This window comes from Eumetopias jubatus, unplaced genomic scaffold (genome assembly GCF_037043125.1).
Source record: "Eumetopias jubatus isolate StellerSeaLion01/CBP00866 unplaced genomic scaffold, mEumJub1_p1.0 scaffold_8, whole genome shotgun sequence".
Classification (NCBI taxonomy): Eukaryota; Metazoa; Chordata; class Mammalia; order Carnivora; family Otariidae; genus Eumetopias; species Eumetopias jubatus.
In genome coordinates, this window is record NW_028274814.1 from 27,863,276 (window position 1) to 28,439,991 (window position 576,716).

At 43.8% G+C, this 576,716-nt stretch overlaps 6 protein-coding genes, 3 long non-coding RNA genes and 3 pseudogenes across 13 annotated transcripts; 6 read left to right on the forward strand and 6 right to left on the reverse strand.

The window, feature by feature from the left end:
- Positions 1 to 1,183: 1,183 nt before the first annotated feature.
- On the reverse strand, positions 1,184 to 2,186 carry LOC114217721 (actin-related protein 2/3 complex subunit 2 pseudogene; annotated as a pseudogene).
- A 41,662-nt stretch (positions 2,187 to 43,848) lies between these two features.
- On the reverse strand, positions 43,849 to 64,273 carry GATA3 (GATA binding protein 3). Of its 2 annotated transcripts, none has more exons than XM_028114666.2 (6): positions 64,006 to 64,273; positions 62,917 to 63,571; positions 59,933 to 60,469; positions 54,388 to 54,530; positions 49,903 to 50,028; positions 43,849 to 45,952 (listed from the first exon to the last, which is right to left on the reverse strand). In XM_028114666.2, the coding sequence occupies exons 2-6, from the start codon at positions 63,155 to 63,157 to the stop codon at positions 45,668 to 45,670; spliced, it is 1,332 nt and encodes a 443-aa protein (XP_027970467.1). In that variant the 5' UTR covers positions 63,158 to 63,571; positions 64,006 to 64,273; the 3' UTR covers positions 43,849 to 45,667. The 2 variants fall into 2 exon arrangements, with proteins under 2 accessions (XP_027970467.1, XP_027970466.1); XM_028114665.2 differs by having other exon boundaries at positions 54,388 to 54,533; positions 64,006 to 64,272.
- Positions 64,274 to 67,896: 3,623 nt separating this feature from the next.
- On the forward strand, positions 67,897 to 68,779 carry LOC148163669 (uncharacterized; annotated as a pseudogene).
- A 27,676-nt stretch (positions 68,780 to 96,455) lies between these two features.
- Positions 96,456 to 271,426, reverse strand: TAF3 (TATA-box binding protein associated factor 3). Of its 3 annotated transcripts, XR_003611033.1 has the most exons (8): positions 271,072 to 271,426; positions 265,774 to 266,016; positions 139,915 to 141,743; positions 129,455 to 129,537; positions 101,371 to 101,626; positions 98,133 to 98,239; positions 96,774 to 97,347; positions 96,456 to 96,618 (listed from the first exon to the last, which is right to left on the reverse strand). XR_003611033.1 is itself a non-coding variant. In XM_028114691.1 (7 exons), the coding sequence occupies exons 1-7, from the start codon at positions 271,235 to 271,237 to the stop codon at positions 97,233 to 97,235; spliced, it is 2,796 nt and encodes a 931-aa protein (XP_027970492.1). In that variant the 5' UTR covers positions 271,238 to 271,426; the 3' UTR covers positions 96,456 to 97,232. The 3 variants fall into 3 exon arrangements, 2 of the variants coding, with proteins under 2 accessions (XP_027970492.1, XP_027970491.1); XM_028114691.1 differs by having other exon boundaries at positions 96,456 to 97,347; positions 139,915 to 141,740; XM_028114690.1 differs by having other exon boundaries at positions 96,456 to 97,347.
- Positions 271,427 to 271,553: 127 nt separating this feature from the next.
- LOC148163670 (uncharacterized) lies at positions 271,554 to 278,243 on the forward strand. The gene is made up of 2 exons (XR_015768801.1): positions 271,554 to 271,603; positions 276,833 to 278,243. It is a non-coding gene; the product is annotated as an uncharacterized LOC148163670 (long non-coding RNA).
- A 4,611-nt stretch (positions 278,244 to 282,854) lies between these two features.
- ATP5F1C (ATP synthase F1 subunit gamma) lies at positions 282,855 to 298,545 on the reverse strand. The gene is made up of 8 exons (XM_028114654.2): positions 298,384 to 298,545; positions 288,950 to 288,984; positions 288,298 to 288,429; positions 285,706 to 285,910; positions 284,987 to 285,130; positions 284,805 to 284,869; positions 283,417 to 283,572; positions 282,855 to 282,955 (listed from the first exon to the last, which is right to left on the reverse strand). The coding sequence occupies exons 1-8, from the start codon at positions 298,437 to 298,439 to the stop codon at positions 282,855 to 282,857; spliced, it is 894 nt and encodes a 297-aa protein (XP_027970455.1). The 5' UTR covers positions 298,440 to 298,545.
- A 64-nt stretch (positions 298,546 to 298,609) lies between these two features.
- Positions 298,610 to 331,314, forward strand: KIN (Kin17 DNA and RNA binding protein). The gene is made up of 13 exons (XM_028114652.2): positions 298,610 to 298,825; positions 303,443 to 303,537; positions 307,569 to 307,612; positions 307,696 to 307,818; positions 309,094 to 309,275; positions 312,072 to 312,120; positions 313,120 to 313,177; positions 319,144 to 319,273; positions 321,350 to 321,400; positions 324,463 to 324,531; positions 325,420 to 325,519; positions 327,412 to 327,512; positions 330,980 to 331,314. Exons 1-13 carry the CDS (start codon positions 298,712 to 298,714, stop codon positions 331,040 to 331,042), a joined length of 1,179 nt encoding a protein of 392 aa, XP_027970453.2. The 5' UTR covers positions 298,610 to 298,711; the 3' UTR covers positions 331,043 to 331,314.
- A 6,939-nt stretch (positions 331,315 to 338,253) lies between these two features.
- On the reverse strand, positions 338,254 to 373,459 carry ITIH2 (inter-alpha-trypsin inhibitor heavy chain 2). 2 transcript variants are annotated; one of them, XM_028114699.2, is made up of 21 exons: positions 373,376 to 373,459; positions 371,982 to 372,056; positions 370,400 to 370,432; positions 368,586 to 368,755; positions 365,745 to 365,849; positions 364,859 to 365,021; positions 360,503 to 360,610; positions 359,717 to 359,845; positions 358,205 to 358,321; positions 357,747 to 357,915; positions 357,015 to 357,140; positions 355,064 to 355,245; positions 354,023 to 354,208; positions 353,501 to 353,640; positions 351,812 to 351,981; positions 348,270 to 348,407; positions 343,321 to 343,434; positions 342,725 to 342,923; positions 341,985 to 342,157; positions 340,574 to 340,685; positions 338,254 to 338,401 (listed from the first exon to the last, which is right to left on the reverse strand). In XM_028114699.2, the coding sequence occupies exons 1-21, from the start codon at positions 373,457 to 373,459 to the stop codon at positions 338,254 to 338,256; spliced, it is 2,841 nt and encodes a 946-aa protein (XP_027970500.2). The 2 variants fall into 2 exon arrangements, with proteins under 2 accessions (XP_027970500.2, XP_087881660.1); XM_088025534.1 differs by lacking the exon at positions 370,400 to 370,432.
- Positions 373,460 to 397,744: 24,285 nt separating this feature from the next.
- On the forward strand, positions 397,745 to 397,870 carry LOC114217784 (U4 spliceosomal RNA; annotated as a pseudogene).
- Positions 397,871 to 405,807: 7,937 nt separating this feature from the next.
- Positions 405,808 to 482,963, forward strand: ITIH5 (inter-alpha-trypsin inhibitor heavy chain 5). The gene is made up of 14 exons (XM_028114716.2): positions 405,808 to 405,897; positions 415,433 to 415,477; positions 429,157 to 429,320; positions 430,252 to 430,353; positions 433,312 to 433,562; positions 452,876 to 453,045; positions 453,660 to 453,776; positions 470,719 to 470,887; positions 473,591 to 473,900; positions 476,164 to 476,687; positions 478,202 to 478,255; positions 480,052 to 480,168; positions 481,288 to 481,665; positions 482,683 to 482,963. Exons 1-14 carry the CDS (start codon positions 405,808 to 405,810, stop codon positions 482,961 to 482,963), a joined length of 2,772 nt encoding a protein of 923 aa, XP_027970517.1.
- A 31,238-nt stretch (positions 482,964 to 514,201) lies between these two features.
- LOC114217761 (uncharacterized) lies at positions 514,202 to 548,002 on the reverse strand. Its single transcript, XR_003611042.2, has 5 exons — positions 547,727 to 548,002; positions 528,582 to 528,717; positions 525,519 to 525,622; positions 524,750 to 524,872; positions 514,202 to 514,709 (listed from the first exon to the last, which is right to left on the reverse strand). It is a non-coding gene; the product is annotated as an uncharacterized LOC114217761 (long non-coding RNA).
- A 2,697-nt stretch (positions 548,003 to 550,699) lies between these two features.
- On the forward strand, positions 550,700 to 571,993 carry LOC114217767 (uncharacterized). Its single transcript, XR_003611044.2, has 3 exons — positions 550,700 to 551,115; positions 551,193 to 551,445; positions 568,915 to 571,993. It is a non-coding gene; the product is annotated as an uncharacterized LOC114217767 (long non-coding RNA).
- Positions 571,994 to 576,716: the final 4,723 nt, after the last annotated feature.

Here is a 576,716-nt window from a genome sequence, read left to right on the forward strand (position 1 = left end):
TACTTGTAAAATGAAGCCAATCATTTAGCCTCCTTGAGGTCCCATTTCCTCATGTGTAAAATAGGGATAATAATAGCTGTGTCCTATTTACTCTATGACAATGTATGGACGATCAGCAAGATACTGTCTGTAAAAGTGCTTTGATCTCCTCCGAGATAGCGCACTCTGAACATTTCAAGCGGTGTTATTACCGCATTTTGGTACACATGAAACCTGATTGGCCACTGACCAATAAAGAACTGGTAATCACAAGGCAAAAACAGAGAGCAGCGTGCTGCACAAGGAGAGCGGAAACCCCAGATAAACGAGCAAAGACAGAGGACTCTCATCTGGTCACCAGGAGAGCTCAGGCAGGTAAGACATGTGCCTATCTAAAGAGAAAAAGTTGATGGCAAGACAACCTGACCTAATTCTTGGAAATCAGTTACCAAATCAGGAAGCAAAGTAATGTGAACTGGATGTTTCTTCAAGAAGCTGCTAAAATACCCAACTTCTGGAGTAAGAATTTAGGGAAAAACTCGTAAATTGCCCCCATTTCCACTCTGTCTGTTCTGGGGGTTCTTCCAGAACTCACCATGATACAATTTGCACTTCCTGAATGTGAATGCTTAGTTTTAAAAAAATTTCAATTTATTTGATGTATTTTTTACATATATTTGTGCCATTTTCTGCCTTTCCTTTGTATTGCTCTCCTACACTATTATTTTTTCTAATATTTTTCAGGCAAAGACCTTCTCCAGACAAAACCTTTTTGACCACCATAGCTCATTCATTAATCTACGCACCAAGCATATACTGAATACTTACTATACACCTGAAAGAAACTAGCAGAATGAGTTTGATGGACAAATAAATGCTTAATGATTTGATTCTAATAATGGTCTGTAGTTCTACAGAGTTCTATACTCCTTTTAAATAACAAAATATTTCCCTATTTGTTAAAAGAAAAAAAAAACAGCAATATATCTACACGGTCACACCAGAACCATCCAAAACACAACCCAAATAGTCTAGTGTTGATGTTGATGTTCCTAACGACATTTAAAAATCCCCATAATTAACGGGGCAAATACAACCAAAATTCCACCTCAATACTTGGAGTTTTTTCATCTCTGGGCCTTCTCCAATTTTAGAATAATTTTTTTTTGACCCCAGATGAATGTCAACCTTTTATTGAAGCTCATTTCTGCAGATTATTTTCCAAACGTGTACAAAATGGAACCAAAACGGAGAATCCCTTAAGAACCTGAAGAGGTGCAACATGAAAAGCTACGATTATCCAGTAGCAAGCGTTCCAGCCTTCAGCTGCCAGCCACCTCCTCTTCCTGTTCCCCAGAGTTAGCGGGATGAAAACGTCTTCCCCGTGATTGTTTTCACTTCTTTTTTCTCGGCATCTGGACGTGCACGGTTCAGCACCTTGAGGAAGTCAGATGTTTTTGCCCGCATACGTGTGTGAATATAGGCCTTAGAGCACTTGATGTGGTAGTGCAGATAGTCCCAGAAAGTGTGGATCAGGTTGATGGCGTTGTCTCGAGCACGGGCATTGGTGTGGCGAGGGAACAGCACGAAGGTAATGTAGCCAATGTTGTCGCCCACGGCAACGTCGGTGTCTTTCAGCTCCAGAGGAGGTTCCCTGTGGCTAAAGAGGACCTGTGGGGCTGTGGGGCTGGCTCTGCGGCCTTCTTTGAACTCCTGCATGAACACTTTTCCAATGACCACATCGTCATCATCCTTGAACACTGTGCTGAAGACTACTGTGACTCTGTCCTTTTTAGATTCAACGTACATGGTCTCATCATCCCTATAATGGATAACTGCCCTGTTCTCGCCTTCCTTGCCCTCTTCTTGGAATTGGAACTATTTCTCAAAGACAGAGGCAAAACAATTTCGTTTCAACATGCCAGCCTGATGCACAATGGAATCCTTGGATGCCGGCAGATTTTCAAGGTCATATAGCAAAGAGACATCGTACCCTGATTTGGGATTTACCAAGAAACTCCCGTACACCCTCTTTAATAACTCATCAGCACCATGTGCCTGAAGTTCCTTGTAGAATTTCAAAGAAATATCGACCATCACTTTTGTTCTGTCTCCATTAGGATTTGAAATATGATAGAGGACTCCATCGAAATCCGCAAATGTTACTTCTACTGCTTCTGGTTTGTTACTGGCGGCCGCGTTCTCGAACTTGAACAAAATGACAAAATCTCTCTTTTTTTGGCAAAATGTGGATAATCATATTTATTTTGTTCTCAAGAGTGTTCTGGTGGAGCCTGAAAAGTCTCAACACCTGAACATCTACCAGTTACTCAATAAATATCTGTGGGTTGATTATTTGTTGACTCATGACTCCAGCCATAGAACTAGATCACTTCCCAGGCTGGCAAGTGAGAGCTCGGGGTCAAGGTTTCCGTCAGTATGCCTTGGATTGTTTTCCCTGGTTCATTAACTTCCTCTTGCCCACACAACAGTACAGCCTGCTGCTTTTCTGCCTGTTTACATTCTCTTGGGCTCTCCCTGTTCTGTCTTCCCATAGTATTTTGTTATCCAAAAGAGCTAATCATCATTAACAAAACCTGGAGACTTTATTGTGTGTTTGTGCTGACAGGTTTGTGCTCTGAAGAGTTTATAGAAGACTAGTGTCAGCTCCGGTGTCAGAGCTCTGCTTTCTAAGCCTCAGTCCTGTAGTCACAGGAATGGGAACCATTAAATTACTCAAAGAAGAAAATCGAAATCAGAGACCTTCTGTGTGCTCTCCTCTTCTCTGCATCTCTTCCCACGTGTCCTTGCACAGATCTGTGGTTTAAATATCTACGTGGTGATGACCTCCAAATTCAGATTTCTAACCCTGGGCTCTCCCTGAGCTCCAGACCCATACATACAACAGAAACTTAACATTTCCACTTGAAAGTCTCAAAGATACCTGGCCATCTCATAAATGAAAGCACCATCCACCCATTTGCTCAAGTGAGAAATCTAGGCATTTACCTTGATCCCTCTAATTTGTATCCAACTCATAAGCAATGCCTGTCCCATATCCAATCCATACACTACTTCTAATACATAGGCAAGTACCAACTTGACTTCTCAAAAATCCCAATTCCCTATGCCCTTTTCCCCACCATATAAGCCACCATTTTTCTTGCCTTGGATTACTGCAAGGACCCTGTAACTGAACGTGCTTCTTCACTTTGCCTCCACTATCATACCTTGTCTTCACCACAGCCAAAGTAAGCTTAATAATATCTATTAGGTTTTGTCAGTCCCCTGTGTCAATCTCCAGTCATTTCCCATGGCACTTCAAATAAAAATCCAAACATGCTTGACCTACAAAACCCTCCATGATCAGCCTACTCTCCCATCTCCATCCTCATCTCCTACCTTCTCATTGTGCCCACTGGCCTGCAGCAGAATGAGTTCGATGAACAAATAAATTTCAAGCACATAAACCCCAGCCTCCTTGCCCACAGGACCTTTGCACTTGCTGACCCTCTGCCTGAAATGTTCTTTCCTCAGAGGCTCTTCCCTTTGACCCTTTCTCAACACTCAGATCTTAGTTCAAGTAACACCTCCTCAGAGAATCCTCTATTCTTTCTATACCAGTCACAACCCTTTTCCCCAAATATCTATCACATCACTCTTTCCCATTGTGTCATCTTGAAATCCCTTATCTGCATATGCATTTATTGCCCCTGTTTTGCAGTAGAATGCCAGTTCCATCAGAACAAGAATTTTGTCTTATTCACTGTAATATCCCCACAGCCTAGAATAGATGCCTGGCAAATAAATATTGGCTGTTGCATATTCATGGATAGTTCCCTAGAGTATAAATTTTACTTGAAGATGAGTAATTTAATATTCCATTTTCATATTAAAATAAACATGGGTATACTAAAGAGTAAGCTGTACAAAATGTTAAGAGAAAACACAAGACTGCAAGGAAAGTCCCCATTTGCTGAGGCTGCTTTGAGCTAAGCTCCCAGGCTCCCTGAGATTCAAGTTCATGATCCTCTGCCAATAAAGGTTCTCTAGAATAAAATTCTGACGAGCATATATCTCAGCACTGTTGTCTACAGCAACGCTCTGACTCTTAGTTTCCGATCTCTGAACGATTTCCCAATACAAAGTCAACAACCACCCCCCACACACACCCAAGTCTTCAGCTGCCTAATTACTTTAAACATAGATATGGATTTTTTAAAAAGATTTTATTTAGGGCGCCTGGGTGGCTCAGTTGGTTAAGCGACTGCCTTCGGCTCAGGTCATGATCCTGGAGTCCCGGGATTGAGTCCCACATCGGGCTTCCTGCTCAGCAGGGAGTCTGCTTCTCCCTCTGACCCTCTTCCCTCCCATGCTTTCTATCTCTCATTCTCTCTCTCTCTGAAATATAAATTTATTTATATTTATTTATATTTATTATTTATTTATATATAAATAAAATCCAAAGATTTTATTTATTTATTTCAGAGAGAGAGAGAGAGAGAAGCCCAACTTGGGTCTCGATTCAATGACCCCGAGATCATGACCTGAGCCGAAACCAAGAGTCAGATGCCCAACCGACTCAGTCACCTAGGCGTCCCTAGATATGGATTTTTTAAGCTAAATAATTGCATGCATTGCTTCTCCCTTGACCAATAATTTATCTCAATCCTTCAGGTCAGTCTAGATTAGCCAGAAATGGATTCTACTTTGAGAAGGATGCTAGGCTTACTTGCCAGTAGAAATTCTTGCCTTTATTATAGATTTACCCAGCTGGTGAGGTATGGAAGTAACTATTGGGCATAAAAATCCTGGAAAAATATTTGCCCCTAGCAAAAAAGTCACTGAGGGTAGGACTTGAAAACAGTCACTTTCTCCCCTAAAAAAAAGAAAGGCTTTATTTAATTTGTTATAAACAAACATGTATGTGTTGTTTATCATGAGTTCTTTGAGTCCCAAGCATCTTGCAAAGATGTTAACTCGTTTAGTCCTTACGGCATACCTATTTTTTATCCCTGTTTTTTAAATGGGGAAACTGAGGCATAGAGTAAATAACTTGCCCAAAGTCATCCAGCCTGGAAATGACAGAGGCAGAATTCAAACCCAAATAGTATACTTCCAGAGCAGTACTGTCTGGTAGATATAATACTAGCCACATACATAATTTAAAAATTTTTATGAGCCACATTTTTTTAAAAAGGAAAAAAGAAGTGGGTGCGATTATTTTTAATAATATATTTTCTTAAAAAATAACGTGTTTTATTTCACCCAGTTATACCAAGTATTAACATTTCAACAGGTAGTCAATGTAAAAGTTATTAATGAGCTATTTTACATTTTCTTTGTTGTTCTAAGTCCAAAATCAAGGTGTATTTTACACTTACAGCACAGCTCAATTCAGACCAGCCACGTTTCAAGGGCTCAGTGGCCACATGCAGACCCCCTCTACCAAGTAGGACAACAACTGAGCGTCTACGTTACCTTTCCAATGATAGCTCTTGGGAGAATGTAGAGCTTTTTTCCGGGCTGTGTTATTATGGTAACTTTATGCCAGAGACTTGGTAGAAAACTGCAAGCCTCATCTCAAAGGCCACAGTGAGTGCTAAGGAACCCCATCCCTTCAGCTTCTTTACCAGCCCCATTCAATTAGGTCAACGTGCACCTTGCACGGCTTTTGAGATGCAGAAATGCGGCAGTAGGGAAATGGAAAGGTCTTTTCTACCCAAACTGAGAGCCGGGAGCCTGGGATCCAAGGGCAGTGCTGGAGGGCTAACAAGCATAGTCTCTCTGGCCACTCATTTCTCAGCATCTTCATGTTCTTTTTGCATCAGGGTGGGACTGGTGATAGTGGAGATGCCTCTCGGTTCCCAAATGAGCCCAGTGCTAAGAGCATGTACATCACAGCTGGAGAGGCTTGGGACTGAGTCCTGACTTCTCACTGAAGCTGGCGGACTTGGGCAGATGCTCCAACTCCTCCAATCCATCTTCCGGGTGTTGCGAGGTTTGAATGAGCTGATGCATGTCCGTCACTTAGCCCAGAGCCTGAGGTGCACATGGAATAAACGGACACTGTTCTTGATCATGATATTCAATGATCATCTAGATTATTTTTTCCTGTTCCTATAAGCTAAAGAAATTGAGGCAATTAGCTGAAACTTTAAAAACAAAATAAGCTTATCTGAAATATTTAACAATTTGGAAAATTGAAGCTGGGAAATAGATTGCTATGATCTCCTGGGTATTTTCTTTCCTTTTATAGATGTAGTATCAGCCCGTTGAAGGAAAGCATGATAAATAGAAAGTTTGAGCAAGACTATTGGACCAAAATCCTAAATCAAATAGAATAAACTCTAATATTTTCAATTATATAAGGTACAAATTCACACATGTGTCCTGTTTGCTTCCTTCAAAAACCTTATAGTCTCTCTCGTGTAATACAGAAAATTTGCATTTTATGCAAATAAACATTTGTATTTCATTCTGTGTCTGTTTTAAAGTGATTTTTTAAAAAAATTGTTGTATACCATTCCTCGATAGATACTGTGAAAAAAACAGGTTGTAATACTGAAACTCCTTGTATGGAATATTATACCTGTTTGGTTTGCCTTTTCCCACAGTCCCTGTATCTCTACAGGATTGACATTCTCCAGACTGATGAGTAGTCCAACAATCCTATCACATGGGGCCATTTGATTCAATCACTAAGACAACTAACTTAACGAAGACGCTGACTGACACACAATAGAGCCACATCCTAGCAATTACTCTGAATTAACTTCCAACGTTCACTGTGGTGGTCGGTATCAATGGAGATAGAGACTCCTGAGATTTACTTTAGAGTAAAACTCCCCTGCACCCACTGACATATATGTTACTACAGAAAAACAAAAATGGCATGAGATTTTTGTCTCCCTTTCACGTCTTTGTGTATTAGGATTTCAGAGCAGGAGAGCACCTAGGAGCAAAAGGGGACTCCTGAAGATTTTCTTTGGGAATCATAACCCTACCTTTATCCGAGTATCCTCTTGCTGGCAGGAACTTTGAAGGCAAACCCATTAGCTGTCCCGCAGCTTTGTAGTTAAGACTTGGATTGAATGGGGGCGCCTGAGTGGCTCAGTCGTTGGGCGTCTGCCTTCGGCTCGGGTCATGATCCCGGAGTCCTGGGATCGAGTCCTGCATCGGGCCCCCTGCTCTGCGGGGAGTCTGCTTCTCCCTCTCCCACTCGCCCTGCTTGTGTTCCCTCTCTCGCTGTGTCTCTCTCTCTGTCAAATAAATAAATTATTAAAAAAAGAAAGACTTGGATTGAATGATACACCACAGAAAATGCATATTTTCTGTGCTCATGACCTAGTTGGGCTCATGTTTATGGAAACATGAGCAAGTGATGCTTGAACTACCTTCTTAGTGAATGTTGTTCATGCAAAACACTGCAAAGGAAAGCAATCTTCTTGAGGCTGGGGGAGGCTGGAAGACACAGAGACACAGAGGTGAAGGGCAATCTGGAATGGGGAGCCATTCACAACATCCTAAAACAACCCTAGATATCATGTAAATACCATCAAACCACATTGTTTCCATTAAAAAAGCATGCACTCCATGCACGTATTTAATAACTATCATTGGCTCCCTTATAGCATGTGCCTCTGGAGACCTTCTCACCATTTTGAAATCTCAGTTAGCGACCACAGAAATATTAGCCCAAGCACTGACTGGCAGTGGGGTAGGGACTAAGGGAGTATTTTCAGCTGTGGCACAGCCCCAAGGGGAGCAAGGAAAGTGCACATTTCTGCCCATTAACCAGAGGAGGAAAGAGGCAAGATGGATTTGAATGAGTTCTTTCCGAGATGTTGGTGATACAAACCAGACACACTTAGAAGCATATGAAGAGAGGACTCAAGGAGAATCACTTTAATCAAAATAGAGAGGAAGCGATTCAAATAATGCTGATCCCCAGTGCAAAGCAGGATTTTTTTTTTCTTTTTGGAAAAAGTCTACTGGATCCTCTTAAAATCGTTCTTCTCTTCAACAACACCTGTGGATACCGATTCAAGGTGTAAATGAAACCTTGCTCTTCACAGGGGTCCCATGAACAGGAGCTGTGCAACCCAATAGCACAACGCTTAAGAATACGTCTGTGAATGCCAAACTTTATACAAATATATGCGTCATAGAGCAGTCAACAAAATACAACATGAGAAGAATCTCTGAACATTTTTCTACAAACAATGAAATCCAATGCTGAATTCTTAAATCACTCATTTTGCAAACTTTTATCCACCAACATTATACTCCTTGCTGTATGGGAGGCTTTAGGGATGAAAGACATTCTTTGCCCTTAAAGAGCTTGAGGTCTAGGGTGTCTGGGTCGCTCAGTCCACTAAGTATCTGCCTTTGGCTCAGGTCATGATCCCAGGATCCTGCGATCGAGCCCCGCATCGGGCTCCCTGCTCAGTGTGGAGCCTGCTTCTCCCTCTCCCACTCCCCCTGCTTGTGTTCCCTCTCTCGCTGTCTCTCTCTCTCTCTCTCTCTCTCTCTCTGTCAAATAAATAAATAAAATCTTTAAAAATTTTTTTAAAAATTTTAAAAAGAGCTGATTGTCTTGGGGGGAGGCAAAGACATAATGACTGAGTTTGACAAATGCTTAACACAGGTGAGCACAGGGTGCTGCTGGCTGATGAACGGGGTCTTCCTTCATCCAGGTCTGGGTGGAGGTGGCAGTTTTAGGGAAGGTTTTCTGGAGGAGCTGACATCTGAATCAGGCAGAGGGGTCGGCAAAGCCACAAGATCATGCAAGAGAGCCGGAAGGGCTGAAACACGGGCCACAGGCAGAATGATGACAGTCATCACTGAGGACACTGACCCCTCAGCGCCGCGGCCTCTTGTGAACCTGGACGCTATCGGGAGAACAGTAGGGAAGCCAGGAAGAGCATGACAGGGGACAGATGTGGTCATACTGGGGCTGCGGAAAGCTCCCTTTGACGGCAACATGGACGTGATTGTCGGGTGGACCCAGATGAGAGACAAAGAGACCTGTCAGGACACCGTTGGAAAAATTCAGGCTAAAAAAATGAGGAGGGTTTGAACTAATGCCATGAGGATAGTCCTGCAGGGAGTATCAACAGGATTTTATGGCCAATTAGAGGCAAACAAGGAGGAATTATGGACAACCGCCAGGCTCTAGTTCGGGTAGCAGGGTGACTCCCAGCGCCACTCGCCAAAATAAGGAGACCTAGTTCCCTCTTCCCTCCCACGGCTCTTTCTGACCTCTGGATGATCCCATTTCTCCCAGCCACAGCAAGCCTCAGTAGCTCATTCCAGCCCGTTCCTCTCCGGCAATGTAGATTCACCCAGTTCTTTCTCCAAAAGGTGGGAACCAGGAAGACGCTGGAACTGGGAGAGGCATAAACATGGGGCACAAATCAACCAACCCACCAAACTGTCGTCCAGATGCATTAGCAGAAGTTTCGAAACTAAAGCAACGTGAAACACTGTGACCAAAGGAAGGCTTTTACTATGGAGACATTTGCCCTCATTCCAAGGATACAAATGTTTATAGAGGTTGGATTCCAAATTCACCAATGTCTTTGCAGCGATGAAGCCAAAGTTGTGTCTTTCCACTAGACATACAGGCGGGGAGTATATAATTAAGAGAAAACAGGCCATGAAATAAACGTATTCGATGAAAAGTTATATACACCTTAGAAAATATGACCTGTCTTGCCAGGAGAATGGTTTGGCTAGTAGAAGGTACAAACTCTTGCAAGGTTTCCACTCATCAGTTTGTATTCTGCTAAGGAATTGTGGCTCCCTCTGTATTTGTTTTGTTAAAATGTCTAGATGCACTCCTATATTCTACCCTGGGGAACCGTGCATTTGAAATGATGACCGCACCCCACACAAAGAACTCTCTTGACACCATCACTTCCTTCTCAGTGGGAAGGAAGATACTAGCACCTAGAAGCAGCAACATTTGGAAGGATTTAATGAGTGTTTGTAGAGCACTCCCAGGCCTTAAGATGAAAGACATCCCATGAGCACAGCCTCTAATTGATGTTTGTTATTTTGAATGTTTCACTAAAGAACTTCTCTCCATATAAATGAACTCTCATCCAGAAGCTTTGAGGACATAAAATTGAAGAGTCTCAAGTGTGGTCTTCTACCAACATGTTTTTTGGGTTTTTTTTTTTCCCAGCAGTAATTTCAGACATGGCAATTTCCCAGTCAGCAGTGATTATCCTGCTAAGATAGAATATTGACTTCAGGTGTTGTGATCCTACAGCAAAGTCTATTGACAACCAAAACAACCATTTCTTTGGAAGTAAGGTCAATACATAGATAAATAAATAAATAAGCCCAAGATTTTGATGGGCTAAATCATTTGCTTTTCAATCTATTCTGAAGCAGTGTTGAAACACTCGTTTGTTTCTCTTGTTTCTATTTCTCTTGGAAATGAATAGTCGATCAAACATTTGGATGTTGAGCTGTACATGTGGCTTAGCTTCATTTTCCAAGAAGTCGCTTTCATAATCCAAAGGTTCAAGGAAGAATCAAAGTGTTCCATTTAAGCCCCAGGATAGGCACTATTTCACTTTGCAACTTAGCCGTAAGTTATCAACCAGTACCCAACTCATTGCCCCATTTGGTCAAGTGCGTACTCATCCCAGGTTAGGAAGAAAATTCAGAGCTGTGGCCGACCTGGAGACTAATGTGCCTCAAGTCTAATGGAGGAGAAATGACTCCTTCTCTAATGATGTGCGTTCCCCTGTCCTGAGCAATGTACTAATCTTCCTTCTCCATTCTTCCTTTTCTCCATAACGACTCCTATTATTGACGATCAAAGAAGGAGATTATGAATTCAAACCCACCACATCCTCAGTTGAGCTAGAGTTTTGGGTTCCTAAATTGGCAGATAAGAATTAAAAGGCAGGGGAGGGTGCCTGGGTGGCTCAGATGGTTAAGCGTGTCTGCCTTCGGCTCAGGTCATGATCCCAGAGTCCTGGGATCGAGTCCCGCATCAGGCTCCCTGCTCGGTGGGGAGCCTGCTTCTCCCTCTACCTCTCTCTCTCTCTCTCTCTCTGTGTGTGTGTGTCTCATGAAAAAATAAATAAAATCTTTAATAAAAAAATAATAAAAAATAAAAGGCAGGGGAGCCTGGCTGGCTCAGTCGGTGGAGCATGTGACTCTTGATCTCAGGGTTGTAGGTTCGAGCCCCACAGTGGGTGTAGAGATCATTAAAAATAAAATTTTTAAAAATATATTAAAAACAAATTAAAGGGCAGTAGTAATCATAGATTAACTATTACATCTTTCCAGATTTCCTTGATGGTGCCAACAGCTAAAGGAGCAGGAAAGAGTGCAACTCGGCTCCCATTACATAGGTCTTTCCAAACCTAAGCCAAGCCCAACCAAGCCTTAGGCCAGCTCTCCCAAAGTTGACCATTTCTAATTCTAAAGAGACCGTACTTCGGAAATGTCTCTGGGGCATTCATGACCCTATCTGTCATGTCTCTGTCTCAAAAGAAAACATGTGAGGCTTAGTTTTGACTCATGGTGGACACATCTCCAAGTAAAAGCAAAAGGCCCGTCACCTTGTTTCCCATCTGGTGACCTGGTCTTTTATGAAGCCCATGATGCTTCACTTGCTGATGAAGGTTCCAGAAGAACATGGAAAATGGGGGCAAGGATTGACCTGTTGTGCTAAAAACCATCCAAGGCCCTTTCATATACACGGCCTCCACCTCCTCCCATGCCCTCTGACCCAGAAAGTCGAACAGCCTTCGGACCTTGCCTCTGCTAAGCTTATGCCCTCCAAAGCTCCCTCTGGGTTCCTTTTAACATGAGTTTGCCTTCAAGAGTCGGCTTGGTGGAGAGGATCAGGGCACCGTATGCCTTCCCCTGGCCATTGCACTCCCCCTAAAGATGGCCCCAAACCTGGAGTCAGAATTCAGCTCAAGACAGAAAGTTCTCCTGAACTAGAGGCGAAATGCAGAACATGGGAAACAGGGCGCAGCACTTAACGTGTCCCAGCTAGGCACGCCCACGGCACAGAAGAGTCTGCTTGAGAAACCCAAGCAAATCGAGCTCCATCCTGAATTCAGATTTTTTTTAAAAAAATAAAATTAAATGAACGGCAGAGCAATCATCATCTGTTATAAAGGATGCCCATGACAGTAAAAGCTTTGTTATCACACCAGTCAGGGAAGTGGCTGCTGGTCAGCTAAAAATGCTGGTCAGTATGGCTTTCTTCATATTGCCCCCGGGGGGTTTGCCTCTTATCTCTTCTCTGGCTCCCCCTCTTATAAATGAAAGACAGTGGATCTGGTTTGTGTGCAAGTCGCCATTTAAAGTGTATGGAGATGGAGAATTAATGTTGTTTTGCCCAAAGCAGCAGGAAGAGTAGACGCCACTCCCTAGCCACCCCGCCCTGAAGAAAGTTGCTGCGCTAGTCGGATTTTAGCTGGTTACCAGGGTGAACATGCTGGTTTTGGTTTTGGTTTTGGTTTTGCGTGTTGATGATTTCTAATACTTTGGGGTTGATGGTACTACCAAAAAGAGGGTTAACTTTTTATCAAATAATCTTTTTTTTTAAGATTTTATTTATTTATTTGACAGAGAGAGAGAAAGAGAGAGAGCAAGCAGGGGGAGCGGCAGAGGGGGAGGAAGAAGCAGGCTCCCCGCTGAGCAGAGAGCATGATGCAAGGCTCAATCCCAGGACCCTGGGATCATGACCTGAGCTGAAGGCAGATGCTTACCCAACTAAGACACCCAGGCGCCCCCTATCAAATAATCCTAAAGTCGTGAGGAACTATCAAAGGAACAAAAATGGAAAAAGCGAGCCCCAGGAAGCAGCATGGATCGACAGTCCTCTGGGTGTTCATGAGGCTCTCTTGTCTTTACTGCTTCTTACCCTTATGGATTTCAGCAAGTCACTGAGCTGCTTCGGCTCTCAGTTTTCTCATCTGTGAAATGAGTATATTAGACTCAGGACCCCCGAAGCTCCTTCCAATCCAGGATTCTCAGTGTACGTTCAAGAGACAAAGCCTCCAGGATGAGTGTCGTCCTGACAATCCAGACCATCTGAAGACCTTACAGAAGTTACCAGAGCAAAAGGCCCTGAAAAAGAAAGCTGGCTTAAGTCAATCTGGTGCCAATTCTTTGAAAAAGAGTCTCCTCTTTGACAGCACAGGAAGGCCACAGTCAAAAACTGGCCTTGGGGGTGGCTGGGTAGCTCAGTCGGTTGAGCGTCTGTCTTCGGCTTGGGTCGTGATCTCAGGGTCCTGGGATCGAGTTCCGAGTTAGACTCCTTGCTTGGCAGGGGGCCGGGCCTGCTTCTCCCCTGCCTGCTGCTTGCTCAGCTTGTGCTCTCTCTCTCTGTATCAGATAAATAAAATCTTTTTAAATAAATAAATAAATATAAATAAAAACCTGGCCTTGGCGTCTTTGTGTGAAAACCAGGACGTCGCATGCTGAACTCAGAACAAAGGCGGTGGACTGGTGAACAGGCCAGCACTTGATACCACCCCAGGAGACACCAACGTGGAGCCCCTGCTCACTAAACTAAGGGCTTTCTGCAAATTAGAAGAGGTGAGAGATGCCACCAACTCAGCCACACGTGGCTGTGGAGCCAGAGCGTAGCAGGAGACACTGGCTCTGAAGCCAAGGAGTCTTGGTTTCGAGGCCCGGTGTTTCACTGATTTTGTGTAAATTGTGTGTGATTTTGAGTAAATTACTTACTCTCGCTACACCTGAGCTTCCTTTTGTAGCTCATGGTAAGTCCCTTTCAGAATGATGAAAAGATCAAATGAAATAACACATACGATGCAATGCCCAGTGCCCGGTACATATCGGATACTCCACAAACTAGCTATGAATATTTCAGCAAAGGGACTGGGGATATCAGCAGCAGTTTCGGCAAACGCCTAGAGTATGCTGGCGGGACACCAGCTTGCATCGGTCCGGGAGATGGGCCCAAATTACCCGTCTGGCCTCCTTTTTAGGAGCAGAGGAAGGAATTTCTATCCCGCAGGGAAGATTCAGGAACAGAAGGGGGCCAGGTTCTCTTTGTCAAGGGTCTAAACTGACTCTGGCTAGAGGGAAGGGAAGGACCGGGACTGAGAAGAACTTCAGGAATGAAGGGAGTTAACTCATGAAGTGACAAGGCAGTCTACACGTGTTCATAACAGTAGCAAGGCAGGGAGAAGCGAATGCATGGAAGAAGGTCCAGAAAAAAACAAGGATCACTATCTATACCAGATGAGGCAGGCCAGCCAGAGGACACAAGGCCCATACTTGCCTTCAAAGTCATTTGTTTGCCTTCCTACATAAATGGATGAAGAATGGAAAAAACACACACCGGAGACAGATCCAGTGACCATCGGTACTATATTGGCTGAAGCTTAAGCCACCACCCAACACCCAAACCGGAAAGGTGGTGCCTATAAGGGTCATTTCGTTAATAGCATCAACCTTTGTGAACAGCACATTCTATCTCAGGTCAAGCAACAGCCAGAAGAGAGGAGAAAAAGCAAGAAAGGAAGGCCACGGCCAACTGTCCTCCTGTTGAATCTTCAGGACTTCCAGAGTCCCACTGAAGACTCATCCTTTAATGAATTCAAGGGCTTCCCCTTTTTTGGGAACTCAAAGGGAAAAAAAAGCCTGAAGAGCAAAGGTTCTCTATACTTTGATGCTGTCTTGTCTTCATGACTGTCTATCATTAAAGATAATGGACTAAAGGATCATATCATTAAGTTGGAAAGAGAGGTCATTATCTGTTACACCATGTCACCTTAAAGACAATGCTTGGAACACAGGGCGATGACTAAAAGTAATTAGACTGGGGACTCAGTGCGGCACACTTGCTATCAGTGACCCCACACCGTGTCACGGAGCATCAGACAAACCCAGGACTGGTTCCCAGTAGGGGGCAAGCCAAATGAGTTTTTCTTTTTCTTTTTTTTTTTTTAAGAGTTTATTTATTTACTTTAGAAAGAAAGAGAGAAAGAGACAGCACGAGTGGGAGGGGCAGAAGGAGAGGGAGAGAGAGAACCTCAAGCAGACTCCATGCTGAGTGTGGAGCCTGATGCGGGGCTCGATCCCAGGGCCCTGAGATCATGACCTGAGCTGAAACCAAGAGCCAGATGCCTCACCAACTGCACCGCCCAGGCGCCCCCAACATGGATTTTTCTGTCATCCAAAACTATGAGAATAGGAGTCAAGCACTCCCAGGGAGGTATAAAATTTGCCATGAGTCTTGGAAAAGCCACTCATTTCTTGGGGCCCTGGTGGCTTCGTCCAAACAATGATGAGGCTGGGCCAAAGCGGCTTTTTGAATTCCAAAGTTAGTGGTGGCCAAGGCCATGGGCTGTGGGGTCCTAGACCTGGATGTGGATCAAGTGCTGGCTCTATCCCCTAATAGTTGTATGACCTTGGCAATCTTCTATAAAACAAGATGACAAGAGTAGCTACCTCATAGGACTCGGGGGGACATAAGTTAACAAAATGAACACTGAGTATGTGCACCAAGGTGATAGAAAGCAGAGAGGGTCCCTGTCTTCAATGGGTTTTCAATCTGTAAGTGGAACTGAACAAGCACATTTGGTAGAAATAAATCTCCACTAAAGGAATAAGATAGGTTTGCACCATGCACGTGACTTGTGTCAACACATTTCTTTATAAGAACGGATGCTTAACTAACAATAGCTGTAATGCTCTAGGAAAACCCACCATTAATTGTCCCTTGACAGCATGTACCTGAGCATCCGCCACAAAGTGGGCCCTCGAATAAATAGGTCAGAATTTGTACGGATAGGAACGCATCAGCGCCGAGCATTTAAGAAAGGTAAAGACCCTGGGGACTGGGGCCAGACGGTGCCAGCTTGAAAAGACAGGAAGGAAGACAAATAGGAAAGACAAAAGAAAAGAATTGTGAGCAAGATGAGTAGATCTGGGGGCAGTAAAATGGCAGTGGGAGATAAGGGAATGCGAGTGCATTTGCCCGGCTGCGGTTGAAAACATACGCCAAAGGAGGGCAGATCAGTCTTCATTCCTAGGACCCGCTCTGGAGGAGGGGGCCATGGCCGTGGCCCATCTCAGGAACGTTCTGTGTGGCCTCTCGGGGCTCTGGGAAGGGAGCAGGGATGGACCAGCAATACTGGCCCTGAGCAGCACTCTTTCCATGGGGGGCACCCTCCTGAGCCCCAGAGAATCAACACTCAAGGGACAAAGGGGTGGAGAGAAGGATGTGAAAGGCGTTCTGGAGGTAGATGGTGCTGATGGTCGCACAACATTCGAAATGTCTTTAATACCACTGAACTGCACACTTCAGAATGGTCAAGAAGTGTGTAAATTTTCTGTTCCGTGTATTTTACCACAATAAGAGACAGTCATATAATTTCTTTTTTCAAACCTGTGGCTACCAATATGGAATTTGAGTCTTCTCCAGATTCCTGGTCAACCGCCCCATCAGGGGCAAGAAGTCTGGGACAGGGACTGCACAGCAGGTGACAGAGAAGCCAGACGGAAATATCTCTGTAATATCTCATCTTTGTTACGGACACTTGTACCCCCCACCCCCCACCCCCCCAGACCCTGACTTCTGAGAGCTACCCAGAGTTTGGAACATTTGCAAAACAATCCTAGGGTTTTGTTGTTTGGCTTTGTTTAATACCCTCAGGAATTTTCTGCCTCTAAAAAAATTCTTCTTCTTTTTTTTTTTTCCTTTTTTCTTTCTTTTTTTTTTGGTCGGTATTTGTGCCTGTGACATCAAACCAGACTGTAAATTCCTTGAGGGCAGAAACTCTGTCTTGTTTCTCTCTCAAGCACCCTTGGTATGTAGCACAAAGGAAAGCATTTCATAAACATTTGCTGGATGATGGAGGTTGACTCTCATCAATGTGGTCTTTCCCTGTCCGTCCCCTGCTCTGTCCCTTGCACTGACCAGGATGCAGCTCCATTTCTTGTTGTTCCAGAAAGAGACGGAGTGCGTTCTGCTGATCTCTGTCTGACCAGGGGCCGTCATGTGTCACTCACCCGGGGCCCTGGTACTTGGAACACAGCCTCTGCGAATGTCAAGGGATGACTCCTAACCCGTGGTTAGTCTCCCCAGGGCTGGCTGCCCAATGGTGTGATCCATTTAATAATAATACTTAACACTTAAACTGCGGCTTCTACGAGCCTCTTCAAAGCCTTTTACGATCATTAGCTAATTAGGGCACAGCCCTGCCCTGGTGACTACAGTTATAATTCCCACTTTACAGATGGGGAAACTGAGGCAGATTTTAAGTGAGCTGCCGCAGGCCAGAGTCAGCATCCGAGCCAGGATTTGAAGTTGTAGATACCTAAATTCTGTGCGAGGCTGACATACCCCAGACCCTGCTCATTCTAAATAAATGGTTCCTGAGGAAGTGAGTGGACAGGCCTCTCCATCCATTGAACCTGTGTCCTTGGTGTTGGAGGCATGAGTCTGATCCATTCATTCAATACTTTTGTAACTCTCCAGGCTCAGGTTCAGCTTCCTGCTGGGATAACCAACAAAAAGGGCAGACAATGGGCCTCCCGTGGGGTTTCACTTTCTTCAGAAAACTTTGCTACTGCACATGCGTTCCCAGCACATGTAAAATGCATATGGCGGATGAGAGCCAACTCAAAACTGCTACCCACTTCCGGCTCTCTCACCAGCTTCCTCCTAGAATAAGATTTCAGAGAGAGAGAGAGAGAGAGAAATGAGACATGATGACACTGGAAGCTGTGGGAATCCTCAGTTGGTGACAGAAATAAAAACAGCTAGTCACAGTCAAGTGACAGAATGTAGCATATGATTAGGGGGATTAGTACTTCCGGTCTCAGATGTTAAGGTGCTCAGTAGGAAATTGTGACGGATTTGTTTGGCAGAAAGCTAAATGACTTGAACTCTCCCAAAGACAACCCAAGACTCTTAACTACTAAACACAGATTCCAATTACTAGCACAGAATAGAACCATGCACCTCATCCAGCGTGATGTGTTTTGCAGCCTTACTCAGGAGCCCTTTATTTAGAATGAGCAGGGGGGGGTGTCAGCTCCAACACAGAATTGGGTATCGGCAACTTCAAATCCTGGCTCAGATGCTGACTCTGGCCCACGACAGCTCACTTAAAATCTGCCTCAGTTTCCCCATCTGTAAAGTGGGGATTATAACTCTAGTCATCAGGGCAGGGCTGGAAACGAATATTTGAGATTCTTATTAAAATGAGTTACCTATCTCCAGGCCCTCTGGCCTATGGAAATAGACTGAATACCAAAGCCAAGGGCAGCCAGAGTGAGAGAAAGATGTGGGGGGAGGTCCTGAAAGACAAATTCTGGAAGGTATGGCTGACTCAGGGTCTGCAAGGACCGCAGGGGCGGGTCACTAAGAGCGTGTGGCAAGGACATTCCACACCTAGCAGGCATGAGGACACAGAGATAAGGAGGAGAGAGTCAGGGGGCCTGACCGAAGGAAAAGACATGAGTTGAAGAGCACTTATTGACTTTGAAGTAATAGAATTTTCTGTTGTTCTGAATCATAGTAACCATACATGGCTCTTCGGAGGAGGGGGAATCTAGGATAATAGCAGGCAGCCCCAATCTAAACCCCGTGAAGTACATATCTCTTATGTTCCAAAACAGATAACATTCATTTTGTGCAGCAAAAAACTCTTAAAAGTGAACACTGGGCGCTTCATGTCTGCAGCTTATAAATACTTCCATTTAAAACTCCCTGAGAAGTCAAACCAAGTTCATCCCATGCTCATGAGCAGCATGGCTTGAAAACTCCAAACAGACAATATATCCCAGGACAAAATTATGGTCTTGCTATTAGCGGATGGTATAACTTGGTTCCCAAAGCAAATGCCAGGAGAAAAATAAAATCATAAATATTTAACTCACAAATTTTCTCCTAAAGCATAAATGAGAGGCGTTCATGCAGAATCAGGAGTTGAAGGTGGGGGGGTTGCTTTTTGTTTGTGTTGTTTTTATGGAATTAACTCTTGGAATTAAGGTAATTAAGTGCTATTAGCTTAACAGTCTTGAGCCAGGGAGACTCACAAGGTGGATTTCAGGTCCCACTTTTTTTTTTTTTTTTTCTTGGCCTTAGACTCGATTTCATTTCTTACAGAGGTAAAAGGAGCTAAGGAATAAACACCGGGTGACTTGAAAAAGCAGAAGATATGGCCCTTCCCCCACAAAGGGACACTGGCTACACATGTACGCTTACGACCCCTGCACTTGGCCTTTCTCATCCCCAAACCCCTGAGTAAAGATAAAAGGGGATGAGATATGAGATCTGAGGTGATGGGACAGAGGAGAAATATAGAAGAAGGTCATGTTCCTAGGATTCTCCCCTATGGAAAATACCTGTGAGGCATAGCTGGAGTAGTCAACTGGTTGGCTGTGCAAAAGTTAAAATGTTCTCTATCCCAGCTAGGGTCAGCAGGTAACATACAGAACACCCAGTTAAATTTGGAATTTCAGGTAAGTAACAAATCACCATTTAGTATAAGTATGTCCCAAATATTGCATGGGACATACTTATACTCACAGAATACTCACCATTTTAATTTCCCGGAAATTCACATTTAAATGGGCATTCCATGTTTTTGTTTGCTAGATCTGGTAGCCCTAACAACAGGAAAAGGTTTGCCGTGTATAAAAGTGAAAAATCAGGGAAGGGGAATGATTGTAAGCGTGAATGATTGCTTAGAGATACAAAAGTAACAATCCCAAGAAACAGCTAAAAGAGTTTAAGTGGTTTCCTCTAGGAAACAAGAATTGAGAGCAGGGAACGTTCAGGTCAAGGGACTGCTGTTTTTCTTAGGCCTTAGCAGTAGTGTTTGGACTTTCATCCATGCACTTGTATAACCTTGACAAAAACTAAAATTTTGTTTAGAAAATTTAGAAATTTAGAAAAGGAAATGATTACCAATAATTTTATTTAACCCCCTTTTTAATTGGTATGTCAAGTTGCCAAGTTTCAAGAGCATATGAGAAAAAGGGCAAAAAATTAAAATAAAAAGACAGAGAACATCTCCTGGTCCCCTGGTCCTCCTCCGAGTCATTACCACCCATTTTTTCCCCATCCGTGGTGGGTGAACACAGACCTCCAGCCTAGAGAACCCCCGCTATGGTAACGCTCAAGGCTGGCGGACGAAGGAGGCAGGAAACCGGTGGGTTCTGCTGTAGTGGGAGTGAGGATTAAGGCTTTAGCTACTTTAGCTTTTAATTCTTGAACGCCTACTAAATGCCAAGCACTGCATTAAGAAGTAGACTACATGATCACCTTCCAGCTTCCCAGCAACTTGGTGAGACATCGTTATCCTCACGTACCAACGAGGCATTGAAGCTGACTGAGGTCAAGACCACTACTTGCCAGAGATCAGCGCCCTGGCAAGTTGTGCAGCTGGGATTGGAACAAGTGCTACATCCTTTCGGAGGTGTGATGCTGGGTGCAAGATTCTGGCCACAGCCCCGCCTGGGACTCAGAAAGCCAAAGCTCCTCACGATCACCTAAATCACAGGTACCACAGAGAAGGGCCCGGCGCTCTAATACCGTCTCTAGTTTCAACACTGTCCACTGTTGTTGTGGGACAGGAGCGGGTCGTGCTTCTGATGGCCCAGGATCCTGGTGCTGTGTCTCAGAGGTTTCAGGGAGACTGCCCAGGAAGAGAGCGCACACTCTGTACCATTTCTGCAAGGCTCTGCCCTAGACTGGGCTTCTTTCTGCCCCGCATGCCTCAGGCCATGGATACAGGGATAGAAGTGTCCTCAGAGAGCTGTCATGTCTTGAAAGTCAGTTTGGAAAACATCAGAAGGCACAACACGCCATGCACCTGTTTGTTTTTCCACGGGAGATCGAGGGGCTGGGAGAGAGGGCATGACCGTGGCCAGGGAGTGAGGAGGGGGTTGCCCTCCCAAACCACCCACCGTGCAGCCTCCATGCAGTTCACAGTCAGAAGAGAAGGCTGGGTCTTTTTCTGTGCCTGGGTGTTTGCAAGCTGATGCTTCTGTGGCAAACAAGCCTGGGACAGCCGAAGCTACGGTGACAACACGGGCATCTAAAAGCTGCCAATCAAACAAACACCTCTGTCCCCGCTTTGATTCCTTCCAAGTCACACCTGAGCATGGTGAACCCATGCCACTGTCTCACCAGATTGGAGTTTTGGGGAATTGGTCAAAGTTCTGCTTCCTTCCCCTGCTGGTACAAATCCAGGGTTGGAGCGAGAACGCGTTTTATGACCCAGTGATAGTGGCTGGCATTGTTCATCGTTATGATTATTATTTGCAGAAAGCCCAAGTGCACATTCAGCAAGGTTGTAAATGCCCAGAACGTGGGGAATGCCCCCTGGTCATTTTCAGGTAAGTCAGCTCAGCTCCCCTCTGCTACCATCAGATAATGGCTCAGATGATAAGTTTCAGCTACCTGGGCTGGAGCCTCTTCCAGTATTTGATCCCAGTAAGAGATCTCTTTGATGTCTGCGATCCTCCACGGGATAAGGGGCTTGACTCCCTGCTCCCAGCCTGACTCAGTGGTGACTTCCCTCCAGCTCTTGGGAATTATTCCCCTGCCGGAGGCTTCCACACTGGGGTAGCCTGCTTCCCAGGGACTGCAGAGAAGTTCACCATGCCATTTTTAAAAACAAACATCAAGAAAAGACTTTCTCTTTTTATATGCTAAGGACAGGAGTCTCTGCCAGCCCATGGGAGTCCATTGTTTGAAGAAGTCAAAGTGAAATAGTTAAGATCCAGGATTAGGCAAAGCTCTGTGGGCCCTCACTCATCTCTGCCACTGAACAGAGTTTCTGTGTGGGTCTCATTGACTAGTTGGGCATGGTGTGGCCCAGGGGGCAAACTCAGTGCTCTATTTCACATTGGATCACAAATATTTGGGAGACCGCCAGCTCAGGGGTCTCCATGACCTTCTTTGGCAGGTGAGTGGGAGCTGGGCCTCTTGGGAAGCATGGTGAGCGCTGGTGGGGCTGAGCTCCAACTCAGGGAGCTCCGCTTCCCGGCCTGTCGTCCTGCCAGTTGAGTCACTGAAAATCTCCAAACTGTCAGGATGAGCTGGGAGCTATAAGAAACTAGACATTAGGGGTGTTAACCCGTTGCCTCTTCAACTGGCATTTAAGACTGGTCAACAGCACCCTCATTGTCGTCGGTGGGAAGGGCTTTATTCCAAGTTCTTAACTTCTGGACTGGAAAAACATTCCCTTATTCATCGAATTCACACACACACACATGCATGCACACATGCACACACACACACACACATGCACACACCCCTAGGAAAAACTGATAGCTTGCACATGAAAACAAGATCAGATCACAGGGTCTGATAACCCAAGGTGGGGTAAATTGCAGAGATGGAACATCAGGAACCCGCACAGAAACCATCCTGCGGAGCTGGGCTGTCCTCCCCCCAACAGGACTGGGGACTCTCCTCAGTCTAGTGACCTGGTTCCCCAACCAGGTAGGTCACTGCTTTTGGAAAGGTCAGGAAAGTTAGAGAACCAGCAGCTACTGCTTCCTCTCCCACCGAGAATGAGGTGGGGCTGGGGAGAGGGAACACGCTGGACCAGGCTGCAAATTCTGGTGGGTCTGAATCCAACACCAAAGATGATCTGTGCCAAGGCTGATCTTCTGTCCCTAGGTCCTCCTTCCAGAACGGCACCATTCCAGACTCTGACCTTCCAAGTTAGAGGGCAACTCTCATGGCCTACAAAATTCTGGGAAAGGCTCTGCAAGGAAACACCACCATCCTGAGATCTGCTCCCTATTTCTCCAAACCGCCCCCCCCCCCCCGCAAACATCTCCCTGCTCCCAGGTCTCTCCCCTCAGGCATGCAGCAGCTCAGGAGAGCCCAGCTCCCCTCCCTCTTGCTGGGGAGGGAGGGAGCCAGGCTGAAGTCCCAGCAGGTGTCTCTGCCTCGCCTTTTCTCCCGGGGCAAGAGGCAATGCAGGTGCCTCCTGCCTCTCCCTCTTTCCTCCTAGTGGGAGTGGGCGGCCAGGGAGGTGTCCCAGCCTCTCCCTCCGGCGCCCCAGGGCTGGTGGTTTAGGGAGGTACCTCTGCTACCAACTCCTTTCTCAGAGCAGAAGGCTGGAGCCCATGATCCAAACCCCAACCCCCCACGTCTTTCCCACCAACACTACCACCTCCAAGTAGCTTTATGGACTCATGGATTCTGCTTTCTACATGACTTGAGACTCTTACTCAAATCTGTTGTCATTTGCTGCTGCCGTCCCAGCCCCGAGCGACTGGGGCAACTCTGCCAAAATGTAAGAGGTAGGCCTGGCCTCAAGGAGTTTAGAGTCAGCCCCAGGAGATGGCAATTTGGCTACTTAGATGTACACACCCATCCTACCTAAAGTACTGGCTGGATAAAATCTCTTTGTCCCTGCTCCTGGATCTCATCTGACCCCTGACAGAAGAGGACTTTGGGAGTGCATACCTCGTCTCTCCCATATCTGATTCCCACGATGGAAAGGAGGGGGAAAGAGAATTCTTCAAGAACAGGAAGGTTGAGGGTGGATCATGGTAATGGGATCTTCTCTAGATGCTCTCCACACAGAACCGCAGGCCCCCGAGAGACATATGTGACTGGGTGGGAAAGGGGACTGGGAGGAGATTGAAAGAAGCACAGAGGGCCCTTCCAGGAAATGGCCACTGAGTGTGCACCTGGCCTGGCCTTGGCCTTGCCTGCATTCGGGGCTGTTGGGTGGAATCCCAGATAGACTGAGGTCAACCCATCACAGCACAGTCTACCACCCCCAATCCATCCCTACCCCTCCAGAAAAGGGCCACTGCCTCAGGACACATTCCCCTACCTGGCTGGGAGCTATTGGGAACGTAGCGTTCTATGGAAATAAGGAGAACCCCAAAGATCCGGACCTGCCATGTTGGCCTTCCAGAAGAGAGAAGAGGCAAGCAGGAGGGAGAAGGAGCTCCAAGGAAGCCCAACTAGAGGCCAGCAGGGACATGCAGGTAGAAGAAGGATGATAGGATGGTAGGGATGACAAAAGTGGCCTCGCCTCAAAAATCCACCCCAGAAAGGTCCCAAGGTTTAAACATAATTGTAATTTTGACCAACAATGAACATTGTTCCAACCTAGAGATCAGGGACTTTTTTTTCACCTTAAACACTGGACGCAAAACAGAAAGACAGAGACGTGGAGAAGAAAGACAGAGACAGGGACAGGATGGGTTGGCATATAAAGTGCGATGGAGAAGAAATACGGAACCCTAGAAAATGAGCAGGAGATGTGGTAAGAGGAAGGCGCTCTTCTGTCGTTCATCACCCATTGCGCTCGGGCCCCTCGGAGGGCCTGTGTCCATTCTGTTGTGGACAAGGATGAGCTCAGACCCCCAGCTCCTTTCTGCTAAAAATCCAACCACTGGATGCTTGGATTGAGGGAAACTTTTCCCAGAAGCAGTCAACCAGGATTGGGGAATTACACCTGATGGCAATCATTCCTTTTTAGGTGCCTGGCTGCACCCCTTCTTCCAAGATCTGCCAGGGAAGCAGTGAGAATTTCTACATCATAAAGGTGGAGGGTCCTGGGTATTTCTCTTGTTCTAATCAGAAGCATCTTTCTCAGCCCTGTACACTTGATTAGCAGTCTTCTATTTCTCTCGAATGTTCCATGGGTCAAGCTGAGAACTGACAAATGCACCGTTTGATAGATAGGGAAACTGAGGCACTGCAAAGGGAAGGGTTGAGCCTCAGGAGCAATGGTGCCATAGCAAAGAAGACCCCCATGCAGCCTGCATGAGACACAGAGTCTTTAGAGCCCACTGCCTGTGATACAATAACCTCCATTTCCCTGTCGTTCCTGCGGGGAGAATGGGAATGTCTGTGATGTTGAGTCAATCCAAGCTGAGCTTTGAACTCCTTTCCCAAAAGTATGTTAACAAACACCACCATCTTCTAGAAATGTGTCTTGTCCCCATCTTTCCCATGGAATCCCTTAAAAGCAATAGAACTACGACCAGATAAAATAGGACCCCAAGATCACGTGTGTAACTGCCAAAGAGAGTCCTATCTGCCCAGCCACACAGCTCAATGTGAGGAAAAACTAAATGAATTAGGTCTGGAAAGGTCAATGGAGACTATATGCAGGCCACACTCAGAGGGCTGTGTGGCTTGCCCAAGAACATGTTAGGAATTGGCTAAACTGGCCCTAGAATCCTGATCTCACGACCTCCAGGTAATAATGACAAGAAGGACTTAGCATCGGCAAAGTTAGGTAGCCTCCCCCACCCCCCCCACCCCCAGGCTAGCCTAAATACAGAATACTGCCGTGAGCACATTGCTTAAGAGTTTAACCTCACTCCTAACCACAACTTGAATTATGAATGCTATCAGCAATACCACCTTTGAGGTAAAAAGACAGTGGTCCTGAAGTCTCATAAAAAAAAAAAAAAAGAAAAACCGTGACATTGGGGTTCATAATAATATAGAAAATTAAAGGTGGGTATGTCCTACTTCCCGAAAATTCTACCCTATTGTATTTGTATTGAATTTTTGGAGTGATAGCCTTTGAACGCGTTGGCAAGTTGGCTATCGAAAGTAATCCTATGGTGAATCCTTTTTATTAGCTAAAGAATCTTTTGCAAGGCAAATAGTTCCTCTTGATGTTCACAAGTGTATATCTGTATGGAAAGCTAATCCCTATATTATTCCAGGCACATCTCGGATTCCATAAAGAACGTGACTTTGGGAGCACCTTGGGAAGAAAGCGCGTGAGTGGGAGTGGATCCTGGAGACAATTCATACAGATTTGCTTCTTTCCTAATTTTTCCCATCTTCGTTACCAGAGCAAAGCCCCGAACTTTGTGCCCTGAATAAAGGTTTTGGGGGAATTCTATGAAAAAAAATAATCATTAACAGTGTAGACAAAGAAGCTTCTGTTCAAGTGAAGAATAAATAGTATCAAAAGGCAAATGTTCGCTGATTCTCAGCAGCATTAGTCTAAAGGGAGGACACGAGAGGGCACATCTGGGACGGATGCAGAAAAGAGGAAAAGAAAGAAATTGATTAAGGTTTTAAACCCATCACAGATGCCCAATAAATAATTTTTAGGTTGATTGTTAGTTGTGTTTTTTAATGGAAACTGTAAAGAAAAATTTAAGGTTCTTCAAGGGCAATCCGAGGTAGGGTCCATTCAGAGCGAGGGGATGGCCGGCTTTTCCTCCTCCCCCAAAGAAGCGCAGTGCAGAATCGGGGTGAGCTCAAAGGATGGCTGACATTCTGCTGGAGTTTTCTTCGTGTCCTCTGATCATTAAAGCAATTCATGCTCATTGTGGAAAATCTGTTAGAGAAAGCACAAAGAATTAGGAGCAAACCCTAATCCCAACCACACCCACAGATGACCACTGTTCATTCAGAGGCATAGTTCTGGAGCTTTCTAAAGACAGAACATTGTCTGCCATCTGTGTAAATGAGGGCTCTTCGAGGGCAGAACATTTTAATTCCACATTATGGCTGCAGGTTCCTGCCATCGAAGACTGTGATCCATGGAGCAAAACGTTAAAGCTTGGGAGCCTGGAGAATCACATTTCCAAGGCCCCTTCCTCCTGCCACGAGCACGGGAGCCGGAACCTGGCCCAATCCCCACCTGGCCCGTCTGCAATGCCAGACACCCATCCAGGTGAGGGTAGAGCTCTCCCTATTCTGACAAATGGGGAAGCGTCACCCTGGGGCACTGACTGCTCCTAAATTGAGTTCTCAGTTCAGGGAAAAAAATAAACCAAGAGAAGAATTTTCCACTGGCCCATTAATCATGAGAGCAGCAGTCTGAGAGCAGGAAATACTGTGGCAAGCCTTCCAGGTCTTAGGGTCTACCCAGCCCCCCAACCACTCGCCATTCCCGAGCTGAGTGGCCTTCCATTGTATCCCCCTTCATGGATGTCCACAGGCCGGCAAAGTCTAAGACGTGAGGTGGGTGGCGGGCCAGTGGCCTTATCTCTTCACACAGTTCGGGAAGAGACAACAATTTGAAGGCTGTCGGAGGGAAGCTCCTGACCAGCTATCTCCCCATCTCGGGTTCCCAGTGGCTGGTACACCCCTGAGAGTCAACTCTTTGACGTAAGCATTTTCCTGCCCCTGGGTCTCTCTCTCCTGAGACAGCTCAGAACAGTGGGCAACAGGTCACTCCACCACTGATGGGCAGTGCGAGCTCAAGCCAGTCACTGAGCCTCTGTGAGCCTCTGCCTGGAGCATAAATAATAGTATTTCCTTCATCAAGTTGTAGGGCGATTCCATAAGATAACGCGTGTACAGAATCTGGTGCCTAAACAGGGACCGCTGCTGTTGACGTCCAACAACTCGCTCGCTCAACAGTGATTTATTGATCGCCGGCGTGCCTCTGAGGACACATGGTTTCTGCCTTCGAGGACGTCATCGTCCAGTGGGGAGACAAGTGTCAAAGTCAACAACCATGACATCACACAACAAATTCCGTGAGGTGCATATGACAACCATCCTTTTGCAGACGATCTCGTGTATCTCCCCAATAATGCCACAAGGCTGACATTAGGGTGCCCATTTTACACATGATGAGGCTGAGGTCCAGAGGTCAACCGTTGGCTCGTGGACACTTGTGGACTTGAACCCAGGTCTTCTGAGTCCAACCCTAGTGCTTTGTGATCCATATTCGCCCGTCCCTTTTCTCCTGAGCGTCAGGCGGACTTCCTAAGGGCGACTCAGAACACCACCAGATGCTGAACACAGCTTTCCGTCGGAACTTGTGTGCCTCTACCCATCATAAGATCAGCTTCTCCAGGTGGATGCAAAATTCCCCGCAGATCTCCATGAGTCGTGGTTCGTGTTGCTGTTGCGGCTGCTGTTCTTTGTCATGATAGAATTGCAACCCTGAATGTCACCCTAGGACATATGGCCCTGAGACTATAAACTGCCACCAGGCCATTGCTGCTGAAGCCTGCCCTTCAGTGCCTGACAGCAATGATTAAACATTGCCTATTAAAGGGGCCATAAAGAAGCCAGACATCCTGCATGGATGAGCAGAGTGGGGCACAAACAATGAGCCAGATTTTCCTGTCTCTCAGGGGACTCACTCTCATCTTTCACAGAAAAAAACAAAAAACCACCCTCATGCAATGAGAGTCACCTAAACGAGGCCCAGGGGAGGGCAGGGGTCAGGAGAGGTAGCCTGGACAGAGGCCCACCCACCTGCAGTTGCCCACGTTCCTGTGTCCAGCTGAGAAGTAGAAAGTAATTTTATTTCTTCTGAATTCTCATTGTCTAGCTCCCTCATCTGCATTATTTACCCCCGTTGGTGTGGGAACCACTCAGCCTCAGGATGGCCGGCCTGGCGTGCCAGCCCACGCATGGCCTCAGCCAGATGTCCCCACTCTGGTCCCCCGGACCTCAGAGCATTGCTGCAGAAAGCCCCAGGCTTCAAGGGGTCTGTGCGACTGCTTGGGAATCCTTCAGTCACCTGGCACTGACTCTCCGCCACAGTCCCACCACCCGCCTGGCCCACCCGTCCTCCCTGCCCACGGCCTGGCCTCCTGCCCCACTGAGAACACGGTCACCGTCATGCTGTCTCTCAAGTTCCCACCATCAGCTTCAAGCAGCTGGAGGTGTGATAGCTGTGCACTCATCCACTTCTCTGCCCGCTCTCTAACTTCTAATCTCTTTCCATCTCTTCCCTCTTTTTAGTAGAAGATTGATTCTACCTCTTTTTACTAGGCCTTTGCTGCTGACCCCTTTCTCTCCCATCTCCTGTAGGATTTCTCTCCGTGTGGCATGCCCATCGTGCATCTGGAATCTTGTCTTTTCTCCTATTTCTCCTTCCCTTCTGCTCAACAGCCTAATTGGACTGTGACCCTCTAGCCTCCATCTTTTCCTGGAGAATTTTTACCCCTAACAATCCTCCACCCCCCATAGCCATCTATAGAACTTGTTTTCCAGGTCAGAATAGCTACCTAACTCAAAAGCTGGTGGCCTCTTCTCAGTTCTTACCCCTTGATTTCTGCAACACTTGGCTCTTCTTCTTCTCCTTCTTCTCCTCCTCCTCCTCCTTCTTCTTCTTTAGAGAGAAGGAGAGAGGGAGAGAGTGTGTGCAAGCCAGGGAGGGTGGGGAGATGGAGGGAAAGGGAGAGAGAGAATCCCAAGCAGACCACATTCAGCATGGAGCCCGATGTGGGGCTCGATCTCACAAACCCCTGAGATCATGACCTGAGCCAAAATCAAGAGTCAGACGCTCAACTGACTGAGCCACTCAGGCGCCCCTTGGCTTTTCTTCTTAAAATCTCTTCTCTTGGCTGATGATGGGTATTAAAGAGGGCACGTTCTGCGTGGAGCACTGGGTGCTATGCACAAACAATGAATCATGGAACACTACTTCAAAAACTAATGATGTAATGTATGGTGATTAACATAACAATAAAAATTAAAGGAAAAAAAAACATCAAAAATCTCTTCTCTTGGTTTCCGGGAGACAGCGCTTCCCAGCTTCTGCCCTCGCCTCTCAGACAGCCATCCCTCTTTGCCTGGCCAGCCCCTGTCTTTCCTGCCTCCACCTCTTAAATGGGGGTGATCTTCAAAGTTATGTCCCCATCCATTCATCCACATTCTCTGCCCTCAATCTCTCTCTGTGATCTCATAGTCTTACCATGACTGCAAGGATCATTCCACACAAACCACCCCCAAATGCTCACCTCTTCCACACATCAGTGCCATGTATCCAACTCCCTGTTGGGCGATTTGATCAACATATCTCATCTCACCAACAACTGAAGATGTTTGGGGAGAGGTTTATTGTTTTTTCTGGATTCCCTGCCTCCTCGGGACTTGACATGCCCTTCTAAGAGTTAGGAGGGTGTCTGGGAGGCAGAGCAGGTGAGAATGGGGGTCCATTTTCACTGACACCTAGTGTAGGCTCACTTGACCTCAGCCCATTTCATTTAATCCGTTCCTAAGTTCTACTGATTTTTCCTTCAGAATGTCTTTCCCATCCATCCCCACCTTTCGAGTTGTGACCCTGAATTAGATGCCATCTATTACCTTCGACTTGGGAGCCTGCCATGGCTTCCTGGCTGGTTTCTCTTCTGCTCATCTTTCTGCCCCCAACACTTCCTCTGCTTATTGACAAGTGTGTGAGCACACCTGGACCGCTTCTCTGCTAAAACACCTTTTGCCTCCATATTGAGTACTGAAGAAAGCCCCAACTCTTTGACCTACCATTCATAATCTGGCCCCAACTTCCCTTTTCAGATTTTATATGTCCTCTATACTCTTAAAAACCCAGGCAACTCCAGGTGAGGGTCTCCTCCTCTCCCACCTCCATACAGAGTTCACATCCTTACTTCTGCATGGGTTGCCTTTGCTCTTCACACTACTGTGCCTGATGAAATCCTACCACCCTTCCAACCCAACGCAGATGACACTCATTCCCCGAATCCTCCTTGATTTCACTCTTTATAATCCACCTCATACAATACTGTTGACTACATCACTGGATTGAAGAGCAGAGTTCACTCATCTTGCTCAACTGAAACAATATGCCCATTGATTAGTCACACCCCTCCCCCCATGCCTTCCCTTCTCCCAGCTCTTTACAATCAACATCCCGCTGTGTGACTCTAGGGATCTGACTACTTTGGATACCTCCTATAAGTGGAAGCATGCAGTCCTTCTATAATGGCTTATTGCACTTAGCACAGCACCGTCTCTCATTCCCATTCTCATATACTGAAGAACTGTCTTGTTTTTTTTTTGTTTTTTAAGATTTTATTTTTTTATTTGACAGAGAGAGAGACAGCGAGAGATGGAACACAAGCAGGGGGAGTGGGAGAGGGAGAAGCAGGCTTCCCGCTGAGCAGGGAGCCCGATGCAGGGCTCGATCCCAGGACCCTGGGCTCATGACCTGAGCCGAAGGCAGACACTCAATGACTGAGCCACCCAGGTGCCCCAAATTGTCTTGCTTGTTTTCTAAGGCTGAAGAGTATTCCCTTGTATATATAGCCCACATTTTCTTTACCCAGGCATCTGTCAACGGACATTTAGGTTGTCTTTACACCTTGGTTATTGTGAGTAATGCTGCAATGAACGTAAGAGTGCTAATTTCTTTCAAAATCCTGATTTCGGTTCTTTTGGAAAAAGACCCAAAAGTGGATCAGATGGTAGTTCTATTTTTAATTTTTTGATGTACAAAAGTTCCGATTTCTCTGCATCCTCACCAACACGTGTGCTCTCTAGCATCATTTTCAAAGGCATTAAACATATCAATGGCTGGACCCTTCTAATAAAACTACTAGCCACCATCTGCTGAATAGCTTTCTATGCCTTGCCCTAGACTAAATGTTCTACTTATGTTGCCTCATCCAATCTGCATAGAAATCCCCATTTTACATATGAGAAAATGTATTTTCTACAATCTATAAATGTACGAGTCAGTGATTCTGCCCCTGTGAACTTTATTTAAGCTCTGGAACCTAGGCAGGTAACAAGGACTTCGCCTTGGTGCCTAATTGTAAGACTATCTGAGTCTGTGTAGCCACTAATTCTCTTTATGAAGAGCCACTCATATGGAATTTGCCACTGCTATTAATCAGTCCTAGCCACAAGTCAGTAGGATACCAGAGGCTGACGAAGCAGTCAAACCTGTTTGTCTTAATGTGTCTGAATCATATCTTTTTCAGTTTTGAGCTTTTATGCATCTTTTATACCACTGGATCACCACTGAAGGCATAGGCTAATAGCTGGGACATAGTGGGCATGTAATACCTTTATTGAAATGTCCTTTTCCTTTTCAGAATGTGACCAAATCATTGTGTATATACATGTAATACATAACCAGGCAAGTGTGCCTTGTTCACATGGAAACACATCTTCCAAAAGTTCAAAGGTGAAAGAACATGCCTCCTCATCCCCTCTAGGGTTCTAAGACTCCTACATATTTGGGAGAGTCAGACACCAGAGTCTATATGACAACTGATTGCAGACCTGGCGTGGATGTTTTAGAAAACAGGTTTAGTAAAGAGTTCAGATCGCTGATTAACCTTAAAGAAATTCCAAGGTCTCTTCCCAGCCTTTTTGTGCTCCACAAGAGGCACAAGGTCAGCAAGTCCACACAGAAGAGAAGCCAGTCTACACAGAGGACAGCACACTCCCCTGAGCCTGCCTCCCCGAGGAATCATGGGGCCTCTGAGCTCTTGCCAAGTCGCTGGCCAATATCATCATCAGAGAATCAGAGTGGATCTCACCAAAGTTTTCCTCCAGTAAATTTAGCCCTACATAAAGAGAAGGCAACCCTGCAAAATATCTTCTTGCCCACCCAAATACTGAGCTTCCACTATCTGCTCTGATGGCAGAGGAAAAAAAAACCCACAGTCATTTCAAGATAATGAACAAACCTAAACTAATTTATGTTTGGATTGGGACTAACAAGATGGACACACAAGCAGGAAAATGCTTGCACAGCCGTGGAGAAACACATACACACATGCTCCCAGACACAAGCACCCACTCTTGTGACCACGCTCAGTCTGACTTGAATCCGACCCTATGATCAGAGGCCAATGTCTCCATGACGTTAAGTGTCATTAACTTTTTCTTTTTTCTGAGGATTCCCCTGAACACACATGGGGCTGATGTTCTGGCTGATATCAACATTGCCAATATTTTACTCGGGATGCCGAGAATATTTTATACGTTGCATTAAGTAGCGTGTTGCCTTGTAATATTTTTCAGTGTTGTCCAATACTTGACCTTACCCTTGGTTAGACTAGTCACCCTCGGGGGTAACAAAATAAGCCAGGATGGAGCTGACAGCACTTTCTTATTGATTCACCATTCACCAAAGGACTCACCGAAACTATAATTACCATGATACCTCACGGTCTCGAGGTGGGAGAACTGAAGCATGAGGAAAGTAAACCTCTTGCCAAGTATCACAGAAAAGGTGAAAATTAAGGCAAAACCAAGGATCTCGAGCATTCTGGATACTTTGCATCACTTGCTGTCACAAATCTACTGATTCCAAGAGTAGAATAGAGAAGTTGAAGAATCAGCTACAAGTCCTTAGCGGACACTCATTTCTCTCCATACCAGTGACTTGAGTTCTTGCCTTTTTTATCAAACTGACAGAAAAAAAAAAAAAAATGAGACCCTGAATTGTACTTACCCTTGCTATACCAATCCTTCAAATTCTAGGGATTTTTTTAAAAAGGGAACTGCAGACATTTAGAAATTTAACTTTGTTGGACAATTCCTGGTGAGTAGCAGCCTCCATATTCCTGCTTATTGCCTTTGTAAAGCAAATTCTTCCATTGCCCAATAGCTGCCTTTTCAAAGTCCAGTAGCCACCTCTTGGAAAGTTAAGTCATTTTGATTTTCATTTAGTTCTGGCTCATTATAAATGCTCTCATTTATTCTACCAGTCCTTGATGGATATCACTTGAGGTATGCCAATGTTGACTTACCTATTCAATGCAACATGGAATTGTTTGGTTTCCGGGATGCTCTGGTCTCAGGAATAATGCACAAGAGTGAATCATAGTGCCAGCCTTATCCTGGATATCACAGATAGCACCTGTGTCACCTTCAGAGCCCCTAAAAAATATAATGGTTGGCCTCCCTGGGAAGCAAGACCAGCCTTCATTAAGGCTTAAGGCTTCTTACGTGAGTCTTGTTGTCTTTAACCTATCTAGAAACAGAAATGCGCTAAAGCAGTCCTCCCCAGTAGCGTCATCCCGATTCTAAGGCCTCCTCAACTATCCCTTCCAGCACACATCCACCCATCCTCCAGGATTCCATCTTACATGCTGACTCCAGAAGATTCTCCCAATCTGGGATGTTTAACCTGAATGAATTACTTGGAATCATTTTCCAAAGCTTCGGATTTGGGACCACTTAGCATCTCACACACCCCAGTCCTGCCTTTGCCCATGAATGTTCTAGAGAGGCAGTTTTAAGTCCCCTGTTCAAGGACCCTCGGAAGGTGCCCAGCAGGATTCTGAATGGCAGAGATAGAACAGGGAAAGTATATCTCTATAGCCCTCTGCTCTCCCTATCCAAATGATCCTTGATTACCTAGGATACCTTTCCTGTGACCCTGTCACTACCTAATCCTTGCCCGGTAATCCACTGGTAATAAACTCTGGAAAGACTTCAGGAGTTACAGAGATAATAAAGCTCCTCAACATCATAGGCTGAATTGGTGCCCAACATAGTTCTAAGGACATTATATATAGTATTTCACTCAACCCCCAGAATAACCAAATGCATAGAATGTTCTCTTATGGCAGACAAAGCAACTAGCACCTAAAGAAGTTAAGTGGTTTGCTACCAAGTGACAGAGCCAAAATCTGCATCCAGGCCATCTGGCTCCGGGATTTACTTTTTACGACTCTGCCGTAGCTAGACAATGAAAGGGACAGAGAGCTGCCTGTTACAGGGCTGACGCTGGCCGTGGCAACCCGGTCTGCGGATCAAGGAATCTATCTGGGCCCTTCTAACCCTGCCCATTCCCAGATCTTCCATCCGATGCGTGGGAGTCCGGGGGACTCTGGGGTCCCCCAGGCTGTCACCCTTCCACCCCAAACTCACAGGGAAACTCACGCCTGACACCCCACCTTTGGAAAGTTGGCCACATGTACTGGGTCCTCCCCCTCACTTTCATTCCTTTTTCCAAAGCAACAGCATCTGTGATCCGGGTCCTTGGGAACCAATTTCAATCACTAACAAAACCTGCTTCTTGGCCAAGCCCAGCAAGCCTGGGAATAGAAACCAAACACACCCAGAGGTGAAGTACACAGCACCAGAAGTTGAAAACAGGCTTCTAAAATTCTGTCCTTATGGCAATTCTGTTCAAACCCCAGAGGGGGAAGGGTACCATGTAAAGCCCACCATCTCCTTCCCCCAAAAGAAAGCAAGACTGGACCCATATATCCCAGGAAGTCAGTGACAAGGAGACCTGACAATACGGGGGGCTTCTGAATCTCAGTCCTGGACATTTACCACTTCCTTTCAATACACAGCTTTGGAATGCCCTTTCGGTCCTTGGACAAATGCTCCAGTGTTGCATCTCCGTCTTCATTTTGAACACACCAAGGGGTACCACTTATAAAAACAAACAAACAGAATCCCTGCTTCTTTTTCTAGATCCATACATAGTTCTGACAGGGCAAGTCATATTAATTAGCATTAGCCAGTCACTCTCAGATCCAGGATGAAAGGCAAGAGGCCCTGTACAGCATACCACGATTAATAATATTATTATTATAATTACATTTTATGGCAGTTTCCCTAACCTTTACTGCTCAACACTGGTTAATTTCTCCATTATAAAAAGTGGGTTCTTTTATTGGACTGAGTGTTTTGTGATTAGTTTGGTTGCATGTTACCAGCCATGTATAATTAAAGGCGGCAGGTCTCCAAGTGGTGCCTGAAAACCCGTTATCCACTCAAGTGTGTGGGCAAGCAAGCCATTTGAAAGAACATGACCACTCTTCACAGGTCATCCAGTAAGAAATTGCATCCTCCTTCTGTCATGGAAGGGGATTTTGAAACCAGAGTTTCCATGTTGGAGATGATGCTGGGCTCCTTAAGATCACCAATGACCACCAAGCAATGGAATCTAAACACAACATCCTTCTGCCAAGGCACCCCAGCTGTGAGGCTTTATTCCAGCTTTGACCATCACCTGCCATGAGGCACAGGGCAAGTCACTTCCCCTCTTGGGGAAAAAGAGCCCAAGGACATAGGGGCACAGGGTTCTTCCCTCAGCTCCTGATTCGGGTGGAGGAGTGGTGGCTGCCCACAGTGGAGACTAGAAGGCAGCAACACAGCTCTGGGGTCTGACCGGCTGTGAGTTAGTTATTCGATCTAACTTCTCTAACTAAGCCTCTGTGTCCTCCTATGCAAACCAGGGATGGTAAATAACTAAATCCTCGGGACCGTTAGGATGATTAAGTGAGAAAACATGGGAAGTGCGTAGTAGGTACTCATATGCAGGGTGTCCACTGAGTCTAGAAACATAGGCAAATACATCAGTGATTTCCTGATACTAATTTCCTGATGCGATAAAATAATTGGTACGTTTCCAGACTTGGAAGTCACCTTATGCATTAACTGATATTATTATTCAATAAATTGCACTGTTAGGTGTTGAAAGACACCAAAAGGCCCCTTTGCCCAAAAATAACACGTTGTCAACGGCACTTAGGATTCCCATGGGACTCAAGTACTTGCTTTAAGTTTTAAGGCATTAAAGTCTTCTTTTGCATGCAAAGCTCAACAAAAATGGATAACTGTAAGCCGTTAAGAGCCATCTACACCTTAGCTTAAAAGTGTGTGTCATCTCTGACTAGCTACGAGCTCGGAGTCCAGAGGGAAGATTAGTTGACGTGGTCCAGAGCACAGGGAGCGTCTTGCATGGGGGTTCTGCAGCTAAATTCGGACAGTCCCAGGAGCTCAGCATCATAGTGACAGATAACCAAGATGGTAGGTGGGCTTCAGCTCAGGCGAATGGAAGAGGATCCAAGGTAAACTTCACCTTCTTGAATCAGTCATGTATTCCCTGCTCATAATCCATGTCTCGGCAAAACTCGTGGTTCTTAAAGTCAACATCCCACAAAATAAATGCCTGCTCTGCCTTATTGACCTCCAGGAAAATAAACCTTTTTTTTTTAAAGTGAAGGACCATAGTTCACCCCTCCCTTAGATGGCAGTCAATTTTGGCAGTGACATTCTCAGGTCAGCTTTGGTGGGATTTGCCACACAGCGGCAAAAAGGCTCCATTACCACTGGGAACTGATTTTAGACATGCAGCAGGGTAACTCTCCCCTCCTACACACAGCCTAAAATAAGCTATGGACTGCCGAGGATTCCATTTTGCTTTATTCCCTAGAAGCCTTCTTTAAACATCCCCTAGAGGTACCATCCAATAAGTTCAGCGAGGCCATGCCTATGCTATAGTGATAGGCAGGGTGGTATCCAACAGGAAGCTGGAGCCATGTTAATTATAGGGCAAAAAGGTTGGGCTGAAGGGCTTCATGGGGCTTCTGTATCAGACATTCCATATTTCATGTGGACGAGTTTGATCCTTTAAGCTCTGAAAACACCAGAGGGCAAACTGTCAGCACCAGGCACAAGAATTTTGCCCTGAACAAAATGACCTTTGAGTCCTTAACTGGTTTCATATTCTTCAGGCTTCTGTGGACTTCTTCCTCTTCTTCCTCTCTGACACCTCACATGCATTTATTTGCTGGGAGGGTTGGCCCTCTCTGGCCAACAGCCACTGATTAACATCTAGTCTGCCAACTATGTAGAAATGTAATCCTTAACAAAATGGGGAAGTTCCGAGCAAGCCAACATATTGTATTGATTTGCAAACATCAGCCCGTCGTGAGCATCTGTTCTCACTACATTACGGCCGTCTGTCTTCACTGAAAATCCACGGAGACTCCAAGATCAAGCTGGGACTCTCTTGTCACATCATCGCAGACGTGAAGTTCAGTGGCTGATGGGTGCAAAGCATAGTTCTAAGACATCGAATGGGACACCCATTGACATAAATGGGACTTTCTTTTTTAAGACGTGAAGTCAAGGTGACATCTTTCATTAGGGATATCTTCATCTAGATGTTAACCATCTTTTTCTCTGTGGTAAGCCAAGGCAGCATTTCCCCGAAGTTTGAGACTTACACACTGTAGACTTCTCTTTTATACTGTTCATGCTGAGGACAGGTATACCAGCTCTCCCGAAGTCCACAGGCCCTTGGGGACAGGCCTTTCTGTGTCTTCGGGTAACTCAGAGATGCACCTAGAGCTTCAGTTTCCCGGGTCATGACAGAGGCCAGCAGTGTACCTTAGAGGACCAGGGTGATGGAAAAAACGGATTGATACATGCCTCTTTCTTTCCTCCTCTCCTTTCACCTTTGTCCAGCCAGCTGGCTGCGGGGGCAGACACCCCGCCAGCCCTTCTATCTGCAGTAATGGAAAGCAGAGACACTTAATCCCCAAGCTTCATCTTCGACACTGCTGTAGCTGACAACCTCTACCTGCACCAGAGCCGTCGGTGATGAGGAAAGCATGCTGGCATAGACGTCGCCACCTTTCCTCCCCACTTCTTTGAATGGACATGCTAAGCAGCAGAGGATGGGCTGGATCTGGAGTCTAGAAGGAAAAGCTGCAGAGGTAAAGGGACTGTCTAATCCCCACAATGGCGGGTCAACCTCTGATGGCCCCGGGGATGTGGTGCGGGCAGCGCAGCAGTGAAGAGAGTGAGGCTTCAAGCCCCACTCCTTTGGGCCACCACCTGTCACACCCGGGGGCCAGGCCCCGATGCAGTTAAGGAGGCATGGCCCTCTGGTCTCCTCCGTTGTAAGCATGGGATTGAGCCCCAGAACATGCTCAAGCGGTGAGCCTGATCCACAGTCACAACTTGTTCTTAGGCACAGAGATAGTCAGCCTCTAAAGGAGGGTTGAGTTCATACGTAGTTGGATTGGATGCTCACTTACATGTATCATTTATTAGGGGCCAAGAGAAGGCTGCTCCCTGCCCAGCTATGTCCTGCCCCTCACCCACCAGAGTCTCTGAAGTTCCATTCGAGAATCAATGAGGGTGAAATGCCCTCATTGATACACAGTTAAGAAGACAGAATAACAGGGGTCTCGGTCATTCCATTACACTCCTCATTATGGGAAGCCATCTCCTCAGCGTGTCTCGATGTTCACATGAAATGCAAAAGATCACACTCTTACCTCACCTTGGGGTCCAAGGAACCTGAGTCACCATGCTGTGAGATGATAGGTGGTGAACAAAACTGCCCTGGGCTTGGGTAAGGGCATTTCTTCATTTCTGACATTTCTTTCACCCGTACCTTGGCATCAGACGGGGCAGGAGCCCATGGAACCAACTTTGGTGGACTAATGCCCGATGCTGATGGAGACAAGATGGTGCCCCTGCTCCAGTTGGGGCTTGTTCAATACGCGGAGCAGAAAACCCCCCCAGCTTCATGTTGTACACCCAACCCGGGAGGGAAGGGGATGGGGTCCCCCAAGCCACCTCCTTCCCCAGGGAGAGGGACAGCTACTCCCTTTTAATACACGAGGAATGGCAGATGTGAGGGTGGAAACCAGAGGCTGGCGTGGCACGAGAAAGGGCCACGAGCCGAGGATGCAGGGGGCTCCTGAAGCTAGAAAAGGCAAGGAGACAGATCCTCCTCCAGGTTCTCCAGACATGTAAAGAGAATTAATTTGTGGTCATTTGTTACAGCAGCAACAGTAAACTAATACAGATTTTGACTTCATGGAGGCATTGAACTTGATGCCCACAAAGAGTTCGCCTGGAAGTCAAAGACTGAGGCATTCTGGTGGATCTATTACCAGACATCTGAGGAACTTCGAGCACATCCTGTCCTGTCTCCCACACACCCAACTACTCCGACCTGCCCAGAATGCGGTCTGATTGATTGGAAGCTACCATGTCTAACGAGCGATTTCAATTTCTCCTCTGAGAAAGGGACCAATACATGTTCAAAGCAGCATAGCATAGTCATTCGTGTTTCCAACAAAACTTCTGTGCCAGGCACCTGCTCATGGGGCTGCCAATGAGCACAGTAGACCTGGCCGCTCCGTAGAGGGCTGGCCCTCCATCGCGTGGTGGGATCTGCAACCAGGTGGGTCCAAGTCTACAAAAACCTGCTCACCAGATGTGTGGCTTTGAGCAGGTTACTTGCTCTCTACCCCACAGTGTTCTGATCCATAAAAGGAGAATAATAACCTTCCCACTTAACAGGGCTTTTCTGGGAATTAAGTGAGAGCATCCATTTATGGGCTTATCGGTTAGGACTTTTGTTAGGTATGTGCACCAAATGGCGGCCTCCCTGCCCACCTTCCCACTCCGATTCCTCGAATTGTCCAGTGTCCCTGTCCCAAGGGTCAGACCGAACACATGACCAGTCCCCTCATCTTTCCAGGAGGTCCCCATGGGTCCCGGCAGGTGTCAGGAGTTGTGGGGTCCTCAGAAGAGTGAACCCAACCAGTGGACCGCTGGGAAATTTGGAATTCTCTGAGGGAGGTCCAGCTTACTGCCACAAGGGAGCTCTGCAGATGCTCCAAGTGAAGACACACTCGGTTCTCAAGTTTGTCCAAGACGGGTCAGCTTACAAGCCTAGCACAGGAAGGGTCTGCCTGTGGTAGAGAACTTGAATTTCGGACTCAGTGTTATGGGACTGTTGCTGGAGGCAATGCCAGGCAGCTGCAGCTGAAGCAACAGTGACCATGGCCAGGGGCCGTGGCTGGAGCCGCTGGTGTGTTCAGAGTGGCTCCTTGGTGTTCAAGCAGTACCGGGGCTCTTCTCACTTTGGTCCAGAAATGCAGATCCCGATACAGGGAAGTTGAGTCTCTCCCCTGATCACAAGAGAGGTGAGGGCGGCCACTTTTTACAAGGTGGATTTTACTTAATGATCCCATCCAGTTCATGAAATGGAGTTTTAATAACCCTCAAAGAGCAAATATGCTACCCAAGCCCCTCCTGCCCCCGCAACCTCCGCCCCATCCCCACCCTGGGCCCAGCAGATTCGTTCAGGCATGTGAGAGCAACTAATGGAAAGACCCAACTGCCTGTGGCCGATTCAACAGCAACCCCCCCCCCCCAAATCCTGCTTCTTCCACTACTTTGCTTTAAAAAAAAAAGCAATTCTAGGGGTACTTCACAAATTTGCTCACTAACGTCTTCACAAATTTGATAGAAAAAGAAAGCAAAGGAAGGAAACAAAACTTTCATTTTCTAGAAGGTTTTTATGCACCAAGGCCAAAAACAAAGGAAAACCAGACTGGTTGATTTCTTAGTCGACTACCTAGCAGTTTTGACATCCTGCAGACACCATCCCAATGTTTCTGCGGTAGGGTCCCCTTCGGATCATGTCAAAGAATTAGGATCCCCTTCCAGGAGCTGATAACTTGCATGTGTCCACACACATCCCGAAGTTGCGCAATCCTCAGCCCGGAGCTGCCTCCTTCAGAACACGCACTCCCCTCCAGGTGTTTGCATGTCTTTGGGCTGGGGCTGGGGCCCAGGAGGTACAGATGAGGGCTTTATAATGCAGGCCTTGTGTTTAGCCTGAGACCTGGTGGGGGCGGGGCCGGGGGGGGGGCGGCGGGTAGGGCAAGGGGCGGGGGGGGGGGGGGTGCGCTGGAGGGACAGTGGGCCAGCTCTCCAAATCCCCACTCCAATGTGCAGCCTGCCAAACTGCACACAGACATGACAGGGGATTGTAAAAACGCACCACAAACAATGTGGCTAATGTACCGGGATCCCCAGCAAAGGAGCTGGAGGGTGAGCAAGGAAGCGCCTAGAGACATCAGAATCCGGATAGAGCACCCCAAAAGGAACAGTTCTGGGGGGGGCATTGATCTACTTCCTCTGCCTACCCCCTTCTCTAAGGAGAAAGAGAGGGGGCACCAGGAAAATGAAACACTGGGCTCTGGCTATCTCCCTAGAATAGCCTGTAAGCAATTCAGGCAGAATTTCTTTACACAATGGATGACTGAAATATGAACCACGCTGCCAACATCAGCAGGACAAGCAAGTCCTGTGTATTGCACTCAAGAGGGGCCTGGACACATTTCAGAAAGAGCAGGGAAAATCTGCAGACTGGGACACTAACTCCTGTCCTGAGCTGACAGTCACAAAACGCAAGTTAATTCGTGTTTCGCAAGATAGTACCAAGGACAGATGGGCGTGGGATTACCCCCGGCCCATCTGGAATCTTATGAACTATGATCGCTCTAGGCTTTTAGAATACCCTGGTCTATACTCCGACCATGGGTGTGAGGACGTCTTTCCTAATAAAGGATAGTCTAAAAAAAAAAAAATGGAACCATAGTATTTGTCTTTCCCGGTGTGTCTTAGAGATCATCCGATCCAATTATACAGATCAAGAGCCCATTCCCAGAGAAATCAAACAAATGGCCTCAGATCATTCCATTCATTGGCGGAAGAGCCAGAGATGAAACCCAAGCTTCCAAACTCTAGGACAGTTGTCCTCACACATTCAAATGATCAATGAATTTCTCTAAAGTCCCAACTGACCACTGCACTGCATTTCTGCAAAGGGTGTGGACACGTCCAATCTGAGGGTGTATGCACCCTGTTTGAGCAACGTGGAATACACAGAAACGAAAATGTGTCCCAGAAGTTCATTTGAAAGAGCAGGAAAGGGGTTGGCATGCCACTCAGCTGTTTCCAGAAAATAGTTATAATGTTTGCTTCATGGTAAAAACGATATATAAGATGCGATCTCGTTCCAATGTTTTCTCTTGGACTTTCGAAGTCTCTGAAATGTAAATGGGACAAGTCACGTTGTGAGGAAAATATGGGAAGGGGAGAGGGAAAATGGCATGTGAGTTCCTGCGTCTGAATTTTGTGAACAAACCTTTTTTTCCTGAATTCGGGTCAGGCACGCAGTACCTGGGAAGGCTTTGCTGCCTTCCTCCACTCAGTTCCTAACTAGGATACACTAAAATAAAGTCCTGCATGAGGACCAAGCTTGAAAAATGATTCTGACACCAGAGGGAGGGTCAGAAAATAGACACAGATCTCAGAAGGCGGGCTCTGGGTGTCCCCACGTCTGCGACTAACCCAGAGGCCCAGCGGGGAGTTTCACCTCGGGGCCCGTCGTCCATAAAGGGGAATAACAAGTAAATGTCACACACTAAGAGTAAGACACTGGAGCCTGGGTTTCTCGATTTCCTGGTCTGCTTTAAAAAAAGAAAAAAAAAAGTGGTTTGAAACGGACTTTAGTCTAGACACTCCCTAAGTGTGTGTTGACTACATGCTAGAAGAACTCAAAATCTAAATTTTTACTTCATGAATTTCCACTGCCGTATATATGAGGGGTTCATAAGCAGCAAAAGCGTTCCGTGACTATGTCCTTTATTTTTTTCTATTAGGTTTGCTTTTTAAATGTTTTAAAGAAATCATCCAAATTTGCACATATATATCACGCTAACCTCCTAGGGATAAGCTAATGCAACTATCTCAAAAGTGAGACAAAACAGGTTGAAAATGGCTCAGTCGGTTAAGCATCCTGACTTCGGCTCAGGTCATGATTCTGGGGTCCTGGGATCGAGCCCCACATCTGGGTCTCTGCTCAGTGGGGAGCCTGCTTCTCCCTCTCCCTCTGCCCCTCTCCCTCTCTCTCAAATAAATAAATAAAATCTTTAAAAAAGGGGGGGGTTGAAAGTTAATTAGGGATACAATTGCCTCAAAAATATTTGAGCAATATTTTAAATCTACAATCTCGTTCTTCTGTGTCTTCTAGATTAAACCCTCTCTCCAATTGCCCTTCTAGTTTCTTCTATTTAAGTGAAGTCAGAAGAAAAAAAACAAAACCACAGAAACACGTGATAACGTTCTAACGAAGAAACTGAATCATCATTATCACGTATATTTTAGATCTTGTGCACCATCTTCTAGAAATATCTTAGAATGCCAAATGAACGGGCAGAATGATAAAATGACACTTCTCTGAAGGAGTGGGACCAGAGATGCTGTATCGCCGCAGACCCTCAAACAAAACATAGCTGGAGTACTGAGTTTGGGATTTTTCTACGTGTGCGCCCCCCCCCACCACCCCCACCATCCCGCCCCAAGAATGTCAAGAATTTGAACTCCCTGTTCTTAAGGTGAAAGAGCATGGACTCAAATCTGTTCATGAAGAAAGGAGGTGGCAGACCCTGAGACATTGGAGCTACACGAGAAAATCTCCCAAATTTAATATGGCAACAGATGATGAGTTCCTTCAGTGCTTTAGAAGTCGCTGAAAACAACATTCCAAGGGCAGGTCATTAAATTAGGAGCCAGTAAGATCTCCGTTTGCATCTCAGTTAAGTCTCTAACTCCTTTATTTCAACATTTAGCTTTAGGTTTAAAATATTTGCTAAGAAAGCAGAGAGGCGATTTAACAGAGATTTTAAAGTGTGTGCCATTGGTTACACATTCTGTCAACAGAGTAAAAGGAAACTATACAGCGTTAAGTTACAAAAACGGCTATTTCGTGTGTCGCAAACATGCCAATAAACCCTCCACTGCTGTGTTATTCAATTCAACAGTAGAAAAGCAAAACAGAGATGAACTCAAGCACCAGCCCAGCTCCTTCACGTCTTGGAGAGAAGCAGGAGGAATCCATCATCTGCAGTCCGCCTGTGGATCTCCTCGAGGAAATCGTCCCCCTTGCTCCTGCGAGGAGACTTGGCTGCCCAGGCCCAGGGTCTGCAGCTCACGAGGGGACACAGAAGGTACTCCGGTCCCCCCGGGGGAAGCCAGGGGGGAGCCTCTGGGCTGCAGAGAGAGCTCCAAAGATGCCCGGCTTCCCAAAGGAATAAATGTTTGCATTACCTCCTAGTGAATAGCTTAACATGTTTGGGTTTTGTTTTTAAATTAGCTAGAGCTACCAGATTCTCTAAGAGCTTGGCCACCACTTCAATAATGATGTTATTTGGTGGTTTTAAAATATGTTCACCTTATTTTTATATTAGTATTCCAACAGACTGTGTGAAAGGCAGTGATCACTAACACAGAACACAATAGGAGCTAACAGTCAGCCCGGCTGCTCTCAGGACCCCGTCTGTCCGGCCGAGGTCGCTGGCATGCACGTTGGGAGCTCATACATTGCTCCCCAGACAGCCCAGGCTTCGGGAGGCGTGAGGGAAGAGACAGATGCTGCTGTACCCTTAGAAGCTAGTTAATAAATATCATCAAAAAACAAAATGGAAAAGAAGCCCTCCGGAGCACAAACCACCTTAGGTCAACTGAATGTCATCTAGTTTATTCAACCAAAAAATCGAGAAAGAAGGAAAATATGAAAACAAAAAGTACTTCTTAACACTAGGAGTAAATAAATTTGTACAACAATTCAGTCTGTATAATATGATGAAATAAATCTACATCTCTTCTTATTTTGGTGCTTTGAATTATACATACAAACAACAATTACAGGGACTTGTTCACAAAGCGGGGAGGCCTGAGCAAGGCTCTGGGACCCCCTTGACGGCAATGTGTGCATGAGTGGCCACACTGACCGCCCAGAACTGATAGAATCTTCTAGACAGAGGCCCACCGCTCTGAACGAATGATTTGCCTACGACTTTTTTCTTTTTTCTTTTTTTTTTCTTTTTCTTTTTTTTTTTTATCCTCTTAATGCATCCAACTGTGACCAGTGCAAGGAATCAACACTGGCAGTCTGTCCATGTGAATAGCAGACCTAGTTTCTTCTTAATTTCCACACTTTATTTCCCCGTATTCCTTAAGATTCTTGGCGTCCTTCATGCCTTTCTTACAGCTCCCCAGATGCAATAACGTCTTCTTCAAATGTACAGTATTTTCTTACAATATAAGTTATATGCAATATTCGGCATGGTTTGTTTTCTTTTTTTCTTTTTTTTTTTTTTTTCACAGCACTAGAGAGACCCTGATAAATAGGGAATATGAGTCTGAATGGCTTATTCACAAATGGGATCCAGATTCGGTGATCGAGAACACAGCACAGTGAGGTCCTTTGCAAAAGTGACAACCGCCCTTTTGCTTTCTGCCTTCAAAACATAGATCCATCGGTTCTCGGCTTCATGATACTGCTCCTGCAAAAATGCACGTAGGAGGGGCTGGAGGGACTCTCGCCGGGAGGCCTAGAAGCATCGAGCAGGGGCTCTAGCCCATGGCGGTGACCATACTGGAAGGGTGGTGAGGTCCGAAGGAGAGGCTGGACGGGGGGTGCATCGGCGACGGCGTGGTCAGCATGTGGCTGGAGTGGCTGAACGGGGAGATGTGGCTGAGGGAGGTCATGTGTCTGGAGAGGGCAGCCGGGTTGAACGAGCTGCTCTTAGGGAAGTCCTCCAGCGTGTCATGCACCTTTTTGCACTTTTTGGATTTGCTAGACATTTTTCGATTTCTGGTCTGGATGCCTTCCTTCTTCATGGTCAGGGGTCTGTTAATCTAAACAAAGATCAATTTTTTTTTTTTTTTTTTACTTTTTGGCTGGCTCTGAAAGGGCACAGGCTTTCACCCCGCAGCACGGCTACTCTGACCGCCCCACGCCAAGGATCTGCTTTCAGGGGCCCCCTTCCTCCCCACCCTTTCCTGTCTCCTTCCCGGGGACCCCGCATCCTGCAGATTCGGTCTGTGGCCGAGTTCCGACTGTCAGCCTCTCTCGGTTGCAGCAACCAAGAGATCAGGGGTGAGGTGTTCCATCGCAGAGGGTGTTAATTATGTTCATCTACATCAGTCACTTTGGGAAAATGTTCCCCAGGAAACTCTGCATTCTCAAGGACTGTGTTCTAGAGACCCACCTCATAAGACTGCATTTCTCTGGTAACTAAAATATAATACGGGTCTGATTCCACTAGAAACTCCTTCGAACATTTCATGAAAATGGAGGCAAGGAAGGAATCTTTAAGACGGAAGTAATACTCTGTCCCCTCATTGGAAATCTGCGCTACGGACCAAGAAAGCACTGACAATGTGATCAATCTCGAGAGTTGAAGTCCCTCTGCTTGGAGAGACTAGGGCCACAGCCCTCTCCAAACTAACATTTGGTTGCCTCTCTTCTGCCCAGCTTTCTCACAGTAACAGGTGCTGTAAAAATCCTCCCCTGGAATGTGTAGGTTCTGGGGCCGTGTTTGAACGCAGTGTGCCTCTCCAGAAGGTTGGTCCCTCGCCCCCATCACAGCAACCAAGCAATGACTGAAAGTTGCAATTTCTGCCTAGTTCTGACTCAGCACTCCTAACCAAAAAGCCAACCAACCCGTCACCGAGTACTTGCTAATAAGCACTTCGGGGCGCGCAGCACTGAGCGGGCATGGAAGCACCCTCATCCTGAAAATTCGAGAGCAGGAGCGAGCTCCAGGAAAGAGACAAGCAAGGGCCTACTCTGAAGGTCTTCAACTAGCCTTCCGCATCTGAGACAGCATACCGTCTCTCTCTTTTTTTGAGAAGCTTCTGCCTGCTTTGTTCTTAAAATGCATTTGCAGGGAGGGGGAGGGGGGGTAGAATCAAGAGGGGCACTTCACAAAGCAAGCAGAGATCACTCCCCACAAGGAGTCAGAACCGGAGGCACCTCAATGGCAGCCAGAGGCCCCATCCAGCAAACCACGCATCTGGCCACGCATCAGGGAAACGTGGCAAACCACCTCGAGGAGGAAATGTCAGGGTCCCAGTTGTTCCTGACTCCTTAGAGAAAAAAGCATCTCTTCCCTCGGGGTCCTCGAGGGTGGAGGAAGAGAAGAGGCTCTCCTGGCTCCAGGATCTACCTGTCTGCTCCCCAAGCTGGAAAAGGACAGTTAAGGGAGACAGAAGCCAACGGTCAAGCGCAAAAGGCTGCCAACAACGCTTCTGGGGACAGCAGACACACAGCTTCCTGGGGTTGAGCCAGGAGAGGTCACCCCAAGGAGGGGCACAGAACCACATGCTGGAGCTGAGACCCAATTCCCTCGTGCGCCAGGAAGGCAGAAGGGCTAAAAGGTCACTGCCAAAAGAACATCTCAGGGTTCCTTCTTCAAAGTGACAATCAAGACAAAGATGCAGCCTGCACAGGTGATAGGAATCTACGGTCACATCAAATCTCCCCCCGAGATAATGTCTAGACACACGGCTCTTTACGGGGATATCTAGATATACACAGCCAGATATCGAAATATAATATCTAGTTACACAGATAGCAACACAAACCCAGATAACTAGTCTCAACACCACCTAGGTACACTGATCCTGAGATAGGTAGTTATCGAAACACCTAGATAAGAAGAAAGGAACTCACTCATAGCATACATAAACAGGCATCCAGCTGGGCATAACAGACATGATGCGATGAGCATGTTAATAGATTATAATCTCCCGTTGTTAGATACACCTAAATTGCCTCCTTTCGTGAAGTCTTGCTAAACCAGAGAAGACAGAGAAACCACTCCTGTTGGGGAGCAAGGTCCTCTCCCAGCCACTGGAGCCCAGCCACGAAGTCGGGAGCAAGTTAAGAATAGGGTGGGAGTGAGCAGTGAAGATCTGATGAGAAACCGACAGGCTTCCGAACTTTCCCTTAGATCGGACACAGTCGAGACCACATCTCACCATGGCTAAGCAGTCCCAGAAATTTATGGCTGGTTAATCTCCCAGCGTTCCTGTGCTTCTGTGGGAAGAGAAAAGAAATCTCTATATTCAGCCAATTCATTACTTTGAACTGCACTCTGGGACACGCTGAGATGAGAAAGTGTTTACTTTCCACCGGTCCCCATCAGTCCTCACACCCCTGCCTGACCTCGCCGGCGGGTCTGGGCCGCTCTGAAATCAGTCCCCACTCTTCCGCTCCAGCAGCCATGTTCATTGGCCAGTATCCTGTGATACTTGATGCTCTGAGTCATAACGCCTTCAAGTACAACGGAAATAAAATAATTTCTGCCCTGCCTGCATCGTGGGACTATCTGAGGCTCGAATGTAATCAAGAAACCTGAAAGTTCTTTGAAAACCATAAATTACAGCCAAACACAATCGGGAGAGGCTAGGCCAATGGCTGGGTAGCCCAGGAACCCTGATGGCCCAAATCTTCCAGATTTTCATCACAAATCTGTTTCTCTGCACCGCAGGGAGCAAGTAAATTTCCCAAAGTGAAAGCGGAACTCGGGGTTCACTGCTGATAAGCAGGCATATGCTGCAGTCCGAGGCTCGAGAGGCAGTGCCTAGTAAGACCAGTTCCGTTAGGCTGGCCATCACACAGGGACCGTGGTAGGAGGGGATGAGATGGAAGGCAGGGGCCGGAGTGTCACGGGGTCCCTGGACATGGCAACAACTTACTACCAAAAGGCAAAGAGGGACTAGGGTGCCGGGATCACCCTGAAGAAGTTCTCCGGTGACTCAAAAAAAAAAATCTAACCAGAGAAGCTTCCTCCTGATTCCCAGGTATTCCTGGGTGAGATGAGTTCCCAGCCAGCATGGCCCTGAGCAAGAAGCCTCTTCCCCATTCAGCCCCAGACTCTGCCAAAGTCAGGTTGGCAAAGAGACATTAGCAGAATCCGAGCAAAAGAGGCAAGTGAGAGAGAGAGAGAGAGAGAGAGAGAGAGAGAGGACAAAGTGGCCATTTTCTTCTTCGGGATGAATTAAAACTTCAGGCCTCATGAGGTCACGGCCTGTTAGCCAGAGTTATTTCAGGCACACACAAAAATACCTGATCTTTTCTATTTTGAACATAAAGATATTACAAGACAGGGCGGGGGCGGGGGGGCGGGTCGGCAATGAAAAGATTAGAAAGGACACAGTTACACCCAGGTGACTGGCTGGTGGTGCTCATTCTGCGAAGAAGGCACAGAAGAGGAGACAAGAGTTTCTCTTCCCTGGGACGGGTAACCCCACTCGGCGTCTCTCCTCCGGTCTCTGCCGGTGCGGACAGAGACATTGGAGGCAATCTGCCGGGCCTCTCATTTCCCACCTTTTACACAGAGAGTCCATTTAACATCCGCAGGGCAGGTTAGGTGAGGCTGCCGCCCTCAGCACGGCACGGCCACGCACACGACCCCCCTCAATTCTCTCTACCTTCCCCTCCCCTGCTCTTGCCTGCTCTCGTTCCCTCTTTTGCAAAAAAAAAAAAAAAAAAAAAAGTGTCAGCTGCGGGGAAACCATCAAACTATACCGGTTTCCCAAAAGGGAGACTGGCAAGCGTAGGCCAGGCCCCCCTGAGGCGCTGGATGGCCGCATGGCCGTGTTGTCCGCACAGATGTGGGGCGCGGGGTCGTCCTCGGCCCCACACTGTCCTGTCTCAGCACCGCCGGGGGGGGGGGGGACAGAGCAGGTCCACTCTGACATTGCTGCTCTGAGGCCTGCCATTTGGTCCAAGGGAGGGCGACCCAATGGAGAAGGGGACCCGGCGCGGGGGATGCCACGTCTGGTCCTGGGACACTTACATTGTGAAGTTTGTAGTACAGCCCACAGGCATTACAGACGGGGTCCCCATTGGCATTTCTTCTCCAGAGCGTCGTGGTGGTGGTTTGGCAGTTCGCACAGGACGTACCTGCTCTTCTTGCTGCCGACTGGGAGTTGGGGGTGGGGGGGGGAGAGAGAGAGAGAGGGTAAAATCAAAACAAAGGTGAAATGGGCTTTCAGAACCATGGAGACACACTGACAACAAGAAAAAGAAAAAAAATTATCATTGAAATCAAAACTAGCAAGTGGCCCACATGAAAGTAATAAAGATCCCCAAAAGCTGCCTCAAGAAGAAAAATACAGCCGATCCCCTGGCACAGGATCGTGTTGCTCGGTCGTCAAGGGGCCAGAATCTCACCTGCCACTCTACGGGGAGGCATCGGGAGGCTCAGAGAGCCCACATCACCACCCTGAGCTAATGGCCCCCCAAGCCTCGGCAAAGTTCCCGGATGTTTAACTTGTACGGGTAGCAACTTTGAATTAGCGTGGTACCGGGCTCTTGGGACCCCTGTGCACCAGACTCCCAGAAAGCCGCTTGCAAGGGCAACTGCCAAGAAGATCGATGCTCAACGAGGCCATCACAACACGTGAACAGCAAAGGGAGAGCGAACCCAAACATCCAGAGCACTTGACAGCTCCCGAATAAAGAAATGCTGGATTCAAAAGAGAACAGGGGGCCCGCACGGTAGGAGAGCATCCGCGCCTCTGTGTGTGTGTGTGTGTGTGTGTGTGTGTGTGTGTGTGTGTGTGTGTGTGGCACGCACCCACAGGGCGGGCCACTTAGGAAGCACCAAGCAGGACATCCTTCATGAGCCAGACCCCCAGCAAATCTGCAGCAGCCTTATACTTGCCTGGCCCACACTCCTGGTGACCACCACCCTCCTTCTCGTTAGGTGGCTTTCAGTTCATGAGCCAAACTGAAAAGCACGGAGAATTCTGCTAATCAACAGGAACCCACCCCCACCCCCCATCCTGCTCTCATTTCATTTCACCTTCGTGAAATTAGGTATTTCCTATTTGCTCTTCACAGAGCCCAAGAGTGGCAGGTCAGATGTCAGGCTCAGCTTGAATTTTAATTATTTGGTTGTGTCACTGACTTCATTTCCTTGAAGAGGGAGATTTTTCTTTCACTTTTTGACACACTTAAACTTACAGAGGGTACTATTCTCTACGTCCACACTTTAAGGAAAAAAAAATGTAAACTCAAATACTTTCCAAAGAAAACGAAGCTGGGTCCCTTTTAACATATACCTCTGTCAATTCCTTCCCCTCTCCCCCCGACCTACAAAGACAATTTCAATTGCAGAAGTATTCCCAGGCTCTGGACTGAAATATATTATCAAAGGCCAGAGGAGGAGCAAGAATTCAGCTATCTGTGATCTAGAAAACTCCAGCATGTTTATAAAAGCCTGAGATCAAACTTAGAGGGATCGTGGTATGCTTTTCCATCAATATTTCATCAAGCAAAAAGTTAGGCCCAACACCCAAAGCTGCCAGATATGCGCAACCTCGTGGCTATTCTGAATCAAGCCGACTGATTCCCCTCCCTTCAAACCACTACATTGTCCCACAGACAGGCTCCTCTTCCCTACAAGCTTTAAGAGCGGAGTTATGGCTTTTATTTATCTATATTTTGGGGGGTATTCTTTTTTTTCTGTGTCCTACAAAAACTGGGAAGAAAAACCAGCTCTTCCCTGTCATCATTGAGAAAGTCCTACTTTCTGGCTGTCCATTTGGGAAACAGTTCCCCATAGCCCAGGGGTGCCGCCTCTGACCCCGCACGTCCGTGCCCACCCACCACTCGTGAACCGTGCTGAGCTGAGACCGGACTAACTTGCACTTGTATACTCTTGGGAAGAAATCAATACAGAAAATCAGTGCTTGATGATTCTGACAACGATGTGATCGTGTGATTATTATTATCTCCCTGTACTTTTTCCTTGATAACAGATACTGAGATCGAGTCGATTAATATCTACGCGGGCAGCAGATTTCCCAGCTCAGCAACTTTAAATGTGTGCTACAAGGACATAATACCAGCCGGCAAAAGTCAAGCTCCAAGCCAGGAGGTCCCTAGTGCAATCCTTCCCAGTGTATTGACAGTAACGTATATACAAGCGGCCTCAGAAAAAGTCTCTGGTCCACAGACTTGATGCGAATTTATACGGACTCTAAAAGCCACACTGTTTGGTTCACTAGCAGGAGACAAAGTACATTAATAAAGCAAGCTCGACTCGGCTAGCCAGTTAGACATACGAAAACCCTGGCAAGACTCAGAAAAAATATTCTATGGATCTCCTCTCTAGTCATTTCTTCTATTTCCTGCATGAGTTTATTCAGGGTTAGATAGGCATCTTACTGAAGAGCTAGCTACATTATGGGCTGGGTGGTCTTCAGCAAATCTGGAAATGTGTACAGCCAAAAGAGCAAATTGGGGAAGCGGGGCTGGCATGAAGAAACAGGAAATATAGGGAAGAAGAAAAAGAAAGTTTAGGTACTCAGAAAGAAGTCAAACACATCTAAAGGCTAAAAAAAAAAAAAAACCCAAAATATCCTGAATGTGCTCTGAGTCGCTCTCCAGAGCATATGAATTCCAGGGAACTAAAAATACAAAACCACCCAGAACGGATGAGTAAGAAAGAAAAGACAGCTTAAAAATGTGACAGCCAATGAACTCCAGAATTAAAAGCAATTATTACTCAGAGTTCTAGAGATTTCTTATGAAAGGTGAATGAAGACAAACTTATATAAAATGCAAGTAGAGCCCTCCTATGCAATCTTCCCAGACAGAAGAAACCCCAAGAAAATGTCAAATACACTCTTGCTCATCAACCAGCCCAGAGTCTGAGACTTGACACCCTCTTTTTTCTTCTCTTTTTTTTTTACCTTAAAAAAAAGTCTAATTATAAGGATGGTACCATGACTTATTTTAACAAGAAAGTTGTTGTTGCTGGTTTTCTTTTCCTCTCTTTCTTTCTTTTTTCTTTCTTTTTTTTTTTTCTTTTTTTTTACTAAGGCCAGGTTTGAGTGATTCAGAACATTCTTTTGTGGTGCGATCATATTCATTCTGTGCTAACACCTCCAGCCATTTTTTTTTTTTTTCAAACACTTGTTCTGATACGTTCAAACATCTTGATGTTTAGGTTGGGGAAGCTGAGTTGTTGTTTATGAGTTATCTCCAGTGCTCAGATATCCGGCAGCTTTTTCCTAGGAAGTTAGCTTTGCACATGAGAGAAAGGAAAAAAAAATACCCAAGTGCATGGGGACAAGTGAGGCGAGGTTGAGAACGCTGGAGAAGGGGGCAGAGAGCAGAAGGGATAAAGCCGGGAGACCCAGGATTGCCAAAAATTAAAGTCACGTGGGCACGTCCATCCCTAGAAAGTTCTTCCTTTCTCTGAAAAGGATGTGAAAGGTGTTAAGTTGCACTAAAATCTGATGGAGATGACAAATAATTCTTTAAAAAGAACATACACACACACTTAGAATTTGATGGACGCTGCTTTATCCACTAATCTGCATGGGGAAATTCCCCTCCTCCCCTCTCTACTGGGTGAATGTCATCACTACAAAAAGCATTTTGATCTCTTGACTGTGGTTAGAGTTATCATTTGCCAAGCCTGCTTTTATTTGTCTGTTACATACACTTGCTATTCAATCCAAGCCTGAGGTTCCAAAGACAAGTTCACCAATGAACTTCTCCTGCTAGTCTTCCTTATAAATTGCTCAAGTATTCCGAAGGGTCAAGACTTTTGAGAAAGAAAGAAGGAGGGGATTAAAAACCATCACCCTCCCGGTAGTGGTTCAAAGGGGAAATAAGAGCAAATGTTACATGAGACCAAGAGGCAAGACAGGAATCGCAGTTTTTCCCAAAGGCATGAGCTGTGGAAAGTCCTCAATCCTTAAGACCAGGAAAGAAGAAAAACTCAGCTCGACTCAGGGGCTGCTGCTAGTGAGATTCAGCTAATGGACCCCAGCCTTCTTAAAGCACGGGCACAGGAGACCCCTCCGTGGCACTGAGCCTGGCTCACTTCCTCGGGGGCCTGCCGCTCAGGGACAGGGTCTAGATGGTTCCTGAGACATGCATCTGCACACAACATCTCTCCGTCTGTGGCACAGCGACTATCAGTGAATCTGAACTCACTTGCCCTGGTCCGCTCTCATTCTATTTGCAAACACATTAGAGATTTGATAGCCAAAGCGCCAGCATCCTTAAAAAATTTGGTAAGTGACTTAGGAAATATGAAGGGGGGTGGGGGATAAAAGACAGACAGAGAGAGAGAGAGAGCTTTGCTGTATATCCAATTTGAGAAAAAAAAGGAGGGGCGGGGGGGAAGGATCCCCAAGCAAGCTGACAGGATTTTGAGCTGTCCTGCCAATTTCCTGCAGCAAGCTCTCCTTCCTGAAGAGAGGAAATTAAAAACACACAATGGTTCGTGTTGGATCGGTGTTTCTGGAGGAGAACTCACCAGCCTTCGCTTGGGCTTGATGAGGGGTCGGTTCTGTCCGTTCATTTTGTGGTAGAGCCCACAGGCGTTGCACAGGTAATGCCCGGTGCCATCCCGCCGCCATAGTGGGGTTGAGGTGGCCCCGCAGTTCACACACTCCCTGCCTTCTGGAAACAAGACCACACATAAGTCACTTATGGAAGGAACACTGACAGCACTCAGAAGGAGGGCATGAGAGTAAAATTGGGCACTTTTCCCCCCCCCTCTCTGCTCCCTCTATTGGGGAACTTTCCCCCCACCCCCCATCCCCCACCTCCCTTAAGGCGGCTCCCAAGTGGGGAAGAGTCACCCCCTGGCCCTGTCATGGCTTAACCATTCCCACACACGCTCAGCAACCGCCCCAAGAAGTGGCTCATGAATAAACAGCAGCAGAACCTTGCTCTGGGCCTGCCTGACTTGATGGGGAAGATCAAGTGCAGCCAAGGAAGAAGGCAAATGGCAACTTGAAATAGTTCCCTGAGAAAATGCGAAGTCCTGGACTGTGGCAAAGCGAAACATTCCAAGTTGGTTCCCTCAAAGGAAAACAAAGGGGCCCCATTACCAGCGCGGGGTCTGTCTATAGAGACCGATTAAATCCTGACTATTCCGATGGGGGAAAAGGAAAGATGAATCGATGGCTAGATAGATAAACAGAGAATAAATCGATGAATAGACTGATCAATGGGCTGATTGATTTTGAGGACCCAGGACTGTAGATTTTACTTCCAATAAAACTGGAAATGTCCCCTGTTGGCGAATAATAGATGAAGACCTGGTGTGGTCCACTCATCCCCACCACCACCTTTTCTCTCTCTCTAGAAAAGGCCAAGTCTTTCTATGATTTACCAGCCACTGTGACAGACACCAAAGGTGAAGGATGACCCCAGCTGGACCAGACCAGGAGGTGTTGGAGGGAAATAGCCCTGGAGGTGCTGGCGGGAGGAAAGAGTCGGAAAGGAGCAGCATGAGGGGCAGATCGGGCGAACAGGCCAATTAAAGAAAGGGGGGGGCGGCCTCTCGGTCGGCTCATTAACCAAGGCCTTCCTGCAGTAGCTTTTTTTCCAAAAAAACAAACAAATAAAATAAACAAAAAACCGGCCAGGCCGGTTCACTCCAGGGGCAGGAGAGTGACCCAGACCCATCTCCGGAGGGAAAGCTCCTGGAGAGAATCCCTCAAAATACCATTTTAAGACCACAGGGGAGTTTTGCTCACTGACTTCTTTCCAACTTCTGTGGGAGAAGGAAAGGGAGGACAGTTTCTGGGAGAACCTGCCCAGCTCTTGGGGGGCCTCAGCCTCCTGGCAGACGTGTACCAGCACCTCTGCCAACCAAGCCAGGCTGGGAGGAGCTCCCGCCCCCCCCAACCCACCCCTGCTCCCCCCCCCCACCTACCCTGCAGGAGGCAGTAGCTCCAATGGAGCTGGTCTCCCAAGAGGAGGAGTCCCGCAGAGGGTTTCGCTTTCTCTGGGGGTGCTAGGGGGGAGGTTTGGGAGGATGGCAGGGGTCAAAGATGAGCCCCTAAGCGTTGTTTCGTTTTATGAGATTAATCGGCTAATTCCAAACCACCAGGCAGACGGGGTGGAGGAAGAGAACCCGGCAGGCTGCTTGGGAATCTAGACGACTCCTTACACCAGGAGAACACGGCAGGCTTGGGGGCCTGTTTGGCCTTTGGAAACCCCTAGGCCAAGTATGAAGGACGTTGGAGGTTCGCACCTGTAAGCCTGTTTTGTTTTGTTTTGTTTTTTTCTCCAGGGACAGGCTCTGGGGAAGGAAAAAGACTTTCAGAAATGGAGGGCTTTGCCTGACACTGGAGTTCATAATGGTGCTAACCAGTTTTTGTCCACTTTCCTTTTAAAAGGAAAAAAAAGAATATAAGGAGTTAGAAACGCTTTATATATATATATATATATATTTTTTTTTTTTTTTCCACCATATTCCAAAAAGCTGTTCAACCCAGGGTCTACAGAGAGCCTCCCACAAGCCACTGGCCTTCTCCCCAAACTCAGTCGCTACCGAGCCAGGAGCACGTGTCCAGGTACCCAACAGTATCTACCGGGCCTCAAAAAGGCTTGGGACCAAATTACCTCGATACCTTCCACTGGAGTCAGAAGCCTACGCCCTCGGTGGTGGGATGAGGGGGAGGCACGGAGAAAGGGGGAAAGGGCGAGTGGGCGAGGAGGTGCCTGCTGCAGCCTAGCCAGGGGGTGGGCAGGCCCGGCAGGCCCCGTGCCCCATGCAGGCGCTGGGTGGGCCCTTCTGGGGGCAGCGATACCGGCCTGTGCTGGCCGGGGCCCCAGGCCCACTCCCCATCCGGCCAAGACAGGGGCCTCTCGGGTCCCTTGGCACCCGGTGCCTTTGCCCCGCTGCGCAGGGAGGGCTCAGGCGAGGTTTTGCAGGCCCCCTCCTCCGTCTGCTCCCGCAGCACCCTCTGGGGGTGGAGTCCCCGCTGGCTTGGGGCCGGCAGCCCTGCTCCTAGGCACCGGGGGCTGGGGGATCTCCCGGCCTGACGAGATTAGTCTGATTTCCTTTCCTTTTCAGAGGGACCTTCAAAACTAGCAACGGCTGCCTCTTCAGCCAAGCTCTGCACACTAGAGCAATTTTCTGTCTTGATTCACTCCGCAAGTTTGCGATTGCCTTGTCTGGCTTTTTCTTATTTATTTTTTTTTTTTTCTTCTCTCATTGTTGCCGCTAGTCTGTGACTTCAGCAAACAACCCATTTTCCTAATGGAGGCCCCGGCTCTCTCCTGCTTTCTTTCCCTCTCCTCGCTCACTGCCTGGTGTGAGCGGCTCAGACAGACACCTCTCTCTCATAGGTGACAAGAACCACAGAGCGGCAAGGCCTCTTGACATTCGACAGCCATTTTCAAACACCCTCCCTGGCCTCCAGCTGAAATCCTGAGACCGGGGCTGGACGGAAAGAGCGGGAGCCGGGGGCGGAGGCTGCGAAGGAGAAGGTGGGGCGGGATACCCACAGTCTGGCGGGGGGGGGGGGGCAGAAAGGGCCCTTCGCTAAAAGGCTTTGTCTTTTGTTTGCAGAGGGAGACCCAGAACTGACAGCCCGGCGTTAGAACAGCACAAGGTGCCCTAACCACGGCTTCAACCGTTCCTCCAAAATGCAACAACCCTCTCTCCTCCTGTCTCCACCTTAGGCAAGTGCATTTGCACAGAGTTCAAAAAAAAAAAAAAAAAAAAAACTCAACCACGAAACCCCAGAGAACTCCCTGAAGAACTGCTACCACTTCCACCCTCTCTACCCAGAAGGGTCTAGAAACCCTCCTCCCCCCCACTCCCACACTCCCGAAAGTCCCAGCTCCCTAGCTGCCCAGGTGTGCTGTTTTGGGGTTTCTGACTGTGAGAAAGGAATAAGAAGGAGGAAGTAAGAAGCCAAATTGCAATGTCTTCTCTCCTCTCCCCACCTACCAAAAAAGAAAAAAAGAAAAAAGAAAAAGATATATATATATACACATACATAGAATAAAATGAGTCCATAGGTGCTCCTGGCTCTGGCTTAGGGTAACTGCACCTCTTCCTCCCACCCACCCCCAAATGTTCAGGGGCTTGAGGAGTGAGGGAGAGGAAGAAAAAGACCAGCCGAAGGCCCGAAGGCGTGCACACAGAGGGGAGAGAAACCAGAGACTCTGGAAAAGTCGTCCTGTCCCCTCCTCCACTCAAACCACCCCCCCAGCCTCAGATACCACGATCTTTCCCCCAAAACTTTGCGCTACCAGAAAAGAGAACTTAAAAAAAAAAAAAAAAAAAAATTCCCATCACTACCTCAAAATGCATCGGCTTGCTCTCTTTGCAATCAGTCCTCAAGCCCTGATCTAATCCCAGCTTTTCTGAGCCAAGCTGAACCCCATTTCTCTGGAACCCTCCACTCCGTGCCCAAGCCCAGCCCCCGGCAAGGCAGCCTGGCCACTTTCCTCCGCCTGTTCTCCCTTCCTCTTGCTTTCTCTTTGACTCCACCAGCGAGCCTACCTCCCTCTCCCTCTGCCGACTTTCATGTACTGAACATGCAGGTCTGAGTTTCTCTGTCAGCCTAACCGCATCCGGACTCTATTAAAGTTCCTGGCGCGGGATAAACAATGCAACTGTCGCACGCAGCAGTCTGAAAATAATTGGATTAGCTAAAACATATCAACTAAATAGAGACAGTCCTGCCCAGGCAGTCAGAGTGAATGTCACCCTGGAAAAAAGAAAAAAAAACCCTGAAAACTGATCTCATGGTCACTGGACTCCCAGAGCCCTCCCTTGGAAGTTTTTCAAACCCGGGTTTTGCAAGCCCGGTTTCAAGACTGCTCGTCCCACCCATAAAAGACAAGTGATTTTCACCAGTTCTTTGTATATAGGATCTCCATAGATAGAGGGCAGAGGTGAGACGTTGGAATGAGCCAGGACAGACAGACCCACCCCAAAATGGACCCACCCGCGGAGACAGAACAATCTTCGAAGAAAAATCATCTTTCAAACTATAGCTAAATCTCATCTGAGAGAATCCCAAGGTCTCTCCAATACTTGGGTTAGAAGCAACATTGGTGATGGATTATTTTATTTTGAAAGCCAGAATATTCTGTGTGGGTTTGGTGTTGCTTTTTTTTTTTTTTTTAAAAGCAAGTGTCTAGAGCCACAGAATAAAGATGCAGCACGCTTTTAGACAGGGGGTGCTTTTTTGAGAGAGGATGAGCAGAGGAAGCGGAGACCCACACCTAGGGAATGTCGTTCAGTCTTGCCTACCTCCTCTGGCTTCAGATCAGTCGAGGAATAGGTCCTGAGGTGCCTTCCTGCCCCTGCCTGTGCGGCCACCTCAGGTAACTGGCCCCCCTGGACTTTGGATTTTCATTCCAGTTTCCCCAGGGCAGAGCCCACCTCTCTCCCAGAACTTAGGGGGGCGGCCTCTTTTCCACGCAAAGAATAGGTGTACTGCTCTTGCCAGGGTCCTGCCCCCCCACACACACACACAAAAATATACCCATGCTTTATTTATCCATGTCCTCTGTTGCCTGCATGACCCCCTCTGAGCTGAGCCCAGAGGAACAGGCAGACGGGGCCCCAGAGGCCAGGGGGGTCAAACGAGGGACCTGTGTTTGTTTAGGTTTGAGGAGGTTTCGTTTTAGCATTAAACACTAAAGATTTATTCCCTGGTCTTTCCATTTGGTCTTGGAAACTGACTAGAGGTTACTGGCAGAACCCAAAGGTCCCTGAGCAGGCGGGACAGGGTATTTGTTTTTGTTTGTCTTTTTCCTTCCCCAGCTGGAGCGGGGGGTGGGGGGGGTGGGGGGGTGGAGGGGGGTTAAATTAGATCCCACTTCCCCTCTGCTCTGAGGACTGGAATGAGCTAGGACACACCTCATTCTTTGCCCCCGCTGGAAGAAAGGGAAGAAATCAAATCTCAGAAAGGTCTGGAACACCAGCCAGATGCCCCCCCGAGGGGCCAGACTGAGGCTCCCTCCTCCGCGCCCCGGATTTAGGAGACAGGAGAGGTGGGAGGAGGAGAAAAGGCCTGGGGGGAGGCGGAGAAGGTTCCTACCTGTGCTGGATCTCGCCTTGGGTCTCGACTTACATCCGAAGCCGGTGGGGGAGCCCCCCAGCAGGCTGCTGGGCGGGAAGAGTCCGGAGCTGTATTCGGGGACGTAGGGCGGGTACGTGGTGATGGGGTGGTGCGCCGACGAGGCCGCCCCTCCCAGGGTGGTCATGCTGCCCCGCGAGTGCGTGGACTCGAGCTTCATGCTGTCGGGCAGCGGCACCTGGTACTTGATGCACTCTTTCTCGTCCTGCCGGGCCGAGCCGGCCGAGCCCGGAGTGGACAGGGACGGGTCCGGGGAGACGTCCTTCGGCGGGGTGGGCGGGAAGGTGAAGAGGTGCGGGCTGGAGTGGCCCGCCGACAGCGAGGAGGACGAGGCCGGGGGGTAGACGGAGAGGGGCCCCGGGGAGCCGTGGTGGATGGACGTCTTGGAGAAGGGGCTGAGGTTCCAGGGCGACGCGGTGTGGTGGCTGCCCAGAGCTTTGCCGCCGTCCAGCCAGGGCAGGGATCCGTGCAGCAGGGGCGGGCGGCACACCTGACTCCCTGCGCGGGAAGGGGGGGTGGGGGATGCAGGAGAGAGAAATGCCCGTGAGAGCCGTTTCGGAGGCCCTCCACACACCTGAGGGTTCTCCCCCTGCCAGGGCAGTCCCAAATACACCCTGGATTTGAGCGCGGGCCCACTCCTTCACCCAGGCCGCCCACCCCCCCACCCCCCACCCCCCACCCCCCACCCCCGCCCCAGGACCTTGGCCAGCACACACTTTATGCCCGTGTCTCCCACATGAAGGTCCCCTCAAATCCAGCAGAATTAGGGGCCTGTGTCTGACACCCAAGAGGTGCTGGGAGGGAGTGGAGAGAGCCCCTGGGCGTATTTGGTCTCTCCAGATACAGTTTCTAAATGGCATCCCCTGAGGTTCCTCTCTAGAACCTGACTTGATTTATTGGTTTCCTTCCATGGCCCAGCAGCCCCCATCCCAGACCTAATCCCAGCCAGCCTGGTAAGAGTAGGCTGTGAATAATGAGGCCTGATGGGGAGAGCCTGGCCGCACAAGGGCTCCACACCAGGAAAAGACACGGACCTGGAGAGAGGCCCCACTCCCGAGATCCAGTGCAGGAAGGAGGGTGCTCGCTCTCAGAAGGGAGGAGGAGAGGGAGCATTTTGGGGTTACTTCCCTGAAACCCTGCTTCAGTGCTTGCTCATAACTGGCAAGGCCTGAAGTGGGATTTGCAAGGACACCTTAATTGCCCAGACTGTTGGAGGCAGTTTCCAAGGCTGGACTCTGCCTCTCTCACCCTCCCAAATCCTCCAGAAGGAAAATAAAGTAAACCCCATATTTGCCCTCAAAGTTGGGATTCCACCAGTGCCATAGGTGAATTTTCACCTGTGCCCCAGCGACACAAAATTCCTGTTGACATATATATTTCGCTTCTCGACAGAGCATTCGAAATACAGAGTTTTCAGATGGCCATAACTCAGACACGTCCATCCACCCTGAGAGGGGTCCATGCCGGGGGCAAGTGCAAATCCACACACTTATTGATCTTTTAATCCACTACCTGCCTCAGCATCTGACATTCTATTTAACCATGAAGAACAATACTGAAACTAAAATCTTGAGAGAGGAAGGGGAGGGGAGAGGGAAGGAGAGTTCTCTGAACGCCAAGGGTCAAGATTCAATGTTATGCAGGAAGTAGTATAGTAAATAATATTAAGTCTGCATCTACCGCATTTCCACTTAACTGCTGATCTGCACAGAACAAGGGCAGAGAGCGCCCCATCCGCAGGAACAATTGTTTAAAACCTGGTGACAGCAGGGCGGAGGCCGCCTGCTGCAGAGAGTCTCTGTCACCGGCGCCGACGCAGGCTCTAAGTAGGGGACCAGGGAAGACTTCAGTCGCCCAGACTAAAAGAGACTCACATTTTCTCTGCCTGAAGTGGTGCCTCTATTTCTTCTTTAGGAACCCACTTATGCTGGAAAGCTTAGAGCTTTCCCCCCAACCCCTAACGACACAGGGCTGGATTTCTTAACCTTTTAGAACTGGTCTAAACTTTTCAAAGGTGAAAGAGAAAGAAAAAAGAAAGAAAAGACAACTGGAATCGCTCCCACATAAGAAAGAAGCCCCGGTGGATCCTAAATTTTCTTTGGGAGCCTCATGGGACCGTTGTAGGCCGAGGAGAGAGTAAGGCAAGGGTTTGGGGGAGCAGGCAATGAGGCAACCTAAAAGCAAAGACGCAGGAAAATTCTGTGCAGCCGGGAGTCTAGGAAATTTCAAATGTCTCCCATTTAAGACAGTAGTCTCTCCACCAAAACCCCCTCAAAGTACCGGAGTTCCATTCCATTCCTCAGAGCCAAGAGGTGGCAGACCTGCCTAGGAACCAAACGCACTAGCTTTGGGGAAAGGTCAAAAAACAGGGATCAGGGATGCGAATCAAATTTCTCTCGGGCCTTTCTGAAAATGTGCCGGAAAAAAGAAACTGAGGAACGCTGGCAGAAGCACCCCCCCGCCACAACCCCACCCTGAGAAAGAACTACAGGGTAACTGGGGAGCGAAGCCCTTTTTGAAGGAACCAAGTCCGAGCCGGGTTTGGCCGGCGCCGGCTGCGGGCCCACGGAGCCGTGGCCGCAGGGGCAGAGCCTCGGCCCGCGGAGCCCCGGACCCCGGAGGCCCCCCGAACCTGCGGCCGTACGGGGACAGAGGGTTGCAGTCGGGCGCCTGCCAGGTGAGCGCCAGGCCCGAGACAGAGCAGCCAGCCGCGGAGAGACGCCTGCTGCGACTTTTTAAAAAACACACTCTCGCGGCGATTGAGACTGCTTCCTCGCCCATTTCCGGGCCCCAGTTTTTTTTAATTGTAGCAGGAACGGCCCTTGGGGGCTTTGGCTGGGTCTCCCACCCCCCGGTCCCTCCCCGCCTCCCCGGCCCGGGTTGCAGGGGGGGTGGGCAGCGGCGGCGGCTGGGCAGGCGTCCCCGCACCCCGGGGGCGGACTCACCGTGGTGGGTCGGAGGGTACCTCTGCACCGTGGCCCTCACTGAGTTTCCGTAGTAGGAAGGGACGTGGTTGCCTTGACCGTCGATGTTAAAAAGTACATCCACCTCCTCGGGCAGGGGGTACTGCGCGGGGTCCATGTAGGAGTGGCCGAGGCCCGGGTGGTGCGTGTCCGGGTGCTGCCCGTTGAGGACCGCCGGGTGGTGATGGCTCACCCAGCGCGGCTGGTCTGCCGTCACCTCCATGGCCCCGGCTGCACTCGCGCCCTCTCGCCGGGCCCGGAACCCGCGCACGGAGAGGGAGGGCGGTCGGACCGGAGGGTCGCGGGGCTCTGAGGCTCTGCAGGTGCTCCTGCCGTCGGAGGGGCGGGGGTCGTTTAATGATTTGTTTTCAGTGGGGCAATGGGAAAACTAGGAAGGAAAGGTGAGCAAAGGAGATTAAAACAAAAACAAAAACAAAAACCTTTAAGCAGTATTTTAGCTAAGAGAAGAAGAGGAAGAAAAAAGAAATTCCAGAAAAACAGGTACGGAAGGATAAAGGGGGAACCAAATTCTAAAGGGGGAGGAGGGCGAGCGAGGGTGGCTGGAATTCTGCAAGTGGGGCTCTTCTGCACCGGGGCTTCCTCAGCGGCTCGGAGGCTGAGGCTCTCCTCGGGTCACCTGCGGAGGAGAGAAGGGGGAGACCTGGATGAGCTCCTAAGTACTTGAGCACCTGAGCTTATGAAGTGGCACCACCTCCCCGCGAGCCGCCCGGCCCCGCGCCCGCGCACCCAGGACACGCGCACACACGCGCACACGCGCACGCCTCCTCCCGAGCGAGGCCCACCGGGACGCGGCCGCCCAGGGAAGGACTCCCAAGTACATCGCCAGCAGCCCGGCTCTCCCGAGGGCCCTGCACTGACTGAGCGGTTCCAGTTCGGCCGACAGCTCCCTCCCCCCCGGGGACAGCGATCCCGGGACCTTCCTTCCAGGCCTCTAGCAACTCTCCAAAGGAGGAGGGTTGAGTTTAAAGTGTTTTTAAAGTCCTCCCAAATGGAGCGAGGGGGGAAAAAAAAAAAATCAAACTTAAAAAAAAAAAAGTTGCCAGTACCAACCTGGGTAGCGAGGAGCAGAGAGGAGGAGGCGTGTGACCTGGGAGAGCAGAAACTGCTCGGTCAGATTGCGTGGCTCGCTCCGTCGCGCGCGCTCTCCGTCTCTCTCTCTCTTTTCCTCTCTCTCTCTCTCTCTCTCTCTCTCTCCCTCTCTCCAGTATTTTTTTTTTTTTTTTTACAGGGAATGCATTCTTTCTGAAAGTATCAAGACGGCGCCAGGCAGCTCAGTGTTCGCAGACAGCTGTGGCGCGACGCAACTTAAGGAGGTTCTAGTGTCATCCGCGCCGAGGGGGAGGAGCCTGGCGCTGGCGAGGAGGGGACAGGATCACCCGCACAAGGAAACTGCAACCCAAACCCGCTCCAGGACCTCACCACCCCTCCCCTGCACCCCTCCGCCCCTGCTCCCGCCCCTCCACTGACCGGAAGCGGGGCGCCGCGGAGGGCCGCCCGGGCGGAGGATCGGCGGAGCGGGTGGGCAAGGCCCGCGGGGTTTGGGGCGGAGGGGGCGGGCAGGAGGGAATTTGCGCTCTGGCCCTTTAAATGTGGTTCCCGCTCCTGCCAATTCATTCCGGCTCGGGTGATTATTCCGTGCCGGGGAAACCGGCCTGCCCCATTCATAAAGTCAATTTCTACAGGCAGCCTTTATTTTCCAGACTTTTTTTTAATGGCCAAACTTCTTTTTAAATTCAATCCAGGGTATTTGGGAGGCTACTGATTTAGGGCTACGTGCATATGAAACTGATCAGGAAAAAGAAAAGATTTTTTTAAATGCCAAAGTCCTTTTGAGATTTGCCTCTGGAGAGAATTGCCTAAGAGACTGAGGAATGGGGCGAGAGGAGTAACCTTTATTGGAATGTCCGTGTTACTTTGGTGGTCGTTGTCAACATTTCCCCCAGTCTTTTGTGTTCGCAAGCCCCTCGGATGGACGTTTCCGCTGTTGCAGCTGTCCCTTCCAGACCTGATATTTGTAATCGATGCGTGCTTCTGACTTGAGTGGCAGTAGGGACGGAAGAAAATGAAAGGGAGAGAGAGGAAGACGCTAACTAGCCCTCGGAGCACAGCGCGAGAGAGTGGTTGCAAAGAAAGAACTCGGGTCTTCTTTCCAGTTACCCAACTTTTCCCTTCACCCCGCCCAGGGCCCTACTTACTCTGGCTCCCGGCGTTTTTCCCCAGCCGAGGAACCAGCCCCCTCCACCTACCCCCATGCCGGTCGGTGGGCAGGACTGCGGGCGACCTTCCCCGGACTCTCTCGGCCCGGCCCGGCCCCGCAGCCCCGGGCGGAGGGGGTGCGGCTCCAGAAGCCCCGGCGAGGGGGCGGGACGCGAGGGGCGGGGCCGGGAAGGGGCCAATCAGCGGGCGAGGCGGTGGCCGGGCCGCGATTGGCCGGCCCCGCGGGCTCCAACCTCCCCGGCCTCTCTTGGTCCTTTGAGCCACTGCATCCCCTAGCGGCGCCCAGGCTCCTGCAGCCGCCAGTCCCGCAAATGCGGCCGGGGCGAGCAGGGGTCAGGCGGGAAGAGAGGACTCAGGTTCCACCGTCTGCTCACCCCAGTGCAATGTGTGCGAACAGAGTGCGGGTTCACCCCGCAGGCTATCCCACGGACCGTACTAAGAGCTGGATTGGGGGGTTTATTTGAATTGAAGCCATTATTCCCTCTAAGCTCCTCTCCCCCATAAAACTCCCTACAAATACAAAAAGTCGAAATAGAAGAGACCGTCCCTAAAAGTAAGCTCTGGAGGATTCCTTTCATGCGGTCAAGGAAAATCATCAATATTCAGACTAACGTGGTGTGTGTGTGTTGGGGTCGGGGCGAGAGATGACTTGTGTTGATACACAACCCCTGTAGAAAGATTAGTAAAATTTATTTGAGAGTAGTGGGAACACGGGTCCTCCCGATCTTGGATTTGGAGCTTCTCCTGAGGCTCCGTCTTCTTAAATCTGATGTTTGTTAGAAATCAGGGTTGAGTTTCTAGATACGGGACAGGAAAATTCCTAAATTAAACACACGCACACACCGCCCTCCCCCACGTTTCTCCTGAGCCCATTTAGTTCCCGTTTATTAGGGCGGCCCAGTAAAGAAGCATCGATTTTTCTTTTCACTCTGACCACTTCTCCCTAGAGCCAGCCAAGCTGCCGGCTTCTACTCCTGCTCACGGTGCTCTCCAAACCTTTTAATTATTTAGTTTCTGTCTACCATCCACCGGAAACCGCTTCATAAACAAGGACGGACCAGTGCGCACACATTTTTGCTACAAGTCCCCGAGATTAAGATGAAGGATGGAAGCAGAGAAAGAAAAAGAAAAGAAAGGGAAAAAAAAGAAAGGAAGGAAGGAAGGAAAGGCGCTTCTTGGCGTGTCAGCCCGGGACGAGGCGACGCTAGACCCGGACCCCGGTTCAAAGTCACGCGGGGAATCCCAAACGTGGTTTTTTGGTCCGAGACCTGGAAGCCAGGGAAAAGAAAAAAGGGAGCCATCCTCGGGAGAAAAAAACTGCTGACGCCAGGACATGAAAATGTTAACTTGTGAGCTTAGAACACTTTTAAAAGACAAAGGGAAAAAATTTGTGAGGACGAGGCCTTGCGGTGTGGCGCGGCGCCTCTCCGATAACGCCCAGAACTTGAGGGGCGGGCAGTATTCGTTTTCTTTAAAAAGCACCGAGTCGGGCCGCACAGCGATGGAGAGTCCTCCCACCGCACCCCACCCCCACCTCCTCCCCACACCTTGGAAAAATAAAAGATCTCGAAGGGCCTTGGTCTGGATGGTTTGAAGCTGGCAGAGAGGCGTGGGGGGCTGCGGCTGGATGCCCGGTGTAATGGAGCCAGCCTGTAGGGGGTATTTAACATTTAATTCCCAGCCGGTCCGCCCCTGTTCCCGGACTGACAGTGGGTAATTGGGAAAGAGGACGTTGCTCTTTTGATGGCCCGCGCCGGCCAGTCTCGCCGACGCCACACTGGGTTTGACGTCACGGGCCCAGCCCCAGAGCCGGGAGCACAGAGAAGGGGGGCGGGGGGTGGGTAGGGAAAAGGAGGGGAGGGGGATACCCGGTAGGGAGGGCCGAGGTCGGCCCCGGGATCCGTGGGGAAGCGGGGGGGGGGCGGGGGGGAGGAAGCGAGGCCGGAGAGAGGCTGAAGCGCGTGGCCTGAGGCAGAGAGCCGGGCCGCGGGGGTCTGAGCCAGGCCAGGCGCCGGCCTGACCCGCCTCGCCGGCAAATGCAGGCCGGGCTTCCTCCTCCCAGGGCGGGCGGGGGAGGGGAGGGGGCTCGAGGCCCGTGGAAGGGGGGGAAAGGTGGTCCAGACTCCCCCTCTGCCTTAGCCCGCAAAGCTGGGATCCTGGCCTCCTGCAGAGCCGCCTCAGCGCCCCCCTGCCGCCCTGACGGCCCCCTCCCCAGGAGCCCCGACCCTGGCCGGGTCTAGCGAGTCCCCCCTCCTCCCCGGGAGCAGCCGGCGGAGCGCCGGTGGAGGAAGCGAGGAGACCCAGGAGGATATCGCCGCCGCCGCCGCTGCAGGGCCCCGGGCTCCCGCAGGGCGCGAGGCCTCCCTCACCAGGGTAAGGGGCGGTCGAACGGCCTGGATGCCTGGGACCCTGGGGGCAAGCATCCCGGAGCCGAGCGAGCGACGGGGCGCAGCCACCGGCCCCCCCTCCAGGAGCCGGGGCCCAGGGCCGTGTGTGGGGCTGCGGGAGCCAGCTTGGCCTATCTGAAATGCCAGGCCTCGAGACGGCTGCTGTAGGCGTCAAGTTGAGCGGGGTGTGTGTGCCCTCTTGGGGAAAGGGTAAGAAATGGAGCCTAACTTTCTCTCCTTGGTTGGGGTAAGCTGGGACCCACACACACCCCCAAACACATGCCCAAGTACAGGTCCCTCCCACCCGCCCTCCCGGGACTGCAGAGGCTCTGTCCTGATGGAAGTGGGACGCCCAGGCCCGCAAAGGAACGGGAGCCCACTGCGCAGAGGGGGAGGAGCGTGCCCCCAGGCTCACCCCTGGGGTCGCAGGACCCAGAGAGCGGAGATCCACGAGGCCAGCGTCACCCACCCGAGCCTGGCGACCGGCGCATCCAGGCGAGCTCCGCGGGGCCGAGGTGCCGGGAGAAGCGGGCCCCGGGCGCCCGCGCGCTGCCCGCGGAGGATAACCGGAGAGCCGAGCCTCGGGGTCGAAGTCATAAAGTCACTAATCCGGCGCAGGGGGAGTGAGCGTGCTTCGGGCCGCCTGGGGCGGTCATTTGAGCGTGTTTACTTAAGGACTTTGCAAGCGGAGCGCGCGCGAAATAGTCGGATTTCCAGAGAGGCAGCAAATATTTGCAGGCAGGAGAAAGAAGCGGAGCCGGGCCGCGACGCCGCGTCCCTCCCCCCGGAGCCGCGGCGCCGGCCTGGGCGGACCCGGCCTCGCAGTTAAAGACAGAAATGAAGCCGGGAACCTGCCGGGCTGGGGGCAGGGAGGGCGCAGAGCTACAGCGAAGGCCAGAAATTGGAGCGCGGCCCGGAGGCCCTGGCGAGCCGGGGCTGGGGGGGAGGAGAAGTCCCTTCCCATTCCAGCTCGATCAGTCTTCCGTGGCTGCGATCGGTCAATAAAAATGGTGTTAATCGGCCGTGGTTGCTGTACGTCTGGGGAGGAAGTGGGGGCCAGAGGTGCCGGCGCCGGCGCCCCCACACCAGCCTGGTCCGCGGCCGGGCGGTCTGCTTGCTTCAGGCTGGCGGCCAGTTCGTCGCCCGGAGCGGAGCGCTGCCCGGCGGGGCCTTTAATTGGGTGTCTCCATTTTAATAGTGGCCATTGTTGGAGCAATTAGCGAGAGACAATAACCGCCAAGAGGCGTTTAATTCGATTCCCTGCTCTGGCTGCGCCCGGCACAGGGGCGCTCTGGAAGACGCCGGCAGGGAGGATCTGCTTAAGTGCCGGCTCCCCTCCCTGCTGGTTTGGTCTTAGGTGTGGGAGTTCTAATGGGGCAAGCGGAAAGCGGGACGAGAGCAACCGGGTCCTGGTCCCGGACCGGGAAAACAGTCCTGGGCCTCGCTAGCCAGGGGGGCGCCTCCGGGGCCGCCGCGCCTGCGGGCAGCACGCGTCCTGGCTGCGACCACTGCGTGGGTCCCCGATGCCTGTTAGAGGGAGAAAAGCAGAGACGACAGGGACGTGGAAAACAGGCCCTCTTCCTCCTCAGCCCTTGGGCCCCCACCTCCATCACCCAATTTCCTTCCCAATCGGGAAGAGAGAAGATACCCCCTTCTGGCGCGTACAGACCTCCCCCTCCTCTGCCTCGGCCCTCGGATTAGGTTACCACGGCCAGGCGAGGATTTTTACTGGTTACGAGAATAGCACAGGTAAAGATGTATAAACAGCTCGCAGGCTTGCCGGGCGGAAGGGTTACGCCGGGGACACTGCCCAAGGCGCCACCGCGGGGCGTTCGCGGCGCGGGCGAAATGGCGGGGGAGCCCGCCCGGATCCGGCGCCCCGGGACGGCGCAGGTTAAACACAGATTGTTGGATCTGTGCAGTTCCCATCCAAGCCCCCTCTCTCTTTCCCGCATAAACTGAAATGCAGAGAGTGGGGGGAGAAAGAAAGGTGATCAGAAAGAAGCAGACGGTGGGCATGACGGCTGTTCTTTTCAAATGAAACACCGCGAGCAGGGGACTCGGGGAATGAAGAGAAAAGGGGGGCCCCAAAACTCACTGTCAGAGAGCACATGCTGGAGGTGGAAACGGCAAAGGGGAAACCCACGGGTACCCAGGAGAAAAGAGTTCCGCACGCGCAACTCTCCTCCCGGTTCCCACGCCCACCCGCCTCGGGCCTAGGGTCTACCTGTCCTGGGAAATGAGCCATCGCTTTGGGGGCGGTAGGTGGTTTGATTTACTTCTTTTTTTTTTTTTTTTTTTTTTTTTTTGGCTTATTCATCTATCAGCGTTTAAAACTCGGAAGGAAACCCGCCCAGGCCAGGAGGAGCGGCGAGAGATGTGCAGAGTCAGAGAGGAGATGCGCTCTGAGATTACCCCCTCCTGCTCCGCTCCCCACCGCCAGGTTGGGCCCTCCAGCTCCGGGAGGTCCTGGCCCTCCCTCTGCCGCTACCCTCTTCTCCTCGGGTGAGAAAAACCCCGATTGTAACGAGATAAAAATTAGGTAGGTAGGGGTGTAGCGGAAAGTGGGAGGAAGGAGGGAGAGGACAGGGGATTTCTGTTTTCGAGTGTAACAGTGCACAGGTTGGAGCGCGGCGTTGGGGGGAGCCCCGGTATTGGGTAGGAGAGAAAGATTCCCCTGGAGGATGATTCAGAAGGAATGAGAGTCACCCCGGAGGAGGGGCGCAGCCTCAGCTGTCCCTCCCTCCTGGCCTTGGCGGTCTGGGGAACAGGGAGAGCCCCAACAGAGGAAGAAGGGATGGAGGGGCTCCAGCGGGTCGCTTGGTCCCTCCCGGGTCCTAAGCCGTTTATGCAGCTCCCAGCAGGACCACGGGCCCTGAGGTAGAGGTTCGCTGCGTCTAGACTCAGGTTCTCCTCCTGGCAGGTTCTCAGGCCACTCCGCTGAAGCCTTCGGGCTTCCTGGGAAGGGGGCGGCCACCGCAGCCAGGAAAGTAGTCGGCAGTTGGAGATTCACCTGTGCGAACTCCAGGCCCCAGCATCTTTTGGGCGAGAAGGGGTGCCCTTGGGCCACCTGCTCCACTCCGTTTAGCCTAACGGCGCTCCGAGTTTGGCCGCCGCCGCCTCTCCGCCCCTGGCCGGACCCCGGCTCCGAGCCTCGAGCGCTCGCCTTACCCGACTCTGGCCACTCAAACGTGGCATTGCAGGAGGAGGGCTTTCTCTTGGAGCTCTCGTGTTTCTACCTCTCTGGATTAGCCAGGACGCTGCGGTGTGTTTGTTCCTGGACAATCGGCAGTGGGCTTCAAGGGAAAGGGGGGTTCATAGCACACAGGGAGAGGGGAAAATGGGGGCAGATGATTTCATTCAGATCAGGAGACAGTAAGAGGCAAGCCTCTAAAAGCACGAATTGTTCGTGTCTTCCTTTGGACACGCGGGAGACCCCATGATAAAATCTGCGAGCTTGCGGGGTTCCGGGGTGAGAGGAGGACGGCCTCCTGCGAGCGCCCTCCGCCTCTCCCGCCCTCCCGGACCGTGCCCACCCGGCCGCCTCTCCCCGGCAGGCCCCTGGCTCGCGCTCCGCTCGCCGCCGCCTGCCACCTCGTGGACCTCAGGCAATTTGTTATATAAAACAAAACAGCAACCACACACGTGTGCCTGCAGACCCGCAGCGACGGACACCCAGGGAGACACTCCTGCTCCAGCGCCTTGGGCACCGCGTTTCTTTCTCATCCTCCCGCAGGGACACCACCGCCACCACCTCTAGTCCTCGTCTGCTCAGCGACCCGAAGCAAAGGGCGGTTCGCACTCCAGCTCCCGGGCTTCCCTGGCCCATCGCCACAGCTGTTAAACCTCTCTCCGGTTACCCCCAACCATGAAGAAGAAGGTGATCAGGAATATGCGGTCCACACACAAAGACATACCACAAAACGAATGCACATTTCTGCGTGAAAAGGCTCAGAGGCGGAGGAGAAAACATCTCAGTACAGCCCAGGAATGGTCAGAACAAGCGGGGGCTAGAGAGCACTGGGCTTTGGGATTCTGCCCCCACACACCTCATCAGGATTCCTAATTCCCTGCCACCTCCAAGGGTTCCCAGACACAAATCGCCTTAAATTCCAAAAGAGGGGTTCTCAGCCACCCACCTCCCACATCCCTGCCCCTTCCTGAGGCTCTGTGTGGCCCTGAGCTGCTGGGCGGCCCAACGCGGAGGCTCCACCAATGAGTGCCCAGGGGCGCCCACTCCCATCCACTCACTGCACCCCCGACTTACCCCCACCTCATATATCAGCTGCGAAAAGGCAGGGTGGAAATAGCAATAAAGGAAAATGCAGCTTCCCCTGTCTCTGGGCTTTTGGCAGTACCGGCTAACCCCAAGCCTGAGGAGCTCCCCGCACCTCCCCAACCCCCCGCGGGCTGGCGGAGACAGCTTGTGTGGAATGGAGGGTGGGCTTGTGGAGACTGGGTACCAAGCACCACTCACCTGTATCCTCTGAACCCAGCTGGGTTCTCAAGCCAGGGAACCTTAGGCCTGGCAGGGCAGTTGGTTGGAAGCTGAAAGCTGGACCTGCTCCTTGATTCCACAAGGGAATCAATAATGGGAGTCCCGGGGACCAGGCACCCTCCTGGGGCTTGGTCGGTCTGACCTGGACACCATACCCCTCCCCCATTCAAATGGGCAGCAAACTCTTCTTTTCCTTGGAATCACACAAACGTTTAAAAGGGTTAATGGCAAGCCTCCTCCCCACAATCAGCCACTTGGGCCCTGAAACCATCTCACATCCAGACACCTGGATGGACTCTGCGGGTCTTTCTGGGACTCCCTGCCCCCAAAGCCAGCCACAGGACCAGCAGCCGCCCTCCTCCCCCCCTCCATCCTCAACACACACACACCTTTTCTGCCACAACCGCTAAGGGGCGGAGGACTGCCAAGGCTACTTTATTATTTGCCGCTTTCAAGTTCATAAGCTTCCACCCATTACCCCAGTGTCCTAGTGAATGTGGGCAACAAGGGGAGGAGAAAATAGCCAAGAAACATGGAACCAAACTGAGGGAAGGTCCTGGAGGGTGGACTCCTTTCCATCCCCAGCCCTAGACAGAATCTCCCGGGGCCGGTTCCTCAGGCTGCGGTCTCCAAGAGGAAGAAAAGGTGTATCAAAGCAACTCTCCGGTCCAGATTCACTCAACTTCCTATGCATTTTAACAATTTCTGTCTTTGTTGGGAACCGCCTCTGATTGAGTGACTGCTTGGAGGTCTGTTGGTCCGATGTTCCAGGAGAAAGTAGAATTCTTGCCCCTTCTGCCCATCCTGCTCCCCACGACCCTGGGCACCCTCTCTTACAGCTTGTGGTTTTTCTCACTCGATTCAAGGTGCTCCTGGAAGCAAAGGTGCCTCCCGGCCACCCCCAGCTCTCCAGGGATACCAGATGCCCACACATCTGGACTCCAACTTTTATATCAGAGCGCAGAGCTGTTTGTTTAATTATATGCAGAGACAATGAGCGAAGCACACACTTGTAAGCAGAGGGAAATAAACATGCAATTGACACTCAGACCCAGCAGCTCAGCGCCTTCCCCCTAATGGGTTGTTTTCCCCAGTCCTCTGCCCTCCCTGAAGTGGGAAGCGGATGTCCAGCCCTTCCCAAGCATTCCTACCGTCCCTCATACTTCTGTTTAGTTTTTCTCCACATACTTAGCTCTACTAGCTCTTTCCTCCAAACAAGGGCGTACACACATGCACACACCATGCTCGCCCAAGGTCATTGCAGAAAGCCAAAGATTGCCAGTGACCAGAAAAAAGCAATAAAGACTGGGCTCTAGTTCACTTTCTTCCGGGGGCAGCTGTCCCTTTGCAGTCTAGACCTCCTCCTAATTCTCTCCACGTGGAGAAGGGAAAGCGAGTGCAGAGTTAAGAGAGAAGATAAGGATATTCACTGACCTGGGTATTTTGCTCCCGCGGGCCAGCTGTGTTTTTTTGGGGTTTTTGTTTTGTTTTGTTTTGTTTTTCCTGACTTGCCGGAGATCCAAAGGCAGAAATGACAGGCAGACTTGGCCACTCTTGTCCCCGCTTCGGTCCTAACCGCCCCAGCTGCTTACGGCATCTCACGCGGGCTTCCAGCGAGCAGTAAAACCTGGGTGATGTGCATCCTTCCTAGGAACCCCCTCCCTCCGCCTTCTTCTGCTCACTGTAGAGAGCAGAGCTCTTCCGGGTTGCGAAGGGGGAAAGGGAGGGAGGAAAGAAGACTAAGCGAGGAATGGATTTCACCCCCTCTTGCAAACACGCAAACCTCCCATCAGGGGTGTGTGAAACGGGCAGAGTTGGGGGAGGGGGGGTGGGCAAGACGTCCTGAAATGTGACCAGCCCCTGGCGCCTACACAGCCCACTGTCTCTGGCAGGGATGGAATCGACTGCAAATGTCATCAGTAGTGTTGACTGGGTCATTACCTACCATAGATATAAAAGCTTTGGCAGAGTCTCTTCCTCCCATTTTTGGAGCGAGTGGGGACCCAGGGGGAGCATCTAGAGGTACAGCCCATGGCCACCGTTCGCAGGGCCTCTCAGGGCTCTCCCTCTCCCTTCTGACTCTTCCTGTTTGTTTATGCTAACGCCTCAAAAATGCCTGTGGTCTGCCTTCCTCTGTCTTGGGTCCAGCTGTCCAGGACACGTTAGGGGAAGCAGAATGGTTGGTGACTAGGCTCTGGACTTGCTGGTACTCTTTAGCCCTCACCGTAGGCATAAAAACATTTGGAGGTAGGGAGATGTGTGCACACACTAAGTAGAGGTTTGGGAAGGAGACTCTCTAGGGGTCCCAACTCTTTTCAAGAAGAAAAGAAGGAAATTCACCATCTAGGGGAGTGAGATAAGGGAGCGAGAATCAGAAGTAGCTCTGGGGATAAAAGGTCTGAAGGAAAAGTATCCTATTAGTCTGCCCACCAGACCCGGCAAACTCCAGCCCTCTCCTGTACCATCTCTACTTCTGCTGGTGGGAGACCAAATAATCCACGGAGAAGGAAATCTGTCGTGAATAAATTTCTGCAAGAGTAAAATGAAACCCCGTAAACACTGGGGTAGAAAGGTCAGGGTCCATTCGTTTTGACAGGTAGCGTTTTCCCTTCACAATATTTACACAACAAGAATATGGAGACTGACTTTAAAAATAAATAAATCTTTGGTTAGAAATAAAACAAAATTTATCCATCGCTGGGACAGGAAGTTAAGAACTTTCTTGCGCCGGCCCCAGGTCGGTATATAAGGAGTAGCCCGGCTTCGTGCTGGCAAGTGTTTAGGGGTGGTCGTTCCGTAGGGGTGGGGGGGAAGAGGACCCCGGTCAGCAAGGGCAGAATGAGGGGTGCGGAGGTGGGCCGCAACCCGAGGAGGGAAGTGGGGAGGGTCAAGGGGTGCGGCGGGAGAGTGAAGCTGGAGCGGCGGATAGGGAGAGGAGGTCAGAGCGAAGCCCAGTCGAGGGGCCCGCGGCCTGGCTCCCCCGGCTCAGAGCCCCTGGACTGCGACCCACTGCCGAGCCTCCCGCGCCCTCCCTCCGCACCGTCGGGGTTCCGGGTCCCAGCCGAGGGAGGGGGCGGAGGGGCTTCTCATTTGCCAGCGGGGCCAGGAGAGGAGAAGGGGTCTCCCTGCCGCCGAGGGAGCCCCGCGGCGCACCTGGCGTCACGAAGGCAGCCCCTCCCCGCCCCCCTGCCCGCTCCCTCCCGCCTTTCGCCACCCAGTGGCGGAGCCAAGTTCTTGGGCGCCGGGACGCGGAGTCGGCAGGGCTGCGCGTCGCGAGGACGCAGGAGAGAAGGTCACTCGCTCTACAGCTTCCCCCCAACCTGTTGCCCCGGCCCCTTCCAGGGGGGAGCGGCGGGGCCTGTGCCGGGAGGGCCGCGGCCCGCGGCGAGCAGAGGGTGGCGGGGAGTGCGGAGTCCCGCAGGCTCCCCGGACCACCTTGCTTCTCCTCGAGCGCTGCCTCGTGGGGGGATTGACCGCGGGGCCCCGGGACACTGCGACGGTTGTCTGCCTGGCCTGGGTTTTAGCCGAACCCCGACTGGCCGTCCACCAGGCCCGTGGGGCCCTTTGCGTCTCCCCGCAAGCCCCCCTCCTCTCCTCCCTCTCCCCGCCGTGGCTGCACTGCCCCCTCAGCGCCGGCATGCCTCCCGGCACGCCCCCGGGACCCAAGGCTGGCTCCGGCTCCCACCCCTCGAGTCCCTCTCCGCCACCCCTCCCACCCACACCCTCGCCGCCCCGTCCCCGGCGCGCGGTTCCGGCCGGTCTGGCGGCCCCTCTCCCCCGTTCCTTTTCTGCTGACGCGGGCACTTGCTAGACTCCAGGTCTAGAGTGACGCTTGGGTCGGGGACTGAGAAATCTGATCGCATAGCCCGCTCCCCCACCACCCCAATACCACCTTCAGCGAAGGAAGGCTTCATTGAAGCAAATTCGGTCGCCGAAAACACTCGGGCTGAAAAGGACTTAGTGAAAATGTAACTGATTTTCAGTTTAATGGTCGGTCAGGCAGAGCAAGATTCAGAGAGCTACCAGCTGGGCAGTGCGGGTCGTTGAGAGGGACTTAGGGGCGGAAACTGCTGCTAATTAGGGATACAGGGGCGCATTCTTCCAGGAGGGTTGGGGGCGATTTGATGGTGGGGGGAGGATGGGGTGAAGAAAGGAGAGACTTTATCCTGAGAAGCAAACAGTGGGGGAAAGGCGCTGGTCGCTCAGTCAGACGCTGGAGCTGGATTCTTGATTCGTGGACACCGGCCCCTGCCCATTGTAAAGATGTTGCTTTAATGAAGCTACAAGTCTCTTTCTGAATTTTAAAAGCTACCACTTGGGCTCGCTGATTCGCGGTTCAGGTCTCTGTGCGTGTGTATACCTGTGTGTGCGAGAGAGCAAAAGCACCCTCCGTTATCCCGGGGCACTGTCTGTGTTCAACGCTGAGGAGCAGAGGAGCAGAGGATCCCAGGTGCTCAAGAGCCTGCCCTATGCTAGCAAATGTGAGGGGACAGGGTGTTTCCACTCCCAAGATCTCAGGACTCTCAAGTGAACCTTTTCATTGAGCAGTGCTTGTTTGGTTCACAATGGAACATTAAGGCCAGAAGGCAAGGACCCAGCTCTCTGCTACGCAGTCACACTGGGCGGGGGGCCGGGGCGGGGGGAGTTCCTCACCCATCGCCTACACCCCTTGCCCACATACCCTGCTGCTGGCTTCCCTGACTCCTTTTCCCCTTCCCTGGAGCACCTACCACCAGCTTCTTAGCTCCTTAACCCTGGGCAAGCCATTATCCATCCTTTCCTGGGCTTAGGATTCAGAGGCTGAACCTAGTAGAGAAATGTGCCGAGGCTCCTGGGCCTGGGGACAGAGCTTGGTTTGGGATTCTCCCTGGAGGCAATCACGACATCCCAATTGGCACCAGCATCAACTGCTTTAAATCCTATGGTGTGTTGGGCCACATTCCTACAGCTAAGGCATTTGATTGGATTTTAAATATAAAAGGAAGTCACTGGGCCTGTGGAGGTAGAAGATGGATCAGTAAATGACTAATGATAATAGAAACACTGTGTCCCAGATCTCTGCGATGGCCGCAGAGATAGGAAGTTCACCTGTTGGATAAAGAAAAAGGAGACACTGTAGGGAAAAATAATCGCTGGCAGAATCTCCAATCTTTCTAAGAATGTGTGGCCACTTCTGGTTGCTCTCAGCAGGGCTGGGGAACCGTATATTTATTCTTACAGGTTTTCCACGTCCCATTTCTTTCCCCTAAAACACAGGTAATATTTTTCTTTCTGCCTATCGGTCCTCAGCATCATCCCCCTTTCAATTTTTCTACCTTCCTGGATATTCCCTCAGATTGGTGTACTTCTTTCCCATGCGCTCTCTACCAGGTGAAAACGCACACTCAATATTAACCTGGGTTTAAAAGTTCTAATCTTACAACTCCACCCATTGAGATATGTTTTATTATAAATGTGTAGGATGGGGGAGCTGGGAGGGTGTAAAGGAGTCTAGAGTGAGGAAAACCAGTTCTTTCATTTTTCTTTTCTTTTTTTCTAACAGAACATTCTTATTAAACTCAACTTTTAGGTCTGTGACTTTGCCTATGTTTCCATGACCGCTGGTGGGGGGGTGGTGGTGGTACAGGACTGCATGGTGGGGTGGGGGCCTGGGTGGTGTGGAACCACGGACATCTCAAGTGAAAGTTTCACAAAGCAGGGGCTGGAAATTAAAAAAAAAAAATCAGACCTATTCCACCCAGGCGCCCTAAATAAATAGCCCCGTTTGCAAATTCCTATCAATTATTACGTGATGGGAAAAAATCCTATCTGAAAATAAAGCACGTGGACGTGGAGAATTTTAATTAAATCTTACTGTGGATATAATAACATGGAAGTGATTTTTCATTCGGCGCTTGCCTGCTCACCAGTGTTTTATGGCGTTCTCTTGCCTCTGACTTTATTTTAAAATATTAGACGAGGTGGAGAATTATAAACGACTCTTTCCTTATCTGTACTGCTCACATATCCAGGATCAGAGGAGCTGATTAAGAAAGAAGTCAGAGGCAACGTTGGATTCATAATGATTTGGAATAATGAATCCTTATCTCTGCTTTCCAGATTATCTGCCTTTCAGCTCCCAATGTTTTGTTACATGGGATAATTTATTGCATCTAATACATCACAATGAATCTGATGGTAGAAAGTGATGGCCAGCGTTGTGAAAAGGGGGCCCTTATTTTTTATCCTGGGGCAATGAAACTGCTTTTTGCAGTTTTTAATTGGGAAAATATAAGGTAGATCTGATAAAAAAAAAAAAAGAGCTGGGTATAATCTTGCCTGCTCGTGCCTCACCACGCGGCTCTTTAATTAGTGTGTCAATTTCAGGCTGAAATTAACAAGATCGACCTAAAACGAGCGCTTAGTTTCTCCCCAGCCCCGAGATCCTAATTTTTAACATGATTTATTTTTATGAAAAAGGAGATAATTAATCATAAACACTGACTAAAGCACAGAGCCAAGTTAAGATAAAATGCCATTTGCATCTTTATATAGAAAGATACCAATAATGTTAATTTTTCTAAAATTCCCTTTCTCCTCACCATCTCCTGCCCCCACACAGCTCCCACCCCGACTGCTGCCCACCCCAGTCCCATGCCAAGTAAACAAGAAAAAAAAGAAAAAATCAATTCCAGGTTTCTCTTATTCATTGCTCTTTTTTAAAGTACCTATATATTTATTTATATATTCAGCTCTTCTGGCTTTGTCTGTCAACACATGCAGAATGTGTTTAAGGTTTGTTCCCCCCCCCCACCCCAGCAGAATGGTGGGTGGATCTGCCTGTTCTCCCAGATCCCCCCTGCACCTACCCTCATCATCTTCCCTCCATTTTAGAGTTGGAAAGAAGAGGACACACATCTCATTTAATGGTTAATTAGTTACGATAATTGGCATTTTTGTTTCTTTTGTATTTTGCCCTAACGCCAAAGGAACAAAAGCCATCTAAACGCAACAGGCTTTACTCTCTGCCTCTCTCAGGATGGATTTCAGAATCCCAGGCTCTACCCCGAGTCCCCTCCCAACAACTGACACTAGTAACCTCCCGGCTTCAGGAAGCAGAAGGGGCAGGAGTCACCGGTAATTTGCTCTTTAAGCTTGTGCCTGTTGATTACTTTCTGGTTGCTTGGATTAAACAATCGTTGCAAATATGCAAACCAGTGAGAGGAGATTCATACATATTCGTTCTCCAATTGTACCTCCTGACGTCAAATCATAATTTCTTGATAATTGGATGCTTTGTACCTGAATAACGTTTATCTATGAAATTCTCTAGGTTTCTCTAGGTTGCGGTAAATTTTATACTGGGAGGTGGGGGGGGCAGGATTTGATTTTTTTTTTTTTTAAGAATTCTTTTCAGTTCACCATAGTCCTATTGTCTCCCTTCCTCCCCACACTTGGGGACATTTACTTTTGAAATGTCACGATGTGGTTTGTTTCCTGGGAATGTCATTTCCCAGGCAGTTCGACAGCGGGTTGAAGAATGTGGAACACGGGTGGTCAAGATGAAGGAAGTGGGGGGTGCAGTTGGGGCAGAAGCAGGGGTGAGGTTCTGCAGAGCCAAATCCACTTTTCCTCTACTTAGACCTACAAGAGTTCCGGTCAGTCACCCCTTCCCACCATTCAGCTTTCAACCCCTGGGGTCTCCCTAGGTCCCCAGCTAGCTGGAGTTCAAGTGCCAATCCCTGATCCGGTCCCACACTCTTAAGCAAAGTAGGCATCCAGATCATCACGGATTTTTAAAAACTTGGATCTTGATGATAAAGACACTTCAGGTTTTAGGTGGTAGTGGAGAGGGAGAGACCTGATTTTCTGGGAATACGCTCCTTTTATCTTTCAGTTCACTTTGGCCTCACTACAGTGCATTTCAGCTGTCTAGTTCCAATTATGTATTAAATATCGCACGACTTCCCTCTCCTGCCTCTCTCCTCCTCTCCCTCTACCCCTGCCCCTTCTCCCTTTTCCCCTGTTCCTCTCTTCCCTCTCTTTAGGACACATCACTCCAAGAATTTCAAGTATCAATTATAAGTAATATTAATTTCTCAGCCCCAACCAGTGAAGTGCGGATGATCTGATAGGAGTATAAAAACGGTGCTTCCCTAGATGAAACAGACCAATGGAGCCTACTGGGCCATTTCCCATGCCCAGATGAACATTCAATTTTCCGGCATTATCTCCGCACTTAAACTCGCGTGCTCCATTTCTGTGCCAAGATAAATTTGCATAATATTTGCAGCTGTAATTAGCTGATGAGCATCTCCCAGCCTCCCCCTTTTGTCTCTCTCTGCATTTGGTCTTCCACTGATGCCACATTTGATCTTTAATATTACAGGATTCCCGATAGAGGATTGCATATCTTATCTTCTCGGCTCCAAAATCTTTTAAGAAGGAGGGAGAAAGGGAGAGAGGGGGTTTGGGGAAAAGCGTGAGTGAGGAGAATGAAGCTTCACTAATCAGAGTTTGAGCAGGTTACTACAGAAGAAGGTAGAGGAAGCGACAGAACGAATAAGAGAAATGGAGAATTATGGTGGGTGGGGGTTGGGAGAGGTGGGACCAGCCTCTTGGAAGGGGGAGAGTCTGGAATCAGCGGGTTATTATTGAGAGAATTCAGGAGTGGGGTTACAGGGGGTTGGGCTGGAGATCTGGAACAGGGCTGAGGTTGGGGGGAGAGTGGTGGGTGGCCAGCCTCAACTCTGTGGCCCTTCCTCCCTCTGGGGAAAAAAAAAAAAAAAAACGGGTCCCTGCCGGGGCTCCAAGGAAGGCGCTCAGTCGGGTAGCTCCCCTCAAGCAGAAACTGGAACTTTTGAAACCAGGCGACTCTCTTATCTGCTCATCTGGTCGTCTCTCCTTAATAGAGAGCACAGTGCTCCTGAATCTCTAATATGCTACAGACAGTCGCATTCTGCCCATTGCTGTTTATAAGAAATAAAAGCCACCCCCCCCAAGAAAAGAAGGGGGGAAAAAAGTGAAGAGACAGAGGGAAAGGAAAAGCAGGAAGACAGGGGAGTCCGTCCTAGCGAACGGTGTCACCTCCTGCAGTGGGGCAAAACCAGCCAAGTGGCCCCCTAGTCTCCTCCTGGTTGTTAACTGTTGTGTTACTCTTCTCCAATGAAGTTTTCTGACCTGGGGGGCGACGGGGGTGGGGGAGGGAAAGCGGATTAAAGGAGCCACTGGTTGAATGCGTATTTGTGGTAATCCGGAGGGGTAGAGAGAGAAGGGAAAGGAAAGAGGGAGAAGGAGGAAAAAAAAGAAGACGAGAAAGAGTCGATTTTCATGCCAATCACTGGAACAAATAGCTAACATTTAGCGTTTACACCCGCACTGGCGGCGCCCTGGCGCTCCGAGGACCCGGAGCCCGGCTAAAATGTCCCGAAAGCCTTTGGAGAAAACGAGTTTCCAGCTATCAGGTTCTCCCCATCTCCCCCCTTCCACAGGGCTTCGGTTTCAGGCTGGACTTGTCCAATGTCTGCGTTACCGCTGCGAGCTCCTAAATGAGTGTCAGGGAGGCAAATATCAAATAGCGCCGGGGTCAAGGCGGTTTAGTTAACTGTGCAGGGCGCTCAGGACGCGAAACTTGTGTGGGACTCGCCGGGGCGTGAGGCCGGCGGCGGGAGGCTGGGCGGGCGGATGGAGGGACGGCTGGGTGGCTGCGTGGACAGGAGCCCTAGACACAGGTGGGCTGAGCGCACCTCCACACGCCTCCTCGCCCTCGCAGGGCAAAGAAAGGCTCTCGGTTTGAGAAAAGTTCCTTGAAACTTTTTTTAATGAGGCCAATTTTATAAAGCGAGGTTGAGAAGTTGGGGTCTGGTCCCGGCCCTGTCAATGTGTGCCTTTAGTACTTGTTATTAGCTCAAGGCCTCAGTTTCCCCATCGGCTGATTGAGGGGGTTGGTCAAGATGATGGCCAAGGTCCCTTCCTGCTGGGAAAAAAGAGCAGGCTCTGGGCCCAGGACGGTTAATCGCGAGTGGAGGGTGCAGCCCCAAGGCGCCCTGGGGACCCTGCGACCGCCCCCAGCTTGGCCCACAGGCGCTGACCAGACTTCCAGAAGAGTGGGCCCAAATGCTCCTCCAGTCGAGCACTGAGGGGCTCCGCCAGAGCCCAGAGCTCGGTGGCCGGGAGCAGCAACGACTATCCTGGGGTCACCGTCCAGCTTCCCCTCCTGCGGCCCACCCACGTTCCTGCGGCGCTGTCTCTCCTCCGGGTCCCGTCTCTTAGGTGTTTCCAAAGCAGAAGATCTTTGTTGGAGGGGGAGGTGGGGGGGGGGAGCGGCTTGAGGTTGCTCTCAAAATTCCTGACTCCAGCCCCGGAGCGGAAGGCCCCGCAGAAGCAGCCTTTGGGCGGAGAGCGGGAACCGCGCGCAGTGTTGGAAATCGATTAACCGAGGCCCGTTGCGTGCCATTTACGGTGTCCTTTTCCTTTATTTTTGACCGGGGTCTCAGCGCCGGGGGCGGGGGGGGGGCGTCCGCACGTGCGCCGGGTCTGCGTGCGTGGGCGTTTCAGCCCCAATCCGCCGGGGGTCGCGGGGCGGGCGGGGCGGTTCACGGGTGGGGCGGGGGGTGCAGCCGACTCTGCGGCTTATTTCCCCCCACGCTGAGTCGGAAATGCAGTGGAGGCAGTAGGCAGCCGGCCAGAGGTTGCTTCGAAGGCTGCTGCTCAGGCCCCCGGGCTGGGAGCCCAGGTCCGCCCTGTCATGCCCGGCCCCCAGCCCCCAGCCGCCCCCCCAAGCCCCCCACTCCTCGCGCGCGGCTGGGGCTGCGTCTCAGGCCCAGCGCCAGGCCCCAGGCCTCTCGTCGGGTGTGCGTGAGACTGCGGAGTGTGTGTGTGTGTGGGGGGGGGTCTGGGCTCCAAGCCGGCGGGGGGGGGGCACAAGGTGCGGGAGGGGAATGGGGGGGACACAAGAGCGTGACGCCCGGACCTCGCGGGGCTGGCTGGGGGGCCCCGTCTTCTTAAATAACCCTCTCTTGGGGAGTTTTTCCCTTCCCTCAGTGTAATTCTCAATGATAGTCATGAAGACTAATCACGATGCTACTTTTCCCCTTCTTTCTCAAATTAAAAAAAAAAAAAAAAAAAAAGAGGAAACAAAAATACGCTCCCGACTCCACTAGCGTTCGGGTTCCGGAGAAATCCTCAAATAGAGCAGTGTAATTTCTCAGTTGATTTTGATTGACATACTGTCCCTGGGATCATGTGTTAATCCCTTCTTCACTCAAGCCTTTTCATAACTCATTTCTCTCCTGCTAGATGGGGGCTCTGATGGTTACCGAGGCAACGACGATAGCACTAAGCTATTTCCCTCTCTGCAAGGAGACCATTATTCCGCATGCATAGGCCATTTGCAGCAGAGGTCGTCACAAAGTCATTCACGACACAGCACACGTTTATTAAACTTTTATTCTCTTTTTTTTCCCCAACACGGAAACTAGTTTGCACTTGTAGCGGGGGTGGCGTTGTGCCGCTGCGTGTTGCCAGCCACTGCCGGGGACCGCGGGCCCCCCGTGGACCATCATCTACGCGGCGCTCTGCCGCGCCGGGGCCACAGGGTCTCTTCGTGTTCCCGTCCGTCCCTAGGGTCTTCCCAGATGCCACCTCTGGGGCCTGGAGGATAAGAGCAGGAGCAACGCCTTAAGTGCCGACCGGAACGGGCCTCCCGGGCGTGCCACCTGAGCGAGCCTTGATGGACAGTCACCTTGTGCCCCTCTGGGCAGCATCCCTTTCTGCTCTCCAGCCCGGGAGCTGCCTCTCCCCAGGGCGCCCTGTGGTCGCCCACGCTGGCTGCCCTGGGGGCGCAGGGGTCTCGGGTTTCTCTTCCCATTTCGGCCTTGGAAAGGGCCTGCTGGGGGCGCACATTCCTGGCCTGGGGTCCAGCGCGTCAGGGGCACGGGGAAAGCATGGATTTGGTTCTCAGTCTTCTCTTGCAGGGGCCCGGGGTGGGGCTGGTGGGTGGGCTGAGCCCAAGACGGGGACCTCCGGGCCAAGTCAGTCAAGGTCATAGGCCGGAGACCGGTCCAGCTTCCAGCAGGCATGGCAAACAAACGTTCTATTCCCAAACTGCAAGGCCACCCACACCCAAGGGCAGTTTCGGAGGCCATTGATGGCCACTGCCTCGGTTTCCCTCACCTTCTCCCAATTCTTCCCTCTCTCCTTTCCTTCCTTTCTTTTTCTCCACTTTCAGCCTCCAAGCCTTTGTCTTTTTTTTTTTTTTTTCTTGTAATGGGAGTGGTAGACCCACTGGGGCCTTAGGGTGGGAGTCTTGGGCTCCAGAGGCTTTTGTGAACTCAACCCGCAAGAGGCGGCTCCCACCAGTCTTCTGCCACAGTGACTGCCTTCGTGGGCTGCTAGAGCCCCCAGAGTGCCTGCCTCCTATCATCCCGCTGCCATCAGCCTGCCTCAGCCCACAGCTAGGGGGCATGTCCCAAAGGAGGGCTTTCCGGGCCAGCCGCCCCGCCAGGATCATGCCACAGCTGGTTACTCCGCACACCCTGGCGGGGGTCCCCGAGCTGGGCAGGGACAGACATGTGCCGGGGTAAAGGTTAGGGGCTGGGCTCCTAGATCAGCAGCCACAAGGTGCTCCAAGGGGCTCCAAGGGTCAACCTCCTTCCCCAAGCCTGGGGTTGCCCAACAGTCTGTCTCCACCAGCAGGTGGCGATGGAGGCCAGAGGGGTTGCCGCTAGAAGGGGGGCCCCCAACTCCTGTCCTATTCCTAGAGTGGTGATGCTCTGCTCAGCCACGGAGGTGACGTTGCCCGCCCCGTGAGGAACAGGCCTGGCTCAAGGCCAGCTAGTACCAAACGATCGGGGGGGGGGCGGGTCCTCACAGCCCCTTAACAGCAACCCCCCTCAAGGGGCAGTGGGGCCCCTCGTGCAAGGGAGATCGTGGCGAGGAAGGGAGGAGGGAACCTTTCTCCGCAAGTCAGTAGGCTTTTCCTGGTGTCTGTCCTCTCCACACCGACACACCTCCCGCGGGAACGTAATCCAGACACATGAACCTTCATTCCAGCTCGCCTTCTGCAGGGCCTTCCCAAAGGGGCGTCAGGATGCTGGCATCTAGAGCAACCTGACCGAGGCAGGGCAGGGGGCTGGAGAGGGGACATGGGGCCCCGGGTGGGCTGCGGTGGCCCCAGAGGAGATCCTAGGTGTGGATGTGTGTCAGATTCCAACCGCGGGGAGAAGGTCGAGGGCAGGAGCGGGTCCGGGCGAGTGTGGGAGCCGGGCGTTTGAGGAGTGGTAGCAGAGCGGCCACAGATCTCCGGGGTGCAGGCGGAGGCCCATGGGTGCTGCAAGCTGCAGGTCCGCTTATAGTAAGTGGGGGCAAACACAGTAAGGGCGGCCACGGGAGCCTTCACTGCTGGGCAGCTTTCGGTCGGACAAGTCTGCCATCCATGCGTATTGAGGGAGCGCAGGTTACACCACTCACCCCCCCAACTGAGCTATCTTGGGGGAAACCGCTGGAAATCCTGCTCTGGGAGATGGTCCCCCTGATTACCAAGGCTTAGGCACTGGTGCCCAAAACTCTAACAATATTATTATATAATAATAGTAACTGCATCCATCATAACGTCCGCGGGCTACCAGATAATGCTTATTAAATATTTAGAGCATCCTCTAAGATAGGTCTGTCCCTTCTATACAGGTGACACGGTCGCCTTGCCTGACCCCAGCTCTTGTCACCGCTCCGCGGACTTCCTTCTCTCCTGCCAGACCTCAGGATAGGCTGAGGGTGACCCACAGAGGTATGAGCATTTCTTTTTATTCACTTATCACTCCTTGTTTTCTCCTAATGAGCACCTTGCTAAGCTCTGAGACTACAAAGTAGGAAACTTTCTCTGGTGGAAACCTTGATGGGCAGAGTGGCAAGAAAGACAAGCAAATGGACCTTTATAGATGCAATAAATACTCCGGTAAATGCGTGCCATGTTGGTGTGTGAGCCCAGAGGACGGAATGCCCGGGAGCGTCTCCCAGTGCTTACCACACTGGCAGCCGCTTGATCTGGATCTCAGGGGATGCTTAGGAGCTCGTGGAGCGGAGCAGGTGGCAAAGAGCATTCCAGAAAGGGGCAGGCAAGTGCAGTGGCACAGGGTTGAGGAGGGGCCACAGGGAGGTCAATAAACTGAGAAACGTGGCCTGCCCTGGCAGGAGAGAAGTGACACGGGTTGGGACACGTGACCATGAAGGGCCTTGAAGGTCAAGGCAAATGGCCTTATGCTGTGGGCGCTGGGGAACCAGGGAGGGGAGTCTCTAAGCTGAGGGGCAGTGTGATCGGGAGGTAAGTTATAGATTCTCGATGCCCTGCTGAGTAGCTCCCTCCCTTCTCTCAGACACACACCAGGAATGAAAGTGTTTGCCTCCCTACTTCCAACTGCATGAGCAAAGTGGGTGATAACACTGGGTTTTCGTTTCTCAAAACGCCTGGGCCAAAGCGACATCCACCAAGGCTCGTGTTTCTCTATGTGTGGTTTCCATCTTGCTGCGCGGGACCTCAGTCCCGTGGGTTGTGTAAGTGCCCTGAGAACTGCGGTCCCCGAGGCGCTCTCACAGTCTCCCCACTGTCACCGGGACGAACCAAAGGCCAGAAGGCGAGCGGTGACACCACGGAGGAAACCCCCCCCACAGCACCGGGGCGGCGGTGGGAGAGAGGGGAGCGGTGCCCGCTCAGCAATATATGGCAGGTATCTACGAACCCTCCCGCTAATTGATGGGCTCTCTATATATCATCCTAGATAAAGGACCCCAGTGCAGTAAATGCTGATGTTTAGAACATCCTGATAGGGCTTTGTTAACAAGAAGATAACAGAAGAGCAAGATATGTTTGTTTAGCTGCCTATAGATAAACCCAATAGGTCTTTGTTAACTTTTCATGACTGATGGCCACCACTAACCATGATAAATAATCCTGGAACAGGCAACTTTATTTAAAGTGCCGGGCGTGGGGCCCAAATTTTTAGCTCTCTGGAGTGAGGAGGAAGCATTTTCTGCGCGTGAGGACACATACGTCATTGTAAGTCAGTACTCGACTTTCTCTAAATAATTTTAAACCATCAGCGAGAGCTCGGAACCAAGGTGCCCCTTGACAGGGGTTCGGGGTGGGCTGTGCTCCGGTCACCTGAAACCCGAGCAAGTCTGAGGAACCGGATTTCTCAGACGAGTCTTCCACAGAGTGGCAGAACCTTGAGAAATCGAAGCAGATATTTTCCTAGGAGCTTCGAGTAGGTGAAAATCTGTTTTTCAATCCTTGGGAGGAACATGGTGGCCAGAGATGCTCCTCCCTGCCACTCGCTGAAGTTGCAAAATTGTATCCAAAACTGATAGCAGCCTAAGAATTTATTTTCAGAAGCCGAGGAGGTAAATTTTGCCACTGTCTTTAAATAAGTCTTGCCTGCTCAGGTTCATCACTGTGTTAACGAGAGGGGGCCACGCAGTATGCTTTGCCCAGAACTCAGCCAGAGCCAAAGCCTCAAAGTACATGGAAGGCGGCTGTTTCGTAAATCCCGTTACAAAGAGACCAAACTTTGGTGCGGTCGCCGAAAATTTATCATGGCGCTGTTATCTTTAATGCACTCTTTTAAAAAAGAAGGCAATCGTTTTTACTAAAAACATCATTTGAATTTTATCTTTAGTAAAATGCTGGGCAGGAGGGGTGGAGTTTGACCCGACCGTATAATCTTCCCCAACCTGCAGACTAATCAATTTTGATGGCAGAAGTGATACTGGGTCTCGGAAGTTAACCAGATTTGCCACCGGTAAATGGAGGTCCCGGGTGAAATGATGTTTCACGTAACAAAAAAAATTAATGTAGAAAAATTGCTATTTGCAAAAGCCACAGGTGAAATGTGTCCTAAAGTACTAGGGAAAGCTGCTTTCCCCTTTTTTCTTCCTCTTTTTTTAAATGTGTCACAACTAAGAAAGAGCTATTGTAATTCAGTTCCCATCTTGGTTCTAAGAGAAAACTCTGCCTGGATTCTCTCTTTGGGGCAGTGCGGTCCTGAAAGCAAGAGATTTGATTGCCTAGACTCCCTGGAACCGCAAGTTCACATCCCAGAGGGGCTGGGCTCAACCCTTCCTCCTTCCTAGGCAATAAACAGCATGGAAACCAGGTTATCTATGTGGCCAACTTTCAGGAAAGACCTTGAAACCGGAGCCAGGGTGGACCTGGGCGATCACGTGGTGCTTTCCATTTACCATGGGGGTTTAACTGCAGGGTGGCTGAGCCAATCGGGGCCAGCCAGCAACTATCACACTGATCCCAGGAGATACTTCAACTGGGTTTTTAATAGAAGTCTATTTGAAAGTGTGCAGTAGACGTGGAGGGAGCCGTCTCTGCTTACCCTTGTGTGAAGCCATTGGGTGGCTCTATCAGATTAGGTGCCAGAGGGGTAGGGAATTTGGAATGTTTACTTTCATGTTCGCTATTCGGCCTCATTTCCATAGCGCCTTAATATCTTAGCACCATATTTGTATTCCTGATTAGTGGGTTGGCTTGGGTACAACATGATTAATGTTTCTTTCTTTTTCCTTTTTCTTTTCTTTCCTTCTTTTTTTTTTTTTTTTTTTTTGGCTCAAAGAGCTAGTTCCCTCACCTGAGTCCAAACAATCGAGTTACTGAAATTCTAGCACACGTTTTCAACTTGTGCAGCTTCTTTACGTAAGGTGCACTGTTTCTACTCGTGCTTGCACACCCCATCTGCCCAATTGCTGACATGACTCCACTTCATATGAAAGACCAGCTTTTCTTTTTTTGGGGGGGGGGCGGAAATCAGACCATGCCAGCAAAGGTCAGCGAAAGGCTCCGGTGAGGTTGGTTTGTTTTAGTGACATGGGCTGTCATTACGCTTGAGCAGGGACTGGGGGAGACAGCTCACCTGGACCCTTCCTTACTATGGCTCCAAACCTCTTCTTTTTCTTCTGATCTTCGAGGACAAAAGCAACATGATTAACCACTGGGAGCTTGTAGACTCTGATCTTGTTCCCAAGTGCATGACACCCACTAAAAATGGTAGCCAGTTAGTGTGACTTTTGTGTCTGTAAACTGCATAACTGCAGACATTCGACACAAATATATAGGTAAGTATGAAGTGTTGTGAGGCGTACGTAATAATGACACCGTGTGTTTTCATACAGACGTCCTTCAGATGAATCTGTGTACGCAAACTCTGATACACCTCTCAGAGACAAAGTGGGCAAGTGACTACGTGAACCAGCTACTTGGGAAAGGAGGTGAATAACCCCTTACGGCAGAAATACCATCTATCTTTCGAATCCGGTCAGGATTTCTGCTGCATTAAATCGCCGTATTGTCCGTGACTACGAACCGAAACATGGGCCAACTTTGTTTCGGTGGCCTGGTAATCCGAAGCCCTCCAATGGGGGGCCTGGTATTTTGCAATCAATGAGTGGATCTTCTCTGTTGTTTTTAGTGATTTGAAACAAAGTTCGGTGACAATGATTCGCACATTAAAAATGTTTGAAAAAAATAACTCTCCATCCAAGAAATGAAGTGGATGCTGAAATAGTTTATATTACCTCCTAGAGGCTACCAACCTCATGGAAGCAGTTCACATGTCCACTGGTTGAATGTGTGTATATGAACAAGTACATCTCGTGTGCATATGAATGGTTAAATCAATGCAGTAGACAAAATTTTCACTGAAGTCTAATACGAACCCCTGACAACTGATCCTTTGTTCATAGGTTCAGAGTCCTGGAGACATAAAGGATGTACTTAGTGAAGAATTGTTAGTAAGTTGAAAACAAACTCTTTCTTTCAACTTGCCTTTTTCCATTTTATCTGACATTAAGCAATGCACATGCTTCCATGTTGTTTTAGCCAACCTTCTGTAATTAAAGATGCTGTCTGTGCAGGGAATATCGGTCAGTATACTCACTCCACCCCAGCCCGGCCACAGCCATTGTGCCTGATGGAGAAACGTCCTTCTGCTGTTCTTTTTAAAACATTTGCTCTTGCAAGAGGTAAGCAATCTGAAAAGGAGAGCTTCTGTGCCTACTTTTTGTATCCTAACTTGACTTCTTTTTGTACTTTAGGCTTATTCTTTGTGATTTTATTTATTTGTTTAAAAGATTTTATTTCTTTATTTGAGAGAGAGAGAGAGAGACAGAGATGGTGAATGAGGGCACAAGCAGAAGGAGAGGGAGAAGCAAGGTCCCATGTGGGGCTCGATCCCAGGACCCCAGGATCATGACCTGAGCCGAAGGCAGATGCTTAATGACTGAGCCACCCAGGCGTCCCTATTCTTGGTGATTTTAAAACACACCCGTACTTTAAAAGTGTTGAGGGTAAGTAGTTTTCAGTTGGATTCCATTACACAACGCACACATCCCTTCACCTCTGGATCTGACATCGTAACAGGCATTGGAGAGATTTCACGGGTCACCGCCTCTTAAACAGACCTGACGGTTCAAATCTCAAGCCGAGAACGCCAGAGCTAAAGTGTATATAGATGGCACATGACATCTTCGTTTCAAAACAAAAGGGCGGAGTAGAACCTGTCATTAGAAAGTGTGGCTGTGACCACAGAGTCCTCATGCACAGGGATGATTGGACTACAACGCAGCGGCAAGGAACATCGACATTTGTGGCTGTTCTAGAACTGCCCCCTGCAGTGCGGCAGCAACCGGCTGCCTGTGGTTATTTAACTTTCAATGAGTTAAAATGAAATAAAGTTAAAATTTCAGTTTCTTAGTTGGTGTAGCTACATGTCCAGTGCCAAGAGGCCATGTGGCCACAGCTGCTGTACTGGACGGTGCAGAAATTATGGAACATGCCCATCAGGGCAGGAAACTCTGCTCAACAGCCTGAGCCCCGAGACGGAGTATTTGCATATTGAACAGCTTCCTCAACCCCGAGAGGGAGGTGGCCGTCGTAGCTCCGCCACCAGAGGGCACCCCCAAAATTAGTGCCTCCCCGTGGGGCCGGGGGGGGGGCGGGGGGGGTGGCCTGCATTGCCCAGGCTGTGAGAAATACTCTCTCCTCATTTTAAGTGTGAGTTGGGTTCCTTATCGGATATGCTTGCTGCACCGCAACCTGAGGTTGTTCAAGAACGGGCTGCTGAATGTAAGTGAAGCGAATACGGCGTGTTCTCCGTGGTTTACTGTTCCGGTTAGTTCCCCGCGATTGTTGAGCAGAAGAATTAGAAAATGCCAATGCCAAATCAACTGCGTTTTGACTCGCAGCATATTGGCCTTGGTCATACAGTCCTGCCAACGGATGCGCTGGGGTCTGGGACGGTGGCACGTATCTCCTTCTACTCTCTGCCTCTGTTCAGCATAGAGGCGAGATTAAAGTCGAGCTGCTGCCCATTCTGGAGAAAAAAGGGCGCTGGGAGAAAGCCTCTCTCTCCTGGTGATCGTCCATGGCCAATAATCAAATCATTTGATAATAAGATGGCCTAGTTACTGCCTTGTCCAACTTTTCAAGCCTCGATGGTCATATCAAGATCACTTTTGGAGGGGTGTTGAAACTCATAATCTGAGGCTCGTAGAAAAATCCAGAATTTATCATTGAGGGCTGAGAAATCTTTGAAAGAGCAAGATAATACATATTCATGGAGCAAGCTAAAAAAAGAAGCCAGAATAGCTACTATAACTGTCATTCGTTGAGCTCTGACCTACCATGTGCGAAGTGGTAGACGACTTCATTAAATTTCACACCTATCCAAAGCAGGTGTTTTTATTCTCTTTTTTTTACAGAGAAGGAAACTGAGATTTAGAGATGTGATTTATTCAAGTTCATTCAGCAGTTGAGCAACAGAGCCAGGATTCAAATCCAGGTTCTGACTTACAAAAAAAAAAAAGAAAAAAGAGTGTCCTTTTGGCAGCTGTCATGCTAGATTCCTCAAAATCCAGTGAAAAATCTGAACACAATTTGAAGAGAAGATGTGCAAAGCAGAAAGCATCAATTTAATGCGTGAAGCTCATCAGACGCACCATAAGCACCTTGATGGGGACAGAGTCGGTCAAACAGCGGGCAGGACTGGTCATCTTACCGTGAACTTCTGGCTGGGATCCTTTGTCAGGTACAGAACACGTTTCCAATGTGATTGCTGGGGACAGCACTCTACAGCACTGGGGACGTGTCTCATTTCACCTCTGCACCCCCATGCATGATGTGGCTGCCCAGAGAGAGGACGGGTGAAGATTTTTTTGAGAAGTGTTAGGATACAGCTAAGCGTAAGACACCCTGGGCCTATTATTTGTTTTTGTGAATGTTGCAAATAGGTACGTCAAAATTAAAAGAGAGGAAAGGTGAGGAATTGGGTTATTTAGAAATCCGTTTACAGAGAATTCCCTTTCTAAAAGCTAGCAAAAGAAGTTTAACAAACATTCCAAAAGAAATAATCAGAGGGGCGCCCGGTGGCTCAGTCAGTTAGGCGGCTGCCTTGGGCTCAGGTCACGATCCCGCGGTCCCAGGATCGAGCCCAGCATCGGGCTCCCTGCTCAGTGGGGAGCCTGCTTTTCCCTCTGCCCCTCAGCCTGATCATGCCGTCTCTCAAGTAGATTAAGTCTTTAATAACCTGGTAATATTTTTGGACTGTTAGAACTCCCTCCGATAAGTACTTCGATAGGTCTAAATGAGATAACTGGAAGCAGCACCAATATTTTCTTCAAAGCACTTAACTTGGCAATACTTAGCTCATTAACGGACAGTACCAATGGTATTCTTCAGGTTTGTATCATTTTGCCCAAGATAGTCTCATTCTAAATGTTCCATTAGTCAAAAATAAGACCAAACTCAAAACCCTGACAAAACTTCCAAAGTTTACCAAAATACTGACTAGGTTGCCAGGATACAATAGGAAATTATTGTTTAGGGCAAAGTACCAAAAAGATGCTGCTTCTGTTTTTGTTTGTTTGTTTGTTTTGAGGGAGAAGCAGGCTCCCCGCGGAGCAGGGAGCCCACACGGGGCCCGATCCCAGGACCCTGGGATCATGACCTGAGCCCGAAGGCAGTCGCTTAACGACTGAGCCACCCAGGAGCCCCAGATGCTGCTTCTGTTCTGAAAGCCTCACACATTTAAATCTTGTGGAGTGTGTATGTATGTTCACATAATATCAGCTCTGCTAGTTCCTCCGGTAATGTAACCACTTGCTAAGCTTTTAAATCTTTTGTTGTAAACACAAACATTTCAAAGCGGAAAGCTCTATTAACATCAAAACCACCTGTGGTCTAGGGTGGATAAAAGGTTATGTATAGAACAATGGCAGAAGAACAGCATGGAGGGTTCTCAGGATTCGATGAAATACATTTTAACCCTAGTGTGTATGTATGTGTGTATATTTAGAGCCTGGAGAAAGAGAAACAACTAGCATACCTCACAAGCCAGACCCTGGGAAAAACTGAACTTGGCTCTAACCCGTTTTTGCCATCTGCATGAAAGGTGCCCAGCAAATGTCCAATCGACAGATCAAAGTGTTTACAACTGTTCTTCCACAAAAGAAACGAACGACCGGGTTGTCCAGGTTGGAAAGGTAGTTAATTGCAGTCGTTCTAATAACTCACACCTAAACCCGACGTTGTGTTGAAAACGGTATTAAGCATGCACTGTTTCGCTGTCCATCTAAAGGTCTAATTTCCAGTGTCATCGATTGGCCTTCACGCATGGCTTAATAGTTACTTTATACTTTTTAGCTACGACTAATGCAAGATTCTCAAAGAAATCCTCTCCTTGAGGAACGGCTGATCCCGCTGCAGAGACCTCATTCGGAACACTATCTGTCTCGCTCTTCAGTCAGGGCGACTCATCTACTTTTAGACTTAAGACCTTCTAAAGAAAACTGCTGTGATATAAAGAGATTGGCCATAAAACTGTTTGCATTGAAAACTTAGCCAGCATGCCGTTCGTGAACTTCATTCATTAGCATTCTTACTGGCGACATTTCCATATCTCAGTGTTCATTTTAGACTTTCACTTGGTTAGTGGGCCTTTGTTTCATGGTCCTATTGAAAAGGGAATAAAGACGGCTTAGGTGATACGGTCGAGTAAGGCACTAGAGTTTATCTCTGCAAAAAGCCCGACAAAGCCGGAATGCTCTGATACCCTCTGATTTTCTTTGGGACATTGGGAAGCACAAGTCAGCCGGAGGAGAAGGATTCTCACTGTACTTCGCTGCAGACACCTTCAGAAGAGAAACCCCATGTCGGTCACACACAGGAATCGCACTTTGCCGGCCACATAGGGCTCGGCATGCGGATGATCTCATCAGAAGTTTGTTTCCACCTCCTCCAAGAAAATCACTGGCCGGGGTGTTGTGGCGCCCCACCCCCAACCCCCTCCCTTTATAAATCGGGGCCCGCCCAGGGCAGGTGGTGGTGGTGGCCCGGGCAGGGACAGCCGGGCTGGTGGACAAGGGGGAGGCCTCCGCCGCTGAAGAGGCGGGCCCTTTCTGTCCCCTGGTGCCCAGTTCTGTCGCAGTTCTTCCTCACGTCGCTGCTACTCGGCTTTTCTTCTCTGCCAAAAGTCAGAACCCGCTTTCTTCTCAGGGCTCGAGTCCCCGAAAGCTCTTCTCCAGATTACATCATCTTTCCCAACAAGTGTCCCTCTCCCCTCCTGTCTGGCGCCGGCCTCCTCTCTGCCGATTCTGTTCGACTTCATTCAGCAAAGCGAGTCACGTCCGCGCGCTCTGTCTGTACTCCTAAGTCACACGTCTGCTGCTCTTCATCCGACTTGATGGAGGATGGCGATGCCCAGCTTTCTCACTTTGCTCTGTGCCCTCGGTGTTTTATTTTCGAGTCCATCTCTCCATGCAGCTCCCTTGGCTGGTGCACGGACGGCCGTCCGGCAGACGCTGAGACCACCAGGCCAGTTAGCACAGGCCACGGAGCAGGCAGAAGATGGTAACGACACTGGGTCTCTGGTGACCTGCACTGGGTTCAGCTCACTGACCTAGAGGTGAAAGGCTCTGTATTCTATTACTAATCCCCTGAGCTGTCCAGCCCCCTGAAAATGATGCTTTGGTTTTATTATTGCAAAGGCCATTTATAAAATCATGAACTGGATTTAGGAAAGCAACCATGAAATAGCAAGGGACAACAACTGATTGAAATTCCTTCAATGTATTATGGGCTGAAGTCTCTCGACAGTAGGATTGGGGGGGAAAGTTATATGGAGGCACCTCCGTTCTTATTTCAGTAGTGTGACCAGCTCACTTAAACGTGGCAACTTTAGATCCACTGACCGTGCCTCAAGGAACTAAATCCTAAATAAAGAAAATGGAAAAGCAAACTATGAAATAGCCAATAATCTTTATTTTGCACTTCCCCACCCCCCCATCCCTCTCCAAAAAGCACTAATGGGTAGATCTGTGCATGTGAAAATACTGTATAAAGTATTTAGGATGATCTCAAATTAATAAAACAAAACAAAACAAAAAAACCACATATCTCAACATAGATGCTTCGTTTCTTTGTAGGGATAGAAACATTTTGGCTTCTAGAACGAGGAGGGCAGTGAAACACTGCACCCTGAAAAGGTTGGCTCCGTTTCCACTGATTTGCAATTTAACATTCATGGCAGAAAACCTCATTTCTCTAACCACATAATAAGTTTTAAAATATGACTAATTCATACACTAATATCAATTTACTTGGCATTAAAAAAATTCACAATTTCTATTAATATATTTGTATTGGGTTCAAAGCCCATATTCTAGCATTCACATGTCCATTACACTGGCCCAAATTGGGATTATTTCAAAATCAAGTAAAAGTCCATATTTATTCCAAAGTTGCTAAAATATGCTAATAAAGTTAAATTTGATGTTTTACATTAAAAATAAAATATTTGGTTTATCTCTCAGACATCTATAACATATAATAAATAGTGGGCAGTATAGTAATATAATAAAGTTTTGTGATACCCTGAAATTTGATGAGTTTTCTTTAAAAAAAAAATTCATAATATACTTCATTTCAGCCTTAAACCACAATCTCAATGAACAGATTTGCAGAAATAAAACAATATAAACACAAAATGCTACAGTATATATGTTTTTTTCGGGTTTTTGTTTTTTGTTTTTGTTTTTTGTTGTTTTTTTGTTTTTTTTTTTTACTTTTGGGGAATCTACATGTCCGTTTAGTAAAAGTAAGTCAAAGAAACTTAGAGTTAACAAAACAATTTCACATCGTAAAGTACAGACTTAAATTGCCTTGTTGTCCTTCCAACTGCTAAGGCCCTCTCTCCCATGGTGTCCGGGGCACGGCGCGGGCTCAGCTCAAGGTAGATTACTTGGAACTATGGCTCTGCTTCTAGCCTTCTTCGTGTAGGTACAGCAGTTAATTACAGACATGGCTGAAACCACCGTGGATTTCAGAGAAAGCCAGAATTAAACACGATAAAAATTTAAAAAATAACTACTTCATAAATATTTATTATTTACATTAAGGGAGCTCTTGTAGTCGGGGCGTTTTTATACAAGTCGGTGAAATGCAGAAGCCGTGAGAAAGCCAGCAGTTTGGAGAAGGGCACAGTCAGGATGCCACGACGTAGAAACCACGTGCGAGTCAACAAAAATAATCTGCGCAAAAGCAAACAGGACATGATAGAAACCTTTTTCTTAAAAAATATAAGGTATTTCACAAAAGCCTGAACATTTTACATGTTAGTACTAAAAATGGGGGGGTGGGGTGGGGGCGGGGAAGCTTCATATATTTTCATCACAAAAATATTTACCGGTACTCCAAGTGGAGTGTCTTTTCTGTCATTAGGATTATCTTACTAGAGAGAGGGGAGAGGTTGCAAACTGTACAGACTAATGGCGTCCAGGAGTTACAGTCGAGGCGGCTGACACATTGTCTTCTCATCTAATACCTTAGCGAAAAGGCCCTGGAGAGAATAAAGAAAATCAGAAGGGAAGATTACAGTCTTTTTATTAATAATACTTGTCACTGGTCATAGAAAAGCGGGGACGTGGCGGTCCTGAGCCACGCCTCGACTTGAGTCTGTCTTCAGTCCCACGGCCATGTGGGCACAGGCCAGTCTGTCACGGGGGCCAAATCCAGAGTGGACGGTGCGCTCCCGTCCATGGGCTTCTGAGAGCCGCTCTCCGCGGGAATGTGGGTGCTAGACGGATGCCAGGATTGCCCCAACTCCCCTCCGAGGCGATGCCGCTCATCCACGCCGCGTGACACGTCAGTGGGCCCGGTGCTTTCGCTTTTTGTGCTTTTTATCCTTCTTCTTGTTGGCACACTTGGGACAGAACCACTGCATTTCTTCCGGTGGTGCAGCCATTATTCCAACACAGGGCCTACACGAGTGTAAACAAACAAAAAAAGATTTTGGATAAACCAGCTTAATTTATGTAAATATTTATGTATATAATTAAATAATTTCTAAGTCTGCCGCCCGTTTCGCGGCGTCCAGGCTGAAGAGCTGTAGCACAGACAGTGGTGCTGCTGGACCCGTGCGCTACTGGATGTCGTGGTGGCCCTTTCGGACGCCCTGCTGTGGGAGTTAGCAGTCATTCCTCCTTTCAGCCACGACGGGCTAGTTCTTCCGAGCAGTGGCCCTGGCTATATCGTGTGACCGAATGGATTTCTATCTTTTTAGATCTGATTTTTAAACTATAAAATGAGGAGATTATTTGCATAAACTCTTGGCGGTGTTCCCTCGGTTTGGGGGCGCAGCTGGGAGAGCTACGAAGAGTGCACCAGCCGTCTCTTCCTGCGCCTTGTGATGTGCTTAGCAAGGGGTTCCCTCCACGCTACCGTCAAGTGCTGCAGCTTACGGAAAGTTACTAGAAAAAAAGGAAAGGGAAACCCTTTGTCTCTTTCTCTCTCTCTCTCTTTTTTTTTTAATAAGAAGGATATATAGGCTAGGCCAAATATTTGGAATTTAGGTTGAAGAACAACAGTCCTAAGATTCTTGATTTTTGGCATTAACACTAATCACACATTAATCTGACTGTGATTTTGCTCCCTACACTGCTCCTAGGACAGTCGTGGAATTGGACAGTCGTGTCCGGGACAGACCGCGGTCACCGCTGTGCCCCGAGGAGGCCCCCTCGCGGCCGGCCCAGCCTGCAGCGCTCACCAGTGATACCAGTCATCACAGTCGTCACAACCGATCATGGGACTCCCGTCGTCGGGCTTGTTGCATCCGGGACAGATCCAGATCTGATTCCCCCACTCATCTCGGATCTGAGGTTTTTAGATGGTGGAATGGGGTGGGGGTGGGGGGGGGCAAAAACAGAGACGGAATGGGAAACAAGAACCAAAAAGAGGACAGGGTAAGAATGATTACTTTATCATTTTCTCCCGTGAACCTCATAAACAAGTTAAACTAAAAAGAGAGCTGGTGGTTTGACAATTTATTGAAGTCATGATCGCCATCATCACTACCCTGGGATTGGGTGAAAAAGAGAGAGTTACTAGGTACTCAGTGAGAAGACATTTGTAATGAATATTTTCAACTCTCTTTTGTAAGTCATAAAAACAAAGCATTTTATAACCAGTTCTACGAATGATACGACCTGTAGCCACTCTGATCTAAAAACTACTGTATGGGCGCCTGGGTGGCTCAGTTGGTTAAGCGACTGCCTTCGGCTCAGGTCATGATCCTGGAGTCCCGGGATCGAGTCCCACATCGGGCTCCCTGCCCAGCAGGGAGTCTGCTTCTCCCTCTGACCCTCTTCCCTCTCGTGCTCTCTATCTCTCATTCTCTCTCAAATAAATAAATAAAATCTTTAAAAAAAAATAAAAATAAAAAAAATAAAAACTACTGTACACACGTGGGTTGGTACTGATTCTGGTCATCATGGCAGTGAAAGCTGGTATTTGTGCAAGCCATGGAGCTCGACCATATGCAGCCTCCTCAGTCACATCCACGGGCGTGGAATTAATGTATGCAGCCCAGTGTGCGTGCCTCACCTTATTACTTATTAGCCAAGCCCTTCTCCTGAACTAGCTGATAAGATCAAGGATATAAAAGAGCTGTTACTAAGTAACTTTCCATTCCCTTTATGACATTTTCAGTAAAGCACAATCAAGTAAAGGGCAAATAAAATAAGGGGTGCAGGAGGCCAATGAGCTACACACTTTAACATCATTTTGCTGTAACTGTGTTGTGCTCTGGAGTTTGCTTTCCTTAACTTAGCAGCTCCAAATCAGAAGCATCCCCAAATTCCATGTTAACCAAACCAATTTGGAAGAAATAAATCTATGACTGGCCTTCAAAAAACAGCAGTGACTACGAGCTGATTTTCAAAGGTTTTTACAGTAACATGGCAAATGGTCTCATTCAGTTTATTTTGCAAGGTACAGTCGGTTCCTATACTTTCAAATACAACACTGACCAGATATTCAGAAAGGAATGGCTCTCTTCGTGTGTGATGGGCGTACTGAGGACACAGATGCTTCATTCCACTGACACGAAAGCTTCCCGAAGAAACCTGGGGCGCTACAGCTCTGATTTAGGCCTCTCTACGTCTAAGGGCAGAGATCCAGGTGCCAGCTCTCTAGGGTTAAGACCGGTCCAGCGTCCTATGCCCTGGAGCGGCCATGCATGGCCAGCTGGGCTGCTGGTTGACCTCTCTTGAAATGAGAAGGCCGTGACTCTGTTGCTACATCAGAAATTGGCCATAGCATCCTTAATAACTAACATCCAACCAGTGTACTGAGTTCTTCCAAACATCTTACTTTGTTTACTCATCCTGAAACAACCCTTGGATGGGTGACGAACGGGGAAACTGGAGCTGGGGGAACGTAAGTGACAGTAGCAAAGTCCCACTGTTAGGCAGTGACATTTTTGCCCGATAGCCCATGTTTTCCCCCAGATCACACATTTTGGTCCCTGTCTACAAAGTGTCTCTGAGGAGATATAAGGCTTTTCATCCATGTTGCCTATGCCAGTCAGATCCAGGGAGTTAGCCCAAAAACCCACTTGAGAATCAGAAATTTTAGGCTAGAACACACCGTACTGATCATCCAGTCTGACATGAACCCCCTTAATTACAGACGAAGCAATGGAGGCAGAAGAGGTTAAATATAAAATCTTTCCTGATCAACCAACCCATCTTGGGGTGATATGACCTCAATTTAGACACCTGGAACAACTGGTCCTTGAATGGGCCATATTTATTTATTTTGAGAGAGAGAGTGAGCATGAGCAGAGAGGGGCAGAGGGAGAGAGAGAATCTTAAGCTGACCTCACACGGAGGGCAGAGCCTGAGCAGGGCTCCATCCCACGACCCTGAGATCGCGGCCTGAGCTGAAACCAAGAGTCAGACGCTTAAGCGCCTGAGCCACCGGGCGCCCTGGTGATCACAGATTTTATCACATCTTCTATTTTTGTCTTGAATATTTTTCTGTTAATTTTACATGTCTTTATATCCTCTCTCAATACTTTTGAGATTTTCTTACCCTTTATATCACTATAGTAGCTTAAACGTATAATGATTTATTGAAATTTCCTTCTAAAATGCCTTAAAGAGATATATTTACCTGATTTATAACGACCATCATGAGTCCTACTTTCCAATCCTACCTATTTAGACGGGCCTGTGCCGCCGGGAGGCTGATGGGTGCCGGCTTACACATCTGGTGGTCGGGGCAGTATGGTACACAGAGTGCCTCCATGCGCCTAAAATCTTTCTGCTGTGTGTATGTCACTCCACAGTGTGCAAGGGACATACTTATAAAAACACGTCATCACTAGACTGACTTCAGGGTTTGAATACGACCTGATACTACTCAGCACGGGAAAACACCTGAAAACGTTCCCGTGACAATAGTGTGAATTCATTCAACAAGCCGAGCTTCACCATCTGAAGACGTGCTTCCATACTCAAGCTCATTTCCTTAACATGCAAGCCCCGGTATATTCCAGACCTTTGCCAATGAAATACTGTAATTAGCGATGTTATCCAGAAATAGCATCTGGCCCTTAAGATCTGTGCACATGATGTAACTTAGACTCTTAAGTGAAAGTTTAATACCTTGATCAAGAAATTCAATGTGGGATTTAAATATCACTATTCATCCCTCTATTTCTTCATTGACATTGTTGCACATACGTATAAAACAATATAAGCTAAAGAAAAACAATGCTTTGATATTATTTATGGAGACTAAATGTGCAAACACCTTAAACAACACTCTATAGCCGAAAGCTTGAAAACACGGTGGAAATATCTTTCTAGTCGTAAAGAATTGCCTCTGAAATTCCATAATGACATAAGGCACTGCTTTTTAATTGAAAACATTTTCACGGTGGAAGAGTCAGCTCCTAGGTGGCTCTTCCTTAACTACTACAGAAATAAAAGGCAGCGTACCACGTAAGTGCTGACGGTCTCCGTGACCACACTTCGGACCGGGGCTTTGGACGTTCCGGCTCCAGAGATGGCTGGGGACGGGGCCGGCATCAAAGCCGGGGCCGCGGTGGATTGCGTGAGGAGCGGCGAAGGCACCGGGGCAGGGGTGACATGCACGGGGACAGGGGCGGGGACCGCAGCAGGCGGCGGGGTCTTCGGTCTACTCAGAGAAGGGGCCGGCTTAGCTTCCGGGGCTGGGACCACTTTGCTGATGACGCTGTCAACAAGAGAGAAAAGGAGAAGTCACAACAGGGTAGTGGAGTCAAATCAGGCACTGAAAACATTATCACAAAAATAACTTTCTTCTTCTAGGAGCAAAACACTTCTAAATGAGCATCCGGGGATAGCAAGGCTCCCCACCCATTCCCGTCTCAACTTGGTCAGAGTCAGGCCTGGGGAGAAGGGTTAGTAGCAGGAGAGAGGGGCGTGCCCCTGGGGGGGGGGGCAAGAGCAGCTGAGGCTTCCTTCCTGCCATTTGCAGCCGGGGGGTCTCCAGGAGCAGTGCGCACCCCCAGAACTCATGCAGTTGCAGACTCGAGCTCAAACCCTCGATCTGCCACAGGCCAGTCCTGTGAGCTCGGGAAAGTCAGTTCAAAATACTGTGCCTGAGCACCTATACCAAGGTAGGTATCGTCCTGGGCACTTTACATGTATCACCTCATCCAGTCCTCACAGCAACTTCAAAAAAATGTCCGTGATCCCATTTCATAGATGAGGAAACAGGATTAGAGAGCGGAATGGGGCTACATGGGTGGCAGGCTTTGAACGAAGGTCTACTCGATTCCAAATTCTTTCTTCATTTTTTAAAAAAGATTCCTTATGTGAAAGAAAAAAAGTTATATATTATATATAATTTTGAGCAGAGAGAAGGCAGTATCCTAGACAGCTTAGGAAACAGATACACAGATATGTGCCCTTTGCCACGCTCCCTTCTGACCTCCCTTCCTCCTCTGCAAGGAACCACTGTCCTCAAGCCCCAGGTATGCTCTTTGTAGATACCCACAAAAAATATATATACTGTATCACTGTTTTATGTTTTCTAACTATATAAACAATATAATATTGCACTATATTTATTCTTGGCAACTAGCTTTCCTTAGTTTTTTTTTTTTTAATTGAGATATAGTTGCCCTATAACCTGTGTAAGTTTGTGGTGTACAATGTACTGCTTTGATATATTTGTATATTGCAGTGATTATTATAGTACAGTAATAATATGATTATTAGGGTAGGGTCAGCAAATACCTTTATCATGTCACATAATTATTTCTTTTTTGTGTTGAGAACATTTACGATCTAGTCTCTTAGCAACTTGGAAGTTTATAATGCAGTAATGTTGACTATAATCTCTATGCTCTGCATTAGATCTCCAGAACTTACTTGTCTACCTAGAGTAGCCCACTTAGTTTTAGGTCTCCTGATTTATCCATGTTGATACATATAGATCTGTAGCATTCACCTGAATTGCTATATAGTAATTCCATGGTATGAGTAAGTCAAAAGGTTTGTGCCTGACTGCCCTACTGAGGGTAAAATAGACTATCTTGTAAATGTTACATGTTGACATGGAAACACGTTCAAGAATTTCCCCAGGCTGTATTTCCAGGAATAAAGTTGCCGGGTCGCAGGGCAAGCACATGCTCATCTTTACCAGGAATCCCAATCTATTCCCTAAAATGACTGCACCAACTCATCTCTTTCTACTATCCCACACTAAACTTTCCAAGCCCTGCCTTGCTGATCAACAAAGTATAAATAGAGACAGTTGCTTCTGAGAGTGACAGTGAGAACCTGGATATACAGAAACGTGTCAGAAAACATTAAATGTAAAGTGTGAGCACCAGCATTATACTGATGCCTGTAGCTCATGGTAACGCCTGGCATCACCGTTATCGGCTGGTATCTTTCTACCTTCTTAAAGGCTTAGAGTTTAGAAAGCACCTCCATGAAAAAGCACTGGTTCTTTGCTACTCTCACTGGAAGTTTATACAACATTAAATTACTTTAAAAATTCCACGATGTAAGCAAATAATGCCGTCTAATTGCTTTCCATTTGTTTCATCCAAGTGTGACTGCCCTCCTAACTTGTATGTAGCTGAAGACTGAGAAAATTTAACAGAGGCTGTTTGTATCAGCCTTGATACAATTCATAGTGAATATTTATTGAACACTTACTAAGTACCCAACTGTTCTCAGCACTTGAAAGCCAACTTCATGGCAGGCACCATGCTAAATGTTTACTTGCCTTACTCACTTGAATCTCACAACCACCAAATGAGGTTAAAAACTCTAATTATTGTCCTTTCATGAACCAAGGCACAGATTATGTACCCTGTACAAATTCATAGGCTACTATGAGGCGGAGCCAGGATTTAAACCCTGGCAGTCTGATTTCAGAACCTGTGACCCTAACAACTACACTATGCTGTCTCTCTCACTGCTTACTGAGTTTTGCCCTACATATAAGGTGGGAGTTCAAAGACCTTACTATGGGCGTATTTATATCTGCAGTGCAAGCACTCCTTATTTTCATGGTTAGACTAAAATGTTACACACTATTTTTGGAGGCAATTTCCCATAATGGTTTGAAATATAGGTGCTGGAATCAAAACTAAAGGAAAAGCAGGAACCCAGAGAGGTTAAGTTGAACACAGATGTTTCGCCCTGAGGGTGTGTGTGCATACCGCAAATCTGATCTTTGGTTTTGATAAAGACGACAGGTTTCAAAGCCCAGGCCTGCCAAAGTGGAAAGTCTAATAGAACTCCCATCCCACATTAAAAACTCCCAGCAGGTTATACTGATTAAGGAAGAATGAATCAGAGCCTTGTGAATTCTTAGCTCTGCTTGTCCGGGACACTGTATTAAAAAGTACTCTGGACTTGTAATGTGTGTAGGTACCCAGCACTAATCATCTTGAGAGGAAGTGACTTGAAATCTAGCCCTTAAACCTTATATTATTAGTGCAGATAGTTATTAAGAAAAAAAAAAAGCACAGAATCAAAGAAAACCAAACATAAGAGATAGCATCAGGGAGAACCAGAAGATAACAGACAGAATAAAGGGACCTGTAAAGACCAGAGACGAGAATTATCAACTATGTAGCAACTACATGTAGTTGTAACCTACAACATTCAAAAAAAAAAAAAGGCGAAGCATGACATTACCTGCAGGTAAAAGAAAGTTATAAAGAGTGATCTAGCAGATTTGAAAAGAAACGAGTCGACCTAGAAATGAAAAATACAGCAACAAATTTACTCTCAGCAGAATGAGAGAACTATAAACTCTGTAAGAAGACAGAAGACATGATCTAGGATATAGCTTGGAGGGGCAAGGAGAGAATACAATAAATTACGACATGTTTAATAATTACTACACGTTTAATCATAATTCGAGAAAGAATGGTGCAGAGGGCAAATGTTAACAAGAATATCTGAGGACTTTTATGGAACTGATGGCAGGTACCAATCCGCAGACTTCCGCAGCCCAACAAGTCCCAGGCAAAATAAAGAAAGAGAAATCTTCACCTGGACACATGAGAGTGAAACTACAAAACATCACCAAGAGGAAAGTCTGAAAAGTGGCCAGAGGGGAAAAAGAACATTACTTTCAAAGAAACCGATGGCAGCTGACTTCTCCACGGCAACGATGAAACTGGAAGACAGTGGAATAACATCTTCCATGTGCTGAGGAAAAATCCATTTTCTCTTTGAAAACATCTCTCAAGAATAAGGATGAAATAAAGACATTTTCAGGCAAGCAAAATCTAAGGACTTGCCAACAGTGGATCTTTATTAAAAGAAATTCTAAAGTAGCAATTCTCAAATGTTTTGGTCTTTGGGACTACTTCACATTCTTAAAAATGACTGAAAAACCCAAAGAACTTTTGCTTATGTGCATGTATCTGTCAATATTTGCCATATTAAAAATCAAAACTGAGAATTTAAAATATACTTACTTAGTAATTCATTTAAAAGTCAGAATAATAAACTCATTACACGTTAACAGATAACACTTTTTAAAAATCAATTCGGGAGAAGACTAACACTAGCTTCATACTTTTGAAAATCTCATTAATGTATGCATATGTAATTGGAGAGGGGAGGAGTGTGTTAATGGCCTTTACAGATAATTGTGTAAATTCTTCAATACTGCACCCAAATGCAATGAGTGATAGTTTCTTCAGTTAGTTGCTATGTACAATCTGAAACCATATTGGTAAGCTTTTCATATTTTGTTACATTAAAATTCATTGAACTGCTAGCACTTTGAATAGTTATTTTACCCACACATGGTTTTATAACATCATGCACTGGTTTATAATACTGGTTCACTGAATTATGCATATCTTCCAAATATTTACACATTTCATTATACAGTATTAAAATATCACATTTGTTGGTGTTAACATCATCTCATCAAAAATGTCTTGGAGTACTGAGGAGCTGTCAACTTATGTTTTCCAAGACTCTAATTTTTACTTAAAAGTTGCCATTTTATCATTTATAACAAATATTCACAGGTATTTCCCATGAAGTAAAAGGCTTCCTTTGTTCATTTTTGGGGAAATGTCGGCTAAATATCCAAGTCTGGATAACCATTGTTTGTCAGTTGCTCTTTCAAGTAAAAATGGTTATCTTGAGAAAAGCTGCTAGTTGAGCTTGCAACTTAAATAATCACACAAATACTTTTCCTCAAGACAACTAACATATTTTGATATGGAGAGAAAGTGTTTTATTAACGCTTCCTACTTCATCACTATCCACTTTGACAAACAAACTATCGAAAAGCTGGATATCCTGAGGGCCTATGCACCACTGTTCTAAAAGAAGTACTTCTGGAAAAGGAAAGTGATCCCATCAGAAGGTCTGAGATGCAAGGAAGAATGACAGACATGTCAGTAAAGTTAAATATAATTAAATAAAGTTAAATAAAATACATGGAAACAATAATACATAAACCAGCAGGGGATGAATAGAGCTAAAGCATTCTAATGCACTTCTATTATCTGGAAGGAAGTAAAAAAGGTATTAAATTTAAAATGTGGTAATTTCTAGGTAACCATGTAAAGATTAGGAATGAAGTAGAACTTCTAAACTGTATGGAGAAAAATGGAATGTTAAAAAAAAACAACCAATCTGATAGAAGGAAAGGAGAAACCTAGAACAATAAGACAAATAGAAAACCCAAAATAAGGTGGATTATAACTCTAAAGATCAATAATTATATCACATAAATGGTCTAAACAATTTACTTGTCAGATTGGGTAAAACAGTGAAACCTAACAGTATGCTATTTGTAAGAGGCATGTTAACAACAGAGCAATGGAAAGGCTGGGGGAATTGGCCAGCAAAAGTGGCATGTGGACACAAGGAAACGTGACAGCAGAGAAAACAGATTGTAAGGCAAGAACTACCAGTGATAATGAAGGTTTCTCCATAATGATAAAAGGTCCCTATGTGCCAGGAAGATATAACAATTTAAAACTTGAATGCACTTAGAAACATATCCTTAAAACATATAAAGCAAAACCGAGAGAACTGTAAGAAACAGACAAATCCACAAGTGTAACTGGGGATTTTAGGATACCTATCTGGAACTGACAGAGTAAGCTGTCAAAAAACCAGTAAAGGGACGCCTGGGTGGCTCAGTCGGTTAAGCATCCACCTTCGGCTCAGGTCATGATCCCAGGGTCCTGGGACTGAGCCCCACATCAGGCTCCCTGCTCCGCGGGGAACATGCTTCTCCCTCTCCCTCAGCCCCTCCTCCCCCTGCTTGTGCTCTCTCCTCTCTCATTCACTGTCTCTCTCAAATAAATAAAATCTTTAAAAAAAAAAAAATCCCAGTAACAATATATAAGGTTTGAACAAAATAACAAAAATAACAAAACTGACCCAATGGACATTTAAAAAACTCTGTATTCAACAAATACAGACTATTTATTCTTTTCAAGAACACACTGAAAGAAACTAAGCAAACAATTCCATAAGGCCGAAGAATACTCTGAATAGTCTGTACACATACCTGTTACCCCGGCTATGCTAGTAGCCCCTCAAAGGAATATAAAGCCTTTGTGTTTCTGTATCCTCAGCACCTAACATGGCAACTGGCACTTGTAGTCACCTCATAAATCTGAACATATTTAATTTTATTAATCAAACAAACAAAAGCTGGTCCTGCAAGTAGTGGTTTCCTAGAAGAAATGATACATTGAGGAAATTTTCCTAGCCAACAAAAATTACAGGAAAAAAACTGCACTGTCATATGCACTATGATGTGGGGGGAAAGACAGATAAAGGACAGGAGAGGAAAATATGGGGTGTCAGTAAAGCGAGAAGGAGAGGAAGCAAGGAAATAGCAGACGGGTTAAGGGGATGGGGGAGACCCAGGCACCTGCGGTTGTGGGTTCCGCGGAGCCGACGGGTGGGGGAGGGGAGCGGCCAGGAGGGGGACGGGAAGAAGAAACAGCCTTGTGATGCGAGGACCAGAGGTGGAAATAACGCCCGGAGATCTACGATATCAACAAGAGGGGGCTACTGGAGGGAAGGACATTTTCTATCTCCTACCTACTCACAGGAATGATGGGTGGGGACTTACAAAAGGACATGCAAAGAATGTGTTCCTCTGATTATCACTTTGTTTCAACTTTACTATTAGCTACTCCAGTGGAAAATGTTTGCTGGAGGTTAACAACTGAACCTATTACCTAAAACGGTATCCACGTGATCTAATAGACAATGATCATACAAAATTGACAATTAGCTTTGTGTGAGTTGTAAGACGGTGTAGTTAATTTCGTGAGATAACTCAAATTACAAGGTATATCGCAAATCATAAATTCTAAAGGGATTAAATATCTGGTAAAAGAAAATGTAAAACCATTAAAATACCCCAACAAACGAGTAAACATATGTTTTTAATCGTGGGGTAGAAGAGGATTTTCTAAGTATCTCTGCAAAAGTAGAAACCATAAAAGGAAACACTGATTTGATTGGGCAAAAATTGTAAATGTCATAAGCAAAATACCATAAAATATCTTAAGCAAAGGCAAAAGACAAAATGGAGGAAAATTACTTGCAATATACATGACAGAGGGTTCAGTTCCTGTTATATAAAGAGTTCTTTCAAATCAAAACCAAAAAGACTAACATTCTTATTAAACGTGAGCAAAGGACATAAGCAGGTGACAGAGAGTGAAAGAAACAAAAACCGACACAGGAAAAAAAAAAAGTTCTACATTCATGGTAATCAAAGACATGAACATGAAAACAATACCTTTTTGGATACAGATTAAAAAGATGTCAAGATGGGGAATTGGGAAGGATGGTTGTAGAGCACTTCTAAATGGTTAACAAAACCTTAAAAATGTACTAGTCTTGACCAGCAATTCCATGTATAGAAATCGATCCTGAGGAAATAATTAGACAACTATGCCCAGATATGGGTAAAGAATATTATTTTATAGCATTGTTTATGATTGCCCAAAACTACAATGACTATAATTTAAAATACCCTCAAACAGGGGATTGGTTAAATAAATGAAGATAAACAAAATGCTACTGTTATCTGAAGACATGATACATGCATACATAAATGATGTTTACCCCCCAAAAAGTTCTGGATACTATGCATAAGAGAATCCAATTTTTGTAAGAAAAAAAAAAGCAAATAAGAATAGGTAAGTGTGTATTTAGAAAGAAGTTCAAAAGAATACACACCAAAATGTCCTGAAATGGGCTCTGCATGGTGGGGCTACAGGCAGTTCTTTTTTAAAATTTTTTTTTATTTTTAACATTTTAATTCCAGTGTAGTTAATACACAGTGTTATATTATTTTTGGGTGTCTGATATAGTGGTTGGTGTTTTTTTTTTTCTTTTGGTATCATATGTAACTTGTGTAATAGACGATTTAAGTTAAAAATACTTGCCACAATATATACATCTAAAATGTTGCTGGGAATTGTGAATGATGGTTTGAACTGCACATTTATGATTTGTCCACTTTTCTGTACATATGTTAGAGTTTATTTAATAAACTTTTGGGAAAATGCGACAGCTTGGCTAAAGCCTTCCAGCCAAATGCTGACCATGGTCTGGTTGTAGAAACCCCAAGCTAAATTCCAAAGCTGCTCAAGTGAGTGTATCTAAGCTGAGTGTATCATCATTAACAGAGATCAACAAGAAAAGGGTCAAGGGAGGAAACCCCATAAAGCTATGCTATTCTGGTACATAATTAAAATCATAAATTTGAACAGTCGTGAGGTATTAAGGTGGTTCACAGTCTTGTCTTTTCAAAGGAATAAAATGTGTGCCGTTGCTTTGTGTCCCAATTATGTGCACATCTGTCTCCATCACCCACATGAGGCAGGACATTTCTTGGGAGTAAGGTGGGTATCTTATTTGTCTTTGAATTATTTGCAGTATAAAACTGTCTTAATACACTGTCACCAACTTTAATAAGCGTAAGGCCTAATACTACATCGAGAATTCTTAAAAATAAGTATTTTACTTTTGAATATTTCTGTCTGTTTACAAGACTTTAGACTAGGCCAATTTCCTCTTTTCCTTCCTTCCTGCCTACTTTGCTAACAGTGTCTTAATACATAGTCATCAACTTTAATAAGCGTAAGGCCTAATACTACATCGAGAATTCTTAAAAATAAGTATTTTAGTTTTGAATATTTTTGTGTCTTTACAAGATTTTAGACTAGGCCAATTTCCTCTTTTCCTTCTTTCCTGCCTACTTTGCTAACATAATACTTAAAAGAGTTCCAAGACCACTGAGATTTCTATTTGCCAGCATGGATGCGGATTCCTCACCTGGGAACTGACCTTCAGACCAAGAATGATGATCACATCAATGTCAGGATCAAGCACATCTTGAAGGTTTCAAACTAACTATTGTCTGGAAATGCTTTTAAGTTGCTTTGAGCTCCACCAAACACATAATGAACATTATCTGCCTTGCCTGACTCTTTCACTTCTCTTAGATTTCTCTCTTACCTGTAAGGCCTGTGAATGGTGCCCCCGAGAACGGCTTAGCATTAGCTGTACAGCCGATGGATGTAGAGACAGGCCATCACTTCATGGGGCAGGGCCCAAATCTCCGAGATCTACTTGCTCATACATATCTTATTTTTCAATTTGGACAGATAGTAGTTTGATGAAAATCACTCATAATAACAATAATCCTTCCAAAATGCCTGATACCCCCCTCTACTTCAAGTGAATTATTCTTCTTAAAGGTACGTGTGTGTGTTTCTCATTCAAATTTCCTGAGTGGCAAAAGGAAAAACATTTAAGTGGGTACTCAGTATTGATAGACAAAACATGTCCTACCTTTCTGTTTCCAAGAGATTAGACTGGTCACTAAAGTGACTAAAGTGACTTGTTTTTCCCGATTCCTTTGCATTTTATGAGAAAATACATGAGAGTTTGAAAAGTTATTTTTGATTTTAGCTGCTAGGTGACTTCTGTGGTAACTGGATACATAGCTTTAAGAACAATCTTTTCATTATCTCTTCAATTTTGCACATTCCAGAAAAAATAAACAGTTCACCATGATATAATTTCTCATAGCTTGTGAGATAAATGAGATAAATTATCATCACCTAACCTAATTTAGATCATTGTAAAAATAACTTTGGATTCCTAGGGGCCTTCACGGCCAATCTCTACTGTTCCCCCCATACTTCTAAACAGTGTTTTGCGTCTCCCTATTTTTCTCCCTGAAGTATCACCTTTTCCCCTACTTAACTGCAGAGCAGGCTCCCCTCCAAAGATTTCTGTTGAATAAGCAATGTCGCGCAGAGTAACCAACACCGCCCACAGCTGTGTCCCACAATGGTTCCATGCTGCTAACATTACATCTTTTGGAGGATTTGATCAGACTGCCCTACCTGCGATAAACACTGGCGTTATTCATAAAAACGTGTAGAAGGAGGGATTTTCAGTGGGATTTCTTTACCTGTTTCCCCACCACAAAACAGTGAAAGAAATAGAATGGGTCATGGGCTGCTTGGCCTGTAATGCAAACTCACAGCTTGACAAGTCAATAAAGAACCAATCCTCACCTCTCCAGCCACACAGAGCCTCCAAGGTTAGAGGCAAACACAATTTGGATATGTCTGCTCAGGGGGTTTAATGATCCTTATTATTCAGCTATTGTGTGCAAACACTATGAAGCCAGTAATCTGAATTATCGAAGTCTGAATAACTGGCTACTCACCTGCATACAAAGTTCAAAAGTTCCCTCACAATGGTTCACTTATTCACCCTTAAAAGTGAACAGCCATTTTTAACTGTAACAAAATAAAGCCATAGCTAAAAACTATTGTAATCACCTCTAGGAATTTAATGTAAACTTCGGGACAGGCAAGTTCTTCATTGTTTGGAAGAAAAACCATTTTGATTTAAGAAAAAAAATGTTCCTTGAGCCACAATTCTCTTTTCTTCTTCAGATTTAACATTTTAGTCAATCTCAGAAATACCATGTACCTTTTGAAATACCATATAAACCAAATTCCCATGTTGCATTTTAAACTAACTCCTTACAACACATACAAAAAGCCCACTGAGATTTCACTTTCATATTACTATAAAACTACATTATTGGGTCACAGTGGTTTTATAAAACATCACAGTTTTGTTTTCTTATTTTCATTTTGAAAGTCCTAGAAATGCTATGCCGGGGGCACCTGGGTAGTTCAATTGGTTAAGTGTCTGCCTTCAGCTCAGGTCATGATCCTGGAATCCCAGCATTGAGCCCCACCTCGGGGTCCCTGCTCCTCCTTCTTCTGCCCCTCCTCCCACTCATACTCACTCTCTCAAATAAATAATAAAATTAAGAAAGAAAAGAAAAGAAAAGAAAGAAAGAAGGAAAGAAAGAAAGAAAAAGAAAAAGAAGGAAGGAAGGAAGGAAGGAAAGAAAGAAAGAGAGAGAGAGAGAGAGAGAAAGAAAGAAAGAGAGAAAGAAAGAAAGAAAGAAAGAAAGAAAGAAAGAAAGAAAGAAAGAAAGAAAGAAAGAAAGAAAAAGAAAGAAAGAAAGAAAAGAAAAGAAAGAGAGAAATGCTACCCCAAAGTATGGCAGTCAGCATCCGAGGACCCCACCTCCTAGTCTTCCTGCACTGTGTGTCCTCTCACAAGACAGGCTGGCTGACTTAGAGGACTAACAGGGTTCTGTGAAAACAATGGTGGGCAGCATCCATACTACGTGAGAAGAGACACTGAGGCTTCTGATTTGCTGTCTCTTGAATCATTTGCTCTGGGGAGGTCAGCTGCTCTGTCAGGGAGATGTGGAAGCTGCCTTTGGACGAGGCCCACGTGACCAGCAATGGAAGCCTCCTGCCAACAGCCACGCATGTGAGCTCCCAGCACGTGCTCCAGCCCTGGCGAGGCCTTCATTGCCGCCCTGCATAGCAGCTAGATGCGAGACCTGAGTCAGAACCACCCAGATTCCTGATCCCTTGCAAACCAGGAAGTAACAAATGTTTATTGCTTCAAGTTGCTAAGTTTTAGGGTCATTGGTTATGTGGAAATAAGAAATATACCAAGTATTTATTTACTTTATCTCATTTAGGTATATAAATAAATATTCAAAATTTAGGGGAAATTATGTTTTAGAGTATCAGTGCTTAAAATGCCAAATTGGAAGAGTGTCATTTCCATATTTCACATTTGATCAAAAGGAACAAATACCCAAAGACAATTATGAGAATCGGTTTTATGTTGATTCTTCAAATCAATCATTACTCCTTATTCTTGATCCTCACAAGCTCAACTTTTAGCATTCATATAATTAACACAACTGTAAATGGATTTAATTCCTCAAGCTCATGGTTTGCCTCTTGAATATTTACATCATCTCATAAAACGGATATTTTATCTTGTCATAGCCCAAGAACATATCAAGTAGAAAACATTTTATCTTTTAATTCAGGCATGACCTATTTGAAAAATGAAACGAACTGCATGAAGTAATTAGAGGAAAATATAGCCATTGTCAAATCTTCATTTCCAAAGAAGATACCCAAATGATTATACTTGTATTGTCAAATGTTCAAAATCTGTAAAATATCTTAAAAGGGTATTAATATTCAGATAAATAATAAATGAATATTTTTTCATTTTTGCAAAAAGATACAGTGGAAGGATAATTTTTAAAAAATGGAACAAAAAAATGGTCACTATTTATAGGGAAAGGAATAGGAAGGGTAGGGGGAAAGACATGACAGCAGGACCTCTCTGGATAGATCTTACTAGAGCTTCAACTTTGGAGTCAAGTCACTTTTTCACATATTCAGCAAACCGAATTTATAAAAATGCCTACAAGTTGAAAATAAATGGAAATAAAGGAACCTCCAGTATATCATGCTGGTGATACAACCACACAACAAAAAAATAATTTCAGGTGAATTTAGGAGCATGGCATTTTGGTCACACATCCATAGGGGATTTATCTTAAGAACAAATGGAATGAAAAAAAAAAAGTAATCTTTAACTTTATTCAGCAGTCTTATTAATATGAGTAATAGTGCTATTATTGCTTCTAGTAACAATCATTACTAAAAGGGCATTACTTTTTCATATAGTTCTTGTAGAATAAAGCAAATAAGTAATTATGTTAATGCTGTTAACAATCAAGACTTCTAATGTAAAAGAAAAGATGAAGAAATAAATTCAAAGAAATTAATGTTAAATCTTAGCTGGAAATAACAGTATAAATTTATAATTTGTTTCCACTGTAGAGGCCTAGCAGCAAGGACATCCCCAGCAGCAATGAGTACCTCTAGCACCAGACTGTGACTCCTAAAAACGATTCCCCATAAAAAAGGAACCAGTGTTCCTTGAAGGAATGACTAATTTCAGGTCTGTGGTCAGGAAGTATAGAAGATAAACCAGGAACATTTCGTACCAGAAAGTGAGAAAGCTATCAAAGATGAATGGGGTTGTGATAAATCCCGTAATAAGACCACACAAAGACCCATCAGTGAAGCTGGGACCATTTGGATATTAAAAAGAATTGGGGGGGGAGGGGGAGAGAGAGAGAAAGGGAAAGGGAGGAAGCGGGGGAGAGGTAGAGAGGGGGAAGAAGATGGGGAGGGGGAGAGCGAGAGAGTACTTTCTAAAACCAAAACTCAGCAATCACCACAGGAGATTAACTAGGGTGTGAACTCCACCAACTCCTTAGACTAAAGTTTGGCAAGTAAAAAGAATTAAGCATTTATCCTGTCTCTTATATGAGCTCTATTTCAGGGTAACCGAAATGCCCTAGTTGATGAAGAAAATCATTTCAGCTAATAAATGTGAAAGGAATGACTTAATTAAAAAAAAACTACCGTTTCAAAAATGAACTATTGGGACTTCATCAAGATAAAAAGCTTCTGCAGAGCAAAAGAAACAGTCCACAAAACCAAAAGACAACCGACAGAATGGGAGAAGATATTTGCAAATGACATATCAGATAAAGGACTAGTATCCAAAATCTATAAAGAGCTTCTTAAACTCAACATCCAAAGAACAAATGATCCAATCAATAAATGGGCAGAAGACAGGAACAGACATTTCTGCAAAGAAGACATCCAAATGGCCAACAGACACATGAAAAAGTGCTCAACATCGCTCGGCATCAGGGAAATCCAAATCAAAACTTCAATGAGATACCACCTCACACCAGTCAGAATGGCTAAAATTAACAAGTCAGGAAACGACAGATGTTGGCAGGGATGCGGAGAAAGGGGAACCCTCCTACACTGTTGGTGGGAATGCAAGCTGGTGCAGCCACTCTGAAAACAGTATGGAGGTTCCTCAAACAGTTTCACAACTCCTAATGAAATGACTGGTCCAGCATTTATGGCGTCATGACGGCTAGACAGGTACCTGCTGACGGCAGGTAGAAATACAGAGCCACAAAATATCCTTGTCAAACAGAAGCTGAACTTGAATCTAATCACATCTTTAGAACTGTAAGTCTTCAGAGCTAAATGCCTGTGACAGGGATAGAATAGCCATTTAAATGACGCTACACAAGAGTAAGCAGAAAGATCTAGAAAGAGAGGCATTCCCGCTGGACAAATGACTTGGTTTCTTCAAGGAGTGAACTGCGTGGCAAAAAGCAGGACAGAGGGTGAGAGTTCTAGATTCCAGGTGCTTTGTCTGGTTTGGATCCTGATTCAAACAAAGCCACTGTCAAAATAGATTTTTGAGACAAAGGGAGACAAGTGGATATGGGCTGGGTAGTAAATAGCAAGAAAATGTTCCCATACTTGATGTGTGGTAATGGCACTGTGATTACACAAGAAAATAACCCTATTTTTGGAAGCTACATGTTAAACTATACATGGATGTAAAGTGACATTGGGCCTGGATTTGCTTAGCTAGGACTTGGGCAGGAAAAAAGAGAAGGATTCAGTCAAGGAAGTGTGGCAGCCTTTTGCTAACTGTTAAATCTATCAGGTGGTAGGTACATGAAAGTCTATGAGCTTATTCGGTTCTGTGTGAAAATGTTCACAATAAAAACTTTTTTAAAATATTGGTAATAAGCATTTTATCCAGAATAATTTAGGTTCATAAAACACAAAAAATCCAGGGCACGTGTACACTCTTACAGCAACAGAATAATTAACAATTTCTTAAAGTAAATGTGCTTTGGTTATTTGCCTTAATACATCTTTGCTTTTATTTTTCCTCTTCACATTTCTCCATCTCCGAATTTTACTCACCTTTAGGGCTCTATTCAAATTCTCCTCTCCAGACTTTTCTAACTCTGCCTAGCTGGAAGTAATCACCTTGAACTTCTATCTTATAATCTTTAACACCTTCTCCCTTCCACTGTGATTATTTCTAGCTATGTTCCTGAGAGGAGAACCAACATCTGATTCCAATTTACCACTTGCAAAAGTGTTATCTCCTTCGGCACAGTTGTACTATGTATGTAATCAACATTAATATTTGTTAAATGCAGATCAATTTCTAAAAAAAAACGGAAACCCATGAAGGTGTTCTCTAGGGCATTGTCAGGGTTCTTTCCAAAAACTAAATTTTCTGGAGTCAGAAATTCTAAAAGATTTTGTGATTTCAGAAAGGCTTCTGCTTCTCTCCAGCAAATAAGAGGGTGCCTTTAGTAAGGAAGGGCAAAGCCAAATACAACTAACACTCAACACAGTGAGACTTTGCTCTTAACACTCCTCTCTGAGGAGGATGCTTAATTACTTAGAAAAACATGCTTTTAAGATGAAAATATGCTAACGTTGCAAGTTAACTATAAAAGATAAGAAACTCATTCATTCATTCACTCATTCATTGATTTTCGGATTAAAGAACATCTCAGTTATTTGAAAACATTCAAAGCAATAAGATGATATTCAGTGAACCTGAAAAATGAACAAGATTGTGATTGAGATTTGTATCTCACTGGAGTGTTATAAAACTCAGTTATTACTGCAGTCATGCTCGGAAAATCCAACACCACTACTTCAGAAGATATTAAAATCTGATAATAGCTGCTGTGTCTTCACCAAAAATCACCATGTTTCCCATGAATTCTTATCTTCCTCTGTAAACAGCATGCGAAATATTTATAGACATACACACATATATGTATTGGCATCTTTGTGGGCTAAAATAAGTGGATATATGTTATATATATAATGTGTATATATATATATATACACGAAAAAATGCATGTGCGTATATATACATACATGTATATATGCTAAACTTTCAACAGTTATATGCACACGTACGTCTTCATTCGCTCATATACTTCACTTATATACTCTGCTGTGTGGCCTACCCTGACAGTTACTGTGCGTGTGTATCACTTTGGCTTGTGTATATATAGCATAATATGTAGCCTACTCTGGACAGCTGCAGGATCCTTCTCCTCTTAGACTGTTTGATCTTATATCTTTGATAATAAAAGATGATCTTCCAAAATGAGAGTGAAGGGGATTTCAACAATTTGTTTGGAAAAGAACATGTCCAACGGTTAAACTGTAAAACAGGAGATGAGATAAAAGGATGTTTTCCCACGCTCCAAAAAAATAAATGAGCTACACTGAACATTGATAAAATATTTAATGGGCAATCATTTTGGCTGCTTTAGTGTTTAAAGGATTTTTATGAATAAGAAGATCCATTAAAAAAAAAAAAAGTCCAAGGGAGTTTAAAGTAATAGGTAAAGTAAAATAAAATGAAATTATGTTTCTAAAATTTTCTCTGAGGCAGAAAAGGACTTTTGGAATTATTCCACTGACTTCGGAGTCACACTCAAAGTGAAGATCATTCAAACAGAAGGAGAGACAAAGAATGAAAAAAAGGAAGAAACGATAAGGTCATGCAACTCCTACCTACTTCATAGCCTAAATACAGAATTTCACTGTGAGTTTTATTTTTTATTTTTATTTTTTAAAGATTTTATTTATTTATTTTGACAGAGAGAGAGAGAGAAACAGCGAGAGAGGGAACACAAGCAGGGGGAGTGGGAGAGGGAGAAGCAAGCTTCCCACCGAGCAGGGAGCCCGATGTGGGGCTCGATCCCAGGACCCTGGGATCATGACCTGAGCCGAAGGCAGACGCTTAACCGACTGAGCCACCCAGGTGCCCCCGTTGTGAGTTTTAGAGGCTGCTTCAGAGTCTGGTCCTCTAGTCTCCTCAAAGTTCTACCTACTGTTCTGTCACTCCAAGAATGGCCTGGAAGGACGAGAAAGGTTACAAACCTTGGCCTGATGGTTACAAACTTGGCCTGATGGATATGTCAAGCAAGTACAGACGTCAGGCTAGTCACGGACATAAAATAACTCATTAGCTGCCCCACAGTCCCTTAGAACTTTAGCACCGTCAGGTTTAACCAATCCTTCTTCTTCTTCTTTTTTTTTAAGATTTTATTTTTTTATTTGAGAGAGACAGAAGATAGTAGAGCACAAGCGGGAAGGAGAGGGAGAAGCAGACTCCCCACTGAGCAGGGAGCCCAATGCGGGGCTGGATCCCAGGACCCTGGGATCATGACCTGGGCTGAAGGCAGACGCTTAACCAACTGAGCCACCGGGTGCCCTGACTAATCCTTCTTACATACAGTCATTTCATTCTCGTTTCTGGTGGAGGGAACCTTAATTGGTATGAACTTTTGGCTGATAATTTGGCATAATAATTTAAAAATCTCTTAAATGTTCATATTTTTGGACCACACAACACACAAAGGTCTGTATATGAGGATGCTGTCTATTTGTTATAGCAAAATCTGAAACAACTGAAATGTCCAAGAATTGGAAACTCAAAAGATAAATTAGTTATGATACCACAGTAAAATAAGATACCATGTCATGTCGACCTGGGGACAAGTCTATGATGCGCTGCTACGTTAAAGAAAGGCCAGTTGTAAAATCGTATATGTAAGATGATCCTGTCTTGTTTGTTCCCCAGCAAACAGCCAGCAATGAGTATTGTCAGAAGGATGGGTTTAGGAGAGGGTTCACGTCCTAAGCCACACGTTTCTAGGCAGTTTATCTTAAAAAACTGAAACAAAAAAATACTAACCATGTATTATTTTTATAATCAGAAAAAAAAAAAAGATTTAAGACACAAAGCCAAGTACTTCCATAGTTAGTAGCACTTGTTCAAATAGGTTTTGAAAAGCCCTTTAGCTTTTTATACCTGGTTTTAACCAAAGGATGCAAAAGACTATATATAACATCTTTGTGAAAAGTATTTTTCTTTAAAACAAATGTCCAGGGGCGCCTGGGTGGCTCAGTTGTTAAGCGTCTGCCTTCGGCTCAGGTCATGGTCCCAGGGCCCTGGGATCGAGCCCCGCATCGGGCTCCCTGCTCCGCGGGAAGCCTGCTTCTCCTTCTCCCACTCCCCCTGCTTGTGTTCCCTCTCTCACTTCACTGTGTCTCTCTCTGTCAAATAAATAGAATCTTTAAAAAATAAAAAATAAATAAAAAATAAATGTCCAGTCAGCTTATTAAAAGGAAGAAACACATAACTAACATTTATTAAAGACCTATTATATCCTGATCAGGGTTTTACAAGTTTTGTTTCCCAGATATTCTTATTTACTCCCTGTTTATTAAAATCCTAACTATATATGGGACAGAGAGCCACGGACGGACAATCAGTGCACCTTGGAAGAAAAGCTACTCTAATAATTTCATTTTCAAATTGATGGCTATCCTTTTTTTGTCTATTCAGAGTATAGAATGGTACATCTGTTATTATAAAGATAATACAAGTCTTAAAAAGATCCACATTTCCTTTTTACATAGACTACAGTGGGACCCACTTCATATTATTTAAAACAAACTTGGAAATTTTAGTCACTCCACCTGTAAGACCTTCCAATTCCTTTAAGCAACTTATTTTCAGCATCTTCTTATTATTCAAATTACCTCTAAAATTAAGTAAAATACCAAGAGCAATGGGTAGGGAGGAAAAGCAATCTTTGACAAAAGACTTCCACACCAATATATGCAGTTTTCTTCATTTTAAATGTTACTATAGGGCTAAGAGTAAGCTTCCTCATCAACTATACTCAAATAAAAAAGTAAAATAAAAGTGCAAGCTTCCTGTAGGCTCCTTTCGCTCTCTTATTTTAAGGGTTTTTGTGTGTGTGTGTTTTTAACTTGATAAAAACACAGTTGCTCCTAATATGAAAGCAATTCTGTAAAAGTAGCTCAATTAAATTCTATTTGGATACTACTCCAAATCTAGGAAAGCTTGTTCAAACAGAGTAAAAATCAGTCCATGGTTGAAAAGCTAAGAGACTGTCTGAATCCTTGAATATATCTCCACAAATCTTTATTTTCAGTCTACTACATCTCCTACTCTTTGGCAGTTGAGATAAAAAGGTGACTGGGGCACACAGGCCAATTTCCAAGAAACTCCTGTTCTGTGGGAGAAGATAGTCACAGACAGATATACAAAGCATACCGAGTGCTCCAACATGGATGCAAACAGTGTATTCTGGACGCTTGGAAGAGGGATGACCAGCTGGGGGTAGGGATGGCGGAGGTGGGCTGTGACCGCCTCTTCCAAGAACAGATGACAATTTTAAAAGGTGAATATGAACCTGCCTCCGATGAAGAGGCAGGGTGGTGGAAGGCACTGCAAGGCAGGTGGTACAACCTGAGAAAAGAAAGATGAAAAACAGCCTGCTCCGTGTGGGGGACTGCAAGCACTTCGGCAGTGCTAAACGTACCAAGCAAGCCCCCAAACGCTTTCACGGGTTCTAGCTAGATGGCTCTGGAGCGGGCAAGTATGGAGAACAGTTCTGAGTGCAGCAGGAACGAAGAAGGGGGTAAGGAATTGAGAAATGTTAGGAGGCAAACTGGCGGGGACTGGGGACAGGCTGGCTGTTGGGTGGGGGAGGCTGCGAGGTAGGGAGACAGGTGTCACTCCTCCCTGAGTTTCTTCTGTGGGTGTGGCTAGGAATGCTGGAGCTTTTTACGCTGTGAGGACAGAGCTCAGAACTCAGATGCAGGATGATCTGTGCTGGGTACTCGAGAAATGAAAAAATTTCAAAAATAATCACTTAATCTCGCTGGGAAGCAAAATATCTCTGTGTATCTCATGGCTTTTTTGTTTCCTCTGGAGCCCGTGATGGCTGTCTGTGTATGAGGATGTAGACATCTTTCCTTTCTCTGGTACTGCTGGCCACTTGTGTCTGGCCAAGGAGGAGCTCCACACTTGCAGACGCTGCCCAGAAGTTATAAGATGCCGAGAGCTCAAATGAGGATTGAGGAGACTTCTTTGGACAGAGTCTCTCTTTCCCTAAGTTTTGTTCAAAACAACCCTTTTGGAGCTATGGACACCCTTAGAGCTTAGTTTTCAAGATGACCAGGCTGGTATTATGGCAAATAAAAAGCTCCCGATTCCACTAGTCAGACAGCCTTTGCCTTCTTCCAAGTTACCTTGGAAAATGGAGGCTCTGGTTTCATCATCAACAGATTCAAAAACAGAAGAAGAACCAGGCTGGGAGAAGTAACCAGGTGTTCAATATTGGAAATGCTCTGTTTTTGGTGCCTCAGTGCATCCAGTCAGAAGTTGGCAGCAAGTAACCAGGAAGGCTGGTCTGCATCCTGGGGGAGAAATCTGAGCTGGAAACCATCACCACACAACTAAAACCTAAGGAGTGAGCAGGAGGATTTGGGGAGAAAGAACAAAGCAAAGTGGGCCAGAGGCAAGAAGAAGAAGGAAGTCCATGAGAAAGACAGAAGGAATGACAGAGAAGGAGAGAATCAGTCAAGTGAAGAAGCAAGGGAAACAAAGGGACAGAGGCGTCAGAAAGGGCCTGGGGGGAACAGCAGTGTCCACCGCAGCACAAAGCATGAAGGCTGCAGCTAAGGACTGCAGAAGCTCCAGAAAAGTTTCGAGGGCAGATACCAGAATGCGACGGGTTTAGGAATGAAGCATCTGGAAGCACCTGGAAGGAAGTACATCTGGAGACGTCAGAACGAGAAGAGGAGTCATAGCTTTTCTGGCATCTAGCGGGGAGCCGGGGAGCTGGTGAGCAGGTTTAGATATGGCTCAGTCCCACATGGTGACATATCCTTCAACCCATGGGTTAAGACTTTGGCAACCACATTTTTAAAAAAAGCTGCAAGATTCTAAGTCACGGAAGTCCCGCAGTGACATGGTTACCTGTCTTCTAAAACATAAGGGGCAGGAGGGGGTACAGAGAAGAAGAAACATTACACTATGCCTTTAGAGTCTTTATGTACGTACTTCAATATCATAGCCCCACAAAATGACAGGAAATAAGAGAATGTAAATAATTTAAATTGTCCATGTTGTTGTCAGTAACGGCAGGAGTGTCTCCATGTTTCCATCAGCAGGTACGTATTCTTTTTAAACACTAGAAGTGTGAGTAGTTTGATCCATAGGGAAAATTATAGCCCAATAGTATCCAAAAGGTTACCATGATATAGCTAAATTATCTCTGCCTGTCACAGGTTAAAGAACATTTAAATTCTGGAAGTTCACATCAGCTTTTTCTAGATAACAAATCTTAAGTACCTTCCTATATTCACTCAATTAGTGATCTTGGGCCTTGATAACACTGCAGAGAGAAACTTTCCAACTATCATTCAAATCATATCTAAAAAGGTGGTCATAAATATTTTAAAACCTAAGTGAACTAATAAGACCTAGACCCATTAAGGATAAGATCTTTTACAACAAATTAAATAAAACAATTTATTGAAGTCTGGACTCAAGATAAGCTAGATTTACTAGCTGACCTTTTATTCATTTAAAGAACAAAATTAGCTCTAATTGCATTAGAATGGAATCCAGTAAATTTCCCCAAGTGTTCTAATGTGGCATCCGTGTAAGAACGGCTGTAATTGTTTACAAGTAAGATGGAAATGCTTTGATTATAATCTTTCCACTTGTTTTACTGTGTAGTAAAAGCATTTCCCCAAACCTAAAGCCAGTTTTCCGGACAGCATGCTATTTTTTTCCTTACACATACTGCATGTTTGGTGTTAATGAACAAACTACAACATGCCAGGGGAGGAAATTAAACTTGGAGATTTCATCATCAGTTTAGGTCAGTAACAATGAGAGAGTCAGAGATGGAGGCCAAGAACTCCTTGTCTGTGAGAGTCAGAAAAAGGCCAAAGACCTGAATAGGAAAAATTTTAACTACCTGCTTCCCCTCGGAATTGCAGCTGAGACATAAGGGCTTGGGTCTGTTGAATTTATAAGTACGATAAGGTAGCAAGGATAATGTATACAGCAGCTGTTCAGCCGCTAGGGAACTTCATTTGTAATGTTATCATTTGTCACTAGCATTACAAATAAGTCATTTGCCATACATTGTAAAATATAGTTATTCTTAGGATTTTTTGGGGGGGGTCATTGTTCCTATCATTTGGCTTTGAATATAGGCAAAATACCTATGAAATGTTTTAGTCTCAGTGACAAGCTATCCAGGGCAAAACAAAACTATCAACACGTTTCAATCTTTTTTATTTCTTTTAATCAAAAGCAGACAGTTTTATTGGAAGGGAGACAAATTAAAAATAGAAAAGCAAAAGGCCTTCTAAGTCTGACTGAAATGTTCCCAAGCTTTACTTCTAAAGGATCATTTTTTATTTTTTTAAAAGATTTTATTTATTTCTTTTTGTGAGAGAGAGAGAGAGAGAGAGAGCGAGTGTGCGCGTGTGCACATAAGCAGGGGGAGTGGCAGGCAGAGGGAGAGGGAGAGGCAGGGTCCCACCGGAGCAGGAACCCTGATGCGGGACTCGATCCCAGGACCCTGGGATCATGACCTGAGCTGAAGGCAGACGCTTAGCCGACTGAGCCACCCAGGTGCCCTAAAGGATCATTTTTTAAACGAACAAGTTTTCCTCAGCCTCCTCAGCATGCTTTTATAAAAATATGAAATACGACTGCCTTTGCTTAAATAAAATGTGATCAGTCGTTTCTGCCTGCCCCTCGCCCCTTAGTAAGAGTCCACCTTTCCTTCTGCGACTACCATTGTCCCTTCCGACGGTGTCTCCACAACCACAGGTGTGGGGGAACCAGGCGTGCGGAGCACTAGGAACCATCCCAGCCTTGGGTGACTTGGACCATGGTTGCCACCGTACAATGGCACGATGGAGTCAAAGAAAGTGAGCAGCATCCTAATGATACTGTTTTGAACCCTGGATACCGCCTCACCTGAAGTCAAAGAAACCTCTTTTACTTTGTCCCTTTCAGCTAGTTTGGTTTGGGTTTCTGTTACTTGAAACTAAGAGTCTTGATTAACACAAAAAGAAAACACAAGTGTTCCAACTAGAGATGAGAAGATTCTTTACAGAGTCGTCTTCACTGAGCATGCTACTACGATGCTATGTAGTATATTAGAGATCGCTACAAGAAATAAACAAAAACTGTCTGTGTATCTGCTATAAAAGCTGCTATGGAAGACACGGGTTTGTCAGCTGGTTCCCTATGGAAATAAAGTTTTAAATTTGGTGCCTTGAAAAACTTGTTCTCTCCCGAGAAACTCAGAGGTACCTTCCCTTTCAAAACTGTATTTCAGTTTGCCCTCCTTGCTAGGAAGCCATAATCCTACCTGATGTGCGATCATTCGTTTCTTTTTCCTCTTCTTGGTGTTAGTTTCCTATTCCTTTTTTCTAATAACTTTATTGTTCTCTCTCTAAGCTGCCATAAATTTGTTTGGACTGGAAAAAAATTATATAGGAATAAACAACGTTTCACATAAAGAAGGAAAATGCAGAAAGTAGGATAAAAGTCAGTTGCTATTATTTCTCTAAAGAACTTACCAATAAAAACCACAACACACATTTCACCCTCTTAAATGTCTTTCGGCTAAACCTGGCTACATTTTAAAATGTAAAATGCTTATTTTCTTTAAAAATATTTTAAATGATTATTCCTGTAATTGCTCACGATTATTCTCTACTTTCTCGCTGTACTGTCAAAAAGCATTACCGAGGAAAGTTTGGATCATAAAAAGACAACAAATATCTATAAATATCCTCTTTTTAAAGATTAAACTCTTTATGTTTTTTAAGATTAATGAGCAAACTTTTAGCTCCCATTTTTATAGTACATATGATTTAGAAATTCCAACTATTAAAAAGCCCCCTCCCAGAAATAACTAAGTTCCGTAAACTGCAACAAAAAACCGAATTACTTACACAAAAAGGAAAGCATCCAATTTTCAGCACCTCTGCTAAGAGAGGTCTGATCAATGAGAGAGTTTCCAGAATCATTAAGGAATCTGAAAACACTCAGGGCCGTGTTGACAGTGGAAACCAAAACGTTGGCAGAAAGAAAACTATAATTGCCAGCAGTAAACTGGTCACTGAAAAATATTCTCAGTATAATTTGCATATTTTGGGAAAGGAGTTACATCTATAAAAAGACAAGCTATTGTAATCTCTCCGTCAAAAGAAAATTTAGAATTATCATTGATAATAATATTGTTCTCTGAAAGGCATCATAAATGATCCCATGTCACTTGATCAAATATACTATCGGAGAGTAATTGGAAAAAATGACCAACCATTACTGGATGTCTGAGGGGCGGAGCTCAAGTAATTATCCCTTCTCTGGTGAGCTCACTGCATAAGGGCACCAGTGTCCTGAGGGCAAAGGGACCAGTGTACAATTTCTCCAACACAGTAACCCCCATTGACCACCCGGTATAACAGAGCTGACAGACCGGTGGGGGATTCGTCAGGGAAGAGCTCCACTCAAGGGGAAGGGCAAAAGAGACAGAGACTTCCTCCCCAGCACTGGCAGAGGCAGCAGGGACGAGGTATCTGAGAAATGCAAGGGTGGGGAGGGTTTGCCTAACCCCATACCTGCCCCTATTATCCACCCCAATCTTTATGTACATTTAATTTTTTTCTTAATACATTACCAACTTTTATTGATTTATTAAGACTTTACCAATATTTAAAATTATCTTTCCTTTTAATGAGAAGCTCCTTTAACAGAATTTTGAGCTTTAAACATGAGCCACACCCATTTGAACTTAGAAGAGCTGCAGGCCCTGTTCTGCCCTGTCCCTTCCTGCCGGTCTTAACAGTCCCAGCTCCCAAGATACTCCCATCACATGATTTTGCTCTATTTCCTTCATAAAAATGAAGGGATAAATGAATGCCATAAGTTAGCTCACTCAAAAAAAAAAAAAGTTAGCTCACTCTTCCTAATTTGCTCAACATAAACTAACTCAGTCCATGGTAAAGACCAGGATGACGAGTAAGATGGCCACGCTGCGCTGCCCCTTGCCCATCTCGTGGCGGACACTCTACTCAACCTGCTCTTTGTCCCCAAGTACAAGTGCGACATCACCATCCTCATTAACACAGGTGCAAAGCTGTTCCTGGGCAAGCTGAGACCTACTTGACAGTTAGGCCAGGCTGAGGTATTTGCAGTTTACTTAAATGTGCTTCCCACTCGTACTGCTCACGAACTTTATAGGTGCGGGGATTATAATTTCGGGGTTACTATTCTGGTTTCATCTTCATTACTGACTAAAGGCAATTCTGGAGACCCATTCCTGGGGGACATGTCAAAGGAATCTGAGGTCCTTGCAAAGTCATCTTGAATTCTAACGCTTATCTGGTGGAGGCACTGGATTCCCCTCACAGACCCTGTAGAATACAGATTCCAGGCATGTTAAATGAAGGCAAAAACAGGGCGTCTCTGTCTTGCTACGAGGAACAACATCAGAGAACAGAGGAAATAGTCTAACCTCAAAGTACTTTCCTGGATCAAGGGCAGAAGACCTTCTTTATTTAGGAAAATTTAGAAACTAAATATTGTCTTAAAGATCTTCCAATGAGAGGGTATAATTTGAACCCCGTAAAGCTTTTTCCTTCTTCCCGTAATTTCAAAAGACTATCCTCTGCCTGTTCTTCAGCAATAAACCAACCCTTCGCCGGACTATTCAGATCCGCCCCCCCCCTTTCTGAATCCCACTCTGCTCATTAATTTCACTTCAGAAGAGTACTGTAGCCCCAAGTGTGTACAAACTAAGAAAAGGCACATTTATATGAATCTTCCACCACTTTTCCATTACTAGTGCCATGGAATAAGCCATGTAGCCTTATGCTACAACAATAAGAGATTACTTTTAATTTCATATAATTTACATGTGTCATCATAAAATATTCTTCTTTGAATTTTTTTCAACCATTGTTGGCTTGCGAGCCATCCAAAAACTGGCAGTGGGATAGATTTTGGCTCAGGGGCCATAGTGTGCTGATCTTTGATTTAGATTTTTTTTTTAAAAAAGCTCTTTACTGATTAAGATATATTTTACATAAAATCCTATTACTATGTGACTTGGGCCTGTTTTTCCTCTTATTTTAATTTAAAATGTAATCTATTTCACTTAATTTACACCTTTGTTTATTGTAAGCATTCCCTTGTGTCTGACTTTGGCCAAGTGATTAATGATTCATATAACATGAGGGTTATTTTCCTAAATATGTGAAAGGTCACATATTATATAATGTTATACTCTCACAGGCAATTTGTCTACAATGTCTGAGTATTATAGTTTCCCTAATACTGGACAGTCTGTTCCAGGATAATAGGATCTATTTCTCACGTTTCCCAGTAACTTAGGTGATTCATTGAGAGAAGAAAAATAGTCAAGAGAATGAATGAAAGATGCTTAAGGGTGGATGAGAGGAATATTATTATCAAAGTCTTTTCATAGACCTTATTTCTCTAAAGAGAACGAGCAAGCCAAATTATTTATTTATTTATTTATTAGATTTTATTTATTTATTTGACACAGAGAGAGACAGAGACAGCGAGAGAAGGAACACAAGCAGGGGGAGTGCGAGAGGGAGAAGCAGGCTCCTGGTGAGCAGGGAGCCCGATGCGGGGCTCGATCCCAGGACCCTGGGATTATGACCTGAGCCGAAGGCAGACGCTTAACGACTGAGGCACCCAAGCGCCCCAAGCAAGCCAAACTCTTTTGTGGAAGTAAAGATTAAGTAATGGTGAGTTACTGAGAAAATAGTCATAAATGTGAACTAGTAAGAGAAAAGTATTTGTTGAATGATATATAAGAATATCTCCCCCTGAGAGGAATGAGCCCAAGTACAGAATTTCCAGAAAGATAATATCAATAGTTACTCTGGCTGGGTCTCCCCGCTAATCAGCCTTCTAGTGGATGACAGAGGAGGACATTATTCACATTTTTGTAGGTAAAATAGAGGGCATGGGGTAAACCAGTATGTGGTTAAAGAAGAGCTGAGTCTACAGTATTTTTGTTACGCCGTCTAAGCTTGTCAGTAACACTACCAGCCACTGTCTAGGTTTCTATTGATATAACCAAAAAGAGTAATGTGGAAATTATGTGGATAATTTAGGTGAGAAAAGGATGAACTATCTGGATTTTCTTCTTCTTCTTTCAATCTTCAGAAGAACATACATTTCCCTGGAAGGCCATGTTTGCCTCTATAACATCATTCGTCGTAATTATATTGGACCTTTTCATTGCGTTATGTTTGGATTCACGCAAGCAACAGCATAAAATACAAACTTTTAAGACGGAATGAACCACTGAGAACACAAAGCGTTATTTTCTGTTGTCTACTCTACCCACTATGTTAAGTGCATGGCTCCTACTTTCATTATTATGGCTAAAAACTGAATGAAAATTCAATGCCCTGGAAGCCCATTTTCTACACAATCTTTGATTGTTTGCTATGTAAACAAATCCATTTTCAGGCTTACTGGTGAAAAATAAGGTTGTAAACTAGTACTTTTAGCTTGGGGAATTCATTTAAATGATAAACAGTATGATTTTTACAACAAGAAGAATGATTTTTAACATAATTTACAAAAATAAATGTTTTACCACCTTATTAAAATCATGTAAGAGTATTTAATTCATATCCCAAAAGTGATTAAAAGAAACAAAGCTGACTAATTTACTTTAAAAGAAGGGTGCGCTGTGATTCTGTGAAAATTAAGATGAACAGTGAACACGGGGTTCACATTTCCAGTCTTCTCGTCAACAAACAAGCCAACGAGCTGGTAATTAAGACTTCAGTTGTTACTATTATGTACTGTTTCACCAAGCCTTGGGCAGTATCTTTGTTTTCAGTTATAAATTCATTTATAGACATACTTATTTCGGAATATACAGGTATATTTATTTCAGAATAAAACCATGAGAATCTCCGCTCTCTGTCATGGTGGGTAGAGAAGACATACTTGAGAAGGTATAACACTGCACCCACCTGGGCGGAATATGGCAGTTAGTTCACTCAATATATAGTTTCTTCCTTTTCAGATAACCAGGACCTTAAGAATTATGCAGACACAGTGTCATGTCTTTAAAAAAGAGAAAGAGAACAAGAAAGAAGGGATCCTGTATGTCAAATAAAGCAACAGGCATTTCCTCTGAGGAAGAAACCGATACAATTTGAAAATGAAGAATTCCCAAAGTAAAGCTTGACCCTCCGTGTTCGTACCTGGAAGAGGTTACAGTTCTAAACCCATTAGGAAAGAGCAGAGAACGTTCAGTTCAGTTTATTTCACTCTAATTGAAGACATTCCTACTTACATTTTGTCCTGGCCAGCACCAACTCTGAGAGTCAATCGGGGAATAACCGGACTCGGCGCTGGGACAACTGGCTCCACTTTGATCTGTTGAAGTTATTACATTAGAGTTAAATGCATTTTCAGCAAAATCCCTCCCACCTCCTCTCCTACTTCCTCATCTCCACAAGCCTGATAAAGCCAGTTTAAGCCTCAAATGTGGCTAAAATGTGAGCTTCAAGGACAATCAGGGTTATTTTGATCCTGTTTCTCAAAAACTGCAGGCTCTCTGGCTTCATGAGAAATTCTACAAACTTGATTTACTTCATGTAAGTGATGGGAAATATTTCTGCATTTTCTTAGTTTTGGTTAATTTCTTGGATTTTACTGTTAGAATTTTTACACAAAAACTCATCTAGTCTGGTGAACATTTAATGGGGAACATTTAAGTAATTGCCAGACTTCAAGTAAATAGAAAAAAAATGCAGTGATATCTGCATCTGTAAGATAAAATATATCTCTTTATGGAACTTGAAAAACATGAAACTCATCCTAAGTTTGCATTACCATACAAGAAGACGGTAATACCAAGCATAATTGCAGCATTAAACTGCTGTTTGTTTTGGCTAGTGGTCAACAGATCTGAAATACTGTAAAAGAAAAAACAGAGGTTTTTAGAAGGATTTGTAGTGAAGGCGATAGCTGCTGAATAGGCTGAAGATCTTCACAAATATTTGAGCCAACGGTCAGAAAGGGAACACACAAATCAAGGGTGATTTTAAAGGGGTTCTTCACACGTGTTGGTGTGAAGATCCTATGGTATAATGTTTTGAATGAACAAACTGAACAAAAGCTCTGCAGCTCACATTATTATCTATATCAGAGTTTTTCCACAGGTGTTTGGGATTTTTGGTGGGACAGGTCTTTGTTGAGCGGAATGGTGCAGGCACTGGGAGCTGTTCAACATCCCTTGCCTTGGGGTCCTGCCACCTGCCAACAGTACCCTGCTAGTCCCTGTGATAACTAGCTGCAAACCACTGACTTACACATTTCAAGCCCAAGAATTAAATCCTAACAGGACAGTGTGGTAGTTCTAAAGGGGAATGAATCTACAACATAATGCTCAATCGTCTAATTACTGTATTGCACATCGATCAAATTTACTATTTTTTCATATGTTTTTAACTATCCCCCTGGAGCTTTTTTTTTTGATTGTTTTTAAATCCATCGTCACATCAAGACCTGTGGTTTCGACCATTCTCTTGAACAGTGCCCGCACGCAGGAGGCACTCGAATACTTACAGAGTTAGCAACTCAAGCACCCTCAACTCCCTGCCTCTTGGTTATTTCGCCATCTGTCCAGAACCAATCTGAAATCATCCTCAAGGGCACCATGTAATTCCAAAGGAAATTTTCAAGACCGCATAAAAGTCTACCATCAGAACCTCGAGTTCCGTCTATGCCTTCAATGCTGTGTATTTGGATCACAGCTCAGCTAGGTGAGGGCAGAGACCATATCGGTTTTGCTTACTTACTGCTGCTTCGCAGGGCCTATCACGGGCACTGACATATCCTAAGTGCAATGGAAGAAGGTATCTGAAGCGAGGATTTCAAACCCTTACCTCTTTCCAGACCTGTCTCCCGTGACTTCCTTTCCTCTTTTGCCCCTCGGGCTCCACAGGAAAAAAACATTGAGGCCACCAGGCAGGAGAGCTTCTTCAGCCCCTACAGACCTACAGACTTCTCTGCATCAACAACTATACCAGAGTCCGTCTCCTCTGGTATCTTGAGGAAACTTCCTTCTCCCATAGGCATCTTCAACTTCGCAGTTCCACAATTTTCCGCTAGCTTTTAAATGTGCTCAACGATCTTAAAAAACCTGCCTGCCCTTCAGCCTCTCCCTGACAACCTCTTATATTTTTCAGTCTCACATCTGTCTCCTTCTTCCCTTACTCATTCCTCAACCCACTCCAAGCTACTTTCTCCCCCAAGCAGGCCACTGAAACCACTCTCCTCAGACGCCAATCGTTTCTTGGTATATTTTCCACTGGGGATCTTATCACACTCCCTCCTTCTCCTCCACCAGGTCCTCTGCCTTTGCCTGATCTTATTTGGCCCCCTCCCCTTGTCCCTCGACACTTTCTTCAGTGAGCTCATCCACGTTCATGGTTTTAATCGAAGGTTTTTACAATATGTCATGTCTTCAAAATCTCCGTCTCCAGACTGGCACTGATTGAAGCTAAGACCAAAATAGAATATTGCCTACTGAACATTTTGAGCACAATTTCCTGTGTTTCAACTCACCACATCTAAACTTTTAACTTATCAACTTCCCCACAAAAACCAGCTCCTCCAAATGTTCTCACTTTTGGCGCATGTCTCCTCCATTCGCCCAGTTCTTTGGACAGTATGTCCAGTGGTTCTCCTTAAAGCCCTAGGGGACCAGGGGCCACTGGGGTGTGGTCAGAGCAAGACCCATGGACAACCGGCTGGGGCGTGCATCCGCTTCTCCCCATTCCTTTTTTAACAGAGAGCTCCAGATCTAACCAAGTCTGAAAACCAATGGTTTGGTCTATTTTGTAAACTATTAAGATTTCTCTATTTTTCTCACCTTTCTGTATTATCTGTGGAAGAACAGACAAATATATCCAAAACAAACAAACATTTTAAACGACTTACTACTTGCCAGGCATTGTGGCTGGATATTTTTCAGATGTTCTCATATAGGTTTTTTAACAAACATGTGGGGTAGGCATCAGGGTTTCTGTTTTACAGGGAAACTGATCATACATGAAGCTATCATTTTTCCTTTTCCTTTTTCTGTTCTAAAGTCACACAAACCGCAAAACTAGGATTGGATTCAGTTGTTTTGTTTCAGAGAATGGAAAAGTACATAAAGTTCCGGTATTTTTTTAATTCTAAACAACTTTAGGGTCATATGGTCATAAATGATGAGTAATATTCCACATTCCTTCAGCCTGCAATACTATTATTAAAGCACTTAACCTTTTTTTTTAAGCTTTATTTAAAAATAAAGCTGCTTTACCTTGAAAAATATCTTTACTATTATTATGCTCCTCATCGTCATTTGGTTCATCTCTATTACCACACCATACAGTAATTATAACTCACACTTGCATAACACAAAGTGTGTTCCATATACAGGATCCAATTTGCTCTTTGAACTCTGTGGTAAGTTGGGTATGGAAGGTATCATCATCCCCAAGTACTGGGGACCAGAAGGAATCAGTGGTTTGCCCAGAGTGAAGAAGTTAAGTAAGTAAATGATCTACCTGTAGGTCTCCTGACACTAAATTCACCCTCACCTCTACCATGCTGCTGAGTCCTTTGTTCTGGTAATGCTAGGGTCTTACATGGAGCTGTTTATTCACTTTCTGTGTAAATGTCTTTTATGATAAATGACATATACTTGTGAGATGGCTACGGTTGGTTGTTGTTTTTCAGAGAAGCAGAGAGAGGGGGGCAGCAGAGGTGAGGGGCAGAGGGAGAGGGAGAGAGAGAGAGAGTCTTAAGTAGGCTCCATGCCTAGCGCAGAGCCCAACATGAGGCTCAATCTCACGACCCTGAGATCATGACCTGAGCCAAAATCAAGAGTCAGATTCTTAACCGACTGAGGACTCATGTGGCCCTAGCATTGGTTGTAAAATACTTTTTCTCTTTGGAAGGCTCACTAGTTCATATGGAAATAGTGATCGACTTTGGCCTCACCTCCATTCAACTAAACTGGCTGGGGTTTTGATGTCCTCTTGAGTACCTCGTCAGGATAAGAGTCAAGACATGGTTTATTTATGTCCTACTGTTTTAAAAAGTTAAATGATACGATATGTAAAAAAATAAGCAAACAAAAATTGAGATACATTTTGTAAGTCCAATTAAAAATGGCATGTGGATGTGCCCTGAAGACAAAAGTTATTTCGTAAACTTGTGGAATTAATGAATGATTCAGAACCCGTTACCTCAGCTCCAAATTTTACCTTATGGTAAAATTAGGGTGACCATATTATCCAGAGACACCTTTGAGAGTGAAAGTGGGAGCTATTTACACCACAAAGGTGTATAAACTGGGACTGTCCTAGGCAAACCAGGACTGTAGCCCTCCCTACAAACACTTAAAACCTTAGTTTCGTTCTTAAAGAAGCTAAACAGGATTTAACCTAAAGATAATATTCAAGCAAGTATAAAAAAAGATTAATGAGGATGCTAATACAGATACAGAAAACACCACCTCTAAATTAAAATTTCTTACCAGGCTTCCATTTACATTAACTTTATCCAAACGCCTACTAAAATAAAAACAAAGACATGTCCTGCACTCACAAAGTGATTTCTCATGTGTCTTTCCCAGAAGTCAATAAACTAAATGACAATTATTTGAATTACTTAACCCATATGACTAAGGCCATCTTTTAATGGCATGAAGCCAAACTCTGGGGACAACATGAGCTTCTAAGGGTTAAAATAAAAGCACTGCACTTGAGAGTGAGCTGAGAATTGGGGCGCGCAGAGCATTTACAGTGGATTACTAAGCTTCCCAATCCACCAAAGAGCAAAGTCCAGTAATAGAAGACTCCTTTGTAGCTAACTAAAAATACATTGTCAGTGGATTTGTCCAGTTTTATGTATAAGCAATACTGCTTTCACCTGAACTAATACTAGTAGTCATATAAGCCCCTTATTGCCATGTGCTGCATTTTTTTTGCTAATCTTCAAGGATTTAGCTTCTTTGCCACATACCTCAGGGCACCAACTGATAAAGCTCTAACTCTCCATTTTTCCAGGACACCAGCAGTGCGGCCTTGCAAAAAATGAAAATCGCTCAAGAGATTTAAGGGGGAAATTTATTTTTAAAATCCTGACTTGAAGCAAAGAGGTGGATTTTTAAAAAGCTTATCTATAAAGAATCAGTTTAAATTTAAATTCTATCTTGGAACTCTTTCATGCATTCCAGCTTTAAAGTTTATCTTCTGACAGGGACTTTCTGCAAAGGTAATGGGCAGCTTTGTCAATATAATCTGGCCAAGTTTTTATTTTCTATTTTTTTAACATTAAACTTCTTTCATTAAAAAAAAAAAAATGTGTGCTAGATAGGGTGGCAGCAATTTCAGCGAATGCGAGTTCAGATTCCCATCTATGCTAATGGGTCATCAAAATACCCCAGAAATAGTACTGATGAAGAGCTAATTTTAATAAGCTAACATTTTGGATGCGGAATTATGATGACCAGTGAGTACCTTGTTGTCTTTCTTAGCAATTAAGGTCTTTACATTAATTCAATTTAGAAACATAGTCTAAAGACTGATAAACTGTTTAAGACATTAAAAAGACAGAAGAAGTTCTACGGTGTGGTCAAGTATGACAAGTGGAATCCAGCAAGGGCAAGTGAAACAGAACGCAGGCTTTCACTAAGCGCTCAAGTTCATTCACATGGAGACTTGGAGATGGCCCCTGGTAAATGTCAACAAATTCAAACACACTCGTGTTTGTAAACGTTAAGTTACTGGTTTCCTCTTGGAACAGTTACAAGAAACAGGAAGGGAGTATCTCCCCCTTTCTACCAGACTATTGTATTGACTGAAAACCCTTCATTTTACTAATTATGAGAGCTGATGAGAAAAGACTGGAAATGAGAGTGCTTTACTCCAAACAGACGGGAAAACAATGACAACCTTTTGTTGAAGGCACAAACCAGTACAACTATCTGTCATTCTCTAAAGAACAAGCTGTTTAAATTTAATAAAAGATTATTTGAGGACAAATGCGAAGGGATTTGGGGTAGACTAAAGAAACGTGAAACATTTTAATTGTTCTGATAACTAAAGTCATTGAAGTGCAGAGGACCACCACTGCCTGTTCTTTGAAATATGGTGGCTGAAGAGGAGCTCTCTAAGGTCTCTTCAGGGACTACCATTTTCTAAAATCATGATGTTCACCTTACTCCCGAGTGTGAAACCGTGTTTATCCTCTCATCAGCTCTGTCTGAGGTGACTGGCTGAGAAGGCCATTTTGGGTGACAAAGAATACAGGCTTCACTAAGAGAGACCTGCGGCCAGTCCCAGCTCCTCCACCCACCAGCTACAGCAAGCTACTTGATCTTTCTCCGCAGTTTTTCAACTCAAAACAGCGGCAACAGCACCAAACCCTTCGAGCTGTTGGGGAGGATTAATTAATCGAATTCTGGCCAGGTCTGGCGCCTGTATGCATTCACCAAGCAGCAGCTGCTAGTTATCATTTACTATCCGGGTTAGTACATCCAATAGCGGATGTTAGCTCAAAATAACATTCATCAATCAATAGGATAAAAATTGGGAAATCCTTTATAGAATTTGTGACCTTTCCATCACAAGCAAATCTCAATTATCTGTGGGCTGATCAATTGGTTAGTTGTAAGGAAACTCTGGAGAGTCATCTTAAATGACACCAACTGGTCTTCACTTAGAGTCTTCCATGAGAGGGTAGAAGAGAAGGCCTTTATAAGCCAAAATATTCTTGGAGAAGGTATGAAACTATTCTTTTAAAGCAGAGGTAACCCATACTTTAGGATGACGCTGTTTCTTCCCAGTACTGAATGGGAAGAAGGAGACAGACGGAAGGGAGCAGAGGGTCAGAGAGGTATGAAGAAGCTGGTGAATAACGAGGAAGTGGCAGAGCTGGAATTTAGATCCAATCAGTCTGACTGCCAAAGCCCATGATCTTCCTGGGCCAGCACTGGGCCTACTTATTCGCAGGTCGTGACATCATCATTTTTTGGATGACACTCTACCACGCCTTCTCAGACTGTACTCAAGAGCATGCAAACACATCTCCAAATCTGACAGATAGATTCTGGTTTATGTCCTGTATTGGGTTATATGGACAACGGTTCAATTCCACTAACAAATAATGAGACATTTTCTTGTTTAATTTTTTCACAGCAATCCTCCTTCCAAAAATCACTTAAAATATCAAGAGTCAATTTGAATTAAAGTAGTCCTGTAACATTCATCTAAACTTCATAAACCCACCGTTGATAAATTAAGTCATGTGGTACATACACCGACTGGCACAAGCACAAATGGGAAATTGTAACTGATCTGAAAGGTACGGCTAGGTTTCTCGCTGCTGAATCTATCATGTCACGTTTGCGACTGCTCAGCATAATTGCTCTTAATATGTTGTCCACAAAAAGTTAGTCTGCTTCTATTTAAAAGATCAGACTCCTAACCTTGACTAGTGCATATTATTGCACAAAAAGGGGACCACAAATTGTGCATAAGTCACTACACTGTGGATTATTACCACTACTAGAAAAATGATTTTTCCTCCCGATGATGCACCTACTAAGCCAGGTGCCTTGCATACATTATTTCAATTAACCCATTTTTATTTAATGTAGGCAAGTGTAGTGGTTAAGAAACATCAATGATAGCACCTGACAGCCTGGGTTGAAATCGTGGCTCCTGTTCAATCACTGCCAAAGTGTGTGATTGTGGGCAGCATTATTAATTTCTCCAAGCCTGTTTCTCATCTTAAAGTGATACAATTACGGTATCTACCTTATAGAGTTGTGGTAAGAAATTAAACTTACACGTAGTGTTTACATGGTGTTTAGCATATAATAATTACTCAATAAATATTAACTATTAGTGTTTCCTACTTTTCAGTGAGTGTCACCATATCCCTACTTTAAAGATGGTGTGCCTAAGGAGTAAAGAAACTAAAAAAGAAGCCCTGGATCCTAACTCAGATTTGCTGGATTCCAGAGCCCAAGGCTCCTTCAACATACCACGTAGATCCCCATCTAACTAACGGTATCTTTTTTGGTTCTTGTATTGATGAATGTGGGTGTGGCTGGTAAAAACTTTATAGGCAGGTTACCTAAAGAAATATGGGGAGATTTTTTTTTTTTCATTAAAACACTGCCCTTGCTCACTGATCTGGGTCAATGTCTGTGAGAATTGCTCCTGTGAGCTGGTCAGGATGAGAAGGAAGAAGGACACCACGGCCCTCATTTTTGTGACAAAAGACATTTTCTCGGGGCAGCTAAGATGTGTCTTATTTTGATCTGCGGATATGTAAGGGACTTCTGAAGCCCTATGTAACCCAATTTCAGGTATACTTTCATTTACTCGTACGGCTTGATCCTCGGGGAGGAATAAGTGGAGAGCTGAAAGAGGAGAAGTCAAGGTTTACGTTAATATCTCAATTTCTACACCTTGTCAGTGGCATCTGCATAGGCTACACTGGCCTTTATCCTCTCCTCTCTCCACAAAGAGCTAAACTTTAAAAAGAATGCCAAGGAAAGAGAAATAATTTTTCGAAACTGCTAAGCATAGCTGGCGCCCCCCCGGTTATACCTAAGTTAGCTAGTCTGGTCTAATGAAGTAGCAGACTCTAGGTTTCTACATGTTACGGGTTGATTCAAAATGAAATAACAACACTTGCCTCCATCCTCAGCATGATCTGCATTGACTGGGCATTTACTTACGTGCCAAATACAGTACTGAGCACGTCTCAGATGTAATCTCATTCATTACTCACTAAAGTAATTTGCCCAGTGTCATACAGCTAAAAAAAGTCAGGATGTGAACTCAGGTTTAATTCTAGAGACAATACTGTTTATTCTTTTTGAAGACCTCATATGATAGCCAACTTTTATAAATTTTTATCTTTTGTCATTCATCTGAGCCATAACCCATGAGACGTGATACAAGGACTTGTATTCTTCTGTTAGGTGTAATCTAGCAACTCGGAACTGAGCCTTTACCTCCAACCAAGCTAGTCTGAGGGACTTTTCTTTCCCAAAGTCAGGTAGAAGCTGCAGAAAGGTGAGGACTGCTGTTACAAATCTAATCTGATGGGCTTTACTCAAATTCATAATGGCTGTTGAAACAAACCCATTGGCTCTCCGAAGTTAAGATGGTGATGAAAGCAACAGTACCCTGTTTGATCTACTGAGGGCTCGGCTGCCAAGGTGGCAGGTGCATGATGGGGAAGTGATAATTGTTGCTGGGCACGATCTCCAGCAGCCAACGGTTCGAAACCGTGAAGAGTATCTCCGTGTCAGTGACCTGGCTTTTGCTGGTTGTGTGACCTTGATCTTGGACAAGTCACCCTCTCACACTCACTTCCTCATCCACAAATGTTGGTAACAGTACCTGCTGGACCTTAGGCCACAGGTGTATTAGAAGGAGAAAATAAGGTACGTGGAAGTGCCAGGTGCCACATAAACATAACAGAAGAGTAAGATGATTTTTAAAATGGAAACAAGAGCTGGAGTTCTGTGTCTTGGTTAACTTGAGGATGTTTAGTTATTGATATCAGGATTTCCATTCTACTTTGTTATATTTTGGAACAGCCAAGGGGGGCAGAAAAAGCATAAAGTTAGGCAGAAAAATGTGAGAGTTGCCATTACTGCTTGTCAGCTAAACTAAGTTTTCTAGGTAAGTCCGAAATTTGAAATATTGTGAAAGTACTGGTCATAGATCTGCTGTGTGTCAAATACAACTTATTTTATTATGTGGAAAAAAATGACTGTGTGTTATTTTCCAGCCAACCTCCCAGAGGGTTGCTTCTAGAAGGGCAGGGAAAGGGTCTCTGAGAATCTGTGTGTATGACATGATGAATACTTAGACACTTTTTCAGAAAGTTTACAAGAAATGTTCAAACCAACCTGTCGACCACTGTAATCCAAGGAACCATGAATGGAAGAGCAAAGGCATAAAAGCAGAGGTCACATCCTGGGCCCCAAGGCTTGGGGTCCCCGTTTCTACAAAACTGCAGGATATAGATCAGTTTCCTTGGCTGCAATCTATGAGAGCCTGATTTACTTACACTGTAAAATACGTGGAATTATTTTCTGCCCACTGGCCAGGCAGCCCGATCAGCCTAGATACTCGGAAACATGTCCTAATCTTATTAAAGCAGAAAATAGAAGGATAAGAGACGCTACAGAAAGGAGGAGACAGTCATGACCTTAAACACTTACAGACACGGCTCACCAAAAAGGGACACTAGTCCTCCAGGAGGGACTATACAGGCCTAGCTGTCCTCTGAAAATAGTGCCACGGTTCTGCACGCCCTGAGTAAAATGGATGCTGTCTTTTTTTGGGGTATCTAATAATTCGGGCACCAAGCAGTGTGCCGTACACTTGATAATGACAGCAATATTATTTACAGTTTAGGGTGACAGGTGTTTTTGGACTGCTAGAGACTAGTTGGTGTGTCTGCTTCCTAGAGGGTTTACGGTCTGCGATTAGATTCCTCTTGGGCTATGAACTTGTAACGTTTTTTAGCGCGAAGGGGGCTGGATTACAAGTCTGTGGGTCTTGGAATTAAAATTAAGCCTCATCAGCACGTGACGAGTACCCTCCCGTTTCACTTACGGGCGGTGCACACCCAGCACACAGACAGGACCGCGGGCTTTGTCTACCTGCATTTTTCAGCCTGGCTGGGTCTGGACGGCGCCGGACACAGCGAGGTGCTTACTTTCTCATGCCTGTGCTTGTCCTTCTCTCTCTCCCTCTTCTCTCTCTCCCTCTTCTCTCTCTCCCTCTCCTTGTCTTTCTTCTCCTTCTCCTTCTCTTTCTCCTTCTTTTTCTTCTTCTCCTTTTTGTCCTTCTTCCTTTCTTTCTCCTTGGGCTTCTCTTTTTCTTCGAACAGTTTTTCAGGGAGCACCGACGACAGAGCGGGCAACACGGCGGGGACCCTGGCGGCCGCCACGGGGCTGAACAAGGGCAGCGGCGCGTCCTTCGGGGGCAGCACCAGGGGCCCAGAGGCGGCTCTGGGCCTCTCCTCCCGCCCCTTCTCTTTCACCTTCTCCCGGTCTCTCTTATCTTTCTCCCTTCTGCCTCGGTCTCTGTCTTTCTTCTTATCTTTATGCTTCTCTCTCTCCTTCCTCACTAGTCCATCTTTCAATCTCACTTTTGGATCGACATCCTCAAACTCTTTTATTTTAAACTTATAGGGATCTGGCTCCTCGTCCTTAAGGAACTCCTTCCAGGGGTACTTGGTTTCCTTGCTGCCCTCCTTCTCCTTCTCCTTCTCTTTCCCTTTGTCCTTCTCTTTACTCTTCTCCTTGCTTTTGTCTCTTTCCCGCTCCTTATCTCTCTGCTTCTCCTTCTTCTTCATTTTGGTCTTCAGTTCCTTTTTCAACTTCTTTTTGACTTCCACGGATGAAGGCAGCTTGGTTTTCTCCTCGTACACCTTGTGCAGAGGTTCGGGGGTGGGAGGAGAGACCGAAGGAGAAGAGATGTAGGGAAACCCGGGAGGCATAGTTGGAGGGGCTCCCATTTTTGCTTTCCGCACAACCTCATCGATGGATGCATCCATTGTCCACGAATTGTCAGAACTTGAAGTTCCGCCTGAAAGAGGCAGAGGAGTGGATCCTGACTTAGTGAAATTGTTGGAGGAGGTGGAAGCTTTTGGAGTAGTGCATTCTGAACCTGAAATCCTCTTAGGGCTGGTAAAAATGTCTCCTTCGGATTCTGATCCAGAAGAAAACTCAAAAGGGTCTGGCTCTCGTTCGGCGCAAGCCCGTGCAATCACAGCATTGATAGAGTCGTCGATCGTTTTATCCGTCACGACAGCCTTCTTTGGCTGATTCTCATTGTTGAGTTTCCCAGGATCTGGCGGGGTCTGTATCTGTTTTACCTGAATGGTCTCTTTACTAAGTTTTTCACTTATCATAGCTGAAGGAGTCCTGTTTGGTGTTTCCGGTCTGACAGGTGCTTGGGGAATATGAGCCATCACCTTGGGACTCTTGGGGCTTTTGGGGCTCTTAGAGCGTCCAGGAGATTTCTTCTCTTTGGATATAGTTTTTGGTGACCGAATAGGACTTCCGACCATTGCTGGGGACTGAGTAGTTTTAGGTGATTTAGTCTTCTGCCCCGGAGAACTAGTTTTAGTCTTTGTTTTCGGTGTAAATGACTTTGTTTCTAATGGTTTTGTGATTGGCATTTGTGACTTTGCAACCGGAGCTAACATCGGTGGCTCGGGTGATGGAGGGGCCAGGTCTGTACTGTCCTGTACGTGGACCGGAGAGAGCATTGGCGGAATCTTTTGGGTATTTATTGAGCTGAGGGGTTCTCGCGCTTCCAATACCACTACGTCCAGGGTGTCCCCTTTAGTGCTTAACAGCCGCGGTCGCTTGATGGCAGGCATTTCTTCAGCTTCGGGACTATCCAACGGTCTCTTACCCAAGAAATTCTCATCATTAATAATTTCCTCCTCCTCCAGTTCATCATCTTCTTCCAGTGGAACTTGCATGGCTTCTGCGGACGTACCTCCATCAGTGGGCACCTGCTCTTCTTCTTCTTCTGGGAAAGGAAAAGGAAAGAGCTCTTAGTGGAATATTTAGAAAGTCCTAACAAATAACAGCAATGCTTCAAACGTTATTTCTAGGAAAGACAGGAATTTATTGACAGTGTTTAGAGGGTAAGTAAAGTGGTAGATCCTCAAGGATCTTCCAAACTCGCCCACCATTGTTCTCTGAAGAGTGGCAATCAGGGACAGCAGATACCCAGACTGATTATTTTCTTTTCAAGTGGTCTGGCCCTACTTTCAGGATCTGGAGTCTAAGTATTTCCTGTTTGTCTCCCGCTTCCTTAATTATTTTCCTAACCTGACTAAATACTGTCTTTCCCTTCCTTCTTCCTCTTGTGCACAGCTGTGCATATGTGTGCACACCACCACCCCCCACCACATACCTCTAAAGATCAAGAGGTGGGTTATTATATGACTACCTCAGAAATGACAAAAAGGCATACATTTTTTAGGACTCTTATAACAAATGTTAGTTCTTGGAGTTTAGAAAACGCAAGCCTCCAACCTGGATACGATTCATATACTACTTACGTCTTCTGTTCTGTTTGCTCGACGCCAGCCACTCTGAGAGACAAGAGTGGTGGGTGACAAACATATGGCTTTGGCATTACAGAGATGGTGTTTCCACTAGCATTCTGGCACTACGGAGCAACAGGCCTTGGGCAATCTCTTCACCCCTGCAGCCTGTTTCCTGACCTTTCAAAAGGAGCTAATGTTACTGGCCCTGCCTACTTGACTGAGTTGCTTTAAGATCGTATTATTTCTTTCTACACATATTAACGAAGCATGTTATGGTGTAGCATGGGGACACAGTGTATGTGTACAGCACACAGAAAGTGATTGGCACCATAAGACAGATAAAGAGCTAGGGGCAGTTCAAAGCAGAAAGATCACTGCAATATTAAAGATCTAAGGAAGATTTCACTAATTAGGTAGTGCTTTGGATATGTGGAGACTAGGAATGGTGAAGTACAGGATGAAGGAACAGATGGTGAAGAGATGGACGTAGAATACAGGAGGCCAGGGAATAATTCGTCTGGCAAGCAGGGTGTAAGATGGGGAATAGTACAAAGCAAGCTTACTAAGGTTGCATCCAGGCCCTAGAAGCTTTGAATTCCAGAGAGACTGAATGCTCTTTATTCTATTGGTAGTTTGGACCTGGTGAAGATTTTTAGACAAGGAAGAAAAATCACAGGGTATATGTTAGCAAATTCTTCTGGCAGGAACATACACAATGGATGGGAGGTAACATAACAATGGAGAGGTGACAAGTTAGGGGTTACTGAAATGATGTAGGTAAGTGACAACAGCGTCTGAACTAGAACAGTGGTAACAAAAGGAAGCAATAGAGGTAGATGAGATTTTGAAGATAGAATGAACAGAATCTAATACACGATGAGGTCTAAGAGTGGAGAAAGGAGTCAAGCGCCATCTCAAGGCTCTGAGCCCTGGTGAGTGAGCAATGCAGTCATTAACAGAAATAAAGAAGGAGAGAAGGAAGATGATTATTAATTAGCTCAAGTCCTAGACATGCAGTTGGGTGAAGTTAGTGATGACTAGCACAAGACAAATGTGAGACATATGGACTGTTCATAAGCATGACTTGAGAACGACACTATCACCCATCCAGGCACCTAAGGAGAAACATCATTCCAGACTCCTTCTCTCCTTTGTTTCTCCATTTCCACATTGTGAACACAGTTTTCTAATGCATTTCCCATAACACGCTCTCTCCATTGCTACTACTGTTTGTTCGAATGCTCAGCACCTCTGCTCCGTACTTTTTTTTTATTTTATTATGTTAATCACCACACATTACATCATTAGTTTTTGATGTAGTGTTCCATGATTCATTGTTTTCATACAACACCCAGTGCTCCATGCAGAACGTGCCCTCTTTAATACCCATCACCAGGCTAACCCATCCCTCCAACCCCTCCCCTCTAGAACCCTCGGTTTGTTTCTCAGAGTCCATCGTCTCTCATGGTTCGTCTCCCCCTCCGATCCCCCGCCTTCATTTTTCCCTTCCTACTATCTTCTTTTTTTTAACATATAATATTAATTTTTTTTAACATATAATGTTTGTTTCAGAGGTACAGGTCTGTGATTCAACAGTCTTGCACAATTCACAGCGCTTGCCATAGCACATACCCTCCCCAGTGTCCATCACCCAGCCACTCTGTCCCTCCGTCCTTCTAACTAGTCTCTCTGCCTCCAGCTCCCATCTTCCCCATTGCCTTACACTGATCTTCTGAAACCACAAATCCGAGTGTGTAACTCCCCGTCTCAAGAACCTTTCATGGGTCCCTATGGCACTACTTTGCCAAAGGAGTTCCCTGGAGCCTGAGGGACCCCTTTGGAGGCACCGCACAGTGCAGACTGGGTCCCCTATTCTCTCTCTTAAGTGGGATGGTTACCCCTAAGGTTATCTATTTTAGCTGCTGGCCTTCCACAAAAGCTTTTGCTGTGAGGTCAAAACAGGTTGAAAACCAGTATTCTAAAATGTAAAATTAACCCAATTTCCCCAGCACCACCTATATGGCGCTCCATCATCTGATCCGTAAATCACCTCACTTTTCACTGCGCCCTGAGCACGCTGCCTTTCCAGCCATGCGGACTGTTTTGCAGTTCCCCTAGGACATGCTTCTGTGCCTCTGGAGCCTCTGGAGGGCTCTACCCCCCTGACACTTGGGCGACTATCTCTCCTTAGCCTCCAATCATGTATTCCCTCTTCCGTGACACGTTTTCGTAGCAGCTAGAAATGGCCACGCTCCCACTTTCGGCTCTACCGTACTCTGGTTATATAAGCAACAAGTAAGTCTAGAATATTTACTATCTGGCCTTTTACAGAAAAGTTTTCAGATCCCTGTCCTAGATCTACTCTATTCAGAAAAATTGAACAGCCCCTTCCAACCCTGTCTTCATCAGAATGACAAGACAGACCTCAAATCTGCTTAACCGCTAATAGGCAAACATGAAAAAATCGGAAAGAAGAGAGCTTTAGGATATTCTCCAAGCAAATGAATAAAAAATTTTAGAGTACTTATTACCATTTTATTTCTAAATTCCAAATAACCTCCTCCTACCTGACAGAAGTTCATAAATCCCAATGATGCCAAAGCAGAAAGAGGAAGGTTCAGCTTAGCAGGGCCTTTAGAATATGTTAAAGCATGCCTTGCTCTCCTAACTCTGGAGGTGCATCTGGATCTAGATCAGCTCTGGGAGGGTGAGTCCCCCAGAGAGGGCTTTAGGTGGATGCCCTGGGAGGGCAGAGGGATTACTCTAATGGAAGCAATCCCTAGAAAGGGAACTCCCAGGACCAAGTAACCAAAGAGAGTTAGTTATAGGTCCTCCAGATGAAAGGCCTGTTCTTTGTTTTTTTGAGCTAGAACAACTAATTAAGAGTTCAATTTTCAAACTAGTAAATAATAATACTGGTCAATAACAGAGATAAACATTATAAAGTTAACCCTGCAATCCTTTTTGAGAAGATAAAAAAACAAAAAACAAAAAATAAAAAAACCCAAGTCTCTCAAATCCCACATAACAGCATAAGTCCTAAGTTAGCATTTAGGTCAAGTGGATATCACCTCCTCCCCATCTGGCCTAATAACTCTATCCTGCAATGAAAGCAGTCCAGAGCTGCGGGGGACAATTTTTAAGGAGAACAGATACTTTAGTAAGCGAAGCTACTTCTGGGCAAGAGTTACTGTTCATGCTCCTAAAGGTATGGTACGGAATTATTAACAAAACTGGTATTTTCTATTCTGCTTGTGTTAAAATTTGGCCAACGTTAATGGTGATAAGACTTTTGATTTGATTATCCTTTGTGTGAGAATTTACCCAAAACTGTGATATCTGTTACAACTGATCATTAGTACTGTCATTCTTCAAAGAATACCATAAATTTTGATATAACTCCTACACTTCTAGGAGAAAAAAAGATATTGACAATAGGAAAAGAGACATACGAAGAACCACACTTAAATCAGTAGAGGAACCTTTATTTTCAAAAAAATGTCAAGTCTCTGGTAAAGGCTCATGCCCGCTATCAACAACCTTGTTCTTCACATAAATTCACTAAAGTGTGTGTGTGTGTGTGTGTGTGTATATATATATATATAGACATATATATATATATATGGACATATATATACACACACATATATATGCTATAATTCAATCTATAATCTATTCAATCTGTAATTATAAATCACGTAAGTGCTATAATTCAATCTAAGGAAAACCCACCATATTAAAAAGTAACTTCATTCTGCCAGAGTTTTGCATATGTGGTATGCTTTCTCATGTGTCAAAAAAAGGAAATGACGGGAAATAATGTGAATGACTCAGTGCAAATTTATCACCATGGTCAGAAATACAATCTAAAAGAGACACTTAACTGGTAGCAAATTCCGTATCTTACCATAAGGTATGGAAAAAGAAGGAGATAGAGATGATCTCTCAGGTGTCTTCTCATTTAAACAATCAATGATTCCAGGTCAACATTTGATTGTAAAATGATTTTTTAACTTTTTAATTTGAAATAATTTCAAACTTACAGAAAAGTTCTAAGAACATTACAAAGAACTCAGGAATACCCTTCACCCAGTTTCACCAAATTAACAATTTCCTTCAGTGTGTGACTGACTGCAGAACAATGGTCAAGTTCCCTTCTACTTACAGACTAGAAATAAGATGGGTCCGTGGTAACGTCCATCTTTTTAAAACTTTCACAGATGTTGACGCAGGTAGGGGAGTCACTACAAACTCCACTCCAATTTTTCTTCATTAATGACAAATAAATAATCCACACTCGCTACCTTTCCCAGAGGAGTAATGAGAAAAACATGCTTCTTTACCAAACTTCTCGAACAAAAGACAAAACAAGGCAATAAGGCCTGAACACACCGCAGGGTTTTTAATAGGTTAATCCTAAGCTACTATAAATATTGACTCAGAACAAAATATCTTTTTAAGTAGAACAATAAATGCCTTTAAAGAAACACTATAATCTAAAATGCTCATGGACATTAGGGGGGAAAAAAGGAAATTGTTTTCATATGGCATTGAAAGCTTTTTATCTCATTAACTACACAGATGCATGCAACTTTAAAATTTAGTGGCATGATCTCAAAATAGACAGAAACTATACTTGCATTTCTAAACTTTAAATATAGGGACAATAAAATGCTATCTGTATGTATTTCACCAAAAATTAAATGTATTTAAAACTAGATTTCTTGTGATTTCTAAAACTAAAAAATCTTGTGATTTTTAGAAATACACATGCAGAAATTTCTAGCAATTATGACACAAACTTACCTATTTTCTTTTTAGTTTATGCATCCTGTTTTTACAATAGATTCCTCTTTTATTAACAAATATGAAAAGGTTCGCTTAAAATGCATATTTTTTCAAAAACATCTTTCTGTCTACCTGGATACTATTGTCGCCAGTTCCCTGAAGGGACTCCCTCTTGCTATTATTCATTCACCTCGTCAACTGGGTGTCTTCTGAATATCCCTGTGGCAAGCACTCTGTTCGATCCTGTATGAAGTCAAATAGGGCATGATTTCCCATCCTTAAGAATCAACCACATTCTGTGGCCATCAGCTCAAGTGCTGTGGCAGGGATCAGTGTAAGTCCACATACAGCCCCATCCAGGGAGATGAGGACGGAGGGGGGTCCAGACTGAAACTACGTGTGGCATCTGTTACCAGTGCCATGAGTCCACCTCGCACCGCCCGATGACGCTTCCCACATCGAAGTTTTCTCATCTGCAAAACCTCAGTATTGACATATGACTTCTACTTGTAAGAGCTGAGGATCTTTTTAATTGGGGCCATCTCCACACATAGTCGACCATACATGTGGGATGATCTAAAGGGGAGGACAGAGCTATTTCTGCCCCTAAATATTTCACGTACTACACACAACAGTGCTTGGCATTCTGTCCACTTCGTTTACGTCTTGGATAAATGAGGCTGCCAAAATATGTTTGAGGCTGTAAAGCTAACGGATGATGACTCTCCCCTACTTTTTGAGGTAAGGAGACTAAGAGAATGGAACATAACTGAAGTAACCTGGTGGCACACTGGGGACAAAGAGAGTTTAGAGCACAGGGTACTGCCGGGGCTGGGTGGCGGGGGAGGCTTGGTCAGGTAAGATGCTGGGTGAGCAGGGGTCTGGGGCAGCTGGAAAATGGTGAGCGGACACTGGACACCTGGGAAAGACAGGAAGAGTAGCACTACAAAAACAATCCACAGCAACATTTTATTTTTAGTTCCAAATGAGGCTAAAAAAATATTTTAAATCCCATCTACATCCCCTCATAAAATATTTTTCAAATTGTGCTGTCTATAATGTAACAGAAATTAGACTCTTAACACACAACTCAGTGTGTGTAAGTGGGTAGGTATTTTTTAAATAAACCTATTTACTTAAAAAAATGAAATTACTAGCAAAGGCAAGACAATTAGGCAGTGACAATTCATATAGTACAACCAATCAATAACACAATAAATTAATAGCAGAGTGAAGATGATGTGTTATAAATACTTATACACACACTGACCTGTAGAAAAGCACTATTTCCCTAACATTCTGCACAATAAAAAACTAAAATGCTATATAAGCAAGCCAACCTGAAATGACACCTAGTATTATAAATGGCCTAATCTATATGTTAATGCTGTTGTATCACATAACTGCAGCAAGACAAAGATAACAATATGACTTTGGGGTTTCTATGGCTACATCCTGGGCTAACGGGCCTGAAGAGGCTGGCTGCTGACACCACACAAGCATTCTGAGTGCTTCTTTTTGGTTATTTATGATATGATTTATGATAACGACAACATCTCCTATTTTCTCTCCTCCTCAGGTACAATAAATTGCTATCGTTAATCACCCTTCTTGGTTCAACTCTGATTACAATAGCATAATAGGGCCTAGCTATGGTAATATTGTGGATTTTTTTTTAAAAGAAATAAATACAAGATCTCGTCAGACAACGTCAGTATCTCTAATATTTTAATCAACTTCCTTTAAGTATTTCAGAATAAATTCTATTACAACTAAGATTCCATACCAAGGATGTAGGCCCTTCGTGCAAACCAAGCAGCACACATTTGCAAATCGTTGCTGCCCTGATTTCCTCAAACTCACAGTAAGACCGCGCACACTATACTATAATAGTGACGGTTCCTTTTCCAAGACAAACAATGGCAGGTTTTTCTTTCCTATATTGATGAAACTAATCTTACTGCTGTTTTTTTTTTTTTTCTTCCCCCAGGACCAAACAAATTAGGCAAATTAGCCATTTGTCTATCAGAAGGCCAACAGTAGAGAAAGAGTAAAAACTTGGCAATCATTCAGACATGTGCGACCTGCCTTTGCCAATGACTGGCTATGTAGTTACTTCATCTTTCTGAACTTCAATTTCCTTTCATGCCAATTAGGGTTAACAGAAAGTACTACCTCTTTGGCTTCTGAGTAACAATAAGACAAAGTATGTAAAGAATCCAGCAAAGTGCTTAATAAATGAGTTACAGCATAAAAACAGAAGATAAATTCTTCCCCTCTCTACATCAATGCCTTTTCAATGGACTCCTCATCAAGAGGGGGGGGCTACTTGCCTTGGCCAGTGGGTCAGAGTTGGCAAATGAGACATAAGTAGAGGTTTGAAAACCACTCGTATACTGGGGCTTGCCCTCTTGCTGCTCATGGGAAACTTGCAACCACCCCCACATGAATGAGCCAAGGTTAGCTTGCTAGATGAGAAGTGCACGCCTTAGAGCCCGAGCCAAATCATCAGACACATGAGTGAGGCCATCAATGACCAGCTGATTGCAAATGTACAACCAAGGTCAGCCACATCCAGCAAAAGAACTGCACAGCTGAGCCAACCCCAAATACCAACCCACAGACTTGTGAGCTTATGAATAGCTGCTATTATTTTAAGCCGCTCAATTTTGGGGTGGCTCGCTACACAGCAACATGTTAATCATGTATTCACATACACAGGTACAATGGACTCATGTCATCTGCAGTGGTTCTTTCTCCAAAGGTGCTGTGAGCACTAAATTAGCAGAAACTGAACCGCTGCTCCCAGGGGAAATATAAGGTTAGGTTCCTGTGAGGCTCTTGTCACTGTATTTTTGTCAGCAGATCAATACATAGCCTTGTTTTAGGTCATTTAATATACATTGTTGATTCATTAACACTGAACTCATTTTTTACAGCCAGCAGCACTGTAATTCACACCTGAATGAAGCTGATCTAACACATGTATTTTTTCCATAAGGCATATCCTAGCCTTCTGACACTTGGGAACACTACCCAGCACTTCAGCGTCGTGCCTGGGGGTTGTTTTAAACAGCATAATCACCAAAACAAAAAACAAAAAACCCAAAAGCGAAAAAATATGAAAAACATGGTACAAATCAACCACGGAAATGACACTTGTTTACAGTATGAGAATTAAAGCAATTAGGCCGAGTGTCCCCTTGTTTGGACTCAGCTAGAAACATACACGTTGGGAATTCAAATTCTTCACCACACTTGGCATGTCTGTGAGTGCCTGGGAAAGCATCACGCACGCTGAATTTGGGGCTATGTATACATTTTAGTGAGCAGGTAAAATTGCAAATACAGAATCCATGCGTAATGAGGATCAACTACATATAATTATATGGCTACAAATTCATCAGCATCAAATACTTTTATGGACTATGGACTTAAAACAAAAGATTTTATTTGAAAGTAATTCCAGTCCTCAGAAGGCATTTAATGAAAAGATTAAATATGCCTTAAGAACCGTAACATTGTGACCATATCTGGCAAGGCATTTTTCCAAACCCAAACTGGGACATACTTCAGTTTAAAGCTGTCAAGAAGTATTAGCTATGAGCAAACTTTTCTGCTCACACCACATGACCCTTCTTTGAATTTCTGGAACCTACCAAGCTCTTTCCCTTCTCGGCATCTTTACAGCCACATACTCTGCTCCTCTCTACTAAGAACACTCTCCCCTTCGTCATTTCCATGCTTGTCTCTCTCTCTCTCACCCTTTAAACCTTAAGCTTATGTACTGCCTTCTCAAAGGAATATTCTTTGGTCATTCCCTACTTCCACAATAAAGAGTCACAACTTGTAACTGATTCTTAGCAGTTTTTATCTGTTTCCTCAACTAAGCTCCACCAAGACAGGAACCACATTTGCCTGTAGCTGCTAAACAATCATCCCACACTGACAATATTTTTTTTCAGCAGTACTACTATTAGAAAAATAATAAAGCTGTATACCAGATTATGTTGATTCTAAGTTCTTAACATGTAAAAAAAAGTGTGCAACTCTGAAGGTGGGATATGTTTTATAATCAAAGCATCTTGTCTCTGTTGGACAAGTAATAATAGTGACATAGGTCACTGCCTGCCTGTGGGTAAATCTGTCATTCTTGGTAAAATGACTGGATACTGTAACTCCTAGATGTTTCAGACAACAAACCATTTAAAAATCTGAAGAAGAGGGCGCCTGGGTGGCTCAGTCGCTAAGCGTCTGCCTTCGGCTCAGGTCATGATCCCGGGGTACTGGGATCGAGTCCCACATTGGGCTCCCTGCTCAGCGGGAAGCCTGCTTCTCCCTCTCCTGCTCCCCCTGCTTGTGTTCCTGCTCTCGCTGTCTCTCTCTCTGTCAAATAAATAAATAAAATCTTTAAAAAAAAAATTTGAAGAAGAAATATTTGTTCTATGCAGTTAAAAAGTAACATTTTCTATGATAAAGAATTGTTTCTTAGTCTAATTAGCAGTTGTGGTTTTTTCTTTTTTCCTTGGGGGCACATAACAGAATGGTGCTTCTTATCATTAATGTGTCTTAGGATCAATGAAATACGACAGTTGTTCCAAATTATAATTAAATGCTTACTATATTCCTTCTCTAGAAGCCAGAGAAACTGTTTTAAACTATTAAAGCAATAGTAAACTGGACAACCTAAAACCCAAGGGCCCGAGAAGGGAGGGTTTACAAACTGTGACTCAGTGAGAATGGCTCAGATAAGTGGTGATGATTTGGTTGTTGCCCCATGTTCATCATTTTCTTTCCCTTCCTATACTCACTTACATAAGACATCCCTTCATCAGTTAGATCTTATATACAATCCTTTTTACTAGATTGATCTGGCACATGACCTCTGCGTTTAGATGCACGCTCTTTATTTCGAGTCCAAACTTTATTATTAAGGCAGTGTTTCGTTATAGTGGAAACGACAATGAACTAGAAGTCAACTGTGGTTTACAGAACCAGCCCTTTTTGTTCTTTGTGTTGCTGAGCACAAGACTCTTCCACTGTACACACACACAAAAATACTGTTGACCCTACTTGCTTCACAGGATTATCATGCACAGTCGGTAAAAACTCAGTGTGAAATCCTGCTGAAAACTGTCCCAGTGGCCGTGGATTGTCAGTGATGGCAGACCCTTTGCTGTGACCCTCTCCACTCACCCGGCCCCGACCAGGAGCCAGCTGCAGGGAGGAGCCACTCCTGCACTCACTCTTATCCCTCTTCCCCCAACTACACAGGTATGATCCCAGAGATTTCCACAAAAGCCTGAGAAAAGGAAGGCCGAGGATAATTACACAATGGCTGTTAAAAAGCAAGATTAGAAAGACGACCAAATTCAGGATAACTCCACTGTGAAGTGGTAAGAGAAACATCAGTTCAGTAGCAAATGATAAATCTGATGGGGAAAGAAAACAGTATTTAAGCTTCTGGATTTTATTGTCTCATTTCATCCACCCCAAAGATCCTAATATTTAGTAGACAGCCTATAAAATCCGCTGCTGGTCTCTCAAATTTGGTGATTCAAAACTAGCAAAAAATACCCCAAGAAGCCATCCATTATTATAGGCTACAAAAACAAGCACATCACAATGGTATACAAATTACTAGAAAAATGCTATGAAATTACAATCAACTCTTTCCTGGCAGGGATGAAAGGTAGGGGAGGGGAGCCAAGAGGTTAATCAACTTGTGAGTAACAGAAAGTTACCATATACCTCAACTACAGATTAATTGAAGGTACTCTATTTAACAACAAACTACTTGGAACTTCATGTCAACTTTCTTTGATGAAAGTATGTCAGGAAGTCACAATGCTTCAGGGATGGATGTCTCCCTACAGCACATGTATGACTTTGCAAATAAATAGTTCTGACTACCAAAAGCTAACATGACTGTGCCTATTCACCATTAAGGCCACAGAATGGGTGAAGCTCCAAAGGCAGAACTGCATCATCTCCCTGCTCAAAGGCATCCCCAATGGCTTCGAGTCATAATGAGATTGAAATCCCAACCTTTACTGCGGCTTATAACGTTCTATCAGGACCTTGCCCTGCCCTGCCCTGCTACTCCTCCTCTCTAACCACACTGGCCTCTTTGGCATTCCTCAGATTCGATGTGTTGCTTCCCAGTCCTCACTCTCCCGATGGCCCAGAATGTTCTTCCTCCAGGTCTTCTCATGGCTGCTTCTCTCATTTTATCCAGGTCTCCTAGGTCACAGTCTCAGAGGTCTTCTCTGATCACCCGCCCTCTGTGACCTACTTGCCTCCCAAGGACTTTCGTGCCCTGCTTTACATCTATTGCAGTCACTCCCGGTTAACATTATATTATTTATTTGCTCAGCTATTTTTGTCTCACCCACTAAAATGTAAGCCTTCTGAGGGCAGGGGCTGTATCTTCTAGATTGTATTCCCAGTGTCTAAAACAGTAGCTAACCCAGAGGAGGCCCTTAATATTTGTTGAGCAAAAGCTCCTAATGACCATGCGGTTATTTCCCACGGGGATGGCTGAAGCTGGGGGTGTAAGAAAGGTCGCCTGAGGAAATATGCAGTGTGTGAACAGCCAGTAAGTTGGAAGAAAACCAGAAGAGAAAATATAAGCAAGTACAAGAAAGGGTTTCAACAAGAAAGGAGTATTCAATTGTGCCAGAGATCACAAAAGCACCAAGCTTACCACACGCCCCCTCAAAAGTTATTACTCTCCATGATAAGTGCTATGAAATAAATAAACAGGATAAAGTCATAGAAGACAGCAACTACGGAGGCAGTAGTGAGAGAGAGTACCATCTTCTTCAGTAGAATGAAGAAACTACCTTAATATCAATTAAATACAGATGTGAATAATTAGAACAGCTAGAGACAAGCCAGAGGAAAAATATTCTCGGCACAGGGAAGAGCACGGAGAACAGCCAGATGTATAACAAGGTTGTATGTTTGAGGCACTGAAAGGAAACCAGTGTGGTCAGTGTAATGTGACAGTAAGACGGAATGTGATGGACTGGAGAGGTAGATGGGGCTTCACGGGTCATGGGAAGAGTTGGTTTTATAAGTTTGATCCGTTTTTTTAATTCATTTTTTAAAAGATTTATTGACTTATTTTGGGGGGGGGGGCGCAGTGGGAGAGGGAGAGAGAGAATCCCAGGCTGACTCCACACTGAGTGCAGAGCCCAATGTGGGGCTTGATCTCACGACCCTGAGATCATGACCTGAGCTGAAATCAAGAGTCAGACGCTCAACTGACTGAGCCACCCCGGCACCCCGATCTGTTTTGGAAAAACATTACTCCAGCAGCCGTGAAAAGAATATGAAGTAGGTCACTGGTGACCCGAGTGAACAGCTTTAGTCCGGTGGCGGAGCAAACGCCAGAGGGCAAACTGTACATCACACACTAAAGCAGTCTCATCCATTCATTCACCTGACAAATACTTGTGACAATCTGTACAACAGGCAACACAGATGTAAGGAAACAAAAGCCAAGGTTTCTCTTCTCATGGACTTCACCTGCTGATAGGGCGGGTAGGCAACAAATCAACACAAAAGCAATTCATAGTTGATGAAGTGCTAAGAAGACAATAAAACGGAACAGATCATGTATTGGGGGGGAAGGGCTACTTTAGAAAGAACCGTCACGGAAGAAGGGACATTTTAGTTGAGACCAGATTTGCGAGAAGACTGTGGCCATGAGATGATCTTTTGCACAAGCACTTTTGGGGAGAAAAGAGAGCAAGGCAAGGCCCTGCTGTGGGAACAGACTCGCGTGTTCAGCACACGGGAGCCAGGCGCTGGGGCTGGAGGGGAAGCCCGTGGAGGAGGCTGCTGTGTGGAAGTCAGAGCATGTCTTGTCCTCCGTGCCCAGGGGTCTGGAGTGTCTGAGCACAACGGGAAGCCACTGGTCAGCTGCAAGCAGGGAAGCTTGATTGAAAGAAAGAAAAGGTAAAGAAAGCTAAGGAAAGGTTTCAAAATGTTCACTGTGCAGATCAACAAGATCCACTATCAGATAAGACACACAAAAGAACCAGAAACTAATATATTCCACTAAGGGGGGGGGGCGGGGAGAAAAAGAAATAGTAATATGAAGCTTATAATGACTGATCCGATTGAAAACAACCACACCCAATAGGAAATCAATTATCATATGAAATGACATACATACAAAAAACAAAAAACAAAGAACAAACCAAACCCCACTAGGCATGCACGATCAGCATTGTTATCCAACTTTTACATGGTAAAGCAAAGAGACATGCCAGAGGCCTATCCACTTAAGAAAGGTTGTTTATCTTTGGGATAATACCTTACTCTGTGTTGACAGTTTACTACCACAAAAATGAAAATAAAGTAAAAAATTACAACCACATTTAAGTTGTTCGATGCTACATCTTCTTGTTGCAGATATTCCTAGGTACAGAGTAATATATACAGTCAACCAAACTTTTACTCTAACGAAAGACTGTACTGGTGCTCTAAATGACCTTGACAAAATTCTAGAAACAAGATCTCAAGACCTGGGGCTCTAAAGCTGTTTTAGAATTAGCTCGGAATAATTGTCCCACAATATGAGTTTCTTGATTAATTGCTTAAGATAAGGCCTCCTTTTCCTTGCTGGCCTCCAGTGGCTCCCTCTAGTTCCCATATAATCACTATTGTCTCATTCTTCTAAACCCTGGAAGGCTACGGGAAAAATCAGAGATACACCAATTCCATTACTTGAGGATTAGCTAAGAGATAACCCTTTGTATTCCATTACTGACCATTATTTGAGTAATTATTCAATAACTATCGTACGTTTGAAAGATGCACTAATTGTTTTTCGAGGCTCACTCCTGATTTGTATCAGACAAGTTATGAATGTTATGTTCTTTAACACTGCAAATCTACATTTGAGTCATGTGAGAAAAACGACTAGTAACTTTTACTGCGTTTTATTTTTCTTTGATTTATTTTCCTACATAAAAAATAAAAGCTGAAACAAGAATAATTAGTCTGGTGAAGGTCTTACTGACTAACCAGAAAATTAGGACTCTATTTTTGACCAGATTTATGTCTTGCAAGAGTCAAATTTTTGCATAATTTAGACAGAAAATTGGCAGGGGATGGTTGTTCCATCTAATTTCAGCAAAATTAGTATTCAGCCACCTGAATTTTTGGCAGTAGTCCAGTATGTTTATCCAAAGCAATAAGTAGATAAAAAATAAAAGCAAATTGACAATCGTGCCTAAATAAGTTACTTTCTCTCTCTCTCTCCCTCTCTCTCAAATGCACACACGCACACACACACACACGTTTTAAAAATGAGCAAATAATTTTAAAGGTATATTTCATGAATAGACTTATGGTTTTGCATCCTTCTCTTAATATCAATTGCAGACAGAACAAGAAAACCCATCCCATTTTCAAAGAACCTGACTCAAACATGGTCTACAAAGGGGTAAAGTTTTTTAATTACTTATCCTCCAAATAAAACAAGTCAGATACATCACTTGTTGGCTAACTCTGCTAACAGACGAATATGATAGGACAGTGATTCTAAATTCATTAGTAATTGCTGTGGAATGCACGGTAATAGAAAGCTGAAAACCCTATAACTAATTCTTGCTTGCCTCTAGTTCCTCCTAGAACTTCAGTTGGCACAGAAGAACAAAAGCTAAGAGGCACACATGCATTTAATGTTTACTGGGCACCAACCATCTGTAAGCCTTCAATTCAAAGAAAACTGAAAAGTACTCTTCAAGGCCATATTAACTTTGTCTCTGGCAGTGTCCAAGTTTGGTGGCTCTCAGACACCCCTGGCAGCTAGAATGGGATTGGCAGTAAAAGTGAAGAATGGTATGTGACCTGGAAGCCATGTGGACAAAGTCTGCAAAAGAGAGGCTTCCATTCAGTAAGCATTTGTCATACACCTACTATGTGCTCGGCACCACGTGCTAAGAACTCAAATAAGTAAGGGGCGCCTGGGTGGCTCAGTCGGTTAAGCATCTGCCTTTGGCTCAGGTCATGATCCCAGGGTCCTGGGATAGAGTCCGGCATCAGGCTCCCTGCTCAGAGGGGAGCCTGCTTCTCCCTCTCCCGCTGCCCCCCACCCCCCCACCCCGCCTCCTGTGCTCTCTCTCTCTCTGACAAATAAATAAAGAAAATCTTAAAAAAAAAAAAGAACTCAAGTAAAAGAGCCTCAAAATGCTCATCCACATGAAATTTGCCAACTGAGAAACAAATATCATTTAAAATGAGGTAGTTTGCAATAATAAAAAGTAAACAGAGCGCTAAGGCATCTCAGAAATAAATAGTAAGAACAGCACTGTCCGATAGAAATATAATGCAAGCCACATAACAGAATTAAAAACTGTTCAGTAGCCACATTAAAATATCGAAAAGAACAGATAAAACCAATTTTATTTTAACTCAATATATCAAAAATATTATTCTGACATGTAATCAATATGAAAATAATTATTAATGAGCTAGTTTAGCTTCTTTTCATACTAAGCTTTCAATATGAGGTGTATTTTATACTTATAGTACCTATCGATTCAGATGCTAAATTTTCATTGGAAATACTTGATCTGTATGTAGATAATATAACATTTAGAGTTGACAAGTAGACGCACATACCCGAGTTGTTCCAGACATACCTAGAAATTTTTTAATAGTGAATAAATCATCAGCTTTTAAATTTAAGTAAAACTAAATAATACTAAATATACAATAGAAACTACATAAAATTAAAACATCAGTCTTCAGTCAGGTAAGCCACATTTCCAGTGGTCTATGGAGCCCTGTGGCTAGTGGCCATCCTGCTGAATTTGTGGGTCTAGAATTCCATCAGGTCAAGTTGGGTTGGAGACTAGAAGTTTTTAAGGTATGGATCAAGAGGTGATTGAGAAGCAGAAAGAAAAAGACTGAATATGTGGTTGACTATGTGCAGTTAAAAGAAAACCAGAGAAGCAGTATCAGAAATAGCTGTGGAAAAAGTGCGGTTTATAAAGAAGGAGAAGATACCAAAAAGGAACAAACAGTTATTAATGGTCTACAGTGGACGGTGTACTAACAAGGGGATGTTTGGGTCAGAGTTACACAGAAACCTGGTACTCTAGAACTGTAATCTGTAGTTCCCTAGATAGCAGTGTGTTCACAAGAGTAGATTTTAAATCCCGTACGCATGTATCCATTTGTCAAATCAGCTAACTTTGCTCCATTCCTCTGCCTGGTTGCTAGAACACAACATAAGGCAGTGGTTAAGTATGTGGGCTTGGGAGTTGGATGGCTTGACTTCACATCCTGTCTTCATTGCTTGCTACCTGTGTAAACCTGGGGAGGTCTCTACACTTTGTCTGTAAAATGGGATGATCTGGATTAATATCTATGTCACAGGGTTTGTGTAAGAATATAGCTAGTTAATGTCACCAAAGCACTTGGCGTGGCATCTATTACATTCAAACTGGCCAATAAAAGGTAGTTGTTATAATTAGTCCAACAGTTCAGATCTTTACCATCTCTTGCCTGGATTACTGAAACAAAATACTAGCTGGTCTTTTGGTTTCTGATTTCTTGCTACCTCCAATCCAACAACTACTTTGTTATCAGAATTATCTTTTGAAATCAAGGATGTTAACCATGCCTACTCTTCAGCTGAAAAAATCTTCAATGGTTTCACTACTCTGCATCTGACCATACAATTCTTCCTACATTTCTAGTATAGAAGAAAATTTCAATGCCCTCCTTATTATAGAAGACTTTTTAAAAAAGACACTTAACACACATCTTAAGAATTCAGAAAAACCCCGACTCAACCCTCTCCTTGGAGAATGATCGCTTTCATCTTCTTTCCATAGAGCACAAACATGAACAAGAGTCCTAGAATCATATTGACCCCAGGTGAGAAGTGTGATTCTGACAAGTATCAGCTCTGAGACTTTAGGCAAAGCACTTAACCTCTCTGAGCTGCATGTTTTTCTCTACATATACTTTGTAGGGTTGATGTGAAAACCCTAACATAGTATCTACCAAATGAAGGGCACCTGATGATCAGCTTCCTTCCTTTTCTTTTCCCGGTAATAATTCCCTCCTCTGTGAGTAAGAGACATTTGTTTCTATCATTGTTTCTCTTCTTAGCCTGTGAGTCAGAAAACCTGACTTACTCACCCTGAAGGCCTAGTATATATTACAGTGCCCGAGACATGATAGGCACTAGGTTTAACAAATCTTTGTTGAATTAAAATGAATCACACTTTTCCAGAATGTGCAACATCTAATCATGTTTATTCTAGATTAATATGAAACTTACACGGTCTCTGCTGAGATTTCACTAGAAGGCAGCCTGGGGATGGGGTGGGGGTGCACTGGTCAGAAATATGCTCTGTGGGTAGGAGATATCAATTTAGGAGTAGTACATTTGCTATTAAAAACTCATTCATTCCTGGATAAACAAAATGTGGTGTGTTCATACAATAGAATATTATTTGGCAACAGAAAGGGATGAAGTTCGGATACATCCTACAACATGGATGAACCTTGAAAATACTATGCTTAGTGAAAGAAGCCAGTCACAAAAGATCACATATTACATGATTCCATTTATATGTAATGTCTAGAACAGGCAAATCTATAGGGACAGAAAGTAGATTAGCAGCTGCCTGGGAATGGCAGGAGTTGGGGGAGATGGGGAATGACTGGTAATGGGTATGGGGTTTATTTGCGGGGGAGGATGAAAATGTTCTAAAATTGACTGTGGTGATGGTTGCACGACTCTATGAATATACTAAAAACCAGTGAACTGTGTACACTTCATATGGGTGAACTGTATGGTATGTGAATTATATCTCAATACAGTTGTTATATTACACCAATCATTCACTCAACGATGATGTGGATGTCTACTGGCTGGCTGGCACTCCTCTTGGCACTGGGGATACTATAGTGATGGAAACACAGAGTTCCTAACTTGACAGGGATAAAAGAAAACAAAAATCCCAAACATATATGCTATGAAAAAATAAAAAGGGCAGGATTAAGGGACAGAGCAGGATGGGGTGTGCTACTATAAATGGGGAAGGGGTGACGGCATGTTTTTACCCATGTTCATGTGTTGTGCACTTGTGTGTGTGTGCTTTATAATTAGATGGCAGGGCAGAATGGGAATCTAGAGATCCTATGCAGACAGACTTCTTCTGTAATGGATCCTTCAGTCTAAGACCAACACAGTGAACTAACTAAAGTGCACTGCTGTAAAAAGATCTCTTTCTCCTCCTATCATTTTATGACGGATTTTGATTACAAATATTTAAAAAATCATTACCATATGGAATTAATATTCTCAATACTACTTTGGCTAAATGGTAGAGTAAAAAATTCAGCCAGAGAGAAAGAGACAGAGAGAGAAAAAAAAGAAAGACAACTAGCCCATCAACTGGCTTGACTGTCTTCTACCCTGGATTTGCTGTTTCTCCTTTTCACACGGTCTGTTTTACATGGCAAACCCACACGCAAGAGAAATGTCTTTTCTGTGAAATGCCTGAAGTATTTCTAGGCATTCAATCCACGTCAAGAAGTCAGTGAGATCTTATTTGCTGAGTAAGTGATAGCTTCACTATGGTTAATTTGAGCACTTTAGAAGGGACATTAAGTGGCACTTCTGTAGGTGACAATGTAATCCTCGCGCTGAATGCTTGCCATTCTGGTATGCTTTTCAAGCCTCTCCCCTCTCAGACGTTCTTGCTCTCCTTTTTTGGAGGGAGGACATTTGAATTCTCACCACCTTTTCTTTACCTTCATTATCATACCTTTTATGTGTGCTTCTGTCTAGATGTCAGCATTTCATTTTGCTGTTTCTTATATCCACATCTTCTTCCAGCTTCTCTCCCCTACAGAAAGTCACTAGGTTATGGAAGGAAGACTTCCGTCACCACCGGACCACTGAGAGGAGCGGTGCCATCAGCACTGGCTGACCAGGCTGCCCCAGATGAAGCCCAGGCAGAGACCAGCCAGAAAACTCTGCGAGCCAGCTCTCTCCCTCTCCCTCCTTCCCACACTCTTCTTCCTCTCTCATCTCTTTGAAGGCCTCACATAGCCACCAAGGGACCTGCATTTGTAGGACCAGGATCCAGAAGAATCCAAGAGGGCGAGGCTGACATGAGCCTGCGTCCTTGATCCCGAGGTGACCACAAGAGCAGTGCCGACAGGCTGCATGCGGCTCTCAGGAGTTTCGTGGAACGGAAAGGAATGACAGGACTGACTTCCACTTGACTTTTGCAGGATCGCAATAGCTGCTGTGTTGAGAACTGACTTTGGGGGCGCAAACACAGTCACAGAGAGCAGCTGTGGGCTGACTGCAGTAGCTCAAGAGAGAAGTCTGGACAGGGCTTGAACCCAGGCAGTGGAGATCGTGACTGGTGGTCAAATTCCTGTTGAGACCAGAAGATCCCAACAGTTACCCCAAAGGCCTGAAAGCAGCTTTTTTTTTTTTCCTGGGGGGGGGGGGGCGGTGCATGATGTTTTTAAACATTTTTAATTGGCTACCAAGATTTAAGAATCCAGAAACATCCCTCTTCCTCCCAAATCTAAATTTCCTGCCTTTACTAAAAATGTCAGAAGATCTAGAATTCTATACCCACATTCCATGGGAGCAGAGTAAGGCCACCCACCTGAGATGGGGCAGGGCATATGCACTCCCAGCTCCTCTTGGGAATCTATGTTAATCTCTGGAAAGCCTGAAATGGACCTACCCCAGGATCCTCTCAGTTGGCAATGACTTAGGACTTGAATAGATCCTCTAAAGTTTTCTCTAGAACTTCGTTTAAGAAGGGCCAAACATATGGTTTTAAAGGCCCATCAACAAGAATGTTTTATAGTATTATTATTACCTCCATGGGGCAGTATCATATAAATATGAAGATACATTTTTAGAATGTTTCCGGCTGGAAGAAAAAAGTATTATAATTTTCAGCTGGAAAAAAAACCCCGAACTACCGGAGACAAGTCCTATAAAAATGCCAATGGAATTTAATTAAAACAGATAGGCTAGAAATATATTTGATAAAATACTTAACCTTAAGTATCTTTTCAGATAAGTAGTATTTATACAGTATACTCATTCTATATGGAAAGCCCTACTGAGAGCTATAAAAGGCAATTTATGTATCACCACGGATGGCTGCCACAATGACTCTCCTTTTCCCTGGACTCTCACCGACAGACTCTTCCAAATCAGAATTATGAGTTATAAGAATATAACTAATAGAACATTACAGAACTTAGTAAAAATGTGAACCTGTCACCTTCTGAAATATAACTGAAGTGGAGTCACAGGATCCAACCCCATTTATGAAGAAACTGACCTCAGAACAAATATTCCTGACTCCTTGAGCTGTAGTCAATTTGATGCTTTTGGGGGGAAATGACAAGAAGTAACTGAGATGGGTCATTAAAAACAAGATTCGAAAGTAAAATCTTATTTAAGAAAGTAGGAACCTTATCCCAGATCCCACATATACTTCTTTCTTTCTCCTTCATTGCTTACAAATAGGTTCAATGCTTCTCTATAATGACAGCCAAGACTAAAAACTCAGCTCTTACAACCTTTCTATCTACTCAACACTGCTACCCAACTCAAGTTAATGCTTTCTTTTACCTATTTGTGATTCCTTGAGAAGTTACTGCTTTCCAGATCTGATGTAAACAGTCAGCAGGAAAAGTTATTTCCTAGCCCCAAGAAATTCAGTCTAGCAGGAAAGATACATACAAAAATTCAGAATACAGCGAGGCAAGGGGACAGTCAGATCAGAAAAGGACGGTTCTTGGTCCTTTGTCAAACTGCTCCAAAGAAGACATTTTTACTTGACCCTCCCCTTCACCACTCATCCACTCTTAAGCTGTTACCTATCTGACTGACAAACCATTCACCGGACATGCTTTCCCACGGCCCCTTGGAACCTTCTCGTTTCTCTTTACAAACAACCCTCATCCTGCCCGACTTCTAATATAATAAGGACTGCTGGCCACGCTTCCTTGAAATTCTCTTTCGTTACATTCATTTAAACTTTAGTTCAACAAATATTTATTGCATACTGAGTCAATGCCAAGAAGAAAGGAAAGTACTGGACATAGAAAGACATAGAAAGACTTTCAATCTGTCAATGAGCTCTATCTAGCAGGCAAAACATGATAAATCTGCTGGATTAACTGTCCTGAAAGATAGCTCTCCAGATGGAAACCTTGCAGTGATTCCCATTTTGTCTACTAAACTGAAGATGACCCTTTTAACCTTCAGCTAGATTTTTGTGGCTCTCTATAATATGGTTTGACCTTGACTTTCACTCTTTTCCCCCCTAACTTTCCTTCATCCCCGCAGCACGGAACTACTTACATCAACAAGTCATGAGCTTTCCAGTTCTGTGCTTCTGGTTATATTGTTTCCGTCTGAAAGCTTTTCTCCCCATACCTGCTTATCAAAATCTCATCTATTTTACAAGAACTGTCTCAAATAATAACTTCCTTCATGAAACCCTTCTTCCAATCTGATTTGAGCTCTTCATTTCCCAAATCCGCATGGTAGTTTCTAACTTTCTGAGAATACCTGTGCTTATTATGTCTTATATAGTTATTTACCTATGTTACTCAAGATTTGAAAACTCAAAAGTTTGTCAAAGATACAAACTGTGCCTTACATCATCTTTGTTTCTTGACTCTTTTCACGCCAGTCTATAAGTATGCATAAGATATTTATTATATGCATGACATCATGGTAAAAGACACAGTGAGGGCTCATATACTTATTATATTTCATTGAATTAGACCAAGTCATCTGGTCGTTTCCTTATAAGAGCTGCGTGAGAAGTAAATGTTTTCAGACCATGCATGTCTAAGATGTTCGTGTTCTATTCCTATCACCTGCTTGCTGGGCTGCATGTAGAAACTGAGGTTGAAATGACTTCATTCTCAATTTCAATGCCATGTGCCACTGTCAGTTAGAAGACAGTGCTCCTTCAGCCAGACACCATGATGAATTGCAATCCTTCGTTGGTGATTTTAGGCACGTATGATTGTCTCTTAATCTCTGATGGCCTCTGATTTCATACTAATGTGCCTCAGTGTGCATTTTTTATTCATTCATTGCTATGGGTACCATTTAGGCCCTTTTAATATGGAGATTCGTATCCTTTAGTTCTGGGAAATTTTCTTGTATTATTTCTTTAATAATTTCATTTCCTTTCTTTTCACTGTTTTCATACTGGTCTCCCTTCCTGGAATTCCTCTCAGTAGGCTCTAGGACCTTCCAACGGGTTCTGTAGTTGTCTCCCTTTTGTTTCCTCTATTGTTCCTCTCTCAATTTAACTGTTTAGATTTCCGTGACTTTATCTTAAAACCCCTCTGTAGAACGTTTTATTCTGATTACCATACTTCTAGTTTCGAACAACTTGCTCTTGTTCTGTGATTGCTTATGCCTCATTGACAGTTCTTGCTCTTATCTCCCCGAAGGGGTGTATGTGCGTGTCTGCACACGCACTTGTGCCTGCGTGTGGAGTTCTCTCTGATTTATTGTCTCTCTTTCTGATGGTTTTGTTTTGTTTTCATGTTGGTTATTTTTCCTCTAATGTCTGGTAGTTATTGGCTGTCTTTCTATTGACTTAAGAGTCAACAGAGTTAAATAGTCAATAGAAAGCTTGCTGGAAGCTCTGTGTGGCACAGCTGGGACTCTGCTGGAGGTATTTTCTCTGGAACTACTTGGTGTCTTCAGGGAAGGCTCCTCCGACTTCCTGTAAGGTAGGAATGCAGACTTGCACCTCAATTCCACTTTCAGTACTGAACACCAACCCTGTGGTCTGCTGAGTTCACTCACTCACTGTTGCCCATTAACAAACACAAGCAAATGATGGGGAAGTGGTCAGTCACCCACCAGTGAATGAGTACCTAAGGGTCACTGCTCCTCACAGACTTTCAAATAATTCTGGTTTTCAGCTCCTGACCCCTTCTGAGGGAAGGATGAATAGAAGGAGCACAAAGGATTTTTAGGACAGTGAAACTATTCTGTATGGTACTATAATGGTGAATACATATCATTACACATTTGTCAAAGCCTATGGAATGTATAACACCAAGAGTGAACCCTAATGTCAACCAAAGACTCTGGAAGATAATGGCATGTCAGTGTAGATTCCATGATTGTAACAAATGTGCCACTCTGGTGGGGGATGCCTTCAGTAAGGGGGGCTGTGTGGGACAAGGGGGAGTGAATGTATGGCAGTCTTGGTACTTTCTGCTCAATTTTGCTGTAAAGCTAAAACTGTTCTAAAAAATCAAGTCTATTTTTTTAAAAAGGTACAGTTTAAGTCTTACGCTTCTGTGAAGCTTTTCACAGAATTTTCTTATTCTCAATTCTAAAAGAACCAGCTGATATATGATCCTTAAGCATATACTACTTTGACCTGTTAATGAAATTCTCCTATGTTTTATCTCCTCAACTAGAAGCTCCCAGAGATGACATTTTATAGCTTTTGATAGACCCCACAATGCCTAGTAAATTACTTTTAAAAAATTATGCAAGGCTTCTTTATTCAAGAAAATATCGTTACCCACGGTGTTTCATTTTCCATGTATCCAAAGAAATGAGCGCCTAACTTATATTGTTTACCAGAATCCGTCTTAATTCACTGTCCATTGTTTGGCTTTACAACTTCAAAACCATGGTTAGAATCACATCACCTCTCTATTTTAATATACAACCAGCTCACTGGTCCTAGATGTCACTGTCTCTCCTGGATGATTCCCACCGTCTCTGAATGGGTCCTTGTGCCTCCATCCTTGTGCCCTTGATGGTTAGCAGCCAGAGAGTCCCGATCATCTTACTCCCTCTAGTCCAGAGCTTCCTCAGGCTTCCCACCTCACAACGCTACTTCAAGCCCTTGTCGCGGTCCATAAACACCCTCCCTGCGAGCCCTCTCTATTACTCCCTCCCATTTACTCAGTTCCCGTCACATTTGTCTCCTGTCGCCCCCCCCCACCCCTGTTCCCTGAGTAAACGAAACACTTTTCAGCCACAAGGCCTTTGAATTTGCTGTTCCCTCTGTTTGGGACACCCTCACTTATGTGACCACATGGTCTGTTCCCTTATTTCTTTCCAGTCTTATGGAATTACTACTTCTTAGAGAGACCTCTCCTTAATAACACCTATCTAAAGTAGTAAGCCGGGGCGCCTGGGTGGCTCAGTCGGTTAAGCGACTGCCTTCGGCTCAGGTCATGATCCTGGAGTCCCGGGATCGAGTCCCACATCGGACTCCCTGCTCGGCGGGGAGTCTGCTTCTCCCTCTGACCCTCTTCCCTCTCGTGCTCTCTATCTCTCATTCTCTCTCTCTCAAATAAATAAAATCTTTAAAAAAAAAATAAAGTAGTAAGCCTCACCACTCTCTGTCCCTCTATCTTTATTTTTTTCTTAGTACTTATCACTTGACACTAATATTTATTAATGTATATTGTACTCCCTAGAACATATGTTTCATGACAGCAGACTTTAGTTCTGTTCACTGCTGTGTTTCCAGCTTCTAGAACAGTGCCTGCCTCATAGTAAAGGCAAAATCACTATTTTTGAAATGAATGAATGGACCACTCAACAAACTAGCATTTCGTGTTTAAGAGCAGTTATTACTTCTCAAGAAAATCATAGTACTTTTCAATATTAACAAAGTGGAAGGAGATAAAGATCTTTATATAAGGAAAGAATACCTTATTCTTCGAAAGTAAGATGCCAATTATAAGACACACTTAGGTTATGTACCATTAAAAAAAAAAAACCCTGGCAATTATGAGAATGCATTTTCATCACTTGGAACATTTTATTTTAGACTGATTGAACAAGCTGCTCTAGATGTATTTAGATAGATTTTAATATATGACTCATCCATATGTTAAAAAGAAAAGTGAAATAAGTTTAAGGTAGTCCTACTTCTTTATGTTCAGTGCCTGAGTCTTCTGAATTACTTTTAAAGGCTGAGTTGTCAAAACTCATGCTTTCCCACACAGTATCAATCTCTATGCCATCAAGAGTGTGAGAAATACAGCATTCTGTGTTCAGCGAACATCTCTGGGATTTTCTCACAAGCCATGACACTTGTTTTGGAAGCCCTGGTGCACGTGGGCAGGCGATGACAACTATGTCAGCAGAGCTGCCAGGCAGTGACCATAAGATGCATCTGGATTCCAGAAATGCTAAAATATGAAAAGATGTGCAACTTAGAATTCAGAAAACGTGTTTTTTTCCTAATATACAATAGCACAGAAATAGTCTTAGGATGTTTTCCATAGTTCTGTTGTTAGTCTTGTATACGCACTTGATGTTGCTCGTTTTCTTTCCCTTTTTCCCCACTGAGGATTAGAGCAGAAAGGCTCATCTCTAGAGATCTCTAAAAGATAGCGCTGGTGCATGTGTGTGTGCGTGCGCGTGCGCGCATGCATCTGGGAGAGAATGCTGAGCAAGTTTTTACTATCACTTTATCACTGTCAGTAGTGTCCTACTTTTCCTTCTTCTTGAATTTAAGGAGGAGGAGGCGGAGGGAGAGGACAAGACGGACAAGAGAGGGGACCCAGCACAGAAAGTCCCCTTAGAGATGTTATCACGGCTGGAAAAGTTATTTCCGGTAATAGATCTGCTCTCCAATGGCCCAAGCGTGGTTTCATCTGAGCTTGCCTCAGCGCCTGTGATGCAGCCCTCGGACCTACACTGGGGAATTTCCATTCCTTAGGGGGGTTCCACAGAGCTGCTGCATTGAGGACATTATAATGTAAGCATGACGAGATAAACTCTTTCCATTGTGTATCTCTGATCTGGAATTTATTTCATGCAACCACTTGTATTTTCAGTGAACTGACATTTTAAAAAAGCAAAATGCCACAGCGTTTGTGCTGTTTGCGCTCGTAGAGCACATTTCTGTATATGTTTTAAGTAACTGCATTTCAGTAACATGAAATATGCAATGGAGATGAAAGAAATCTTGAAGGCAATATAACACATCTCATTTCAGAGTAACCAGCTGTTTTTTTGGTTTACTTTATATGACTTTTTAAAAAAATTATTCTTTTTTAAAAAATTTTATTTATTTGAGAGAGAGAGAGAGAGAGAGAGAGCATGAGCAGGGGGAGGAGCAGAGGGAGAGGGAGAAGCAGACTCCCCGCTGAGCAAGGAGTCTGACACGGGGCTCTATCCCAGGACCCCAAGATCATAACTTGAGCTGAAGGCAGTTGCTTTACTGACTGAGCCACCCAGGTGCTCCAACTTTTTTTTTTTTTTTTTTTTAGCAGCCAAGACTGTCAAACTGAAACTACAAGGATTTAAGCAGAATTGGGTTTCAAGTGTTGCTCATTTAATATTAAGTATAACATAAATCAACATCAGTTAAACATTTGTATTTTGGGCTAAGAAATAGGCTAATACAACTGGTGTTTACATTTGGGATTACTTTAAGTTAGAGAAAATAAGGATGTTTTAGTTTTACTGGTGATTCTGACTGTACATTTAAATTCTGGTTCCACACATAATCAATCAAACCATCAAGCAGTCATCCTACCCCCAGCCTCTGCCCCGCCCTTCTGGATATTCACTGCAGAAAACATTGACCCAGTAATTCCAGGGTCTGTGCTATCTGATGGAATACTGACTAGCCTAGCGGAGACGCCATTCTCGGTACTGGACTGAATGCAAACGTGGCCAGTATACTCCATAGTCATTGAGCTTTAGTGTTTTCTAAGAAGAGGGGGGATTCTGCTCCTACCCTGGAGCCCCAGGCAGCATGGAGACGGTCTAACCCCTGCCCAACCACCCTATTGTAAGGAAACTCCAGAAATTCAACTGGCTTCCAAACTGAAAAAAAAAAAAAAAAAAAAAAAAGAAGAAGAGGGGGGAAAGAGAGTGGATTATCAGCCCAGGTGAAAACTGGGATCACTTTAGTGCACAGCTCTATCCCTCACACCATTTCAAATAGGACCAACTGTCACAATGGTTGATACAGGTCATTTTTCCTTTCTAAGAATGTAAAGAAATGGTGGAAAGGGGAAGGCAAGAGATGTAGAGTCAAGAGAAAATGAGATCAACAAGAAAAGCAAGGAAAAATTAGGTTAACATGGTAGTTAATTGCGTGTTCATCTTGTTTTACTTTTTTAAAAAAATGGACTATATTCCCAGTATTGAATATGGCCCTAGTTCAATTTCTGATACTCATTTTTCCTAAAACACAAATCCATACAGGTTCTTTTAATTTCTGCATCCCCAGAGAGGGTAATACAATAACATTCTTTTTTTTTTTTAAGATTTTATTTATTTGACAGAGAGAGACACAGGCAGAAAGGGAACACAAGCAGGGGGAGTGGGAGAGGGAGAAGCAGGCTTCCCGCTGAGCAGGGAGCCTGATGCAGGGCTCGATCCCAGGACCCTGGGATCATGACCTGAGCCGAAGGCAGATGCTTAATGACTGAGCCACCCAAGCGCCCCTCTTTTTAAAGGAAAAAAAAAGATTTTATTTATTTACTTGAGAGAGAGAGAGAAGGAGAGAGCATAAGCAGGGGGAGCAGCAGAGGGAGAGGGAGAAGCAGGCTCCCCACTAAGCAGGGACCCCAACGCAGGTTTGATCCCAAGGGCCCTGGGATCATGAACTGAGCCGAAGGCAGACGCTTGACCATTCTGGCAGAGTGCCACCTTGACAGCGCCCTGTACTCCTCAAACACCCAGTGTACTTCTGTGATTTTCACCTGCTTGTACTGTATGATAAACAATCCACTGTGTGATAAACAACGTGTTTGTCTTATTCATAAGGTTAGGGACAATACGATAATACTCTGAGAAGGTAGGAACTATCATAGTCATTTCTGTGTGTCCAATACCTGGCATATAGTAACTGCCTAAAAATGTCTGTAGAACAAAGGAAATGAGCACCCAGGACTTATCCAGAATCAATTTACGCAATCAAACTGCAGTACATAAAATGTTATCACAATCTAAGATTTGAAAATATGGGCTCTTTATCTTCCATTTTGAAACCTTCAGGTTATTATTACATTCACATTTTAGAACCTTCATGAAGATCTGTGCTCTGTTTATTTACAAAATCTTATTGTATCCGAAATATAAAATAACTGAAAGCCTGTCCCTGTGGTCTACCAGAATTTAACTTGTGGGCTTCAATTCCCCGGGACCCAAGCCCATAGTTAACCACAGTTTCAAGTATCCATGGCAGGTCTACCCCAGGGTGAAAAAGTAAGAGATCTCAGTCTTAAACCAACTTCAGGAACAACACAAATAAAAACACAACATAGTGATTGAGAACAGAGTTTCTTGGGGTTCAAGGTCCAACTTTTTTACTGATCAGCAGGAGAACATGAAGAGGTAATTTGACTTCTCCATGCCCTCATTCATTATCAGTAAAATGGGGATAATAATGATTCGCTTCTCACAGTAACCAAGAGTTGGTTTTAACTGAGACAACACATGGTACATATTAAACACTCAATATATTTTAACTGTTATATGGGTTATTTGATGGGTTAATCAAGCATAATATTAAATAAAGCAAAAACCAAAAACAACTAGAAAAAGCAGGCAATGCTACTAATTAAATTAACCGCATTTACTAGCATCAGATGGCAACAGACTTGGTTGGTAATGTATGTTCACATTACGTTCTTCTTGCTATACTTACAGTGTATCCCACAGATCTGGTAGATGCAATCTTGGAAAGGGAGAGCTGTGGGATTTCTAAAGATAAAGATCCTTTTCTCCTGGAGAGATATTAGCATATTACATGTGCTACAAAAATAGAGCCCCTATATTTTCCTATGCTAATCTTCTGGCAGTAAGAGAAAAAACTGAACACTAGCATTAAGTACCTTTATAGTATTGCTGACTACAAAACTTAATTATTCAAAATTACTTTTTCACATGGACTCCATTTCTTAGGGAACACATGACCTTAATAACCTACTCAGGGATGATCAAGAACCAGTTATAATATAATATAATATTATATTATGTATTATATATAATTCAAAAAAGTATACACTTGTCCATCTTTTTCTCCTTTCCTACCTGCCCACCTCCTACCTAAAAATATTATCTTGCCTATGTAACTGTTAGCCTTTTAGTTCCTCTCTAAAGCTTAGCCCTTCAAATTTACACTGATACTTCTTATTTGGGTTTATTCACTCTGACTTATTTTTCCCTTTTCTTATCGCTTCTAGACATGTTTTGTTGTTGTTGTTCTTTGCATCTTATTATTTTAGAACCACTGTAGATTAAAGCCCAACTCTTAAGTAAACATAAACAGTATTCTACAGTTTTCTTATTTATTGGTAACATACTGTTTGAATAATAGACTTATTATATTTAAAAAGTAGAAAACACAGATAAGCAAGGTGGAACATCAGCAAAGAAATGGACAAACAAAACAAACAAAAACCAAACATGATCTTTACCCCCAGAGGTACTACTCCCTGGTGCTCATCTTCATTCACACAATCCTCCTTAACTGGAAAGGACTGAATTGCTAACAACAATAGAGATTTTGGAAAATTGTTACCGTAAATAGAGGGGAAAAAATTCTCTCAGTTAATACAAATGAAGAGATTCTTGTATTTCTAGTTCTAGTTAGTAAGACCTGTCTCTCTATAAAACACTTATGAAGTAAATCCTCTGAGTGGAATAAAAAGCAGAAAGAAAACAATCTGGAAGGCAAAAAAAACCTCCCTTAAAACATAACTATGCATTGCAGAACAAATATAGTTACTACACTAAATTCAAGTTTATGCAAAGAGTAAATATTCTCAATGTGCCATTTCAAACAGTACAAACAAATACAGACCACTAAAAAGTAATTCTGGGGGGAAATCGGAGGGGGAGATGAACCACGAGAGACGATGGACTCTGAAAAACAAACTGAGGGTTCTAGAGGGGAGGGGGGCGGGGGGATGGGTTAGCCTGGTGATGGGTATTAAAGAGGGCACGTTCTGCGTGGAGCACTGGGTGTTATGCACAAACAATGAATCATGGAACACTACATCAAAAACTAATGATGTAATGTGTGGTGATTAACATAGCATAATAAAAAAAGTAATTCTGCTTTAGAGATGAAAATTTTATCATAACTGCATGTCTTCAACTACACAGTGTAACCTATTTTATAATATGCCTACTTCTCTACCGGTCAGGCATCAAAAAATCTTCCTATTCCAGAATATCGTTCTCTGAACCTAAAAACAAAAGCTACTAAAATAATAAATATCTGCCAAAAAGATCACCTGCATTACTTAGATAAGAGGATGGGAACCAGTTGTAGGCCACTGCCTAGATAACAGCAATTTGGGTCAGCAGATGAAGTATGTTTGGAGTACTCCAGGTTAAGAAATTAATAAAACATGATATAATTTGAAAATATCTATAAATATATTAAAATGGCATTTTTGACACAAAAGGTAAGGTTTCATGGAAAATCTATTTATGTAACTCCTCCAATTACCTAAAGATGCAGAATAATTATACTTCTGTTGTGTTATAACTCTTCTGATGAGCTCATTCAACAATTACTTGAATGCTTCTTATGTGCAAGGCACTGTTCTAGCACTGTTCACAGCAGTGAATAAAACAGACAAAACGGCTGTCCATGTCGAACTTACATCCCAGGGCAGATAGACAAAACAGTGTAAGTAGTTTCTATTTATTTCTAAGGTCCTTTTACTGTAGAAAACATCAAAGGTATTTAAATCACTTTATACATCTAAAACCAGAACAAATGAATTGAGCTCTTAATCCTTTGTTTCAAAATCAAGTATTGATCAGTCTCTTTAAAAAATAAAATGCTAGGGGTGCCCAGTGGCTCAGCCGATTAAGCATCCGACTCTTGATTTCGGCTCAGGTCATGATCTCAGGGTCCTGAGACTGAGGCCCACGTTGGGCTCCGCACTCAGCGGGAAATCCGCTTGAGATTCTCTCTCTCTCTCCCCCCCGCCGTTCCTCCCCCCACTAAAAAATAAAATAAAATAAAATAAAATAAAATAAAATAAAATAAAATAAAATAAAATAAAATAAAACAAAATGCTAGAAGTAGTAAAAAAAAAAATTCTTCATCTACAATTCAGAAATCCCCCCAAACAAACAATTCAGAACTCCAAGGAGAAAAGGCCATGAAAACAATGTCCAGGTTTAGAGGAAGACACACCTTCCCTGTGAATGCAAGGCAGACCACATTTTACACATACACACACCACTATTTTCACAACTCCCTGGTTACTCATCATGATTAAAGAAAAGGGAACGATGCCACTTTATTAGCAAAACACTGAAATAATTGTTATTTCATTAGCATAACTTTAACAGTTTTTTTGGTACATATTATATTACCAACTACATATACGAACATTTATTTGATACCACAACTTGACCAAAAAGGGATGGGGTTATAACAGACTTTTATAAAGCAGAATCTAAAGCGATTCTGAACATTCATTATCTGCTATTAAAATTCAGAACAGCCATTTTGTAAATTAGTTACTGGTCAACTCATGAAAGATTCTGATTCCACATTATTTAAAACTGGTATTGTGGGACTGAGATACTTACTGGTGGAGAAGAGAAAAAAGAACCCTGGTGGGGGCGGGGGGGGGGGACTCAAGGGGGCTCAAAGAGAGGCGGAGTGGAGAAACTGTCCTCTACACGTCCATACATGGTTTCTGGAGCTAACAATTCTTTCAAACTGAAAGACTGCTAGCAAGGACTGCTTTAATGACTTTTACCCACCAGCGTGTTGGAAGATGTCCAGAAGAAGATATGGAAAAATGGAAACGAGAGTGGAGAACGGAGAGGAGAATATGGGTAACTGAAGTTGCATGGCCAGCATGTATCAGCAGGGACAAAAGAATCTGTGTTCACTGTCCTCTCCTTGGCACACTTACCTTCAATACCATTTAAAATTAATGTTAACCTTGTGGATTTGAAAGGTTAAGAATATAACAATAACTCAGAAAAACTTCTCTGAAAATAGACCCCATAAAAAATATAGTCAGTTTATCTTTGATAAAGAGAGGAAAAGCAATACGACAGAGCAGAGATGATCTTCTCAACAGATGGTGCTGGGACAACTGGACATCCACATGCAAAAAATGAATTAGACACAGACTCACACCCATCACAAAAATTAATTCAAATGTTCACAGACCTAAATGTAAGACAGGAAACTCTAAACACCCAGAAGATCACACAGGAGAAAACCTACATGACCTTGGGCACAGTGATGACTTTTCGGTTACAACACCAAACACATGATCCACGACAGAGATAACAGATATGCTAGACTTCAGTAAAATCTTCTCTGAATCTTCAGTTTGAATGAGTGCCCCTTCACAGTACTTACAAAGGACCTATGCATTTCACCTCCACCATTTGATAAGCCACATTGTTATCATTTGTTAAAAAATAAGACAAAAGGTCCAAAATGGAGTTGCTTATGCTTAAGCCCCATGTCACCGCATTGACTTAATGACAGTACAGCTCTCCCAGAAATAGAATCTTCAACCAGTCCGTCAGGAGTCTCCTGATCAGCTCTAGCTAGGTCATCTGCCTGATAGACCACTGCCCCCTCCTAAGGGAAAGTAACCTTGCAATAACCAACACGCTTGTTTGCCTAGTATAATTTGTTTCCGCTCCCTTCTGGCTATAATAGTCTCATTCTGTACAGCTCCTCGGAACTTCTTTCTACTTCCTAGGTAAGATGCTGCCCGATTCGAATCAATTTTTGCTTGAAGGAACTCTTAAATATTTTAATAGGCCTCAGTTTATCTTTCAACACATGTTATAATGTGCTTGTCTTTTCCTGCGTCTGTCCCCCTTTCTGTAATATTTTCAATGGTAGGCCATTTTTACCTGCGGATCCTCAACATCTAACTTATTGTCATTGATGATATTGAACCCAACAGGACATTATCGTTAATTCTCTCTCTGAGAATGTTAATATTAAAATGTTGCAATAAGCTGACAAAATAAAATTAATACACTCATGATTAAAAAGTTTTAAAAATACTACTTTAATTAGTCTTTTACTTCACAGAGAATTGAAATTTTTATTTTAGACATAATGAGCTCAAATTCAGAAACTAAAAAGGAAGAGGGCATAGAATTTGCGAAGTAAATGTAAGAGAGGATACATTTTAAAGACCGTGTTTGCTTTAATTTTCAAATGACCAGAGTAATTGTACAGATTTGCAAAGATCTTAGGTAGACATGATACTGAAACTACTTCATAAAATAGAAATAACTCAGATAATAAGCAGCAATGATCGTTCACTTATTAAAAACTAGTATTATAATGTCTTTTAAAAACAGGTTTTTTTAAATTGGTAAAATATAAGCACTCTGCAATTCTGTTTGTAATTTAATGTACCCAGAAACACTTTTCCTAATTAAGGTGGTGGAAGAATACTTTTGAGCCCAGATCAATCATCAAAAATCTGAATGAATGAAGTTTACCTTTTATTCAGTCAAGTAAGACAGCACTTACTGAACATCCACAGGACACACAATGCTATGGTAGCCAACCCACTTTTTTGTGCTTTAATAAAAGAAAGGAACCTTTATATATTACAAGATAAATAACCCATTGAGGTCCTAAGTAAAAAGGGATGATACCATAAAATTATTTATAACACACAGATGGCTAGAAATTAAATCACTGTTTCTCATTCAGATCAGTGATATCGATCAGTGACTTGGTTGGTTTATTTTAGATATTATTTCCATTGAACAATTTTTTAAATCAAAGGGGTATCTATATTTGTCATGTCTGCTTTTTAAAAAAATATTTTATTTATTTATTTGACACAGAGAGACACAGTGAGAGAGGGAACACAAGCAGGGGGAGTGGGAGAGGGAGAAGCAGGCTTCCTGCTGAGCAGGGAGCCCAATGCAGGGCTCCATCCCAGGACCCTGGGATCATGACTTGAGCCGAAGGCAGACGTTTAACGACTGAGCCACCCAGGTGCCCCATTTCTGCTATTTTTATATCAGAGATTTTCAATATTGATAAATAAAATCCTTTTAATTTTTTAAAAATTTTTCAAGATTTTATTTATGTATTTGACAGAGAGAGAGAGAGAGAGAGAGAGAGAGAGAGACAGCACAAGAAGGAGGCGCAGCAGAGGCAGAGGGAGAAGCAGGTTCCCCACTGAGCAAAGAGTCCTTTGTGGGGCTCGATCCCAGGACCCTGGGATCATGACCTGAGCCAAAGGCAGACACTTAACCAACTTGAGTCACCTAGGCGCCCTAGTAAAATCCTTTTTAAAGCAAAAATTTATACATAACTATAGAAGGCATTATTTAACAGTTTTAAGAGCTTACTTTGTAAACTCAGGATATTCTTCAATTAAACTAATCAAGGTACTGAGATAGTAAGTTTGGGTTTTCAAGAAAACTTTGTTATCACAATTAATTATTTGTAATGACATAATATGAATCAAGTGTCAGACAAAAAGCATTCCGTATTTATAAAAGAAGCTAAAACCTCCATATTCATGGTCATCAGGTCATCATGACAACATATATTCAGATGCATTTACTTGCTATTTTACAACAAAGCCAAGATGAGCACTAAGCAAGATGGAAAGTCTATGCTGAGGTGACACACCAGCACCTTACCTGGCTGGCAACTGAGGGTGTCACATGCTAGAAATAAACCTCCTTGCTCACTTTCATGGGAGCAAACGTGTAAGGAACACAACTCTTCAAAAGGCCAATAAAGAACTACAATTCTTGTCAATTACCCATTTATGGAGTTTAAAACTAATCAAAAATAACAAGAGCTTTTATCCCAAGGTTCACAGGAAACACGCTGGGTTGTCGGTATTAGTTAATATCTTGGTGATCTCCTGAAGGTTAAAATTTGGTGCCCTCTGCATTTGAACAAATGAATTTTGAAAAAAATTATTACAGTTTGAACATTATGACTCTAGAGTATTTCTCACTCTCAAAAACATGAAACGGTAGTAAGATAAGGTATCAGGAAACTAAATTGACATGATTATCCAAAAAGCAGAATCTTCAGCAACCTACAATTTCTGAATAGCTTATCTTTTAAATGAGATTTGGACACACTTGTGTCCTATGATAGAATGAAACTAATATGACAACTAGAGAACTAGGGATTTTCCTCTAAATTTTAAAATCCATCTCCCTTCTCAGCCACACACACATAAGCATACACACATACACTAAGTACAAATGGTGATGGGGTGGTGATGTTATAGGTGTTTTTCTTTTCCACTTTTCAATTTTTCTGTAACGTTACACATACTTTAAAAGAAAAAAAGAACAGATTTTTAAAGAACACTTGATCTTGTTTATAGGGCCACCACCAAGATAGTGAACTCTTAACTCTGACCAAGAGAAATGAGTTTAGTGTTGAAAAAGGCTCAAGAGAAAATGGCAGACATATCCCATAAAGATGTGTAAATGACTTACATGCTTGACTCCTATGTTTGTTATTGTTTGGTAGGCAGGCCATTGGACTTAACAAGCAAGGCTCACAGGGAATTTCAAACTCCTAAATGATAAATGAAGCACCAATACCAAGCAAACCAGCTACATTAACAGGACAAAAAGCTCAAGACCACTCAGATGTACTTCAAAATTGAAACATGCTAGCAGAGAACTGTTGCTTTCTTCAATGTTATTGTGCGAATATATTTTCTCATCAGGTTAGCACAAAATAAAACAAACTTGGTGTATTCTACCAAAAAATCAGCTTTGGCTTTCTGTTTCTACCTTGACTCTCAAATACCCCGGCACTGAATATAGAACAGTAAATAATAAACATTGTCTAAGTATGATATATTCGAACTTATTCATGTTGGCAGTCAAGACGCTGAATGCTTTCTTTTTAATGGCATGAGGGTACTCAACATTTTTTTAAATGAAATTATAGTCTAAATATTGTCAACTGCATAGTTCAACTGTCTTCCTTTTCCTGTTTCTATCAACATTTATAAAATTCAAGTATGAAACATACTTTATACCTTGGGATGTCCCTTTATTTTCAAAATGAAAATAAGCAGTTTCATTATTACTTTATATCAAATGTTAGTTCTATACAAATTTCTTATTCAAGATATCTAACCTTGGTTTTTATATAAAAAGTCAATCATGTGTGCAAAAATTCAATTCTTTCCCCATTTATTCAGATACCGCAGACTATCAACTATAGCAATGTTTGTACAGGAATCCAAAAAATTGGGGAAGGGAGTCCATATTTTGATTGCATTTAAAGTGGGAAGGTACTCTTTTAAAAAATTATCATCATGCATCAACTATTGTGTTTAATTCAGGATGAACACCAAAGCAACTAGAAACTAATGTGACAACTAGGTGGAAGAAAAAAAGGCTTTTTTGCTGTACAGCAGACACAGTCATGCTAACTTCAAAAATAAAGGCAGAAAAAATGATTAAGATCCTTTTGAGCATTTTGAACATAAAGATGTGGCAAACCTGGGGCAGTAAGAATAAGCATGAGTTTTCATGCAAGTAATATTACAGATTACAGATAATGAACAACCCCCCTCCGAAGTACACAGGGGTCCATTTTCATGACACATGCATAGAAAACCTCTAACAAAAAGGTTAATAAAAAGTCAAACTATATATCATTATTTAAGAAGTGACACAAAGTAATTTTCAATTATATCTGATACCCTGCTCTTATGACTATTTTTGTTCACATGCATGAATTAAGGATATAGAATATCAGCTTTCACGTTGAACTCTTTTGCTATTGGAGATGTCCGTCATAGTCATAATAGGATTTAAACACAGTTACTCATTTTAACGACTTCTGTTTACTCACCATAGAAAGCAAAACTTTTACTAAAGATAGTATGAGGAAATTCACTGTTGGTGGGAAGACCAGAAATCTTACACAGAAGGTTTATACACATTCAGAGAAACTAGTGTTACTAAGTGGTTCAAATGTGTAAGCTAGGAGATACAAGTTCTCTAATAAACCTATCATTTATGACAGGCCAATGTACTGTTCCAATGATGCACTGTAATCTGCTCTTGTTTTCTCTAAAGTGATATATGAACTCGAGGTGATTTCTAAATGTTCCAAGGAGGAACATCATTATTCTGTAACACTGCTTGAAGATCGAATACCTTTTACCTTTTACATGTTCTAGGATATACAACTGGTGTTAGGTAGTCAAAACACACAATGAGACACTAATAACTAAGTAATCAACTATGAGAGAGGGACTACTAGCCATCCGTTTTAAAACTAATGACTTAAGTGAGGACAGAGGACAACCACAGTTCTGAGCCAACAGTCAAGTCTCAACCTCCAGGCAGTCATCCCAGTTATGCTGTTCTTTTATCTACAGAGTACTGTCCATAAAACATTATGATCTGTATTATAAATCAGCACATTGTGATTTGTAATGTCTTCAGGATTTGAGTACTGGATTATTTTAAATTAGATACTGAGGCATCTGTTTGATATTTGGAGTTTGACTTGATTATCATCTATGTTCTACAGAAGAGGAAAAGAGAGGTTTGGCAACATTAAGGGATGGAATTAAGACAGTGCAAATATCCCAGTGGAAAAACCCTCCATGTTTAAAACTCACAAACTCGTCCTCACCTGATTCCAGAAAAAGTAATCAGGATATCCACCAAATTAGGACCCAAATACAAATGACTCCAAAAACTTAACAATTAACATTGGTTCAATGATAGTTCATTTATTTAATGAGCAGAAAAAATTCGAGTAGGAAGAAATATTTAATTATAGCCTTGAGGAATCTGACAAGATTCCAGGGGCAAATATTTCTTTTTAAAATTCCTATGACTTTGGGGGCACCTGGGTGGCTCAGTCAGTTAAGCAGCTGCCTTCGGCTCAGGTCATGATCCCAGGGTCCTGGGATCGAGCCCCACATTGGGCTCCCTGCTCAGCGGGGAGCTTGCTTCTCCCTCTGCCTGCCGTTCCCCTTGCTTGTGCTCTCTATCTCTCTCTGTCAAATAAATGAATAAAATCTTTAAAAAAAATTCTTATGACTTTGGATACTGAGAGTCAATTTATTAAGTAAACAGGTCACCATTTTTAAGGAGAAAAAAATTAAAACAAATATGAACATAGGCATTTCAACATGAGTCTGACAAAAATTTGTGACTTAATGGAGATGGGAAATTGTACCTTATAAAGCTCAACATACTTATTAACTAGCACGAGAGCCTTAATAAATGTTTCTTGAATTAAGAGAAGCATGACTTTTGGGTAGCTCTGGCATTTCAGCTTTTGATCGTTTGACAATGTCATGACAACGTCAGAACTAGAAACTAAAAATCACTTTTTAAAAAATATGTAGTTAAAAAAAACTTTCCTGTATTTTTCTTCTAAAATATCCAACTAACAATAGTATTAGCCATCTAGCTGAAAGTTCAGTATTTTAAAATGTGAACTTGCAAAAAAAGAAAATGAAACCTTTACCTGAAATACTCTTTGTAGCAATAGTTTTCAAATCTTGAAGGCAACTTACAGTATAAGGTATATATACGTTTTTCATACATACATAAAGACACACCACATACATGTAATAAATACAACAAAAGTGTCACGAGACAATTTCCATCCCTCACTGTGAGTGATGTATTCTAGTTCATTTTTTCTTTTAAGGTTGATTTCCAACCACTAAACTGATTTAACAAGCATTAATGGGTCATGACCTGAAGTTCGGAAAACAGTGCTCAGTACATCTCAGGAGGGTGGTGTCAAAGGGAGCTGAACCAGTCCTTAGTTCAGTTTTAAACAAAATATTTTGGGTAAGTAATGGAATACTGAGAGGTAAGAATTTTTAAAGGCAGTAGGGAAATGAGCTCAAGCCCAGTACTCTGAATACTACATCAAATTTTTTAGCATCTACATAAAGTGGAAAGAGTAGAAAAACTACCAAACCCCACCCCCCCAAAAAAAACCCTACTCTTTACTTCCTACTTCCAAGTAAGGATAATTATGTCTTTTACTAATTAGATTTCCAAGAGAAATAGTATGCATTGTTAACAAGGCCGAGGAAGAATTAAGAAATATATAATGTTTAAAGACAGCTTCTGACCTAAAAAAGAGCTCCTGAGAATTATCTAGGGATTCTAATTTCTCTCAAAGAGAAGACCATTAATATCCTCCAGACTGACTAGCCCAACGCCTCCCTGGCTCAAGAGAATGTTTACGTTACATCTGGGTTCAAATGCAAGGTCAGCTGGGAGACTCACAACAGCTTTTTAGCTACAGTATAAATCGCTGTTAACAAAATTATTAACTTTCTCAATTGACAAAAACGATTTCACTCTATCTCAGTGCTACCAAATTTCCTTAAAATATTTGGTAGAAAGATAAGCTTTATTTCAAAAATGTTTTACCTGCAAATCAAAAAGCTTTTTAGGTTTAGTCACATTATGTTAAAGAAGGACAACAATTAACTCAGGTTCTTATCTCCATTCTGACTTCAAAAATGCCAGTTTCTATCCAGTAAACAAGATAAGGCATTTATATTGTACAAATGTAGACCTGTTCTTTAGAAATTGTTTCTGTGAATAATACAGAATAGACACCAGGAGATTTTTTCTATTTCATTATATGCTATGCAAAAAATCAATATGACTTTATTTGGTATAAGATGGCTAGAAATACATTTTATCATTTATATCTCGGAACAAAATGGACAGCATGAAAAACTCAACATTATAAACAAAGATTGGGATCACACAATTCACACACAGCATTCATCTAGTTGAGGAGAAAACCCAACAAATAAACCGCACGCGTGCATGTGTGTCTATTTTTGAGGATGACAGCAACAAATGAATGAACGATCACAGAATATGAGCAAGGACCAGAAATGTATAAAATATTTTTCTAAATACATACATGGGGGAAAATGTCCTTAAGCATCTACTATAACCCCAGTCCCTACTGGGGATCTATATACACATTATCTCTAAATCTTAAATAACTGCAAGACTGGAGTTTCTCTCTATTTTACAAGTGAAAACACTGAGGCTTGGATAGGCTGTATGACTTGCTCACACGCACAGTTCGTCTAAATAACACCCGGACAGCACACTCCGCAAGATGGAGGCAAGGACTGCTGAGTCCTCGGCAGGGACGCTGCTCGCCTGGGCGCCACACTGTCCACCTCACTGCCACACACTGCAGAAGGGGCCGAGAATAAAGCAGATTATCACCACCCTCTAAGAGAAAATCAAGATGGATATCATATACTTGACATCCCCTATAACCTGAGTCATCTGTCATCCCAGAAGCTAAACCACCCAGGTTATCCATCCATCATCGCCTGGATGCTGATTCCTGTATGGTTTTCCAGCCCCTACTCTGACTCAGTCTCCCATCTTGCCCAGACTCTGTGTCCTCTGAAACTCACAATCTATCCTTTAGCAGAATCTCCTATGTGCCCAGGGTCTTCTCCAGATGCTTCCTTTGTCTTCCTGCTAGATCTCTTAGGATACTACTTCTATCATAGCGTCCTCAACTGGAGGCATGGTTTTCTCCCATATGCCACATACCCAAGTGTCCCAAGGTGAGGTAAATCCCTCTTTTCTCCTCGTTTTGCTTCTAGACTACCCCCTTCTCCTGCTCTTCTTCCACAGTTCCTGGGAAGCACAGGCCATTAGGCAGTCCCACCTGCTACCGTTAGGCAGTCCCGCCCGCCACCGTTAGGCAGTCCCGCCCGCTACCGTTAGGCAGTCCCGCCCGCTACCGTTAGGCAGTCCCACCTGCTACTCGTTTATAGCAGTCATCGTCAGTGCCTGGTCACTATGCTCTCCACCTCTACTCTAGTGAACCCAGGCAATATGATTTAATGGTTTCCAAGGCCAAATGCCAAGTTCTGAATTCCCACTTCACCCCTTCCTGGTGGGCACATTGCCTTACCGCCCTGTGCTTTTGTTGCCTCATCTGCACTGGGAGGAAAACCACGGAAGCTGACCTAACTACAGCCTCAGGACCCGATCCCCCCCTCACCCTCTTCGGCCCCTCTTTCCCCAGGCTAGACACCACAGACCAAACCCGAATCAGTCTTGCAGTCTCTCAAGTGTCTTGCTCCTCTTTCCCATCATCACACTTAACTGGCCCGATCCCAATCCCAGTTAAAGCCAGCTCTTCTCTGACTCTAGGCCTCTACCCAGCCAGCTCACTCTGGCTGGACTCTCTCTGAACACAGAAACATGTATTTTAAATCGGCCCCCAGCACTGCCTGGCAACCCTCTCTCCCGTCTTCCTTCTGAGAGAGAAAGAAAGAAAGAGAGAAAGAAGGGAGAGAGGGGCAGAAGGACAGAGAAAAAGTTCAAGCAGATTCCATGCTCAGCATGGTGTCCAACATGGGGCTCAATCTCCCAACCCTGAGATCATGACCTGAGCTGAAATCAAGAGTCGGACGCTTAACTAAGTGAACCACTCAGGTGCCCCTCCCTCCCATCTTTCTTAAAGACTATTTCATACCTTCTCCTCTCTATTCAAACTTGCAACACCCCCTTCTCCTTCCTTCTTCTCAGTCCTTAAATGCCTCTTGTTTCGCTCATCTTACCAATAGAAGCAACCAGAACTACCTCTTGTTCCCAAATCTGCCAATTTACTCAAAGACTTTACTCCTCCACTTATGCTCTGTCTTAACCATCAACTGACTCCTCTCAACCAGGACTTTCCCATTAGCGTACACCCAGGCTGTACTATCTCCAATCCTAAAAGCAAAATGAAACAAACAAACAAACAAAACGCTCTGAAATCGCCTCTCCTTGTATCTGCTTCCTCACCTCCTGTTCTCTCTCTCCAGCCTCCTCCAATCAGACTTTTATCCCCAACCCTCCACTGAAATCGCTCTTGTCTAGGTCTTGTCAACAGTCCATTTTCAGTCTTCATCTTCTATAACTTCTCAAAAGTATTTCCTTCTTAGTTGCCTTTTTCCTCATTGGCTTCCAAGTTGGCCCTTTTCCTCATACCCCCATCTCCAATCCATGAGCAAATCCACCTCTTAGCCCATCCACTGCCACCTCTGAGCGTGAACCAACTTTCCCACGTGCCTGGTAACAGCCTCCCAACGTGACCCCTACCTTCTCATCTCCAAATAGCATCCAAAGCAATCCTCTTAAAACATAGATGAGATCATGCCACTCGCTTGATCGAAGCTCCTTTCAGATGAGAACAAATCCAGACTCTAGGGCGCCTGGGTGGCTCAGTCGGTTAAGCAACTGCCTTCAGCTCGGGTCATGATCCTGCAGTCCCGGGATCAAGTCCCACATCGGGCTCCCTGCTCAGCAGGGAGTCTGCTTCTCCCTCTGACCCTCCCGGCTCTCATGCTCTCTCTCTCTCTCTCTCTGCCATTCACTCTCTCAAGTAAATAAAAAAAATCTTTAGAAAAAAAAATCCAGACTCTACTTCACACTGTTGCCACAGGCCCTGTATGAACCGGTTCCTGCTTGCCTCTCCCATTCATCAACCCTCCACATCTGTTTCCTTCCATTCGTTCCAGGCTCTGCTCTGCCACAGACCACCTTGCTATTCCTAGAAAGTGCAAAGCTTGTTTCTGTGGGAGAACAGCTGTACTTGCTGTACCTTCTGCTTCAAACAGTTTTACCTAAGGTATCTGCAAGGTGGCAGGAGAAAAAGACGTCCACGTGAATGTCTTCATTAGGTTTGCTCGGAGGACCTGACCACTCCCTCAAAAGGAACTCTTCTCCACCCTCACTTCCCTTCCTTGCTTTCTTTTTCTCACAGCACCTACTGCTATCTGAAATCAAATATTTTTTTAGTTACTTTTTATATGGTCCGTCTCCCCAAGCAAAGTGTGGTACCAGTAGGGAAAGAACCTTATTTGTCTCCTGCTCACGTGCTGAGCAGACAGGTCGGATACTCAGTAAACACCTGCTGACCAGGGGAACTTACAGTACGTAGTGACGAGCCTTCGACCCCAGGTCCCCACCAGTCCAAAGCCCGAGTTCTTTCTAGGACACAACATACTGCCTGTGTTACTCAAGAGAATTAGAGAAGTGAGTCTAAACCCAATTAAGTTACTTTTTATCAGCCAGCCAATTAACTTACTTCAACACTTCATTATATTTTAAGATGAAGAATATGCCTCAAATAGTAAGCAAAATTTATTGGAAGAAGAAAGCTACATACACTCCTGGGTTGGTTTACGGCAACAAGATGCAGGACAGCTCAAATTTATAAACACAAACATAAAACTGAGTTTAAAAAAAATTCTTTACGTAAGAAATTACACTAGAGCCGTTAAACTGGGATTTGATCTACAAATGAAATCCACAAACTTCAATTTTTAAAATCTTACTGGTTTTGAGAGACATGCCTTACAAGTCTTATAAGTTTAGTTATCTGGAAAGTTCTGCTAAACAGAAACGTGTGTACCACATGTGGTGTTAGTTAGTAAAACACGTACTGAAACTGAGATACGTTTAAGTATATTGACAGATGTACTGACATAGTTTTAGAATTAATTCAGTTCTTATATTCTTTCTTTTTTAAAACATTTTATTTATTTATTTGAGAGAGAGAGTGAGCACAAGCAGGGGGAGCAGCAGAGGAAGAGAGAGAAGCAGGCTCCCCACTGAGCAGGGACCCAGATGCAGGGCTCGATCCCAGGACCCTGAGATCATGACCTGAGCCCAAGGCAGACGCTTCACCAACTGAGCCTCCCAGGCGCCCCCCATTCGTTCATTTTGACACAACAGGACAGATTAATAGACCACGAAGACTCTTAAGGAGACTGGGGCCTTAAAATCTCCATGGCCTTAATAAACTCAGGATGGCACAGTTCTTCAGCAGCCTCAACAGTCCTCATTCTAAACTCTAACAAGGATTCACGCACCTGTAGGAAAGTCAGAGCAAGGGCAAGAGCAACAGGTTTTTCAGGAAAGCACTGAGGAACAGGGAAAGCATGTGTAAGCACACAGGTACAAGAGGTACATGTTGTAAGTATGTGTTTACTGCACAGGAGGAAAGGCCTAATGGGTCAGTGATTTAACAGTAAGCTTTTCACTCTACCTTCAAAACTAGTAACAAAGTACCAACGGTTAAAGAAGCTACTACTTAAGATGTCCACATTTATTTCATATTTGAGTTCTCAAGTACCAAAGTTTAGGCAGCATTTACTGTCTCCCCCCAGTCTCCTGCCAAACGAAGGTAAGCAAAGAAGCTTCAGGCCTTTACAACAGATGATAACAATTTACAGTGCAAGTCCAAATTTGGAAACAGGAAAATGCAAACGTTATATGACATCAGATTTTACGTCACTTATTTATTTATTTATTTTTTGATATGTATTTTCGAAAAGCCTACCATGTGCCGTACGGGTATGTGAGGTTCTGAGTATACATTGGTAACCAGAGGTAGTCCCTGGTCTTCTCAAGTCTAGAGTCTGGGGTCATAAGAAAGACAGTAAATAAACAGACATAGGTGCTTAATTACAGCTTATGACAAATGCTGTGAAATAAGCATGACTGAAATTACTGGGATGGGGACAAACTCTGGCCAAGGACTCCCCAAGGAGGGAGCAGAAACTGAGACCTGAAGGATAAGGAACCGACCATCTCTCTCTTTTGCCCCCCAAGTATCTTAACACAAATCGCAGACACCGTATTATTTCACCAGCAAATCCTTCCATACGTGTCTTTAAAAGACATTTAAAGAATATGTATAATCACGCTGCCATTATCACGCCGAGCAAAATTAATAAGAATTTTTATACACAGTTCATATTCAAGTTTCCTCAAAAACTGCAAAAAAAAAAAAAAAATTGTCTTTTATAGTCAGTTTCTTGGAGCCGGCATCGAAAATAGGACCCCACGGGGCAGTCAGCTGAACTGTCACATCTCTTTCATGCAGTGACAGTGCCCTGCCCCCTCCTTTTTCATGCCATTAGCGTGCTGGGTCATTTGTGTAGCAGAACATCGCCTTCCAGACGCGGCTGTGTCCATCCTCGTGGGACCGTTCCACTTGCCCCTCTATCCGCCATGCTTCCTATAAGCACAGAGCTGGGTCCCGAGTCTCGATTACACTCAAGTTCAACCTTGTTGGCAAGAACACTTCAGAGGAGATGCGGTGTCCTTCGCACCATGCCACGCTAGCTGCCCCACTTTAGCACTGTCACCATTCACCAGTGGGATGACGTGAAGCGAGCGTGGAAGGATGTCTCCGGCACAGGGGACAACAGTGTCCCCTGAGGCAGGAGGGACTATCTAGGTGATAAAGGCTAGCAATGAAGCTGGAGAAGATGGGTTTAGACACACAGTCTTGTCCACGGGGTGGGGAGCTCCTCATCGGAAAGGATGTGAAATACTACTCTTAAAATACTATGGCCCAACTGGGTCAGCCACCTATCGGAAGTGGGGAGCATGCTTCTGATTTCTCTATTTCCATTATCTCTTAGATAAAGAGGTAGAAACAGGATACCGGGAATTGCCTGGAGCAAAGAGGGGCAAAGAGGTGAAGGAGCTGCTGTGGGACATTGGCACGTTATTCCGGCGTTCAAAAGAAACCCGTCACTCACTCTTATTTCATTTCTATCGAAAAACCTGATAGGTGAAAAAACCTAGCAAAGGGCATCCTGAGACCCAATTCAGAAAGAAAAAGAAAAGCACCATGGATGCAGCTTGCTCCCCAAAGAGTACTCCCACAGCCACAGAGGGCCTGAGCTGACAGACGCAGCCCCAGCAAGAACTGCTGGGTTGCATGTGGATTTGGGGGAAGATATTAACTGATCTACCTGTATTAACGCTATTGTCTGCTAAAGCTTCTGACTGGTAGACGTGCCAATTCCCAAAGATTTCTGAAAGTTTCTACCTTCAGAATCACTATATATTTCCAGAAATTAAGAAAACGGTAGCATTCATACCTGGAAGGGTGAGGTCACTGGGTCTTAATTTCGCAGCTAAAACCAAGATCAACGGAAGCTACTGAAATTATAAAACCAGACGTGTAGCTGGTCCCAGAACAAAAGAATCCTAAACTGTTGTTCCTTTCACTACACCATGTTATTTCTTACTCAGAAAAGTTACCATTTAAGATTTTCTTCTCCTAATTGACTTGTTTAGTTAACACAGATAGTGCCAAGTTCACCTTTTGTTGTATCTACTGGCTATTTATTTTTCCATTTCAATTCCTGAAAGACATGTTTCCTGAACGATGAGATAATGAGCACAATATGTTTTCTATTAATATAAAAAAATCTCTCCCCAAACAAATGTACACATAAAAAATAAATAAATCCTTAATAATTAGGATTTCAGAATTCTAGATGACAAAATTATTAAGGTGAATGTGACTCCTTGTGGCAGCATGGGTCCCGACCCCAAGTGCCCTCAGGGACCAGAAACACGTAGTCAAGAAGTAGAAGCAAGCAGTAGAAATAGAGCAAGGAGAGCCAGCTGGATATGTTACAGAAAGGAGTCCCGGCCCCTGAACAAACTAGAGAGAGCAAGCCTCAGCTCTAGATAATTGCGTTCATTACTGGAATAGAAGCTGAATGTTCCCAAATCTTTCGGTTTTTAAGGAAAGATCTAAAAACGAGTTGCTTGGTATATAAAATTTATCCAATTTTAAAATGTTGGCAATGAAAGAAAAAATTTTAAAACACACTGTGTGAGTCAAACTAAACATATTTGCGGGATGAATGAAAGTTACACCCCATGCCCTAACTCGTTTGCGACTTCTGGTAAATGTCCTGCTCTTGCCAGCCCCTGAGATCTACAAAATCAAGCTGAACGATATACTGTAGTAGTTTCAAAGAATAATACTGTGCTAGGTCTGTTCTATCACACTAAGTACAACAAAGGCATCTGTTAAAATACATTATTTTATTTTGCATCTACTTCTCTGCCAGGTGGCAGAGAACTTAGGATCGATGTTTTTTGTGGAATTCCAGAAAACATTTTTGTTTACAAATAATTTCAGTAGTATTTTCTTTTAAAAATCTAAATTTACGTCCTTAAATGAGAGAAATTACCATTCCAGATTAGGCCAGATTTCATTTACCAAATCAAGATAATCAAAATGACTCATGGATTTGAATATTCAAGCCTTTCCCCACATTTGCTTGTTATGATTTCTATTTTCTACAGATACGTGTTTTGATCAACAATTAACACATATTTTGCATCAAAACACTTTCTTAGAAAGATCTACATAGTAAGACTAAACTTTCAAATCTGTTTTTTACTCAAATTCATGGACTCAAAGTCAAAATACCATATCAAACCCCCAAAACATATCATATATCATTTAGCACCGAGGCTGTGGCAAATGATAAAAAAAATCAAAGATAGTTAAAGCTGAAGTCAACCGGCTATCTTATCAAGATCAGAAGCTCCACATAACAAGGAAAATATCATTATTTGGGTCAGACACTATTTGCCCCAGTTTTGTTCTTATTCAACAACTTAAGAAAGTATGCACACTTCTGGTTTGAACTTATTGATATATTTCTTAAAGATTTTGACCTGGTTCATGAGTCTGCATACAAATAAATATTTAAATTCAGTTCAGAATTCACCAAATTATTTCTAGCTTTTGGTCAGTAGTTGGGTTAATGTCCCTGAAAAATTAATTTTCGTTTAATACTCACAACTGCACCTGTTTAAAGTTTAGAAGGTATAGAATTAATTTCAAAAGCCCTGATATTTAAGTGTTTTTTTTTTTAAGATTTTATTTATTTATTTGACAGAGAGAGAGAGAGAGAGAGAGAGAGAGGGCACAGGCAGAGGGAGAGGGAGAAGCAGACTCCCCTGCTGAGCAGGGAGCCCGATGCGGGGCTCCATCCCAGGACCCTGGGATCATGACCCGCGCTGAAAGCAGACGCTTAACAACTGAGCCAGCCAGGTGCCCCTGATATTTAGTAGTTTTTATATTGCAGTAGTTAGTGTTGCCTATTTGCTATACATCATACTATATATTTTTATTAAACACTTCCTAGCTAAATAAAGCAGGAAAAATTTGGTGTTTACAAATTGTAAGTGCTCACTATAAGGAGGAGATTAAAGGACTCTAAGAGCTCAGGGAAATAATTACTACCACAAAGTGGAGGGCATAGGTTTTAGTGTCACAAAGACCCAGGTTCAAATCCCGGCTCTGCCAATTCCTAGTTGGTTCCTCTTCTGCAAATTCTACTTTACAATGGTAATTCTCTTTGTTGTTATGAGAATTAAATGGGGCCCACAAAAGAATCTGGCATACTCGGCAGACTAATGGTGTTTAATAGCCTAATACACTGGACAGTGTTAGTTTACTTTTGCTCTGGATTTATGACCATCAACCACAAATAATATTTCTAAAATTTAATTCATCATCCTTCCTACATTAACGGCTCATCCACCCATCTTATTTCCTGTAACTTGAACCACTTTTGAAATTAAGCTGTTGACTGGTGCGACAGTTTATCCAATCATACTGGCGGAGTGAAGGCCATGGAAGCTTCTGTTAGAACCAGGGCCTTTCATTTCGCAGAAGGGCTACTCAGAGGGGTAGACAGTGGCGGAGTTCAAGTCCTGAGAGCAGCGAACAGTTCTAGCCATGCGGAGTTTCTAAGGCTGTCCCCAAACTCTGGAGTAGGGCCAGCGGTTTTCAAACTTCAGCATGTATAAGAATCAACCAGAGAGCTTTTAAAAAGACAGATCCTGGGTGTGCAAGAGATTCTGACTCAACGGGTCTAGAATGGGGCTCAGGAACTTGGGTACACACAAAGCTCCCGGTGATGTTAGCGCTGCTTGCTGGCCAGTGGATCACACTTGGTCTGGACAACAAACCCCTTCCAGACAAGCAGGAAGGGAGAGCTCCAGCTCAGGGTGGGAAGCAACAATCCTCCTCGGGCTCTTTTTTCTTTCAAAGCAAGTCTCTCGATACACGCAACTGTAACCTCTAGCACAGGAGTTCTCAACTGTGGTTCCCTCAGCCCCCAGAAGCAGCAGCAGGGCCTGGGAACTGGTTAGAAATAAAAATTCTTAGGCCCATCCCAGATCCACTACCTCAGAGACTCTGGGGTCAGGACCCACAAATCTGTGCTTTACTAAGCCCCCTGAGTGATTCTGCAGCAAGCCAGAGTTTGAGAGCCGCCGCTCTATTCAACTCTCCACAACCACGGCAAACAGAGCAGAGCTAAATTAATCTCCCCTACATAGCGGGTTTCCAGGTAAGCACTGGTGGGAGAAGGGGTTCTGTGGCCTGAAAAATGTTTGGTACTAGCTTCCGTCTCATTATGTGCTTTGTGACTCTGGCCGCGTGGACGGACCTGGACGCTTTAGCAAGAAAGAGCTCCGCTGCTTTCCTCCAGCAGCTCTCAGTAATGCACATGTAGACGGAGAGAAGGTGGACAGAAGGGGAGTTCGACAACAGTGATGACGCTGGCTAGCGACAGATGACATTTACAAGATGTTGGCACTGTTCTGAGACCTTTGCATTTCCTAGCCCGTTTTATCTTCACAGCCATCCCATGCAAGAACCACTGTCAGAATTTCAAGTAACCGCTATTTAAACATTGGGAGATTTCAATTAATAATCTGAATTTCCAGTTTCTATTTTTAAAACTGAAAAACCTGGCAACACAGGCTTGTGCACGTTAGACAGAAAAAGCACTCTCCAGTCGAAGGTTCCTACCCCCACCCTCAGGCCCCTTAATCATTTTCATTCATTTCATTCTGGAAGGCATTTGAGTTTGTGGCCCCTGCTTTGGGGTGGGGGGAGTATCTGTCCACTTGTACACAGAGGGGACAGGGAAGAAAGGGACCAGCAGAATGGAAGAAATGCCCAAGAAAGGCTCTGGTGGGGAACTCGTTCTCTGTGTGGGCGCAGGGCAGAGTCTACACATGACTCTGCACATCATGATTACTGCTAATGCCTCAGTACCTCTTGAACCGATCCCCTTCTTTCTTTTCCTCCTGCAATGAGTTTAAGTCTGCACCACCTGTGCTGATGATTACAGAACTCACTTTATTAGCTTCTGTCCTGAGTCTTTCCCAGCTTTGGTCCCACCCCCACACTGCTGTAAGTGCTCCTTCTAAAATACATACCTGATCATTCCGCCCTCTGGCCAAAAACCTTTCACAGTTCCACACTATTATAATATGGGCTTTCAAACAAAGACAGAGAACCTTCTTCTTCATGAGAATAGTCACCTGGGATGTACATATATTAAAAAGATGAACACGGGACTGCTCTGGTTGTCCCTTACAATCCGTTCCTTGCCTTCATCCTGGGCACCTGTTGTCCAGCTAGGGAGTTCATTCCACAGCCTTCCTTGAAGCTAAGTATGGCCACGTGACTAAGTAGGGCTCGAGTGAGTAGGCACGGCAGCATGTTAGTGCTGAGGGATCTCCAAGTGACAATTAAGCCTCTTTGGATTTGGGGACACCCAGCTGGCAGTCACTCAGTCACCCATGTGGACTGGGTCAGTTCTCCTAGGGACAGCTGAGTAAGATGGGCCAGAACAGAGTCCCTGCAGCACTCCATGGAAGACAGCTGTCCTGCAAGCCACACCAGCCACAGTGTCCACTGGGGAATCAGACTCTTGTCTTATTTAAGCCACTGTTTTATTTAGCCTTTTAGTTACTGCAGCTTAACCTTACCCTTAGTTAATACAATTTGTTGTTGTTGTTTTTTAATGTAGCCTTTTAACCCTTTTAGAGAGCAAGCCAATGATAAACCAAAGGTCCTAAGCTCTGAGAAAATGCTATGCTTCCTAAAATAACAAAAAATGTAAACCACCGCCTACGCAGGTACCACACTAGCAAAAATAATTAACAAACTGCACATTCTGGACAAAGAAAAGGAGTAGGGAGAAGACAGGCACAGGAACTTTCCTTCCCAAGTGCTAGGGGTAAGGGTGGTAGCAGTCTATATTTTACTTTTAAAAAAGTAGAGAACAGGATAGCACAACATGCAGCAAGGCTGGGGAACAGAAAACTAGTCTTCCTGTTGTGAAGAGAGGCAGGCGGTGCGAAACGGCAGCAACCCAAAGAGCAGGCCGCACCACGCAACTTACTGCAGATGTCCTTCCTGGGGTGTAAGCAGGGGACAGGAGACAACAGGACCCAGTGGAGAGGGCAGTGGGTCAGCACTCCAAAGCTCGATTACAAATCACCGGTCTAACGCTGGGAAAGTCATCTAACTTTTCATTTTTTTTTGCCTGTGGTTCAACTACGTCAGTATTTCCCAAATTTCTGGCATTTGCATATTACCTTTCTATTTTTTTTTTGCAGTATTGGCATAACGTTTGAATTATTATTCCTTTATTTCTCTTAACATTTAGCCAATTTTAAACTTACGCAGCCACCTTACTCTTGTGTTAAATATATTTTTCTAATACACATTAAAATTAAAAAACTGAAATACTCATCTGTTTGTCACCCAAAATCACCCCGCTTGCCGGACTCTCCCATTTTGGAAACTGCTGGATTGAAACGATCTTATGATTCTACAATTCTGCAATTCTATAATACCTCCTGAAGGGCTGTTGGTCCGCTGGTGCTCCGAAGGTCAAAGACAACAACGCAACAAACAGAGATGTGAGTGTGCCTGGGCTTTGAACTTGGGGAGATTCTGCGTGCACTGCTGGTACTCTGCATGTGCCAGAACCTGGGTCTGATTCTACAAAAACTGCTCGAAGTTATTCAAGCAACTCAAGCCTCTAGGAAGCTAAATCATCTGGCCACAAGGACACACTGTTCACCCAACAAGAGTCACCCTAAGTTTCAGCCCAAAATGCATGGGAGAAAGGAAAGACTCATGGAAAGGCTCGTGCTCACATACGGAGTCTCAGATAAGAAACACGCGGTTAGGTTAGTGGGTCAAAGAGGCCAGAAAGGACCAGCCAACAGAGTACGATGTCTTCGTTCATACTGCACTGGATCCACAGAGCAAACTTAACAGAAAACCTTTAAGCTTTCATAAAACAGGCACCTTTCTAAATCTTTCTATATTTTACTGGGTTGTTGTTTTTTTTTTTTTTTTTCAAATTCAAAGTTTAACTCTGAAAGAAGAGAGCTTCAGCATATAATCTTAATGAGCACACTGACCCCTTCTCTGATCAAACGTAAGGTTTTTCCTCTGAATAAGACTCACGTAGCTGTAGTTACCACCGATTTCTAAGAGCTTGGTCAGAATGGATATTCTTATATAACGCAATCCTGTTCTGGTTGAATATGGGCTTTATCACCTACCTTCCTTGTTCTACTTCTTGGTTAGGAGGATGTTCCAATAATTAAGTGGAATGTTACCATCCAGTACTGAAATTCAAGATAGGACACTAGGAAGCAGTCACTTCAGTAGAAAAGACTGAAGGAAAAGTTAGGGGAGAGAAAGAGGAGACAAGAGAAGAGACCTCACCTATATATGCTAAAGCATTCAAGCCACGAAAGAAGTGTTTTCGTAGCACCAGCTCCTACCCTCAGAGCACCTCAACCACCCCGATGCATTTCACTAAGTCACATTCTAGGAAATCACCTTTGGCCTGTTTGGCAGTTGTCAAAAAGCTTTTGGAATGTACCTTTCTGCCTCAAATCAGTGCATTTACCATCTTTTTTTTTAGAAATATAACTATATAAGGTAGAATTTTTTGCCTAATTTTAAGTTCGTAAAGGAATGTTACTGCCTTGTAATAATTTTACCCTTTGAGTTGTAAACTTCATAGAAAATACTCAAGAACAGACTGTAACACAGACATCTCTAGCTACCTAAACTCTTGCTAACCACATTCAAAATATAAATAAAGTTGGATCGCAAGCACTACTTACATTGTCATGGTGTATGAAAATAAACTGACTAGGCCCAAAAGAGAGAAAACATTTAACCGGTCATCTATTTGAATTAAAATTAGGAAAAATGCGGCAATTCAAAAGTCACAATCATCATTGGCTCCCCCAAAAGCACACGCTTCTCTTGACTCTCCTGTTTCTATAAGTGGTGACCCTCACTCAGCCAACAGTTACTTCATCTGCCCATTGTCAGCTCTGTCCAGGGCACCTCAGAACTCTCAGACTCTCATGCTTACAGGGGAAGTCTCTGGGGTCAGTTTCGGAAACAGCCCCTTGGGTTGCATTCTTTCAATACAGACACATTTTATTTGTGTATTAAAGACTAAGAATACTCTTCAGATCCACAAAGAAAAATGCTCTCATCTTTCTTGGAACACAGAGCCTTTCATTCTATTTTATTTTTTTTTTCACTTCTAAAAGACAGGGATATGGGAAATATTTCTCTTCTCAACTCTACAAAAAAAAAAAAAAAACAAGGAAAGCACAAGCAAAAGGACAGTGCAAGGGAAGTGAAATGAGAAGTGTCAAGTCCCAGAGGAGTTACAGGGAGGGGAGGGAGCTGCAGCGAGTTGGGGTTGGCACAGCCAACCCGCAGGGTGGAAAGCCTGGTTCTATTTCGCTTCAGCCAATTAAGGCAGGCCCAGTACCACCAGATCTTCCAGCTCTCCAAGAGAAGCCAGAAAAATCCCAAGTTTTAAATGCTGGCAACGATTTCAAATTTCCTAAAAAGATCATGAAGGCCCACACTGAAAGCTAAACAGATCCAGCCCACCACCTGAGCCACTGCTCAGGCCTTCTCTCTTCTTCTTCCAGCTTTCCCCATTGCTACTATGTGCACTATCAGTTCATCTGTCTATTCCTCTGCGTGTCCCTTCACTTTGTTCTGTTACTGACTCTCTGATTCGTTCAAGTATTCAACAAACATGGGATGCATACTTACTGTGTGTCAGGCACTATGCTAGGGAGAGAATATTCAGTTATGAACAAGACAGGCATGGTCTTTTCATGTGGCCATTTACATGCATTCTAATGGGGGTGGCAGACATTAGAGAAAAAAACATATCAGAGATGATATAATTTCATTTGTGTTAGGACTACAAAGCGTAACCAAAACACAGCCTACTCTTCCCTGGTTAGGGAAGACCCTTTAATGTGGGATCCCTATCATTCCACTCAAATTAGTCTCCACTGAGATCCACCCATTCTCTCTGAAGAACATTCCCAAACATCACTACTCAAGAATGAACAGTCCCTCATTGTCTACCAGGGATTCAGAACAAACTTGGCCTGAAATTTAAGGCCCCTGAAGGTGGTTTCGATTTCATTTTAAGCCACTTCTATTACTTCCCTCTTTGTGGCCCTCGGTAGAGTGGACTCTGCTCTAACTCAAACACACCATGAAACTCTTCTGATACCTGAAGTCAGAGTTGATCTCTATTTGCCGAATCCCCATGACCAACTTAAAATATTTTGTGATGCTTATTATAGTTATCTCACATTATAGATCTCTGAATAAAGATCTCATGACATAAATCAATGACTATAGATCTCTGATTATTACAGATCTCTGAATATTCAGATTATAAGCTCCTCAAGGGTAAGATCTGTGTCCTACTCACCTTAATACTTATGAACCTCCCTAGCACAATAATAAATACCTCTTAAATAAACACATGCTAAAAAAAAAAATAATTTTGCCTTCCTGAAAAAAGATAATTAAATTCAAAGAGAAGATCGATATTCTCATCTTTACTATTAGTCCTCTTAAAATTACACTTTTACAATTAATTCTTTTTTTATTATTTTTAAAGATTTTATCTATTCATTTGAGAGTGAGAGAGAAAAAGAGAGAGAAAGAGAGCACAAGCAGAGGGGAGAGGCAGAGGGAGAAGCTGACTCCCTGCTGAGCCGGGAGCCTGACGCAACCTGGGGCTGGATCCCAGGATCTGGAGATCACCACCTGAGCCAAAGGCAGACGCTTAACCATCTGAACCACCCCGGCGTCCCTACAATTAATTCTAATGTCATATATATTATACAGTACTACGCTCTGGATCATCTAAGTAATTTCAAATACCAACTAATCATGACACCTCCGTGCTTCATAGATAAGAAATTACTCCCCAAGATAAAGGCATATTAAACCACACATTCATAAGACAGTTAACACTTCCGACCTTATTAGAAATCATAAATTTTGCTGCCTACCATTTCCCCACTAAAAGGAACAGGGACCTCATGAGAAATGGCTGCTTCCAAGGCTCAGACAATGAAAGGACAGTGCAGTGAGCCCAGAAGTGTGGTGGCAGAAAGGAAAAGAGTGTTGCGAAGCGGATGGGGGCATGTCAAAGGACAGCTCTGAGGGATGCTCACTGGCTCACTTTGGGGAAATTAGAGTAGCAAGGTATGTAATACTTTAATGACATGAAGAGAGGATTACAAATTGAATACAGAAAGAACCCTGACTCCAGTCTAATAACCTGCAGAGGAGACGGGAGGGGGACAGAAACAGAGGAATTTCTGTGGAGAAGGAATGAAAGCAATGGAAATCAATGTTTTGGTTTTTTTAAAAGATTTTATTTATTTATTTGAGAGGGGAAGAGAGGGAGGGAACGTGCACAAGCAGGGGGAGGGGCAGAGGGAGAGGGAGAAGCAGACTCCCCACAGAGCAGGGAGCCTGATACAGGGCTTGATCCCATCCAGGACCCTGGGATCATGACCTGAGCTGAAGGCAGACACTTAACTGAGCCACCCAGGTGCCCCTGGAAATCAACATTTTACAGCCAACATCATAATAACTGATTTAAGCAAGAATCATCAGTTAATGCTAAATGAATGCTGAGGAATACAGTGTTCATACAGGCTCAACTAACCCCCTGGCATACCACACATTAATTACAAAGGGGGAAAGGTACCTTTACAATGAAAAAAAGCTGGCAGACACTACCTTCACTTAATGATTGTTACCAAAAAACCAAACTGGATGAGCTGACATTATGTACCTCCTGATGTAATGCGCTGGAAAGAAACTAACATCACCTATGAAATATCCCTGCCACAATGTTTTCACCTGAATTGAATCATGAGGAAACAATCACACACACCCATATTGGGCTGGGCTCTTCAATAATATCACTGTAATAAAAGATTCAGGGCAAAAAGCTAAGTGATTGTTAGAGACTAAAAAGACAGAACTTAAATGCAGTGTATGATCTTTGACTGGATCCTGAACTGAGTGGTAAAAAAAGACAGCTACAAATAACATCATGGGAAAAGTGGGGAAAACTAAATATTGGCCAAGAATACTGTGTCGATGTTAAATTTCCTAAGTGTGTTATACAGGAGAAATGTCCTTTTTTGGGAAAAACATGCCGAAATATATAGGGGTGAAGTATCACCATATTTGCAATCACTCTCAAGTGGTTCAAAAAATAAAGTTTGGTGTGTGTGTGTGTGTTCAAAGAGAAAGAAAGCCAATGCAACAAATTGTTAAAATTATCAATAATACCTTTCAAATATAATACACATTCCAAAATACAAAAGATATCTATCAGTCAAAATATCAAAAAGAAGAGCAATGCAAGCACTTATTTTCTGGGGGAAAAAGGTTTTTAAAGAGACTTATTTCTTTCTCTGAGGAGGAGAGAGAGAGAGAGAGAGAGAGAGAGAGAGATTGCATGCGTGGGGTCGGGGGAGAGGAAAGGGAAGAGAGAATCCTCAAGCAGACTCCCTGCTGAGCAAGGAGCTCGACCCCAGGACCCTGAGATCATGACTTAAGCCAAAATCAAGAGTTGGCTACTTAACCGACTGACCTACCCAGGCACCCCCACCCCACCCCCAATTTTTTTTTTTTAATTTAACTATGAGAGGCCTTAGTTGATCAGGCAGAAAACTTTCTCAATACTAAGAATTTTTGAAATGTTTTAATATTAAGTACTAATTTAAGAATTTTTATTTCTTTATTCCCAATAGATTTTAGAGATTAACTCTGTTAAGCACAAACCCACAGAGGTTTGCTCAATGCAAACCTCACAGTGAGTCTAAAATATAACCAGCTGTTGAATTCAAAGACTGTAAGAGAGAAGTTGCAGATCAAATGCAACTGGCCATCTAAATAGCTACAAACATGGTTTTCCACTCAAGCCCAAATTCAAAGGAAAGTAGTTTTCAATGGTTGGTTGGTCAAAAACAACATTAAATAGCAAGCACTAAAAAGTTAATTGAATGTTTGCCAGAAAGAGTATGACTTGTTTTTATACTGGATAATTAATTTCTTTGTTTTTATAAGAATTTTAAAGAGTGACCAACATGCTCCCTGTGGGTAATTAACTTCATTCAAGAAAGACTTCTTATTTTGTGGCATGGACTATGCTTGGGTTTGGAAACACTCCAAGAATGTTTTTGTTTGTTTTAAAATCTTATTTCTGGAATTTTTTTTTTATCTTAAGGATATACCTTATGGTGTTATAGTATTTAAACCTCATGACAAATAGCTTTAATAATATCATTGACAGTACATGCCTAAATAAAGCCTCACAAAGAGGCTTTATAATATAGGTTTATGTTTATAAAATAGGTTTATAATATGAGGCATTCTTAAGTAAACTATAATCAAATACAATGGATCTTAGTAACTTTAAATGTGTAACCTAAACATTGGTTTTGGGATCCTGAGTCTAGGTTTAAAAAAAAAAAAATGTGAACATCTGGAAAGTTGCCTTAACCATGCTGAAAGAAATTACAAATATTTATATATACTTATTTATGAAGCATGACTTTAAGAAATAATTCGAAAATTATTTTATAAATTTTAAAATGGCATCCTAAATGTGATTTGTTTTGTGATGAATTTGTTGATTAATACAATTTTTATGATCTCTTGCTAATTTAGGATAAAATTCACACAGTTCCAATCAAAATCTGAATTTTCTTAATATGAATCCTAAAGAGAAAAATGTTTTTATGAACCAGAATAACTTAAAAATAAACAATATCCTATGATTTACAGATGTACCTTCCTTATGCAATCTCCAGGAAAGTGGGGGAAATTGTTACTTAAATGTATCTCATGAGTGATGCTTTTTATAAAATGAGTTTTTCTCTTGTAGTAATTCATGGAATCTAAACCATTTCCTAGTCCTCCACTTTCTATTTTCTGAGACTGGATTTCACAGCCACACATGATAGGGGCACATGAGTTTTCAATGATGCCAGCTCATAACATTTGTGCTTGTTTTCTTGGTTCTCTTCAGAATCACAAAACAATAGTTGGCTGGCCAGCTCACTGCTCAGCCACCCACCTGGCAACAGTAGTTATACATAAGAACAGAAATGAACTACTGAGACCTCATCAAGATAAAAAGCCTCTGTACAGAGAAGGAAACAATCAACAAAACTAAAAGGCAGCCTTTGGAATGGGAGAAGATATTTGCAAATGACATATCTGATAAAGGGTTAGTATCCAAAATATATAAAAAAACTTACCAAACTCAAAACTGATCCAGTTAAGAAACGGGCAGAAGACATGAACAGACATTTTTCCAAAGGAGACATTTTTCCACAGGAGACACACAGATGACCAACAGACACATGAAAAGATGCTCAACATCACTCATCATCAGGGAAATGCAAATCAAAACCACAATGAAATACCACCTCACACCTATCAGAATGGCTAAAATTAACAACACAGGAAACAACAGATGTTGATGTGGATGTGGAGAAAGGGGAACCCTCTTACACTGTTGGTGGGAATACAAACTGGTGCAGGCACTCTGGAGAACAGTATGGAGGTTCCCCAAAAAGTTAAAAACAGAACTACCCTATGACCCAGCAATTGCCCTACTACATATTTACCCAAACAAAGGATACTGTTTCAAGGGGGTGCATGCACCTGATGTTTATAGCAGCATAATCAACAATAGCCAAATTATGGAAAGAGCCCAAATGTCCACTGACTGATGAATGGATAAAGATGTGATAAACGTATACAATGGAATATTACTCAGCCATCAAAAAGAATGAAATCCTGCCATTTGCAACAACATGGATTGAGCTAGAGTTCACTATGCTAAGTGAAATAAGCCAGTCAGAGAAAGACAAACACCATATGATTTCACTCATATGTGGAATTTAAGAAACAAAACAGATGAACATAGTGGAAAGAAAAGAAAAAAAGAGAGGGAGGCAAACCATAAGAGAGACTCTTAACTATAGAGAACAAACTGTTGCTGGAGAGGAGGTAGGTGGGGCAATGGGGTAAATGTGTGATGGGCATTAAGGAGGGCACTTATTGTGATGAGCACTGGGTGTTATATGTAAGTGATGAATCACTAAGTTCTACTCCTGAAACTAATATTACACTCTACGTTAACTAGCTAGAATTTAAATAAAAACTTGAAACATAAAAAAAAAAAAAAAGGGTGGAAGCAGATTAAATAAATCCCGGATGTTACTGCTGAAATAAAAATGTCTTTATTTTGGAAAAAAAAGTCACCTATTTTATCTGTAACATTCTAGCTACCAAAACCAATCAAAACCCCAAGAAATGATACAGTATTCTATTTATTTCTTCATTAATATGACTTTGAGACAAATGCCCTATTAAAAGTATAACATAGCAATAATTGCTATAAAAGACTATTTGTACACTTTATCAAGACTTGACTTTTTTTAAAGAATAGAAGACTTATTTTGGCAATATGAAATAACATGGAAAAAAAATGGTAAGCAGTTGTTAAACTTATGGTATTAAAAGCCTTAAAGTAAAGGCAAAAGTGATGTTATAATCAGCCATACTAAGTTATACTAGTCAGTACATTTTACTGGTATAAGCTTACACCATTACAGAAATATCTACTCCTTTCCAAGATACTCTAATAGACAAGTAATGAGAAGGCAAATAAAAAAGTGCTGATATCCTAGTAGATATAAGTAGATGCTAGCTAATATGGCAATGGAAGAAAATGAAGGGAAAGGCAATCCTAATTATAGACGAAAAGATACTTTTCTTTAAAAATCACCATAATTCTGCAATCTAGAAAAAAAATCACTGTTAATATGAGTTTTCATTTTCTTTTAATATTTTTCTACATTTTTCCTATATTTTCCCTACGTAACTGAAATCATACTAAACAGCTTACATCCCATTTTCACTTCACATTATAAAGAGCATATCCCTAATTCATTTTCAAAAACATTATTTAATGAGCACTCAACAGTCTATCTTATAAATAAATTATTTGTTCAGTAACATTACTACTGTTGAACAGTTAGTTTTTCCCTTCCAAATTTTCCTTTATGTCTCCTTGTGCTCTTCTTCAACATTGACAGGACTGATAGTTTCCTGAGGATACAGACTATGTCCTTCCTGCCCGGTGCCCCCCTACTTTACACATTGCTGTATTCAGAGTATACATTCAAAAGTTAGTTGACTTAAAAAGGAATCATGCTGTAATCCAGTCCTCTATGTCACAAGATGGCATTTTATAGTGAAACCAAGATTAAATCAAAATGATTAAACAATCAAAGAAGGGAGACTTTCTGGATCAACATGGCAGAATGAGAGGGATTTATCTCTGCTCCCATCCAATCCTCCTGCCAAAAAGAAAAAAAGGTCATTAAAGGAACTTAAAACTGTGTTAAATCCACAATGATAAAGAAAACAGGAGAGGAGAACATAGTAGAGGGTGATGTCAATGTTTTTAGAAGATGGAGAAGGGATGAATGGGTGGGTGTATCTAACTTTGAAGGGAAAGGAAAAGCTATCATTTAAAGAACGCTGCAAAGAGAAATGCAAATGAGTAATCAACTGCTGCCCAGGATAGATCATGATGAAGTTCAGGAGTCAAAGGCACTGGGTCCTGGGGAAGGTGGGGCACAGGGCTAACAAAGGGGGACTGGCTGAACACACTAGAGCTCAGCCATGGGACGGCCTTCCCAACCCTAAGCAGCCAGACAACTAACTCTTCCTTCTTCACTCTGGCACAAGACCTGAGGTTTTTCATCAGAGAAGGGTATCAAAAGAGCCCACCAAGTGCCCAGCAGCACAAAAGAAAAAAAAAAAAAGAGAGAGAGAGAGAGAGAGAGAGACCCATACAAAGGCAAATCACAGAGGAATTTTAAAATATGCTTATAAAGAGAAGAATCTAAATTTGCTAGAGAAAAAATACTAATATAATTGCGATTCAGAATGGCACAGGATGTCTCAACTATATTTCTAAACACTAAGATAATGGAGAAATCCCTTTAAAAATTCTATAGGAAAATAAACATCAATTTTGACTTTTTTATTCAGCCAAATGATTTGTGGCAGGCAGAACTGTGAACATGATTCTTGCTTGTGTATAATCTCCTCCCCTCTGAGTGTGGGGGTACCTGTGAATATGATGAGATATCACTCCCATGATTATACAAAAATGAGTTTGATCCACTGGACCTAATTTAATCACACAAGTCCTTTAAAAAGAGAGAAAGAAAAAAATCAGGGATTCAAAGTGTGAAAAGAATTTGATGGGCCCTTACTGGCTTGAGGATCAAGGGAACATGTAGTAAGAAACATGGGCAGCCTCCGTGCAGCCAGCTGCTCGGGAACAGGGACCTTAGTCCTACAGCTGCAAGGAACTGAAACCTGCCAGTGAAGGATCTTCTCATGAAGAGAATAGATCTAAAATACAATGCTGTAAGAGCCCCTTCTTCGCCTGCCCCCCCAGTATTACGATCTCCTCCTCCTTGGGAGGAGTCACACCGGATAGTATTAGAGAACCATACCCAGAATGAGGAAGGTTTCACCAAGAACTGGTTTGGCTCTTCATCCCTGTCTTGCCCATTCACCAAAGTACAATGTTAAAAGATCTGAGAAAAATAATATAGAGGAGTGTTATTACTTTCTTAGAAAATTGGAAGGTTGAAACAGACTTGCTTTGTACCTAGCTTTATATTATAACAGAAGAGAACAGAGTTCCAATATTCTATTCCAGGGCTAGGTAACCTAAGGCATGGGACCAAATAGCAGCAACGGATGTAACCTACTATGAACTGTCATCGGCAATGCCATGCCTCTTCTCTTCCTGACCCAATGCTCCTGTTCCAGCACCCCCCGACCCCTGCCACCCAAGTACAATCTCTACTCCTTTACTAGTATAGTTACTGGCCCAATTTAATATTCCCACCTTCACATGCTGAGGCTGGCATTTACAAACACACTGTGGATTCCTACCACGTTACAACTAGGAGCAGGGGTGGGGACCAAGCAACACCAGCACTGTGAATGTCCACCATATACCAGAGAAACTGTATAAATGATCTCATGTTGTCTTTCCATCAACCCTACGGAGGAGGCATCATCACCCCCGTTTTAAGGATGAGAAAGCATGGGCTCTCTAACTCGTGCAGGCCACACAGTTCGTGAAAAGATGTGTGCAATGGCAAGTCTTACTTCAAAGCCCATGCATTTTGTCTTTTCCAGTTAGAATCAGGTCCCAGTCTACCAAGATCCAACCAGCAGCCCTGCACTTTTATCCGCTTTTCCCTTTGACCGTAAATGAGACTCCTGTGGTGGCGACCCAAAGCCCTAGCAGCTTAGAAGTAGGTGGACAAGGTAACTGGTGCCAAGCTAATAAAGGCAGTAAGAAACGCGATGCAATGATTCTAAGAAAAGAACTACCTCTCTTCCAAATGCCGAAGACAGAACCCTGCCATGTCTAAGGAACAAGTGGGAACTGTCTGCTACCTCCAGGAGAGAAATAACTGTCACACGATCTACATTTAGTGGGAAACTGAAGCCATTATAGATCCATCAGAGAACTTCCAGAAAAGCTGACATCACTGAAAAGGAAGGCACAAAAAATTCTAGGCAGATATCTAATGGGCCAATAACAGCAAGCAAGGGCTCACTGAAGTAATCACCAAAGAAACTGCCCCTTATTTAGAATTTACCATTTGGAGAAAGGTAGAGGCTTAAAACAAGTACATCAAAGAAAAAAGAAAATGTTTCGAGAGCAAAAGACCCTAATTTGAATACAGTTTGAAGGTTACTGGAGCAATGATGGCTTCCTATACAGCAAATGAAGAATTCTGGTCAAAACATCATCAGACTCATATTTAAATAAAGGCTTAGCCTATACCCCAGCCTGTCAAGAAAAACTCTGTAAGAGAAATATATATTAAAGTAGTTCCATATTAAATACAGATGACCTGTGAAAAACACAGAGGTTAGGGGCACCACCACAGAGTCAAAAATCTGTGTCTAATTTTTGATTCCTCACAAACTTAACTACTAATAGCCTACTGTTGACTAGAAGCCTTACGGATAACATAAACCATCCATTAACCCATATTTTGTATGTTAGATGTATTACACACTATATTTTTATAATAAAGTAATCTGGAGAAAAGAAGATGTCATTAAGAAAATCATAGGGAAGACAGAAGATATTTATAGTACTGTACAGTCTTCATCCAAGAAAATCAGCATACAAGTAGATCTGTGCAGTTCAAACCTGTGTTGTTCAAGGGTCAACTATATTTGATTTTATACATTCAATAAACATATATAACATTTTCAAAGATGATTTTGACATTTTTAAGTGAGTGGTAAATAAATGTTACGTGACTAAATAAATAAATAGAAAATAAGTTTTCAGGAAATAAACTCCAATTTAAAACACTGACTGAGTGGCGCCCGGGTGGCTCAGTTGGTTAAGCGTCTGACTCTTAGTTTCAGCTCAGGTCATGATCTCAGGGTCATGGGATTGAGCCTGGCATTGGGCTCCGCACTCACTGGGGAGTCTGCTTGGGATTCTCTCTCTCTCTCTGCACTCCCCACCTCCGCCCCCCCAACACACACAGGCCACACATGCTCTAACTTTCTCTCTCTCTCTCTCTCTCTCTCAATAAATGAATCTTTAAAAAATAATAAAAAAATATAACACTGACCAATAGCAAATCATTATTCCACTTTCAATAGTTCAGTGTTCAGTCATCACCAGGGAATGAGTTGGCTCACTTACACAACACACTGCACTTGCTAGGATGCATGAGACCTTGTCTCCACTTTAGAGACCTACGTTTGAAACCAGCAGCACTGAGATAATGCTAGGCAACAATTTTTGGTTGTTTTTGTTTTTCTACATTATCATTTTCTACTCTATGTGGTCATTTTCTTATTTGCTCTATGACCAAATGTGTTTCTTGAGGACTAACATTCCCTGATGACAGTAGGGACAGTAATTATGTCACTGAAGAATGTGTACTGGTGGGGGAAGGTAAAGTTTCTAAAATGTGTGACTTTCCAAAGTCAAATATAGAGAGTAACTATACCTCTAGATTATACTCCACAGCTTTCATTAGAATAGCTACTTGTCAATTTTTTAAGACGACATAAAAACAGAGACACCTGGGTGGCTTACTTATGCATCTGCCTTCAGCTCAAGTCATGATCCCGGGATCCTGGGATCAAGCCCTGCGTCGGGCTCCCTGCTCAGCGGGGAGCCTGCTTCTCCCTCTGCCTGCCGCTCCCCCTGCTTGTGCGCATGTTCTCTTCCTGACAAATAAATAAATAAAATCTTAAAAAAAAAAGACAACATAAAAATAAGAAAGAGAAAGGATAATTTTAGGCTTAATAAAAAAAAAATGTGCCATCCCCTTGCTGATACAGGACAGAAGATTTCAGTTGGAGAGAAGAAATATATTTTGAGTTTCGTGCCTACTCTGCTGGTGAAAGCATCAGGTTAAAGATAGGGGAAGAGACAGTAATGGAGACTGACCCCACTTCTTTCTGTTTTTCTTAAGATTCCTTTGAGAAGGATGATTACATACATATGGGGTGTAGTGAAATATAAAAAGAGATGGTACTTTAATTATGAGGATGCATTTATATAAGAAAGTGCCTAACAAGGACTGAGAATATCTGGTGGAAGGTTGATATGGGCAAAGCAGAGGTGAGAAGCTGCAGCTGCAGAGCGGAAGGAAAAGATTAACCTTAGTGAACACGCGTCAGATAGGTGAGGACAACACCAGAGGCGCGGGGGGCAATGAGGAGTGAGTGGCAACAGTCAAAGCAGAAGATGACCAGGACAAATCCGGCTCCAGGAACGAAAAAGAAGTGACAAGTACAACCGACAACAGGAAGGCAAGCAAGCCGCGGAGGCCAGAGCCACTGGAGATAGGAGCACAGAGGAAAAGGCTCTGAGGCAGGCATGTTTGGGGAAGGGCGACAGTTGCCGATGGGTTGCCCCGCAGGACAGACCTGCAGAACTTACCCACCGCACAGCTCCTCCCCGCTTCCTACCTGTGCATTGGATCGCAAATAGCAACGTGTATTTTAAGTGATAATCTTACCAAATTTAAAATCATAGATAAAACGTTTCTCCCTGGTAGGCCTATACTAATCCATTACTAAATAACAAAGCTTTCTTTCAGAAATTAGGCCTTCACATCCTTCTCTCAAAAGACATCAAGTTCAAGAAACAATTAGGCAATTTTCCCAACATATATCTCAAATACCCAACAACTGTATTTTATTTTATTGTTATTATTTTATTACTGGATAGTAGTTGGCACACCTTGTTCTATTAGCTTCAGGTGTACGTCATAGGGTTTCAACAAGTATACATTACATAGTGCTCACTCCCGACAGTGAGTGTAGTTACTATCCGTCATCATACGTTATTATAATATTACTGAGTATTTTCCCTACGCTGTACTTTTCATCTCTGTTTATTTTTTGTTATTTTATTTTTATTCTTGATCTGTGACTTACTTATTTTATAACTGGAATCAGATTGCATTTTAATGCCCATTTACAAATTTTAAATGAAACATATTGAAATAATGAAAAGTTATTTCCAATTCAGATTCCTTGAGATTTCAAAGTAAAGATGAACAGACAACTGACCAACTGATGAGGTGACTATGGGATTTTGTAAAAAACAATATGTTTCAAAGACCAACCTAAATTTGACAGAACTGATAGAGAAAACAAATATTTTCATTTTAATAACCTGACAATATATTCTATTTTACCAAGGTAAGATTTAATATTTTAAAACATTTAAAGAAATTATAAGATACCATGTGCTGCTTTGAAAAACAATCTTTTTTTTTTTGTTATAACAGAAGAAAAACTAGGGCATCGAGTTTTTGTCTGTTTTTTTCATGGTGATGTCTGCAAAAATGTTACAATCAAGTAGAACAAGGAAAATTATGGTGCTTTCTCATGCAATTTGTATTTGAAAAAGGAATGAAGAGTCTCACAAGTTAAGAGCTCAGGAACCCACGCAGGCTGAGTCCATGTTACAGTCCCTGACGGAGAGTACACACTGACTTTGCTGATTGATACGTTGAGTTCAGTTCAATTATTTCTTAATCAAGCCCTTCCGAAACAATAAAGTACACAGAAAACCCAAAACTCTTCCAGAGAAAGGGGGCAAAAACGCATTTACAGTGTATATATGAATTTTGTGATATATAAAGTTGTATACACGGTAATTTACGAATGAATTAAATGAATGAACATCTGGGTTTTGATATTAAATTTTTAAAAGAGGAAAATCTCTTATTTGTTAATATGAAAAGTGGTTATAAGTTAACTATCAGCAAAAGTCATTCACTGTTACAATTTATACGCGTATTATAATACCACATAACGCTATTGTGCTTGAGTTAACAAGCAAAGTAGATATTCCATTTATATTGGCAATGTTCCACAAACAACAAAGCTAAGTCCAGTAGATACAACATTTTCAAAATGCATGTAAACTATTTAGATGAATTCTTTCTGCTGACAATCCCAGGGGAGAGAAGAGAAAATGATGTGTTTTACCCTAAGAGCTCAAGGCTCTCTTGGGAGGTAATTCAATTGAAATTTTACATTCAGTCTAGCCAGGCAGTGATAAACAGATGCTTAAATTAGCTGCCTTATGCCATAATCAAATATCTTAAGGAAAAAAAGTTTCTAACAAAAACATAGGGAAGAGGGTAAAGAGGAAAAAGAGGGGAATTAAAATACTTTTTAAAAGCTTACTGGTATTTTTAGAAAAAAATGTTTTTCTAACTTCTTCTGTAAGTAGTATACCACAGGAATCAATCATGCCTCTCAATACATTTATTGGTTGGTTCGTACCATTGGGTCAGTTAGCACACAGATAATCACTTAAAATAACTGAATTCTTACATTAAGTTTTTTTTTTTTTGAAATTGATCTAATTTGCAGATTTTTTTTAATGGTTGCATGTATAAAATTTAACTTTTAACTGCATCTTTTACTATAAGCATCTTCAAGACTTTTTTGAAAGTAGTGATGCAAATAATAAATCCATAAAAGATGAAAGGTTAAAACTGATTTACAATTTACTCCTATATATCAAAATGGATAAAACTATGATAGCAGCTAAAAACAATTAAAACCGTCAACCAAACAAAGGCAGATAACTTTATATCAAAAACCTGTAACCTTCATTTAACTGACTCACTAGATTAACTAACATGCTCCAACCTTTCTCTGAACTCTATCTCTTGATACTCCCAGTTTGTGCAAAGCATGCAGCTAGATCCACTAGTTGAGCTATGTGCTTATTAAAAATCAGTTGTGCAGGGCGCCTGGGTGGCTCAGGAGGTTAAGTGTCCGACCCCTTGATTTCCGCTCCGGTCATGATCTCAGGGTTGTGAGATCAAGCCCAGTGTTGGGCTCCCCACTCAGGGGCGAATTTACTTGCAATTCTCTCTCTCCCTCTCCCTATGCCCATGCCCACCAAGCTCTTTCTCTCTCTCTCTCTCAAATAAATAAAAAAACAAATCTTTAAAAGACATCAGTTGTGCTGTTCTCAAACTCGTTTTTGCCAGCTGTACTGGTAACTGTTGCCGGATTGCTTAATTAAATATTAACCAAGGAAATATGAGTGCAAAAGAGACTTGTTTCTGATGAAAACTAAATTGAACTTTAGTTTAACTTTAGAAAGACTCAATATAGACTAATCACTGGGGGGAAATGTCTCTTGATTTAAGTGTGGGTAAGGATTTAAAAAATAAACCAGAAGGATTACAAGTTAAAATCTAGAAGGATTCTGCACTGATTACTCTGCAAGTTTTTAAAGTTCTAACTCTACTGAAATGGGAGATCCCAGGTGATACACTAGAGTGTGGTTTACACAAGAAAAGCAATGTTAAATTCCAATCAGAGAAGCAACACTCCAACAGCCCTGACCCCACTTAAAAAGACAGGTGAATGTACATTTCTATATCTTAACTGGAAATACAGTATTTAAGATTTTCACATATGACTTTTAAAAAACAATTCCCTGCTTTAACTTCTTCTCTGTGTTTAACTGACCAACTGTGAAAGGATAAGAGTTCTCTACTGTGTTGGAACCTGAGCCACAAAGACAGCAGCTTCCTAACCTGGTGGGAGAGAGAATTCAGTATGATAATTTGCCACAAGGGAAACAGGAAGAGGATGTAAGAGCATCCAGCGAGGCTTGGACAGCTGGGATAGGTTAAAGGGAACCTGACATGAGGTAATGCGAAAAGGGAAAACAGAAGCTCAGCAGGCAGATAGAAGAGGAGGGCTGTGAGGCAGAGCAGACCGAGGTGGGCAGGTGAGAGACCGGGGTGCATTCGGATGGCAGCGGTGTGGGCCTGTGAGTAAGGGCCTTTTAAAGGGGAACGGACCGGAAGCAAGGCTGGTGTACCTGCCATGGCCGACAGTTTGATTTTTATTGGGAAGACAAGACAATGTGAAGGACTAAGTAGACCGTTAGCCAGACTCCTATTTCAGAAATACTGCTCATGGCACAGTATGGGAGACAGAGGAGGGAGGAGACTATAAATCGGAAGCTAACTGTAAAATCAGAAATCCAAATCAGAACAGGGCCCGTGGGGCCAGAAAAGAATATCATTTCAATATTTAGGAGGTAGAATTGATAAGAAATAGAGAGAGCTGACGAGATGAGTGTGGAAGGGAAGCAGCTGAGAAGACCGGCAGGCTTTGAGCACCGGACACGAGACACATGATGGAGGCCAGTCACCAAGATGTGGACACGGGGAGACCCAGGCCAGTGGAAGAAATGACTGACCCGGTGTTTGAGATACTGAATGGGACAGGAGACTTGTCCAGTAAGCCACTGCATGCGTGGGCCTGGACCTCACAAAAGAGGCGAGGGCGTGAGGAAGAGGTACACAGTAGCAGTATCTGCGAACGGTGCAGAGCATGGTCCTGGGAGCCAGGCTGAGTGTGCATCCTGGCTCTGCCACTTCCCAGCTCTGCAACTGTGGGCAAATTACTCAGCCTCTTTATGCCTTTGCTTCGTCATCTGTTACCAAAAAAGGCGGGGGGGGGGTTAATAACAGTACTTCCTTCCCACGTCGTTGTGATGATAGAATGAGTGTATATGAAGTGTTTACAAGAGAGCTTGGCAAGTAGTAAGTGCTACTGGGTATTGGGTTTATGTTGCTCCTGTTGTTACTGTAACCAATGCTTTTGTATGGCTGAGATCAGCCTCCAAATGTGGACGGTTGGAAGAGACCAAAGAGGAAACGCCAAAAACACTACCATTTAAGAGGGAGAACAAGTGAAAAGGCAACAGAGCAGAAGGAGAAGAGGGCAGAGTATTGTCAGAAAAGCCAAAAAAGCCTACAGTTTGGGAAAAGTCAGCAATATTGGGCAATTCAGAGATATGAAGTCAAGTTCTGAAAATGTCAACTGGATTCAGGAATTAAGAAGTCATTGGCGATTCGAATAAAAGCAGCGATAGTTTGGTTTCCAAATTTTTACGATTATATGCTCCATATATAGGAAAATAGATTTGTACATCAGTTATTGTATCTATAGTTATAAATAACATCCTTACACTACTAACGTTGACTAATGTCTCAAGGCACAATATATGCCTGATGACATTTTCAAACACCAATGATGCAAGAGGTCAAATCCAATTCAAATAGTTTAAGAACTTCCAATTTGGGGGGACAATTTCTTGCTAGATCAGGTTAGAATGTGACTTTTAAAGTACAACATAGCTAAGTACAAGCATGTACCAGAGTAGGTAAGAGCAGGCTCAGCTAAAATTAGATGTTATCTGCCTCAACCATATGAAATCATCACTTTTGTAGGTAAAAAGTGGTCAAATATTGGCAATTTCATCTGGTTCAACCTACATAATCCATAAATGCACTTAACCGGACACACATAAACTGTTACACATTGCTACAGACAGAAAACAAATGGGCGAATGACTCCAGTCAACCCCTCAACATTGAAGAACGGAATTAGAGTATTAACGTTGAAATGTACGAAATACAAACAAGTTAAATGTATCAAATAGTAATAAAGTTTTTAAAAAATAAATTTAGATACAAATAAACGGAAGTTAAACATGAGTCCCAATGAGTCACTCGGTGCACTCCACTCTGGAACCACTGCTGCAAACGTTAAGAGAGTGAGGACGTAAAGGAAACACATTTGAGCACTTTGGGGATCTTGGCTGTAAAAGAAAGAAGGGGTGTTGATCTTGGCTTTGACGAAGATGGAGTTAAAGGGCTTTAAACGGTCTTCTTAAGATGGGCGTAATCTGCAATGATGTGTGTGGGCTGCAGGAAGAAGCCAAGGGAGACCATGTTATGGGAGGAGAGGTGACAGCTCTCCTGGGAGTAAGGACCCTAAGCTAGAAGGGGGGTCCTGTCACCATGACCACAGGGGCATTTTAGAATATGGACTCAGTGGCCCAGAAATCTCCTTAAAAAAAAAAAAAAAAAAAAAAGAAAGCCCTTAAGTCATTCTGATATGGCTGCTCCACGGCCTGGAGCTGGAACCACTGACCTAAAGCTCAGATTTAAAATGCTTCATTTTTTTCAACTCTAATTTACACTGGCAGTTCTGTTTTAAATGGCCAATTAAAATTACAAAGACTTTGAATAACCGAAAGGTACAATCAGGTATCTTCCTCCGTAATTCTTAACTTTTCCTCTATCACCCCCAATTTTAGCTTGGATGGAAAAGCCTTTCTTGAGGTTTGTTCTCAGACTTCAGATGATTCAGCATCAAAACACTCCTGGGGTTCTTATCTGTTTCAGTCACAGGCGGTCAATTCATCTTGCCTAAACAGTTCTCAGGTTATCACCAGCAAAGTCTTAGGTTGCATTTTCATCTACTCTGCTCTCTGATCTCCTGCTTCCTTTCCCTCTAAGGAGCAGAAGTGGGGAAAGAAAAAGAAGAGAAGAAGAGAAAAAGAGGGAAGAGCTACTACGTACGGAGTCTTTTTCATTGTGAGGACAAAGCCTTTCTTGATTCTGTGCAATCAAAGTTCTCTCCACAATTGCAACAATTTTGCAAGCAAAATTCCAAGCCCGGTTCTCAGCTACACTATTTTACATAAAGTGGCAAGTCCCCGAGTAACTGCATTTTCCTCAGCAACCCCTTTAACGACGGTATCAGTTCATAAACTGCTTTAGATTCCGTTTCCTTAGAGAGAACATTCAAACAAAATGTAAAGATAATCCTAAAGAAGGTATTTAAAGTGAGTGCAATATAAGATTACTCCAGTCTATATTATTTTTTATTAACGTCACGAGTGTAAGTTTCACTTCCTAAATAAGACTCACAGAAGTTACTTGAAAGCAGAGATTAGGTTATAAGTGTGAAAGTAAAACGAGTAAGATGGGTAAATGGGAAAGGGATTAACATTTATTGGATATCCGCTATGTGTTATGATGTATATATGTTATTTCATTTATTTTTTACAACAACCCCGTGAGATATTATTGCCCTCATTTTGCTGATAAGAAAATGCCAGTTCACAGGGGTTAAGAGAGTCATATAGCTAATAAGTGGGAAAGCCAATTTTAAGCCAGATCTATGAATGCAAAGCCCATACTTTTCCTTGGTTACTACACATTGTGAGTAAAGAAAGAAACAACTGTAGTTACATACTAAGGATAAAAAAAAATTAAAGGAGACTATGGAAGGATGGTAATAAAAAGGAAAGAAGTAGGAGAAAGAATACAAAGGACATACTTAAGAAAAGGAAGGGGGCAGGAGGGGACCCAGGTGAGGCTGGTCCTGCAGAAGGAGACAGACAGCTGGTATAAGGTGAGGGGCGGCCCACTATGTCACAAGTGGCTGATGCGTCTAAAGTGTCAACAGGGAAGATCTGGCCTAACTAGGGTTCTCCAAACTTAAAACCCTAATGAATGGTAATCAAAAATAATCATCTGGAAGCAAGCACCCATGAGAAGGTTCAGCTCAAAGAGCCTCCATTTAGAGAAAAGACGGGAATTTGCTAATAAGAGAGAAGATATGCATGTTTGTCCTCGTTGGGGAGGAACGGTTGATTATTTGGGGGACAGCAGACACCATGTGGGAAGTACCAAGATCAAAGGCACACAAAGAAATAATTGAATTAGAAACGTTTATCATCAAATATAGGCACAACAGAGGAAATGAATCTGAAAGAGACACAAGGGATAGAGCAGAACCTACCCAGGTGGGCGGGAAGAAGTGGAGGGGTGAGAGACGGTGGTAATACTGTGACACTGGCCTGAGTATCACCCAGGGTTTGCAACCATGTTCATACCTGACACAGGAAAAAATCCTCAACAAGGGGCCAAGCCTAAAAAGGAATATAAATAGAAACAGATAACCTGGGGCGCCTCGGTGGCTCAGTCATTAAGTGTCTGCCTTTGACTCAGGTCATGATCCCAGGGTCCTGGGATGGAGCCCCGCATCGGGCTCCCTGCTCAGCGGGAAGCCTGCTTCTCCCTCTCCCACTCCCCCTGCTTGTGTTCCCTTTCTCACTCTCTATGTCAAATAAATAAAATCTTAAAAAAAAAAAAGAAAGAAAGAAACATAACCTACCTATATTTCTTTCTTTTTTTCTTTTTTTTTTTTTTTTCGACAGAGAGAGAGAGAGAGAGAGAGAGAGAGAGAGAGAGAGAACACAAGCAGGGGGAGAGGGAGAAGCAGGCTTCCAGCTGAGCAGGGAGCCCGATGTGGGACTCAATCCCAGGACCCTGGGATCATGACCTGAGCCGAAGGCAGACGCTTAACGACTGAGCCACCCGGGCACCCTACCTGTATTTCAAATGCATATCGAAACTATACTGGGGATGGGGGGAGGGAAGGAAACTAACCTGAGTTCACTGTTTTGTGCGTGTGGTAAAACATATAATAATGTAAAATTTGCCAATTAAAGCATTTCTAAATGGACCATTCAAAGGCATGAATTGCATTCCCCGTGTTGTGCAGGTATCACCACGGTCTATTTCCAGGCTGTTTTCAGCATCCCAAGCAGAAACTCTGTGGCCAGGAAGCAGTCAGTAACGCCCCATTCTGCTAGCCCTTCCAAGTAACTTCTGAGTATACAATTCTGACTACATACCTTCAAGCTAAAGATGAAAACAAAACAAAAAACGGTGAACAAAAATTGAAGTCTAGTTAGTGGGTTTGTTTTTCACATTGCCAAAGATTAGCAATTCTGAAGCTGCTTTCTGTGTATTCTAGAATAAAGCAAATAAAAGAATAAACTCTGTGCTTTGAATTAGATTTGGAGCTATCAGTAGGAACTCATGCTTTTACTCCACATGGAGAAATAATTGTGGAAATACATACAGATGTGTGTGTATACACATAAATGTATTTCCTAGCTCTGTCTGCTAAAAGCATCCAAAAGCAAGGGCAGGGTAGTAGCAACAATCTTCTAGTGTCCTGATCTTGGATTCTAAACTCTGTTCTTCAAAAAACAGGAGCCTGTGCTCTGGAGAAGGGCTGATTCCAGGACGAGAGCTGAGAAGTACAAAAAGAAATCATCTCACGGGGCCAGAAAGTAATGAATTGTTCAAATGATAAAAATAAGTCAAAGAGCACAGGAGACAGCTTGAGAGGCTTCCATGAGCCAAATCAGAGGCAATCTGTACACCAAAATAAATGATGACATGAATGGAGTATAAGACACTGACTGAAATAAAAATCCACAAGTGAACTCTGACATAAATATACAAATAAATAAGTGGGAGAGAATGGAAAATCTTCCTTAAAGTAGAATGCAAACTAAAAATGTAGACAGATGGAATTAGACGTTCATCTTCCAGCAACTAGGACAGTAATAACTCATCCAAGTAAATATCATCAATGGATGTTAAAGTCTGGTAAAATCTGGTGAGAAACAGAATGTTTACGTCATCTCCAACCATCTACCCACTAGACAGTTATCAGTATCAAAGAGGAAACTAGTAACTTGACAGTTTGCCAAATTACAACCTGGCAGACACCACCTTCACCAAGTACAATTAACAAGAAATTGACATCACAGGGTTCTTCACCTGCCGCTCGAGAAGAACGTGAGACCACTGCTGTGGGACTTGCTATGTGACAAAAATACATAACCTGAATCCCATGAGTAAATATCAGACAAACCCAAGTCGAAGGACACCCTACAAAGTAACTAACTTGTTCTCTTCAAAAACATCAAGGTCATGAAAGGTACAGACAGCCCGAAGAAGGTTCTAGATGAAAGGAACTAAAGAGACATGGCAACTGAGCACAACGTGTGATTCCGGACTGGATCCCGGACCAGACTCATTCTTGTTCCCTTCTGCTATGCAGGCTATTACTGGGACAGCCGATGCAACTGGAGTATGGTCTACAGATTACTTACTAGCATCATTTCAGTGTTAATTTTTTTATTTTGATTTTGATAACTGTACTATGGTTACGTATGAGAAACCTCTTGTTTTAGAAATACAAGGAGCATCTTGTCCTGAACTTACTTTCAAACAATTCAGAAAACAAAACAAAACATGTATATATATCAAAATAGAATGACAAGTAAATGAGATAAGATATCAATGTTTGGGGAATCCAGATGATGAATATATGGGAATTCTTTGTGCTATTCTTTTTTTTTTTTTTTTTAAGATTTTATTTTATTTATCTGACAGAGAGAGAGAGAGCACAGGAAGGGAGAGCGTCAGGCAAAGGGAGGAGAAACAGGCTCCCTGCCGAGCAGGGGAGCCCGATGCGGGGCCCAATCCCAGGACCATGAGATCATGACCCGAGCCGAAAGCGGACGCCCAACCGACTGAACCACCCAGCGCCACCCCCCTCCCCCCGCGCCCCCGTGCTATTCTTAAGCCTTTTGTCTAAGTCTGAAATTACTTTAAAGTAAAAAGTAAAACAAAACCATCCAGTGGATTGTAAAAAGTAAAACAAAACCATCCAGTGGATTAAACCAGCTGTTGTTTAATATTTTTGCAAGAACATCAAATGATTACCTGGGCAATGCTTGAGCAGCACCCATGCCCATCTTGTTGCTTCGACCACCTTCTGATATGAACAACTGCATCTTCAGACAGTTGTAGTTGTTAGAGAATTCTTCGTTATACAGAGTCCAAATCTATCCCTCTGCATTTTTCATCCATCAAATCTATCTGGTTAGAATGTTACTTCCCTAAATCTCTTCAAAGGCTTTTCTATCATTCTTTAGGTTTAATGGTAACATGTTCCCTTTTCAAAGGCCAAACTTCTCACTTATTTCTTGCTTCTGAAGATTCCTTTCCTCATCCCTTTAATATTACCTCCTCTACTATAAAATGAAGTAGATGGACTAATGCCCTCTGAGATCCTAACCATGGGACTGAGTTTATTAGAGGCAAGGACTGTGGAGTATCTGTAGGACCACCACTAACGTTAGATTGGTAGATGAGGGACGCAGGTATTGGGCTGAAGAAACCTCCAAATCTAACATGCTAAATAAATAAGACCATTGCTTCTTTGATATTCTCCAATAAGCAGATCTCCGCACTATGCCACAGATTATATATAACCTTCCAAAATTTGAATAAGAAAACACCTTTAGGGGCACCTGGGTAGCTCAGTCGGGTAAGCCGCTGCCTTCGGGCTCAGGTCATGATCTCAGGATCCCAAGATGGAGCCCCACATCGGGCTGGCTCCCTCCTTGGGGGGAGTTTGCTTCTCCCTCTCTCTCTGCTGCTCCCTCTGCTTGTGCTCTCTTGCTCGCACTTGCTCTCTTTCAAATACATAAATAAAAATCTTTAAAAAGAAAACACCTTTAAATTCCTGTTTCCCTGTAATTCAGTAAAACATATAATGCATCACCTTAGGAAGTAACTGTGTTCACAAAAACTTGTGGATAAATTAAAACGGCTTGATTTACATTTTGATTGGGAAGTGCCCAATCAGTAACTGTTCAACTGAACGTACGAATTCTTTACATTACTCATTCCATGACACACCTGTGAATTTACAGGACAGACTCTCTGGAAGCCAATACACATCTAACAGAAACGTCTCTAGTGGTGGTATCTCTGTTGAAGAATCACAAACTGCAGTTCCATAATCTATCTATCTATCTATCTATCTATCTATCTATCTATCTATCTATCTATCTATCTATCTATCTATCTATTTTTTAAGAGTCAACCTGGGCAGAGAAGGTAAGTAACTCCAAAGTTACACAGTGAATGAGGTTTAAAGTTGGAACGAGGACTCAAGCCTAAGTCTCCCCAGTAGAGCTCCTTCTACTGGACCAGTCTGCTGGCCTGACCTGAAAATGCTGCCTCTAGGGGACCGGTTTCATTACATTTAAACCTACAGCTCACTCGATCCTGTTTGGAGGGGCTCTCTAGAAACTGTGTCTTGCTGTCTCTGTTTGTAAAACATATATAAACATATATTCGATATAAAAACAAATTACTCCTAAAGTTCCTGTGTTATTACAAAATTTTGTCCTAAATCTGCTGTCCATTTTGTGTGTTTCAGAGACAAAAGCCTTTTGTTTATCTCCTTCCTAATTGAATTAGATTACCCTGTTTTATGACATATGGTCCTTTTAAAGGGAATTCTGGAATTTTGATATAGTGCTGACATGGAGATATTAATTAAAGGCAGCTCTTGAAGGTTAGGGCCCAGGATATCAAAATATAACTGAAGACTCTTAAGATACACCAAAGTATTGCAACACATGGTGGGAAAATAGTATATTAAAAGAACGAACTTTTTGAGGGAATCCTCTTATGATGTGAATTTCTCCCTAATTTTTCTCTTTGTCCCTCTGAACACTGATGTTTTTTGTATCTGCAGAAAATTAGATACGCTATTAATAGGTTATGTGGTTTAAATAGTATACATTCTATGGTACTCATCAGCAAAAATGATGTTTGCCAAATTACAAACAGCTCAGTAAATATAGCTAAGTGATGAGAAATAAGTTGATTCTGGTAATCCTAGTGGTCAGAATAGAAACCATTCAGAAAATGTACACAGATGAGGGACTTAAAGCATGGAAAGATGTAACTTGTTCTATAGATTCTAGCTTATACTAGGAATATGAATGCATTTATAAGAAACTGCCCTCAAAAAAACAATGGCAGTGAGATGAGCTATCATACACTCAATATAAAAACATTCTGATACAGCTTCTGTTATGCCACTATTTACTATCTTAAATACTCCTCAACACTGTTGTGCAGTGTGGGGGTACTGGTCAAGATCACTGTGTATTTTTGGGCGCCTGGGTGGCTAAGTTGGTTAAGAGTCTGCCTTCAGCTCAGGTCATGATCCCAGGGTCCTGGGATCGAGTCCTACATTGGGTTCCCTGCTCAGCAGGGAGCCTGCTTCTCTCCCTCTGCTTCTAACACTGCTCCTGGGCTCTCTCTCTGTCTCTCAAATAAATAAATAAAATCTTTTTTTTTAAAGATTTTAATTATTTATTCATGAGAGACAGAGAGAGAGAGAGAGAGAGAGGCAGAGGGAGAAGCAGGCTCCCAAGGAGCAGGGAGCCCGATGTGGGACTCAATCCCAGGACTCTGGGATCATGACCTGAGCTGAAGGCAGACGCTTAACCATGTGAGCCACCCAGGCGCCCAATAAATAAAAAAATCACTGTATATTTTTGATTTCTCACATCCACTAATTTCCTCCAGAATTTCACCTAACATATTACATTTCATGACAGATGATCACATTAATCAGAAAATATTTTTTGTTTTCAAATGTACAAAAATGCTTCAAGTGAATGCATTCTCCTAAGTGAAGATTTTATTTTCCGCAAAAGTCTAAGGAATGAAGTTTAATATTCAAGTGTGTATTTTTCTTTACATGCATCATTACCTTTAATGATACAGGTTGATAGGACTAAGAAGCAAAACCAAAATCAAAACAGTATTTTATTTTATTTTTTTAAAGATTTTATTTATTCATTTGAGAGAGAGAAAAAGAAAGAGAGACAGAGAGAGCACAAGCAGGGGGAGCGGCAGAGGGAGAAGGAGAAGCAGACTCCCTGCTGAGCTGGGAGCCCGACATGGTGCTCGATCCCAGCACCTGGAGATCATGACCTGTTCCGAAGGCAGACGCTTAACCATCTGAGCCACTCAGGTGCCCCCAAAACAATATTTTAAAATCTAGAAAGGTAAGTAACTGTGGTCCACTAGAGGGACAAAGTGACTTACCCAACAGGTGGAGGAAGAAAGCTAATATCCTAAAAACAATTCCCATTATTTCAAATGCTATCTAAATTATCTTACTGAAAGAATCTGTGGCTATATTTTGGATTTCTTTTAGGAGTCCATTTTGAGGCTTATTAATATAAACTTTCTAAATGTCATCTAAAATAATACTGTGCCATTTTGCAAATAAAAAGTTCCTTGTTACTCAAACAATCTGATAAAACAGTCATTTGGAAACTTAAAAAAAAAAGTCTGTTGTTCATTTTAATCTTGTGACAAAACAAGGGTGAGCATCATATACTGAGAGTAGTTCTGACTCAAAACCATACAAAATAAAATATATAATTGAGTATGTAGTAGCATGCTACCAACTGTGATGCAAAACTGCCTTTCATTAATAGTATATAGTTCTGAAAATCTTTCCTAGAAAAGTTTGCAATTAGTTATCTACCATAGTTTAATATTTAAAATTGGTGACAAAAATTTTATACCAAAGACACCTCTTAAAAGTGTGAAAAAAGAGAAAACAAGAGCTCCTTGTTATTCTTCAATTTGAAAACAGTACTTAAAAAAACCCCAAACATGGGCGTATTAAACATTTTATAAAATTATAAATTTGTAAACTTTCAGCTTCAGGGGGATATCTATAGTAAAACCAGCGTGTATCTAAAACTAGTAAACTGAATTTATTATGATGTATGTGGAGAGGGATTTACCATGAAGCTACTAGCTTTTAGGTTCCTTACATGAGCCTCTCCTAAGGTTGTATATCTGATTTTTAAAAATGTTTTATTAAGATATGATATGCATACACAAGGTACAAATAGCATAAGCATAGAGCTTGCTGGATTTTCATAACCAAACACAATCAGAGCAAGAGAAGAAGCTTAGCAGCACCCCACTGCTCCTCTCACCCTCCCCCCCAAACCACGCCCACCCCTTCTGGTCGCCACTACAGGGTCTTCTAAGAGCATAAGCAGTACTGGGTGGGTCTGGCTTTTACTCGATTTGTGTTTGAAAGATTTTTCTGCACTGTGTGCAGCTGGGCATCACTTTTTATTGCCATGTAATATTCCACAAGCTATTTATCCACTCTATAGTTGCTAGGCCTTTGAATCTGCTTTCATATTTATCATTTTATACTACTTTCTTCACAAAGGCTCCCAAAATTGTATAAGCTTTCAGCCTCACAAAACCAGGATTTGCTCCTGAATACGTAGGATGAAATATCTTGTGTTCTTTTTGAAAGTCATGTTTTAGAATGACTAAAAGCATGGGAAGGTCAAGATCCACATTATCTGTGACCTACCATTTGGCATACTACTGGCACACGGCATGTACTCATAAATGTCTACTGAATAAACGCCACATCGGAAAGTACAATAAAAGTCACTCAAAGGAAACCATAGTAAGGTGACAGACACATTAGCTCAAATGTATTTTAGACCTGAATTGTCATTACACTACGGAAACTACTTCTCTGGCTAGACCTTTCTCAAAACAATATACATAGTGTATAAGGGGCACTCACTGGGGAGGGAGGGACACTGAATTCACACATGGTTTTTAAAAAGTGGAGTACGAACCAAGGAACCTTATTCTATTTCTATCCCTGTCACTAAGTAGCCTTTAAGGCCTGGTCAAGTCACTTGTCACTCTGGCCTCAGTTACCTTATCTTTTAGATAGAAGGGCTGTAATGTGATAGGTCTCTTCAGCTCTGCCATTCTTAGATTCTCTTACACTAAGATAATAACAATAAAGGAAGAGCATTGTTTTGTTGAAAGAATATTTGAAAATTCTAATAATACATCATGCCATATTCTCATTCATATTCTACATATTTAGGAATTAAATAAACAGGTTGTTTTTACAATATTTTTTTTCTATGTGTCATTAAGAACTGAGCAAGAAATTCCAACCTTTCTTTTTAACTTTTGTTGACAATTCTGGGCTAAGAAGTTGTCTACCTCCTTTACTCAATGCTTTTGTAATACTGAGAAATTAATTATGTGAAATATATTCAAGTGTAAAAGAAAAAACATTCTTAGGTACCCACAATCTTACTACCACTACCTCAATCCCAAATGACGATTCCCAAATTTACAAAATCAAGTATCTTTAAAAAAATTTGTAAAATCAGTATTAATTACTCTTCAAAACTCTTGGAGACTGACAATTTTCTCAATTATTCTCTAAGATTCTCAACTAAATTTGTGGTTATAGAAAGGGAGGAACAACTAATAAGTTATAAAGTAAAAGTATTTTTAAAAATCCAAAAAGTACAGTAACAGTAAAAATTAAACATCAGATGTAGAATCTCCATTAAAAAAAAAAAAGGTAGTGAGCAGATAGGAAAGCGAGCAATTCGGGTAAAGGGAGTTCAAAGACAGATGTGAAAATCAGGATGACAGTTTTATTTAGATTTGCTAAAGATAAAGGAAGCAAATCAAAGTAAAAGTGATAGGTTTGGCGCTGTCCTATTTCCAGTACAAGAAAAAAGTCCAGAGGAAGAATCAGGCACTTTCCGAAGTTTAAGCAGTCTGTTTGGACAGGTAAAAAAACAGTTTTAATAGATGGCAGAGAATTCAAAGCCTAGATGGAGATTTCAGTAAAACAAGAGATTCTGACTATACCCCAAAGACAAAGAAAATAACCACATAAGTTTTATGACTTTTAGGACAATACATTTATATTTTCAAATAAGCTAATTAAAAACAAATACAAAGAATGTGACATAACAATTAATACCCATGATTTTGCACACAGCTCTCACATACATGAATCCGTAAGACTGCCATTTGCTTCTCTCTCCTATGTAGACAACAAAATCATTTCTAATAACAGCATTCTGGTAGCTATTGTGACAGTAAATAAGTTGTCCTCTCAAATTTAATTCTTACAAAACCAACAGGAAAACTTGTAGAAAACAGTTTGTACTTTAACATACCTGCACATGGCCCATTTAATTCAAAATAAAATACCTCTATACAACAGTTCATAATTAAAGGTAGAGGCTACAAGGTCCACAGTCAGAAATGGAGGCCCTACATGTTGTTTTCGGGTAACCACCTTTTTAAACTAAAAACAAAACACAATACCCACTGTATGTTATTTTAGAAAATTAATCCTAAACAATAGTCTCATCTCTCTCTTATTAGACTTTCCTATTTTGTGACTATTAGGAACAAAGGAAAAACATAAAGATCCCCTAATTTATATACACGTAACATTTTTCTTTTGGTCATTAGGTGTCTCCCTTTATTATACAGAGGAGACAAACATAAGTAAGAAGGGAAAACAACCGTTTTTTTTAGAAACATACATTTTAAAGTTTAAGAGTAGTATGAGATCGCTATCACTTGGAGATTGTGTCAGTAAAATCAGTCCTATGTGGAGAAAGCATGAATATTTTAAAATCTGCCTGCTTTTGAAACCCAGTTTGTTCTTAGTTGCCCTCCTGATTAAAGCAGAATGAAAATGTTCTCCTCGAAGAAAAGTAAAAACTTGCCACTTGCCACAAAGTAATGTACTTTTCTGTCAGTAGATAAGGATTTCTCCTTCTTCTCTTTTTGTTTTGAGTAATGAGACACCAGACATTTTGGGGGTAAATTCACTAAACTAGATATATTTTAAAAGGACTATTGTTCTATTTTTAAGGCTCTAATTTTCTGAAAATTGCATTAAGGACCACCACACAGAGATAACTTTCCAAGAGAGAGTCAACTTCTATTTCCAACTCCTTTGCCCCGACAGCCGGCGGCACCCTTCCTGCCTGCGCACTCCAGACCACAGTGCCTGTTTCCAGAGGAGTTTTCCATACTCGCTGCACACCTCCCTGTACACCTCTGGATTTTCTCTTTGTTATAGCACAACCTATCTACGCCAGCAAAAAAATAAACCAGCCTCATGCTAAGGAGAAATCGTCATCCTTCAGCCAGAAAGAGGAACAACTAAGTGGGTGAAAACGTAGACCCATATTATGAAGATTAATAAATGCAAGGCTCAAAGACCATCCTTTAGAAGAACTTTCAAAGAAAACAGTTACAATTTCCAGAAACGGTGCCAGAGGTTTATATTATCTTCAATTTAAATGGTTAAATAAATAAACAATGTATGAAGTATGGAGAGAGGGGGCAAAGAAATTGGAAGGGTCAGTTATGGCAGCACAGAGTCTTTTATTTACTAGCATACAAATAATGACTGATAAATAATACCTAAAAGCAACAAGAAGACTGGCTTTGGTCTCCTTATTTCAATTAACAGCCAAGATAAGCAAGCTTCATTTAAAACAAGGAAAACCTACAAACTGGTACCTTTTAAATGAGTGTCAAAGGAAAAACAGTGCATTTGGGGAAATTAACAAAGCATAAACACACAAGCAGGCACGGCATAATTCCAAATGATAAACCCATCAAGTTTAGAAAGGCTTTCTTTTTTAACAGCAATACTGAAGAAGGAAAAGAACTTAAGTTCAATACATAATTTCCTTCGTATATGTGTTCTGAAGAGTTAGGTGATATTTGCAGGTAAGTAATCCGTGGACAACTTTTCCATGTAATCTGTGCCTAGAAGAGAAAATTAATTCAATTGCTATTTCTAAGATTGGGGTCATGTTTACCACAAAAAACTGACTAGAAAAAATTGAGGACAAAGCATATTCTTTTTAGCATCTATATGTTTGAATACATTCATGAATATAAGTCATTGAAGTATTCCTCCAAGAAAGGAAAAAAAAACAAACCAAAACAATGAAAAATCCTTTTTGTCTTTAAACACATAGAACTTATTTATATATTTAGGTTAGAACAGAAATTCTAAAATAATGAAATACTCACCATCATTTCTCAGTAAGTGTAAGAGGTCTTTTTCCCACCACTGTCCCCCAACCAAGGAAGCAGAAATCTGATTTGCACAGGAAAGCCCATGGTTAAGATATATACAACTTCATGAAAATGATTATCTTAACAAGCAAACTCAAGTTACGCTTGCAATTTATAAGTGCCTTATAATATTTATTCTTTTGCATTTCTTTTCTTTAAAAATATGAGCCTCTGAAACTTCATCAGTCAGTACAGGTTTAAATCTAGAGCAGTTAAGGATTTCTAAAAATGTTACTTTAATCCATTCCTAAGTTTCTTTTCTTTAAAATGTTTGTAAAATTAATTGTACTCCTGAGCTCCATACAAATAAATAAAAACAACATAAGAGGCATATTTTATGAGAAGCTCACAGCTTTAAAAATTCATTAGGAGCTTGGCAATAATATTTTCAGTGCATTTTACTATTACCTATTGATTCTAACGCACTTGACTTATCTGCAGAGATAAAACTTATCTTGACCTTGCTGAATACAAATGGCCTAGACTAAAACCTGGGATGGCCTCCCTGGGGAAAACACAGCTAAAATCATTACCAAGATGACAGAGAGAACTGTAAGTACTCAATACAAATGTTTCAACAAAATGAAAACTTGTTTTATTCTCACTTTGGTAACAGGAAATGAGGAAACAATAGTTTTAGATCTATGGATAAATAGCATTAAGTTTTTCTCTCATCGACCTAACACATTTTAGTTTCCTAACAAGAAACTAGCGCAGCTTCTAGAATATTCTTTTGTTATTTGGCTACTACCTCAAAACACCTGGCTCCATCTATCTCACAAGGCACCCGGAAAGCACCGGAGTGTGGGACTGCTAATATGAGGGAGAGACAAAATCAGAATGTCTTCCTCTGGGGACATCTGTAACATCATAACACGAGAAAAAAAAGTGACAGAGAGCTTTTTTTAAGGTGTACTTAAATTTTGAGCTCATGCTTTACTCCAACTCAACTAAAATGTTCTAAAATTACACCTACAGTGACTAATGCATAAAGGACGTTTCTAAGTTTGTTTTTTTTTTAATTACATGGTAGCTTCCTTCAACAATCTTACTCCTCTCTCAGATTTTACCCCTACATTTTTATTGTCAGAGTGAATAAGGCAACATGAAATTATCTATTCTGCTTTTCAAAGTCTGTGATATACAAAGTAAGCCAAAGCAAGCCCTTCTTCACCTTTGAAAATAAAGGCCTTTTTTGAGAAAAACACAAATCCAACACTCAATTAGACCCTTAACTAGAGCATTTCATAAAGTTAAAAAAAAAAACTTACAGAAAATGCTAGTTAATTTCCTAGTTTCACACGGCTATCAACTAAAGATTAAAAAATAAAGTTAAGACTCTTAATTCTCAAATTCTTTTCTTTTACAAATGCTAGAGCAGAGAAACAAATTAATCTCAAATACATTAAATTACTACTTAAATTTTTTAAAGTTCCTGAAAATTATACAGCTAATAATCTACAATTTGATTTGAAATAAGATTTCTGTTTGGCTTTAAACTACTAAAGGGGACTCTGGGATTTATGGATAAATTGCAACTTTATGAATCACACCTCTGACAACTTAAAAATTCAGGCTTGGATTTTTCCTCTAACCTCTCTGCCCCCAAACATTTCCCAAGGTAGCCAGGAAATAAATGCATATTTACTGTCATTTTATATGACATTTATGTTCCTTTAAGAAAGAGAGGTATAACTTTAATTGTGCTTTAATAAAATTTAATAATTTAAAATTGTGCTATTTTAGTAGTTAAATATCTATATCAATATTGTATGATTTTAAAGAAGCACGAAAAAGAAATTATACAGAGAATTTGCTAAGTAGATCAATGTTTTTTTTAAAGCAGTACACTAATGCTGGTACATTTTTAAAAACCCTGCAAGAATTCGTTGTCCTCTATTATTATTCAGGGCACCTGAACACAAGATATTACTATGGCACATTAACTCTGCTATTTCTCAAGATAGAACCAGGAATTTTAAACGTTCCCTATCAAATAATTTGCTCAGAGCACATAAATGAAACATACTGTAATTTTATATATTCCATCTATGATATTGCTTAGTGCTGATAAACCACAATACAACTTTCTATATTTTAATAGGCCACAGTTTTTGGCATTGGCTATAGAAGAGAACAGACTAAAAAAAATAACACCATCCACAAATTCTGCCACAAAGAATAAGGATCCATTGCTAATTATACAGGGAACTGATTTTAATTACACAGAGAACATTGCTTTTAAAAACACTTTCCAAACTGCAAAGGCAGTTGGGGGAGTTAGTGAATCAATAAAACACTTCTATCACGTTACAACAGTGCCCTCTACTGATAAGTGTAGAACTTTGCAGGAAAAAAATGACATTTTACTTAGAAACTAAAGCCAGGAAGAACAAATTTTAATTATGAAAATCTTGCTGCCTTCCTTTAATATAAATAATGAAATCCAACTTGTGTCACTTTAAACCTAAATCAATATTTAACTTTATACTTGAAAAGCTTCTTGATGAAATTTATAGTTTTGAAAATTAAATTCTAGAAATATGGCTTCCAACTATACACCATCTGGCTAAAAGACAAACTTTTTTAAAATGATGAATAAATACTAGAAATGTTTGGATAATTCATCAATACTATTTCTTAATCTAAAATTTGCATATTTAGTCAAAGAAACTAGAATTCCATTCATTAAATGAATTTCATATATATTCATTGAATAGATTTTTATCTACTTCTCAACCCATCATGCACATAATGTCATAATGTCACAGTAGCAATAGATATTTTTTTTTAGAGATTTTACTTATTGAGAGAGAGAGAGAGCGAGAAACAGAGTACAAGCAGGGGGAGCTGCAGACAGAGGGAGAGGGAGAAGCAGGCTTCCCGCTGAGCAGGGAGGCTGATGCGGGGCTCGATCCCAGGACCCTGAGATCATGACCTGAGCTGAAGGCAGATGCTTAACGACTGAGCCACCCAGGCCCCCAGCAGCAGATATTTCAAACCAACTTAGATTCAGAGAAAATGTATTTCACCCATTTCTTTTAGCCAGCAATTTAAATCAATAAGTATTTCTGTAAGAATACCCTTGGTCTCAGCAACAATTAACAATCTATGCTTAGCACAAGGACCTTAATAACAAAATAACCATCGTTACTATATAGTTCCTTTGTTTCAAGTAAAAACACATATGAAAGCCTGGCTTACGAGAAATCACAACAGGAGACTTAAAATTACATGTATTTTAAAACCTTTGAATCTTACACATTGTGAGATAGGAAACTTTTAAAAATTGAACAAATAAAGTTTGAAAACAAGTACATTCAATTGACCTCAACATGCTACGATTTTTAAATCTCTAGCCAAAAGAAACTATTCTTTATCCATAGAACAGAACAAAACTATCTACTGTCTCTCCTTGTATATAGATTATTTCTGTCACAGATCCATATAATCTAAGTTTTGGAAATTGCACTTTATTTATTTATTTATTTATTTGACAGAGAGAGACACAGCGAGAGAGGGAACACAAGCAGGGGGCGTGGGAGAGGGAGAAGTATGCCTCCCATCAAGCAGGGAGCCCGATGTGGGGCTTGATCCTAGGACCCCGGGACCATGACCTGAGCCGAAGGCAGACGTGTAACGACTGAGCCACCTAGGGGCCCAGAAATTGTACTTTTAAAAAGTATGAGAATTTCATGACTATACAGGAAACCAATTTGTTTTACAGAACATGAACCTCTGAGCTTCAAGAATGGTGATGCCCAGAATATAGTTTTTCAGCAACTTAAATATGGGAGGGAGGGAGGAGTAGGGGGAATGGGAGCAAGGAGTGAGATCCCTTCTTTGACCAAAGGATCAAGAACAAAGCAGCCGTGAGTAGGAGACTATTAGGCTGGAGTGTAAAGTCTTGGACAGGCTGTTGAGAGGTTCAAGGAACAGATCTAGAGAAAAAGAGAAGGAAGCAGAAATGGGTCCAGGTCTGCTGCTAGGTCAGGGCTGAAACCCCCAAGTGAGAAGAGTTTTGTTGGTGGTCAGTTTAACCAGTTACCATCTGGAGCTGGCTTCAACAAAGACCCCCATTTCTCACAACTAATTCTCAATTTTATAACAGACCACCAGAAAATATCTTCAATTAAGAAAGAAACTGTATTCAAACTGACCACTAGGAGAAAAGAAACAAAAATAAACAGGACACCAGCAGAGAATTAAAATATAAGTAAAAATGGAAAGGACAGATTCCTGATGAATCTTAGGAGTTTTTTTTAAGGACATACTTCCTTAAAAAGTCTAAGCAGTTCCAAACTATAACAATGACTGATAACAATTTCAGAATTAAAGGAGGAGTTATGAATTACAAGAAGGAAAGGGTGCAATTGATCATTCTTGGGATCAGAATTTTATTATTTCCTAATAATTAATCTAACACATAGAAGGAAAGAAGACAAATCCTTAGAGCATTTTGTTTTTCTTCTGATACCTCTATTACTATTTGTATATTACAGACCATCTTTCATTTCTTCTCATAATCTTAAAAGAAAAAGAGGCAGTTTACAATGGAAAAAAGACAAATAGTTCACAAATGTATTTACTGGTAATTAAAGGCATGTAAGATATAACCATTCTTTGCCAGTGTGGCAAAGATAAAAACTAATGCCCACTACAGATGCAGTGTTGGGAAAGAGCTGGTTTCGTGCTGCTACAGGAGAGCACACTGGGATGACCTGCCTGGAGGGCAATCTGGAATATGTATCCTTAAAAGCTCCTTAAAAATAGGGACGCATGGGTGGTTCAGGTGGTTAAGCATCTGCCTTTTGCTTAGGTCCTGATCTCTGGGTCCTGGGATCAAGCCCCAAAGTTGAAGTCTACCTCCCCCCTCAGCGGGGGAGCAGGCTTCGCCCTCTCCTTCTGCCCCTCCCCCTGCTAGTGCTCACGCTCTCTCTTTCTCCCTCTCTCTCAAATAAATAAAATCTTTAAAAAATAATGTGGCAACAACCTTTTAGTCAATGCAGCAATTCTACAACTAAGAATTTCTTTTAAGGAAATCATTAGAAAGTACAAACAGGTATGGGACCAAGGACGTTCATGAATGCACTGTTAAAATGGCGAAAATTCTAAACAACCTAATTGTTACAAGGAACAAGGTAAACGAATTATGGCACACCTATATAATGCAATACTAAGCTGCCATTAGGCTACAGTAATAGACATGCAAAGACATTCATAATAAAGTAAGAGAGGGGAGGGAAACCAAATCTGAACATATACGTATGGTGTGATCTCCTTTTGGAAAAAAGAAACCAAGAAGAACTACAGATATATACACATACACAGGAGAAAAAAATCAGGAAGGACATACCCCATTATGTAGTGAGGTTGTTAAGGGATGTCTTTCTTTGTATATATTTTTAAATTTTTCTAAAATTAGTATCTTTCTTATGTGATAGAGTTTTTGTTTTTAAAATAGGAGTGGGACATCAGAATATGGTGCAAAACCTTCAGAGTAACAGACAAAATAGGGGGATTGTTCTATCTGAACAACTGCTCTCTCTGAACTCTGAATCCCGACGACCTGAGTTCCAATCTTAGAAGGGCCTGTTTAGATGATGTTATGGTTATGATTAAAAAGCATGAGTTCTAGAGTCAGATCAACTTTTTTTTTTCTTTAAAGATTTTATTTATTTATTTGTCAAAGAGAAAGAGAGCGCACGAGCACAAGCAGGGGGAGCAGCAGGCAGAGGGAGAAGCAAGCAGCCCGATGCGGGACTCGATCCCAGGACCCTGGGATCATGACCTGAGCCGAAGGCAGATGCTTAACTGACTGAGCCACCCAGGCCCCTAGAGTCAGATCGTCTTGAATTGAAAACCTACCTTTGCATTTGCTAGCTGTGTGAATTCTGGAAAATTTCTTAAAGTCCTCTAAGTGGTTTTTCATTGACAAATGGGGGTATTAATACTTGCCTTATGGGATATGAGTGAAACAGGTAATGAAATTATAATAATTATTATATTAATTATATTACTGTTGTTTACCCAGCACCTTCTAGGTGCCAGAAGACAGGGCACTGAGACTTTGCCCAGATTATCACTTCATCTCCTCTACTACCCCGTGACGAAGTTAACTCTTTATATGTATATGTAACATATAAGGAAACAGGACTTGGAACGTTTAAGTTACTCATCCCATAAGACATGTCTACTAAGGAGTTGCTCCAGAATTTGAACCCAAGACCACGTGCCTACAGAGCTTGAGGTTTTAACCACTATGTTATACTGCCTCCACCTCTAAATGGTCACCACAGTTGTGCTACTATTGTTCTTATCACTACTGCTGGGTGATGATTTTCTTTTTTTTTTTTTAATTTTATTTATTTATTTGACAGAGAGAGAGTTAGCGAGAGCAGGAACACAAGCAGGGGGAGTGGGAGAGGGAGAAGCAGGCTTCCCGCTGAGCAGGGAGCCCGATGTGGGGCTCGATCCCAGGACCCTGGGATCATGACCTGAGCTGAAGGCAGACGCTTAACGACTGAGCCACCCAGGCGCCCCTGGGTGATGATTTTCTATTACTCTTATTCCAGAACATTTCACTTGTCCGTATAATAAAAATCTAACTTCATTTTGGCTAACAAATACACCAATCTTCCTTACTTTTTTTTTTTTTAATATTTATTCATTTATTTGAGAGAGAGAGCATAGAGGGAGAGTGAGAGGGAGAAGTAGACTCCCCCGCTGAGCAGAGGGCACGACACAGGGCTCGATCCCAGGACCTGAGCCAAAGGCAGACACTTAACCGACTGAGCCCCCCAGGGGCCCCCCAATCTTCCTTCCTATTAAAAGCTGTGCAAGACTATACCCCTCCCCACCCTTCAACTTCTAGTAGTCATCCTGCCTCCTCCATATCCAAACACCATACAGAATGAGTATGGCCCTTCCTTGAATTCTCTACATGCTCCAGTATACTATAAATCTAGGAGTAGTAAAACACAAACATGTTGGCTAATTCGGAGCCAGGCTATGATTTTTAAATGAGTGAGGAGGTATTTGTTTTTTTTTTTTTTTTAAGATTTTATTTATTTATTTGAGAGAGAATGAGAGATAGAGAGCACGAGAGGGAAGAGGGTCAGAGGGAGAAGCAGACTCCCCACTGAGCAGGGAGCCCAATGTGGGACTCGATCCCGGGACTCCAGGATCATGACCTGAGCCGAAGGCAGTCGCTTAACCAACTGAGCCACCCAGGCGCCCGAGGAGGTATTTGTTTTTAAGCACCAATTTAAACACTGGATTTCCTGAAGCCTCAATGTCAGCATAATAATTCTGGAAGAAGGGAGTGACTAAGTACTACTTCTTTAAAACATAAATACCTTTTAAATGTATACTTGAAATCACATCTTTGAAAACTGCTTTCCTCTGGAATTTAAACTGTATGTTGATCTAAAATTTAATTTATCTTTTGAATTTGGAGTTACCGTTTCAGGTAGATTAGATTTTAGAGTGCACCATAAAAACAAATTAATAAACCTTTTTGGTCCTCAACCTAAGGATCCACCTGATGAATTTAACACTGCAGGGTTTTCTTGAGACTGGCTTCTAACTGGGCTTTCTAGATTCTCTTTTGACGCATCTGTCAACTGCAGCCTTTCCTAAGCTCGTTTTCTTTCTAATAACTCTTCGATGGTTTCCCACTGTAGTTAAAAGAAAATCCTCATTCTCCTCCCTGGTTACCAGATAAGAACTGACCCCTGCTTCATCTTACAGCACTCTCCTTCTCAGCAGGTTCTAGACAGACAGGCCTTACTTCTGTTTCTTGAAAACATCGCGTTTAATCTTACCTTAGAGCTCTGGTACCAGATCCCTGTCTTGCCGAGCACACTCTTTCCATGATCATGACCTGCTTTGTGGTCCCTGTCCTCGCCGCCTACACGCTCTCCTCCTGAAGGAGGCTTTCCTTGAAATCCCACAGTTGGTCATAATCACAGCCCCGCTATGTTGATTCTCTACACACACACACACACACACACACACACACACACACACACACACACACACAATCATTTCCTCTTTTCTTATTTGGTGACTATTACTATTACCGCTCACTAGAATGCAGGTGCTCTGGAGCAGAACCCTGCGGGTTTTATTTACTGCTACATCCCCAGTATTTAGAAAATAATGAGGGCACAAAGTATACATCTGTTAACAGAACTAAATTTAATGTTTCAAATTGACTAATCATAAAAATAACATATGCATAATGAAGGAACTTAGAAAATACGGGAAAACATTTTAAAATTATTTTACACTCCAAATAAAACTGCTATTAATGTTTTGACACATTCATCACTAAGATGACTCAAAAGTTCTTAACTACTAACAGGGAAAAATCAATAGAATTTAGTGTTAGGTACAATAAAAAAGCAAGGTACAAAACAGTGTACAATGAAGCTCCGATTTGTGTAGGAAAGGGGGGAGGGGAGTAAAATACAGTCATAGTTGTTTTCATCTGCATAAATAAACTACAAAGAGAAACAGAGACGTAAATACCCACAGGGAGCAGGAGGAGGTAATGAAACAGAGTGGCAAAGTCCTGGGAGGGAGCCACCTTCTCGGGGTGGTTTTGATTTTCAAACTAAGTGAAAGTAGTGCCCATTCAAGACAAATAACTAACCCTTCTATTTCATTCTCTCTTGCCTGTGAGAAGCCCTAAGTCTGGACGAACCCAACGGCCTCTTTCCCCGCACTTGCATCCAGACTGCTAGACATGGTGAAAGCTGAACAAAACCAGCAGTCCCGTCACTCGCACCAACCTCAGAGGAGGCCCTCAACACAACTCCACAACCACACTGCCTGTGTCCAGGGCCTGCCTTCCTACCTTCCCCCCTTCTCCATCCTCTCTGCGCTCCTGACTGCTCTCCACTCAGCACACTCGGCTCAGAGCCAATGAACCTCCCCCCACCCCACCGACCCCCTCACCAAATCGACCCTATTTCTGCTGAATCCTCCCATTTCAGTGGGCAAATGTCTTATCAAAGACAACTGTTCTGCACATATTTGGTCACCTGATTTTCAACAAAGGAGTCAAGGCAAGTCAACAAAGCATGCATTGCTTTTCAACAAAAGTTGCAAGAAACAACTGGACATCCATATGCACCAAAAACCGCCAAATGAAACTCAGCCTATTCTTACATCATACACAAAGATTAACTCAAAGTGGATCACAGTCCTAAATGTAAGACCTACAACTATAAAGCTTCTAGAAGGAAACATATGAGAAAATCTGTGTGATCTTGGATTAGGCAAAGATTTCACGGGACACGAAAAGTACAAATAAAAAAAAAGATAAACTACTTTATCAAAATGTAAAATACTGCTCCAAAATGTAAAATGTCTGACACTGTTAATAAAATGTAAAGACAAAACAGGCTGAGAGAAAATATTTGCAAAACACATGTATGATAAAGGACTGGTGACCAGAAAATATAAAGAATTTTGACAGCTCAATAATAATTAAAAAAAAAAACAACCAAGCCAGATGACCTGGACATTCTACTCCTAGATATTTACCCCTAAGAGAGATGAAAACACATGCCTATACCTAAATCCACACGAGTTTCATACCAGCTCTATCACAATCGCCAGAAATTCTTTAAACAGTGTCCATCAGCTGCTGAATGAACAACCAAGTTGTGGCACATTCATAATAAAGGGATACAACTCAGCAATGAAAAGTAATGACCACCAGCACATACTATATGGATGAATCTTTTTTTTTTTTTAAAGATTTTTTTTATTTATTTATTTGACAGAGAGAGACACAGCGAAGAGAGGGAACACAAGCAGGGGGAGTGGGAGGAGGAGAAGCAGGCTCCTGGCTGAGCAGAGAGCCCGATGCGGGGCTCGATACCAGGACCCTGGGACCATGCCCTGAGCCGAAGGCAGATGCTTAACAACTGAGTCACCCAGGCACCCCTATATGGATGAATCTTAAAAGCATTTATGCTAAGCAGAAAAAGACAAACTCAAAAGGCTGCTGGGGAGGAAGGGTCAGGAGAGAAGGAAATTGATGACAACGGGGCTTATTGGGGTGATTCACGCTTTTAAAAGTACCTTGAAAACTCTGGGAAAATAATGGTGGGCAAGCAGCGTAATATTTGGCTCTTTCTAAGGCTCCATATGAAGACAGAACAATGAGATAGCAAAATCAGAACCCCAGTGATCATCTTGATGACAAACTAAGGGATAAGGTATCCTCAACAAGTTCAAAAGACAAGCAGATGTGGACAAACAACCAAGAGGCAAAAGATCCATCTATTTCCAGCATGTGATGGAAAAAGTCAAGGAAAACAACAGATCTCTGACCTAACCTGAGAACAGGAGGACCCCAATAACCAACAGACATGCACTGGAAAGCGCAGGGGCCACTGCGAGAGCTGTGGCCAACACTGTCGGGGTTCTGGCCACTCCAACCCAGAGGAGTCCTGAGCCCTGCAGTCAAGTCTGCAGGGGCTGGTGAAGTCCAGCCTCTGTGAGCTCTCAGGACAGACCTGCCAGGGCACCCTTTCAGAAAAGGGCCCCTCAGTGAGGAGAAGCCAAAGCATGGGTCTCCAACTTGAGCACGGCATGGACCCCAGAGACGAAAGGAAGAGGAAGTCATATAAAGTGGGCAAGGGGAACACTGCCAGCTAATCTCAGAAGTCAAACTGCCAGATGCTTTAACACTACGTGTAAACACCATAAGAGGGAGCTCCGGGAAGCTGGAATGGCTATCTGAACCTAGCCTTCTCCTAGGCAGCCAAGAAAACTAATCTCAAGGAAAATGAGCATCGGAAAAGTGTAAGGGCCAAAACCCAAACAAAGTTACTATACGAAAAAAGAAGCAGATTAGCATCCTATCAAAAACGGAAGCAAAACTGAAAAACATTGAAAAAAACGTACTGAAAAGACAGAAACGGTTCAACACTGAAACATACTATCGCAAAACAAGCTAAGGAACACTTTAAAAATTATATAAACCATACAAATAACAGAATTAGAAAAATTCAGAAATGAGGTGATAAAAGCAAAATAATTAGACATTTTTAAAAAAGCATTTCAGAAACAAAGACTAAACTAGAAAACAAAAAGTGAAATAAACACAAAACTGCCTGAAGGCAAAGAGGGGTGCAAAGAAGGGAATTTGGAAAACTGGAATTAGAAGGTTAGAAAGAATTTGATGAAAGGCCAAAACAGCCCTGTCATACGGCTAAGAGAAGTCCTGAAAAAAATAAGTAAACAATGTAAAGGAACAGAACAAACACTAAAGCGATACTTGAAGAAAATTTTCCTCAAGATTTTTAACCTCATACTGAAAGAGGACACATTGTACCTGAGGATATCAATCCAGAGCAACAAATGCCAAGACATTCTGGTAAAATCAATAGATATTTTAGAAAAAGAAAAAAACATTCCTTTGGGCATTGAAGCAAAAAGAACAAGTGATTCATACAGACGAGGAAAGACCCAGAAATGACAGACTAAGCCAACGGCAGCGAGCAGCCCAACAACCAGTAAGGGCTCTGAAATGCCATTTCCCAAAAGAACAACTGGTTACTGGAGCTCAGTTTCCAGTAATGGCAGAAGAGCACAGGTCAGACCAAGCCTTCCCCAGATAACAATTAGGAATTCTGGAGAAAATATTAAAAGCAATTATCAGAAGGCACTGGAGAGCAACCGAAAGTAGATTGTGAAAGGGTGTCACCACTTGGGAAAAGGGAGAGGCCCTGAGTAGTTTCCTAGTCCGACAGCTCTCTGAAGGGAGGGCCCCAGTCTGGGCTTTTAGAAAGGACTAGAACTCAGAAGCCTACAGTTTTACTGGACAGGGTTTGGAGTTATAGTAACTGGAAAGAAGGGAAGAATCCTAAAAAGAGAGAGCCACAGAGGGGGAGCCCCCATTCCTGCTTATAGATTCTGCCCAAATCTCTGACCTCTAAACTATGCACGTGCAGGGCAGACTCCAAGCAGATCAGATAATGATTAAAAAAGCAAAAAAAAAACAAAACACAAAACAAACTAAACAGTTACCCAAATGAGTGGAAAAATTATGTCCACACAAGAACCTGCACATGGATATTTATGGCAGCTTTATTCATAATTGCCAAAATTTGGAAGCCAAGATGTCCTCCAGTAGGTGAATGGATAAATAAAATGTGGTATATTCAGATGATGGACTATTACTTGGTCCTAAAAAGAGATGAACTATCAAGCTATGAAAACACATGGAAGAATCCTAATTGAATATTACTAAGTGTAAGAAGCCAATCTGACAAGACCAAATACTGTACGATTCTAGCTCTGTGACATTCTGGGGAAGGCAAAACTATGAAGACACCAAAATGATCCCTGGTTGCCAGGAGTCAGTGCAAAGGGAGGGATGAATAGGTAGAGCACAGATGATTTTTAGGGTAGTGATTTTTAGGTACTCTGCATGATGCTGTAATGGTATCATGTATGACATGTATACATTTATCAAAACCCACAGGATGTGCAACTCTAAGAATGAACCCTAACGTGTAAACTACGGATGTTGGGTTAATAATGATGTGTCAGTATAGGTTCATTGATTATAACAGACATATCACTCTGGTTTGGGTTGTTGATAGGGTGGGGGGGTCTGTACCTGTGGTAGGAGGGGGTATATGTGAACTCTCTGAATTTTCTGATCAATTTTTATGTGAACATAAAACTGTTCTAAAAAAATAAAATCTATTTTTTTAATGCCATGTAAAACAGCATCAAAAATGTGAAATACTTATGGATAAGGTTATAAAACATATATGAGCTGTACACTGAAAACTAATAAACATTGCTGAGAACAATTAAGGACCTAAATAAATGTAGATATTCCATGTTCACTGATTGGAAGCCTCAATGGTGTTAAGATGTCATTCTCTCCAAACTGGTCTATAAATTCAGTGCCGTCTCAATACAAATTCCAACAGTCTTTCTTATAGAAATTGACAGATTGATTCTAAGTTTTATACGGAAATGCAAAGGACCTATTGACAAGAACTTACATAAAGGGTCTGAAATGCTACTGTACTTGCAAGCTAAGACTGGCCACAGTTTCATGGATTCTGGTATAAGACACTAGACTCCTGACTCAGAGAAGGAAGAGTTTATTACTCACAGCCATTCCACTTCTGGGTATTTATCCAAGAGAAGTGAAAGCATAAATGTTCACAGCAATTTTATTTGAAAGAGTCCAAGAGGGGAAAAAAGGCAAATGTCTATGAATAAGTAAGTGGGTAAACAAATTGTGATATACCCACATAATAAAATACTGCTCAGCAATAAAAATAAACAAAATATGGGTATTTGTGACAACATGAGTGAATCTCAAAATGATTATGCTAAATGTAAAAAGCCAGACAGAAAAACAGAGTATACTATGATTTCCTTTATATAAAATTCTAGAAAATGCAAGATAATCGATAGCAACAGAAAGCAGGTCAGTGGTTGCCTGGAAAGGGACTTAGGTAGGGAAGAAGGGATGGATTACAAAGGGCTTGAGCAAACTTTTGAGGGTGACAGACAAGTTCATTATTTTAACTGTGACAATGATTTCACAATGTCAATTTTCAAATGCGTCAAAACTTATCAAATTGTATGTTTTAAACATGTGGAACTTACTGTACATCAATTATACCTCAATTAAACTGGAAAGAAATTTAAGACAATAGTACAAGAAAAAAAAAATCGAACACTACTCAGATTACAGCAGCTGCCCGACATATGAGAGGCACAGTTTGAAGTCTGAGTGGAGCCCAATTAGCTTCCTGCTGAAACAAACAAACAAACAAAAATCAACACTCTTCAGAGGAATATAACAGAATCCACAGTCTCTGTAAACTATCATTCATAATATCGAGAACATAATAAAAATTACTAGACGTATGAAGAAACAGGAAAATCTGATCCATTCTCAAAGAAAAAGCAATCAACTGAGACCAACCCTAAGAACCTGAACAACTTGACACATCAGATAGCAAGGAATCTATCAAAGACCAAGTCAAAAGGAATAAGGAGCAAATATTAAGAGGCTTCTGCTAGCAAAAGACAAGGCAGTTGGGCTCCAATAAAGATAAGAACTGAAATGGATTAAAATCCATCATATATGCTTTTGTCAAGGAGTCACTTGAAAACGGAGTACATAAAATAAGTCAAGCATTTATCCTGTCTTTTGTTTTATATGAATTATCCTACTAGATAACCCAGTAGTTCCTGAGGGGAAGTGTCTCCTTATAAAATCATTTCAATGTGTACTCAAAAGTTAATGTATAACAACAACAAAAAGTTAATGTATAAGTTACTTTTGGTGGGATTGTGATTGGAAAGGGGCAAAATAACCTAATAGATCATTTCAATTTCTCAGTTATAAACCTCTAAGACTGCTCTCGAAATAGGTACGTAGAATCTTTCCAATTTGAAAACATAGGCATTAGCAATACCTTATCTGGGATATGGAAATTTGAGTGCTGGATCAGAACAAAACCTTTCCGAAGTCAAAAACACCTGCTCCTGGCTGGAGGAGTCCATTAGTGACCTAAAGATCTACAGGGCTTCCATAAGTTTGGTAACTATAAATGCTTCCAAGAGTTCTAATGTAAAATTTACCAAAGACAGTTCATGAAGCAACATAAGATTTAAAACAAAGCTTAATAAATTCATATACATGAATTATATATATAATGTTCACAGAACTATAGAAACTAAAGTTGATAGGGATTGCTGATTAAATCTAATTGATTATTTAAATTCCTTGAGTTTGTTACATATCTCTTGACTGCTTCCTATACACCCCCTCCCATAAAAAAACACGTGTTGTTGATGGCACCATAACCTCTTTCTTACAGCCTATGTCAGAGGTACCCAAACTATCTCAGTTCCACAGAGGCCTTAGCAGATCTCAGTAATTTTTTTCATGGTCCACCAGGGCCAAAAGAAGTATCTCACAGTTCCATTTATTCAGTTATTAGACCCAAACTAACTCAGCACTTCTGTCCTAACAACCTGACAACTATTTAAACTAAATAACATATATACTTTTTTTTTTTTTTTTTTATCTGTGTGTTTTGGGTCTTAGATAACCCAGTTACTTACTCATAGGATATGTGCACCTGTGTGCAGTGCATGACTTCTCTACTCCGGCAGCCAGGTTGGACACAAGCATCCTCACCTCCTGTTCTTTCATGCTTTTCACAAACAGTTCTTACTTTTAATCACAGCAACCACTAAAAATCTAGTTTTGTAAATACATATATTTGGTGTGATCTAATGTTAACACTATATATTTATTATATTTAGTGTGATCTAAATACATTTAGTGTTATCCAATGTTACCACTATAAACTACCTTGAGCTAGTATTTGCAAGTGTCTGGAAGATGTTAAGTAGTCATTTCTGCTGGAAACTTAAAATATCCCATGGCATCCGCATCAGTTCACTGTGTCACCCCAGAATGCCTCAGCATAGTTTGGCAACAGTATAACTAGTCACTGTGTATTTGCTCATACTAGTTAATTATTTATACAAATTATTATATATTTTTAAAGGTAATAAATCAAATTCACTTATTAAAAGAGCACTATTTTATTGCACTATGGATATCTCCCTATCACACCAATCATTTTTATAAAATCAATTTTTCAAACAACAAACCTCAAACACCCTAAGAACTCATTCCTTGAATAAAGTTTCAAAGGATGAATTTCAACCAAAATAACCAGCCATTAGTAATCATACTTAGAGTAAAATTAATTGGGAGACACAAAACAAGGATGCCAGGGCAGTACACATTATCATCAGCATGAAATAAATTCTCTAGGAAATAGCCATTTGTTCCACAAACATTTAAAGAGGGTCCACTAGGGGCTATGTACTGCATAAGCACAGGGAACAAACAGTTAATAAAATGGACCTTCTCATGGATTCTGTTCTAGTAGAGGAAGACAGAGAAATGAAATTAATAAATTACAGTAAAGTGCAGCCATTAATGCTCCACCGGGGAAAAAATGGAATATAACACAATTGGCAGATGAATCTCTTTCTATTTCCTTACCTCATTCTCAAATGAAGGATGGTCTGAAGTTTTTTTCTTTATCAAGAGTAAAGACATTGAAGGTAGAAATGAAGGAGATTAAGATTGGCCCAGTAAATAGTAGGCAACCATATCCTGGACATGACTTCAGGAGCTGGGGAAGTTGGAATATGGGTCCCCATCATCCCCCTAGCCCCGGAATGGGCTAAAGAACAAGCCCATGTCAGGAGACTTCCTGACCAAGCCCTCCTGGAACCCAGAATCCACAGAGCAGGACTTGAAGATTGAGTATTTGTGTACAGAAGAGGGGTTACAATTTTCAAGGTGTTTTAGAAAGGTCTCAATGAAAAGATGGCATGAATAAAGACCTTCAGAAGGCGAGGAAGCAAACAGTAAGGCAGGACACACACACACACACACACACACACACTCTCTCTCTCTCTCTTTCTCGCTCTCTCTCCCACACACACATACTCCTGCACACACACTCACATAAACACACATACTGTAGACAGCAAAGCCTCCGATGTCATCCCCATCACCAAGTCTCGAACTTAAACAGGAGAGGGACAACATTAAGTTTGAGAATCCCTGTGCATCCCAACTGTCATTCGTACTTGTGTGATACAAGACTAATTAAGAAACAGCAGAAACTTGTACACGGACAGTCCTGCAAAGCTGCCTTTACAATGTGGCTGTGCCATGTAAGAAATGCAAGACCTTGGACAATTATGTCACTCGTCTAGGCCTCAGTTCTTCATCAAAAATGAGGATGACAATAGCTACTTCCCAGCGTGGCTGTGAGGATGAAATAGATGATGTATTTGAAGCAATAAGCAGACCATAACACATGGTAAATGCTCAAAATAAGCTGGTTCATTCCTAAACGTCCAAACAGAAACTCCATTTTAAGCTCCACTCAAAAGCAGATACCAAGTGTTGCAAACAACAGTGTCAGCTGCTGTCTGCTTGAAATTTGAGGAGAGCAAGCCTTTACAATTAAGCACCATCTGAAGGCACACTAAGCCCAAGTTTTATTACAACAAAGCGTAAGAGATTATCTACATTTTGTGCTTACACTGGCTTTCTGCAGCATCCTATTTCTCAGAACAAGTGGGCTGGAGGGGCTTGGTCACTTGGGGTCAGACAGCACTGTCCATGAAAGACACACTGAAGGGAAAGGAGAGAACTGTTTCCATATAAAATCATTGTTTGGGGAGGTGGAGGAATTGACGGTTCGGTTCTTACTCCTTTCCTACCTGAGGATACCCGATTTTCCACCTCGCTGCACTCTGAAGGGAGCTGGTTTCAGATAAACAGCAAAGCCATGGGCATAACTCTGCAAGCACTTTCTCATGTCTCTGTTCTAAAGTAGAGTAGTGCCTTGGATGAACTAAACAAACAAACAAAAACAAGAAAAAACTGTAATACCAAGGACCCAGTGCTGACGCTGTTCACATGAAAACCATCAATAGTTGGAAACATGTGCTGGGTGCTTGACACTTATATCCTAAATGTGTTATGTGTATTGACCTCACGACAACCCTAAAGTGAGTAGTTAACAACAGGTGTATCTTTGAAGGTCAAAACAAACAACAAGACAGAACTCAGTTATAAGCTAAGACTGTTCAACACTACAGAGCGGGTAGTCCGGGGGTCAATGCTGAGGCTCTGACTCAGGCTCAGTGCTCCGGTTTGCAGACACATTTGAATACGAAAGCCACAGGCTTCCCAACTAATCGGTAATGACCAGAGCCCATGAGAAACTAGTTAAGGAGTTTTTTATTTTCCAAGAATAAATCAACTCTGTCAATGATAATAACTACAGCATAGTTGACGTAAGCTACGATGTCATACTGTGGGTTCTAAAGCACCAACTGCCAAGAAGAAAAATTACATATGTAATTTAGGGACAGGAACCAGAATCCAAGTCCAAATTATACCAAATTACTGGAAATCGCCTATAATATCATTCATTTCTTTGATGATTTGTAAATCAGTGGCTTTAGAACGAGGATGAAGATTTTACTATTCTACCATTACAATTCTTTTCAGAAGACCTTTTTTAACAACCAGATCAGTCACTATTTTGAAAGAGTATTTTTTTACTATGGGATATAAGAGAGGGTAGTATGATTTCACGTCCCCATTTATACTAAAACAGAACTCAAAAGTTAACGTGCTACTAAAGCCCTTCAAACCTATTTATAAGCTGTTAACCCTACAGATCCTCTAATTCCACCCTTCCCTACTCTGGCTCCCCCAAATAATTCAACTAATAGCTGAAGTTTCTAAGAAACCCCTGAGGTCAGTAGGAAAAAAAAATCAAGAAATGCTGCAAAGAACCCTGGAGTGTGGTAGAGCTGAAAAGCAGAGTTCTCCCCTAATGAATTTAGAAAGCTAATAGTTTCATAACTTCTCTCATTTTCTCCTACCTTTTTCTTTCTTAAGCTTAACAAAACATCACTTAAGATACTGAGGTAAATAATCATGTAAAAAAGCTGAGAGCCAAGAGCTGTTCTTGGATGATATTTATACCCGTGTGAAAGAAAAAAGTCATTATTTCCCTCAAATCAAAATACAATCACCCTTTCATGAAATAACTCACAAATAGGATGAAGAATTCAAGCAACATAAAATCAAAATGCCTTTTAAAACTTGAGAACAAGTCTGAGTAGAGTCCTGTGACAGTCCACCAAATAATACACTATCCAATGTCTACTTTAATGTCCCAAAGACTTTCCGGCACCAACTCTGACTCTCTGGGAGTACCTATTGCTATTCCGCAGGCACCCAGCCAATTTCTCCTCCAATTCCAAAGAACTTTCTCCTAGACATATAGTCTGAGAGAGCAGTGGTGAGAAACAGTTCTTACTTACTAATGGGATAAAACGATGTACCTGTGATAGGAAAGACACAGTTTCAGAAAAAGGTTTGTATGGCTTGCTGATGAGCCTGCATTTTCAGTCAATTAATCTTGATTTTGTCCCTCTTCTTCCTTCCTTTCACATTCCTTTATTTTAGGCGTCAGCCTGACCATCCAAATAGCACCTTAGAAACTAAATTAAATGCTTACTTGCAATGATCGCTATTCAAATAAAAGAGGAGATCTGATTTCATTAAGAAGTAAATTCAAAAGAAATTTTAGAACATTAACCAGAAAATTTATAGTCTTCAAGTTACTCTTTTATGATGGAATATAATATCATTATGATAATATTCTAAATACAAGGCACTCCCTATCTTCCTTCTAGTGAGCTGAAGGTTCGAGCTAGTTCTCTTGGGTTTTATGATCTTATTTGTGTGTGTAGATAGGTATTCCTCAAAAAACTAATCTGAAACTTAGATCATTACTTGTTTTACAGAAGGAGTCCTCACTTTACAGAGAATTTGGGACAAGCACCTTTTAAGTAGGGAGTATTTTGTCTTTATTTTAAATTCTATTTTCAACTTCCAGATACACACCTACTGCAAAAAGGGAGACCTGCCTAGTGTGTGCTGGAGTAGATATAAGATTTAGAGTTAAAGGACATCTGGGTGGTTCAGCCAGTTAAGCATCTGCCTTTGGCTCAGGTTGTGATCTCAGGGTCCTGAGATCGAGTTCCACATTGGGCTCCCTGCTCGGCAGGGAGTCTGCTTCTCCGTCTGCCACTTCCCCGCTTATGTTCTCTCTCTCGCTCTCTCAAAATTAAATAAATAAAATCTTTAGAAAAAAGATTTAGAGTTAAATATTATATGCTTACAATTAATTAAATTATATGAAAAGAAAAAGTAACAAATGCTTAGAATTCATCACTCCTGACGATGATCGTCTTCTGGTTACTTACCTGCAGGATGAGACTACTGTATGATAACGTAAGCCACCGGTTCTCTTCCAACACCGCATTCAGTGAAACTGACCGATGGGGAGAAGATTTTACATCTTGCAAATGGGCAAACGCTACAAACACAGAATGATTTCCTGTTTTGTTGGTTGTCTAGGCTTAAGAAAGTGACTGAGAAAATGTTGAAAATACAGATTAAATTTAAAAGTGTGTTGTGCCTGTAGCCCTTCCATCGTAAACAGCACCAAAAAAATGAAACAATATTTTGCCAGAACTTAAAAACCAGCATCTAACTCAGCAAAAAAGTCCCTCATACCATCAACGAATGAGGGAAGTTTCAACATACGTATTTGTTGTTTCACTTTTGTCTCACTCATGAACGGGGGAGAGGATACCAAGCACCCTTCATGTTTGTCAGCTGCACCGTAGTTTGGTCATAGGTGTAAGAGGTTAGCAAAATTCAGCAAGAGCATGCTGTGAAAATCAGGTGCCTACACGGAATCTTCAATAGAGAGCAGTGTAATAATAATTTGTAAATTGTGTACCACACATTTTTATGTTGGTAAAATTTATCATAAACTTGGGAATGCATTTATTTTCTTTTTTGGGGGAAGAGGGGAGCAGTTGTGAAACATCAGAACGCCAGTGAATGGGCCCGTCTTTAAACTGGCTTCTGAGTCCTTTCGATACACCCTCGCAGTCTTGGATCGCTTTCTTGCTCTCTGGTTTAACAAGATGTTCTAGAACACCTTGTAGATATTGTGCCCAGACTTGGAAACAGCCACTTTCCCGAGGAGCCCTGGTTCCTTTCAGGGAGAAATAAATTCAAGACAACAATCTGGCTCTGACGGTGCTCAATGCTGCTGGATTGGTCACTGTTTCTAGGCTTCCTCCCTGAGACCGGCTATTCAGACAGCGGCTCTCCTGGATGGGTCCCATAACGGTTAAAAGATCTTTTCCCCTTTAAAATCTTTTTTTGTTCTCCTTTCTATACCTGTACCTTCTAACTCTCTATTGAGTTTTTTGTTTTATTTCTGCTACCATGATTTCTAATTCCTGGGGGCTCTTTTAGTCTTGGAATGAATGGTTTTTCTGCTGCTTCTGCTTCTTCTCCTCCTCCATCTCCTTTTTATTTTTTTATTTTTTTAAAGATTTTATTTATTTATTTGACAGAGAGAGACACGGCGAGAGAGGGAACACAAGCAGGGGGAGTGGGAGAAGCAGACTCCCCACTGAGCAGGGAGCCCGATGCGGGGCTCGATCCCAGGACCCTGAGATCATGACCTGAGCCGAAGGCAGACGCCTAAAGACTGAGCCACCCAGGCGCCCCTCCAACTCCTTTTTAAAAACAGTGTCCTGTTCTTGCTTCGTGGTTACAATATTTCCTTTTATATTTCTCTGAGGATATTAGTAAAGAACTACCAAGTTTTTTTTTTCCCTTGCATGATTGTGTTTCCTCCAGGTTGCTTTTTTGTTTGTTTTGTTTTCTTTCACATTAGCAGCTTTTTCAATTGTCTGGTAATCCCTGGTTATCTGCTCATGTTTCAGAGTGGAATTAAAAAGCCAGTTGGGAGCTCTGAGTAAGTCAGTGGGGCTGGGGGCTTGTGAAGCGGGGACTTCACTTTAGAGGGATCTGACAAGGTTACTTAGTTGGAAAATGTCTGCTGCCACTATCTTTAGGTATTTCATCTTGGTCTGGACAAATGGGCATAGCTGTTTTCCAATTAAGTTTTATTTATTAAGTCAAGCTGCTGGCCAGAAAGAGTCTGTCGACCTCTGGTTTAAACTAAAGTAAAATAAGGAAAGCTCAGGTCAGAACTTCACATGATTGTCAACTATGTGAACAACCTCTTAACTAACTCATATCTAACAGTTTTAGAATACTGGACAAATATTCCCTCACTTCTTGGTACAATTTACAAGGGAACAGTTACAGGCATGACATATTTTGAAGTTAATCTCTATTTCCAACATTTTTCACCATTACTTTCTGAAGTCTAGACAATCAACAAAATAGCATTTGCTGATTTCTGTGATGTAAATACTCTTGCCGCAACTGGTTTCGAACTGCCAATGTCATGTCTCCAGTGGGGAGCTGGGAGGACACACACAGGGCCGCACAGTTATACAGTACACTCCACCCTACAGACACAGTAAGCTTAACCTCATGACAAAATGACGAGGATGTGATGAGTTCTGAGTACCTTTGCATTTAATATGTTATGCGATTGTAAATTATATGATTTAATTTTGAATAAAGGCTGTGTTTAACAACCAACCCACAAATTTCTGGAATACTTAACAACTGGTCCCTGGAGGAGGGTATGAGCCAGGTCCCAAACACCAAGGACTGGACAATCTGAACGTGAGTAAGGATAATAACCGCAATGGATTAACACCCATCAAATCTGTTTAAATCCATGAGTTCACAATGATACTTAGGGAAAAAAAAAATACACACACAAGTAGTTGATGACTGCTGGAAGAAGCTAGGGAATCAATTCATTATTTGGAAAACTGATGAATGAAGAAAAGAGATCAAACATTTATCCAGCCTTTCATTTATAAATTGTACCACTATGCAACCAAGTAGTGGATGAAGGGAAATTTTTCTTTATGGAAGAAATACAGCTGATAAAAGATAGAAGAAGGATAGGATTAGACTATTACCATTTTGCAACTTCCACTGACGGGTTCAGCCACACAAACACGCGCGCACGCGCGCGCGCGCACACACACACACACACACACACACACATATACACACACACAGACATGATGTGTCCCCAGATAGAATTACACATCTCCAACTATGAAATGGTGTCGCCCAAACAATCAAACCTGAAAGTGATCAAACTTTTAGATCCAACTCTATCTACAGGATATATAGAAGACCATGTAAAACAAAGCCATTAGGATACTATAAGCAAAATTCAGACGGAAAAATTCTACAAAACAACCAAATTTCTTCGACAAATATGCAAATGCAAAAGGGAAAGAGAGGGAGGAGAGACACACACACACACACACACACACACACACACACACGCATGCACACAGATATCAACAAATCACATGTGTTATTTGGATCCTGATTTTTAAAAATGGAAAATAACCAATAAACATTTATAACATTTATCAATTTAAAACTTGAAAAAAGACTGGTTATTTGACAATGTTAAAGAACTGTTAATTCTGAGGATAATACTATTGTAGTTATGCTAAAAAATCATTTTTATGTTTTTTTTTAAGATTTTATTTATTTATTTGACAGAGAGAGACACAGCGAGAGAGGGAACACAAGCAGGGGGAGCGGGAGGGGGAGAAGCAGGCTCTCCGCAGAGCAGGGAGCCCGATGCGGGGTTCAGTCCCAGGACCCTGGGACCAGGACCTGAGCCGAGGGCACACGGTTAACGACTAAGCCACCCAGGCACCCCATTTTTATGTTTTAGAGATGTATACTGAAACGTTTACTGGCAAATTAACATGATGTCAAGGACTTTCTTCAAAACAATATTAACGGGGGAGAAGTGTACAGGAATACAGACAGAATAAGTAAGACTGGCCATGAGAAGAGAGTGTTGAATCTGAGTAACTGATACAGAGAAGTGAATTACTCTAGTCTGTTCACTTTTACATGTTGAAATTTTTCTATAATACATTTTTTAAAATATTAAAATGCTTCAATAGCTCTCTTATCTCACTGAAAGTACATCTCACTCCAACCACAAGGCCTCTTATGACAATCCCTTCTAGTGTTACCTCCTTCCCACCCCTCTCAACACTCTGCCCCTCTATCACCATTCTGTATCAGCAGTATTGACCCCCGTGTCAAATATACAACCAGGTGCCCTTTGTTGGGTTTTGCTCAGATTTTCTCTGCACACTCTTTCTCCAGATGTCTCCCTCATCTCCTTTCAGCCTGTGCTCAGGTACTCCTTTCTCAGTATCTACCTGACTGCCGTATTTTTATTTTTTTTTATAGATTTTATTTATTTATTTGAGAGAGAGAGAGAGAGAATGAGAGAGAGAGAGAGAGCATGAGAGGGGGGAGGGTCAGAGGGAGAAGCAGACTCCCTGCTCAGCAGGGAGCCCGATGTGGGACTCCATCCCGGGACTCCAGGATCATGACCTGAGCGGAAGGCAGTCGCTTAACCAACTGAGCCACCCAGGCGCCCCAGTGACTGCCATATTTTTAATTGCAACTATCTTCCCCACCCCTAGCATTTCATTTCTCCTTATAATGCTCTATTTTTTTCGCATAGTACCCTCCCCAATAAATACTATACAAAATGTTATACAGTTTACTTATTTTGTTATGTTTATTCCTGTCTACTCCACCCAGTGAAGTATAAACTCCATAAGGGCAAGGATTTTTGTTTGTTTTGCTCACTTGTGTATTTTCTGTGTTCATAATAGTGCTTGGCACACAGAACCAGAGATTGATAAGTATGTGCTGAATAAGTTTAATAAAGGACCATGTACTACAAAGCCAGTATTTTAAATACTATCAATTTTTAACTTAAAATTTATGTATGGTATGAATTTTGCCTCCCACATATGACTTCCCCAAATTGATGGCATGAGTTGTCCTATCAATTCCAAAATAAAATGAATGCTCTCATTCATTGAGAGCAAATCAATGAACAGAGTGGTAACTGTCAAGTGTGCTTCTTAATTAAAACATAGCACAGATGTAATCTACAGGTATAGCACTGCGAACAGAAAATAACACCGAGTTTCATTGTTGTTAGCTGAGCAATTTACACAGAGGGTTCATCAGGAGATGGGAACCCATATATCAGGCAAATCCTGTCATCTGTCACTCAATGGCTCTCAACCATTTCTAATAAATACCCACTTTTTTAACATCAAAAGCTTTGAAGAACCCCAACAATACAGATGTCATTTTACTATACGTTTATTAGGGAAATACATCATAACAGAAAGCTCTGAACTAAGCTATACTAAATGAATTTGTATGTTATGAACCACAACTACCGTTATACACATTTAAAGTAGTTATGTACTATGTATGTATGTATACATTTATATGTATTTTTTACTTAGCCTACACATGATGCTTTATGCAATATAAATTTACACGTCCCTTGCAATAACCCCAAGTCTTCCCAGAAGTCTAAGATCTACAGGATGAAACCAGTGGTATAGCGTCTAAAATCTTCCTAATCAATATTTCAACCTTATAAATAAATGGGAGTATCACTTACAGAAATAGAATTTTTATTTATTTGAAAGAGTGCACACACACACACACACACACACACACAAGTGTGAGTGTGGGGAGGGGCACAGGAAGAGGGAGAGAGAGAATCCCAAGCGGACTCCCAGCTGAGCATGGAGCCTGATGGGGGGTGGTTTCCAGCTTAGGACCCATGAGATCATGACCTGAGCCGAAATCAAGAGTCAGTCGCTCAACCAACTGAGCCACCCAGGCGCCCCTAGAAATAGGATTTAAGTACAAAAATTATTCAGTAATTAAAAAAAAAAAAAAGCAACTAGTTCTTTATAGAGTCAAACTGCCTGGATTCAAATCCTGGATCCCCCAGTTACTAGTGTGTGACCTTAAGTTATTTATCATCCTTACACCTCAGTTTGCTCATCTGCATTCTACAGGACATTTCTGAGGACAGAAACAGTCTGTTAAGGTCTAGGGCTATTACAAGGAGTACATGAGTCAGTGTGGGTAATGCCTAGAGAAGAGTGTGCAGCACCCGAGTTACGCCAGCCAAGTGTCACAGGTGTCTACTAAGTTTCACCCAATCCAGAATTTGGTCTCCTGTCTCTCAAGCTGTTAAAAAATCACCATGTGTTATTTCTTTTTGTGATTAAAGTTTGGAAAGACAAAGTTGAAAAACAAAGTCTCCAAGCAACCCCACTATGAAGCATTTGTTGAAACACTCAACATTCGTTAAACTATAAATATATGTTTGCTGATAGGCTCTCCCGACACAGGACATTAAATATCACTTCGGCAGGCCTGACAACTGCCCAGTACTAGCGAGAGGACATATGACAGCCACGATACAGGTATGCAAAGGTACAGCATTCATGCCATTCATTGTTATTCTTCCAAAGCATCTTCCGTCGTAACATAGAGGACAGTACTAGCTAGCCTTTCCTTCCCAACAAAGTCAGCCTGAACTAAGAAGCCACTAGTGAGTGCACTAACAGCTTCATCGGAAGCTGAACTTGAAGGAATCCTTTCAGTGAAAACCTAAGTGGTCTCCCTGTTTCATATTTCACTTGCAAGAGGATATCCGGCAGCTCTCGAGGGACGGGGGAAGGTCTGTCAGCTGATGACGGGAGGCCTGCTGAGGCGGGCTCCACACACAGCTAACACTCAACTGCAGACAAAGTCTCCGACCTACATCCCGGGCTCCTTTAAAGTTAATCTGAACACACTGTACGTGGGAGGAAATGAAAAGTGAGTTTTTCTCCTTTACCATGGCACTGGGACTTCCTGAGGGTTTCATTCCACTGCTGATTGTCCAGAACTACTATTTCCTTCTAACTATTCCCAATTGTGTCTGTCAGACATAATTAGGGTTGCACACTAAAAAGAAGTGTGAAAATGTAATAGTGCCATTAAATCTGACAAATACTTTTTTTACTTTAACCCTTAGTACATCAGGAAAAATAGCTATTAGCATTTGACATCTGGGTCCAATGGAACCTTTACATTTTTAAGCCATTTTACAAATAATTTACATAAGTAAGAATAAAAGGAGAGCAAAAACTAGTTTATCAGAAATTGTAATAAGACTATAAACACAGCACACCCTTCGAAGCATGTAAATTTTGGTGTATAAGAGCATGGAACATGAAAAAGTATAGTCACACATTCTTTTAGCCAAAAAAAAATGGTTTTGGTTCTTGTTACAAAAATATGGTATCATAAGGCATTTCCTGGTGAATGACCAGCTGGATAAGAAAACCATACCTGAGAAACACTGTTCAGTTGTCAATTTTAGGTTGAAAATTCATCTAGCACATTGTCATCTGAAGACCCAGAGTCTGAGATTTCTTTTATACAATCAACTACTTTCATTTCTCCTCCTCCTTCGGTTTCCTCCTCTTCTTCTTCATCAACATCATCATCATCATCATCGACCAGAAATGTGGCTAGCTCTTTGTATGTATTTTTGATTTGTCTCATAATTGTAAAACGTGCCAGTTTTTCTCTTTTCCAATGGAAGTGGAAAATGAACAATTCCAAATTTTCAACTATATTCAGTGAAATCTAAAAGTAGACTAAAACATGGTGTTTCCAGGCCTAATGCATTCTTGAAGTAGAATATAATACTCTTTTTCTTCATTAGAAAAATGAAGGATGACAATTTATTTCGCTATTGGATCATCTTTATCTAGGCGATTCCATCGTTTTTTTTTTTTTTAGCATAATTGGGACTGAGTGATGAGCAATGAGTCATAATAAGATAATTCTTATGATGATAAATAAGCAAAATGCTTCAAGATACAGGAAAATATAATCCGTAAGATTGCACAATGTAATTTATAAAAGAGCTCAACAGAGCCATATGGTAATGGTAGGATAGAATGAGCTTTATTCAATTTATTAAAAAATGTAAATTTTCTCTTTTCTTCTTTTGAAAACCTCTAAGAAGGAATAAATATCATGAAATGCCAATACTTTCAAAGAGTAAGAACCGCTCAAGGAAAACACACAACAAAAGTGTTATATTAAAGAAGCAGAACGCAAGGGTGCCTGGGTGGCTCAGTCATTAAGCATCTGCCTTCGGCTCAGGTCATGATCCCAGGACCCTGGGATAGAGCCCTGCATCAGGCTCCCTGCTCAGTGGGGAGCCTGCTTCTCCCTCTGCCTCTGCTGCTTCCCCTACTTGTGCTCTCTCCCTCTCTGTGTCAAATAAATAAATAAAATCATAAAAAAAAAAAGCAGAACACAAATAATGTTGAATAAAAAGAGTAAAAGAAAATTGTATTAATTATTTCAACTACTAAATAATCTCTTCATAACTACAAAAGGGATGGGCACACTGAAAAAATCAGGAAAACTGCTACGTTAAACCAGGGAAAGTGCATTCATTTTTTAAAGTAAGTATCCCCAAATGGGACTTTGAAGATAATGTTTAAAAATCAAAACATGGAAGGAAAGTAGATACTAACAGATAATTTAAATTTTTTAAAAAGAAAATCTAGTTTCAGAAAAAAGAACATAAGGCTTTTGCTAAATGATAAAAGGGATTTTTCTCTGGATACAAGCTTCCTTAAGGAAAATAAATATTAAATCTATTCATTTGTAACTGCTCTAACAAAGTCGCACAGAAGCTAAATCATTAACAAAGTTGTTTTTCTTTCTAAAAGAAGCCAGTGATGGTCTAAGTTGTATGGTTTTTCTTATGACTTTGAAAAAATTTTTTGTCATTTAACTGGATATTCATTAACACTAACAGAAAAGGAAAGAGTGCCACCTACTGAACTGCAATCACTTTCGCATTAAAAAAGAAATCAATATTCTTATTTAGACTGCAGAATTTGAAGTCCCCAGCAAGAATAAAATGGGTAATTAAATATTACTGAGTATATTTAAACATTACCTTTTTGCTACTAAACTAATACTTGATAAAAATTAATTATAAGTTCAAATTAGTCTGATTACATGAATGAGAAATAATTAGCTTTAACTGTGCCCATGGTGGTGTATTAGCACAGAGCAGTAACAATCAGCCAACACCATCACAGAACATCACCATGCTCACAACAAAAAAAAGAGAGGGAAATTACTGCTTCTTTCTTGTGTTAAATTAGATGCAAATGACCATTCAAATTATCTCAAATGAAATTCCTAAATATGTCTAAGGTTTAGAAAAAGTTGATTCAAAGTTCCTAAAAGTAGATCAGTAAAACTAAAGTCTATCATTAAAAAAAACAATGGAAGAGACTCACAGAAATTTAAGAGGGAACTACAGAGATCTGGCCAACACAAACTGCACATCCGCCTGTGTCACTGTCTTTCTCTCAAAGCTAATCAATCGTATACAATTTTGAGTGATGCTATGGTCTTCAGGGTCAAAGGATCCCTGCCAGCTGGGACAACATCCCACTTCACCAGCACGCAGGGCAGTCCCCCAAGCAGCTGAGAGCTGAGCCTACTCTACGCCACGGCATTCCACACACCACCTCAGGGTTTCCAAATGTGAAAGACCTAGGGTGGACAGCATCACAAATGTGCACATTGACTGCCCTGTACGTGGGTTTTTTTTTTTCTGGATATCTTGGTATGACAACCATTATACTTGGAGCTGAGATCTTCAGGAACTTCAGGAACTGTAAATGTGGCGGGTTCTAAGAAGACCGTACTGAAGATCTACCATAGCAGATAACATTTTTCTCATTCATTTACAACAATCCAATGGAGGCTATTATTCCCATTTTATAAATGTGGCAACGAGGAGAGAGGAAAAAGTGAGTAGGCACACTCGGGAGAAAGTAAAACAATGGCTTTAAATTGTCATACTTCATTGAAATACCAAGTTACAAATTTTTGGCAGTCAAAGTCCTAACCTAGCAAACTAGAACCGAATGTTTAATCTCTTAATTAAAAAAAAAAAAAGCTGTTAGGTGTTTTCGAGCAATTTCTAAGAATTCAATGAATGTTAATTCAGTGTCCTACAATGACAAACAGGGTCACGGTTAAACATACTCACTGCACCTGAGGTCAATGAAAGGAGAGCCTTTGCATCCCCAGTATGGTACCTGGCACAGAGTGGATACTCTAAGTTAAACTAGTAATAATAACAGTAAGAACAACAACAATAAGTAGACCTGGCCTTTTTTAAAGCAAGTGTATCCACTGCCCTTAATAAGCAACAAAGTCTGCACTGTGTCTCAGGTTCATGACAGATTACACAGTCTTGAACCCTACGGGATTCCTTTTTTTCAAAAATAAATACATGGTCATGTTAGACCACTGCCTGAGGGATATGAGATCCATTCCAAATTTTAACTCCAGATCAGGCCAGTCTGTTTAAGAGCTGGATATTTAGATTACCCACACAGTCTCCCAAACCTTGGCTCCTCTCTATCATACTCTACAATCTATCACTGAATGTCGTCCATCCACTAGCTCTCAAGTCTGGCCCTTCCTCTGCCCCTCTTCTTCATCACAGCCAGGATCCAGGCCCCAACATCCCTGCTCTGGATGACTACGAAAAGCAGCTCTAGAAACACTCTTTTCCCACAGCCCCTTCTGTCTTGAGTTTACCCTTCTCTCTTGAGTTTACCCTTCTCACTGCCACCAGAATTCACTAATCTCAGCAGCTCGTCCCAGCTTCTTAAAAATACCCAGATTTCCTCATTCCTTATAGAATACTGGGTAGATACCCCCTATTATAAATTAAAATCATATGTTACTATTAGTCTCATCTGTCTTTCTCCATATAGATCGGACTCTACGAGGGAAAAGAAGGCCCTTTCTTTTTCTTTCACCTCCGTATCTCCAGCAATAAGCAGCATGCCTGGCGTACAGTGGGCTCTCCACAACTACATGCACGACTGGCAGTGATTTTGATTCCCCTTGAGCACCACTGGCACAAGATCAGTATATAAGCACCGTAAATGAGCAAACAACTTTATATTGCTTATCAGAAACAGGAAAGCCCTATGTAGCTAGGGCAGATAATTAGCTAAATAAAATGCAATTACTGCAATTACTGAAAAGATTTGAATTCAGGAAAGCAAGACAGAATAAATCCTAACTTACAACAAAAGCATTAACTTTGGGGTTTTATATCGTCACCCATGTAACATCTGTTGCCCTACGCCTGCTTGACCTCCCTCTCTTCTCACACTCAACGGCTGTGTGACTTCAGGCAGGTTACTTTTTGAGACAGCTTCCCCAACATTCTGAAGAAATTTCCCTAAAGACAGCAGTAACTTTGTCCATGTCTTGAATTTACCTCTCAGGCAGCCTCAGAGCACTTTAGTTTTGTGCAATAAAAGGTGAAATGCAGAATGAGTACAGGCTTGAAAGAGGGAGCAAGGCCAGTGTAGGTTCTTGAGAAAAACAAAATCAATAATTAAAAAAATACATCGTGTGAGGTAGAGATACATATTACAGGGGTACCCAGAGGAGCATGGCGAGGCAGCAGAGCTCCAAATCAGCCTGAGCAAAGATATGGAGGCCCACAGTTCCTTTTGGGAAACAAAAGCAAGTTTGTGATTCTGGAGATTAAAGCCTGAAGCAATGAGGGGCAGAAAACTAGTAGGTAATGGAGGCAGAAGTCTGGTTTTAGACAGCCCTTACGTTCTCACTGAGATATCTGGGATTGAAACGTCACAGGCAAGTCACCACATATCAGCCCTTGATATCCTTCAGATGCAACCTTTTGGCTCCGATGCTGCAGAACTAGAAAAACAAACAACACGATGCATCCAGGAAACAACCCTGGATACACAAAATAAACTTGGCCAGGACCCTTGCACTCTAGCCCTGCAAGGTAACAAAGGGAAAATATCTGAGTGTCAAGGGCAAGGCAACGACATACTCATGGAGGGGTTAGGAGTGAGGTTAGACTTTGGAGGCCAGAAGAAATTCTGCAAGCCCGTCCATTGAGAAAACTGGTTTGATGATGGTACCTCTCCACTTAGGAATGGCATACCCAAGCAGAGCACATTCCAATAACCACAGAAAGGCCAAAAGTGAGCAGGGAGGGACATCTTATCCAACTACCTTCAATTCCAGTTCCTTGTGTAGGACTCAACACATAGTGGGCACCCATAATGACAGCACCGAGTGTCATCGACTAAATCCTGATCCAGTTCTGCTCCCAGTTCACAATGTAATTCAAGGTGCATTAACACACCCTTTTTCTGGAACTTCCATTTCTCCTCTGTAAAGTGGGAATGAGACTAGCATCTGCCTTTAGGGGTTGTTTCAAGATGAAATGAGATAATGCTTATGAACACACCATGTGATATCTAAGATAAATTATCTGAAGGTGGCTTTTATAGTGCTATTTTCAAATAAACACAAATACTACTATTTTAGTATCTGGAAAGCAGTACAAAATTCCTCGTTAACGTTCTTCTCTTCATTTAGTAAGTAATCTAAATTGTAAGAAGAAGCATCTTTTCTCTACAGGACTAAAGCTATTTTCATTTTGAAAGAAAAAAATGCAATTGCTCCCCAGATATTATTGGTTTTCCTTGGGGGAAAAAAAAAAGGTTGCTTACCTTAACTGTGAGCAGTGGGAAGCTAATAAAGTGTTTTACACCGTGGAATATACTTACTTTTTGTTAAACAGTTTGTTGTGGAAGGTAAGGATAGTTCAAACAAAAGATAAAGGTTTAAACCAAGGAATGATGGAATAGTATTTTAGAAATTTTTAGGAAATAAAATTAGCAGAATTATTTTTGGGGAATGAAGGAATAGAATGAGGGAAGGGGTCAAAGACATGTTTCTAGCTTGAGGAACTGGGGATTCGATGGTGCTACCAACTGAGATAAATGATACAGATGTATTCATGGTGAAATACTGTGTGTAGCCTTTGGCACAGCAATGTGAGGCACCTGTGGGAAATGTGGAAATGGCCAACTGCCAACTGGATAGAGAGTCTGAAAGGTGTGGTATGGAAAAGCAGTTTGGGGAGTCATCATAAACGGTTCCTGAAACCATGAAAGAAGATTAGATCACACAATGAAACTATATAAAGAGAGAAAAGCAATAGGTCAAGAATAAGATTTTAGGAGCACCCACATTTTAGAGGTAGAAGAGCCATGGAAGATGGGGCCATGAAAGACACAGAGAATGAATTAATAATAGAGGGAGCACTAAAGAGTGTTTTGTCTCTGAAGAAAAGTAGTTTCAAGAAGTGCCCAACAGTGATAAATTCAGCAAAAAGGTTCAATGAAGGGAATCCTGGAAGAAGAGTGGCAGGTGTGGCAATGTACTTTCAGGATCTTCCCAAACTGCTACATAAAAATACAGCAACATAACGAGGTGACAGGGTTTACCCAGCAACACCAAAATACAAGGGGTGAGGGCCAACCACCAAGAGCCACAAAAGCCAAGTATTACCTATCTGTGCAGGGGCAAACGGTGAGAAGCCATGGAGAGACTGGCCCAAGAGAGCAGAACCTCAGAAAGCCAGGACGTATTCCTTGAAAGTCTGGCAGACCAACGTGCGAAGAGTGGCCCAGAAGCTGCAACAGGTGTGACTTCTTCCAGGACAGGGACAGGAAGAGGGCGGGGGGTGGGGGGGCACAGGAAGCGAGGCAGGATCTAAGGAAGCTCAGGAGTCCAGCCCCTGAGCTTTCACATCCGACCCTCCCCTGCTCTGCCTAGGACAGAGCCTGCTGAGAAGATACTTGTTCAGACCACATCATGACTGAGCAGAAGAGAAAACCGGCATCAGGGAAAGAGAAGATCCAAATAAAAGCGGTGCAAGAAAATAGAAAATCTCAGAGAGCAAGCTGCTTTTTCTGCACGTGACAGTGAACAACAGGAGAGGGAGCACTGTGAGCTTCCTTCTAGACGCTCAGAAGAACTACATTCATACACACACAACTTCTGGAAGAAAAGAGACTAAACACCAAAACAATATCCCTACAGGCAACCAAAGTACATGAGAAACACATACTCAAAAAACAGATGAAAACGCTACTGTACTATTGTGAAATGGTCTAAAAGATACGAAAGAACACAGAACTCAAGAGAGTAGCCAGATGACCTGACGATGTGTATACGGTGCGATCACAGACAACTGGGGTGAGTAAAAGGATAGCAAAAGGAAAAAGGAAGTTAGCCTGGTTCAGTAATCACGAAGGACGGTATCAGTATTACCACTGTATGCGTCACCTCGGGTGCAGAGAAAGGGTGATTCTGGAATGTTCTAATTCTATCTTCCTGTTTATGCCTGGGAACCAGAATTCTCAGTCGTGGACAAAGAATCTACTGATATAACAGTAAAAAATCCTACAGGCCTGAGTTTGAATTGGAAATGTCTGCATGAACTCATGAGGTACCCTGCCCCTTATCTATCGATCCACATACATGCATATATATATTCTTAAGTATAAGTATTACTTACTGCCTAGAAACAATGGCCAGTTGTGACAAGTACCCCCAGTGCCCAGATTATGGACATAAAATGCCATTTCCCAGGAAGCCTGGGCTGCTTGGAAAAGGATTCCAAGTGTGGGCCAAGAACACACAAGATAAGCCTACAACATTTTGATACACCAGGCTGCAAAGACGTCATCAAAGACTACTAGCGTCATGTTAAAAGGACTCAGAGGCCAGACTGAAGAGGCTGCCACTGGCCAAGGATGGGACAATCTGAGTTGCAATAAGGGTAAATGCTGTAATGAAAGAAACCTATCAAATATGTTTAAATCAATGAGTTCATAAACATATTAAAAAAATAACTAGTCACGGGGCGCCTGGGTGGCTCAGTCAGTTAAGCGTCTGCCTTCGACTCAGGTCGTGATCCCGGGGTCCTGGGATTGAGCCCCGCATTCATCGGGCTCCCTGCTTCTCCCTCTCCCACTCCCCCTGCTTGTGTTCCCTCTCTCGCTGTGTCTCTCTCTGTCAAATAAATAAATCTTTAAAAAAATAAATAACTAGTCACCTACGGATGATAAGGAACCAATTCACTATCTTGAAAACTGGGTGTATAAAATGAAAGAGCATTTTACTGTCAAGCATTTACCTTCCTTTCTCTGTCTGAACTCTGCCACTAAGTAACTAAATAGTGAATGAGTGAAAGGCTTACCTGATAAAATTATTCTAACGAAAGAATGAAATAAAAACCTTGCAACTCCGAGAGATTAATCCATTTACACAGTAAGTATCAACACTGCTAACATCAAAAAAGTGAACACTAGACATTATCAGTCTCCTGACGAAGGAACACAACAGTACATATCTCTCGCCAAAGGTATTGGACCAGAGTCTGATTAAGCCTCAGATTCTCGCTGCCAATGTGCAAAAACACACTGAACTGCAGTATGAGCACACAATCAGCAAAATCCACTGTGGGAAATCGTTCCAGTCAAATGACCCAGATTCCCCAACAAATAAATAAATGGTAAGGAAAAGACGGGGATTGGGCTGATGTGCGGGGACCTGTACAGGAAAAGAGACTTAGAAGACACATCATATTTAAGGGGGAGGGGTTAAGCTAAAGGGTCTAGGGTTACACGTTTGACTGACAGGACTGAAGGCAAGCAAGAAGTAATCCCTATGAGGTCAGGCTGGGGTTACTTTGGGGGGACTACGGACAAGGGGCTGTGAGCGCGGTGGCTGGGCACAGTGGGTTGGGAGGAGCTTCTGGGGTAGCTGGTGAAGTTTTATGTCTTGAACTGGCACGTTGTTTAAGAGGTATTTGCCTCACAATAATTCACGAAGCTACACCTCCCCCAAAGGAAGAGCAGTTAGGGTAAAAATTCCATTTAGGTCAGCCAGTTAGGTAGGAATTGGTGGTCTCAGTGAGCGCTGTTTCAAGAAAAGGAGGGGGGTAAAAGTCAGACTGCACAGCTTGAGAAACTAAGGCAGGCTTCGGAGTGGACACAGAGTCCTGACTCGGGAGTCACAGTGTGTCACGTGAGAAGATCTAGAAGGACTCACACCTGTTGAACAAGGTTACTCTTGGGAAATGGGAGCATAAGGAAAGCGCGTAGGACCTTTCATTTTATACTTCGTATACTTGGACGACAGTTTATTTTTCAACGATTACGCTACTTTTGTTATTTTAAACTTGTAAATGTTTATTTTTTCAAAAGGCTTCATTAAAAAAATAGGAACCCTGGGGGGAGAAGAGACAAATCAAAAGAGCCCCAAATAATTTCTGCAGAAGAGTTTAATTTACGGAGATACTCCACCTTCAGGGAGGGGCGTCTCCGACTCCAGGTGTGGTCTGCGCACGGCGACTTCTTTCCAAAGAGGACAACGTGGGAAGCGGGGAGAGAGTAACTTCAAGGGGACACAACCCACAGACACTACCTAGGCCAGGTGATCCAGGTCAACATCAACAGTGGTAAACCGTGTTCACGGTGTGCGCCCCGACACAACGTGAGGACTGTGGAGCTTTCCCTCTGGGGTCCCCCTCCCCAACACTAGTAACCCCCATCTGATCCAATTCCAGGAGAGGGGCATTCTACAACTAAACTACCAAGGTCATCGAAAACAAGGAAAGTCTGAGAAAGTCACAGCCCACAAGAGCCAAGAAGACATGACAATAAAATAATCAGCATCCTGGGTGGGATCCTGGAACCTAAAAAGGACGTCAGGTAAACACTAAAGATAATGGATTTTAGTTAATAATGGTTCACTGATTACAATGAATGTAGCATACTAATGTAAGATTAGTAACAGGGGAAACTGGGTACAGCATATAAGGGAACTCTGTATTTACCTTCTCAAGTTGTAGGTAAAGCTAAAACTATTTTAAAGAATAAAGTTTATTTAGAAATAAAAAAAAAAAAAAGAAACCCAAAACATCACAGTATCTCTACCAAGTGCAAGTTAAGGTGGGTACGTTTCTTATAGTAAGTAAAGCCAAGCAAATGGCTTCTGTTTCTCTTGTTCTCACACAGATAGCTTGGACCAATCAAGAGACCACCTAGAAGACTCTCACAGACCAGCGATCCAGTGACCACCCTCAGAACCCAACCATGACTCTGGCATAATACGCTATTTGCAGACATTCTTCAGCACAACAAAACAAGGAGCAAAAAATATGTTACTCATGTGAATGTGAAAATATGTATGGCAAGCTGAGGAGAGAATGTTCTTGGAGAAAACACATCGGGTACCAGCCATCAGAACTGGAACAGTCTATGCAAAATGTGCATTTATAAGACATTTTCAGAGAGGTCTCATTTCTAAACATACAACTGGATACACAAGCAAATATTCCTTCCGTGTCATCTCCTGCGTCACCCCCGTGCCGCGGAGAGTCACACCACATTGCTCCTCAGTCAAGCATCTACTACAGCCCAGCTATTAGGTGTGCATCCCTCAGCCCCTAAGTCTATGATCACCACCGTTCCGGATTTATTCTCCTTGTAGAGTTACCTCACAAATGTATATGCTATTTCAACTGAAAAGTAAACTCCTTGAGAGTGAGGACGGTGAAATGGGAAGAGAACGAACGTTCACTGTTCTGTGTCTTATGTGGGAAGCGCTGTCCAATTCTATACAAATGTCTCACAAAACCCTCTCACCTAAGCCTCCCAGACACCCATGTGGTAGGTATCACTACACCTCTTAGAGATGATGCATATGAAGTTCAGAAAGGCAAAGCAAGTTGGTCAGACGATAAACTCAACAACCCGTTGAGTCACGCCCAAGTGGCTCCTCGGGGCCCATGTTGCCTCTATGACCGCCTGTTCCTAACACCCTCAGCACAGTGCTCACAGTGCTGCAAGCAGACAAGACGTTCCCACGCTTTCCTGACACTAGCCAAGCTGAAGGATCGAGAAGTGGGTAGTCTCATGACCATACTTTGCTAATTATATTTTCTGACCAAAGTCTAGCCCTGTCTGTGGCTCTTAAGGAAATAAAAGGAAAATAAAGAAGTTGGTGAACAAGCCTATCACAGGTGTGCACACCTGTACCACGCTCTGCACCACTAACCAGACTGCTAGGAACTTTCTAACATGCTGTACCCGTGGGGGAAAAAAAAGATTTCAGATTATAAATGACTTGTTAAATTGACTTGGGAGACTATATTAAAAAATGGTAACCACAGGACTGCTTTTGATATCCTTTTCCCTGAACAGGGGAAAGAGGACTGGTAAGCATCCTACTGTACTGCCTATTGCTTACTGCATCCTTAGGAACCATATGCATACCTTATGAATCAGCAATATTTCTGCTCCTGAGAGAATCTATAACTGTTAGCTGAAAAAAGGAGTGTTCAAGGCTTATGTTATTTTCCTTTCAAAATGTTTGTAATTTATATTGCCTAAAACTTCAAATGAAATAAGATTCTACTTCAAATAATTCAGAAGAGAGACTCAAAAATTTACTGTAGCAATTTCAGACTGAAGTCAGTATTAAAATCCCTAAATTGCTTTTTAGACTCTTTTACTGATATCTTAGTTACATTTCTGTGGCAGTATTTACAAATGCTAAGCATGAATTTCCTTGTGTATCATTTGCATGCTATAAAAATAAAACGAGAGGGACTAAGTGGTTAAGTGTTGATGATTACCAAAGCCCTGAGCTTAGTTTTCAGTAGTGAGCTTGGCAGGGCTTATTAGATTATTAAAAATGATTCAATAAACTCTCTACGTGAATAAATGCAGGTTATGCGTGGGCCAATGATGAGCTTGTGCACGAATCAAGGGTTAAGATTAATCAAATGTCCACCTGAGTCCAGATTTTTTAAAAGGCCAGAAAAAAAAAATTAAGCAATTTATTAAATAGGAGGTAGAAGAGAAGACAGATATGTAAACCACAAAACAGACTGAGAAAGCTCCAAAAGGCATAGAGAAAATGGACTATAAATGTTATAAATGGAGAAGATAGTAGTTTTGGTTCAAAAACATGCCAACTGATAATGCACAGAAGTCCTGGTTGGTGAAACTTACTGCTAATTCACTGATATCAAACTCATCATCACCCATCATCCAGAGACTCGCTGATGTGCCGGTTATTTACACTAGCGTGGCTCCCTCAGTTTCCTCCTGTATAACACCTTAAGGTCTCTCCCAGCACTGGACTACCACTTAGGCTTTCTTAGCACAATTCCAGATTTTGTATTTCTTGTCCTTTTAAGTGGCCTTTCAGCTAAAAATTTCAGAGCCACTCAAAGATTACTCTTAAAGCATAAGAGATCGTATCATGGGCTAACTTAGCACTGCTTTCAGGGTCTGATGTCTAGGATGCTTAATAAATCATATTGAGTGACAACAGCAAAGAAGAAAATTCCAGGCCTACTTGATATTCGTGACCTGTCTAGAACAGAAAATGGGATTCTCTGCAATCCAGCTACTAACCAGGCCTCTGCCCAAGAAACCCTCCTTTGATAATGTTGATACTGAAATGCACTGGTTATATTTTTAAAGTAAACAAATATGCGTCTAGAAAGTTGTAACAAATATAAGTTTCTAAGGTCAAAGATGCTGACATTTACAGAGATAGACCTTACATGGGGGCTATAAAGGGTAAGATTTCCTGATAATACAGGCAACAGACACAAAAAAAGTCAATGGTGAGGAGGAGACAGAATTTTAAGCAGGTACTATGGGAAGCTGGGATGACTGAGATACATCTGTAGATTTCCAAGTCCTACTGTTAGTAATATAAAAGTCGTCCTGGAAAGGAGGAGAAACAATGAACTTCTGTAGACAAGACCTTATAAATACCATCTCACTCAGTTCAAGAACATTTACCAAAGGCACACTCTGTGTGAAGCACTTGGTGATAGTACTTCCTGCTTCAGTCAGTATTAAATCCCCAAGACCCTGCAGTAGAGAAGTGCTGAGATGACAAGCAAAGTCAACTTCCCAAGCCACTCAACTCAGAAAACTAGGATACCTACCTATCTAAATTTCCATATGTATATAGCTACCAACAAGCGCAGGTACGGTGCTGCGTCCTCAACCCATTAATGACAGCACCAGCACTCTGTGGGAGGGCCTCCTGCACCCAAGATCCAAATTGTCTAAGGAAGATCCACCAACCCACGATAAGTCTCTACCACGTAGGGCCAGTTTTCCAAATGGGGCAACACTGACACACAGATTGTACAACGATTCCAAGTCGAAAGCTAGTCCATGAAACAAATGGGGAGCACTCCAAGATGCTATTAAAGTGGAACAGGAGATTATAAGAAATGAATGACAAGAAACTGGAACCTTGAAGCATTGCTGGTGGAAGGTAAAATGGGGCAAATATAAAGGTAAAGAGGAAATGAATTGCAACTTTTCCATTTTTACAAGGAAAAATATTGTGTACCTGCATGAAATCACAAATTACTATGTATCTCTTAAGAGCCTTAGTGAACTTAAATGATCAACATGTACAATCATGCGGGGAGGAAGGACCTCTGAAGTGATTGACGACTGTGCCTGATTAGCTATTATTTTTTAATCAAAAATTCTGTATGGCCAAACAATAAACATTTCTACTCATCACTAAAAAGTGGAGATAAATTTGCATAGCACAAGTGAATATTTACTCACTCTCTGCCCCCAGTATCATCCGACTCACATTTACAATAAGTAGGAGAGGAAAAGAATGACCCAGGTTTTTCCTTTATGTTGCAAAGATTTTCTAATTTATCTAATATCCCGTTCCCATATAATACATCTCTTGAAAGCCTTCTGTCCGTGGTCACATTCTGTTCTCCCCCACTGAAAATTCCGAAAGGAAACAGATGCCTCATCAGACATAACCTTGACTGTGCCATGGCTCTGCCTAGCGGTACCAACGCAAGTGTGTTGGCTTAAGGGTTAGACTAATTTGTAAACATTAAAACACCTTGATTGCATTTCTAGAATTTATACATTGGCATAGCATTTTATACAATTCACTCAGGAAAACTAAGAAGATTATAAACGCATTAAAATTAAAATAGTTACAAATGTATGAGTAAGAAACAAACAAAAAACTCACAAACCTTCTTGTGAAGACACAATGGGTGGCATGTAATCAGGAATGTATTCTTTTCTTTCCTCTGCATCTTTACTTCCAGGTTGAGGAAACTGGAGGACATTGTTCTTACTAACAGGAAATGAAGGAATTTGATGTGGGAAAGTCACAGGTTCAATATTGTGAATATAGTCTTCTAGTTCATGAAGGCTAACCCCCATAAGCTGGAAAGCTTCACCAACATCATCCAAAATTGGGTCTGTTCGGCCATCTGAAACAAAGTCAAAAGCCAAGCAAATTACTTTAAGAAAATTCCATGAATACTTTTTAAAATATTAAGAAGTATTGGGTTCATAGGTAGCTCAGAATCAAACATACTATACATACTTAAGACTGAGTTATTGGAAAGAATGTAACAGATTTTAAATGAAAGAGCATACTGTTTAAATATCAGAAAGCTGATTCCTGAAGTCAGTTTGAAATACGACCTGACAACCAGACAATTCACACTAACAATCAGCTAGTACAGAATAAATTTCAGAAGTAGTTTACAGACGAACAGTGACGGCCCAAACGTAAATGCCAAGTTTTTTTTTTTTTTTTTTAAAGATTTATTTATTTATTTATTTGACAGAGAGAGACACAGCAAGAGAGGGAACACAAGCAGGGGGAGTGGGAGAGGGAGAAGCAGGCTTCCCGCCGAGCAGGGAGCCCAATGTGGGGCTCGATCCCAGGACCCTGGGACCATGACCTGAGCCGAAGGCAGACGCTTAATGAATGAGCCACCCAGGCGCCCCAATGCCGAGTAAATATTACTACTACTGTTTTTTATCAAACGACTAGAATGCTGTGCTTAGTAAATGTCCATTCCATTTGCACCACTGTTCAATGATACATCTCTGGAACCTAAAACTGTGGCTGGCATACAGCTGGCTCTCAATAAATATTTTTTGAATGAACTCTAGCATTTCCTCCCCGCCATCCCAGATTTCACTCTGTCTGGTTTCGGTTGCCCACAGTCAACGTGGTGAAGCAGCAGACTTATCATCAGAGGGTCAGCAGTAGCCTAACCCTATGTCACAATGCCTACGTCATTCACCTCAGTTCATCTCATCACGCAGGAATTTTGTCATTTCACATCATCACAAGGGTGAGTGCAGCACATTAAGATATTTTGAGAGAGAGAAAAAGTGATTATTCACATAACTTTTATTACAATATGCTGTTATAACTGTTCTGTTTATTATTCACTATTGTTGTTACTCTTTTAATGTGCCTAATTTATAAATTAAACTTCATCACAGCTTTGTATGTACAGGAGAAAACACACAGAATATCTGGGGTTCAGTACTATTCGTGGTTTTAGGCATCCACTGGGGGGGGGTGTCTTGGAATGTATCTCCCGCGGATGAGGGGAGACAACTGTATGGCACTGAATCAATTTTTTAAACCCCAGAAAACTTACAGAAAACACTTAGATCAGAAAGATAATCTATGTGCAAATTTTAAATGTCATTAGAAGAAACCATACAAAATGGACAGAGATAGAAAGATACAAAGTTAAGGCAAGATTCTCTTTACAAAAGTGGTATTTTTTGTTTTGTTTTGTTTTTTTTTAACTGAAATCACTTCACTTCAAACTCAGTATGTCTGAAATTAAATCGTGCTGTAAAGTGAAAATAACCCAAAGTTTATAAAAATTAGACACATGCTTGCTCACGCCCACATAAAAAAGTTCTGGAAGGATATACATCCAACTGTTAACAGTTTAAGGGGCTGAAAGCTGCAGTGCAGAGGGAGGGAAGCAGGAAACTCTCACTTGTAACTTCAAACACTTCTGCAGTCTCTCAATTTTGCTACAAGTAGGGGTTACTTCCATGATGTATAAAATAGCAGGGATAAATAATTCATTCTTCCTCTTAATGATGTAGATATGCATTTCAACTCTTCTATTCCTAGGAAAAGCAGTAGTATTCTCTCAGTCCAGAATAAATGATCATCTTGAATTCCTCCATATGCTTTGCAATTTCAACGCAAGACCCTCTGGTTCTCCCCTCTTCCTGTCCATTTCTGGCCACAGATTTCAGAACGTTTTCTTTCCCTCTCTTCCTACCATCACTCTCCTAGGTCAGTTTCCAGGTATCCTCACTTGAGTCTCTCTTGCACTCAGCGGGAGCACAATTTTCTTAAGATATCACTTTCATCGTACTGCTTCCCTCCTTAGAAACATGCAGTGTTTCTGACCATGCTTTCATTTCCTCTACGTCCCCCCCAAAACTGATTTCACATGTTCTTGTAACACCTTCCTAATGCACTGGCCACATATGTCAACTTGGCCACCTCACTGGTACTTTCATTACACTCAGTCCTACTTGGGTATCATAGGTGATGCTTTTCTTCAGCCCGGCGCCCACTCTCACCTCTATGTAAGCAGGCTTCACAGCTCAACTCAAATCTCATCTTTCCTGTGCAGTCATCCTGCCCCAGCCCACAGTCATCTTCCTTTACCTTCTTCCTTTTGCATTTACTGCCTATATCATGCAATTATTAAGTTACAAGTACTAGTCCTAAAGAGTCATTCTGAAATATTTAGCACCTACTTTCGGTGCACGCACACATATTTTTTAATACATAATAAGACACACTGAGAAATATCTGCCCTGAATGCTTTCACAAATCATTACCTTAGGGAAATTTAAAAATGCATCATTTGGCAAATTAATAGCAACTTCTGATACTTGCTTTAACTTGAGAACAATTTTTTTAAAAGGAGCAAACATCATCAGTTTATTCTGTTGACAGTCTGCACCTTTGTCCACAACTTGTGGGCAGGGGCTGTGCCTTAGGACGTTGATATCTCTCTCCAACACAGTGCTCAGTTCTTTTTTTCTTAGATTTTGTTTATTTATTTATTTAGAGCATGAGCAGGGGGAAGGGCAGAGAGAGAGAGAGAGACTCTCAAGTGGACTCATCACTGAGTGCACTGAGTGCAGAGCCCAACACTGGGCTTGACTTCATGACCCTGAGATCATGACCTGAGCAAAAATCAAGAGTCGGCCACTTAACCAACTGGGCCGCCCAGGGGCCCCAGTGCTCAGTTCTCAGTGGTGCTCAGTGAATGTTGTCAAGAAGACAAAGAGGATTTAAAGAAGGAGAAGACTGCACAGTGGTAACCTGAGATCAAAATCTGAGTTTAAAACTAGGATAGTATAAAAAAAAGAACTTAAAAAGTCTGTAACTAATAAGTATACCAGGAATCAGCATTTTTAGTAAGTCACAAAACTATGATGGAGAATAATGAACCTGGTAATCACATTCTCACTAAAAGCAAGAAAACTGGCTGCCAAAACTGGGTAATTAGAAAAGGGATTAACATTAACACATAACAATGATTACTTGGTGACTTTGGAATACCTGCTTACTTGCAGTGCCAGCACATATTCTGGTTCTGTGTATAAGGCAGGAAAGGTAACTATGTATTCAGGGGATATTTTCATTACCTAAAAATACAGAACATCTGTCCTTATTTAGGGAACTTGGTAGCAAAAGTATAATCTGGACTATGCATAACCGCAACAGTATACTCAAGGACCATGAAGAGGGAGAGGGAAGGAAAAGAAGCGAAAGCCGAGAGAACAGTGTGCTGGTGGTGTACTTTCAAGATAACAATGAATGAGAGTTACTTTGCAGGGCCATATTTAGACTAGAAGGATCAGTGAAATCAAGCATTCCAAAAATACCACATTTTGAAACTCAAAAAGTCAGGTGACCAAACAGCTATTACGGTAGTAGGTTATCAGTTCATTCATTTATTCAGCAAATATCTCCTGGGTGCCTAGTAAATGACAGCACTGTACTAGGTTACAGAATACAAATATAATAAATTTGTCGTCTGGGGAGAAGAAAAGTAAAGGGTGAGAAACAGACACAGATGATGACAAAACAAGGTGTTACACACAGGAATATGCGCAGGATTATGAGAACAGATGACATATGAGTTTCCCCAATCAAGTGATAAGTGAATTTCAAAACAGAAGTAGTACCACCGGTGCACCAGGGGGTTGGGGATACTCTAGGAAACCCCATGTGTATAGGAGTGGATAGTTTAAAATGTTCTGGATAAGGCAGGTAGTTTAGCATGGCTGCAATAGGAACAGCAGGAGGTAAGAAAAAGCTCACGAAGAAAATATGCTGTTGAAGAGTTGAGATTTTCAGCCTGTAAGCAATGGTGTGCAAATTAAAATATTTTTAAGAATGACACGATCAAATGTGTGTTATGGACAGATTACTTTGGCAGCACTGTCGAAGCAGGAATGGAATTGGGGGCTCAAGAAGTAAAGTGTACCTGTGGGTCTCAATTTTCCAGTCTGGGAACCACTTTAAGGAAGCAAAGTATCTTATGAAACGCTTTACCCGGCTGTCCAGCTTACCCACCTTAAGAGTAACGACCTGAAATTCCAGGGAATGGCAGCTCCCCCTATACATACACATATACACACACATACTTACTTCACATCCGTGGGATGCTGTGTGGTTTCTATTAAGTATTCCGAATCATTAAATGCCATCAGCTAGAGAAACTACTGGACACTCACTTAAAAACCGTAAGTACTGCAGCCCAGACTACCTGCGGACCCTTGTAAATTGCCTATGTTCCCTCTACTACACTTTGATAACCACTGACACAAAATTATGGAGGAGGAAATCAGTGAGTAACAGGGATGCAAGTGAAAGTTAATCTAAGTGAAACTGACAAAGTGGGCCTTGGGAAAGAGTAAACAGAGATACCTCTATGAAATGAACAGATACAGAAAGAAGAGGCAGTGTCCCCAACGGAGCAGAGCTGTCAACGAGTATGTGTTGTTATGAGCTGAAGAATGGCTAGCCTTGTAAGAAACGGCCGGTAGACGGAGCGCCTGTGACAACTAGTTGTAGTAGTTTGCAGGCAAGGGAGGAAAAGGACCAAAGTAAAAGAGGCTGCAAGGCATTCTGGAGGTGGTTCTACACGCAGCAAAAATGAGATGTTGAGAAAGACCGATGCATATTTCCGATCAGAGAAGACGTGAGAGGGTGTGGAGCTGAGAGCGGAGACAGGGGTCCCGGCTGGAGGCGGGAAGTTAGTGGATGAGGAAGAGGCACCAAAGGGATGACTGGAGTTTCCAGGGGCAGTGGAACCCGAGGGAGGTCAGAGGCCGAGAAAATGCCCGATCTCGGGGTAGGGGTGGAGGACGAACACCTTGGAGACGCTGAGACAGAGAAGGGAAGACCGGAGGTGTCACTCGTGACTGGCCAGAGGCAGCCCTCCCGCACCCAGCCCGGTACTCACACAGCTCAGAGTACCGATGGCAGCCCCGTCCCAACTGCTGCAGATAGCGCTGCAGCACGTCCGTGAGGAGGTGGCAGGCGCTGAGTTGCACCGAGTCCCAGCCCAGCGCCTGGCAGATCTGCGCCACCGAGACCCTCAACAACGACCTGGAGTAACTCTCGCACATCCCGCTCCGTGGACTCCACCGCAGCCCTTGCTGCCACTCTCTCCACCCCCACCGCCTAACCTTAGCAGAGCCCTCGATTCATCCTCTAGGGCCCCCGCGGCGGGGAAATCGTCCCCCCGACCCCTGGCGACCACCTCAAAGCGCCAGCAGCACGGAGCGCGCCAGCCTGAGAGCCGCCATTTTGGACTCGCTCCGCCTCCCGCTGGACCGTCGCCGGGGCGAGGCAGCACTAGCCGAATGCTGATCGCGTCAATGAGGAAGCTCCGCCCTGTTGGAGCAGAGCGATGGTGTCGGAAGCGACTCTTGGGCCTGGAAGGATGCAGGAAACGGCTGTGCTGAGCGCAGGTGGAGGATGCGCCCGAGGAGGCAGGTGCTCGGGGCCTTGGGTGGGCTCCCTTGGAGGGAAAGGGAGAGGGGACCGTCAGTGGTTTAGGGGCAAAAGCGGGAGTCAGGATATGAAATTGAAATGCGGGTGTTAGAAGTGGGAACCTGAGAGGCTGTGAGTGCAGGGGCGGGATTTGGAGCGTGGGAACTTAAGTGCCCCCAAACGCGGATCTGATCTGATCTTGCCTATGCTGCTGCTTACCATGTATAGCTTAAATCAAACCCAAGCTGCTCAGAGGTTAAAATCAGGCGAGTGAGACACTGGCCTCGGTGCAAAATTTATGGGAGCACAAGAAAACTGAAGATCAATCATATTTTAATACAGTATTAAAAAAAATCTAAACCACTTCCCCCAAATTTCTGCGTCACTCGCCTCATTCTAATCCCAGCCCTGGGTTCAATAAAACTCAGTTGCCTACAGAGGGCAAGTAAGTACCTTAAATCGATGAAGCAGGCTGAGAGAATGGGGAACTGTTGTCTACTCCAGACTCTTCTCCCAGCCCCCAGTCAAGTGTCGCCAGATCTCTCCAGATGACCGGAACTCTGGACTTTGTGATAAATATCTCGAGTTCTAAATATTACCCAGCCTATGGGTAGTCAATTGTAATGGCTGATCTAATGATCTCTTAAATATGCCCGTTTGTGCTCCCCCCACCCCCACCCCAAGCTTCTAGAGTCTTCCTTCCTTCCTTCCTTTCATCTCTCTCCTCTGTATTTCTCTGTCAATTTCTCTGTTCTTCTACTTGGCACAGTGCATTTAGTATTTGAGTTTATGTGCCTTTCCCAATAAATCGTGTTTCTGAATGGATCTACATTCTCCCTACAGGGAGTATTCCAGAACTGTGAACATAATAGATACTCAATTTTTTTTAAAAGTCAAAACCACAGTAGAACTGAAAATGTGGTGCTTCAGCCAAATGACAATTTTGAAGAAATGGTGCTCCGTGGTGGGGTGCCTACAATATTTTCTTCAGTGACACTTGTGTCCTCAAGATTATCGGGGACCTTTGGGATGCAAACTCTATGGGAGTTTTAGCCTTAGGACTTTTAGTCCTAACCTTAGTTGACCATTTTGTAGCCATTTGTTACTGTTGAACGCTACCTTAATTTTGAAACTCTCTTATACCTTGGATTTCACAATACCTTATTATCTTGCTGTCCCTTCACTATTTCTGGAGGCTCCTTCTAATCTCTATATTAGACCCTTCTTCATTTGCCTCTGTGTGTGTGTGTTCAACTCCTTAAAATTTTATTTCAGAAAATTTCAAACCTACAGCAAAGTTGAAATGGAAAAGTGTACGCACAGGCATATACTTCACCTAGATTCATCAGCTGTTAATACTTTGTTGCATTTACTATATACATATACACACATACTTTTTTTTTTCAGAACGGTTTGAAAATAAGTTGCACACTTCATCACACTTAACTCAGAAACACTTCAGCATGTATCTCCTCAAAGCAAGGATATTCCCCCCCACGTAACCATGTCACACGTTCATTTCCCCAGGAAGTTATTTCTGGGATGGAGATCAGCCTGCAGAAGGCTTATTAAGGAGTGCTCCAGTGGCTGCTGAACCTGTCCGTGGTCCAGCAACATTAGGCAAGAGAGTACCAAGAGACACCCAGCCAGGCCACTTGGGTGTCAACCATTTCTCCTTGCTGCCCACTGTGTAACTGCAGCATGGGCTCCTAATGATCGGAGTCAATTACTCCTTGCATGCCGACCCCTGGCTGAAGTGCCCAACTGGCAACTGTAGCTAGTATTTCAGTGGGACTCCTGTGTGTCCTGTGGTGAAAGCATTCCCCCTTTTGCAAATTAGAACTGTCAACCTGGAGGGGCCAGAGTTGCAGGGACAAGAGCAGTTTCGCAGGTGGGTCACTGAGAGTTACGTTTGTAGGGGCCAGAATTGTCAAATGATACATGGAGATACAATGAGGACCACTGGCCCTGCATTCTTCGAGTCCTTAAGGATGCCACTAATTTCTCCCTTCCCCTTCTCCCTGAGCTACAGGACCAATCTCAAAAGCTTGTTTCAGCCTCCCCGCTACCGCAGTTCTGACCCCACAGGCCAAGGAATCAGTGTGGAGGTTGTGCCAACTTCCCTGTATGTCTAATGTAACTACACATTGAGGAGTCAGGGAATTGATTGTTGACTGGGCCCATTAACCCTGGGACCTAGTACTTCATTTATTACTAGACCTCATCTGCCCCCACTCTAACAGAGGCCCACAATGACTCTGCACCTCCTGGTTTCAGTCTCAACTCTTCCCCTTCGCCAATCCTCACAATGTTTGAGTATTTCCTTTCTCCAGTGGGTGGTTACTTGAGTAAGTGACTGTTGGTTCCTTTGCTGGAGGAGTAGGGAAATCATTATCCTCTCCATTTGGTGTTGAGTTCTTCTTCCTAAAGACTTAAGAGTTTCTGTCTGAAAATTGGCTCAGATCCAGACGTTGGGCAAGGAATCATGGCTGCTCATTGGGGTGACTGTCCTCAGTCACCTAGTTGTCTATCCGTGAATTATTTTGATGGTACGGTTTGAGGAGCCCACTCATTGGCTGCCCATCTGTCTGTTTCACCCACCCTTGTTCTGGGAACCATCTCTAAAACTCACCAGGTGACTTTCTCCCTCACCCCTTAACTTCTCTTATCATGAGTTCATTCGCGTGGCTTCTGACTGGTACGCAGCAAAGTACAGCCCTTTTGGCCTGTATTATTTTACAGTCGTACTATCCCCACTTTGCTTGAATATCTGAACACTGATACCTCATACCAGCTTGTTTCCACTTTATACCGCCCTCGTTCACCCCTGGTAAAAGTTTTACAACCTGCACATTCTGGAACTACCTACCTTGTGCCAGGGGCTTATCATGCTCCATCTACCACCAGTGCTGAGGTCCTCAGGGCCAGCCAGGTGGCTGACCCAGCTCCTAAAATCCTCCTGTCTTAGTATCTACTGCCTCCACCCCTTCCGGTACAAACTGCCCCAAGTGTTGGGGCGCCTGGATGGTTCAGTCATTAAGCATCTGCCTTCAGCTCAGGTCATGATCCCAGAGTTCTGGCATCGGGCTCCCTGCTCAGCGGGAAGCCTGCTTCTCCCTCTCCCACTCCCCCTGCTTGTGTTCCCTCTCTCGCTCTATGTCAAATAAATAAATAAAATCTTTAAAAAAAAAAAAAAACTGCCCCAAGTGAGACTCTCCAGGAAGCAGCCTCTGAGATGGAGATCAGTCTATAGGAGTGCTCTTGGGATCAGGACCCAGGGAAGGAAAGCAGGTGGGGGTGGGGGAAGGGAGACATCCTGTGAGTTCAGACAAGGGGGGGGACTGGCTTTATATTCCCACACTGAGCAGGCACTGGGTGTGGGCTGCCCAGGAGGGAGGGGGCTGTGACCTGGGGCGGGGCAGTCTCCAGCTGAGGATTCCAAAGAGGGTTAAGTGCTGAGGGCTGTGTCCTGACACAGTTCCAGAAGCTGGGGGGACAGACCCCTAAGTCCTACTGGAGGGCGGGATCTGGGAGGAGCATCACACCTTCTGCTATACCATAATACCATTGTCGCACACAACAGACTCAAGAGTGATACAGTAGTATTACCAAGTATCCAGTGGGTATTCAGATCTTCCTGTGGTCCCCAAATGCCTTTTATAGCTTTTTAATTTTTCAATCCAGAATCTAAGAATCCCTCCTTTCATTTTGTTGACATCTCCATAGTCTTTTTTAATAAGATCAGTTCCCCCCCCCCCCCCCGTTGTTTGTAGGGCTTTTAGTTTTTTGGTCTTTTATAACGTTTTTGCAAAGTCTAGGAGTTTTGTTATTTTTTTTAGGTTATTTTATAGAATGTCTTGCAATCTTTGATTGTTTTCTCACCTGATTAGGTTCAAGCTAAACATTTTTGGCAACAATATTCCTACACAGGTTAACAGCAAGGGTCATTTTGTGCCATCACTAGTGACAAAGTTTGGTCATTTGCAATGATTAGGTATCTACCAGTCACTGTTGTAAGGTATCCTTTTTTTTTTTTTAACTTTGAGATTAATAAGTAATCCATAAGGTGATACCTTGAGACGATTTGAATAACCTGCTTCTCCACAACCTTTCACCACCGTGGTTTTATGAGCATCCATATTGGATCTCTTACTGAGTCAGTCAGTCATTACTCTGGTGGTTATTAAGTGTTGATTTTTCTAATCTGAGTGTTTCTTCCTTTCTTAGCAGATGTTCTAGGAAGTTCCCTCATTTTTTTCTAGTATGATGTTGGTATGGAGCCAGACATTCTTTTTTATCCAGTGAGCTAGAATCTCTTAACATGATTATTCTTTTGCTGCTTAAATTACCCTGTATTTGGCCAGCAGGAGCCCTTTCAGGCCAGTTGCTGTGTGCTTTTAACATGCCTCTGTCATTCACTGAGTGTTTCCACACTTGGTGGCACAAGATTTTCCCAGGCTCACCTTATGCTTTTCCCTGCCCTAGACTTGGAATTAGCCATCTCTCTAAGGGACTCTGGTTCACTATTTAGAAACCAAGATATGGGCTCTAGCTGACCTTCATTATGACTGGGGTGTCATTGCTTCAGGCGCCTTTTGGTGGAGAAAACTAGAAAATATGAATATTCCGTAAGTCTGAAGTACATACTGATGCCTGATTCAAACCCGTAACTCCATTTTCCTTACCTCCTCCCATCTCATATTTATATCTCCCTCCTCCCAAAGAACCGTGATTTCAATTATAGCAAATATTTGCTTTCTCCTCTAATGCCTTTGCCTAATTTTTTAAGTATTTGTTCTCTTTTATATGCTTCACTCCAGTAATTTTCATGGTTATATAAAGATGACTTGTTAATATAATGGCTTATCCTAAATTTTTCCCGAGTTTCAGACTAGTGTAACTAACTGCATCTATCAACAACTAATGTCCATCTGGATATCCCTTCTACAACTCAAATTTAGTGTTTGATGGATGCCCCAAACGAAACTCATCATTCTTTCTGTTCTTGGCTGTACTCTTCAGGAGGGCAGCTAGTGTTCACCTCAATTACTAATCAGTGCCCAGTGTACAGCATCGAATCTAGCAGGCAGTCAGTGCTCAATAAACGTATACCTTCTAGAATAATTCATCTTGCAATAACGTGTGGACTTAGAGCACAACTGTCTATACTAAAAACCGAAATTATGCCCTTTAAAGCAGTGAATTTTACCGCATGTGTCTTCTCTCAGTGAAGGTGTTATTTTGAGAGAATCGGATTTGAGTGGTGCTAAGGAGACAAGCGCCTCCTCCAAGAGCTGCAGCGGCAGGGACAAGGGGTGGCTGCTATCCACCGTCTGTTGACACACCAGCAGGACCGAGGGCCTGTGGACTGAACTTTCATCCTGAAAGCAGAGCTCTGACTCACCCTAGAAGCCCTGGTCCTTACCATCCCGTCCCAGTGGAACGCCGAACATGGAAGCGCTGGGGACTGGGATGAAAGAACCCGTGCCGAGCGGGTTACAGCGTACGCCTAGGGGGCCCCAAGCACACTGGGGGCATCACTTTCTATTCAACACTCACCCTGTATCAGATTCTAAGTATTTGGCAAGCATTAGCTCATTTGATTTTCCTAACAACCCTACGAAGTACTATTTTCGTCTCCATTTTACAGATGTTAAGACTGAAAGAATAAGTCATTTGCCCAAGATCACACCACCGGTAAGGGTTGAGCGGGGTCTCCATGAAAACGTCATAGAATAGGTATTTTAAGATATGCAAGCTCTTAAGAGGTTTTTTTTTTTTTAAGATTTTATTTATTTGAGAGAGAATGAGAGAGAGCGAGCGAGCGAGCATGAGAGGGTGGAGGGTCAGAGGGAGAAGCAGACTCCCCGCTGAGCAGGGAGCCTGATGCGGGACTCGATCCCGGGCCTCCAGGATCATGACCTGAGCCGAAGGCAGTCGCTTAACCAACTGAGCCACCCAGGCACCCAAAAGGTTTACCTATTTACGTGGAAGATGTACACCACCAAAACATCAGAGAGGGAAAAGTGTGACACAGGAAGTGAGCACCAACCCGGCAGAGCGAGGCACCTGACGTAGGACCACTGATAGACCAGAACATCCATACTCCAGAGACAAACGGAGCGCTGGCACCACGAGGCCCCCACAACTGTTGTCCCCTCTTCTGAACCTCTGAGTCTGTCATGTTGAGCCTGACAGATTTTTTACTCGACGATGTGCTTACATTCCTGCTTTTCTTCCTGCTGTGTTATCTAGAATATGTAGTTCACCCTCACAGAAGCGTTCTATTGTCCTCAAAACTGGAGATGGGCCAACATGTTTGAAGCGAGATAGAAAACGCCACCTCGCCCCATTCCTCGCCAACATTCCTGAAGGGGATCTGGTAGTTTGAGCTCACGTACGTGTCTGCCCGACGCCTCAGCCTCATTCATCCACCCAAGTGACTCTTGTAAAGGCTCAGGGAAGCTAGAGAAGGACCCTGGGTGCTGTTCAGTGTCTCCTCCGCAGCCTTCTTATAAGGCAGGTACTGCTCCTTACAGGCTTGTGCTTGCTCATCAATTTTTATATTACCATTTTCATTTTTGTGAAAATAGTTGTTGGCAAAATAATAAAGCATTTGAAGAAACCTTTCTAAATAGATGTACTTATTTAATGGTTTTTAAAAGGCAAGAGCAGCATACAAATTGTTAAGTGAGAATGGGTATATAACATATATATATATATATATACTTAAAAAAATTTTATTTGACAGCAAGACGGTGAGAGAGGGAACACAAGCAGGAGGAGTGGGAGAGGGAGAGGCAGTCCTCCCGCGGAGCAGGGAGCCCGATGCGGGGCTCGATCCCAGGACCCCGGGATCATGACCTGAGCTGAAGGCAGACGCTCAATGACTGAGCCACTCAGGCGCCCCTATATGTTTATAGATTATTTTTTAATAGTTCTTTTTGTGATTTATGTATTACTTTTGTAATTAAAAAGTAATTTCCCTATTTTAAACAAATAGGAAAACCCTGACATTTTGGCACAGCCAACTTGTGCATAATCAGGTTAGGCATCCAATCTTAATGGTTATCTAAACGTGAATATGGAATGAATTATCATACTGAAAGATTTCTCAGTGCTTGTTAAAGATATTTTATTTATTTATTGAAAATTTTATTTATTTATTTGAGAGAGCGAGTGTGAGAGAGATCAGAGAGAGGGAGAAGCAGACTCCCACTGAGCAGAGAGCCCAACAGGGGGCTCGGTCCCAGGACCCTGAGATCATGACCTGAGCTGAAGGCAGTCACTTACCCAACTGAGCCACCCAGGTGCCCTAATATTTAAAATTTAAAGTAAGTATATGCCTGGAATTCTATATCCCATAGATGAGAAAGAGCAAATGACTCCAGTAGCATTTTTACTTCATTTTGTTGGATGTTCTTTTTGAAAGAGCAGAAGAATGAAAGCCTGGGCTGGCTTGTGGCCTGCTGCCTCTTCCTTCCCCCCAACCCCAAATCAGCAGAGGCTCTTAGATTATCTTCTTACCAAAAAATTTTAGCAGTAGCAGGTCAATATTTTTAAGTACTTTTAACATCCCATTTTGAAAACTATTAACTACTGTTCCTATATAATAAGAAAAAACAGTGATTTTCTTTCAGTAAGTTGTTTATTGTAAGATAATTTACAAACATCTTGCTGTCTTTAGTAGTTTAAACAATGGACCAACAATTTCTTCTGACAAGGTCAGCAGTAAGCTAAAAATAAAATCAGCTGGCTGAAGTTTCCTTCTTTATCTGAAAAACAAAGTACAGAACAAATAAAAGTCAGTTTTGGAGGGAAAAATAATGATGTCAAGAGACAATACCTATTTAAGTGGGGTTTAAAGAACTGACTTTACACAATAAAATGTTACCATATACTAGCTGTTCTCAAATTTTGGTCTAGGGACTTTTCCACGGGGTCCATGAAGGCAAAACTATTTTCTTATTTGCCTGTTTTAGTCATTCTCAAGAGTATATGGTAGCATTTTCCAGAGTCTACATGACATGTACTATCAGGACAGATGAGAATCTAACTCTCTTCTATTATGTCAGACATGAGGGGTCCTGAGACCATCAAGTTTGAGAACCACCACTCTATATTTAATATTTCAAAATAATGCTAATTCTCTATCCGTAAAGTTTATTTGACAAATCAAAAAAAAAAAAAAAAAGCCCCCGGCATTACCCATATGCTACCACAAGCTGGCAGCTACTATAAATGGGCCAAAATCTGAATCTTAGAGAATCTGTTTCACTGTTGCTTAATCAGCGTCAATCGTATCTAGCTGGATTTCTTTCTGGTGGGGTTTGGGAAGAGAGCGTGAAATATTGCCACTTTACCTCTTGTCTGAGGATGAAACTTGGTTTTCATTAATCCCTGGTTATTATGTTAGAAAAAAAGACAAAACAAGCCAGTCAAGAAGCAATCCATGCTAGTTAATCAGGTATCATTTCCAACTAAAAACATCCGTTTCCGCACTCGGTATCTTGAGGACATCATGTAAATTAGTTACCAAGCTATTCCTTTAAAACAGATTCGATGACTGTTATAAAAAGTTACTAATTTCGTTCTGGTTGGAACAGTATCAACATCAAAACCATGTTGATGCAAGAAGGCAAGACTACGTAAGTGTAATTGAAGCCACTACTTTCGCATAAATAGCACACAATGTGTTACTAAGGAGTCAAATGTGTTTGTATTAAATAGTAAAGTTTTAACCAGAATAATTGATAGGTTACAGAGCATGCAATCCATTCATATAAACACTCCAAGCTTGGACTGCACGGCCAACCCTTAATAAAGGATTTAGACTACTTTTCTAGAGAGCCAAAATTTAATAGTCAATTTCTGATTCTCAGTTTTTATGTCGCAATCTCCCTCTCCTCATTTCCCCTGTTTTGCTCCTTTTTAGCCAGGTTTCCCACATTTCTAGTCAAGGAAGAGGGCAGTCCTCAATACTGCAGATGCTGTCTCCTCACATTTTTATTCCCAGCATTCCTTTTTCAAGAGCAAAACAGGATCCTTGGTTCCCTGGATCACAGTCCCTAGAACCTTCGGAATGCAGCTCTCTCCCACAGGCCTCCTCCCACTTACCAGCCAAGAAGAAAACAGCTTAGCATTAGCAGTAGGACACACAGCAAGGAAGAGAATGAATAATATGCTTATGTAATCTTCGCCTTGGCCCCCGTGTTATAGGACAAAACTGAGTCACAGAAAGAGTATCACAGCCAAGTTTATCATCCTAGTAAGTGGCAGGGCCATTCATCATTGCACTGTACTCTGATGCTAACACAACATTAGCGACTAGACTGAGAGATGGGTTAGTCTTAACAAAGTCATGCTTGGAAAGCAAACTAAGACAAGGACACCTGGGCTAGCAAAGCTGATGGATCTGACTGACAACTTATATAATGGTCTCCATCAGTTTTATGTGTCTCTTTGGCATTCTGCCCAGTTTCTATCCTGGGGAGATAATACTTCCTTAAGTATTTAAGGAATACTTAATACCCAATTTAAATTTCAGCTTAGTGACGAACCTATCTATCCCTGATTCTCAAACATGGATCTACATTTTCATATACCCACTGAAATGTTATCTCTCCCTCTTCTGAATTTCCACTTCTTAGGGCACATCACTCATTTGCTCAACAAGTATTTACTGAGGAAGTATGTGCCAGGTGGTAGGGCTACAAAAGTAAGACACAGTCCCTCCCAAGCCACAGGAGTACAGGCAAATAAAGAGGCAATTCCTAATAAAATAGTGTAAATGCTGAAAAGGGGAAAGCACAGGATGCTAAAGGGTGCTCCACCCGAATGTTGAAGGAGGGCTTCCTGGAAGAAAGGCTTCTCTCAATTCAGGAGAGAGAGAAATGGAAGTCTGTCTATCAGATGAAGAATCCAGGGTGCAAGAGGAAGAAAAGAATGGCATTTCAGGCAAAAGCACATGACATCTTTGTAGAACTGAAGTACATCAATGAGGCTGAAGTTCAAGGGAAGTGAGACATGGTGGTGGTTAAGACTAGATTAGAGAGTGTTGGTGGCCAGAAAACACAGGATCACATTATCTCAAGCTAAGGTGTTCTGCAGGATGATTATGTAAGAGAATGGATTCTATTCTTTTCCTTATAACAGCCTGTTGCAAGGCCAGACGGTAAATATGGTAGGCTTTTTCAGCCAGATACTGTCTCTTTTTTTAAACAAACTAACCCTTTCAAAATGTCAAAACCCCTCTTGGCTCTGAGCCACAGTCGCTGACCCTCTTTTCTCCTGCAATTTCTAAGATAATTAGAAAAGAGGAAAAGAGTTTCCCTGTGGAGGCTGTGAGCTCTCTGAGGGCAAATACTGTCCCCACTACATCTGCAGTGTCTAGCACAGCGTCTGACACATAAGGGGCACTTGATATCCTTATTAATTCAGGAGAGAAATGACAAGGATCTGCATTAGGTGGGGGGCATAAAGGGGAAAGAGTCAAGGGATATTTACAAGGTAAAATCTACAGAACTTAGTGACCAATTAGGAGGAGGTGAGAAAGAAGAGTCAAAGATAACTTACTATACATTTACCTCTCATCACAATTACCTGCATGTTTTTGTTATCCTGTTACAACAGCAAAGCCTTGATCACATCCTTTGACACTTCCTAGCACTGAACTTGACACACGGTGGGGGTTCAATTTAGTCATTTTAAAAATAGACTCCCCATTTTCTCAACCCTGGTTTCATAAACCTTAACATTTCTAGACAACCAAGAAATTTTCTTGAGGAAAATGGTACATTATCATATGGTACTAACATAGAAAATTTAGTAAGTAAAGAACCAATTTTGACCAAGATTTACCAAAAAACCCAAGATTTAAGTGAAACCAAACCCAAAACCAGGCCTATAGTTGGAAAGCTTGGTTTGTAATGTTTTAAGTTCCAAAGACAGATTTTATAAATGATACTGAATTATTTACATCCTTATTCCTAATGCTTTAGGAAAGTGAGAGTTATCAATATACTGATTCCTAAAAGAAGAAACTAAGCCCAAAAGTTTCAGCTTGAAACAAGCAGAAGAAACCAGAGATCTCATTTTCACCAAATCTTTATATGCTTAAGGTAGATTACAAGGTTAGGCAATAGATCATTTTACCTTAAGCAAAACAAAACTGAAACTTAAACATCGTCACGTTAAGCCAGCAGACACGGAAGAGAGGAGGAAAAGTGTCTGAAGGCAATCTGCAGCTACTTACAGAGCTGCTGCACCGGAAATGATTTCAATCAACTCCTTCGTGATGACAGCCTGGCGGGTGCGGTTGAACGTCAAGGTCAGTTTGTCAATCATCTCGGCTACAAATAAAGCAAAGGGATTAGACAACACAATCTAACACTATGAAAGAATAACTCGTTCCTTAATGTATTCAGAGATGTATGTTGCTTAATTTAAAAATAAGAATTTTTATGTCTTTTTGCGTACCAAACCTGGCCTCTCAAAAAATTTCACAAAGATATTTTTACCTCTTCCGTAGATACCTTTTCAAAACACTTGCAAATTTACTGCCTACCAAGTGAGATATACTTCCTTAAAGGCAGAGATGATTATTTGTCTGTCTTTTGAGATGGAAAAATTCAAGGAAAGAGATGGTCATTGGTCAAAAATGTCACAGAATCAGTGGCAAGAGCCTGGGACTAGATCCTTGCTCTCCTGTTTCCTGGTCTACTCAAGGGACAGTAATGTTTTTGATGGAAAGGTCCTCACGCTACTCTCAGCAAGAGAATATGCTTTCAGAAGAGATCCACTGCGTGCTTACAAGCGTTCTTGCTAGCGTTGTCCATGGCCGTCATCCTGGCACTTTGCTCACTTGTGGTGGATTCCTTTAGAGAATAGTAGATGATGTTGGCCAAATTGTATTCTTGGTAATTCTGCAGCACGTCAGCATCAATATCATCATAGATACTCATGCTCTCTGAAAGAACAAGTCATAAATTTCTTTGAAGTTACAGACTGCAAAGAGGGATTTAATCAAAACAGCTTAGCTGTATAAAAACCCTTAATAATTACAGAGCAGAAGGCAATGGAAGATAGGTGAAAACACTCAGTTCTGAAAGTTTCATCTATTTCCACACTATAGATTATAGATTTTCAGCAAAATATAATGTGTAAACAAAGCATCTGATATTCTACTGCAAATGCTTAACTTACTAAAACCTAAGAAGCCAACAATTAAAATAACTTCTCTGCATTTCATGGTCATGAAGTCCTCTGGATAGCATCAAACAGAGTGCCTGGCACAATGTCAGCAAATACTCAATAAATATTTTTTTAAAAAATAAAAGAATGAATGAAAAAACTGAAACTCGTTTAGTGGAATACAAAAATCCCAGATTAGCCATTTGATTATTGGAGAAATCTGCAGGTGTCCATCAGGAAAATGAGGGAAATGGAATACGGAAGAGGGGCGGCAGGAATCAGAGACCAACTTACATCTTGATTACAGTGCAGAAGTTTAGTGGCACACTTCAACCTTCATCTATTAGGGTAAGTGCTAAAGTACTGTACTTCATCAAACTTAAAATGCTATGGATGATAACCCCGATCTTAGACCATTAAGAAAGAAAATAACAACAATTAAAAATGGCATGCCACTGACTGGCAGAGACATCCCAACTTCAGAGACATTAAAATGTTAAAAAAGTATACATCTTAATACATGAAATACTATGTACAGAAGGGGAAAATGCCTCAGGAAAATAAAATCGGTTCCAGAATATTATTTCTAGGATGCTACCCTGAGCAATGATGACGTTACTCAAACAGTAAGACAAGAGAACTGAGTGGGTCAACGCAAATTAGTTGTGAGGACTGTTCACGTCACGACTCCAGAGCTGCTGAATATACTGTGCTTCAGGAGAGTTCCCAGACAGAGACTGCAAAGCCAATTCCAGCTAGGCTCTTCAATCTTTGGTAACAGAAAACACATCTAATCATTTATTTATTTATGTTCTATTAATGAAGGAATAGAGTAAGAGTCATTAATGAATGGATCAAGAGATCATGGAAGCCACTGACAGATGGTGATAGAGCCCAACACGGTTCTGTTACTGCCGAAACAGACCATCCTGACAAACGCTATTTTCCCAAAGGCATAAACCTCTGCTTTCTACACAGAAAAATACTTTTCCTGCAAAAACTACTTACCAGCACTTGCAACGGTTTCAAGGGAAAAGATGGGCTTTTCTTCTGTCTTGTAGGAGATGACAGACCTAGAAATTATAAGAGCAAATGTCAATCTCAGAATAATAAACTGTTAAGTAAGCATTTACTTATTTTGAAGGATGAACACAAGCATGAAAAAGCTTCGATTTCTAAATTTTTCTTGCCTGAACCGATTAAAGATGATAGACCCTTCATCAAATTCATATCCGGAATTTAGTAGTTCAAGGGCAATGACGGACGCATCCCCAAAAGTAGGAGGTTTTCTTCCCACTTCTTTGAAGGACACCAGAAACTGGTCAGAGTGAGTCCTACAAGAGAATCAGATCACACAGAGTAGTTTAAAGGAATACTTCTGCCGAAATAACACAGGGAACAAGGGAAAGTATTATCACTTTGGATCACTTTGGATCAAGTTTTTTTTGGGGTGGGAGAGCAGGGGAGTGTTCACTGGAGTTATTCCATCCATTATTATGATTATTTAGTGGCTGCCAAGAACTAAGGACTAATAATCGGGCCTGTCTTGTGCTGTGTTTCTCTACGCCTTGGCTTCTCTTCCTCCCATCTCAATTAACTGCTGCTCACTTCTGACATTTCCGGCTGTGTTAGCTCTTCAGAGTCCCTATTTGTTTAAAATGGCAACTAGCTTTTGATATTCCTATTGTGTTCCACTCACGGGTTGGATGAAGGAGAAACACAAGTAAAAAACAGAAGAAATCTATATATTCTGATAGTCCTAAAAAAACAAAAACAAAACAAAACCCTCTCTATGGGTATAAAAACAGGTAACCAAAAAAAGACACCTTGCTGAAATAAACTATCAAAGATACTCCCACTTATTCATGCTTGCACCCATTTACACATAAACAGTATCTATTTAAATTACCTATGAAGTATACCCCTGATTTTATCACCAATTCCAACAAGCATGACTTCTTTCCCAGCTGCTGTGAGCGTGGCCACCTCACTTTTCATCTGTTTAGCAACCGAGGAATGAATAGCACCACAGAGCCCTCGATCTGAGGACACACCAATAAGAAGGTGTTTCTTCTTGTCTTCAGGCACCTTAATGTCAGCTTTTTCATACAGAGCTTAAATACAAACAAAAAAAGCAAGAATTTAAAAATATATAACATATACGAAATAAAGCAAAGATCCCCAATTTACAAAAGAGCTGAAAGAGTTGGCTGTTTTCAAAATGATGCATTTAAATTTAGGTGACATCTGATATAATCAAAACTGTCTGTGTACTTATTCCATTTACAATCAGGTTGAAAACCATAAAGGTTTAATTCTCTATGTGACAAAGGCTCCAAGGGCCAATTAATGGTCAATTTACCTCAAATGTTGACTTAAAGAAATCTCTAGTACAATTAAGGAATTTATAAGGAGGCCTGAATTACAGAGTACCAACTTATCTAGATACCAGACTTGGGAAGGATGCAAATCTTCAGTATATAAGCAAAAAATAAGAAGCAAATATTTACTGACCTGCTCATATAATCTGCATATCAAGCTCTTATAAAAACTGTTGGCATTAAAATAGCAGATGCCATTTTTATTATGGGGATTGCTTTAACCACCTCCCTGGGTTGGTCTAGCCTTGTCAGCAGCAGAAGCCAAGAGGAGATTAACTGGGATGAAATATGCACAGATTTTACTGGGGAAACAGAAGAAATGGCTGTGGGAGAAGGCAGGAAGGAATCAGAAGGGTCATCACATCATGATGCAGGTCTGACCTGCGGGAAAGAGGGAAGAGAGGTTGGGTGGCAGCTTCCTGGACCACTGTGCAGTTTAGGGGAAGTTCAGCAAGACCACTGGGGAGGCTGCAAGTCTCCCAAGAACGTGCTTGCTCAAGTATCCTGCCTGCTCAGGTGCTGGCTAGGCATGGCCCGTGGAAAGGATGGCCTGGGTGTAAACGCTGGGTGAATTCCAGCAGCTGGTGCCCCTGCAGGTGCAAGGTGCATCTTCACAGCCACCACATTCACCCATTTCAACAAAATTCCTGCTATTACCTTTTTCATTATAGAGCAGGGATTCTCAAACGCCAAAACCTAAGGACCCTCCATAAAAAGCAGAGAAGTGGGGTGATGAGCATTAAGGAGGGCACTTATTGTGATGAGCACTGGGAGTTGTATATAAGTGATGAATCACTAAGTTCGACTCCTGAAACCAATGTTACACTATATGTTAACTAACTAGATAATTTTTTTTTTCTTTTTAAAGGAGGCTCCACCCTGGGCATGGAGCCCAATGCAGGGCTTGAACTCACCACCGAGAGCAAGGCCTGAGCTGAGATCAAGAGTTGAACACTTAACCAAATGAGCCACCCAGGTGACCCCAACTAGAATTTAAATAAAATTTTGAAACAAACAAACCAAAAGCAGAGAGAAGTAAATACTCAACTCCAAAGTTCAGGGGAATGGGGAGAATATTTAAGTCTCTTTTTATGTTTCATATTATACAGCGTAAAATGCCTGTTAAAATTTTCTAATTTAAATATTTAAAATCATTAGCCACTTAATATCTAGCAGGTAGTATTTGGTTTGAAGGACTTCAGGACTGACTGGCAGCCTTGGCTTGAATTTTTAATATTTTACCACAAATACTCTAATCAGACATCTAAGCCAGTTTCTTCATGAGATAATTTTGTGATTATGGACTGTGGAGGGAAACAAATTTATTATACTTATTCATAGCAACAAAAAAGGTGAATATTGAAATAACTTTCCCTTTTCATATAAATAGGTAACCTATCAACCAAACTTTGCTGAGCCACCAAGGTGCTTAGGATTTATTGTGCAGCAGATGGGACTCGTGAGAGCAAAGGGCTGGAGTTGGTAAGGATCGCTGAAAGCTAACCTACCAACTGTCCTCTGTACCTGTTACATAAAACTCAATGTGGCATTTTTAGAGCGAGGGCTCATTCCCACCAAGGCCTGCTGCTCTATCATTTTCTCACGCAAAGTTAATAAGCAAAACTTGCCTTCTTTATGGTTGAGTTTAAACATTCCACTCAAGTACTCGTGAGTCCTGTCCATGCCTGCTCGGTCAACTCCACTGCAGGGTATTCTGCACCCTGCAGTCTTAAACCAGCACATCACAACATCACAGGACGACGTCAAGCACCTGTGTTGAATGCACTGTATTTCTAAGTTCTTTTGAATATACAGTTAATAATCTGGGAAAATTTTCCAAGTATTTTCAATATTCACAGAGTCACATACAACGGTTAACAGGCAGGCTTTGATGCCAAACCACCTAAGTTTGTGACCTTGGGCAAGGTACTTGATTTTAGTGTTTCTCATCTATAAAGCAGGGACTCTAGCAGTTCTGACCCTTGTAGGATTGCTGTGAAAAACGAGGAATGCCAAACACTCAGACTAGACCTGTTGTCACCAAGCACCAAATAAAAGTCATCAGTGGTGATCTTTGTTAAACAGTTCTTCATAATTTGTAAATTATACCCTTCACTTACCCAAAGATCCTGTCCCATATACTCGAGCTGGTTTCAGCTCCCTCTCAGCTCGGGCATATTTTGCTGCCGCTACCATTTTCATAGACTTGGTGATTTTCTGGATGTTTTTGATTGACTTTAGTCGCCTGGTAACTGAAAAACAGAAGTACTGTGTTATGATAATGGAGTTACCATTTCACTTGTGAATTTATCGCAAAAGCTTTCTAAACTGTGAGGTAGAATAAGCAGCACTTAGACCATCGATTAACAGCATAATGCCAATTGAGGCTTGAAGTTAGAACGAGTACTGAGCAAAGGTGAAAGCCAGCCGCTGCTCAGAGAGGCAAGGAGGCCATGGGAAAGCTAACAGAAAGTCAAACCCAGCTGCCACTTAGACAGGATAGGATGGCTGCAGAACAGGGCGGCACACATTTAAAACATTTAAATAGCTTTTTCTACTCATATCACTGTCATGGTACAGACAACAGAATCAGAACCACCGTGTGTTACCTCACACTGGTCTTTTCCAAAACCAGTTCAACATCACACACATATGACCTAGAATATTTTGTCAATTTCTATCAAATATACAATGGGCTAAAGCAGCATATTTTTATTTCTATTTGTCAAAATTTAGCTTTTCTTAATTCACATATTGAGATAAAGTACTTACTATCTTTTAAAGTTGCCATATTTCGAACCTGGATCCTGAAAATAAAGATTTTAAAAATATTTTAGTTTTCTGAAAAATAGCCCCTGATACAAGAAAAACCATCAAATTTAATAAATTAAAAGAATGCCCCATAAAAACAATCTATTAAATATAGGACTCTGATAGACAGATATTTATACACACACACACACATATTTAATCCCCTAACACTGATACCAAACCTTACTACCAAAGGCCTCATTTCATCTGCCCTAACAGCACAGACCTTCCACAGTCACGATGGAGATCACACATGCCCTCTAGTCCCACCTTCATGCCTCTGCCTGTACAGTTTCCATGACAGAAACGTCCTTCCCATTGTTAGGCTACCCCAAGTATACTTAAAGCCAAGGTCAGCCACCTATAAAAAGCTACCTTGGCTTCCTTAGGTCACTGAACACTTAGGATCAATTATACATTCTAACATGACCACATGTGTGAAACTACAGTTTATTTAAACTAGTTCTTCTTCAACTCAATAAAAATGTACTAAGCAGGGGCGCCTGGGTGGCTCAGTCGGTTAAGCGTCTGCCCTCAGCACAGGTCATGATCTCAGTGTCCTGGGATTGAATCTTGTGTCGGGCTCCCTGCTCAGCGGGGAGCGGGCTTCTCCCTCTCCTCCCTGCTCATGCTCTCTCTTTCTCTCAAATAAAAAAGAAAAATGTACTAAGCATCTATTATGCTCCCGGGCATGGTGACCATAAGAAGCATAGTATTATCTCATAAAAAAGATTCATAAAAACTTAAGATTTACATAAAATGTACATTAAATACTTTTCTAGTCTTTACGATTACAGTGCTAATGCATAAAAGTAAAAATGATTTGACTTAAATGTATGTTAAATATACACACACATCTATATTTATGAAAGCTACGTTTATGAAAGATAAATATGAGAGGATTGCCACCCTACTAAGGAAGACAACATGCTATCAAATAGAAATTATCTGTTAGGCCTTAAATCTCTACAAAGTGTCCGTGTTGGCTCAGAAAGCTCTATGGGAGAACTGAAGAATCTATGAATTTGTGCATAAAGAAAGAAGGCCTGAGGAGGACATTCCCAAACAGGATGTAGTTTTGAAGCTGGAGACATAGGTTGGGTTAATTTAAATTTTATTTTATAGGTAGCAGGGAAACCATGAATATTTATAAGCCCATAACAGTTTAGTTTTTCAGTAGGGTACCTCAGATGTCAGTGAAAAACACAAAATGATGTTGGAATATTGATGACATGGGGACTGCATGGGGCTGCTGCAGTTTCCAGACTGGAGAAGGCAAGAATGTGAACTAACATGTTGGCAAAGCAACAGGAAGACTAGATTTATGATCAAGTTCTCAAGAGTGAAAAGGAAACCAGTAAGAATGATTTCCCATTTAATGACCTGAGTGGATAGTGTCATTAACCAAGGAAGAAAAACTGAATGGGGATGATCTCTAGAGATAATGAATTTTAATGAATACGACATAAAGACCATGGGACAAGGTGGAAATGTCCAATGGGCTTGGGAAACGTGAGATTTTTGAGCCCTGAGATACAGATCTTTAACTCATGGAACATGGACGTTGGTGCCAAAATAGGGAAGTAGAATTAGAAGCTGAGGGAACATTTCCTAATTTTATGAGGCATTACCCCAATATCAAAACCGGATAAAATCATTGTAAGAAATGAAAATTAAAGGACATTCTCTCTCATGAACATAGACGCAGAATTCCTCAACAAAAGATTAGCAAATTGAATCCAACAATATATTTTTTAAATAATTTTTTATTGTTATGTTAATCACCATACGAATCCAACAATATATTAAAATAAATTTTAGACCACAACCAAGTGAGACTTATTCCAGGTACGCAAGGCTGGTTCATCATTTAAAACTCAAATAATATAATCCATCACACTCACAGGTTAAAGAAGAAAAATCATATGGCCAATAAATGCAGAAAAATTTTTTGACAAAATCTAATGCCCATTAACAGCAAAAATAAAACCCTCAGCAAATTATGAACCGAGAACTTCCTGAACCTGATGAAGAACATCTACCCAAAACCCCTGTGGTTTAATGATGAGAAACTAGGAGTTTCCCCCTAAGACTGGGACTAGGGCAAGATGTCCTCTCTCCTCGCTCCTCTTCAACATTGTACCAGAAGTCCTAGCTAATGCAATAAGACAGAACAGACAATAAAAGGTATACAGACTGGAAAGGAAGAAACAGTAAAACTACCTTTGTTCATAAATGACACAACTGTCCATGTAGAAAAATCCCAAAGAACTGGCAAAAAAACTGGAACCAAGTATAGTAAGGTTGCACAGTACAAGGTCAATATATACAAAAGTCAACTGCTTTCTTTTTATCAGCTATGAACAATTGGGAATTTCAAGTTAGAAAAATAGCATATTAAAAAAAAGAAAAACAGTATCATAGAATTGTAGATTTAAAAATGGTTAAGATGGGGGCGCCTGGGTGGCTCAGTTGGTTAAGCATCTGCCTTCAGCTCAGATCAAGATCCCAGGATGGAGCTCCGAGGTGGGGGGCTGGGTGCCCCTGCTCAGCAGGGAGTCTGCTTCTCCCTCTCCCCAGCTGGTGCTCTCTCTCTCTCTCAAATAAATAAAATCTATAAATATAATATACATAATAATATATATAACATATAAATAGAAATAAATCTTAAAAAAATGGTTAAGATAGTAAATTTATTATGTGTATTTTACCACAATTAAAAAACACATAGAAAAAGACTACATATAAATCTAACAAAATATGCCACAAGAGAACAACAAAACTGATGAAAGATCTAAATAAATGGAGAGGGATTCCATACTCATGAATAGGACGATTCAATGTTACTAAAATATCAATTCTTCCCAACTTGATCAATACAATTTTAGACAAAACCTCAGCAAGTTGTTTTATATATATCAATAAACTGATTTTAACATTTATATGGAAAAGCCAAACACCCAGAATAGCCAACACAATATTGAAGAACAAAGCCAGAGAACCGACACTGCCTGATTTCAAGACTTACTATAAAAATCTGGTAATCAAGACAATATGGTATTGGTGAAAGAATGGGCAAGTAGATCACTGGAAGAGAACCCAGAATTTCACTCATAAGTGAAGTCAAGAACAACAACAAAAACAAATGAAAATACAAACAAAAAGTAGAATGAGACCTACAAACAGAGAACAAACTGAGGGTTGCCAGGGTGAGAGGGGTGGGGGGGATGGGCAAAATGGGTGAAGGGGAGTGGGAGATACCAGCTTCCAGTTACAGAATGAGTAAATCAGGGAAACACACGGCATAAGGAATAGAGAATCCAGAAACAGACCCACACAAATACAGTCAACTGATTCATGTTTGATACCGCAGCAAAGGTAATTAAATGGCAAAAGGATACACTTTTCTACAAGTGGTGCTGAACACTGGACATCCATATGGAAAAATATTAATCTAGGTAATAATCCTACACCTTTCACAAAAATTAACTTGAAATGAATCATAGATCTTAAGTGTAAAACACAAAACTATAAAACTTCTATAAGATATCACAGGAGAAAATCTAGGTGCCTTGGGTATGGCTCTTAAGTTTTTAGATAAACATGAAAAGCATGATCCATGAAAGAAAAAAAATGATTAAGCTGGACTTTATTAAAAACTTATGCTCTGTAAAAGACACTATTAAGAGAAGGAAAATCCAAGCCACACAATGTTTACAAAACACCTATCTGATAAAGGACTGTTATCTAAAATATACGAAGAACTCTTAAAAAAAACTCGGTAAGGAAACAAACCACCCAAATAAAAAATGAACAAAAGATCTAAACACAAGCCTCACTAAGGAAGATAAACAGATGGCAAATAAGCATAAAGAAGGTGCTCAGTACCATGTCATTAGGGAATTGCAAATTAAAACAATGAAATACCACTTCACACCTGTAAGAATGGCTTTTTTTTTTGAGAGAGAGGGAGGCAGAGAGCGAGAGCGAATCTGAAGCAGGCTCCACGTCCAGCATGGAGCTGTCTCAGGGCTTGATCCCACAACCCTGAGATCATGACCTGAGCTGAAACCAAGAGATCAGATGCTTAACTGACTGAGCCACCCAGGTGCCCCAAGAACGGCTAAATTTTTTTAAAAATAACAACTCTAAATGATGGCAAGGATGTGGAACAACAGGAACTCTCACTGATTGCTGGTGGGACTACAAAATGGTACAGCTACTTCGGAAGATGGTTTGACAGTTTCTTAAAAATGGAAACAGTCTTAACATATGGTGCAGCAATCATGCTTCTAGGTATTTACCCAATTGAGCTGAAAACTTATGTCTACACAAAAACCTGCACACGAATGTTTATAGTTTTATTCACAATCGCCAAAAATTGGAGGCAACCAATATGTCTTCCAATATGTGAATGAATGGAAAAACAAACGTGTACATCCATACAATGGAGTTATCTAGCAATAAAAATAAATGAGCTATCAAGTCACGGAAGATATGGAGGAACCTTAACTGCATATTGCTAAGAAGCCAATCTGAAATGGTTATATACTGTCTGATTCCAACTATCTGACATTCCAGAAAAGACAAAACTACAGCAAGAGTAAGATCAGTGGTTGCTAGGATTCCGGGTAAAGATTTTTAGGGCAATGAAACTATTCTGTAACGGTAGATACATGTCATTATGTATTTGTCAAAACCTACAGAATACACAACAAAAAGAATGACCTTAATGAAGCCATGCACCTTAATAATATATCAATATTGTTTCATTAATTGTAGTATATACACCACACCAATGCCAGATGTGGTTAAGTGGAGAAAGTGTCCAGAGTGGGATGTGGGTATCTGGAACTCTCTGTACTCAACTTTCTAGAAATCTGAAACTGTACTAAAAAATAAAGCCACTTCACAATACCTCCAGAAAAGGATATAATAAAATTATGTTTTATGATCCCATTTTTGTGATTATATGTATTTATGTGCATAAAAAGTCTGAAAAGGTCATAACCAAAACCTGTATTTTTAACAACCTTTCTCTCGCTCTTTTTTAAAGATTTTATTCGTTTGAGAGAGAGAGACAGAGCAAGCACAAATGGGGGGCGGAGGGAGAGGGAGAAGCACACTCCCCACTGAGCAGGGAGCCCGATCTGGGGCTCGATCACAGGGCCCTGGGATCATGTCCCGAGCCAAAGGCAGACGCTTACCCGACTGAGCCACCCAGGTGCCCCAAAATCTGACTTATATATCTTACTACTGCTGTCATGCAGTCATAGACAAAGAAATATAGAGAAGAGGAGGGAGACTACATGAAAAACGTTAGACTTAGTTATAAGAATGGATCCACTAACGGATAAGATAGAAGTTGTCAAAAACTGACAAGCTCTGCTGTTTCAGAGCACTTACCTGACATACTGACCATTCCATTAACATCTGTTCATAATGGCGCTTGGAAAATAACATCATTTGTTGATCTTTTTTTTTTCTGTAGTATCTTTTTCACCTCAACCAATCTAAATGTATGGACTATAAGGAGTGACATTTGGACATTATGGATTTAGGCAGATACTCCAATTTAACAGACGTAAGTTTCTAGTCAGAGAATATCAGGGAATAAATCTGAATTGCATGCCACATTTGGATGAACACAGATGTTTTGGTTTCCACAAGTATCCCAAGGGAGAGGTATGAAGAGGTAGGATCTTCTGTGATTCTTTATGCTGTGGCATGCCCTAGTTTCCTATTTTGCAGTGCGCTCATGTTTAGCTTTCATTCAGTTCTAAAGACATCTACGTTATTTTTGAATACAATCTGAGTACATACAGAATAACCACAAGCTGATCCCAACTCTCTTTAGGGGCAGCTTGCTCTACTGAATATATAATTTTTGCAAATGAAAATATAAAGTTTTGAATCAGTTGTTTGTTCTGGAAACTGCATCAAATCCTGAGAAATCCTTGGGAGATTATTCGAGAAACTTAAAACATATCAGATACAGTGGATAGAAAAGTCAGAGGTTGTGGATTGCATTATTTTTTTTAAGATTTTATTTATTTTTTGTGAGAGAAAGCAAGCGAGCATGAGTGGGGGGAGCGGCAGAGGGAGAAGCAGATTCCCCACTGAACAGAGTCTGATGCGGGGCTGGATCCCAGGACCCTGGGATCATGACCAAGCCAAAGGCAGATGCTCAACAGACTGAGCCACCCAGGCGCTCCTATTTGAAGTTTAAAAAATCAAATTAAAAAAAATTTTTTTAAGATTTTATTTATTTATTTGAGAGAGAGAGAGAGCACACAAAGCAGGGGGAGGGGCAGAGGGAGAAGCAGGGAGCCCAACTCGCGGCTCAATCCCAGGACCCTGGGATCATGACCTGAGCCAAGGGCAGATGCTTAACCGACTGAGCCACCCAGGCGCCCCTGTGGATTACCATTATTTACTATGATCATACAGCACTGTTAGCAAAACTAAGAGTAGTAGTAGAGGAGGGAATCAGCAAGGTTGCTAGGGGAACGATTCCTTAAGGAAATTACAGAGTTTGCAAGAATGTTAAAATGTATGCTGTATAAATGTAAAAATTAAGGAAGAAGCAGCATCAGCTAACTCTTAGGGGGAATTATGAAGTATGTCTAATTCTAATAATAAATGATTGTATGAAAGTCCATCACCTGCCTGTCCGGCAAAAAATGACTCCCTGGCACTTTTCCCCCACGACCACCCATGATACAGTCTTGTTTGGCAAGTACAATAAACCTTCTTACATTACATTTTATGTAGCAACTGCATAATGTCGTTTTCAACTCACATATCTGCATCCATACCAGCATTTCTCCTACCACGCTCTGTTCTTTACAAATACTAACTCATTCAATCTTCATGCTAAGCCAATGAACTGTGCACTATTATTACCTCCATTTAACAGATGAAGAAATGGTGGCCGAGACACTGAGTAACTTGTCCAGGTTCACACAGCCAGGTGAGTGGCAGTCAAGATTCAAATCCTGGTAGTTGGCTCCAGAGTGGATCTCCTACACTACATACCGTGATGCCTCACACTTTTTACTTTTACAAGTAAATAAATATCTGCCACCTCAATCTCAGACTGTAATCTGCCTTCTGTCTCCTGAAATGCCATCTCCCTTCCTTTTCAGCATATATAATTCAATTAATGGCTACTGATATGCTACCATAAAACAGTTCCACTTTAGAGAATGGGGAACACGAAATAGAAGTGTATTTTCCCCTGATTTGAAGACAGAAAGAAAAAAAAAATCACACTTCTCTTCCTTATTTCCATTTTCTTACATGCTACTTAAAAACAAGTTTAATTTCCCGAAATTTTGGGTATTTTACTGATATCCTAACTCTAGTATAATTTCACTAAGATTTTAACAAGGCCTAATATTTAGCTAATGTTTGTAAGCTAACCTCCCTGAAACAATACCTGTTAACAGTAACAAATTGCATTTTTAAAGCTTCCAATAACCAAAACAGAATGGAGAAAATGCCCCTTCATGGTTCTGTAAAGGCAAAGCTATTTTTCTCCCCTTCCAAATTAATTCTGGGGAGTGTGAAACATTAAGATGGTTTTCATTTATGAATTTAAAAGGCAATTATGAATGGGAAGCAAAAGGGCACCCAGAATAATGGAATATGTGAAAATACTTTCCCTTAATATTTGATGAATATTCATAACCTACCAATTTAAAACCAACACCCCATTCTAAAGGGGTTAAGGTCCGGATTACAACCTGTATCTGCCAATGTAGGTCCCAATTTAGGAGCCTAACAGTTCCGTCAGACGACTCTTATTTAAAACCATCCTTTATTATAAGATCTTCAAATTGCCTTACAAGTTTTTTTAAAAATTGCTCCAATTTTTATTTTGTCCTCATTTCAGAAACTCATTTCTTAAAGATGAATTCGGATACTACCTCAGGTGAAAAATACTGATGACATTTCTGCACCGCAACAGGGGAAGTAGAGCTGATGTTTGCTGAGCGCCACTGCATGTCAGAAACTGTCCCATAAAGCTAAGACCGTATGTATTTGTTTAGCACCACTTTTTAGTACTTTCCATAGTACCAACTTGGTGCAGGGCAGGCACCCAAGCAATGTGTGCTGGAGTGATTAACAAATGGAACAACCTACATGACTGAGAATCCAACTCCCGTGACTTAACTGCCATGAACACTCATTTCCAATATCAGAAAAAAATCTGACTCTGCGGGCAAATCCACCAACAGTTTTATGTAGGTATTCACATGATTCATTGCCTCATTACCCTAAAATTTCTCTCTATTGTTATGAATTCTTTCCTTAATGAAAAATGTACCTATTTCCATTAAGGCTTTCTAGTCCCTCCACATGAAAATTAGGACACAAAATCTAGTTTTGCGCTGCAGCTCGTTAGAATTCTTCCTTACTGTAAAACCGGAGAATTGCTACACTCAGCTTTTAGCCAATAATCCCCTTAGCACCGCGTCTGAAATTCTTCCAGACTGTCTAGCTTTAAGACATTTCATCCTATTATATGGTACAACCCACAAACCAACGCTTATGTGGCTATTGCGTGGCCTTCTAACGTGCAATTTTTTTTCGGAAACCTATGTTTAAATTCCTTAAACTTGCACGGCAGTTAACAGATGGCGATTGAAAGCCATCTACCTCCTCCTCCTCAGGACCTTTGGACAATTTCATGACCTTGCAGGGTTACCAATTCAACATAATGGTTTCAAGATAGGGCTGGGTGTCTTTCCCTTCCGATCGCCACCAGACGGATTTTTAAGGTCCCTTTTGCACCCGAACGACCATAAGCCCGCGAAGACACTTATTTTATTCAGCAGTGCCCAGCGAAGAGCCCACGCTACATACACGTCCTGGCTGAATCGAACAGCTCCTCCTGGCCCGTGCAAACCCTGCCCAGCACTAGAGGGTTCCAAAGGCGTCAAGGACAGAAAGCACACCCTAGACCTTGCCTCAGGTCTTCCCCACCCCCTCCGTGGGCCCGGGGAAAGACTCCTCGGTCTTCACCTGCCCGCACGCAGCAGGGGCTCCGTAAGTATGTGTTAGTTGAGTGAATCCCAGACCGCCCTGAAATCAATTCAGACTAAAGTCTCAACCCCGCGGTCCAAGAGGACCGCTCCCCGTGGTCCTCACCCCGCCCCGCCTCAAGAGCCGTCGCGAGTCCTCGCTGTCACCGCAGCCCCCTCGCGCACCCTTCCCCGATCGGAGGGGCTTCCTGCAATCTGGGCTTCCCGGGGCCTCCTAGGGACTGGGGACCTCGCAGGCCCTGCGACCCCTGTCCCGTCCCACTCGCCTCCACTCGCTTCCTCTTCCCCCTAACCGGACTCCTCCATTCCTCGCAACCCTCCCGTTCCTTCCGCAAGCTGCCATACCATTGCGGCTGCACGGCGCAGGCCGAGAGCCCAGCGACGCCCGCCCGAGAGAACATGGTGGTACCGGCCCGGCTGAAGGTCGGTCAGACAGGCCTCGCCGCGCATGCGCGGGACCTTCCCGAAGCGCCCTCCCACCCAGTTTTCTCCTTCAGTCTCGCTTCCTCCCGCCAGACGGCGGGAAGCCTCGCGAGCGGTGGGTGCTCAGCCTCCCGAGGCCCCACCTCCTTCCGGCTCGCGGCTCGTGTTTGGCCCGCCCCCCGACAGCTTCATTCCGCTTCCGGTTGGCGAGGCGCTGGGCTTCAGCGAAATTGTCGCTGCAGTGGTCGCGATGGGGAAGTCAGATTTTCTTACCCCAAAGGCCATCGCCAACAGGATCAAATCCAAGGGGCTTCAGAAGCTGCGCTGGTATTGCCAGATGTGCCAGAAGCAGTGCCGGGACGAGGTAGGCGGGCCTGGATGGGGCCCTGCTGGAAATCCAGGTTCAAGCCCCTGACACTGGGGGTGAGGGAGTGGATCTCAGGTCTCTAGTCGTGGGTTCCGCGCTGGGCGAGTCAGCTTCTCAAGTCAGTAGGGCCATCCTTAGCTGCAGCCCTCATCCTAGGGGGACCGGTGGTCTCTAACACCTCATTCCTCCACGATCTTCCTCCACAAAGAAATGAAATAAAAGGTTTTGCAGCTCTCGTAAACGTGATGCTACTCAAGCTGCCATAAAACGGGGGGGGGGGGGGTGCGTTGACTAGTGCAGCGCCGGATGCCGGGGGAGAAGAGTTAACAGTCATCTCTGACCTGACTCGACTCAAGAGAAACAGGATGGTTAGGAGTCACACCTCTTTTCGGGATCAGATGAAAAAGAACAACTAAGCTCTGGCACACTACTCATCTAACGAGCGTTTATGGAGCACCTACGGTGTGTCGGGCCCAGGGTATTACTGCGGATAGGATCGTGGACGGGAGTCAGACTGTCAGAATCCTGAATCCCAGCCGCGCCACTTCCTAACTATGTAGTTTTGGCCACGTTGCTTACATTCCCTCTGCCTGTTTGCTTATCTTGTAAAGTGGAAATAACAATTGTACCTACTGGTAAGATTGTGAGTTTTAAATCAGTGAATTATGCGGTCAGTGGCTCAGGGGGTCTTTGGGCAGATATAGGAAGTTTTGTATGCCATACAATGGAGTTTATACTTTTTTTCATTAATGAGGTGGATGATAAAGCACCATGAAGAATTGAGAGCAAGCTAGTGACAGGATCCTATTTTTCTCTGGAGACTGAGTTGGATTGGGTAGGTGCAGGGGAACGTTGGGTAATTGGAAGAATCTACTCCAGTGTTTCTGCAGCGAGAGATGAGATAAGTAGGACTTAAACTGAATAACACTGATGCAGTTTTTCCTTTTCATTTCTCTCCAGTTCTTTCTTTTCAATAGTCCAGGTGAAATTCCCACACAGAAAACTAGAGACTAGTACAGTGAACATTCATATATCCATTACCCATATTTAACATTTTAAGCAACTTGCCTATCTTTACTTTTTTCAGAAATATTTTTTTTTTTAAACATTTTATTCATCTGTCTGACAGAGAGAGAGAGACACAGCAAGAGAGGGAACACAAGCTGGGGGAGTTGGAGAGGGAGAAGCAGGCTTCCCGCTGAGCAGGGAGCCCAATGCGGGGCTCAATCCCAGGACCCTGGGATCATGACCTGAGCCAAAGGCAGACGCTTAACGACTGAGCCACCCCATGCGCCCCTCAGAAATATTTTAAAGTAAGTTGCAAACATCGGGATATTTCATCTCTAAATACTTAAGTATTTAAATACTTAAATACCTAAGTATTCTAAGATATTTGGATCTTTTTCAGACTAGCCACGATGTACATCATCCCACATAACAAAATTAATAAAAATTCCCTTATGTCATCTGATACACAATCCATATTCATATGTCCTCACTTGTTCCCACAAATGCTTTTTAAAAGTTATTTCAAACCAAGATCGAATCAAAAGCTATGAATTGGATTTGTTATTTGGACTTTAAAAAAGAGATTTTTTTTTTTTAAGAGCATTTTTAGGTTCACAACTATAATGAGCGGAAGGTACGGAGATTTCCCATACACTCAGGCCTCACGTATATACAACTTCCCCAGGATCGGCATCTTGCAACAGAGTAGTACTTCTGTTAGAATCAGTAAAGCTGCGTTGACACATCATCATCACCAGAGTCTTTAGTTTATAGTAGGGGCTTCACTGTTGATGTCGGATGGCCTGTGGGTTTGGACAAATGTATAATGACACATATATGCATCACTGTAGTATCATACAGAATAGTTACGTTTCCTTAAAAATTTCTGCACTCGGTTATTAGGGCTTTTATTTCTCTCTCAATTCTAAACTGAGTATAGAACCCACTTCCCTCACCCTTCCTTCTGCCCCTCTGAAACCCAATTATTTTTCTTTTTTTTTAGTTAATTTTTTTATATGCCTATAGTTGACGCACATTACACACACAGTACATTAGTTACATTGGTTTCAGGTGTACAACATAATTTATACCTTATGTATCTACAAGTGTATACCTTATGCTGTGTTTACCACAACTCTAGCTATCGTCTGTACCATACAGCATTATTACTATACCATTGACTCTATTCCCCGTGCTGTACCTTTTTTTTTTTTTTGAGATTTTATTTATTTATTTGACAGAGAGATAGAGAGAGAGCACAAGCAGGCAGAGTGGCAGGCAGAGGGAGAGGGAGAAGCAGGCTCCCCGCTGAGCAGGGAGCCGGACATGGGGCTCCATCCCAGGACCCCAGGATCATGACCTGAGCCGAAGGCAGACGCTTAACCGACTGAGCCACCCAGGGCCCCCCTCATGCTGTACCTTTCACTCCCATGACATGTTCATTCCATCCCTGGAGACCTGTACCTGCCACTGCCTTTCGCCGGCTTTGCCCATCCTCCCACCCCCCTTTCCTCTCCCCTCTTGGCAGCCATCAGTTTGTTCTCTGTATTTATAGGTCTGATTGTGCTTTTGTTTTTGTTTATTCATTGGTTTTTTAGATTCCACATATAGGTGAAATCATGAGATTTGCCTTTCTCTAATTTATTTTACATAGTCTAATACCCTCCAGGTCCATATTGTTATAAATGGCAGGAACTCATTCCTTTTTATAGCTGAGTGATATTCCATTGTGTATATCTTTATCCACTCAGCTACCACTGGATTCTTGAGTTACTTTCATATCTTCGCTCTTCAGTTGTTTTTCTGACATTGACTTGAAGAGACTAGGCCAGTAAATGCCTTGGAGCATTGCCACTTTCTGGTATGAAACAGTTTAAGTTTTCTTGGGGTTGTCTTTCACCTTCCTTCTCTAACTTGTAGTTTCTATAAACTGGAACTTAGATCTGAAGGCTTGATTAGGTTCAGGTTAAGTATTTTGGGGAAGACTACTTGATAGGTGATCCCATGTATGTTCTATTACATCACATAAGGAAGCCCATAATATCTGATAGTGCTGAGATATTTGAGTAAATATGACAGCCTGTAAAGTAATGTTAGAAAGGAATATTTTTTCCTCTTGCAGGAGCAAGTAACTAGTAAAGAAGATATCTAGTTTCCCATCAGCCTTTTACTTAGGTGTTTTAGCATCCTTGCTTGAGCCCATTATTGCCTTAAGAGTTGCAAAGTGGTTGTTTTTCTATATTTTTCTAAATTTATTATTGGCTACCATTCTTTTCTAAAAAATGTCCTTTTTCTCATTAACTAGGCCTATTTGATTATCCTTAAATGTTACCCTAAATTATAATTCCTATGAGAAAAGGAGGATAAAGGCTTAATTCTTTCCTTTGGTTACCAATTTCAGAGTAAGACACTTGTAGTGGTTCTGTTCTGTTTGCCCTCAGATCTGTTTATTGCCTTCCCTACCTGGGAGGGGGACCTGTAGGAGAAGTTGGTCCCTCCAAGGTCCTCCCCTTCTCAGTGTTGGAAAATTGAGGGAGAAGATCAGATCCAGAGTATCCCCTTCTGTCCATCCACTCATGGATTTCTAGAATTTAGTAACATCATTTTGCTTTCATTTTATTGATTTATTTTCAATTTATGGAAAGTAGTACTGGTTTTTCATTTATGAGACTGATACTGAGTTTCCTTTTAAGATAAAATTAAGTTAGAGTAATTCGCACGTACTTCACAGATGAGGCAGGAATAGTGTAGGTAGTCCGTGGGTGACCAGAACTTAGGAAGCTTATCAAGATGGAGCGTTGACATCAGGCCAGTGGCGTGGGATTGAGCCGAGGGACAGAAGAGCTCTTAAGGAGGCCAAGAGTGGACTTAGTGGTACGTGGAAGGCAGACGTAGAGGAGGACTCGAGGATGCCTGTCTAGGGTCCTGGCTGTGGGTGTGGGATTGTGCTGTTCACCGAGATGGGGAATACAGGAGGAGAGACACATTTTTCATTTCTCTTTCTGTGAAGAACCAGGTGTAAATGTTAAGTTGAGTAGACACAAGTCAAAGCTTGTAATTTTTTTATAGTCATCTGAAGAAGATGCAGATTTAGTGTATTTCACATGAGGTTTCTGTAATATGCCACAGTGTGTTTTGGATAATGAATTAAAGTAGAGTGAAAATGGTCCCCTTCATGGAAATTCACTACTGGCCCATCTTACTTCATTCCATCCCTCCAAGCACTTGCACAGCCCTGCATGAAGTAGGTGCTCAGTAGAATTTGTTTAAAAAACAAAGTCACTCTTCTGGTACTGTGCCCTGTCACATTTCTTACTAATATCTGTTTTCCAAAGCACTGTTTTTCTCTCTTTAATCTGGGATTATTCTTTGGGTAGCAGTGTTGCATAACTCAACCTCGTAAAAAACTTGTAAATAAAAATAATAGTGTGCTTAGAGCTAGTGATTTTTCTTTTTTTTTTCCCTTTCCCTTTTTTCCTATTTTTTTTTTTCCTTTTACAATTTATTATCAAAGAGCAGCTTTTTAGGGTTGATTAAATACTTCTTTTTAGGGCCCATTGTGATGACCTAAATCAGAATGTAACTACTACCTTTACATTTTTGTAGAATGGCTTCAAATGTCACTGTATGTCTGAATCTCATCAGAGACAACTCTTGCTGGCTTCCGAAAATCCTCAGCAGTTTATGGATTATTTTTCAGAGTAAGTAACTTAAGGCACCCTTTTCTCATAAGCTTTATTCAGTTGGACATTTAGTAGATGCTTAGTATTTTCTATATTGGGAGCTGTGTTTATTCCTTACACATTAATACGATAGCTGTATTATCCTGTGCTCGGGTTTTGTTTTCCTTTGACAGTTTATTGTAGTATGAAATTGTTGCAAAAGTGGTTCTCACAATTTAGTCTTGACTTCAAACATAAAAAACTATCTTTCTTTCTGACTCAGTTGTGGCTCAGAGCACAGCTCTGGAGTCAGACTGCCTACCTTAAACCTGCAAATCCAGGCTTCTCTACTCATGAGCTGTGTGACTGGCTGAACCAGTTCCATTTGTTTGTACTTTTGTCTGCTCATCTGTAAAATGGGACTAAAAACAGCAGCGTCTTCCAAGTGTTTGCTTTATTTTCTAGAGCTTATATAAAGATTAATGAGTTAATACTTATAAAGTGTTTAGAAGAGTACCCAGTACTCGATTAATAGCTGTTAATTATTATTACTATTAATGTTTAGTTTCCTAGCTCTTTATTTCCAAAGTTCTAGACCTTTTCGTCTTAGTAAAGCCCTTAGAAATTATTGAAGAGCCCCAAAGAGCTTTTGTTTATGTTTGATATTGATACTTGATATTGATACAGTGCTGTTTGTTAGAGATTAAAAATGAAAAAAATTAATGTATTTATTAATTTATTTAAAATAATAATAAACCTATTACATGTCAAAATAAATGAATTTTTTAATTTAAAAAGCCTATATTTTCTTTTTTTTTTTTAAACCTCTATTTTCTAAAACAAAAAAGTAAGAGTGGCACTGTTTACATTTTTGCAAATCTCTCCAACGTCTGACTTAATAGAAGACGGTTGGATACCACAATTGGTTCTGCATTCAGTCTGTTTCAGAATGTTTTGGGAAGCACTTAAAGAAAGCCCACCCTGGTCATAGATGTATAGTTGGAAGGGGGGAATATTTTAATAGCCTTTTTCAGATAATTTTGGATGTTCTTCTTTGATACTACATCAAAACAACGGCATGGGAGTTTTTTAAACTTTTTTTTAAACATTTATTATTAATTTAGAGAGTGTACACGCCTGTGCGTGAGTGGGAGGATGGGCCGAGGGGGAAGAGAATCCACAAGCAGACTTCCCGCTGAGGGTGGAGCCCAACGCAGGGCTCGATCATGACCGGAACCGAAATCAAGAGCCAGTGGCTCAACCGACTGAACCACCCAGGCCTCCCTGGCATGAGTAGTTTCTTAAAGGTCAGTTGCAGTGTGGAATCTGAAACCACATCAGCAAACTTTTTATACTCTATTACATTATGATCCCTCGATCTTTTACTTTAAATGGATCTCGTACCCATGCATGATTTTATATCATCATGCATTGGTCATTTGAAAAATATTGGCTCACTGAGTATTCTGAATGGTGACACATTTCCTTACACAGTAGATATAAAATCATATTTATTAATGTGAGCATCAGTGTCATCAGAAATGTCTTTAAGTTTTGGGACATATGTCAAACTCACAGTGGCCAATGCTAGTTTACCAGATTCAAATTTTTGCTCGAAAGCTCAGATTTTATCATTGGCAACAAATACCGTCCATTGTTTTCCTTGACATGACAAGGCTCCCTTTGTTTATGTTTGAGGAAAAGTCTACTAAATATCCAATTTGGAATAATCCATGGTTGATTTGTCAGTCATTCTTTCCAATAAAAATGGTGCTCCGTGAAAAAAGGTAGTTCAGCGCAAAGCTCAAACAATTGCACAGGTGCTTTGCTCAAGATAATCACTGTTCAGCAACAGAAGTGGTTGACTCATAATCCCATTTCATCACACAGGGTCGTGGACAGAGGTAGCCCCATGGGTTGAGATTTAATCCTGTTACTGATACTGCTTTGTCAAGGACATTCTCAATGAGACTGGCATTGACTTTCACCAAAACGCCTGCCCATGAAGACCTGGGCCGCTAGTCCAGGGTGGCCTCACTGCCTGCTGCCTGCACTTGGCTAAGATGCCAGCAGGTTCTCCCTGTGTGGCTTTCATGCCATCAAGGCAGGTAGCACGATGTAAAAGGGCAGAAAGGATTTATCTGTGAACCGCCTAAGAGCATCTGGAATACACTGGGCTACATGTGCCACATTTGGGGAAATATCAGTCTGGCCAGAGCCATCCACACTGGAGCCTTCCTCTCTAGGCCCATCCACTGCATCCTCGGTAGCTGCCCTCCGCCTCCGCCCGCCCCCTGGAGGGTCGCTTGTGCCTCTTTCCCTCTTCCTCTTTATCTTTTCTCAGTGGATGATGCTCTTAACTGTCCACGAACACCTCTCTGTTTTCCATTCTTTCCTACTCCTCCTCCCTCTGCTTACTTTCTTCTTAACCCCCTGCCTGTCCCCCCGGCTGCTCAAATGCAGGAACGTTCTCGGGGCGCCTGCTTGGCTCCCTTCCCTCCATAGTACAGGGGCTCCAGGAGCTCCGTTGTTCTTGCAGCTGTTAACCTTTGTGTTGGATGACTACTAAATCTTACCATTCATTCCTAACATCTGTCTTAAGGTGTAGATTTTTTTTTCTCTGCACACTTCTATGTTTCTGAAGGCTCTCTCAGAGCCAACATTTTAAAGCTAAAGGCAGTACAGTTTTCTGCCCACCACACCTGCTTGTTATCCTGGGCTTGCTGATAACTGCCTACCCGGAAGGCCAGGCTGGAAGTCCCTGTTGTCGATTCTCCTCTACGGTGTCCTTTAAACTTGCATCCTGTCCATTCTCACAGCTCCAGTAATAATAGTTCTCATCGTCTCTCGCCTAAATTAATTCTGTGAGTTCCTCACTGGGCTCCCAGCTGCAGCTTCCGCTCCTCCCAGACACGTTTTATGCCGGTGGATCACAAACCACTACACGAGTCCGAATCACCTGCCGGGCTTGTGACCACAGTGGCAGGTTCTGAGTCAGTAGGTCTGAGGTGGGGCTGGAGACTCGGCATTTCTGTCTAGTTCCCAGGTGGTGTCGATGCCGCTCTGCTGGGGACCACACTTTGAGAATTCTTGTTCTATACTCTCCACAGGATTATCTTTCTAAATCACAGATGTTCACAGACTAATTCCTAAATAAATTATTTGGTGCTTTTCCACTGCACGCCTAAAACCCACCCTCTTTACCATGACATTCGAGGTACTTCAAAGGTTAGCCCTCCCAGTATTTTCCAGTTGTCTTCCACCCCCGCCCCATGACTCTCTTCTGTTCTAGCCCACTGTGTCCCTCGCTTCTATCTGCTCTTAACGTCAGCTCAGGCAAATTATCATTTCCTGGATGGTGATGCTTTCACGTCTCTCTGCCATCTGGGAGTGGCCTTCTCTTCCTCTTCACCTCTAAAGTCCTGTTTACACTTCACTGCACATATTAGAGATCACCTCTGGGCACCTCCCTCAACTCCCCTGATACTTTGTTACATCTCTTTTGCAGTTTGATTTCTGTTATGATTGCTTCTGCTGGATTGTAACCTGGCTCAAGATTTCTGTTTTATTCACCTATGTTTACCTAGCACTTAACACGGTACTCAGTTCAGAGGGACAGGGTAAGTGCCAGTTTCCTGTGGATTAGGGAAGTTTTGTTACTAGGTGTTGTACGCAAACAAGGAATCATGGAACACTACATCAAAAACTAATGATGTACTGTATGGTGATTAACATAATGTAATAAAATAAAAAAAAAGAAGGACTGCATTATTATGCCACATTCAGTAGCACTAAGAGACTTGATGAAGGAACCTCTGCAAAGATGTGTAGTCAGTTTGTTTACAGCTGTTCCAGTTTCAACTCCAGATTGACTTCTAACTATAGTTCTTAAAAGTTACACTCTTTTGGGATTCCTTCCTTTTTTAATTCTTAAAGGTTCGTAATAGATATTCACATGGATGTTTTGTATACCATTTGGGCGTTCACACTGTATGCTGGCTTACATTTCAGGAAGATGCTGCTTTATATTTATAGAATTAGCATAATGCTCTCTTTCCTTTCCTTATTAGGGAATTCCGAAATGACTTCCTAGAACTTCTCAGGAGACGCTTTGGTAAGCATCCGAGTATTGTGCATATAACAACGTCATAATCTTTTAACCTGCGCAGGATTGACAGTGTCGTATTTTGTTCTTAGGCACTAAGAGAGTTCACAACAACATTGTTTATAATGAGTATATCAGCCACCGAGAGCACATCCATATGAATGCCACTCAGTGGGAGACTCTGACTGATTTTACTAAGTGGCTGGGCAGAGAAGGTAAGAATAAGACAGGATCTGAGTAGTTGTTACGTGGCTCCAGTGCAGGGAGAGAGAATTGGCATAGTTTCCGTGTAAATTTACAGAAACAAGGATGAGTAGGGCAATTAAAAACTCATGGAGAGGAGCAGAATCTTCCAGGATTGATTTCATTTGTTACACTTGATTATGAGTGTCTGGATGGTTCTTTTGATAGTTCAAAGATGTATCACCGAAGCATCCTCTCATTTGGCGTAAGAATTATTATCAGTCCTTCCCTTTTTTACCGCTGTATTCATTTTACTTTCGGAAACTTTTGTTACCCCGCTTAAGGAGCTTTTTATTTATTTATTTTTAAAAAACATTTATTTATTTTAGAGAGAGAGAGAGCATGAGCAGGGGGGGCAGAGGGAGAGTCTGAAGCAAACTCCACGCTGAGCAGGGAGCCTGTAGGGCTCGATCTCATGACCCTGAGATCACAACCTGAGCTGAAATCATCCAGGCACACCGCGAGCTTTTTAACAATTTGTTTCAGTTTATTCCATTTCTGATATTCCTAGGCTGAAGCTAGGGAGAAGAGAGGAGAAAGAAATTTTGTGTCAATGTATTACTTATTCAGTGTGTTACTTTATTCCATTGTATGGGGAAAATTTCTACTTAGTTAAGTTAGCAGAATATCATGTACTCCTGGGGCGCCTGGGTGGCTCTGTCGTTGGGCGTCTGCCTTCGGCTTAGGTCATGATCCCAGGGTCCTGGGATCGAGCCCCGCATCGGGCTCCCTGCTCGGCAGGAAGCCTGCTTCTCCCTCTGCCACTCCCCCTGCTTGTGTTCCTGCTCTCGCTGTGTCTCTGTCTGTCAAATAAATAAATAAATAAATAAATAATCAATAAAAAAAAAAGAATATCATGTATTCCTCGTATGTTAAATACTTAGAAACAGTTAAATAATTACTAAGCGAGGTAATACTTCTTTCCTGTGTTTCCCCTGCTTAAATAGTTGACTTAACCTAGCTAGTTAAAAATCAGAGTAACTTTTTCTGTTTAAGGGAATAAAATATGCTACTTAAAATATCTAACTTTCATCAGCTGTGAATATGGAAAATTTGTGTGCTGCATGAATTTGTGTATTTGAATGTGTCTGAATGAATGTATTTTTTTTTAACTTTAAAATTTAATTTAATTGTATTCTGTTATGTTCGTCACCATACAGTACTGAAAGAATAAGCACATGATGCGGAGCTAGAACACAGCTGTATTTACTTTTAGTTTTGATTGTATGCAAATTTTTTTTTTAAAGGTTTGTGCAAGGTGGATGAGACCCCGAAAGGCTGGTATATTCAGTACATAGACAGGGACCCAGAAACTATCCGCCGGCAACTGGAACTAGAGAAAAAGAAGAAGCAGGACCTTGACGATGAGGAAAAAACAGCGAAATTTATTGAAGAACAAGTGAGAAGAGGCCGGGAAGGGAAAGAACAGGTGGGCAACAATATCATTCCGGGAGGCACAGGAGAAGTCTCAGGAAAGCAAGATTTTTAAGCACTGGATTGAATTTCGTAGGTCTTGTCCCTTAATTAAGAGAAGAAAGAACATGGCCAAGTATAGAAGCCCAGGTTCTGGAGTTGAGACAAATCTGGGTCCAATTCCTAACTTACTGACTCACGGTCCCGTAGAATTACATAATCTTCTAAACCTCGGTTTCCTTATCCCTAAGGCAGAGGCGAGAGCTAATGGGGAAGACAGAGCAGATCACATCACTGGGCTGGAACTAACGTAGTGCTGGATTAAACACAGTGTGGGAACCTAGAGGGCCGGCATTCGCCCCGTTCTGGGGAGGGTGCAGAGTATCTGAAGGTAGGTACAACCTCTGGGCTTGAAGACTCAGTGGGCAAAACCCAGACAAGTGGGGGAAGGAAGACATGGTTCAGGTGATTCAGATGTTGGAATAACTGGAGTAAGGCATTTATTTTAACAGATATTTATCGGGTACCTAGGCCTTCTAGGCACTGGGGATAGAGCAGTAAACAGAAGGTAAAAACTCCGCTGCTTCATGGTGCTTACATATCAAAAGTACAGGAAAATATAACCTCGTATATATGTGAAACTACTAACCATTTAGTATTTTTAAGAAGCTTGTGGTATAAGATACATGTGATAAAGTGTATGATGGGCATTAATCTTAAGGTGACATTTTACACATGTATGTGTCTTTAGCAGGATGGATGGAAGTAGATGGACGGATAGTCTATGTAGCGACCCCCCAGATCAAGATATAGACCATTTCCAGGGGTCATAGTCATTCCCTGTTAATAGTCCCCGTCCCCCAAGAAGGAACCAGGGTTCTTCTGGTACCACTGTTGATTATCTGTTAGTGTGTTTGTGAACCTCGTAGAAACGTGATCATACCACATACTCTCTGTCTGGCTTCTTTAACTCAAACAGAACGTTCTTTATGTTTCCTGTACCTATATTCTTTCCTATCAGTGTTTAACTCTTTTTTAAAAGTGATGTCTGCCATTCCATTTTATGAACGTCACACAATTTATCCATTCTCCTTTTGAGAAACATGTGGCTTATTTTCAGTTTTTGGCTATGATGAATACAACTGCTCTGATCATTAGTGTACATGTCTTATAAAAGCTGTTTAGTACAGAGAGATGCAGGAAGTAGTCGGCAATAAGAAAGTAAAGATCCGTTCATGAGTCAACTTTTATACCATGTTAGTTGACCTCCTTGGTAAGTGATGGGTGTGCATGTGTATTATGGTACTCTTTCCATATCCGTGTATTCATATGCGTGTATTCACACAACCTTTTAGGAGTTTTCTGTATTAAATTAAAATAAAAACAATGGTTAAACTGCTGTAACTGTCAAATTTAAACCCCTGCCTAAGATCGAAAGTTCTTTATTCTTGAAATTCTTCTCTTACCTTTTTCATTTTTAAACCTCTGCTTTCCATAGAGGGAAAGTGGTAATTTCCTATTGTGGAAATTAAGAAAGATCACATCGTGTACAGAGGAAATTGGTTTACTTTTTGGAATAGCATTGTTTTTTAACATTTTAGCTTAACTCTACTAAAACCTTCAAGTTAATTCGTACTTTTCAAATATAAATAGCATCTTCCCCTAGAGGGAAGTGGAAGTCCTACTGATCAGTGCTTCCTCATCGCACTCTTAAATATTATAAATTTTTAAAAAGCAACATCATGTCTTTCGCCTTCCTTTGTGAGATCCTAATGGAGAAAGAATATCTCAGCAGGATCTCAAGAACAACATTTTTATTAATAGAAAAAACCAACATTTATCAAACACTATTGCAGGCATTATGCTAAATACTTCCTTTATTTTATCCTATTTTATCCTTATGACATCTCTACATATGCATATTATTCCTATTTTAAAGACAGAATAATTGAGGTACAGGGAGATCGTGAGATTGACAGGTGACGAAGCTAATAATGTGCAGAGGTGGGTTTGACCTGCAGTTCTGTCTGAGTTAGTCGTAGGCTCTTGATCTTACACTAAACTATCCCACAGTATAGAAGAGTTTTGCTTTTTAAAGTAATCCTCTAGCTAAAATTCTTTTTTTCTTTTTTTAAGATTTTATTTATTTATTTGAGGGATAGAGCAAGCGAGAGAGAGCATGAGCAGGGGAAGGGAGAGGGAGAAACGGACTCAATGCAGGGCTCAGTCCCAGGACACTGGGACCATGACCGGAGCCAAAGGCAGATGCTCAACCGACTGAGCCACCCAGGTGCCCCATCCTCTAGCTAAAATTCTTAAGATTTATTGTTTTATGTTGTTTCCTGTTTAAATTATAGTAGAAATAAAAATGTAAGTAGTCTTCTGGGATGTGGTACAGAGAAGCCACTTTTTTCCCCTTTAGAATAATTCTTAGTTGAAGAATATTTGCAGTACCTGTAATTTCTTAACAAGCTCTTAATCATTTTATTTTTTTTTAAGATTTCATTTATTTATTTGAGAGGGTGAGAGAGAGAGATCGAGCAGGGGGGAGGGAGAAGCAGACTCCCCGCTGAGCAGAGAGCCCGATGCGGGACTAGATCCCAGGACTCTGGGATCATGACCTGAGCCGAAGGCAGATGCTTAACTGGTTGACTGAGCCACCCAGGTGCCTGGATTTTAATCATTTTAGAGCTGCATGTTGGAGCTGCCTTGCAACATGGGTAGCAAGTCATAATCGGGACTATTGAATATTGATAGTAAATGCACTGTGAACCAAACCTTCATACTCTTTTTTTTTTTTTTTCCCTTTTAGGAAACTCCTATTTTTACAGAATTAAGCAGAGAAAATGATGAAGAAAAAGGTGGTTTTACTTTTTTTCTTATTCTTCTTTTAATATGGATGATTTTGTATTGGCTCTGCCAGAAACTAGCACCATGTTTGGGGGCAAGACGTATAATCTGTCTGGATTGCATTGTTTTTACCGATTTATGAAAGGGTAACAATAAATCAGGTAGGATGCCTTCAGCTGCAAGTAACAAAACCGACCAAAATTAGCCTAAATAATAAGGAAATACCTTGCCAGAACAAGAGTCCCAGAGGTAGGGCGGTTCTGGATGCCATGCCATCCATCAGGAGCTGGACACAAGGTGGTGGTAGGCACTTTCAGCCATTGGTATGCACACCCAGCATTGTCCAGAGGATGACAGAGAGCATCTCTTCTGGAGTCCCCTGTGAGCAGGGAAACTTTTCCTACGAGACACTCCTCCAGGCAGCACACTTCTTTTGAATGTCACTGGCCAGTCCGTATCAGCCTCCACCTCAAGAACAGGCGCTGGGAAAGGAAGCGGGATCGTTTTGATTGGTTTAGAGCAAAAGAACCTTACTAATCATCTCTGGAAGCCCCCCACCTCCTAATCCCATCACTTTGGGCATTAGGTTTTCAACATACCAATTTTAGGGGGATACAAACATTCAGACTCTATCATCCTCCAGGCCCTGCGGGAGAGGCATAAGAAACAAAGTTGGAGTCCTGTCCCCTTCGCATGGGGAGAGGGGGGCCGTGGAGGTGGGGAGCGGCCAAGGCAGTCCCCTATAGCTGGATCAGATGTAGATCTTTCCCAGCTCTGTGAGCATCCGTTCAGTATTATCTGCAGGAATTCATCATCTCTGGATAGGAGCATTCCAGCTCTCGTTTATTCAAAATGTCCATGAACTTCTTTGTGGATACATTGTGGTGTCTTATCTGATAAGTTTTATAAGTTTCCTGAAATATATATACACACACACACATACATTATATATATATGTAAAATACATATGAAATATACATGTAAAAAATACATCATTTTTTTTCTTCCAGTTACATTTAATTTGAACAAAGGAGCATGTAGTTCAGCAGCAACGTCATCCAAATCAAGGTGAGCTCCATGAATAGACATCTTAGAACCTGAGAATTTTTGTGAGATATTGATTACTACATTTTCAAAGCACAGGATTGTGAATTATTTTTTTCTGGCTGTAATTTTCTTCTTTGTCTCATTTTTGTTTGATGGTGGTTTTGTTTTGTTAGCAACTGTCTTTTTCCTTACCTGCCTGTGATATGATGCTTCTGAGGAAAGGCACATTTTGATTAAATGCCTCACATGACAGGTGTTTGCTTTTCTCTTGACTCCTTCTCCACTTAGTGGCTCCCCTATGCTATTGCAGTGCTATGGATTTTTCTATCACAGCCCGCTCACCAAGTTTCAATATTAGCTTGGGTATACAGTTTTTGTTCTGCCTACTGTGTTAAGATTTTGTGAGAACAGAGACTAGGTTATTCACCCGCCTTCTTAGGCCCTGGTAAAGTATAAATGCACCAGAAGGCACGTACTCATAGTTGTGCTCCCGGCTGCCTGGTGTAAGTAGCCGAGCAGGGCCTGACCAAGCTTTTCTGTAAAAGGCCACTTGGGAAGTATTTCAAACATGATTGGCCGGTTGTCTTTGTCACAGCCGCTTGACTGCCATCGGAGTGAGAAAGCAGCCGCAGACAATGTGCCAACAAATGCATGTGGCTGTATTCCGATATGATATTAACTTCTAAATACAGGCGGCAGGCTGCATTTGGCCCTCAGGTTGGAGTTTGTCAAACCCTGACATAGCATGTGGTCGGGTTGCTTCTGTTCCCTTTTCACGTTCTCTTCTCTTGCGGTTCTTATCTGTTTTTTCACCAAATATGTATTCACGATCTGTGATGCGCAGCGTGTCCAGTTTGGTTATGGAGATTCAAAACAAAACAAAATGGTAAGATATTCAGGAAAGTGCCTTCCCAGCGTCTACCAGAATTTCATTTTGAGTTGGCCAATATTTATTTTACTTGGTATTTTATTTATTCATTTATTTTTATTTTTATGTTTTTAAATATTTTATTTATTTTTTTGAGAGAGACAGAGATAGTGAGAGAGAGCCCGAGCAGGAAGGAGGGGGAGAAGCAGACACCCCGCAGAGCAGGGAGCCCGATGCAGAGCTCGATCCCAGGACCCCGGGACCATGACCTGAGCCGAAGGCAGACTCCCAACCATCTGAGCCACCCAGGCGCCCCTTTACTTAGTATTTTATGTGTTGTTTACTTAAGACCTAACTCAGTTTTCTTGGTTAAGTTATAAGCTAGTGCTTCTTGGCACAGCTAGAAAAGGGGCCAGGAGAAGTGAAGGAAATAGAGGAGCAATGTATAACTGCTTCTCTGGGCTTGCCAGAGATCTTCACTTTGATCTAAATGCTTCAGAATTGACACCTACATTAGATACCATGAAGGACATTGGGTCCCACATACGGTACATTTGAAAAGAAAATTCTTTTCAAAATATTGGTAGGATATGACCTGGAGGACAGAGTCAAATATATCCAGTCACATGCGCCTTATGGTTTTAGAGCCGTACGTGTTTCTCTCCATTCTCCTTTATTATTTGTTATTCCTGAGTGTAGATAAATGTTAAAATTGGTCTCAGTGGCCCCCAAACTGGTCTCCCTTGTATTAGTTTTCTATGGCTGCTGTAACAAATTACCATAAACCAAGTGTCTTTTTTTTTTTTAAGATTTTATTTGTTTATTTGAGAGAGAGCAAAGTGAGAGAGAGCACGAGCAGGGGGAGGGGTGGAGGGGAAGAAGACTCCCCACCGAGCAGGGAGCCCAATGGGGGGCTCGATCCCAGGACCCTGGGATCATGACCTGAGCCAAAGGCAGATGCTTAACTGACTGAGCCATCCAGGCACCCCAAACCAAGTGTCTTGAAACAACAGAAATGTGTTCTGTCTCTGGAGGCCAGAAGTCTGAAGTCAGTGTGTCCCTGAGCCAAAATCAGGCCGCATGCAGGGCGGCGCTTCCTCCGGAGGCTCTGGGGGGAATCCAGTCTTTGCCTTGTCCAGCTTCTGGTGGCTTCTGGAGTTCTTTAGCTTGTGGCTGCATCCTTCAGTTTCAGAAGCAGTGTCTTCACATTTCTCTTTGCTCCGTCTTCACGTAAAAGGATGCATGTGGTTGCATAGAGAGCCCACTCAGGCAACCCAGGATAATCTCATCTCAGAATCTATAACTTAATCTCATTTGCAGAGACCCTTTTCCAAATAAGGTAACATTTATTAACTCCAAGGATGAGGACCTGTTATCTCTGGGGTCTGCTAGTTAGCTTTCTATACCCCGATGCCAGGCTTTGATGTTATTAGTAAAAATAGTTTTATTTGACTAAGTTCTGTGAGTTCAGTCTCAAGTATCTATAATAACTCATATATAGTGTCACAAATAATACAATGGAAAGACTCATCTAAATTTTCTTTTTCTGAGATTATGGTCCATTTTTATAGAGTTTGAGATTTATTTTCCTGTTGATTTATATTTCTTGTATATCTAAAACTCAGAATGAACAAAAGGATCTAGATATAAAAAATTGATACTTTAGATTATATGGTGGCCCAAAGATAAGCCCTGCTTCTCCAGTGTTTGAACAGAGGTTACTCAGTTTCCATTTCTCTTTTGGGGCTTCTCTTCTTTAATTGCGTTAGGACCCACTCCAGTTACTGAAAGCAGAAATCTAGGACTATTCTAGAAGCAAACGTTCCATTTCCAATCTGTTACCGTTCATTTCTTGCCTTGATTTTAGCCCCATCTTGTCCCGTCTCAATTTGTCAGCCTCTAATAGAGTCTTTGGGGAGGAGGGGTGTTATTGTTAGAGCGGCTAGTGTAAGATTAAATACAGTGCACAGCTGGGGCGCCTGGGTGGCTCGGTTGGCTAAGCGTCGGACTCTTGATTTCAGCTCAGCTCATGATCTCAGGGCCGTGAGACTGAGCCCCGCCTCGGCCTCTCCACTTGGTCGGGAGTCTGCTTGGGATTCTCTCTCTCCCTCTGCCTCTCCCCTTCTGTGCGCTCATGCACTGGGGGGTGCTCGCTCTCTAAAAAAATAAATTAATAATTAATAATAATACACAGCTGAAAAAAATGGACTATTTTGTTTTGCATTTTACTTTAATGTTCATTATTGAGATTGATATTTATTTTTCTACTCTTAAAATGATTTGTATAGGTACTCTTTTTTGACTCTAGTGTTTATAGGATAGGGATTATCGCTCTGAAAGCTTGGTAAAACTTGGTAAAATATTGTGCAAGTATCTTTTACAGGTGAGGGAATACCTTTTTATACTACTGATTCCATTTCATTATGGTCATTAGTTTATTCAACTTTTCAATATAATCTTGATCATACAAATTTCAATAATTTGTATAGTTTTGATTTTTCTAGAATATTCTTTTTACCTAGGCTCTCACATTTGCTATTTTATTAATCTTTTAGAATACCAACTTTTTGTTTTCTTGATACTGTCATTTCTTTGGTTTCTGTGTTACTGACTTCTGTCCTTCATAATTTCTTCTGTCGACATCTCTTATAGTCTTCCTTATTCATTTGAGCTCTAATAGAATCTTGATATTGCAAGCAGGAGGATCTTTCTAAATGTCTTTCTTTCACCCGCAGGATAACTTGTCATTTTTGTCCATGCTGCTGATCCGGTGCCTCTCCCGCCCCTTGCCTTCCAGCTCTGCTAACTTATTTGTCCCGTCCTAAATGAGCCGCGGGGGCTCACCCTTTCTTGCCTTTCTGTCTTCTGTCCTCACGACCCGGAGTGCCCTTCCAGGTCTGTTCTCCCGCCCTGTCGTGAGATCCCGATGGGCTGTCCTGTTTGTGTTTTTATCGCCATTGCTTGTCACGCTGTAGACATTTAATAAGGCCAAATAAATGTTCTTGATAGGAAGCTTTCTTTCTCTTCAGTTTAGTTTTTTTGTGTGGTGACGTATGTGTAACATAAAGTTGACCATTTTCACCATTTTTAAGCATACAGTTTGGGTGAGTCATGTCATGTTGTGCAGCCGTCACCGGTATCCATCTCCCGGACTTTCTCATCAGCCCAAACTGAAACTCTGTCCCCATTAAATGCTTACTTCCCCATTTCCCAGTAGCCCCCAGCCCCCAGCAGCCTCTGTTCTGCTTTCTGTCTCTGTGGATTGACTGTTCTAGGCTCCTCATAGGAGGGGAAGTCTACAGCGATTGCCCTGTTGTGCCTGGCTTCTTTCACCCACTTTAATGTCTTCAGGATTCATCCATGATGTGGCATGTGTTGGAATTTCCTTCCTCTCCAAGGCTGAATAATATCCTTTTGTATGTATGCACCACATTTGCTTCATCTCTTCATCAGTCATTGGACATTCGAGCCACTCCCACCTCTGGGCATTCATGAACAATACTAAACAGATACCTGTTCAGGTCCCTGCTTTCAGTCCCTTTGGGTGGAGACCCAGCGGCGGAGGTGCCGGGTTGTATGATAGTTCTGCCTCGCTCTTTGCCACAGCAGCTGCCCCAGTTGACATCCCTACCACCAGAGCACAAGGCTCCCAGAAACAGAATCAGAACTTAGAAATCTATTCAGAGGATTGAATTATGGGACAAAACCCAGTAAGTGATTTTTCAAAAGAGTAAATGCAAAACGTTACAATTCGGTGAACGAAGAATACCTGCCGTGATGACCGAGTGGGGGAATCCTGACCTGGGCCCCCTGTACAGAAAAGTAGTGGTTGGGGGGGCACTTGGGTGGCTTAGTTGGTTAAGCAGCTGCCTTCGGCTCAGGTCATGATCCCAGGGTCCTGGGATCGAGCCCCGTATCAGGCTCCCTGCTCCGTGGGAAGCCTGCTTCTCCCTCTTCCTCTGCTGCTCCCCCTGCTTCTGCTCTCTCTCTGTCTCTCCTTCTCTCTCTCTCTCTCTCTCTCTCTCTCTCTCTCCCTCTGCCCCTGCTCCACCCCCTCCACTCAGACTTTCTCCCCCTGGAAAAAAAAAAAAGCCTGAATAGTAATTCTGTTGTTTTTCTGTTAATCACACCTTTTTCCTTGGTTATCTTCATGGTAGCTTCGTGCATGTATTTATCCTTTGTTCGTCTTTTGCAAATACGACAAACTAAATGATTACACTGGTAAGATTCATTGAGATATTAACTGAGCATGTATTTTATGTGAGTCACAAGATAGCAACTCACTTTACGGGAAAAAAAGAAGTATATACAAATATATACCCATATTATATGTACAAATCATATATGCAAATGATTGTAATACAAGGTGGCGTATGATACATGCTAGAAAGTGCTATGGCAGTTCAAACCCTCATGAAGAATGGATCTTAAAGAATTGGAACAAATAGAGATAGTTGGAGAGATTGCGCTAGGTATAAAAGAGGCAGTTTGCAAAGGCATTAACATGGCATGGCTCAGTCAGTAACGAGTTATTCAGAATGGCTGGTATATACAATAAGTCAGAGATAATATTCTTGGGCCAGTGGTGACAATTTTATACCACACTAAAAAAGTAGAATTTACACTGTCAATTCTAGGCAGTTAGGAACGATCAGAAATTAGGTGACATGCTCAGATTGCTTTCAAAAAAAATAGAACTGACAGTAATTGCTAGACTTCTTCGCTAACCTCTTATTTAATCCTTGCGATTGAGCTCTGAGTTGGCTCACATTGTTATCCTCATTAATAGATGAGAAACTGAAGCCTAGAAAAGTGAATCACCCAAGGTCAGAAGCAGAAGCCTCCTTAGCCCCTGACCTGCCTAACGCCGAAGCCGGCGCCCCACTGGTCTGTGCTGATCCTGGCTGGCACTAAGGGAAGGGGTGAGAAGAGGGAAGAGGGCGTTAAGGCGGGAACGGTCACATGTCCTCATGCTACTTAGGTCCTAGGTCCTCTGTTGTTTTGACTAATCTGTTGCAAATTAATCATGTAACGAATTTTTTCTGTACTGTTCTGCACGTTAGAAAGCCGTCTTCTATGCATTGGTTTTGTTAACAAGCATGGCTCTTCTTTGTACCAGTTCCTTGGGACCAAGCGCATTGAATACCATTGGGAATGCAGCATCAGTTAAACGAAAAGAATCTTCCCGGAGCTCAGCTCAATCAAAAGAAAAGAAAAAAAAGAAATCTGCCCTCGACGAAATCATGGAGGTATAGTTTATGAGCTGCTTATCGACATGTTAGCAGTCAGAGGAATGACATAATTCAAACTAAGGAAAGTTTAGTCTCACCAATTCTTGGATTACTATAAAGTCAGAAAATGTATGCAGACTAGGTTAGGGGAAGGTAGTCTGGACGCAGTTCCATCTGAGTAGAGTTGGAATCCCTCATCACAAGTTTACTTTCGTGTCTCAGGTGCTGTGTTCAGAGCTCTGCACGTGTTCGTGGTCAGTGGAATTCAATCAGAAGGACCTGGGCGGTCCCTGCAGCTAAAAACAAAAGCTCTGTTTCCCTTCTGTGGCTCTGTGAAATTGGCAGCCTCCGTGGATTCCTACCACCAGCCTCTGTTCTCTCTTGCCTCTGCCTTCGCTTACCACCTCCTAGCCAGCGGCAGGAAGCGATGACGTAGTTTTCATTTGACTTTACCTGATGGCTGAGCCTGTGTGATGAATCCTTGAAAACCTGTGATTTAAGATCAAGGACCACACTTTGGCTCTAAATCTACCTGCACCTCTAGAGCTGTTCTGAATCTTCCTCTCTCCCTTCCCACGCATAGCCTTACCTTGTCAATACATTTATGAAGTAAGTAGAAAGGAGAAGAAGGACAGACGAGGAGAAAGAAGAGATGGATAGAAGAAGCTGACTTGTTTTTTCCTGTAATATCATTTCCTCCCATCTCCCCAACCTTCCTCTCTATTTGTGAAGGGATAGAGGCAACTGTTTGATCTTCCCCATTTCTGGGTGCTCTTACGATAGGGCGGTCTAAACAGTTGAGAGTGTAACATAAAATGTGTACACTAAGAGATGTGGTTGCTCCATCACTGAGCATATGCTGAGTCACTGTTGTGTGCTGGGCATCGCGCGAGCTCCTGTGTCTGCGTAGTAGGGAGAAAAATACAGTCCCGCTGTGTCATGGGGCTTTCGCGCTAGTAAGAGAGACGTTTCATGAACAAGTGAACAAGTGAGTAAGTTATTACAAAACGCTAAGTGCTAAGGTGGTCTGAGGGCGGGCCATGGGGGGTAGCTTGTGAAAAGGTGCCAAGGCAGGAAAGATCTTGAATTCAGGCGCCTGAAGGAAAGGTCCATGTGGCTGGAGCATGGTGAGTTGCGAGAGTGGTAGCGTTTGTGGCTTGAGAGAGAAGTTGGAGCAACATCTCAGACGTCTCAATAGTCCATGAGAGGAGGTTCCTGAATCTAATTCAAAGTGAAATGGGAAGCCAGACCTACCCACCTTGTAAAACCTCCTAAATTTAGAATGTTCTTTGTTCATATTGGAAAGTTGGAGACACTAAAATGGGATTTATTATCAACCAAAGAATTGCAGCATCCTGTCCCACTGAAAGTTGGGACTTCAGGTTCATTTACGGCCGTTGAGAAAGAAAAAGGCACAATGTGGCTCCTCAACACTCTTTGTTTGGACACCCTCGTGCCTACATCTCTCGTGGTTATGTTTTTCTTGCCCTACATTCACAAGATTTATTATCCTTATCATACAGAGAAGCCCCTTTTGGCCTTCACTGTAGGACTAACCGTGCTGCGCAAAATTAGTCTGAAGTGTTGTGTTTTTACCACATGAACACATTGCTTGTTTCCCAGCTTGTGACAGGCACACGAGGGAAGCAGGGAAACAGTGATGTAGCGTTGGCACGTGGCCTTGCAGTCTTGACTAAGTAGAGGTCGCTTGTGTTTATTTTCTTGGCCAGTTGACGTGCCTTATCACATATTTTTGTACATCCAAGCATGTGTGTGTGTGGTTTTTGTTTAAAGATTTTATCTTTAAGTAGTCTCAACACCCAATGTGGGGCTCGAACCCACAACCCCAAGATCAAGAATTGCATGCTCCACCAACTGATCCAGCCAGGCGCCACCCCCCCAACCAAGTGTTTTTTTTTCCTTTTAATTAAAAATTAATTGCAAAAAATGTTTATTTGTATTTGTCAGAGCTTGTAAATTACACGGGTCGCCTTTGAGGTATATGTTTTATGGTGTTCATTTGCTACATAGAATGGTATTTGAAATAAATTGAAGATTTTAAAGAGAGAATTCTGTATCTTCTGTGTTCTACAGATTGAAGAGGAAAAGAAAAGAACTGCCCGAACAGACCACTGGCTACAGCCTGTACGTATTCAGCTGAAGCTTCTTACTTCCTGAATGCTTTTAAAAAAGTGAATCATGTAAAGAGCATTTGGTATAAATGACTGAATTTCTCAAATATACTTAAATCATACGGATAGGTCTATAACATTCATGACTTTTCTTTTTATCTGATCTTAAATGATCAGCTGCACCCGTATTGGAGAGTTACTTCACGTTTATAGGCTGGTAGGATTTCTTGAGTTTAATGCCAGATTCGTTTATGGACATCTTGAATTTAAGCCTGGAATTATTTCCAATTTAGCTATAAGACAAGGGTTGTGTTTTCAGAAACGGGACTGAAAGGTAGAATTGTGAATGCCGAAGCATTTGTTTTCAACTCACAGCTTATTGAACTTAGAATCTCCCTTTAGGTACTTTGTCAAAAAAAGCCGGTTTTCATTTTACAAACTCAAGTAGAGCTTTGTATTTTATTGTATATTTATTATTGCTGTTATTTTAAGATAATAATTTTGAAACAGTTAAATAATTTTATTTATTTTTTTTTAAAGATTTTATTTATTTATTTGAGAGAGAGAGAATGAGAGATAGAGAGCACGAGAGGGGAGAGGGTCAGAGGGAGAAGCAGACTCCCTGCTGAGCAGGGAGCCCGATGCGGGACTCGATCCCCGGACTCCAGGATCATGACCTGAGCCGAAGGCAGTCGCTTAACCAACTGAGCCACCCAGGCGCCCGAAACAGTTAAATAATTTTAAACATTATTATTTACTGATGCTCTGTTTTGAACCTAGATGTGAAGTTTTCGCAAGACGCTCAGGGTTGCCTTTGTTAAAGCTTCTAAAAGAAGCTGGTTTGATCAATAATAGGAGACTGAAAAGTAGTGAGAATGTGTGTCATTTAGATAATTTTGATTCAAAAAGTAAGATTAACAATAACCTAGAAGGTCAAGAAGTCCAGAGTTCTCATTCAGATCTTCATAGTCCTGCTCCCTCTAAGCAGGAAAACAATTTTGTTTCCATGTCTTATTTTGTGGTCTTCTACATGGGAGGCATTTCTACATGGTGCCCATGTGAAGGCTCAGGAAGCAAATTAGCTAACATGAAAATACTTGCTGCTTTACATCGCAAATGAGTCCTTTGTATGAATTACTTCGACGAATTCTTCTATCAGCCCTATGAGGTAATTCCTGGTATAATTCCCATTGTAGAGGTGAGAAAACTGAGGCATCAAGCATTTGAGTAATTTCCCCCAAGGTCATAGAGTAAGCCCTGAGCCAGGATCTCCCTGGCAATCTGATTCAGTAGGTTGTGCTCTCAACTGGTCAACAGACCTGCTTCCTGGGGTGTCTCAGACGCCCTGACTCCCCGTCTCTGAGTATAGGTTTAGTCAAGATCAGTAAAGGTTGGACCTGAAGGGAAGAAACCACCCATGTATTGTTTCGTTTTCTCCATTCCAGTAGCTAGCATGTAAATATTAATAGTTTGATTATTGTTTATGAAAACGTAATCAAGAATTTTACTGAAAGCAGTCGTTCTTACCCAGAAAGTAATTCACAAATTTTTAGAGAAGTGTTTTTTCCAGATTACATATGTTTACTACTACTATCTTCCAGTCTCCTGCAGTGAAATGCACATTTTCACCAGCCTCCTAGGTGATTCTGATGTATGCCCTTCATTGGTTTAAAGGAAAAAGAAAAGAAACCAAAAGAAAAAAAGATAGAGAAAGCATTCCAAGTTTTAGTCCAAAAATTTTCTTCCCACTGGTAATACGTTCAGTTCAATTATATTTTCTGTTTGATAATTTTCTCTTATAATAAATTATTCAAATGTTTTTCCTAGTTCCCTACTAACAGAGTATTACATTAAAAGTGAGGATCATCCAACAGTGCTTTGATGACTCAGTGTGTCTCTTATGTTGAAATGGTCAATATGTTTGTTAAAATAACCAGCAGTCCATGCAGATAGACTGGAGAGCTTTATTGTTTAAACTCAGAAAAGAAGTATTTTGAACCGCTCTATTGTGTGAGCAAGTGTCAGTAAGCCCAATGATGTAATGAGTTAGCTTCAAATTTTAAGTGTGTACCCATGAGGGCCTTTGAGAAATTTAGCCCAGAAATACTCTGGCTAAATCAGAGAAGCTGTTTTGGCATTACTTGGCTTCATTTAGAAAATCTTAGATTCTTAGAATAGAGGCTTAAGAATAAGACCGTTCACGTTTTCTCTTAAACGTGTTTTTCTGCTATAATATATCCTCCCTACAAAGTCCTTATTGAATTTTGATTAATAAAATTTTTAGCCTGGCTTACTTGTGACCATCTAGTACCTCTGTTACATTCACTTGAAGTAGCAAATACAGAATCACTCCAGTGACTATAGCATTAAGTCAGAAGAATGAATTTTCATGATCAGCCATTAGACAGCTAATCTAAATCAGGAAAATGACGATAAAGAAGCAAACTCAAAATGCATTAATATGAAATAAGCCCAGATTTCTCTCCCATTTGAGAATTAGATGTTCAGAATAATGATACTTTTAGCTGGAGCTAATCTTGAAGAATCCTGTCTGTATCAAAAATTCAGAGTAACCTAATGAGAAAAGAACACTGTGGAAAATGTCATGCATAAGCACAAAGACTCAGTTCCTTGCAATTCTCAGTGAGACCTGCCTTCTGAGGTTTTATCAGCAGTGAACACCAACAGTGTAATATCTTTGGCCCTTTTCACTTCCTTGAGTGGAGAGAGAGAAAGAAGCTATCTGTGAAAGACATGGATTAATAGGGTTGAGATTGACAGATAAAAGTCCTAGATTTCAAGAGACCTTCAGTGTGGAAATCAGCCTTGAGACAGGTATTTTTTTTTTTACCTCTTGGTAACCATGTTGAATAAAGGGAGAAAGAAGAAATAAAAGATCACTAAGGGAATGTTTTATGTAATTGGGAAGCCTTAGAACTCCAAAATTTCTTATTTAGCAGAGCAGTTATGTTTTGCTATGATTTTTGGTGAACGTGGTTTAAAGCGAAGGAGTAAAACCGAAACGCTAACTTATGTGTTCCCTTTCGTCTTTATTTTTTTGTTGTTATTTTCTAGGAAATCATCGTGAAAATTATAACCAAAAAACTCGGAGAGAAATATCATAAGAAAAAGGGTGTTGTGAAGGTAAGGACGGGAGGCTGTGAATGGAATTTGTGGAAGGAGCTGGGCCTGGCCAAGTCAAGCCATTTTGATAGTCCTGAAAAATCACGTCCTCGGGGCAGGAACATTGTATCTCAGGATCTTGATGGTTCCATAAAAGGAAAGCGGAATTCGTAATTGGTGGGGAAATGATTCCTTTGCGACCATAGTTTATATTTCACTTTGGTGTGCTTTCTTACTGGAGCAAATAGTATGTACGAAATCCCACTGGCGCAGCTTAAACCCTCTGCGTGCCTTGCCAACCAGTGAGACACATCCTCTTCGTTAACGATGGGCAAGACAACTATGTCCCCGCAGTTCTAAGGAGGACTTCCTTGTGTTTTGTCCAAGAAACTTTTAGTTGTTCTAGGATTTTAAAAGTTAAAGTTTGATGCTCCAGTCCTTTTCTGTCTTTGCCGTTGCTAAATAGTTCCATTCTGGAACCCAGCATTGTGCATGCAGAAATGCCCTTCTATTGTACTTGAAGCTAGGCATTCTTCCTCTCACTGTATTTGTTGAAGTCAGTCTAAGATCACCAACCAGTCCTTTATTCTCTCCAGACGAAAACCTTCACTAAGCCTTGAATTGAATTCTTTATTAGGAAGCATAGAACCACTATATTGTATACGTGAAACTAACCTAACACCGTGTGAACTCTACTGGAATTAAAAACGTAGTAAAATTTTAAAAAAGTTAAAAAGAAGCCTAGAATGAATAGTCATGTATGGAATCTATAAAATAGTGTCATTTATAGAAGGAGTTACAGTACTTACCTTTTGACTGGAGTTTCATTTGTTTTCATCTTATCTATTTCTGTCCTTTGAAATTTGTGTGCACTTCTGCTATTATAAAAGTGTTGATTTCACATGACAGGAAGTAATTGACAAATATACAGCTGTTGTAAAGATGATTGACTCTGGAGACAAGCTGAAACTTGACCAGACTCATTTAGAAACAGTAATTCCAGCACCAGGTAAATCTTTTTGCAGACCGTTTAATGTGTATGCTATCGAAAAATGAGTGATCCTAGCCTTAAAACCGTAGTTTCTTGACGATACTTGATAGTTACAGACACAGATTTCCATTCTAGAAATATATAGCTGCTGGTGTAACGGATACGCTTCATTTCAGGTGACACGGTAGTTTGTTTACCAGTCCTCTGTGAAAGCTATTTTGTGGCTGAATCAATTTTCCCTTCCTGGGATTCTTTTTTTTTTTTTTTTTTCTTTTCTGAAGCAAAACACAAACTCACAAGGAAAAAAAAATTAATCGTACTACAGTTATTATGAATATATTTCTCTAGCTACCTGAGATAGTAAAGTAAAAGTCTGTATTGTTTTGCTTTCTCTTTTCCTTAATTGTGCTTCCGAATATCTAGTATGAATGCTGCTATACCTAAGTTGTTTGCCTCTGACCCAGACTTCACAGTACTATCCTTGCTAGCGCGGCAATGTTAGACTCTAAAACTTCCACTTACCGGATCCTTTATGCTTTCCCCCTAAAATAAAACTCAACTTTATGGCTTAAAAATTTTTGTTTTCAGCTTTAGTGAGATGTGATTGACACACAGAGTAAGCCGCACTCGTATACAGTACACAATTTGATCAGTTTTAACCCGTGAATACTGTCTTGAAACCATCCCTACAACGAGATCATGAATGTACCCATCACCCCCCAAAGTTTTATCACTTTCCTTTATACTTCTTCCCTGCCACCCCTCCATTCCTGCCTCCCATGTCCCCCGAGGCAACCAGTTGTCTGCTTTCCATCACTGTAGATGAGTTCCTGTCTAGAAGTTTATATGACTGAAATCATACTACGTGTCCTGTTTTTCGGTCTGGCATCTCTCATTAAGCATAATTATTTTGGGTTCACGCATGTTGCCAAGTGTATACATAGCTCACTTCTTTCTGTTACTCAGTAGTGTTTGACTGTATGGATGTACCGCTTTTTGTTTATTCGGTCACCTTTTGATAGACATTTCAGTTGGTCACAGTTTTTTGGTTGTTACAAATAAAACTTCCAAGAACATTCACATAAAAGTCTTTATATGGACATATGGTTTCTTTTCTATTGGGAAAATACTTAGAAGTAGAATAGTTCACTAACAGTGGGATGTGTTTAAATTTTTATGAAACTGCCAAACCATCCTATTTTTATTTTTTTATTTATTTTTTAAAGATTTTATTTATTTATTTGACAGAGAGAGCAATAGTGAGAGCAGGAACACAAGCAGGGGGAGTTGGAGAGGGAGAAGTAGGCTTCCCGAGCCAAAGGCAGACTCCCAACAACTGAGCCACCCAAGCACTCCAATCTTACGATTTTTAAAAAGAGGCAGAGTAGAGCACTTGGGTGGCTCAGTTGGGTAAGTGTCTGTCTCTTGATTTCAGCTCAGGTCATGATCTCAGGTTCCTGAGATCAAACTCTACGTCAGGCTCTGCACTGAGTGTGGAGCCTGCTTAAGATTCTCTCTCTCTCCCTCTGCACCTCCCCCTCTGCTCACACACCCTCCATCTCTTAAAAAAAAAAAAAAAAAGCCAAAGTAAGCTAAAATTTTTTCTGATTATTTCTGGACTGTAGACATTTCCCCTAAGTACCTTCTACTCCTTGCAATCTAAGTTAAAACGTATCCCTTTGACAAAGAAGTGAAAAAAACCATGGGGGATTCTTAGAATGTTAATAGTGATCAAGGCATCTGTAAACTCTCCTTTAGAATATTACAGAGTTCTTAAATGATGAAGAACTTCTAAGAGGGGTTTTGGTTTTCGTTATGTTCATTCAGTGTAGCTGCACTTTCCTGTAACAAAGTAGAAGAAAAAAGTGAACATTTCTTTGCATTCAGCGTGATATTCTTTTCTACTGTAGGAAAAAGAATTCTCGTTTTAAACGGAGGCTACAGAGGGAATGAAGGCATCTTAGAATCCATCAATGAGAAGACCTTCTCAGCTACTATAGTCATTGAAACTGTACGTACATTGACACAAAGAAATTTCTAAATGCTTTAAAAATGTGCCAGAATTCTTTTTCATTGGGTTGGTCTTTGTTTTATTTTAGAGTCTGGGTTTTTTGTTTGGGTTTTTTGTTTGTCTTCTCTCCTATATGGAAATCTGTCAGCTTAGTTTCTGTAATGACTCTGCCATTGTAAAGTATTTTGTGTTCCGATTTCAAAAGAAATGCATATGTGTCTTAGTCCACTCACGCTGCTATAACAGCATGCCATAGACTGGGTGGCTCATAAGCAAATGTGCTCTTCACAGTTCTGATGCCTGGAAATGTAAAAACAAGGCACTGGCAGATTTAGCGTCTGGGGAGGGCCTGCTTCCTGGTTCACATGTCCTCACCTGGTGGAAGGGACAAAGGAGCTCTCTGGGGTCTTATAAGGGCACCAGTCCATTCATGAGGGCCCCACCCCCACGACCTCATCACTCCCCAAAGGCCCCGCCACCAAATACGATCACATTGGGCATTCCGGTCACAACTATGAATTCTGGATGGGACACATTCAGTCTATAGCAATACTCAGTGTGTAAAACCTGAAAAGGACAATTGAATACAAATAGCTTTAAAAATTACCCATAATCCCCTAGCCAGATAACCCCCATTAATATTTTGATCTGTTCCTTTCCAGTCTTGGCATTTTATAAAATTGTATGCAGTGTGTACAGTTTCACATCCTGACTTTTTTTCTCTCACATCTAATATAAAACTCAATTTGGCATGGTATAATTAGTGGGGAATATAGAGTCAGAAGTAATGGGGGAAAAGCCCCAGAGATCAATATTTTAAACAGGTCTCCCCTTCTTTCATAAAGGGTTAGACGGTAGCAGAGATCAGTAAAGTAATTTCAGGAAATCTGATGTGCAAGTAAAAGTGTTGATTGACAGAACGGATGGCTCACTGACAGGCCTGGGAGCGCGGCCCTGTGAGGCCTGAGATGTCTTCTTGGGAGAAGGAAAGGCCTAAAGCGGGCTTTAACCCCCTGCCGCCTAATGCATTTTGGAACAGCAGACGACTGTGCTGTGCCTCTCTTTTCACACCCAGTACTGTAGCATTAGCATTTGGGGGATTAATAGACCCCTCGGAGGGTGATGACCGTCCTGAGCACTCTCTAGAACTGACAGGTAACTGCCCAGTTTCATGGGTTGCGTTAAGGGGTTGTAGGCACCTGAACCCAACACTGGACTGCGTTTGGAAAATGGTGTAGGTCCTTATATGAATGAGAGAAACCACATTTAAGTAAATTGAGCATTTTTTTTTTTTTTTTTGTCTCTGACAACACAAACTTAAAAACTGGTATTCACGAACATAAACCGTAAGGGAAGGAAAGGAAAAGGCATCTGTCCTGGTGCTGAGAAATGTACCGATCTGACTAAATTCATAGATTGAGTTTTTTTTAAAAACTCAGTCAGTTTTTCTCTCTGACTCAGCCAGCATAAGGTCATGGAACATCTCGTATTTCCTTGGCGAAATGATTCTCCTGCACTTTTTTAAATGCGTAGTCCTATCCAAATTAGATCGTGCTTCAATTCATGCTTTCGTCTCAGGGAAATGCAGAACAGCTAGTCACTGCGGAGGGCGTTCTAGGTTCCGTCCAGATCCCTTTGGGTCACAGTGTGTGGTTTTCTTGGGCCCGTTCCTTTCCTCCCTCGCTGTGACCCGAGCGGCTCCTCCTTCCCAAGCTTGTGTGGCACACACAACTGCAGTGAGGCCGGGCCTGGGAGGGGTCCCACGTGGAAGGCCTTCTTGACTGCAAAGCAGCACGTACGTTTCAAAGGAGAAATCCACCTACTACTTTTCTTTTCTTTTGCAGCTTGCCCCCATTTAAAAAATAATCTGTTTGTGTGAGCGTGTGTCCACTGGTCTGTGTCCCCATGGTTCCTTCACATCGTTGCCATGAAACACACAGACTTTCTAAGGGATTTCTCCTGCTATTTTTTTATCATTTCTGACATCTGAAATTGTAGATCAGTATCAAAATATTTGAAATTTACTCATTTATTAAGCAGATTTTTAAGTAGCTAACAAATTGTTCAAAAACTGTCTCAGCCTTTTAGCCTGTTTGCCTAATTAACCGAGGCACTGGCTCCCTTCCCGTTCCCCAGCTTTGTAAAAAATAAAAAGAGAGAGAGAGAGAGAAAAGTGAACTTGACCACAGGCCTTTGTACTTGATAATGAGAGATTCAACTCTTTGTCATGCTACATCTGGGAACTTACTTCCTTTAAATACAGTCATTATTATATATTAAAAGAGTAGCATTTTAAAAAGGATTGTTAAGGGGAGGTATGATTCACAATGAAAAACATTGAAACCTCACTTCAAGGTTAGAGTCATCATCATCATCCTCATTTTATACTTTGCAAGCGAGAGGACCAGCTTTCAAATTTTAACCAAAAGATTTAATAAGAAGAGCCAAGAATTATTGAGCTAATACTCCTATCATGTTCCAGATGTTGTTTTAAGCACTTTATTGACTCATTTATATTTCCCAACAGCCCAGGAACCTAGGTCCTATTATTAGTCCCCCTCGGGGACAGTGGGGCAGCGAAGGCTCAAGTCACTTGTGCGGGTGGGACCTGAACTTGGTCAGTCTGGGCTCAGGACCCACATTCGTGCCTCTCTGTTCCCAGGCTGTATCCACTTTTGTGACAGATGTTCTTTCCCAGTATCTAGTTTAACCCTTTTCCTTTCTTTTGGATGAGAACAGAAAAAGCAAGTACATTTAAAGTTGGGCTCATTTTCGGTAATAAAGACCAGCCGAGCTGTCAGAGCTAAACTAGACAGACATGTTTGAGGACCTGAATTGCTTAGCATACTGTCTGCTCTTTAAAAAGAAACCCCCAAATGGTACAAACATGGTAGAATTTAACTTCTCCTTCTGAAAGTCCAGGATGGGTGTTCTTGATCAGGAAGCTCAAGATGGGAGCTTGATCAGCTCTTCTCGAAGGGGCGATGTGTGAGCCCAGGATTTTTCCAGCTCGTGTCTCCACCACCTTCAACAGGTGGCTTTTACAGTTGCCATGTGCTTCACACAGGCCAAGGCCGAGCAAGGTGGGCCGCATGCGAGGACCACGTGCGTCACTTCCGTTCCCCTCTGTGGCCGGGGCTCCCATCTTATGACCACCCCTCCCCACGCGGGGAACCAGGGAAAAGGCATCCTGGGATCAGAGGACACACAGAGCAACCAGCAGGTCCCTGCCACAGCATGTAGTGATGACACATTTCACATGTCATTGAAGAAGTCACGGCACTTCGTGATGAGGATGCCCTAGAAAAGTTTAAAATTCAGAGTCACAGAGAAACGTTAGCTACCGTACTGGGGTTACGGGGGTATGGAAAAGGCGCGTTTGGATCTGTAAGTGTAGTATCATTTTCTTGTCTTTTAAGTCCCTGTGTGTTTTTAATCTTTTTTTTTTCTATTGTTTTAATTTGTAGGGCCCTTTAAAAGGACGCAGAGTTGAAGGAATTCAATATGAAGACATTTCAAAACTTGCCTGAGTTTGAAAATTTGTTAACACATTAAAATCCTAAAGCATCAAATTGGTGTTCACCAAGACATTATGAGACTCTACTGTGTTAGGGTGTTTCTTTTGTATAAAGGAGATGGATTTATTTAAATATTACTGTATAGTTGTTCAGCTAAGCTTATAGAAAAATCAAATTATGTCTCATGAAGTATCAAAACAATGTAATTTTGTTCTTGTTTTTGTTTCCTTTGTAATATTTCCTTAATGATTTTTTAATGTTCATTAAAAGAATGTTATTGTAAAGTGTTTTATATAAGACTGTTTAGAATCATAGAGGAAATCCTTCATATACTCTATATTTTCTGTAGTAAAGTTGCAAACTATATATATAATGACATTTTAAGAAGTCAGACTATAGAGTCACAGCATTATTATAGAGATAGAGCTCACACGCCATATAATTTCACCCATTTAAAGCGTACAATTCAGTGGTTTTCCATGTATCCACAGAGTCGCGCACCCACCCCCGCTATTTACTTTTAGAACATTGTCATCACCGCATGTGCTCATGGTCACTCCCTGTCCTCCCTCTCTCCCCAGCCCCTGGCCGCCACCAGTCTACTTCCGGTCTCTGATTTGCCGTTCTGGACACTTCATAATCATACGACATGTCTTTTTATGGCAAGCTTCTTTCATGTAGCATCATGTTCTCAAGGTCTGTCCACGTCGGGCCATGTGTCGATACTTCACTCCCGTTTTCTTGCTGAGCGATAGTCCACTGTATGGGTCGGCCACATTTTTAAAATCCATCGGTCAGTTGGTGGCCATTTTGGCTGTTTCTGCTTTGGGGCTATTCTGAGTAATGCTGCTACATGAACATTCAGGTACCAGATTTTCTGTGAACGTAACGTTTTCAGCGCCCAGGAGTGGAGTCGCTGAGTCTCACTGTAACTCATGGGATACCATGTTTAACATTTTGAGGAACTGCCAGACTGTTCCAAAGTGGCTGCACCATTTTACAATCCCATCGACAATGTTGAACTATACATTTTTACGCAATAGAGCAGTGTATTACTAAGGATGCAAAAGATAGGAAATCCACCTCCTAGTTGGGTTATGAAAGCAAAATCTTTTTTGGTAAATGAATGTATAGGTCACAGGACAAAAGAAGCAGACCTTAGCTTCCAATGGGGTTCAGAATGTGCACAGCCTTATCAGGGCTTGGTCTCCGCGGCTCTTCCTTTCTCTGTGTTGGCTCCATTCTCAGCCCCTCACACCAGCAGGATGCCTGCTGGCATCTCCAGCTTCCCATCTTCCTTTCTCCCACAGTTCAAACAGAAGACTGGACTTGAGTCTTAACCAGTCCACACTGGGAAAGATCAGTCCAAATGCAAGGGTCGGAATATACCGATTGGCCAGACTTGGGTTGTGTGCCAGCCCCTAGGCCAACTCTCTTGGATGTAGCATCAGGGAGAGGTGAGAAATTCTCTAGCCAGAAGCTGGGAGAGTATATGCTGGTGAACAGAAACAGAAGACGCAGCATAAGACATACTAAGAGGATGATGTCGGTACCTTCACCAACACAATTCTTCCAGGAGGAATTCAAGTGTTTCTGAACTAACTTGACAGCATAGTCCCATGAAAAGGAACTGAGTTTCGGAGTTGAGCAGACTTGAGATAGAATCTTGGCTGTTCTTTCCACCAGCTATGTAATCTTAGAAAAGATCATGTTCTTGAATTTCAATGTTTTTAATATACAAATTGTCAAAAAAAAAGAAATGTGCCCCTTTAGGATTGTTGTGAGAACTACAGAAAATAATAGAAAGTGTCAGATGTGGTGGTGGGCGTAGGTTCAGTAAATGGAGCCACACGTCTGTGGCCTGGCCGGGTATTAATCTGGACCGAAGAATTTCAGGAGGGAGAAGGTTCTCCCTGATAATAAAATGGTAAATAAACCGGGACAGATTTCACATGCCTCCCCCAAATCTGTTTGGAATCACCTCCCTGGTTTTCTTCATAGGAAAAAATATTTCCTCTCTGCCTCCCACATTTTTATTCTTTTCCCCAACATCTTCCTGAAATTCAGAATGAAATAAAGTGGCATCATTGAGGTGACTTTTAACTTTTAAAAAAATCTGAAGCACAAAAATATGATTCTAGGTGACAGGACATTTTTTCCCATAAGTTCTTAGAGTCCAGTAGTGGTTATGTTACACAAAGTGCAGACACCTAAAAATCAAGTTTTATATGGACTTTTTTTCCCCCCCTTTTAAAGCATTGCAAGCTACTTTTCTTTACATAGACTTCCCCCCCCCACAGGAAAATTGAGCACAAGGTACGGAGATTTCACATCTATCCCCTGTCCCCCCCCCCCCCCACACACACACAACCTCCCTCACTATCCACATCCCCCACCAAAGTGGCACGTTTGTTAATAATGAACCCATGATAATGATCATCCAAAGTCTGTAGTTTATATTAGCATCACTCTTGGTATCGTACATTCTCGTGGGTTTGGACAAATTGATAATGAAATGTATTCACCATTATAGTATCATACAGAATACTTTCACCAGCCTAAAAATCCTGTGATTTGCCTATTCATCCCTCTCTCCCCACAATTCAACCCCTTGGCAACCACTGAATTTTTTTTTTTTTTTTTTTTTTGCTGTCTCCCATAGTTTTGCCTTCTCCATAATGTCATATATTTGGAATCGTACACTATGTAAACTTTACAGATTGGCTTCCTTCACTTATATGCATGTAAGTTTTCTCCATGTCTCTTCATGGCTTCATAGCTCATTTCCTTTCAGCGCTGAATAATACTTCTTTTTCTGGATGGACCACAATCTACCCATTCCCCTACTGAAGGACATCTTGGTTGCTTCTAGATTTTGTCAATTATAAATAAAGCTGCTATAAACATCCATGCGTAGTTTTTATGTGGACATGTTTTCAACTCGGGGTAAATGCCAAGGAGCGCAATTGCTGGATCATATGGTAAGAGTATGTTTAGTTTTCTAAGAAACTGCCAAACTGTCTTCCACAGTGGCTGCGCTATTTTGCATTCCCACCAGCAATGATTGAGTGTTCCTGTTGCTCCACATCCTCACCGGCATTTGGTGTTGTCAGTGTTTTGGTTTTTGGCCATTCTGATAGGTGTGTAGTGGCATCTCATTGTTATTTTAATTTGCAATTCCCTAGTGACATATGACATTGAGCATCTTTTCATGTGCTTATCTGCCATCTGTGTTTCTTTGGTGAAGTGTCTGCTTAAGTCTTTTGCCCATTTCTTAATTGGGCTGTTCATTTTCTTATTGTTGAGTTTTAAGAGTTCTTTGTGTGTTTTGGAAAACAGTCCTTTATCAGATACGTCTTTTGCAAACATATTTTCTCCCAATACGTGGCTTGTCCTCTCATTTTTTAGAAAGCTATTTTTCATCATATCACTTGAGGTCATATCAAATTATTGGTGATAGTGTCTTGGGAAACCAGATTCCCTGAGTTTTCTTCATTGGGCATGCCATTGGATCCTATTGCCTTCTTTGCTGCTTTTCTCCTTGTCTACTTCTGTGTATCCATTTTGCTGTCATACTTGAGTAAATTCATTCAATAAACATTTACCTAGTGCCTCTGGTAAATAAGACATTGCAGTAGGTGCTGGAGATTAAGATGTGAGAAGCAGGTATAGACCCAATATGTGTGTTATGTAGGAACTGACAATGTTCAGTGAACTGATACTCAAATGAAATGATTGGCCGGTAAAGAGAAACTTGATAATCTGGGGCAGCAACTTAAAAATCCACCCTAACTTTGCTGGGCCTCGGTAAGAGATTTCATTAACTGATACCAGCATACACCTCAGTTCCTACTTCACTAAAATAGAATCGCGGGATTAGAATATGAATCAGCCTTGATTGTTAAGTTGGTTATAGGGTTGACTGAAGGGCCCCCCAGAAACCTTAAGTGGATAACTGAATCATTATACTATTAAAAGGAAACATCCTTGATTTTTCTTTCTCCTACATGGATATCCCAGAAAAAGTCACCACTGTAGACTTGGCCAGTGTGGAAAAAGTGATGAAAATAATACTACTAAATTCTTACTGCATTTCTATGTACCCAGCATACATGAGCATTATTTAAGCATTTTTATGTATTCCGGCAGCCAGGTAACTTTTACTGTGATCTTACAGTGTCTTTGGAGTGACATATCTCTTTCAGTTGGGATAAGGCTGAAGATAAAATGCCACTTTTTATGATATTAAGTGATCCTATAAACAGGTACAATGATTTGCATATCTCACACCGGTAGGTACTAAAATAACTCCTGATTCATAGTTCGTTTTTACTATACATTGAGACGATCGTTAATTTCTTTTTTTTCCCAGTTATGTCTTTGGATTGCCAATTTTCAAACTCTTAGAAAATTGATTTTCAGTAACTTAAAAACACAAGTAGACATATAAACTTATGACAGAGATGCAACCTGAGACAAGAGGCTGTTTTTTCAAACACGGGCTCTAATTTCCCTGACAATAAGACATGTATTTGCGTGGTTTAATGGAAACCATTTAGATTGATACTTACAAAGTGCTTTGAAACTAGGCTAGAGAAGTCCTAGAGATGATTAATATATATGACAGATAGCAGCTCTGTGATACCCCAACTGAGATTTAAGTTGAATACCACTACTCTATACAAAATTAAATACTGACCAATTCCCAGCGGGTTACAAAGTGCTCCAAAGAATAAGAAAACATAACATAGATAATTGTCAGGTTATTTTCCTTTATTGCTGAAAGCATAATACTTTCAGAAACTAATCAAGAGGTAGACAGTGGAAGAGTTTCTTCCTTTCCAACTATCCCTGTTAATTTGGTTCTTTCATTTGAAATTCAAAATTGATAATATTCATTTGTAACTCTAATTATATAGAGAAGGCATATTACTGGTCTCAATGGGGACATGTGGACAGTATGAATACAAGTTTAGTTTTATTATTCAACACACCAGCTATTAATAAAGATTTTAATAATTTGAATAACATGGATTTGACTTTAAATCTAGTTTATTTGATAGAACCCTTGTTCAATATCCTGCATATAAATGCACATCCCAAGATCATCATTATTATTTTTAAAACTACAGAGCACGTATAAAATACTAGGAATCGAGCTAAACTTGTATATCTAAAGGTATATAAGTCTTAAAGGCATAAAAGTCTTAAGGTCTAAATTGTTACCAAGTAACAGAATTAATTATAAGAACCCACTTTTGAAGTCTGTGTTAAATATTAGCATTTTAAGATCAGTATGTTTGAAATAGAAAATGGGCAAGATGTCATAGACTTTTTTAATGTATCATAGGTAACCATAGATGAATCTGAAAAGCAATGCCATTTGCCTCTTCAGCACTGGAGTCACCTTCGGATTCTAGAAATATCACATTTCTTTAATATTTTACAATTAGGTCAAAAGATAATCACTTGATTGTTCAAATACAAAAAGGGAGTTTTGTGTACTTTCTAAAATAAAAATGACTTTTACTAAATTATGGAGAGAAAGCTTCATAAAAATATAACTTGAAACCTTTTTTAAGTGCAATTTTACCACTTTGGCCTTTGGAAATATATCCTAATTCTAGGAATTGATTTTTAAAGGGCAGTTAGAGACAAAGGAAAGTACAGACTTAAAATGAATGAGATCGGCACCATATCACGAAGATCTAGATGAACGTGGACGTGATGAGGACATCCGATTCGTTGTTTATTTATTCTGCCTTATAAATGTCATTAGCCTTTTGTTAGGACATAACTCGCTAGTTAAATTTATTTTGAAACGAAGTCGAATCATACAAGGTTTAATAATGTAAATGGCATTACTCTCAGACAAAAAGTCTACAAGGAATACTCAGGAAGCCTCTGCGTTCAAGATCATTCAATCTGTGTGAAACATGTGGCTTCAGAGAATCTGGAACTGGGATTGTCTCCGGATTCATAGTAACATCAACACCGTGTGCAATCGGCCATGTGAGGTAATGTCCGGAGTGATTTTAAACATGTGAAGAATTGGGGAGCAGCACCATCTCTGAGGTGACCTTGGGATAATGTCAGGGAGGCAGACCTGTTAGGAGAGATTGTAATTTAATAAGCAGACCCCTCCCATTTGTATCATATCTTATTTGGAGAATGGCTTTGAGAACAGAGAGAGGTTGGTGAACTAAGGCCTTGTGACAGTGTACTTTACGTGTCAACTTGGCTGGGCCATGGGGTACCCACAGAGTTAGTCAAACATGCTTTTGGGTGTTTCCATGAAGGTGTTTTTGGATGCCATTTACATTTAAATCATAGACTGAGTAGAACAGATGGCCTTCCCGAAGTGGGCCTCATCCAATCAGCTGAAGGCCTGTGCGGAACAGAGAGGATGACCCCCCCCCCCCCCCCGTGAGCCTGGACGCTCCCGCTGACTGCCTGTGGATTTCATCCGCAACACTGATTCTTCCTGCCTAATGGCCTTCAAACAAAAACATCGGCTTTCCCTGGTTCTTCTGCACCATCGGTCAGCCCACCCTGCAGGTTTGAAACTACCAGCATTTGTAACGACGGGAACAAATTGTTGTAATAAATCTCTCTCTCTCCCTGTGTGTGTACATACACATATGTATTTCTGTTTCTCTGGAGCACCTGACTTACACAGGCTTCATGGACTAAAAAGGACTTCTAAGGCCAATGCTGTGGAGGGAATCCTTGCTAACCATATTGGGCCATCACAGGTACCTTGGCAAGTCTATCCCAACACCTGCTGACAGGGCTTTAGTGTTTATAGCCACAGAATAATTAAGATCAAGGAACTTCCCCGTTCTTACGCGATGTTTGCCAAATCACCTTCTCAGAAATGAACATCCCATGTACCTGACAGTGTAAAAATGTGCTCAGCCTGCAAGGGTGAGGACCTGACACTCGAGACTAACGAAATCATCACAGTAAATGCCAAATGTAGGGCTCCGTCCGGAGGCCAGGCTGACTTGCCAAAGCCGCTCTCCTTTGCATGACCTTGATGAACACCTCTTAACATCGGAAAACTCAACAAAATCCTAAATCTTCTTTGCAAAGAATTTATTTTTCTTCAGATGTGTTAACAGGTTTTAAAAAACACCATGACGTAGTGTTTTAATTATTCAGACCGAAGAATGACTGCAGGGAAAACTGTACCTACAGATAATTTCCAAAGCCATCAATCTTTAAGGCCTTTTGAGAAAGCTATAAAGCTGAGGCACGAAGTAATCCTTGTAATGCCCATCAATGAAACCTTTTCCACTGTTGTGCACAAACCAACAGGAGACCTCCGTTCCAAACACTCTATCTGTTCGGTAGTCTTTCTGCAGACCTCTGCAAGGAAAATGGTGCGTATGGTTAGGACACAGTCTAAGGCTTGGCCAGCCTGCATATCTGGAAAGGAGACACACTCCCTCCCTTGCTATTCTCTGGAGCACCTTCCTTCTAGCGCCATACCTGCTCGCCCCCACCCATCCGCACTCTCCAAGTCGTACGGAACATCATTATCTGGGGCTTGGTGTTGGAAGGCCGGGGAATAAGCAGTATATCCTTAGATAATTCAAATAACCCTTTGAAGATTGACCAATAGAGATTTTTCCAACAAGGTGAGGAGTGCAAATTCACTTTCAATTGGAAAGAAGGCGGGAACCCAACACTGGAGTGCTGTGGGCTGACCTCACATGTCACCTGCAGGATGAATCCAAGATGCCCCCCACCTCGCTGGGCGGGTGAGAGTGCTATGTAAGGGTGATGCCGGCTGTTTCTGAGAAATTCATGCCTTCCACTTAAAGGACAAAGAAGCCAATGATTTAAAAAGTCATAGGGCTTATTGTCACTAGTGAGCTTTAGAATATATACGATAGTGCGCAGCCCCAGGTCAGCTCAGTTTCAGTTATGCGTCGCAAGGTTCTTGCAGTAGATGAACTTGAGGCCTAACAGTTACCCTTCTCATTGGAGGATAGCAGATCTGTGTTCACCAACCCCAGATAACTGTTTTTACTGTGATTACCCGTGCTCACCGTTGCTTTATCAAACACTCTCACTGACACCCATTGGTAACTCACTGGTCTCCAGTGCTCCGGAACCGGGTGAGTGGTATACTCACTAAGAGCTCATCTTTTGTTCTCTTTTGTTTTTTAAAGATTTTGACTTATTTATTTATTTGACAGAGAAAGAGAGAGCACAAGCAGGGGTAGCGGCAGGCAGAGGGAGAAGCAGACTCCTTGCTGAGCAGGGAGCCCAACGCAGGGCTCGATCCCAGGACCCTGAGATCATGACCTGAGCTGAAGGCAGACGCTTAACCATCTGAGCCACCCAGGCGCCCCAGGAGTTCATCGTTGTACTTCACAAAGCTACGTGTGGTATTATGTACGGCTTAATTATGACTGCAATTTTATCGCTTACTGACATAGAAGCCAATGACATTTGTATGCAAAGAAAGTCATTTCTGGGGCTCCTGGGTGGCTCAGTCGTTAAGCGTTTGCCTTCGGCTCAGGTCATGATCCCAGGGTCCTGGGATCGAGCCCCGCATCGGGCTCCCTGCTCGGCGGGAAGCCTGCTTCTCCCTCTCCCACTCCCCTGCTTGTGTCCCCATCTCGCTGTGTCTCTCTGTCAAATAAATGAATAAAATCTTTAAAAAAAAAAAGAAAATCATTTCTTATAAAGCAAAGTTGATTGCTTTGTAAAAACTCTTAAAAGGCAAAAAAAAAAAAAAACAAACACCTGCTTTAAGATGCTATCAGATAACACAGGAGAGACTACAGTCGAGGACTGGGAGAAATTGAAAAGACTGATAAGAATGTTACACTCAGAATGCTTTGCGATATGGAATTCTCACTTCAAAACAAAGCATACGGATATGGTTTGCATGAGAAAGCTACGCAAAAATGCATTGGGTAGATTCATACTCAAGAAGAAGAAGAAGGCTCCAGTCTTAGGTAAACATATCCATTCATTCTCTAGCACTATGGTTCAAAGGTATTTTTTTTTTAAAGATGTATTTTGAGAGACAGCAAGTGGGGGGAGGGGCAGAGGGAGAGAAAGAGAATCCCAAGCAGACTCCATGCTGAGTGAGGAGCCTGACTCAGGGCTCGATCCCACAACTCTGAGATCATTACCTGAGCCGAAACCAAAAGTCAGACGCTCAACTGGCTGAGCCACCCAGGCGCCCTAGTTCACAGATATTTTTACGATTTCCTCCTTTGATCAGCTTTTTCAGTAATCCAGCTTGTGCCCATAGGGCTAGTAATGCATGACGGTGAGACCAACAGCTTAATTGTCCTCGGCCTTTTATGGTACCCATTTGTCTAGCTAGTCCTTATTCGCATGTAGCCTGGCCCACCTGTGGCATCCTTACGCAAATGTTGTGTATGTGTCTCTTCCTGATGAACTGTTCAGTCTGACATGGGTAACACTTGCAAGAGCTTTTCTTGCTTCTATGTTACCGTGTGAGTTTAATCCCGGGAGGCACGCTCTCCCTTTCTCCTGTATGCCTCCAAGGCCTACCTGGTGACAGTCAGCATGTGTCCCTTCACTTCCATGCTCGCCTCTGGCTTCTCGGGGACCTTTCCCGGTCGTTCATTGAAGATACGGATCTTTGGCTCATGCATGAACTGGCCTAGTGAGACAAAGTCCAGACGCTGATTTACACAGAACCCGAGGGTAAATAGAACACCAGTCTCATCATCATTTGGCCCAAGCTACATTTCTGTCCCCCACCCGGCCCCCAGAATTTCTGGGGTGGAAAGACATATTGAGAGGAGAAGGGCAGAGCGATGGAAGGGATGGGTCCTTCCCGAGAGCAAAGCTGGGCTGCTCGAGCCACAGTCATCTCACATATGAGGCTGACCTACTGGACAAGAAGTGGATTGGAACGCCTGCCCTGATGACAGGGTGAGCACCTGCCACATGGCTCAAATCACAGGGACAAGGTTTGTGATGCCACATGCTTAAACTGGAACCACTACTTAAAAAGTAGTAGGGAAAGTGGACCTAGATACCCTGCTTGTCATCACAGACTTCCAAAACCAGTTCACCTCTCTTCAGTTAGAAAAAAACCATCTTCCACGTAAAATTGAAAGTGTGCATCGCTTCTCTAATTGTTTGCCCAGTTTGTGAGGATGAAATCCTGGTTCCAGGAAAACCTCACCTGCAACGGCAAATGGTCTTGGCTAGAGCATCATCGAGTCCCCCTGCCCTGCTTTGTCAGGCTGCATGAATCATGTTTGTTATCTTCTGTATATTTATGAGCTGACAACAAAAACCCTGACCGGCTAGGGAGGGACTGCCCCTCCCAGGGCCAGCCAATTCTGAAAGACAGCGGAGGACAGCGGAGGAGCATGCTATGAGCTGCGCGCGAACCATCCCAGGGCCAGACCTCCTCTAGCTGGCCTGTGCGACCCGGAAGCATCCCAGGGCCAGACCTCCTCTAGCTGGCCTGTGCGACCCGGAAGCATTCCAGGGCCAGACCTCCTCTAGCTGGCCTGTGCGACCCGGAAGCATTTCAGGGCCAGGGGCCAGGTAAGTAGAGATCACCCTAGAGCCCAAAGCCTGCCGAAATGATTCAAGCTAGCCAACCCGGAACTACCCCGCTGTGCCTTGTCTTCCCACAGAAACCCAGGAGAGGCTCTGTCCTAAACCTGTTGCTTCGGGTCCCTGACTAAAACCTGGCCTTCTTCCGTGGCCCTGCATGGTGGGCCCCGCGTCTTTGTTTCTAGGGGAACCTGAGTGACAATAAATGGTTCTGTCAATGGCATTGGCCCCTGTGTGTCCTCAGTCCCCTGTATAAATCAAGACCCAGGCACAGAGCATGGCTCCAACCTGTTCTTTGAGTCCAGACCCATCACTGTCCAAGTTCTAACCTCCAAAGTTGCTCGAGACCAAGACCCACTTGCCAGATGGGCAATAAACACCGTACCTATTAGTCCATGTGCTTTGGGTGAAAACTTGTTTGTGGGGGGAATGTAGATCCCCAAAAAGTCTACATTGATTGGATGCTTCTTCCAAACGCGATGGAGTAAAACAGAGAAGGACATGTCTTTATCCAGGGTGATAGTCACAGTTTGCCCTTTCTTCACAGAGACAAGCACCCTGGGGCAAAAGGCAAAATGGAGTCAATGTTTCTAGAACACACTGTTTAGGAAGCCATTCCTCCCACTGTGAACCTGAGCTCACCACCCCGCCCTGGACAACCCCACGAGTATTCTAGGCCCTCTACAACACTTTTCGTTACAGAATGTCGTTTTTGCTCCTGGCTCCGGAATTCTGTCAGTTTGTATGTTTGTATAAAAGCAACGAACAGGTAATCACGGGAAAATATGACTCATAAGACACAATCATAGTGTTTCCGGGCACACTCCGACATGGAGTTGGCTGGGGATTTTTGATGTATTCATTCACTTATCTGGCACGTCTTTATCGAGTCCTCACTACACGCCAGGCCACAGGTTGGTGCGGAGACACACGGTGGCCAAAAGACATGGACTTGGCTGCCAGGGGTGGGGGGCGCGGAGTAGGCAACAACAATCTTTCTGAACCTCGACTTCTTCACACTTAAAATGATGACTGTAAGTTCTGTGTTTCAGTCACAGATTTCTGGGCCCATTTGTGTAGTCATGTGTGGAGGACAGGCCCGCATCCAGACGTGACAATACTCGCCTCTGATTAATGACACGAGCTGTGTCAGACCAGGAAAGGACAGACACCCGAGAGCGCCGACTCAGGGTGATGGTCTTGGTGCTGATCTCTATTTTCATGTCTTCGCTTTGGAAATAAAATCCCAGTGTTCCAAAATAGGTGCTGAGTTTTCCATTCTTGGGTTTCTTAGCACCAATGAGCTGCCCATTGACCAAAATCCCTGGAGAAGAAAACACACTTTTTTCTCTCTGTGCGCCATTTTTTTGCACATGAGGCACTATTATTCACATTTACAAAACTTGACAATATGGGAAAATTATTATTTTTTTGCTTCAGGACTTACATAACATTTTTTTCCTAAGCAACTTTCACTTTGTTACTCTGTCTTATCATACTTCAAATGACTTATATCACAGCAAGATCTGCTAGTTCATACTCTTTCGTAGCTATTCTAATTCCCTTAGGAATATATTTATAATTAGTTTCTCACTAATTATCAGAGTTTGAAAAGTACAGGACTTCTTTTAAGGTGGGAAAGAAAGAAATCCCAAGTAGTGACAGTGAAACATGACAATGATCTCATTGCTTATTTCAAATATAGCCTCTTTTTATTTTACCTGATTCTGGATCAGAAACAAGGTTGAGAATCTTTCCAGGTTCTGAGTCAATATTGAAACAAATATTTTTTTCATTTTTTGGTAGGTAAATGATGAAGTGTGGGTCATTTTCAACTGGAAAATATACAGAGAAAATGAAATCAAACAAAATCATAGAAAGGAAGGTGACATTAAACAGTACTTTATTCCTGAACAACTTTAACTTAACAAGAACAAATATTTACAGTGCTTCTACTAGATGCTAGGTTCTGTTCTGGGCGTTGGGGAGCCAGTGGTGCAGACCCATTGTCCCTTCCCCATGGAGCTTCCGTCAGAGTTTTATTATTTTGCAAATATAGTGTATACTTAATCTGAAACTATCACATATGATCTAGGCTAGAGATAAAAAAATGAATAAGAAAGACACAAAAGGGGCGCCTGGGTGGCTCAGTCGTTAAGTGTCTGCCTCCGGCTCAGGTCATGGTCCCAGGGTCCTGGGATCGAGCCCCACATCGGGCTCCCTGCTCAGCGGGAAGCCTGCTTCTCCCTCTGCCACTCCCCCTGCTTGTGTTCCCTCTCTTGCTCTCTCTCTCTCTCTCTCTGTCAAATAAATAAATGAAATCTTAAAAAAAAAAGAAAGGCGAATAAGAAAAGCATACAGACACATCATGTATACATGTGTATACCGTAATTGTGTATATACATACCGTGAGTGTTGTATAGATAGAGAAAAGAGGTGTATTTTTTTAAGTAGCTATACACAAAACATAAAAATAAAGGAGACATAATATTATTTGTTGGCCTACAGATGGATATTAATCAATTCCAAGGGCAATGAAGCATCAAGCTTCTCTCAAGAAAGAACTCCTTCACTACTGGACAACCTTATTCTGACTGATCTTTCTTGTTTGTTTGTTTGTTTAACATTCAACAAATAGTTGGTGAGAAAAACACCCAACTATGTCCAAAGCTGAATTAGGCAATGTTTGGTATAGCTATAAATAAGTCATGGTCTTATTTATAAGACCTTCAAGAAAGTCACAATTTAATGAAGGAGTGACCAAGATTCTCTCCTTGACCAAACTCCATTTAGGCTCCCCCAACCTTTTCAACAAGGCCTCCACTTTTGGACTTACATGTTTGTTTCTGCATTGTCCAATTTTAGCAAGAATCCTAGTAGGCTGGCTTAGCTAGAATCCCCACCTGCCATACTGAGCACCCTTGATATCTAACTGGGTTCCTCATCCCCCACCACCCTCCAAGTGACTTCTGATTGCCTGGCTGCCTTCGGCAAGAATCCTGTTAAGTCGGTGTGGCCAGAATCCCCCTTAATCCTGATGTTTCCTCTGAGTGATTTTGCACCCACTGCCTCACCCTGTCCTTGTCTATAAACTCCAACTTTGCTGTATTTGGAGTTGAGTCCAATCTTCTCCACCCAACTGCAAGACCCCATTGTGGGGGTCCCCATACCCATTGTAATGCCCCCCCCTTGAATGAGGTCTTCCTGACCTTGCGTGCTCTAACGAATATCACGAATAATTTTTTTCCTTCACAGTTTTTCTTTCATTGAGAGAGACACAACCACTGAGGGAAGAGAGAATAAAATAAATGACACAAAAATGGCATAAGTGCAATGCTCTGAGGGTAAAGATGAAGGGTGACCAGCCCTGCCTGGCCAGTTGAGAAAGGCCTGGTGACAGAGTTCACACAAAACCTTGAAGCTAGGAGCGGCAAAAGACACAGAAGAAACAGAGATTTTATCCTGAGTGCACAGCATGGAGGTATAAAAGTGGGTGATTTGTTGGCAAAGTACCTCAGTGTAACTAGGGGATGGGATGGGTTCTTGAAGAATGTAGAAAAAGACCAAAAATGGGGGTCGTGGAGATGGGTGGAGCACCACACCAAAGAATGAAGCTTTAAGCTGGGGAGCTATTTGAAGTTTTTGAGAAAAAATGGGACATGATTTGACTTTAGGGAAATTACTTGTCACAGTATAAATTAAGTATCGGGAAGTGGACGTGGGAAGATCACTTAGCAGCTAACGCAGCAGTAACCCAGGCAAGAGATGTTACACTGAATGGGAAGCCGGACAGACGGGGGACGGAAGATTCCAGAGACCGGTGGTAGAGTCCACAATGTCAGGGTAACTGAGCGCAGAGGAACAATTCAGATCTGCCCGGCTTCCTGCCTGAGTCCCTGAAGGCCCCGGAGACAGGAAGGTCTGAGCTGGAAGAACCGCAGGGGTCATCTTTTCCAGATTAAAATGAAAGAGCAGGCTTCCATTCATTGAGAGGCTATTGTCTTCTAGATGTTATCGCAAAGTCCCATGCAAATATTAACTCAACTAATTCTCTTTGTACCCTCGCAGAGGACAGGTCACCTGCCCGAGATCACATTACAGAGTTAGTGCGTGGCAGAGCTATGAGCAAAGCCAAGCTGTCCGAGGACAAGCCCATTCTCCCACCCGCTCTGATACGCTCGTTCACGTTCAAGTGTGTGTTCTGGAACATGAAATGGAAGATAAACGAATGCAGAAGAGGAATACAATCTGGTACTTCTTTGCACCCCTCACACTACCAAACTCTCGTGATGAGGTCAATAAATACTTGGTGAATCGCTTTTGTGCTGAGCTGGGCACTAGAGGGCATCATTAAAACACAGAACAAAGGTTCTCATCTCTTTTTCAATTAAAAAAATTCATTTTGTTGCGATAGCTTCTTCCTTTACACAAATAAGGTGTTTTGAAATATTTTTTGAAGGACATGGCTTCTATTAGAGATCATGATTGATTTTGCCATTTTATTTAACCAAAATCCCTCTAATCAGACCTGCTGGTAGGTAACCACGAATCAACTACTGAACTGGTATCATTCTAGACAGCAGAAAGGAAACGTCATATTTAGGTGAGTCTGTGTAACCTTACATTCAGATCAGGTTGAAGGAAGATTGAGGGATCCCATGACTAACTTCATAGATTCCTGAGGACCTGGTGTTTATGAGCTTCCACAAGAAACTAAGGTTATAACCACCCTGCAATTTATCACCATCCCCATTTTACAGGTGGGCTCACTGAGACCTAGAGAGGTCTCAGAGTCTGAGGAGGGCAGCCTGACCCCGGAACTGTCTGACTCTTAAGACCTTGTCCCTTTAACTGCATCACACAGCAGACCATGTAAACTCAGAGGAAGCACCGCATTCTTACTGGAAAGAATATCAAAAATGAGGTTAGCTTTATCTCTACGGGTTTCTACAGAAAGCTTCGTCTTGCAAAGCCACAGTGTGAGGGGCTCACGCACCTGTCCTTGACCTTGTCTCTTGCTCTGAGAGCCACTCGGCACAGGAAAGATGGCAATTTTGCCAGCACTGTAACCTGACCCATGGATGCCCTCCCCACGCGTGCAGTGTTGTAAAGTTAAATTACCACTACTGACCAGAAGCTCAGTGCAGAGCCCTTCGTGAAGCTCTGTCCTCGGACGTGCCAGGTAGGGAAGGGGAGGGACCTCCGGATAAAGTATTGCCACAGATGAAAGAGTGAAGAAGCAAATCACTTTTGGCCCACAAAGAATACTTTTAGAGACAAGCCATAGGGGTGAGTTGCACTTGCTCTAAAAATCAAATCGAAGTCCTCACTACGTTTTCTCTGTTCCAATATGGTGTTCGGTAAGTGGTGGGGGTACAGTCTTGAGAAATCAGTTCTGACAGTCAGAAATGTTCTTGCTAGAAGATTCTGTGTTCCAGGCAGCCTAGAAAAGCTGCATGCTTCTAGGAACATCAGGAGCTACTCTGTTATTGAAATTTCAAATAAAGGACTGGCATCCAAGATCTAGAAAGAACTTCTCAAACGCAACACCGAAAAAAAAAATCAAGTCAAAAAAATGGGCAGAAAACATGAACAGATACTTCTCCAAGGAAGACATACAAATGGCTACCAGACACATGAAAAAATGTTCAAAATCACTTGGCATGAGGGAAATACAAATCAAAAGCACAATGCGATACCACCTTACACCAGTTAGAATGGCAAAAATTAACAAGGCAGGAAACAACAGATGTTGGAGAGGTTGTGGAGAAAGGGGAACCCTCCTACACTGTTGGTGGGAATGCAAGTTGGTGCAGCCACTCTGGGAAACAGTGTGGAGGTGCCTCAAAAATCTGAAGATAGAGCTACCCTATGACCCAGCAATTGCACTACTGGGTATTTACCCCAAAGATACAGATGTAGTGAAAGGAAGGGGCACATGCACCCCAATGTTCATAGCAGCAATGTCCACAATAGCCAAACTGTGGAAAGAGCCGAGATGTCCGTTGACAGACGAATGGATAAAGAAGAAGTGGTCCATATATACAATGGAATATGACTCAGCCGTCAGAGAGGATGGATACCCACCATTTGCATCGACCTGGATGGAGCTGGAGGGGATTGTGCTCAGTGAAATAAGTCAAGCAGAGAAGGTCAATTATCATATGGTTTCACTTATTTGTGGAACATAAGGAATACCATGGAGGACATTAGGAGAAGGAAGGGAAAAATGAAGGGGGGTAAGTCCGAGGGGGAGACGAACCATGAGAGACTACGGACTCCAGGAAACAAACTGAAGGTTTCAGAGGGAAGGGGGTTAGGGGGAGGGGTTAGCCCCGTGATGGGTATTAAGGAGGGCACGTGTTGCAAGGAGCACTGGGTGTTGTGTGCAAACGATGAATCATGGAACACCACATCAGGAACTAATGAGGTACTGTCTGGTGTCTGGCCCAAGCTGATTCATACACAAAACTCTCTTCTCTCAGTGGAGGTCAACCATGCCTATAGAAGTCACCTGGTTTACCAGGACTTTTTAATTTTATTTATTTATTTATTTATTTATTTATTTATTTATTTTACCATGACGACTTTTAAATGTATATAAATAAATGCTCCACAGGATGGCGATCCAGGGACCCAGGACGTGAAAGCAGTGGTAAAGGTCTCTTACCTCTCATCACATGTGGGGGAGGAGTTGCCTCGAGCACTCGAGCTCCCAGCACAGGCATTGGGATCTTCGGTGTTGGGGAAGGGTTGACCCAAGATGGGACTGAACTCAGAGCAACCTTGTTTCCATAATACAGGGCGCCTGCATAGAAAAACCCGTAGCCATTAGTTCCCATGGAGATTTCTTACAACTTCAAGAATCTGTGTTACGCAGACCCTAGAGGTTCTCGGCTATGGTTTTCTCCCATTGATTTTATTCCAGAACTTTCTCTCTTCCCGCTTTTCCTGTCTTTCCGCTGTGGGGCCTGCTCGAGGGCGCTCTGCCGAGTCTGGGCCCCGGGCTGTGGGATCTGCCCCACAGAGGCTGGAGAAGGGCCCCGCATCTTCAGCCCAGGCCCAGGAGATGATGTCCAGGCCAGCCCCTGGAGAAGTCCTGGCCTGGGTCCCTTCCTATTGCCTCACCAAACAACAATCTAAACAATTTAGTTTCTCAGCCAGCTAGTTTCCCCTTACTGGTTACAGCAAGGTCATTTTGCTTTCTGATATACAGGCAGCCTTCCTGTCTTGGAGAAAACAAATGGCCGTTCACCTAGGCGTCTTATCTCGCTGATACAAAATCACTTATAAATGCCAGTTTATCTAGGGCGAGTTTCTCCCCAGAGAAATTTAGCTGTGGGGCCCCAGGCTCTTGTAACTGGGGCGTCAGAAGTAAGAGCACCTTGAACCCTAGACCTCTGTGGTTAGTTGGCATCTCACTTGGACAAAATGAAAAATGTGGAAAGTGATCCCTCCAGGGTGTGCAGGCCATTCTTAAGACTGTTTCAATAGGACTAGTTCCTAAGAAAGGGAGGGCAGGAAGAAGGTGATAAGCCAACGTCTTCTAAACTTGGCATACGTGCCCCTGAGCACAGCTTAGGACTTTTCCCCAGGACACAGAAATCATGGGTGGCTTTGTGGCAATTTCAAGGTTCTCAGCTTCCATGTATACTTTTCCTAAGAAAACCCCTTTCTCTCTTTTTTTTTTTTTTCTTATTTAGTTAGGGTATATTCTTTTTTTTTTTTTCTATTTTACCCAGCATTTCTTTTTATTATGTTCTGTTAATCACCATACATTACATCATTAGTTCTTGATGTAGTGTTCCATGATTCATTGTCTGTGCATAACACCCAGTGCTCCACGCAGAACGTGCCCTCTTTAATACCCATCACCAGGCTAACCCATCCCCCTACCCCCCTCCCCTCTAGAACCCTCAGTTTGTTTTTCAGAGTCCATCGTCTCTCATAGTTTGTCTCCCCCTCCGACATCCACCCCCTTCATTCTTCCCCTCCTGCTATCTTCTTCTTCTTCTTTTTTTTTAACATATAATGTATTATTTGCTTCAGAAGTACAGATCTGTGATTCAACAGTCTTGCACAATTCACAGCGCTCACCATAGCACATACCCTCCCCAATGTCTATCACCCAGCCACCCCATCCCTCCCACCCCCCACCACTCCAGCAACCCTCAGTTTGTTTCCTGAGATTAAGAATTCCTCATATCAGTGAGGTCCTATGATACATGTCTTTCTCTGATTGACTTATTTCACTCAGCATAACACCCTCCAGTTCCATCCACGTCGTTGCACATGGCAAGATCTCATTCCTTTTGATGGCTGCATAATATTCCATTGTGTATATATACCACCTCTTCTTTATCCATTCATCTGTCGATGGACATCTTGGCTCTTTCCACAGTTTGGCTATTGTGGACATTGCTGCTATAAACACTGGGGTGCACGTACCCCTTCGGGTCCCTACATTTGTATCTTTGTGGTAAATACCCAGTGGTGCAATTGCTGGATCGTATGGTAGCTCTATTTTCAACTGTTTGAGAAACCTCCATACTGTTTTCCAGAGGGGTTGCACCAGCTTGCATTCCCACCAACAGTGTAGGAGGGTTCCCCTTTCTCCACATCCCCACCGACATCTGTCGTTTCCTGACTTGAAAACCCCTTTCTCTTAGTTGAGAAGTGGAAGGCATGCTCTCTCACCAAAAACCTCCCAGGAAAATTGGTGTAGTGCCGAAAACTAGAATGACCCAATCCATTGCAAGGGACACAGATCCGTTTGCAAGTCAGACAGTTTCCAGTTCTTTCCTTTAAACAGAGTTGAAGTAGGACTGGAGCTGTGACATGCTAGATCATTAAAAATAATTTTTGCGTACTAGATCCTATGTGAGTTTGGCATATAACTTTGAAGAAGCTGTGAGTGACAGTTGCAGCGACCAAATTCATTCCATTCCTATCTACTTAACCTATGTCAACAAGATTTATCAGGACTTAGGACTATAAAAACATTTTCTTAAAGATTTATTTTTAAGGAATCTCTACACCCAACTTGGGGCTCGAACTCACAACCCCAAGATCAAGAGTCGCACACTCCACCGACTGAGGCAGCCAGGTGCCCCTAAAATTTTTTTAAAGTAGGAATGACACTGAATCTGATCTCTTTCAATCTATTAATAAATAACACTTACCCAGAGGTACTTGAAAAAACACTCAGCCACATTTTTTTCTCATTAAGAGATGATTTTCAATAAAATTTTACTTAGGGATATCAAATTTATAATCCATGTATATTATTTTGACCAATTGCCTACTTGTAGTAATTTTAATAAAACTCAATCTAGAAAAAAAATTTGAACACTCAAAATCTAATGGTCACAAGAAATTGAAAAAAATTAAATTTGTAAACATTTTTCTTGCATAGGAGCAGGATGATCAGTAAAAGACTTTCCCACATAGCAGTGTATTACACTGAGACATAATTCTGCCAGTAACGGAAATACCAGTTCAACTAGAAAAAAGAACCATATAAAATTTCCAAAAATAGAATTTGTTCATGTGTTTTTTTTTAATGGATGATGGAGAGTACCAAGTTAGGTATTCCATGTCGTTGGATACACTTAAAACAGTGATGGAACAGGTTTGTTTTAAACACTCACTATTGGGGCACCTGGGTGGCTCAATCAGTTAGGCGTTTGCCTTTGGCTCAGGTCAGGATCCCGGGATCGGAGGATCGAGTCCCGCATCGGGCTCCGAGGATCGAGTCCCGCATCGGGCTCCCTGCTCAGTGGGGAGACTGGTTCTCCCTCTGCTTGCTTCTCTTTCTGCTTGCTGCTCCCTAAGCCTGTGCTCTCTCTCGCTCTCTCTCTGATAAATAAATAAATAAATCTTTAAAAAAATTCAATACAATACAATATGCCCCAAATTAAATTCGCTGCAACTATTTAAGCGTGGTGAAAAATGGTTAAATGTTGATTTAAACAATGCGTGCCGGGGTACGTAGGTCTTCAAAATTCCTTTGGGAGTTAAGTGAGCAGAAGTTCTAAGACCATAGCAATAAACTACCCCAAAGTAAATTGACCGGAAGAGCTCGGACACACGGGGACCCAGGGCTGGGAAGCAAGAGGCGGGCTGTGGGGGAGAGGAGCCGAGGCTGGAGGACCCCGGGGCCGGCGAGGAAAGCCGACCCGTCCGATTTGTCCAGCAGATGGCAGCACTGACCTGAGCAGCAGGAATGATCTTGCGGGGGGGCGTCGGCCAGCATGCGCTCATCCCCGGCCTCGTTCTCAATCACCATCGCGGTGAGTGGGGTCACTATGTGATGTTCCAGAGACATCTGCAGGATTGTTTTTGTAATTTTCCTTTTGGCAGCAGCTGTAGGAGCCAGGCTTCTGTATTTGGGAAACAGAGGCATTCGAGTACATTACTGCGCTTACGCCCCAGCCCCCACCACCTCTGGGCTCAGCCTGGACCCTGGGGACGCCAGATAAAAGAAGGCTAACTGGCTCCATGAAGCTAGGATTTTATTTAGCTATGCAGTCCTACAGTATTTTTTTTTAATAGACTTTATTTTTCAGATCAGTTTTAGGTTCACAGTAAAATTGAGGAGAAAGGTCAGAGATTTCCCAGATACTCCCTGTGCCCACACACCACAGCCTCCCCCATTATCAACAACCCCCCACCAGAGTGGTGTATTTGTTACAAGCTATGAACCTGCGCGGACATTTCCTCATCACCAAAGCCCACGGTTTACATTAGGGTTTGTTCTTGGTGGTGCACATTCTGTGGGCTTTGACAAACGTGTGATGACATGTATTCACTATTGTACTATCGTGCAGACGCTTTCACTGCCCTAAAGACCCCCTGTGCTCTGCCCGGTCATCCGGCCCCCCAACCCCCTGCAACCACTGATCTGTTTTCCAGGGACTGTTCCTGAAAAATCAGTATTGAACTTCAGCAACGCGCTGTGTATCTGTAATTTTGCTGTGCATGCACCCAGCATGCTTCAGTAAAGGGGCAGGGATAGTTTTTGCTCACTTCAAAGCCACAGCTAACACCCCATGTCTGTTTTATAATCTTACTGACATCACGGATTTTCTCTGTGAGTACAGTCATACAACCGTATTTCATGTTTTCCTGACCTAGTTCAGAAGACTCTGTTCCATCTTCCTGGGAATCTGTTGTGGTAGGTGGAATGGGGCTCGGGAATGGTGATTTTCTTCTTCGGCACCTGCTATGTTATTCTGCTGCACGTGGTCCAAGAGCTATGCATTATTCAGAAATGTAGTTCTTATACTGTACAGGTTAAGTGCAGGTCAGCCAGAGATGAACGAGACAGCTGTTATGGAACCTGTCCTCAGGTGATACTAGAATCATGAATTTCTCTCTGGACAATAACCTTTTCAAAAGTGAACGCAAATAGACTACTGATACTCCCCAGCAACACGGATGGATCTCATAGACATCGTGTTGAATGAAAGAAGCCAGAAACAAGAAGTTCAGTCACAGAAAACTAATTGATGGTGACCGTGATTTCTACCACAGGTGTGTGTGGGGGGGCGTGTTCTGTGGGAAGGAGAACGAAGGACCCTTCAGAGAGGACAGAAGTGTTCTATAACGGATCTGGGTGGTGATTATGACATGGGTGACACATCTAAGAATTCACTAGACTGTACGTTTAAAATTCATGCACTTCACCCACTTTGTGTATGTTATACCTCAATAAAAAAGAAAATTGTGAACTCAGCTTTACTTAAAGTGCTTGGAACCAGTGGAAATTGACAGTCCAAATCCCGAGTTAATTTGCTGCCTTTCTTGGTTCCAAATCCTTCTTGTGTATCACTTTCAAAATATTCAAGGCAAACCTCTTACTTTTGCAAATCCCTGTGATGTACACTCTTCTCTTCTTACCGCTCAGCTAGAAGTTGGTTGATTGTCAGATAGGCCCACAATTTCTTGGTGAAATCAGGATCTGCATGCTTGTCTTTTGACAGAAAATCCTCCAAGTCGTCCATTTCGGCCAGAGTTTCCAAGACTAACTCCGTGTTAGCCTGGATGATGGAAGATTCAGTTGAAAGATATTGGGGGAGCAGAACCAGAGTTAATCAATCCACATTTTTCCTACCTACTGTCAGTGAATCAGGGCACTATGTAACTTCAAGGGAAGTGCAAAACAATTCAAAAGAATACAAAAGAGGAAGTAAGTGCACACATCCAAGGTTTGGGATTGGCTTTGGGATCAGAAGGGAAGGATTTACAGAATGGTTTGAGGACCATGGCATAGATATTCTCATGCCTTCCCTTCCACTTTATCGCTTTTAGTCCACATGCAAGATTCTTGGAATGCAAAATATTAACCTGTTAATATACAAGATGGACTGTATCGAGGGGACCAGTTAGTCTTTTGAGAAATAAGGAGATAAGTAGAAGTACCGAAGTGGCAGTGATGATGCTCTGTAACTGCTCCAATTTATCAGGGTTATATTTTCCTGCCACCACAATCTCTGAGCCTCCAAAATAGTTGTGGAAACTGTTTTGAGTGACATCCGATACTGACAAGTGGGGATAGTTGAACTGAACATTCCGGAGCAATGGAGTAGAGACCTGGTTGTAGAATTTCTACAATTCATAAAAAAAACAGAGAAATCATTATTTTCATACTACTTCATCAGTCTAACACACTTTTTTAAGAGGGGGGAGGGGCAGACAGAGAAAGAGAGCATCTCAAGCAGGCCCCATGCCCAGCACGGAGCCCGACTCAGGGCTCGGTCTCATGACCCTGAGATCATGACCTGAGCTGAAATCAAGAGTCGGACGCTTAACCAACTGAGCCACCCAGGCGTCCCTAAAGCCCTTTTTGCTGAGATTCCTCAAATGGTTAGCTGGTATCTCTTAATTTATTTTCACAGGATCTCTGTGGAGAGCTATGAGACAGGGAAAATTCTCACAATTATCAGATGAACTGAGAAATGGAGAAACTAAAAAACTGTTAAGAATATTACCCTTGGGGGCGCCAGTCAGTTAAGCCTCTGTCTTCGGCTCAGGTCCTGATTCCAGGGTCCTGGACGGAGCCCTGCATCGGGCTCCCTGCTCAAGCACACTTACAGGCTATCGTTTGATCTGTGTTGCATTACGAAAAGCTGATACCAAGATGCCAATGCACTTTGAAGGGGAAACAATGGTCACGATGTTAAGAAGGACCAGTTGTTTAGTGGGACTGGAGAGCCCAGAAGCTTTGATGATGCCTGGGAGGACTTGCTCAGGGAGTAGGGAGTGTGTGCCCATCCCCCTGCTGCCTTGAATCTCATTGTCAATGCAGAGCAGATACCCATGCAGGGTGGGGTGAGAAAGCAATCAAACACTTTCTGGTTGTCACTGCGGAACATAGCTGAAATGATGACAACTGTGACTTAAATTTGGCTAGTTGAATGACTTTGAGTGAAGGAGGAAGAAAGAACAGAAAAGAAGTGTTACTTTGAGCTGGGAGGATGTGTCCTGGTTTCCATAAATCCTTTGAGCAATTCCACGGTTTTCATTGGATAGTCTCTTCAAAAAATCATAATCAACGTCAAATCCTATCCCCAAGCTGAACAAGGAGATATTGTCTCGGATGTTCTGCTTCACGTTTTTCTGAATTTTTGACAATTTCAGTTCACCTAAGGTTGATGACGACAGAAAGGAAGAGAATGAGGGGCAATGTTATAATGTTTTTGGAAAATCCACGGAGGGCAGTTTAGCAAAATTTGTTGAATTAAAAATGCACTTCCCCTTTTTAAAAAAATTTTTTTAAAGATTTTATTTATTTATTTGACAGAGAGAGACACAGCGAGAGAGGGAACACAAGCAGGGGGAGGGGCAGAGGGAGAAGCTGGCTTCCCGCTGAGCAGGGAGCCCGATGCGGGGCTCGATGCGGGGCTCGATGCGGGGCTCGATGCGGGGCTCGATGCGGGGCTCGATGCGGGGCTCGATCCCAGGACCCTGGGATCTTGACCTGAGCCGAAGGCAGACGCTTAACAACTGAGCCACCCAGGCGCCCCTGCACTTCCCCTTTGACCCAGAGACTCAGCTTCTAGGGGTTTTTCTTAAGCTGCCTTCACACAAATGGAAATGACGTATGGGCAATCATACATAGCAACATTATTGGGAGTAGCAACAGATTGAAAACAAATGCACAGCAGTAAGGGAGGCTGGTTAAATGATGATACATTCAAACTGGGGGATACTATGCAACTATGCAGTTATTAAAAAGAGCAAGGTAACTCTATGTATTTATACTGAATGATCTCAAAGACACATTTTTAAGGGGGAAAACAGTGTAAAAATTGGTATATGTAGGATGTAGTTGCATATAGGCATGTGTGTATGTATGTGTGTGTATATATATTCACATATAAGTGTGTATATATGTATATGGAGTTTACATATATGCACAGAATATATCTGGAAAGATACACAAGAAATTGCTAACCAAAGATTGCCTCCGGGGACAGGAACTGGATGGTTAAGGGACAGAAATAAGAAGCAGACTTAATTTTCTGCTATGTTTCCTTTCCTTCTTTATGATTTTATTCTCAAACTGAGTTTTTTATTTTTATATTTTTTAAGATTTTATTTTATTTTTTAAAGTAATCTCTACACCAGTGTGGGGCTCAAACTCACAACCCCGAGATCAAGAGTCACATGCTCCACCAAGTAAGCTAGCCATGTGCCCCTGAAATGGAATTTAAAAAGTAATCTGATCGGAGAGGGAAGAAACACTGAATCTACCACAAAACCATAATGACAAATGGTTGCTTTTCGTCTAAAACTCTAGTGGCCACTGTCACGACTGGCCTCCTGGTCTTCCTTCCATGCAGCTGCGTCTGGCACAGGTCCTTATCTGCATGGCAGACTGCAACACAATCTAGCATGCACTCTTGTATTTGCCAGTAGAAAGACACAGATGAAGCAGATAAAAATAACAGCACATGACAGAAGCCAGAGATGTTGGGCCATTTTGTGGCGAAGAGTGCAAAATGTACAGGATATATCAGAAAGAAGTCATTTCTCCAGTTGCCGTGAGTGACTGGGGGAATGTGAAGAAGGTTGGAATAGGAAGAAGGATGCACTGGGGACGGACACACTCATCCCACACACTCCCGTACGCCACCTCACGTACCTTAAGTTGAGGGAATAAATGTAATAACATTGTTACAATTCATACTCAAGTTTCCCCACGTTGTGGAGGCAAAACGGGCGCTTTCAAGAGCATCACCAAGAAATGTCTGGGACTGGGTTTCAAGGGGGTGAGTGCTCCCGGGTCAAAAGAAGCCTCCTTTTAGAAAGCATGGGGCTACGATGGTTTAGAAACTTGCAAATGCCATCGGATTTCCCGTTTGAAGCAAGAGTTAAATATTTGTCACTAGAAGATTGAAGTGCTACTTGCCTACTGTTGGGTCGCCGTCAGAAACCAAAATGATCAGAGAGACTGACTCAGAGTCCAGCATTCCCAAATTATTGGCTTCATTCAAAATAAAGATGGCACGCAGAAGGGCTTCGTTGATATTTGTGCCTGTTAAAGTAACATTATGGGCTGTTCCGTTATGTACTCTCTCTTTGCACAAAAACCATCACATCCTGGGTTCAGGTTCGTCCGTCTGGTGATTACTCATGTGTCATTTTATTCAGTACCCAAATCCTTTGATTGTTTTCCAAGTGACACAAATTTCCCCCAGGCTGGTCAAGATTCCCCAGGGGAGTAAAATACTCACTATGTAGGAAACTATTCCCTTAAAGATGACTTCATCCTTTCAAAGCAGCCATCTGTCATTTTGGTAAACACCCAATAGAAGGTCCCAAAATCACCCTTGCTGACATGCTGGGACACTGGTCTGGGGACAGTTGCATTTTATGCTGAGAGTAAGAAGAAGGCTAGTGTCACTTGCTGATAACCCTTTTCTGAGAAAGTTTGGGATGGTCACAGACTTGTGTGATACGGGTTATGCCTTGTACTTTCATAAGAAATTAGTATTCATCATGGAATAATACATGCATTACTTAAGGCAGGCCATTGCAAGCCGGGCAAAGGCCACTGTGGTAGGGAGTGATACTTCCTAAGTGAATGAAGATTTGAACCCTATGAACGTTTCTCACTGGGCTCTAGGGTAAAGTCACTCACCTCCACTGGGCTGGATTTTCTCAATATACTTCTTGGCATCTGCAATCTGTGTTTTAGTGGCTGAGACTAAATCATTTCTCCAGGTTCTAATATGGTGGTTGAAGTCAACCACAGAGAACTGGTCTTCAGCTCTTAGGTCATCCAATATGGTCTTCATTGCTTCCACTGTCTATTTCAAAAGAGAATGAAGAAGGGTCTCATTACATTAACTCTCAGCCCAAGAAGAAAGGAGAAAGACCAAGGGTTCATCCTATCATCTTGCAAGTACCAACTCAAGCTGTCATTCTTCCAGAAAACCTCTTGTTCATAAGCCAGCAGATCTGTGGTACTTTGTCAGAGCAGCCCCAGCTGACCAAGATGAGGCCTGGGGGGAAGGTGCATTGAATGTCTGCCATGTTGGGAGGGGATCAAAGAAGGTGGGGAGCCCCGAGCACCCTTACCAACAAGGAGGTACCTACTTGTTTCATTTTTATTCCCCACATTGAGCCACTAACATCAATGACAAAGAGGATGTTTTTGGGAATTGGGTCCAGGTTTTCAGGAGCAAAAAAGTGGACAAAATATCCATTAAATACCTGGAAAACAGAACACAATATTTAGCTTGTAGGAAGGCGGGGCCCTAGGGGCTAAGAGAGAAGAGGCAAGCCACAGGGAACGGGAGGCATGCTGGTCATAAAGGGGAGGCTTGGTGTCCATCCATGTTTCTCCCTCCTCCTTCCTGCTCTGCCCCCCTCCGCTGCTGGGAAGACCCAAGACCTCTGGGTAGTTTCATTCCCCAGGGCATTTCACTTTGCTCCCCTCCATCCACCCAGTCTTCATGGAGAGCCTGACTTCCGGGCACCCTGCTAGCCAACAGCCAATCGGGCAGAATGTCTGACCTCATCAGGCTCACAGGCCAACCCAGGATCCAGACAAGTAAAGAGACAATTGTAGCAGAGTGTTACATGCTGTGATCAGGAAAATAAAGGACTCTGAGAATGCCCAGTGGACATGTATATGACTCAGATGGGGGAGTCTTTCCCATGGAAAGGTAATCTACACTGGACTTGAGCATGAGTTTGGGACTTGGGCAGGCTTGGCGGGAGCAGGTAGGAGTGGCGAGGAGAGTTCCAGACAAGGGTGAGAAAATATGGCACGCTAGGGGCTCTGTAAGTGGTTCAGCACCACGAGGGATATTGAATTCAAGAATTCAAGGACTTAGAGTGGAGAGTCAGCAGGACAGATCACGAAAGACCTTTATCAGCACTCTAGAGAGTTTAGATTGTTCTCGAAGTTACTAGAAGGTCGCTCCAGCTGGCTTCCGGATCTCCGTCTTTGTCTTCTGCTCTGGGCCCTAACGCCTGGCTCCCCTAGTTCTCTTTCCACTGTCCTTGGTCACTTCTACCAGGACAGTACAATGCCTAGCTGGTGAAGGTGTAGCTGTGGACACTTCTCTACCTCGCCATCCTGGAGAGAAGCACAGACTTTCAGATACCCTCTAAGGGCTCTTACCTTAGCACAAGGGAAATACAGACATACACCTCAGACAGGACGAAGGGGGAAAAGAAATTGAAGAAATCTCACAGTGAACATTGGCCCCGGAAATCACCACTAGCCCAGATCTTTCTCTTGGTTGTTCCGTCCGCCCCTCCCCATAACCTCTCTGCTTTCTTTGATAGTTTAATTGCAAAGGGCCTTCGTAGGTTATCCAAAACTCCCATCTTGTGATTTTCCTCTTGTACTTCATATAAGGCCTAGAAGTACCCTTCTGAGATGAGGACATGAAACTCAGTGATGCTCTCTTTGGTTTTCTTGACATGAAAAAGATGATGCTTAGTAACACTTAGGGAAATAGGATTCTAGTCCCTTCTCTGCAACTGGATGCTTGCCTTGGCAGCTAGGAGCCACCCAGAAGCCAGGGGGACTTGTTCTAAAAGACACCTTTGTTTGGCCTCAGCATGGCAGTCCTCTTGGAGACTGGTTTTACCCACCTCGAGTTCTCCGGCTTTCTCTTCTCTGTTCACATCATACATCACCACCAGCTCTCCGTCTACTGCAGTCTCAGAGCAGTTGGAGCATTTTCTTTGCTGTGCCACAGAGGGCTTGAAGGACAAATGTGCCTGGAAAGAACAGTGACATCAGAGCCCAGTCTCTGCGCCTCTCCCTCCCAGGATGGGGGGCTGACAGCTCCCTGCGCACATGGGTGAGGAGTATTGCCCTTGGCTTGACGGCCAGCCCCCACCCAGGCAGCATCAGAAGTCACATTCCCAATGTAAGGGACAGTGGCTAGGCATGTGAGGGGGCATCTGCCAGCCTGTGGTGCTGCTGCCCAGGTTTTAGGACTTCTTATGATACTCAAAGAATTCCTCCCTTCCCCCATCAGAGAGACGGTGACCAGCTCGAGAAAGTCTGTGAAAGGTTCTTAGAGGAGTTTGACTCCTCCGCTGTTGGTTATTATTAGTCATGAAGCGAAGAGAATTAAGCTGAGCATCTCTTGCTGTGACTAATGAAAATCTACCACATGATTTATGTGATTATGTGAAAGCTATCTTTTAGCTACAGTCAAGCACATGACTTGAGGGAAATGGGGCCCCAAAAGGGACAGTCACTGGTCAAAATGTAATGAAACAATAGATTTTGCTCAGAGATCTCTGTTCCCTCACAGACTTCACTCCCTGACCACTTTTCTGTTCCCCAAGGCACAGAAGGGGCAAAGAACCCATGAGCTAGTGGCCACTTAAAATAAGACTCTTTGCAACAGGCAATACTTATGATACCTTCTGCCGTCCTTTAGATATGACAGGAACACCATCAAAATGGCCATCAAATGTGTCAGGAACATGGAGAAATTTTATTCCCTGAGGTTCAATGACCCACACGTCTACCTAGAGTTGAGAAAGAAAATTACTCAAAGCATCAAGGTATCTTTTAAGGCTTTTTTTTTTTTTTTTTGGCAAAAAGTACCATGACTATATCCTCTGCTGTTTTTCTCATCTTCAGGCTTTCCCAGAAGTGACCCAGTGTGGTTCCGTGATCACTTCTGCACGTTCCTTCACTGCCGTGGATCTGATTCATCTCACCACGGGGGCTGAAGACCCTTTGGGCAACTCAGGGCTCTCCTCCTCCTGCTTCTTCATTCCCCATCTCTATCCTAGTCTATTTTTATTGTTGTTGTTGATAAGAGTATTCATGTTGTCGAAGGAAACAAAGGAAGGAAAGCCGTTGCGAAATGATTCTGCCCTTAGTCTGTGGATCTGTCAACGAAGGGCCAGGGCCTTTTCATTCCTTTTCTGTCTATGTGCTTTGAACAGAGAGAAGCAGAAGGAACTCCCTTTGGATGATGCCTGGAAAAACCATAACCGTGGCTTTCGTTTCTCTCTATAGACTCTGAGTGCTCTGCTAAGCACTTTACATGTATGAACTCATTTAACTCTTACCGATATTCTTATTATCTATTTTATTTTTTATTGCTTATTTTATGGATGAAGAAACAGACTCAGAATGACCCAGCTCGGAAGTGGCCGAGCCAGGCTTCAAACCCAGGGCCCAAGCTCCTAATACCTTTTACACTGCTTCTTGACTTCCAATAGCCTGTGCTCCATCTTTTCAGTTGATTTGGCCACACTATTCATTAGTCCCATGCCACAATATCCTATTTGTTTTTCATGAGATTTCCCAGCTTTTGAATACACCCACTTAAATGTGAAGCCATCAGATGGAGCCCTATGCACATTGGCTTCCTTACTGCCTCTTACTCGTTTAGGATCACTTGTAACAGTGTTGAGCTCACTTTCCTTTGGAAGTCCCTGCCTTTGAAATCATGCCAAATTTTTCTCTAATTTTTATTTTTTTAAAGTAGGCTCCATGTCCAGCAGGGAGCCCAACACAGGACTTGATCTCAGGGTCATGAATTGCAGAGAAGGGACTAGAATCCTATTTCCCTAAGTGTTACTAAGCATCATCTTTTCATGTCAAGAAAACCAAAGAGAGCATCACTGAGTTTCATGTCCTCGTCTCAGAAGGGTACTTCTAGGCCTTATATGAAGTACAAGAGGAAAATCACAAAATGGGAGTTTTGGATAACCTACGAAGGCCCTTTGCAATTAAACTATCAAAGAAAGCAGAGAGGTTATGGGGAGGGGTGGACGGAACAACCAAGAGAAAGATCTGGGCTAGTGGTGATTTCTGGGGCCAATGTTCACTGTGAGATTTCTTCAATTTCAAACACAGGGCTTGAACTCATGACCCTGAGATCAAGTCCTGAGCTGAGATCAAGAGTCGGAAGCTTAACTGACTGAGCCGCCCAGGTGTCCTGATTTTTTTTTTTTTTTAATCTGCTTTCAAAAAGTCACGGACACTTGTCTAAGCAGAGCCAACATTTTCTTTCTTGGTTATTACAAATTCCAGCATAAGATGTGAGTTTAATTTGCCTCCAAGATTCCCATTAACTCCAGGTTCTCCAAGTTGGTAAGAACTAAATCTACACAGAATCAGGTGGATCAGACATCCCAGGACAGTTTGACCCAGACATTTTGGGTAGTTGATTGAGCAGTTCCTGGAGGAAAGGGAGAAAAGTCAGGGAGTTGCAGAAAACTGGGTCCACTGCTTTCTCTCTTCCTTAAGATTCTACCTATAAACAAGTGTGGAGTACTCAGGACAAAGTTCAGTCTCTCCATAAGAGCATAAAAATGGCAGAAGGATCTTTTCCCGAGTGTCACGGAAGCTATTAGTAGTCCTGTGCTCAATTTGATGCAGCCATGGCCCCCAAGTCTAGTAGGAAACTGTGCTTTGGGGGTGTGTACCTAAGGTCCCATTGCTGGTTCATTGACAGGTTGGGACCAGTCCATGGTGGCCTTGAGTCACCCTCCATATTTATTGGCGTTTCTGCAAGGAACCAGCTATGGGAGTTGGAATAAGATCTTCTTCCAAGATTTGATACATCCGGAAGGTAGGGGTGGGGGTTAAAAAGAGATGTGTTCTCTGTGATTCCTGTGAGGGAAACGTAGTTCCAGTTAGGTGGCCCTTCTGATGGGTGATTAGAAAGCTTTTCTGGAATAAACACAAGGAGAAGGTCTAATTTTATGATTTTGCCTTAACTTATCTCTGGATAAGATCAAGCCTCTTTAGAAATGAATACATTTCATAGACGGTTACGGCTGGAAAGTACCTTAAGAATCACCTGGTCCAACCTTCTTTCACAGATGAGACACTGAAGGCCAGGAAGTGGGTTCGCCCAGAGCCCACAACTGTGAGTGTTAATTCTGGACCAGAACTCGGGAAACTTGCCACTTTGTCTAACACTCTTGCTAATAAATTAAGACTCCATCTGTCTTATTTTAAAGACAAGGAATTCCTAAGATCATGGAAAATTTAAGGATGAACAAAAATTTCAGAAATATAAGAAAGATTTATGTGCTACATAGTATGTGTGTTAAGAATCATTATCTTCATGGACGCAAACTCAAATTCTTGGATTAATAGCATAGAACATAGTCTCAAATTTTAATTGTTTCTTAGCTCTGTTTCCTTAGGCAAGTTATTTATCTCTGTCTCTAAATCAGTGTTAATGAGATCTACTTTATAACTTGTGGGGAGGAGTCAATGACATATAAGTATCTTATCCAAAATATTATAGAAGTATTCTCATAGCACTAACTCAGTTGCTATTAATATTATTAACAACCTGAGCAATGGCATCGTTGTAGGCAAGAAGCCAATCACATCTATTTACTGTGGGATTCATAGAATTGAGCAAGAGAATGGCACACATTCATCCTCACTCCTAGAAAAATAGCCAGGGTCACATGTTGAGTTGTGCAGAGCCTCCAGCCAGGGCTGCAAGAGGGTGCTGAGATCCAGCCCATAACCCACTGGCCAAGTCATTTGCCCTGACATGGGGCTGCATTTGCCAGGACGAAGGGCATCTTTTCTTAATTTTCACCAAGGCCCCAGATGTGCCAGCAGGGGCACTGAAAAGAACTCAGTGGCATATCCCCTGAGAGCAAGCTGATGCCACCCGGTGGTCATGGGAAGAAAGTGGGTTCCATTGGTCAGATATGCACCTTTTCAAATTGGAATAAAAATTTCACCATGATCCATTTATCCCTTCGAGTCATCTCTGCCTGTGGGCCCCACCTTCCTATCAGTCAAATGGAGAGGCAGATTGGATCATATAATTTCTCGGGCTGCTTCTGGCTTGGCTCTGCCTTTGACACAAAATGTTCATGTGATGTCACAAAGATTCAAGCCCCCAAAGAGTGTCTCAGTTCTTAGGGCAACAGGGGAAGATGTTAGTAAAGGTGAGTTCGTATCGGTAGGGCCATGGGGTGGCAAAGGAAGACAGCTAGCATTCACTGACTTCCTATTATTTGCCACCTATTTCCATAAATTATATGAAAAATATGTTCTAGCACCCTTTCCTCAGATGAAAAAAGGGACCCTCAGGAGAATGTGTCCCATGTCAGAGAAGGCTAGTGTAAGGGTTGAACAGCGCTCTCCCCCGCTCCCCGTACCCCCGAAGCCATGTCTACATGAAATCCCTGAAAACTGAACGATACCTCACTTGGAAAAAGTATCTTCATAGATGAAGTTAAAAGGTAAGGATCCTGAGATGAGATCATCGTGTCAGTGGACCCTAAGTCCAGTGACGTTTTCGTATAAGAAGAAGGCAGAGGGTGATTTGAGACACATGGAGGATAACATGGTGTGACCACCAAGGCTGAGATTGGAGTGCTGTAGCTATGAGACCACGGGTTAAGGAGTACCAGCAGCTGCCAGACACAAGGAGAAGCAAGGAGCAGATTCTCCCCCAAGCCTTCAGCAGTAAGGCCCTGCTAACACCTGGATTTCAGGCTTTGGTCCTCCAAAACTGTGAGAAGATGAATTTCTACTGTTTTAAGCCACCCAGCCTGTAATCGCTTGCGGCGGCAAGCCTAGGAAACTAACACAGCTAATACGGAGCCGAGCCCGCATTGAAATCCCTAAGGAGTCCTGGTGGACTCCAAATCCATCACCGTCTTGCTGACTTGCATGCATCCAATGCCACAAAGAGTGGTGACCAGCGGAAAGTATAAATCAGGGCTAGAAGCCATCAGTGGATGGGGACCCTGCATGCCCTGCAAATTCCAACTTACCTCCAAGTGTTTGGCCAGTCGTCCCGGCTGCAGATGGAGCCTGTGTTCGTAGGATCCCAGCTTCCTCCGCTTTACTTCCTGGTAGTGAAGTTCAAACTGCACCTTCGCTCCAGGGAGGATGTTTACTTCGGTTTTGAAGTTTTCCATATCAAGAGCCCTGCTCCTAGAGGTTTAACACCCACCCCGGGATGTAAGTCAGAACATGCATGATGGAGAGAGCAAGACCCCACATCAATGCAGAGGGCACCTAGGTTTTTGTGGGCAATCAAGGCTGCTCAGGTGTTTATGAAAACAGACAGGAGGTACAATCCAGATCACTGAAACTCCTGGGTAGCTTTAATTCCACCAACGGTTTAGTCTCCTCTCCTACCTGACCTTTTTCTTCCAGAGCTTTTTAGAGATCTGAGTGTTATCTGCAAATATCTACCAGTTACTGATCCCTATTCCGCGCCGGGACCTTGGCACGTATCATTTCTGACATGGCAGCTCTGCAGGATGGGTATCATCAACCTTGTTTTCCAGATGATAACAAATGAGGCTGATAGATTATTAATAACCAGCTCAAGACCACTTGGCTACTCAGTTGTGGGGCAGGGGCTCAAACCCAAACTGATAATTCGTGCATTGCAGGCTTATTCTAGAGGTTCTTGACATCCTTGAAAGTCTTCAGGAAGAAGACATCCATGATTGCATCAAGTGGAATATGTATTTCCAACGTAAGCCCTTATTTAAACACATACATATCAAGTTTACTGTGATCATTGCTTGAGGTGTTTAGTTTTAAAGAGGAAATGGCAGGATTATCAAATGAGGCTGATTTGGGCTTTGGGACTGAGTGGGAGCAGCTAGCGGATGAGACCACGATCTGCGCGGGCCCAGCCCTTACCTCACCAACCCCGCAGTCTTGCCTTTGGCTCTTGCCTGAGAGTAGAGAGCTCGACCCACAGTCTTCTCCTTAATGGAACTAGTGAATGTCGTGCCGTCTACAGTCCTAAAAAATGACAGGAGGCCCCCGAGTTGTTGAGTTTTCCCACGCAGTAGTCTCAACAAAACAAACTAACAACAAATAACCCAACCAGTTGGATTTAGTGAATGCAGGCCATTATAATTTTGTACCTAGAAGAAACGAGAAGAGAAACATCTGCCTAGTTCCTGGTCAGGAGTCCCTTTATCTGAGGGTGTGATTTAAGAGGTAGGCGCCCGGGGTGCCTGGGTGGCTCAGTCGGTAAGCATCTGCCTTCCGCTCAGGTCATGATCCCAGGGTCCTGGGATCGAGCCCCGCATCGAGCCCCGCATCGAGCCCCGCATCGAGCCCCGTATCGAGCCCCGCATCGAGCCCCGCATCGAACCCCGGCATGGGGCTCCCTGCTCGGCGGGAAGCCTGCTTCTCCCTCTTCCACTCCCCCGCTTGTGTTCCTGCTCTCGCTAACTCTCTCTCTCTCTCTCTCTGTCAAATAAATAAATAAAATCTTTAAAAAAATAAAGAGGTAGGTGCCCATCCTGAAAGCCTCCCCTTGGGTGCTGTTGCTTGTGTTTAAAATTGTTCCTCATTTTCAAGTTTTACCCTTCAGATATGTGTTGTTCTCTTTGGGTAACCCTTTTGAATCACAATGTGCTGAGGAGAGGTGACAGATAAATCACTAGTTATCTGGCTTACATTTGTTTAGAAAATGACTCTGATAGCCTGCGGGCTCCTACTCTGGCAAGAGCAGAAGAGAGTGAGGGAAGATGGAGGGAGGCATTGGGGAATCCCTTCGCAAATTTGTGTTTATCCCTCTAACTTCTCATCTAAAGAGGTGGCCTTCAAGTGAGCCTCACCAAGCATGGGGGGCTTGGTGAGGCTCACTTGAAGGCCACCTCTTTAGATGAGAAGTCAGAGCCAGGAGACAGTGACTTGCTCAAGGTCACACAGTTGGTCAGAGACAGAGCTGGAACTAGACCTCACGTGTCTAGGTCTGCACTATTCCCATCAGCCCATGCTCTGGTTCAAAGACCAAGAAGTCCTTAATACAAAACAAAATTATCTCTAATGGGAGAATATTTGGAACCTTGATTTAAAAAAGGCAGAAGAAATATTTTGACTGGAAGAAATATTTTGTGCAATCCATATGAAATTGTGGTGATCAAGTTGGCTACCTTCTCTGGTCTTATAAATTCAGCCCTGAGTCGAGGGAGACCAGAGTAAATGTGTATGTTGTAATTCTATCTTTTGTCACCTCAAATCTTCTATGACATGAGATGGAGAAGAAGAAAAGAATAAAGGAAAACAGAAAGAAGCAATATCTAGAATAAATTCTGGTTATGTGGCTTCAAAATAAAAATTTATTAGAACAGTTCTAAATGTAATTTTTCAGACACAGTGTCATCTAATGCTACTACATAAAAGCTCTTCTTTCTACATTTCCTTTTTTTAGAACAGACTGCCTAAACATTTTTTGAAAAATAAATTTCTAAGCCAATTCAAAGGATACCAATTCAAAGTCACCCAATGCCTTTTCCCCACCTACTTTGTTTTGGTTAGAAAATATAGTTAACATGCTCTGTAGTTTTTAGAAGCCAAAGTGCATGGTATGTGAATGCTTTATCTAATCACAGTTATCTCTGGTTACCTTGGTGGTTGAAAGACCAAAGCCGACGAGAAGTAACTCAATCTAATGTCTTAGTAAAAAGAAAAGAAAAAAAAATAGCCAGATTGTGTGCAGAGCCTTGTGCTCTGTTCTAGGCAACGGGGACCGGATACGGCCAGGCAGAGAACACTCTGGGGATGGTTGTGTAAATGGTCGGGGGCAGAAAGCCATCCAAATACTTGGAGGAACAGGGAATGTTTAGCCTTGATACATGAAGCCACCCCGTGGGACAAGTGGCCTCACTTTTTTTAAAAAGCACTGGAGTGGTTGAAAAATATTTTTAATTATGGAAATCTTCAAACAGACAAAAGATAGAATAATAGAAGAAACCTCCATGAAACCATCCCTGAGCCACACCATTATCAGTACTCAGCCCGTCTCAGTTCACCTCTACCCCCACCCTCTCCATCTCGATTATTTTGAAAGCATATCATTTCATCCTCGAACACTTCAGTATGTATTTTGCAGAGAATTAGAAAAAAAAATTGTGAGTGGAACCAGAGTCACTGGGTAGAAACGGAACAGATTTCAATTAAGTATGAGAAATAATTCTAACAGACCTGTCAATCATTGACTGGATTGCTCTGGGAAGTAGTGAGTTTATCATTAAGGAGATATTCAAGTCAAGCCTGGATAAGCCACTTGTCCTCGGTGTAATAGAGGAATTCAATCACTGGACAGATGATTGGATTTAATCAGTGGTTCTCATGTTTTTTCCCCATAGAGAAACATATGACAGGCGACACGGAACTGCTCTGCACTCATATATGGTTTCCTGTAAGCCATGGCAAATCCACAGATTTCTCCCCGCCCCCCACGCCCCCACCCCTGCAAGAAAACACATTAAATTGCAAGTAAGAGTTGTTACCAGGGAGATAGCTTGGTTGCTTTAATTTATTAGATATGAAAAGCAAGTCCTTCACAAATCCCGATATTTTGAACAGAAACAAATTATGGGGACCCTTGACATCAGCAGGTCCACAGATCTGAGAGTGAGAACCAGGGGAGCAGTTGGCCATTAAGGTCTGTTCTAACTACGAGAAGGTTGGATTCTATGAGTAGAGCATATCCAATTCCTAGTCTACACAGGAGTTACTCACATGGAAAATTTGGAGATGAAGGCTCCTTTGGGAATCTGAACATCAAACACGACATTCTGAGGCTCTGGGGAGTTGTTCACCACTTTGGTCTGGATGACGGTGTTGGCCATACGAGAAGTAATAGTGGACTGGACTTTATAGCTATAGAGAATTACTTGATCAGCCTCCTCCTGTAATTGGCAAGAAAGCATAGGGGTACTCAGAGCAAAATTACATAGAACTTCGCCACGTATTTGATGGTAAGAGCACCACATTTTATTATGAACAATCCTCAGGCATTGGTAAGCATATAACTCAGGTAGTATTAAGCATTCTCCTAACTTGGAATCCCCCTGCCAGGCAGAAGCTTGTCTTTGTTTTGAGATAGCTTGCGATGCCTTTCAGCTCTATGAGTCTATTCATAATGACATTTAAAATGCGCATACAAGTAGAAAATGGTTGTGGGATGCAAGACTGGATTGAGAAAGTTCAAGAACTAACTTCAAAGGCAGGGCCCTAGCAAGGGAAAGGATAAAGATGGCAGGGTTTTAGGGGACCCTGGCTGTATCTTCAGAGGGAGGTGCAGACAAGGGTAGAGTGGGGTGGAAGCACACTCGTGGTCCTCATATTGCTCTCTGCCTTCTTCCATCTTTTTTTTTTTATGATTTTATTTGTTTATTTGAGAGAGAGAATGAGAGAGACAGGGCACAAGCAGGGTGAGCCACAGAGGAAGAGGGAGAAGCAGACTCTCCCCTGAGCAGGGAGCCTGATGCGGAGCTCCATCCCAGGACCCTGGGATCATGACCTGAGCCCAAGGCAGAGGCTGAACCGACAGAGCCAGCCAGGCGCCTTGCCTTCTTCCATCTTATCTGTTATGGTGCCATCTTCTCGTCCTCTTCTCCTTCCAATTAGAACAAGATATGACACACTGATGGGCATGAGCAACAATTGGAATATGAAGAAAAAGTATCTTGTCGATGCCATGATTGGTCCAGCGCTCTGGACCTCCTTTGCTACTCCTTGTCTACTCATTTAAGGCAGCTCCGGTGTAACAAATTGCAGTCTACCACTGCGCAGAAAAGCAAGATGCTAGAAGCACACGTCTTTCAGGAGATGTCTGAGAACCGCAAGCTCCTTCAGGGTTAGGGCAATTAGGTGACCCATTAGGTTTTGCTTTCTTCTCCAAAAGGATTTGCTTATTTCGATACTAGGTGTCATCCCCAAAACTTTGTCAGCCAAGATTAAGCCTTTCAACTCCGCAACAGCCAGCTCACCTCAAACTAAGACAGAAATCCAGGCTGAGTTACTTGTCCTTCTTACCCATTAAATGTGTGCTTCTCACAGTTTCTGTCAGTTCAGAGAAGGAAGCCAATGGAAACCATTTCCTTTTGATGTTTTCTCGCCACAGGAAGGACTTCTTTGAACATCTCAGGGAATCAGACCATTTCATGTTTGGGAACTCCTTTCCCACACTGTCTTTTTCCGTCTTCCAAATCCGTTAGGTGTCATAGTTTAAATTAAAACGGCTAAATTGGAATGAATACGTATGCTTGGGTGAAACCTAGGTTTTTGGCAAAACTTAAGAGAATAGAGAGAAAGGACTTTTTCAGCTCCTGGTGACATCTCACCTGGTAACATCTCTCCTACATATATCCTATACTCTTTCATGCTGAATTTTAGACACACTTCCAAACAGAATTGGGCAAGAGGGTATTTCGAAAGTCAGGTAAATGCTCTCAGGGCTAGAGACAGAGGAAACCCTATTGATCTCCTGATAATAGGTAACAGGAAAATCATTCGGTCATCAATTTTTAACAAAACCAAAGTAAACTCACCATCGTTTCTCCAGATTCTCCAGAAACACTTCTCTGTGAAAGGAAGATAGATAATCATTCTTCCAAAAGTGTGTTACTTATTACCTAGAGGACAAAAACTGCTTTCTCTCAGTCAAAAAAAATTTTTTTTCCCCCTTCAATACTGAGCTACAATTCATTCACTGGAGACGAGACATAAATGTCAAATATTCTCGAATACTATTTTCCCACTGGTGTGTTTCTTTGAACACATTTCTCAACCACTTTGCAAGCGCACCATTCTTTGATATAATGCTAGAACACATACTTTTAAATGAAAATATTCAACGGAACTCATGCTGAGGGGCCTATCTCCCCTTTATCCCATTTGAGTTATTTTCTTATTTAGCTGAATGTTAATCTGGATGCCCCAGGCTACCACGGGGCTCTGGACATGACATTTGCAAGGTCTGTAGTGCTTTCGTTCCCCCCGCCCCGGCCCCCACTCATCCTTCCGATCTCAGCTCAGGGGGATTTTTCTCCGTCAAGCTCTCTCATGCCCACCCCCAAACTAGGTAAGCTTCTCTTACTAAGTTTTCATGGCAGCTAAGCTCTTCCTCCCAAGCAAGACAGTGGGAGTGCTGTCTGCCTCCTCCAATGGACTTAGCAACATGAGGCTAGGGATTTCGAGGCATTTCTTCTTTGGGGTGGTCCTGGAGCCAGGCATAGTGACTGGCGTGTGAACCTGCACTTTCACTGTTATGCTAGAGAATTATCCACATGAAGGACTGTCCTCTGGGCATGGAAAGCTGAATTGGGTTTAAAGCTGAATTGGGTTTAACGATGGGTGAACACCTAATGTCTGTGGGACTTTAACAGAATAAGTCTGGTACTGGATGTAAGGCTAGCTAGCCTGATTTGGAGCGAACTGAGGTTTTAGGGAGGGTTATATGACCTTTTGAGGTCAACAGTTGACTTCTTTTGAACTTTTTGAATGCAATTCTCAATGATGAAGTTTTCTCTTTTGTGGCTAGATGACACGAGAACTTGCCCATTGGGTTTTTATACTATTGGTCTACAAGAAACCTGGACTCCTAGGAAGTCCAAAGTTCACACCATACAAAATAAATCATTGGTCAGCTTAGCGCTGCTTCCATTAATACCCCCTTTCTAAGCACATGGGCTCCATGTGGGAGAAGCCACACCCCTCCTGGCCTCCTGGAGGACTCACCCCTATGAATTAGAGGATGCATCCGTGCTATTGCGGGCGGCCTCCAGGCTGCAGCCTGGGACCTGGCTGGTCCCTGTGCTCTCTGAGCTTCTCCCCAAGGCAGCAGTGGCCGCCCCGAGGAGGATGTGTTGCTCAGTGGGCGGCATCTGCCATCCCTGGGAGAGGCAATGTCTTCCTAAAGGAAATTCTTCCTGATAAGGCAGTAAAATCATCCCCCCATCTTAGAATTTGAAGAAAACGCATAGCCATCCATCCTTTAAGGAACTAAGGTGACCACTATGATAAAAAAGAAGCTCTGAGAAAATCTAGCAAAAAGCACCTCCATCCTCCGCCTCCCTCATCAGTCATGATCTCTTTCACTGATTTCCCCTTCGAGACTAAGGCTTACTGTACCTGATACCTCCGGTTCTCCGGCACAAACTGAAATTTGCCTGGGGTCAGTTCAACAAGATTTCCGTATTCTGCAAACTTAAAAAAGAATTTAGGATATTTACTTCTATGAATAAAAAAGATCTAGAGCAAAGGAGGCAGATAGGGACAGGCATAAGTGCGTTCATCCTGTTTTTCTATCTTGTTTCCTATTCCTTTGGGAAATCACTTTTTTTTTTAATACAATGACTTCTTTAATGTGTTTATATTTGCTAGCTATGTCTCAGAGGTGAGTCCATGGAAGCTATTCTCTTCAAATTTGTTGGATGAAGGAAAAAGCATTTTTTAGTTTGCTGCAAGATGATGGGGCATACAGGTTGGGGTCACAGTAACCCAGTAATCAGGTAGGTGCCTGGGGAGCTATTGGGTAGACGTTGGCATCAGCAAGTGTGTGAGTGGATAAATGTGCCCATACGTCTCCTCCAATTAAAAATGTTGGAAAAAAAATGTCAGGAGGAAAGGAATACCAGTAAGAAGTGACTGAGAAAGCACAAACATGTTTGGATGTCTTGGCTTCGATTCCCAGCTCTGTCAATGAGATTTCCAACACACTCTGGTGGTTCTTAAGGTGTTGGAAAATAAGATCGTTTCTAAGCAGACAGAGTGATTTTTTTTTTCTTTCCTGCAAATATGGAATCCTGTTCTTTGGCATTTTGTGGGTAATCCACTCTGCAAGTATTACAAAACTTCTGCATCTCCTAGGATATTCCCATAACACACGTTCCTTTTGGCTCAGTCCAAGACTTAACTTTCCTTATGTTGGGGATGGCCAAGGATCCAAAGTGGAAACCTTGAGCTCCCTGGAAATAATCCCTGCACTCTGCCAACCGATTTGCCTTCTCCCCCACTTAACAGCAATATGTAAACTGCCCTCATGACAGGACTCATTGTTCAAGTAGATAGGAAAGACAATGGTGCTTTGGTAATGACTTTTCTTACACTCTTAGTGCAAGAGTGATAATGATGTGTCATCCTCATCACAGCTAATAATTATTAAGTGCTTCCTAGTGCTTGCATTGTGCTCGGTAGTTTACATGTGTCATTTAATTCCCCTAACCCCCTTTGGGTTAGATCAATTATCCCCATTGTTTAGATAAGGAGTAGACAGTTGTGTTCCATGAATGTTGTTCTGTGGGGCCGGCCCACTGAATTTGACTGAATTCTCATGCAAATCCTATTAACGCTTTAAAAGGTAAATACACGGTCCAGTAATTAGAACAGTGAACACTCCTGCTCACAAGAATTTTATCATAAATTTCCTTTCGCCACAAAACACGGTCCTCGAATAGTAATAGCCACAGGCTATTTACCGAGCCTGTGTATAGGCCCACAGCAAAGAGTTTTCCGGGAGTACTTACTTCGGGAAATCCACTGGTGGGGATTTCGAAGCCTTGTGTTTCAGAAACAAAGACGCAGATGAGAAAGCACGTGAGTCGATTCATTTTGCAGGGTGGCTTTGCCAAGCTCTCCGTGCAGGGTCCCAGGAGAATGCCACTCCTTGCTGAACCCAGTTCAAAGGAACAGCAGAAGAGTTCGTGTTTTAAAAGAAGAAAAAAAAAAAAAGAAGAAGAAAGCTCTCAAACTTTATTCAAAAACAGGACAAATATTTGTTCTGGAGTTCAAACTTGAGCTGTGGGGGTGGATCGGACACCCAGAGGTTATTCAAACAGCAGAGCCTGAGGTAGTCACTGGGCTGTGAGGACAAATCAGGGTCAGTTGGATGTGCTTTCTTTGGCTTTGCTGATTTCTGTTCATCTCAGAATCAGAGACCTGAAGATCAGCATCATCCTCTTTGAAGGACCAGGTGGGAAACTAGACGGGGAAATAGAGTCTGAGAGAAAAGGGCGAAAGTGTAAAGCTTCTGGAAACGAAATCCCTTTGTTTAAATGAAAGCAGGAGAAGTTTGGCAAAAGTGGAAAAAGAAACACGATGGTGTTCTGAGCAAAGCATTCGCTGCTAGTGTTTTTCCCTCTCTCTTTGCGAACTAAGTACCTAGTGCAGTAAAGAACTGGGCATGCAGCTAGGCTGGATACAAAGACACGCTGAAGAGTGTGGAGCCGTTTCACGAATGTCTTTGACTAAGAGAGCAGTGTCTGTCTCTGCTGCTGCCCCTGATCAGCCTCGCTCAGGTCAGTGGAGAATCGATTCTCCTCAGTTCCAGAATCAGAGAAAACCCAGCCTGGAAGCCGTGTGTAGTATGCCTTCCCATGTGTGGTGGGGATGTAATAATAATGTTAACTAAGATGTATTGAGCCTCCTGGTGTCAGGTACCTTCATTTGTATTATCTTTAACTCTTTTATTTTTTATTTTATTTTATTTTTTTAAAAGATTTTATTTATTTATTTGACAGAGAGAGACACGGCGAGAGAGGGAACACAAGCAGGGGGAGTGGGAGAGGGAGAAGCAGGCTTCCCGCCAAGCAGGGAGCCCGACGTGGGGCTCGATCCCAGGACCCCGGGATCATGACCTGAGCCGAAGGCAGACACCTAACGACTGAGCCACCCAGGCGCCCCAACTCTTTTATTTTTTAATCTATAGAAGAACCATGTGAGGTATGCACTATATTTGTCCTCCTTTATAATTGAAGAAAATAAGGCTAAGTCATTTATTCCACATCTCACGGTTAGTAAGTGAAGACGCAGATCCAGCAAGTCTGGCCTGACCCCAAAGCCTTTGCTGCTCGTGACCCCATAGGCTTAGGAGAGGCAATCTGCCATCCATCACTGGGATCCAGGGTGCCAGGTGTGAATCTAGACTAGAATTCACCTGTAATTCCCCACCTGGGTGGCAGGTCTATTTAATGGGTCTTTTTCTTGAACCTCTACTGCAGACATCTGCTTGAACATGGGTCATGCTGTGGATCGCAGTTTGGTCAGCAGAGCACCTGTGCCCTCACTTTATTTCTGGCTTTCCTTCTCAGAATGGAATGCATGGCTTCCTGCTTAATGTTCCGTGATCTAGCTCCTGGACACGCACCTGCTTGCTGGAAAGGACCACTCTCTAAACGTCCACTCCCATGGGGAATTCACACCCATATAGCCATAGGAAGTCTGCTCTGGTCCCTGAAACATTATGCTCTAGGGCTCTTTCCAGCGGCTCCCATTCTGACCACAATGGGCTGCTTCCCTTGAGCCTCCAAGACCCACTGTGAGAGTGACATTGAACACTGGGCCGTTGTCTGAGACGGCCTTTGGATTTTGTTTAAAGGGAAATGGTTTAAAAGATTTCAGAAACAATGCAAGTGAAAAAAAAGAAAGTCAAAAATAATACCAAAAAGATAAACTTATAAATTGAAATGTGTAGGATGATACTTAAAAACTTACAATTTTATTTATAATACCCAAGCACATGCCAAAAATAATTCAAAGTGTAGGTCCAAGTAGAATATAAAATGCACATAGATTAAATTTATCTGTAAGATTAGGAAGGGTTACGGACAATTTTTTTTTTTTTAAAGTTCAACCCTATGCTGTCTCCATGAGACACTTTATCTCGGCGAGATAAAAATAGACTAAAAGTTGATATCATGTTAAAAATCTTTATTTCAGAGACTTGAAAACAGGTGTTACAGAGATGGTATCAGGTTAAAATAGATGTCATAGCAGATAGTAACAAAAAAAAAGTCGGAAGAAAGAGTTAAATCTAAGAGTAGAAATCAACAATTTGGAGAAAAATGATAAAATAGATTTTTAAATTAGAAGACATTGATCCATCTGTCCAGTTAATAAATGCAGAATATATGAGGATAAATTAAAATTTTATTTTTAAAATAATTTTTAAAAACTTTAAATTTTAAATTAAAAAATTAATTTAAAAATTTTAAAATTAAATTAAAAAATAAAAATAAATTTAAAAGTGAGATGTACAATAATAACATGAATTGACCAGTGTGTCGGATTTATAAGACATCTTACATGAAATGTAAAATATTTAAAATAATCCATAATATAGAGGTAAACAGACCAAAAAATGGAGAGAGAAATAGAAAAAGGTGCATTAAAAATTCATTGAGCCTGACAATTTTTTTGGAACTTCATAGGATGTACAATATCTGAACAGTATACAGAAAGTAACACTGTGGTTTTTAATTCATTTAATGAGATTGATTCTGTTTTTATCCACAAATCTGAAGTACACACTTAAAAAATTTTAGGACTGATTTGCCTTTTTTTTTTAAAGATTTTATTTATTTATTTGAGAGAGAGCAAGAGCAAGCATGAGGTAGAAAGAGAGAAGCAGAGAGAGAGAGCATGTGCATGAGTGGTGGGAAGGGGCAGAGAGGGAGAAGCAGGCTCTCCACTGAGCGGAGAGCCCAATGCAGGACTCGATCCCAGGACCCTGAGACCACGACCTGAGCTAAAGGCAGATGCTTAACTGACTGAGCCACCCAGGTGCCCCGGGACCAATTTACCTTATTAAAAATAGTAGATATTATCCTGGACAACGTTTTTGTACCAGGAAAGAATAATCCACAATAGTGGAAAGTGGATTAGCCTAGGAAATTGAGGCTGATATTACACAAGAAAATTTATCCAATTAAAACTTCAGCAACAAATATACTAAAGTTTTTCACTATTTCAATAGCTATTAAGAAGCCATTCAATAAACCACAATCTGTTTGAGATGAAAGTGCTTAAAATATTAGTCTCAGGAGGCAATTTTTTTTTCAAATTGATGGGAAGTGTGTGTGTGTCTATGTGTGTCTGTATACATGTATATAAAACCAGGAGTCAAGTTGGAAAAAATTAAGAAACACATGTAGAAAAGTCACTTCTCTTAAAAAGAGAAACCAAGAGATTAGTTTTTGTTGAGGGTGAGTCCTAACCTAGAAAATTTGCGCGTCTCATGAAAAGAAATTACTAGATGTAGCAAAATTATTTAGCCAAACAACAACGTACAAGGTGAACCCATAAAATCAGTTACATTTCTCTTTATTAGTGGTTGCACCATAAATAGCCCAAAAGAAGTCCTTTTTTACCAGTTGTTTCAAAAGCACATAGGAATTTAAGTCAGGACAGAGATTTATAACAAGAAACATCTTAAACTCTGGTAAAAAGAAGGAAGCCATGAATAAATGGAGCACTGTATTCTTAAGAATACTAATTGTTAATGCTAGTGGTTAAAGGAGCTAATCATTAAATCATTAGCTAAATTTATATATACATTTTAGAAAATACTGCTGTTAGTGTCCCACAGAAGAGTTTATGGAACTGGAAAACTCTATAGGATGAAAATATAAAAGCCAAAGAAATGTGGTTTTTAAACAGTAAGAATTATGCCCAGTGTTTTAGGTTTTAAAATACATTACAAAGCACAAGTTTTAAAAAATATATGGTTTGGTGCTTAAAAATATAGATACTTCCTTCCTTCTCCTAATGTCCTCCATGGTATTCCTTACGTCCCACAAATAAATGAAACCATATGATGGAGCACTGGGTGTTTGTTATACGAGAACAATGAATCGTGGATCACTACATCAAAAACTAATGATGTATTGTATGGTGACTAGCATAACATAATAAAATTAAATTAAAAAATATAGATACTAATCAATGGAATAAAATAGTGAGTCCAGAAATGCATGTCATATAGAATATGCTATATAGAAACCTATAGCAACAAAACAATAGGGAATGAGTTCAGTCCTTAATAAATGCTCCTGGAACAATTAGATAATGGTATGAAAAGGAATTAACTTTAATCCATAGCTCATATCGTATATAACAAAAATTTAAATGGTTTGAAGAATTTCATGCCAAAAAGAGTAATGAAAACTGGGTAGACTACTTATGTGCTGGGTCTTCTTTTAAGCATTTAGAAAAGAAAACAGTAGAATGAGTAAAATATACATGATAAGCAAAACTAGTTAAGATTTACTAGGACTGGGTGCCTGGGTGGCTCAGTCGGTTAAGCGTCTGCCTTTGGCTCAGGTCATGATCTCAGGGTCCTGGAATCCAGCCCCACATTGGGCTCCCTGCTCCTCGGGGAGCCTGCTTCTCTCTCCTCCTCTACCTCCTTCTCTCTCTCTGTCTCTCATGAATAAATAAATAAAATCTTAAAAAAAGAAAAATCTTTCACCACCAGGACTGGTGAAAGCAGCAATCTCCTTACTCCTCCTTTATAGGTGAAATCACGGAGGCTCAGAGAGGTTAAGTAACTGGGTCTAGATGGTTGGCAGGATGGGAACATAGACCTGTGGCTGGCAAGCCTGCGTTCTGCCCATCACCTGCCAAGAGGATGGCAGGGGGAGCCTGGGTGGCTCAGTCAGGTGAGCGTCAGACTCTTGATTTCAGCTGGGCTCATGATCTGGGGGTGGAGGGGGGTTAGGGGAGTTGAGGGGTGTCATGGGATCAAGCCCTGAGGCGGGTTCCATGCTCAGCGGGAGTCTGTTTCTCTCCCTGCCCCCCCAACCCTCACACGTGGGCACACGCACACTCTCTCTCAAATAAATAAATCTTAAAAAAAAAAAAAAAAAAGATGATGGTCTGACTCCTACCCACACTGGAGGACATGGATGAGCAGAGAGATGACATATAATGAAATGCAGACATTATATTACACAGGTTAAAAAAACGCTCATATGGAATGAAAGCAGTTTTGATTTACTATCAAACAGGTACCTTAATCCTCCCATTATCCGCGGGGACACGTTCCAAGATCCCCAGTGGATGCTTGAAACTGCGGATAGTCCTGAACCCTATACACACTGTTTGATCCTACGCATATGTACCTACGATAACGTTTAATTTATAAATTAGGCACAGGAAAAGATTAATAACAACAGCTAATAATAAAATAGAGCGATTATAACAATATAGTAAGAAAAGTGCCCTAAAGGTGGTCTCTCTGTTCTCTCTCTCCAAATACCTTCTTGTCCGGCACTGACCCTTCTTGCAACGATGTGAGATGACAAAATGCCTACGGGATGAGATGAAGGGGAGGTGACGTATGCGTCGGTGCACAGCGTGGGGCTGCTGCTGACCCTCTGACATGCGTCAGAGGAGGATGCTCTTCTAGATCATGGCTGGACCCGGGGGAAAACTGAAACCAGGACACTAGGACTCTGGAAAGGGGAGTGGGGGACTAGTGAATTCTGCCAAAAAAATATTAAAAGTCTTAAAAACTGTACCGGAAGTTATAGACAGATGATCACAAATTGCTTGGCGGCACAGTGAGTTGCTCCAGTCTCTCCCATGAGTAATATGGTAAAAGTATAAATGACAAACTATAAAACTGTTGCCACACTATCTCTGCTCGGGAAAGAAATTCCCAGGAAATAATACAAAGGGAAAAATCGTATAGAAAACTTCATGCCACTGAAATATGTATGGACAAGAGGCAAATTGACAAATAACAGGGGATGGCTAGGAGAATGGTTCATTTGTTAATGAATGAGTTCATGTACCATAAACACCAATGGAGACTTGATCAGTTGTACTGGGTACTAAATACTAAAAGCGAATCACAGGGAGTTCTGATTTTCAAGTGGCTCAGCGTGGTGGTGCAGAAGGACGTGTGAGGGGCAGACAGCACTCAGCAAACTGTGATAACCTGGAGAAAGGATACGGTTTGAAGGTAGCACAGAGGAAGGTGTGGCCACCCCTTTGAGACATGGATGCACATTGCACAGAGGAGATATTACTTCCGCTGGGTCTAGAAGGAAGGGCAGCATTTGTCCAGGCTGACAGCGGGAGAATGCCACCTGGGAAGTGAGCTTCGGGTGTGCAGAGGCGGCTGGGCATTCGGAGCCCTGGCTCGCGCCTCAGTCTGGCAGGAGATGGCCACAGGGACAGGCGCAGGAGAGCCTGATACACTGTGTCAAGGGACTCTCAACCTTGTGCTGCAGGCAGTGGGGGTCCAGTGGAGGATCTGCAGAAGGACAGAGGCATGACGAAATCCACATTCTATAAAGATCACTTTGGGTGCAGCCAGGATGATGGAAATGAAAGACAAAACCCAGGGAGCTCCTGAGGAGGCTGACGGTGCCCACACAATGGAGTGGCATGAGAGTCTAAACCAAAGCAGCCGCAGTGGGGACCGACCAGAAGATGCTCCCATAAAATGCTATATATTTATGTCAGTTGGCAAGTATGTGCTTTTGATATATAGAAGTGTATGGGCCAGAGGTAGCAGGGTGGCTCAGTCGGTTAAGCGGCTCAGTCGGTTAAGCATCCGACTGTTGGTCTCAGTTCAGGTTGTGATCTCAGGGTCATGGGATGGAGCCCCGTGTCGGGCTCCACGCTGGGTGTGGAGCCTGCTTAAGATTCTCGCTCTCCTTCTGCCCCTCCACCCCCACTCTCTCTCTCTCAAAAAAAAGTGTGTGCTGATTATTGCTGATTAATGTTTAACAGCACACAGATTAGTGAGGACTTACATTTACAGCTATAAAAAAATGTGTAAGTTGGCAAACAGCCAAGAAATCTTGGTGACTAAAATGTCATGTCTAGGTGGAGGGTTTATGGACAATTCTTTCTTCTTTAGAGTAAGTGGTTAAGAGCATCGGGCTTTGGAGTCTGTCTTCCTGTGTTCAGAATTCTGGTTCTTTCACTTACTAGTTGTGAGACCTTAAGTGGCCCCCTAATCGGAGTCTTGTTAGTAAAATGAGAATGAGCTCCCACTGCTATGGACTGAATTACATGCCCTCCACCTTCCTCTGCTGAAGGCTTAACCCCTCCCCTCCCCCAACATGTGGCTGTATTTGGAGATGGGGCCTATAAGAAGATAATTAAGTTTAACAAGGGTCATAAAACTAGGGCCCTGATCCTACATGATTAGTGTCTTTATAAGAAGAGACACCAGAAACTTCTCTCCCTCCCTCTCTACCCCTCACTCCCCACCAGGTGAATATACTGTCCATAGTGAGAAGGTGACTATCTGCAAGGCTAGAGGAGACCACTCACCATGAGCCCAGTTGGCTGATTCAGTGTGGGTCCTAAACGTCCCAGCCTCCAAAACCGTGAGAAATAGATGTGTGTTGCTAAGCCACCCCCAGTATAATGCTTGGCTATAGCAGCCCTAGCCGACTGAGACACTTGGGTGAATTCTTACAGAGTTCTTGTGAGCGTTAAGTATAATAACGCGTATGCAATACTGGGCATGTACTAAATGCTCAATAAACAGTAGCTATAGTTAGGAACTACTTTTATCATTAGAGTGTCGATTTCTATGTAAGAAAATTTAGGGCACACACACACACACACAAACAGATTTTAATACTTATGGAAACATTTTTATCCATAAATTTACCTCTCCTATTTTTCCAGATTTGGGACAGTGAATCTTAATTCTGCACCTACCAGCGCACCTTGTTGCCCACTGTAGATGGTAAATGACATTTGCTAAATGCTTTTGGAAGTTCTCCTTCATAGACTATTTCGAGCTGCTGCCGCCTTTTGGTTTTTGTTTTTGTTTCTTCTGAACAGGTCAACTGTCGTATACCTTAGATTTTATGCTTTGTTTATCATCGACTTTCCCTATCAGATTAGCACATAAAGCTGTTCCCACATTGCCGACCAATGCAGTGGAGAGATTTTATGTATTAGCCAATCCTGGGAGGATTTTATTTTCCTCGCCACAAACGAGAAATTCGGCCTCTCTGGAGGAGAGGAACTCGGCAGTTCCAGCCCCGGGAAGAATTAGGTGATGGGGAAGCATGTCTCAGCCCCGGGCCAGCTTCGGGGGGCCTGGAGCTTCCTGCTACATTTGATGCTGTCCCCACCTAGTAAAGTAGCAGATTGGAAGAGGGGATTTGACCGGGTGGCCTCTATTACGTCTCTATATCCATTGGAAATTTTGATGGCTGGAGTTTTAGAAGGAAAGCAAAGAAGTCTGTATTTGGGCACCTCTTGGGTTTCAAGCAGAGTTAAGAGAGGGGAAAAGCGTGTCCAGCATGGGGGGAGGGGGCGAGATGGCTACAGGCTCTGGTGATGGGTCTTTGTTCTCAGGATGATCGAGTGGTGGCCTCCGTGGACACAGGATCCGAGAATGTGGGAGCCAGTGAGATTTATAGCTGGGAGCCCACAGAGTTAAAAGTGGGGCCTCAAACTCCCCTGGCTTGAAAACGGGAATTTGGGGGACATTTATTCCAATGCCCAGGGAGTATAGATGCAGGTGACACATAGGCGTCAGGTTTAAGTGGGGGCTGGGAAGCCCCTTGAGGAATGTTAGAAGGGGGTCACCAGGCCACGCTTTGTGGCTGCCACATACCTACCAGAAGGGCCAACTCTGGGAAGGGGGCTTCCTCAGCCATCATTCACAGCATCCCATCACGGACTTTTTGAAGGGCCTTGGAGGGAGGGGTACCGCAGAAATTAAAAATATAATTTTTAAACACACGAAACAATAGTATTGAATTGCTCAGTAATGTATACCCATGCAGGAAAACTATGAAGACATGCATCGGGATAATCCATACTAGTGTTCAGTGATGGTTTCCCAGCAGAGGGAGGGAGAAAGGGAAGGAGGAGACGTTGGTAGTAGCCAGCTTTATTTCTTAGAGAAAAGAACTTGAAGCAAATATGAAAAATATTTGGAAATGTTTATCGTTTCATATACATATATACTTAACGTATGCATATTTTTAAATTGTGATAAAAACATGTAGCATAAATTTACCCCCTTAACCGTTTTTTGAAAGATTTTATTTATTTGACAGAGAGAGAGAGAGCCCATACGTTGTACTTTTCAAAATACTTTCACATTTTACCATTATGCTGTTTGACTCCCAAGAGCCTACCACTTACTAGGTGTGTGACTCTCGCAGGTTATTTTGTCTCTCTGTCAGTCAGTTCCCTCATCTGTAGAATGGGGATATAACATCTATGGGACAGTGGGGGGGGGCTGTGATGAAGGGTAACCGAGGAGCAGGTTAAGCAAATGGTGCCTGGCACAAAGCGAATGGCTACTCCAGGGCCTGCGTCATCACTGTCATTGTTCTAGATGGCAAAAGAAAACCAGCTGGGGACGTGAGGTATAATCACAGGGCCTAGACCTGAGAGTTGTCTCTACTTTTCTGCTTAGGTTTTCCTTCGGCCTTGGGAATGGCACAGCGGTGTATCTTCTGGGAAAATGTACTTCTGGAACAACGGAAGGGAGAAAACCAACCCTCCCCTTCCTTGTGTGGGACAGGTTGACGGAGCTCTCAGCCAAGTGGGTGCCTCAGCCCATTCCTCACAGGAAAATGCTGTCACAGCTTTGCATTCTCTGCTGAGATAATGCCTCTGAACAATTGAGACCCCATGGCATGTTTTTCAGAAATAATTGTGATTTCCAACATTATGGCCCTTTCCATTGATCATTTCATCTCCTGATTGTAATCAGATATTCAGAATGACCTCTGCACAAACCACACTTTGGGCAACCTGGGTCACTTCTCTCTTAATGCTGATAGCTTCTGTCCTAATCCCAAGGTCTTGAGAAAAAAAACACCATGTTTGATCTCTCTTGATGTTCAGAGGCACCATGGCTCCCTATCAGGGTAATGTGTATTCAGGTCACTGGGTCCTGAACCTGGGGCTTTCCCAGCCGGCCTGGGGCCTGGGCAGCTGTGATCGGTGAATAGAATGTATCTACTCTTCCTTAAGTTTTCCTGATTCGTAGTATGGAAATCGCTCCTGCAAATGCCACAAGAATATTCACTTGCATATCTGTGAAAGTCAATAGGAAGTATAAAGAAGAAAATGTCACTACACTATGATGTTTAAACAACATAATAACTCATGTAGTACTCAGTGAGAATTCTAAGGAATATCCAAAAACTTGAGATTCATGACTCTGAATGTAAGTCATCATAGCTCGGCTAACAGCATGGCAAATCTAGCACACATTTATAAAACTCAGTTCGAGTTTCACCATTGTGAAAGAGTATATTTTTTAAAGTCCAAAGTCGAAAGTGAACTAACTTACAAATAGCTCTATCTGACCCTTACTTGCCTGTTCATTGGTTCAGATGAGGCATAATGTGGAAAAAGTCTGCTTTTTCCACATATTTGAAGTCTGATGCCTTCCTTCTCAAAATGAAGTTAAGTCTTTTGTTTTAGATTCTTCAAGGATTATTTATTTTAATTTCTCTAGATGATATTCTATTGTTCTGTCACATCTTTTTTTTTTTTTCACACTGAACACAGGTGTGGGTTAGTGTAATTTGGGGCCAGAATATAAAGAAGTTTTGCAAGAGACATGTTAGAAATTGGATAGAGGTACCACAAGCCAAAAATATGAAATTAGAGAGTATGAGGTTGATTTCGTCCTTGTTCTTGGGCCATGGAAACTTGGCTTTGTTGCTGAGTCATCTCAATCTTTCTGCACAAAAATTGATGCAGAAGTTCACAGTCAAATCCACTGCCCGGGTAGAGACAGTGGGGCCGAGGGGTGTCCAGTGACCAGCCATTACACGTCAACTCGGTGTAGCAGCTTCCAGAACTCCTCCCAGGGCATCGGGGTGTTTCTGATGGGGAAGGACCTCACTGGAAGCTGCTTTCACCATAACACTGTGATCTCGTATTGATGTCCAGGCTGGGAAGTACCTTCATATGAATTATTGTGGCTGGCTCTCAGGTATAAATAGGGCGAGGAGTATCTTTGGATGTCTGAGCCACAGGGATGTTAGAGGTCATCTCGCCTGATCCCTTAATTTAAAAGATGATAGAAGAGAGGCTCAGAGTTGTCCAAGCTGGTCATGGGTAGAGAAGGGGTCTTGGACAGGGAGAAGGGGATAGGCTGGTAGTGGCAATGGGTTCAGAGTTGGGCCGTCTGATTCCAGAGCCTCACTACCAACCACAGCCCTAAGCTGCCTCTCTTGCTCACTAGCTGGCTTCATGACTTTGGGCACATCTCTGCGTGCCTTGTTGTCCTCATCTGAAAAAGGGGGGATAACAAATAGTACTCATATATGAGCACATGTAAAGGGCTTAAAACAGTGCCTGGAACACATTAAGTGCCCAGTTATTATTATGATTGTTATCATTAGCAACAGCAGCATTAAAGCAGATCCAATCTAGGGAATTCCGATCTTTAGGTAGGTACAACACGTTTTTTTCACTTCATGTTACTTCTCTTGTCTTCTCAGGGGGTCTTAAGGGTATTTTAATAGAATGAACATAGCTAAGGAGAAAGTCTGCCCTTATTAGCTTTTCATCAAGGGCTGTCCACCTTTATCCTCTCATTCACTGCCACTCTTCTCTCTCCTGCTACTGAGACGGAAGTTGAGAGGGACATGGGATAAGAAGTGGAGTGAAGAAGTCATAATCAAGAGGGGCACTACCTCGTAAGAGCAGTGCTGGGAAGCCTAAAAGAGGGAAGAAGTTGAGACCCGGGAGAGATAAGCACACCTAAACTCACTTTCCAAACTACATTTGGAACAAGCAGGAAAAATTAAGAAAAGCAGTAGGTCTACAACCAGGAAGAGAGGCAGTCATGTTAATGAGTAGTTCTCTTAGCTTGGTTTTTCCTTGGAATATGACCACCAACCTGGAAAGAGTAGCATAAGCAATGGATCAGGGGATAATAAATCCAAGAGAAATGTGGATAATAAGACTGCACCAGAGTAAATTCAAATGAATCATTTCTAGGCCCGGACTAATGACACTCCAGGAAACTAAAAAAAAGTTCTAGGTTAAAAGAGCTTGTAAATTAATACTATTAGGTTGCTTCAGTTTTCTTCCAAAAAGGAAAAATTTTGATTCTAGAAATTAGGGGTTGGGGAGCTTGAAGTTGACTTTATTTGGAAAAGAAAATATTATATCTATGTGGAAAGGCTTTGACAACTAAAGCTCATTAGATGTGGGACAGGAATACAGTGGCATGGTCACTGGGTGATGAGGGATCTGTGTGGCATGGAAGGGTCAATGGAGCACAGAGGTCAGGGAACAGCCTGGGCACTGAAATCCTAGGGGGGTGAGTACACAGGAAGCAGGAGAGAAGTTTGAAAACCAAGGTAAGTTGACAGAGTACTGTGAAGACACGCTGAGGGGTCAGGAAGCAGGAGAAACGAACGCATCTTCAGGTGCATGCTGATGTTGGCTTGAGTCCAAGGTCAGGCGTTGAGAGGCAAACTAATTTGTCAGAAGAGTCAGGAACTGGTGATACACATAATTCATAAACACTGCCCAGATGTCACAGCCAAGTTCTTCCCCTGGATTTTTGAGCTTGTGAATGGCAAAGAGCCATTTGCTGCCTAAAATATCAGAGATTATATAGTGCTTGATTAATGTCAAGTCGAACGCATTTTACTTCTTTTTACCATGGTGTTTTCAAACTGGAGACCCAGATTTGTTACAAGCACAGATGGATTTTAATGTGCTTATCATGGGTGAAGTGGAAAATGAAAATAGAATGATTTTTCAACTGGTTAATTATAGAACCAGTTGTTTGAACGAATCCAAGCACAAGAGCTTTGATGAACAGATTGATGTTAACTTGAAGGGATGAATTTGGTAGTGAGAAACAGGGTCCTAGAATCCACGGAACCTGTTCAAAATAAAATATACTCGAAATAAACTTGAATTAAATGCTGGACAAAATTTCAGATGACAGGTAGTTGGGAAGGATGCCTAATGTTTTGGAAGACAGATTGAGCATTCAAAGGCATCTTATAGGCAAAAATAAATTCTAAAAGCACTCTTTGTATTGCCTGAGCACATTCTCCAATGTAGACTCACCTGGAATCCTGCATCCAATTCTAAATGAAGTCCCAAGGACTTTAATAAATTAGAGGCAAACCATGGAGGGTATTTAGGAGAGAGGGATTTGAGAACAACCATATAAGGACATAATGTTAATACACAGCTCAAGAAAAAGGCCATCTGACAAAGAGAACACGGGATGTATGTGAAAACTATCCAAGTATGAGACCTCTTGGCTAAAGAGGAGGTTCATTATGAGGTGATCATTCTGTGGAGACTCCATGCCAGAATGGACAAAAGAAGTTAGAATCCAGGAAATCACAAGCTGGAAGAAGCTGGGCAGGTAGCCGATCTCTGTGGCAAAAGAATGAGCAAGATCAACACTGTATGAGGAGGTTGTGAACAGGGGGAATTTCAACTGGGTAAAACCAGACCATTCTGGAGCTAACACCATGAATGCTGACAGCCTGCCGGCACATTTCTTTGAGGTGCAATTTGGCGGGATTTATTAGGCCAGGATGAGGTTCCATTGGTGGTAAACTGGGTCAAACTGTCCTGTGGAGATGGACTAAATCACCATATTTCCAGAGAACAGCATCTGGAATGTTCCACTTTTTTTTTTTTTTTAAGATTTTATTTAAATCTTAAATAAGAGAGAGAGAGGGAGAGAGATGATGAGTGGGGGGAGGGGCAGAGGCCGAGGAGAGAGAAATTCTCAAGCAGACTCTGAGCTGAGCGCAGAGCCCAACATGGGGCTCAATCTCATGACGTGAGATCATGACCTGAGCCAAAACCAAGAGTTGGACAAAACCAACTGAGCCACCCAGGCGCCCCATAGAATGTTTTAAAGCAGCAGTTTAATATCTTTCCTGAATCTGTGGGTTGACTGAGTTCAGATGGGTGGTTCTTCTGCTCCATGTGGTGTTGCCCGCGGTCAGCGGGAGGCTTAGCCAGTTTATGACATCCAACACAGCTCCTGTTGGCGCCGGCTGTTGGCTGGGAGTTCAGCCTGGGCTGTTGACCAGAACGTCTCAGTTTTCCCCTATGTGGCCTCCCCATATGAGTTGGGCTTCTCCCTGCCTAGCAGCTGGGTTCCCAGAGGAGCATTCCCAGAGGAGCGCTCCAAGTGTGCCAAAATGAAGCTGTAGATCTCATAAGGACCATCCTTGGAAGTTACAGAGTGACACTCTGTTACATTCTACTGGGTAAATCAAATCTCCTGTCTCTCCAGATTCAAAGGGAGGGCAAATACATTTCATCTCTGATTAAAAGAGTGGTGAAGCATTTGGGACCATCTTTCATCCACTACAAAGAATAATGGGAGATAGAGGATGATATAAGGGAAGGGAGTTTCAGAGATTCCCAAATAACAAATGGAAATGACTGCCTAATGGAGGTTATTATGACGATTAACTGAAATGCACATATGGAGATCTTTATAATAACTGGTACAGAGCAAGTTCTTATTAAATAGTAACTGCTATAATAATAATCGTTAGTATAAAAATTATTATTATTACTATTATTAATGCTATGTCTGTCATGAAACTGTCTAAACTCTAAACAGAGGCTGCAAGATCAGATTTTAGGATGCGAATAGAAGGGATTCCTGCATCAGGAGGGTACACTGTGGGAAGATGAACTCCAAGGGACTACAGGTTTCCATCATTCAGTGGAAAGCTAAGAAAAGACTTCCATTTCTCACTTGTCTCAGAGTACCTACCCTCCTCCCATCCAGCTTCTTTCTTGCCTCCTCTAGAGGCCAGCCCATTTGAGACCGGTTTTGAAAATTAGGCAGTATAAAAATGCAGGCCAAAAAAAGAAGCTTTTTTTCTTTTTAAAAAGATTTATTTATTTGAGAGAGAGCAAGCAAGGGGGGAGAGGGGCAAAGGGAGAGGGAGAGAGAAACTCAAGCCGACTCACGCTGAGTGCGGAGCCCCAAGAGGGACTCCATGCCACAACCCTGAGATCAGACCTGAGCTGAAACCAAGAGTTGGAGGCTTTAACCGACTGTACCACCCAGGTGCCACCCAAAAGGAAGTATTTGGGGTCAACGTGGTTCTATGGCACTCTTCAAGTTATAGCAAACAAACAAAATCCCTTGTAAGACATGTATTTACACGTGTGGCCTTACTTTTTGTATGGGATCTGATCTCTACAAAGCAATTACCACAGTTTCATGTCTTTTAGGTGGAGACAAGTTTGTCAATTCATCTGACCACACAGTCGGCTCCTTGAATATTCCTGTATTGGTACAGAAGGACGGGAAGAGAGGAAACTCAAAATCACAGCCGATTGTAGCTTCCGTCCCTAAGGGAGTGGCGTACTTTCTCTCCAGAAAACGAATTAGGCATACAGCAACAGCACATTACAGGTTGCCCTTGCTTTGCGTGGTTCTGATATGCCTGGATTTCAGTTACCGGGGTTTAGCGAAATAACACCAGTCCTCAACAAACACACTTCACGTTTCAGCACATCCCAGTACACCCCCGGGAGTAGTTGGGTCAAGGCCTTCGCTGCCAGCCCCTCAGTCCACCAATCGGCGCTTAAAGAACAGACGCACCAGGATGGACAACCAATGACGTCACCGCCTGCGCTGCTTCCGGATTGGCCCCTGCGGTTATTCTCTTCACACGGACAGCAGAGCAGGTGCTCGGGCCGCCTCTTCGGCTCCACGTGATCGGCCCACGTGGCCTCGTACAAAATGGCTGACGGAAAGAAAGAGCCCGTGGGCCCCCAAGGGCCAGCAGGGAAAGGCGTTTGACTGTGAGCACGGGTGGTGTCAGGGAAGAAAGGGCCTGGGGAATGCTGCCGCCGCTGCTCCACAAGACCCCCGAGGCGCGGCCAGAAAAATCCGTGAAGGCAAATTTATGGGCATCCTTGAGGCAAGTGGTTGTAATGAAGAGCATGTCTCAGAGACAGCGACGCCAGCAGGAAACACATTCGAAGGCACGCCGGGAACCCTGCCCGACAGGGACAGCACAGAGGGAAAGAGTTTGGAAGGATCCAGACTTAGCAGGGGGTGGACGATTCCTGAGCTGTAGAGAAGATGCTCCCGTCGGCTCCTCAGTTGGACAGCGGGCAGGAGGAGGCCAGCGCCGTCCAAACTACTGTTGGTAAGTTGTTTTGTTTTGTTTTGTTTGTTTGTTTTTTCTTTTTCAAGGCAGCCAGGGCTTGCCCCTGGCAGCATGTTATTACAATTTTGCATTCTTTTTTTTTTTTTTCAAGATTTTATTTATTTATTTGAGAGAGAGCGAGCATGTGCATGAGTGGTGGGAAGGGGCGGAGAGGGAGAAGCAGGCTCTCCACCGAGCCGGGAGCCCATGCGGGGCTCGATCCCGGGACCCTGAGATCATGACCTGAGCCGAGGGCAGATGCTTAACCGACTGAGCCACCCAGGTGTCCCTAGGCAGAATTTTTAATGCCTTGATAAAAACATTTAAAGGATAAGGAATAACCATAATTTTTCCTATTGATCATTAAGCTTGGTTTGTACTGTATCAGTCTCTATGATCATGTTTATGGTCTCACAATACAAAGTGAGAACTGCGTGTATATATGGAAATAAAAACACACACACACACACAATATCTTACGTTATGGTAAAAATGAAACCCTCTTTGTAATGTTTTAGAACCTTGAAGTGAACCTCCACTAGGGGTCATTTTGGGAATTTACGGGGACATTTTTGGGATGTCCTAATAATTGAAAGGTGCTGCTAGTAGTATTTGCTGGATGAGGTCAGGAATGCTAGATGTCCTGCTATGCACAGGACGAAACCTAATAAGAAAGCATTGTATTTTTTTTTTAAGATTTTATTTATTTATTTGACAGAGAGAGACACAGCGAGAGAGGGAACACGAGCAGGGGGAGTGGGAGAGGGAGAAGCAGACTCCCTGCTGAGCCGGGAGCCCGATGCGGGGCTCGATCCCAGGACCCTGGGACCATGACCTGAGCCGAAGGCAAACGCTTAACCAACTGAGCCCCCCCGGGCGCCCCAAGAAAGCATTGTCTTGAGGACCACAAGACGTTTGAATGCCCTGCCAGACATTTGGTAAGTGAAAACTTATGTTTAAAATTGTTTGGTTCTACAACATAATTCTATATCACATAATATTTTTGAAATATTTTAATACACATCAAATTTGTGGAGGTGCAACTACTGTGTAAATTAAGGTATAATTGTACTTCGAACCAAGAAGTTTTCACCATTTTGGAAAATAATGTCACTGGTGGCAATGCTGCTTAGGGAATCTGCATCTCTAGCATTATCAGTCAGAATTTGTGGTGCCAAAGTCACAGTGATCTGTTCATGTGTAGGCGTCTGACTCCTTCATAACATCTCATGTTGTTACACCTGAGCAGGTAACTATTGAAAATCAGGTTTTATTATAGATTATTTTCTCCTTTATATTGTTAAGAGCTTATATTGAAGTTTAAAAATTATGTGTGTAGGTAGGCTAATTATGAATTTTATTTCAAGGTAGTAAAGGGAATGTTAAAATGTTTATTATAAGAAACGGGATATTGGATCTGACAGAGTTGAGAACAAGGGGTTTAGAAGAAGACAACCAAGACGAAGGAATTGCTAACATGCTTTGTGTGTACCAGGAGTTGGAGGGGAGAAGAAAGGAGCATGATGAGAATGTGGGCAAAGAATCTTTAAGATCAAGAATGTATAATGCTTGGGGCGCCTGGGTGGCTCAGTCGTTAAGCGTCTGCCTTCGGCTCAGGTCGTGATCTCAGGGTCCTGGGATCGAGCCCCGCATCGGGCTCCCTGCTCAGCGGGGAAGCCTGCTTCTCCCTCTCCCACTCCCCCTGCTTGTGTTCCCTCTCTCACTCTGTCTCTCTCTGTTAAATAAATAAATAAAACCTTTAAAAAAAAAAAAAGAATGTATAATGCTTAATCTAAAAATGTTTCCTATCTTCATGGAAGGTTTCAGAAGTGGTATTTTGGAGAATTAAAGAGGAAGCATAGTCCATGGGTAGATCAGTGCATAAGAGAAGGAGGGTGAGGGGGTGGAGAGAGGGAGAGAGAGAGCATGCGAGCGAGAGCAAGAGAATTACTCTGGGAAGTACATTAGTCAGTACTAGGCTATGTTTAGGTAACAAACATTCTCCAAATCCCAGTAGCTTAAAACAATAGACTTTGAACAAATTTACTATCTGTCCATTGTAGGTGGGCAGAGGGTTCTGCGCCCTGTTGCCCTCACTCAGAGGCTCAGGCTGAGAAAGCCATGGTGGGGAGGTTGGAGAAATGGGGAGGAGTACCTTGTTTATATGTTTCTACCTGGAGGCAACACATGTCATTTCCATTCATAATTCACTGGCCAGAGCAAGGCACATACATGGCCATGCTTAATTTCAGGGGGCAGGGAATTACTATCTTTCACTATGCTTGGAAGCAGAAGGAAGCTAGGTTTTCGTGTAGAATAATGTCTGCTACCAGAGGTTAGGAGCTCGGTGGTAATAAAAGTAGATGTTACCACCGGAATTAGCTCCAGAATTTGTGGAAATCTTGGTGGAGGGAGGGGCTTGAGCTCCCCATCAAAGAGGGAATAGCACATTCAAATGACATTTACCTAGTTAGCAAAGGTGACCAGCTGACGAAGGGTTACTGAAATCACAAATTTGCACTTTCCACCAGATCCTGCACCCATCTCCTCTAGGCACCAGACACAATAGCGACTTTTCCAGGAGAGCTTTCATCATATTGTGAAGAAAATATATCTTTGGGGTCAACTGATAGGGAGAATGGTCCCTTCTAGGAAACACTGGAGTGTTTTTAGTAGGTTGTTGCTAGGCAGAATCAGGAAGGGGGGGCAATCTGGAAGAGTCTGGGAGAATGACTTTACAGCTGCTGCTAATTGGAGCAAAGATTCCAGTTTTATTCGAAGTTTCTGTTTTTATCGTGATTTGTAAGTGTATTTATGGCTTTTGGATGTTAACGGTATGCCATTCTTATAGCTAAGTAACTCACTGGAAATGTTTTTCAAAATGTGTCCCCACTAGGTGGCGGGAAGTGCTCACCTATTTTGCGTTGATCCAAAGGACCTTGTACGAAGTAGGCAACCAACTTGAACATAAATATTGACCAAACAGTTGGTGGATATGAACTACTATGTCCTTCTAGAATAACATAATAACATAATACGGAGCTATATTGTAGCGTCATTAATAAGCCTACACCTGATATCACTAGAGCCAGTTATGTAGTGTTCCTCTCCAAAAACATATTTAAGTAGTCATATAGTAAAACTATTGATTTGAGATACAGTACATGTGCATAATGAATACACGGTAGTGATTCACTTACAAGTATTATTCAGAAACTTTGCTTACAAAACAAAAGGTGTGGGTAATTATTTATAGTAAACTAATCAGCCAGCCAACCAACAAGTATTCACTGAATACTTTCTGTATACTGTCATGTTGTTAGACTTTTTATGGCACTATAGAAGAGTGGTTAAGAGCAAAAACTTTAGGGCCAAACAGCCCAAATTTGTACCCTTAGTTTCTATCACTTATTAGCTATAACCTTGGGAATGTTACTTAACTTCTCTTTGCCTTGGTTTCTTTATCTGTCAAATGGGAATAATACTGTCTACCTCACAGAGTATTGTGAAGGGTCAGTCTTTGTAAAGCATTTCAGATATTGCCTGGAATATAGTGCTATATAAGTGCTGGTCTTCATTATAATTACTATAACCTGATTCTTCAGTTTACAAAGGAACTCACTGTAGGGTTCAACTGAACAAAAAAGTATTAGGTTCTTATTATGTATAAGACACGGTGCTGGTCACTATGGGTGAATCAGAAGGCTATGAGAATGTGGAAGGCATGGTTTCTGCCCTGCAGAATCTAGGAATTTCAGAGAAGAGGTGAGATCACTCAAATAACTAACCCATGAAGAAACACAAATGATGAAATGAGGCAAGTGACTATGATAATCTGAAAGGGGAAAGTAGCTTTTAAGGAGAGCTTCCCCAAATGGCAAGGAGTTCCGTGGGTGGGAATGTGTGGGAAGCATTCTCAGCCAACTAGCAGCCTGAACAAAGACTCAAAAACAGGGCCACATGGACATGTCCGTTGGATCTAGAGAAGCCTGGAGTGAATTAAGCATGGAAACTGCAATAAAGCATGTCTGGGAAGAGAATATGAACCCAGATGATCTTGCAGGCCCGTGACGCCCTGTTAGTTTATTCAATAGACAACAGGCCGCTAGGCACACCTACTTGGTTCCTTACTCAACAGTCATTTCTCCTTCTTCCTGGCCAACAAGACCCGGCCAAGAAGGTGATGAATCATGATTGGTTAATATGTATTATGACAATTGGACCCTGCTTTACCATCTGTCGGACTTCCCACCTCGTTTGCAGCTGGGAATGGCCTTGTGATCCAGTTCTAACAGATTAGACATAAGGAGAAGTTGGCTGGGTGGCTTCCGAGAAAGTGTTTGCTTTCCCGACAAAAAGGACTGACACAGTTGGAGATTGTCTCTTCTCTTTCCTGTCTTAAGCATCTTCAGTTACAGCAATCTTCTTGAGACCCTGGGTGACAAGAGGATGAAAAGTCAACACAAAGCAGGAAGATAAAAGGAATGTGGTATTGGGGGCACCTGGGTGGCTCAGTGGGTTAAGCATCTGACTCTTGATTTTGGCTCAAGGTCATGATATCAGGGTTGTGAGATGGAGCCCCATGTCAGGTACCACACTCAGGAGGGAGTCTGCTTGGGATTCTCTCTTTCCCTCTCCCTCTGCACCACCCCTTCAGCCCCCGCTTTTGTGCTCTCTCTCTCTCAAAAAAAAAAAAAGAATGTGGGTATTGGATGGGAGAGTTGAATCAATGGTGACAACCTTTTGTTTGGAATTCCTGTGACGTGAACAATAAATATTATGAAGTTGGCCACTGTTCACTAGGTATTCTGTTACATGCAGCCAAAAATATCCTGTCTGGTAGAGTCAAGGTTGTCTTTTAAAAATTCTTATTATGGAAAACTGGACAGCCACATGCAAAAGAATAAAACTGGCCCACTGTCTAACACTATACACAAAAATAAACTCAAACTGGATGAAAGGCATAAACGTGAGACTTGAAACCATAAAAATCCTAGAAGAGAACACAGGCAGTCATTTCTCTGACATTGGCCATAGCAGCATCTTTCTAGATATGTCTCCTGAGGTATGGGAAACAAAAGCAAATATAAACAATTGGGACTACATCAAAATCAAAAAGCTTCTGCACAGGGGCCCCTAGGTGGCTCAGTCAGTAAGCGTCTGCCTTCGGCTCAGGTCATGATCCCAGGGTCCTGGAATTGAGCCCCACATCTGGCTCCCTGCTCCGCGGGAAACCTGCTTCTCCCTCTCCCACTCCCCCCCCATCTCTTTCTCTGTCAGATAAATAAACAAAATCTTAAAAAATAAAAATAAAAAAAAGCTTCTGTACAGCAAAAGAAACAATCAACACAATTAAAAGACAACCTACTGAAGGGAAAAGATATTTACCAATGACATATCTGATAAAGGGTTAGTGTCCAAAATATATAAAGAACTTAAACAACTCAACACTGTAAAAACCCAATAATCTAAGTAAAAAATAGGCAGAAGACATGAACAGACATTTCTCCAAAGAAGACATCCAGGTGGCCAACAGACACATGAAAAGATGCTCAACATCACTCATCATCAGGGAAATACAAATCAAAACTACCATGAGATACCACCTCACACCTGTCAGAATGGCTAAAATCAAAAACATAAGAAACAACAGATGTTGGTAAGAATGTGGAAAAAGGGAACCTTATGGACTTGGTGGGAATGCAAACTGGTGTAGCCACTGTGGAAAACAGTATGGAGTTTCCTCAAAAAGTTAATAGTAGAACTACCCTGTGATCTAGTAATCGCACTACTGGGTATTTACCCAAAGAATACGAAAACACTGATTCAAAAGGATACATGCACCCCATGTTTATTTTGCAGCATTATTTACATTAGCTAAATTATGGAAGCAGCCCAAGTGTCCATCGACTGATGAATGGATAAAGAAGATGTGGTATATATTATTCAGTCATAAAAAAGAATGAAATCTTGCCATTTGCAACAACATGATGGAGCTAGAGAGTAAGCAAAATAAGTCAGAGAAAGACAAATACCATATGATTTCACTCATATGCAGAATTTAAGAAACAAAACGAATGAACAAAGGAGGAAGAGAGAGACACACACACAAACCAGGAAACAGACTCTTAACTATAGGAAACAAACTAATGGTTACCAGAGGGAAGGTGGGTGGGGGAATGGGGGAGGTAAGTGATGGGGATCAAGAGTGTGCTTAGCATACAGTTATCAAGAGGACACTTATTTATGATGAGCACTGAGTAATAATGTATAGAGTTGCTGAATCATTGTATTGTACATTTATAACTAATATAGTACTGCATGCTAACTATACTGGAATTAAAACTAAAAAATAACTGTAAAAAGATAAAGTTAAAATACACAATTATGGTTACAAAAAATTCTTATGGAAAATTTCAAAACGTAAGTAAAAGAAAGACTAGCATGAGTGCCCATGATGACCACTTTTCACAGAAAAAACACATTTCCATTATTTCCTTATTTTCTCTACATTTGCACCCCAGCATACTTGTACTTGTTGCACATTTGTAGTTCCAAGTTCCGCTAAATGTCAGTTCACCGTGTTAGCACTATTGGAGTATGTGAAAGCTGGGTTTTGTTTTTGTTTTTATAAATGTAGTTTGTTTTAAATTCAGGTGAAATTCACATAACATAAAATTAAGCATTTTAACGTGAATGATTTAGTGGTATTTAGCACATTCACAATGTGGTACAGCCACCACTTCTAGTGAGGGTGAAGAAGCTGAACACAAAATTCCTAAGTGAGCGTTGGGAGCTCTCAAAGTCCCTGGGTTATTGCTTGGTCTTGCATTAGGCTCGAAGCCCTCCACGGGAGTGGATGGCTCTCCTCTCTTTCCCTAAATTGGTTCTTGTCCTCTCATCAGGCATGTCCTCTAGGATATACAGGGAGGGAGATGAGAGGTAAGGGCCAGGAAAGACACAGCTATGACCCAACATAGGTGCTGTGATGGTTAACCTTATGTGTCAACTTGGCTGGGCCATGGTGCCCAGATATGTGATCAAACATTATTCTGGATGTTTCTTTTTTTTTTTAATGTTTTATTTATTTATTTATTCATGAGAGTCAGAGAGAGAGAGAGAGAGAGAGAGAGAGAGGCAGAGGCAGAGAGAGAAGCAGCCTCCCCACCTAGCAGGGAGCCCGATGCGGGACTCGATCCCAGGACCCTGGGATCCTGACCTGAGCCGAAGGCAGACGCTTAACCATCTGAGCCACCCAGGCACCCCATTTCTGGATGTTTCTGTGAGGATGTTTTTTGGACGAGATTAACGTTTAAATAGGTGGACTTTGGATAAAGCTGACTGCTCTTACAGCTGTGGCTGAGTAATGTTCCAGTGTGTGTGTGTGTGTGTGTGTGTGTGTGTGTGTGTGTGTGTGTGTAGTACATCTACTTTATTTGTCTCTCAGTGGACACTTGGGCTGCTCCTATATCTTGGTTATTGGAAATAACACTACAATAAACATGGTACGCTTACATCTTTTTGAATTCGTATTTTCATTTTCTTTGGGCAGCCATGTAGCTGTTTTAAAGTTTGGATAGTTATGGATTTATTAAATCCCAGCTCTACCATTTTCAACACCTGAAGAAGTTACTTCACCTTCATGAAATCATATTTTTATCTGTGTTGGAGATTGTTCTGAGGAGAAAATAAGATATGTCATACACAACACTTAGCGTAATGTTGGCATATGGTTGTATTAAGAGAAGCAAGTTGGATTTCCCTCTTGTGTTTATAAAGTTATCTTAGCAGGACTCCTGATAGAAGGGGGCATGTACTGGTATTTTCACTTAAATGGTGGTAAAACCATGGCAATATTTTTATAAAAAGATACCCTATTTTATATAACCAGTGGCAGAGCTGAGAAACGAACGTGTACAGTAGGATTTCATTGGTCAACAGTTTCCTCTACTAGGGATGTCACGTCTAGTTGATAGAATAAACCAAGATAGCTTTGCGCAGTGGCAGTATTGTAGCCAATGAGGTTTATCTGAGGCGCGATTATTGCTAACAGAATCAACCAAGATATGATGACATTCTTTTCTATTTTTGATTACACAGATCAAAATAAAAGTGGTAACTATGGTATAGAGAAGGTAGAAGAAGACCACACACGTGCACACGTGCACACACACACACACACACACAGAGTTACTGGAAAAATAGCAGGAAAAGGCCCTTCCCTCCTCTCCCTGGCCCCTTCTCCACCAAGAGCCCCATTTTTCACAAGAACATGGAGTGTAATAAACTTTATTTTCTAACTTTTATTTTGAGACGACTATAGATACACAGGAAGTTGTAAAAATAATACATTCTAGGGCACCTGGGTGGCTCAGTTGGTTAATCGACTGCCTTCGGCTCAGGTCATGGTCCTGGAGTCCCAGGATCGAGTCCCGCATCGGGCTCCCTGCTCGGCGGGGAGTCTGCTTCTCCCTCTGACCCTCCCCCCTCTCATGTGCTCTCTCTCTCTCAAATAAATAAATAAAATCTTAAAAAAAATAATAATACAGTCTATCCATATACCCTTCATTTAGTTTCCTCACTTGTAAGATCTCATATAACTATAGCACAATATCAAAATCAAGGACGTTGTCATTGGTACTCCACAAATTTCACCAGTCTTACGTGCATATGTGTGTGTGCTCAATTGTCTGCAGTTTATCACACGTGTAGATTCGTGTAGCCACCACCACAGCCAGGATGCAGAAGTGTTCTATCACCACAAAGATGTGCCTCAAACTCTTACCCTTGTGTAATTATACCCGGTCCCTCCCTCCTCCAGTCCCTCCTCACATCCCTAAACCCTGGCAGACACTATTCTTTATTTCTGTAAGTTTATTATTATTTTTTAAAGATTTTATTTATTTATTTGTCAGAGAGAGGGAGAGAGAGAGAGACCACAAGCGGGGGGGGGGGGGGGACGGAAGGAAGAGGGAGAAGCAGGCTTCCCGCTGAGTAAGGAGCCCGATGTGGGACTCGATCCCAGGACCCCGGGATCATGACCTGAGCTGAAGGCAGACTCTTAACGACTGAGCCACCCACGCGCCCCTCTGTAAGTTTATTATTTCAAGAACATCATATAAATGGGATCATACAGTATGCAACCTTTTGGGACTGGCTTTTTCACTCAGCATAATGTCCTTGAGATCCATTCAAGATGTTGGATGTATCAGTACTTTGTTCCTTTTTATTGCCAAAGTAGTATTCCAAGAGGGTGAATGTACCATAGTTTGTTTCATCATTTACCCTTGGAAGAACATTTGGATTATCTCCCATTTTTTTGGTCTTCTTTACAAGTAAAGCTGCTATGAATATTCATGCACAGGTTTTGTGTTTTTATTTCTCTGGGATAAATGCGTAAGGGTGGGATTCCTGGGTTGTATGGTAAATGTATGTTTTGTTTGTTTTAAAGACATTTCCACATTATTTTCCAAAGTGGTTGTATCATTTTACATTTCCACCCTCAATTCTGAGAGATCCAGTTTTTTTGCATCTTTGCTAGCATTTGGTATTGTCAGCTTTTAAAAAAAATTATTGTAGTGCTTCTGATAGGTGTGTGGTGATATTTTGTGGTTTTAATTTGCATTTCCCTGATAGCTGAAGATATTGAACATCTTTTCATGTCTTTATGTGCAATCCATATATGCTCTTTGTGAATGTCTGTTCATGTCTTTTGTCCATTTTCTAATAGGATTGTTTGTTTACAGTTGAGTTTGGAGAGTTCTTTATATAGTCTAGGTATGAGATAAGTCAGACAAGTGGTTTGTTAGATAAGTGATTTGCAAATATTTTCTTCCAGTCTGTAGCTTGTCTTTTTATCCTTTTAGTGAGGTATTTTTATAAGCAAAAGTTTTGAGTTTGGTGAAGTATAATTTAATGATTTTTTGCTTGTATGGATTGTGCTTTGGGGGTCACGTCTAAGAACTCTTCAGTAAGTCCAGTGGAGGTCCTAATGGAGAGAGGAAGAGTCTAGGTTTCCCTAGGTGACTGACGATGGTAGGCATGTGATGCTGAAAGTCAGCAGACCTGGCAGGGCCTTGTGAATAGAAGGAGGGGAAGGAGGAGACTTGCGTGGATGGAGATAAACCTTATAACCAGAGGCTATATGGGCACTTGAGTCACTGAGTGGAGTCCAGCGCAGAGGTAGACATATGGTCCTAAACCAGATGGGATGATGCATGCCAACATGGATAGGTGGGATTAGTCAGCAGCAGGCTGCTATAACAAAATACTACAGACTGGGTGGCTGAAACAACATTATTTCTTATAGTTCTAAAGGCTGGAAGTCTAAGATCAAGGTGCTAGCCAATTCAGTTCCTGGTGAGAATTTTCTTCTTAGCTTGTTAATGGTGGCTTTCTCACTGTGTCCTTACATAGCTCTTCTTATAAGGATGCGAATCCCATCATGGGAACCCCACCCTCATGACCTCATCTAATCCTAATTACCTCCCGAAGGCTCCACCTCCAAATACCATCACACTGGGGATTAAGGCTTCAACATAATTAATTTGGAGGGGGATACGAACATTCAGTCCATAACACAGGTGGTGACCAAGGACCAGGGGCTCCTCCTTTATACCTCCACTCCATTCCCTGATGACTTCATGGAATTTAGAAGCAATCCAATGGATAGGTAAGAAGGCAAAGAACCCTAAATTGACTAGGAAACAATAGTAATTTAATTTAATTATTAAATTATTTAAATAATTTAATTAAAAAACCCCCCATATTGATGGCTTATCGTGAACTGGCAAGAGAATGGGAACTCACTATGGGAAAACCTTGAGATGTAGGGAAGAAAGGATTACATATTTTTGTTCAGCAAGTCCGCACCTGTGAGATCCAAACCTGGTGCATCTGTTACATAGACAGGAGGCTTTCTCGCTTGCCAGCAGGCAACAAGCCCATGAGCACCTCTGAAAGAACTTGATGACAGCTCTGTTGTTAGGTCTGATTCATGGAGTACAACGTCTCTCTCGGCATCAACCACAAAACCAACACTGTTTTGTTTTAGCCAAGAGCCTTCCAAAGACACACCTGTGGCTTTCAGTGAAAGTTCTCTGGACATCTCCCAACATCTGTCTGGAAAGGATCCGGCACGTCTTCAGGGAGAAAACCCACCCCGTAGATCAACTGCAGTTTCGCTGGCTTCTCTGTCTTCACGCCCTGGAGTCAGAGACAGTAGCAGGTTGGGGCATTAATATCGGGCACCGAGGCAGGTTGAACTGAATGTCCATCTCCGTGACGGCATCAGTGGATCCTCTGTGCTATTCCAAGTCTTCTGTGGTCCCACGTTAAAGCCCAGAAAATTAGGATACCACTTGTTTCTCTAGGCATCCTTCCAAAAGAAAATAAAAATGATTCTTAACTTTGCACTGAGATCGTTCACTGTTTAACAAGCATTTCTACAGGGACAGAGCGTTGTTCAGTGACAAATATTTCTCTAGAATTGTTTGCTGGCTTTGAATCACACATTAATGCAGATATAGAAGATAAAGACAGCCACCTACAGCTAATACCAAACAGTGAAGAACTGGCAAGAGGAAATAAGGCAGAATTAGTGCTAATTGGGCCTTCTGAGGACCTAGGGAATATTAAAATTATATTACTACATATAGACCTTAAAATTTTTGAAGGGAGGGAGATGCTTCTTATGTGTGTGTTTGGAGACAGATTGTAGCAGTCTCTGAAAGCAGATTTTTTGAGGGGAGATCCGCGAAGGAGCAAGGGTGTCTCGGATAGAAAAATAGAGGTAAGAGTGGGGAATTGTTGGATTAGAACTTGCTTCCCTCACCGTGTAGAATTCAAGTCTATCAGGAATTTGATAGTCTGAGAGAAGTTTGAGCATCCCATAGAGTATTATATTGAGGGTCTAAAATTCACTTGTTTTCCCCTAGTTCTTGTAATAGCTCTTACAAAGGTAGATAATTATGGGCTAGAATGTTTTTGGCAATTGAGGAGTCAGTATTATGTTTTTCTTTAAAAATATTTACCTCCAGAGAGGTCAGTACTCTGTGGTCTTGTGTCCAGTCACTGGCCACGCAGACTGGTGTTAAACAAATTTTCAGTGAAATGCACAATATGGAAGGCATACCATTCTGAGTTTTCCTTATTTATTCATTAAATATTTCTCAAGTTTGGAGGACATACTGGATGCTGACAAAGCATATAAAGATGACTAAAACACGCAGCCTTCCTTCATTGGGTCTTGGTTTAGTGAGAAAGACATGTAAACACAGAGATGAGGGCTCCATCAGAGGGATGAATAACACTTACCTACTTAACCAGAACCGTGGAGGAAGTGACATTTGCAGGATTGGGTGGGGAGCCAGTGGGAGGCATTCCAGAAAGGAGAGGAATCCATGAAGAGCAAGGGTCAAGAGAGAGCAAGAGGCTGTTTGGGAAACCATATTAAAATAAAATATGATGTGTTACACTTTGTGATTAGTTGATAACTTCAGCAAATCATTATCAGAAGAAATTAGAAAACTGCATTCTCTATTTCTACTTCTGCAAATCTTCTCCCTGGATAAAAATCAGTGGTTGGTAAAATAGGTAAAAAGTGGGTGTAACTAGACTCCCAAGATATCCCGGGCTCCTGAGAAATATGGAGCCAAAGTCCATTTCCTCCTTAGGCCTTTCGATTGAAGGGGGGGTGGGGAAGCCAAGGTTGTAAGAAACTGTGGCAATTATGTAAAGTTGGTCAGGGGTCCCAGAGACCCACAAGGCCATATAAGTAGATAAAAATATGAGATGACGATTAACATAACAATAAAAAAATTAAAAAAAAATATGAGACGAGGGAAGGAAGAAATAGCTGGCCCAGATTAGAACAACGGCCTCATAGACATTCAAAAAGGAGAATGGGGTAAAGGAGGGACTGAAGGGGGAGCCCAGAGGACTTGGGGAGGGCCTGAATCTCAGAACAGCTAGACAGAGGAACCTGGGGCTTCAGGGTACAAATTCAAGGGAGAGAAAAAGAAAACAAACGGACAACAACCCACCTTTTCCTCTTCAGTCTCTGCCTTGGCTAGCTTAGCCATCGGTTGGCAGTCTCAAGTGGAAGAGCAGGATAAAGCCCCTAACTCTAACGAGTCTGACACTAAAATTTTGGGACCCTTGGCCCACCCTTCAGATTTCCTACCAAGAGCTGGCATAGAGGGCCTCTCTGACCTGGGTGAAGCAGCTCTTCTTCATCCTTCTCTCTGAAGCCCTTGCTGCTGACCCCCGCACTAGATTCCGTTGTGAACACCTGGGGCCTTGCCAGAGATTTGTCTCTAACGGAGCTAGGTCCTGGGCAAGTCCTATGAGGTGTCTTGACGGAAAACTCCGGAGTGGCCTAGATGTCCTTTAGAGTCTTTCGAGGTTTGAGCTTTGAGCTCTGAGGGTCTAAGAGCTCAGTTGTCTCAAACTGGCAAAACCAGCTCCTCTGGAGGTGAAATGAGAAACATCACATCAAAAGACAAATGTGTGTGGGGACACCTCAGCCCCTTTTTTGGGGGACAGTGAATTTTTTTCATACTTATTTATAAGGCCATTATACATCATGACGTGCTTGTGAACAGTTTTGGAAAACTTTCACTGGGTCTTATTTTTATTACACCTACCTACTTTTTAAAGACCATCCCTATTCAGTCCTACAGACGCTCAGAAGTCACAAAGAAATCTAATCTATTATCGTTTGCCAACACTGGGAATTTCGGAAACTCTCCCAAATCATGTAGCTAGATAGTGACCAGGTTGGGACTACAGCCCAGGCCTCCTAGGCCCCAGCACAGCCAGCTCAGGCGCCCACCCCCAGGCCTCCCGTCTCCAAATTCCCTTCATCAGATGTTCCTTAAGTGCTAACCATATATTTAGCACAGTGCTAGAAGTTGTGGGAGATGCTTTTGCTCAAGGAATTGCTGATCCAATTGGTAAAGCTGTCCTCAAAATGAACAGCATAAGCCCCAGCGCCATGGCCTACAGTAGAATTGCGGAGTCCTACAAGATGAAGAAAGGAAAACTCCTTTTTCTTGACCTTAGACCTCTGCAGAAACCAGTTGGGAAAGATTTGGGAAAAGAGCAGATTGAAGGCCAAAAAGAGACTTGAGACGCAGAGGGGTAACAGGAAGGGGAAGACAGAGACATGATCCCAGTTCTGTGGGCCACTCTCAAAAAACCCAGCTTTCCGTTCACGGGTAGGTATTTCCTTTAAGGGGGGTGGAGGGAAGAGGCATGCTTTGATTCCAGAAGACGGGACTATCCTCCTTAGTTAGAAATGAGCAGAGGGTGTGTACACGATTCGTATGCCGCCAAGTTTCAGAGTCAGCCTGGGTACGGGGTACATTGGCAACCTCATGGTTAGATTATGTCGAAGAACTGAAAATAAAAATCCTCCGACCTGCTTCAGAGTTCTCCTTTACTGGTGGTTTTGTTGTAAAACCTCGCTGGACCAGCTACTGTTGCTTCTTGTTGGTTGAGTGTATTTCAGTTAGTCAGTGGTTAGGCTTGGAAATGATTAACTGCTAATGACAATGATTTTCTTTCCTTTCTTTTACAGTGGCAACCTGTTTCTCCCTCCTTTCTTAATGTCTTTGTCGAACGAACAGCATTTCAGTAAGAGTAAATAAAATATTTTAAGGAATATCACTGTAAACTAACCACCCATTCTTTTCATTTTGCATGGTTTCTCCCTAGTTCTTAGGTCGATGCGTCTGTATTTTTTTACCTTATTATAATCATACTGTTGGTATGGTTATGTAATCTGATTTTTTCCTCTAGGTTACACTGTAAACATTTTTCATGTTTCCACAGACCTTGTGATTCTTATCTAATGGCTGCATAATATCCCAGAGGATGGATGTTCCATTATTTGAGTTAGCCACTTCCCTGTTCTTGGCCATCAGGGTTGTTGCCAGTCTCTGACTATCGTTCAGCTCATGGATTTAGATGCAGTTTTTATAGAGACAGAGAAAACATCTTTGAAGCGATTGGCTTTTGAAAGTTGCAATAAACAAGTGGCTCTAGCTACACTGTGTGTCTAGCAGATAAAAAGATGACACAAGATGTAAAAGCCCACGTGTGGATGGTTGGCAGGTAATAATTCTTATGGCAGAACAGAAATAATCACCAATGGTTTGTAACTAACAAACAGTGATATTCATTTAGAAATACTGCTACGCAGTGCCATTCTAGCCTCTCCTTTTCTGCCCTCTTAGGCCAGAACTGCATAAAAGGGGACAACACTGCTGGTACTTCCTGCATTAAACTACTAATTAGCGTCCCTTGATTTGGCTTCTAAGCGCTAACGTAGGATGCCAAGAAGCATGTGCTGCTCCCTGGGCAGAAGTAAGAAGGTCTCATGTTGGCTTTATGCTAGCAGGTGGGGAGTGGTGGTGGTAGTATATACAGCAGGTGAGGGCAGGTGGTGTATATAGCGGGTTGGGGGTTGTATACAGAACAGATGGGGGGTATTGGTATACACAGCAAGCAAGGGGTAGTGTTTATAGCAGGTGAGGGGATGTGGTGGTATACGCAGCAGGTGGGGGAGTGGTATATAGAGCAGGTGAGGGGGTGGTGGGCAGTGTACTGCGCGTCAGGCTGGCTACTGTATCCTACTGCCACAGGAACTTAAGCTAGTCCGAGAAGAAGCATTCCACACCTTGCGGGAGAGAAGGATTTGGGCATCGGGTGGCAAGTGTCCCAAGCCCTTCAGGGCGGGTGGCGGCAGAAGGCGACTGAGGGAAATGGGGCGAGGAGGGCGGAGCTGAAGGGCGGGCCGCGGAGGAGACCCGGGGGCGAGCTGGGGTCGCGGTGAGGCTGGCCTGCGGGGCCTCTCCCTGGGGCGGGGGGGTGGGCGGGGGGGGCCCCCCGACTGAGCCCCGGGTGGACGCGGGGCGGGCCGGGGGCGGGGCGCGCGGGGGCGGGGCCCGGAGGGGGGCGGAGCTCGTCTGCCGCCGAGGCGCCCCGGAGCTGTCCCCTGCGCGCGTCCCGCCTCGTCCCAGTGCCACTGACGCGCTCTCGGCCCCGCCATGCTCCTGCTGCTGGGGCTGTGCTTGGGGCTGCCGCTCTGCGCGGGGTCTCTGGAAGACGCGCGGACCCGGGATGACACTTCGGAACAAGTAAGTAGATTTGGGAGGACCTACAGATGGCCCGGGGCGCAGACTGCCATCCCTTCCCGCCGCCTTTCTTCGGGCGCGTGGCTGTTGGACAGACTCCCTTGAATGGCTCCTGGACGCAGGGAGGGGAGGGATCACCCCCACCTCCTGTCACATCGTCCCCCCTTCTCTCCGCTCCCCAGCCTTCTGCTTGCAAGCTTGTCCATCTGTTGGTCACTCTTGGCGAGAGTTTGGATGGTGAACTTTCCTGCAGAATTGTGTCTGGGACTTGAAAGCTCTGCAGAACCAAATCTTGGCTCCTGTTTGTTGGCGGTGTTCTGTTTTGAGAGAGAGAGAGAGCCCCAAGCCAATAACAAAGTTTCTTCTTTAAGATGCAAGTATGGGGTGGTGTGTTGTTACTGTTGTTCCTAGCTGTTCAGAGAAAAAAGCACAATCTAGAACTTGCAAACTCTCCTCCACTTTCCCCATCTGAAAACCAGGGGAACTCGACTTTCCCATCAGGTTCTTAATCAATGGGTTAGCAGTTCAAAGGTGGCCTGATGGTCGGGGAGGACCAAAAACCAAGGGCTCACTTACTGGAGTTAATATTCTGTGCATCTGCCGGAGTTTGTTTTGAAAGGCTTAACCTCACAGGTGGATAAAAACTTGTAAGTATGAAATCGCATTGCCATGTCTGAGGAACAGAAAAGCTTTTTGAAAAATACGAAACGAATTGACAAAAATATCAATGTAAAGACCTTATGGGGGAAATGGCTGTGTCCCAATTAAAGTAGGCAGTGCTTATCTACATCTCCTGGTGCTGTTTCCACATGTATCATTTAAATTATTTTTTAAAATTGTTTAGCTTAAAGCGTGTTTCACACGATGGGAACAAGAGATCAGTAGACATACTTTTCTAGCAGCTTGCTTTGAAGAGCAGATCTGGAAGACGGTTACTCTCTTGTTGACTTTGCACATGGATGTGCTTTCTGCACAATGAAAGAAATGGTACTTCTCTTATAGGGTCGTCAGGAGGAATAACCAGGGCAGAGTCCAGGAGGCTGGGAGGTGGAGGGGGGAAAGTGCCCGCTTTGGATCCAGAAAGAATGACCGGTCTTTACTTTGCCCTTCACAGTTGTGTGGCCCGACAGGCTATTTAATTTCTCTTCGCCTTCCTTTCTGGTTGGTCATTGCAGGGAATATAGCTTCTTTTGAACATACTTTAAGGAGCCAGCTGCTAGTTTGTGTCAAGGACCTGGTGTACAGTGGGCGCTCAATAAATGCTAGATGTGTTCGTCAGTGTTTAAGGGCTTGGGCTTGGTGTCAGGCGGCCGGGGTTTGATTCCTGGTTCTGTCCAGCTCTGGGATGCTGGGCAATTTACTGGTTGCTTCAATTTCCAATTCTGTAAACTGTGGGAAATAATAGAGTATTAAGGATTGAAGAGTTAATACTCCTAAAGTGCTTGGTACAGTGTCAGTGCTTACTGTTAGCTCTTGCCATCAGGCTTGGGCTGCTGAAGCGCAGAGGGAAGGAATTTGGGGTAAAGAGCTTGAAAGTTTTGGGGGGGCGGAGGGAGGAAAGTGTGGGAGGAACCGAAACAAGGATTCTGTTTATGAGCTAGGAGGAGGGATTAAAGCTCCAACATCTGCCAGTGCAAGTAGGCTTAACACTAAACTTTTCCTGCATAGAATAACATGGGTTTGGCCATTTTAGCGATTTCATGCTGCCTTCAAACCACAGCACTACTTATACATCTTGAAAATGACCCAGACAGAATTCCCAAGATACGAAATTCTATGAAAATTTGCAAATTTTACCTTTTCATCTCTGTTAAAGAAAAACAACAACCTGTGTGTGTGTGTGTGTGTGTGTGATGTAGGATTTAAGAACACAGACTCCAGAACCAGACTTCCTGGGTCCAAATCCTGGCCCTGCACTCTCTGGAGAGTTACTTATTGTCTGTGAGTCTCTGTTCACTCATCTCTAGAATAGAGATGGTGAAATTACTTAATTAAAAGGATCTTGAAGATTGAAACTTCAAACAGTACCTAGTAATCGAGTTAGTGCTTATTCTCCATAATTTTGGTCTTCAAAATTATATGTAGACTTAATTTATAAATGTAAATGAGTATGTCAATTTTATGTAAATTTTAATGTCCATGAACATGCCTATTAGCTTGCATTGCAATTGTTATTTGTTGCTTACCTTCAATTGGCAATATTACTAATAACACCTTAAATTCAAGTTCCTTCCTCCCCTCTGGCCCTCCACCCCATTTGTAGGTATTACCCAGAGGAACGGACTGCTCTCAGCAGTGGTCTTCAAACTTTGGTATGCAAAAGGACACTCAGGGAGCTCATCAAATATGCAGACTCAGAGCCCTGGGTGTCTCAGTAAGTTAAGCGTCTGCCTTCGGCTTGGGTCATGATCCCAGGGTCCTGGGATCTAGCCCACATCGGGCTCTCTGCTCAGCGGGGAGCCTGCTTCTCCCTCTCTGCCTGCCGCTCCCCTTGCTTGTGCTCTCTCTCCCCTGTCAAATCAATAAATAAAATCTTTAAAAAAAAAAAAGAATGCAGACTCCTGAGCCCCCACCCCACTCCCTTCAGTTTAGATCCATTAGGTTTGGGGTGGGGCCCAGGTAATTCTGATACAGATGATCCACCAACCACATGTAGAGTATTATTACCTTAAAAGAATCTTTCAGGAAATTAATATTAAAAAGGAAGTCTGTTGTATAAAATCAGCCTGTTAACAGATTTATCTGTTTCCTAAATTTCAAATTGATATTGTTTCCTTATATCAGGATAGGGCTGTATTCCTATTACTACAAAAGCAGTTTTTAATTTATGAAATAGCAATAGCCACTAATTATTGAGTGTTCCTAATGTCCCACAGAGTTTGCTAGTGGCTTTATGTAAAAATAGTAAGAAGCAATAAAGGATATGGTGAAGAGCCCTCCAAGTGGAGCCAGTCTGCATCCCAGCACTAACTGGCTGTGTGTACCTGGGCAAGTGACTTAACCTCTCTGGGTCTCAGTTTCATCATCTGCAAGATAGAACTGTTACTCTCATTGGCAGGGGTGATCTAGGTTTTTAGAGGCAAGTCAAGTTTACATAATTGGCAGAGCCCTCTTGAAGAGAAAGAATATCAAATTACGACCACAAAAATTAGGTGCTAAAAGAACATTTATTTAGGATGATAAACAGATCACAACAAATGCCACCTTTTTAAAGGCTGACAAACACCATAGACATCAGCCACTGTTGAGGGACTGTGCAAGTGAGGGATCCTGAAGCTTACATTTTATTAGCTTCTAAATAATAATAATAAACCCACTTCTTCTCTTACAGTTGCTGTGAAGAGTAAGTGGGTTAATTCACACAGAGTGCATGCATTCAGTAAGCACCAAAGTAATATTAGCTATGTTTATTGTTTATGGACCGCCTGGTTAAATCTCCCTGACTACCACTGCAGGGAAATTCTTAGTGTGCTTACTTTCCAGGAGAACCACAGAATTCCCCCTAGGGGAAGTGACAGACCCTAGTGACACGTGCAGAGCCTGGATTAGAACCCAGGTGTGCTGAATGCCAAGGCTGGGCTTTACCGACTCCTCCAAAGACCAAGCGACTTTCATATCTATAACCTAATAGAATTTGTTTCAATGTAACTTTTATTTGCAACTTCTGGCATACGGATAGTGTTCAATATATGCTTGTGGTACCACATCGATTGTGGGGATACATTTCTGATTCCCTGAATTGAGAATTTCTGGAGTTTTCGTTTTTTAGTCTTCTTTCGTTTCTGAGTCTCCCACTCAGAACCAAACCTCTGCATTTGGAAACACAAATCAAGAATCAAGACAATTTTTTGTTTTTGTTTTTGTTCTTAACTCTTTAAAAAAGTAAAGTCCCTAAAAGATTTTGTGAGCTCCAAACCACTCAGGGCTGTCTCCTTTAGGGGCATGGGTGTGATTGTTAAAAAGGAGTCGTCAAATGAACGGGAAGGAGGGTATTGTGGGAGCGGGTCCAGAGATCTACTCACTCCCAAACCAGCCATCTCTTGTTTCATTGAGTGGAAGAGGGAGGGAGGAGAGGGACGTATTGAGAACCGGGTCCATGAATTGTATGTGACTTCATTTTCCTACCCAGCGATCTCCCCCACACCTCGGATGCTCATTGAAAGCAGTCTTGCCTCCTGTGCTGTCAGGGTTCCAGTCGGAGACCCCGGCTATCTCCCTGTAGCTAACGACCAGCTGGCTGGCTCCATTCAGGAAGATGGGGCCATGGGAAGGAGACCTAAGCATTTGGGGGGGGCGGGATTCCTTAATCTCCTTATTTTCCTAGAGGCAAAGTCCATTTCCCTTGTTTTTCACAGGTGAAGAAAAGAACAGTGACTTGCCTAAGGCCAGTTGCCTTTTTTTTTTTTTTAAACGACTCGGAAATTGTTTGGAATTGTAGCCCAAAAGTGAAGTTTCTTCTTCCATGGCTGAGATTATGGGTGCCCCTGAATTGCAAATGCAGGATGTTCAGCTGTGATTAGCTGAACATCCTGTAGCAACATTACTCTAAAGGAATAAGACTTTTGTGCGAAGCATGTCATTACCCAAGCAGGAAGGAATCTTCTCAGATGGATTGTTCTCAGCCCAGGTGATGGACGGCGACTCTAGTGCTTTTCCAACCTGTGGCCATAGGTTTTGTGTCAGGCCCTCTAGCACATCTCTGAGGCCCAGACTCCTGAGTTCCTGGCTCTTGGTTTCAGGACCAGAACCCCCTCAGCAGACAGGGGCCAAATGGTAAGTAGGTTCCTAGTACAGAGCCCTGTAGGAACTCACCCCTTCTGTCCCTTGATGAGGGTGTGGCTGAGGTTGGCCCAAATGCAGCATCCTTTGGATCTGTTATGGGACCCAGACACTTCTGTTCAGTCGGTCTGGGTCATTACAGCATCATGCCAAGAGGGGATGTCTGTGTTCTGCATATTCTGAGTATTTTTCACCCAGGTTAGAATTAGGGTTCGCTCTTTTCCTCTCTTCCCATGCTCTTTCCCATTTATGGACCTTTTGGAAAGTTCTAAGGGTATTTCTCTTTCTTCTAATACTGATCCAACACTGTGATAAATCTGGGGGGAAAACACAGTCCGTATTACTCAAATTATGGATATTTAAGCAATGCCCGCCATATTTTACCTATAGGTGGACTATGATAGTGTAGATGGGGGATTATAGACTCCACAGCCCCGACAGTGTTATTGCTACATTTTTTGTGCAAAGGAAATCTTCACCAACCCTCTACCTCCTGATGGTGAGTGCCGCTTGGTCCATACGAGTTGGAGAGGCGGTGGTATAAATCTCTGAAGCTATTTCTCAGAATAGTTCCTGTATTGAACCTGATACTCCATCAGTTTCTCCTGCCCTTTCGTCCCACTCCAGCAAATGCCTGCATGACTGGTTCAACCATACCTCTAGTGTAGAGCCTCTCATGGTCAGGTCACTCAGGGGCAGAGCAAACTCTACTTTTTTCCATTTCCTTTGTAACTTACAAAAACCACCCTCTCTATTAAGTTTTCATGAGTACTTTTCTTTCAAGTTACATAGTATGGTCCTTGATGGCAAGGATCATGGCTTATGTTTCTCAATAAATATTGTGGCCTGGACATCTTCTGTTCCAATGCTGGATAAGCTCAGCTCAGGAAGAGTAAAGAATCTTATTTGGGCCATCTCCTAAGTCTATGATTTGGAACCCCAAGCTCTTGAGATTACTACTCATGGCACCCTTGACAGTGAACTGGAGTCAGTTACGTATCTGTCCTGAAACCCCACTCCCAAATTCTTATGAGGCTTTGGGAAACACTCGAACAATAAAAGGGATCAGGAGTTCCTAACTAAAAACAACGATGATGACATTGGTGTCATTTCCAGTTCCAATCCTCACTGGTGTCCCATCCTCACTGGCACCAGGAATCTGTCTTCCCCGGGAAGCTTTGATTCTGGTTCAATCTCCTTTAAACCTGGACTGAAGCGTTGCCGTAGCGATCCCCTGAGACATCAGATAGTCATCTCAAAAATGAAAAACAAACTTCTCTTGTTCTCCTGAAAGCTTGTTTATTTTATTGGAAAACCTATTTTACAGAGGAGGAAACTTCAAAGAAAATACTTGAGATCAATCACAGATCATAATACCTGAGAGAGTTTGGGCTTTCCTTCTGACCCTTGAGATGTTAAGCGGTCCCCAGCCTATTGCACAATTTGAGGAAGGGAAAGACCTGACATGAACCTGCAGAGCTGGTGAAGACTTTGCCCAGAATACTTATTCTGGCTTTCCGTGGACAGTGTCTCAGACATAAAACCTCATTTTAGAGAGAGAAACCAGTATCGTCCTACTAATTGGTTCTCATTTGGACTCAGGGTGGTGGGTGTCAACCTAAATCCTGTACTGTTTCTCCTGTTGCGTGTTCTATAGAATAGGAGGCTCTGTAATGACTTATAATGATAATTTACAATAGTATCTATATTTTTTTTTCCAGGGGAGATCAAAGGAGGATAGGGATTAAAACATTACTGTTACAACTTTAGTTTACCCAACAGAAATATCTTTATTGTTTTTTTCTGTTACGGAAGTAAAACATGTTAATTTGTGAAAAACTGAGATAATACAGGAAAGTTTAAAGAAAAAGAATTCAACCACCCAAAGGTAGCAGCCATTAGCACTGTGGTGCATGTTCTACACATAGAAACATTTATGCTTATGAAAATTAGATCATGTTAACTACAATGTTTTTTTTTAATTTTTTATTTTGTTATGTTAGTCATCATACATTACATCATTAGTTTTTGATGTAGTGTTCCATGATTCATTGTTTGCGTATAACACCCAGTGCTCCACACAGAACGTGCCCTCCTCAATACCCATCACCAGGCCAACCCATCCCCCATCCTCCTCTTCTCTAGAACCCTCAGTTTGTTTCTCAGAGTCCATTGTCTCTCATGGTTCGTCTCCCCCTCAGATTCCCCCCCCTTCATTTTTCCCTTCTTTAATGTTTTATTACCAGATTTAGTCACTTAAAATGTGTCGAGGATATATTAATCAGGTTAGGCTAGGTTATTCTGTGGTAACAATGTTAAAAATCTCAGTGTCTTAAATACCACACATTTATGTCTTGCTTCCACAACCTGTCCATCGTGGACTGATGGTGGTCACTTGGGAAGCTGGGCTTGATGAGCAGCTACCATTTCAAACATTGCTAATTACTGTACCAGAAAGCAAAAGCAGTTCTCTAGGATCATACATCTGTAATTAAATCACTTGACCCGGAAGTGACGAATGCTACTTACATCCCTCACTTATTGGCTGGAGCTAGTTGCATGGCCGCCTGCCTTCGCAATGGTCCCAGAAAATGCAATTCTTCTGGTAGACAGCTAGAGAAATGTTTGGTGGACAGCACTGAAGTCCAGTAAAGTGAACGTTTATTGATGCCAATAAATATAGATGCACACCATTCTTTTCTTTTTTAAAAAGATTTATTTATTTGAGAGAGAGTGAGCTCGAGCAGGAGGGGCAGAGGGAGAGGGTGAGGGAGAGAGAATCCCAAGCAGACTCTGGGCTGAGCGAGGAGCTTGAAGTGAGGCTTGATGTCATGACCATGAAATCATGACCTGAGCCAAAACCAAGAGCCAGCCGCTCAACTGACTGTGCCACTCAGGCACCCCACACATCATTATTTTCTATAGCCGTGTAATTAATCCATATATCATAATATGCTGAATATACTGAATAATATACTGAACCAGACCTTTTTTTAAAGATATTTTAGGCTATTTCTAATTATTAACAATTGTTTTATTTTATTTTTTTAAAGATTTTATTTATTTATTTGTCAGAGAGAGACACAGCGAGAGAGGGAACACAAGCAGGGGGAGGGGGAGAGGGAGAAGCAGGCTTCCTGCCGAGCAGGGAAGCCCGATGCGGGGCTCGATCCCAGGACCTGGGATCATGACCTGAGCCGAAGGCAGACACTTAACGACTGAGCCACCCAGGCACCCCACACGTCATTATTTTCTATAGCCATGTAATTAATCCATGTATCATAATATACTGAATATACTGAATAATATACTGAACCAGACCTTTTTTTAAAGATATGTTAGGCTATTTCTAATTATTAGCAATTGTTTTAAAAGTTGCAAAATTTTTTATTTTTTTTTCCTTTTATGGTACTTTTCTGTAAGTAGAATTTCTAAATTAAAAGACATGCATCCTGATGGGAATGGAAAAATGTTGCAGCCACTTTGGAAAACAGTTTGGCAATTTCTTAAAAAGTGAAACTGAAATTTACCATATGACCTGGGCACTCTACTCCTGGATATTTATGTCCAACACAAAGACTTGCATGTGAATGTTTATAAAAGTTTCACGTTATTCATAATAGCCCAAAACTGGAAAAAACCTGAATGTCACCTGGTGAATGGATAAAGAAAATGTGTTATATCCATACAATGGAATTTTGCTTAGACATGAAAAGGGATGAAGTACTGATAAATGCTACAACAGGGATGACCTTGAAAAGTAAGTGAAAAAATTCAGTCATAAAAGACTATATATTGTATGATTCCATTCCTCTGAAATGTCCAGAATGGGCAAATCCACAGGGACAAGTAGAGTATTGCTTAGGAGGTGACAGGTAAGGGATGCATGGTTTCTTTCTGACATAATAAAAGTGCTCTAAATTGATGGTGGTGACGGGTGCACAACTCTGTGAATATGCTAAAAACATTGACTTGTGCACTTTAAGTGAATGAATTATGTGTTTCTAGGTTACACATCCTTTCACTGTTAAAAAAAAAGATACGCCTAAAGTCCAAGCGTATTTTTCCAGTTTTCAATCAACATTATCAAATTGCCCTCCAGAAAGGATGATTTATTACTCATAGCAATATTCGTTAACACTTTATTTGAACAGTGATTTGCTATGAATAACGTTCAACAACCAGCTAGGACTTTTAAATTAGTCCAGAGTGGCTGATTAATTAATACAAGTTTTTTTTTTAAATGAGGATTTTTATCACCTTCCCATGCCCCTCCTCCCTGTGTGGGAAAGTATAGTTAAATAACCAGAAAAAACACAGTGAGAAAATTCAAGGTAAGTTCAGTTTTGCTTGCAGTTTCCTAAAGTTTTGAGTTGAATAATTGAGCCCCTCAGAGAAGAACTGAATACATTTACTCATTGTAATAGACACAATAGCAAAGAGCTTCTTTTGAAGCCAGAAATAGAATAAAATGGAGTGCAGATATTCTGATGAATTCTTTGCTCTTGTCATTTCATACTCCCATAACAGACAGAAGAACACACAGGTGATGAGGTAACACCATCACGGCTGAAGCAGTCAACCCGGGCTGAGGGGGGTGGGTTCTCGCTCTGGCCCAGCAGCTCCTTCATCGAAGGTCCAGTCTGCTTTTCAGGATGGACCGTCTCTTCTGTGAATTTGAATCGATTTTAACTCCCCTCATGTAATGCATTTCAGAATGACCTCACAATCATATTTCATGACTCTTTTCTTCTTATAGGTTGGACGCAGGTTGCCAAGGCAAGCCCGGCTGTTGCAAAGGCTGGTATGTATGTTCCGGGGGCATCTTCAATGTCTGTTCCCTCACTACTCTATGTATTTTGGATCAGGCCCTAGCTTTGCTTGCAGCTCCTCCAAAGCTTGTAAAGTTGCTTGCAGAAGAATGCTGACATTAAACAGTGTAGCTTTTATAAGGCTTTCTTGAAGTGGACTTTTCTGTCTGGAAAGAGACCTGATTTTTTCCGTAGGTCTCTAAGGACAAAGGATGGAGTTTCAAAGCATTTCAAAAAAATAAAAAACTTAAATTAACCTGTACTTTTTATGGCATTCTTACACAAGAAATAAAGGCTTTGTAGTGAAGTAAACAACTAAAGCAAGCAAAGAATTCACAGTGGTAGCACACAGCTTCATGGAATGGAGTTGAGCGAGGCTCTCGGTGCGTGTTGGAGGCTATCAGATTGGAATTTGGGCAAGTGTTCAGGAACTTGAAGAGCTTATTTGAACCAATCTCCATTCCGAGATATGGATTCGGCAGCACTTCTTCAGGAGGTAGGCATCCCTCCAGGGCCTCTCTGCACCTGGGCGGTGTCTGAGTCAATTCTAGCTTTAGCGTGACCCATGTCACGATCATTACCATCTTTGTCGGGCTGGGATCTTGTATTCTTGTTATTCCCTGCTTGGCTTCCCCCTCCTCCTTCCTTCTCCTAATCCTCCCAAGTTTGTTAACCTCATGATCATTCTTTCACGTTTTTCTCCACATTCACGTAATCGTAGACAGACGTAGACAAACACAAACATGTCAAGAATTGTGAAAAGTCTGGATTTTCCCCAGCTTGCAAGCCAAGGATTGTGGGTTTGTTGCCATTGCATGCATGTCAGCAGAACGCAGGAGACCCCTGGGTCAGAGACAGAGGGCGATTATTGCTCACAGAATAGCAGTGCCGGAGTGTCAGTGTTTGTACCATTCCTGGGCCCCGTCCTGTTCCCGTATGGTCATACGGAGAACGCCTGGTGACACCAACACAGGAGAGGAGCTCTGCACGGAGGGAACCTCTTATGAGGACCAAGCCTGCTTGATCTTTGTCCCTGGTCGGGCACGTTCTCTTCATTATTCTAGATATTAAACCAGCTTCCTCTTTGCTCTGGAGGGAGATCCCCCCTCACTCTTCTAGAGCTGTTCACCATCCAAACATCCTTGAAAAGACAATTCAGAACAAAGGGAGCTAGTGCCTCTGCTTGAAAAAATGTGCAGAAATACCAGGGACTCCTGGAGAATAGGCTGGCAAGACCTGTACACATATTCATTCGCTCATGCATGCATCTGTTCCAACTGATCTTTCTTTTTTTGAATGCTTACTATCTACCCCGCATCGTAGGCATTGGGAATACAGCAACGAACAAGACAGACCAAAGACCCTGTCTTTCATCGACCTTGAATTCTAAAGTGGGGCAGAGATAGACAAAGAAGACAAAGTGAATAAATAAATAAGTGTATTAGTAACGGAGGAGATGACAGGTACCACTGAGAAAAAGAACACGCCGGAAGAAGATGGCGGAAACAGAGACATTTGCATATATGAGATTTCTGATCCTTGCTTTCAAACAGGGGGATCATATAATGACAGCTAAGGCTGGCTGAGGGCTTGCTGTCGGCCTGGCATTTTTCTAAGTGTGTCACGTTGTACAATTCTTTGAGGTGTTACAGAGGAGAAAGCAGAGGCTCAGAGGGATTGAATTAACTCATCCAAGACTACATGTTTGGGAAGAGGTGACAGAACCAGGATTTGAGTCCCACATTTGGCTTCTGTGTGTGCTCTTTACACACACGCTGCCTTGTCAAATACTGGTCTCTTTTCCCATTTCTTACTATTTTCAATCAACAGTATGTCATTTGGCCTGTGTTTCCATTCTTTTAGATGGTGAAAAAAATTCCACGTTGTTGGCACACCGTAATTTATTAAGCATTGTGCTTAATAAATTGGATGAGGTTTCAATTTGTCTCCAGTTTTTTGGCCTCTGTAAAAAATGCTGCAAAAAAATTTTTTTGATTATTCTGTTATGTGGGTGCTTTTTAGTCTATGGCCTAGATTTTCAATAGAAAGATTGCTGGATCAAAGTGCATGAACGTTGTACATTTTGAGAGATGTCAGACTGCTTTTGAATACTATCGCTCTTAATACTATCTGTATTAATTCCATTTCTATGAGCAATGGTAAATATGCCTGTTTCTGCCAGCAAACATATAATCACTCTTTTTGGGTTGTCATTCTCTTAGATATAAAGTGCTGTCTCATTGCTCCTTTAACTAGCATTTGCCTGACTACTTATTAGACTTTTTTTTCCATACATTTATTGGCCATTTAGAGTGGTTCTTCTGTGAATTTGTGTGTGTGTGTGTGTGTGTGTGTGTGTGTGTGTGTGTGAGCGTGCACGTGTGTGTCCTGTACCCATCTTTCTATTGCATCTTTTATCCCCCAGTGGTCAGTACGTTAGAGATCTTTGTATGGAGTGCTACTCTGTCTTCAAAATTGGTAGAATTCCCCCCTCAAATGTGTCATTTGTCGATTAACTTTGTTTATGGTATGTTTTCCATGTAGTTTTAAGTTCGTTAGTGATAAATAAGTTTATCTTTTCCTTACAGCCTTTGAGTTTTCATTTTTGGTTTCGAAGATTTTCTTGACCCTGAAGACTTTCAATATTTATATAATTGCTTAGATTTTCTTAGAAATCTCTAAGAATTTTAAGTCTTACTTTAACATGCATTATGCCTTTTTACTATGAACTTTAGTACATCCAACTGGTACCAGAATGCTCTTCCCAGCAGTAGACCTAATGCATCATTCTCTTTTGCAAATGTCTGTGGTGACTGCACGTTACCTATAGGATAAACTGCAAGGACACCTAAGGCCCTGTGTGATCTGACTGTGGTCAGCCTCTGTAGCCTCAGTTTATCCTGTGAGTCTCCTTATAGTTTATGCTCTAGCTGTCCACGCTAATTTGAAGGTCTCTGGATGTTCTCTAAGTAACGAATAGAGTGTGGACGGCAACAGCTGTTTGTTTCCTATCACCGCCAGCTCATGAGCCACAGGGATTTGCCTGATTTTCTTTTGAATTAATTAGATACCCTTTTTATGACACTCTCTGGCAGACACATACGCAAAGAAAATTTGTATTTTAAAAATCAAGGGGTATCTTTGTATCTGCGTATCCATGGTCCTTAACAGATAGTGGCCTGGTTTTCACTGTCATCCTTTAACCTCTCAGTAGCAGGAGCATGTCTTGGCATCTTCTTCATAGCAGGTAGTCCAAAATTTGTACCTGGGGTTTGTTATAAGCAAATATGGTGAGACCTGGAGACCTGGAACTGATCATCCTGAAGGAAGGAGTTTATACTCACTAGTCCCTAGGAACAGGAGGCCCCGTGCTGGTCTCTGGTTGTCTGGGATCTGGCCCTGGGGTGACTTGGGGAAAGGGGAATCTTGGCTTAGTGTGTGAGAGCTTGACAAAGGAGGTGGCTGGGAGTGTGGGCTCTGGACGGGTGAGTTGTGTGTCAAAGGTGGGCTCACACAGGAGTAGTTTGCTGTCTCTAGGAGTTAGCTTGCCCCGGGCGGGACAGCCTCTCCAGGAGCAAGGCCCCAAATGCCAGAGCATCAAGAACATAGAAAATATAGTCAACCAGCATGGTGCTGAGCATTGTTACCTCCCTGAGGGTTAGTTACGTATGTGTCTGTCTCCTTTGTCTGAACTCTAGCCATCGTGTTTATTTTTTGTTAGGAGGTGTATAGAGTAGGGTTTTTTGTTTTGTTTTGTTTTGTTTTTAGTTTTCAATCATTCTCTTTTCTTTTTCTTCTTTTCTTCAATTTTATTTTATTATGTTATGTTAGTCACCATACAATACACCGTTAGATTTTGATGTAGTGTTCCATGATTCATTGTTTTCGTATAACGTAGAGTAGGGTTTTTTTCTTAACATAGAAATGATAATTGCATTTTATGTTTCCTCTCCTCTAATCATAATGAAACGTTGCTCAGTAGAATGTATTACCACACATAGGCAATTCAGAGCTGATGCCACCCTCTGTCTACAGAGGAGTAAAACTGTGTCACCCAGGTGGCAAATACAGTCCCCAGGGAGGTGCCTTGTCTAAAAGTCTTCTGCTTCATGTAACAGCAACATGGGCTGGGTTGTTTTTCTCAAAAAGGAGAGACATGAAGGTGCCGTGAAGGTCTCTGGACCCAGAGTCCACCAACTGCCCAGTGCCAACCTTCTTCTTTATAAAGTGAGGGGATGCTGAGTTACGTGATTTCTGTGGTTCTCTACCATCTCCAAAATTATTTCTTCTAATGGTCACTGGGGAACCGTTAGACCAGAATAAAACAACAAATGGTTAATCTTCTGGGAAGAGTCCTGGTTCTGACCAAACATTGCTCAGTTAATTTCCAGATGGCATCTTGGGTAATTCAGGACATCCTCTGGGTGGCTTGATTTTAAGTGACTCACATGAGTCACACAGAAGGCTTTGGTCCCTTGAGCAACTAATTAAGACACTCCCTGCTTCAAACGGCTTTTCCATCTGTTTAGCCTTTGTAGGAAAAATAATGAAGAAGCTGGTTTGTCACAGGAAGACTTGACTTTGCCTCCGATTTTCTAGTTGACATCCCCAAATGAAATAATGAGTTAACTATAAATATGGAAAGCATGTTGGATTTTTAAGAACCGTGCATTGGGAAAAACTGAAGCAACTATTTTATATCCTTCCTTTAATGACAAATTTTCATGAACCTCTGCCATTCCAAGTTCTGTCCTTGGCTTTGGGCATGTTGGTTTCCTGACAGTCTTGTGTACCTGTCCAGTGTTCTTCTCACAGCGCACCCCCTTTCTAATTAAACTGTTCGAGTCTTTGTTCCAGGAATGTGCTAAGGCTCATTCCTGCTTCTATGCCTTTTGTGTTTTTAGAATGTTCTTTTTGTTCTCCTTCACCACATGCAAATTCTACATCTATTTTAAAACCTTTTCTTACTTTTACAGACCTCACTGATTTCTCTTTCTTAGGAATTCTGGAAGGTCTTCAGGCAATGAGTGAATATGTACATCTCTATATATCTTCCTATGTTGCTTTCTATTTTTTGCCCTTTCTCCCCAATGCGATCATAAGTGCCTTCAGAGAAGGGTCCATGTGTAGTGGTTCTTCTCAGTCCTTCACGAAATTTAATCTAGAGGAGTGGTTAATAATTCGAGTTAATTACCATTTCTTTTGCGGGGGCATGTGTGTTTTTCTTTCATTGTTCAAGGTTCAAAAATTCAATTCCATTAATGTTCTTGAGTTTTACTCTATGCTGACAGCTATGGGTAAAAAATAAAAGGAAGAAGTCACGGTCCCTGTTCTGTCTGTGGTCTCATAGGGACAGGGGAAGGGATGAGCAGCTTGGGGGTGGGGTAGATGTGCGCATAAGTGGCTTTAGTAGATTGTAGGCTGAGGGTGCTGTCCAGTAGGGCAAAGGCCACGAGGCATAAGTAACAGTGGGGTCTCCTGTGGGAAAATAGTAACTGGGCAGAAGCAATAAAACTAAAATAGTTTCTTGAAACTTTTCTCAGTCTGTCTCTTGGGCCCATAAACTATGTGTCCTATTTTTGATGTAGTGCTGTGGAAAATGTCTACCATATCCATAATCTTAATTTGAGGCCAAAAAAAAAAAAAGTACCATAATGGTTCAGCTTAGTGTTTTGTCAGATGTCTTCTAATTTCACATTTGAATTTTAAGTTTAATGAAATGATAATTGACAATTATCTCATGAATAAGGACAAATTAACATGACATTACAAACAGTCTCAAGGGTACCAAGTGAAGTAAATTTCATATTATTGTCAGAACAGTGCTGGGCAAGGATTATCTACTGAAGGAGCTAGATTTTATTTGGAATGGTCTGCAGCTGGAGCTGTGCACTGTGTTTCTCTAAGTTGGGAACTTACTAAGTTCTTTTCCCAATTATTACTCTACTTCTATGTAAAAGAAGTAAGTGGTGGGTCACTGTGGCCCAGATTCAAAGACTAAATGAATTCAACTCCACCTCTCAATGGCAAGAAAAGCAAAGAATTTGCGGTCATCAAAACATTTTGTTTAATTTTTTTCATTACTGTATTAAAATACACATAACACAAAAGTTACCTTTTAAGCCATTGTAAAGTGTACGTTAAGTACATTTACACAGTCACACAAACATCACCACCATCAATCTCCAGAACTGTCTTCACCCATTAAACACTAACTCCCCGTTCCTCCCTACTCCCAGCCCCTGGCAACCACCATTTTCCTTTCTGTCTCAATGAATTTGATTACCCTAGGTATTTCATATAAGTGGAACCATACAGTATTTGTCCTTTGGTGACTGATTTATTTCACTTAGCATAATGTCTTCAAAATTCATCCATGTTGGGGCACCTGGGTAGCTCAGTCAGTTAAGCATCTGACTCTTGGTTTCAGCTCAGGTCATGATCTCATGGTTGTGGGACTGAGCCCCGCATTGGGCTCTGCGCTCAGCTTGGAGCCTGCTTGAGATTCTCTCTCTCCCTCTCCCTCTGCCTCTCCGCCTGCTTACACCTTCTTTCTCTAAAATAAATAAATCTTAAAAAAAAATTCATCCAGGGGCATCTGGGTGGCTCAGTCGTTAAGCGTCTGCCTTCTGCTCAGGTCATGATCCCGGGGCCCTGGGATTGAGCCCCACGTCAGGCTCCCTGCTCAGCGGGGAGCCTGCTTCTCCCTCTCCCACTCCCCCTGCTTGTGTTCCCTTTCTTGCTGTCTCTCTCTCTGTCAAATAAATGAAAATCTTTAAAAAAATTTTTTTTAAAATTCATCCATGCCATAGCATGAGTCAGAATTTCCTTCCTTTTTTTGAGTAATATTCCATTATATGTATAAACCACATTTTGTTTATCCCTCCATCTGTCAATGGACACGGGTTGCTTCCACATTTTAGCTACTGTGAATAATGCTGCACTGAACATAGGTGTATAGATGGTGGCCACTTTTAATCTAGTAGAACAGAGGACATGAATGAGCAGAATAGGCTTGGAATAAGGAAAAATCTAGTAAAAACACAGTGAAAATGGCTGCTCACTCTCAGCCTTAGGGTCTGTGAGATAGTTGGGACTGGTAGGCGTGGGGAACTGTGAGTATAGGACTTGGGTCTGATCTAGAGCATCAGCCACCATTAATTAGTTCCAGCAGCTTATGGTCATGTGGCAGTGTGCATCCAGAGTTGCCCCCACTATCTATTCCAAGAGAAGTGGGCATTATGGATTTTGATGTGAACTTTCCAATTTTTAAATGTTGTCCCCCTAAATGAAAAATTTTAAAAGACTGTGCAAGTCAAATAAAAATGCCTACAGTCTATGTAATTTGAGATTTCTTCCTAAAACACACCAATCACTAAAGGTATGCAAATGACTGATACCAGGGTTTTATCTCTTTAAATAGTGCAGACCAGGGATCAGCAAACTTTTACTTAAAGGAGTAGATAGTAAGTACTTCAGGCTCTTCAAGACTATATAGTCTGTCACAATTACAGAGCTACTCAACCGTTCTACCCTGTAGCATGAAAGTAGGTAGCCACAGACAATATGCGATGAATGGGTGTAAATGAATTTCTGTTCCAGTAAAACTTTATTTACAAAATCCTGTGGGCCTGCCTGCTATAGTTTACCAACCCCTGGTGTAGATGAGTCAGAAGGCAGGGACATCTGAAGGGACTTTCACAAAATCAGGAAAAATAGTTATAAAGGGTTGATGGGGGGGATAGGGGACTGGTTAATTAAAATATAGTGCATCTATGAAGAGAAAGTGCTGTGCATCTATTAAAAGAAGAATGAGAGCGGTTGGTTTGTACCGTGGCAGATTGCATTTGTTCAGAGATAGTGGCACTTTGATATTCCACTCCTCCCATTGAGATCTGCCTTTGAAATCAAAGGTGCTTTTGCGACTCTTTTGCCCAGTAGAGTATGTTAGGGCATAAAATGGGTTATAGCTTCCACCTCGAAGTTGGGAAATGTGCACTCATGAAGCCTCTGGCTTCCACGTCATCAGTTGGACTAATGTGTGAGTAGTCCATGCTGTGAGTTAGCCTGAACTTGACCATGTGGAAGGACCACGTAGAGGGGCCCTGGGACAACATGAGATAGAAAGATGCCAGTCAGCCCTGAGCTGCTTCAGGAGCTCACTCTTCCAGCTCCAGCCACCTTCTGACTGGCCACCCCCCGGCCAAGCCTTTCTAGAATCCCTGCCCACAGAAACTACAAGAGAAAAATGCCATGATTGCTATTGTTAAACCACTAAGTTTTAGAGTGGTTTGTTATGCAGCATGAGATAATAGGAATGCGTGCAGATACAGAAAGATGAACACACTGTGTCATTAGGTGAAATTAAAGCAAATCAATACAGCGTGTATTTATGGAAGGATATACCAAAAACTGTTAATTTAAGTATTGCTTCTGGGAAACAGAACTTAGATCTAGGGTGGGAGGGAGACCATTGTGTTTCCTTTTATTTTCTGTGTAATTTGACGGTTTTACCATGTGCATCTGTTACTTGATACTTTTTAAAAAAAACTTTTTTACAAGGTTTACATTTTAAATAAAGTGGAAAATGATAACTAGAATTTTCTGAGTTCACGGGATTTTTCTCTCTTTCTTCTTTTAAGCACTGGCTCCTTTTTACCCAATGTATCTATAGAAATTAGAGTTGTGCGCAGTGGTATCGAGATGCTTCACAAATTCACATTATAAGAATATAAGGATATTGGAGATAAAAGAATATGTTGAAGCATGGATAATTTGGGAAGAAAACCTATTTCCAGGGAAACCCTAAGTAAAAGTAAAACACCTCATCTCAATTTATGCTTTAATTTATCTCAGCGTTCCATTTTGGAAAGATGAGGAGATACAAATTTTAATTTAAAAAAAACCAACAGGTTATTGTGCTCTTAAGATCATTACCATTACTACCTTCCCCAGCCTTATACTCATTGTCTTTACTGAAACGTGTGTGTGTGTGTGTGTGTGTGTGTGTGTGTGTGTGTGTATTTTGAAAGATTTATTTATTTATTTTAGAGAGAGCATGAGCACATGCACAAGTGGGGGCAGGGGAGAGGGAGAGAGAGAATCTCAAGCAGGCTCCACGTTCAGCACAGAGCCATATGCGGGGCTCGATCCCACAGACTTGACTGAGATCATGACCCGAGCAGAAATCAAGAGTCAGATGCTTAACCAACTGAGCTACCCAGGTGCCCTGAATTGTGGTATATATATTTTTTTCTTTTTTCTTTTTTTTTATTTTATTATGTTATGTTAATCACCATACATTACATCATTACATCATTAGTTTTTGATGTAGTGTTCCATGATTCATTGTTTGCGTATAACACCCAGTGCTCCATTCAATACGTGCCAGATTTATTAACAAAATTTATCAATCTTGTTAATTCTTTCAAAGAACCAGCTCCTAGTTTCGTTGATCTGTTCTACTGTTCTTTTGGTTTCTATTTCATTGATTTCTGCTCTGATCTTTATTATTTCTCTTCTCCTGCTGAGGTTAGGCTTTATTTGCTGTTCTTTCTCCAGCTCCTTTAGGTGTAGGGTTAGGTTGTGTATTTGAGACCTTTCTTGTTTCTTGAGAAAGGCTTGTGTTGCTATATACTTTCCTCTTAGGCCTGCCTTTGCTGCATCCCAAAGATTTTGAACAGTTGTGTTTTCATTTCCATTGGTTTCCATGAATTTTTTAATTCTTCTTTAATTTCCTGGTTGACCCATTCATTCTTTAGTGGGATGTTCTTTAGCCTCCATGTATTTGAGTTCTTTCCGACATTCCTCCTGTGATTGAGTTCTAGTTTCAAAGCATTGTGGTCTGAAAATATGCAGGGAATGATTCCAGTCTTTTGGTACCAGTTGAGACCTGATTTGTGACCTAGGATGTGATCTATTCTGGAGAATGTTCCATGGGCACTAGAGAAGAATGTGTATTCTGTTGCTTTGGGATGGAATGTTCTGAATATGTCTGTGAAGTCCATTTGGTCCAGTGTGTCATTTAAAGTCTTTGTTTTCTTGTTGATCTTTTGCTTGGATGATCTGTCCATTTCAGTGAGGGGGGTGTTAAAGTCCCCCACTATTATTGTATTGTTGTCAATGTGTTTCTTTCCTTTTGTTATTAATTGGCTTATATAAGTAGGCTGCTCCCATGTTCGGGGCATAGATATTTACAATTGTTAGATCTTCTTGTTGGATAGACCCTTTAAGTAGGATATAGTGTCCTTCCTCATCTCTTATTACAGTCTTTGTTTTAAAATCTAATTTGTCTGATATAAGGATTGCCACCCCAGCTTTCTTTTGGTGTCCATTAGCATGGTAAATGGTTTTCCAGCCCCTCACTTTCAATCTGGAGGTGTCTTTGGGTCTAAAATGAGTCTCTTGCAGACAGCATATCGATGGGTCTTGTTTCTTTATCCAATCTGATAGCCTGTGTCTTCTGATTGGGGCATTTAGCCCATTTACATTCAGGGTAACTATTGAAAGGTATGAATTTAGTGCCATTGTATTGCCTGTAAGGTGACTGTTACTGTATAGTGTCTGTGTTCCTTTCTGTTCTATGTTACTTTTAGGCTGTCTCTTTGCTTAGAGGACCCTTTTCAATATTTCTTGTAGGGCTGATTTCGTGTTTGCAAATTCCTTTAGTTTTTGTTCATCCCGGAAGGTTTTTATCTCTCCTTCTATTTTCAATGACAGGTAGTTGTTGGTAGTTGGTAGTTGATACATCTCTCTTTTTTTAAAAAAAGATTTTATTTATTTTTGACAGAGAGAAAGTGTGTACAAGCAGGGGAAGCAGCAGGAAGAGGGAGAAGGAGAAGCAGGCTCCCCGCTCAGCAGGGAGCCCGATGTGGAGCTCGATCCCAGGACCCTGGGATCATGACCTGAGCTGGAGGCAGACGCTTAACCGTCTGAGCCACCCAGGCATCCCTAGAATCTCTTTTTAATCCAAGTCACTTAGGGAGAGTCAGATATTGTCCTAAGGAGACTAGACTTTCATGGAGACTATTCACAATCAATATTTCTAAATTCCAGAATAGTTTCCTAAAACCCAGTTTTATTCCTTACTTTTGACTTTGCCTTAGATTCTTGGATCTCAACGTGGACATAATTTTAGTGATTTATTCAAGCTCTCTTAACTTAGAGATGAAGAAATATCTAGAGGGCCACCTCCTCGTGTTACTTTAAATGTACTGCATGGAGCACTGGGTATTATATACAAACAATGATTCATGGAACACTACATCAAAAACTAATGATGTACTGTATGGTGACTAACATAACATAATGATAAAAAAAATCTATCTACAGTTAACTAAAACAAAAACAAAAACAAAAAAACAATGGTTCTCAAACTTGAGCATCAGGGTCCCTTGGAAGGCTTGTTAAAATACAGATTTCTGGCCCTATCTCCTGTGTTTCTAATTCTGCAAGTCTGGGATGGAGTTTGATAATCTACAAGTTTCCAGGTGATGCTCATATTGCTAGTCCTGGGACCACACTTGAGAACCGTTGCTTTGACATAATTCCTTCTCAGACCAAATCAGAGAACTTTTTTTCTTCTCGCTGGTGAAAAAAATCTTTCAAGTATGTTTAGATTTTTTTTTCTACTTGATCATCATTTCACTGAACCCTATGTGCTTATATTTTTCCAACTTTCCAAGAAAGATATATGTTCTCTTAATATTTTTCCTAAAACTGTTGCCATTTGTCTTTATCCCTTGAGTCACCAAGACCAGAAGTTCAGCCACAAAGATGAATAATCCCTTGACTTCTGTACCCAGCACTCATGCGTTCTGGCCTTGCTCCTATGCAGCTCCCCATCTTGCGGCTGTTCCTATGTGTTCTCAGATGTAGGGGGCTGAAGGGGATTCAGTCTTACTTCTCTAACATGTCATATAAAGTATCTGTCAGCTTTTGGTGGTTTGCTGTGAAAGGTATGATTTGACTCCCAACATTTAAATATGCTTAAATAGAGCAACGCACTGTGCAACTCTCTTGAAATGGGGTTTAAGTTTCCCTCTGTAGATCACAGGAGCAATATGCCTTGATTTCAGCAGGTCATTATCTTACCGTTATTTTGAAAACTAGCTTAGGCCTGGAAAGAAATTTAGAGAGCAGACACAGGTTGAGATAAACATTGACTAGGTTGGTCAATTCCCATAGGAGAAAGTAGAATCCTATCAGAGTAACCTGGTTCCGTTCAGCATTTATTGAGAGCCTGCAGCATGCTGAAGACCATGCTGGGGTTTGAGTACACAGAGATAGAAAGACGTATCCACAGAGGCAGCCTAGCATCCTGGTGGTGAGTGTGGACTCTAGAGCAGGTAGGATTGGGTTCAAGTTTCATCTCCATTAATGATGGGCCAATATGTAAACTTGCAAGCTTGACTTCTCATGTATGAAATGGGAATAAAAAACACCTACTTTGAATGTGTGTCCAAGTCCATAATGAGATAATGCCTCGTCTTGGTCTGCTTGGGCTGCCATAACAAAATACCATAAACAACAGAAATTTATTTTCTTGTTGTTCTGGAAATTGGAGAGTCCAAGATCAGTATCTGTCACGGTTCATTTTCTGGTGCAGACTCTTCCTAGCTTGTAGATGGCCACATTCTCACTCACACAGCCCTTTCTCTAGGTCCTCATGGAGAGCAAGAGCAAGCTCTCTCGTGTCTCCTGTTGTGGGGCACTCACCCCATCATGAAGGCCCTCGTGACCTCATCTAACCCCGCTCACCTCCAAAGGCCCATCCCCAAGTACCAATACATGGGGGGGGGGGCGTTTAGGTCTTTACCATGTGAATTTGGTGGTGGTGGTGGGAGGAGACGGGCGACACAAACGTTCAGTCCATGCCTGTAAGTTGTTCAGCCAGTTCTTGGAGTTAGAGAACCACTCTGCTGACTTCCCTCATGAATGCTTCCTTCCTTCTCCAGGGTCTGCTGCCATCGCATGGAGCACAATGTGAAGTGAAGGCTAGAAATACACTGAAAAGTTTTAACCAGCTTTTAAATTTGTTCCATGTAGCAACTTCTCTTATCAGAGCCTTCAGGGATAAACTTAATTAGCAGACACTTTCCTTTTTCTGGGTTCTAATTCCCTAAATACTGTCTCGAGTTCAGTATCAATTCCCACTTTCCAGTAATGTGATTGTAGTCTCCATGGGATAGCTCTGGAATCTAGTTTCTCTAAGTGGGTATTGAATTTAATTTGAAAATCTGAGAATTTCTTTGGGTGTGCCCTGGTGTGTTCATCGATTCATGATCCTGTAAATGTGATCTAAAAGTTCATAACAGAAAAGCATTGCATACTTCTCATACTTCACTTCTAAAATTCCGATATTTCATTAAACTACTTCAGCCCTGTGTATTCTCTGGTAAATAGGAAATCTTAACTGTGTCCATTTGTTAAGGTGAAGTTAACAGATGTGCTTCTGTCTCAGGAGCTGGTTGTCCAGCCACAGTTGTTTTGTGAGTGGAGAGAGTGGTGGGTGGAAAAGCCAGGGCAAGACAGAGAAGAAAGAGTCATGTGCCAAAGGCTCCCAAGTTGAAGATTATTTCCCTGAAGAAAACAGAGCCTCACACCTTCCCCAGAATGGTTGATTCCCACTTTCACACGTCACTGAAAACACCGTGTGTTTTAATTCCAACAGAAAACCAAACCCTTGATGACGGACTTCTCGGTGAAGTCTACCATTATTTCTCGTTACGCCTTCACTGCGGTTTCCTGTAGAATGCTGAATAGAGCTTCCGAGGACCAGGAAATTGAGTTTCAGTTGCAGATGCCAGCTGCAGCCTTCATCACCAACTTCACTGTGTAAGCGACAGTCTGGTCAGAGACCCTGGAATGGAGATGTCTGTGTGGGGTGGCCAGGGTGACCCTGAGAGGATGCGAGCTCCGCAGCCTTCAGGTGTGAGAACTTCTCCCAGCGAATGGTTAGGAGAAGGATGACTCCCTCCTTCCTGCTCTCCTTCCTTCTCCGCCTTCCTTCTTCCTTTTCTCTCTCCCTTCCATCCCTTCCTCCTTCCCTCCTTTTCACGATCTCCTCTTTCATTCTGTTCCTGTCTTCTTCCCGCCTTCGATTCCCCTCCTTTTCCCTCTGTGTTTCTCTCCTTCCCTCCACAAACAAGTGGAGCTCTTCAAAGTGAAGTGTGTACCTCTATGAAACAATGTTGCTCAGCTGCAGAAATTGCAATGGGAGAAATAATTAAACAAATCAGTAGGTGAGATCATTTCAGACCATAGCGAGTGCTTAAAGACGGCAAGTAGGACCAAGAGGGGCTTGTCTAGGCAGGGAGAAATCAGGGAGGTGGCTCAAAGGAGGCCATGTTTAAGTCAAGATCTGAATGAGATGGCAGGATCCCTGTGATATACGAGGTGAACTATTTCGTCTTTTCTTCTGAACTAGGAGGTAAAGACATGCAAAATAGGGTGGATCTTGGGGGTTTCCTTTTGGGTCTGGGCAAGATTCAAGCTGGTGAATCTTCATGGGAATTTGAGCAAGTCTGATTTCCTCCTGGAGAATCCCAGAGGCACCATGGGTCAGGCCTGACTATTTGGACCTGTTGAAAACTGCCCTAGAATGAAATGAATGATTCAAGGATAGCGCCTTGGTCTGGAATGCATTCTTTCTGGATATCCAAGAGTCACATAAAAATATTTTCTAGGGTTGTCATGGTTATGAGATCCATGTTTGAATTTGTCTTGGAACTGCAAGCTGGTAACACAGCTGTCTCTTGTGTTTCAGGCTCATTGGAGACAAGGTGTATCAGGGAGAAATTACAGGGAGAGAAAAGAAAAACGGTGATAAGGTAAAAGAGAAAAGGAATAAAACCTCAGAAGATAATGGGTAAGTGCCATGGAGTTAAGTAATTAAAATCCACTTCAGCAAAGGGCCACATTTCCTATGCCTTTGCCTACCCATCTTTTTCTCTTCCCTTCCTTCAAGGACTTATCTGCTTTTCATTGTTAGCATATAGTAATTAAATATATATAGTTAACAATATAGCAGGAAAGGGTTTATAATAAAAAGGAATATTTTACCACTCCCTCTCCCCAGGTCTCACTTCCTAGAGACACCCACTTCTAATACTTCTGTAGTTTCTTTTTGTAGTGACCTCCCTAACTCTAACACTTATGGTACTCTCTTGTTTTTTAAAAAATTTCTTGATAAACATCAGACATTATCTGTTGATTCTCTGCTGTGAAGGAAGAGCATTTAGCATATGTACAGCACGCCCACTTTCCCTCTGCATTCCACATTTTCACATTCTTATCTCTTCTTCCATCAATGTAAGCCATGTTACACCATCTTAGAATAGCCCTACTATCTTAAATAATTCCCTCTCCTTCACTGAAACCCTGCCTTTCCTTTCCCATTTCCAGTGCCCATCTTTTTCTACATGATCATTTACTTTTGCACTGTCAGAGTTACCAACATTTAAATTCTGATCTGTAATGATATGTATTTTCTTTGTTTTGTCTATAAATTGAATCTAAACATTGAAAACCATTAACCAGTATTTGAGTTGTAATGATTACATAAATGGCATTAACTGCAGAGCCACTTCGTATACTAAGATTCTATTTCCCTCTCTACCCATTTGAAGAAAAGTGATCTGTTCCCTTTGAAGAAAAATGATCTTGGTATCCGGATAAGTTGGTGTGAACATGTGACCCTGTTTTTGTTCGTTAATGAAAGGACACAGTTTTGAGAAAGCTTGTTCTTTAAAATCATAGACTGTCAGAAACTTTGCTGTTGGAAATCCTATTGGCGAGAATGGAACATCTCACTCTTGCCTGGAGGATGTGAGTCACGGGTTTACTTTGATACAAAAAGCAGCCAAGGTCCACAGCTTCAGATAAGGCATTGTTGGACACAAAAGTCCACATTTATCTTAACTTTGTAGTTCCTAAGGACAGAGAACCTCAAGTTTGCTTCTCCCTCCAGGGTGAGAAGGAAGACTCCCTCCACTAACCACTTTTACACACAGCCCTGCTTTTTTTCGAGCCTCCAAACACTGTTTCATTTAACCTTATCTACACTCCACTTTTCTCCCAATCCTATGATATTACCCTATGTCCTCCTTTGTTTGGCAAGGTTCTCCATGATGCCTTTGGTATGTAGTCTCCCCTCCTGCGGCAGTTTATTAAAATCTAATTTTGTTGGACTGCACGTGGATCCCAAGTGGTCTGTATTAGATGAGTTTTATGAAGATTCGTTTTCATTACAATTCATAAGTTGTTCATAATTTTGCCACAGTTTAGTTCAGTTGGATCACAACATATGCATTTGTCTTTCCTGGAGTTTTTAATTGTCTCTCTTTTTTCTTATGAGATAAAACATAATTTGTTACTGTTAACATCTAGCAAGACACATAACTCTTTTGAAATGGTGACTAAATGAACAGCTAGCTATGACCTAGTTCTGTAAGCAATGACATCCATGTCGTTGCCAACAGCAGTTGGAAGTCATCACTGATCAGGAGGCACATCCTGATTTCAGAGCTGTCCATCATGGACGAAGGGTGTCTCCAGGTCCATGGAATACTGTCATTACTTTGCAGCCTTGTCATCAATGTTTACCCTGGGATTTCTTTTCATTTTCTTTTGGGTTGCTTTTATTACTCCTTATAGTCCCTAACTTCCTCTTTCTTTCTCTCTTTCACTTTGCTGGAGTATATTCTAAAGTAACTCCCCCAGAATAGATGTATGAGAGACACACTTTCTGAGACCTTGATTAATATTTTGACTGTCTATGGAGTTTAAGATTGAGAATAATTTATCATCCCAACCTTGAAGACATTGCTCCCAGTGTTTTATAACATCTGGCATTGCTGATGATGCATCTAATGCAGTCTAATACTACTCCTTTTCTGTGTTTCCTCTACCTGACGTTTTGGGAGTTTACAATAATGGGTTTAAGGGTCAGTCTTTTTTCAGTCATTCTTCCTAGCTTTTTAGCTCTGAGAAAGAGGAGTGTAGGAAGCCTGTCATCTTGGTCATTCATTCATATATGGACTTGGAGGTCTCCTTCCTGTATTTGGTGCCCTTCCCACTCACATCTTATGCTGAGCCAGAGCCTACCATCTCTCTGATGTTCTGTAGATGGTTTGCATCTTGATCCTTTGCTGTAGCCCCTGCCTACATAGTCTGAGCTGTGGAGTTCTTCCTCTACTGAATTCCCCATCTTCCAGAAATGTTTTGAAGTGCCGTACCCGCCGATGGTTTCCCCTACCACTCTTTCCTTTGGTTTAATCCTTTACTATCCCTTTTATGGTCAGTCTGCCATCTTGAATCAAAGAACCTTCACTCCAAGCACTGAAAACATTTGGAATGGCTTATATTTTTATATGCTTTGCAATCCTTTATTCTTTATCCTTACCCCTAGTCACAACCACCAAACTTTGCAAAGTGTAAAAACCTAATATATTAGCTATTTTAAAGTGACCTCAGATGTCAGGCTCGTTTGGCCATTCCAATAAAGAGAAAAATGCAATTCACATCTTGACTCCAAAACGCTCTTTTCCAGCAGTTCACCGGTTTCAATATTCCCTTCCCCTTTGCCCCCTCAAGCCTGACTCAGGGAGAGGTAGGAAAGTTCAGCGGTCTTTGAATTCTGTACTCTTCAGTATTCCTTGAAACTTTGTAACCTTCCTCTAGTGCAGGTCTTTGCTTCTCTTCCCAATACTAATATGTAGTTTTTCTTCTAAGGACTCTCTTGAGAGAGTGGCCAGTGCCCTGAAGGGATTTGAGGGAACCCAGCTTTCTCTGACAGACCCCGTGTTCCCTTTTCTCTTCCTTACAGGAAGAAGGGGACTGATATGTTCAGAGCCTCTGTCGTGATTCCCAGCAAGGACAAAGCTGCCTTCCTCCTCAGTTACGAAGAGCTCTTACAGAGGCGGCTGGGGAAGTATGAGCACGTTATCAGTGTGCGGCCCCAGCAGTTGGTGGGGAGGCTGATGGTGGAAGTGAACATTCTGGAGAGGTCCGGCATCGAGTCCCTGGAGGTGCTACCCTTACAGCACAGCAGGCAGAAGGACAGTGGGAGAAGGGAAGGTGAGTGTGGTCGCCGGGTCTCCTGTGCTAACTCAGAGTGGGGTGTGGGCTTCAGAGAAATCTGTAAGACAGAGGGCACCCCTTCAACAAAGACTCCAAGAGTTGGCAAGAATCTGAAAGATAGCAACACAACAAAGGCAAAGCCCTGTACAGTTTTGTTTTGTTTTGTTTTTAAAGCTGTTTCTATCCGGAGATTTAAAGATGTTTAAATCATTTGACACAGTAATCTTACTTCTGGGCATCTAATCCAGGTGAGGCATCTAAAGTATTGGGAATGTTATACACGCAATCCTGTTTGTTAACATTTGTAGTAGCAAAAACGTTCTGTCATCCTAAATATTCAGCCGTGATTAGTAAAATAGGGTTATGACAACAATGCAGCATATGATGGGAGGAAAAAGACACACTTGTACACACTCTGTAATGTTAAATATGTTAAGTTTGTTAAATGTGAAGTTGACAAAAGACTAGAAAGTTCTATAAAATAATCCTTTTATTCTAGGGGGTGAGGGATTACAGGGTTATTTTTCTAAAAATCCATTTTTGAAACACTAAACATTTAACACTAACATACACATTTCAATGATGTGTGAGACTCTTCCTAAAATTAAATAGTGAAAACTGTGTACTGTACATTTGATTGAGTGCAGTGACATTTTGGTTCATTACCAGGACCACCGTTAGATTTTTCTTAAATTCTGATTTTTAAAATCGCACTCTATTTGTTGAAATGATGATGATAAATTCAATACAATCTAGTCTTATTTACTATATTAATTTCAGCTGATAGTTTATATGAAATGGTCACAGGTGTTTGGTCTTACCCTGAGTAGACTAGGCAGGCTTCATGTCAAATCCGGTAACGAGACAGATGTGTCACAAAGTTGCACCAGGATTGGACTCTCTCGATTTCAGGTATCTGTGACGTTGAGGTCTGGGAATGGCTGAGCAGTAAGTGAGTTGCAGAATCTGAACTCAGCCCCTGTGGCCACAAGTAGAATCTGGAGGATCCCAAGAAGGCTACTTGGGCAGGAATATTTAGGAATGAGATTGAGAGGAGAGTAGAGACATGACTTGACAAGGGGGAAAGGAGAACATTGTTATTTAACATAATGTGAAAATAGGACCCAGGGCTGGTGTGCAGAAGAGTGAACCATGCGGAAGATGCACTTTCCTCTCGCCAGCACACAGTTCTGTTCATTACTGTCCACGGGACAAGGAGTTTCATCTCAGAAACTGGATTGTGTCTTGGTTCTGTGGGAGGCTCAGGTCTTTTGTTATGTGGTCATTCCCAATACTGAGTGTGATACTCTCAATCTAGACTGCATTAAAAAATTAAAAATATTGTCAAGGTATCATTAGTTCTTGATGTAGTGTTCCATGATTCATTGTTTGTGCTTAACACCCAGTGCTCCATGCAGAACGTGCCCTCTTTAATACCCATCACCAGGCTAACCCATCCCCCCACCCTCCTCCCCTCTAGAACCCTCAGTTTGTTTTTCAGAGTCCATCATCTCTTATGGCTCGTCTCCACCTCTGATTTAGCCCCTTCATTCTTCCCCTCCTGCTATCTACTTCTTTTTCCTTTTTCTTAACATATGTTGCATTATTTGTTTCAGAGGTACAGATCTGTGATTCAACAGTCTTACACAATTCACAGTGCTCACCATAGCACATACCCTCCCCAATGTCTATCACCCAGCCACCCCATCCCTCCCACCCCCCACCACTCCAGCAACCCTCAGTTTGTTTCCTGAGATGAAGAATTCCTCATATCAGTGAGGTCATAGGATACATGTCTTTCTCTGATTGACTTATTTCACTCAGCATAACACCCTCCAGTTCCATCCACGTCGTTGCAAATGGCAAGATCGCATTCCTTTTGATGGCTGCATAATATTCCATTGTGTATATATACCACTTCTTCTTTATCCATTCATCTGTCGATGGACATCTTGGCTCTTTCCACAGTTTGGCTATTGTGGACATTGCTGCTAGAAACATTGGGGTACATGTACCCTTCGGGTCCCTACATTTGTATCTTTGTGGTAAATACCCAGTAGTGCAATGGCTGGATCGTATGGTAGCTCTATTTTCAACTGTTTGAGGAACCTTCCTACTGTTTTCCAGAGTGGCTGCACCAGCTTGCATTCCCACCAACAGTGTAGGAGGGTGCCCCTTTCTCCGCATCCCCGCCAACATCTGTCGTTTCCTGACTTGTTCATTTTAGCCATTCTGACGGGTGTGAGGTGGTACCTCATTGAGGTTTTGATTTGGATTTCCCTGATGCCGAGCGAGGTTGAGCACTTTTTCATGTCTGTTGGCCATTTGGATGTCTTCTTTGGAAAAATGTCTGTTCATGTCTTCTGCCCATTTCTTGATTGGATTATTTGTTCTTTGGGTGTTGAGTTTGATAAGTTCTTTACAGATTTTCGATACTAGCCCTTTATCTGATATGTCATTTGCAAATATTTTCTCCCATTCTGTCGGTTGTCTTTTGGTTTTGTGGACTGTTTCTTTTGCTGTGCAAAAGCTTTTTATCTTGATGAAACCCCAATAGTTCATTTTTGCCCTGGCTTCCCGTGCCTTTGGCGATGTTTCTAGGAAGAAGTTGTTGCGGCTAAGGTCGAAGAGGTTGCTGCCTGTGTTCTCCTTTAGGATTTTGATGGACTCCTGCCTCACGTTTAGGTCTTTCAACCATTTGGAGTCTATTTTTGTGTGTGGTGTAAGGAAATGGTCCAATTTCATTCTTCTGCATCTGGCTGTCCAATTTTCCCAACGCCATTTGTTGAAGAGACTGTCTTTTTGCCACTGGACATTCTTTCCTGCTTTGTCAAAGATGAGTTGACCATAGAGTTGAGGGTCCATTTCTGGGCTCTCGATTCTGTTCCATTGATCTATGTGTCTGTTTTTGTGCCGGTACCATACTGTCTTGATGATAACAGCTTTGTAATAGACCCGGAAGTCCGGAATCGTGATGCCGCCAGCTTTGCTTTTCTTTTTCAATATTCCTCTGGCTATTCGGGGTCTCTTCTGGTTCCATACAAATTTTAGGATTATTTGTTCCATTTCTTTGAAAAAAGTGGATGGTATTTTGATGGGGATTGCATTGAATGTGTAGATTGCTCTAGGTAGCATTGACATCTTCACAATGTTTGTTCTTCCAATCCATGAGCATGGAACGTTTTTCCATTTCTTTGTGTCTTCTTCAGTTTCTTTCATGAGTATTTTATAGTTTTCTGAGTACAGATCCTTTGCCTCTTTGGTTAAATTTATTCCTAGGTATCTTATGGTTTTGGGTGCAATTGTACATGGGATCAACTCCTTGATCTGTCTCTTTTCTGTCTTGTTGTTGGTGTATAGGAATGCCACTGATTTCTGTGCATTCATTTTATATCCTGCTACTTACTGAATTCCTATATGAGTTCTAGCAGTTTTGGGGTGGAGTCTTTTGGGTTTTCCACATACAGTATCATATCATCTGCAAAGAGTGAGAGTTTGACTTCCTCTTTGCCGATTTGGATGCCTTTGATTTCTTTTTGTTGTCTGATTGCTGTGGCTAGGACTTCTAATACTATGTTGAATAGCAGTGGTGATAGTGGACATCCCTGCCACGTTCCTGACCTTTGGGGAAAAGCTCTCAGCTTTTCCCATTGAGAATGATATTCACTGTAGGTTTTTCATAGATGGCTTTTATGATATTGAGGTATGTACCCTCTATCCCTATACTCTGAAGAGTTTTGATCAAGAAAGGATGCTGTACTTTGTCAAAGCTTTTTCTGCATCTATTGAGAGGATCATATGATTCTTGTTCTTTCTTTTGTTAATGTATTGTATCACGCTGATTGATTTGCGGATGTTGAAGCAGCCTTGCAGCCCAGGGATAAATCCCACTTGGTCATGGTGAATAATCCTTTTAATGTACTTTTGGATCCTGTTGGCTAGTATTTTGGTGAGAATTTTTGCATCCATGTTCATCAAGGATATTGGTCTGTAATTCTCCTTTTTGATGGGGTCTTTGTCTGGTTTTGGGATCAAGGTAATGCTGGCCTCCTAAAATGAGTTTGGAAGTTTTCCTTCCATTTCTATTTTTTGGAACAGTTTCAGGAGAATAGGTATTAATTCTTTAAATGTCTGCTAGAATTCCCCTGGGAAGCCATCTGGCCCTGGGCTTTTATTTGTTGGGAGATTTTTGATGACTCCTTCAATTTCCTTAGTGGTTATAGGTCTGTTCAGGTTTTCTATTTCTTCCTGGTTCAATTTTGGTTGTTGATACGTCTCTAGGAATGCACCCATTTCTTCCAGGTTATCTAATTTGCTGGCATAGAGTTGCTCATTATATGTTCTTATAATTGTTTGTATTTCTTTGGCGTTGGTTGTGATGTCTCCTCTTTCATTCATGATTTTGTTGATTTGGGTCATTTCTCTTTTCTTTTTGATAAGTCTGGCCAGGGGTTTATCAATCTTGTTAATTCTTTCAAAGAAGCAGCTCCTAGTTTCGTTGATCTGTTCTCCTGTTCTTTTGGTTTCTAGTTCATTGATTTCTGCTCTGATCTTTATTATTTCTCTTCTCCTGCTGAGGTTAGGCTTTATTTGCTGTTCTTTCTCCAGCTCCTTTAGGTGTAGGGTTAGGTTGTGTATTTGAGACCTTTCTTGTTTCTTGAGAAAGGCTTGTATTGCTATATACTTTCCTCTCAGGACTGCCTTTGCTGCATCCCAAAGATTTTGAACAGTTGTGTTTTCATTTCCTTTGGTTTCCAGGAATTTTTTTAATTCTTCTTTAATTTCCTGGTTGACCCATTCATTCTTTAGTAGGATGCTCTTTGCCTCTGTGTATTTGAATTCTTTCCGACTTTCCTCTTGTGATTGAGTTCTAGTTTCAAAGCATTGTGGTCTGAAAATATGCAGGGAATAAGCCCAATCTTTTGGTACCGGTTGAGACCTGATTTGTGACCTAGGATGTGATCAATTCTGGAGAATGTTCCGTGGGCACTAGAGAAGAATGTGCATTCCGTTGCTTTGGGATGGAATGTTCTGAATATGTCTGTGAAGTCCATTTGGTCCAGTGTGTCATTTAAAGTCTTTATTTCCTTGTTGATTTTTTGCTTAGATGATCTGTCCATTTCAGTCAAGGGGGTGTTAAAGTCCCCCACCATTATTGTATTGTTGTCAATGTGTTTCTTCACTTTTGTTATTAATTGGCTTATATAATTGGCTGCTCCCATGTTAGGGACATAGATATTTACAATTGTTAGATCTTCTTGTTGGATAGACCCTTTAAGTAGGATATAGTGTCCTTCCTCATCTCTTATTACAGTCTTTGTTTTAAAATCTAATTTGTCTGATATAAGGATTGCCACCCCAGCTTTCTTTTGGTGTCCATTAGCATGGTAAATGGTTTTCTACCCCCTCACTTTCAATCTGGGGGTGTCTTTGGGTCTAAAATGAGTCTCTTGCAGACAGCATATCGATGGGTCTTGTTTCTTTATCCAATCTGATAGCCTGTGTCTTTTGGCTGGGGCATTGAGCCCATTTACATTCAGGGTAACTATTGAAAGGTATGAATTTAGTGCCTTTGTATTGCCTGTAAGGTGACTGTTACTGTGTATTGTCTCTGTTCCTTTCTGATCTATGCTGCTTTTAGGCTTTCTCTTTGCTTAGAGGACCCCTTTCAATATTTCTTGGAGGGCTGGTATTGTGTTTGCCAATTCCTTTTTTGTTTGTCCTGGAAGCCTTTTCTCTCTCCTTCTATTTTCAATGACAGCCTAGCTGGATATAGTATTCTTGACTGCATATTTTTCTCGTTTAGTGCTCTGAAGATGTCATGCCAGTCCTTTCTGGTCTGCCAGGTCTTTGTGGATAGGTCTGTTGCCAATCTAATGTTTCTACCATTGTAGGTTACATATCTCTTCTCCCGAGCTGCTTTCAGGATTTTCTCTTTGTCTCTGAGACTCGTAAGTTTTACTATTAGATGTCGGGGTGTTGACCGATTTTTATTGATTTTGAGAGGGGTTCTCTGTGCCTCCTGGATTTTGATGCCTGTTTCCTTCCTCACATTAGGGAAGTTCTCTGCTATTATTTGCTCCAATATACCTTCTGCCCCTCTCTCTCTTTCTTCTTCTTCTGGGATCCCAATTATTCTAATGTTGTTTCATCTTATTGTATCACTTATCTCTCGAATTCTGCCCTCATGATCCTGTAGTTGTTTCTCTCTCCTTTTCTCAGCCTCTTTATTTTCCATTATTTCGTCTTCTATATCGCTGATTCTCTCTTCTGCCTCATTTAGCCTAGCAGTTAGTCCCCCCATATTTGATTGCACCTCATTAATAGCCTTTTTGATTTCGACTTGGTTAGATTTTAGTTCTTTTATTTCTCCAGAAAGTTTCTCTAATAACTTCCACGCTTTTTTCAAGCCCAGCTAGTATCTTTAAAGTCATGATTCTGAACTCTAGGTCCGACATCGTACTAATGTCCGTATTGAGTAGGTCCCTGGCAGACGGTACTACCTCTTGTTCTTTTTGCTGAGGTGATTTTTTTCGTCTTGTCATTTTGTCCAGAGGAGAATAGATGAATGAGAGAACAAAATGCTAACAGGTTAACAACGTCCCCAGCAAATATATTCTATACAAATCAGAAAAGACCTGAAGCCAGGGGAAAAGAAAGGGAAAGAAAGAAAAAAGAAAGAGAAAAAAGAGAACAAGATAAAAACAAAAACAGAACAATACAAAAAAACCAGAATATGATCAAATATGATCAGGCTAGTGCATAGATCAGTGCCACACACTAGATTTTGGGCGTCTTTTGGTCGGTTAGAAAAAAGTGCCTCCTAAAATTTTAAAGGAAGAAAGACTTATATATGTACAAAATAAGGGTTGATACAATGAAGGGATGGAAGATGACTGTAAAGATGAAAATTGTAAAAGATTTTATAAAAGGAATTGATAAGAAGTTGTTTCAAAAAAGAAAGAAGAAGATTAAAAAAAAGCAAAAAAGGGAGAGAATGTGATCAGGCAGGAGACTAGAACAAAGCCATACACTAGTGATTTAGGGTATATTTTGATCTGTTAGAAGAAACTGTATCTCAAAATTTTAAAGAGAGAACAACTTGTATATATATGCCAAAAATAAGGGTAACTACTATGAAGGGATAAAATATGACTCTAAAAATGAAAAATAAAAAAGGTTTTTTTAAAAAAAGGGATTGATAAGATGTTGGTTGAAAAAGGGAAAAAGAAAAATTAAAAAAAAAACAGTTAAAAAAATTAACTTTGAAAAACTAATGAATCATGGTAAAAAAGCCATGAAGTCTATGTGCTGTATTCCCCTAGCGCTGGAGTTCTCCCGTTCTCCTTGATCGGTAAACTTGGTCTTGGCTTGCTGGCTGTTCCTGCTGATCTTCTGGGGGAGGGGCCTGTTGCCGTGGTTCCCAAATGTCTTTGCCGGAGGCGGAATTGCCCCGTCCTTGTCGGTCTGGGGTCAGCAAGCTGCTGGGGTTTGCTCTCAGGAGCTTTTGTTCCCTGCAAGCTCTCGGTACAGCTTTGGAGGACCAGGGTGAAAATGGTGGCCCCCCAATCTCCGCCCGGAGGAGCTGAGAACTCGGGGCCCCGCTCCTCAGTGCGCCCCCAGAGAACAGCAGTCACTCCCGTGTCCCCGGTCTCCGGCCGCACTCCGTGCTCACCCGGCCTGTGACCGAGCGTTTCCATCTCTGGCACCCAACCCCGTGTGGAGTCTCCAAACCCAGCAGATCCCTGCGGTGCGCTTCCGTGCCACTCCTCCCGGGGGAGGGAGGGGAGTCTCCCCGGCTCTGCCGCTTGTTGGGTCCCTGCTGGGGGAGCCGTGCCCCGACTGGGCCGCGGATCACAGTTTATGGCCACCCCGAGCTGAGAGCCCGCGCCTCGGCTCCGTCTCTGCAGCCGGCTTCCCCGCTCCGATCCCTGGGAGCTCTGCCACACTCAGGCACCCCCGGTCTTTCTGTGACCCCGAGGGTCCTGAGACCACACTCTCCCACGAGGGTTCCACCCCCCGCTTAGCCACTGGAGCGACGTCCCTCCGCGGAGCCGGCTTCTAAAAGGTCCGATTTTGTGCTCCGCGGCTCTAGCACTTGCCAGAAGCGGCCGACGGAGGCCCCCTCCCCCGCCGTCTATCCTCCCGAATATCGCCTCGGATTCACTTCTCCGCACGTCCTACCTTCCAGTAAGTGGTCGCTTCTCTGTTCAGAGAGTTGTTGCTACTCTCTTCTTCGGTCTCCTGTTGAGTTCGTAGGTGTTCAGAATGGTTTGATCCCTATTCAGCTGAATTCCTGAGACCAGACGAAATCCAGGTCTCCTACTCCTCCGCCATCTTGCCTATATTGATTTTTTCTGTGCAAATCTTATCTCCCCTATTAGAGCGTAAGTGATTGGGAAGGCAGTTCTGTGTCTGATTACTTTGTCTCCTTCCAGTATTTAACACAACGCCTTTTAAACAGTAGATAGCTAATTACGTGCTTACAAATTAAGAAAGAAAAAGAAATACACACCCAAACTAGTAACAAGGGATGTTTTAAAATTTCATTTCTTCCTAATTATAATCTCTAGGGAATTTCTCCTATGTTCAGCCATGTGAAGGAGGGATATTTTCAGGAGGAAGAAGATTCTCTACGAGTTGCTGGAATCCCTGAGAGGGCAGGGCCGCTGTGGCCCGTGTGTATGGGACGGGGCCTAGGGCTCAGCCACGTGTGGAGGCACTTAGGTGTGAGGGACTACGCAGGTGATCCTGCTGCAGTAGTGAAATGCGTGAGCTTTTTGTCATTTTCAGAACCACCGCGACTCTTCAGGGATGTGTGTGAGTTGTGGTATGTGCGTGTGTGTTATATTTGGAGGCCCTACAAATTAACGATTGTTAGTCAAAAGGTTGCTTACTGTTTTTTTTCTGGGCCTGTGAGAATCTCAGAGGAATTTTTCCAGACCACTGATCTCTTGGGATCTGTTTATTTTTAAGAACGTTGTTTTCCTAGCTTTTTGTACCAAAGCGGATATACTGCCTTCCAAAGCATGGAGATTTCACAAGTATGTACCCAAGCCAGGTGCAGTGGACTGATTCCCTTTTGGCTGCTCATTCCTATCCTTCAGCACTCAGCTGTTACTGTCCCTGCAAAATGGCAGCCCCAGCATGGAGAGGCCCAGGATGTTGTGATTTTTGTCTGGACACTACTGCGTGCTACCAAAAGAAATCCAGGGTAGAGATCAAACCAGAATCAGGCTTGCACCAGAACATGAGCTGTAATTGTGTGAATGTGGACCCATGCCAGTACATTCCTCTCCTAGATCTGGCTGCCACTAAGAGATCAGACTTCTGGAATTTCTCAAAGCAAATCTCTGACTACTGGACCCATTCCCATCCTTAGGGATGTGCTTCTGGATTAGGACTACTGTGTGCTTGGTACTAGACTCAGCACTTGCTGTATTGTATCTCATTCAACCTTTCTAACAGCCTTCTTGGGTTGTACTCTTTATCCCCATTGTATTTGTGAAGGAGCTAAGGTTTGCAGAGTTCAAGTAATAGGAACAAGGACTCATATTTAATTATTGTTAGAAACAGAATCTGAGCATAGAGCTGTCTGACTCCAACTTCATGCCCTTACCCACTGAACTGAGTACATAAAAGATTGTAAAATCCTGAGGGTGTGAGTTCATGTTCCTCATCAGAGGATTGCCTTCTTGTTTTCAAGTGTTATTTGGCTTCATTCCTACCTCTTTATTCCCTAAAACTCTAGTCCTGGGTTGCTGACTCTGTTTCCAAGCTTCCCAGCTGGAGTTCCTGAGTAAATCTCAACTCCTCATCTTTGTCAAAACCAATGGACTCATGTGAAGTCACCCTAATCTGACAATAAAAGGAAATTTTGGTTTCAGGAGCTAGAAGACCATCTTCATTTTCTCCCAGTACATGGTTCATCTTTGATGGCGGCCCATACTCAAGAACACAGAAGAAAGCTAGAGTATCAGTTTGTGCTCTTAAAATACGTTCTAAAAAGACAACCTACAGAATGGGGAAAATATTTGCAAATCATATGTCTAAGCATCTGGTGTCCAGAATATATAAAGAATTCCTACAACTCAACCAAAAAAAATAAACAACTCAATTAAGATATGGGCAAAGGACTAAAAAAAAAGGATGCAACTAGATTTTCAACACTCTCCTGGTTTAAGTTGGTTAATTTTGCCAGATCTTGGGCATAGCTCTTATTTTGTTGTGAAGGGGGGATTAGGAGGCAGAATACGGTTCCAGAAGACTGGTTACAAATACACAGATCTCCTTTTCCTGGGTTGCCAGATAAAATACAGGATGCTAGTTAAATTTGAATTTCAGATGGACAGTTATATCCATGCAATCTCTGGGACATACTTACAGTAAAAAAAAAAAAAAAATCTCTTCTTGTTTATCTGAAATTCAGATTTAACTGGATATCCTGTGTTTTTATTTGCTAAATCTGGCAGCTCTGCTCTGTTAGGGGACTGCACTGTGACTGATGGTTCACCCCTGGTTCCAACTCCCTGCTGCTCTGTATTCTTCCCCCAGATCCAGTCTCCACTCTACAGCTGGAAGGGAATGGCCCTGTTTGGCCTCTGTACATTTGCCAGGAAATAATAATCTGGTTGTTATGTGAGGGTTTCCAGCATTGTTCAGTGCAGAAATTATTCAGGTATGAATCATTTGGCTCCAGAGTTGGTTTTGTTTTGTTTTTAATGCTGATATGAGAACCATGTTATCTTGTTTTTTTCTGCCATGGGCTGTAGTTCAGTCAGGGCCAGCTGTGAGCAGGATGGTTCTGAGAGACCTAGGAGGGTGGTCTTCTCTCTTGAACTTGACGTTGGTGAGCAACCTACTCTTCTCGAGGAGACCACACTCTATCTATTCCTTTTTCCTGCTGTCTGTTTGGTGTATGAGGTGGAATGTTGTCTGGACATGTGGCACTGTCCACCATAGCTGTGGCTGAAGCCAGAGATGCATCCATGGCACGGGACATGGGTTACTGAGAGCATCTGCCACGCCCACCAAAACACTCTCAAGATGGATTCTCTTGAAAGACTCCCCTCTTCATCTGCCCAACTATGTGCCAATGTGTTGAGTCACCTCCATGTTAAGTGTTCAGCAAGCTTGTCTTGAGTTCTCACCACATTCCTGGCAGGTGTACTAGATGCCTGGAACCTCAATGTGTCTAAGACATTGTCACTGCCCTTGAAGAACTTATAGTCAGCAATTCTTAAAAATTAAAAAAGTTTTTAATTATGGTAAAAAACACACAATGTCAAATTAACCATCTAAACCAGTTCTAAGTACAGGTGAACAGTGTTGGGTTTATTTACTTTGTTGTGCAACCAATCTCCAGAACTTTTTCATCCTCCCAAACTGAAACTCTGTACCTATTTAACAACAGTTCCCTGTTGCCCACGCCCCCCCCCACCCCCACCCCCAGCCCCTGGCAACTACCAATTCCCTTTCTGTCTCTGTGAGTTTGACTACTCTAGGCACCTCATGTAAGTAGAACCACACAGTATTTGTCTTTTTGTGACTGGCTTATTTTACTTAGTGTAATGCCCTCTGGGGTCGGCCATATTGTGGCATAGAGCAGGATTTCCTTCCTTTCCATGGCTGAAAAATAGTCCATTGTATGCATAGACCACGTTTTGTTGAAGAACACTTGGGTTGTTCCCACTCTTTGCTACTGTGAATAGTGCTGCTTATATAAACATGGTGTATATGATCTTTGAGATCCTGCTTTCAATTTTATTGAGCATATACCCCAAAGTGGAATTACTGGATCATCTAGTAGTTCTATTTTTAATTTGGGGGGAACCTCCGTACTCTCTTCCGTAGTGCTGTGCCATTTCACAATCCCACTCACAGTGCACAAGGGTTCCTGTTTTCCCACATCCTTTCTGACACTAGTTATGTTCTGTCTTTTTGATAGCAGTCATCCTGGTGGGTGTGTAGAGTTGGCAGTTTTGAATAATAACAAAAGAAAACCTGGCAGGTTGAATCTTTGAAATCCCATGAAGGTTTTCCCAGTGACTGGACCGTGTTCCACTTTCATGCAGGAGGGCAATGTAGAGGCGTTTAACATAAATCTCTCGATCTTAGAGTCCTCTGCTGCTCTGGTACCATTTTTGGTAGGCTTCCATTTGGTTTAGTTTCAGATGCTTAGAGCAGCTAGTATTTAAGGTCTTCCATGGACACAAAACGATGTCATGAAGTGACATAACACATGCTTTTAGGGGGTAACTGTGGACAGAATATGTGAGAGTTGACTTGGTTCATGTGTAGTTTCTCAGGGAAAGTCAGGTCAGTCACATAAGGCAAACTGAGGCTCAGGAATGTATTATTTTAGGAAGAAAAAGCATTGAGTAGTGAAGAAGGCAAATTTTCTAAGAAATTTGGGCAAGTGCCACTTAATTATAAAGTGATAGAGTTGAATTGGAACTCTTCCAACTGTCAATTTGCGTTAGTATTTTATGCTACATGTTGCCTTCATGTCTGTGTGATGCTATTTTCCAAAAGGATTTAAAATACCTATTACCAGTCTAGGGGACAAAACCCCTTTCCCATAAGAAAACGATACTAGGGGGCTTATGAAGGTATTTAAGCAGATTCCTTCTCATCTTTATTGCCCAACATTACTGCTTTTTCCCCTGAGACCTCGCCAATATATATTTTTCATTGAAGTGTGATTCACACACATTATATTAGCTTCAGCATAATGATTCTGTATTTGTATATGTTGCAAAAGGATCACCGCACTAAGTCTAGTTAACATCCATCACCACATAGTTATGGAAATTTTTTTCTTGTGATGAGAACTTTTAAGATTTATTCTCTCTCTCTTTTTTAAAGATTTTATTTATTTATTTGAGAGAGAGAGTGAGAGAGCACATAAGCAGAGGGAGCAGCAAAGGGAGAAGTGAACTCCCCCACTGAATGTGGAGCCCCACATGGGACTCCATCCCAGAACCCTGGGATCATGACCTGAGCCGAAGGCAGATGCTTAACTGACTGAGCCACCTAGGAGAACCTAATATTTCCTCTCTTAGCATCTGTCACATGTACAATTCAGCATTATTAACTATAGTCACCATGCTGTACATTGCTTCCTCATCGCTTTTTCTTTTAATACTCTGCCAATTTGCTTGAATTTTTTTCTGTACTGCTATCATCAAAACGTAGTTGCCCAGTTATTCGCAATACTTTTGACTGCCCTATATTGAAGTAATCTCCCCACGGGGGTCCAGGTGAGCAGGCTACATAAACAAACATAGACAATTTAGCCCCTTTTCCAAGGGAAATGAGCAGGCAGTGTTTTTTGGAAATCCTTTTGTAAAAGCACCAGGTGTTGGCCCCTTTCCTCTGACAGCAAACCCAGGGTCCACAGGAAGGAGACAGGAAACTGTCAGTTGACCCCAAAGGGCATAGCTTCCAGCTGATATCCTTGACTGTGGTTCTTTGCTCCTAAATCTTTTCACCTTTAGACTCGTTACATAGCAATTGACTTCCGTTTGTCCCCATGTGGTTGTCTAGGAGGAGAATGTTTATTTGTGAATAACATCCATGTTCCAGGACAAAATTAAAGACATACGCGTTCTCTAAAATATATGAAGTGCTTTGTCATTACAAGACAGAATCAGTGGGAAGAATATTTAATAGCATTTGTGTACTTGCTTCTTAACCTTATGTAGACTCCTTGGAGAGTCTAGGGAAAGCTACGGGCCCTCTGTCCAGAAAAAATACACACATGTATTCTTTTATGCAAAATTCTGTATATAATTTCAGGGGCCTCTTGGGAAGCTATCCACTCCATTATACTTTATAAAGATTGTTATCTCTATAAATATTCTTGAACTCCCTGTTATGAATGTTTATTATGATTTATCTTTTTTCCTCCAAATAATGATTATTTTGTTTTTACTAAGCTCTCGGTTGTATGGAGACACATATTATGGCAAAAATGTAAACTGTATGTTATCAAAGAGTATTTTTTTTCCTCATGAGTTGCTTCTCATCCTATACAAAGAGTATAAGGGCTACTTCAGAAGGGGCAGAGGCTGGGGGCTAATAATATGTATTGAGCATCTACTGTGTGCCAGGCACCAGGCTCGGTGCCTTATATATGTGATCTCACTTAGTTCTGACATCTATGATGTGGATTTACTCCAGTTGAATGGATGTGGAACTGAGGCTCGGAGATATTAAGTCAGTCATTTTGAGTCTGTCAGAACTTAGACCCCACTTTCTTTGGTATTATGCAGCTTCTAAAATGACATGTATCTTCTTGTTCAAAAAGACCGGGCTCTAGACAGGAAGAGCGCATCCTGGGGATGCTGGTGACCTAAGGAGCGGGGAAGAGTGGGTGGAGAAGGAGTGGTTAGCGAACCTTCCCGAGGACGCGCTTGATTCCCTGGTGGGCCACAGAAGGTCATCTTGCACAAGAGCACAGACGCTTGCATCAAAACGGGAAGATGACGTGAGGAGACTTGGCTTTCTCCAATCCAGAGCAATCACGGCACCGCGCTCCTTCCCCTAACAAAGTGGGCACTGAGGAGAGAAAGCCAAGAGCACGAAGAGACATGTGGGCTCTCATTAGAAAAGTAGGTCAGAGTCTCACTCTTTTGGTCTGCTCCAGGCCTCTTCCCTTGCACTCTTCATTATGTTTAGAGCACACGTGACCATGGAGGGCCTGCGAATCAAGTTCATTGTGCTCATGAGCTGTTTTGTGGCCATCAGCAAGACAAACCACGATTCACACAAGGAAAAGCTAAACAGTATTATTCTGGTTTGAGATGTTGGTCAGTAACTCTGGGGCAGCCTAGATTAACCTCATTGATGAAAAGGTTTTTTCCTTCTCTGGTAAAAAGAGGATTTTATTTTCTAGAGTTATTGCTCTGGAATTTTTCCCAGCAAATTTTTTTTTTTTTGATAGTTAATGGAAAATTCACTGGGTCACATTGACTGTCTGATACTTAATGGGTGGAAGTCAACCCCAGGAGTTAAGCTTCTTGGTATTTAACCAAAGTGGGAATCAACCCACTCTTTGGGCATAGAAAATAAGCCCATTTAGAGGAATCTCATGAATTTTCATCGTGAACCAGCAAACATCAGAGGTCAATAGGAAACCAAAATAATAACACGCTATCTTTCTCATGGCTTATATCAAAGACCCCAGTCAAATGAATTATGAAGAGAGAAATTATACTTTTTAATCCTCAGTGCTTTCACTCAACCATGAATGGTATTAATTCAGGGGAGTTGTAAAGAGCATTTCAATGAGAGAGATTTGAAACAAGGAAGAGTAGGGAGTAGGTACATGCCGATAGTATAAAGAGGGTCAAATCTAACATAGAATTTTAAAGTTGGAGATAATCTAGTTACATTTACATACACCCAATTACATACACCAAGGGCACGTGACCATTGTCTCTGTGCAGGAACCAAACTCACCCACAAGCCTTAATCAAATACGGCTTTCTGGGTACCCCCTCCAGAGTTTCAGATTCAGAGTTTCTGGGTGGGCCCAAGAATTTGTGTTTCTAGCAAGTGCACAGGTGATGCCGCTGCTGCTGGTCCCAGGCCACGTCACGAGAGGCGCTCGGCACCATTCCCGCCCGTGACCAATGCAGCCAGGGTTTGCTTGAACACTTCCAGCGAGGTGGGCTGTGACTGCTGCCTCTGCCCACAGGGGACATCTTTCCTAGAGCTTTTTGAGGCTGCACAAAGAGTGCTTCCCAGTAACCCTACCTCGGTCCTAATTCTGCCAGCTGGAATTACTCTGTATACACCTAATCCCCATATAAATGCCTACACAACAGACTTATCCTAAGGAAAAGAGCAGATAGGCTCTGTTTGGCAACTAATGTTGATCTGTTCCATTCTAGGGAATGCCTGTTCATTCTGTTCTGCCATCCAACTCCCAACGAGTTCCGATTTTTTAAAAATTGGGGTACACGTAGAATAAAGTGTATAAATCTCATGTGTACAGCTTGATGAATTTTCACATGTGTATACACCCAGACAGCTACTTCCAGGCCAAGACAGAGTATTTTCACCACCCCAAAGGACTGCCGCACCCTTTCCCAGTAGGTACTCACCCCCCAAAGGTGGCTACCATTCTTCACCATCATTGGACAAGTCGTGCTTGCTCTTGAGCTGTATGTAAATGGAAGTCTAGAGAGTATTCTCTTCTGTATCTATGTTCAAAATGACTACAAGATGCCGTATAGACAGCAGTAGTTCTTTCCTCTTTGCTTCGTGTACTGTCCCAAGTTTCATCTGTTGAATTGTCTTACATTTAATTCCCTGGCCCTTTTCCTGTTTGGTATATTTTTAAGGTTTATAATAACATTGGCTGGCCTGAATCAGACCAGCCCAAGTACAGTCCTCCCCCTTACCCATGGTTTCGTGTCCCTCAGTCGCTGTTATCCCCGATCACGCACGGTCCTGGAAGCAGATGGTCCTCCTTCTGACGGGTGGTCGGAAGGCAGTAGGAGATTCATGCTGCGTCACAGTGCCTACGTCCCCCACCTCGCTTCATCCAGCACGTAGACACTTTATCCTCTCACGTCATCCTAAGAAGGATATTTTGAGAGAGAGACCACATACACATAACTCCTATTGCAGTATGTTCTAATAATTGTATTTTATTATTAGCTGTTGTTGTTAATCACTTACTGTGCCTAACTTATAAATTAAACTGTGAATACATATGTATGTATTCAAAAAAGCATAGTATATACAGGGATAAGGGTGGGGATAAGGGGGAACTACGGTCCATGACATCACTTGACCTTTTCAATAGTGTGATTTTGGTAGACCATTAACCCATTTTGCAGATGAGATAACGAAAGCTCGGTAACTTGCCCAAAGTCTCACAGGTAAAGAGAGGTTGAGCCAGTATCGAATGCAGGTCCTTCTGACTCATTCGTGATTCCGAGTTCTCAGCTGTGTTATCATGCCTCTCACTCTTGCTGCTTTACCAGTAATCACCAATGAGAGACTGACCCGGAAGAGCGTGCAGGTTCCTTCTCTTTCAAAAACCTTTCCATTTTCAGCCTTTCTTCCTTTCGTCTCTGTAGTGGTTCTCAGGTGTTGTCGCCCGTGCTGGTGAGCCGGAGGCCGGCACTTGTCAACGTGCCATTGAGATTTTCCCAGCTCCTTCCTCAGATGGGCAGATCTGTTGGAAGCATATTATCTTTCGTACAACTGTCTTCAATAAGAAGAAGATCTCCTAATTGCTGGCTTTCTGGTCACTTCTGAAACCTCTGCCCTCAATGGGTGCAAATAATAGAAGAATCAGTTCTGCCCTGTGGTTCCTGTTAAGGTTACACCTAAATTGTCTCTGAAAAATAATTGTCTATTCTGTGGAAGGAAATGTTTAAACTTCCTTTGATTTTAATGTCTAATAAACCCTTAGCAAGAGGAAGTTTATTCTTACGTACAAATTACCATGGGCCAATTGTGCCTTATTTCCTATTTTATTTTGCTAATTAGGGATGGGAGATTGCGGATCAGCTCACTCTATGCATGGCATCAACTTGAATAGATTTAAAAAAAAATGATCAGATACTTTGCAGCAGTTTTAAGCCTGGCTTTGATTCAGTATCTGGATAAAGTCTCCACATATACTGACATTTATGTATCCTCCATTTTATTTTTATATTCCTCGTGGCACATGCAGAGCTAAAAAATTTGAATTTCTGTTGTTAAGTATATAGACTTGGTGGTGTTTGGATTTATAAAGGTGGGTAGTCTGCAAAGTAATTTCCTGTTGGTCAGGAAGGTCAGGAGTAAAAAACGGGCTGTGCTGTACTTAATCTTTCATCCCACTAATTTTTCTTAAATCATATAAAATCCATTTATGGGTTTATCTTTCTGTAAGTCTAATTTATATTTGAAGATTTCTGCTAGGGGAAACTTTGGGAGTTTTGTCTTGTTTTGTTTTTTAAAGAGCCATAAACTTTCTAGACAAACAGTATGTTAGGGCAACCAAAAGATTGGTGGGGGTAGGTGTTTCTTCTGGAAGACTTCCATATAGAAGGAGTGATAGAATTAGACCCCACCCATTTATACTCTAATGGAATAGTGGATCCAGACAGACATTGACAGTGTCTGGTAAAACTATGAAGTGAAAGATCGATGAGGAGCTTTATAATGGGTGATCAGATTGACAATATGGGAGCCCACCATCTTTCTTACTACAGCTGAGAGCAGACAGGTAGATACTGTGTGCTTCTGGTGTGAAAAAGGGTAAGCACTCAGCCTCACCTCATCACCTGTGCAGTGTTCTTGTCAGTGGTACTGACCTGCGTCCAAGCAAGCCTCTGACTTTCCTACCAGAACGCAGGGAAGCAGAGAACATGGAGCTGGGGTTCTCAACATCGACTGCACAGTAGACTCACATGGGGGATTTTTAAATTTCTGATGCCCAGGTTACGTCCCAGACCAATTAAATGAGCTCTTGGCCTGGGTATTGGTATTTTTTTCTAGTTCCCCCAGATGTTACAGCACAAACCAAGGATGGAAACCAGGGGAATCAAGGAGGAAGTTAAAAGATAAGACAAAACAATCATGAAAATGTGAGAATGTGAGAAACTCCACAGGACAAATAACCAGGGTTTTACAACACGTTTACATAGCATTAGAAGAAACACTTGTAAATTAAAAGAGATTTAAGAAACATAAACCCAATGTGGTGTGTGGTCTGGCCTTTTTTTGATCCAGATTCGAAGGAATCAGCCATATCAAGACACATTCTAAAGAATCAGGAGAATTTCAATACAGACTGAGTATATTCGGGGATAATATGACATTGAGCATTGGTTTTGTAATTTGTGATGATGTGATTTGTGGTTATGTAGAAAAAAGTCCTTATAGTTAGAGGTACATACTGAAGTATCTACAGATGAAATATGATGTCTGGGATTTGTTTTAAAATACTCAAGCAAGAGATGGTGAGGGGATTCATAAAAACAGATATGAAAGATTGATAAGAGGTTGATAATTGTTAAAGTTGGGTGAAACGTACATGGGGGTTCATTTTACTATTCTCTCTACTTTTGTGTGTTTAAAAAATTCACATAAAAGATGAAAAAGAAGGCATAAAGGTGAAATCTCTAACATCTCTTGCACTGTGATGGATTATTGGTATGAAGTCTGTGAAACTCATGTGGAATATAAACCTGCAATAAAATAAAGTCTAGCCCGTGTGTCCATGCAAAACAGCCCTGCTTCTTTTCCAAAAAAAATATTGATACATGCAGTTATGAATTATGTTTATATCTTGTTTGCAGTTGATTCTGGGCCGCCTCCTTCTACTGTTATCAACCAAAATGACACTTTTGCCAAAGTCACTTTTAAGCCTAGTGTGGTCCAACAAGCCAGGATTGCTCAGAATGGCGTTTTGGGAGATTTCATCATTAGATATGATGTCAACAGGGAACAGAGCATTGGGGACATCCAGGTAATGGGCTCATTGTTGCCATTTTGTGTTAGTTGCTTGATACTTTTAGTTAGACTCAGAATGAGGATTCCAGTTTTTATCTAAGGGAGGGAGAACTTTCTGGTTCTTAGAAATTTGTTTTAACCTAAAATATGTCTCCAAGGGGACTAGGGTGTTCCCTTCATATTTCCTGCTTCAGTAATCTGGAGAGCAAATGAAATCTGTAATGTAATTTTCCCTGTGGTGTTTTAGATGAAGTTAGAATTTTAGTTCATCTTCAATTTTAATTAAGAGAGCCTGGTCCATGGCTCATTTCCCTTTAGGTTTTATGGCTCCAGAGACAGGGTGGGAATATTAAGATGCATTAGCATGCATCCAGAATGTAGACAACTTTGACATCTCAACTTGTAAAAACCACGTATTAGGAAGCAGGAATTCCAAGTGGCAAGGGCCCTAGGGGGTGGTTAATTAAAATTGAATTAGTCAACATAGGCGGCAAGTTTTAAAGGGATGATTTTATCTTTATAAAATCTGTTTCATGTGTTTCATTCATTGTAGAAGTTATATAGACTGTCCATTTTACATAGTTTTCCTGCCTATTCCAGGCATATTTTTACTTTCTCTTCCTCCACCAGGTTCTAAATGGCTATTTTGTGCACTACTTTGCTCCCAAAGACCTACCTCCTTTGCCCAAGAACGTGGTATTTGTGCTTGACAGCAGTGCCTCCATGGTAGGAACCAAGCTCCGGCAGGTGAGTGAGGCCAACTGCCAATTTTATTCTTTCTCACTTTTGCCTGGAAGCTTGATGCACTCTGTGAATAAAATGCAGTTGATGCCAAATGTCTGCTTTACCATCCAGCTATTCCTGCCTACACAGAACCTTCCTGAACTGATGATCCAATTCAGCCATTGACATAAACTATCATTTCAGGATGGTGTTTAAAAAAGAGAGAGAGAGAGAGCGAGCAAAGGGGCATGTATAGAGACACTTTGAAAAAAAGGGGACTGGAAAACTAGATTCCATCAACAACAGCACTGTTGTTGATGGAATAATTCTGTTTGGTAATCATGTCCTTTCAGAGCAATGGAAGAGAGTCATTGGCAGCCCTGTTGGCCTACCCATAGAACAAAGAACTCCCATCTCAGTGATTCAGGAGTGAAATTCCTATTGCATTTAGGATAAATGTTAAAATTCTAGGGATAGGGACACCTGGGTGGCTCAGTCGTTAAGCGTCTGCCTTCGGCTCAGGTCATGATCCCAAGGTCCTGGGATCGAGCCCCGCATCGGGCTCCCTGCTCAGCAGGAGGCCTGCTTCTCCCTCTCCCACTCCCCCTGCTTGTGTTCCCTCTCTCGCTGTGTCTCTCTCTGTCAAATAAATAAAATCTTTAAAAAAATAAAATAAAATTCTAGGGATAGGAGGGACATTAAGGGACGTTTAGTCTATGCTGAAATATTAAACTATATTGAAAATATAAGTATTAAAAATTTTTTAAAAAGCCACTGGAAAGGGCTATTCCTTATCTTACTCTGGTATCATAAAATATCACAAATTTGCTTTTATAATATAGTTTCAACTCACATAACAGAAAACAAAAAAAGCTACTGGCTCCCAGACCAAATTATAATTCTACATTCATCAAACAGTTCTCTTTAGTTTTTCTGTCTTAACTCATTATCGGTTTTTATCAATTAATAATAAATATGTGGTTTAATAGTACCTCATACCTCAAAAGAACCATCTACCCTACCTCCTTCCACCCCTACATTCCATTCCACATGTAGCTGAACCTGATCTTAGCTGATTAACTCTTGTAAATATTTTCTCTCAGTTACTACTTTGTAAGTTCTTTCCTTGACTATTTATATTTAAAAAATCATGTAGAATCTGTTGATTTTTTTCTTCATGGCATCTTATTTTTCTCCACCCCAAAACAGTAAAAAATACATTCCATGCAAAAATAGGGTTTAACTCTTTTCTTTCAGAAGATTGCCTGATATAATTTCTAACTTGTATAGGAACAAGATAACTTCGCCCTGTCAGTCAGTTCCGTGTAGTTCTTCCACATCACATCCTTGTACAGAATTCAACCTGCTAACTTCTCCACTTTGATTGCTTTTCCTTCCTTTTGCATCTCTGTCCTTCCATCTGGGATTACTTTTCTTTCGCCTGAAGAATACTCATCAGGGTCTTCTTCTTTTTTTTTTTTTTTTTTTTTTTTATTCATGAAAGTCAGAGAGAGAGAGAGAGAGGCAGAGGCAGAGGGAGAGGCAGGCTCCTCGCCGAGCAGGGAGCCTGATGGGGGACTCAATCCCAGGACCCTGGGATCATGACCTGAGCCGAAGGCAGACGCTTAACCATCTGAGCCACCCAGGCGCCCCTCATCAGGGTCTTCTTAAATGTGGGTCTGCCAGTAAAGAATTCTCTTAGTTTTTGTTTGTCTGAAAATCATTTATTCATTTTCATTCTTGACGGATATTTTTATTGGGAATGGAATTCTGCGTTGACAGTGATTTTCTTTCCATTGAGGATAGGTCCCGTTGTCTCCAGGCTTCCATTGTTACTGTTGATAAGTCAGTAATCCTACTAACTGTTGTTCCTCTAAATGTAATCTTTTATTGTTGACTGTTTTTAAGAGTTTCCTCTTTATCTTAAATTTTCTATAGTTTTAATATGATTTCAGAGGTGGATTTCTTTCCTTTTTTTTTTTTTCTGCCTGAGGTTGCTAGGACTTCATGAATTTGTGGATTCGTGGGAAAATCCTCAGCCATTATTTTTGAAATCCCATTGGCTCACTTCTCCTGGGATTGCGGTGTTAGAAAAGTACCCTGTTTCCCTTGCTCTCTTCTATTTATTCCTACTTTGGCCTTTCCATACTTCATTCCAAACCTATCTTACAGTTCACAGATTCTCTTTTCAGGTATGTCCAGTCAGCGCTCAAACTCATCCATTGGGTTAGTTCAGTTACTGCATTTTTTAATTCTAGAATTTCCATTTGGTTCTTTTCAAATCTGTTCTGTCACTTTTTAGAATGTTTAGTTATTTCACAAAGTTTTTAATAACATTTTTTATTTTCTTGAGCATCATAAACATAGTTATTTTAAAGTCCATATCTGATCATTCTAAACTTGAGCCCCTTAGGAGCTGTTTTTATTATTTTTCCTCTCTCCTGGTGTGACTGGTCATTTATGATTGCATGATGAACATTGTATTCAAACATTTGTTTGTAGAAATAGTTGAAGGCCTAGGATGATGATCTTTTCTGCTAGAGAAAGTTAGCGATGTTTCTGTCAGGTACCTGGAGGATTATAATTTGGGATCATTTTTTTTAAAGATTTCTTTTCTTATTTTAGAGAGCTCGTGCAAATGGGGGGAGGGGCAGAGCCCGCATGAGTGCAGAGCCCAATGCAGGGCTCAATCCAACAACCCTGAGATTATGACCTGAGCTGAAATCAAGAATCGGCCACTTAACCAACTGAGCCACCCAGGCGCCCCAATCTGGGATCATTTTAGTCCATTTTCAGGGCTTGGGATTTTTCTGGGCAGCCCACATGGCTCAAAGCTGGATTGCAGTCCTTTCAAGACTGGTTTATTTCTGTATAGCACAAAATGTAGAGGTTTACCAGAGCACCCATCCCTGGTGGGCTCTGGACTTCAACTTTTGACCCCCTAAGCTACTAAAGTGATGCTCAGCTTCTCAGATACTTCTTTGGCCTTGACAAGCATCCTTTAGATAAAAGTGATCCCAAATGCTGAGACTGCCTCTTTAAATTTTCATCTTTCCCAGATATATTTTCTCACTATTTTGATACTCAAGATTTTTTAAAACTATACATTTTGTATATTGCTTTTTTAGTTGTTTACAGTGGGAAGGTTGGGTACAAATTAAATTAGCTGGAGGTTTTCTTTATGGGCAGTGTTTCCCAAAGTGATTAATCACACATACATGAGACATTCTTTTGTAGTGGTTGATTTTCTATTGATGTTTGAGAGGCCTCACAGCCTTTTCATATTTACTGAATATTCTGTAAAGTTCTTTGCTTTAGGCGCTGCAGGTTCTTAAGTGCCATTGTTATTTTTGTGACTCTGTTGGCTGGATAACAGATACTGACAGAAGGAGAATCATGGCTTCTTTGGAGACCTCTGTTGGCCATGGAATGTAGTGTTAATTAGGTCTTGCATCTGACCCAGTATGGTGATTCCAATTTGGATTTTGAATCAATTAGCAGTTACTGAGTAGGTGCCATGTACTAGGTTTCTCTGTGTGTGCCATGTCATTAAATTTCTGCGCACCTATAAATCTTCCTATTTTCTTTCTCTTTAAGACAATGACCTGGGGTGCCTGGGTGGCTCAGTCCGTTAAGTGTCTGCCTTCGGCTCAGGTCATGATCCCAGGGTCCTGGGATTGAGCCCTGTATCGGGCTCCCTGCTCAGCCAGGAGCTTGCTTCTCCCTCTGCCTCTGCCTGCCACTCTGCCTACTTATGCTCTCTCTCTATCTCTGTCAAATAAATAAATAAAATCTTAAAAAAAAAAAAAGACAATGACCTTCATGAGGCCAGGGTTTGGGTTTCCTCTGGGGGAAAAAAGCATAACTTGATGAAGGTATTGATAATTAAAATTACTACAACCAATCTGAATTTGTGTTACCACCAAATACCTTGTATTTTGATGTTTTTACTTACTCTTATATTATGAATATATATAATATTATTAAATATTCCATAAAAGGCTGATTGTAATGGTCGTAAGGCAGTACTGTTTCACAGAAATTCCTATGAGGATCAGAATGTTTTATACCTGTGGTATCCAGTGTGGCAGCCTCTAGCCACATGTGGCTATTAGCACTCGAAAGGTGACTAATGCAGCTAAGGAACTGAAATTTTTTAATCTTATTTAATTTACTACATTTAAATTTAAGTAGCCACATGTGACTAGTGGTTACTGTTTTGGATAGTGCAGCTGAAAAACATTGACTCACTCCACCACCCGTGAGAGACTTGAAGTTATCTCCTTTTTTCGCTAATTATGAACAGCATTGGGATAACCATTCTGCATCTTCACACAAAGGTCATTAAATCACCCAATGGCTACAGCAGCTTGAGTGATTCATACCTTCAGCCGTCTGAGTCACATCAGGCTTTAACCTCAAACCCAATCCGTCCTAGTGCCCAGGATCTCCCACTTGCAGCGGGAGAACAATCAAGAATCTTCTTACTAAATGCCCAGAAAGGTAAATCCTGCCGCAAATTGTTCAGAGAAAACCAGTAAACTAAGTCAGGATCTCCTAGACTCACCATTAATGATAAAATAAAATCAGGTACTTCTTAAAAATATAGCATAGAGCATTTTCACCACGGGAGGCATCATGCTAAAAGTATGACATGAATTATTGGATAAAAGAATATTTAATCTTTGTAACAATTTTGCCATCATCCCCATTTTAATGATGCGGAAACCGAGGCTTTACACTGGTGGGTAACTCAGCTAGTCAGTGGCAGGGCTGGCTCCAAAGCCAGGTCTGACTCTGAGGCCCATGAATCAAACCAAAATGGCGCGGCGTCTTGGTGCAGGTTGGCGGTGTGATGTGACAGTGCTCTTGTGTACAATGGTATAAGGTGCCAGCGGATCCAAGGTGAACGCTGTTGACATTTCAAGAGCCGGTGAAGACGGATGCATTTCAGGAGGGATTTCCATGCACTGTGCAAGAGCAGTATAACGGTAGATGTCACTCCGGTTGCTATTCTCCCCTCCTCCTTCATTCCTGGATATTAAAATTCCGTTACTTGCTGGGCACTGAAAGTCTGGCATGCACTCTGCTGGCTTCTAAGCGACAGCATGGCCTCTTTCCAGGAGAACCACCCTGGACCAGCCAAACACACGTCAGAAGCCTCTAGGCAATTTCTAAAGCCCGTTGCTGCCTTGGAGTGTTTGGAAACTGTGACTGTTGTAGCAGCTCTCAGCTCCTCTGAGGCCACAGCACTGACTGAAAAGCTTGGTTGTGGAACCTCATACACAATGTCATGCCCGCTGGTGAAGAGGAAGATGGCTCCAAGCACAGGGCTTTCGTGGTGTGTCAACAGGCTTGGCAACATCGGACATTGGTCACAGGTCCCCTCGGCTCCTGTGAAGAATCATTCACTGTCACACGGGGCGGTGGTTCTTGGCTCCCCTCATCGTTGATGGGTCCAAAGTACTTCACTTTGCTCATCACAGTGAAGGGCACAGAGTTGGTATTTAATAATTTGAACAACTGACTTACAAAGAATTGTAAGATTTTTTTAACCTTAAAATGTATTCTCCCTAAAGGGTATGTCAGTACCTGGGCACTTTCTGGTTCTGGTCCTAATCCCAGTGGGAATGAGAACCTGGAAGCCAGGACTTGACCGGCTTAGGAACAGCAGCAGAGCCTCCCGCAGGTTGCTGGCACATGACTTGGCTTTGTTTTCTATCCCACAAGCCTCTGTCGGCGAATCTGCTGCGAGGGAGGCCTCATGCTAGGTCAGGCAAGATTTCTGCCTCCCGATTTCAGCTTATAAAACCTCTCAGTGGCAGGAGGGGCTGAGAAGAGCCACAGAAAATGTGATCAGCGTAGCCCTTTCTTTCCTGATTACTTTCAGGCTTAAAGCCCTGGCACTAGCAAATACACGTCCTCGGGAACAGAAGGAGAATATATGTCTGTGAAATACGTTATTCCTCGACCAAGGTCTACATGTTCTTCTCTTCCCTTTCCCTAATCTATGTAACTAGATCTACTTTCGCTTTCATATTAAGGAATTTGGTTCAGGGACTCTCTCTGGCAACCAAGCAGAGGTTAATGGATCGTTTACCAGATGCTTTTCATGCTACAACTTTCTACAGACTCGTTCCCATCATCTGTGCCATTCTGGGCTAATCCTAGATTCTCATGGAGCTTTTGGAAGTTTGTCTTTCTTTCTCCATTGAATTTAGTCATCAGTTTTGGAGGGTAGAGAACAAGCATGATGTTTCTTATCTGTAATTGCCAGATTAAAGTGAAGGGAAAGTGAAGGGAAACGTGAACATTGCTTGTGCTCATTCATTGGCTTACTTCATGCTCTAGATCATCAGTTTCATTTTCACGTCCAAAATTCAGCTTCCAAGAGCCATTTGGGCATTTTATGTGCAATCCTATAGGCAAATATCCTGTCTGTAAGCTCCACAGATTTGGGAAGCATCTTGTTTTTGGTCATTAGCGTACATATTCCCAGTGCCCAGCACTGTGCCTGACACTTAGTAGGTAATGATTTTTGCTGAAATACATACCAGCACATAAACATTAAATGTGGTGCGCACGCGCACCTTTGAGTCAGAGTATGTACCATGGAGTGGCCAGTATGTACCAAGCACTTGAAACATTTTACATACATTTTTTCATTGAATCTTTCAGCAGTCCAGTGAAGTAGATATTGTTATCCCCTTCTTATAAGCGAGAAGGTGAGGGGCAGGGAGGTGACATCATTACGCTAAAATACAGAACGCTGTAAGTAGGGAAGTTCAGCATCAAGCGCAGTCTCCCCCAGCTCTTCCCTATACCGTTCTTCACTGTACCATTAGACATAGACCCTAACATCAGACCACCTCTCAAGAGGACAGGCTCTACCTGTCCTCAGGGCCAAGTGATGTGATGGGGGTGAGTGCACACAGAGGTCAGTTGCCCTGAGAGGCTGAGAGGCTGAGAGGCTTCAGCCAGCAGCTGGTGTCGTGAATGGAGCTGCTCTGCTCTGACGCATAGAATTAAGTATTAGAGATTTATTATTTAACTTTAAGCACACCGTGGGCATGGACAGGGATGCAGACATCTTTCCTTTCAGGGCTTGGCTTGGACAGCTGAGTGCCGGCCTGGAGGCAGCAGGGGTGGGAGAGAAGGACAACATCGGTGACTACGAGGCCCGTGAGGTCATGACCTTCATTCCAGCTATCTTCTTCAAAAACGTGTGGATCTGCCACAGTTTGAAAGGGAAGATGTTGGAAAAACATTAGGTTGTCAAGACAGTAGCTTTCATGTGATGGGGATCAAAGGAAGGGCAGCCTGAGGGTCACTGAGCGGCCAGGAAGACTGCCAGACGAGGCCAGCGAACCCAGAGGGCATCAGGGGAGTAGTGAGCTGTTAGAGGAGGCAGCTGCCTGCACAAGTAAAGGAGCTCAGGAAAGGAGGATGCAGGAAGGCCAAATGAGATCGCGTCTCGGAAACTTGGAGGGTCACAGAGATGGGCACTATGTGGCTCTTGAACGAATAAAAATGGATAATGGAAGGTTTGGGTTCTCCTGCTTACCTTTTCAGGCTACAGGCCTTGTTGTAAACCTCTGAAAGCATGGCTTCAGCTAATAATAAGACTGTCTCGCTTCCCCCGTCCGGTTTTCTAGAACAAGGGTGAACAAACTTCTTCAGTGGCGACAGATGGTGGATATCTTCAGCCTTGCAGCCTAGATGGTCTCTGTCCTACCCCTCAGGTGCGCTGCCTAGCACAGAGGCGGCCACAGGCCATTTGCACAGAAGAAACCACGGGCAGCAGGCTGGACTTGGCCCCCAGGCCATCGTTTGCTGACCCCTGGTCTGCAGGGATGACTAATGGGCAGGGCTGGAAATAATTCCAGTTGGTAGTATTTATTCTTGTCTACTGAGCTGCTCTTGTCCAAACACGGCCACCAGCAGATGCGTGGGTCAGAAATACATTGCACAACAGAGATCTGGGGCTTCAGGCAGGGGGCAGAAGGCAGTGGGGAAAAGGGGAAAATGTGTTTTTGACTCTGACTCAGAATATGAGGAAATAAATGATGGACAGAGGGCACAGTATTCTTTCCCCTAGGTCACCACTGAAAACCTGGATTTTTTTATTTCAAAAAGATTCGCCCCTCCACAATGATGATATCATTTTAAATAAGTCAGAGGTACCCATTTAAAAAACTTTTTGTTGAGGCAGTTAGGATTTACCCAAACGAGGCCACATTTAAGAAGTTCTGAGGCTCTCTGAGGGAAGGCACTGTGTGGCTCTCATACAAAGGAAAAGTGAACAAGCTAGAGCTCTGAGTTGTCCTGCATGATCCATTCAGGGGGTACTCCTCCTAGTCAGCAGCTGACGGCACGGTCCTGGTGTCACCGAAAAGCCTAGCTTCTCCTTTCTGGCGTCCTAACTTTGTATTCCAGTCTCTCAGATCAGCGGACTTTCTCTGTAAAGGGCCGGGGAGGGCCCAAAAGGAAACTTGCTACAAGTAACAAGGAGAATTGCACGAGATAACACACGTGGGAGTCTTAACAGGGGTTGCCCCCCGCCCCCAGCCGGTGGGATTCCTCAGCGCTGCTCCTGCCCCGTAGTGCGGCAGCCCCCTTTCCCCCTGCAGGACTCCTGACTCGGCCTCCCGATCCCACCTCGGCTCCGTCTGCACACTCCAGATTCTCAGGGAATGAGACAGATACTGATTACGTGCCATGGGAGAGGCATTGGCATAGGGGTGCAAAGATAAATACGACAGAACGTTTTTCTCTTGAGGTGCCCGGGGGAGAATGAAGTCATGCGACAGTTGTACGCGGAGTGCTCCCTGTGGTAGAGATGTGTGTATGGTCTGGTCATGGCACAGAGCGGGCGCCCATCAGTTCTTTGTAGGAGTGGAGAAGGGGACTGTGGACTTCTCAGAGCAGGGGTAGTGGAGTCTTAAAGGTCTTTTAGAAGTTGGTCAAGTTGGTGGGGTGGGAAGGGATAGAGGAGCCAAACAGGGCGGTGGATAGCATGTGCAAAGCATAGAAACAAGAGAAAACCTGTGTACCGGGGAAGCCGACTTAAGTCACTCTAAATAAGGACCTCAGAAAAAAGAAAATGAAAGCAGAGGGGGAGGCAAACCATTAAGAGACTCCTAGCTATAGGAAACAAACTGAGGATTGCTGTAGGTGGGGGGACGGGCATGAAGGAGGGCATGTGATGGAATGAGCACTGGGTGTTCTATGCAACTGATGAATCGCTGACCTCTACCTCTGAAACTAATGATATACTAGATGTTGATGAAATTGAATTTAAATTTAAAAAAAAATTTTAGAAAAAAGGACCTTAGACTTTTGCTGGAGAAAAGAAATATGCAACAATTGCATGTTCGTCAAACCAACATGTCACATAGACAGTGGAAAGAATTTTAGGGACGATAAAGAGCTTGAGGTAGTCAACAAAAGATTAATAACAGAGGTGACATAGAAACTAGTCCTTAAAGACGCAACAGTTTTCTTTTTTTTTTTTAAGATTTTTTTTATTTATTAGAGAGAGCGAGCGAGCGCACGCATTAGTGGGGGGAGGGGTAGAGGGAGAGGGAGCAGGAGACTCCCTGCTGAGCAGGGACTCGATCCCAGGACCCCAGGATCATGACCTGAGCCAAAGGCAGACGCTTAACCAACTGAGCCACCCAGGCGCCCCTAGGACACAGTTTTCTTGACAGGAAAGGAGGGAGTGAGTTCTTGGCTGAGGAAAAACATGAAAAAAGTCATGAAGCAAGAGTGAATATGACATTGTGGAAAGTGGGGCTTAGAGCCTGAGACCCTTGCATAAAGCTGGTTCCTTTGAAGGACAGCCCTGTTGGTGGAACAGTGGGCAGAGAAAAACTCCTCTAGCTCTTCAGAATCAGTCCCCTTCTGCAAATAAGGATGAGTGTTACCAAAACTCAGAAGAAAAAGTAACTAACCCCCAAGAATGAAATTCACCTGGTTTTAGAATCTCTTCCCTCCTGCAACCAGAATCTCACTTTCCAGTCTCACGGTGTTAAGCGTATGGGAAGATGGAAGAAACACAGGGATGTCATCACTCTCGCTGCCTGGTGGGGGATGACTCCCCTTCCTGTAAATAATTTCTTGTGGGTACCATGGAGGTGTGCTGATACGCCGTGTTTACTTGCTACCTATTCCACTGTTTGATATTTAGCATGGCTTTTTCTCAGCCTCCCCAGTCTTTCTGTTATGTTCCTAGTGTTTGCCAAGGCACATCCCCGGAGATTTATAGCAAGGGCATAAGGTGGACCCACGCCAGGAAAATGGGAATCATGAGAACTCACACGTAGGAGAAAGTTGAATGAGTCAAAGGGCAGTCAAAGAGTCAGACACCAAAACAATATCTGTAGAATGAAACAGGCAGGGTTCCAGAATCCAAACATGCAGTTGGGCAATATAAACCTAACAATTTAGGCCAAGCACGGCGGGACTGAGGATTCAGTCATGTCGATCAGTAGGTGTGTCAGAACATGGATGGAGGACACCCATTACAAAGGAGACGTGTAAACGTAGGTGAAAATCTCTTGGTCAGCATCCTCTTATTCACTTCCTGTCAGAGCAGGAAGCCACACCTGCGGATGGCCACGGGGAGCCTACAGATAGAAGTGGTAGGGCCGCGTCCTTGGCCAGTGTGAGAAGTGTGGGGTCAACACTGAGAGCAAATCTTGAGGAGTATTAACCTTATCTATGAATAGAAGTAAAAATATAATCTATTTTGAGTCTTGAGTTATTTACCCATAAAGCATGAAAAATGGATGTGCTTAATCTCTAAAAAGTCAAAGATTTTAATGTTATTGGTAGAGAGCCTTTTAGAAAAATGTACAATGACATTATTAGGCAAATGTTTCATACATTTGTCAAAAAAAAGTAAAAACATTAGGTAATGAATCTTAACATTAGCCGGAGCATTAACATGAGAGATCATTTGCTTCTCAAGTTAGATTAAGGTTATTCAAACACAAAGACTTGTGAAATGTGGTTATGTTTATATTGCAAAGGCTGTTCTGATACCTAAACCTATTCAGACCTTCCTTTTTTTTTTTTTTGCTTAAGCCTGAATTTAGCCAGAATTTAGTGTTTAACAAACATTGTCTTTCAGATCCAGTCCTGAAGTAATACCTATATTTAGGCTAAGAAGGTGTTTTTCTCTATGAAATAACCACCACTTTATATTTTTATACAGATTGGGTAAAAACATAAGTAATTAGGTATCAGAACAGAGCTGTTGTATATAGCCTAGCACAGTACTGCACCGAAAGAAGAGCATTTGAAATTAGAATCCAAACAGTAAAGAAAATTGCAGCATAGAATCATACACTTTTAAATACAGGAACCATACAATTTTGTTTAATTTAATATTCCCTTCATAATAGTATGAGCATTAAAATGTAGAGACCAAAGAAATAGTGTTTTCTATGTTTACTTCTAAGTGAAATTTCAAGTTACTATTTAGCATCTACTAAACTTTGAAAACATTAGAAGATGTGATGACTTCTATTCTGAATTTTCCATTTATATAAAGCAAACTTCTAGTTTCTACTCTTTTTGTAAAGAACATATTGGCCACTAGAAAAATAGTTTTAGCTTCTTCCAACAAGATTCCTCAAATCTGACCGAGACACTTATTTTCGATACTTTGTTTTTTATGGATTGGAATTTTTATTTTTAATGTAAATTATATAATGAGGTTGGTTTTAGGGAATGTTTGTGGCCAAGAAGTGACAGGAGGCATTGTGTGATCACTGATTTCCTTTGTGAGTTGACAGAACCTCCTGAGGGGTCCTTATACTGTAATCAGTGGAGTAACATTATTTTTCACTGTTTCGGTTTCTTCTCTGAAACCGATCTGTGGCTGGGTGTTTTTTGTTGTTGTTGTTGTTGTTTTTTAAGTGTAACAATGACATAGACTTGAATATGTTATGGAGAAACAGTCTTTCTCACTCAATTTGCCTTGCTCCTAAAGTTGGGATTAAAAACAAAAAAAATCTGATAATTTCATGGGTCAGTCACAGTAAGATTTCAGAAAACTTTCCTTCGAATCATTGAAAGACTTGTAGTGTATAAATATATAGTTTTCTTGCCTCTTATGGATTTTTGGTGATCTTGAAATACCATGGCCTTAAAATAGTCCCCCTGAAGCGTAACTGGTACCCGTGGACCGCAACTTCTACTGGCCCCTCATGGTCACTGTGGTCTTGACCATGATCCTGACTCCAGAGAGACTTGGGACGGCACCATGAGTGGAAGCCTGTGGAGCGTGCAGACAGGTGCTGGGTTGGCCGATGCATCCAGTCTCCTGCTGTAGGCTTAGGCACCTTAAGGTTGCCGTGAGGATCTGATGTTGCCCACTTTCATGGAGTCACAGACTCTTTTTTTTTTTTTTTAAGGGGGGGCAGAGAGGGATAGAATCCCAAGCAGAATCCCTGCTGATCGTGGCGGCTGTCTCGGGGCTTGATCCCATGACCCTGAGATTATGACCTGAGCTGAAACCAAGAGTCGGATGCTTAACCCATTGAGCCACACAGGCGCCCCTGAGTCAGACATTTTTATTTGTGTATGCCCCTTTGCATAGTAGGACTACAAGGGCATACAGCCACCCAGATAGTGAGGACGTCCCCCTGCGGGCTAACAGGAGGACTGTATAAATACGCTTCCCCCTTCTCCCCATGACCCGTACCCACCTAGGGAAGGGAGAAGGCTGACCCATAGCCAGACGTAGTCCATTTCCTGGTGTTCTCTCTCAGAAACTTAGGGCTGTTTTCATGGTGTGTATCTGTTGATCACAATTCTCGTTGGTGGCCCAAGGAGACGTGAGAAGGGCTTAGGTTTCTTTGTGGGATTTTTTAAAGCTCTTTATCATAGGCGCCTTTTCTCTTGGGTTCATTCAAAAGGACCGTGTGGAAAAATGAAAGGGAAAATGTGCACTTCTTGGTAAACATTTTAGAATGAGGCAAGTGATAGCAGTGCTTAGGGGAACAGCACAACCATTCTGCTGAGAACATAGAATGGCTCATATCTACTACCCTTGAACTTGGATTTCATCTGTGATGTCATGGCTCCCCTTGTAAGATGCCCAAGAACCCAGACTTTGTGGTAAAAAAGGCCTTTTGTGTCAGAGTTATTTCCTGTCGAGTGTGATTTGGTGCAGACACAGAAATATTTGAGAAAAGCCGCGTCATCGGGAACCCTGATGGAAGTGGTCCCAGGGGCGGGCAGGCAGCTGGGTTTGTCACAGGCTCCGCTGACATTTCACTCGGAGGGTCTTATTGTACAGTGCCTCCCTGCTTGTGAAATGTTGAATGGTCATTCACGACCAGTGGAATGCTCACCCCCTTGTGGGGCTGTGCCAAGAGCCTGCAGCTGCGAGGGTTCCGTTTTGTAGGGAGGGGGGAGAGGAAGTGTCCATTCCTTGCCCTAGTTTACGGCAGGGACCCCAAGTGCACCGACCAGAGCTGCCTCCTGGACTCCCCTCCCTGGTCGCGGTGCTGCCGAGGGGCGGCATGCATTAATCCCAGGGACCCGGCTCTGCCCTTTCGATGGACACCATCAGAAGACACCACGCACATCTCGTTCCTGAAGCTCCACAACAGAGGACCGTAGCCAACCACACTGAATGAATGGAGACTCTGAAACAGAGAGTTTATTTGTAGTTATTTATATCTACCTTGTTCCTGAAGGTACTTCAATTTAAGGGCAGAGATGAAAAGACTTAGTTAAGAATAACCCCAAGGCAGAGCTGAAATTAACTTCTAAGGCATTGTTTTCCAAAGGAAATGCTTCCTCCTTCTCACCTAAGGAAAGTACACATGAAATTTGTTTCAAGCAGAGAACGGTCCCCATTCTTCGCTGTTCTCGATACCTAAGGACTAAAAGGCGTCTGTAATGATCTGGCAGGCCAAGGTGCTTTCTCATGACCTGGATAGTGAGAAATGTGTCCTTTTATGTTATTAGTTGTATTTGTGCGCCTTCCATTTTTCTTCAGGCCAGACACCATCTGGAATGTTCTGGTCTGTACGTGGACCGGTGTCTGCCCTCTCTGATCAGCAGGGAGCATGTGGGAGCCTGTGTCTGTGGAGCGGTGCCTCCAGGAACTGCTCCCCACCCACAGAGGAGACGCGTGGCTCTGGGGCTGCCCGGTCTCTAAGAACGCTCTCCTCCTCCTCAGCCACGTCCCCCTGTGCTCCTTCCTTTTCTCTCCCTCCGCACAGGGGATGGTCTTCCTGCCTCTTCCCGATCGCCCTCTCTCCCCAAGACTCACTGATTCCTCCCCAGCAGGCTGACCACCTGGTAGTTGGATACAGTAGCCCGAACCTCTCTTCCCAAGAAAGCCCCGTCCTCGACCCCGACAAGAAACATGAACAGTGGTGACACGCTGGAAGTACTCTGATGACCCCAAAGACTGAGCGTAGCTTGGCAATGCCGGACATCCAGCCGCCCTCACGAATCACACACGACCAACTGTATTCATCTCCACAGAAACTCTGTACGAAGTACATAATCATACATTGTATGTGCCTATTTTAAAAGGTCTCCAAGGAAGACATTTGCAGTCTCCGGTGGTCACCTAGTAACAATTTCAGGGCATCCTCACTCCAGGTGGCGTGTCTTGGGGTTTACCTGTCTCTAGCGGGCAGGCTGCTTCCTAGTGTGCAAGGGCAGTAAGTGGGGCTTTGGGGGCGGGGAAGAAGGCCAAGGAACGTGGCTTGCTGGGACATCCAGGGTCTTTCCCTTTAGGTCACATTCGTTGGAAGAGGGCCCTGGGGGAGAGGTGGTAACCATCTTTGTCCATCTGCATGCACTGGAAGAGTCAACTGGTCTTCTCTGTGGTCATCCACCAGGCCCTTAAGGGTTTAGACCAGCCCCTCTCCTGTCTGTGACACCTCTTTGCCTCCAGGGTAGTTCAGGCCTTCAAACAAGCTCAGACTGCACATTCTCTGCCTTTCTGGGCTTCCTCTGTTCTTTCTGGAATGTGCTTACCCTGTTCTATGGATTGTGCTCTTGGGAAGTCTGGCAAGGTTGGTGTTCATCTTCAGCATGTAAACACAGTGCGCAGAAACAGCAGCTGAAGTCCACTCGCACTTACTCTCCTATCTGGACCTTCTTCTTTCCTTGTAAGCCTTCCAAGAATGCGGAGCGCCCAGGGCTGTCAGCCCATCTAAGGGGAGAGCAGGAGCCCACAGAGCGCTCAAGGATGGTGCTGGCTGCAGGCAGTGGTTAGCTGCTTCTCCCCAGGCCCCTGGGCGGGGGGCAGGCCATCCAGAAGGTCCTGATGCAACTGGAAAGGGAGCCGTGTGAGCCCACTGGCCGGCCTGCCCTCGGTGCACGTGAGGATACTCTGTAGCTGGGCTTAAAGGGTCCTGTGGTTGTCGAGTGAAGGGGAGGAGGGGGGAGACGCTAGAACTCTTCCTAAGGCAGAGCATGCATCACAACGGGAGGAAAATAGCTGCCGAGAAGCCAGGCCGGCCCCTCTCGAGGTCATTAGTGTACGATATAAGGATCCCTAAGGATGTCAGCAGCTGAACAAAGCCCCGTCTCCCGACAGGCTGCCCCTTGTCCAAGCCCGAAGCCAGCCCGTGGTGCCCGGCCAGCTCCGAGCTCTGGCGAAGAGCAGCTTGAGCATTTCCCAGTGCGCGCCTTGGGCCTGGGCTCCCGGTGGGGCTGTCTCAGGGACGGCTCCGCTGTGGTCCTGTCTCCTCATAGCCGCGGGCCTTCAGGCCCCCCAGAGGCCTGGGCTGCGGGGCTGGGGTGGGGCTGGGGTGGGGCTGGGCCCGGCCGGTGCTCACGCCGGGCTTGTGTGGGCTCCGAGTGGAAGGAAGGGTGAGCAGTCGGAGTCCGGCCAGCTTCCTGGCTAACACCGGGTCAACGCCTAGGGCACTCCCCCCACATCTGTTTAAGGTAGTTATCTGATGGATTTTCACTCCAACACGATCTAGCAGTCAGTTCTATGTTTCCTACGCACCGTCCTTCTCAGTATTATCTTCCCCGAGGTTCTCAAGGGTAGGGGCGGGGGTCTCTCTGACTTCCTTTGTATTCGGGAAGTATTTGGCCTTCCACACACCTCTCTCTCCCTCTCCCGCCCTCCCGCCCTCCCTCCCTCCCTCTCATTTACTCATTCCACTCACTTGTCTTCGCCGCCTTCCACAATGCCCTTCCTAGTCTTCCGAGCTAACCAGTTCCTTCTACCCTCCTATTCCTGCTTCCCTGTGAGGTCTTCTCATACCGCCGCAGCAGCCCCCGCCCTGTGTTCTCATTCTCTTTTAAATTCTTGGGGTGTTTACCTTTATTTATACCTCTAGTCTTACAGTTCGTAAAACGTGTATGCATTCATTTGTTCACTGAACCGTCTACGCCCCCCGTGTGTCGGGCACTCTCCTGCGCCCAGGGCAATATGAAGATGGCTGGAAGCTGCTGGCTAAGAACTGGCGGTATGGTCAGGGACAAAGATAAAAGGCAAATAATCACGGCTGGGTCATTATGCACTTTATAACACGAGTATTTTGAGGGCAGTGCTAGCCTAGAGGACAGAGGATCAGCTCTCTTTGGAGGCGTTAGGAAATATTTCAGATGGAGGCTATTGCACATCAGCTGGGTTTTGAAGAGTGAGTAGGAGCTTGTCAGGTGACAAATGGGCGTCAGGCCGAGGAAAAGAACCTTCCGTCACCGCTGTGACGGTACGGAGGCCTGAGAGAGCAAGACTTGCAGCAGCCTGTGACACTTCAGATGTTAAAGCCCCCATTTGTGATTGTAACACGTTCACGCCAGTGTTTTTCCAGCTAGGTGACAGAGCTCCTTGGACATTTATCCAAGTCCCTTTACATCTCAGGCACTTAATATTAACCCCAGCATTGCTCCCTGCCTGCAGTTTCCAAGCCAGGGGACGCGAGGATGAAGGTGGTCAGCTGTGACCCGTTTTGCTTCTGTGTTGGTTTAGACCAAGGATGCCCTGTTCAGGATTCTCCATGACCTCCGACCCCAGGATCATTTCAATATCATTGGATTTTCCAACCGCATCAAAGTGTGGAAGGACCATTTGGTGTCGGTGACTCCGGACAACGTGAGAGACGGCAAAGTCTACATTCACCACATGTCGCCCACCGGAGGTAAATACGAGACCTTATTTTCTTGTTGCCTTTGACGTGATGATAAGCGAGTAGCTAATTTTCTGCCAGGAGACGAGGATTTGAAAGCTGAAGCCGATCACAGGAAGGGAGATAACTAGGTGAGAGCTTTCCCAGAAGCTTATGTTTCTCTGAACACCACGTCTGGAAATTCTTGTCTTCCAGGCCCTGAACTGATGGTCAAGTAAGTTGGGGGGGGGGAAATACTTGATAGGTTTTGGAGCCTTTCATGGTTTATCTCACGGATCCGGACAATGAAGCTGTTTTTGGAAATTGCTCTTGGGTGAGGAATCAAAGCCAGAGATGGTTCAGTGTTTTGTGTACTTGAATGTTGGCACCTTGGGGGGCAGCGGGTGGGCTGGCACTGCTGAACCATCAGCCTCTCAGCAGGGCTGCGCCAGCAAGTAGAGCATGCATCCCTGGCGGCCAGGGAGACGCTGTGCTTGGAAAAGTGTGATGGGCTCTGAGTCTTTGCACACTTGGCTTGGGTGTGGTCCCCGGGGAAGAGTGCAGAGGATGGGAAAGGTCCTCCAGGATTCTAGGGAGAGGAGAGAATCAGAACAGAATGTTACCTAGCCGTGCTGAAGGCAGGTTCCTTCAGTGCAGGACGTGGGGCTTACTCTCACTGCTCTCTCCAGTACAGTGGACCCATGACAGGTGCGCGGGTGCTGGAGCGTGTATGGAAGCTCATCCAGACTCCCTCCGCCCTTTCTACAAGGGCCTTTACAGAGACACCGTCTCCTGGGGCTGTTGGCTCGGTTAACTCTAATTTGGTTATTGGGGAACATATAAAACATCCAGTTCAGTTTTCTTCTGGCATTTTTTTTGTCTTTCGTCCATGTATTATTTTCTCTCCAAGATGAAGCTCTGATTTCCCAAATGAACTTCATTTAGAACTTGATCTTGCTTGGATGGAACTCTGACATGGGATTTCCTACCAGTCTCCACAATAGTGTGGTCTAGGGACTGATTTACTGGTTAATGAGAGAGATAAAAGATTGGATATAATAATATGGGAGGAAGTTGACAAGATCGTCAAGTCCTTGAGGGAGGAAACTCTTCTTCATCTTTGTATGACCTCTGGTTCTCAGCACAGGTCCTGACGTGTATAGCTCGTGCTCAACGAGTATTTGTTCATATAAACGTATTTCAGTGGCACTACTCACTACTAGAACAATGTGTGTGTGTGTGTATGTGTGTGTGTGTGTGTGTGTGTGTGTGTGTGTGTGTTGGTAGAGAGTGTGGGGATCGAGCTTTAGGAAACAGCTGATGTGTATTATGTTCTTTTGGAATCTACACCTTAGAAACCTAATTAGTTTCCTTTACTTTTCTCTCAGCATTTCATCACCCCAAAAGCTCTACAGGTGAACAGAAGGTCCGTCTGTTCCTCTCAGAGAAGGGGAATGGTAGGGTTGGGAGCGTAGGTTCTGAAGCCAGACTGTCTGGATCTGAAGCCAGCCCCACTGTGTACGAGCCACTGACTGTGTCTGTACCCGAGTTTACTCCTCTCGCATGTGACAATAACAGGGTTGTGATGAGGATGAAATCAGTTAAAATATCTGAAGTGCTTAGAACAGTGGCCGCCACGTGGGAGTCCTCTTTCAGAGTCAGACATAGCCATTTTCCCCCAAGCAGTCCCTCTTGCTGGTGCACTTGTGTCTTCTGTTGAGCCGGGGGGGGGGGGCTCTTGGCGGGATGGCCGGGGCAACTCTGTGGGGGTCTCCCTGTGGAGGGCGCCCCCCTGTTCTTAAGAGCACGGGACATGCCCTGGCTTCGCACAGGCTTGATTCCACGCCCTGCTGTGCCTTGGTGCCTGGTACTAGGAAAGCTAAGTCTGTCCCTTCGCCTGGGCTCTCCTTGGCCTTAAAGTGGAATAAAAGATTTGGCACCATTGCCAACCTCTCGATTAAAGGGAAAATAAACATCTGCCTTTTTGTCCAGGCTCATGCGTCCAGAGGTCAGCTGAAACTAAGCTGGGCATTCAGAAAGGCAAGTTAGTGAGCCCAAAGAAACGGTAAATACTGCTTCAGCTGTAACTTTCCCTTACGTTCAGACTCTGTGTGCATCTCCGAATTATCAGTGTGTTTGCACAGACCTAGACATATATATATATGTTTTTTATTTTAGCCAGAAATTCTGGAGAATGTGAAACATTGGGGAGAAATCACCTGGTTCACTCAAACGTGGTACATTTTGCGGGCAGATAAAAATCACTCCAGACTGGGTGATGGATTGTGGTGATGGGTATACAGCTTTATAAATTTACTAAAGGTAATCAAGTGTGTACCTAAAGCGAGTGCCCTTTCTTTCCCTCTGGGACTCGCCCTCCCTCCAGATTCCTGTACCTAACCCCTTCCTGCCCTTTGCAAAGCTACTCCCAGGAAAGGAGTAGGAGCAATGGATGCTAAGGTACTGAAGACTTCTAAGCCAAGGTGCCGTCAGATGCATTCAGGAGAAGGGCCGTACAGTGGGATAATTCCGGGCCCTTCCCATTGACTTAGCAAACCCTTGCCAAGTGTCTAGATAGGCTGGCATCACCCCGTAGGTGCAGGTGACTTCTTTCCCCATGCACGTCCTCCTGCTACTGCTCGAACGGTGGTGGGTAAAGCACCACCCTGACCGTGTGCCCAGATGAAGGAGGCAGGCACACAGGCTTGAGCTGGGGTGCGTTTTGGTGTTCCCCAGGCACAGACATCAACGGGGCCCTGCAGAGGGGCATCAAGCTGCTCAATGACTATGTGGCCCATAACGACATCGAAGACCGCAGCGTGTCTCTCATCGTCTTCCTGACCGATGGGAAGCCCACCGTTGGGGAGACCCACACGCTCAAGATTCTCAACAACACCAAGGAGGCCGCCCGAGGCCAAATCTGCATCTTCACCATCGGCATCGGGAACGACGTGGACTTCATGTTGCTGGAGAAACTGTCGCTGGAGAACTGTGGCCTCACACGGCGCGTTCTTGAGGAGGACGACGCGGGCTCGCAGCTCATCGGGTCCGTACGTCTGTCTTCTCCAGACAGGGAGACTCGGGCTCTCAGAAGGGGGCGGAGGGTGGTGGGGTCACAACTCAGTACAGTGGGAGACGTCCTAGGGGGTGTTTAACCCAGGTCGATCTGGGTTCAGATGCTGGGCCCTGCTTTCTGACTTTAGGCAAAACTGAAGCCAGTCTTGCTCAGTTTCCTCATCTGTAAAATGAGGATTATGGTCGGTCGACAGAACTGAATGACAAAACCAGTGTCAGGTATTGTCAGGATGGCTGTTGCATGTTAGGTGTTCAGTTAGCTTGTCGTCTGCTCGACACTTCTAGCATAGTTGCTGGTACACTGTCTAGTGTGTTTGTGTTAATTCAGCTGAAGCGTATGTAGGAGACGTAGTGCTGTCTCCACTTTGTGTCCTGGTTAAAACCGGCCGCTGATTCTCTTACTGTTTTGAGGTGGAGAAGAAACTAGCTCTTAGGTTTTCTAACTCCGTTTGGAGCCTTCCCACAGCTGTCATGTTGCCAAACACAGAGTATGACTTCACTGTTGATTCGAGGAAGTGCTGACTCTCCGTTCGACATGATGTGCTTCTTTACAGCATGTATAGTGGATACTTCAAAGGAAGAGCGAGGTTTGGGTAGATTCGCAGCTGTTTAATAGCCGTGTTCAAGGAATATGCATTCTAATTGGAGGTCTCTAAGGTGGGCAGTAAAGGTGGCTCCTTGGTATGAGGCTAGCCACCATTCTCCCAGCCCCCAAGATTTCGGTCAAAGATTTAAATAAAAAGACAGATTTGCTTCCCACATTTTCACAATTATTCAAAACTATATTCGAAGAGGCAGAATCTAGGGCACTGTATATTAAGATTTAATAACGCTCTCAAAAGCAAAAACAATGACATTGAAACAAACCAACCACTGTCATGTTACCAAAACCATCACCCATACACCCAACATTTATCAAGAACTTATGATGTGCCAGGCTTTCCTGCATCTGTTGTCTCTGGCGAGCTTCACAGAAAGCCTAGGGGCAGATGTAGTAGGGTCCAAGCGAAGCTGCCATGCAGATGACCCTCTCCTGTAATGTCTGGACACACTAGATTCTGCTCCATGAAGTCGCTCAGAGACTCCCATTCCTTCCCTTCGGTTGCTCTGCACCCCTCAGGTGTCGTCTTTAGCTACACGGTTGAAATTAAGTCACTATCACATCTATATTCTAGCCCCAAAAAGGGGGAAAGAAAAGAAAACCAGAGTAAGAAGCCATTTTATTTCAAGCAAGCATTGCAGAGGTTGTACTTATCATTTCTACTCATATTCTGTTGGTGAGAACATGGCCGTATTTGGCCAGAGCAGAGGCTAAGAAATGTGGTTGATACCTGGATGGGTAGAACTCAGTTAGGGAAGAAGGGGAGACTGAGCCTGAGGGGACAGCTGGTAGTCTACCAGAGCAGTTACTTCAACATTCCAACTTCATAGAGGAAGAAACTGAAGTTCAGAGAGGCTACGTCACATGTCCCACGACACACAGCCAGGAAGTGGCTGAGCTGGCTTCCACAGCCGAGCTGTCTGGCTCTTTGGAAGGGGGATTTTGATTGTCCCCTTACTCAGCAAAAAGCAACCTTGTAACAACCAGGAGAAAAGCTAAAGCAAGGAAATGCATTACCCACAAGCGTAATATCAGAGTCAAGATGAGATTTCTCAAGGATAATGGGCTACTTAAAGTGCACCCGGAATATGTGTTTTGTTCTAAGAAACGTGTTTTAAGAGACTCTTTGAGAAACGTAGGTGTGTACAAAGGAAAGTTACCGAGAGGCCAGTCAGCTCGGGATGCTTGAATTAGTATCAAGAGAACAGTTGACCAAACGGAGCCGCGGGGGGATTCGATGAGGCTACACAAAAAGATTTCAAGGAGCACACGGCAGTGTTTGTCAGACATTTAAACGGTGTTTTTCAAGCACCTGAACGTGGAAGGTGGATTAGACTCCTCTGTGCAGTAGAACAGAGATCAGTGGGTGGAAACTGCCGGAAGGAAGGTGTGATCTACCCAGGGGGGCTCCCTTTCCTCATGGGAGCAGCTGAAAGGAGGCGGGAAGCCCGTGGGGTAGTGAGTTCTCTGTCACCAGTGGTGTTCAAGCTCCTGCTGCCCGTCTCATAGTGCAAGTGCTCTGCTGGGTAGTGTTGGACTTGAGGGTCTCCAAAGACCCATGGGCCCCCTGGCAGGTGGGACCTGGCCTGCCCACAGCCACGGCTGGCCCCGACTCTCTGTCCTTCCACTGCAGGTTCTACGATGAGATCAGGACCCCGCTCCTCTCGGACGTCCGCGTCGATTATCCGCCGGCCTCGGTGGAGCACGCCACCAGGACCGTGTTCCGCAACTACTTCAACGGCTCGGAGATCGTCACCGCGGGGAAGCTGGCCGACAGCGAGGCGGGGCGGCTGCACGTGGAGGTCACGGCCAGCAACAGCAAGAGGTTCGTCCTCCTGAAGACCGACGTGCCCCTGGAGCCCCACAAGGCGGGCAGGGGCGGGGGCGCCGAGGGCCGCAACCACGTGGAGCGGCTCTGGAGCTACCTGACCCTGAAGGAGCTGCTGAGCTCCTGGCGCCACAGCGGCGACGAGCAGGAGAAGCAGCGCCTGGGGCAGAGGGCGCGGGCGCTGGCCGTGGCCCGCGGCTTCCTCACGCCGCTCACCGCGCTGCACTTGAGGCTGCAGACGCACCAGCTGGAGGACGCGCGCGGCGCGGCGGCCGCCCTGGGCCCCGAGCCGGTGGTGCAGAGCCTGCGGGGCGCCGGCGGGCGGCCAGGTGAGCAGGCGGGGGGCCCGCCCCGCGGCAGCGGCCTGCCGTCCCGCGCGCCTTAGCGGGCGCGACGCGCCGGGCTTCAGAGAGTGTGGTACACCGCCGGCGGCATGTGCTTGCAAAGGGTGGATCTCTGTAGAGAAATTAGGAAACGCGGCATTTGTCCCAGAGGTGTCCGGTAAAGTCAGTCTATGGGCAGATCGTCGGGACCGGGTGCCTACCCCGTGCGCGGCGGTGTTGGAGGCACCAGGGTGAACGAGCAGAGACCAGTGTTTTAAGCGTGCCCTCCGCCTCTGTGAGTCCCTCGGAGCTATGCCGCTTACCTGCGGGGGCGCAGCTTCCCAAAGCCTGGGCATCTAGGGGGGACCCTAGCTCCTACCCACACACACCTGCTCTGGGCACCGCGAGAAAACCTCCCTCTCGGATGCTTGATTTGTATTGTCCTGACAAGGTACGTGCAGGACTAAGTTGTGGATTCTCAAGGGAAGGCATCCTTTACATGCTTCTCACTCAGAATCTAAACAGAAACGGTCATGTCCAGTCTCCTGTCATTTTGTTGGGGGAAATCGGTAGCGACAAGCAGGGGAAAAGTAGTTCTGCTGAAGCAGAGCATGATAATCTCAGTAATAACGGCTTGTGGGAAACAGCATGTTTTTTACGTTTTAACATTGTTACTGAATTCCTGCCAAGTTCACATTTCCTAAAGAGAGGGAACAGACAGGAACCCAGGGTGTGCAAATGCTGTCTCGTGCATTCCTCACACTCTAAACTCTGAGAAGCACCTGGGTGTGGTAGAGAGAGCGTAAGGGTAGGACCCAGGCACAGCTCTTTCCGCTATGTGGCTCGCGGCAGGTGTCTGAACCTCTCTGGGCTTCTGTTCCCTGGTCTATAAAACGTAGATACTAATGATTTCTCTGAAGGGCCATTACAAGGATTAGATGGGTTAAAATCTTTGGTACAAAGCCAGTGTTCTGCAAATGTTAGATCCCTCTGCCTTGAGGGGTGTAGAACCAGACATTTATTAAAAGGTTCAGACTATAACTATATATGGATTATAACTGTCTGTTTTTTTTACATTTTTGTAGTTTTTAAATTGTAAAAAATAACATAAAATTTACCATCTTAATCATTTTTAAGTGTCCAGCTCGGTAGTATGAAGGACATTCACAGGTCTCCAGAACTTTTTTCATCTTGCAAACCTGAAACTCCGTACCCATGAAACAACTCCACCCCCCCAACTCCATAACTATACATTACATACAATAGAATGTTTTCCCTTCTTGTACACACAGAAATCTTAGGAAGAATATGCTCTAATTTATAAAAGAATAAAATAAGTTTTCACGTGGTACGCCTTCACTTGTGTGCTGTGAGGCCAAGCTCCTTCTTTACAACGGGCGATGTTTTTAAATGACCGCAAGTGCGTTTGGAAGCTTTATGTTTACTCACCCCAGACCTCTTGTCCTGCCTCTCGCCTCTTCCTCCTTAATGAATAACAGTGGGGGTTCTCTTCTTTCTAGGACCTCCTCTCAAGAAACCATACAGCCCAAGAATTAAAGTCTCCAGAACTTCAGGTAAAAGAAAAGAACGCGGTTCTGTGTCACTTGAGGGCCGAGATGTTTCCAGGTGGAGGGCCTGGGGTTCCCTGACGCCCGCGAAAATACCAGCTCCTAGAACTCAGCACAAGGACCCACGGTCGTTCAGGAGGGTGGGAGGCAGTTTGGAGAACCAGGGCGGTCGGTAAACCCTAAACACCGCGGCTGCCGCCCCGAGGAGGCTGGCAAGCCTGACAGCCGGACAGACGGAGGCTCATTTGCATCATGACTGAGTTTAAACGTTACTTGTTTCAGAGACGTGACATATACGTGCTTCCGGCTCCCAGTGGTACAAATATCTGTGATGGGCAGAGTTTATTATTATTATTATTATTATTATTATTATTATTTTAGTGTTTGGCTTTAGAAGGGAAAGACAAAAATACCATAGAGTTTCCTTTGGCCAGCTTCCTGGGATTATAATAAGCCTCCAGATGGAACAGCAACACGAAGGCAGGGTTTTAGTCTTGAAATGTACACGTCTTCCTTTGTAAGTCTGTGAATTGACATGCTGCTGACGCACTCGACGTGCCAGGAACGTTCTAGAGATTAGCCACGCGGAGAGGTTGCATGCGGTCTCTGATGGGGAAGGTACAACTCTTTTGAGCACACACGTGCTTTGTGGAATGCGAGGAAACTTTCCTCTTGGGTGCTGCGTGGAGTAATGGCTTTCAGACATCTCCCCCCTTTTTTCAAACCGCAGCTGCTTTCCTGGTAACAGGATTTGGATGATTCGAGTAGAAATGAAGTGTGAGCACAAGAAGCTCTCAAAGAACCGTCGCATAGTTACATTCATACCTAAAGAGTGCCAGATATATGGACCAGGACTTTTGTGTCCTATGGGTGCCTTTTTTTTCCTTTTTTTCCTCATCTACAAAAGGCCGGTACCTTGTATTTCTTTATATATCATACGGTGCTGGACACACGTCACAGTGAGACCAGCCAGGTTCTTTCCTGGGCCTTCCTGAGTCATGCTAGGGACAGAAAGCGTTTTTTGTTTTTGTTTTTGTTTTTGTTTTTTAAATAGTTACACCGAGGACGTTAATTTGCTGGGACTTGAAAAGACTGACCGTATTCAAGTGTGTGTACATGACATAGAGAGGCATTCAGAAACACGTTGTGTTTGGCATAAAAATTAGAAAGAAACTAACTCTCCCATCTTGTGAGGGGAGAGAATTCATGTAGATGGTTGGGAATTATTTTGTCTGTACAATAAGAGGCAAGGCTGTTCATGTTGACCAGAGGCGAAAATGAGGAGAATGCGCAAGCAACAGGGGCCAGCCACACGCTGGGGTCTTCTTTGTGGACAAAACTTTGAGAGCATTTAAGTCCGCGTGCCCCTGGGGAGGGACTTCCACGGCCACCGCTGACCATCCTTCCTAACCCCCAGGGACTCTGAACCCCTCGTGGTCACCGCACTCAGTTGGGCTTGCTCATGGCCACTGTCACGCAGGGACTGTGGACGTCCGGTACCGTGTCTCCAGTGCCGTGGCGTTCCAGTCCCAGGAGAGGGAGTGTTCGCATCCACGTCTCTTCCCTTGGGTGGTCGGAGGAGACAGGAAATGATTTTCTGTGCCTGAATTGTGGTGGAAAGAGCATCATGTCTGGAGGGAGGGGACCCGAGTTCACAGACGCACCTCACACACTGACGCGTAACGCTAGCGTGTCCCTTCACCCCCAGGCACCTTCCGAGCCAGGAGAGTATTTACGCATGGGAGGCACCCAGTAAATGTCTTGTCTCTCTTGCTCTCTCCTGGTTTTTCCTGGTCTGGCAGTGGATGGAGATCCCCATTTTGTCGTGGATTTCCCTCTGAGCAAGCTCACCGTCTGCTTCAACATCGATGGGCAGCCGGGGGACATCCTAAGGCTTGTCTCTGATCACGCGGACTCTGGTACGTTCTGTGACCTCTGGGCAAGGGTAAGTTAGGTAGGACCACCCCCTCTGTTCTTGAGACAGATGTCCACGTAGGTAAGGAGGCACATCACAGACCCTCACTGAGGATTGTTGGTGCTTTGTTAAAGGAGGTCGACTGTGTGTGGGGCTCGGAGTCAAGAAGACAAATGTTGGAAGCCTGCTCTGACTTTAGCCTTGGGCACACGTCTCCCTTGTAACCTGGAGACAGTGGTCCTTGCTCTGCCAGTCTCATCAGACCACTGCAAAGACCAAATTCAGTAATGGATATGAAGTGGTTTTGTAAATGCACAGGTGCTATAGAGATTGAGGATCTAGTATTGTTTTCATGTCTCTCCATTCCCAAACTGTAATGGTGGGAAGGCCGGAGCCCTAAAGCCATCTCTCCCGGTTCCTCCGCAATGCCGCTGTTAAGGCCCCAGCTCGGTGTGCCTTGAACACGAAGGTAAACAGGGCTCTGACCCCCTTGGGTCTGTAGAGGGGCTGGGGGAAAGAGGTCAGTACACGTATAGCTGCAGAACCACACGCAGGGATGGCCACGGGGCAGTTCTCGGTTCGGAGAGGATGCGTTTCTTGAAGGCCAGGTGACACGTGTGATGTAATTGTGTAATGTATGATCCCAGGGCTCCTTTCCCACCTTGTTCTCTTGCAAGGCTCCCTCGCCTTTGAGCTAAATCTCAGCTTGTCCTGACTCAGGCTCAGCAGGGAGTGGGGGCCTGACTGTACTCCTCCCTGGAGGCGCCCACCTTCCTAGGGGCTGTTCCCGGCGTTTCTGTGATCAGTCGGAGATGCCTGGAGCCTTGAGGGCGGCCTACCTGGTCTCTGCTCAGGCTGGGATTTCTCCTTACCCCCTTCCCCTTGCCCCAGGGAGGGCAAGCCTACATCTTGCTTCCCCTGCTCCACCGTGTTGATAACGTGGGGACGGCTTCTCTCACGCCCTCCCGCACACGTGCCTTCACTCATTCCGTGGGACTGAGGGGCCCCTTCCCGCGGCCCAGGTACAGCGCTGGGGCCCGAGGAGGAAGGAAACTGTGTTGGAAGCCTTGAGCGTGGAGGTGGGATGGTGCGCTAACCACTGTCCTTCCCCGCGGCCTTCCAGGCGTGACGGTGAATGGGGAGCTGATTGGGGCCCCGGCGCCCCCAAGCGGCCACAAGAAGCAGCGCACCTACTTCCGCACCATCACCATCCTCGTCAGTAAGCCCGAGAGGTCCTATCTGGAGGTCACGCCCAGCAGAGTCATCTGGGATGGTCGGGACCGGCTGGTCCTGCCCTGCAGCCAGAGCGCGGCCGTGGGCGGTCGGGAGCTGGGGGTGTCCGTGTCCGCCAACGCCAGTGTCACCGTCACCATCCGGAGCACCCTTGCCTTCGTCATCCTCATTCACCTGTACAAAAAGCCGGCCCCCTACCAGCGCAACCACCTGGGTTTCTACATCTCCAACAGCGAGGGTCTCTCCGGCAACTGCCACGGGCTCTTAGGTAGGCCGCTGCCCTTCACGCTGGCTCTGAGCCCAGGATCCAGTTTCCCGAAGTGAGGCTGATGTTGCCAATACGGTCCGCTTGACCTTGAAACGCAGTCACGAAATCGCATGCCTTGCCCCCTGGCGACTCTCGGGAGGGGGAACGGGTGATTCTCGCTGGTCTTCTGGGAAAGTGAGCAAAGCCTTCGGGAGGCGTCTTCTCAACGTCTGGCTCCCGACTCCGGGCAAGAAGATGCCAGTAAAGGGCAGTGCACAGCCCAGGCCCCAGGCGTGGGTCCCCCACCCTGCCCTGGGCCTCAGGCAGTCCTCTCTGGCTGTTGGCGACAAGTAAAGGGTGAGCTGCCGCCAGGGCCCAGTTTAGAAAGCAGGAATTCCTGGCACTTGAGCTGGACGTGTTTCTGTCCTGCTGGACGGCCAAGCATGAGCCGCCTTGCCCAGACGCAGCCCAGGACTCCTGCGGCCTTAGCGGTGCCCTCACTTGGCCTGCAGGATTCTGGTGATGAGGGTCAGGAACGGGCCGCAGCGACTGCTTTCCACCCCCTCAGCCGTACCTACCGGATGCACAGTCTGGGAGGGGAGCTGGGGCCTGGAGGAGAGGGAAGACCCCAGCCTCCTTCCCTATTGGTCGGGTCCGTCCTGCTCTCCCAGCTCACGAGGAGACGGTGGTCAACTGTCTGTACGAGTCTAGGCGGCTTCCCGTGTCAGCAGCCGGGCGGCTTCCCGAAGAGGAGGCCACTGTGAACGCCACCTAGGACTCCCTGTCCGCACCCAGCAAACACATGTTTGTCCCTGACACGGGACAGGTGTGAGTCTTCTGGGCAAGTCCAGCCTAGGACTGCAGTCAGTTAACCGCGCCCCCGCCCCCCCCCCGCCCCGCTCTCAGAGCACCCGTCCCCCCGCCTCTGGGTAACACCGTGCACTGACTGGTCACCAGTGGCCGAAACTGACATCAGATCTTTCAACTCACGGTTGCCTACGTTTGACTTAGACCCGATGCTTTTTTGTGTCCTCCCAGGTCAGTTCCTGAACCAGGACGCCAGCCTCACAGAGGAGCCTACTCACCCTGCGTTCCCGAAGGCAGGTGAGCGCTCCGAGACCTTCCTAAAGGTGAAAGGACACCAGGTCCCGGTGGTCTGGAAACAGCGGAAAATCTACAATGGGGAAGAGCAGGTGGACTGCTGGTTTGCCAGGAACAACGCAGCCAAACTGATCGACGGGGAGTACAAAGATTACCTGGCAACCCATCCTTTTGACTCAGAGACGTCGTTTGGCCTGGGACTCACCAGGGGACTCTGACACCAGCAGCCTGAATGCACGAGAGCGTGACAGGGAAGTGGTCTCTGGGGACCCCGCGTTGTGCTTCCTGTCGCTCGTGCGTGCCTGGTGTCTTGGCAGTTAGCTGCCTCCAGGGACCTTCCCTTGGTGGCGTGTAGGCCCGGGGTCCGCTTGAGTGAAGGGTAGAGTCAGGACTTGGAAGCAGAAATGTTATTTCCTTCTACTTCCTCCTCCTGCCTCCCCCCTTCCCTCTGTCCGATAGAGAAAGATGGTGGCCCCAAGGGGGAAAGGTCATACTTAAAAGCAAGACGTCTGCGTTTCACACCAATTGGCTTGTCTGTCTCCTAGCCTGTCATAAGGTAACTGATAAGGAACACTGCCACAAAGCTCCCTTTCTCTGGAAATGGCCAAGTTTGGGCACTCTGCTTTCCACCTTATTCTAATGCTTAGCAATCTCCTCTTAGAACTACTGCCTTCTCCAGATGTGTGGCCAACCTCTGCCTCAGGGGGACCTCTCCTTGGGCCCCGGCCATGGGTCAGGCAAATAGCTCATAGATCTGATCATTGTAAACAATTAAGTCTTTTCTTGGGAGAGAATTTTCTTCCGCTGTGATACCTTGCCCTTGAAAGTGAGTTTGCATTAAAAAAAAAAGAATTGGTTGAAAATAGAAAATCCTCATCCCAGCTACCGATGTCTAACGGGCTTTGTAAACCACTCGACTGTGCTGATGGGTGTTCTATTTATTCCAGTAAAGCTAATAAACAGGACTACCCCACGTGGCTGCTTTTTACTGGCCTCTCTCGGTTGGAGAGCTGGCCCACCTTTGACTTGGCGCTCTCCTCCCCTTGTCATAGTTGCGGCCTTACTTGCTGGCGGTCCTCAGGGAGGTGACGGATTAGGCCCTCGCAGCCCTGGAAGGGGACGTAGAGCCGGCACGGAGCGCATCATCAGCCTCCTCCAGGAATCGGGCTTGCACGTTCTCAGCAGGAGGTGCGGGCGTGCTTACATAGCTGAGAAGCCTTCCCGCATCTCAGGCAAAGCCAGCGAATTGGGCGCGGGGGGCGGGGGGGCACTTCGGTTCCAGAACTTGGACAAGCAATCTGCTCCCACGAGGCAAAGGTTAAAATCAGTGGCCGGGGCTGCAGAGGTCAGGGAGCACCACTCTCCTAGCGGAGCCCCTGTGCGAAGCCCGTCACCCTACCCAGGGGAGGCCAGGCCGAGGGAGGCATCCTCCTTCCCCGCCCTCCTTGCTAGTTCTTGCTTTTGCCCTGTTTGGTCTTCTCGAAGCCACGGAGGTTCAGCAGAGCCTGGTCCTCACTGGGCGAGGAGCGCAGTCGGGACGCACATGGACGCAGGGCCCCCTCGAGCCACACGGCAGAGAAAGGTCGCGGACAGAGAAATGGAATATTTTAACGTGAGGCTGAATTAAATAAAAGCTTTTGTGCTGGCTTCACAGGAGGTTTCTTCTAGTCAGGAGTGACTCCAGAGCATGCTTTCATGAGATGGGGAAGCATACTTAGCACTTGGAGAGAAATCAGAGCTAAGAATATTGTTTATCATATTTGCCCTCCCATGGGGAACATTTGAACAGCGAAATGACATCCACATGTTCCTGTTGGAGCAGGCGGCTTCGGGAGGTTGGGGGGGGCGGGGGGCGTTTTCGGTTCTGTCTCAGAGACTCGGTCTCTCCCCACTTTGTGCCCCTACCGGGCCACGCCCGGCCGGCTCTGGGTTTTCAGACTCCCATCTTCCCAGACTTGACTGCCTGTTTTCATGCCGGCGGTGCCAAGACACCAGCCCAGACGGCCGGCAGAAACGGCCATATGTCAGAGCTCAGAGGAAGCGGAGGAGTGTGCACGGGGGGGGGGGGGGGGGGGCAGTGCCTGTCAGGCTCCCCGGGGAGCCCCCGTTACATAACTTCAACCCCAGATGTCCCTCGAGCCTAGGGGCCCAGCCCACCCGTCAGCATCGGACGTGGTGCACAGTCCAGGGTAGGCCTCAGGGCTCCTGGGAGAGCGGCGCCCGGCTGGCTCAGTCGGTAGAACAGCAATGCTTGCTCTCGGGGCTGTGAGTTCGAGCCCACGTTGGGCACGGAGTTTACTCAAAAAGAAAGACTTCGGGGAGGGCTGTTCCCGCACATTACCAGTTACTGCTGCTTTCTAAGAGCAGAGAGGAGTGTTCCAGCAAGGCACCCCCACACCCTCCTCTTCTGGGAAAAAAAATGCTTTTTGAGTATCAAGGTTGAGCTTTTATTGTAATGTTTTTACTTTAGACAAATCCCACTTTTCTTTTTCCTCCTCTTCGTTGTCTCTTTTTATTGAACAACTTACTTACCTTTAAATGATCTATTTAATGAGGCTGTGATAGCTCCAAAAACCTCCACAGCCATGTTATACTTAGGACCTTGTAATGCAATTGGAAAGCATAGTATTTTCTGTTGGTCATGTGTGTTGTGGGTAGCAAGCTTTGTAAAAAGTAAATACAGCGGCGCCTGGGTGGCTCAGTCAGGTGAGCGGCCGACCCTTGATTTCGGCTCAGGTTGGGATCTCAGGGTCGTAGGATTGAGCCCCATGTCGGGCTCCATGCCGGGCATGGCACCTGCTTGGGTTTTCTCGCTCTCCCTCTGCCCCTCCGCCAACTTGTGCACACATTCCCTCCCTCCCTCTCTTTCTCTCTCTGTAAAAAAATAAAATTAAAAAATAAATTAAAAACTGCTTAAAAGTAACAGAGGAAAGGAGGAATTCCTTTCCCTGGTGGGGAAACTGAGGCAGAGTCCAGTTGAGTGGTTTTTCCCACGTTATGTGAAAGATGGTAGAACAGGGCCAGGCTGAACCCCCAGAATTCATTCTGTTAGGTTGGCTGTGATTTCACCATGTGGGCCATCATTTCTCTCCCTTGAGCACTTATAAATTGGGGCAGGGTGCTAAGTGAGCAGTTAAAGGAGACTGACCACTGTGTTGCAGTCAGAGGAGATAAATCTCATGTTCTCACCACAGCCAAAAAGGTGACTGACTGGGGTCTTAGCAGGTCCCTCCTGGGTCCCTATGCCCTCCCTTATCTGAAAAAGAGAAACATCTGAATGGGGGTCCTCTCTCAGGGTTTCCTAATTTAAAGCATCCCATTCCCCAAATAACTTTGGAAGGGGACGAGGTCCTGAGGGTGGGGCCCCGGATAGGATGAGTGCCCTTGCAGGAGGAGATGCAGGAGAGAGGATCTTTCTGCTCTCCACCGTGTGAGGATGCAAGAAGTCGGCCGTCCGTGAGCGAGGAAGAAGGCTCTCACCAGACACCGAATCTTCGGGCTCCCTGATGCCGGACTTCCAGCCTCCAGAGCTGTGAGCGAGAAACGTGCGTTAAGTCACCCAATCTATGGTATTCTGGGAATAGCGGCCTGAGCTGACTAAGACACTGAGGCCAAAATATGCATTCTGTCCCCTTGGTTAAGCTCCCAGGATGTATGCAGTGCTGTTACTCAATCGGAAGGGCTCCTGGAACCCTGAGAACATAGTCCAGCTAAAATAAACAGCAAATAAAGTTACATAGCTAAGCAAAGACTTAGAAACATAACTTTAAATGTTTATTTTAGTCAGTTAAGAAGGAGGGCATGAGATAGTTCTTATTCAAGAGCCCCCCTTTTTTTTTTTAACAGAGATTGATGTCTAAAGACAAACAGCATATCAGTACATTTCTGTTTTGAGGGAAAATGCAGTTAGGGCTGCAGAGAGTAAAGCTGGATGATTCTAACTGTGCAGCTTGCTTGTAGCAATTTCTGAACGACATGAAAATATATGTAAACGGAGGAGTGAGTGACATCGGAAAAATAACGGTAAAACAACACAAGCTACAGAACTGCAGCAGTCATTCCTGACCGGATTTATGTGACTGTCAAACACAGAGAGAAGCGCCTTAAACCTCTCTGTCCCTTATCTTCTGGGGCTCTGACATCCCAGAACTTCTGCCAACTTAATCGGGTCCCTCATTTGCACACCCCGACCCCCACCCTCTTGCTGCTGCTGCTTCCATTTGCCTCTGGGACGTCTTCCCTCCTCAGGCAGCCTTTCTAGCCAGTGGTGGTGGCATTGCCCCTCCGGGGCTGAGGGGTCCTGCCGGGGCTCGTGGAGATACCCGCTGAGCTCTGTTAAATTCTGAATGGAGCACCCCCAGGGTCAGGGCCAGCGCAGGCACGGAACGTGAGCGAAGAAGGCGCTGGAAGGCCAGGTGAAAGAGAAAACCAGCGAGAGCCAGGGCGTCAAGTCAAGCCCCTCTGGGCTTTGGCTTCTTCATCTGTAACACGAAGGGGTTGCACTAAGACCCCAGGATCTTTATCAGCTGCCGGCAGATGAAGATACTTCCCAGACTTCCAAGTAACCAACGCAGAATGATTCACTTGATGACTCCAGTGGATTTTGAGATCCAGTGTTCCAGACCCAGGGGTTCAGAGGAAAACAGAGCCTGTGCTTGCAGGGAGGTGACAGTTCCGAGCGGGAGGGAGAACAAATGGAAGGATGGGAACAGAGCATCAGAAATACTGTGCGTGGCCTTGGCCGTGGGCTGCGCCCTGCACAGAGGAAGCTCAGCTGTGAAGGCGGGAAGGCAGTGGGGAAACCAGTCCGGAGATGAAGGGTGTTGCACCACAAGCAGGAAGAGCATGTGCAGCGGCAACCAGAGAACCTCGCCTTCTATAGCGTTAGGCGGCTGGGAGCTTCTCCCGAATGGCAGGGGCTTTCTTCCTCTACCTGCTCTGCGTTGGATTTGGGGGCCAGGTCAGTCCCCAGCCCAGGGACAGGCACCGCTCCCGTGGCCCATCCTGTCCCCGGGGCTCCCACTGGCATTGAGCAAACTCAGGTCCCTCTTTTCTGCGACACGCCCTGCCCTCAGCAGCCTCTCTGTCCTGCTCCAGCTCTCTGGACCCCCTGGGCCCCCGGCCCCCCGGCACTGGCCTCCTGTGCGGGAGAATACTGTGGAAGGAGCTTCCTCCCTCACTCGGGCTCGTATCAAAGTGGCTCTGTCATCTTCACACCCCTTCCTTCCGAGTATCACGGGCCACCTCCGTTCTCACGGCCCCTGGGCAGGGGAGTCGGTGATTTTCTTTCTAAAATCTCCAGACTCTTGTTTCCCACCAGGTTCTGGTCTCTTGTTTCCAAATATCACTCTGGAAGTCTCCTCTGGTCTGAAACTGTTGTCCCCAACCTGGTTCCCTCGAGCTTCCACCTTTCGTGTCTACGTCAGGCTTGCTGTAGAGGTTGGTGTTCGAAACCTATTTTTTCTTTTTTTCTTTTTACCTCTTAGGTGCTTAACTCAACAGGTTTAGCTTCTGTCCTCACCACGTTAATGGAAATGTGTCTCAGATGGCGCGCTACCTGTCCTGACCCCCACTTCAAGCCATCAGGGTTTTTAGCCTCTACTACCTCACTATGTCGGCCTCTTCTCTTTGGAATTCTGGATCGCTTTGCTTCTTTTGTGTGATTAAAAAATTTTTTTTCTTAGTCTCTTTTGCTGAATTTCTTTCCTCCTACCAACCTATGGACTTACCCTCAGGTTCCCCCGGTCCTGTCTATGCTCTTCCGTAGGGATCTCATTCACTTCTTGCTTCGGCATCTGGCTCTGCATAGATGGCCCCCGAAAATAGATTTATGGGTTTGACTGCTCATTTGGGGACACTTCCTTTTTGTTATTCTGGCATCAGCTCAAACTCAGGAATAGAAGCAAACTTTCTATCTTCAAAGTGTCTATGTTTTTACGACAAGTATTTGGGATCTGGGAAGAAAGGAAGAAGTTCTAGCAATAGTCCTTTCTATTTCAGTTGTTGCAAATGAAGGTAGAAGTTGTGTGTGTGTGTGTGTGTGTGTGTGTGTGTGTGTGTGTGTGTTGGATACATTTCATAGAAGTCCAAATTAAAATTAATTTTTATTGACACAACATTCTTCCTGAAAATTCTCTGTTAATTATATTATTTTCTCAAAACAACAGCTGTGTTTGTGTAAGAGAAAGCCCAAATGTCCTGATTGCTCACTGGGAATTTCTGGTTATATAAGATGAAAATCACACATGCAAAGTTTATTGATAGGTCAGTTAAATAATTTCATTGCACTGCCGGTACCAAATTCATTATAAATACATTTTCGTGTGCTCTTTAAAAATAACTGTTATTGGAAATGTATAAGGGCAATGTAGAAGAGACAATAGTCCCGATACTTGAGTGGAATGAATGTGTGCGTGGTATACATGTCTGTTTTATCCTATTAAATTTCCAACTAGAAGTCTGCCTCACATTGCTAGAATTTTCCAGCTCTATAAGTGTCATAAAATGCTGAAAGCCAGCTTCTAGTCTGCATGTTCATATGGACACTATGAAAAAAAACAAACCTTTCCACGGGGAAGGCAGAACCAGTTCAAAGTCTGAAGGCTCAGCTCAGAAGCAAAGTGTATTTGCTTTTGAAGAAGGCTGGAGCCCAGGAATATTCTAGAAACTAAAAGTTCTCCTCTGCAATCTGGAGGCAACTCTTCATTTTTCAACCTCTTCGGCCTTTTCAGCCTGCCTAGAAGACTAAAATCGAGCACTCTGAGAACTTGTGATGAAAACATAATATAAAACTCTGTGTATTACTGATGAGCCATAACATTTTTAATTATTCATGCAACCTTCCCAGAAGACAAAATATTTCAAAACTAACATGTTCACCTATTCTTTCATTTAACCAATGTTTATGTGGGCACTAACTATGTGGAGGGGTTAGAGTGCATCCCTGGAGATAACACTTCACGCAATTAGTTGTGAAAGACAGACACCGTGTGCCCACACAAAGGTTCAGATAAAATGTATGCAAGTTTGAAAAGGAAGGGCCTGTTTTCGGCCTGTCGGGGGAAGGGGCACTTGCATTGGGTCTAGTCTTACAGAACTGGGGAAGCTTGGAGGGGAAAACTAGGAGTATTTTACGTAAGAACTTACGTTTTTTGTGTTTTATTTTTTTTTTTAAGATTTATCCATCTGTTTTAGAGAGAGAGAGAGAGAGTCTGAGCAGGGGGGAGGGGCAGCGGGAGAGGGAGAAGCAGCCTCCCCCCTAAGCATGGAGCGGGGCACAACGTGGGGCTCTATCCCCTGGGATCACAGCCTGCGCTGAAATCAAGTGTTGGAGGCTTAACCGGCTGTACCACCCAGGTGCCCCCCAGAACTTATTATTCTTTTTTCTTTAAAAAAGGATGTATTTATTTCTTTAAGAGAAAAAGAGAGAGCATGAGCAGGAGAGGGGCTGAGGAAGAGAATCTCAAGCAGACGCCATGCTGAGCGCAGAGCCCGATGTAACGTGGGGCTTGATCTCACGACCCTGAGATCACAACCTGAGCTGAAACCAAGAGTCGGATGCTTAACCAACGGCACCACGCAGGCGCGCCTCAGAACTTATTTATTCTTTTTTTTTTTTAAAGATTTTATTTATTTATTTGAGAGAGAGAGAATGAGAGATAGAGAGCACGAGAGGGAAGAGGGTCCGAGGGAGAAGCAGACTCCCCGCCGAGCAGGGAGCCCGATGCGGGACTCGATCCCTGGACTCCAGGATCACGACCTGAGCCGAAGGCAGTCGCTTGACCAACTGAGCTGCCCAGGCGCCCCAGAACTTATTTATTCTTAATAAAAACACTAAGGTAAAGGATAATAAGTGTGTAAAAGAACTAAAACTCCAGGGGCTTCGAATGTCTCACTCTCATTACAGAGCTGCTCTTTGAGCATAGGCCGGTCTGACCACAGTGCCTTTGCTCATATGGTGACCCTGGCATGCTCTGGGGACACCACAAAGGTGGCTTCTGCTGCAACTCCAGTGGATCGCTGGAGCCCGCGTCCAGCACCCGCCCTGGGGGATCAGCTGCGTGTCACAGAGCAAGGACAGAAGAAAGGATGGCGCAGGGCGGCCGGATGCGGTAAGTCGAGCATCACCCTCTGAAAGCGGGTGTCCATGGTAGGAAGGCTGGGCTGCTTTCTGACTCTGGTCCAGGCGCCAAGGGGCAGGGGATGTGCTGGGTTGGAGGCCACAGGATCACTCCAAGCACATCTTTCTCCCCTTTCCTTAGAAACCACTGAGTAAGCAGCTCTCTGAAGCAGATCCTTGTGGGCTGGAGGGACATGGAAGCAGGTCTGGGGAGCTCGGGTGCGGGGAGCAGCTGGGGAACGGGGTCCCATCCTGGAACCGTCACATAGTCAGAAACAGAGAGCCACAGAACTCCCGTGCACACTCAGGGGCTTTGAAATGTCACTCGCCCTCCTTGGAGAGGCTCAGACAAAGCGACTGTGGACGTGATTAATGAGCCGCGGGCGCCCCTGGCAGGGGCTCGGGCTGGGGAGGCGGGCGCTCCGGCAGCTTCCCCTTCCCACTGTCAGACAGCCGCCGCGGTGTGCAGGGGACATGTCCTAGTTTCTGCGGAGGGGCCAGGCGAGCCCCTGCAGAGCCCTGCGCGAGCAGGGAGGAAGGAAGGAGCCCACCCGGACTTAGCTCTGGGGCCACAGGCAAGGACGGCAGGAGGGTGGGAAGGTGCCCAGAGGTAAGGTACCTGGAGAAGGTCTCCCGTGTCACCCAACCTTGTTGGCACATCCTAGATCATCGCATGGGGACTAGGGAAGCACACCGGAGGGACAGCCTGCTGGGTCTGGAGCCGATGACAGATTTCTGCAGTTCTGCTGGGTTCTGTTGCAATGGGCCTTGCTGCCTTGGTCCAGGCAGGGCAGCCCCCCTGTGTGTCCCATCTCCTGCTTCCTCGCCCTCCCTCTGTCTGGGGCACCTCACCCCCACCTGAGCCCCGCAAGGGGCTTTGGGCCCCATCCCTGCTGTGGGGTCCACTGGCTCACGTCCACACCGCCTGCCCCCCACCAGCTGCTTGGAGCAAAGGGGGAGGGACAGGGAGAAGATGAGCATCTTCACCCTCATCAGGGACCCAACGGGTCTGGACACATCACACCACCTGGTTTTTTTCAGTTGACTTTTATGAATTTATTTCAGAAGCTCACATAAGGTTGCAAAGTTACTTGCGCAGGACGTTTCTGGCTGCTTTTTAATAATATTAAAAACAAACACACAGACACCAAGGAATGGCGTAAATGGCCATCAGAAGGTGGCAGCGAATGGTCACCGTGGGAACACCAATCCCAGGGCTGGTGGAGCTGCACGTGTTACCACAGAAAGCGAACGCGCATGAAATCAGAACGCAGGTCACCGCGTCAGCACAGGCCACCGCGTCGGTGCGATCCGACCAGATCGTAGCGTCTTGGTGCTTGACATCGCTTTAGTGACGGATGCTCGTGAGCACCTGACAAAACACAAAAGCTAAAATATGAAATCTCTCTCTCCAAAAAAAAAAAAAAAAAAAACGCTAACCACAGCTGACTCTTAGTAAAAGCTGTCCAAGCACATCATTTCCTGCCAAATTCAGGCGGCCACCACACTACAGTCCAAGCTAAGTGTCCTGTGCAATGATTTGAGCTGAATTCATCTGGTCCAGGTCCTTGAGTGACCCTCACTCCCCTGGGTCACCCAACTGCCCGTCCCTTTGAGAGAACAGAGCCTGATTCTTGGGACAACACCTGACCCTGTTTCTGGTTTGTGTCCCTCACTTCAATCCCTCTGCTTTCTCCACAGTGAGACAAAAGCAGCTCCCAGACCTCCCTGCAAGGTCGGGGAGGGGCAAGCCTATCCTTTCTGGCTTCCAGGGTCACAGTGGAAGCTGAGAGCCAGCAACCCGCTGATGAGCGCACCGTCCACCCCGGCGGGGCCCAGGCTCTCCGCAGCTCAGCCCTGGCGCCCCTCTACCTGGACCTGCTAGGATTACAGCCGAATGTGCTGGCAGAAAGGGGAGACTCTCTGGCAGGCTCAGTGAAGCCTGTGTCCCCACGCGGGAGGTCCCGGGCTGCCCTGGCTGCCGGCTGGCTGGGAAAGAATGGAGCTTATTATGTGGGGTGGGGGGTGGAGGGGGCAGTGAGGTGTTAAGCAGAGAAAATGGTTGAAATTCTAGTCGCAGGGATGCTGGCAGCCCGGAGCCTGCTGTTAGACAGTCAGATGAACTCTGATAAACCCGGAGGCACTCTCCCCACACCCGACTGGAAACTCTAGCTCCCCACGGAGAGTGCAGGGGCCCTGGGGGGCGGTGGGGCCGGGGCGGGGCGGGGGGGGGGGAGATGGGCTGGGAAGCGAAGCCCAGGGAGGTGGCTCTCTGCATTTCCAGAGGGGCAGGCAGGAGTTTGCTCAGGTCAGCCCATTCAGCTACTGGTCTGGTGACATAGGGGTCTGCAGGGGGGCAGGTGCACAGCTAGGAGGGGTTCCTGCCTGGGGCCTGGGCGGGGGGGGGGGGGAGGGAGGGAGTGTGCCATGGCACCGGCGCTTGGGTCAGACTCTGTGGTGGTGAGCAGAGCTGGGGATGGGGGCCCCCCTGGCAAAGGGTCCCTTGCCAAAGCCCCCTAGACAAGCTGGTGAGAAACCCTCTCCTTTGGGAGAGCAACAACACCCCACTTTTCCCTTTCTAGGCTTGGAGATTGGGGTGACCTCTCTTGGGGGAATCCGAATTTGTGTGCCTAATCTCAAAATCCTCAGCCTCCACACACAGCAATGAGAATGTACTTAATGCCACTGAATTTTGCCTTAAAAAAAAAATGGTCGAAGATAGATCTACCATGCGATCCAGCAACCCCGCTTGTGGGTATGCATCTGAAGGAAATGGAATTGTTGTTGTCTCAAGGAGATACTCGCATACCCAAGTTCATATTATTCACAGCAGCCAAGGCACAGAAAGAACGTACCAGTCTTTCAGTGGATAAATGGATAAAGAAAACGGACTATTACTCAGCCTTGGAAAACAATTTGCAACAACATGTATGAATCTGGAGGGCATTCCACTATGTGAAATAAGCCAGACAGAAAAAGACAAATACTGCATGGCATCACTGTGTGTGGAGTCCTAAAAAAATAAAATAAAAAGCCAAAAGAAAACAACAGTCGAACTCATGGAAACAGAGTAGAAAAGTGGTTGCCAGGGGCTGGGGGGTGGGGAAAGGGGGACGTGTTAGCCAAAGGGCGCAAACTTCCGGTTATAAGCTGAATAAGATCTGCGGGTGGTATAGTGTGGTAATTCAGTTGGTAAACTGTATTGTAGAATAGGAATTTGATAAGAGAGTAAAACTTATATTAAAAAAATGGCCCAAAGAGGGTTTTGAAGAGAGATTTGCACACTGACGTTTATAGTAGCATTATTTACAAAATCCAAGATTTGGAAGCAACCCAAGAGTCCATCGAGGGGTAAATGGATGAGCGAAATGTGGTCCCTCAGTACAGTGGAATCAAATTCAGCATTAAAGAGGAAGGAAATCCTGTCACAGGCTACAACACGGATGCGCTTTGAGGACATCGTGCTGAGTGAAATGAACTGGCCACTAAAAGACAAATACTGTATGATTCCACTTCTATGGGGTATTGCAAATAGAGTCATAGAGAAAGTCAGCTGATGGTTCCCAGGGGCTGGAGGGGAGCAGATGAAAGGAGTCGTCGGATGAGTTCAGAGTTCCAGATCTTCAAGGTGAAAAAAGTTCAGAACTAATTTACAACTTAACGCTGCTGAATTGTACGCCTAACGGTGGTTACGACAGTCCATTTTATGTTATTTTAAAAAATTAGACTTTATGTTTTAGAACAATTTCAGGTTCACAGCGAAATTGAGAGAAAGGTACAGGGAGTTCCCTTCTGCTCCCCGCCCCCCACCACAGCCTCCCCCCTGTCGACACCCCCACCGGAGCCGACACACCGTCACCCAGTGTTACGTGCTTTTTACCACGACAGACAAAGTGAGCACAACATCGATAGAAAAACCCGACAAACTGCACGATGAGAAAAAAATGACAGACAAAAACTTATTTATGAACATGGATGCAAAAAATTTGTCATGAATTACTGGCGAAGAGAATACATGAAAAGAATAACACACAAAATATGGTTAAATGGTTAAAATTTTATGTTCTATATTTTGCCATGATTTAAACAAACCTTCCAGGTCTTTTGCTTTCCCGCCTGAAGAACAGACCCTCACGGGCTCCAAGGTGAAGAGGGAAGGTGATCTGGGCAGCGAGGGCCACGGCCATAAACCACGGGGGATCCCAGGCCGGCGCCAAGGCCTGGATCCTCTCTGGTCGGTGGCAGAGCTGCAGGCGGGGGGATCCGGAGGGTCACTGGCCTCTGGGACGTTTGCGACTCAAGATTTCGCTTGGAAGACAGGCAATCAGCATCTGGGAGGGAAAGGGGACCCCGGACCCCTCAAAGCAAGGCCTGAAGAAGAGGTTGTATAGGGGCACCCGGCTGGCTCAGTCAGTAGACTGTGACTCTTGATGTCAGGATCTTGAGTTCAAGACCCACGTTGGGCATGGAGCCTACTTAAAAAATAAAATAAAATGCTATTTAAAAAAGAAAAAAAAAAAGAGGTTGTGTCCAGACAAGTCTCCTGAGAGTTAGGAAGCAGAGAAAAGCACAAGTAGATGACAGATCCAGAAATAGCTTTTAAATTCTAAAAGGAAAAAAAAAAAACAAGATGAAATCAGAGGGGGAGACAAACCATAAAAAACTCTTAATCATAGGAAACAAACTGAGGGTTGCTGGCGGGGAGGGGGTGGGGGATGGGGTAACTGGGGGATGGGCATGAAGGAGGGCACGGGATGTGATGAGCACCGGGTGTTCTAGGCAACTGATGAATCACTGACCTCTACCTCTGAAACTGATAACACAGTGTATGTTAATTAACTGGATTTAAATTAAAAAAATTTTTTAATTCTAAAACGAAAATATCTAGCTTCTCTGTAGGATGAGATGGGGTAACTCCTCTCTCTTTTCCTCCCCCACTTTTCCCCAGGCTTCCCTCTCCGCTTCGCCCCTTCTCCTCCCCTCCCCCATTCCTCCTCTACTCTTCTCTTACCAAATCCTTACATCTGCTTTTATGTTTCTTAATAAGTCACCCTAGTGCTTGCACATAAGCCACATAGCATATCTCCCCCCACTTTTCTGACAGGATCCGAAGGCACGCTTAGATCAACACCCCCCTGTGATGGTGAAGGTTCCCACGCGGCCGTGCCGAACTGAGCAAAACCCCGTGTCCCTGACACGTCCCTTTCCAATCTGCACACCCAGAACACTGTGACCAACCCCTCTCAGTGCAAGAAGCTAAACCTTGAAGAAAAAAACATTTTAAATGAGTAGCAGTTGTCATAATTCAAAATATTCAAAATGGACCATCATTCATTCAGATCATGGTTTTAACAACTTTACATCATTTTTTTTTTTTAAGAAAGAGGGAGGTACTAGGTTGACGTGGGTCTATGAGATGAGTAGTAGATGCCCCTACTTCCCAAATCACTTCTAAAATGATTGCAAATATATTCAGCTTTCTAGTCTCGTATTTAAACTATCAACTGTTGAAAAGAACTTTGCTTCAATTGTCAGTGGCTGACAAGGGATACTGTGTGTGGAAGTGCTTTGTTCCTGGATTGGAAGACATTGCATTAGCCTCCTTCATTAGGAGAGGGGTGGAAAGAACATTCTGCGAAGCCAGCACCCAAAGTCAGCGTGGGGGTGTGGAACACGTTGCAAAATGGCGCTGTGCGCTCCCACTTAGAGCTGGGCTGATGGCCTTCCATTTGCAATCATAAACAAAGAGCAATTGTTACCTACTTGCAAAATAATGCATATGCACTGTCTAAATAATTAAACCTTGGAAAGTACAGAAGATCCCAAAGAACCAATTTCTTTTTAATTTGATTTTTGTATCTTCCTTGGTCCTGTTTAGGGGAAAGATTGTTTTCAAGAGAGACCTACTTCCAGGAGATGATCTGTGAGGAATAAAACCCCTCTTCTGACAGTCTGAGTAAGCCAAGCCAAGGAACAGCAAGAAGTATGTTCTCAGTAGTGAGATTCAGAATATTTAGCTAACACTGAGAAAAAGATGAGGTCCCAGTAGTTTTATATTATTAGATACCCTGTCCCTCACCAGTGAATGTCTGTCTGACCCTCGAGAAAGACACTGGGCCCGTGGAGAAGCAAATCCGTGAGCAGGAAAGCGTCCTGGTCCCCCCCAGGGCAGCAAGTGAGCACGTGGTGACCTGACCATTTCCTCACCTGTAAATCGGGAAATCTCGGTGACAGCCTCCCAGTTGTTGAGAGGGATCAGTGAGCCAATGTCCGGAGCCTAGTGCCATGTCTGGCATACACTAAGTATTCAAAAAAGGGGTAGCTGCATAGCCCGTAACCAGCCCAGCAGCTGGATTTCTCTACCACGCAACACGCCTTGAGTCACCACGAATACCTCTAGGCAGGGAGCCTTTCTGAATAAAACAACAGACGTGTGTGTATCCAAGGAGTGGTCAGCTTGCTCTTGCTTGGTCTTCTTTTTTTTTTTTTTTTTGACTTGGCTTGTGATGCCCTGAGCCTGCGGGGCGCTATCAGTTTCTCGGGACTGGGGGGCAGGCGCCAGGCGCCGGTGGGGAGGCAGCCTCATCGTGTTTCTGTCTTCCTGCTCTGTTGCAAGTGAGAAGTGTGTGACTCCTGGACCACAGGCCAGAGACAGAATCTGCCCTGGGGATGGAGGCTGAGGTCTACTGGAGACACTTGATCCCCCCATGGCGTTCCAGAAGTGTGGGCTGCCAGCAGGAGCAAACGGGGCTCTGCAACAGGACAGAGCGGCCCCTCGTCTGCCCAGAGCAGGGTGGCCACAAGGAGCTCGGCGCTCAGCCCTTAGACCGGTGTGGGGCACGGAACCCACCCGCCCTCACCCTCTCTGAGGCCTCGATGGAGACCACGAAGGCTCAGTTGTGTTTGTCTGGTAGGAGTCATGCCATGGTGAAAGCCATACTTATTCCTCATAGATTCTTCCTGATTCTGTCATGTGGTGTCTCCGTCTGCTGGGGCTGCCATACCAAAATACCACAGCCCGAGGGGCTAAACAACGTTCATCTCTCACAGTTCGGGAGTCTGCAAGCCCACAAGCAAGATGCTAGCCAATTGGGTGAGAACTTGCAGACAGCCGCCATCTTGCTTTGTCCTCATATGAAGGAGAGCGAGAGAGAGAGAGCGCGCGCTCGAGCTCTGGCGTCTCTCCTTGTGAAGCCACAAGTCCTACTGGGTCACAGCTCTACCCTCATCACCTCATTTATCCTTCATTCTCCCTTTACTCCAATTACCATGACATTGGGAGTGAGGGATCCAACGAATGAATTCTGGGAGAACACAATTCGGTCCATAATGTGCGGTTATAACTCACTGTGCACAATCCTAAACCCGCATCATTCACAGAACGGGTGAGCTGACAGCTGGTGAGGCAGTCACCCATGGGAAGAAAGCATTCAGGGAGGAATGAGGAGGCTTGGACTCCTCTCTTGTCAGCCAAAGCTAGAAAACCTTTAGGCAGGTCCCAAGCACAGGGTCCACTTGGTTCCCTCAACTCTGGAAGGAGACTACTGGTGCTGCAATAAAAGTTTTAAGAACTGTACAAGTCGGGGGGCGCCTGGGTGGCTCAGTCGTTAAGCATCTGCCTTCGGCTCAGGTCATGATCCCGGGGTCCTGGGATCGAGCCCCGCATCAGGCTCCCTGCTCAGCGGAGAGCCTGCTTCTCCCTCTCCCACTCCCCCTGCTTGTGTTCCCTCTCTTGCTGGGTCTCTCTCTGTCAAATAAATAAATAAAATCTTAAAAAAAAAAAAAAAAGAACTGTACAAGTTGGTTATCACTACTGACATCTGACCCCACTGGTTATGAGGGGAGGAAGGGTCTGTGGGTGCGCTGGCCGAGAACAGAGCTTCCTTCTTGTAGGGGGTTGAACATCACTGTGACTGGGTTCTCATGCAGAACCACGGATGCAGCTCCGGCAGCTGCCTTGCACTCGGGGCGGACCTGGAAGCAGGCAGCCTAATTTCAGGGATTTTTTTTTTTTTTCCCATTGCTGATTGCTTCAATCACTACTTCACTTTTTAGGAGAGGGAATTGAGGCCTAGAGAAGGAAAGTTGTTCGAGCTTGCCATGCAGCTTGTTGGGGCTGGACTCAAACTCAGGACTCCAAAACTTCATTTAATTTTGGAGAATCTAATTCTTCTTTTATGAGCAACCTTTTGTGCCTCATCATTATCAAGTCTTCTCCAACTCACTCTAGATTTCATATTGAAGCCTTGCGCTAGCTTCCATGAGACAGGATAATTCCCAGCAAAACAAGCACTTCATACACTGAGGGTGGGAGGAAAGATTGGTGCCAACTGTCTAGGGGCAACCTGGCAGCAAGTGTGATCTTAAGCACGTGCATACTCCTCGACTCAGTGCCCTACTTCAAGGGATGTCGTCTATGAACATCATCATGATGTAGGCAAGAGATCCGTGGACGATGATGTAGCCCAACTAAAAACAGTTCAGGTGTCTAACAAGAGAGGGTTGGTGACATTGAGCCTGGTGTACTCATTCGAGGGAGTCTCATGATGCAAAGCATGTTTCCTGACATGGGAAAATGTTCATCTATAGTCATGGAAAAGAAAGCCATATACAAGTCATAGAAAAGAAAACTGGAAGAAGTGTGCCAAAATAATAATAGTGATTACCTTTAGGTGGTAAGGTTATACATGATTATCACTTCTTTTCTTTTTTTAACTTAGAGGTATCCAAAGTTCCTACAATAAAGATAAATTTTCTGAGTGAATTTATAGGTGTGTGTGTCTCCATCTTTTGTAACAAACATTGCAAATATAATTGCACCATTTCTGCACCAAGATGCCTGACTTAATGCATCCTACCTCAGATCACGTTTAAAGTTGCCCGGACTAATCTGAACCTGATACTCTCCTGCTTTGTGACTGGTAGACTGCCCACTTCCCGTCTGCATTAAAGATCATCCCCACTATTTGTCTTCTTTTTGTACATCCTCATGATCACATTTGTCCACCACCCAGAAAATGTGGCCTTGAAAAGAAAATAAGATATGTAAATTTTAATAATTATCACTATTAATGGGAAATGATTTTGAATAAAATCCTGATGGTGGATTGTGAAGATGGTAAAGGTCTTAGGAGGAAGGGGAGAAATGAGGACAGAGAGCATTTACCATTTCTTGTCCATGTGTCTCCAGTTCGATCCCCATAGTCAGCTCACTTCCAACCTTCCGGACCACATGTTCCTGGTCATCTGATGTGTCTCTGGTGAAAGAAGATTCTGGAAGTTAAGGGAGTGGAAGAAAAGAATGTGGGAGGAATCTTTATGATTAAACATGTTGAGGAGAAGGGGGGGTGGTGTAGAACCACAGTGATTTGAATAAACCCAAAGTATCTGAATGCTCTAGGGAGCGAAGGGGTCATTCTACTTCTTATAACTGATGCACTTATTTTCCACTTCCTGTCCTTTGACTGAACCGAATGAGAGCCACCAGTCATGTCAGCTTAAACTTGCCATTATGCCTCCTTCATTTGGAGGCTGAATCCCAAGGACAGGAAGCATCAAGACGGAAGTCAAGTCACCAAAGATTCCAGGCTCTTCACAGAAAAGCCAAAAACAGATCTAGGTCCCAAGGAGAATACTTTGAAAACAAACAAAGCCAAAACTCTGGTGTGGGACATATGAGATGTGCATCTCACGCAATGCACTCTCCAAACACATGTGCTGCTTCTGTCCACTCAAAGGACAGATTGCTTTATTGTTTCATGGGTTCCTTGGAGGAAATCCCAATCCTTAAGAGAACATCCTGTGCCAAGGAAGACACATGGGGGTTCTGCTGGCTTCCACCTCATCCTGAACAGAGGGGGCCCAGAGGCCAGTTTCCTGTACTGACCCATGAGCCTGGCTGTGCTACTCTAAAACCCTTCTGGACCCACTTATGATGACAATGAAAGGCACAATAAACATCATGAGGACCAGCCCCCACAGAGGGTCTGGGATAGTGTGCAGTAAAATCTTCTGGAGCTAGGCAGGAGAGTAACACCGCCACACAACAAGGCAGTAGAGTCTGTCTTGGGGCCTAAGTCATCGACACCATGGCAACCTCCCACGGGGGGGCTAAAATCCCCTGTGCTTCTCCCCGTCATCAGGAAATGTGAAGGAAAATAGATATTAAGCATATAGCTCACAATTACACAACAAATGAAGCAGTGATGCTTGGGGCCAGTGAGTTGAAATCAAGTAGAAGCAACTCTCCATTATTCGTGGTAATGGAAGCACAGAGAAAAGTCCCGAATCCAGGAAATGTTCCCAGCCCCAGGGGAACTCCACAAAGGTTTCATTTTCATTTTCTGCCCTAATATGTGTTTTGCCAGAACTGTTTCAAGATGAGTAAAATGGGCTGATTTATGTTCCCTTGGAGGATTAGGGAAATGGTTCAAATATGAGTGGCTGGTTGAATCCCTATAATCGGTGCTCGAGTAGACAAGAGCTGGCCAGATCCAATCCTCCTTCTGGCTTCAAACTTCACCACTTGCTTGATCATCAGCCCACAGAACTGCCAGAGGCGCCACCCAAATTCTTACCATGGTCCAGCCTAGGATGAGCAGAACAAAGCCAGTGGCCACCTTCTCACGCACCACGGTCAACAAGTTCAGGAGACACTGCCCCATCCACTCCTTGGCTGGGAAAGGTCCCCTTGGAGGACAGAATGAGCCCAGTGGGAGCCCCTGACTAATACCCACACTGGAGACACCCAAAGGAATCACATCAAGCCATTTAGCCACAGAGATCCGGAGTTCAGAGCTAACTTTCCAATTCCAACATGGCAAGACCCAGGCTTTGGAATTTTAATAACTGGCGCCACCTGGTGTTGAGCACTAGTATTCCCCTTCTGTAGTCAGCCAAACAGTGAAGTAGGGAACAATACTTGCCCCCCCTGCCCACAAAGTCAGGTGCCGAACCAGCCAGGATGGTGTGTACTATTTTCCAAAAGGTGCCGGTTTGATTGGAATGACTTCCCACTTCCCAGATTAGAATACTCCATTAGGGTGATACCCCAGTAACCACATTCTCCCCTCTGCTGCAGCCTGTCTCCCAGAATCTGAGTCAGGGGACTTCCGAGTAGACCCCCCCCGCTGTCCACATGCCTCTCTGTCTCGGTCAAACCAGACAAGCCCTTGAGGACAGTGGTTCTTTGTCCTCATGGCTCCAGGATGTCTCACGGTGTGGATACAAGGGAGGCCATTAATACTCACCAAGTGGAAGAGTAACTTGGAGGGACCACGAGACTGAGGTGGGGCTGGTTTTAGGTCAGACCACTTTTCTTTTCAGAGCTCTGTTTCTTCCATGCTGGAGAGAAGCAGCCCTTTGATCGTGGGGGCCTCTTCGCTCGTCTTTGTCTCCTTCCCTCCACATTCCTCTGACCTCCCTCTACATCATCTGCCAGCAGGCCCCTCGCACGATTATGAATGGATTCTGTCACTTTCCCAAATACAGGGACACACATTACCGTTCTTTTAGGTTTTATGCAGACATAAAAATCACCACTGTGGGATCTCGTAGCGAAAAAGTTACTCCTTGTCCAATTCTCTTTCAACCCTTCTGATTCTGACAAGGAGAAAGCAAAGGTCCTGGATAACGTGACTATGCCTTGAACACCTCTGGAACATCCATTTGAACAAAGGAATCCCAGGCAAGACCATCAGACCATCACAATATCCATCTATAACTGAGAAGCATAATTATTCCCACCACCACAAAAAAGAGGTGATAATTATGGGGCATAATCGAGGTGCTAACTAACACTGCATGCAACATTTAAATGTACCAAACCAGCTTGGGGCACACCTCAAACTTACATGATATTAGATAAATCATTGCAAAGGCAGTACAAGTTCATAGCAAGAAAAACAGGAAGGTGTCATGATACATGAATGAGTTAAATTGGGGAAACCCTCGCAAAACCAGACACCTTTTCCTCCTTCTCGCTGCCTTTGGGCAGAGACACACCTGGCCGGCCTCTCTAGGACGTGTTTGACCAGTTCGGAAAGGAAATCAGCGGAAGGTCGAGCCGGAAATGGGCACTGCTCACACGGATGCTTCTCACACGAGCCTTTGTTTCTGCGCCATATCCCTGCGCGGGCCAGACCCATCTGTGACCACAGCCAGCTGTTCAACCCCTAATTAACCTTCCGTGGGGCTCCCCACTTTGCTCATGTGAAATACAGGAGCCAGGCTCAGCTTTGTGGAGTCTCATTCATCAGGAATCACTTCAAGGCTAATGAGTAGGCCCCCGCCACGTGTGAGCAGATCGTGTATCTGGCGGCTGCCGACCCGGGACAGCACAGGCGTAGATACATGGGGCGACTAAGGTCTCAGGAAGGCACCAGGTTTCTGGGTAATGCAATCTGAAAATCAATTCTCGTTAAATACAAGTGAGACTAATACCTCTGACAGGTTACATCTTAAGTGATAATTAAAAGCATATTTCCTGACGCTTAGCTGCTATGAAATGCACCTCTATTTATGCCACAGAGGGGGTCTCATGCTAAGACCATGGGCACTCATTAGCTCCCCCGGGAAACCTGAGAGTTCCCGGAGTGTCATTCGTTATTTTAATCTGATTTTCTTGACTCAAGCGAAATCGAACTTGGCATTGGCGTTCTCTTTCTCCAGCGCCACCGAGAGTCCTTAACACAATTAACATTGTCATAAACCAAGGAATGAAGACGTATTTTGCACGAATACAGTCTTCAGCGCCCTCCATGGGTAGAGTTTATTAATCATCGATGGCATCGCACTAGGTTTCATGAACTCCCTCAATTAATAGGAGGAGGCATGGCGGCTGACATGTTAAATTCTTCATTTGCGAGGTCACGGTGTCGGGAGCCCCGAAGTGGGCAGTGGGGCTGACGGGAGCTCAGACTCTCAGAAAACTAGGAGAATATTTACAATGGCCTGTACTAGTTGCTGATTTGGCCCTTTCCGTATCAAGATACCGAATTTTATCTCAAAAACTGTGAATTGGGTGGAAAAAATGGGACTGTTAAATATCTCTTTCTTCTGAACTGGGTTTACAGGTCATTAAAACATACCACTAAAGCATAGGAATAAGCCACGAGGTGGCTTAAAAGGCAGAAAGTTAGGGTCCCACGATTCTGGAAGCAAGAGGTCTGAAATCAGGGTGCTGGCAGGGCCATGCTCTTTCTAAAGCCCCCAAGAGAGGGTCCCTCCTCGTATCTTCCAGGCTCTGGCAGGCCCATGTGGTCGTGGGCTCAAGGCCACATCACTCCTGTCGCTGCTTCTCTCTGCTGTGTCCATCACCCCTGCGTCTCTGTCCCTTCCATCTTTCTATAAGGACACCGGTCATATTGGATGAGGGCTCCCCTCCCCCACTCCAGCACGACTTCATCTTACCTAATTACATCTTCAGTGACCCTGTTTCCACATAAGGCCCCATTCTGAGGGCCTGGGGGTTAACACATCAACATATCCGCTGTGGGGACACAATTCAACCTAGAAGACACTTGCAAAGAGAGTAATTAATCAATAAATGATGTGTGGATAATGAGCTAACCCTTTGGGAGAAAAATGAATTCCTTTAATTCCTTACTCCTTGCGCTGAAATACCAAAGGGATCAAAGTTTTATTTTTTATTTCTCATTTTTTTCCAAGGGATCAAAGGTTTTTTTTTTTTTAAAGGTTTTATTTATTTGAGAGAGAGAGAGCAAGTGAGAGGAAGAAGTAGAGAGAATCTGAAGCAGATGCCGCACTGAGCACAGAGCTGGACGTGGGACTCGATCCCACAACCACAAGATCATGACCTGAGCCCAAACCAAGAGTCGGCCACTTAACTGACTGAGCCACCCAGGCGCCCTTCAAAGGGAGCCAAGTTTTAAATGTGAAATATCTTTAAAGTATTAGAATTGTAACAGCCAATGCATAAGACTTATGTGCAGGCTTGATTTGAAGGGCTTTACACACATAACAGTATCTCTGCTGTTGTTTCCATTTTATGACAGAGAAAACTGAGGCACAGAGAAGTTTGTAATTTGCCCAAGATCACACAGCCAGCAAGCGCGAGCGTCAGGTTTCCAGCCCCATCGGTTTGGTTCCAGAGCCTGTGCCCAGGAAGGCAATTCTAATGTCTGTTTTTACTTTATGCTCTTATGTAGCGTTTAAAATTTTTATAATGGATGTGTAGCACTTTAAAACTCATAAGAAAATAATGTGATCTCTCCCCTCTCTCTCCCGCCCACCACTGCCTTCCTGCCACAAGCAGCCTCCCCTACCTGCGCCTACTCAGACGGCTAATCTCCCTGTAATCTGCAGCTAACGGAGCCCAGAAGCTTCTGCAATGGAATGTCTGCTTTAGAACTACACCCTTCTTTCTATATCCTTCTAGAACTTTCTTTCTCAGTGTTGACACCGGGTAACTCTTTCTGACTCAGTCGAGGACACATTCCCTGTCTCAGTTCTGAACACTGCTGCTCGGGCTTTTCTCTAAACCCGTCTTCCCAAGCATGAAGGAGCCCAGAGTCCCCCGGAGAATTTGCGGAACGGTAGATTCTGATTTTGGATGGGAGGAGCATGGACTCGAGATTCTCCGTTCCTCACCAGCTCCCAGGGGAGGCCCAGGCAGCTGTCCTCAGACCACACACTGATTCCTGACTGTGGTTGTCTTCACGCTCTTCCCTCTCTACCAGCTTTACCTTGTGCTTCCCTTTCCCTCTGAAAATCAGGACTGCAGAATTTGAACTTTTTTAGACCAAGAAAGACCAAAGTTGGAATCCTCTGCTAAGAATGCGTCTCCCCCAGCAAAAGAAAACATGAGGGTGGAGTGCAGAGCCTTCTTGTTCACTTGAAACTTGGCCCTATGATATAAAGCCCTCCGAAGGCTTCCACATGGGAGGCAGGGCTCAAAGCGGAGGAGTTCCCCGAAACTTGGACGGGTCCCCAAAGGAGGAGATGGCCAGAAACTGATGCATCATTCCACTGATAGTCCAGGCTTTGCTTCTTCATTCACTCAAGTATTTTATTGGTTACCAGACACACGAGACTCTTGGTAAAAGCAGTAGAGAAATGACCTGGGGTCTTGAGCATTCTTTTCTTGGGATATCACCAAGTGCTTTAAAGGTGGTGTCTTAGCCTTAGGTTAAAAACAGCCCCGGCTCCCTCTCAGCAGATGAAAGAAGCTGACACGATTTCCTGCTGGTCACCTGAGCAAGGTGGCAGAATCTGGAGCCAGCACAGGGCCCCTGGCTCTAATCTCTGCCTGTGCCTACTGTTAGGGTCTTAGTAGCAGGGAGAGGACAGGTGGGCACTAGTAGGATTTACTGAAACTTGACCATAGGTGGGGCGCTTCATAAAGGGGATCTCATCAGAGCAAATAAACGGCCAAACTACTAACCCAATCTACAAACATTAAGAGCAAATCTGATCACTGGTCGTGAGAACACAGAATGGTACAGGATCTGTGGAAGACAGTACTAAGCTGCCTCAAAAAATTAATCCTGGAACCACCACATGAGATCCAGCAGTCCCAGTTCTAGAGGTATATCCCAAGGAATTGAATTCGGATCTCAGAGAGAGACCCTCCCTCCCATGTTCATTGCAGCATTATTCCCGATAGCCAAGACACTGGAAGCAAGCTAAGTGCCCATCAGTGGAGCAATGGATCAAGAAAACATGGCGCACACACACACATATAATGGAGTGTTATTCAGCCTTCAAAAAGAAAAGAAATCCTGAGTACAGGATTCAACATGGAGGAAACTTCAACAACATGGAGGAAACTTCACACATTACACTAAAATAAACCAGTCACAGAAAGACAAATACTGCGTGATTCACTTATATGGGGAATCTAAAATTGTCAAACTCACGGAAGTAGAGAGTAGAATGGAGATGGGGAGTTGCGAATCAATGGGTATGAAGTTTCACTTCTGCAAGGTATGAATAAGTTCTAGGGATCTGCTGTGCAACGTTGTATCTGTAGTTCACAGAACTGCATTGTACACTTAAAAATCTGCCTGGAGTAGATCCCATGTTATGTGCTTTTCCAAAAAATAAATAAAGGTATTTCTAAGGATGCTGGTTGTGAATCAAGACAGGGTTGTTGGTGTTTACCACATCGCAGTACATGGAGTACACACACACATGCAAAGATGGGCCTAGAAAGAAAGAAAAGAAGTGAATATTGCTTACAGATTTACAAAATTATTGTCTTATATATTCTATGGGAAGAGCAGGGTATTGTGGGGGGAAAATCACATCTGTATGGTCACCAAAAATTTCCTGGTAGATTAAGGGGTTCCAAAATCACACCATTGCCTTGTGTTTGATACCTTTTTGGTAGATGTCCACTCCCAAACCCATCGCGATATTTGATTTCTGCTATTTAAACAGGTATTTGATTATGTACACGCAGAACAGGTTAGTTAGGGGATACAAACACGGACAAGCATGACGTCTGTTCTCAATGAATATGCTGTTTAATAGGGAAGATAAGAAAAGCAAATATATAATGATTTCATACTTTACCAGCTGGGAAAGTTTGGAAAAAATATTCCGATACCCAGTCCATTTGGGTCACTAGGATGAGCGATGGAGTCAGCGGGACGGAGGGAGGACTCTGAGATGGGTGAGCTTGGGGACAAGGGAAGCTGGCACACCCTTTTTTGTAGAAAAGGCTAAAATCTCCAAGCCACAAAAGTCAGCCACCGCCTTGGCCCTTGTCATTAGCTCTGCCGCCTCCTCTCCTTTGTCTCACTCTGGTTCCTCCCCCTACAGCTGCCCATGTCTCACGGACACAAACGCCCTGCCATGTGCAAGCTCAGCACACCCTGCAAGCTCACCAAACCCCAACGGCAAGGAAAGGAGGCAGAGTGTGTGCAATGACCCCAGAGCAACTCCAGGACCATCCCCTTTCCATCCTGAGATCCTGAGCCTGGGCTCGTGTACTTGCCCCGTTCCAGCCAGAGCCAAACTTTCACACACAAAACCAGAGAATCAATCCCAAAAGGTCCTTGATCACTTTCCAGCCTGACTAGCATCATGCAGGGCAAACCGTCCAAGTTGGCTTGCCCAGAGTGTGGGAGGGCTGTGTTGTGGAAACACTGCAGGGCGCCATGGCAACAGCGCTGGGAGCCCCACCCCCCACCCCCCTTGCCTCCACCCTTGGCAGGGTGTGTGTCTGCCACAGGACTGCCGAGGACCAGCCGAGTTCACAATCAACCTTAGTTTGGAGGGAATTATGCCTCCTCATCCTTTGCACAACGAATGACTGCGGATCCCAAGGGCCATATCTATAGATCTAGTCATGGGAAACAAAGGAAAGAGAAAGAGCTCTGGCTTGTTTTGGTTCAGACTTCAACTGAATGTAATATACAAGTTTGTTCTTACCTAAGGTGGAGAATTCATGTCATGTCAAACGTGCATCCTGTTCTTTGTACAGAATGTTTTTGGGTTCTTACCCGCCGGGCATCCACCTACTTGCTGTTTCGCATGGTGTTGTATGACACGCTCTGGGGTATTTTCCTAAGAAACAGTCTCTGTCCTCAAGGAGTTTAACCTCAAAAGTGCAAAAGGTGAAATAAAATAAGGCTTCTCCTTGAACTTCAATCTTTGCTTTAAAAGTATGACAGAATTGGGACTCCTGGGTGGCTCAATCGGTTGGGTGTCTGCCTCTGGCTCAGGTCATGATCCCAGGGTCCTGGGATCGAGTCCTGCAGCGAGCTCCTTGCTCAGCAGAGAGTCTGCTTCTCCCTCTGCCTGCCACTCCCCCTGCTTGTGCTCTCTCTGACAAATAAATAAAGTCTTTGTAAAAATTTAAAAATATGGAGGAAATTGAAACGGACACCTAACATGTTAAAAATCAAAGTTTTCTCACCTTTTATTAGTCATAGCTATTACTTGTCAACTAAGGATGAAAAAAAATCTATTATCTGTGAATGGATACCTGGTACAAATTTGTCTCACTCCTGAAGCTAATGTATTTCCAGGACACATTTCACTGCCTTAATACAGAGAAATTTTAATATTAAACAGATAGATCACGATTTGAAAAGCAAAGCTTGACATGAAAACGGCACATCATTATTCTCAATCAAAAAGAACGGAATTCCGGATTCTCCACTCTTGCATGAGCAACAGGATCATCCCATTCCTCTAAACCCGTTACTGCTACAATTCATCTCAGCTCCTCCATCTTCTTCCTTCTCCCCCAGGGTGCCCACCGCTGCAGAGCGCATTTCACGGTCTGCTTTTCACTTCTAACCAGGGCACATTCTTAAGTAGAGCTGGGGCTTTTGATTTCTTCTAAACAGATCAATGCCATGGCTCACCAGCCTCTACTTCCCTAACGAACCAGTAGTAATTTGCCCTCATAGTCGCTTTATCCCCACCCACTCCCAGTTTTTGGAGCAACTTGAAACAGTCATTTCTTCCGCCCTCCCACCATCTGCTCTTCTCCTCACAAAGGGAGAAAGCGAGAAGTGCCCCACCAGATTCCATTAATGCTGACCCTTCCCAGCTTCTTTCTTTCCTACCACCCCCAGAGCTATATGCCTCAGCGCGTTTCATGCTTAATTCTAAGCAATCACAAAATGATCCAATTCTTCCCATCCCTAGAGGTACAAAGCCATGACTACATGGAGATCAGAAAAACAAAAAGACAAATCTGACATTTATTTTCTTGTCTCTGAAGGGCAGTCCAGCACTCAAGTGAGATGTCACATTTTTAAATAAGTCATGAGGCTGCAGTTTTCTTCCATGTTGATATGTAACCCATGGAGACTAGCTTTACACTGATGCAATGAATGTATAGTCTAGTCAAGGACCATTTGTTGAATGGCCCACTCTGTGTAGGGCAGCATAAAAGATGCCGAGGGGTTACTATAAGTTGAGAGGCAAACAGGCACACAAGAAAATTAAGTCACAATAGGAGGAATTATATTCAGGGCTCGGTCAGGGGTATAGAGTCAAAGTTCAGAGGATGGAGAGAATACTGTGAACTAGAGAAGCCAGGGAAGGCATGGGAGTTGGTGTGGCTGAGCCTGGAAATATGGTAGGATAACAGAAATCAAGAGGAGAGAGAAATGCTCAAGGCCCACTCTCAGAAAACAGTCCTTCCTGGAACAGAGCTTAGCATAGGGGTGCAGTGGGGCATCCTCTCATGGTGACAAGGTGATCTGCTCTTCAGAGTGCCCAACTACCATCAAAGGATGTTGCTGCCTCCATCTGGCTCTCTGGGCACTCCCACACAGTGGACTATGAGGCAGATTTTATTTTCCAAAAATGGGACAGGGGCACTGGGTGGCTCAGTTGGTGAAGCATCTGACTCAGGTCATGATCTCAGGGTTGTGGGCTAGAGCCCCATATCAGGCTCCATGCTCAGCACAGAGTCTGCTTGGGATACTCTCCCTCTCCCTTTGCCCGCCCCCCCCCCACATGTGCTCTCTCTAAATAAATAAATAAAATCTTTGAAAGAAAATGGACACCATGATATTTTAGTCCTATGTGCTATTCTAGGGTATCTCCAATGCCCCCATCAAGAGGTAGAGTCTTCCTCTTCCCTTGAATGTGGGTGGGACCCCCTTTGTGGCTGTCTCCATGAATGCATGGCAGTGGACTGCGGAGGCTAGGTCCTCAACAGCGACATGGCTTCTGTCTATTTCTCTCAGGACGCTATCCATTGGACGTTGGCCGCCATGTTGTTAGGAAGCCATATGTAGATGTTCCAGCAGAAAAACCCAGTCATGAGTGTGAGTCACCAGACATGTGAGTGAATGAGCTTTCAGAAGGTTCCAGCCCCAGCTGACAGAGTAGAACAGAGACAAACTACCCCTGCAAGCCCTGCTTGAACTGCAGATTCATGAACAAAATAAATATTATTATTATTATTTTTAAAGATTTCATTTATTTATTGACAGAGAGAGAGACAGCAAGAGAGGGAACACAAGCAGGGGGAGTGGGAGAGGGAGAAGCAGGCTCCCCGCTGAGCAGGGAGCCCGATGTGGGGCTCAGTCCCAAGACACCGGGATCATGACCTGAGCCGAAGGCAGAAACTTAACGACTGAGCCACCCAGGTGCCCCAAAATAGATATTATTATTGTTCTAAATCTGTGAAATGGTCTGTTCCACGGTAATCAATAAATAGAACAGATCCCGCGTCTAGCCTTTACTTAGTTCCAGAACTCCAGCAGGAAATCAGAGTATCTGAAAAGGCAGTGAAGTTAAAGTGACATTTTGGTCGAATACACAATTGTCTTTCAATTTCGGTGACGCCGATCAACATGTTTTTCGGGTTAAATTTCCCACGAAGCCTGCATTAGAACAAGTGGTCCACATCCCTTTATTTAAACTTGTCTTCCTGTTCCTGTGGCTCAGAGAGATAAATGGTAGGGTTAGAACTTTACATAATTCCTTTCTGAAATTTAATTTTTAAATTTACTTTTAACAAAAAGTACATATTTAAGGTATGCAGTGTGATGTTCTGATATATGAAGACCTCGTCAAATGATCACTACCCTCAAGCTAACATATTCATCTCCTCCTGTAGGTGCCTCATTTTGTGAGTATGATGAGAAAACCTGAACTCTACTCTCTGAGCAGATTTCAAGTACACAATACACTATTAACTATAGTCACCATGCTGTATCTTGGATCTCCAGAACTTATTCATTATATAACTAAAAGTTTGTGCACTTTGATTAATATCTCTTCCTTTCCCCCTCCCCTCAGCCTCTGGTTACCACTATTATACTCTCTGATACTCTGAATTTGACGTTTTTTTTTTTAAGATTTCACATTTAAATGAGATCATGTGATATTTGTCTTTCTGTGTCTGACTTATTTCACTTAGCAGAATGCTCTCCAGCTTCATCCATGTCCATGTGACTCTTGTAGTCTCTTGAGCAGTTTCTATGTCTTACACAGGGCTTTGGAGGAAGACACACTTATATTTACTGAAAAAAAAAAACCAAAAAATTCCAGTTTCAAGTCTCTGTAAGTCTTTTTCATTGTTCTGATATGTTGATGCCATGACTAGTTGCAAACATGCATTATCTTCTTTCAGTTAGCAAGGGCAAAACTGGGGTCTTTGGCACGTGCAATGGAGGCATCCCTCATTGATAAGGTCTGTAAGGGGAAACTGAAAATTAGTTCATATTCAGTTCCCACCCAAAATAACAAGCAGTTGCCAGAATCTCTTCCATCTAGAGAGATCCCCAGCTTGCAATTCATGGCTGGGTCTGCTGAGTTTCCAGTTATCCACTCCCTGGAGCATAATTAAAGATCATCTTTTTCTCCTTCCCTGATTCTCTCCTTCCTCCCTCCCTCCCTTCCTCCCTCTCTCCCTTCCTTCCTTCCTCTCTCCCTCCCTTCCTTCCTCCCTTCCTTCCTCTCTCCCTTCCTTCCTTCCTCTCTCCCTCCCTTCCTTCCTCCCTTCCTTCCTCCCTCCCTCCCTTCCTCCCTCTCTCCCTTCCTTCCTTCCTCTCTCCCTCCCTTCCTTCCTCCCTTCCTTCCTCTCTCCCTTCCTTCCTTCCTCCCTCCCTCCCTTCCTTCCTTCCTCTCTCCCTCCCTTCTTTCCTCCCTTCCTTCCTCTCTCCCTTCCTTCCTTCCTCTCTCCCTCCCTTCCTTCCTCCCTTCCTTCCTCTCTCCCTCCCTTCCTCCCTCCCTCCCTTCCTTCCTTCCTCTCTCCCTCCCTTCCTTCCTTCCTCTCTCCCTCCCTTCTTTCCTCCCTTCCTTCCTCTCTCCCTCCCTTCCTTCCTCTCTCCCTTCCTTCCTTCCTCTCTCCCTCCCTTCCTTCCTCCCTTCCTCCCTCTCTCCCTCCCTTCCTTCCTTCTTTTCTTCCTCTCTTTCTCCCTTCCTTCCTTCTGCCATTCAATCATCTTGACTTAACAACAACAAAAAGGGGCAACAAATTCTAAAGACAGCTAAAGGAAGCTCAAATGTGTGCTTTTTAAACAGAGTTTTCAGTAGGAAATAGGATGGCACAGTGGTTGAGAACCGCGGAGGTAGAGCAGGTGACTCTGAGCCCTGGTGCCTTAGCTCCATTCAAGTCACTTAGCCTTGGAGAGCCTGCCTTTCTTCATCTTGAAGGTGCAAATAAGAAACTGTACCAAATCGGATGGTTAGGTGGCTTAAATGAGAAAAAGCCACGTGAGAAATGCAAGACCTGACACACAGTAGGCGTTCAATGGATGTTCAGCGAGTATTGCTTTGACTTAGAGAGGATCCACTGGAATTTCTTTAGGTCTTCTGTAACTTTCTAGAAGTCCACTTTCATATCCAGTAACCCCAGTGGGACAAAGAGAAAGTGGATTTCGGTTTATTTCGGGGAGGCAATGACAAATTAGCCAAGCCTCACTCAGGTGATAGAATTGGAAATATTCTCTGAAGGACCTCCTGAGGGTAAATGTAGTAGAAGTGTTCTCTTTGTGGGGAATAAAAGAAAAAAATAGACTCATCTTTCTCAGCAGAAAGCGTATCACGAGGAAGACCAAAAATTAAACTGCTTTCAAGCTCTTGCAGATTTCAATAGCTTGGACCCTGTGGTCTTCTTTAGGATGGTGGTATTTATCCCTTGGTGTGCAGGTATACCATTAAACTTGCATAAAATTTGCCCCAAGAGAGACTCACTGGGTCAGGATCTCTAGAGGTGAGGCCCATGCACCTGAAATTTTTAAAGCTCCAGAGGTGATTTGCACACACTGCAGCCTGGAAACCACTTCTCAGCATCTCCGAGAGATTTAATTGAGATACGGAGATACGCAACAAGGTTTGTGACTATTATCTACAAAGGAGTCGAGGCTTCAAGAGCTGCACATGGGTGGCAGGGATGACAAATCATTTAGTGGAAATGGGCACTGGACTCAAGAGTCCGTGATCCTCTTGTTCATCTCTCCTGCTGAGCAATCATTGATCAATTCACTCGTGTCCTCCTTTGTTCTTCTATACCTTCGACAAGGGTTCAAGGGGTTGCTTTGTGCAGAGGACAACTACCCTACCACATGGGCACCAAGATGGCCCCATTTTCCAGTGCTTATGGCGAAGACAAAGAAGTCCATGGCATGGTTCTTTTCTCTGACAACATTAAATTAACATGATTCTGACCTTAGTTCTTAGGGTTGCTGTACCCAGGATGCCATGGGGCCTGTGAGGGGGCATGCTGAGAGCGCGGTGGGGGGGGGGATCTCATCAACATCGGAGGGACCTAATTATAAGAAAATACTGACACAAACAGGGGGCAGAGAGAAACAAAAAGGGGGTGAGGGAAATAAACCTTACATTTAGCATGTACTGCTGGTAGGAAAACAGGTCAAACTAGGGGGGTAAAATAGAATTTTCACCAAGTTAGCGGTAGTAAATTTTCTTGGGTTTTTGGTCACAAAATTCGTAAACAGTAAGTTTTCTGGTCTGGTGGTGGACGAAGAACATCTAACAAACTGTCACAAGAAAGACTGTAGGAGAATTTTCGTCCGCTCCAAGGACTGTGGTCGCCCCCTTGTGGAACAGTTTGAGAACTATTGAGACAGAAGAAGTGTATTTGAGTACACCTTGAATAGACACCTCACAGACATTTCAGTGGAGTGAATTAGGATCAAGGCTTGGCGTATTTCATAACACATTTGAGGAGGCTCACATAAGATGTTATGAACCAAAGCTGAGATGACCTAAGAGTTCGTGTCTTACGGATCGTGTTGGAATTCGGGAACGTGTGCTGAGCTATCCCAGGGACTGGAACCTCTAACTGGTGTAGAGGGAGGAGAGTGGGCTTTGCCTTCTCCAGGACTGACCACTGTGCTCCAAGGAGCACTCAATGAACCTGAACTTCGGGTTGTTTCTTCATCTGAAACAAACAAACAAACAAACCGCAAGGGTTGTCAGGAAGACCAAAGAATGCAACAGATATGAAAACATTTCAGAAGAGAAAGGTGAAGGATTATTACATTATGTGCTTTAATTGGCGCCTGATTCGCTTACAGCCCCGTTCAGTCGTCAGGACAGACGCTCTGAGCCTCCACTGCCTCAATTCTAGTGGGAGGTCCCAAGGCGTTCTCTCGAAGGGAGGGCATTGGGATGAAATTTTGAGAGAAACTAAAATTTTAAAAGAGAGAGATCTCATCTCAGAAGTTTGGAGAGAAATTTGGAGAGAAACTAAAAATTCTGAGAGAAATTTGGTCACTTTCTATGAATTTGGGGAAATGGGCAAAAATGAGGAGATTTCTACCTTATTTACAGGAAAGGTGGAAACTGAAGATCGTTGTTTCAGGAGCCCCTGGAAATACCCATGAACTAGACTCGGAGAATCTTTTCCATAAGTTTTTCTTTGTTGGTGTATGACCCTGCTCTTGTTTTAGTAACTTAAATCGTCATGCTTATAATAGAGATATTTTTGCCCCCACAGCTAGGACAAAACTTAAACAGAACTGTTCGTTTGCAATTGAAACCAAGGACAGGAACAGTGATACCTGAGTTTTGATTTTCAAGATTCCATACATAACCTGAAAAGAGGTGTTGTAACGGCAGAAGGATGATCTAACAACTTCTGCAGACTGGTTCACACCCAGTCTCGTCCAGCGTCCCTCGGGGGCCCCTTCGGTACTGCAGGGAGTAGGGACGGGAGATGTCTGTTAATGGGCATGTGATGGTTCATTTTCTGTGCCAACGTGGGTGCACCATGGTGGTGCCCAGGTATGTGTCCGAACATTATTCGGGATGTGTCTGTGAGGGTGTTGGTGGATGAGATTACCCTTTAAGTCCAAAGCGGATCGTCCTCCATAACGTGGGACAGAGGCGGGGTGCGAGGCAGGCTGTGCGCTGGCTCAGACACGGCCGGGACCTTGAACTCCCAGAGCTGCCGCTGGAATGATGACAGGACCGCAGCTCCCTGGTGGCCCAATTCCGCGTTGTGACTTTGGGAGTCGTTCCTGGAAACTCCACTTAGAGTTTCTTCAATTTCTCCCACCTTCCCAACGATCCTGGGAGTCATTTATCGCCCTGTAATCAATCCTTCTCTGCTTGGACTGCTGCCCTTGGCAAGTGAACCCTGACCAACTTGGCACGTTGGTCATTTTAGCTCCTGGAAGTGCTATTGTTAGCGGAACACCGGAGGGGGGTCAGCGGTCTCACAAAGAACTTTTATGAAGGCCCATCGTGTGAGGGAAATGAAGCTGGAGCTCGGAGGAGACAGAAACTCCACGCCTGAGAGGAGCTCTGCCCAAACTGGATCTCATCTCTACTCAGCATCCTCCCCAAACACCACCAGGAAGAACCCTGGCGTCCCCCTCTTTCCACCGCAGACCGTAGGAGTAGCGTTCCCACGGTGGCACCCCAGACAAAATTCACTGGGTAGCAAAGTAAAAAGGGAAGGGAACAGAGCTGCTAAACCAACACTCGTAGGCTTGGCCCATCAAAAAGTCCCCATAGGTGGGTCTCCACTGTGGAAAATGTGGCTTCTCTTTCCCTGGCTTAAAGAAATTCAAAGGCTTTCTATTGGCAGTTCTTTAACGGCAATCCCATTTTATTGAAATGATCCAGTCTTTTCCCATTATTCTTTGGCTGAAGAACACAGGCACCATGATTTCCCAGCAGTGAAGGCATGGTCTTTGCCCTCGTGGAGAGAACAGTCTGCAAAGTACTGAGGATTTTAGGAGGCCACAGTGTTATTTTCTTCTACCATCTGACTCACTCTGCCATGTTTTCATAGCTTTTTACAACAGACAGATAATGAATAAAATCCATATTGTTTTTCAGGGTTCCACCGGAAGTAACTTCATTCCCAGGGCTATTGGTCTATTCTAGCAGATGGATGATAAAGACCAGCCCAGCAAGTCCCAACCACTAGGATTGGCTAGGAAGGGCACAGGACACAGTGTCCCTCACTTAGGCATCAGGGCATGAGCATCCTTCTGCTCTCCCTCATATATCACGGGTCCTTTGAAGTTATAACCTCCAGCAAGGTACGCCTCAGCAGCCAGAGAGATCCCTTCAAGATCCAAACCTGGTATGTCACCATTCCATCCAGAATGATTCCTGTAAGGCCCACCATGCTTTGACTCCTGCTCTTCTTTCTTCTCTGGTCTTGCACCAAACTGCCTCTCCCACCCTGTGCACACCACCTGCTTCTCACCCCCTCACCCACCTTCACATCCTAAGCCCAGAGCCCGCCCCCACCATCCCATGACCCAAAGCACCCACCACCCTTCTCCTTCACAACACTTGTCATGGGTACAATTTTACATTTGGTCATGACAATTCTTTGATTAACATCTTTCTCCTGAAGTGAGCTCCACGAATAGGAATCAGGTCTTACTGTTGCAACTCATTCCATCCTTGTACCCAGCATATTGCCCAGCATGTAGTAGGTCCTAAGGAGAGACTTGTTGAATGAATGAATGAATGAATGAATGAATGAATGAATGAATGAATTGTAAAATAGACGAGTGCTGAGTAATTGGTTATACCTAGAAATAAACAGAAAAGGATGGGGCCTAGCATAGAACAGGGCAGGAGAATCAGATGTCTGCGCTTTTCACAAATTGAAAAGCTGAGCAGAGACTAATTTCTGTATGTTCCAAACCCAGCACAGCATCTGGCAGGTAGCGGTAGGTCCCAATCAATGTCTGTCGAACTGAACGCTTGTCTCATTTCTGACAACCACTGAATCTTCAATAGCTTTCAAAGAAACTGACCAATGCACTTTCCTAGATCAAAGGCAAAGTGCAATGCAGCATATCCAGTGAAAATGGATTGAGCTCTTTTCCTAAAGATGTGTTCATTTAATGTTAAATGCTATTAGCCAAATAAATAAGGATTGAGGAAAAGGAAAAGCTTATCACCATGACATCAGGTTTTCCTCCTTAAAAAGTGCCACGGTGGCAAAGAAAGACCAAACACCAATTGTATATTCACTTAGCACTTGTTGATTGCCAACAAGAGCCAATTAGTGACAGTTAAATACATTATCTATATTTATTTATATGCACAATTCAATTACTTTTGGTTACAAGGACAATGGCGTGTTTTAGAGACAGAGTCTGTATGTGCAGAGAACGGGGTCCTGTTCTGTAAGATCTGTTGGGGAAATGTCAGCAAAGTGTATGAAAAGAGCTCCTATTACTCCTTTTGAGTCCTCAGAGAACCAAGAAATATGTTTCCTTAAAAGCCATAATCATGGTGCACCACCAGAGTCTACACTGCCCTGTTCTACCTCAGACATTTGCAAATGCATTCAATTTTATGCCATTCGCGTGGGCAGACATTTAGGAAAGAATGAGAGGAACATAAAATACATATTATGTTCTTTATACATTGTGATGTTGGTCCCAATGACTTCAATGAAGGAATGAAGTGACAATATTTATATTTTACTTGCTTTCACCGTAATTCTGATCATAAGTAATAAGGCCATTTTATTTTCATAAAATGAGGAAATTATGCAGAGCTTGAGAGACACCCGGGGATGAATCAGCCAGACTGTGGATCAACTTGATATCTGGCCGACGTCGATTTACCCAAACCAACAGCATTTTACAAATAAGCTGAAGTTCAAGTCAGGAACTATTTCTGCAGTAGTTTTGTGCTTTGAGGGGGTAAATGTTAGGTTTATCTCAGTTGACTTTCACGTGTAGCCAGGAATAAGAACAGCTTCTTTTGTGTGAGAGGTTATATTATAAACTAAGAAAAAAGGCCTCACACATGGGTCATGTTTAGGATATTCAGGAGCGAAAAGCAATATGATTACCATCCATTAAGAGAAACTGGTAGAACTCTTTCCATCCACACTGAAAGTGGTCAAATCTGACCAGCTCTCCACAGAAGTCTTTCTTCCTTTGGTTCCTTAAAATGTTCCAGGAGAGGAGAAGGAAAAAGAAAAGTCAGAATTCCACCACAATGTTTTCGGATTCACCGAGATGGGAAAAGTCGTTGACAAGATGTAAAGGCAGAAGCCTTGAACCTGTCCTAACTTGGTAGAGTCTTTTTTCTTATTGTTATTAATCACAAGATCAAAACCTTTGAAGTAATCTTCATTTTCTCCCCCCCCCCCTTGGGGGGGGCATTTATACAACCTCCCATGTCATGGAGGGTCTTCCTGGGGCCTGATCAGTTGCAGCAAAAAATGTGAAACCTGTGGCATCGTCATCGAGCGAGCTCATTGTATCCAAACCAATCCAGAAAACAACAAATCTGTGGTTGGGGGGAGGGGATCCTTTTTTAAAAAGCAGATAGGACTAGGTGGAGCTGGTTGTAATTAATCATTCTTATTTTTAAAGTGGCTTATTCAGGGCAAGTATACAAACCTCAAGGATGCATAGATCACTGTATGTGTGTAAGACTTGTAGAGAAATTTAAAAGAGCATTTTCTAATGTGACTTCCAGTTGAATATTTAGACTCAACAAAAGGGCCCGAGCTCTGTTCGGGCCCATCTTCCAGAGGAAAAAAAAAAACAAGAAGAAACCAGAGAGGGAGACAAACCATGAGAGACTCTTAATCACAAGAAACAAACTGAGGGTTGCTGGAGGGGAAGTGGGTGGGGGGATGGGGTAACTGGGTGATGGGCATGAAGGAGGGCACGGGATGCAATGAGCACTGGGTGTTATAGAAGACTGATGAATCACTGAACCAATAATACATGATATGTTAATTAATTGAATTAAAATAATTAAAAAAGAAAAAGGAGCCCATCTTCCTCCAACAGCCAGCTGACCAGCAGGGTGCTCTTGGGTTGAAGAACTGTGCTCCCAGGACGACATTGGACCTGCACCTGGAGATTGCCTCAAAAGGAGGTATACACGCAGGGTCCTGGGGGGACGTCTTCCGAGCCCTCTGCCATTGAAAGGCAGAATAAACGTGTGTTTATTGTGCTGCCCCCAAATTCTTGCTCTGCTGTGTTGTTACCGTTTGTAGGGCTCGACCCTCCAGCCCCTTCCCACCGCCTGCTTCCCCCGGGGCAAAGTACCTGGCTGAGACATCGCACACTCAAGGAGGATCTATAGCTCATTTTACCCCCAAAAGCAAACAGCTCACTTTTACTAGGATTTCTCTATGAAGTAAACTAATAAATTGTGCCTTTGGGTTACCTTTACAGATACGAAAAATAAACTGGAGTACGAAGTCCATCTGTCCAGCTTCCCCTGTCCGTCACCTGTCAGTCACGTGTCTCCCTCTCTCTTTCTGTCTCTCTTTCTCTCTCTCTATCTCTGACATCTCTGGTTAAATGAAATGACCACAATCAGTTGCCTCTTCTGATGACTCGACTTACATTGGGGAATTCACCGCATATCGTACAAGCTGTTCATACTCATTCCGCGTCCTCACCACCTTCCCTCCTTCTTCAACTTGAAAAGTAAGATCAAAGGGGAGCCTGGGGGGCTCCATCCTTTAAGCGTCAGACTCTTAATCTCAGCTCAGGTCTTGATCTCAGGGTGGTGGGTTCAAGCCCGGCTCTGGGCTGTGTGCTGGGTGCGGAGTCTACTTAAATAAATAAATAAGTAAAATCAGTTTTGGAAAGCAGCCGAAGTGCGGTCGCCGAGGTCCCTCGGCCAGGAGAAAGGGCACGCGGCCCGGGACAGGCGGCGCTGGGGAAGACCGCACAGGAACGCGGGTGGGTGGCGAGTTTGCTTCAATTCCTCTCCTAAATGTGTCAGCGGCTCCTTCCTGGGGAGCGGAGGGGCGTCGCCATGGCGACGCTGATATTAATGCGGGTGGACGCGCCCCAGGGTGGTCTGGGGAGAGCGGGCACCCTGCATCTCGTCAGCTCGGCGGTCTAGCAGGAAGGGGCGCCCCGTCCCCAGCCTCCGTGGCCCCCCTGCCCCCCGCTTCCAGGGTGAGAGGAGGTCATCGGCGGGAAGGGGCTGGTCATCACGGCCCTCCGAGGACAAGGGCGATTCTTTGTGCATCTGAAATAGTCAGCCCCTATACCTCCCCACGCCCCGAAATATGTTAGAGGAAACCTTGAAAAGGACAATTGTAAAAGAGATAAAGCGGCAGACCGTTCTGGCCGGAGGTCACAGAACACGTGAAAATCAAGCTCCTGATGAGAGAGAGAGGGGACAACGGCAGTGAGAAGAAAGGGAGGGAGAGCGTGCGGGCCGCCGCGGGTCCGGGCCAGGGAAACCCCAGAAAGGCCGAGCTCTCCCTTGCTGCAAAAGCTGCCCCGACAACCTTCCCGTGGGAATGCGCGCTCCATCCTGCCCACTCGGCCTCGGGGCTCAGACCCGGGTTGAGGCCTTGAAACCCGAGCCCCGGTCAGGAACAGTCACACCCCAGGGTGGCTTTATGCCTTCCAGGGGACGGCCTTCCCCAGACGCACCGCCGGAGCGCCGCGCGCCCAGCCCGGGAATGGGGGCGATGCCTCCGCGTCCCGGTCCTCACGTCCAGGGTGGGCCGGCAACGGGGACTAAAGCGCACAGGCCTGAGACGCACTGTCGGGCAGTGGCACGGTTCACTGAAACTTCGGGAAGCTGTTCTATGGCACCTCCTAAGTCTGTCCTCCATGCCTTCCGTCCACCTCCGGGAAACCACGAAGCCCTCACATCCCTGGCTTCCTTGGGGCAAGCAGAGCCTTGCAGCTAAGAGGCCTGGGACCTTCGTAGGCATTTTGTACCCAAAGGGATCTTTAGTGTATTTATTTTTTAACTGATAAGTTATTTCTAAGGAACTCCTGCCCTGTAGCTTTCAAGTCTCAAAATTGGGTTCAGCGCAGTGCTTATGGCATCTGGCAGATAAACTGGTGGACAGCACCATCTAGTGGATTAAAGTCATAAGGCAACCTGAACCGAATTAAAAACTCAGGGACAGGGAGATGACGCTCCCAGGGTATGTTATTTCATTACCAGTAGATTTCCCACCTCATTTCTCTGTAGTAGAGCTACTTTCTGTTACATCATCTCTATGTACATCCTCTCCCCATAAAGGGGGCTCAGAATGCAGCCCACTGTCGGTCATTAAGATGATATATCTCTAATCGTTTTTTAAATTGATACATCGATTATAAAATAATATAGTAGCCAGTTCTTATCTTCCCTGTAATTACCACTGGGGGTGGGGGAGGCTAAGGAGCACATGTGGGCAGGCACGTGGGACATGGGGTCAGGAACTTACTGACTCAGCAAGGACCGGGGCAGTTATGATATGAGACTGGCGGAGCTGCGTCTGAGGAGGCACACGGACCAGCCGCGGAGCCTCAGAGCCACACCGACCTGCCTGCGTGACTTCATTTCATTCAGTCATTTACCAAATAGCATGAATTATTTTCTATCGCTGAGCAAAAGATGTGATTCATTCCCAAACATGAAAGCCACGCTCTGTAGGAGTTGAGAAGCTGCAACAATTTTATAACCCAGATGGGAGTGGGCAGTGAGCATGCTCTGAGCCGGTGGCTTCATCCGAAACCTTTTAGAGAAAGGACATTTCCAGGTGCCAAGGACCCCCCAATGACATCTCCATCCACAAGTGACTGCTCCCTCTTTGGATTTCCTTTCAACTTTTGAATTGTAGGTACTCACACTAACCCTGCTGCACATTCTAGTTATTTTTACCTACTTTCAATCTCGGTCACAGCCTCGGCTTATTTTTTTTATTTTTTATTTTTTTAGTTAAAAAATAGAAAGATCTACAACAGTCTGAATATAACCTCACACTAGGGAACTATACACTTAAAAATGGTTAAGATGGTAAACTTTAGGTTATGTGTTGAAATTGAAAAGCACAATTATCTTGTACCTACTATATTCTGGAAACTTTAAAAGTATTATGAAAAAATATCTGGGAAAAACAAAAAGATCCAATTTCAAGCAACAAAGTGAACTTGCCTTTTCTCCACCTCACCTACCTTGACATGCTCTGGGTTGGAAATTTAGAACAGCTACATTCAATGACCCTTGATTAATGCGTCACAGGAATCTCAGAACTAAGCCGTGTGCCTTGCTGATCCACTTGTTTCTGGGGACAATCTGGTGAGTTGGGCGGGGACTGTTTTCCAGGAGGAACCTAAACATCTTTGCCGTGTCTCCCCAGATGTTCTGGAATGTTCATGGTCTCATGGCTGATCTCATGGCTGCCTCCTTCCTATCATTTGTGTCTTGGATCACCCCCAGCTACCACTCTGCATGACTCTCTACCACAGTGTCAAGCTTTCTTTACTGTCTTCACTGCGTTCAATCACAACTGCAATTATCTCTTCATTTGAACTTGAAGGGTGTCAGGCTGTCCATACTGAATGCACGTTCCAGAAGAGTTGAGTTCCAGTCCATCTTGGTCCCCACTGTGTCCTCACTCCCGGCAGACAGTGCCTGGACCTTATACATTGCTGGAGGGGGTGCAGAATATAAACCCTTATTGAAGGGAATCTGACCCCCCCCGCCAAATGCCTTTGTCCTTCGATCCAGCAATCCCATTTGTGGGCATTTATCCTTACAGATTCGACTACACATGTGTGCATAAAAGGAGTCACTGTGACTTTGTTTGTATCCCAATAACAAAAAATTAGAAACAACCCATGTCTATCAGTAGAAAACAAGTTGAAGAAACTATGGTAGTGGAATACTATACAGCTATAAAAAATATTGAAGATATCTGTGCGCAGACATGGAGAGATCCAGGTACAACACAGGATACACAGGGCGCTTCCTAACACATGAAGCAAGATTTATATATGTATATTTGTTTATAAATAAGGAACAAGTAAAAATGCCTACCAGTGGGGGAGCTTTCTCAGTTTGTATCTTTTTAATCTAATTTTGAACTCTTGAGTTGTATAAATGTATTATTATTTTTTTTTCCAGTGCCTGCCTGGCACATGGCAGGTACTCAGCTGATACGTTGAAAGAAAGAATGGATTAATGAATAAGCCTATGAAGTTGGTAAGGGATGCAAAGGGCTAGATAGGGGGAGGCTGCCATGGTAGCTCACTTCGCATAGCCTAGGGGGATGAGGGTCCCTCATTACTCAATGTTCTGAAGAGCATCCCTATATGGTTACAGGGGTGCATCCAAGTCTACACCTCTGGGTGGGGATGGTACTTATGGTCAAGGTGAGGGACTCAGGGCCAGACATGCACTCATCATCCATCCGTTTGCTCAAGAAACACCTGCCCAGTGTTCACTTGGTGCAAGGTCCTGCACTGAGCACTGTGGACGTAAGGAGGACCAGGCCGATGCCGTCCCTGTCCTCAGGTAGCTCACAATCTAAGGCAGACTGGATTCTAGGGTGCTTCCTGAGCCAGCAGCCCTCGGTTTCGCTCCTAACCTGCCCAGCTGTCTTTCGGGGTGAGTGCCCTGGGGACGACGGAGCAAACGAATGAGGAAATCCAAACCCAAGGCGGAGCTCTAAGTGTCCACGTGAGGCTATGAGCAGCGAGCAGGAGATCTTCATTACCTTCGAACGGGGCGCACTAACTCATGGGGGCTGCAGTCTCCCACCTGTCACCTGTTTTCTCTGGGGGTAAAAACTTCCAGGGTATTGGAACTGACCAGGAGGAGGAAGCACCTTGCTGGCAAAGTTGGGACAGCGTAAAGAGGGGTGAGGAAAGCAAAGATGTGTGGTTTTTCTTGGGGGTCGGGAGCATCCCGGGAGCCAGCAGATCTCACAGCAACAAGAAGGACACCCACTGCCATGGACATTTTTCAGAGCCCCCCCCACATGCCCACTCACACCCCACTCCCTGCGGTTTTCTGCTTTGGGCTAAGGACGGAGCTTTTGAAGGTAACAACAATCCTATGGTCTTTCCAGGTTGGCAAGCATGAAAATGTAGTTTGTTATATTTATTGTAAACTGATCAAACTCACATCATGACAACCTGGAAGAAACACATGACCAATGACAAATGACTTGACATCGCATCTTCCGAAAATGAAAGATATCTGTGGGCTTGGGTGAAAACTGACCTTCTATTAAAGATGTGTGTTTGAGACCCGTTTCAAAATCGTATCAGTAATCCTGGTAAGATGGAGAGCCTTCCTTGGGATCTTGCCTCCGAAGTTCATTGACAGAATCAGATTTAGAATGAGCTTGGAAGCAAAGCAAGAATATGGGTGTAAAAAGATGGCAGAGGGAGAAATCGTTCTTGAAATTACAGTTCTTGAAATCTTAATTGTTCTTTTTTTTTTTTAAAGCTTTTATTTATTTAGGGCGCCTGGGTGGCTCAGTCATTAAGCGTCTGCTTAAAAAGATTTTATTTATTTAATTGCCAGAGAGAGAGAGACAGAAAGAGCCCAAGCAGGGGGAGCAGAAGCCGAGGGAGAAGCAAGCTCCCCGTTGAGCAAGAAGCCCGATGCAGGACTCGAACCCAGGACCCTGGGATCATGACCTGAGCTGAAGGCAGACGTTTAACCAACTGAGTCACCCAGGCATCCCCCAAATCTTAATTATTCTAATAGAGCATACTTAACTTAGAAACATCCCTTTCGATTGTAAGTAATTATCTTGTCCACAGCTAAAAGAAATTACCACAATCAATAAAAATATTTCCCATAGCTATTTACAGTCTATAATTTTCAGATGCTTCAGTCCGTGTCTTCATAAGAGCCTATGAGAGGCATTATCATCTCCCTTTTACTAAAGGCCCAGGGCATAGTGTTAACAAAAACTCAGTCTTCTTAGCACCAAATCTTCTGCACTTTCCACCACACCACACGCACAACCTCAAAATGGTACCTCTGTGTGGTCACTGCCGTCCACCTTCTCATTACACTCACTCAGTGTAAGGGCCACTGGTGTCCATATTTTGAACTTTGAACTTGACCGGGCACTGCTCTGGGCTGTGGGAAGAAGGAAGTGGAAAGTGATGAGCTTTCTGCTGTTCCTTCCGTTTGTACGAAGCTGTGGCTATGGGTGGCCTTGCACAGAGCACGCACTTACTGAGCCGATCGGTGTCCCAAGGCCAGAGACCATCCCTACCTCACGGGCCACCGTGCACACAGTTTGGAACAGAGGTAGATGCCAAAGAAATAAATGAACCCCCAGGATTCCCCAGATGATTTGGGAACGAGGCAATAGAAAGTTGGTGGCAGTTATACAAAGTGTGGGGAAGAAGGAAGACTTAAAGACCTAAAGAAGTAGATTTAAAAAAAAAGAAAGATTTTATTTATTTGACGGACACACAGCGAGAGAGGGAACCCCAGCAGTGGGAGCGGGAGAGGGAGAAGCAGGCGAAGCAGGGAGCCCGATGCGGGGCTCGATCCCGGGACCCTGGGACCATGACCTGAGCCGAAGGCAGACGCTCAATGACTGAGCCACCCAGGCGCCCCAAGAAGTAGATTTTTGACAGCATCTCGACTCTGTTATTGATTTATACCCTAACTCTTCCACCCCTCCCTTATAACACTATCGCTTTTTAAAAGTAGATTCCAAGGAGATGGCAATTCATTCATTTACCTTTCAAGACACCTTCATACATATGCTGTTTGGGCTGAGAATTAGGTTCAGAGAGATGAAATGGTTTGCCCCTAGCCATACAGATGGTGAGCAGCACAGCAAGAAAGTCCCAACATTTTTTGACTCAACCCAATGTTCACTGCATCACTTCTCCCAGGGGCTCTTGAGACAAAACCTGAGAATCTCCTGGAAGCAGGGGCTGAGAAAGCAGACGGCCCCATCTAAAGATCCTGTTATTAGGTAAGTGGAAAGCTGATTTCTACCAGGGGTCCCCTCGACCACACTGTGGGCAGGATAAAGTGCAGGACCAGAAGTTTATTAAGTACCGCTGCTCACTGCCCGGACGGCAGGTCATTTCACACTGTTTGGCTAATGGCAAGTGACAGGTTTCTGTCTGGCTGGTGATACAGCAATTAAGTGAGATAAGATGACAAAAAAGGCAGGAAGCTAATGATGTGTTGCCTTGTTGAGCAGAGCTTGCCACACCTCATTAGATTTAACAGAGTTATCGAGACAGAGTAATTACCAGAGACAGTAAAACAGTTGTATTAAAAGATAATTTAAAAAAAGCCAGTATCAAAGAGAAATAATTAAGTGCTTAACAGGGCACTCGCTAGCTGCTGGGTCCAGCGATCAGACTCTGAGAGGTTGCAGAGGGGGCCCTTCTGCTCGGTGGGACCTCACGCTACGTCGTTAGTTAGGACCACATCCTCTTTTAAGTTTTTTATTGTGGTCAATTATACGTGACGTAAAATTTACCATCTTAACCACTTTTGTGTGTTCAGTTCTGTGGCATTAGTTATATTATTCACATCATTTTACAAGCATCACCGCCATCCATCTCCAGAACTTTTTCATCTCCCAAAACTGAAACTCTGTCCCCGTTAAATAAGAAGCCCTCATTCCCTTTGCCCACAGACCCTGACAAGCCCCCTTCTGCTTTCTGTGCCTATGACTTTGACTACTTCAGATTCCTCCTACAGGCAGAATTCTACTGTATTTGTATGTTTTGTGACTAGCTTCTTTGACTTCGTATGTCCTGGAGGTGCATCCATGGTGTGGCATGCATGAGAATTTCCCTCCTTTTTGAGGCTGAATAATATTCCATTGTATGTATATATCACATTTTGCTTGCCCATTTATCTGGTGATGGACATTTGGGTTGCTTTCACATTTTGCCTAGGGTGAATAATGCTGCTGTGATCGTGGGTGCACAAATACCTCTCCAAGACTCTGCTTTCTCTTCTCCTGGGTGTATATCCAGAACTGGAATTGCAGGATCGTGTGGTAATTCAATTTTCAATTTTTTTTCAGGAGCCACCATACTATTTTCCACAGTGACGGTATCACCTTACATCTCTGCCACTAGTACACAAGGGTAATTTCTCCATATCCCCACCAACTCTTTTTTTTTCCCTGGAGTTTCTTTGTTTGTTGGTTTGGTTTGGTTTCGTTTTGCATAATAACCATCCTCATGGGTGTGAGGTGGTTGGGCCATAACCTTCTGAATATCCTCACTCCAAGTGTACAGTGGGATCCCAGTTAAGGAATCAAAAAAATGGAAAAAAATCAAGGTCATCCTACATAAACTATATTAAAAGAACTTAGTTCTGGTTAATTCATATTTATTGGTCTCCTGATTAGGCAGGAGTAGAGATGTTCATCTATGTCAAGAAGTGCTTGGTCCCAGGAAAGAAATGAGTTTAGGGAGATCAAAATCTCTCTGAGGAGTTGTGTTTATGACATGGGTGGCTACCATCCCCACTGAAGCATTTCATGAAGCAGACATGCCACCAAGCTGGGTTGGCCTACGAAGCCCGGCCTATGAGTAGCTCTCCAATGGAGTAAGTCTTCCCTTCCGTTCTCTGTCTTTCTCCCTCTTCCCTTCCTCACCACCTGATCCTCTCTCTCGTTCCCGCTACCACTGTACGTGTCCAAGTCTTCAGGGCGCCCTTCCCGCCCCAGGCACTGCTGGACCCTGGAGGTGCCTGAAGTGAGGGGCCTCCTCGCTCTTCCCAGGGGTCTGCGTCTTCACCCACCCCGCCTCCAGCAGCCATTGTATCAGTAAGGACTAGACTTGACCCTGGTCACCATCAGCCCGGGTTTATGCCCCCATGCAGCATTTCCCACACTCTTCCCAGCTCATCCGCTTCCTTCCAGCAGGTTCTCACTGTTCCTGGGAAAGCCTTTGCTATGCTGTTGCCCCCACTTCTAGTGCTTTCTCCACCTCCTGGGCCTCCTCCAAGTATATTTTTAGAATTCTGCCTTCAACTGCTTCAGCGCCTCTGATCAGCCCTCTTCCAACTTCCTGTAGATTGAATCAGGGTCTACTTTACAACTGACCTGTTCACTCCACACATCGGTTCCTTATTCTGTCGGTGAGAATCGCAGCCACAAATGCAAGTGAACAGGTGACAGAATCAGGCACCCCACATCCCTTCCTCCGTCCTTCCCCGGGTGCCGGACACTCAGGAGGTGACTGGAAAAGACATGAATTAAGTGGACATGAAGTTTCTACAATAGCGTTTCTACAGGATGACCTTGATTGTTTTATGTGGATCCCATTACGCATTTGGAATCTATTTTTTTATCTATTATTATTTGTTATTTAAATTCAGTTGATTAATATATAATGAATTATTGGTTTCAGAGGTAGAGGTCAGTGATTCATCAGTCTTATGTAACACCCAGTGCTCATTACATCACGTGCCCTCCTTAATGCCCATCACCCAGCTACCCCATCCCCCACCCACCTCCCCTCCAGCAACCCTCAGTTTGTTTCCTATGATTAAGAGTTTCTTATGGTTTGTGTTCCTCTCTGATTTCTTCCCGTTCAGTTTTCCCTCCCTTCCCTTACGATCCTGTGTTTTGTTTCTTAAATTCCATATACGACTGAAATCATATGATACATGTCTTTCTCTGATTGGCTTATTTCACTCAGCATAATACCCTCTAGTTCCATCCACTCATTGCAAATGGCAAGATTTCATTCCTTTTGATGGCTGAGTAATATTCCATTGTATATATCTCCCACATCTTCTTTATCCATCATCTGCTGGTGGACTTCTGGGCTCTTCCCATAGTTTAGCTATTGTGGACATTGCTGCTATAAACATTGAGGTGCACGTGCCCCTTCGGATCCCTACATCTGTATCTGTGGGATAAATACCCAGTAGTGCAATTGCTAGGTCTTAGGGTAGCTCTATTTTCAATTGTCTGAGGAACCTCCATACTGTTTTCCAGAGTGGCTGCACCAGCTTGCATTCCCACCAACAGTGTAGGGGGGTTCCCCTTTCTCCGCATCCTCACCAACGTTTGTTTTTCCTGTCTTGTAATTTTAGCCATTCTGACGGGTGTGAGGTGGTATCTCATTGAGGTTTGGATTTGGATTTCCCTGATGCCGGGCGATGTTGAGCACTTTTTCATGTGTCTGTTGGCCATTTGGATGTCTTCTTTGCAGAAATGTCTGTTCCTGTCTTCTGCCCATTTCTTGATTGGATTATTTGTTCTTTGGGTGGTGAGTTTGATAAGTTCTTCATAGATTTTGGATACTAGCCCTTTGTCTAATATGTCATTTGCAAATACCTTCTCCCATTCTGTCGGTTGTCTTTTGGTTTTGTTGGCTGTTTCCTCTGCTGTGCAAAAGCTTTTTATCTTGATGAAATCCCAATAGTTCATTTTTGCCCTGGCTTCCCTTGCCTTTGGAGACTGTCTAGCAAGAAGGTGCTGGGGCCGAGGTCACAGTGGAATCCATTTTTAAAAATACAGCCCAAAATGACTATTTGGCTAGATTAGCAAGATTAATTTTGTGGATAGTGGAAAAAGAAAGAGGAAGCTTCTTGGCATAGATTATAAATCGCATGATTTTATACAGGACAGATTATTTCATTAAATCTTTTTGCAGTTACTCAATTTCTGCCAATAGTCTTCTTGGAGACATTTTATACACTTAACTTCAGTTGAATTTTTTTTATTTAATTTATTTATTTGAGAGAGGGAGAAAGAGAGCACAGAGAGGGTGAGGCAGAAGCAGACTCCCCGCAGAGCAGAGAGCCTGACGTGGGGCTCAATCCCAGAACCCCGAGACCATGACCCAAGCCGAAGGCAGACGCTTAACCGACTGAGCCACCCAGGCGCCCCTTAACTTCAGTCAAATTTCAAAACTGGTGAATAGAAAGGAAGAAAAAGGAAAACAAGCATGTCTTAAATGGTCTGGTTTGATAGCTCAGTTGTAGAGCAAAAGAGGGTTTGTAGCATTTTTTTGCTTGGTAATGAGAGAAAGAAGAAACATAAACATCTTCCCAAAAGACATGCAATTTTAAAAAGGATATTCACAATCTTGTACACAGTTATTTTACAAAGGGTTTTCCTGAGACCAATAAATGCGGCACGTTAACTTTGTACCAAATGGGGCACAAAGAGATCCTCAGTCCCGAGGACACAGAATTTCCCCATCTCCCCAGACTGGGAGCAATTGTGATCCACAAAGTGGACAGTTTGGAAATGTGGGTTTTTTTTTTTATTATGTTAATCACCATACATTACATCATTAGTTTTTGATGTAGTGTTCCATGATTCATTGTTTGTGCATAACACCCAGTGCTCCACGCAGAACGTGCCCTCTTTAATACCCATCACCAGGCTAACCCATCCCCCCACCCCCTCCCCTCTAGAACCCTCAGTTTGTTTTTCAGAGTCCATCGTCTCTCCTGGTTCGTCTCCCCCTCCGACTTACTCCCCTTCGTTCTTCCCCTCCTGCTATCTGCTTCTTTCTTAACATATGTTGCATTATTTGTTTCAGAGGTACAGATCTGTGATCCAACAGTCTCGCACAATTCACAGCGCTCACCATAGCACATACCCCCCCCAATGTCCATCACCCAGCCACCCCATCCCTCCCACCCCCCACCACTCCAGCAACCCTCAGTTTGTTTCCTGAGATTAAGAATTCCTCATATCAGTGAGGTCATATGATACATGTCTTTCTCTGATTGACTTATTTCACTCAGCATAACACCCTCCAGTTCCACCCACATCGTTGCAAATGGCAAGATCTCATTCCTTTTGATGGCTGCATAATATTCCATTGTGTATATATACCACCTCTTCTTTATCCATTCATCTGTCGATGGACATCTTGGCTCTTTCCACAGTTTGGCTATTGTGGACATTGCTGCTATAAACATTGGGGTGCACATACCCCTTCGGATCCCTACATTTGTATCTTTGGGGTAAATACCCAGTAGTGCAATGGCTGGATCGTATGGTAGCTCTATTTTCAACTGTTTGAGGAACCTCCATACAGTTTTCCAGAGGGGTTGCACCAGCTTGCATTCGGAAATGTGGGTATTTTTTTAAACCTAGGTGCTCACTAGTTCAAATGAAAACCTTAGTGCAGTTCCAGTAACCCAGCTCCCATCTGCTAAGGAAGTGGATGAAAAGAACTCATATGCTGTCAGCAAGTCAAGTGTATGAATTATTGACTCAGCAGAGAGTCCTCTCCTGTTGGGAGTCATGATCTCCTTTGAAAATAGGTTAAAAACCCTGAAATTTCTTCCTAAGTACAAAAAAAAAAGTGACAGGTAGAGACATACATGTGAAGTCTTTTAAACCCCATTACGAGGACTCAAAACCATTTTATTGTTCAGGACACAATGCACAAACCCCTAGTTAAGAAACACTAATTTAGAAATATCCTGAAAATAGGGAGTAAAGGAATCCATATTTAATTTTGTTGTTGAACGTTTTCCAGGAGTTGAATATAAGGAGGGAACAGTAAGATTTTATTGAAAACAAAATGGACTCATTTGAATGTATTTATTCTAGGACCTGCGTGCTGAATTCTCATCTTTAGGTGGATAAAAATAATTCGGTTTCCGAAGCAGAACCAATGAGGAGAATGTCTAGCTCATAAACATTGAAGAGGCAAGGGAGCTCCTCCAAATTCAACATGTTATGCTTAATGTTTTGGAAATAGCAGCTTGAAAGACCGAAGCACTAGGGCTAAAAATGCAACTTCAGAAAACGACCCTCTCCATCCATCATCTCGAGTCTTTGAGACAAGGAAAGGAGGGTAACATTTTCCACGTGGGAAAGCCATGAAAGATGATGATTCGGCAGATAAGGCTTTCAAGAGCTATGTTTTATTGGCAACTCATACACAGTTTGCCCAATAAAAGTTTTCCCCTTTTGCAAATTATAACATCATGAAAGAAGTACTTTATTCCATTGCACAGATAAGTTGCAAATTGTAAGTATGTTTCAGCGCATGCCCTTCATCCTATGGGACATGCAACCAGAAATCAGGAAACGTTAGCACCTCAAAGCCCTGTCCACCCACCTCTTCCCTTTCAATGAATGAGGATGCCCAGGTAAAAGGACCTGTTCACGGTCACACAGCACTTACCATCAGAGCTGAGAATCGAGCTCAGAGCAACCCATACTTTCTACATCGTTTTCACAGCCACACTGGACCTCGTCCAGCAGTGGTGCATTTTCGATACTCAATTTATGGGTTTCAGAGAGTCCATTTCCTGGTTGCCTCAGTCTACCCACATACAGAATGAGAGCCCGGGCAATGACCATGGTCACAGCTCGAGGTTAAGGCATACAAAGATACTGTTGATACTTCTTGGGAAACATTTTCTTTTTTAATTGTTGATGAGAAGTCATCTGACCGGCTTTCTTGGGGACCACTGCCACGGTGGATGTCAAAGTCTGATTTGGAAGAAGGCCCATGAATGCAGGCTCTCTGACACCGGATCAAGTTTAAAAGCCCGAGGAGTTAGGATCTGTAGGTAATTGTTCTTGGTCATATCGGGCAGCTCCAAAATTCATCTTTGGGGGTTTCTTAATCATTTGAAATTAGCCCTCGAAGAAATCAGGAGGGAGAGAAAGAAGGAAGGAGAGGAAGCTTTCAGAAACGAGGAAGGGAAATATATGGTGTCCCCACAATGTCATAAACTTGAGAAAACCAGGGTGTGTGTTGGGGGGTGGAAAGAATCTCTTTCTTCCCTCCTGTTCGATAACGCAGCCCGAATTTCTGCACCTGAGCTTTAAAATCTGTGTCCGAGCTGTGGGCAATGTGTGGCAGGCCCTCAGTGGAGAACCGTGGACAGGCTGCCCTATTACAGAACACAATCCTAAAAGCCGACACAGCTGGGAGCTACTGGTGAAAGGCGGGGACACCTTAGCTTCTGGTAGCAAAGGAAATTATTATGATACAAATTAGGCTGAGCTATCATTTGTTGGAAAACCTCTTGAAGAATGACCAGCTCCCTTCCACATCCTTTGTCCTGGCTGGCTTTTTATTTGGGCTTGTGGAGAAATGGGTTTCCTGAAGAGATATCATCTCTGCCTCCTGGGAGGCACCTATACTGACGAAGACTAAAAAAGCAAATAGTATCAGATAACCTACTAAAATAAAGCCGGCAAAGTCATTATGCTTTTACTCTATTGATCCAGTGCCTGGCTACATGGGGGAAAAAACAACTTACATTGTTGAAGCTGGAAATCTCTAAGGTTACAACAACATGTTAAAAAGCGGTGCATTTATCTGCCCTAAGAACAAGACACTGTATCAAGCACTCCAGGGATATGCTGAACACCAAACAAACAATGAGAGGCTTGTAAGGATGGTATCGTGTGTGTGTGTTTTAAAAATTGTTGGATATGCTTTCTGAATACGTAAAAATACACCTAAAATGGTCATTCAAAAATTGAAGTATCATTGACATACAATACCATATTAGTTTCAGATGTGCAGCAAACGCTTCGTTGTTCATATATATTATGAAATGATCAGCACAGTAAGTCTAGTTAATACCCATCACCATGCATCGTTAGAGGATTTTTTTTCTTGTGGTGAGAACTTTTAAGATTTTCTTAGCAACTTCCAAATATGTAATGCGGTATCTGTCATTATAGCCACCACCTTGTACATTACATTCTGTGACATTTATTTTATAACTGGAAATTCTGGCTCCCTTCACCCATTTTTCCCACTCCTACCCCCTCTGGCAACCGTCATTCTATTCTATGTATTTATGAACTTGGTTTTTGTTTGTTTGTTTTGTTTTGGGTTTTGGTGGTTGTTTTTTTTTTTTCAGATTCTACATATAAGTGAAATCATATGGATTTATCTTTCTCAATCTGACTTATTTCACTTAGCATAAAGCCCTCAAGGTCCATCAATGTTGTTGCAAGATTTCGTTCTTTTTTATGGCTGAATAATATTCTGTTATATATATACCACATCTTCTTTATCCATTCATTCACCAATGGACACATGTCGTTTTCCCCATATCTTGGCTACTGTAAATAATGCTGCAGTGAATATGCAGGTGCATACATCTTTTTGAATTAGTGTTTTTGTTTTCTTCAGATAAATACCCAGATGTGAAATGGCTGGATCACACGATAGCTCTATTTTTAATTTTTTGAGGAACCTCCACACTCTTTTCCACAGTGGCTGCACCAGTCTGCATTCCCACCAACACTCTACAAGGGTTCTAATTCCTCTGTAGCTTCGCTGACACTTCCTATTTCTTATCTTTTTGATAATTGCCATTCTAACAGGTGTGGGATGATCTTTCATTGGTTTTGATTCACATTTCCCTAATGACTAGTGATGATGGGCATTTGTTCATATCCATTGGCCACTGTATGTCTTTTTTGGAGGAATATCTATTTAAGTCCTTAGTCCAGTTTTAATTGGGATATTAGGGTTGTTTTGTTTTTGTTTGTTTGTTTGTTTGTTTTGTCATTGAGTTGTAGGAGATCTTTATATGTTTTGGAGATTAACACCTTACCTGGTTTACAAATACTTTTTTCCCATCTGTAGGTTGTATTTTCACTCTCTTGATTGTTTCCTTTGGTGTAAAGAAGATTTTTGGTTTGATGTAGTCCATTTGTCTAGCCAACAGCGGCCAACAGAAGGGCTGGAATGTTGCTTTGGGGGTGCAGAGGTCCAGTCTTGGGAGCAATACATCGCTGGCCGTCCAGAGAGCCCTGCTCTCTGTAGGACTGGCAGTTCTAGGGAGGAGGCAGGCACAGTCTGATCCTCGCTGGTATATCCGGCAGGTCCAGATGGACCCATGGCAGCCCATTTCCCATGCGCGAATCTGTCTCCCACTGGGGAGAGAAGAGGGTGTGTTCTGTCCACCACAGACTCTGATTCCACATTTAGTGAGCATCTGAGGTGCAAGATGCCTGTCTGCTGCTATGGAGCATCACCACATTCAAAGAGAAAACATGACTTGTGCCATCAGAGAATTGATAATCTAGTGAACTGTTCACAGACCATGCAATGGGATCATGAATGAGCATCTTCTTGCTAAAGCTAGAAGCCCCATGATGGGTGCAGGGAAGACAAGCAGCCTTCCTTCAGGGAGCTGACAATATCGTGAACCAAGGATAAACATAAATAAGGTCAATGGGTAACTTCTCAGTCAGAGAAAGTATCGATTCAAGCCAAACAGAAATGTAAGTCTTGGTCTAACATGAGCAAAACTGTTGACACACTTTGGAAATATATTCCTTTATTGAATAAACAGCTCAGAGACGTGGTGTCCTTCTTACCAACAGGGCTGCGCCGTGAATACCCATGTGGATGGTCCCAGAATGAGAGTCAGCAGGAAGTCCTTATGGGGTCAAAGCAAGTCTGCACCTGCCCACAGGCCGACGGCCCAGCTGCTCTCCTAGCTTTCTGTTTTGTCATCTACTGCCAACGGGGGTGGTGGCCAGGGACAAGGGGGCAAGAAATTAGGTGGGGGGGGAGTGCTTTGATATTTTTCAGGATGAAAGAAATTCTTACTGGTAATACAAATCAATCACATAGGGGAGAGAGAGGTACAACCCTCGGGGAATTTCTTTTTCTCTTTTTCTTTCTTTTTCTTTCTTTCTTCTCTTTCTTCCCTTCCTTCCTTCCTTCCTTCCTTCCTTCCTTCCTTCCTTCCTTCCTTCCTTCCTTCCTTCCTTCCTTCCTTCTTTCTTTCTTTCTCCCTCTCTCTCTCTCTCTCTCCTTCCTTCCTCCCTCCCTTCCTTCCCTTTCCTTTCCTTCCATCTTCTTTCCTATCTTCCTTCTTTCCACTCTTTTCTTTTCCATTTTTCCTTTTTTTCCCTTTCCTTTTCTGTATCAACTTCCCAATCTATTTTTCCAAGCATTTAATAAAGTCTTTTGAGACACAAGCAGGTCAGGGACTTAAGGAAGCATATGCCAGCCCCACTCAGTGCGTTTCCCTCGCAGACATCCCCCACGCTGTTTTCCACAGTGGCTGCACCAGTCTGCATCTGCTGTTCCAACCCAACCACCTGCTGTTCCGTGAGCCCCAGCATTTACAGCCTCTCGCTTTCCTCCTCACCAGGCCGGGCTTTCGTGCCATGGAACCCAGCTTTGTCTTCCCCTCCCTCCTGCCTGAAGAAGCAACAGGGTAGAGTTAATTTCTAATCATTGTACCATTTCCTTCCATTTCAGATGTTACGACAAAGTTCATCTGGAAAAGATTTAAGTGGTATCTGATCAATCATTTGCCACATATTCTTTCCCTATAGAACAAAAATCACTTCCTGACTTTTCTCATTCGGAGACTCTTTCAGATGGACTTAATGATCATAATTCAGTGGAATAGTGTATATTAAGCCACTGGCATTCAGTCCCATTTTGAAAAAGCTGGCTTTTATACACAACTTGGGAAGTCATATTTTTGACCTAGAAAAAAAATCACAGGACTGAGAACAAGAGATGTGGTCGCTGGCTTCAATCAGATCTATTCATCCTTGTCCAGCCGGAAGGCTCGGTCTGCAAGGAGGAAATCATCCCCCTCAATTCAGGACTGCAAGCCTAGGGTCCTTTACTGTCGAACTTTCCGGAGCATCAGTTTCTCCATTCACATCACCCACCAGCTGGGGGATTCAAGACCCTTGACAAGGAGTCAGCTTCTGAATTAATCTTTTCCTTTGCCGGAATCCTAAAAAGCTCCAGTCCCAGCCTTCTGCCATCCAAGCAGCAGCATCCTGTGCCACTTCCGCCCTTAATCCTAATACGAACCTCACCGGTAGCTCCCACCACTTGGGAACACGTTTGCAAACAGTCCAAACCTCAGTGGAACTCCTAAAAACCTCATAGACCATTGTTCTGTGGTCCCCCAAAAGTATGGGGTGTCCCCAGGACTACAAACCAGAGCTCCTACTTACCCATCGGGGTGCTGGAGGTGCCTACAGCTGGAAGTGACAGTAAGATGACCCAGATGGGTCCAACGGTACCCTGTTGTTGCAGTCAAGGGTAAGGACACGCAAGATGCACATGGGGAGACCGGGAGGGGCCTCCTCAGGGTTAGCTTTCTTGGGAAATGTCCTCTGCCCCATCCACCCAGGCAGGAGACAGGTACGCAGGAGGGGGAGCCTGGCAGGTCTCAGAGCACAGACATACCATGTGGACAGTGGGGTCTAGGGGGTGTGTGGGGCGCTACTTGTTGTTCAAGGATGCTCATGCCTGTGCTAGACAGCGGACACAGATTTCTAAAAGGGATTTCGGACATGCTCCTCTATCTAGCTCTGTCACCGGCTCAGTCAGGAAACAGATGTTTGAGGTGAAGGGACCAGATCATGGAGGTGGGCAGTGGGAACGTCTGCCATAAAGGGCTGCTGCAGGAGCGAATGAATCCCAAAAGGTTGGGGAGACCTGGGACCCCACAAGGAGGGCATCCACCTCACCGACGCAAATTGATCCAGCCCGTCTGCGAAGCAACTTGCTGGTAACATATTATTGCATTGCAAATGTTCAAATTTTTTCTTCCCCCACCCCAGTCACCCTCCTCTGGGAATGTGTACTAAGCAAAAATAGATTCAGTTATTTATGACTTCTTTTCTTAAAGGAAATAATCTAAGTGACCAACTAACTACAGGGAGCATAGTTCAATAAATTATAGCAAGTTGCCATTTTGAAAGGTATAAAAATGTTTTCACATAATTTTTAGTGACATGGGGGTAAAAAAAACCCTAATATGAAGAAAATAGCACCCTTCTGGCAAACAAAGCATGATACCAATTATGGCCTTAAAAGAGAAGGTTGGAGGGAAATGTAGCACAAACTTTCCAATATTCCATAACCTGTGGTTTGTAGCAATTATAAGGGATTTTTTCCTGTTAGATTCTCAATTCTTTTATAATTTTTATAGAAATTTTTAGAATTTCTATAAATCACATTTATAAATGAAAGACAGGATGTTTGGGGCCCCTGGGAGGCTCAGTTGTTTAAGCGGCTGCGTTTGGCTCAGGTCATGACCCTGGAGTCCCGGGATCGAGTCCCAGGATCGAGCACAGCATCGGGCTCCCTGCTCAGCCGGGGGTCTGCTTCTCCCTCGGACCCTCCCGCTTCTTGTGTTGTCTCTCTCTCTTCCTCTCTCATCTCTCTCTCAAATAAATAAATAAAATCTTTTTAAAAAAGAAAGAAAAGAAAAACAGGATGTTTAAGCCAGCTCTATCATACCATCACTATCAACTTCATCAAAACTTGTAATTATAAACATGACTTTGTATTACTAAGGAACATTTTTTTTTAAATCAAATTAACACACAAGGGCTGCGATGTAGCCAGGCAAGGTGTGTGGAACCACAGTCTGTCCGCAGGCTTAGGTCTGGAGCAACTCAAACCATCCCCACTCTCGTGACACTGGGTCTGAGCCCTTGGTGTCAACAACGTAGCTTTACGCGTATTCCAGAGGAAAAATGCTCGGGGATCCTATTAGTCATTTACACTACTTAAATTATAATATGACTGCAGTGTGAATGGCATAACTTCCTCCTCTTGTATTTAAAATCAAAATAAATTTATAAATTAACCACCAAGAAACCTGTAAGATGATCCAGAAAGCCAGTTCATCATTGGTGACCCTGAGCACGTTATTAACCTTCTCTCAAGTTCGGTTTCTGTCTTGCCCAAAGGATCGGAATAATAGTGCTGGCTTTTTTCTTTCTTTCTTTCCTTCCTTCCTTCCTTTCTCTTTCTTTCTTTTTCTTTCTTTCTTTCTTCCTTCCTTCCTTCCTTCCTTCCTTCCTTCCTTCCTTCCTTCCTTCCTTCCTTCCTTTCTTTCTCTCTCTCTTTCTTTTTTTCTTTCTTTCTTTCTCTCTTTCTCTCTCTCTCTTTTCTTTTCTTTCTTTCTTTCTTTCTTTCTTTCTTTCTTTCTTTCTTTCTTTCTTTCTTTCTTTCTTTCTTTCCTTCCTTCCTTCCTTCCTTCCTTCCTTCCTTCCTTCCTTCCTTCCTTCCTTCCTTCTTTCTCCCTTTCTCTTTCTTTCTTTCTTTCTCTCTCTCTCTCTCTTTTTCTTTCTTTCTTTCTTTCTTTTTTTGGGGGCAATGTTAAATGACATAATGAATGTAGACTTGCTAAGTGTCGGGCGTGGTCGTTGTTCCTTACTCTTCTAGAGACCAGTGAACCCACGGGAGATAAGACTATGTCAGGAGTTACCGCTTCCCTGGGGCTGCGAGTCAATCCTGGAGCTGGGATGCGCGGCTGGATAAACCCCTCTCATCACTCACACTCTTGTCCTATTTTTAACCCAAATGATGTTCTGTGTCCAGAGGGAAACTCAAGCCATCTTCCTCCTTTAACCGGGTGCTCCTGGGCCCTGCTTTCGGAATTAATAGTTTAGCTTCTTTGCTCTTTGTACAGAAGTTCCCATGGAGATTGTATATTGTTATTCATCCAGGACTGTTTGAAAAGGGAATTGGGGAAATGCAGAGGTGAAGCGAACAACTTTACATGAAACATGTCAGGAGCTTCCTCATAATTATGTCGAGGCTGTGAGTTCTGGAGAATACCGTTGCCATACCTACACTGAGCACCTGCTTTGTACCGAGGCCTTTCCTCGGTTTTGTGGAAAATAAAAACACATGGAGCTCAAGGGTCAGAAGGGGTTTTTCCAGTATTTTTTTAAAGGCTGCAAACCCACGTAAGTGCAACAAAGACAGAGAAGACCATTGGAAAAGAAGAAAAGACGATGTGTGCTAAGGACAAAAGAAGGGGAAAAACAGAAAAAGCCAGAATTGTGCACTGTGTTTGAGACTTTGGAGCTTTAAAGGTGTTTTTCAAACTAATTCCTCAGTTTGGGGTCCACTCAAACTTGTGAGTTAAGTTGAGCAGGAACCTCCAGGATTCCCATGATGGGGGCAGGGGGGGCAGAGAGACGACATCATCTGACCACGCTAGCCACACACCCTTCCTCACGTGCCCACGGAACGCTGTCAAAACCTGGACTTGGGGTTGTGGGTAACTTTGGACGTCCATTCATCCTCAGTGCAGAGACTACTTGCTTAGTCCAGGGCCTTGCAGATTTATTCTTTCCTCCTTCTGATCGCGAGGCCCCTGGCCACAACCCCGTTACACGCAATCCTCGACAGGCTGAGGAGTATTCGAGCTTAGCTCCCCCGTGGCACGTACGGGAGCAGCGCTGTAGGTCTTGGGCTTGGCGTCGTTCAATCCCGACATCAGCTGGGGTAGGAGGAATCACCCAGAACCCTGGAAATGCACTGGGTCCCCGTGATCAAGACACGCTCTACTCCGTGAAGAAAGACGACAACGGAGTGAAAGAGGTCCAGACTTCTGAATGAAACATTTCACTTACAAAGCGGCTAAGAACGAAGGTCTTCCAGAAGCCATCTGCACAATCCCCCACTCATGCAGGAAACGGTTCCTCTCTAAACGCACAGAATCACAATGGTGCACTGTGTTGGGGCTTGCACCGATTCATAAATACCTGAAACTGGAAGAAAAAACTGAAAAGCAACGCTGACTTGAAGCCAGGAGTCTGAACTTCCAATCTGCTTCACTAGAGCCAGACGCCAACTCGAAGGGAAAGAGAGGAAGGAGTTTCTGAACGTCTCTGGGGCTAAGCAGGAGGTTTTGCCATCTCTGGCTGAAAGAACATGGAGGTCAGTGCTACCCCACAGATTTCTTGCTTGGCTTATCAAAATCCTGAGGCAGCACCTGCTCATTTGAATCCCAAAGCTTCCCAGCAGCGCACCTGCTTTGTACTAACTACTTGCCATGGTCCCTAAAATTTGCTTTAAAGTCACAGATGGGCGATTGCGTTGTGCGTGCATTCATTTATCTGCTCCACAAATATTTACCGGGTTCCTGATCCACGCCAAGCATTGTTCGAGGTGCTGGGTATGTAATAAGGAAGCAGGCCAGATCACTCTGCGTTGTGATTTAATGAGCTGGAGTGTGTTGTCCTGTGGGGAAGCTCTTCAGAGCCGGCTGGTGTTGGGGCGGTGGGGGGGGTCTTGCTAAGCCAGTTTCCCTTGTTCTGTTGCTCTGGGAGCCCTCACCAGGTGCCGTGGCTGCAGAATTTTACCTCGCTCTGGAGCATTCTGCGGCACAGCTGCCTACCACCTCCCACCTTCCGAAGAAGGAGCCCGCAGAAACTTGTTCACGGGATACACCCGTTACCCTTTAGATTTGGGCAGCATGGTGGCTCTTTCCAACAGTTTAATAAACAGCACCACGCCTCCTTTTCTCATCCAGATTCAGAAGCCGAAGTGTGTCCATCTCGCATTCTCCTGCTGTGCGAGGCTAAGGGACTAACCCCCCACATCTTCACCTAAACTTATCCTGTGAGGGAGTCTAGCCCGAGTCCCTAACAGTTGTCTTCTTGGCCTCTACCTGCCCATCCCAAATGGCTGTCCCAAGGCTAGCATTTCCTTGTGCCTCCTCTGTGTCCCCCGTCAGCACAGGAACCGTGGAAGCATAGGGGGGAGAAAAATAGAAGGTTGAGGATTTGGAACACTTTAAGTGTGCAATTCTGCAGGGAAATGCTGACCCTTACGCCTGCTATGTTGAGCTTATTACTAGGGATGAGAGAAGTAGGAATAATTCGGATGATCCGTCAAGCGTGTGAGGCAAAAGACTCTCTCCTCTCCCCGACCCTCCAAGAGGCCCAGTATTGTGCACGGTACCTAATAGCCAGAGAAATCCTTTTGATTTTCAGAGGTCAGTAAGAGTCCGCGGGGAAAGAGCTTGTCGTTCAGGACAAGAGCTGAGTTTGACTCCAGAGTGATTATTTAAGTTAGAATAGAGACTAATAGAAGAGAGAATAAATGGATTTATGATATGGGCCACCAGGGCCTTCGTTCATTCAAAAACTTTTAATGAATACCCTCCAGGGGGTGTCAGGGACTCTGTGTTATGATCTAAATGTTTGTATCCCCCCATCAAATTCACAGGTTGAACCCTAGCCCCCAAGGTGATGGTGTTAGGAGGTGGGGCCTTGAGGAGGAGATTAAGCTCATGAGGGCGGACCCTTATAAAAGAGGCTCCAGAGCGCTCCATGCCCCTCTGCCACATGAGGGTGCAGCGAGAATGTGGCCATCCCTGAGCCAGGAAGCAGCCCTCGCTGGACCCCAAGCCCACTGGTGCTTTGATCTTAGACTGCCAGACTCCAGACCTGAGAGAGAGAAATGCTCACTGTTTGTAACCCCCAAGTCTGTGGTATTTTTGTTTTATCAGCCCCAGGAGATGAAGACGCTATGGTAGGTATAAGCGACGCAAAGAATCATAAAATATAAACCTCCCCTCGGGGCCTTGCAATCCCACTTGGGCTCCAGGGAAGGCGGTCTGTGATGAAAAACCAAGCAAATATTGGAAGAGCCCTTTCAATAAAGCGACTGAAGCTATTGAAAGCACAAGACCTCCTTGTTAGAGCAGACGTGTGACAAGGTGTGCGGGAAGATGGGAAGGGTGCATTCGGAGTAAATCATAGGGTGGAGAAGCCATTGCCTGAGCAGAGGGGGAGCAGGTCAGGACGGCACACTTGTTGGGAGCCAAGGCCACTCATAGGAGGCTTCGGGGAGGAAAAGTGTCATTGCACAAAGGGCTGTGTCATCGGCAAGTGTGAGACCCTCTCTTTGGGGGTTTCTAGAGCTAGTGGGGGAGGATTGAGAGGCAAGGCTGTTCTGTTTTGGGGATCCTGCATTACTTCTGGCCACCACTGGTGTGTCAAAAGCAGGGTGACTTCCTTCCTTTCTTTGGAAATCTGAGAGCAAACCAGAAAGAGCATGTGTAAAGAAGAAATGAGTGTTTTAATGAAAGAAATCATAAAACAAAGCGATCTTTCTCATCTAACGATGTGAAAACTGTCACCATCCACTGTCACCACTCCATGTAAGTAACTGTAAATGGTAAGCCATTCACATTCACTTGGGGCATTTGGATGCAAAGCAGAGTGGATTTCTAGGTTAGTTAAAATTAGGGTTAGACACATGTAACAGAAAACCACAGGTAACGGCTGTTTCAGCAAGGCGGAAATTTGCTTCTGGGTCATACAATTCTGCAGACAGGCAGTACAGGGCTGCTACAGTGGTCCTTGGGGACCCACGCTCTGATCTTTCCACTCTGACAGTTTCGGTGCATGCATGGGTTTCATTTCCAAGGGCACCTCATGGTCCAAAATAACTGCTGGGGCTCCAGCCATCACATCCTCGAGGAAGGAAGCAGAAAGAAGTATGACAGTGATGCCAAAAGGTCTCTTTCCAGTAGCCCATGCCCTTCAAGAAAACTTCGTGGGAGTCCCGTACAACATTTTCACTTACATCTGATCGACCGCAACTTAGTTGTGTGGCCCTTTCAGACTGTCAGGAAATGTAATGTTCAGTGCCCGGCTCAAAATAGAGGCTTGGTGCTTCAGAAGGGAGCATGGATGGCCGTTGGGGAGTAACTGGCCTCCTGTTCTCCCTTGCCTGTCTATCTCCAGAGCTTGCTGCCCCCTAACCATCCAATCTCACTCACTGGGCCCTTACTCCGTAATTGCCCCTGGAAATTGAACACCATGAAAGTCACACTCCTACCACAAAGCACACCCGGCCCTAGACACTCAGATTAGATTGAAATTTAAGAAAAACTTCTAGAACACATACCATCTGCCAAGCACTATGTTAAGTACGTTCACGAACTTTGTTCCCAAGGACATGGCCTGCAGTTCATGAGGCCACACAACTCATCAAACATTCTCTTACTCTGGGACGGCTGCCATCTTTATCCTTGGCACATAGGAGCTACTAGAGGAGGTCGGATGCTGGGGATATTTGCACCTACCCCCTCCTTGTTGTTTTCCTTGCTTCTCACTCTCTCTCCTTCAGAAAAGCAGAGGAGAAGAAGATACCTGAATTGGGGTTGACTAAGCATCCCAGCTTTCCAACTGGGCCGTAATATTTTCACTGAGGCATTGAAATCTGTGCGGTAAGCACAGCCCACCGCAAAACTGCAAATAGATAGTCTTTTTCCTCTTGGGGTTTCCACCTGTTGCCCCTGCTTTCCTGGTTCTGTGCATATCCGCTCTGAGGGCTGGCTAATCAGCCAAATAGGTCGTGGGGATGTTTCTAAGCAGAACTGGCTCTTTCTCTCCAATCAGCTTGTGCCTGGTCCCCGGTGAGAAGCTCGGGTAAGGGGGACACAGAGGTCTCTCATGTGGTGTCTTAAGTGGACCTTCCAGCTTTTCCACTCTCCGGGATCTGATCAGGCTGTTAGAAGCAGAAATCTAATTCCATTTGGATTCCTATCAGGACAACATTGCCCTGCCTTCCACTATTCAAGCTTTAGACAAAATATGGCTGCTGAGACTTCTCCCATAACTCTTCTAAAGTGCCATCTTTCTGCAAACGAATAAACTGTGTTGGCCGCCTTTTCAAAATTTTGAATTCTCCATGGGAATAATTAGCAATAGTTGTTTGGTGGGTCCTTGTTATTCCAAGCAACAATTGTGCATACCAGAATAAGGGGAAAGAATATACAAGAAAGAATAAAGAGAGAGCCAAAGAACAGAAAAGCATAGAAATGGCGAGGCCATCTGTGTGGATGCAGCTCAGGGGGGCTGTTAAGATGTATATTAAATCAAGCCTTTTCCAAACGGAAAACATGCGCCTCTAAAGCTGTTTCCCTGCGCTGTGGAGAGCACACTCTGCAGAGACTGGTCACGCCTCAAATGATTGATACACTGATCATTGGGAGGTGACTTTAAATCGTGACTGGATATACAGCGAGGAGCACTTAGGCTGCCGGGAAGGGTTTTCTTGTGTCCACGGGTAAGGAACTGTGAAGCCCAAACGCAACTTTAAAATGATCTTCCCTGGGGGCGCCTGGGTGGCTCAGATGGTTGGGCATCTGCCTTCGGCTCAGGTCCATGATCTCCAGGTCCTGGGATCGAGCCCCACATCGGGCTTCTCCCTCCCTGCTTCTCCCTCTCACTCCGCCTCTCCCCCTGCTTGTGTTCCCTCTCTCTCTCTCTCTCTCTCAAGTGAATGAATAAAATCTTAAAAAATAAAATAAAATAAAAAATAAAATGATCTTCCCTATTTGCCACCTTGGGTAAGACCGGGCTGAAGGTCACGGTCTTCAGAAGATGCTGCTGCGCTGGATTTCTTTCTGAGTTGTCTCCCCATCCCACCTCCAGCACCCCACACGCAACCCCGGGGGAGGCGACGGGGAGCCAGCTCTCCGACCCTGCGGTTCCTCGGGTCCCTCTGTCACAACACACAGCTTCCCTCCCATAGAGAAGATAAGGTAGCAGCATGGAGCCAGCCCAGAACCGGGGAGTCGGGGAATTTGAGTTCTGACACCAGCCACGTCTTGGTGCCCGAGGTTTCTGTAAACGAGGAAACAGGTGCAGACCACCCCTTGGGTCTTTTCCAGCTCTGGGGTTCTGCTTTTGCTCCCTCCTGTCTGAAATTTTGCAGGGGGGAGGTCACATCTTTGCCTGAAGTTCCCCTACCCCGTCTCGGGGTTCACGGCAAATGCTCCCAGGAGGGGTGGCATCTTAACGCACTTTGGGTAGCTTACCCTTCAGCGGGAATTATTGTTGGCAGTGTGATTAAATAAAGCTGTAAACTTCAATTTGAATCTTTTTTTTTTTACGATTTTATTCATTTGAGAGAGACAGAGAGAGCACGAGTGAGGAGGAGAGGGAGAAGCAGGCCCCCTGCTGAGGAAGGAGCCGGATCTGGGACTCGATCCTAGGACCCCGGGATCACGACCTGAGCCACAGGCAGACGCTCAAATGACTGAGCCACCCAGGCGCCCCTCAATTTGAGTCTTGTCACTGGTAATACAGAAGACTTTGCATAGGACAGGTAATTTGTTAATCTTCCTCAAAGTGAGGGTTCTCCTTCAAACCTTTGAGTGCTTTGCAGAGCACTCAGCAGCCTAGCTGTTGCAGAAATGGCGAAGGATAATTACCAGCTCTACCTTGTTTTCTCTGATTTTGGGCTTGGTTCTTGTGCAGATTGATTTCAGAGTAAGCTTGTGAAGATTAATCTCCTCCACTAAGCCTCAGTTAGGAAACAAGATTATGGCATTGGCAGCCAAAGGAACAGCTGTTTTTTTTGGGGGGGGGAGCGTCATAAGTTGCTACATACTATGCTTTTTTAAATTGAAAATCCTCCCATTTGGGCCTTGTTAGGTTTTCTGTGGTATCTCAAACCGTCGCTTGGGAGGGAGCCATCTGAGTTTTCTTCTGTGGTCCTCTCAAGCTTCAAAATACTTCGAAGGAAAGTATTTTTCAGGGTTTCCATCAGCGAAGGGCACGCAGTTCTGAAAACCTTGTGCTGTGAGGACAGACAGAATCATGGACAGTCTGCCAATAGATTTATGCTGTTTGCCTTTTTAACTCAGGGCCTTGGAAAGTCTGATGGTGTCCGCAGCTCATTGGCTTGCTAAGGATCTGCCCCTTTGCTTATTTGAAATGCTTCTCTCTGGCTGGTGAAGCTTGAAGCTCCCAGTTTCTTGCTTCCCTGGTTAGTAAGAATTAGGAACTACCTGTTGCGTTTAAATCAATTCGGGAAACCAAAAACACACAATCCTGGAAGAGGATGTCTGAAAAGGACATCTTGACCCTGGCGTGGCTTTGGGGAAGTCACATCACCTGTTTGTGTGTCAGTTTCAGTCTTTATTAAATAATGATGCAAATATCTGTCTTGCAGGCTTGATGTGAACTTTAGAGGTAATATCTGTCCGAGGTACACAAATGTAACATTGTTTAAATTGTCCTTCCATGGCTGGACTCTTGAGTTGTTTGGGGGTGATTGGCTGTTATAGATAATATTATTTTTTTTAAAGATTTTATTTATTTATTTGAGAGACAGAGAGAATGAGAGAGAAAGCACATGAGATGGGGGGAGGGTCAGAGGGAGAAGCAGACTCCCCGCTGAGCAGGGAGCCCGATGCGGGACTCGATCCAGGGACTCCAGGATCATGACCTGAGCCGAAGGCAGTCGCTTAACCAACTGAGCCACCCAGGCGCCCAGTATTATTTTTTTTTTAAAGATTTTATTTATCTATCCGAGAGAGAGAGAATGAGATAGAGAGAGCATGAGAGGGTCAGAGGGAGAAGCAGACTCCCTGCTCAGCAGGGAGCCCGATGTGGGACTCGATCCCGGGACTCCAGGACCACGACCTGAGCCGAAGGCAGTCACTTAACCACCTAAGCCACCCAGGCGCCCCTACCTGAACTGTCTGGTGGCAGAGAGATTCTTCTATCCAAAGGTACCAGGGTCACCTGAGGTCCTGTCTGCTCTGGGCACGTCAGAGCTTCGCCTTCTGCAGGAACCAGCAGAGTATCCTCCTTTGTTTACCGTGTGCAGGGGATGTGGGAGAGGAAATGGTGACTGTGCAGAGGAAAAACCCGGTTGCATTAAAGGCATAAGTCCAGAGTCTTTATGTAACAAGCAACCAGCTTGCTTAACTGCCAGGCAGGCTTCGCTTCAGTAGCTCCCTCCGGTCAGGTACAGGAAGACCTTGGCTCTTGATGTCCTCCTTATGTAACTAGGATGCTACTTCAACAGCAACATCACCCCACCCACCTGTGGTTTCCTAATAGTCTGTGGTTTTTCTAAATCTTTTTTTTTTTTAGGTAATCTCAAAACCCAACTTGGGGCTCTACCTCAGGACACTGAGATCAAGAATTGCAAACTCTATCAGTTGAACCAGCCCGGAGCCCCAGTAATCTGTGGTGTTTTTTTTGTTGTTGTTCGTTTTTAAAAATTTTATTTATTTGAGAGAGAGAGAGCACAAGCAGGGGGAGCGGCAGGCAGAGGGAGAAGCAGGCTCCCCGCTGAGCAGGGAGCCCGATGCGGGACTCGAGCCCAGGACCCTGGGATCATGACCTGAGCCGAAGGCAGACGCTTAACGACTGAGCCACCCAGGCGCCCCAGTAATCTGTGTTTTTTAATTGCCCTCCTTTGTTGCATGTCTCACTTGGTCAGCGTTTTCTCTTTCCTCTCTGTGTGTTTTCCCATATTTCCTTTGTCTATATGGGTATATTTTTCTGGGTCCTTCTTTTGTTCTATTACTGATCCAAAATATAAAATTAAAACCCTTTTAAAATTATTTTAAGTTGGTACAGTGTTTTCCACTATGGAAAACAGGTTGGGCAGTCCTCAGACAATTACAAATAGACCTATCATATGATCCAACATTTCCATTTATGGGACCATATCCAAAAGAAACAACATGAACTGGAGAAGATATCTGTCCCCCTCCACCCCCCCCCAATATTCACTGCAGCATCATTTACAATAGCCAACACATGGAAGCAACCCAAGTGTCCATCAACGGGTGAATGGATAAAAAAGTTGTGGTAAATATATATACAATGGAGTATTATTCAGCCACAGAAAATGAGGAAATCCTCACATTTGCAACAGCTTGGACGGACCTTGAAGGCATTACGCTAAGTGAAATAAATCAGACAGAGAACGACAAATACGGCATGATCTCACTTATATATAGAATCTAAAACAAAACAAAACACGCAGAAAAGAGATCAGCCCTGTGGTTACCAGAGGCGAGTGGTGGGAGTGGGAAGGAGAAATCGGAAGAAGGTGATTGAAAAAGGTACAAACTTCAGTAATAAGGTAAATAAGTTCACGGGATGAGATGTGCAACGCGATGGCCGCCCCTTACACTGCTGTGTGATATATGGGGACGACAAGCGAGGAGCTCCTATGAGTTCTCTTCAGAAGGAAAAATGTTTTTCTTTTTTCTTTCTTTTTCTTGTATCCATACAAGAAGATAGATGTGAGCTGACCCTCCCATGGTGATCATTTCACAACATATGTAAATCATACTGTCATGCTGAGTGCCTTCAACTTCTGCAGTGATCATTTCTCAATAAAACTGGAAAGCAGTATTTTTTTTTTTCTAGTTAAAGATGGCAGGGGGACCTCATGCATTTGTCTCCATGCTCTCCTAAAACCTCCAGAAGCAACCCAAAAGGGGTTATCTGCTAACAAGCAGTAAGTCCACACAGAAAAGAAGAACAGAAGAGAGGAAGTAATGGAGGAAATTTGCAAGCTGGAAAGGGGTAGAAAGAGATACAGATTCTAGAAAGATGAATTCTAAGCTTGCAATAAAGGAAGCCAAGAAGCAGAACCCAGAAGATTCAGGAATATGCCGCACTGATACTTCTAGAATAACACTGAAAGTGGGTTCAGCACAAGAGGATTAGGTGAGAGTCTTTTTTTTTTTTAAAGATTTTTATTTATTTGAGAGAGAGAGAATGAGAGAGAGAAAGCACATGGGGGGGAGGGTCAGAGGGAGAAGCAGACTCCCTGCTGAGCAGGGAACCCGATGCGGGACTCGATCCAGGGACTCGAGGATCATGACCTGAGCCGAAGGCAGTCGCTCAACCAACTGAGCCACCCAGGCGCCCTAGGTGAGAGTCTTTTTAAGAAGCCCCTGGGTCCCTGATCTCCAATTGCTCCTTCCCCACCTGATGGAAGACTAGGAAGTGAGGTCCACATTCCACAAGCCCCATCTATGCAGAGAGAGCTCCCTGTCGGCCTTTTAATGGTCCAGTCTTAAAAATGGGCAGATAGCAAAGGATCACCAGACGTCTGTGGAAAGCTTTCATCCTAAGAGAGAGCCTGCAATAATGTTCACTGTCCCTTTGCCCCTTCCTCCAAGTTCATACGTTGAAACCTAACCCTCAGTGTGATGGTATTTGGGGTGGGTCTTTGGGTGGGAGGTGACCAGGTCATGAGAGTAGAGGCTCCCCATTGATGGATTGGTGTCCTTACAAAAAAGACCCCAGAGAGCTCCCCACCCCTTCCTCCATGTGAAGACACCGTGAGAAGGCTGTGAACCAGGAAGTGGGTTTTTGCCAGGCACCAAATCTGCTAGTGCTTTGATCTTGGACTTCTAGTCTCCAGAACTATGAGAAATAAACTTGAGTTGTTTATAAGCCATCCAGTCTAGGGCATTTTTTTGTTACAGCAACCCAAATGGACTAAGACAGAGACCAAGTCATACAGAAAATAGAAACGTAGAGGATCCTATGTAGAGAGAACAAAACTTTGAGGCATTTATTAACATATGGAGAGAAATAAAATAATATATCGCACCCTTGGAAGCAATGCTTGGAAATTATGATGACCAGAAGCAACTTGGTAGATGTGTTGGAAACTAAAATTGAAAGGACACACAAAGCAAAAGAAAATCGGAACCAGAAGATAAGGTAACTGGAAGATGGGTCTGGGGTATCCAGACATACACATGGTAGGCAAGAAAGAAATGCTCAGGGACACAATTCAAAGAATTTTCCAGAACAGATGAAAATGAGTTGCCAGATTGAAAGGGGCTGTTGAGTTATTAGCACTGTGGGTGAAAATGGACCCGCCCCCCCAGGGCACATCATTGTGATGTGTCGGAACAGTGGGACAATGGAAAGAAGAGTCTCTGAGAATCTTGCCCAGAAAGAAAATGGTGTCCTGCAGCTACATTGTATCAGAATGGCACAGACTTCTTCAAACAACACTAGAACCTAAGATTCAAGTGGAGAAAGAGTTTCAAGTTTCCAAAAGGAAATGATTTTCAATCTACACATCTACACCCAGGTAAGCAGCCATTTACATATGAGGGCAGATTAAAAAGGGGTTCTAGTGAAGCAGACCTGCCATGTATCCTTTTTAAGGGAGTTTCATAAGCCAGGTGAAGAGGCAAGTCCAATGAGAGGTGAAGGGGAGCCCGCGAGGATGGGAAGGAAGACCCCACGTGACCATCGTGTTGGGGACCTGCACATCACGGGGCCTTGCTCAAGAAAACTAAACCACCGAAACAAACCCCAGCTCTCAGTCACTCCAGGGGAAACCAGCGTGCAGGAAAGGAAAGAGAATCAGTTTGCTACTTGTCTCAGCAATGAATGGCATTTCCATGATCACAATAAGGTAAACAAAGTTAAATAAAACTATGGTATAACCACATTGGGAAGATGAAGGATGGCAATGTGTGTGTGTGTGTGTGTGAGAGAGAGAGCGAGAGAGAGAGAGACAGAGAGGATACGCAATACTGAATTTCCAGAGTGAGAAGCCAATAAAGCAAAATCTGAAAGATCAAGAAGCAGCAGTATAAACATTTTACTAGGACAGGACATTAAGAGAAACAGTTAAAAACAGTTGAAAGTAATTGTGTCTATGGAGTAGGAGACTCCTCAAATTCTGTGCATGTATAACTTTAATAAAAATGAAAAAAAAAAAAATGAAAGGAGAAAAGCAGCCAAGAGAGAAATATTAGTTGCGATTCTTCCCAAGTAAAACTCTTTCTTTAGTAACAAAGGTGCACTTAACCTATATAGATGATGTGAATTTTCTTCCCATTAAAAAAACAATAAAATGCACCCATTTCCATTTCATGTTGGTGTGCAACTTCCACCACAATCGGGAGACAGATGAAGGGACATTCCCATCATCAGCCCCGTCCTCTTTTGTGTCATCAGGCTCCTTTCCAGCACACTTCAGCTTCAACCATGTTGTGTCCGTCTGCGTCTTGTTCCTTTTATCACTGAGTAGTATTCTGTTGTGAGGAACATACCACAATTTGTTTATCTGAGATGAAAGTTTTTCAAAGAACTCAGAACAGTGAAATTGTTTTACTTGCAGTCTCTTGGTTTCGAGCTCCTTCTTCCCATCAGCAGACTCTCTCCGCGGTCAATTACCAAAAAGGGAACCAGGATCTAACAGCGAAGTGAGATTCTTCTGGGGAATCTGGCTCAGTTGCTTAGCAACGCACGGAATAACTGTATTAGTTTAGGGGATTCTGAACAAAAAGGTAATCATCTTTTATTCCCAGATAGAGTGAAGACGATGTTATTTCAAGTAAAGTGGGGAAAAAGTAAAAACCGCGAAAATGGGGGGAAAACGCATCTAGTAAATAAAAGCCTAATGATGCCTCCTGCACTCACACCACAGAGTCCCCCTAAAGGTTCTGCTTAAGACCAGAGAATCTCATTTCTCTTAAATACCAGGGTGTAAGGCACTGGTGTGCAAAATTTTTAAAAGCACACACACACACACACACAATGATGCCAGAAAGAATTATAATTCATGACTGAAGTAAAGAGAAACACATTGACCTTTACTGGTGTTATGACTTCAAGGAATCAATTTGAGGCAAATGGGAAATGTCTAGCATGTATACCCTTCCAAACAAAGAAAGGATTCCTCCAGACCTTACTCTTCCACTCCTGGTAGTGAGTAACTGCTTCCCATGGTAAAGGTGAGGACTTGGGTTTGCTCACCTGATTCCTTCATCTCAGAAAGAATGCTCTCCAGTTTGCAGGGGATGCTGCTAACATTAAGTGCTGTTTTGTTGTTGTTTGTTTGTTGTTTGTTTTTTTAACTTCCTCAGGAGTTTTGCCAACTTGGTACAACTACTTCCTTCTCATTATCTGTGTCCCTCTCCCCCCACCCCCACGATACAATCTGGCAGAAAAAACTCTGCTAGGAATCATGGATTTAATGAGCAGAATATCCCCCAGCCATTTCAAGCAAAGTGCTTAATAATCAATCAGAGATCGGTTTCACTTAGTTTTACAGGGTTGAGAGGGAGACAAAAACCCTTCACCATCATTTTCGGCTCTCCCTGGAGCTGTTCCCTACTTACCTCCTAACGACAGATTTCTTGGTTTAAATCATGCCCCAAGGGGAAGGGCACGAAACTCTGGTTGTGCAGTTTTGTGTCAGTACCTGGGCATCTGGTAAAAGACAGCTTTGCAGTCTCATTTATTTTAGGGGCGAAATTGACTACCAAATAATTGGGTTCGTGTTCCCCCTTTCCTTGGGGTGGCAAGGATCCGTCCTCCCGAGAACATGTTTCATTGCAGCCTTCGAAAGGAAAGGAGCTAGGGGAACACATCTTCCAAAGCTGCTATCTTTTTATTTTCAGTCTAATTAAAAATGCTCCAGTCTCTTCTGGCTCTGAGTTGTAAGAGACATCCACTTGTGTTTTTGAATTGCGTGTGCTGTGCGAGCATACAGGGGCCGATAAACAGGAAGGCAGGCTCTGCCGGAGAGCTTTGCAAAACCAGCACACATCCTGGGGCCCCACACAAATAATGAAGATCTCACTGCTACACGGCCCTGGAGCTGGGGAGTAAAAGCTTGTGAGTTACAAGTGCCCTCCATGGATCCCCCCCCCTGTTGTGACATTTTGTGCTGTGGTTTCTGCTCCGGGGATCTAGATGTATCAGTTAGCAGAATAGACCTGATGGAAAAGTATGGCTTTGCACATTAACAGATTCTTGTTCACAAAGTACCACATTTCCAGCAATTTACTGAAATTGAGTCTCCTTTGGGCTACAAGGCGGAGACTCCCAAAGAATGTGTCCCTGTCTCCATATTATAAAATATATAAAATGAGAGACAGATCTTGTTAGTTTTCAATTTAGTGTTCTCATGGGATCCGTGCTTGTTGAAAGGCTTCGAATTAGAGCAGTGTTCTCTAAAATTCACATTTAGGGTCAGCAGGAGCCCTAAGATTTCTGTTGGGTTCCATCTCTTCTTTATCTTTCTGAGGTTTTTTTTTTTGTTTTGTTTTGTTCTTTCTCTCCACTGTGGTGGGTTTCTGGTGAGAGGATAAGAAACTAACAGTGATAAGAAAAAGACATGCTCTCTGCACGTTTCCACCGATGACGTGGAAACTCATGAAATACCACACGGTTGACTTTCGCAAGACATAAAGCAATGATCACACAGAGCAATAGGATACGGTGACATTTGTCGGGGCTGCTGATTATCAAATCGACTTATTGCTCAAATATTAGTTGAACATTTCTTGTGTGTGAGGCACCAAATATACCCATTCATGGGCCTTAAGAAATTTCAGGTAGAGAAAATTTCTTTTGAACAGTGATTCTCAAAGAACCTTGAGGGTCCTCCAGGAAGAGTTTTTTAGCTGGAAGAGATCCAGGGAAATGAAGGCACATGGGACTTGCGGAGTGGTTCAGGTGTTGTCAGGGATCCAGCTAGGGATCTGGCAAGGGATCTGGCGAGAGCAGGGATCCAGACCGGATGGAGCAGGAAAGCCAGGCCTTTTTTTTTAATTTTTTTCCTTAGCAGTAGAGAAAGTAGAGATGCTTCCATAGTGGTGTGTGTTTGTTTGTTTTTAAGACTTTATTTATTTATTTATTTGAAAGAGAGATCAAAAGAGAGAGAGAGAACATGGTGGAGTGAGGGGCAGAGGGAGAAGCAGACTCCCCGCTGAGCAGGAGCCCAACGTGGGGCTCAGTCCTGGGACCCTGGGATCATGACCTGAGCCAAAGGCAGACGCTTAACCGACTGAGTCACCCAGGCGCTCCTTCCAGACTGGTTTTGAGGACTTAGTGCGAAGCTAGTAGGAAAATCGATGGACTCGTGGACCTACTGTTATCAAACATCTGACCTACAATGAGACTTACATATTGTCGATGATTATTTTAAAAATGGAATTAGAGCTTGGAGGCAAAGCAAAAGCAGAAAATAAGCAATGCTATCAGGAAGCTGTGGGGCATGGAATAGGGAGGGTGAATGCTTGGGGTCTGGGGGTTGCACCCCAGCCTGTCAGGGAAGGTGGCTGAGGACATGAGGGGCAGGGAAGCCAACGGAGTCAGGTCCTGTACAGACTTTCCCCCGAGTGGAGGGGGAGGGGGCAGGTGGCTCTCCATCCTTAGCCAAGCCTGGCTGAGCATGCTCAGATGTGTCCTCAGCATCTCCTATGGGTGGTCTCTGAGCGATTTCAGGTCTCTGCACTCATGACCACTCTGGGAGCATAGGTATCTTCCTATCCAGAAGCCTGACACAGGAAGTGGCTTCTCATGCAAGGACTGGCTCAGAGCAGAGCTGGGACCACAACCCAGATATCTTAACCCTTCTGCTACCCTACTCTGCACCTTACCCGCTCGTGCTCAGAGATCTGGGAAGGCTTCTGCCAAAAACCACGTCCTGGGGACCCATGTGGCTCTGGACTTGGGTAGACCAACTTTGGGATGTTCAAGGGCAGGCTTCTCCACCTTGTCACTGTTGGTATTTGGGGCAAGAGTTTTGTTGTCGGGGGCCATCCCATGCACTGTAGGATGTTCAGCAATGTCCCTGACCTCCACTCAACCACAAGCCAGTAACACCCCTGAAGTTGTGACAGCAAAAAATATCTCCAGACATCACTCAAAAAAACCTCTGAGGAGACGAATCACCCTTGGTTGAAAACCACTCCTCTGGTGGGTCTGTTAATATGGTGGCAGTTCTTCCCACTCTGAGTGACAGGTGTCACCAAACAAGGGTGATGCCAAGCAGGGAGCATGGAAGAAGGCTGGGTCTGGCGTCATGGCGCCCAACTTGGGGGGCTGAGCCTTGTAGAGGGGAGCAGGGTGCTGTTGGACAGAGAACCCTTGTAAGGGATTAGATCACACAGTTCCCGAGGCTGGGAAGTCCCACACTTGTCATCCTCCAGCTGGAGACACTACAAAGCCAGCGATATAATTCAGTCCAAGTCCAAAGGTCCAGGCGAGAACCAGGAGCACCAATGGCCAAGGGCAGGAGAAGACGGTGTCGCATGGAACAAGAGAACAAATTCGCCCTTCCTCCATCTTTTTGGTTTACTCAGGCCCTGAGTGGATTAGAGACTCCCACCTGCACTAGGGAAGGGGTCTTCTTCATCCAGCCTACAGATGGAAATGCTCCCAGACACACACAGAGATAATGTTCTACCAGCTCTCGGGGCAGCCCTTCGCCCTGCCGCTTGACACAGAAGGTCAATAGTCACAGCATCCCGGTGTCAGGCTCTGGCTCTCTGCCTCCAGGTGCCAGGAAGGGGAAAGGCAACCACATCCTGTGGATCTTCATCATCCGTGGGCTACAGTCCAGAGCGTGCACTGGGGGACAGGGTGGGTGCACGTGGGAGGCAAGGGGTTGAGCGGGCGCGCTGTGCAGGGGACTTGCCTGCCTCTTTCCTCCCCCTCCCTCCTCTTTCGTTCCTGAAGAGGTGAGGCAGCTAGCTGGGAGGGGGAGGCAGAGAGAGAGAACGTGGGGTTTCAGAGTGCCGGTGTGGTTTTTATGTGTTGTACAGTAGCGTGATGCAAAGATCCAGATATTTTACCCATCCCAAAATTCTACCTTGGAATGCATACCCCCCCCAACACACACACAGAGCTCCAGTAATCAGTCGGCACAAAGTAATTAGTCCATGATGGCAAAAAATTCCTCCTTTGGGGTAGCTGTGTTTAGGGGAAGCGCCCTGCCTTTCATTCAGCTGCACTCTGGCATCAGATCATGGGAGAGGAACATCGTTGCAGACGCTTCCTCTTTCCTGTAAAGACTTTATTCAAATAGAAAGAGTGCTGCTGCTGATAGTGAAAAAAGACAGAGGCAAATTAGTTCGCCAATGAAGATGGCCTAATATGGAGGCACAGGGACCTATTTCAAACACGGATTAGTAAAAACCAAACAAGGGAAGTCGTGCTTTGAGGGCACTCATTTGCAACACGAAGGACCTTATTTCCCCTCTCCTACACCGAGGGCGGCTAATGCTGCTTTGATCAGAGTGCAGCCTGAGTGGCCGGAACTAACAATGTTTGCAGAAGCGATTAGCTGAGAATTAAGGGCGACATCTGGTCATATGGGAGGTGTAGTGAGCGGGCTCACATCCGATGAACCTTCATCCATTCTGCGCACCTACATGTAATTTGTAAACCGACCGTATTGATCCTGCCAAGAGGAAGTCTATGGGAAAAAAAAAAAAAAAAAGATGTGCTTGGTGTTCCTGGAAATGCTTTTATTTTGGGGGGAAAGCAGAGCATATCCTTTGAATAGGAATAAGCAAGCTAAAGCTTCAGAAAGCATTTGTATGCAGCACTATGACGTTCAGAGGAAAGCATGGCCCCCTGCAAAGGCGTATATTCTTGAAAGGGCATATCTGTCGATTTTCAATAGGGACAATCCTAAGGTCTTAGTGGATAACCAGGCCATAAAATCGCAACGTATTTATAGATATTCTTACATAAAACCAATTAGCAAGCACTTTTGACTCCGAAGCAAAAGCCTCTAGGTACCCACCTAAGTCAAAACTTGAAGGAGGAAATTAATACAGATTGTCCACTTAAAATGGGGTTATGTCCCAACTGACCCATCGTAAGTGGAAAACATTGTAAGTGGAAAATGCTTTTAGTACATCTGACCTACCAAGCATCACAGCTTAGCCTGGCCTGCCTTAAATATGCCCACAACACTCCCATCAGCCAACAGGTGGGTAAGTCACCTCGCACAAAGCTTATTTGATCATCAGGGGTTGACTGTCCCATGTCATGTGTTGAGGACGGCCCTGAAAGGGAAGAACAGAACAGTGGTGGGTGCAGAATGGTTGTCGGGATGGGTCGTCCGCTCTCGTGATTGCTGGCTGCCTGGGATCTGCGGCTCACTGCCCAGCACCTGAGAGAGAGGACTGATCGCACATGGCTAGCCCCGGACAAGCTCCAACTTCAAAATTCCAAGTATGGTTTCTACTTGAATACATATCATTTTGCACCATTATAAAGTTGAAAAATCATTATGTTGAACCCATCCTAAGTCAGCGAATTTCTATAAACCAACCAAAGGCACTCCTTACTAAGACATGTATTTCTGTGCTCGACTGGAAAGAATTCGATGTTCAACTCTAAATTTTGTCTTCCTGAACACTACCCTTGGGGACTGATGTGAGTCTCACAAGCTATACTTCTTGGTGTCTTCACTTATTCCTGCTATTTCCAACATCCTGGTTTTTCAAATCCTGTCTCCTCATTTGTTGGCTGTGTGACCACGGGAAGCTGCTAGACCTCTCTGGGCCTCTGTTTGTTCATCTATAAAATGGGGTAATAATCCCGACCTGAGATACAGAACAACTAATTTGTGCCATGCCCTTGATAATGTTGGTTTCAATCTCCCTTTTACTCTCCTCCTCCATCTCCCGCATCCCTGGTCTGCACTGCGTCCCATCACGGAGAAACTCCTGTAACCCCCGATGCATGCTTTTACTTCTCTCGCTAGCCACAAGACCCCAAAAATGTTAATACGTATGATGCAGCCTCAAGCAGTGGACAACTCAAGATTCTCTAGGTCCATTTCTGAATAGGAACCATGTTGCTGATGAACTCCACAGTCCACTAGATGAGAGCATTTTGCATTCAGATGATAGTTGTTCTTGCTTCCCCACACAAAAGAATAGGGTCATAGGAATTTGGAGGTCCAGAGTGAATTTTCTCTCATCACTGCCTCTGTGCAAATTTATCCACAGGAAAGAGACAAATAGTTAAAAGTCTTTGCCACCTGAATTCCTTAATATTTTCTTGTCTTATTTTTTTCCCCTGGTAATGTTTAATGGCTTAGATAATCCAGACGAATCTAAGGCAGGATGGAAAGCTTTTAAAAAGAAATTCATTCTGAGACAGAACGCCTTTGTTTTCCTGTAGAAGGAATGGCTCATTACTGGTAACTTTCAGTATGCTTAAACTTTAGAGATGGTCTAGTAATGGATTTTGTCTTTATTTTAGTATACGTTGCTTTATGTCTCCATTTTATGTCATTTAAGTGTTTGATTTCTAAGTGCTGTGGTATTTTACTTTTTTTCTAATGTACCTGCTTAAAAGTGAAAGTATGTAATTATGTAATCTTAGGTAGGTGAACCACTCTCTAGTTATGACACCGAAGGAATAAACCACGTGACGATATGAATCCCTGTTTAATGCGTATCAAAATACCTCATATGTAAAATTAAAAGCAAATATGTAATGAGGAGGAAGAACTTTAACATATGTGACCATCAAAAGTGTAATGTCTTTAATTTTTAGAAGAGTGCACTCCTTGGGGCACCTGGGTGGCTCAGGCGGTTAAGCGTCTGCCTTTGGCTCAGGTCATGATCTCGGGGTCTTGGCATCGAGTCCCGCATCGGGCTCCCTGCTCAGCGGGGAGTCTGCTTCTCCCTCTCCCTCTGCCGCTCGCACCCGCTCATGCTTGCTCTCTCTCTTTCTCAAATAAATAAATAAAATCTTAAAAAAAAAAGAGTACACTCAAAAGTCAAGAGGATGTAAATGAACAAATAAATAGAAGAAAATGAATAAAGATGTGAAATGAGTACTTCATAATGCAGCATAAGTGATGGAGTAATCAATATATGGAAGTATCTACAACTCCAGTGATGAAATAATGTAAATTAATACTGGCAGACAATATTTTTAGCTACTTTAATTGGCAGAACGGTTTCTGTTTTTCAGTTGTCAATTTAATGTTGGCAAGGGTGCAGAAAACAGGAATATTCATGCACACCATTACTGGGGATGGAATGCATAAATGATATTAATTTCCTTTAACCCATAATTCCTCATCTAATAATTTACCCTAAGGAAATACTTGCAAAGATCTCACCACAGTGATATTTATTACAGTGCTCTTTCAAATGGCCAAGAAGTAGCAACAAGTTAATATATAACCAACAGGGAATTAACTAATTGAATTATGTATTTAAACAAGAGAGAACTATTCAGCTATTCAAAATGACATTATAGATTGTCTCGGGCAATCTCTTCCGTTGAAGTCTACTCAAATAATTAAGGTATAAAGGCAAAATATCGAGCGATCGAAACAAGCCCATTTATGAGAGCGGAGAAAGAAAGGTCAGTCAGGTCATGTGGGAGCCAGAAATGGAAAGGAGCTACCCACTAAATATAAAAAGATTGCACTAAATATAGTATGATCTTGAGTTTTAAAAATCAATATGCATAGAAAAAAATTACAGGAAGGATCCTTGGTGGTAAAATTATGAAGGACTTTTTCTTTCTTAGGATTTCTGTTTCCTCAGTTCTCTGTAATGAACTAGTGTGGTGAATGTAGTAAGGCAAAATATACATTTTAATAAAGGAAAAATAAATGTAAGAAAAGCATATAAATTTTAAATAAAAAAAGAGCTTAAATCCTCAATTAACCCTTATGAATAGATAATTATCTATATGACTGGGAGACTATTTATAACCTGGCAGACAGCAATATCATGGTTGGTAATATTCTGAGTGTCTCAAGGCAAGGAGTTCTTCTGCCCTGAAATTCATTATGTTTCTACCTGGTGGATGTAGGCGGTGACCATTTAAGAATATATTTATCTATAGGAAAGTTATCCAGACTTGTCAGTTTTTTAAAGAGCACTTAATTTTTTTAGAGCAGTTTTAGGGTCACAGGAAAGCTGAGGGGAAGGTGGAGAGATCTTCCGTATCCCCCTGCCCCATGGGCACAATAGCACCCTTCACCAGAAGGGGGGACAGCTGTTACAATCCACGAAACTACACTGCACAGCAGTATCACCAAGAGTCTACACTGAGGTCACTCTTGATGGTGGACACCCTACGGGCTTGAATAAATGTATCCACCATTGTGAGCTTTAGCGGCCCTAAAAATCCTCTGTCCCTCCCTCCCTTCTCCCCTGGCGACCACCGATTTCTTTACCATGGTTCTGCCTTTTCCAGAATGTCATACAGTTGGAATTATACGGTATGGGGCCTCCTCAGACTGGGCTCTTTCACTCAGTGATACACATTTTAGGTTCATCTATGTATTTCCTGGCTTGACGGCTCATTTCGGTTAAGTGCTGTATAATATCCCAGTGTCTGGAGGGGCTCATCTCCCAGAGGATGTCATGGCCTCCTGCAAGTTTTAGCATATATGAATAAAGCTGTTATAAACATCCATGGGCAGGTTGTGTGGGCCTGAGTTTTCCGCTCCTTCGGATAAATCCTGAGGAGCACAACTGCTGTATCAAATGGGAAAAGTATGTGTAGTTTTGTAAGAAACTGCTACTTATCTTCCAAAGAGGCTGTGCCATTTTGTATTCCCATTCTGGTAAGTTTTTAAAACTTTTATACACCTGTTAAAGTTAGTAATCCAAAAACATTGAGGAATTTTTAAAGAGAAGGACAACTTTCAAATGCGCCAGGGGACACCTGGGTGGCTCAGTCGGTTAAGCGTCTGCCTTCGGCTCAGGTCATGATCCCAGGGTCCTGGGATCGAGTCCCACATGGGGCTCCCTGCTCAGCAGGGAGCCTGCTTCTCCCTCTGCTTGATGCTCCCCCTGCTTGTGCTCTCTCTCTCTGACAAATAAATAAGATAAGATCTTTAAAAAAAAAATAAAATGCACCAGTAGTTGGGACAGGACTCTTTCTCTTCGGAGCTAACTATATCATCGTTATAAACACACTTTTCTCCCCAGCTCCCTCCCTTGTCCGCGTGCCTCTGTGCCGCGTTTTGCCAGATTGCCCCGAAGACCAGCTTTGTAAGAGTCTCTGTTATTTCCCCCAACACACATTTCACAGTTTGCCAGCAAGAATGGCCTCACTTTATAAGGACACTTATCTCAAAGTGAATTTTTAAGAGATGCCTCAAGCTCCTACTTCCACCTCATTCTTCTAAGAAAATACGCACCCATTAAAGATTCAGCTCCTTGTGTGAAGGTACTAGTGTCCAGAGCGAGTGTTTACGATGCAAGCCTCCCTGGGAGGGAAAGACACATCACCATAAACCCTTTCGTGTGGTTACCTTTATCAGGATTCGCTAACCGGTCCCCTTCCATGGCCCTGGAAGGAGGGACACTTCCAAAGACAAGGATCAGAGATCTGAAGGGTTGCCAGGCGGCCTCAAGGAAGAAACAGCTGGGGTCAGCAGGAAGGCACTCAACAGCTTGGTGGGAAGCTAGACGGGGCGAGAGACTGGGGAGGAAAGGTTGGGAGCAAAATAGCACAGTGTTGATTTAACTCTGGGCTGGCCAGGGCCATTCCCAGGAGGTGCCCCTCATCTTTATAGTTCATCCCTGGAGTTTCTGGCTGTCCCTCTCTCTGCAAGCCCAGAGCAGTTGGGAACCCGGAGCACTGTCCTCGTGGTGGGTGGGGCGGGGTGCACTGACGGGCTCTTGGGGCTGGGGCTGTGGCGTCCCCTGGCACGGGGCCAAGCGGTTCCTGCCAAGCGTCATAAATCAGCCCTTTCAACCTGTTGCCGTGAAGGGGGAGTCCAGTGATTTTTCCCGCCGTGCCTTCAGCACCCAGCTGAGCTCTGGGCTAATTAGACCCAGAGGAGCCAGGGAACAGCCTGGTAATGATTATGTTCTCTGCAACGCCTCACTAGGACACGCTGGTCTGGTTTGGCTGCAACTGAGATTTTTCTGTCATGGTATTTTGCTGCCTAGTTCAAGCCGACAGTATCTCAAGTGTAGTCCCTCTCCCTTCACCTATATTTGCCACGAGAACGTGGCGAAGCACGTTAGGCGTGATGGGCCTGCTGAGCATCTTCCCATCCCCTCTAGGGGAAGGGGAGAGAGAGGTCATTCAAGATACAGACGCCCTCGGCTCTCCAGGACCTGTCAGCTCTCACCGTCCTAAGAGCATTTAAAAGACTTTGCAGCAAAAGTTTCTGAACACAAGAAGAATGGGCAGCCGTCCCTAGTTATCAATCCCTCCGGGGTATTGGGAGAATGCCCTAAGGGTTATCTGGGCCCACTTCCCTGTGTTAGGCAGGATAGAAGCCATGATAATAGCAATGTCCCAAACCTCAGTGGCATAAGACAGCAAAGGCTTGCTTCTCATGTCAAGTAGGCATCACGGGACAGCTAGTATGAGTTGCTGGGGTGCCCGGGCCCCCACAGTGACACACCGCCAAGCTAGAGACAACCTGGGGACCCACATACCAGCTCTTCAAGCTACCTGGCTGCAACTTTGTGTGACTTCCACTCACATTTCACTGGCTGGAGCAAGTCAGAGTAAGACTGTTAACTCTACCACGTGCGTAGAAGGAGAACCGCAAATATTTGTTAAAGGATGCACCCTCTCCTTGGCCGGAAGAGACGGACGTCATGCTCTTGGAGACTGGGGCAAAGAAAGAGACAAGGGTTGCCTCCAGACCAGAACCACATACTTTATGAGGTTTCCTTCTTTCTCTTTTCTCTTCTTCTTCTTTTTTTTTTTTTCATTTTTTAAAGGGAACCAAAATTGACCGAATATCTACATTTTAGCCATTTTAAAGCATACCGGCCGGTGGTGTTTAGTATGTTCACAAAGTGGTGCAACCATCACACTATCTAGTTCCAGAACATTTCCACCACCCTCCAAAAGAAATTCTGTTGCTCCTCCGTCCCCCAGCCCCTAGAGACCTGGCTTCTTTCACTTAATATGATGTCTTCAAGGTTCGTCCCTGTGGTCGCACAGACCCGTGCTTCATTCCTTTTTACGGCTGAATAACATTCCCTGGTATGGATATACCATAGGTGTACATACATTTGTCGACGGACATCTGGGTTATTCCAACGCTCTGCCTAGTACAAATAATGCTGCTACGGACATTCATGGACAACTTTTGTATGCACCCATGTTTTCAGTTCTCTCAGGTATATACTTAGGAGTGGAATTATTAGATCGTATGGAAACCTCAGTCCAAGTCTTGGAGGAACCGCCGAGCTATTACGCACAGTGGCTGTGCCATTTGGATTCCCACCAGCAGCACGGGAAGGTTCCAGTTTCTGCACATCCTCGCCAACTGGTTTTCTGTTTCTTTGATCACAGTCTCGTGGAAGTGAGGTGGAGTCTCATCGTGGGTTTGATTTGCATTTCACTAATGACTGCTGATGTCCAGCATCTTGTTATCTGCTTCTCGGCCACTCGTGAATCATTTTTGGGGCAATGTCCAGAGCTAGAATTGTGTTGAGAGCTCTCTACCATTGCTTTGGGATTGCTCCTGGCACAACCACATCAGCGGCCTGAAAATCTAGAGAAGGCTTCTTCAGTGCTCACACCCCAGCAGATGCTGCAGGCTGGCAAGTGTCTGTGGCACTCCGGGCAAGCCCCCAACACACCCCAGCAGCTGCATGTCGTCCCTTGGGAGGGATTCTCTCCTGTGTTCCTCTTTCAGGGTCTCTGAAGAGACGGTCCGAACATCTGTGCCATCTGGCCTTGGTAGTTCTTCAAACCCAGTTTCGTTTCTACTAGGAAGGTATAGAATACTCCAGGCTCTCTTTAAAACCATTTCAAGGCCAGTATGATGACGGGGCTCCTGGCTTTCCCAGGGAAATTGCCTTTCGCTGCGACGACCTGCTGCCCAAATTCATTCTTTTGCATATGGATGTCCAGTCGTTCCGGCATCTTTAGTTGAAGAGGCTATTGTTTCTCCATTGCATCGTTTTGGCATACTTGTCGAAAATCAACTGGCCGTTAGTGCAAAAGGCTTACTTTTGGACTCTTAATTCTGTTTACTGACTTATCTATCTATCCCCATGGCCCTCTCATGCCACCTGGCTTATGGTAGTTTTGCAACAAGGTGTAAAATTGCGAAGCGTGAGTCCTTCCACTGGGTTCTTTTTTCAAGACCGTTTTGGTTATTATGGGTCCCTCATGTTTCTCTATGAATTTGAGGATCTGTTGGTCAATTTCTGCAAAATAAAAGTGACTTTGATTCTGACAGGGACTGCATTGAGCCTGAGGATCAATTGGGGGCATATTGCCATCTTAACAATCTTCCAGCCCATGGGCAGACCCTTGACTCTTTAATCACTTTGAATTCTGAAGTAAGGTCTCCCGGCATGTGCCCGCTTAGTAAGGGCCCGGCGGGGGTTTCTGACATGCCTCACTGGGGTACTGAGGAGTGAATTAGCTGGTTTGGGGGTATTTGTGATCCATGCACTTTTCTGGGCTGCTTAAATTCTCTAGGGTGGAGCATGGCCTCAAAAAGCCAGATAACTTTCCCAGGATCGCAGACTTTTTCCAGAGCCACGGCCAGATATCACTCAGATTCTTGATGTTGGCAGGAGGCGGTACAGTGAGATTACTTCGGCAGCCCCCCCTGCCCCCCGGGGGGAATTCAGTGGCCAGAAGTTCCTTTGAGATGTAAAAGACTCCACCAGAGCCGGGGGAATGCTTGGGTGGCCCACTGGGTGCAGCTACTCATCTCAGCTACCCATCTCCACTCCAGAGCTGGGAAGGGGTGTTCCAGGGGGAAGGGCCCAGCGAAGGCAGTTTCAGCTAGTCTGTGCTTGAGCATGAAGGAGGTAGGAGGCTAGGGCGGCTGCAGTTGTCCTTGAAGAAAGTCAGGAGCTGAGGGACCAGCACTTTCAAGCTGCAGGATTTAAACCAGTGGTGGGGCTGTGGCAGGGGCGGCGGCTCCTAACTGGAATTCTTAAAAAGCGAAATAACAAACAGAACAAGTTCACTGGGAAAAGAAGGAGTGTGTTTTGTTTCCTGAAGCTGTGAATACCAACCTGAACCATGCTGTGAGGTTTTGAGCTTTTGTATTTATTTCAGCCACTCACATCTCCTCTGCAGCCATGGGCGGAAGAGGCTGAGCGCAGGAAGTCTTGAGGGCGACTCTTGAGGAAGAGCAGATAGAGCACAGGGCCCTGAACTGGAAAAGTTCAACGGGTTCTGGGAGGGGGAAGGGAGCCCATCATTTACTGGGTCCTTTGGAAATAAAGAAGAGAAGCTGTTCACAAGAACCTGGCCTGCAACTGAGAAAGGGGCTTCCTCCTTTGACATAAGGAAAAAAGAGCCGAAGAGAGAAAGGACATGACTATTTAGTCCTCCATAAAGAGCTTCCAGCAGGGCAACACCTTCCAAATAAAGGTCAGGAGGTCACACAGAGCACTTAGGAGCACATTCAGCAGCTGCGAGTGTTTCCACTCGCTTACTGAAACTTAACACTTGAGCTGAAGGAAGTTTGCTACGGATCAAGGTTAAGTGAGGAAAAAGAATAATGTTTAACTCCTATGAAGAAGGGGAGGTTCCTGATAAGTCTCAAGGATGTTGTTTGAGAAAGCAGGGGTAGGAAGTGTGCACAGAGATGGAGGTTGTAGATTCAGCAAATCCCCAGCACCCACTCTCTTGCAGAGAGCTCACTCACGGGGAAGACGAGTGCATTTCGATGTTTGATAAAGATTCAGGAATCACGTGCCTTCTAGAAGGGGCCCTGCTGAGTGAAACCTTGGCATTTTTAGTTGTTGTTAGACCCTAGAGATCAACAGGTACTAAAGGCACTAAAGACCCAAGAATTAAGAAGGCCACCTGGTACAACTTAGTGCTCTGGAATATCGGATCCTAAAGTCCAGAGGGTGAGCTCTAGGGAGACGTTTGTCCCCCACGTTCTGGTCTCAACCCCATCCCTGGCACTCAGATCCCTACTTTCGCTCTATTTTTAAGCAAACACATCGGTGGGAAACACACACACACACACACACACACACACACACACACTAAACCCTACAATGGCTGCGGTCTTGCTTTCGGTATTTCGGTGTTGAGCAGCGGTCCTCATTCTCTCCTCTCGATTCTAAATTGCTCTTTTCACTCCGCTCCCCCTCATCCCGTCCCCCTTGCTTCTCCAGCCTCCTTTTCTGCACTCTTCACTCTTTCTCTCTGGTTCCTTCCATGTCTTCAAAGGCTGGCAATGGGCTTGGGAGGAGGCGTTCTCCAGTGGAAATGAGATGTGGAGGAGTGATGGGCAGAAATGCGACCAAGCTGTCCCCAGCTCACCGGCTGTGAGCCCACACCACACTGTCAACCTTAGTCACGCCACCTCTATTTGCCACCTCTTTGCTACATGGTCAGAAAGTTTTCAAGTCAAGTCTGTGTCTTCCTAAGGATGGAAGCTGAGGGCAATCCACCCCTTCAGATAATCCACTGTATACAATGTCTAATCTGTATTAGAATGTCTCTGAAATTTGTGTGGTGCTTTTTTTTTTTTTTTGGCCACGGTCACTTTATCAACATTTTGGCTGATTATTTGGCAAGGTGCCCTGGTTATATTGAGTGAAACGGGGGTTTGAAAATGTAATTTCCTCATATAAACGACCTGTTCCATACCCTGACATATAACTTCGGAATTGTTTATTGTTTTACATAGGCACTTAATTCCCCATTTCTCACACTAAGTCTTCCCTTCCATGAATTCTAATTTTAATCTTTAAAGTAAATACTGCAAATGGTCATGTATTGAATGAGAGAGAGCAAAACCATTGTAATGAGTTCATTACGTCCCAGGAGGGACGCGAGGAATACGTACTAGGAATTCTCATAACTTCGTGGTAAAATCTGTGCAAAGTTGCACATGAGTTGGGGGGATGTCTTGTCTCCCTTCTGGGCTTCTTTCTGTATATACGGTATTCTCTATCTGGAAACTTTTGGAAATGTCCAACACTTACCCCCTACCCCCACCCTCTATTTGTCCTTCTCAGCATGGTGGTCACTTCAGGCATAATTTCTGTGAAAACCCCCCCAAATCCCTAGGCTATGAGAGCACTTTGTACTTACCTCTCCCGACCACTGCCCACCACATGGGGGTTGTGTCCCTATCAGCCCTACCCTTGGAACTCTTTCCCTTAGTTGTAGGACATGGAGCTTCGCATGGTGCCTGGTGCCTCATAAATGCTGAACAAAGATTTCTTGAAGGAGTCATCCAGGTCTCCGGCCCTCTCAGACCCATGCTCTTGCCTTTGGGCCAGGATCTGCAAAACTTAGGGTGTACTTTTCAGATAGTTTTTCTCCCTACTGGGTAAATTTTAGGCAAAGAGGTTGATTCTTTTTTTTTTTTTGCTTGTGTTTTTAAGGTCCTCACTTTGCCTTTATAAAAAGAAAAACTCCACTGTGATCCCCTGACTCTTTGAGCAGCTTAGAGCCCCAGCTGGGATGCCGGGACCCGAGGCAGGGTTTCGGGCCAGTTCCGTGTGGCTCTTTGTTCCCACCTCACTGGCAGCCACCAACAGTCACCTTTACCCAAAGCTCCCTCCTTGAGAGATTCAGATGGAACTTTTCTCCATTACTCTTTGTAAAGGAGCAGACTGTAAGTGATTTAAAGATGTTATTCTATTTCTTTTCATTATCCCAGAGATGGTTATTTTCTGGCGTTTCATCTCTGTCATCTATTTACCCCAAGTTGTGATATAGACGTAAGGGGTACTTTTGATGCACCGTGACATTAAAGATTGACTTTTCCTCCGTCTTCCCTATCTTTAAACCTCTATGTCAAATGTATTACTGTGTTTAGGCTTCTCAAAACGTTGTAGAACGTGACAATTCTTCAGCCACTGTCTAATATAGACATTTCACTTGGTGAATGAGGGTACCCATTCCTGACGAGTGTGGGAGGCATCAGTGCGGGGCTGACTCTCAGCCCCGGGCTTTTCTCTCTGCTCAGCGCCCTTCCCACCTCCTCCTGCACCTATGCTGCTGGGGTGCACTCGCTCGAGCTAAGACTGTGTTCTAATGATTGCCAGCGAGTAATCCGCACAGAATACTCTGCCTGACTCCGTCAGTTAACTCTGCGTCTTTCATCACTAAGCACAGCTCATTTTCTGTCCTGGTTAGATAGGAGACTAATTACTATTTCCTCTTGTTTCTTCAGGTTTGTGGTAGTGGGCTACATTGATCCCGAAACATTACAAAGCCAGCCAGGAAGATACAAAGTCAATGGCTTATTCTCTTTGGTTCCATTTAATTCACTCTGGATGGATGTGCACGACATTCAAGATCCTGGGATTCCCCTCCATTGTTCCCATGGATGACCACCATTGCATTTATGCCATGAAGCTAATTTTTCAGGGAAAGAAATGGTGGACACCACCTAAAAATGGGGTGGCACAGTGTGGCCCGGAAAGGCTGGAATGGGGGTTGGGCCAGCCTCTGGGTCTCCATCTCCCTCAGCCGCAGGGGTAGTAAGGGTTGGAAATGGTGCAGAGTACTGTGCCTGGGGAGCCAGTTTGCCAATGCAACTAAGGTACCCTTTGGAGTAGCGTTTTCAGTGTTGTTCATCCAAGTGACATCTAAAATCACCAGTAACCGGAATGGTGACAATCACACTTAACTGGTCATGAAGTTATGTCTCTAAGGCTACTTCAACAGCTCTCAAATCTCAAACAGCCCTCAAGAGGCAGGAACATGAATATAAATCATGAAGATCTTGTCTGGACCTGAGGGAAAAGACTAAGAGCCTGCCTGATGCTCTGTTTTCAGTGCCTCTGAGGATTTCAGGGTATTAAATGTCAATGGCACTTTGGGCCATAAGCTTTTTGACATGGGTCCATGGCCTCGGTTGAATGGCAGGCAAGTGGCCCCATGACGGAAGATCACACGTTGTCAACAGAGATCAAATCTAAGTGACAGCATCATAAAATGCTCTCAACCATTTTCCTGACGAACGTCACACGTGAATGATTTACGAGGACATATTGTGGGAAAGGGAAAGTTCTCGCCACAAGAATGAGTTGTGTCTTGCCCGTAGGAAGCCTCACTTCTGTTCTGGGGCGTTCAGTTGTTATGGAAAAGCAGGGCGTTGATACAAGGAATAAAGGACTAAAGTAGATCCAATGCGTGAGCAATTATCACCACAACCTGATGTTCATGAAGGGCTTGTTATCAAACACTGAGCTTGGCTTCCTCCTAACTATACATTGGCTCTAATCCCAGCAAGAAGATGGCGCCAAATGCCTCCTTTGTTCATTTTTTAATTTAGTAGATATTTATTGAAAGCTTATCGTGCCAAGCATCACTGTAGACTCCAGAGATAGCAAAATAAAAACACGAAAATCTCTGATCCCTTGGAGGGCGCTAAGTAAATTTGAAATCATCCTCATCTTTAAATATTTTTATTTTAGTATATCAAGTACCTGGATTGGCTAAATATGGCACAATGGTATATCAGTTTGTATCCACCAAGTACCAAGCGGCTGTATACCCAGATTGCAAAAGCAACCACGGGAAGCATTTTACTTCCCTCTTTAGCCTTTCCTATGTTTTCCACATTTTATAGGTTTTCCAAAATTTACATTTTGCTTTTGTAACCAGAAAACGCTCCTTACAAACTACTTATTTTTGCTGATTATGTTGAAACTACTATCTAACATTTGCAAATAATTTCAGGACTGGATTGCTGCTCCCTCAAATATTAGATGGGTAAGACTGTCCTGATTAACTGCATCAAGCGCTGGAACCACAGACAGAATTAGAAGTCACAATCTGAGGAATTTGTGACCCTACCCTTTACTCGCTGAACTATATTCTTCTTACTTGGGAAATTAGTGCTAGTTGCCACATATTAGTTTGGCCTTCCACAAAGTGGGGCTCTGAGGCATGATTTGAGGGTACGTAGTTAATTTGGGAAGGGATCTCAGAAGCACGGTGAGGGAATGGAGAAGCAAGATGGGAAAGAAGGAAAACCAACGAAGTCTGCAGTAGTGAGAGGACCTAAGGGCACCCGGGCTCAGGTCTGCGTAAGACCTCCGAAAGAATATGCAGAGATACCTTACAGTTATCCCCCCAAGGGGGAAGAAAGCGGAGCTATCCATCCACCAACCTCCATGCGTTATTGGTTGAGGGCTTATTCTAAAGGTATTAACTCCTGAGCACTTCCCACCTGTTCTATATGCACGACAAGCAATGCCCTGGGGCCCTTAGGAAGGCCCTAAGGTAGACAAAGACCCAGGGCCCTGAGTAAGAAGCTGCAGGGGCCTCTGGGATGGACTCAGGGGACATGGGGGGTGTACTGACAGAATCTCCTACACTTGTGTGACAAACAGCTCTAATATCACAGAGTTTAACAGAATACAAATTCCCTTTTTGCTCAGATACACTTTGCAGGGCAGGCAGCGTTCCTGGGCAGCTTGTCCTCAAATCTTATCTCTGTCCATTGTGTAGTTCCCCATCTCAGAGCCCCCTGTCCTCCCCCACCACCCCCCCCCGCCCCCACGGACAGGGAGGAGGGATGGTGTGGGAGGTGCTGGGGGGCCCAGGCTGATAGGATGTCACTTCCGCGGGAGCCTTTCCCAAAACTCAGCCACATGATCCTCACCTCCCTACACAGGAGGTGTGGAAATGTACTCTCCTACGCGGCCAAGAAGAGGGTAAGGGGGTTGGTGAGCAGATAGAGATTCCTGACATGCTTCTCATTTCCCTGTCTGAACGCGTGAGCGCTCTAAATCGCTGGTACGAACTGGGTACTGTACTCTAGGTTTTTTGGAAAATGAGCTTGAGTTCTGTATATAGACTTTTTCAGATGCAAAGCGTTCCATGGAATAGTTAATACTAAGGAGCACAGAGGAGAAACCATGGTCCAGGGTGGCGAGGGGCTTTAGAATGAGAGTCAGAACATCCATGCGCTCATTCTGGACCTGCTTTTGATTGGGCATGTGATTTTGGATATAAAGCACATGTCTTGATGTAAAAAATAATAAAGTCTCTTAGAGCTATAATATTCGATGATTGCTGCAGCTAAGTAGCCGGTTATTTATGTTTTAAAGAATATATATTTTTAGGATGCCTGGGTGGCTCAGTCAGGTAAGCGTCTGCCTTTGGCTCAGGTCATGATCCCAGGGTCCTGGTATCAAGTCCCACATGGGGCTCCTTGCTCAGCAGGGAGCCTGCTTCTCCCTCTGCCCGCCAATCCTCCTGCTTGTGCGCGCTCGCTCTCTCTCTGACAAATTAATAAATAAAATCTTAGGAAAAGAATATATATTTTTACATGTGTCTATATGTATATTTTATATTTGTATAGGCATATGCATATTATGCATCTATTAATATATACACATGTTGTGTTATACACCCATGTAAAATCCTGTACATATCTATGATGGTTTAATTTTAGAGTCAACTGGAGGGGGCCACAGGGTGCCCAGATGAAACATTATTTCTGGGTGTGTCTGGGAGGGTGTTTCCGGATATATGTCCTATCGGTTCTGTTCCCCGGAGAACTCCGACGAACACGATATACAGCGAGGTCAGGCCGAGCAAGAACCGGGCCTAGAAGGTCCACTCTCGAATGCTCCGTACTTGCTGAACTACCTTCACTGTTCATCACATCTTCTTACGGTCTTCCTCTCCCCTCCGAGAAGATGTGTGTGTATTCTGCAGATCATGGGGTGACCAGCCAGGCGGGTGGGTGTCATCAGGGGCGAGCAAAACATCGGTGGCATCAGCGGGTTCAGTCCCGTCCGAGGTGGCCGTGGGTAGAAGAAACACAGGTCCTGTTGTGAAACCCGCGACAGCTCAGACCTGGAGTCAGTCTGCTCTCACCACGGGGCCGGGTGCATTTCTCAGTTCTTGTGTTTCTGGGCCAGAGGGGCTGTGGCTGTTTAGTACACACCAGAGACCAGTAATGCGTGCACCAATGGAAAGGCGACATTTTTTAGCTAATAAAACAGTGCACGGCGCCAACTGACAGGGAAGTCTTTTTCCAGCAAGGTCTGTGTAGTCAGAGCAGTTTGGGCATGAAGGACCATAATCTCATGGAAACGCAGCTAAAAGGACCGCATAGGAAAGTAGGACAGTCGGCCATCCGTTGAGAGCCTGTTTGATTTCAGGGAAAAAGTACTAGTGATGATTTTCTATCAGGTGCGTGAAAAAAGGACCATGTTAGTTTCAGTAACTTTTTCCTTCCTCATTAATTTATTCATGCGTGCCTTTATTTATCGAGTGGGAGTCACAGACCAGAATCTGGGATAGGTGCTAGGTGTTAGGTCTGGCCAGGGACCCAGCGGCCTTCCTGGGTTAATTTCTGAACAGGGGTGGATAAAACAGTGGCGCGTCTGCCTCCTGCCCCCAGATAGTCTGTGTTCTGAATTGCAACAGTAAGAGTGGAAACCAGATTTATCTTTTCTCTTCTGCATCGCCAGTGACTAAAACACCTCTTGCGGTGACTTCCTCTAACAGGGTGGGGATAACGGGATTTGAGATCCAGTGAGGAGTAGGAGGTGAACATGCATTTCGTAGGTGCTCAGCACTGTCCTAAGCATATGAGGCCGACCCTGCTATTCTTGCCATTTTACTGAATTCGAAGCGGATAAGAATAGATAATTTTCCTTCAATTGGAAGAACTACTTAATCTACCCGTGTGGGTGGTATGATTGCCATGTCATGTCTTTCTGGGAGAAAAAAGAGCTACGTAAAAGAGAACATCCTTTCCGTCCCCTGACCCCACCAAGGGCTGAAGAGTTTAGAGTCTTCAAATTTGATCAAATGTATAGAGAGGATGCCACAGAGATCACACTGTTTGATATGCAGGAGGACTAGTCAATCATTCCTTTGTCCAACAAATGTAATAATTACCCATCCTGGACTGGCATCTGGGATCCAAAGATGAATTGCCTGAAAAAGCACTTAGGCCGGTGGGCAAGAAAAATGGGTAAACAGATACCGTGACGTGTGATGAAGCCATAAATCAACTATGTGGATAGTAGGAAGGGGGGGTATGGGAGGGATGTTAATACTCATAACTAGCTCTTACTGATCGTTTATTCTGGGCTGGGGGCCGGTCTAAGTGCCGGACATATGGCAAGTCTTTTAACCCTTACGAAGTCCCCATGATACCGGTACCGTTATTTTCCCAACTCGAGACAAGAAAAGTGAGATAGTCAGGGGTGACATGGCATGCGCAAGACTTTTGGGAGAGACAGTCCACTGTGGACGCTGAGCGTTCCTGGAGGGTCTTGCTGGGTGTGCCAAGAACTCAAGGTCTTCACTGCTCTCTCTGTGGGCTGATTCCCAGGGCTGTGTTTGTAGAGCGCAGCCTTGAAAGAGGAGGTAACATCTCCCCCTGGATAGAGAGAAGGCTTTTTATTCCACTTATTATGAAAGGGATGATTGCCCCCATGCTCAGGGATCCTCTCCTGTAATGCAACTCACTGCCTATGCAGCCATCATAATGGGCCCTCCGCATGGCCCCCATGAGACTTGGCGGTCATGGGAAGCAAACGCTAGCTGACATGAAGCTCAATCTACTGTGTTTGTCTCTGCCCCAGGAGTCAGGTCTTCTACCAGCATCTGTGAAGCACTAACAGGTAAGGTTGATGGCTGGTAAGTAGGATAAAATCTCAATCCCTCATCATTCTTGACAAGACCACATAGCCAGTAAGTGGTGGTGAACTTTGCATTTGAAACCTGGATAGTTTGGCTCTGAAGTCCACGGTCTTAAACGCCACTAGCACTGCATCAGGGATAGGTAAGTAACTTTTCCGAGTGGAGTGAACACAGATTTTTTTTTAAGAGAATGTGGTGTTTCGATTGAATTTTGAGGCATAAATGGGAATGTGACAGACGATAAGGGAGAAAGAACATTCCAGGTAGTGGGAGCGAGTTGTGCAGTCTGGAAGCTTCCAGTATGTTCCAGACACTGCAAGAATGGTGTTGTCAGACTGCAGTGCCCAGTGAAATTTTGCTGGGGAATGGGGCAAGAGATGAATTTGGAAAGGCAGGCAGAGGCCAGAACATGAGTGGTCAGTATGCCCGTTTATGGCCTGAAAGTTTCTTTTCCTTTCCACTCCCATCCCCATTCCCCCCCATCAAATCCATATGTTAAAATCCTAAACCCCAGGGCGCCTGGGTGGCTCAGTTGGTTGAGCGACTGCCTTCGGCTCAGGTCATGATCCTGGAGTCGCGGGATCGAGTCCCGCATCAGGCTCCCTGCTCAGCAGGGAGTCTGCTTCTCCGTCTGACCTTCCTCCATCTCATGCTCTCTCTCTACCATTCTCTCTCTCTCTCAATAAATAAATAAAAATCTTTAAAAAAAAAAAAAATCCTAAACCCCAGTGTAATGGTATGGGGAGGTGAGGCCTTTGGGAAGTGAGGCATCATGAATGGATTAGTACCCTCATACAGGAGACCCCAAGAGGCTCCCTCGCCCTTTCTTAGCAAGCGGGTGGTCAGGTCATCTATGAACCAGGAAGTGGTCCTCACCAGACACCAAATCTGCTGGTGCCTCGATCTTGGACTTCCAGCTTCCAAAACTGTGAGAAATAAATTTTTGTTGTTATTGTCTAGTCTACAGTGTTCTGTTCTAGCAGCTGAAATGGACTAAAGCACGTGTAGATGTTGTTGTGAGGATTCTAAGCTGGAAAATGACATGACCAGATTTGTGTTTTTGAAAGAGCCCTTGGGAATGGCTTGCAAGGTGAATTGGTGGGGCCAGGAGATCAAGCAAGAAGCAGTTGTAATAATGTACATGAGAGGTGATGAGAGCCTGAACTTTGAAGCATGTATAGTTTTAAGTGCCATTGTTTTGATTTAATGCCTAATGATAGTAGTAATTGACTTGGAATGACTCCAGCCAGAATAGTTGTGTTTGTAGTTACTGAGCCTTGATCTTTATTCTTTATACATGAACTGGAGATAGTGATCTTGCTGCTGCCAATTCCAGATGGGAGACTAATGAGGAGACCCTGGGTCCTCACACCCTAAGACTGAGGTCAGCACATATGATGCTAAGGCACAGAGTCATTTCCTCTCTTCCTGGTGGCACAGAAGAATAGAAAGAAACTCACAGGGAGTTCCTACCCAAAGCAGACACTCCCACAACTTTCTAAGCAAAGTCCACTTAGGCAGAATAGTGTACCCCATAAGCACACATAACTCCCCTTTTCGTAAGAAAAACTCCGGTAACAATGATGGTCACTGGAGAAGCCAGTTGGGGGTACTGAGGATGGTGGTGAGGACTGTGGATTTATCTGCTTTGGTGATGGGATGTGGATAATCTATTCTTGGCCCCCAAAGTTCACGTCTCTTTAAACTTAGTTATGGGAAACATTGCCGTCCAAAACATTGTTGAAAAAGATGTGCGTTTCTCCACATTGTAGGCTTAGCCAAACAGTCCACAACAAACTAAATTAATAACATCAAAACAAAAGAAACTGTAATTTGTGGTGAAAAACCAATAATCCCAGCAATGGAAAATTCTAACTTGGGCAGAATTTCCTGAGTCACCTAACATCTGTTCATCCTTCCTCCTTCCTGATGGAGCTCAGAATTGCCCGTCTCTAGCTGAAGATGGTAGAGTCTAGCTTGTCTACATATGTCCAATTCTCCTTGCTGGTGATTGGATTAGGCACTGGCAGGTCACAAGGCTCTTCTGGACATCGCTGCGTCAGATGTAATGCCCAGACATGCTTTACCTACCTTGCCACCTTGAGAGGTGCTAGCATGAGGGACAAACTTGGCATAAGGATTAGGGGGCAGCAAAGCCAAGACAGACCCAGGGAAGTAGAGTTACCATAACTTTGGACTTGCTGTTACATGGGATAGTGAATACTATCATTTCATTTGTTGTCAAACCTTCCTGCTATAATGACACACAGAGAGTGATCATGCACTGAGGACAGAACGCCCTTTGGGAAATTTTGCGGCATTAACAAGCCCTAAAAGAGTAGTTAGGCTTTTCAG

Excerpts from the sequence above, each read along its gene's own strand:
- GATA3 (XM_028114665.2), bottom strand. The coding sequence starts at position 63,157 with ATGGAGGTGACGGCAGACCAGCCGCGCTGGGTGAGCCATCACCACCCG. Across the intron at positions 60,470-62,916 it reads GTACCCTCCGACCCACCACG|GGAGTCAGGTGTGCCGCCCG; the intron begins GTGAGTCCGCCC and ends CTTCCCGCGCAG. Across the intron at positions 54,534-59,932 it reads CAAGGCGAGATCCAGCACAG|AAGGCAGGGAGTGTGTGAAC; the intron begins GTAGGAACCTTC and ends TCTTGTTTCCAG.
- TAF3 (XM_028114690.1), bottom strand. The coding sequence starts at position 271,237 with ATGTGCGAGAGTTACTCCAGGTCGTTGTTGAGGGTCTCGGTGGCGCAG. Across the intron at positions 129,538-139,914 it reads ACAAGCACAGGCATGAGAAA|ATCAAAGTGGAGCCAGTTGT; the intron begins GTAAGCACCTCG and ends TAACTTCAACAG. Across the intron at positions 98,240-101,370 it reads AGACCGTCAGCACTTACGTG|ATCCGAGATGAGTGGGGGAA; the intron begins GTACGCTGCCTT and ends TAAAAACCTCAG.
- ATP5F1C (XM_028114654.2), bottom strand. The coding sequence starts at position 298,439 with ATGTTCTCTCGGGCGGGCGTCGCTGGGCTCTCGGCCTGCGCCGTGCAG. Across the intron at positions 285,911-288,297 it reads ATATGGGACAGGATCTTTGG|CTCTGTATGAAAAAGCTGAC; the intron begins GTAAGTGAAGGG and ends TTTGTATTTAAG. Across the intron at positions 282,956-283,416 it reads CAACGCTAGCAAGAACGCTT|CCGAGATGATTGACAAACTG; the intron begins GTAAGCACGCAG and ends CTTTATTTGTAG.
- KIN (XM_028114652.2), top strand. The coding sequence starts at position 298,712 with ATGGGGAAGTCAGATTTTCTTACCCCAAAGGCCATCGCCAACAGGATC. Across the intron at positions 307,819-309,093 it reads TAAGTGGCTGGGCAGAGAAG|GTTTGTGCAAGGTGGATGAG; the intron begins GTAAGAATAAGA and ends TTTTTTTTAAAG. Across the intron at positions 319,274-321,349 it reads CCCTCGACGAAATCATGGAG|ATTGAAGAGGAAAAGAAAAG; the intron begins GTATAGTTTATG and ends TGTGTTCTACAG.
- ITIH2 (XM_028114699.2), bottom strand. The coding sequence starts at position 373,459 with ATGAATCGACTCACGTGCTTTCTCATCTGCGTCTTTGTTTCTGAAACA. Across the intron at positions 372,057-373,375 it reads CCACCAGTGGATTTCCCGAA|TTTGCAGAATACGGAAATCT; the intron begins GTAAGTACTCCC and ends TTCTTTTTTAAG. Across the intron at positions 360,611-364,858 it reads GACTGGCCAAACACTTGGAG|GTAGACGTGTGGGTCATTGA; the intron begins GTAAGTTGGAAT and ends TCTCAACTCTAG.
- ITIH5 (XM_028114716.2), top strand. The coding sequence starts at position 405,808 with ATGCTCCTGCTGCTGGGGCTGTGCTTGGGGCTGCCGCTCTGCGCGGGG. Across the intron at positions 453,046-453,659 it reads AGAGCATTGGGGACATCCAG|GTTCTAAATGGCTATTTTGT; the intron begins GTAATGGGCTCA and ends TTCCTCCACCAG. Across the intron at positions 478,256-480,051 it reads TAAAGTCTCCAGAACTTCAG|TGGATGGAGATCCCCATTTT; the intron begins GTAAAAGAAAAG and ends CTGGTCTGGCAG.